Raw genomic sequence first — 541,702 nt, 5'->3', positions numbered from 1 at the left:
GCGGCAGCTGATGATGGGCGGGGGAGCCAGCGAGCCCTGAAATAAAGCGGGGGTTTTTGAGAAGCGGGCAGGACGCGGGAAAAACGATGAAAAATCAGGCCTGTCCCGCCAAATCCGGGACGTCTGGTCACCTTACCCTTGGGCCTGGTGCCCATTTGCTTAGTCTGCTTCATGGTTAATACACCACTGGATACATCGCATGGTTGTTTATAGCGATTCACTGAAAATGCTGATTTAGCTAGAATCTGAGAAAACAGCAAACAAACAAACAGCCAATCCCAATGTAGACAATATTGAGATAAGAAATATTTAAAATAAATGTACAGTTAAGGATATTAATTAAAATATATAAAATCCAAATAATGGATTCTTCGTGGTCATATTAGTTTTCTAGTGTTATTGTTCTAAGCTAAGACCTCAACATGTGCAATATACAAGATGAAAACATTATTCAGAATTTCACTGACATGTGATGCAAGGCTTTTTAAATGGTTATATTGTAAATAAAAGTACTTCGTTGAAGTGATCTGTTTCACTAGTAAACTTCAGCTTTTTCAAAATAATAACATCTCTATATTTTCACACTCTCTTTTACATCAAGCTATTAAAGTGATGTAATGTATTTGTTGTCCAATTTCAAATGAGTTGAAAAACCTAGACCTGCACTGCAGCACAAGCCCGGTTCTCAAATGGCTGGCTCTTGTGTCCAAGAGGCATCCCAGGTTCTGCTTCCTGTCCCACTGGATTCCTTGGGCCTGCTTCCCATACTGCTAGGTCCCACACTGTCCTCCCTTCTCACCAACCCCCATCATGGCTCAGTCCACTTATATTTTCTGTGGATCTCCTGGAAGTAGCCACTCTGCTGTGTGGCCTTCTTATATGAAGGCTGCATAGCCTCGTTTGGGATGAATTGGGGTTATTCCAAAATTCATCTGCTTCTGAGACAAAGGAGGTTGAAAGATGGATTGGCTAGTTCTTATTCCCAAAAGTGACTTCCAGAGAGATGAGGGAATCTCTGAATACCTACATCTGGCTGAACTATAGTTGTCAATTGCCTCAACCAATGGTCACAGATGCTGAGAACTATGATTCAGGATCATAAAAGATGCAAACTTCCTACTCTCAAATATTTAAATTATATGACTAGATTAGTAAGATTTTCTTTTACAGTCCATCTACAATTTATATTATGTACTTTCCAAATTCTATTTTACCATAATTAATAGTTAACAAAAAGGCATTTAACCTCTCAAATCCCGTTCCACTATACTTTTCAAAGCAAAAGTAATATGTTCTAAAGGATTGGATATTCTTTGGTCCCTCTCTCTCTCTCCCTATTTCCAGCTCCAATATGATTGGGCTTCAACTGTTAAGTGATATTGGCAATTATTCAGGAAAATTAGAGTTACAGTTTCTGAACATTCTAAAATTATTACTGAAAAAGAAAGGGGGGAAACCCCACTTGAAGCAATAATTGGCTCCAAATTACATTTCAGTAGGAACCAATAGGATAAAACCAACAAGGGTGGGAGAGGCAGAATGCAGTAGTTTGTTGTGTGGTATACATAGTCATTTACAAAAAAAGTGCATTGGCCCTGAGAAATTAGAAGCTTTCTAAGTATATTTTAAAATAACAAATGTTTAGCATTTATATATAGGTTTATATTAGAGTTGCCACTTAACATTAATAAATACAAGAAGTGGGACTATATAGAACATGGACCATAGCTAGTCAGTCAGTATGCTCCTTTCTTCCCATAATAAACTTTGAAATTTGTTTTTACTGTGGGCTCTAAGTCACAGTTCTGCTATTAAGTGGTAAAGCTTTTAGGGAGAAATTATGGTACAACAGCAGTCAAAATGTGGAAAAGATTCAGCCATAAATGTTACTGGGTGGTCTCAGGAAAGAAACAATCTATCAGCCTAGCTGGGTGGATAATTATGAGGCTAATACATCAACTAATACAGAGCCAAGGTGGCACAGTGGTTAAATGCAGCACTGCAGGCTACTGCTAGATCAGCAGGTCAGCGGTTCAAATCTCACCGGCTCAGGGTTGACTCAGCCTTCCATCCTTCCGAGGTGGGTAAAATGAGGACCCAGATTGTTGGGGGCAATATGCTGACTCTCTGTAAACCGCTTAGAGAGGACTGAAAGGCCTATGAAGCGGTATATAAGTCTACTGCTATTGCTATAAAAAACTCTACATTCCTTTATAGAAAAAGAATACAAATTTAATGAATGAATATCTTGTTTATACAATCATTTTTAAATTTTTTGCTCTAGCAATGAATTAATCTAAATAAGAACCCAAGTAGGATTTGCAGCACAATGGTAAAAGAGTGTTATTTAAAAGGATGTGATCCACCTGTTCATATTGTTCTACATATTGTTAGCTATATTACAAATAAATAACTTCATCTAGAGGCTGGAGGATGGATACATATCACTATGTCTTCCAATATGTATCACTCTCATCTCATTTTTCCCCTGAACAATTTTAAGACATAGGCCGAGATGAGAGAAAATGACTAGTCCAAAATCATCCAATAAGTTTCCATAGCTAAGAGTGGTTTCTTCTGTCCTAATCAAACATATATAAAGCAGAATACAAAAATGACTCTGCCCCTAGTATAAAGGGTTCCTGAATTTGAATAATAAAACCATTCTTAGGAATCACAATAAATATATTGAATTAGCAGACTGAGATTCCAAACTGAAGAAGATTTTTACATGTTTACTGCCATGACTCTTCTCACCCCACTCCTGGTACCATGTGATGACTTAACACAATATAAAAGCAGACAGCAAGGAGCTTGAACCAGAGACTTGTCTTTACTCAGCAGCATCCATCTTACAACAACTTCCTGTCCCCAGATCACATGACTAGAAATGTTAACTGTTTCCTAACATACATAAAGAACTGGGCATAACAATTGAACTTGAGATATAACATAAAGCATACATATCATTACATCTTCCCTCTTAAGTATAAAACATCTAATATGATACAAAGTGTTTCCATATTTTTGGTTTAATAGCTTGACCATAGCGAGAGAAAGTAACCGCTATCTCATCAGTAGGATTGCTGTCAAGTTGAGAGTCACTCCCAGCATTGTCACATGCTGATATGCTTACGTTATCCTTGGCGTCCTCGGTATATTGCGGAAAATAACGGGACTTGGACTTTCCAGGATCTGGGAGAAGTAGTGTCAGCCTCTGCTTTGCTGCTGCTTCGGCTGCCATTGAAATGGGGAGGTGGGGCATGGTATTTGGGAGGGGACTAACTGTTGTGCTGGAGGGAGATTCTGGAGTTTGAACTGTCTACCTTACTGCGCATGCAGAGGAAGGTTCCCGCCAAGGCCAACGGCACCAGCATTCCATCCTGGTGATGCCTTTCGAAGTTATCTCACACCTGACACTTGGGAGAATTATGATTGGACTGTACATGGGATGCCAAGGGGAGGGGAATGAATTATACAATATATTATTCGCTTTCACACCTAAATAATCAGACTTCGCTTTGCTTCGCTTCTGTTCATTTATAATTAGTAAAAGTACACTTGATTTCTATCAATGGAGTCTTGGTGGTTTTCTTTCCTGATTATCCAATGAAGAAGTGCTGACAATTAAGCAAAGTCTCACACACCCCACCAGGAGCTACAACCTACCGAGGGGGGTGTACTCACAAGAAGAAAAAGAATGTCTTTGCATGAGAGCAATGAAGAGGAGACTGAAGGGGCAACTGCAGAACCATTTTAAACTTAAAGGCTGGCTGGCCTAAGAGTGGAAGAGCTTACGGTTCGCCCCTGATGGATTTTGGGTGTCGGGCAAAAAGAGGAATCTGAAGAGTTGGATGCAGGAGTCACCAGAAGGAGACCAAAAAAGAAACCAGCTGAATGGGAGGAGGCTGGGGTCGAAGATTACAGATTGTCCCAGGCTAAACGGCTCCTTGAGGAAGCTATGTCCGAGCACAAGACCCATGGGAGAGCGATGGAAAGGGAGCAAGCGGAAGAATTTGAACAAAGGTACTCCATGCATAGATTAAGGGAGGGTGAAGAGGCCGAGGGAGGTTGGGAGCAAGGAAACCCAGAACCAGCCTCCCCCCCCAAGCCAGGGCTGCTGCCAGAGTAGGGCCCCCCCACAGGTGACACTGAATGGCAAAAGTCCCTCCCTTAACAGTGAAATATAATGGTGATCCCAAAAGGTTGGGGCTGTTTGTCATTCAGATTTGGAATTATATGGAAATTTATGGCCCAGATTTAGAAACGGATGAGATGAAAGTGCGGATGGTGTTACTTTCTTTGGAAAACAAAGTGGTCGACTGGATGGTCAGCTTACACCAAGGCAATTCCCCTCTCCTGAGGAATTTTAATGACTTTATGGCTGCACTAAAGAGGAGGTTTGATGACCCGCTCATTGAGAAACGCGGGAAGGTGAAATTTATGGCCCTAAAGCAGGAAAATAGACCAGTGGCTGAATATGTTCAGGATTTTCAACAGTTGTCAGCTTATATGAGAGGTTGGTCAGAAGAGGCTTTGTTGGATCAGTTTGCCTTGGGATTGAATGAGGACATTTACCAACAGTGCGTTAACAGACACCTTCCCCGACGAGTTGCTGCTTGGTACGAAAATGCAGCAGATGTTGAGTTAGATTTGGCCAGACTTCAACGCATGAAAGAGGGAGAAGCAGAGAGGTCACCCCCCCCTCCGCCCAAAAAGCCCCGGTTTGCATTAGAAATGAAGGGAAGGGAAGCTTTGCCGGCAAGACCAAGCCTTTCACATGCTTCCGTTGCGGGAAGGAAGGCCATCACGCCGTGAATTGCCACGTTAAACTGTCTCAGACCACTCCACTCCCTACCAGGAGGGAGGGGAGAGCAGGCAAGGCCCCAGGGAAGAAGAGAGAGGCTGTGTGCACTGCTGAGAATGTTCCCCAGCATTTCCAGCCGGAGGAGGAGGAGGGAGACGTTACCACCAGTTCCTCTGACGAATCTGATGATGACACCTCACATCGTTGGGTTAATTCAAATAAGGGCCCCATGTTAATCCCTATTGAGTTAAGGGTGCCACCTGCTGGTGAGACGGAGAAGCTTTCAGCTCTGCTGGACTCCGGCTGTTCCAGATGTATGATTAGTCCAGCGATGGTGGAAAAACTGGGATTAAAGTTGAGAACTTTGAAAACCCCTATTGTTTTTTGCCAAATTGATGGTTCCATTGCGGGTGGGGGCCCTGCCCATTTTTATACTGAGCCACTGGAAATGAAGATGGGAACCCATCTTGGGATGGACCGATCCCTTATTTTAGGACTCTCCTGGCTTCGTAAATGGAACCCTCGCATTAATTGGAGGGAGGGGTGGCTACGCATTCGCACTAGTGCAGCCCCAGATGGGGAGGTTGGCTGCTGGCTCCAACCCCACTTTTCTCTCGGAGCAGTGGATTTGTGATCTTGGTCTGAGGGGGAGCGACATCATACCCCTGTCGTGGTCAGACCACTGCCTACTGAGGCTCGACTTCCGGAGGCCAAACCCCCACTGTAGGGAGGAGGAACCGACCAGGTGGTTCCGCCCCAGGCGTCTTATGGAACCGTCAAGGTTCCAGACAGAGCTTGGGGTTATTCCTGACACTTTCGCCCACAGTCCGGTGGAGACTCTGGCTGCTGCGTGGCACTCGGCAGCGTCGGAGGCCCTCGACCGGATTGCGCCACTGCGGCTCCTCCGAGGCGGCGGATCCCGGAGACCCCCTTGGTTCACCGAGGAGCTCCGGGAGATGAAGCGCCGGAGGAGATGCCTAGAGCACCGTTGGAGGTCCGATAAGTCCGAATCGAACCGAGCAATGGTAACCACCTGCACCAGGGAATACACCAGGGCACTTAGGGCAGCAAAAAGATCTCACATAGCCACCCTGGTTGCATCCGCTGAGTCCCGTCCAGCCGCCCTGTTTAGGATAACCCGCTCCCTATTGAACAAAAGGGAGGCGGGGGAACCCTTGCAGGGCAGAGCTGAAGAGTATGCCCAATTCTTAGCGGACAAAATTGCTCGGTTTCGGTCGGACTTGGACTCCACACCCGCAGTTCCAGCCGAGGCACAGGGGGACCAAGTAGAACAGCTCTGGGTTGAGTTTCAGGATGTTACCCCCGGGGATGTGGACAAGGCCATGAGAGCTGTAAGTACCTCCACCTGTGTTCTGGATCCGTGTCCCTCATGGCTGGTTACTAACTGCAGTGAGGTGACACGAGGCTGGATCCAGGCAGTTGTAACCGCCTCCCTTCGGGAGGGGAACTTCCCCGCCGCACTGAAAGCGGCGGTGGTAAGACCCCTCCTGAAGAAACCATCCTTGGATCCAGCTGTCCTTAATAGCTATCGTCCAGTCTCCAACCTTCCCTTCTTGGGGAAGGTTGTTGAGAAGGTGGTGGCCTTCCAGCTCCAACGGTCCTTGGAGGAAGCAAACTATCTAGACCCCTTCCAGTCAGGCTTCAGACCCGGTTACAGCACAGAAACCGCTTTGGTCGCATTGATTGATGATCTCTGGAGAGCCAGAGATGAAGGACATTCCTCCATCCTGGTCCTCCTTGACCTCTCAGCGGCTTTCGATACCATCGACCATGGTATCCTTCTGCGACGACTGCGGGAGGTGGGAGTGGGAGGCACCGTGCTACGGTGGTTCTCCTCCTACCTCTCGGACAGGTCGCAGTCGGTGTTGGTGGGGGGGCAGAGATCGTCCCCTAGGCCCCTAAATTTTGGGGTGCCTCAGGGCTCGGTCTTATCCCCCCTACTATTCAACATCTACATGAAACCGCTGGGAGAGATCATCCGCAGGCACGGGATTAGATACCATCAATACGCGGACGATACTCAATTGTATCTGTCCGCCCCGTGCCAACTCAATGAAGCGGTAGACGTGATGAGCCGGGGCCTTGAGGCCGTTATAGCAATAGCAATAGCAGTAGACTTATATACCGCTTCATAGGCCTTCCAGGCCTCTCTAAGCGGTTTACAGAGAGTCAGCATATTGCCCCCAACAATCTGGGTCCTCATTTTACCCACCTCGGAAGGATGGAAGGCTGAGTCAACCCTGAGCCGGTGAGATTTGAACCGCTGACCTGCTGATCTAGCAGTAGCCTGCAGTGCTGCATTTAACCACTGCGCCACCTTGGTTATGGACTGGATGAGGGTTAACAAGCTTGTGCTCAACCCGGAAAAGACCGAGTGGCTGTTGTGTTTTCCTCCCAAAGATTTGACTAATATTCCACCACTCAGGCTGGGGGGTCAAATTTTATACCCCTCAGAGAGGGTTCGCAACTTGGGAGTCCTCCTGGATCCACAGCTGTCATTTGACCACCACTTAACGGCTGTGACCAGGGGGGCATTCGCCCAGGTTCACCTGGTGCGCCAGTTGCGACCCTACCTGAATCGGGAGGCTCTCACAACAGTCACTCGGGCCCTTGTGACCTCTAGGCTGGAATACTGCAATGTGCTCTACATGGGGCTGCCCTTGAGGAGCATCCGGCGACTTCAGCTAGTGCAGAACGCAGCTGCGCGAGTGATTGCGGGTGCACCTCGATTCACCCGCATAACACCTATCCTCCGCGAGCTGCGCTGGCTACCTGTCGATCTCCGGATGCGCTTCAAGGTGCTATTAGTCACCCATAAAGCCCTACATGGCAGTGGATCTGGATACTTGAGAGACCGCCTTCTGCCAATTACATCCCTGCGACCAATAAGATCCCATAGATTAGGCCTCCTCCGCATCCCATCGGCCAGCCAGTGTCGGCTGGCAACTACAAGGAGGAGGGCCTTCTCAGCAGTAGCCCCGACCCTTTGGAACGAGCTCCCCGTGGAGATTCGTACCCTCTCCACCGTCCAAGCCTTCCGCATAGCCTTGAAGAACTGGCTCGCCCGTCAGGCCTGGGGATAAGGATAGCTACCCCTCCCGAATGATGAATGTATGTTGCCTACTATTTTATTATATGTTTTTATCTTAATGTCTGTATTCCCCCTTCCCGGTTTTGTGTGAGCCGCCCTGAGTCCCCTCAGGGAAAAGGGCGGCCTACAAATACTAATAAAACTAAACTAAAACTAAAGGGGAAGAGAAAATTCCGAAGGAATATTGGGACCTTAGAGGAGTTTTTAGCGAGAAATCTTCCGATAAGTTTCCTCCCCACAGACCCACTGATTGCACCATCGAGATTTTGCCTGGAGTGGCGCTTCCGAAACCTCAGATATATTCTATGTCACCCAGGGAGATGGAGGAGATGAGGAAATTTATTGACAAGAACTTGGAGAGGGGTTTCATTGAACCAGCTAGACCCAAAGTGGCTGCTCCTGTGCTATTCAGAGAGAAGAAAGATGGCTTTCTCAGATTATGCGTGAACTTCAAAAATTTGAATTCTGTCTCTGCCCAGAACCTCTACCCATTGCCACTGATGAAGGACATGCTGGCCCAACTGGGGAAGGGGCACATTTTTACTAAACTGGACTTATGGGAGGCATACTATAGAGTCCGTATTAAGGAGGGAGACGAGTGGAAGACAGCTTTTAACTGTCCCCTGGGTTGTTTCCAGTTCCAGGTGATGCCTTTTGGCCTGCAGGGGGCGCCTGCGGTCTTCATGCAATTAATTAATGAGGTTTTGCATGACCACCTTTACAAAGGCGTTATCGTATATTTGGATGATATCCTTATTTACATGCAAACACGTGACGAACACGTCAAGTTAGTTCGAACAGTGCTGAAGAAGCTCCAAGCCGCGGAGCTGTATGCCAAATTGTCCAAATGTGAATTTCATCAGGAGAAGGTAGACTACCTTGGCTATCGTATATAGCAGTAGACTTATATACCGCTTCATAGGGCTTTCAGCCCTCTCTAAGCGGTTTACAGAGAGTCAGCATATTGCCCCCAACAATCTGGGTCCTCACGCGGGTATATCCCACGCGGGTGTGGAGATGGACCCCGCTAAGGTCAAAGCGGTCACTGAGTGGGAGGCGCCTTGTACATGCAGGCAGTTGCAGAAATTTTTAGGCTTTGCCAATTTCTATTGCCAATTCATCCCTTCGTTTGCTAAGATAGCTCTTCCCATCACTAACTTGTTGAAGTCCAAAGGTGGCCCGAAACCCAGACCTAGCAAGCCGCTGGATTGGACCATGGAGTGTCAAGCTGCTTTCGAGAAGTTGAAATGACTTTTTGCTGAGGAACCTGTTCTGAAGCACCCAGAAATGGACAAACCGTTTGTGGTTCAAGCTGGTGCCAGCGACGTGGCGGTCGGGGCCGTATTGCTTCAGACAAACAATCAAGGTAAATTGCAACCTTGTGCATACAACTCTCGCAAACTCACTGACACAGAAAGGCGTTAGGCAATCTGGGAGAAGAAGCAGTTTGCTGTTTGTTGGGCTTTAGCCACATGGCGCCATTTCCTAGAGGGCGCTAAGCACCCGTTCGAGGTGTGGACCAATGTTCCCTCTAATTTTTTTTCAGTGTGAGCGGAAAAGTATAGTGTTTGAGCGGCACATTTTCATGCCTGAGCACCTGAATTTTTTTCACAGATGTCACCTAAGACAACAACGAAATCAGTATTATTTGAAACTCAAAGTTATGTTTATTCAAGGTACCCGCTTAATTAAAAGTGTTATATAATATCAGTATCACTTAACAACGGTCCTGCTTAGCAACCAAAATGTTGGCTCAGAAACTCTGGCATTGAAGCGTTCAAGTCTTAAAGCTGTCAAGTTACAAGACCCTCGCACCCCTAACCCTTTAGGAAAAAAACCCCAGGGGTCTTCAAACCTGACAGCTTTAAGCCTTGTGGACTTCAACTCCCAGAATTCCTCCTCCAGTCATGTTGCAGCAACGTCATCTGCGTGGATCTGCTCCATCTTCGGTTTTTTCACAGGAGGCAGGGCTGCTGCTGAAGATGCCAACGAGCTCCCGCCGCCACTAGAATATGCATTTGTTTAGCATGACATAGAATAGTCTTTCAACCAGAAGTATGGAATAAAAGAGAGACTGATAAATATTAAAAAAAATAAAACCAAAAAGCAGCTATTTATTTGAGTTCTAGATAAACATTTAGTTCAGAAGAGATTAGAATAGAATAGAGAAAGAATAGAATATAGAGAATACAATAGAAATAGAATTGGAAGGGACCTTGGAGGTCTTCTAGTCCAACTCCCTGCTTAGGCAGGAAACCCTACACCACTTAAGATAAATGGCTATCCCACATCTTCTTAAAGACCTCCAGTGTTGGGGCATTCACAACTTCTGGAGGCAAGCTGTTCCGTTAATTGTTTTAACTGTTAGGAATTTTCTCCTTAGTGCTAAGTTTCTTCTCTCCTTGATTAGTTTCCACCCATTGCTTCTTGTCCTGCCCTCAGGTGCTTTGGAGAATAGCTTGACTCCCTCTTTTTTTGTGGCAACCCCTGAGATATTGGAAGACTGCTATCATGTCTCCCCAATTCCTTCTTTTCATTATACCCAGTTCTTGCAACCATTATTCATATGTTTTAGCCTCCAGTCCCCTAATCGTAGAATAGAATGAAAGAAGGGACCTTGGAGGTCTTCTAGTCCAACCCCCTGCCTAGGCAGGAAACCCTACACTACTTAAGACAAACGGTTATCCAAAATCTTCTTTAAAACTTCCAGTGTTGGAGCATTCCCAACTTCTGGAGGCAAGTTGGTCCATTGGTTAATTGTTCTCACTGTCAGGAAATTTATCCTTAGTTCTAGGTTGCTTCTCTCCTTGATTAGTTTCCATCCATTGCTTCTTGTCCAGCCTTCAGGTGCCTTGGAGAATAGCTTGACTCCCTCTTCTTTGGAGCAACCCCTGAGATATTGGAAGACTGCTATCATGTCTCCCCTAGTCCTTCTTTTCATCAAACTGGACATACCCAGTTCCTACAACCGTTCTTTATATGTCAATATCATTTAGACAAAGTTGATCCCCTTATTCTCCACTCCAGAACCTTGGAGTTTGAAGTTCTTTGGTTCTCTTCTCCCACCCTCTGTGTTCCCACGAGGGGATTAGCATCATAGCTCAACTGCCCCCCTCCCACCCATAAAGACCAGGAGAGCATCGCTGCGCATAGCCAAATGCTACCATAGCAACTATGGCGTTGTCTGATGTCTTTCTTGCACGCTAAGATGGACTGACGGGGTGAAGCATAGCTTGCATTGTCCCTACTAGTGTGGATTCTTTTCCCAGCCTTGGTCACTTTACGAGGGGTGGACTTCAGTTCCCAGAATTCTTCAGCCAGGGAAATTCTGGGAGCTGAAGTCCTCCGTCCCTCCCTTATTCCTGTTTCCTTTTCCTTCATTATATTCAATTGTTTCAATATTAAGTGTAATTCTTCCTTCCTAACATTTTTCCATTTTTTTCCTTATATTCTTTTCCATTTCAACATTGTCTTTGTTCCTTCCATTCTTTCTTCCTTCTTTCAATCCTTCCAATATTTTTTCCTTCATTCCCTTGTCTGTTTCAATATTAAGTACATTTCTTCCTTTCTTCCTATACTTTTTTCCATTTTCTTCCTTATATTCTTTTCCATTTCAACATTGTCTTCCTTTTTTCTTCCTTCCTTCCTATACGTCTTTCCATTTTCTTCCTTATATTATCTTTTCTGTTTCAACAGTCTTTGTTTCTTTCTTCCTTCCTTCCTTCCTTCCTTCCCTTCCTATACTTCTTCTTTCATTCATTATATTTTCTTTTCCATTTCAATATTAAGTGTAATTCTTTGTTCCTCCTTCCTTCTTTCAATCCTTCCAATAATTTTTCCTTCATTCTCTTTTCCTTCAATATTAAGTGCAATTCCTTCCTTCCTTCCTTCCTTCCTTCCTTCCTTCCTTCCTAAGTTATTTCCATTTTCTTCCTTATATAATATTTTCTGTTTCAACATAAAGTGCCTTCCTTCCTTCCCTCCCTCCCATCCCTTTCTTTATGTTTTCTTCATGCTTTCTTTTCTTTTTCCTCTGCTCTTTTTAAATCCCCCCCTTCTTCTCCTCCTCTACATTTAGGTTGGATTAGTTTGTACAACGGTCATCAAACTTCTGAAGTAAAAATAAATAAATAAATCATATTTAAGAAGAAGAAGAAAAAGGAAGACGTTTTTAGTTAAGTCAAACGTTTTAATAAAAGTTTCATCTTTTAAGATTTGTCCAACACATCCAATTGTAACCTTAACAGTAAAGAATATCACCCCAGCTGCTAAAGGTTCAACCAGTCTGAGAACCATTGAAAAGACAACAGTGCAAAATCCAAAAGACACAACTTCCTCACCGCCATTGCTTTGGTACCAAATCTTTGAGGAAGGGGCTCCAGAAAGAAGGAGGAGGAGGAGGAGGAGGAGGAGGAGGAGGAGGAGGAGAAGGGAACCAAAGAGAGGCTTTTACCGGGTCTGCGCCCCACAGCCAGGACCGTCCTTGCGCCTCAAGCCGCGTTTCTTCCTGCAAAGCCCTTCGGGCAACCCGAGAGTTCCGTTTGACGCCAGAAGGGCTTTGCAGGAAGAAACGCGGCTTGAGGCGCAAGGACGGTCCTGGCTGTGGGGCGCAGACTCGGCAAAAGCCTCTCTTTGGTTCCCTCCTCCTCCCCCTCCTTCCACAGCCTGTGTGACGCTGCCGCCCAGGCTGAAAGCTGCCGCTGAAACAAGTTTGGGGAGGTCCTTTGTGGGCGGGCAGTTCTAGCCGCCTGCAAAGGACTTCCCCACGTTTGCTTTGAAAGAAACCTCTGCGCGGCAGTTAGAAACCTCTGTGCGGGGGTTTCTTGCCATTTGCGCGGCCGCGCGGCCGCGCACCTTAGAGGGAACAGTGGTGTGGACTGACCATAAAAATTTGGAAGCTTTGAGAACTCCCAGGAGACTTTCCCCTAAGCAGATGCGCTGGGCTCAGCATTTCAATCATTTTAATTTCACCCTGAAATATATCCTGGGGGGGAAGAACTTCATGGCTGATGCTTTGTCCAGGCTCCCTCAGTACAACTGCTCTAAGCTCAGCGTGGTCCAGCCGGTTGTTCCCACATCAAGCCTCGCAGCTCCCGTGGTTACTAGACAACAGGCACGTTCTAAAGTGGACGTGTCTCAGGATTTTCTCTCCAATCTCAAGAACGCCCTTGCTCATGATGATTGGTTCCAGCAGCATACAAGTGAATGCACCATGAGAGATGACTTACCATGGATTGGGGCGAAACTTTACGTCCCTGCCTCTCTTCGTCTGGTGGTTCTCCAACGGGCTCATGATTCCAGGATGGCGGGGCATTTTGGGTTCATGAAGACGCTGCATCTCGTGAAACGGCAGTTTTGGTGGCCTTCTTTGAAAAAGGACATTGAGCTTTATGTCGCCAGTTGTCTCGTTTGTGCTGCCGCTAAACGCCCACCTGGAAAACCACAGGGTTTGCTCCAGACTGTAGCTCGCCCTGTCACCCCATGGAAGGAGATCTCTATGGACTTCATTGTCGACCTTTCTGAGAGCCAGGGGCACACTGTTATATGGGTGGTTACTGACTTGTTCTCCAAGCAAGTTCATTTTATACCTTGCCCCAAGATTCCTTCTGCTAAAGCCCTCGCAAAAATGTTCATTTCTCACATTTACCATTTACATGGGGTGCCTGATCGCATCATTTCGGATAGGGGTGTACAATTCACCTCAGTATTCTGGAGGGAGTTTCTTAAACGGATTGGCTCCGCCCAGGGCTTAAGCTCACCCACCACCCTCAGACTAATGGGGCTTGTGAGAGGACTAATTCTGTTCTGGAGCAATATTTACGTTGTTTCATCAACTACCAGCAAGATGATTGGGTGGACTTGTTACCGCATGCGGAGGTGGCTTATAATAATTCTGTTCATAGCAGCACTGGCTTCACCCCTTTCCGGGTGGTTTCTGGACAGGATTTTGTTCCTATTCCCGAAGTTTCTCAGGAGCAGCCGCAAGTTTCATCGATCTCTGAGTGGAGTGATCGTCTTCAACATGTTTGGCCTTTGGCACTTCGGACTTTAAACGCTGCGCATCGCGCACATAAGAAACAGGCAGATAAGAAACGTGCTCAGCCTTCTGATTACAAAGTGGGTGATCAAGTTTATCTGTCCACAAAGTTCCTTCAGACTATGCAGAAATCCAAGAAGTTAGGGCCTAAGTTTGTTGGCCTGTTTCCTATCGTCAAAGTCATTAATCCTGTTTCAGTTCGCTTGCAGCTGCCTAAGCCCCTCAGCCGCGTGTATCCTGTTTTCCACGTTAATCTCATTAAACCTCTACGATTTTCGTCTTTACATCTGCCAGTGGATCCGCCACCTGCCCCCCTGTTGATTGATGGTGAACAGCATTTTGAGATTCAGGAAATTTTGGACTCTCGCAGATGGTGGAATCGTGTTCAGTACCTGGTGGCTTGGAAGCATTTTCCCCCGTCTCATGCCGAGTGAGTGAACAAATCACGTGTCCGGGCCCCTGAGCTGCTCCGCCAATTCTATTCTGCTTATCCCGACAAGCCTTAGTTTTTCCACGTATCCTGACTTTTTCTCTCCCCCCCTATTTTTTACCTTCCCGTTTCTTGTTGTTTGTCTGTTTGTTTGTGCTTTGTCATTTTTCCAGGTCTAACCGCCTTTTACCGGAGGAGGGCCAGATGTCAGCCTCTGCTTTGCTGCAGCTTCCGCTGCCATTGAAATGAGGAGGTGGGGCATGGTATTTGGGAGGGGACTAACTGTTGTGCTGGAGGAAGATTCTGGAGTTTGAACTGTCCACCTTACTGCGCATGCGGAGGAGGGTTCCCGCCAAGGCCATCGGCACCGGCATTCCACCCTGGTGATGCCTTTCAAAGTTATCTCACACCTGACACTTGGGAGAATTATGATTGGACTGTACATGGGATGCCAAGGGGAGGGGAATGAATTATACAATATATTATTCGCTTTCACGCCTAAATAATCAGACTTCGCTTTGCTACGCTTCTGTTCATTTATAATTAATAAAAGTACACTTGATTTCTATCAATGGAGTCTTGTGGTTTTCTTTCCTGATTATCCAATGAAGAAGTGCTGACAAGTAGTTTTTATTTGGCAGCCAAAGAAAGGTTCAGAAATAGCTTATCAAAGGTAGCCATATGAATATCTGAATGGTGTTCTGAAAGAAAACACATGTCTTTATACCTTGTAGAAAGCTGAAATATCTAACTTATTTCTAATTGGTTGTACAATTATTACCTTAAGGAAAAACACCTTATGACTTTGCAGAGAAGCAAATAACTCTCTTGCTTCTCTTATCTGGGCTGCAGGCTTCATGCAAAGAGCTCTAGTTTCATTATGACTATGTGGTTACTTGAGAACTTTAGTTGAACTTTGCGGCTAGGCCTACTAACTTCCCCTTTTCTGCAGGCTCACTTCTCCTTTGCTACAGGCTTCAAACTTTACTTTTTACTTATGCAAACAGAAGACAAAAGGGTCTCTGCGAGGCTTTCCAGCCTGACTCTCTATGTTCACACTTAATGTCCAAATCTCACTTTACGTCCTGCTTTATCCTCCCCTTCTAGACTCTATTTACAGCTACAATTGAGTCTAGCCTATTACAGAGTTCTAAATCAATAGTGCAAGCATATAATCTTTTGTCATAACATCATTAACTGCAGAAGAATGATTTTTAGCAGCAAGAAAGAAAAAAAGGCAAATAATATTTATGAACCATCTGCTCAGAGCTTATTCTATGAAGGCACTCACTCCAATCCCCGGGGCGCAAGCTGGACATATGTACCTGTGTCTGAAATGTTGTCCTCATTATGGCCAATCCTATGGTGGATAAGGCTTTCCATCAAGACTAATTCCTCTCAACCCATATTTTCTTTACTGACCTCATAACTAGTTGTCTGATGAGGGGTATTACACAAGGAAGAAAGGCTAGGCCTGCAACCCCACATAACAGCAGAAATAGCATTTGCTTAATCCCGCCTGTCCCAGGTAACCAAGAAAACCACGTCTGTTCCTTGCAATCTTTGCCTAATCTTGGAAGCTCGCTCCCGCAAATTGTTAGCAACTTCCTGGACTACACCTGACTTTTCCCCAGGTTTTAGAATTGTTTGTCAAAGCAACTACCAGCAATTCAGCCTTTTAGTGCATCCTGTCTTCTTTTTTCTCCACTTTGTCCCTATTCACATAGACCTTTCGGGCACTTTCCATTAGTTGGCTCATACTCATCCCCAGGGCGCCCTCCTGTTTCTGAAGTTTTTGTTTTATGTCTGGGATATGAAAGCCCTGGCCAACATGCGGGCATTCTCTAGGTCCAGGGGATTGATTTGCGTATACGTCTTATATGTTTCAACCAGTCTTTGGAAGAAAGCCTCAGGACTTTCATCATATTCTTGTATCATAAGAGAAGGTTTGGACATATTTACTGGAGGTTTTGTAGCCTGTTCTAAATCCTGCAGAATTAGCGCCTGATATTCCCGGAGGGCGGCCATGTCTCCATAAGGATTCCATTGCAGATCTTGTCTTGGAAACTTTTGATTTAACACAGCCTGGAGGCTACCTCCATCCGTGGGTTTAAGGATATTACTGATGTCACTATTTAATCTCTCTCTCTCTTCACCATTGTGGAGAGCATTCATCAACTATTCCAGGTCCTGCCAAGTGGGATTATGGGTTTTGATAATGACCTTAAACAGGTCAATAACCTCATGAGGCTTAGCTGACAATGGCCCGTGATGTTGCTTCCAGTTTAAGAGGTCTGTGGTGGTGAATGGGACATACTGAAATAGAGGCTGAATTTCTATCTGATCCTGGTCATCTATAACTCTTGGGTCCACTTGACAGAGTGGGGCCAAGAATTGACTTCTGGTTCGGGCAGCAATGGGAGAAGTCCACTGGGTTGGAGGAGAAGAGGGTCTATTAGAGCCATCTTTCACTTTAGGCATCTCCCTCTGGTCATTCTGTTCTATTGCCCCTTGGCCATTGTCATCGTCAACATTTGGTTGTTGCCTTGGCCGATATGGGGGGGCATATGGAGGGAGGCCTTCATTCTCATAGGTTGTAGTCTTTAAGATAGGTTTCTTTTCAGGATGACTCTTTCTGACCTGACATTTGGGATTTCTTCTCATGCGAGCCACACAGACCCGCATGACTTCTATTCTGCATTTGCCAAGCCAGTCAGGATTCTGCTGTACTGCTATTTGCCACTGCTCAATGTATTGATATTGATCTGGATGACTGGTCTCTGCATCTGTTACAATCTGATGTACTTTTGAAATGATGTCTAGATTAAAAGTGCCCTCTGGTTTCCATCCTACATTAAATGTCGGCCACACGTTTTCACAAAACGTCTTTAGATCCCCGGGATTGGATTGGGAGTCCCCATAATCTCCACTGAAAGCTTTCTTAATATTCCCTAACATGCATTGCAGAAGTGTCCAGGGGACACTCGGCTCCCCCCCCATGTTCTAAGACACTGGCCACTGATCTGCGGCCCTGGAGACTCACAGTCACCAACAGGAACTACAGCGGCTTAACCTCCCACACAGTTCTAGGATCTCTTTAGGACTTGCCGGTCCCGGATCCCAGGGGCGGGATCAAGCCCCCTCTTCCACTCTAAACCGAGTGGGTCCCTCAATACTTGCCTGCAGGCGTTTTCCCTTCTTAGCCGGCATGATTTATTGACTTGTCCTGATCCCGGTGAGGTTCTTGGATTGGCGGTGTCCACCGGACGCCCGAGGGAGGCGTTGCCCCCCCCCAGAGAAAACTCTCCATTGTGCCTGATGGTCAGGCGAGATGGCCCCAATGGGGCACCAGTCGGTCCATTCCATCCTCAGCGAAATATCGCTCCAAGTCCCGGAGTCGCCAGAAATGTTGCGTAAAATAATGGTACTTGGACTTTCCAGGATCTGGGAGAAGTAATTTTTTTTATTTTTATAAATTTTTATTTTAAACACATAGGCACATCAACAAAAACAAACACATAACTTAAAAACAACATAGGAACAATAAGTTCCATCGTATATCATACCGCAGTTCCAAATCGGTTTCTTTGCAGTTAGTGTTTTCCCTACTATACATTTCTATCTTTCATTCATAATCTGCTTATTCGTTATCCATTTTTATGTACATTTCTTTATTTATTTAAACTTAGCTACTTATGACCAAATATTATTTACCTATATTATGCTTTATATTTTTACTGTCATCTCTTACATACAGTTATAGATATACATTCACATAATTATTCTTTTTCTTTGCCACTCTTATATTATTATTATTCCATTTGAAAGGTTATAAGGTATAGTTTAAAATGCTTTATTTACCATCCTTCACACCTGCTAAGACACCACCTTGTTTTCTCTTTCTTTTCTTTTCTCCCTCCCTTCCTTCTCTACTTCCTTCCTTCCTCCTCTCCATCCCCTTCTTCTTTCCCTTACCTCTTCCCTAGTCCTACCCTTTTTCTTCTCCTTCCTACCTTCTCTCCTCCTCTTTCTTTCTCTTCCTCCCTCCTCCTCTTCTTTTTCTCTCCCTTCCACCCACTTTCCCTTATCTCTTTCTTCTTCCCTTACCTCTCCTCCATCTTCATCCTCTCCTACTATCTCTCCTTCTCTTCCTCTCTCTTCTACCCTCCACTCCTTTCCTTTCCTTCGTCCCTCCATTCTCTACTTCCTTCCTCCCCTCCTTTCCTTCCTTCTTCCCTTCCTTTCTTCTTCTATTGTTATAGGTGTCTCTTTCAGATCCTAGTTCATGTTTTCTTGGGGATGGTATTGCCACACACCCATTTTTGTTTCATATCCTTTCCTTTTTTCCTTTAGGATTCTACAGTCTATCTTCCAGCTATTGTTCTGATTTGAATTCACCAATCTTGCCCCCCTTGTTTTACTCATAATTATTATTTTTGAGTGTTATTCTATTTTTTCATTGCTTTTTTTTATTCCTTTGCTCCATCCAACTATACCAATTATCCCATATCCAATAGAATTCTGATTCTTCCTTTCCCTGTATTTCTTTCGTTAATTTATCAATTTCGGCACAGTCCATAATTTTTCTTATTATTTCATCTTCATTTGGGGTTAGTTTGTTTTTCCACTTCTGGGCAAAAGCGATCCTTGCTGCTGTAAGTATATGTAGTATTAGATATTGTATTTCTTTTTTGTATTTCATTGGTATAATTCCTAATAGAAAGAATTCAGGTTTCCAATCTAACTTAACCTTTGTTATTTCTTCCAACCAATTTTTGATCCTTTTCCAGAATTTTTTTGCCTCTTCACAAGTCCACCATTAATGATAATATGTGCCATGTACCAAATCACATTTACAGCAATTTGGAGAGGTATTTGTTGAAATTTTGGGCAATTTTGATGGTGCCAGATGCCATCTATAAAACATTTTCTACTGGTTTTCCTTGTATGGGATTGATAATGTCATTCTTAAATTTATTCCCCAAAATTTTTCCCATTTGTCTAGTTCAATGTTATAGCCAAAGTTCTGTGCCCATTTTATCATTGGTTCTTTCACAATTTCCTCTTCTATTTGATACTTCAAGAGGCATTTGTATATTTTCCCTATCATCTTTCTGTCCGGACTTTGAATAACTTTATCCAATTCGTGTGGTTCTGTTTCAATACTATATATTTTAGCGTCTTTATTGTATTTAGTTTTAATTTGAAGGTAAGTTAGCCAATCAACTTTCATATTCTGATCTGCCAATTCTTCAATTGTTTTTAAATTTCCCTGTCTGTCAATTAGATCTCCGTATCTTAGAATTTTGTTCCGATCTGTAAAATTTGGGCGTGTCATTCTTTCTATTGGTGATAGCCAATTTGGGGTTTTCACATAGTGGATTTTTTTTTTATTTTGAGCCATTGTTGCAATAAAGTTCTTCTAATTAAATGATTTTTAAAGTATTTGTGCGTTTTATGTTTGTCATCCCATAAGAAATTATGCCAGCCTGCCTGCAGGTCATGGCCTTCTAAGATCAGAATTTTTTTATTCTTTAACTCTATCCAATCCTTCATCATTGTCATTGTTACTGCAGTTGCATATAGATCCCAATTTGGTAGTGCTAAGCCTCTCCTCTCCTTGCTGTCTTGCATTGACTTTTTTTTTTAATAAATGTTTTTTAATTTTAGTTTAAAACAGGTACACATCTTTCTTTAAATCTGTAAAAAATATATCAATCAATTACAGATAAGTTTTGGTACATCTCCTCCACAGTCAACCAACATAACTCATATTAACTAAGGCATTATTATATATCCATTTTCATTTAACTGTAATTATTATTTAGCAATATTGATGAAAGTAATAATCTTGAACAATCCCTGCCCACACCGGTGGGAGAGGAAAAAATAAAAAAAAAGAAGAAAAAAAAGGACAGATAAAAAATAAAAATTAAAATAAAAAAAATAAAAAATAAAAATAATACAAAAAAAGACAAAAACGACAAGAGACAAGGCAGGAAAACGAAACAAAACACAGGTGTCTATCATGAGAAAAAAAAGAAGTATATCAACTGGTTACAACATGCTTTGGTGCTTCTCTTCCATTAACTCATATTAATTCAAATATCTTAACTCGAATATTTACCATATCAACATCATTATACCTCCAGTTTTAATTACCTATGGTTATTTAAACATCCTTCATCCTTAGCTATGCATTACATAATTAATCCATAACACATGCTGACAATTCATTTACTTATTTATAAAATCCTCTATTATCATCAAATCCTCATATCCTATTTTAGCTGGACATTCATAATATTTAATTATATCATATATCATAACATTTTCCCAGTATTGATTAACATTTGATTGTATGTATTTTATTTAGTTTTTAATAGTGATAATTATTGTATTTAATACTCTTTATGTATAATCTTCCAATTGTTAGTTATCATATCAACTCCACATTATATACATTACTATCAATATCAATTATTATTCAACTATATCTGTTACAAGAAAAAGCAATTAGGTTTAACTAGTTTTCAATTGTGTTCTTCAATCTATCAGCCAGTTCCAAATTATATATATTACTATCCATATCAGTCATTTTTCAGCTATATCTATTACACATTAAGGTGATCAGATTTAGCTAAATTTTAAATTACGTTGTTCCATCTATCAGCCAGTGTCTCTCCAATAGCAAGATCCTCTCCAGCCAATTGCCACACAGACAAAGATATTTTGGCACCTTTGGACTCTGAATGTCAGTGATGAAATAATAATAATGTTGTCCTGGGCTTGTAAAATTTTCCAAATTAACTTTAATTCTCAAGGGTGGATTTTCCATTCCTCCTGCACTCTGTCTTTTTAAATGAGTCTTCTTTATAGCTTCCCCCCTCCTTTCTTCCTCTGAGATAGACCAGACACCATTTCTCACATTTTCCGTTTGTATTTCAGGAGCATTTAAACATTCAACAATCTCAGTTTTTGCTTCATATTTTAAAATCAGATGATCCAATTTTCTTTCCAGTCTTTGATAAGAATCAAAAAGTCCTCTACATGCGGAAAAAAGTCTCTGAAATAAAATCTTAGAGGTATTTTGGGACGCCATGATGTGTGTCGCAGTTAAAAATTGCAAACTCTTTTTTTCCCCCACAGACTTCTTAGTCTCTCACAGGCTGTGATTGTAAACAAAGCCGAGTAGTAAAGTAATAAAAGTGTCGAATCGTGACAGGCTAATTAGTAGAAAATAAATTTTACAATCCACTTAAGGAGATTCAGAGGGGGGAGGGTGTCGAGGAGTTTCTTGAAGCATTTAAGAAGTAAAGTAACCACCAGCCATAAATCCATTAGAAAAAGCCAATTCGCCGCTAAATTTCCCTGTTCTTTGGTTTCAGTTATCTTAAGTTTTTAACGCGAACAGTCTCTCTTGGATAATAAAATCAGCTTACCAGATGACATCACTTCTAGCATTCTTAGGGGCAACCTGCAGTTTCAGTTAGCACGCAGCTAATCCAGAAAGGAATTGGCATGAGGAGTTAATACCCCCCCCCAGAGATTTGCGGGTATCTCTGAGGTCCTGGGTCTCTCCCCACCTTCACTGTCGTCTCCGGGACAGCTAGAGTTCAAAGAACCCATCCAAAAATCCTTCGGTATAGAGGAATTTCAGGAGTAGCCTGAAACTCCATCTTCTCACTGCTAAGCCCCGCCTTCTTCTCCTGTCTTGCATTGACTTTAATTTGATCCTTGATTTGCGTCCCTGCCAAATGAATCTAGTAGTTAATTTCTTTAAATCTTGAAAGAATTTTTTACCTGGATTAATAGGAGCGGTTTGCAACAGGAAAAGTATTCTTGGTAAGATATTCATTTTAATTGTTGCTATACGTCCCATAAGTGATAATTGAATATTCTTCCAATTTTCTAAATCTTTCTTTATTTGTATCACTAATTTATTGTAATTATCCTCTTTGATTATGGAACATTTTGCTGACAACCAGATCCCCAAATATTTTACTTTCTTAGTTAACTGCAATCCGGTTGCTGCTTCCAGTTCCTCTTCTTGCTTTTTGTCATATTCTTAATTATCATTTTTGTCTTTATTAATCTTTAGTCCTGCCACTTCACCATATTCTACTAATTTTTGAATTAATTTCAAACTAGATTCTAATGGGTCCTCTAAAGCAAATACTAAGTCATCGGCATAGGCTTGGACCTTATATTCTTCATTTTTAAGTCTTAAGCCTTTTATTCTCTGGTCATTCCGAATTTCATTTAATAAAATTTCCAAAGTCAGTATAAATAGCAGAGGAGAAAGGGGGCATCCCTGTCTGACTCCTTTTTTTATTTCAATCTTTTCTGTTAGATCTCTGTTCATCAGAACTTTGGCTGTCTGGGTACTATAGAATCTTTCTATCATTTTTGTAAATTTTTCTCCAAATTTCATCTCATCCAATAGTATTGTTATAAATTTCCAAATTACGTTATCGAATGCTTTTTGTGCATTAAGGAAAACCAGTACCATTTGCTTTTCTGGATGGGCCTCATAGTACTCTATTATGTCTAGAATAACTCTCATATTATTTTTCATGTGTCTATGGGGTAAAAAACCATTTTGGTCTGGATGTATTCGTTCATTTAAGACCTGTTTAATTCTTTCTGCCATAATTGCTGCAAATATTTTGTAATCGGAGTTTAATAATGAGATTGGTCTGTAATTTTGAATTTCTTGTAGATCAGTTTCCTCTTTTGGGATTAGAGATATTATTGCTTCAGTCCATGAATCGGGTATCTTGGCTTTTCCTAAAACCTCATTAAACATTTCCACTCCTAGCTCTTCCAAAATTATTTTGTTATATTTGTATAGTTCCACCGGTATTCCATCTGGTCCTGGTGTTTTATTATTTTTTTGATTTTTCAGGACTGATTCCACTTCCGTTAACATTATGGGTCTATTTATCGCCTCCCTTTGTTCTTTTGAGATTGAGGTTATCTTTTCTAGATTTAAATATTGTTTTACTTTAGTTTCCTCCATATATTCTTGTGCGAATAGTTTTGTGAAATATTTGTGAATGATATTCTTCTTTTCTTCCAGTTTGAAGCGAGTTCTTCCCTCCTCATCCTTTAATTAATATATCATCCTTTTTTCTCTTTCATTCTTCAGTCTATATGCCAGCCATTGTCCTGGTTTGTTGGCATGTTCAAAGTAGTTCTGTCTGACTGTTTTGATTTTCTGTGCTAATTCCTTTTGAGTTTTTAAGTTGATCTTATGTTTTATCACCTCTATTTTTTCCTTTTTAGTTTTATTCTTTGGATCTTTCTGTAGTTCTTCTTCCACTTCTCTAAGTTCTTTTTGCATGCCTTCTAGTTGCTCTTTTTGCTTTCTCCTTTTTCTTGCCATATAGGCAATAAGGCCTCTTGTGTATGCTTTCATGGTATCCCATAGATTTTGAATTGAGGTGTCTTCTTTTTTATTTATTTTAAAGAACATTTTTAATTCTTTCTCTAGCATTTCAGTATATTCTGTTTCTTTTACAATACTTGAATTCATCATCCATCTTTTTCTTCTTTTTTGACCTTTCCATCTTATTTTTATTGGGTTATGATCTGCCCACTCATTTGGTTCTATTTCGATTTCGTCTACTTGATTACACAGCCTGGATGAGATCCAAATCATGTCGATTCTTGATAGAGATTGATGGGGGCTCGAATAAAAAGTATATTGCTTTCTTGTTTTGTGTCTTTCTCTCCAAATATCCTGTAATTTATATTCCTTTGCCATCTCAAAAAAGGATTTGGGTAATGTATATTTTTTGTTTTGTTTTTCTTTTTGCTTTCATAGTCCAGTTTTTTATCTACTATTGCATTATAGTCGCCAATTAAGCAAATGTTTTCATGTTCTAATTCATTTATTTTGTTATGTAATTTCCTATAAAATTCCTCTTGTTTCTGGTTCGGTGCATATATGACTATTAATAATATTGGTTTTTCTGTTGTCTCTAATTCAATCATTAGCATTCTGCCTTCTTCATCTGAGTTCTTTGGACTTTATTTCTTCCTTTATATAGGTTGCCATCCCACTTTTTTTTTATCTGCCAATGCTGTATATAATTTCCCTAGTTTTTTTTTATTTTCCAGTAGATTCCTATGTTCTCTTTTAATATGCACTTCCTGTATACAGGCTATATCTACTTTCAATTTCTTTTTTTTTTTTTTTTTTTTTTTTTCTTTAAATGTTTTATTCATTTTCATTTTCAATTTTGTACATTCACTTATATACTGGATATTGGTATTATAATCGTAAGAAAAACAAAAAACAAACAAACAAACAAACAAACAAAAAAAAAAAAACACCCCCAACCGAAAACCCCACCTATCACTTTCACACATCCCTTCTTCTCCCTCTCCAACTTTCCTTTCTCCCTCCAGCAATCACCCCTCCTACTTCCCTTTCCCCTCCTATCTTCCTTTCTCGCCTTTCTCACCCTCCTTCCCCTCTCATCCTCCTTACATTCCCCTCTTCCTCCCTCCCTACTTCTCCCTCTTCTTTTCCTCTGCTTCTCACTGTGGTGCATTTCTCTATTCCTTACACCCAGAAAAAAAAAGGGAAAAGAAAAAAGCAATAAGAAGAAAAAAAAAAAAAGAGAAAAATGAAAAGAAAAGATAAGGAATAGCAGTATACAAGTGTATTCTTCTATATATTGAAGCTATATCTCCACCCACCCACCCACCCCCAATAAACCCCCCTCCCTAACCCCCTCCGACTTCCCAGGTCACACGCCCGGCACAGTTCAGTACCATTCACCTTCAAAGTATCTTATTAACAATAATAATGAAAATAAAATAAAAAGAACACTCCGAAAAAGAAAACAAAAACAAAAAAGTAAATAAAGTAAAATTAAAAACTCTTTTGCATTATGCTCAGCCTCCCATTATTCTTCAAATTTTAAACAGTATAAATCATTCCATTTATATTTTGTCCTCGTCCCTTAGTTCTTTGATATTTACCCCGATCTTCCTATAGAGTCTCCAGATAGTCTTTCTTAAGCTTATATTCACATATTAGTTTATACAAAAATCAATTTATCTTCATATTTTCGCTGCTCATCTTCCTATCCTTCGTTTCACGTCTCTATTCCTCCCTAGCCCAGATTGCATAAGATTAGGATCTCGCTCTTCACTTTAAAATCCTGAGCTTTTTATATTATACTTCAGACTTGTAGATTCATAAAACATATGCCCAAAATTCATACCAGTTCGTTCAATCCCAAGATTCCTTCATCAATATCCCAATCCACCTTCCTTTCTGTTCCACACTCCATTCACCCCAAACCGCGATTCAAATAAATCTTAGTCCCCGCTATCCTCACAGAAAACACTTCGTGCGCAGTTCGGATTTAAACTCAAATAAATCTTGTAAAAGTCCCGTATCAGTACACAGCTTTACCATTTCATACCAAACAGAAATCCTAAAGTTTTAATCAGTCCAAAAGCTTAGAAAGTATTTTAAAAACATCACTGGGTCTGTATTCTTTACTCTTCTGTCCTTCCGGGAAGAAAAGGCAACCCTCTGCCTTATAACCACGTGTCCCGCTGCTTTGAAGATATAACTGAATGCTCAGTTTCCGCTCTTCTGCCTCTCCAGTAGGGGGAGAGTAACTCCCTCCTTCTTGTAGTCAAATGAGTTGCTGCTTGTCTTTCCTTCACCTTGTTCTTCCGCATTTCCGGGTGAGTCAGGAAGCCCCGCCTTCAGAGTTTTATAATAAAAGTCCCAAGCTTCCGAAACAGAATTAATACGAAATCTTTGCTTTTCAAATGTAACTGTAATTCCAACTGGAGCCTCCCATTTATACTTTATTTGACGTTTTCTGAGTTCTTGGGTTAAAAAAGTATAACTTCTCCTTGCGTGGAGCATCTGAAGCGGAATATCTTTAAAGACGAGCAAATCGTGGTTCTCAATTCGGAGCCTGGTTTTATAAAACTTTTGTAAAATCGCATTTCTGGATTCTCTTGTGAAAAAATATATAATTATGTCTCTTGGAAGCTGTCGTTGCTCCGCCACATGCGAATTCTGGCGATAGATTTTTCGAATATTCCAATCAAAATTAAGTCCTGGGCCTCCCACCAGTTGGCTGAAAGCTTCTACAAAAGTCTGTTTCAAACTCTCTCCTTTCCTTTCAGGCAATCCTCTTACACGTATTGCAAACGCCTTTGTATTATAATTTATCATTGTAAGTTGTGTTTGATTATTAATAATCTCTTGTTGTAAAGCTTGAATATTAGAAGACAAATCAAGATTAGCCCTCTCCAGAGATTCCAATTTCGTCTCCATTACTTCAACATAATCTGTTAAAGTAGACGCGACTTCATACACATTCGCATTCATCTGGGCAATTTTGGCATGTATTTTATCGCATAAATCCAACACAAATTCTTGAATTTCTTTTCTAAAGCCATTAATTATTTGGGAGAGAAGCTCCTGTGTCAAGAAATCTCCAGTAGATGGCGTAGGAGACAAAGGCAGCGATTTAGGCACAAGGGGGGAGGGTTTTTTTGCCTGTTTAGACTTGGGAGGCATTATAGATAAAATCTGAGAATAGACAGATAAACAGTGTCTTCAGCTGGCCAGTTCTCAATAAATTATTTGTGGACTTTGCTCATTAATGAGTAGCGGTCTCCGGGGAAATAAAGCCAGTTAATTACGTCATCAATCACCAACACAGTAAAAACGCCATTTTGTATCCCAATTGCGCAGAGAAGTTCAAAGGAAAAACAAGGCTGGTATTTAGATAGTTAAAAAAAAACACACACACACATCACAGAGGTGTGACCCGCTCGTATTATCTTAAAAGCAATTTGTCATAGTCCTGAGTGCGGGGGAGGCTGTCTAGTGCTGCAAAAAGGCAGCTGTAAAGAAATGGTTGGAGGAAAGCTCAGCTACGCTGGATCCATTCTCTGTTCGCAGCCCAAAAAAAAAAAAAAAAAAAGAAGAGGGCTATGAACTACGAATAAATCCTAACACCTGAGCTTCTGCCTGTCCCTTTCTGCCAGAAAGGGATGATATCTATTGATCTTAATTAGATATACAAACCAGATCTTTAAGAGGGGCTTCGTTGAGCTCCTCGTCGACAGGCTCCTCCCACAGGAAGCCCTACTTTCAATTTCTTAAGTTTATTAAACATCTGGGCTCTTTTTTTGGTGCATTCAGTCCATTCAGTTTTATCGACACAATTGTTATTTCTTGATCCATCTTTAGCTGAAATTGTTTCTTTTACTTCTAGTTTGTATCTGACTTTTCTCTCTCACGCCTTCCTTCTCTGCTATCTCTCTTTCTTGCCTCTGTTCTTCTCTCCTGCTTCTTTCGCTGTCTTCTGATGTTTCTTCCACTTGACATCTGCATTCTAGTTCCTCATTGCTTCCTTGTTCTCCTTCCCTATTACAGTGTTCTTCATAGAATTTGTGTGCTTCTTCTAAATTCTCTATCTTATATCTTTTTCCTTGCCAAGATACCAGAACCCCTTCTGGTACCAGCCATCAGTACATTATTCTGTTTTTATTCAACTAGTTTGTTAAAAATTGGTATTGCCTGTGTTGTTCCCGGATTCTCCATGGGATCTGTTTAAGCGTGGTCAGCTCTATTCCCTGTAGTATAATTGTCTCTTCTCTGGTTTTTTTGTATACTTCATCTCTGGCAGTTTTCTTAGCGAATCTTACATGCACTTCTCTCGGGAGCCTGTGTCTCCTTGCATAATTAGTATTCACCCGGTAAGCCTCATCAATATTCCCTCTCACTTCCTGTTCTGTTTTTTTGCAGAAATTCAGTAAGAATATTAATCATTTTTTCTTTCAGGTCTTCCTCCTTCTCTTATGTTTTGAAATCTTAGGTAGAATGCCACTTTTTCGTTTTCAAGTTGGATTATTGATAATTCCAATTCTTTATTAAGTTGTCTATATTCGATTTCCATTTTTCCCATCTTCTGATCTGAGTGTTGTATTTTTTCTTCCATACATTGGATTTTCTGTTCGTTGATTGCTAAGGCATTCTGTAACTTTTCAACTTTATCGTCCATATTTTTGATAGTTCCTTTCAATTCTCCCATTTCATTTTTTAATTCTTCATGATTTTTCCTTGTCTTCTTCTTGGCTTATAGCCAAGGTCTCCTGTATCATCTGGAGCATCGATTGCATGTTTTGCATCGTAGGTGCTGGTCCCGCTGATTCTGCCATCTTTTCCCCTTTCTCCAACCCCCACGCACTCTCCATTATTTTTTTATTTGAGGAGGGGGGCATTGCTGAGCTCACATTGGGTATGGTCTTTTTCCCTAATTTTGATGAGGTTGCCATTTTTAACCCCCTTTTTTGACCTTGCCCACGATTGGTTATAACTTTTACCTTATTTATACCTTGTCAGTAATATCAATAATATATTATAATTATTATAATTATATAAAGCAATATTCAACAACAATTCAACAATTATCCTTCCTTGGTACACCTTTCAATACTTAAACAGTCCTATGTAATAATACTAGTAATATTCTATTTAATTAATTTGATTAGTAAATATCATAAATTTATATATCACACCCTTTTCTTATATCAATAAATGTCTTTCAGTTTTGTCGATTGTTCAATATTCAGTTCTAATAATTAGTCTCTCTAAGTCACTCTCTCCTTGGTGTCAGTGTTAATGTCCACGAAGCAAAAGACAGACCTCCATTTCTTGTCTCTGGCACTGTTCCAAGCTCCTGGTCAGATCAATATCAAATACTTAAAAATTCAACCCAGCGGCAGAAGAACTGGTAAGCAGAAAAAAAGGGAATCCCATTTACCAACCCGACTATTAAGCAGTCACTTCTTTGAACCTTCCAAATCTTTCCGGCAAATTTTATCCCCTGAAGTCCATGTCGGGATTTCGTTCTTACTGTGGCTGATCTTAAGGTTCTTGCGGCTGTCCCTTCCTATCCGTTCTAACTCAGCCTCTTTGCACTGCTTCTTTTCGGCAAAATTAAACTGTAAAAAATAGCCTCTCTCCCGGCTCCTTCTTCTCTCAGCTCACCCACTTTGCCAGTTTCACATTGCTCTCCTCTCTGGATTGCCGGCAATAATAACAAGCACCCGATTTCAACTGCTTCTATTTCTGTTTCTTCCTTCTATGCGGCCGCCATTGCTCAGTCCTAACCAGATGGTAGGATATTTCTTCATCCATTTAGGGGGGTTTCTCCTATCTGCCGGGGGATTTACCTTACCACCCCGGCGTCTGCAGAATATCCCCTTTGATCTGCTGGTCTCTTCCGGATCAGCAGTGCTCCCAAAATGAGCCCAAACGAAGAAATTAGAGTTAGGGGTTAGAGGAGCTCCCTTACCCTGCTCTAAACACAGTGACGTCACCACCCGGAAGCCCTGGGAGAAGTAATTTTTATTTGGCAGCCAAAGAAAGGTTCAGAAATGGCTTAGCAAAGGTAGCCATATGAATATCTGAACAGTGTTATGAAGGAAAACACTTATCTTTATACCTTGTAGAAAGCAGAAATATCTAACTTATTTCTAATTGGTTATACAATTATTACCTTAAAGAAAAACACCTTATGACTTTGCAGAGAAGCAAATAACTCTCTTGCTTCCCTTATCTGGGCTTCAGGCTTCATGCAAAGAGCTCTAGTTTCATTATGACTACATGGTTACTTGAGAACTTTAGTTGAACTTTGCTGCTAGGCCTACTAACTTCCCCTTTTCTGCAGGCACACTTCCCCTTTGTTACAGGCTTCAAACTTTATCTTTCACTTATGCAAACAGAAGACAAAGGGGACTCTGCGAGGCTTTCCAGCCTGACTCTCTATGTTCACACTTAATTTCCAAATCTCCCTTTATGTCTTGCTTTAGGTAGACTATATATCTGTATTCAGGAATTCTGTGCCATCATGCGTTTGCACTTCATTTTCCTTGATATTTGCTTCTTATGATGAAGTATCAGCGGCAATGTGTGGACGAAGACGACGCATGTTTCGTCTCAGTTGCTGTCCACATCTGATATTGGCATGTTCACTAGTACTGCTCTTCCAACAGGTTCATCCCTGGCTTCATGTCCTTCTGGAAACACCTTTGACAGGCTATCTGCCATTGGAATTTCCTTTCCAGGCTTATACTTCACTGCTGTAATTTCATATTCATTCGCTGTAAGCGTGGAGGTGTAGAATCTAGTAGTTTTTGTAGTATGTACTCCAATGGCTTGTGGTCAGTTTCCACAACTACTGGGTGACTATTTATGTACTGGTGAAATTTCTCACACCCATTCACAAAGGGCCAGCATCTCTTTCTCAATTTGAGCATAATTGGCTTGTGTCGTGGTCAGTGCACGTGAAGCATATGCCACAGGATGTCCTTGTTGAGGCAGTACAGCACCTAACCCAAACTGGGATGATCCACTTGAAGCACAGTGTCAGCATTTACGTCAAAATATTTCAGTATTGGACCTGGATGTTTAGTGATCAGTTTCTTCACTTTGTCAAAAGTCTTTTCCATGTTTGCATCCCAACACCAAATAGCATCCTTCTGAAGCAATGCACATAGTGGTGCTGTCCATTGAGCGAGGCCCTGAGAGAATTTGGATAGATAGTTGAAAATGCCCAATGATGGCTCCAGCTGTTTTCTGGAGGTTGGGGCCTTCATGTTAAGAATGGCTGTAATCTTCTTTGGATCAGGCTTCAAGCCCTCTTTGGTTAGTAGGTGTCCAAAATATGTAACTTCTTCTATCCCAGATTGAGTTCAAGATTTTTCTCACGACATTGATTGAGCAAAGCAGTAAGGTTTCTGTCATGCTCTATTTGATCCTTTCCATAGACCAACAAATCATCAACTATTACTTCAACACCCTGTAGATCAGCAATCAGTTCATGTGATTTCTTTTGAAATATTTCCTGTGCAGATGCTATGCCGAAAGGTACTCTTGTGAAGCGCCATCGACTCACAGAGGAGTTGAAAATGGTGAGGTAACTGCTGGCTTCATCAAGACACAATTGCCAGTAACCAGACTGGGCATCTAGTACACTGAACACTGTTGCTCCTACTAGCTTGTGTGCTATGTCCTCCATGGTGGGGAGTTTGTAGTGTTCTCTCATTATTACTTTGTTCAAATCACGTGGTCAATGTATATGCGAATTGCATCTGTGTTCTTCCCCACCACAATCATAGAACTGATCCATTCCAATGGTTCAGTCACCTTCTTTACTACTCCCAGCTTCTCCATCCTAGCAAGTTCCTGTCTAACTTTATCCACAAGAGTTAGAGGTATTTTCCTTGGGGCATGAATTACAGGCTGTGCACCCTCTTGTATATGTTATGTGGCTTATAGCTGGGATGCACCCAGGCCCTTGAATAGATCACAGTACTCACTTTTAATGTCAGCCTCCATCAGATCTCTATGCCCACCATCCAGTCATTATGAACTTTACAAGTCCAATCTCTTTACTTGTTTTGAGACCTAGTATGGCTGGGGCTTGGTTTCCATCACAAACAATTGTAAAACCTTTTCAGATCCCTTGTAAGAGCATTTTGCATGACAGTGACCTGTTCTGTCCCCCCCTTCACGGCTCTTAACAAACGCAGGCAGACAAACTTAAAAGGACTTTTCTTTATCAGTTCAAACTGGCTTCGAGCCCAAAAATAACATAAATACAAGTCTCCGACAAGAATACAAAACAAAACTCTTACAAACAATTCACTTCTCCAGTGTAGCCTTGAATCAGGGTTACAAGAAACAGAAAGCACTTATCCAAGTGTAACAAGCAATGCTGTACGAACCAAGAAACCCCCAAAGGAATGTATGTTGACTCCTGCGGCTAGAGGGTGGCAGCATCCGTCCTTTTATCTCCAAACCTGCCTCTAAAAGCCCCAGCTGCATAATGAATCTTGTATCCTGAAAAGAGTCACAGCAGACATCTGCTGAGTCACAATACTATCCCCCACCGCAGGGCCCTTTCCCCGGGGTCCAATGGTCGGGATGACGTGTCCCCAAGATGACCCGCACCCATTTCCCTTGGTTCCTTTTGCATGAATCCCAAACCTCTGGAGGCATAGCCCACTTGAATCGAAACTCTTTAGGTATCTGGTGGCCACCATGTTTCCTTCCACTCTTCCCGGCGTCGACACCCCGTCCAGGGTCATCCACCCTCCACAAGGCCAACCCACCAGCTCCCCTACTGTCGGAGGTTGATGGCAGCTCTATCGACTTCGGTCGAGCCTTAATTCCCTGCCCAGGGTCCTCCACCCTCTGCAAGGCTGACCCACCAACCCCCTTTCCGTCGGAGGTTGACGGCAGCTCTACCGACTCCTGCCGAACCACCACGCAATCCCCTCCCGCAGAGCCCTTCCCCTGGTTTCGATGCCCAGAAGGGTTGGTGACGGCCTTCCTGGAGCATGGTCCAAGACCCTGGGACCCCACTGGGACCCTAGAGTCAAAGTCTAGTGTTGTGGGGACCGGAGTTGACAAAGTCTGGAATCTCGGCGGAGTTCTTGTAGACCTGACACTGAGCACATGACTTCACGCACCTCCGTACGTCATTTTTCAGATGGGGCCACCAAAATTGACGGGAGGCCAGGCGCAATGTCCGAACAACCCCCCAATGTCTTGCTGCAGATGCGCAATGAATCTGCGCGAACACCCGTTGACGGATGTGCCCTGCGGGAACATAGAGCCAGCCCCAACACTTCAAAAGATCCCCTTCCAAAGTCCATGGGGACACCAGCCTCATTTCCGCCTTTTGTCACTCCACTCAGTCGTCACCCCGCTGCACATCCCGTACCAGAGACTGCATGCTCCCGGGATGACAAACGGCAGCGCAGGTTGCAACGGGTAGAACACTCCGAGGTGGAAGCGAGTTCACAGGGTTGGAGTTCTTTACTTTACTCGGCAGGGCATCTGCCCTGGGACTCCACACACCCTGAACGCATGCTATCTTGTGCGAACGGGGTAACACAGCCGCACAAATGTGCTGGTTGTCTGACTTGATCGTGCGTTGCTGAGAGACGGCTGCAGTCCGCACAACCCTTCTGTTCTTCTTGGGGCAGCTCCTTGCCAAGTGTCCAAGATCCCCACAGTAAAAACACAATCCCTCCGCACGTCTTCTGTCCATCTCTGTCCGTGACACTCGAGGTCGAACAGCACCCAACTCCATGGGCTCCTCCCAGTCCACTGCAGTCTCTTGCTGAACCGGCATGCTAGTGGTCTCCTGGAATACACGGCGAGGCTTTCGCTGCTGCAGCCGGGCGTCTATCCGGAGGCACAGGTGGACCAACGCGTCGAACGTCGGTGGCCTGTCCACCCTCGCCAGTTCATCCTGCAACTCATCGGACAGGCCATCCTGGAATGTGTCCATAAGGACTGATTCATTCCATGCTGAGTCCTGACTCAGCAGCCGGAATTTGCTTAAGTACTCCTGCAAAGATCCACGACCCTGCCTTAATGCCTTCAGTCGCCTAGTTGCTGTTTCTCCCTTGATGGGATCCTCAAACATCATCCGAAAATGTTGACAGAAACCTTGGAAGTCATCCAACAAGGGGCTAGACTGACTGAGCAAGGGTTTGGCCCACCGGGCAGCTGTTACTTTCCCATTACCCATTACTTTCAGCTTTTCAGCATATCCCATTAGTTTCGGTAGGTCCAGAGTCTCCAAGGGGGATTCATTCCTGAGGTGTTCCAAGGATATGTGGTTTGGCACACAATTTACTTGTACTCCAGTATCTATTTTGAATGTAACTGGAGTTTTGTTGGCCCCTATCTGTAATATTACATTGGCTTCATCTGCATATTGATGTGCTTTCCGTACTGCTGCAAGATATATCGGGGAGCAGTTTGAGTCTGACCCTACATTGTCATCATTGTCCTCTATGGGGTGTACAGCCCATGTTTGTAGCCTTCCAGTTTGCAAAGACAGTTTACACACCCTGGCAAAGTGTCCTTTTTTCTTGCATTTATTGCATATCTGCCCCCTTGCAGGACAGACACTATTTTTATGGTGCATGTTTCCACAATATCCACAAGCTGCTTCTCTGTTACTTGTTCCAGTGCCATAGATGCCTTTTTTCCTTTGTGTGTCCTTTCTTGACCATATTTACTGCTTTTAGTTTTTTTTTTAATTGAGAATTTTGAAAAAAAAAAAACTTTTACAAATATTTACTTCCCTCCGCAACCTTCCCCCCCCCCCCCGACTTCACAGAACCAATACAGGGTATAAATCTTTAACAAAAACATTCTAAAATAAACTTTAAAAAAAGTTAATATCATCTTTCATTTGAGCTTTAACTCCTCCTTGCTAGGCTAGCTCTAAACAGATTATATCATTCCTTGTTTCCTCAGTCATAAGCTATCTGAAATTTCTTAGTCCCATATTATTTTGAGTATAGTCAATCCATCTTCTCCACTCCAGTTTATATCTCTCGTTTGAATGGTCTTTGAGATATGCTGATATTTTAGCCATCTCAGCTAGGTTTGTTACTTTCAATGTCCATTCTTGAATAGTAGGCAAGTCTTCCTTATTCCATTATTGCACCACCAGCAGTCCAACTGCGGTTATTAAATGCAAAATCAGGTTAATCTCTACAACTGTACAATCAGTAATTATACCTAACAAAAATAACTGAGGGATAAACTTTATCCTTTTTTTAAAGAACATTTTGCATAATCCACCATATTTTTATCTAAAATGCTTTAACCTTTTTACAAGTCCACCATATATGAAAGTAAATAGCATCAGCACAATCACATCTCCAGCATTTAGATTGTAAATTAAGATACATAGAGGCCAGTTTTTTTGGATCTAAATGCCATCTATAAAACATCTTATAAAAGTTTTCTCTCAAATTTTGGGCTTGTGTAAACTTTACATTTCTTACCAGGATCTTTTCCCATGTATCCAACATTATTGGTTCTTCAAAATTTTGGGCCCACTTTATCATACAGTCTTTAACTAATTCTGTTTCCGAATCCATTTCTATTAATGCATTATATAGTCTCTTTATATGCATTGAACTTTGATTTCTGATTTGTTTTAGTAAGTTATCCTCGTCTTGCATAAAACCGATTTTTTGATCTCTTTTCCATCTGGTCTGTAACTGCCCATACTGAAACCATGTTTGAATAACCTTTTCTTCTTTTAGTAGATTCAAGGGTTTTAACTGTAGTACACCTCTTTCTAAGGTAAGAAGCTGTCTGTATGTAATTACATCCTGTTTTTGTACTATATTTATGTTTTCTATTGCGTGTCTAGGAATTGCCCACATGGGTATCTTGTCAGTTAGTTTGTATTGATACTTTTTCCAGACCCGCAGTAGAGCATTCCTTAAAATATGACTTTTAAAGTTCTTATCTACCTTTTTGTCATATAGCAAGTAAGCATGCCAACCATATACAAAATCATGCCCTTCGATATTAAGTATTCTATCATCTGTTAAATTAATCCAGTCACTAATTACCAATAAAACTACTGCTTCATAATATAGTTTTAAATTGAGTAATTTCAAACCTCCTCTCTCATGCACATCTTGCATTATTTTTAGTTTTATTCTCGGCTTCTTCCCTGCCCATACAAATTTATTAATGTCCTTCTTCCATTCTAGCAAATTCGCATCTTTTTAAAGTATTGGTATCATTTGAAAAAGAAATAAAAATGTAGGTAGAACATTCATTTTCATTGCTGCTATTCTTCCCAGGAGAGATAATTGTAATTTCTCCCAATTCTTCATCTCTGTCTGTATGCTGTGCCATAGTGGTTCATAATTATACTTATATAGCTTCCCACTTGAGGCTGAAATATAGACTCCTAAATATTTAGCCTTTTTAACTATTTCACATCCTGTCATTCCTTCTCATTCTTCCCTTTGTTTAGCATTCATATTTGTAACTAGCATCTTTGTTTTCCCTAAATTTATTTTAAATCCGGACACTTGACCATATTGATTAATCATATTCATTAAAACCTTACTAGATTCCTGTGGTTGAGTTAATGTTATAACCAAATCATCTGAGAAAGCACGTACTCTATATTCTTGATGCCTAATCTTGATTCCCTGTAAATCACCTGAACCCCGTATTTTGTTCAACAATAGTTCCCATTATGATAAACAGTAATGGGGATAAGGGACAACCCTGCCTTGTACCTTTCTCGATTTTAAATGAATCTGTTAAGCTTCAATTGACTATGATTTGAGCTGTTTGTTCCTGATATATTGCTTTAATTGATTGTAAAAAATGCTCTCTTATTTGCATTTTTTGCATTATTTTCAATAAAAATTGCCAATTCACTCGATCAAAAGCTTTCTCTGCATCTAGAAATATAAGCGCAGCAGGGATTTGGTTATTCTTTCCCAGATATTCCAGTATATTAACAATTTGTCTTACATTACTTCTTACTTGTCTCCCTTGTATAAAACCTGTTTGATCATTATGAATCAATTGCTGAATAACCAACATTAACCTATTCGCTAGTATTTTAGTAAAAATGTTATAATCTATATTACGTAATGATATAGGTCTGTAATTTTTGGGTTGACTAAGATCTTGATCCTCTTTTGGTATAAGGGATATAAAGGCTGTCTTCCAAGATGGGGGTACCCTCCCTTCCATTTGGATCTTATTGAATAGTTCCTTAAGAGGTTCTACCATTTCTAATTGTAATTTTTTGTAATAAGCCGATGTCAGGCCGTCTATACCCAGTGCTTTCCCTACCTTTAGCTGTTTAATTACCTGGAGAATTTCCCCCAAAGTTATTGGTTGATTCAATCTCTCCCTCTGCTTGTCTTTAACTATACAGGGCGGGGCATAACCTTTTCCTAGGGGGTCACAGCAACACTTGTAATAACAACACAAATAATTCATACACCATTCGAAAGCCCATCAAAAACTGAGTTTATTGACACGATTTAATAGTCAGTATGACCACCATTAGCCCTTCGAACAGCATTCAAACGAGGTGGATAAGAACACAACAAATCTTCAAACAGTTCCGTTCGATTTTCCAGATTTTTCAACACAGTTTCCAAATTCATTCTCAAAGTTTCAACCGAATATCGATTTTGACCTTGCTCCTGAATCATCAGAGCTTCCACTTCATCCTTAATCCTTAATTATGGCCCCAATGTTCTCTGCCGGATTGAGATCTGGCGAATTTCCCGGCCAGACGTCATTACCCCAAAATTCGACATTGTTTTCCTTTAACAATTGCTGAGTCGCATTTGCATTTCCGAATCGAATTTTCCAGCCATTCTTAAAGCAAATTTAACATTTAATAGCTCATTCAATTCAGTTTTTTATGGGCTTTAAAATGAGGTGTCGCGGAAGTTGTAAACTGCTGTCGATCTTGCTGTGACCCCCTAGGAAAAGGTTATGCCCCACCCTGTAGGTATTTTTTATTTATCCAGGTATCTATCTATATCTAAACCTTGTATTTTGTCATTCATGTACAATCCTGTGAAAAATTCACGAAAAACCTTTTGAATCTCATCCTGTTGATACACTTCCTTCCCTTTATAATGTAATTTCGATATATTGTGAGATTTCTGTTTTTCCTAATCAGATATGCTAACCATCTACCAGATTTATTTGAGTTACAAAAAGTGTTATGTTTTGCGTGTAGCAAGTTAGTAGCCACCTGGTCTGATATCAGCATATTAAATTGCTCTCTTAATAAAGTAATTTCTTCTTTAATCTTCTTGTCTCCTGGTTTTAGTATTAGCTCCTGTTCTCTCTTCCTGATTTCTTCTTCTAGTTCAATTCTCTTTTCCTCTATTTACGTCTATGTAACCTATTTAAATTTATTAGAACTCCTTGCATATACGCTTTACTTGCGTCCCAAACCATTTCCATAGATGTACCCTTATTCATATTAAAAACAAAATATTCTCTTAACAATTTTTTACATTCATTAATATTTTTCACATATCTAAATAAGTTTTCATTCAATCTCCAAGTCCTTCTTGCTTGCATCCCAAATTCCAAGTCCATCCAAACTGGATTATGATCTGATAAGGCTCTGGAATGTATCTTCGTCTTCTTTACCCTAGAAAGCAAATCATTGGTTGTTAGTATAAAGTCAATCCTAGAAAAGGATTGGTGTCTATCGGAAAAAAAATGTAAAGCCATTGTCAGCATCGACTTCATTTAGTAATCAGGAAAGAAACCACTCAATTCCATTTGAATTGAAATCAAGTGTACTTTTACTAATTATAAAGGAACAGTTGCAAAGCAAAGCTGAGTCTGGTTAGTTAGGCATGAAAGGGAATAATATCATGTATAATTCAATCCCCTCCCCTTGGCACCCCCGTTCATAGTCCAATTATAATGCACCCATCTGTCAGGTGGGTGATAACTTCAAAAGTCATCATCAGGATGGAATGCTGGACAGTTGGCCTTGGCGGGAAATTCCCTTCTTCCACATGCGCAGTAAGGTGATCAGATCAGCATCTAGAAACTTCCTCCAGCACATCACGATTCCCCTCCCAGATACCATGCCCCCCCTCCCCGTTTCAATGACAGCCGAAGCAGCAGCAAAGCAGAGGCTGACATCCGGCCCTCCTCCAGAAAAGGGTGGTCAGACCTGTAGAAACGAAAATAACACAAACAAACAGACAAACAACAAGACATGAAAGAGGGAAAGGGGGAGGGAATAAAAAAAGAAAAAGGAAAAGGAAAATTAGGAGAACGTCCAAAGTCAGGGTTTGTCAGGATAAGCAGAGTAGAACTTGCGGAGCAGACGAGGCGGTCGAACATGGCACCCGTCAACCCATTCAGTGTGAGAAGGGGGGAAATGCTTCCAAGCCACCAGTTACTGGACGCGGTTCCGGCATCTACGAGAGTCCAAAATCTCACAGACTTTGAAATGTTGCTCATCCTCAATCAAAAGCGGAGCGGGCGAGGAGGGAGAAGCAGCTTCAACGACGAAGTGCAGAGAGGCTTCAGGAGGTTAACATGAAAAACAGGGTAAACCTGGTTGAGGTGCTTAGGCAGCTGGAGCCGGACAGAAACAGGGTTGATGATCTTGACAATGGGAAACGGGCCAACATATTTGGGCCCCAATTTTTTAGACTTTGGGGGTGTTTGAAGAAATCTAGTGGACAAATAAACTTGATCACCAACTTTGTATTCATAGGGCTTAGTCCATTTTTTTCTTTTCTTTTTTTTATTATTAGATATATAAAAAAATATTTTTATTTTCTTTCTATTTTTTTTTATCAGCCTGTTTCTTATGAGCGCGGTGCACAGCATCCAGAGTCTGGAGAGCCAAAGGCCAAATGCGCCGAAGGCGGTCACTCCACTCGGACAGCGACGACACTTGGGGCTGTTCACAAGGAATTTCAGGAATGGGCACAAAATCCTGGCCAAACACCACACGGAAAGGGGTGAACCCAGTGCTGCTATGCACGGAATTATTGTAAGCTACCTCCGCATGAGGCAACAAATCCACCCAATCATCCAGTTGGTAGTTGATGAAACAACGTAAATATTGTTCTAGTACAGAATTAGTCCACTCACAAGCCCCATTAGTCTGAGGTTGATGGGCAGAGCTTAACCCCTGGGCGGAGCCAATCCGCTTCAGAAACTCCTTCCAGAAAAGGGAGGTGAACTGAACACCTCTGTTCGAAATGATGCGGTCGGGCACCCCATGTAAGCGGTAAATATGGGCGATGAACATCTTAGCAAGAGACTTAGCAGACAGAATCTTGGAGCAAGGGATGAAATGGACCTGTTTGGAGAACAAGTCGGTAACAACCCAGATAACAGTGTGTCCCTGACTCTCAGGAAATTCAAAAATGAAATCCATGGAGTTCTCTTTCCATGGGGCCACTGGGCGAGCCACTGCCTGGAGTAACCCCTGGGGCTTACCCAAAGGCCGTTTAGCAGCAGCACAAACGGGACAACTGGCAACATATTTCTCAATGTCCTTTTTCAAAGAGGGCCACCAAAATTTCCGCTTGACAAGGTGGAGCCAAAGTGCCCTGCCATCAGTTTGAATTTCCAGTGCTTTTAGACGCATTAGGGGGGGATTTTTGCTGCTTAGAAGCCATTCCAGATTTAATCTTCTCCAGCCAATTAGTAAATCAAGGCAAGCCGCTTATCCAGCAATTACTATTTAGTTTGGTAATAAATCACTTCTGTTTTAGTGATCTTTAAATGTTCTGAGCTCCGTCGAAATTGTCGTCAGAGCCTGACCCCTCCTACAGAACTGTTTGGCACCATTTTCTGTGTATTTCTAGCAAGTAAATTTACTTACTGCTTTGAGTTTCTAAAGCATTGATCTGGTGCTATGTTCCTTCCAGTACCTGCATGTTCTTTCTTGACATTTCATATGCTCTGGCAATCCTTACGGCTTTCTCAAGATTTAAATCTTCTTCCTGCAGCAGTTTTTCCTGAACTTTCTTAAACTTACTGCCCATCAGAATACGGTCTTTAATCATATCTCCAGCATCATGAAAAGCACAGTCTTTGGCAAGCAAGCATAGCTGTGTCACTCATTCATCCACAGATTCACCTCCACACTGGTTCCTCTTATAAAACAGTTTTCTTTGTACTGTGGAGTTTTCCCTTGGGTTGCAGTATGCTTCAAACTTTGCAAAAAGTACCTCTGTTTTCTTTTTGTCCTCTGCAGTGATCTCTCCACTTGCTTGCCAGGCTCTGCACACATCACGTCCTCCCTGTCCCACAAATATCAGAAAGTGTGCTGCTTTCTGCTGATCAGTCCATTTGTCTGCATCAGGGCCTGCAAACACAAACTTTATCAGTTCCCTCCACTTTGACCAGTTTTCAGATATGTTCTCTGACTCCAAATCCAGGGAAGGAATGTTCTTTGTGTTGCTGTTTACTGCCATGACTCTTCTCACCCCATTCCGGGTACCATGTGATGATTTAACACAATATAAAAGCAGATAGCATGGAGCTTGAACCAGAGGCTTGTCTTTACTCAGCAGCATCCATCTTACAACAACTTCCTGCCCCCAGATCACATGACTAGAAATGTTGATTGTTTCCTAACATGCATAAAGAACTAGGCAAAACAATTGAACTTAAGATATAACATAAAGCATACACATCATTACAGATAGAAGCAACTCTGGCTAGTAATTCAACTATTTTAGCAATCTAACATTAATGCCAATTATTAAAAGGAAGATTTTTTTTTTAAAAAAAGAATAGGGCATATGATTTATCCAAATCTGCACAGATAACAAACTTTACTATATGAACAATTTGAAAAAAAGGAAATTAATTAATTATAATAATTAGATACTTTTTCAATCTATTTCAATCTATTATGGAAAGGTATTATAAGAAAGAATGTAAATAGTGTTCAGTATTAACAAAATGTTAACAGGAAAACAATATATTTTTATTGAAACAATGAAATATACATATTTAATTTCAAAGTCTTTTTTTAAAGTAAGTAATACATCCAAAGTTTATATGTTTTCTACAGAAACACACATTATATCAATTTTTTTAAAAAAATAAAGAGCTAAATAGGGATATTATACTTTTAATCTGCAGGGACTACCACATTAGTTTGAGGAACAAATTAAAATTTAATCCAATAAAGATAAGTCAGGGAAAACAGTTGGAAATATCTCAGACCAGAATGCACCAGATCAAAAACATGACCTATAGAAAATGAAATATCTTGTAAAAAATGAGGAGGTATTACTAGTATTTCAAACTTCCAATCATAATTCCATATGGAAGGAAATAAAGCCTACATATATGGATAAAGGAAGAGAAATATGGCATTATATTTTGCAATAGAATTTTGCAAAGGATGAATATGGACACAATTAAAGAATTTGCACATTATACATATATTAGAATTTTTCTATTAGAGCTCTTCTTTATCATATAGATTTCATATATCTACAATTCAAATCATACTAATTAATTATTAATACAATTACTCAATAATTATTCAAAAATATTTTATTTAGGAGTAGATTGTTTATTTAATAAGATGTTATTATATTTTAAAATTGTATTTGGTTATTTATTAGCTTTTAATATTGATTTTATTTGATATTGAGAAATGTCAGAAAATTATTTTGTAGATTGATCTTGCACAGAGTTTGTCCTAAAAATAATTGTAGAAAAGTCAGCTTTGAAATAAATCCATATGGTATCAATTTCAACAGGGTAGAGGAATGCCCAAATAGCCCAATATCAGCTAATGTAAGTGAGCACAGGAGCCTGCCATGTTGAGATAGATCCTTTTTGTGCAGTTCTAAGACCTTCAATCTGTCCATTTAAGTAGCAGGTTCTATGGCATTTGATAAGTAAGGGGAGAAACATTATCTTTATTGTCCTTAGCAAATTCCAGAGTATACAATTTAGGCTACCCACATAGTTTCCCCTGGAGTTTCAATTGGATACAGATGGTTCTTTTCTTTATCTTCTAAATTTGTTGTGTAGGGTTGCTATGTGCTGCTGAATAGTTACAACATTCTCCCCTAAGACTGGCTACATTTTAATGCTAGTTGAAGTGATCATATTACTTAACTCATGGGAGTGCTACTAAATGTAATTAAATTAATTTTTTTAAAGTGATTTTGGCTTTCAGATGAAAGGCACTATAAAAACTAGAGTACATGTTCAGCCTGGTGAAGCATATTTGGATAAACATCTATGTTGGTCTTTGCCCACCACCTAACCTTTCAATGCTTCAATTATCTTGTTCTGTGTTTTAAAATTTTTGCAGATTCCTCATGTCCTGGTTTCACTTTTAAGAGGAAAAATGTAAATATAAATGACTAAAATATTACTATTTAAAGCTCTTATTAAATATATAAAATGTTAGCTTTCTTTCACTCTTTTCTCCAAGATAGATAGATATAAACAAAATGCATAAAGAGAACAAACAATTTTATGTTATGCAACTGGCTTAAGTGGAAGCCAGAATGGAATTTTTCAAGAAACGTAGAAGGTGGCATAGGCATAACTAATCAAAGGAAACAATTTTTCACACAACCCTTTAATAGGAATAGGATATTCAGCATCATAGGATATTGCAGAATTCAATAGTCTGACCAAATTTGAGCCGAGGTGGCGCAGTGGTTAAATGCAGCACTGCAGGCTACTTCAGCTGATTGCAGTTCAGCAGTTCGGCTGTTCAAATCTCACCGGCTCAGGGTTGACTCAGCCTTCCATCCTTCCGAGGTGGGTAAAATGACGACCCGGATTGTTGTTGGGGGCAAAATGCTGACTCTGTAAACCGCTTAGAGAGGGCTGAAAGCCCTATGAAGCGGTATATAAGTCTAACTGCTATTGCTATTCCTTGACCTATAGCAGCAGTGCTCAGAAATTTAAAAGTGTGGGGAGTGCATTGTCTTTTCAAGGTTGTGCATGGTAAAGAACAGCTCAGAAGTATTTTAGCAAACCATTTTTCATTAAGAAATTTGATTTATGTTTTCAAAGTATTATATTAATAATACTTAGTACAGTATACTAAGTTTCATATTGGGAAGAGAATCTGCCTCAAGCTACGATATATGTTTTGAATATAGATTTTAAAAGTTCTCAACTCCAAACAAAAAGCCACATCCAGCTGAATAGGAGAAAATATAAATTTAGAAAAGGGGAAAACACAGCTTACTTAATGACATATTTTTATTGGAAATTTAAAAAGCTTTTACAAATATTTACCTCCCCTTCCCCACCCTCCCCACCCGAACCCATTTCCCCCCCCCAACTTCCTCTCCCCCGACTTCCCAGAGCAAATACAGGGTATAAATCTTTAACAATCATATTCTAAAGTAAACTAAAAAGACTTTAGCATCATCCTCATTTGTACTTTAACTCCTCTTTTGTTAAGCTAACTCTAAACAAATTATGTCATTCCTTGCTTCTTCAATCATAGGCTATCTGGAGTTTCTTAGTCCCATATTTATTTTGAATATAATCAATCCATCTTCTCCATTCCAGTTTATATTTCTCGTCTGAGTGATCCTTGAGATATGCTGATATTTTAGCCATCTCTGCTAAGTTTGTTACTTTTAATGTCCATTCTTGAATAGTAGGCAAATCTTCCTTCTTCCACTATTGTGCCACCAACAGTCTTGCTGCCGTTGTTAGGTTCAAAATCAAATTAGTCTCTATAACAGTACAATCAGTAGTTATAGCTAACAAGAATAGTTGAGGGGTAAACTTTATCCTCTTTTTAAAAATATTTTGCATAATCCACCATATTTTTATCCAAAACCAGAATTTACAACTGTATGTATAAATAAACTTTAACTCCATCCCTTCTACTAAAACTAAAGAGACAGAAGATAAAATGGTGCCGGAGTCCTGAAGACTTTAACCTTTTTGCAAGTCCACCATGGACTTGCCACTATGGTAATCAACACAATCACATCTCCAGCATTTAGGTTATAAATTCAGATACATGCAAGCCACTTTTTTAGGATCTAAGTGCCATCTATAAAACATCTTGTTCTTTCTCAGGTTTTGGGCTTGCATCAATTTTACATTTCTTACCCATATCTTTTCCCATGTATCTAGCAGTATTGGTTCTTCAAAATTTTGTGCCCACTTTATCATACAGTCTTTAACTAATTCTGTTTCAGAATCCATTTCTATTAATACATTATATAACCTTTTTATATGCATTTGACTTTGATCCCTAATTTGTTTTAGTAAATTGTCCTCCTCTTGTGTAATACCAATTTTCTGATCTTTTTTCCATCTGGCCTGTAACTGTCCATACTGAAACCATGTTTGGATTACCTTTTCCTCTTTTAGTACATTCAAGAGTTTTAGCTGTAATACACCTCTTTCTATAGTAAGAAGCTGTCTATATGTGGTTACATCCTGTTTTTGTGCTATAGTTATGTTCTCTATTGCATGTCTGGGAATTGCCCACATAGGTATCTTATCATTTAATTTATGTTGACATTTTTTCCAGACATGCAATAAAGCATTCCTTAATATATGACTTTGGAAAGGCTTATCCACCTTCTTGTCGTATATTAAATAAGCATGCCAACTGTATAACAAATCATGCCCCTTGTCAGCTTCTGCTTTGCTGCTGCTTCGGCTGCCATTGAAACAGGGAGGGGGGCATGGTATTTGGGAAGGGAATCATTATGTGCTGGAGGAAGATTCTAGATGCTGGTCTGACCATCTCCTTGCGCATGTGGAGGAAGGGAGTTTCCCGCCAAGGTTAACTGTCCAGCATTCCATCCTGGTGATGTTTTTTGAAGATATCTCCCACCTGACAGTTGGGTGACTTATAATTGGACTATGGACTGGGGTGCCAAGGGGAGGGGATTGAACTATACATGATATTCTTTGCTTTCACGCCTAATTAACCAGATTTAGCTTTGCTTCGCTACTGTTCATTTGTAATTAGTAAAAGTACATTTAATTTCAAACAAATGGAGTTGAGTGGTTTTTTTCCTGATTATTAGATGAAGTAGCGCCTGACAATAAACTGAATCTCACCTTGCACCCAACCTGGAGCGAACAACTTCCGAGGGGGGTGCCCTCATAGAAGGAAAAGAAAAATGTCTTTACATGAAAGCGACCAGGAAGAAGACATGGGTGCAACGGGAGCACCATCTTTAACAAAAATGCTAGCTGACCTGAGAGTGGAAGAACCTGCTGTTCGACCCAGATGGACTTGGGGTGTGGGACAGAAAGAGGAACCTGAGGAATTACAAACTGGGATCACGAGAAGGAGACCAAGAAAAACCCCATCTGCTGACTGGAGTGGCTCTGGAGATGAAGACTACAAAATGTCCCAAGACATGAGACTCCTTGAGGAGGCATGGAGTGAACGCCGGATTCGAGAGAGAGCTGTGGAAAGGGAACCAGCAGAGGAACTGGAAAAAAGGTACCCGCTGCATGGCTTAAGGGAGGCTGGAGGGGCTGAAGGGGGATATGCGCAAGAAAACCCAGCACCGACCTCCCCCCCTGCAGAGACATTCCGAGAGCAGGGAAGGCAGGAGACGCCGGATGGCTAAGGTCCCACCCTTAAGCGTAAAATATGATGGAGAACCCAGCGGCCTCGGGTTGTTTATTATTCAGGTCTGGAATTATATGGAAATATATGGGCCTGATTTGGTTACTGATGAATCTAAAGTGAGAATAGTGTTAATGGCTTTGGAGAAGAAAGCAGCCGACTGGATGGTCGGATTACATAATAGTAATCCCCTCTCTTGAGGATTTTTGATGACTTTATGGCAGCAATGAGGAGAAGGTTTGACGACCCCCTGACCGAGTGTCGAGCCAGATTAAAATTTACGACCCTCAGACAGGGAAAGAAAACTGTCCCTGAATATGTGCAGGAATTCCGGGAGTTGTCAGCCTATATGAGGGGATGGTCGGAAGAGGCCTTGCTGGATCGATTCACTGATGGCTTGAATAAAGATGTTTACCAACAATGCATAAACAGGCGCATTCCCTGCCGTTTGGAGCCTTGGTATGAGAGTGCTGTAGATATTGAGCTGGACTTAACCAGGCTTCGTTGCATGGATGAGGGAGAAGTTGAGAAATCCCCTCCACTCCCTTAAAACCCCCCTCCCAAGGAGTGAAAAAGGGGGTAGGGAAGGTTTTGCAAGCAAGCTCAAGCCCTCCGCTTGTTTCCGCTGTGGAAAGGAGGGGCATCGTGCTGTGAATTGCTGAGTGAACCTGACCCACTCCGTTCCACCACCACCCCGGAGGGAGAGGAAACATGAGAAGCTTTCAGGCAAGAGAAAGGAGGCCGCCTTTGCTGGGGAAGATGTTTCTCAATGCTTCGAGACAGAGGAGGGGGGAAACGGAAGTCCCAGCTCTTCTGACGACAGTGATGATGAGGATTCTCATCGCTGGGTAAGTTCGTGCGCTGGCCCCATGCTTATTCCTGTCGAGCTTAGGGTGCCCTCTTCTGGAGAAAAAGAAAAACTTATGGCTCTATTAGATTCTGGGTGTTCCCGTTGCATGATAAGCCCTGAAATGGTTGAGAAGCTGGGCTTGAAACTAACAACTTTAAAAATCCCCATTGCTTTTTGCCAGATTGATGGCTCTATTGTGGGGGGCGGTCCTGCTCATTTTTCCACTGAACCCATCGAGATGTGGATGGGTATCCACCAAGAAATAATAACTTTTATTGTAGCATCTGAGATGGACCGGCCCTTTATTCTAGGACTCCCCTGGCTCCGTAGATGGAACCCACACATTAACTGGAGAGAGGGGTGGTTGCGGATTTGAACAGCCACACCCCCTGAGGGGAAAGTTGAAGCTCCAGACTCTGGTACTACTACCCCCCACACTGGCAGCCAGGGGGCAGGAGAAGATTGAGGGGGAAGAAAGAATACCAAGGGAATATTGGGACCTCAAGGATGTTTTTAGTGAAAAATCTTCTGATAAATTACCCCCTCACAGACCCACAGACTGCACCATTGATATTTTACCTGGAGTAAAGCTTCCAAAGCCCCAAATATATTCAATGACCCCTAGAAAGATGGAGGAAATCAGGAAATTCATTGATAAAAACTTGGAAAGGGAATTCATTGAACCAGCAAGGCCCAAGGTAGCAGCTCCAGTATTGTTCAGAAAAAAGAAAGATGGCTCCTTCAGATTATGTGTTAATTTCAAAAATCTGAACTGCATCTCTGCTCAGAACCTCTACCCCTTACCACTGATGAAGGACATGCTGGCCCAACTGGGGAAGGGCCGGATTTTCACTAAATTGGACCTAAAGGAAGCGTACTATAGGGTTAGAATTAAAGAGGGGGACGAATGGAAAACTGCTTTCAACTGCCCCCTTGGTTGCTTCCAATTTCGAATAATGCCATTTGGCCTCCAGGGGGCGCCAGGAGTCTTAATGCAATTGATTAATGAGGTTTTACATGACCATCTTTACAAAGGCATAATGGTCTATTTAGACGATATCCTTATTTACATGGAAACACGTGAAGAACACATGAAGCTTGTTTGCACAGTTCTGAAGAAACTCCGAGTGGTGTTCATCTCCATGGTGAACTGTATTTTGGGGTGTAGGCTGTTGAGGTGTGTAAGGAAGTTGTCCAGTTGTTCTTTCCCATGTGGCCAGATTATGAAAGTGTCGTCTACATATCTGAGCCAGAGTTTGGGTTTGTGATCAGATTTTTCTAGAGCTTGGATTTCAAAGTTTTCCATGTAGAGGTTGGCAATGACAGGTGAGAGGGGTGATCCCATGGGTGCTCCTTCTATCTGTTTGTATTTTTGTCCATTATAAATGAAGTATGTGTTGGATAGGCAGTGGTTGGTCAGATCAAGGATGTGTTTGGGGGGGGTTATATTTGTTTTGGATAGCAAATTTGAACATTTTAACAACAGAATAATCAGAGAAGCCATCGAAATAGAAAAACGCCCACACAGCATGAACAGGCAGGACGATACCTCCCGCCTGCCAGCCATTTGGAAGCCTGCCCTTATTGATAAACGAGTCCCTAACATGAGGAATGACTATCCTTACATGAAACACAAACCCCCAACCAATCAGAACACAGCCAAGCTCCCACCCAATCAACTCAAACCCCCACTGGCAGTTAAAAGGAAGAAACAGCCGAGATCTCACATTGCTCCTGGAAGCACGAAGCCTGAAGATGACGAATGAGACTTCGTCAAAACGTCGCCAAGCCACCCCCAATTTTACGTGGGAGAAAACCCGAATAACCAAAGACCTACATACATACATATACATATACGTATACGTACACGTACACGTACACGTATACACACACACACACACACACACACACACACACACACACACACACACATATATATATATATATATATATATATATATATATATATAGAGAGAGAGAGAGAGAGAGAGAGAGAGAGAGATGAGAGAGAGAGAGAGAAATACAGTAGGTAGGTAGGGAAAGAGAGAGAGTGTGTAGGTAGGTAAAGGGATAGAGAAATAGAAAGAGAGAGAGAAATACAGTAGATAGGTAGAGGGAAAGAGAGTAGTTAGGTAGGTAGGTAGGTAGGTAGATAAAGGGAGAGATAGAGAGAGAGAAATAGAGATAAATACAGTAGGTAGGTAGGTAGGTAGTTAGGGAGAGAGTGTGTGTAGATAGGTAGGTAAAGGGAGAGAGAGAGAGAGAGAGAAATACAGTAGGTAGGTAGGAAGAGAGAGAGTATAGATAGGTAGGTAGAAGGATAGAGAGGGAGCAATAGAAAGAGAGAGAAATACAGTAGATAGGTAGGGAGAGAGAGAGTAGGTAGGTTGATAGGTAGAGGGATAGAGAGAGAGAAAGAGAGAGAGAGAAATACAGTAGATCGGTAGAGAAAGAGAGAGTAGTTTGTTAGGTAGGTAGATAAAGGTAGGGAGAGAGAGAGAGAGAAATATAGTAGATAGGTAGAGAAAGAGAGAGTAGTTAGGTAGAGGGATAGAGAGAGAAATAGAGTAGATAGGTAGGGGGAGAGTGAGAATAGGTAGGTAGATAGATAAAGGGATATAGAGAGAGAAATAGAGAGAGGGAGAAAATACAGTAGATAGGTAGGGAGAGAGTAGGTAGGTAGGTAGATAAAAGGATAGAAGAAAGAGAGAGAAATAGAGAGAGAGAAATACAGTAGGTAGGTAGGGAGAGAGAGAGAGAGAAATAGAGAGAGAATGGGCATTGGTTCTTACCTGATATGCCCTTTCTCAGGACGGTGGAGACATCATCCAGGCATGGCATGGATATGACTCCGTCAGGATCCAATATGACTGGGTCTACAAGTATTAAAGACGAGGCTCCTCCTCTCCAGAATAGACAAAGGAGTGACTTGTAGACCTGTGTAAACATTCTGAGACGATAGATATTATCTCTTCTCAAGGTAAGAAACAGAGAAAAATCCAGGATTAAGCCAAATCAAAAGGGTGGGGCTGGATGATGTCTCCACCGTGCTGAGAAAGGGCATATCAGGTAAGAACCAACGCCCATTATCCTAGTAGGTGGAGATATCATCTAGGCATGGGACATACCAAAGCCCATTGTCCCATTGGGAGGGAATTGAAAAAGGTATAAGAAGCTTTAAGAAGAAACCACTCGCTGCAACATGCGCCGTCCGAATGAAGCGTCTGCTGAGGCATATCTATCGAGCTTGTAATGGTGGATGAACGGAGAAATAGAAATCCAAGTGGCGGCTTGGCAGACTTCCTCCAAAGAAGCTTGAGATGACCAGGCAGCAGAGGTGGCCGCGCTGCATGTAGAGTGCGCTGTGATGCCAGGTGAAACCGGCAGAGAGAGTGCAGAATATGCCCTGGAAATAGCAGCTCGTCTCCAATGACCAACATCAGAAGAAAAGGCTTTGGAGCCTTTCTTACCTCCTGGCTGGAATTTCACAAAAAGGACTTCAGAGTGCCTCAAAACAGCGGTTTGTTTAATGTAAACACGTAGAGCACGACGTACGTCAAGGTAATGCTTAAGGTGACCAGATTTTCAGATTGATAAAGAGGGACACCATTGACCGGGGGGGGGGGGGTGTCAAAAGGTCACAAAAGGCAATTACATGACATCAAAATTTTGATCACATGACCATGAGGATGCTGCAACGGTCGCTAAGTGTGAAAAATGGTCATAAGTCACTTTTTTCAATGCCATTGTAACTTTGGTCACTAAACCCATTATACCACTTTTCTTGCCACAGTTCTTAAGTGAATAACTGCAGCTGATAAGTTAGTAACATAAGTGAATCTGGTTTCCCCATTTGACGTTGTCAAAAGGTCACAAAAGGTCACTTTTTTCAATGCCATTGTAACTTTGGTCAATAAACGTTTTCCCCCTCCTCGAGACACCTCACTCAAAGGAACGAGGCGACAGGATTGAACCTTCTGGCCAGCAAGAAAGAACCTTTTGGTTTACCTGTAGAGATGCGACGCGGACAGGTAGAGGAAGCACGCCGCGTCCCGGGACAGCAATAGTTTTTCTGGGGTCTGGGATGAGGGGGACGTCGTTCAGCGCCGATCCACTCTTCCTCGCCAGCGGTGCTGCAGGAGAGTTGCCAGCTGTGCTGACACGAGTGTTACAAGGGAAATGAATATAACAAAAAGGCCAAGGAGTTCGCTTGCATTGGCAGAAAAAGCGAAAGTTGTTCATAGTGGGAGGAGTCGCAGCCTTGGGGCTGCTGATATCTTGCGCAGAAGGGGTGGGGGAGATGGGGGAACCCGATCTAGGAATGAGCTGTCAGCCTGACAAAATGCAACTCCTTCCTTCGTCCTCCTCCTCCTCCGTCACTAACAGCTAGGGGCTCAGGAATCGGAGCGAAAAGCCAGTCCTCCATCTCTTCCCTCTTCCTGGATTCACTCCGAAGTTTTTAAAATCCCCCTTCTGTGCATAAACACTCCTTCAGCCTCTTTCTCTCTCTCTCCCTCCCTCTCTCTGTCTCCCCTCCTCTGGATTCACTGGGACGTTTTTAAAATTCCCCCTCCTGTGCATACACACTCCTTCAGCCTCTCCCTCTCCCTCCCGCCCTCTCACACACACACACACACACACTCTCCTCCTCTGGATTCACAGGGATGTTTTTAAAATTCCCTCTCCTGTGCATAAACACTCCTTCCGCCACTCTCTCTCTCTCTCTCTCTCTCCTCCTCCTCTGGATTCACTGGGATGTTTATAAAATACCCCCTCCTATGCATACACACTCCTTCAGCCTCTCTCTCTCTCTCTCTCTCTCTCTCTCTCCTCCTATGGATTCACTGGGACGTTTTTAAAATTCCCCCTCCTATACATACACACTCCTTTAGACTCTCTCTCTCTCTCTCTCTCGCACACACACACACATACACACTCACACTCACACTCCTCCTCTGGATTCACTGGGACATTTTTAAAATTCCCTCTCCTGTGCATAAACACTCCTTCCGCCTCTCTCTCTCTCTCTCTCTCTCTCTCCTCCTCCTCCGGATTCACTGGGACGTTTATAAAATTCCCCCTCCTGTGCATACACACTCCTTCAGCCTCTCTCTCTCTCTCTCTCTCCTCCTCCTCCTCCTATGGATTAATTGGGATGTTTATAAAATTCCCCCTCCTGTGCATACACACTCCTTCAGCCTCTCTCTCTCTCCTCCTCCTCCTCCTCCTCTGGATTCACTGGGACGTTTATAAAATTCCCCCTCTTGTGCATACACACTCCTTCAGCCTGCCCCCCCCTCTCTCTCCTCCTCCTCCTCCTCTGGATTCACTGGGATGTTTATCAGCTACATGAGACATACGCTGTGTTTCTATGATGCACCTATTTATGGTGAACGGTCCTCTCTCTCTCTCTATGCAATTACCACTTTTTCAGTCTCATAGTTCTCTTTGGACTTTTCCTTCTAGTAATCCCCTCCCCAAACAACATGCAATGCCAATTTAGAAGCCCTGAGCAGCCGAGGTGAAGCAGCAGTCTGGGGGGAGGGGGAAGGGCTGAGCTTGGACAGCCTCGGAGGCAGCTCGAGAGAGAGAAAAAGAGAGGGGGGAGGGAGGGGCTGCTCAAAGCAACTGAAGAAGAAAAAATCCGTGAGGGAAGCCCGCAGTCTCCACATGGAGTAAAGTTTTCTCCTCCCTCAGCCATTGGCAACAGCTCCCAAGGACGCGCGGGCGGGAATGCACTCGGCTTGAAGAATATACTCTCCCAGTTGCTAGGAGAGCCTCAAGGCGGCTGGAGGCCTTTTCGTTAAAAAAAAATTGGGACTTTTTAAAAACGCCGCGTGACGTGGGACAAATTATTCAAAAGAGGGACTGTCCTGCCAAAAGTGGGACATCGGGTCACCTTAGTAATGCTACTTATGTTCCAGCCGGTGGGATGGGTGAGGACAGAAATCATGTCCTTGTAGACCTGTAGATTTTTAAAAAATTACTCAATATAATTATATTTTGTGTTAAAAAGTAAAATTCAGATGCTTTTTCATAAGGACCATGTTACTGATAGCATCAGTGATGTTGCCTGAATGGCATGAGACAGACTCAAGTCTTGTTTAAATAATTTAAACTTAATTTCCTTTACTTGGAAAGTACCCCCTTTAAGGAAAGGTCTCAAAACATGTCAAACATGTCAAAACTGTAGAATGAGTGGGATATGCAGATATCATTAAGGAGATTATCCACAGATAATAACCAGTGCATTTGCAAAGTAGTGTTATGTGGGCATACTGAGGTGTGCCCATAACTATCTGCACCATTGCATTCTGGACCACAGTAGCTTAAATTTTCAAGGATAAACCCATCTCTCTCAACACCTCTTGCCAGGGGTGTGAGAAATGATCAGCCATTTCTAGGAATACACTGAAATTGAGATCAACATGAAGAAGCTGTTAGACAGAGCCCCAGGATGTGACAAAGTACTTGGACAGAGACTCTGGAGATAAGAGGCAATTTAGAAATTTTATAAACAGACTCTGAGGAGCAATCCCGCTCCAGTCGGCCCCGGACTGTCAGAGATAGGCTGTAATATAATGGATGTCCCAGTATCTGAGTAAATTTTATTGAGTCTATGGAATCAAATTGAAAGCTGTTAAGGCATTAAAAGCCAAACCTGGTCCAGTTTAAATTCAGGTAGGCAAGCGCAGTAGGACAAGCGCAGTAGGTAGGTAGGTAGGTAGGTAGGTAGGTAGGTAGGTAGGTAGGTAGGTAGGTAGGTGAGAGAGAGAGAGAGAGAGAGAGAGAGAGAGAGAGAGAGAGAGAGAGAGAGAGAGAGAGAGAGAGAGAGAGTGAGTAGGTAGTTTGGTAGGTAGAGGGATAGAGACAAATAGAGAGAGAAATACAGTACATAGGTAGGGGGAGAGAGAGTAGGTAGGTAGATAAAGGGATAGAGGGAGAGTGAGAAAGAAATAGAGAGAAATACAGTAGATAGGTAAGTGTTTCTGCTGGCCCAGCATTTGATCAATGTAATTCTTATCAATCAGTTAAAGAGCTTTCCAAAAGGAAACAAAAGGTTTTTGCATTCTGCAAACCTTCCAAAAAATGGGCCCGTTTTTTGTCAAAAAAATTGCATGCATAGCCTTATGGAGGCTTATAGAGTGCTGCTGGGGGCAGGGGCAGCAAAAAATGGCCCACTTTCTGCTCATTTCTGCCCTCCCCAGCCCCTAGCAGCTCTCAGTGAAGGGGCGGGGTTTGAGAGGCAAAAAATGCTGTATTCAGTGTATAAGACACACCCCGATTTTCAGCCTCTTTTTTGAGGAAAAAAAGTGCATCTTTTTACTCCGAAAAATATGGTATTTAAAGTAAATACTTAAAATATATAGATATTATTTTAATCCTATCTCAATTTTATTATTTTCTCTTTCTTTTTCACTTATTCCAGGTAAATTTCACATTAAATTGTGAAATTCTTGAAGCAGAGATCTATCTTTATTAATTCTAAACATGCAGCACTTTGATAGTTCTACATATTCTACACTAACTGAATAAAACCAAATCTCTGATTTTTAAATGATTTTTGCCTCATTAAAAATGTTTAGGATTGGATAAAATATATAAAGCTGAGAATTATGCTAATGGTAATCCACTATAAATACCGTATTTTTCTGAGTATAAGACACACTTCCCCCCCCCCAAAAGGGTGAAACTTAGGGTGCGCCTTATACACTGAATGTAGCCCTGCCCACCTGTCAGCCCCCACCTTTTGGCCTCTGCTTCCCAGCAATTTGCCTCCTTGCAGCAAACAGCCTGTTTAAGTTCCAGCAGAGCCTGATTACTACAAGGAGTTGGGCCTCCCAATAATAAGCTGTTTCAGGCTGCAGGCAGGTGGCAATAGGCTATGGCAATCCCTGCAGCCTGAAATAGCTGATTATTGCGAGGCCTGACTATCAAGCTGCTTGTAGTAATCTGGCTGTTCACTGAAAGTGAAACTGGGCTTTTTGCTGTTTGCTGCAAGGAGCAAATTGCTGGGAGGCAGATTTTTATTTTCTTGTGCAAATTAGGCTGTGCTGAAACTGAAACTTGCTGCAAGGAGGTAAGTCAATAACTATGAATGCCTATAGAATGTTTAAATTATTAGACTTATTTTTTAAAGACTGCTTTATCATTATTCTAGACAACTTAACAAAATGAAGACACTTTTTAAAATAAATGCTTGATCTGAAGAGGCCCAGTGCTATTGTATCTTCTTTTAAATAGCAGAGAATAATGTATAATTCCAGAAAGCCACATCAATTTTAACACCATCTGTATAAGAATAGTCTGAAATGTAACAGTGTCCTGTTGTAGTATTAAGATTAGAACCTGACTTAGTCATGTTTGGAGTAGATCTATTTAAATAATTGGGAGGAGTTAGTGTGGCTACCTTTAAGAAAACTTTCTGGCATTAATACACTGCCATAATGTATATTTTTCCAACTCTTTGCTATTTCTATGAGTCAGGCACACATGCACAGAAATGCACTGCAAATAGTGTACTGTACTGTTTGCTGCAAGGAGGCAGAGGCAGAGGCAGAGGCAGATTTTTTCTTATTTTTTAATATTTTTTCCCAGTATAAACATGCATATTTTATGGACAGTACATTGACTGGGTCAAGTCTTTTTTTAGCCACTTAAACAATAGCAATACATATAAATATATCTACTTCAAATCTTCCAACTTCAACAATATTGGTCTCTTTTCATAATCCTTTATCTTTTTTCTAATAGTTCATTTAAACATTAGTAGCATTTGTTTTTGCCCTATATTTATTATGCCCTACTAAGTAATATCATTTAATAATGTTAAACATTACTCATTATATGACCATAACTGTCCTGAATGTGTAGGGTTGCTAATAGCGCCCATTATTAATATTTAATCAATCCCAGGAATATATTTCAAATGCCCCATAATTTCTATTTTTTACTATTTTAAATTCACAATATACTTTAATACATTATTAATGTCATTAATACAATTACATTATCTAATCCTAAATTCCCACCTACTAATCTTTACTTATTGGGGTTTTAACATATTTATAGATAGATATATATAAATTATATATATTGTCTGTTAATGTATAGACTATATTTTATCTATATATATCTTCCCCTTATTGTTTTCCTCCCCAAAAGCTAGGTGCGTCTTATACTTTGGAGCATCTTATACTGCAAAAATATGGTAATTCTGCTGACATTAACATTTAGGCTGTATATATTGTTTTAATTTGAAATACTTAAATAAGTTTATGATTTGTTTCTTTCATTGAATTGTCTGACTTAGAGACTGCTTAGAGTCCCTGTAGGGTCACATTGTAGCTCTGTATCCTAATGGGCTCCAGGACAGCACCCCTGTCTCCCCCATTGTGAAACAAGCTAAATTTGACTGTACTGCGCAGTGCACTGCAAGAGCAGGGGGCAGGCCATGGAGGCAGTAACAGCAAATGTACCGTGATGTAGGCAGAATGCTGTTTTGCGCAAAGGCAAGAGAAACAAGATGGAGCTGGGCTGGGGCGACGGTGCACGTGCCCATAGAGAGGGCTCTGAGTGCTACCTCTGGTATGTGTGCATAGGTTCACCACCACTGCCCTACACCATTTCTGACAAATGGCAGTCCAATCTCTTCTTGAAGTGATGAAACTCCCACAACTTCTGAAGGCAAACTGTTCCATTGTTGTCACTATCAGAAAAATTCTCTTTATTTCTAGATTGAAACTCTCCTTGATCAGTTTCCATCCATTATTCCTTGTCTGGCCTTCAAGTGCCTTAGAAAATTACTTGACCCCTTCCTCTCTGTGGCAATCCCTGAAATATTGGAACACTGCTATCATGTCTCCCCAGGTCCTTCTCTTCACTAGGCTAACTATGCTTAGACTAGACTAGCCATGCCTGTAACAATTCATATGTTTTAGTCTCCAGTCCCCTAATCATCTTGGTTGTTCCTCTCTTTTTCTAGTGTCTCAGCATCTTTTTTATAGTGTGGTGATCAAAACTGGATGCAGTATTCTAGTTGTGGTCTTACCAAGGCTTTATAGAGTGGTATTAGTACCTCACTTGATCTTGATTATATCCCTCTGTTAATGCAATTTAGGATTGCAGTGCATTTTTTGGCTGCCACTGCACACTGTTGTCCAATAAGACTCCAAGATCCATTTTACAGTTACTGCTATTAAACCTGGTTTCACCCAGTGTATATGTGTACTTTTGGTTTTTCTTGCCTAAGTGTAAGACTTTACTTTTCTCTACATCGAATTTCATTTTGTTAGATAGGGCCCAGTGTTCAAGTTTGTCAAGATCCATCTGGATTTTGAGACTATCTTCCAGGGTGTTAGCTATTCCTACCAGCTTAGTATCATTTGCAAATTTGGTAAGTTACCCTTCTGTTACCCTCATCTAAGTTGTTTATAAAGATATTGAAGAGTACTGGGCCTAAGACAGAAACTTGTGGTACCCCACTGCTTACTTCCCTCCATGTAGAGATATTTGAGAAGTATTTTGCAAAATTTGGGAAGTACATATTAGTCAGAAAAGTGTAGCTCAGCTTATAACAGGTATTGTTGCTACACAGATGCTAAAAATACTTAATGAGTCTAAAATTTTATTCTTCAATTATATGCACAAAATTTGTAAAAGTTCATTTTTATAATGACATTACATATACTCCAGGCTCCAGTACTGTTTCTTTACTTAGTCTCTGAAATAAAGAAAAAAAGAGGGAAGAATGAAAGAATCTCTTAATTGTTCAACTCAACTCAATGTCTTGCCATTAATTTCTATATTATTATATTTTGAAAATACTGCATTATACAAGGCAATTTTTTCACCATCCTATTAACAACTAAGCATGACAAATGTTACCTCCACATTTCTGTTTGTCCTTATGCATTAGAAACCATTGGTTAAGTATATGAATTCCCATTCTGAATGGGACATACTTCCTTTTAGTTTCCTTGAATTTCTTAAATAACTTTGTTCATAAAGTTCAGTTCAAGTCTTAATGTAAGAATTGAAGTTATTTCACTTGAATTCTAGTTCAACCTTACTTAGATACCAAGATCAGATGTATCCTTTGTCAAGTATAATTCATCTCTTCCATACTTCAAGAATACCATAATTATCTAAAGATCAGCTTAATAATTTTTCAGAAATGTGCATCTATAAATGTCCCTTATGAATTTTGTCTTCCCCTTTACTAAGGCATTATTCCTCAAATATATAATATTTGCTAATTATAGCTTTATATAGAAAAAAAGTAAATAAAGCAGATTCAACTAGTTATTTCAAACAACTATAACTGTTATTGATGCAAAAAATAAAATGGTGTGGGACCAAGTCAAGTAAACTATTATTTTCAATGAGACTGAATGAAGTACCATTTTAAATTTGTACTTTTAACATGATGCTGAAGGTTAAATCAATAAGTTTGGTGGGTTGTCCATAAGTTCAGTAATAAAGTTAGGAAAAGACACAAACTCAGGTTCAGATTAAATATAAATGTTATGTTTTTCTGTTTGTTTATATCTTGCTTTATTATTTTTACAAATAACAAGGCAAACATATCCAACACACCATCCTGCACAACAACCACCTGTGAGGTGAGTTGACTGAGAGAGAATGATTAGCTGAAGGACACCCAGCTAGCTTTCATGCTAAGGCAGTATTTAAACCAGTGGTGGGCTGTAAATTTTTTAACAACTGGTTCTCTGCCCTAATGATTGGCTGGGTGGGCGTGGCCGGGAGGTGAGACAGCACTGAGTCTCCTGCAACATTCTGCCAATCAAAATGGGGCACGGGAGTTAATTACAAAATGTGGGCTTTGCTTTGTGACATCCAGATTCAGCAAGCAAGGGGTGTGAACTACATAGAAAATATATTTTTGTTTGGTTATGAAGAAATATCCCCAAAGTCAAATGTACTTTTAGCTACACATCTTCCCAGCAAAAGCAAATTTTGAGGCTCCAGGTAAAGATGATTCATTTTAGCCTGAATAACCAGTTTGCAATGTTGGAGGTTCCTAAAGGAATGCTGGGAAGCTGTATTTTAAAGAACATTTGAGGGAGGGGTGCAGAGAATAGCCCTTCTCTGCCTGAGGCTGCAAAGACTTGGCACCAATCAAAACACTGTCTGTGAAGCAACTGATCAACATTGACAGGGTAATCCACTAGTATATGAAAATAAGAGCAAACTCCACACCCTTCTAGTACTGATGGTGTCACCTAGTTTGGTAATGAAACATCTGCAAGAAAACCATCAGCTCAGAGAGCACCAAGGACCCACAGTTCAACCCTGAGCCACAAATATTTTTTTCTATCAATAAACTTTTTTTCATTCTAAATCTTGATATGATTTCTATAAATAAGGAATGTAGAATTATAATTGTTGAGTATGTGATCCTTCATATATCAAAAAACAAAAACAAAGCTAAGGGCAAAACAAATAAAAAACAGATTTGAAAAAAGAAAAGGCTCAGGAAAGAAAAAGAGTGAAAGTGTAGGAAAGAAAGAGGACTAGAAGGAAAACCAAAAAGAATGACTTCCAACTTTCTTTGGTACAGATATAAGTACAAATATATCAAACTCTTACTCTAAGATTAACATTTGTCTACATTATTTCCATAATCCCATATCTAATCATCAAAGTCCAAATCAACTTTTAATTTCAGTGTTTCACAAAAAGTCCATTAATAAATCATATTGCTTTAATCACTATTGTTAGGGAAAACACAACTGGTTTATTTAATTGCACCAAACTCTAAATAAAAGAGGAATGGAAAATCGTAAAATGTAGTTGGTGGAAGAAATGTCCATCTGGGTTCAGTGCCAAGTGGGGAAAAAGACACTGAAAACATGGAGGCCACTTGGAATTATGGTTTTAATGGTGGACAGGACCACATGGCTTGAGGTCCTAGGCCAGCGATGGCGAACCTTTTTTGGCTTGCGTGCCATAAGGGGAAGGAGCACAAGGGGGTTGTGCGCGGGTGTGCCGCACCATAATGCAACGCACGACACTCCCCCCAGTGCGCATGCCTGCATGAGAGGCGCTCCCTCCATTTTTTGCATGCTTTTTTCGCCCTCCCCAGGCTCCAGAGACTTTATCGGAGCCTGGAGTGAGCGAAAACAGCCTCCCCCACCCCCCTGAAGCCCTCCGGAGGCTTCACAGACCTTCAGGAGGCTTCCCTGAAGTCTCCGGAGGGCAAAAAATGACCCTATGAGCAAACTGGAAGTCACTTTCGGTTTGCTCGTAGGGTCCATTTAAGCCCTCTGGAGGCTTCAGGGACCTCCGGAGGCTTCAGGACTTCAGGGAAGCCTCCTTAAGGTCCCTGAAGCCTCCGGAGGGCTTAAACCGACCCTATGAGCAAACCGGAAATCCATTCCTGAACTTCCGGTTTGCCCAAAGGGCCATTTTTTTTGTGCTCCGGAGGCTTCAGGGAAGCTCGTGAAGTCTATGGAGGGCCTCCGGGGGGGGGGCAGGGAGGCTCTTTTCTCTCTCCCCAGACTTCTATAAAGCCTTTGGAGCCTGGAGAGGGTGAAAAATGGCTTTAAAAAAGGCTGAACAGGGCAATGCCTCACATGCCCTGACAAATGGCTCTGTATGCCACCTGTGGCACATGTGCCATAGGTTCGCCATTCCGGTCCTAGGCAAAAAGAGGATCACATGCTTCAAAGATGTTGAGTGAAGAAAAAGAAGGGGGGAAGGCGTTGCTGAGTTTTTTATACCCTCTATTCGGCCCCACCTCTGTTTCCTGTTCCTGTGTAAGAAATGTATTCTGATTGGTTGTCAGACTCCCATGGGGCCATGCAGGGGCAACTCTGTAGGCTGTGCTTTGAGTCCAAACTTATTTGCCTTGTTGGCTGATGTAATTTTCCCAAATGCCTTGTGGTGAGTTTCTGTTTGCTAGATGAAGGGGGTAGGTCTTTGTTATGTAGAATAGATGGCTCAGGCCTTAATGACCCATAGACATAGATGGGAGTAGCTGAGTTTCTGCCTCCCTTTTAGAGGAAATATTCTGTCCTTTAATATTTCCTAGGAGACGCGAGTTTTAACTTCCAACAGGTTCTAACTTATGAGCAATCATAATGCAAAATCTTCATTTCCACCCCATCCCACACCAATGATAATGCAAAATCCTCACTTCCACCCCATCCCAGACATTCAATGTGATTTTCTATTATATTTGCAAATGATGGGAATTAATTTGCTTATCTGTGAATAACATGCTATTTAATTTTATTTTCCATATCAATTTTGTTCTCATGTTAATAATTTTGTATCAGAAACTGGGCTGTGGAAGTGGTGGGAAAGCACACATTTAAGTGAAACTGCATTTGGGAAAGTGGTTCCTCCTTTAAGTGTAAAATACGGGGGAGAACCAAAAGAGCTTGGCCTATTTCTTATTCAAGTGTGGAATTATATGCAGATGTATGGCCATGATCTGGTTTCTGATGAAGCTAAAGTGAGAATTGTATTGATGGCTTTGGAGAAAAAAGCAGCAGATTGGATGGTGGGGTTGCACAATGCCAACTCCCCACTTTTGAGAGAATTTAATGGATTTATGGCAGCTTTGAGGAAATGTTTTGATGATCCGCTCACCGAGCGTAGAGCCAGAATTAAATTTACAACTCTCAGGCAGGGGAAACAGTCAGTAGCTGAGTATGTACAAGAATTTCAGAAGCTGTCAGCTTACATGAGGGGGTGGTCTGAAGAAGCATTGCTAGATCACTTTGCTGATGGATTAAACAAAGAGATTTACCAGCAGTGTGTGAACAGAAGACCCCCCCCCCCCATAGATGGCAATCCTGGTATGAAGCAACCGCTGATATGGAAATTGACCTAGCCAAGCTGAATTACAAAGGAGAAGGTGAGGGTGAAGAATCCCCCCCCTGCCAACCCCCCCAAGAATGCCGAAAGGGGGAAAGGGTGGATTTGCAAGCAAACCCAAGCCTTCCGTGTGCTTCCGCTATGGGAAGGAGGGGCATCGTGCCGTGAATTGCCAGGTCAAAATGAGCCAAAATACCCCATCCCCCTGGAAAGAGAAGAAGCTGGAGAAACCTCCCAGCAGGAGAAAAGAACCGGGCCTGAAAGGGGAGGATCCTTCTCAGCGTTTCAACCCTGTGGAAGGAGGAGATGAGACCCCCGGCTCTTCGGAAGAAAGTGACTCTGATGATGCGGAACGCTGGGTAAGTTCCCGCTCGGGGCCCATGACTATCCCAGTTGAGCTTAGAGTGCCCTTTTCTGGTGCGCGGGGAAAAATTGAAGCTCTCCTAGATTCCGTCTTCAGTGAAAAATCTTCAGATAAATTGCCCTCCCACAGACCCACTGATTGCAGCATTGACATTCTACCTGGAGTAAAGTTTCCCAAGCCCCAAATTTACTCAATGACCCCTAAGGAAATGGATGAATTGATAAAAATCATTGACAAAAATTTGGAAAGGGGGTTCATTGAACCAGCTAGACCCCGAGTGGCTCCTCCGCTCTTGTTCAGAGAAAAGAAAGATGGTTCCTTCAGGCTCTTTGTGAACTTTAAAAACCTGAACCGGGTTTGTGTCCAAAATGTCTACCCTTTACCACTAATGAAGGACATACTAGCCCAACTGGGTAAAGGGAAGATTTTCACAAAATTAGATCTACGAGACGCATACTACCGGGTCAGAATTAAGGAAGGGGGTGAATGGAAAACTGTGTTTAATTGCCCTCTTGGTTGTTTCCAATTTCGAGTTATGCCGTTTGGACTGCAGGGGGTGCCAGCTGTTTTCATGCAATTAATTAATGAGGTTTTACATGATCACCTTTACAAAGGCGTGATGGTCTATCTGGATGATATCCTTATTTACACAGAAACACATGAAGAACACGTGAAGCTTGTTCACAAAGTACTCAAAAAGCTCCGTGCAGCAGAACTGTATGCTAAATTATCCAAATTCGAATTTCATCAGGAGAAGGTGGACTATCTGGGGTATCGCATCTCCAACAAGAGGATAGAAATGAACTCAGCAAAGGTCAAAGCAATCACCGAATGGGCGGCTCCCCGCACACGTAAGTAATTGCAAAGCTTCTTAGGTTTTGCTAATTCCTATCGTCAATTTATTCCTTCTTTTGCCAAGATTGCTTTGCCAATTACAAACCTCCTGAAATCTAAAGGGGGGGGGGCGAAACCCAAACCGAGTAAGCCCTTGAACTGGACTATGGAATGTCAGGCTGCATTCGAGAAATTAAAATGCCTGTTTGCACCTGAACCAGGCCTGAAACACCCGGACATGGATTCACCTTTTGTAATCCAGGCAAATGCTAGTGATGTTGCAGTGGGGGCAGTGCTACTTCAGGGGAATGCACAGGGAAAGTTGCAACCCTGCACTTACACCTCTCGAAAGCTAACAGAGACTGAGAGACGATGGGCTATTTGGGAAAAGGAAGCTTTTGCTGTCCGGTGGGCCTTGATGACCTGGCGTCATTTTCTGGAGGGGGGCGAAACACCCTTTTGAGGTATGGACTGATCACAAAAATTTGGAGGCATAAAAAAAACCCCCAGAAACTATTCCCTAAACAAATGAGATGGGCACAACATTTCAATAGATTTAATTTCACTTTGAAATATATCCCAGGAAGGAAGAATTTTATGGCTGATGCTTTGTCCAGACTTCCTCATTATAACAGTTCAAAGCTGAGTGTTGTCCAACCTGTCATGCCAATGAGGAGCCTGGCCGTTCCTGTTGTCACCAGAAGCCAGAAAACTTCCAATTTGGGAGTCACTCAAGACCTCGTTACAAAGTTCAAGGAAGCTATTGAAATTGATGAATGGTTCCGCCAACATACGGATGAATGCACCATGAAGGATGGCCTGGCTTGGATTGGGGCTAAATTATATGTTCCCGCAACTATTAGAGCCATGGTCCTTCAACGTGATCATGACTCTTGCATGGCCGGACATTTTGGTTTTGTGGAAACCCTGCATCTCATCAAGAGGCAATTTTGGTGGCCCTCATTGAAAAAAGACATTGAGTCTTATGTGGCTAGTTGCCACACTTGTGCTGTGGCAAAGCATCCACCAGGAAAACCTCAAGGATTGCTCCAGGCGGTAGCTCATCCCGAGGCACCGTGGAAGGAGATCTCTATTGATTTCATTGTTGAATTGCCAGAAAGTCAAGGAAATACAGTGATTTGGGTTGTTACTGACTTGTTCTCCAAGCAAGTTCATTTTGTTCCTTGTTCCAAGATCCCGTCTGCTAAATCCTTGGCTAAGTTGTTCATTACATATATCTATCGTCAACATGGGGTACCGGACCGCATCATCTCGGATAGGGGGGGGTCCAATTTACCTCCTTGTTTTGGAAGGAGTTTTTGAAGTTAATAGGCTCCGCCCAGGGCTTAAGCTCCACCCACCGCCCTCAAACTAATGGTGCGTGCAAGAGAACTAATTCTGTACTGGAACAATATCTCCGATGTTTCATCAATTACCAACAGGATAATTGGGTAGAATTGTTGCCTCAAGCTGAGGTGGCGTATAACAACTCGGTTCACAGCAGCATCGGGTTTACGCCCTTCAGGGTGGTGTACGGATATGATTTTGTGCCTATCCCTGAAATATCTCGGGAAAAACCCCAAGTGCTGTCCCTTTCCGAGTGGAGTGACCAGCTCCGAGAGATGTGGCCTTTGGCTTACCGGGTGCTGGATGCTGCACATCAAGCACACAAGAAACGAGGATAAAAAGAGGGCAAAGCCAAAGGAGTATAAATTTGGTGATCGTGTATATTTATCCACCAAATTTCTTCAGACCTCTCAAGTATGTTGGCCCGTTCCCGATTATCAAGGTTATCAACCCTCTGTCCGTACGTCTGGAACTGCCTAAATAGCTCAACCGTGTCTACCCAGTGTTTCATGTTAATCTCCTGAAGCCGGAACGCACTTCTCCATTGCGGGCTCCTTTGGCGGCTCCACCTGCCCCACTCCTGATTGAGGATGAGCAGCATTTTGAGATTAAAGAAATTTTGGATTCAAGGAAACATAGGAACCGTATTCAATATCTTGTGGCATGGAAGCATTTCCCTCCCTCTCATGCTGAATGGGTCGATAAGTCCCATGTACGGGCTCCTCAACCTCTTCGTAAATTCTACTCTGCCAACCAGACAAGCCTTGACCTCGAATGATTTCTCTTTTATTTCCCCTTCCCTTTTTCTTCTATGTTATGTTGTTCGTCTGTTTGTCTGTGTTCTTTCGTTTCTGCAGGGGTGATCGTCCTTTTTCTGGAGGAGGGCCGGCTGTCAGCCTCTGTTTTGCTGCTTGTTTTCGACTGCCATTGAAACAGGGAGGGAGGGCATGGTAATTGGGTGAGGGAAATAATTTGTACAGGAGGACTATTACTTGGGAGTTGTTCTCACCACTCATTTGCGCATGTGGAAGGAGGGGAGTTTCCCACCAAGGCCAACTGTCCAGCATTCCAACCTGATGATGATTTTTGAAGATGTCTCCCACCTGGCAGCTGTGGTGATATACGATTGGACTATGGATTGGGGTACCAAGGGGAGGGGAATGAATCATGTATTGATATCTATTGCTTTCATGCTCTTTTGCTCCAGATCCAGCTTTGCTTAGCTTCTCATCATTTATAATCAGTAAAAGTACACTTAATTCTACAAAATGGAGTCGAGTGGTTTCTTTCTTGGTTATTAAGTGAAGGAGCCGTGACAGATACATTATGACCCATTTCTAGCTATATACACAATTTTTTAGAAATCAGTGAATAAAAAATAAAATAGCTCCCTAAACTTAGGGAGACAAATGCATTTTAATACATACTTGATCTTTTCAATGCCCACACAACAATACCTTTCAGACCTCAATGGTGTGGTTTACAAGTATTTGGGATTTGATCCATTCTGTAATCTCAAAGCAAATAAAGTAAACGAAGCCCAAAACATTAAAAGAAAAAAGTAGTGTTAGATTAGGAATATGGTTCTAATTCTGCAGACATAAAACTAAGTGAATTCAAGCCAGTTTCATGTCATATCTCTGCCTTCCCCACATCATTGTTATGCTAGTTAAAGGGCGGGACCCTCTAATAGAAATATTTCAATCTCCATGAAGGAAGCGATTAAAATGTAATAAATTAATAAGGACCCTAATGATATGGAAATAGTTGACTGAACCCAAAGGAAATACTATAATAATTGATACAATTTAGATAGCTGATAATTAAAGAGAAATTTATTGCTAAGATTTCAGTAGCTTACTTGTAATGCCTGTTGCTACTGATGAAATCTGTAATCTCTAGCGTTCCTCCTACACACAAGTTGTAAAGGGCTTTCAAATTAAACGTTTACCTTGCATATCTATAGTAATGATGATATGCATTTGTTATTAAAACATGGACATATTTCCTTGATATAGCACAAGATTTCTGTTTTTTACAAAACAATGACTTCTGATTAATCGTTATCCTTAGATTATAGTCATGTATGATAGCAATACACAGAGTTGTATACATACATCAGTTCTGCGCATCATTTATATACATCTTAGACTACTGCTAATGTTTTCACTGCATCAGGCATTTTTGCAGTAGAATTGTATTTATTTGCTTTACATACTGTACAGTCCCTGATCTTACAGATTTTTCCCTGGTTTCATAAAACAGAAATTTGCTCCACAAATGAGATCTTAGTACACATTATAAAACTATGGTTGAACACAATTGTTCTTCTGTAGAATTCCACCCACAAGACAAATATGTTTGGTATATTTAAATCAAATTAAAAACAGAATAAAATACACTTACATGGAACAATCCCACATCAATGAAAAACATGTAGCAACAATCAACACTTCAGCTATTCAAATGTGTTACATACTACAATTATACATGTTTCATTTATTGAGATGGCTTATGAGTTTTCTAGTACTTACATATATATATCATTTTATATATATCATTAACTATTAAAATAGATTTTTCCTATTTCATTTATTATTAATTTTCACTGCACATCAGTGGTGGGTTTCAAAAAAAATTAGAACCTATTTTGTAGGTGTGGCCTGTTTTGTGGGAGTGACTCAGCGGTCATGTGACTGGGTGGGAGTGGCTTGGCAGTCATATGACAGAGTTGGAAGGGACCTTGGAGGTTTTCTAATCCAACCCCTGCGGAAGGATGAGATGAAACCCTATACTATTATGGACAAATTTCTTCTTAAAAACCTCCAGTTTATAAATACGCACAATTTTGGAAGGCATCCCATTTCTCTAATTCTCTAATTGTTCTGTCAAGAAATTTCTCATTTCTAGGTTGGATCTGTTTGATAAGTTTCCATCTCACAGATCCGTCTCACAGTTACTTCCAGTTGAGCCAGGCACCACCTATTCTATACATTTTTTTTCTCTGTGTAAAATCTTACTTTACTCTCCATTAAATTGCATTTTTGGTGAGAAATGATGTTCTACAGGGATATTCAGTTTACTACAATGATTTTTGAAAACTGCATTAAAGCTTGAAGAATACACCTCTGCTTGTACTGATAAAGATTATTCTTTTTTAAAGAAATTTTTTATTTACAAACATACAAAATACACACACAGAGAGAGAGAACTTAGACGTATACTACATTTATACAATACAGTACAAACAAAAACTTCCTGTTCCTTCTAATAGCAATTTCAAATCGATACAATTTTCTTTATGTTATTTTCCCTTCTAATATATTTCATTTGCATTTCACCATTTTTAACCCTCTTATTTTACTCATCTATCTGCTATATTGGGTGATTACCTCTAATAAATTTAAATTCGCTTGAGTACATACATACGTACATACATACATACATACATGCATGCATGCATGCATGCATGCATGCATATATATGTTAATTCTTCTTAACTTCCATTTTTGGGCTTTATTGGCTTCTTTCATTGATCCTTGTTTCTTTCCTTCATCTACCTATACTATTTTTCCCATATCTGATAATATTTTGTTTCTTCTTTTCCCTGGATTTCTTTTGTTAATTTGTACATTTTGGCACAGTCCATAACTTTTCTTAATATTTCATCTTCACTTGGTATCAATTTATTTTTCCATTTCTGAGCGAAGGCAATCCTCGCCACCATAATTGTGTGTAAAATTAAATCCTGGATTTCTTTTTTATATTTTGTTGTCATTATTCCTAGTAAAAAATCTTCTGGTTCCCAATTAATTTTGACTCCTGTTATTGATTCTAGCCAATTTTTAATCCTTTTCCAATACTTTTTAGCTTTCTCACACGTCCACCATATGTGATATGTTCCGTGTGTTAATTCACATTTCCAACATTTTGGTGAAATATTTACTGAGATTTTTGCTAACCATGCTGGTGCTAAGTGCCACCTGTAAAACATTTTGTACTGGTTTTCTTTGTATACAACCGATAGTATCATTTTTAAATTTGGCCCCCCAAATTTTTCTCATTTATCTAATTCAATATTGTACCTAAAGTTCTGTGCCCATTTTACCATTTGTTCTTTCACAATTTCTTCTTCCATTTCATACTTCAGAAGAAATTTATATATTCTCCCTATCATCTTTCCTTTTGTGCTTTGGATTATTTTGTCTAATTTGTGTGGTTCCATTTGGATGGCGTATAATTTAGTATCGTTATTGTGTTTAGCTTTGATTTGCAAGGAGGTTAGCCAGTCAACTTTCATGTTTTGTTCTGCCAATTCTTCGATTGTTTTTAAATTTCCCTGTCCATTAATTAAGTCTTTGTATCTTAACTCTTTATTCAAATCTGTAAAATTTGGGTGCGTCATCCTTTCTGTCGGGGATAGCCTATTTGGGATTTTCACATAGTGGATTTTTTAAATTTTGAGCCAGCTTTGCAATAACGTGTTTCTAATTAGATGTTTTTGAAAGTATCTGTGCATTTTATTTTTATCATACCATAGGAATGTATGCCAACCTGCTTGCAGATCATGGCCTTCTAAGGTCAAGATTCTTTTATTTTTTAACTCTATCTAGTCCTTCACCCATGTTATTGTTACTGCTAGTGCGTATAACTCCCAGTTTAGTAATGCTAAGCCTCCTTTCTCCTTGCTATCTTGATTGACTTTAGTTTAATCCTCGTTTTTCCTCCTTGCCAGATGAACCTAGTTTGTTTAATTCCTGAAAGAAAGTTTTACCAGGATTTATAGGTGCGGCTTCCAACAAAAATAAAATTTTCGGTAAAATATTCATTTTAACTGTGGCTATACATCCCATTAGCTGAATATTTTTCCAACTTTCTAAATCTTTATTTGTGTCACTAGTTTATTATAATTATTGTCTTTAATTGTAGAACACTTAAAGATTATTCTTTTTCAACATTAAAGCATACAGTCAATCAAATATTTCCAATCCTACAATTACAAACACATTAGAAAGGCCTTTAGTGCTTTTAATGGATGTTTTACCATTCTTTATCTTCTCCTTTAATTATATCTTTTGGCTTTATTTTTTTTTCTTGGGCCTTATTGCAATATTTCAAAATTCTCACAGATCCTTCACAAAGAACCAGTTCTTATTTAACTGGAATACAAAACAATTTTTCCAGTCTGGAATTCCTTGACTCACACATACACCACTCAGCTCCTCAACACTTCTCACTGTTTTCCTTTCTGTTTTGTACAGAAATGTGCTTCTCTTTTATTGCTCATTTTCAAATTAACAGGTCAGCCGATTTGGGGGAGAGAAGCAGCTTCTCCTTTCTCATGCACAAGCCTGACAGAGGACAACTGCCCCTTCCCCTTTCTCGCTCCCTCTTTCTTGTTCCACTGCAGCATCTGGAAAAATGCACAGGTGGGGATAGGCACCCCACGGCCTTTTAGGGAAAACATGAACGTACACACTACACACACAGCCATCTCGAAAGTCCGCTGGTGGATGCCTTAAAGAAAACAGACCCGGGAGTTGCTCCCGGATGGTTCTTCCTTTCTTAAGCAATTTAAGAGCGTTCCCACCATCTTGCAGGCTTCCTTCCCTGCTTTTTCTTTTCTTTTTCCTAGCAATCTATTGTGGACAGACAAGCAGAGCTCCAAGAGGGATGGGGACCCAACTTCAACCATTTTTTTAAAAAAAGAGGGTGCAGTCCAGAGACCATGCAGCCTGCTCCTCCCACCCCAAAAAGAGCCTCCTGTTGATCTTCCCTCCAGAAAAAGGAGCAAAGGAAGACAATCGAGGGAATTCCCTCAGATTCTCCTCCGCTTTGCCCATCACCCCCTCCTCGCATACCTCTTTGGGATGCTGGGCTTCTTGGACCCCTTTTCTCCTTGCCTCGCAACATCTGCTCTGATGGCAATTATGGCTAAAAGCAAATGGTCATTGGATGCTGCGGCTCTCCCTCCCTTTTGCAGAAACTCCTCTTGCTGCAGAATTGGGACTGCTCCCTCTTTCCTGGCTTTCAGCTTCCCTTTTCCAATTATCTTCTCCTTCCCCCCTCCTCCCCCATGCACAGTCTCAGTTGCTGTTTGGAGGGGGGGGGAGATTTCTGGTTTTGCAGGGCTGAAAGGAAAAGGGGAAGGAGGAAGAGGCCCTCCAAGGCTGCCCACCCCTTGGTGTTTTTGCAACCAAATTCCCCCCTCCACAAACAGAGGACCCCTCCACCCGAATACTGTGGGACAGAGCAGGTTGGCCCCATAACTGGGCAATGTGTGGGCTGCAGCAACTCCGCTCTGAATGGAGAGGGAGGAAAAAGTTGGGATTCTCCATGCTGCTGCAGCCCTTATCCTTGAATACTTCAATGGCAGAGAGAAGCCGAACTTTCCCCCTTCCATTCACAGAGGAGCTGCTGCTCCCTTTATGCCTCCCCCTGGGCCCCTCCCTCCTGGGGGTCAAAGTACCTGGAAGGGACAGGCAGGCTGCCACAACTCCTCTGAGAAGACTTTTCTGAGAATAGAAAGTGCTCCGGTCCGGCTGCACCCGAGCTGGTGGAGCGCTCGCCTGCTCAGAGCACCCGTGCGGCTCACCTGCACTGGCTGTCTCCATGGTGATGGCCGGGTGGTTGTGGGTGCCCTTTGCAGGCGGGTGGTTGCAGGCGCTCCCCCTGAATGGAGGGAGAAGAACTTTTTTCTTCTCCTTCCATTCAGAGTGGAGCTGCTGCAGTCTCTCCCCCCACACATTGTCCAGTTATGGGGCCAGTCTACTCTGCCCCGCAGTATTCGGGTGGAGAGGGTCCTGTTTGAGGGGGGGGGTGAGATTTGGTTGTAAAAATACCATGGCTTGCATAATTCAGATCTTTGTAGGATATCATCATTGCATGTGAATATCTTTCCAAAGTCTTCATGACTACTCTATATTTTTTATAAATTTTTATTTTAAACACATAAGCACATCAACAAAAACAAACACATGAATTAAAAACAACATAAGAACATTAAGTTCCATCGCATATCATACAGCAGTTCCGAATCCGTTTCTTTGCAGTTAGTGTTTTCCTTCTATAAATTTTTATCTTGCGTTCATAATCTCCTTATTCGTTATCCTTTTTTATGTACAATTCTTTATTTATTTATACTTAGTTACTTATGACCAAATATTATTTACCTATATTGTGCTTTATATTCTTACTGTCATTTATTCTCTTACATACAGTTATAGGTATACATTCACACAATTATTCTTTTTCTTTGCCATTCTTATATTATTATTATTCCATTTAAAAGGTTATAAGGTATAGTTTGGAATGCTTTGTTTACCATCCTTCGCACCTGCTATGACACCACCTTATTTTCTCTTTCTTTTCTTTTCTCCCTCCCTTCCTTCTCTACTTTCTTCCTTCCTCCTCTCCTTCCTCTTCTTCCTTCCCTTCCCTTACCAACAATTTAGCTAACGTTCTACCACTCAGGCTGGGGGGTCAAAATTTATACCCCTCAGACAGGGTCCGCAACTTGGGAGTCCTCCTGGACCCACAGCTGACTTTTGACCATCATTTGTCAGCTGTGACCAGGGGGGCATTTGCCCAGGTTCGCCTGGTACGCCAGTTGCGGCCCTACCTGAATCGGGAGGCCCTCACAACAGTCACTCGAGCCCTTGTGATCTCTAAGCTGGAATACTGCAATGTGCTCTACATGGGGCTGCCCTTGAAGAGCATCCGGTGACTTCAGCTAGTCCAGAATGCGGCCGCGCGAGTGATCGTGGGCGCACCACGGTTCGCCCACATAACACCGATCCTCCGTGAGCTGCGCTGGCTACCTGTTGATCTCCGGGTGCGCTTCAAGGTGCTACTCACCATTCATAAAGCTCTCCATGGTAGTGGATCTGACTATTTGAGAGACCGCCTTCTGCCAATTACCTCCCTTCGTCCCATCAGATCGCATAGAGTAGGCCTCCTCCGAATTCCATCCGCCAGTCAGTGCCGACTGGCGACTACGCGGAGGAGAGCCTTCTCGGTTGCAGCTCTGACGCTTTGGAATGATCTCCCCATGGAGATTCGTACCCTCACCACCGTCCAGGCCTTCCGCACAGCCCTCAAGATCTGGCTATCCCGTCAGGCCTGGGGATAAGACCTGTACTTTGCCCCACCCGAATGCTGAATGAATGTTGTGTTTTATCGGTTTATTTTTTTTATTCACATCTTTTTTCTTCTTGTGTTTTGTCCTACACTCCCTTCCCATTAATTGTAAGCTGCCCTGAGTCCCCTCAGGGAAAAGGGCGGCCTATAAATTTAAATAAAATGACTAAAAAAAAAAAAATGACCTCTCCCCTACTCCTACCCTTTCTTCTCCTTCCTACCCTCTCTCCTTCTCTTTCTCTCTCTTCCTCCCTCCACTCCTTTCCATTCCTTTGTTCCTCCATTCTCTACTTCCTTCTTCCCCTCCTTTCTTTCCTTCTTCCCTTCCTTTCTTTTTCTATTGTTATAGGTGTCTTTTTCAAATCTCAGTTTATGTTTTCTTGGGGATGGTATTTCCACAAGCCCGTTTTTGTTTCATATCATTTCCTTTTTTCTCTATCATTCTACAGTCTATATGCCAGCTATTGTTCTGATTTGATTTCACCAATCATGACCCCCTTGTTTACTCATAACTATTTTTTTGAGTGTTGTTCTATTCTTTCATTGCTTTTTATTTCTTTGCTCCATCCATCTATACCAATTATCCCATATCTGGTAGAATTCTGATTCTTCCTTTCCCTGTATTTCTTTCGTTAATTTATCCATTTCGGCACAGTCCATAATTTTTCTTATTATTTTATCTTCATTTGGGGTTAGTTTGTTTTTCCATTTCTGGGCAAAAGCGATCCGTGCTGCTGTAAGTATATGTAGTATTAGATATTGTATTTCTTTTTTGTATTTCATCGACATAATTCATAATAGAAAAACTTCAGGTTTCCAATCTAATTTAACCCTAGTTATTGCTTCCAGCCAATTTTTGACCCTTTTCCAGAATTTTTTTTGCCTCTTCACAGGTCCACCATAAATGATAACATGTTCCATTTTCTGAATCACATTTCCAGCATTTTGGGGAGCTATTTGTTGAAAATTTAGCCAACCTTGATGGTGCCAGATGCCATCTATAAAGCATTTTGTACTGGTTTTCCTTGTATAGAACTGATAGTGTCATTCTTAAATTTATTCCCCAAAATTTTTCCCATTTGTCTAGTTCAATGTTATAGCCAAAGTTCTGCGCCCATTTTATCATTTGTTCTTTCACAATTTCCTCTTCCATTTGATACTTCAGGAGGACTTCTGGGTGGTGACGTTGTTGTGCTTAGAGCGGGGTAAAGGAGCTTTCCTAACCCCTAACTCTAACTTCTTCATTTGGGCTCACTTTTGGAGCACTGTTGATCCCAAAGAGACCAGCAGATCAAAGGGGATACTCTGTAGACGCTGGGGTCATAAGGCAAATCCCCCCTGCGGATAGGAGAAACCCTCTAAACGGACGAAGAAATATCCTACCATTTGGTTAGGACCTGAGCAATGGCAGCCGCATAGAAGGAAGAAACAGAGATAGAAGCAGTTGAAATCGGATACTTGTTATTATTGCTGACAACCCAAAGAGGAAAGCAACGTGAAACTGGCAGAGAGGGTGAGTTGGAAGGAGAAGAAGCCGGGAGAGAGGCTATTTTTGCAGTTCAATTTTGCCAAAAAGAAGCGGAGCAGAGACGCTGAGTTGGAAGGGACAGCCAGAAGAACCTAAAGATTAGCCACAGTAAGAACGAAAACCCGACATGGACTTCAGGAGATAATATTTGCTGAAAAGATTTGGAAGGTTCAAAGAAGAGACTGTTTAATAGTCGGGTTGGTAAACGGAGTTCCTTTTTTTCTCTCACTATTCCTTCTGCTGCTGTGTTGAACTTTTAAGTATTTGATATTTATCTGACTAGGAGCTTGGAACAGTGCCAGAGACAATAAATAGAGGTCTGTCTGGAAGGAGACTTTTGCTTCGTGGATATTAATAGTGACACTGAGGAGAGAGTGACACCTAGTGGACTGTAAATCTGAATTGTGAAGCCTGATGTAAGAGAATTATTATTGACATAAACTGATACATACATACATACATACATACATACATACATACATACAAATATATGCACACATATACATAGACTAATTACTAGAATTGAATACTTGTATAACTGACATTTATTGGTATAAGATAAGAGTATGATATATAAATCTATGATATATATTAATCAAATTAATTAAAGAATAAAAATCAAATAACCAAATAGGGTAGAATACTATTATCACCTTTGGCTGCCCTAGGGACGCCTCCTCTGCCACTCCAGACTTTTGCTCCTTTTCTACATCTTCAGCAGACCAGACTTTTACGAATCCACCACAAACTGTGTGCAAAGCTTGCACTTTCTAACAGCTGCGCGATTTTTTTTCTTTTTGTATGGGATATGTATGTGATATGTATGTAAGGGATGGTTGATGTTTGTACCCACTTTTATTAATTTTATTGTTATTGTATCCTGTAATTTTTTTAATTGACTCATATGTGGACTGTATGAGTGAGTGACTGTGTATGTGAGAGAGGACTGGGAGTACAGCCGGGTGCCTCCTCCACTGAGTGCTATTGCAGAAGTGGTAGGGGGCCCAGGCCTACCTCCCGTCCTAGAATGATTATGATAAATGGCCTGCCGGTGAGAGCGGAAGCTATGCGGGGGGGAATGGGGACCATGGGTGCGGGAGTGGGCCGGAATATTACGGTCATGATGGGGAGGGGCAGGTATGATGGGAACTTCAGGGCTAGCCATTATTGGGGAAGGAGGGTCCACTACGTCATAGCGATACCTCCTTCCGGCCCTGTTAGTTCCACTCCGGGACCAGATGGCGAGAGTGGTCAGGGCCCTGGTCTCAGGCTGCTGTTGCTAAATGCCAGGTCTGTGGTTCACAAGGTTCCCCTCGTCCGGGACCTAATATTAGATGAGGGGGCAGACCTGGCATGTATTACTGAAACCTGGCTGGGCCCGGAGGGAGGAGTCCCCCTCACTGAAATGTGCCCAGAAGGATTTCAGGTGCTCCATCAGACACGACCCCAGAGAAAGGGGTGGGGGAGTGGCTGTCATCATCCGAGGGTCATTAGTTCCTCGTAGGATCCCTGCTCCAGAGCTTGTCGGGTGTGAGTCCTTGTTGGTAAAGTTGGACCTTGAGGGTCAAGTGGGCTTGTTGTTAACGTACCTTCCTCCCAACAGTGTTGCAACAGCCCTCCCCTCACTCCTCGAGTTAGTAGCCGAGCTGGCGGTGGAGTTCCCCAGGCTTATGGTGCTGGGGGATTTCAATCTGCCTTCACTCGGTGAACGCTCTGATGGGGCGCAGGAGTTCATGGCCTCCATGACAGCCATGGACTTGACCCAAGTAATCCAGGGTCCGACTCACTCAGCGGGTCACACACTTGATCTCATATTCCTCTCGGAGCAGTGGAGACGTGATCTAGATTTGAGGGGCATTAAGATCTTGCCCTTGTCATGGTCTGATCACTTCCTACTCAGGCTTGACTTTCGGAAACCAATCCCCCACTGTAGGGAGGAGGAACCGATTAGGTGGTTCTGCCCCAGGAGCCTGATGGATCCTATGGGATTTCAGATGGCGCTTGGAGAAATACCTGACACTCTCGTCCACAGTCCAGTAGAGTCCTTAGCCGCTGCTTGGAATACAGTGGCGGCGGGGGCTCTAAACCAGATTCTGCCTTTGCGGCTTCTCCGAGGTAGCGGATCCAGGAGGGCTCCTTGGTTCATTGAGGAACTCCGGGAGATCAAGCGCCAAAAGAGACGCCTAGAGCGCCGCTGGAGGGCCAGTAACTCTGAATCAGACCGAGCACTGATGAGAGCCTATATCAGGACCTATCTCATGGCAATACGGGCGGCGAAATATGCGCATTTTGCCGCTCTTATTGCATCCGCTGAATTGCGCCCAGCCGCCTTGTTTAAAATAACCCACTCCCTCTTGAAAGGGAGGGATGCGGACGACCCTTTACAGGGTAGAGCTGAGGAATTTGTTCAGTTTCTAATGGATAAAGTCACTCGGATTCGGACAGATCTGGACTCCAATTGCACGGTACCAGCCTAGGTACACCCACATTACACCTATCCTCCGCGAGCTGCAATGGCTTCCCATTGGTCTCCGGACACACTTCAAGGTGCTAGTCGTCACTTTTAAAGCCCTACATGGCATCGGACCTGGCTACCTGAGAGACTGCCTCCTGCCAATTACCTCCCAAAGACCGATTAGATCGCACAGACTAGGCCTCCTCCGGATTCCATCTGCTGGCCAATGTCGGCTGGTGACTCCCTGGGAGAGGGCCTTCTCTGTTGCAGCTCCGGTCCTCTGGAACGATCTTCCCATTGAGATCCGGACCCTTACTACCCTTCCGGCCTTCCGCAAAACAACTAAGACCTGGCTGTTCCGGCAGGCCTGGGGCTGCTGAATTATCCAGCCCCACTTTAAGTTATGAATGTTGCTGTAATTTTAAATTGTTGTATTATTTTTTATATTCCCCCTCCCTTTTTATTGTAAGCCGCCCTGAGTCTTCCGAGAGTGGGCGGCATACAAAACTAATAAATAATAATAAAATAATAATACATAATAATAATAATACTACATAGGAATGTTTAAGTATTGAATGTGATATCAAGGAAGGTTAATTGTTGAATTGTTGTTGAATATTGGATTATACAATTATTTATATCATTGATATTACTGATAAAGTAGAAATAAGGTAAAAGTTATAGCCAATTGTGAGCAAGGACAAATAGGGGGTTAAAAATGGCAACTTCAGTAAAATTAGGGGAAAAAATTACATCCAATGTGAGTTCAGCAACACCCCCCTTCTTCAAATCAAAGATCAATTGAGAGTGTGTTGGGGTTGGAGAAAGGTGAAAAGATGGCAGAATCAGCGGGACCAGCACCAACGATGCAGAGTATGCAATCGATGCTCCAGATGATACAGGAGACATTGGCAAAAAGCCAAGAAGTGACATATACTAATCATGAAGAGACAAGGAGGAATCATGAAGAATTAAAAAATGAAATGGGAGAATTGAAAGGAACTATCAAAAATGTAGATGATAAAGTTGAAAAGATACAGAATGCCTTAGCAATCAATGAACAGAAAATTCAATGTATGGAAGAAAAAATACAACATTCAGATCAGAAGATGGGAAAAATCGAAATGGAATATAGACAACTTAATAAAGAATTAGAATTATCAATAATCCAACTTGAAAATGAAAAAGTGGCATTCTATCTAAGATTTCAAAATATACCGGAAGAGAAGTAGGGAGACCTGAAAGAAAAAATGATTAATATCCTCACTGAATTTCTGCAAAAAAAAAAGAACAGGAAGTGAGAGAGAACATTGATGAGGCTTACCGGGTGAATACTAACTATGCAAGAAGACATAGACTCCCAAGAGAAGTGCATGTAAGATTCGCTAAGAAAACTGCCAGAGATGAAGTGTACAAAAAAACTAGAGAAGAGACGATTATACTACAGGGAAAAGAGCTGACCATGCTTAAACAGATCCCACAGAGAATTCGGGAACAACGTAGGCAATACCAATTTTTAACAAACGAGTTAAATAAAAATAGAATACTGTACAGATGGTTGGAGCTGAGGAATTTGTTCATTTTCTAATGGAAAAAGTCGCTCGGATTCGAACAAATCTGGACTCCAATTACACAGTACCAGCCGAGGTACCGAGGGAAGGTCTTGAGCAGATTTTATGGAGCGAGTTTCAGCTTGTCGCTCATGAGGAAGTGAACAAGGCCATGAGAGTGGTGAGTGCCTCCACCTGTATCCTGGACCCATGCCCCTCCTGGCTGGTCTCGACCAGCTGGGGGGTGAAACGGGGCTGGATCCAGACGATAGTTAACACCTCTCTCCGGGAGGGATCCTTCCCGCACCTTCTAAAGGATGCGGTGGTGAGACCCCTCCTGAAGAAACCTTCTCTGGATCCAGCCATTTTGAGTAACTATCGTCCAGTCTCCAACCTCCCCTTTGTAGGGAAGGTTGTTGAGAAAGTGGTGGCCTTTCAACTCTAACGGTCCTTGGATGAAACCGATTATCTGGATTCCTTTCAGTCCGGTTTCAGGCCTGGTTACAGCATGGAAACTGCTTTGGTCGCGCTGATCGATGATCTCTGGCGAGCCAGGGATAGGGGTCACTCCTCTATCCTAGTGCTCCTTGACCTCTCAGTGGCCTTCGATACCTGTTCGAAGACTTCAGCTAGTCCAGAATGCAGCCACCCGAGCGATTGTGAGTGCACCTCGGTACACCCACATTACACCTATCTTCCGCGAGCTACACTGGCTACCTGTTGGGCTCCGGATGCGCTTCAAGGTGCTAGTCATTATTTTTAAAGCCCTACATGGTATTGGACCTGGGTACTTGAGAGACCGCCTCCTGCCAATTACCTCCCTATGATCAATTAGATCCCACAGATTAGGCCTCCTCCGAATACCATCTGCTAGCCAATGTCGACTGTTGACTCCTCGGGGGAGGGCCTCCTCTGTGGCTGCTCCGGCCCTTTGGAACAATCTCCCCGTGGAGACCCGGACCCTCACCACCCTTCAGGCTTTCCGCAAAGCCACTAAGACCTGGCTGTTCCAGCAGGCCTGGGGCTGATGAGTTCCCAGCCCCACTTGAATTGTTGCGACTGTTGCTGTGTTTTTAACTCGCTTGTCTTTTTGTTTTCATGTTTATATTCCCCTTCACCTCTGCTTGTTATCCGCCCTGAGTCTCTTGGGAATAGGGAAGCATACAAATTGAATTAATAATAATAATAATAATAATAATAATAATAATAACAACAACAACAACAACAACAAGCCCGGATGAGAAAGGAGGAGTGTTGGGGTCAGGTTGGCATCTGGTCCCGTAAAAAAAACCCCGCCAACCCATACAATATGGTGAAAAAAACAAATAAGAATCGTGCGGGTTAACAAGGGCCGCGGCGGATGTTGGGGTCCCTGGACATCCGTCGACAAGTGGGCTACAAGTGGACCAGCCAACAAAACGACAAAAATATAGTGCAGATGAAAACCGTGCCATAATGGCCTGTTACTACAACTCAGAGCCAGAAAAAAGAGGCTATTTAAAGCGAATGTATGAATTATGGAAACAACAATATCCAGATTCAAATGTTAGTGAACAACGACTAGTAGATCAAAGGCGATTTATTATACGGAATAAAGTGTTTAGTGAAGTTGAACATGAGGAAATTCAGGCAAATTGCAAAACCCAAAAAACAATATCACAAGCGGAAATAACTGATATTCAAGACACAACTAAAGACATTATAGTAGAACTCCCAGAAGAAGTTCTCGGGGAGGAAATAACATCACCACCACTAGAACCAGTTATCACTGAACCAACTGATGAACTAACTCAAAAACAAAAAGAATTGAAGGATAAGATCATGGAGCATTTTCTGCTTAATGAGGAAAGGCACCGTTTACCATCACTAAAAACTGTGCCTAAGAAAATTTTGGCCCCTATCATGAAAATGGTTAATGCAGTGATTTCAACAATTGAACCGGGATCCATCTTGGAAACAAACCAGTTAATGTACAGCGCAGCTGTAATAGTCACTAATGAACTAGGCATTAAAATTAAAGTACCTAGTCACACAACAGAAAAAGCATCAAAGCCAAAGTGGAAAATCCGTTTAGAACAAAAAATCAAAAAATTAAGGGCAGATGCTAGTAACTTAAAGAACATGCATGAGCAATGGCTTAAAAACTACAAAATCATAGATCGGCTAATCAGAAGATATACATTGGATACAAGAAACATCAATGAAGCTGTAGAGATTGTAAAACAGCGGATAACAGCAACAGCTAGAAAAATTGAAAGATATGAGGCACGAATCATCCAATATAAACAAAATCAGCAATTTCGATCAGACCAACGGCTTTTTTATCAAAGTCTTAATGTGAATGGTGACACCAAAAGTGAAAAACCAGAAAAGCAGGCCACAGTTGAATTCTGGAAAGAATTGTGGGAAAATGCAAAGGACTACAACAAGGAAGCAAAGTGGATACATGACTTTGAGAAAAGCATTGGCAACAAACAAATGCAAGTATTAGAAATAACAACTGAGATGGTCAAAAATCGAGTTAAAAAGGTAAAGAATTGGACATCACCTGGAAAGGACCAATTACATGGTTTCTGGCTCAAATATCTGACCAGTTTACATGCAATATTGGCCAGGCAACTGAATGAAATTTTACAAAAGGGCCAAATTGATGAATGGTTGACAACTGGAAAAACATACTTGATTCAGAAAGATGCAACTAAAGGAACAACACCTGAAAACTACAGACCAATAACATGCTTGCCAACAACCTTCAAATTACTCACAGGCATTATTGCAGATAACATGATGGATTATTTGGAAACAAACAACATCTTGCCAGTAGAGCAAAAAGGCAACAAAAGAAGGAGCAGGGGCACAAAAGATCAGCTTCTAATTGATAAAATGATATTAGAAAATTGTAAGAACAGAAAAACGAACTTGAATATGGTCTGGATTGATTACAAAAAGGCATTTGACTCACTGCCACATAGTTGGATCATAAAATGCTTAGAAACAACTGGCATTAGCAAAAATATTACATCCTTTACTGAAAAGGCGATGAAACAATGGAGAACTGAGTTGGCAGTAGGGAATGAGATCTACGGAATGGTTAATATCAAGCGAGGAATTTTCCAGGGTGATTCACTTTCACCTCTTCTCTTCATCATCGCAATGATCCCACTATCAGTAATCTTAAAAAAAATGAAATTAGGCTACCAAACAGCCAAAGAAGCTGAAAAAATTTCGCATTTACTGTATATGGATGATTTGAAACTCTATGGAAAGTCAGAAATAGAAATCCAATCATTGACAAACACAGTCCGAGTATTCAGCACCGATATTTCAATGCAGTTTGGCATGGAAAATGCGCCACTGTATCCATAAAAAGGGGCAAAATCGTTGCATGTGAGAGAATTGAAATGCCCAATGGCCAATTAATTAAATGCAAAGAAAATGAAGCCTACAAATACTTAGGCATTCTGCAGTTGGATAACATCAAGCATGGAGAAGTAAAAACTATTGTCAGGCAAGAGTACACCAACAGAGTTAGGAAAATTTTGAAATCCAAATTGAATGGTGGAAATACAATCAAGGCCATAAATACCTGGGCAATACCAGTTATAAGATACACAGCTGGTATAGTTAACTGGACACAAGCTGATTTGGACCTTTTGGACTGAAAAACCAGGAAACTAATGACAATGCACTATAGTTTACATCCACGTGGTAATACTGATAGACTATATCTGCCCCGAAAATCAGGTGGCAGAGGATTATTACAAGTGAAGCAAACAGTTGAAGAAGAAAAACATGCACTGCCTGATTATTTAAAAGAAAGTCAAGAACATCTATTAATCGAAGTAAAGAACAAAAATCTACTGAAGGCCCAACAGACGAAACAAGAATACAGAAAAGATGTGATAAAATCAAGAATGGAGAGTTGGCAGAACAAAGCACTGCATGGCCAATTTCTGGAAAAAATAAAAGATAAAGTGGACAGTGAACAAACTTGGTTATGGTTAACAACAGGTACATTAAAGAAAGAAACAGAGTCACTAATCCTGGCTGCGCAAGAACAAGCTATCCGCACAAATGCCATTAAGGCCAAAATCGAAAAATCCTCTGATGATGCCAAATGCAGACTTTGCAAAGAAGCTGATGAAACTGTTGATCACATACTCAGCTGCTGTAAAAAAATCACGCAGACTGATTATAAATTGCGGCACAATTCAGTAGCGCAAATGATCCATTGGAATTTGTGCAAAAATTTTAATATTAAAACAGCAACCAACTGGTGGGAACATCAGCCTGAAAAAGTCACCGAAAATCAGATGGTCAAGATCTTGTGGGATTTCCGTATACAAACTGACAAAATACTGGCGCATAATACACCAGACATCACACTGGTTGAGAAAAATAAGGTTACAATCATAGATATTGCAATACCAGGTGATAGCAGGGTCGCCGAGAAGGAACATGAAAAAATTGCAAAATACCAGGACTTAAAAATCGAAATTCAACGACTATGGCACAAACCAGCAGTGGTAATTCCAGTGGTAATTGGCACACTGGGTGCTATTCCAAAAGCACTGGAATTACATTTAAAACAGTTAAAAATTGACAAAATCACCATCAGTCAAATGCAAAAAGCCGCACTGCTTGGATCTGCACGCATATTTCGAAAATACGTTACGACGTCCTAGGCCCCTGGGTGGGGCCCGACTAGTAACCAATGCCAAATCCGGCGAAACAACTGGCCGCTGTGATACAATTGTATAATAATAAAAATAATAAAATGGAGCTTGGGAAGTACCATGCACAGCTCTCCAGAGCTCCATTTTCACTGGCAGAGGTACCACAAGCCGGTCTTTCATGTTTCCAGGGCAGCCCTGAGAGCCAGATCTAAGTACCCCACAGGTCGGATCCAGGCTCCAGGTCTTGAGTTTGACGGGCTCCTGTTTTAGAGCTACATTATTTTTATTTTACATGTCCTGTTTTGCCTTTATCAGGAGTGATCTGTTAAGGTTCTATCTTTATTGTAATTGTTCCAATGCTGTTTGATCTTAGAAATTAAATCAGCAGGACTATGAACTGTCTAAAACTAGAATGAACACTGTCACTTTGATACACACATTGTTCCTTATTCCACTTTATACTGCAGAATTATAAGTTTGAAAATCTTTTTCGCTTCTTGTTGTGGAAATGTTAAGTTTGCCTTTCCTTGGTGATCTCACTAATAAAAAACCAATTGTTCCTATGTGATTAGTCAAACTTGCAGATGTTCTACAGAGATCCTATACAACTTAGATATTTCAGACTGCAGAGGAAAATATTTTCAGAAACAGTATGTTATGTCAGGTGAATTATGCCCTTTATTCAACATGATGTAACAATAGGTAAGAGCATCTAGTAAATGGCAATGGACTCTTCTTCCTAGCTTTGATATTATTGTGATTTGGCAAAAGCTTACTTGCACACTCAAGTGAACTATTATTTATCAGTCAAATTCTCATAATCTATAATTAGCAAGTAGTAGGGAAGTGACATTGACTAAATCCAAGTTCAAAATATGATCAGATAATAGCAATTCCCCTTAGGAAGCAAAGCCTGTGGGCTCTAATTTCTTATTAACTTACAAAGTACTAGGTAATTCCTTTCTTTCTTCTATCAAAAGGACAAAGAATATCATTGAACTCGAGTCAAAGATGGCCAGTCCCTCAACATTTAAAGCCCCGAATTAACTATTAGGAGAAGCTAAGCTCTTAACAGAAAAGATGAGTGAAAAGGTAACATTTGGAAAATGAAATGGTATTATTATAGCCACAGACAGTAAAAAATTTAGAAATGTTCTCCAGAAAGGATTTATGTAGATTTTGATGGACTGTGATGGACTGCGGGTGTGGGGACAAGATCATGAACTTTTAACTGGGTGGGATTCTGATGTAACTTCCAGAGTTGGGATCCCCACAGCATGTGCTAACATGCCTGCTTTATTAAATTGGAACTTTAAGCATAGTTTTGCCTTCGATTCTGATTTGATTCTACATGGTATTTGGAACGCTGACATCATCCCAACTCTCCCTTCAAAATAAATCACTAGCACCCCTTCCTCGCTGGTGAGGTTTGCTGTTTCTCCAACGCTGAACCACACCGGTTAGCGTAAAACATCAGTGAACAATTAGAAGAAAGCCTTTTGAAATAAGAAGCTGAGATGAGATGTTCCTCCTCAAATCTGCAAAGGTAAAGCAGTTTCGTTTTTAAAAATTTATTGCCGTTGGCAAGAAGCCCAGCCTGTGGAGGATGCAAAGAAGTGGAATGGAGGTACTTATTCTCAACGCAGATCTGATGAATGGAGATTCCAGCCACCCTCATGCAGTCAGCTCCGATGGAGATCCTGGACCATTCCGGACAACTAAATGTGAGTGCATTCTACCCCTCCTCCCCCCCCAGCCAAGGCTTGGGAAAAACCCGGGAGTTGAGATTTTGACTCCTTCCAAATGAGCCAATGCCCTGCAACTGAGTTGAAGACAGAATCCCTAGCAAAATGGGATTTTCAACCCAGCCAGCAAGAAGGGATTTGGCAAACATCCTCCACTTACTAGCCGCCACTAAATTGGATTTTCTTCCCAGAGTGTGGATGGTTAAGATGCCAGTGGGCACCTCCAGGACCATCAACATGGGAAAGTCCCCCAAGCCAGCAGAGGGGCCCTTGGGCCAGAAATCCTCAAAGCCAGCAGAGGGGCCCTTTGTTGTGCCAGAAATCCTCCAAGTCAGCAGAGAGGCCCTTGGCAAATAAAACCCCCTAACCAACCATCATTGGGTGAACTGCAACTTGTGAATCAGGCACACTCGTGATGGGTCTTAATCCCAGGTCATGGATGAAAGGGATTCCAATTGGTACCTGCCCTTCCTCAGCAGATGGCACCATGGCAGACAACTGGGCAGTGGCCAACTGAGGGATTGACCTCCCCACCGATTCCAGTCTCCCCTGCAATGCCCCAAAAGGTTCTTGCCCAACTTTCTTACAGAGAAAGATTCTCAATAATGGAAGAAGGGATTACCAAGGGGCTAGCTACCGAATGGATGGTGGAAAAATGTGATGAGGCGGTTCCTAAGTTTAGAGATGTAACTAGGTCCCTTTCCTTGTGGGGCCCAACAAAATGCTACCTTTGCTGTCAACTTGGCCACAAAGCGTCAGAGTGCTTGGCTCCAGCCCCATTGCCACAAATGTACGCACCAACTGCCATGGCGGAAAAGAGAAGGCCCCAGATGCCACCACAAAAGAGTCATCTGGCCCAACAACCTCTAGAAGAGGATCCCCAACTTAAGGTGACGAAGAGTCCTACCAAGGGGGAGGCCTCGGAGGAGGAAAAGGGTCAACAATCTCTAGAAGTGGATCCCCAACTTAAGGTGATGAAGAGTCCTACCAAGGGGGAGGCCTCAGAGGAGGAAAAGGGTCAACAACCTCTGGAAGAGGATCCCCAACTTAAGGTAACGAAAAGTCCTACTAAAGGGGAGGCCTCGGAGGAGGGAAAAAGCAAACACGCTCTGGAAGAGGATCCCCAACTTAAAGTGACAAAGAGTCCTACCAAGGGGGAGGCCTCGGAGGAGGAAATTGCTGAAGATGACCCAATGATGAATGTACCCATCCGCCCCTTCGCCTTCCAAGTCAACCTCCAAGTGCCTAAGACGGGGTTGGAGGGGGAAGTTGAAGCAGTTGTGAGCACCAGCTGCGCTCGATGTTTAATCAGCACATCAATTGTCAAGCAACTAGATATAAGCACAAGATCTCTAGCCTGTCCCATTCAGGGTGAACAGGTAGATGGAATGCTAATGGGAGGGGCCCAACCCACGCTAGTAACTGAATGGATGAAGTTGCAAGTGGGCCGCCACTGCGAGCTTCCCAGATTCATTGTTGCTCCAGAGATATCGGAGAAAATAATCTTGGGGCTTGCATGGCTTGACAAGTGGAAACCTATGATAAAGTGGGAAGAGGGTGGTAGGAAATTGATGATTGTGGATGAGCCAATACCACCGATGGAGGAAAAGGGCCAGCCAGGGATGATTGAATCCAAGAGCCCAGAACCTGCAGCAGAGACAAAAAACCCAGCTGTCCAACAAGAACCCAAAAACTTGTTAGGGGATGTTTTGTCGAGAAAACCGCAGCATGATAGTAATGGAAGCCAGGATAAGCTGATGACAGCTATGAGATTGGTGCTTCCAACAGACCAGTCTGGACTGCTACAATGAGTGGCCAGCCCTAAAAGACCATGGGAAGAGGTTGCAATGGACTTCATCGTGCAACTCCCAGACAGCAGTGGGAACAGAGTAATCTGGACAGTTATGGATTTGGTTTCTAAGCAGGGGCACTTCATCTCTTGCTCAGAGTTGCCGTCCGCAAAGAAATGAGCAAAAATGTTTGTGAAACACATTTATTGCCTGCATGGATTGCACAAGAGGATCATTTCAGATCACAGAGTCCAGTTCACAGCCAAGTTCTGGAGCCAGGTCCTGAGATCCATCGGGTCCACACAAGAACTGAGCAGCAGAGAGAGCCAATGCGGTAGTGGAACAATACATCCAGTGTTTTGTGGACTATCAGCAAGACAACTGGTCAGACTTGCTACCCTTCACCAAAGTGGCGTACAACAATGCAAGTCAAAGCAGCACTGGATTTACTCCTTTCCGGATTACCAGTGGCATGGAATTTGCTCCCATGCCTGAGCTGCCTAAAAACTTCCCTCCTCCATGTCTTTGAATGAATGGATGGACATACTAAAGAAAGGTTGGGAAATACAAAGAAGGTTCTAGCAGATGCAGCAGAAGCCTACCAGAAGCAAGCTGAGAAACACCGCTCGCTCCAAATCCCTTTCCTTGTGGGGGACAAAGTTTTTGTGTCTACCAAATACTTAAGATTAGGAATGCCTAGCAAGGAATTTGGTCCAAAATTTCTAGGTCCATTCCCAATAGTGAAGATAGTTAGCCCGTTTACAGTTCAGCTGAGTCTACCCAGAGGTCTAGGGAAATTTGGCTGGGAATTTCATGGTAGCTTGTTGAAATCAGTAAATGGGTCTAGCATAAGAGCATCCACCCAAACATTCTCTCCTCCTTTAGAGATAGAAGGGGAAACACCATCTATAGTGATAGGAGGGGAACCACAATCTGAGGTGGAAAAGATTGTAGACTCTAGGTTGAATAGGGTTTGCTTGCAGTATATAGTGCAATGGAAGGGCTACCCTTTGTCTGAAGCCACTTGGGTGAAAAGTTGGAACTTAAAAGTGGAAAAGTTAGTAGAACAATTCCACGAGAAGTTTCCCGATAAGCCAAAGGGTCCTCTAGGGGTGGAAGTAGGTGATTAACTTTTTTATATGTTAACTTTTATGTTGTTCGCTTTTCAGGAAACGTTTTTCTTCTGAGGAGAGGCCGCCTGTCAGGCCTGCATTTATATTCCTTTTAGAATTTTGGCCTGCCACACTTTCTCTTATTTAATTATGCTGTTTCTTTAAGTATAGTCAATGGGAGGGGGAATTAGAAGGAGTAGAATTTTGGAATGTATTGTTTTCATTCTTTGCTAGAAGTCAAGGTCATCCTTTGTCTCCAGACTTTCACACCTGACCGGAAGAAGCTGGGCATGAATGCCAGTGTGGAAGGAGAAGATTGGACCATGTGAAGGACTGTGGGTGTGGGGAAAAGATCATGAACTTTTAACTGGATGGGATTCTGATGTAACTTCCAGAGTTGGGATCCCCACAACATGTGCCAACATACCTGCTTTATTAAATTGGAACTTTAAGCATAGTTTTGCCTTCGATTCTGATTTGATTCTACATGGTATTTGGAATGCTGACACTTATATATTCAAGCAAAAGTTATGATGGAAAGAAAGTGGTGATAATAGATCATTTTAATCAAATGAAATTAATTTAAATTAATTGCTATTGAAGATGAAATTTTAATATCATCTACCAGATATAAAGCAATATAAACCAACTGTGATATTTACAATTATAACATTTATTAACAACACTGTTTGGACCTGCAACATTTCAGCTTTTGGGATATCTGAAATACTTAAATAATTCCTTAGATCATTGTTAACTTTAAGAGTAAAAAGAATCCTATTCCTTTTAATAGGCTTTTGTTATAAAAAAAAAACATTGTGATCTGCAGATTTTAAAAAGTGAGTGAAATGAAGAATTAAAGGTTCTAGATAGGTAATGGAAGAGTGTATTAACTTCTATTGAAAGAATGTTAATGAACTTCAAATTACTGTTCATACAAGTTATTTATAATTTATTGGAGTCCATTATTTTTTTATAGAAAAATATATCAAATAGCATTTTGTTGCAGATGTAATAAGCATTATGCTTTTTAAAAAAATCAGATATATCTACAATGTCCCACGCTTACTAAGCCTGGGAAAAAAGTAGTGGATTACATGAATATGATTGTGCAACAAAAGGTAAATTTTCAAAGGATAATATTCTTTTGAATTATATTTAATACTTAGATTCTCCATGCTTTCTGTATGGCTAAAGGGCTGGTATTGCAGCATTTAAAAAATAAATGAATTACTCCATTTATTCAATGGGTTGAAAACATGATTACATTTATGACTTATGAGGTTATTGCCTATAGATGTAGACTTTGTATAATAGACAAGTATAATGAAATATGGGACTGATTTATATGGAATACAGTAGGATAAAAAGATAGCTGTATACATGTAATAGAAATATGTACTTATTAAATAATATTTAGACAAGTACATATAGAATTGTTAATTATTGTTATAATGACATTTTTCTTTGTCATATTTCTTTCACTTTTTTGTGAATGCACTTATGTGTTCTGTTTTTTATTCTCTTTGATAATGTACGTATCATCACTATTATTTTTTGTTTTGTTCTTGTTTTCTTATTAAATAAAAAACAATTAAAAATAAAACAAAAAACTGTCCACCTTTCACCGAAGCCAAGACAAAATTCCAAAATATGGTATGTATTATGCTCCCTCTTAAAACTTACAGTTTCACAAAAAAAGTAGCAAACCAGGGAAAATACTTGATGTAATAACTATTTTAAAAGAGATGTTTTTAACATAATATTTTTATGTTAAACAGATTTATTCTATATGTTGCTTACTTGGAGAATGGCTGCTTGTTTTATACTTAAGATGCAAAGTTTCAACTATGAACTAAATCTTTTTTTTTAAACATATTTTTATTTCCATTTTCATAACATACAATCACATGTATACTATACATAGCCAGTATCATATAGTATTAAGTAATGATTACATCAGTTCCTCGTCCTCAATGCCCCAAAAAGATTAACACCCATTATTAGCTCTTCTACTCTCCATACCTTTCTTCTACCTCTCTCTTATTTCCTATCTTCCCTCCATCTTCCTTTCCTACTCTACTTCCCCTTCCTTTCTCCTTCTCCTCTCTCAACATTCCACTCCTCCTTATTCTCATCCTCCTCATCTTCCCCCCTTACCCTCTCTCCTATCCCTCTCTTCCCATCTTTCTTCTCCCTTCTGCTTCCCACTCTTCCTCTCATTGGTGTATTTCTGCTTCTGTACTACTCTACTTCCCCTTCCTTTCTCCTTCTACTCTCTCCCATTACCACTCCTCCTTATACACCTCATCTTCCCCCTTCACCCTCTCTCCTATCCCTCTCTTCTTCTCTCCTCTACTTCCAACTCTTCTACATCCTGTCTTCCCTCCATCATTTTCTATTCTACTTCCCCTTCCTTTCTCCTTCTCCTCTCTCCCCTTACCACTCCTCCTTATACACCTCATCTTCCCCCTTCCCACTTTCTCCTAACCCTCTCTTCCTATCTTTCTTCTCTCCTCTACTTCCCACTCTTCCTCTAATTCAATTGGTGTGTTTCAGCATCTGAGCAAAATCCCTTTTGTGTTGATGGTATTTATAATTCCATTTCAATATACATAAAAAAGAAAAAATAGCAGTATACATGTACAATCATCCAACATCCCTCCTACAACTTAGTAAACTCCACTCCCTCCCACCCTCCCCCCAACCCCCCCAACCTTCCCCCACCCTGACTTCCCAGAACCAATACAAGGTATAAATCTTTAACAAAAACAGTTTAAGATATACTTAAGAGAAAACGTAGAAAGTGAATAACATCTTTGAATTGATCTTAGCTCCTTCTTGCTAGGCTAACTATAAACAATTTGTATCGTTTCTGATCGTAGTCATAAACTATCTGAAATTTCCTAGACCCGTATTTATTTTGAATATAGTCAATCCATTATTCCCAGTCTCATTTAAATCTCTCATTTGAATTATCCTTGAGATATGCAACTATTTTAGCCATCTCTGCTAAGTTTGTGATATTCAATATCCATTCCTAGATAGTAAACAAATCTTCCTTCTTCTAGTATTGCGCCACCAACAATCTAGCTGCAGTTATCAAATGCAAAGTCAGGTTAATCTCTACTGCTGTACAGTCAGTGATTATACATAACAGAGAATAGGTGGGGTTTTTTTTTGAGAGAGCATTTTACATAATCCATCATATTTTTGTCCAGAATACCTTAACCTTTTTATAAATCTACCATGTAATTAATATTAATGTTTTTTTTCCAACCCGTAGCAAGGCATTCCCCAGAGCATGACCTTTAAAGTTCTCATCCACCTCTTTATTATACAGCAAACAAGCAGCCATATACCAAATCAAACCCTTCAATACTGAGCACTCCATTTCCTGCTAAATTAATCCAATCGCTTAACATTCCCTATTAGAGATTTAGTTACCATCATTAGCCCCCTGAAACTTTTTAATAGCCATCTGAATCTCTTGAAATTTAACCTTTGGCCTAGTTCCTCCCACTGTTTCTGAGGTAACATATGTATGCTCCTGAACGGTGGCTTGTGTACGTTGCTTTCTTAATTCCTGTTCCATTCGTCTGGTAACCACGCGGTCTTGTCTTTGTTCTTTAGCTTCTTGTACCTCTGAAAGAACAAGTTGATCCCCCCTTGTTAAAACTTGAGTGGCTTGCTTTCCATCATATCCTTCTTGTTCTCTTTGTCTAGATCTAGAGGAAGTGGGTTGTCCATCCTTCAGTACGTTGGTGTAGAAATCTTGAGCTTTCCATACTGTATTGAGGCGATGTCTTTTTCCAAGATAGCTAAATGCGATGCCAGTTGGAACGTCCCATCTAAACTGTATCTGGCGATTTTTGAGCTCTTCCACTAGAAAGGCATAGTCTTTCCTAGATCTCAGCATTTTAGGTGGTATCTCCTTCAAGACAGTCACCTCCCGACCCCGGATTTGAAGCTTATTTTGTAGGATTCCTGTAATATCGTATTTCTCACATCTCTAGTGGCGAAGTAGACCACTATATCTGTTGGTAATTGTTTTTGTTTTGCCAGCGAGGAATTAACGCGATAAACCTTTTCGATTTGCCAGTCAAGATTCCCTCCTGACCTTCCTGCCATCAGGTCGAAGGCTTCAGAGAGAGTCTGTTTCAGGTTCTCTTGTGTATTTTCAGGGAGGCCCCTTATCCTTAAAGCCAATTCCATTTGCCTATACTGTAGCATTATGATTTCATTGTCTGCATCGCTAACCTTTTGCTGGACCGCCTCCATTTTCGTTGCCAAGTTCGTATTAGCGTCACTAAGTTCTTCTAACTTTTCTTCAAGGGCCTGTGCATAACCAACTATTGAATTCAGAGCCATCACCAAGTCCCCTCTAATCATTTTGTTACATGTCATAAGTTTTTCAGACATCTGTTTGTTAGAAGCAGCTATCTCTTCCTTAAGTTTTGTTTCCATTGTAACAGCATGATTTTTTAACGCATCAATTAATTCCTTCTGCAGAATTTCCCTTGTCAGGGGGTCCCCTGCAGATGTAGAAGGGAGTGATGATTGTATTTTAGCAGAAGGCGCTGGTGAATTTCTGGCACTTTTCGATGCGGGGGAGGAGGGCGGGAATTTTTGCTTAGAAGTCTTCTTTAGTCAGTTAAAAAGTCCAGGCAGTCCAGTTATACAGCAATTGCTATTTGTTTTGATAATAAATCTTTTCTTGATAGTAAATCACTTTTAGGCTTCGCAAAAGCTCTACCCGAGGCACGCCCCTCCTACACAGCTCGGCGCCATTTTTATAGAACTTTCAGCAAGTAATCAGCAGAAGGAATTCTTTACAATGGAGCTAAGGATTTATACATACAATTAAGAAGTTCACAAGTATTGGTTCAGCTCGGCTTGAGGTCCATAATAAATCATTGTGCTGAGGATGAGCAAAAACCTTCGTTCTGCAACAAAAGGCAGAATAAATCCTGGCACAGAGCTGCCATGCAACCGCCAGTGCTTTCCCACTTTCCTCCCAGCATTTATGCCGAAAGAGCTAGTTGGAAAACTTCCGATGCATAGCTGCTCATTTCTCTCTTCTAAGCCCGAAGGGAGGATAAATAAACTGCTAAACAGCTTGATAGATTGCTGTTTAGACAGATTAACGACGCCAAGATTCCAGAGCTGTTAGAGATAACAACCCTCTGTCAGGCCCCGCCCACCGGAAGTCTTAATTTGTCCAAATTTTGGAGCAAAATTGGCAATTAGAAAATGTTAGTACACACTCATTATCAATTATTTACACATCTACCATCTTTTTACTGAATCCAATCTGCTGATGAGCTTTGCCTGGCAGGCTAGTAAAATAAAATCAGTATTTAATGGTACAAGGATGCATGTGCTTTTTGTCCTATCTGCTATAATTTGTCTGAATATTTGGTATAAAAACTGGTTGAAAAATCCAGTAACGACACAGAATCTTTCAGTACAACACACACAGAGAGATTTTTTTTTAAAAAATATTCCACATTAAGGAAATGTGCTTTTGCTTTTAGTTATTGAAAATAGCTATAGATGTATTGTTTATTATAGTGTATCTATAGCAGTGATGGCGAACCTTTTTGGCATTGTGTGCCAAAAGCACGGGGAGGGCAGGGGGGTTGTGGGCATGTGTGCCACATCCATAATCCTATGCATGCAGACCTCCATGCACATGTGCATGCAACTACTACCCTTGCGCATGTGCATGTGACCCCCGCCCTCCCCCTACTTTTGGTGCGTGATGGTCCCGTTTTTTCACCCTTCCCAGACCCCAGAGGATTTCTAATTCCAAACCTTTAATTTGTCCCTTTTATAAACACATCTCCAATTCTTTTCTCGGTTTCCTTTTCCAACTCTTCTCGTCCTGCCTCTATCCGTGTCCATATACATACATATACACATATATATGTATATACACACACATATACATACACATACATATATTTTATTTTCATCCGTACTCCTCTCATATATGCTCCGCCTTCCTACAGACTCCCTGGGTGTATCCTTCCAGGCATTATAATCAAATAACAGTTTATACAAAAAATCAATTTACTTTCTATCTCAAAATAAGCTCTAATTCAACCTCCACTACACTCCCGTCTACACCACACCTCTCAACTCCCTCCAACCTGAACCACGATCCAGAAACACCAAGCTCTCCACCCTCCTCACCCTGGAAAATAATTCATTAGTAATTTATATAAAAGTTCAGGATTATCCATCAAGTCTTTTTTTTTTTAAGTCCCATACAATATATTTTCCAAGGAGATCAGCATCAGTTCTTTCAGCATTAATGTCTCTTCATCTGTATACAACTATACCATTTTATGCAAAACAAAAGTCTCAGAGTATTATTCAAGTTGAGAATTAAGCCAATATTTTAAATCAGTTAATTTAATATAATTTCCTTGCAAAGAAGTTATATCATTTTAAGGCTATTTAATATAGAAAGATGTTTATAAAGGTTTCATGAATATCTCCTAAATCAATGGCTGATGTTCATAGATGTTGCTACGATCCACTTTATTTTCGATTCGTCTGGGAGCACGGCTAGATCCTTGTTCTTTGGTCTTCTGCTTTTCCGGAAGGGGAAAGCGATACTTCCTGTCTTGTGATTGTGTATTTTGTTGTTTCTCTTCCCCTTCTCTTTGTCTTTCTCCAAGTCCAGGTGATTCAAGGTGTCCCACGTTTAGGATCTCATAATAAAAATCTCGGGCTTCCCAAACAGAGTTAAGACGATATTTTTGGTCATCGAATGTAACTATGATACCAAATGGCACATCCCATCTATACTGTATTTGACGGTTTCTGAGTTCTTTAGTTAGAAAAGCATAGTCTCTCCTAGCTCTTAACATTTGGGATGGTATTTCTTTGAAAACAATCAAGTCCTGTCCATCAATTCGCAGCCTGGTATTATAAAACTCTTGTAGTATCGCATTTCTGGATTCTCTTGTAGCAAAATATATAATTATGTCTCTTGGAAGCTGTCTCTGTTTTGCCGCCCACGAATTCTGGCGATAAATTTTTTGGATCTGCCAATCAAAGTTGAGTCCTGGACTTCCCACCAAACGACTGAAAGCCTCTGAAAAAGTCTGTTTCAAATTCTCCTGTTCATTTTCACGTAATCCCCTAACTCTTAAAGCAAGCTCCATCTTTTTATAATTTGTCATAACGAGTTGTTTTTCTGCGTTTTCAACTTCCTGTTGTAGCACTTCAATTTTAGATGTCAGGTTGGAGTTGGCTTCCTCCAGGAGCTCCAGCTTATCTTCCATTCCAGCAACATAATCTGTCAATACAGTTATAACTCTTGTCATATCCTCCCTTGTTTGAGCAATCTTGGTATCAAGCTTGTCACATAAATCTGTAACAAGTTGCTTCATCTCCTCTCTAAATTCTTTGAGAGTTTCAAAAAGAAATTCTTTCGTTAACAAATCTCCAGTAGGGGGCGTGGAAGGTAAGAGCTGCGGCTTTGTAACAAATGCCTGAGATGTAAGAGAACGTCTAGGCTGCTTCGATTTCGGTGCCATTATAAAAAGAAAGCAAACAGAGTCTCTGCTCACGTTGATTTAAGATAAGGTAGTTTCAGTAAACTTTTGGCAATTGATAAAAAGAAATCTTCGAGGGAACTGGGCTAATTGGTTTGTAAAAAGTTATTTCCTTAATTCTGTGCCAGGAAGTTGAAGATACATCGTTATAACAAATGCGGAAGCTATAAAATCGCCATTTTTAAAAAAAAGTTAAACAAAGGAGTCTTTTATAAAATTGAAGCTGGTATTTTAAATAGAGAGAAAAAAAAGTTCACGGGTATGGTCGCTGCTCGGATTGATCTTAAATGAGTTAATTACAAAGGCTTGTCCTGAGGGGGGGGGGGTGTAACTCACCTTGAGCTGAAAAAAAACAGCTGAGAAGATCTGGCCGGAGTAAGTGACTCAGCTTTCGTTGATCCTTCTCTTTCGTTCGCAGCCAAAAAAAAAAAAGAGCTGCGAACTACAAAGAGGATTCTAACTAGCTGGGTCCCTCCCTACTTTTTTCTTGCCTGAAAAAAGAGATATCTAAGATCTTAAATAGATATACGAACCAGAACTCTGAGGGCAGCTTCGTTAAGCTGCCGACGGCGGCAAGCCCCTCCCCCGGAAGTCCACCCCAGAGGATTTCTAGGAGCCTGGGGAGGGTAAAAACGCCTCCGCCTGCTCCCCCGGATGCCCTCTGGAGGCTTCCAGCACCTTCCACTCGCACCCACAGGACCTGCCACTCCCTACCATCTTCAGAGGCAACCGCTACTCTTGGTGGGGAAGCCGTGCTCATGCGGTCCTGGCCAGAAGCCTCATGACCCTCCCTCCCAGCCAATTGTGGCTCACCTGCACTGGGAGGCCCCTGGTAGCACCGGCAGTCTCCCTGGTAGCCGGCGGGCAGTTGTGGGTGCAATGCTCCTGATGGCTTCCACCGGTGCAGAAAGGGTGTGCAGTGGGGAAATAAGTTCCCCAGGGTGGGGGAAATGAGAGAGAGAGATCAGTCCGGCGGGGTCTGTGTGTTTCCCATTTGACATGGGAGCAGCGCTGGGATGAGGCGCTCCACCGGCCATTTTCAATGTGAAGGAGGAAATCTCCCTTTGTGGACATGAAGGGAAAGAAAGTCTCCTTTTCCCCCTTTCCTAGAGCGCCGCTGGAGGTCCAGTAAATCCGAGTCAGACCGAGCACTATTAAAAGCCTGCATCGGAACATACCTTCTGGCAATCCGGATAGCTAAGAACACCTATATTGCCACTCTGATTGCATCCGTTGAGTCGCGCCCAGCTGCCTTGTTTAGGGTAACTGGCTCCCTCCTGAATGGGAGGGTTGCGGATAATCCCTTACGAGATAGAGCGGAGGAGTTTGTCCAGTTCCTCGCGGACAAAGTTGCTCGGCTTCGGACAGACCTGGACTCCAATTGCACAGAGCCAGCCGAGGTACCGGGGGAGGGTCTTGAGCGACATCTCTGGATTGATTTTCAATGTTACTCCTGATCAAGTGGACAAGGCCATGGGAGCGGTGAGTGCCGCCACGTGTGCACTGGACCCGTGCCCCTCCTGGCTGGTCGCGAACAGCAAGGAAGTGACGCGGGGCTGGATCCAGGCGATAATGAATGCCTCCCTTCGGGAGGGCTTCTTTCCCCCGCCATTGAAGGCAGCGGTGGTGAGACCCGTCCTGAAGAAGCTATCTCTAGATCTAGCCATTTTGAATAACTACCGTCCAGTCTCCAACCTTCCCTTCGTTGGGAAGGTTGTTGAGAAAGTGGTGGCCTTTCAGCTCCGACGGTCCTTGGATGAAGCCGATTATCTGGATCCCTTTCAGTCTGGATTCAGGCCTGGCTACAGCACGGAAACTGCTTTGGTCGCACTGACCAATGATCTCTGGAGAGCCAGGGACGGAGGTCATGCCTCCGTCCTACTGCTTCTTGCCCTCTCAGCAGCCTTCGATACCATCGACCATGGTATCCTTCTGCGGCGGTTACAGGAGGTGGGGGTGGGAGGCACCGTCCTTCGGTGGTTCTCCTCCTACCTTTCGGACAGGTCGCAGTCGGTGTTGGTTGGGGGGCAGAGGTCGACCCCTAGGCCCCTGAAATATGGGGTTCCGCAGGGTTCAGTCCTCTCCAGCCTCCTGTTTAACATCTACATGAAGCCGTTGGGCGAGATCATTTGGCGGCACGGGAAAAAATACCACCAGTATGCGGACGATACCCAGTTGTATCTGTCCGCCCCGTGCCAACTCAGTGAAGCGGTTGACGTGATGTGCCAGTGCCTGGAGGCTGTCAGGGTCTGGATGGGGGTAAACAAGTCCTCCTGGACCCACAGCTGACCTTAGAACATCATTTGTCGGCTGGGGGGCATTTGCCCAGGTTCGCCTGGTGCACCAATTGCATCCCTACCTGAACCGGGAGGCACTCGCAACAGTCACTCATGCCCTTGTGACCTCAAGACTGGACTACTGCAATGCGCTCTACATGGGGCAGACTTCAGCTCGTCCTGAATGCAGCCGCGCGAGCGATTGTGGGTGCCCCTCGGTACACCCACGTTACACCTATCCTCCGCGAGCTGCACTGGTTACCGATTGGTCTCCGGATGTGCTTCAAGGTGCTAGTCGTCACTTATAAAGCCCTTCATGGGATTGGACCTGGGTACTTGAGAGACCGCCTGCTGCCAATCACCTCCCAAAGGCCCATTAGATCCCACAGATTAGGCCTCCTCTGGGTTCCATCTACTGGCCAATGTCATCTGGCTACTATCCAGGGGAGGGCCTTCTCTGTGGCTGCTCCGGCCCTTTGGAACGAGCTCCCCGCAGAGATTCGGACCCTCACCTCTCTCCAGGCTTTCCGAAAAGCCGTTAAAACCTGTCTGTGTCGGCAGGCCTGGGGTTGATTAGGTCCCTTCCCCTCTCGAATCGTGTGACTGTTGGTTGTCTTTTAAATTCCCATGTACCTTTTCTGTTGTAGTTTCTTTGTGTTTACCTTCCCCCCCCTTGGGTTTGTGAGCCACCCTGAGTCCCTCAGGGAATAGGGTGGCATATAAATAAAATAAACCTTCAAACCTTCAAACCTTCTCAAATCACAGCGTGTGTGGAGAGAGAGAGGGGGGGGAGAGTGATGCCTCTCAACAAGTCACCGAGCATGTCAGCTATCCGGAGAGACCAATCCGCCCCTGAACCCTAATTGTAGCCATGGCCTGGCAGGCGGGCAGGCGAGCAGGCATACTCTCTCTCTGGCTCCCTTGGACTTGGCTCCCTTGGACTGTACTCTCTCAAACGCCGCGGTTGCCCACGTATCAGTCAGACATGAAGTGCTGGCTGCGGCAGCAAGAAACTGAGCTTGGAGAACTAATTGGAGGTGGCATGCGCTCTTCCTCCCTCCCTCCCCCTCTCTCTCCAGGCATGCTGCAATTTGAGAAGGGGGCAAAGGGTGCTTTCTTTCCCCTCAAGTCCATGGAGGGAGCACCGCTGGATTGAGGCGTCCCACCAGCCATTTTGATTCTGAAGGAAATCTCCCTCCGTGGACTTGAGAAAGAGAAAGAGGCAGGGAGTGTGTGTGCTCACTCTCGTCTCCCGGATGGCTTTTCTGGCAGAGCTCCCAATGGGGTTCCCTCCTCCTCCAGGAGCCCATTATGAAGGAGAAGACCTGGCAGCCATGATGGGCGAGGAAGAATATGTGCCAGGGCTATTGCTGCTTCCCTCCCCCCCCCAGCTCGCCTGTCTCCTTAAATCACACCTCTTTGCCTAAAGGGCTGGACGGGGACAAAGCAATTGGGAAAGGGTTTTGTGTGTGTGTGTGTGAGAGAGAGAGAGAGAGAAAGAGAGAGAGAGAAAGAGAGAGAGAGAGAGAGAGAGAGATGGGGGAGAATAAGATAAGGAGGAAGAATGGGGGCATTTTGGCTCACTATCACTCACTCACTTCTAGACTCTGTGTCCCTCCGCCCAGCTGTGCTTCATGGTTGCACTGCTCCTAGATTCATCAGCCTCCAGACAGACATCAGAGTCCCACTCTCCAACACCAGTTCAGGGAGGAAAAGGCAGGGCATCCCAACACAGGAACCTCTGCTATCCGGGAGGTGAGAGCAAGCCGAGAAGCCTCTGTTCTTCCTCCTTACCTTATTTTCCCCACCTCGAAACACACACACACCTTTCCCAATTGCTTTCTACTGAGGATGAGGTCATTTCAGGGGGAAACAAAGAGGCGTGAATTAAAGAGACAGGTGAGCCAAGGTGGGAGAGACTGTTTCATGCAGCTTTTTAGCCCTGCAAATGATGGTGAGAAACAGCACCCTCACAGGGCAGCTGCTCTTGGCCCAGCAGAGGGGGGGGGGTGTTCACAAACCACCCCACCAAAAAAAGCGGTTGCCTCCGTTGCCTTCAAAGGCGGCAGGGTGCAGCTGCTGTGGATGGAAGGTGCTGGGCATGGGGCCACCGTGGTTTGCAACGGCACTAAGAAAGCTGCACACCTAAAGGCGCCCTCGCTCCTGTGTGCAAGTTGGGATCTCCTCGCCCCCTTGGCTGCCGCTTTACCCCTTCTGTGGCTCCTGCCCAGCTCACTCTCTCTTCTATCTCCCCACACTTGCTAACCCGTTCCAGAGAGCTTGGACTATGCCTCTCTCCAACCCCGCGGCTGTTGCAAAGAACAACCCAACATGCAAACTGGAAGTCTGTTCCTGAACTTTGGGTTTGTGTGTGTTGGTTTTTTTTGGCCAAAAATGAAGGCCAAAGTCAGCTGGCTAGTGCGCATGCGCACTGGAGCTGACAGGGCAACGCCTCATGTATCCTAAGAAATGGGTCCACATGCCACCTGTGGTACACGTGCCATTGGTTTGCCATTATAGATCTATAGTGTATCTATTGAAATAGCTTCGAATCTCAAACTAGTGAGTCTAGGCAGCTTATAATGATTACAACAAAGAAAAATCAACATATATAATTCCTACCCACCAGGCACCAAGATAAACACCCCCCCCCCAAAGAACAACCTCACATAAAAAAATAACTTGGTATTATTTGGTACTGACTGAAGGAAAATGACTGTCATATCGATTCCATCTTCTAGATTAATTTTAAGGAGCAGTTTTGCAATCCTGTGCACTGCTAGGTATACTTAAAAGTTTGTTTTTTGTGAATTATACATACATACATACATACATACATACATACAGTCCACAACTTATGACCATAATTGAGTCTGGAATTTTGATTATTAATGGTCATAAGATGTGGTGTCATATGACTGCAATGACAGCAACACCAGCGCTACCAATTGCAGATGTTAACTGACTGTGTGAATTGTTAAGCAAAATGAGTCCCAGGATGAGTTGCTTTGAGGAAGGAAATCTCGGGGAGGTCCAGAAGAAGCTGCACATGAGTTGGACAGGATGCTGCAGTTTGGTATGAACTCAAAGAGGACAGGAAATAAGTCACAGACTTCCTTCCTCAGCAGCCCCAACAATGCACCAAAATGTTGACACATATCAGAAAGTGACAAATGCTAGAAAAGTTCCAAAGGGTACAAGGTAAAACAACCAGTCCTCCAATGAAGGACCAAATCCTGATAGCTGCCCGACGTCACTCTGGAATGAGAAGGCAAGATGTAGGCAGGCCACAGGGATAAGATGACAATTAAGGCCACTCCAATCTGAGCCTTATTTCATATACAGCAACAGCAAATAAATTGTCCCTACCAGTGACTTCCACCAATGGCTTTCCCTACCATGTGCTCATCCCAGCCACTGCCCATATCCCCATCTCCGAGGTTAGGTTTAGCTCCCCTTGCCTGCATCACTTAGGACTACAGGTACTACCTGTCAGCAGAACTTCAGCTGATGGGGGAGCTTATGTTCCCCTGGACAGTCCTACTGTCCAACAGGCTATCAGTTCAAAAGGAACAAAAAACCCACTGGAGTCCACATGAGGGTGAAGCAGTAGGCTCTCGCTTTTGGATTTTTGGAAAGCGAAGGGAGACATCCTGCAGAATGGCACAAAGCCTATCTACGAGGATGCGACTTTCAGGGTACACCTGTCAGCATCTGCAGAAAACCACAAAGGTAACTGAAGCGAGACCTATCCTGAAAATAAGCCCTAGCATACTTTATGTCTGCACCTAATAAAAGCACTACCCCCAAAATAAGCCCTACTTAAGTGCCTGCACAACCAGGCACCCGCCCATTCTGTCTGGTTGCTTGTGGTGCTCCTGACACAAGATGAGGCAGAATGGTGATAAAGCTGTCCAATGCGCCCCTCAGCAGCTTACCCCAGGGCCCACGCAGCCAGGCTATCCATGCTATCCTTGCCATGGCAGCACCAGTAACCATGTACAGCAGGAGCCCACATGGCCACTGGTCCACTTCTGCTTGCTCGCAGCGACAATAGAGCAGGAGGCCAAGCAGTATGCTGGTGCCATGGCTGTTAGTGAGGCAGGTCTGGGGCATGGATGGTCTGGCTGCAGAGACGCTGAGGTAAGCCAGTGTGGGGCATGTGGGGAAGCTTCACTCTTCCCCCCCCCAAAAAAACTCATGGCAGTTGCGCTTCCACACATAGAAAAGAAGTTGTCCTCCCATACATGGGGGGGGGGAAGACACCCCCTGAAAATAAGACCTATTGCTTATTTTGTGCCCAAAGAAAATAAGACACGGTCTTATTTTCATGGAAACATGGGTGTATATGCGCTGCTGGGTTTGTAACCCACCAAGGATTCCTTGGCATAATGAAGTAAGGAGCAGATTTGGACCTAAAAAGTCACTGTTGTCAGGCCTGCAGCCATATTTTGGGTGGATCTCAAGCCTGCATTTTCTATTGTGGGAAAATGGAGGGGGGATTTTATGGAGTTACAGATATGTAGCCATAACAAAATTATTTCTAGAAAGCCAAAGTCATCCTTTGTCTTTGCACCTCTGCACCTGACTAGAATTGGATGAGTGGAAGTTGCCAGCATGGCAATGGAAGATTTGACCATGTGATGGACTTGTGGTGTGGGGGCAAGATGTTGAACTTTCAACTGGTTGGGAAAACTGAGAAGCCTTCAAATTCAGGTTTTACCAGATGTGCCAACATGGCTCTCTTAATAAATTGGAACTTTGAGCAATACTTTGCCTTGGACTCTGATTTACTTTTAAATGCTATTTGGAACCCTGACATTAACCTGAATCTCCATTAAAATATTTCACCAGCTACCGCAAATTTTGGGTCACAGTCTGGGGTCGTGAGCCACAGTCAATGTTCCCTCTAATTTTTTTTCAGTGTGTGCAGAAAAGTATAGTATTTGAGCAGCACATTTTCATGCCTGAGCACCTGAATTTTTTTCACAGACGTTTCACAGAGCAATTGATTTATAGGATCCGAATTGGAATGGAGAAAAATGGTTTTGTGTGTGAGTGTGTGTGTGTGTGTGTTTGAGTGAGCGAGGGATCCAGTAAGGGAACTGCGCCTATTTAGGAAAGAAGGTAAATTATTGCAAACATGATCAATTGAAGATAAGTATGGGGACAATTTGGGCAGTAGAGAGAAAGTGATAAAAGAGTGGGAGAGAGGAAGAAAAAAAGAGGAAAGAGAGACAGAAAGAGACAGAGAAGGACAGAGAAAGTGACAGAAGAGTGGGAAAGAAGGGGAGAGAAAGAGAGACAGAGAAAGAGGGTGAAAGAGACAGAAAGAGACAAAGAGGAGAGAGAAGGGAGGAGAAAGTGACAGAAGAATGGAAAAGAGGGAGAGAGAGAAGAGAGACAAAGAGAAAGAGGATGAGAGACAGAGAGAGAAGAGAGGAAGAGGAAAGAGTAAGAGAGAGCATCTCATTTCAACCCTGAGGTGCAAATATTCTCTTTGATTGGTAATTTTATTTGTCCATTTACTACCCAATACTCTCATTTCTCCTTAAATTCATCAAGAATTCCCTTCTTTTTATTGAATTTATCACAATACCATGAGAACAACTTTTTCAGCATAGCTTTACAGCTATTTAAAATATATAGTACTTTAGGTCAGGTTTTCAGAACATTAGTCTATTTATAAGTCACTAAGTGCAAAGAAACAGATTCAGAAAGTTGGCTTCCCTTTTTGTAATTGCCTATTGCCTGCTTAATTTTCTACCTACATTTCTGATAACTGATATTCACGTTGACCCAAAAAGCCCATCATAGAATGAAACGCTCCCTATGAACTTTGTTGGATTTACATGGAATGAAGTTTGATCTTTTTCTCAACCATACAGTAGCATATTCTTTCTAAGGAAGATATAATCAAGATAGTCCATAATTGCCTATCAATCTAACAGTATGGCGAATGACAATCTCTTTATATTTCAACTCTAACTCTTTCAGTCTTAAAGGTTTGGTGAGGAGAAATCCAAAAATTATTTTAAAGAGGAAAAAAATGCTTGCACAATTGCACCCATTGAGACATGTATATACAACACACAGAGAAACAAACTTAACAAAGTGCTAAGTCTGCCCACCAACTAAGTAACTCTCTCTCTCTGAGAGAGAGAGAGAGAGAGAGAGAGAGAGAGAGAGAGAGAGAGAGAGAGAGAGAGAGAGAGAGAGAGAGAGAGAGAGAGAGAGAGAGAGAGAGAGAGAGAATCCCTCCTTCCTTCAGCCCAACACTCTTGCTGGCATCCCGGACGGATGAGAGGGACTGCAGATCGAAAGCGGAAGCTCACGCTCTCCCTCCCTCCCCTCCTCCTCCTCCCTCCCTTCCTCTCTCTCTCTCAAATGGCAAATCCGAGCAGCTGGGAGCCGGTCCCATGCCTTCTCCCAACCCCCACACCCCTTCTCTCAGCTACTTCCTGCCGTGATTGCTGTCTCCAGGCTGGCTCTCCCCTCCTATTATCTCCTATTATCGTGGAAAGCGTCTCACAAAAACCACTGGGCGGCAGTTGGAAACTGCTGCGCGGTGTTTTGTTGCCACGGGCACGGCCGCTCACCCACGCACCTTAGAGGGAACAGTGGCCACAGTGCCAACCCAAACTCAGGTGGCATAAAGACTCAGGGAAGATAGAGGAAGAGAAGAAGCCCACTTCTAGTAGATGATGGAAGGCCAGTTTTTTTGAAACCATCTACTCACCTTCCCAAGCTGTGTTGGAAGCTGAGGAGGCTGCCAAAAGGGAACGTCAGCTGAGAGCCAGGTGCAAAGAGGGCAAACTTCACAACCGGACCTGACCCTGAAGGACAAAGCCATGGGGTTCACCCCCCCCCCAAGGATATGCTGTTGGAACCACGGATGGGTGCCAGATCAGCCTCAACCTATGAGTGGAGACGACCAGTGCAGATGCCAATTGAGTGTACTGAAGATTGGGGACTCCTGCCACCTTCGCACAGTCAATCACTGGCCAGCCTTCTTGATCAATTCGGACAGCTAATCATAAGTGCAGCGACCCCTTGTTTTGGCGCCGAGTTTCCCAGGTGAACACTTACACTGCCAACATTCACTTTCCCAGGTCAAGACTCCATAGCGCCTTGGAGTGAAGATTCTGGCTCCTTCCATACAGTGAAAAGCGGGTCAGCCCATAACCTTGCTGCTGGAACAAGACCAACAGCAAGTCCCAGATATCCAATGGGACAGAGAGTCCAACAACAGGGCTGGGAGCACTCACGTAGCCAGCCAATGACCAGCCCACAGCAAAAGTTTTGGGGAGTTTCGAACCTAGCCAGCCACCATTGAGTGGATTGCCATTAGCTAGCCAGATCTGTCGGGGTGGGCTTTCTATCCAGATCAAGGATGGGTACAGTGTTCAGTGGATGCCAGTCCCTTTTCCCTAGGAGGCACTGATGTAGACGTCTGGGCTACTTCATCCCCAAGCTGTGATTCCCCAACAGGCCTCTGCCTTTGGGATTAGCAACCCCAACTGCTGGTCCAACCACCTGTGCAAGTTCAGGCGCCAGTCCCACCAGTTCCTGTGCCTCCCTGGCCAGTGTCGCAATGGTACGCAGGTGAAACTTCGGGTCTCTGGAGGAGTGGTGATATCCTACCATTTTGGGGACCTCTTTGGAGATCAGAACTGTCTGGTAGGGACAGTGAGGAACAAGGGCGGGGCAGACATGAACAGGGGCACCACAATCCCTCTGGAACATCTGCAATGGCTCCCGAGATGGATCTGTACCTGGTTCCTTTTTTAAATCAATTCCTTTTTTGTTTTTTCCTTGATACTCTCTACTTATTGTTTTTTTCCTTTTTCTTTTATTTCTCTCTCTCTCTTTTCTCCTGTCACAGCTAGAGGGTATAAGGGGGATTAAAGACATATTTTTATTTTATAATTGTGGTCATTTTTTACTATTTTTTTCTTTGCTCTTTTTATTGGAATTTGATTTTTTTCTTTCCTACTCTTTACTACAATTGGATTAGCGTAACAAGAACCTGAAGCTTGGTCCACCAGACTTGGAGGGTTGACCTTCAAAATTTGGATTTCCTCCCTTTTCTCTTCTTCTTTTTTGACATTTGGATTACAAAAATAACTCAACAAGATGAAAATGATTAACAGCATATTCTTCAGCGACAGCGACACCTTCCAGCACAAAAATAATCAAATATGACAAAGCAAAAAAATAAAGCCAGTATGGAGTTAAAGAGTATGTTACAGGCTATATATGAAGACCTCAAAGAAAGAGTAAACAAAGTGGATGAAGATCTGAAAGAGGTCAAAGAAATAATGGGAAAAAATGAGCAGAGATTGCAGAAAGTGGACAAAAAGGTGGAAACAACAGAGAAGAAAATGGAAATGGATTATAGAGTGACAACGACAGGTAACAATCAAGAAAAGCTAAATATCTCTTGGGAGATGGGCAAGGCTGATTATTATTTAAGATTCCAAAATATTGAAGAGGAAAAGGAAGAGAACCTAGTGGAAAAAAATTGCAGACATTTTAGCGGAAGACTGGAAGAATCCATGGAAAAGGTGTTAGGTGGGATTGACAAAATGTATACGGTCCATACAAGATCGCTGTAAGAAATAAATTACCCAGAGAAGTACATGTAAGATTTACTAAGAAAATACTGAAAACAGAGATTTTGCAGGATGCAAGGAATACTACAATAAAAGATAAATCTAAAGAAATAATAGTTCTTAAACAAGTGTCGAAAAGGGTGGTTTTTTTATGTTGTACGCCGCCCTGAGTCCTTTGGGGGGAGGGGCGACATATAAATCTAAAAACAAACAAACAAACTAAATAATGGCTGTATGGGAGAAAAATAATCCAGCTGAAGCAGATTCTTAAGTAATCTTTGCTTTCTATTTTTCCTGATGTTGTTTAATGTTAAATTCCACAGAGATTTAAGAACTCCTATTCCACTCTTATATGTTCTAAGTCAAATAAATATAAAGGTCTATGGAGATAAAGTTGAGGAAAGAATGCAAGATCAATTAAGAGAACATCAGTTCAGCTTTAAAAACAAGAGAAGAGTAGAGGAGAATCAAAGTTACACTTCCTGGGTTCTCTTTGGTATAAGAGGAGGCAGAAGCAAACTTTGTCCGATCCAGGTTTTTTTTATTATACTATATAACATTAAAGTAGAATTAAAATAGTCTTTCTAGTACTTGTTTTTTGATCTGGTCCACTTTGAGGTGCTGACATTGTATGAACAATTATGCAGATAAACTTTTCATTAAAAAACAATAGGAAGAACTTAAAACAATTCTAAGAGAAGCTCATAAAGAATATAAAATAAACAAAAACAGTCAATCTGATAAAGATAAAATGTAAGGAAACACTCAATCCCATGTAGAAAACATTGAATTAATCATAAATACGAGCTATTGTATTTACAATTCCTTATGATTTTGAATTGATGACACTTTAAAATATAGCTAATTTTCTTTATGTAAAATGAAGTATGTTTTGATCATTGAAAATATGGTTTACTTTAATTTTATCTGTGACTTTGAATTAAATTCTTTATACTTCAATCCTATTATCACTACAGTATTATCTATCATCTTTTAAAGTCTTCTAAACTTTGGATAAAAGTACAATAATTTTTGCTATTTATTATACTAGTTATATGTTACAGGATTTTCCTAATGGTCTCTGTTTCTGTCATTAAATCCATAGAGAAAAATTACCCCAACAATTTCTCTCTACAATTTAAAAGTAATGAAAATAGCCTGTGCCTCCTTAATCACCTATCCTGCAAAAGTAAAATTTCTAGTTGCGTATGTTTTTTTTAATTTTTATTTATACTTTTATCTTTAACATAGATAGCTGCTTAGTGAACAATGTATTGTCTGGTGAATTTCCTTTATACATAATAATAATGCTAATAATATTTTTTCTGTGTACATAATAATAATCTTTTAACTTCTAATATGTATAAATAGTAATAATAGTATATTATATAGCAGTATGCCTAATAATATTTTCCCCATTTCTAACTTCTACCTCTGTTCTCTAGCCACTAATAGAACAAGTCACATATCAAAAGATTCTGTATTTAACCATCGTCTCTTGCCTTTTAAAATATTTCAACTTTTGTTATTATTATTTTTTTGACAAATCTCGCATGCTCCTCCCTTGGGACCTTATATCTCCTTATATCACTCATACTCAGTCTAAGTATTTCATCTGCCTATTTTTCTCTCTTTCACTTTCCCGTCTCTAAAGTACCCACCAATAACTGTTTCATTACTTCTGAAGATTTGCCTCTTTATCCTCTTCTATATTTTGACCTCTTAAATAGTAAATTATCTTCTCCATTTCAAAAGTTATTACTATCTCTCCCAGATCTTTATCTGTTTGTGTCGATTTACCTCTTCTATTCTTTACTCCGCTCCTCTATTTTCTAGATTTTTGTTCATTTTCCATCAATTGCTGATGATTTCCTAATCTCATATCTATCCCATGCATCTGTTTCTTCATCTACCTATGTTTCTTTATCATAGTTTCCTGAATATATTGAAACATTAACTTTATTTCTTTTTGAAATGTAGTTGTATTTCCCTATTATAACATCTTGCTTTGATATAATGGGCTGAAAGTTGCTCAATAATCCACCAAAATCCCAATGTTCCAAATATCCAAAAAGCCAACAAGAAAAGAGTTTACTCAATTCTGGAACTGTTTTTCGCAGTCAACTATATTTATATTTCTCAGAGTCAATCAATTTACTTCCTCTAAGCTATCCAAATTTTAATTTTTAAATTTTTCTTCTTTTGCTTTGTAGGATGTTTATCGAACAGTATTTATAATCCAGAGCGGCCCATCAAATTTCCCCATGATTCATTAGTCCACCAGCGTCAATCATTCAGACTCAAGAGCAGTTCAAAGTAATTCCCCAAAAGAGCATGTTGTTTACCATCTGCACTACTTTGAAAGTCTTCAAAAGTAGTGCAGATAGTAAACAACATGCTCTTTTGAAAGTCTTCAAAAGACTCACCATTTACTCCCAAACTGCCAGAAAGCACATCTTATAGCTACTATCTTATAAGAGCCGAGGTGGTGCAGTGGTTAGAGTGCAGTACTGCAGGCCACTTCAGCTGACTGCTATCTGCAGTTCGGTGGTTCAAATCTCACTGGCTCAAGGTTGGCTCAGCCTTCCATCCTCCCGAGGTGAGTGAAATGAGGACCCAGACTGTGGGGGCTGACTCTGTAAACCGCTTAGAGAAGGCTGAAAGCCATATGAAGCGGTATATAAGTCTAACTGCTATTGCTATTGCTATCTTTATCTTGTCCACCAGTAGATATCCTCCCTGCTCTTTCTCTTTCCACTTGTACTAAGTTCTATTTAAAACAATCCATTGTTCCATGTGTTTATTTGCCTTTCTTTTTATCAATCCTGGGTTCTTTTCAAGCTCTTTTCCAACTATGTAGCAGTGTAGTATCTGTCACCCCAGCTCTAGCTTCCAGTATTGAAATGAAGAGAAATATATACTAGCTGATTGTCAAATAGTCAAAAAGGTCATTTTTCTTTATAAAATTTCTTCCAGTGGTCAAAAAAATATTATCTACAAGTTTAAATCACTTTTCACAATACTATAAATTTCAATCCAGTCTTTCTTATAGTTTAAAACTTAACAGTCTCTCATTACAGTTCCATTTCTCTTTTGGATCTGTGATCTATCTTTGCATATTAACTTGCCACTTTCTCTACACTTTGGAGAATCTTTCTTTCAGTAATTCTTTTATTTAGGGATAGGGCTCTAAAATGGGAATTGAAAGTCATCTCACCCAGTTCCAATACTCTGTTCACGAACAGCTCATTAGTGCTTCTTTCTTCAGTTGCCCAGCTTCAATGTGGCCATAATGGTCATCTCTCTTCTTTGTTGGTGAGGAGGATGCCTTTCTTTGTGACCCCTCTGGGGTGACTTTAGTCACTTGGGGCCTTCCAAACAAAGAGGAACTGGCTGGGATTCGCAGAGCCTCACTATATTTGACCATCTCACCGTGACACCAAACCGGAAAATTAAGTTGCATATGTTTTGTGTGTGTATATAAAATATTATATATTTATATATCTTCCTTAGTGTTTCTTGCTTTAAATTATATCATCTGTTAAACTACTGCTGGAGATATATAGCTAGTAACTTTAAAAAAATATATAAACTAAAATTTTGTTTTGGATAGCACTTATGGAGAATAACCAAGACATCCTTCTTTCATTTACAGCAGTATTTACTAATTTATTTAAGAACTGAAAAAATAAGATACCTAAAGATGAGTTGATTGAAGATATATTATTAATATATGACTATTCTATGTGTATGTAGAAAATTCAAAGATATGTTAGGAATTATTTTTAATTAATACTATAGAAAGTGATTAAGAATATTTTTCTGTGAAGCCATGACATTTTATCAACTACTATGTCTATGGCCATTAAGCCTAATTTAAAGAGTATAAATTACTAAAAGAGGAGGAGGGTTAAGGAAAGGAATATTTTAAAGCGTTTGTTAGCATACAGATGTGTTTTTTTCTGAAAATTTTACATTCCCATTATAGTTTTAAGTTGGGTATGATAGTTATATTTCAAACCTTGCCAAATATTAACTAATACAGAGGAACAGTGTGCAATTCCAATCCATTTCAATTGCTGATGCCTAAGAGATCAAAGTACAGTTTAGTTATTTCATGTTTGATTGAGTTTTTCTATGTCTCATGTTCCTACTGTAATTCTACCTTTGGAACTTTTTTTTCCTGGATAGCAAAATCAGCAACTAGACATCCCAAAATATTAATCTAGTGTGCTATAACATTATTAATACTCCAGCTCTTTTTCAATAGCATATTGAGTGCAATGGGACCTTCAAATACTATCAATCACTATACACTATTAATATGGTTTCTTGGTTAAAATATATGAGTGATTTATCACTGCTTTCTATTTCATGATTATTGAAGACTCTGGACTAATACACCTCCTTCATTTAAGGATTGAATAAATAATCTCTGGACTGTTGCATAAAAGTTGAATCTCCTAAAACAAAATAAGGTATTTTATAAGGAGAAATGAGTGGAATTCTGCAGGAGATGAATGTACTTTTTCAAAATACAAAAGACATCATGAAAGGATTTAAGGAGATTATGGACAAAATGGAAAATACCATATGAAGGATGAAGGAGTAAAGACCAAGCTGCCCAGGAAAGGGAGTACTCAACAGAAAAAAATGAAGGAAGAAGTAGACAAAGAGGAGGCAACAATGGAAAACCAGGGGGGAAATGTATCAAGAGAGTTGGAAGATATGTTTGAAAGGGAGAGAGGGATCTATGTAGAAAACCCTGGAAACTGGGCAATGGAAGAGGGTAGAGGTGGGAGAAGTGCTTAGATTAAATAGTCAAGAAGCAGATGAAGTTAGAGACAAAGATTTAAGAGAGGAATTGGGGAGGCAAGTCAATAGAAAAAGCATAGCAATTAAAGCATTAAAGTGGGCAAGGGTTAATGAATAAATTATTTTTCTCTTTTTAGTGTTCTGATTTGCTTTTCCTTTTCTCTCTCTCTTTTTTAAAGTGTAGCAATTAAAATATTGAAGTGGGCTATAGACAGTGGATGATTCTTCTATTTGTTGTTATCCTGATTTGCTTTTTCTTCTCTCTCTCTCTCTCTTTGCTATTTTTCTTTTAGGTGGGTGACATGATTAGAAGTTAGGATAGACAGAAATAGTTTTTTAATAAAATGTGATGAATAAAAGCTAGAATAAGTGATAGAAACAAGAGAAGGGGAATATTAGTGTATACACTTTATAATAATAAAAGTAATAATAAGATACAACATTGAATAATTGAATGATGATGGACTATAATTTAATATAAATGTATATTATTGCTACAAATACATGAGTTGATTGAATGTAAGAATTATGATTAATTTCATTAGTCTTATTTGTATTAGAATGTATGACACCCAGGTGCCACACTAGTCACGTATTGATTTGTATTTATTAGTTTGTCAAATATGTACAAGATAACAGGTATAAATATAAACATGGATATGAATGAAAGAAATGAACACGAATAAAAGGGGATAGTAGGACAGGGATGATAGGCATGCTGGTGTGCTTGTGCATGTCTCCTTTACGGACCTCTTTGGAATGGGGTGAGGTCCACGGTGGACAGTTTAAGATTGAAGCTGTGAGGGTTAGAGGATGTAACAATGGAGTCAGGTAGAGCATTCCAGGCATTGACCACTCTGTTGCTGAAGTCATATTTTCTGCAATTGAGTTTGGAGCAGTTTACCTTGAATTTGTATCGATTGTTTGTCTATGTATTATTGAGGTTGAAGCTGAAAAAGTTGTTGACAGGTAAGACATCGTAGCAAACAATTTTGTGTACTGTGCTTAGAGGCAATTCAGTTCCAGATTGTCCAAACCCAAAATTTCAAGTCTGGTGTATAGGGAATACTATTGTGAGTAGAAGAATGCATTCAGCTCTTCTTCCGGAATGCAATTTCTGTAACTTTCGGCAGGGTTCATAAGACTCTTCATTTAGTACCATTGTAATTTTGAATAATTGCTGAATGAACTGATGTTGAGGACTATTGGTAAGCTATTCTACTCAGTAACAACTCCTTATTCCAGCAATAAGACTAAAATCATTTCTGAAAGTTCACAATTAAAAAAAAAAAAAACCCCACTCCAATATCAAAATCCTTAATCAACTATTCCCAAACTTCTCACTATTCATTTGTCCCAAAGACCTTCAGAACCAATCTTTCTCAAGGGTGTTCTAGAGAAGAGGAAGGAGTGTTCCAGAGGCTGTTTTAAGTATGGGTAGTACAGTGTTGAAAGTACTTGACAGCATCATTCATTAAGGACCAGAATCTGCAGTGTATATTTCTCCCTAGATCTTGCTGTTGGGAAAAAGCAACTTGGAGAAAGTGACTTGGTAATACCCAGGTCCTGGGCCATAAAGAATATTAAAACCCATTGCACCTACAATCCAGTCAGCATTTAGTGTAAATCAAACAATGTTACAGAAATAAGCTCTGATATGCCATTACCACTTAAGAGTATTGCATTCTCAATCAGCTACAGCTTCTGAATGGGCTTAAAGACAGCCTCTCATAAAGCAAGTTTATTTCAGTTAGGAAGTAAGAAGGCATGAATGATCATAAACAAAACCTCCTAGTTCATGAATGGCTGCAACTGACTATGATCTCCATCTGCTCTACAGAGAAGCCATGAGACCAAGAAGTCCTTGGATTGAGAACTTGCTTTTCAAGACGGAGCACCTTGGATGATCCCTCTGCAGAGTGCAAACTTTGCCCAAGATGAGAAGAATTAAAATTGGAAGATATTAGAGAGACTAGGAAGAAGGGGCCAACTCCAGATGTGCGGCTAATTCTAAGCATCTTATACAAAAGGCCTTGAGAACCTAGACTCATCATTGCTTGCTTGGAACAATTAACAATTAATTAAAAAACAATTAACATTCCTATATGCAGACAAGGTCTGAAAATTTTTATCAGGCAGCCCATTGAAATAGATAGATAGATAGATAGATAGATAGATAGATAGATGGATGGATGGATGGATGGATGGATGGATGGATGGATGGATGATAGATAGATAGATAGATAGATAGATAGAGAAAGAATACAGTACTTTCTTGAGACAATAAGCTCTATTAGTCCATGCAAACATAATGAAACATTTTTATGATAATTTGCCATATGGAAAATTCATTCATCTTACCAGGTTTGTTATCTCGCTTATCCAGATTCTTGTAATTGACAAACATTTGTTGAGTTTTGTATGGCTGGTCTTTCTTCAAAATCAGACTCTGGGATAGTATCATAGCCACCTAAATTACAAATAAAATATAATTGGTAAATTAAGGCATAAGAGCATTAAAAAAAGAAAAAAAGTAATCTAACTTTTAGAAAATATTAGCTATTTTTTAACTATAGAAAATGTAAAGCAAGTTAAGCTAATTTGTTGCTGCAGATGACTGAACAGGATGATTGAGCACCAGGCTCCCTTCTCTTTTCATAAATTTGATTGCCTACTGCAGAATGCATTAAGTCTAAATCAATGTTTCTCAATGTTGGCCACTTTAAGACATGTGGACTTCAACTCTCAGAATTCCCCAAGTTGATGTCTTAAAGTGGCCAAATGTGAGAAAAACTGGACATTGGAGCCAATTAAACAGAGTTCTTTGCAAGCAGCTATATGCAACATTTGTATCTCAGCATCATTGTTAATGTTGTAGGATATTAAAATACACTTAATCATTGTGCACTCACCCTCTACTTTTCAAACAATTACTTGTATAAACAATCCTGTTGTTTATTTAGGCCAAGAATTTATAAGTCTAGACTATAATAGAAGTTCTCCAATAAACTAGGAATTTAGTCCAATACTTTAACTATGATATGATACATTCCTTTGTGGAATGGTCATTTCCATCCCACAAAGGCTACACTTTTTAAGTATGCCATATAAATCCGTAGGATCTATTTTCTCTCTCTGATTTCTTGTTTTCTATGTATAGAAACTATTTTTATATAGGTATGCAATCAATTATGTGTATTCCTCCTTTGAACAAAAAGAAAAATATTCCAGTTACTAGTTTATCACTTACTTGCAGACCAGGTAGGAGAAAGCAGTGAATTTAATACCTGCTAGTTGTTATCACAGAATGGAAAAATTCTTGAAGAGAGCCTTTCCTGCTTACCTGAACATGCCATAAAAATAATATAATGAGATGAAATCCCTAAGATATAATATATAGGTCTAGTATAAGCTAAATTAGCTTATATAAATGAACTGACAATTATAAAGGATGCATACATTTTAAGAGAAAATATTCTGTATATATAGAAAGCACATCTTTTTAGAACAGAGAACAGTGAGAAATTATTGCTATATGTTTGCACATGGGAATTTTTATCTCAAAAGGATTAATAAGTGACACAGTATTCACCTTATTCCAAAAATAAAAAATACCTTTGACAGATGAGTTTGAATAAAAACCTATTTACATAAAAACCTAAAAAGATTGATTGAAATAATATTTTAGATATTGTTTCATAATACAAAAATTATAAGAGAATACCTAACCATTAGTACTGTACGTATAAAGTTCCTACATGTAAATAAAAATTCTGAAAACTTATTTTTAAACTGAAACCTAAAAAGATTATATACTTTCTAAATTAATATCTTTGATACTAAGTTATTTCATCAGGCATCAGTTTCCTTGGCAAAGGTATGGAAATGATTTACCATTACCCTTTCTTCGAGGGGTGTTTCTGACTTCCCAGTCTAACCTAAACTGTAGTATTCTCACATAGTCATTCATTAAAGAACAAGTAGCCCTTACTTAGCAACAGGAGTGGGTTCTGGCAGGCACTACTGCCAGTTTGCTCATGGCCGCAACGTACATGAGCGCTTTATGCACAGTCCAATAAAAAATGTTCTGCCCATGTACAGAAACTGAAAACAAGACGGCAGCACCTATGGCACCGCTGGGGAAACCAGTTCAGGGGTATGGCAGGCCTGGGTCGCTGCCGGTTCCAATGACCCAGGCAACTAAACCACTACCGATTTGGCCAAACCAATCCAAACCATTAGGAACGCACCACTGCTTAGCAACCACAGTTGGAACTGGTCACTCCATCACTAATGTTGCAAATGCTAAGAAGACTCCAATGGGCCTATAGTGTCAATTCCCTTCCCCAAATTTAAGTTCAGACATCCGGATAAAGTAGCCAGTTGCTACCACAATTTTTAAAAGTCCTGTTGTGTGAATGCCAATTTACTCTTTATCAAGGCCATCCAGTTATTAGACTGGAAAGTAGATTATAAATATTTTATCTAATATAATATAAATAATTGAATATATTTTATAATAATAATAATAATAGCACGCATATTACGAAAATACGTTACGACGTCCTAGGCCCCTGGGTGGGGCCCGACTAGTAACCAATGCCAAATCCGGCAAAACAACTGGCCGCTGTGATACAATTGTATAATAATAATAGTAACAACAACAACAACAACAAAACAACAACAACAATCCAATCATGACAAACATAGTCCAAGTATTCAGCACCGATATTTCAATGCAGTTTGGCATGGAAAAATGCACCACTGCATCCATAAAAAGGGGCAAAATCACTACATGTGAGGGAATTGAAATGCCCAATGACCAACTAATTAAATGCAATTAAAATGAAGCCTACAATACTTAGGCATTCTGCAGTTGGATAACATCAAGCATGGAGAAGTAAAAACTATTGTCAGGAGAGAGTACACCAACAGAGTTAGGAAAATTTTGAAATCTAAATTGAATGGTGGAAATACAATCAAGGCCATAAATACCTGGGCAATACCAGTTATAAGATACACAGCTGGTATAGTTAACTGGACACATGCTGATTTGGACATTCTGGACTGAAAAACCAGGAAACTAATGACAATGCACTACAGTTTACATCCACGTGGTGACACTGATAGACTATATCCTCCCCGAAAACCAGGTGGCAGAGGATTATTACAAGTGAAGCAAATAGTTGAAGAAGAAAAACATGCACTGGCTGATTATTTAAAAGAAAGTCAAGAACATCTATTAATCGAAGTAAAGAACAAAAATCAGAAACATTATAAGCAAGAGTCTTATAATACTAAGCTCCAAATTGGGGGTCAAGATCTGACTGTTTTGAAAGAGATACCACCTCAAATGCTAAGAGCCAGGAGAGATTACGCTTTTTTGGTCGAAGAACTTAGAAACTGTCAGATACAGTACAGATGGGACGCACCATTTGGTATTATATTTACATTTGATAGGCAAAGATATCGTCTCAACTCAGTATGGAAAGCTCGAGATTTTTACCATAATATTTTTTTTTCCAAATATACTTTCTTATTTTCCATTTTTATAACATGCAATCACATGTATACTATTACATAGCCAGTATCCTTTTAAAAAAAAAAAAGAAAAAGAAAGAATTTTTTTTTATTTTGTTACTTAAACAACACATGCCCACACCAGTGGGAAAAGAAAAAATCAAAAAGTCAAAACACAGAGAAGTCAAAAAGAACAAAAAACAAGGCAGGGGAAAAAAAGAAAAAAAAAAGAACACAGGTATATATTATAAAAAAAAGTATATCAGCTGGTTACAACATGTTTTGGTGCATCTCTTCCATTAATTCATATTAATTCAAATATCTTAACTCAAATGTTTACCATATTGACATCATTATACCTCCACTTTTAGTTGACTACACTTATTTAAACATCCTTCATCCTTAACTATGCCAAAGATTTAATCCATAACCACGCTAGCATTTCATTTACTTGTTTGTAAAATCCTCTATTAACATCAAATCCTCATATCCTGTTTTAGCTGAACATCCATAATATTTAATACCAAAAATTCCATCTTCCATGCATATAGTTTATTATCATTCTCCCTTCTTTATGTAATTATATCGTATATCGTAACATTTTCCCCATATTAGTTAACATCTAACTGTATATAGTTTTATTTTATTTTTTAATAGTGATAATTAGTGTGATTAATAACCTTTGTATATGTATCCAAAAATATTTCCAACCTTCCCTTCTCATATCCAATTGTTATTTATCTTATCAACTCCACATTATATACATTACTATCAATATCAATTATTATTCAGCTATGTCTATTAAAAATAAGAATAATTAGGTTTAGCTAATTTTGAATTGTATTCTTCCATCTATCAGCCTGTGTCTCTCCAATAACAAAGCCTCCTTAATCCAATTACCATTCGTGGATCAAATTCTACAAACGTCTTTATAAGCAAGTCCAAACAGGAATATCTTCGCACCTTTTTGCTTATGATGCCTCTCATATAATGTCCTAGGCGTTGTCCTACGCTTGTTGCACTTTTCAGCTTGTCTTTAATTCTCAGTGGTGGTATCGGAAATTTTGCAAATGATGTTTCATAAAGTATAAATTCTTTAATGCTTCTCATTCCTCCTGCGCTCTGTCTTTTGAAATAAATCTTCTGTATGGCTGCCCCCCTTTCAAACGTTGCATCTCTTTCTCCCTCCGAAGTAAACCAGACACCCGAAGTGTCAGCAAGTTGAGAATCTTTAAATCAGATGCCCGGAATGTCAGCAAATTGAGAAACTTCATTTCTAACATTCTTCATTTGTATTTCAGGAACACTCAAACATTCAACATTCTCACTTTTTTCTTCATATTTTGATGTTAAAACCAACAAATAGTCCATCTTTTTTTCAAATCTATCATATGTATCCAACAACTTTTGTAACGCGGAGAAAATCATTTTAAATGAATCATTTGAAGCTTGTATAGACGCCATGTTTGTGACGCAGCTATTTTTCCCTTTAGAAGCTTTAAGATATTTGCAAGTAAGAACACGCTGGGAGCTGTGCAATCTTATCTGATCTTAGACCAACACAGCCAAGCAATAAAAGTGTCAAATTGTAAGGAGCCAAATTATAGTAAATTGGTTTACAGCCCACTTAAGGAGAGTCAGAGGAGATGTTGAAGTAATCTTTCCTTTATCCATGTAAATCCATGTAAATAGCATTTAAAACATTTAAGTAATAGGGTAACCACCGGCCATAAACCCATTAAAAAAAAACCAATTCGCCGCTAGATTCTTCTGTTCTTTAGTTTCAATTAGCTTAAATTTTTATGCGGACCGTATCTCTTTGAGTAATAAAATCAGCTTACCAGATGAAAACACTCACACCATTCTTAGGGGCAACCTGCAGTTTCGGTTAGTTTACAGCTAATCCAGAAGGAACTGGCAAAGGAGGTTAAATTCCAAGCCCCACAGAGACTTTGCGAACATCTCTGAGGTCACTGGATCTCCTCCAACCTTTCACTGTCTCTCCGGGACAGCTTGGGTCTGAAAACGAACCGTCCAATTTCCTTCGGAATAGGGGAATTTCAGGAATAGCCTGAAACTCCGTCTTCTCACTGCTAAGCCCCGCCTTCTTCCTTTACCATAATATTTTGATGGCTGGACATCCTGCATCATCTGGACCTGGAGAAAGACCACAAGAAGGACAGGACAGACAGCAAATTACACAACTACCAGATAAGATGGAGCATCTTTCTCCCCTAGAAGCGCAAGGTGTTATGGAACAAAGACCTAGCCGTATGATTACTAGACGAATGGAGAAACAAGCTAAAAGGCAACAACTTCAACAATCACCGGCCATCGATCAAGGAGCTACAGCAACAAGTACAGAAGCAGTGGGAGGAGCTAGGCCAAAGGTTAAACAGGCCATGCAGGAGGCTCTAAAAAAGCTTCAGGTAACCAGAGACGACAACTAAAATTTTAACATGGAATGTCAATGGATTGAATTCTCCACAGAAGAGAAAGAAAATATTTCACTATCTTAAACAGTTCAAGAATGACATAATTTGTTTGCAAGAAACTCATATCAAATCAACTGATCAAAAATATCTGATTAACTCAAAACTTGGTCAACATTTTGTAACTTCTGCTATGGAAAAGAAAAATGGTATAGTTGTATACCTAAGAAAAGATAAGAAAGCTGAATTAATTGAAGCAGATCCTTTGGAAGATACATCACGTTAGATCTAATCCTAGAAGGGAAAAAGACATTACTTTTGGGAATTTATGCCCCTAATCAACAGCAAGACAGATTCTATAGAAATCTTCATGCCAAATTAGTACAGTGGGACTATAGGTCTTGTATACTACTGGGTGACTGGAATGGGGTTATAGACACTAAGAGAGATAAGAAGATTTCTCGCCAAAACACCAAGATGCGAGCAAAGCTACCTAAATCCTTTTTTGATATGATGGATGACTTTGAACTGAGAGATATTTGGTGAGAAAGAAATGCAGAGGAATATGATTTCACTTTTTTTTTCTGATAGACATCAATCCCTTTCTAGGATTGATTTCATACTAATCACTAATGATTTACTTTCTAGGGTGAAGAAGACAAAGATTGCGGCTAGGGTCCTTTCGGATCATAACCCAGTTTGGATGGAATTGGGAAGGGTGGTACAGGCAAGAAGGTCCTGGAGATTGAATGAAAACTTATTTAGATATGAAAAGTATATCAATGATTGTAAAAAGTTGTTAACCGAATACTTTGTTTTTAATATGAATAAGGGTACACCTATGGAATTCGTATGGGATGCAAGCAAAGCATATATGAGAGGAGTACTGATAAATATAAATAAATCACATAGACATAAACAAGGGCTAAAACAAACAGAATTGGAAGAGGAAATTAAGAGGAAAGAGCTGGAGTTAACAATGAATCCAGGTGATACAAAGGTTAAGAAAGCAATCACCATATTAAAATCTCAATTTCACATGTTGATCTCTGACCAGGTAGCCACTAGTTTGTTATACGCAAAACACAATACTTTTTGTAACGCAAATAAACCTGGCAGATGGTTAGCTTATCAGATTAGGAAAAAAAGGAAAACTCGAAATATATCTAAACTGACTTACAGAGGGAAGGAGGTGTTTCAACAGGATGAGATTCAAAAGGTATTTCGGGAATTTTTTACAGAGTTGTATAAGGGGGATAAAATTAATGGTTTAGATATAGACAAATACTTAGACAAAGAGAAAATACCCTTAGTTAAAGAAGAGCACAGGCAAAAATTGAACCAACCAAGAACAAAAATCTACTCTTCAACTAAAAAGGCACAGTCTTTCCTAGATCTCAGCATTTTAGGTGGTATCTCCTTCAGGACAGTCACCTCCCGTCCCCCGATTTGAAGCTTATTTTTGTAGGACTCCTGTAATATCGTGTTCCTCATATCTCTAGTGGCAAAATAAACCACTATATCTCTTGGTAATTGCTTTTGTCTTGCCATCCAGGAATTGACACGGTAAACCTTTTCAATTTGCCAATCAAGATTCCCTCCTGACCTTCCCACCATCAGGTCGAAGGCTTCAGAGAGAATCTGTTTCAGGTTCTCTTGTGTATTTTCAGGGAGGCCCCTTATCCTTAAAGTAAATTCCATTTGTCTATCCTGTAACATGATTTCATTTTCTGCATCGCTGACCTTTTGCTGCACTGCATCCATCTTCATTAAGAGGGTTCGTATTAGAGTCACTAAGATCTTCTAACTTTTCTTCAAGTCCATATACATAGCCAGAGAGAGAATTCAGAACCATCAGAAAATCCACTCTAATAATTTGGTTACATGTCATAAGTTCTTCAGACATCTATTTGTTAGAAGCAACTATCTCTTCCTTAAGTTTTGCTTCCATCGTATCAGCATGATTTTTTAACGCATCAATCAATTCTTTCTGCAGAATTTCCCTTGTCAAGGGGTCCCTTGTCAAATAAACTGCTTAACAGCTTGATGGATTGTTGTTTAGACAGTTTAACGACGCCAACATTCCAGAGCTGTTAAGAATAACAACCCCCTGTCAGGCTCCGCCCACTGGAAGTCCAAGAACAAAAATCTACTGAAGGCCCAGCAGATGAAACAAGAATACAGAAAAGATGTGATAAAATCAAGAATGAGAGTTAGTAGAACAAAGCATTGCATGGCCAATTTCTGGAAAAAATAAAAGATAAAGTGGACAGTGAAAAAACTTGGTTATGGTACATTAAAGAAAGAAACAGAGTCATTAATCCTGGCTGCGAAAGAACAAGCTATCCGCACAAATGCCATTAAGGCCAAAATCAAAAAATCCTCTGATGATGCCAAATGCAGACTTACAAAGAAGTTGATGAAACTGTTGATCACATACTCAGCTGCTGTAAAAAATTCGCCCAGACTGATTATAAATTGTGGCACAATTGAGTAGCACAAATGATCCACTGGAATTTGTGCAAAAATTATAATATTAAAACAGCAACAAACTGGTGGGAACATAACTCTGAAAAAGTCACCGAAAAATCAGATGGTCAAGATCCTATGGGATTTTCATATACAAACGGACAAAATACTGGCGTATAATACACCAGACATCACACTAGTTGAGAAAAGTAAGGTTACAATCATAGACATCACAATACCAGGTGATAGCAGGGTCAACGAGAACGAATGTGAAAAAATCACAAAATACCAGGACTTAAAAATCAAAATTCAACGATTATGGCACAAACCAGCAGTGGTAATTCCAGTGGTAATCGGCACATTGGGTGCTATTCCAAAAGCACTAGAATTACATTTAAAACAGTTAAAATTGATAAAATCACCATCAGTCAAATGCAAAAAGCTACATTGCTTGGATCCACACGCATATTACAAAAATACGTTATGACGTCCTAGGTCCCTGGGTGGGACCCGACTAGTAATCAATGCCAAATCCGGCGAAACAACTGGCCGCTGTGATACAATTGTGTTAATAATAATATTCAAAGAAAAGACGAAACAACCTGTTCATGGCTTGGATAGACTATAAGAAAGCATTTGATTGGGGCTTCCGGGTGGTGACATCACTGTGCCTAGAGTGGGGTAAGGGAGCTCCTCTAACCCCTAACTCTAATTTCTTCATGTGGGCTCATTTGGGGAGCACTGCTGATCCCGAAGAGACCAGCAGATGAAAGGGGATATTCTGCAGACGCGGGGTGGTAACACAAATCCCCCGGCAGATAGGAGAAACCACCCTAAAGGGACGAAGAAATATTCTACCATCTGGTTAGGACTGAGCAATGGCGGCCGCATAGAAGGAAGAAACAGAAATAGAAACAGACGAATTTGGGTGCTTGTTATTATTGCCGACAATCCAGAGAGGAAAGCAACGCGAAACTGGCAAAGTGGGTGAGCTGAGAGAAGAAGGAGCCGGGAGAGAGGCTATTTTTTACACTTTAATTTTGCCGAAAAGAAGCAGTGCAAAGAGGCTGAGTTAGAACGGACAGGAAGGGACAGCCTCAAGAACCTTAAGATCAGCCACAGTAAGAACAAAATCCTGACATGGACTTCAGGGGATAAAATTTGCCGGAAGGGTTTGGAAGGTTTAAAGAAGTGACTGCATAATAGTCGGGTTGGCAAACAGATTTCCCTTTTTTTCTGCTTACCAGTTCTTCTGCTGCTGGGTTGAATTTTTTAAATATTTGATATTGAGCTGACTAGGAGCTTGGAGCAGCGCCAGAGACAAGAAATGGATGTCTGTCTTTTGCTTCATGGACATTAACACTGAGACCAAGGAGAGAGTGACTTAGAGAGACTAATTATTAAAACTGAATATTGAACAACCAACAAAACTGAGAGACATTTATTGATATAAGAATAGGGTGTGATATATAAATTTATGATATTTACTAATCAAATTAATGAAATAGAATATTACTAGTATTATTACATAGGATTGTTTAAGTATTGAAAGGTGATACCAAGGAAGGATAATTGTGGAATTGTTGTTGAATATTGATTTATACAATTATAATAATTATAATATATTATTGATATTACTGACAAGGTATAAATAAGGTAAAAGTTATAACCAATCGTGGGCAAAGTCAAAAAAGGGGGTTAAAAATGGCAACCTCATCAAAATTAGGAAAAAAGACCATACCCAATGTGAGTTCAGCAACGCCCCCCTCCTCAAATAAAAAAACAATGGAGAGTGCGTGGGGGTTGGAGAAAGGGGAAAAGATGGCAGAATCAGCAGGAGCAGCACCTACGATGCAAAATATGCAATCGATGCTCCAGATGATACAGGAGACCTTGGCTATAAGCCAAGAAGAAGACAAGGAAAAATCATGAAGAATTAAAAAATGAAATGGGAGAATTGAAAGGAACAATCAAAATTGCAGACGATAAAGTTGAAAAGATACAGAATGCCTTAACAATCAACGAACGGAAAATCCAATGTATGGAAGAAAAAATACAACACTCAGATCAGAAGATGGGAAAAATGGAAATAGAATATAGGCAACTTAATAAAGAATTGGAATTGTCAATAATCCGACTCGAAAACGAAAAAGTGGCATTCTACCTAAGATTTCAAAACATACCGGAAGAGAAGGAGGAAGATCTGAAAGGAAAAATGATTAATATCCTTACTGAATTTCTGCAAAAAACAGAACAAGAAATGAGAGCAAACATTGATGAGGCTTACAGGGTGAATACTAATTATGGAAGGAGACATAGGCTCCCGAGAGAAGTATATGTAAGATTTGCTAAGAAAACTGCCAGAGATGAAGTGTACAAAAAAACCAGAGAAGAGACAATTATACTACAGGGAAAAGAGCTGACCACGCTTAAACAGATCCCACGGAGAATCTGGGAACAACGCAGGCAATACCAATTTTTAACAAGCGAGTTGAATAAAAACAGAATAATGTACAGATGGCTGGTACCAGAAGGGGTTCTGATATCTTGGCAAGGAAAAAGATATAAGATAGAGAATTTAGAAGAAGCACACAAATTCTATGAAGAACACTGTAATAGGGAAGGAAAACAAGGAAGCAAAGAGGAACTAGAATACAGAGGTCAAGTGGAAGAAACATCAGAAGACAGCGAAAGAAGCAGGAGAGAAGAACAGAGGCAAGAAAGAGAGAGAGCAGAGAAGGAAGACAGTGGAAGAAGCAGGAGAGAAGAACAGAGGCAAGAAAGAGAGAGAGCAGAGAAGGAAGGCGCGAGAGGGAAAAGTCAGATACAAACTAGAAGTAAAAGAAACAATCTCAACTAAAGATGGATCAAGAAATAACAATTATGTCAATAAACTTGAATGGACTGAACGCACTAAAAAAAAAAAAAGAGCCAAGATGTTTAATATTCCTAAGAAACTGAAAGTAGACCAGATATGGGTTAATTGGTATAGATGGATAGAGCAAAGAAATAAAAAGCAATCGAAGAATAGAACAACTCTCAAAAATAATAATTATGAGTAAAACAAGGGGGTCATGATTGGTGAAATCAAATCAGGATGATAGCTGGCATATAGACTATAGAATGATAGAGAGAAAAGGAAATGATATGAAAAAAATGGACTTGTGGAAATAACACCCTCAAGAAAACATAAACTGGATTTGAAAGAGACACCTATAACGATAGAAAAAGAAAGGAAAGGAAGAAGGAAGGAAAGGAGGGGAGGAAAGAAGTAGGGAATGGAGGGAAGAAGGAAAGGAAAGAAGTGGAGGGTGGAAGAGAGAGAGAGAGAAGGTGAGAAGTAGGAGAGGAAGAAGAAATGTGGAGGAGAGGTAGGGGGAGAAGAAAGAAGTAAGGAGAGGTGGGTGGAAGAGAGAAAAAGAGAAGGAGAGAGGGTAGGAAAGAGAAGAAAGAGGGTAGAAGTAGAGGAGAAGTAAAGGAAGGAAGAAGGGGAAGGAGAGGAGGAAGGAAGGAAGTAGAAAAGGAAGGGAGGGAGAAAAGAAAGAGAAAATAAGGTGAGATGTGGAGGAGAGGTAGGGGAAGAAGAAAGAGGTAAGGAGAGGTGGGTGGGAGGGAGAGAAAGAGAAGGAGAGGAGGGAGGAAGAGAGAAAAAGAGAAGAAGAGAGGGTAGGAAGGAGAAGACCGAGGGTAGGAGTAGGGGAGAAGTAAGGGAAGGAAGAAGGGGAAGGAGAGGAGGAAGGAAGTAAGTAGAGAAGGAAGGGGGGAGAAAAGAAAAGAAAGAGAAAATAAGGTGGTGTCATAGCAGGTGTGAAGGATGGTAAATAATACATTCCAAATTATACCTTATATCCTTTTAAATGGAATAATAATAATATAAGAATGGCAAAGAAAAAGAATAACTATGTGAATGTATACCTATAAGTGCATGTAAGAGAATAGATGACAGTAAAAATATAAAGCATAATATAGGTAAATAATACTTGATCATAAGTAGCTAAGTATAAATAAAGAAATGTATATAAAAATGGATAATGAGTAATGAGATTATGAACGCAAGATAGAAATGTATAGAAAGGAAAACACTAACTGCAAAGAAACCGATTCGGAACTGTTGTATGATATACGATGGAACTTATTGTTCCTATGTTGTTTTTAAGTTATGTGGTTATTTTTGTTAATGTGTTTATGTGTTCTGTTGATGTGCTTATGTGTATAAAATAATATTTTTTTTAAAAAAAGCATTTGATTCAGTTCCCCATAGCTGAATCAAGAAATGCCTGAAAATCTTTGGCATCAGCAGCAACATACAAAAATTCATGGAAACTTCAATGAACCTCTGGAAAATGAAGCTAATAGCTAATGAAGAAGTCCTGGGTGAAGTTGAAATTAAACGAGGCATTTTCCAGGGCGATTCCCTTTCACCCCTACTTTTTATACTCTTAATGCTACCACTGACAATCATTTTAAAGAAGATGAACTATGGATACAAACTTGCAAAGAAAGGACTGAAAATTTCGTACTTGGTGTACATGGATGATTTGAAGCTGTTTGGTAAAACAAAAACTGAATTGAATTTATTAATTGAAAGCACAAACTTATTTAGCCAAGACATTGGTATACAGTTTGGAATTGACAAATGTGCAACAATGGCAACCAAAGCATGCAAGTTCATAGAAGATGATGGAATACAACTTGAGAATGAAGAAATGATAAACACAGTAAAACCAGAAGAAGGCTACAAGTACTTGGGGATTTTAGAGGCCTCTGACTTAATGCATAATAAAGTCAAGGAATTAACTTCAGCCAAGTACATTCGACGAATTTGCAAGATATTAAAGTCCAAACTGAGTGGAGGAAGCATCATAATAACCATAAATACCTGGGCTATACCTGTAATTCGATACTCTGCAGGAATAATTGACTGGACCTAGATGGAGTTGGACAATTTGGACAGAAAAACAAGGAAGCTTATGACAATGAATCATGCTTTCCACCCTAAAAGTGATGTTGTCCAATTATACCTACCAAGAGGAGAGGATGGTTGAGGACTCCTACAAGTAGAACAGACTGTGGAAGAAGAAAAACACAGCCTGAATGATTACATCCATAAAAGTGAAGAACCAATGATTAAGGAAGTAAATAAAAGAGGCCTTTTAAAGACAATTAAGTCAAAAGCTGAATATAAGAAAGAAGTAATTGAGAAGCGAGCTGAAAATTGGAAAAACAAAGCTATGCATGACCAATACTTGAAAAGTATTGAAGGCAAAGCTGACCAAAACCTAACTTGGAACTGGTTAAGATCAGAAGCACTGAAAAAAGAAACAGAAGGCTTTATTTTGGTAGCTCAAGAACAAGCCTTAGCCATAAACTGCATGAAGGCAAAAATTCAACATGTTACCCACCAACAGCAAATGTCGCTTCTGTAATGAGAAAGACGAGACAGTCGACCACTTGATAAGCGGGTGCAGCAAAATTTCACAAACTGACTACCTACAATGCCATGACTGCATTGCTAAGATCATTCACTGGAAATTGTGCCAAAAGTTTGGATTTGAGTACAGCAAAAACTATTGGGAACATCAGGTTCAGAAGGTTTTAGAGAATGAGAAAGTCAAGATCTTGTGGGACTTCAGAATTCAGACTGACAGGCACTTGGCCCACAACACACCTGACCTAACAGTAGTTGAAAAGAAAAAAAGTATGGTTCATTGACATTGCAATACCTGGAGATGCACGAATTGAAGATAAACAGCAAGAAAAAATCACAAAGTACTGCAACCTGCAAATTGAAGTTGAGTGACTGTGGAAAAAGAAATCGTTTGTTGTCCCGATTGTAACTGGAGCCCTTGGAGCAAGGGCTACCTTGCTATTTGGAAATTTTAAATTTATCAGATTTGAACATTCTGATTCTACAAAAAACCACCCTACTTGGAACAGCTTATATCCTCTGCCGTTACCTTAACAGTTCCTAGGTCCTTGGTTAGGACTCGAGCTGCTGAGCTACCAACCAGCCCCAAAGGCTGTGAATCTCACCAAAGATTATCATCATCATCATCATCATCATCATCATCATCATCATCATCATCATCATCATCATCATCATCATCAAAACAACCAATGGAACAATATCAGTGTTGCAGTATAACTTTGCAACATACATGCAAAGAATATTTAAGGGATGGGAACAATTGTAGAGCATTTGAAAATAATTATTAAGCAATTATTTTCCTGTGGGCATATTCATAGAAATTTGTTTCTATTTGTGTAAAAATATATAAGCTTCAGTCTGAAAGTCAGTTTGCAGGTACTAACAACAAAACTTTTGACCATGCAGTGAAGAATGTTCTTGCTTAGCTTAGGCTGGGGCATTCTTTAGAAAATGCATACCTGAGCTATTATACATTCAAATGAATAGCAAGCAATATTCAAGCTGAAACCATGTTTAACAGGTTTGATGTCTTTTAATTCTTTTATTAAAATTGACAGGTTTTATCCTCCCAACTCTGCAAGATCCTGCAGCAATTAAACACAATTGCAAGGTATTTTAAGTTTGTTTCCCAGACCACGTTCTATATTTGTGGTATGTAATGCAGAGGGCTGGAATTTAAAATCAAATGACTGAATATTAAAAACATATCTATTTTTTAAAAATAATTAATATTATTAAAACAAGTAGTATCTTTTTAAAAAGCCTAATGATAAATTTGTTTGATATTTAGAAGTTATTATATTCCCCCAAACCCTAAATAATAAAATATATTTTTGCCTATTTTTATTTTATTATTGATTAAAAACATACAAAACATACATGCTTTTGCACGCTCCTTACAAAGAAAAATTTACCCAATTATTCCAGATTACTTAAAATTGGTCATACATTCTCAGGTCTTTTAGCCTTCTCCAGTACAGATAGGCTTCAATTTACAACCACAGTTGAGCCCAAAATTTCTTATGCTAAGTGAAACAATTTTTATCTCATTTTACAACTTTTCTTGCCACAGATATTAAGTAAATTTCTGCATCTGTTAAGTTATTAACATGGTTGTTAAGTGAATCTGACTTCTCCATTGACTTTGCCTTTCAGAAGATCTCAAAAAATTATCACATGACCGTGGACACTGTAACCATCAAAAATATCAGTCAGTTTCCAAGTGTCTGAATTTTGATTGCATGACCATGGGGATGCGGCAATTTTTATAAATGTGAAAAACAGTCATAAATTACTTTTTTCAGTACCATTGTAACTATGAACAATTACTATACAAACTGTTGTAAGTCAAGGTCTACCTGTATCATCTCCTTAAAAAGTCACCTCAAAAAGTCGAGAACACCTTTCAAATTAGTTTTGAATAAATTTTGACAGACTATAATCAAAAAGTAAAAATATATTCATAGAGAGGATTACATGCAATAACGTATTAATATAAATTTTGTCTCTTTCCCACAGGATACTCCATGTACATGGAATCTCCTGAAGATAATCCCTTATGAAAAATTCATTTCCAACATAACAAATGCTATATACCCTACTGACCTCTATTTTCAATAATTTAAAAATAATACTCACAGAATGATACTTTCCACTCTCCACTGACAATGTCAGAGTTCCGAGCAACACACCCATTAAAGCCAGAACTCTGAGGCAGGTACATTCCTCAAAGAACATGTTTATTGGATACATCATATTGGCACAGCCGATGAAAACCAACTCTAAAGATTCCCGTCCTTTTCATCTAATTAAAAGAATAACAATCCTTCTTCAACAGCCACCTGTTAATGATGACCTTGGTTCCCACAGGAAACCTTTTTGTTTTGACTGTTAGTTGGACTATCTATTCCCCCCTCCCTTCCCACTCTCAGGCTTCATGGCAACTATGAGGCAGCACAAGATGGCTTCAGGTCATGAGAGTTGACAGTTGGACCTCCCCTCTTAACTGGAGAGAAATTTGAGAAAAATTCAAATGGAGAGAAATTAGTTTTCAATCAACAATCTCTCCTTCCCCCTGGAGGCGCCTTTGGTTTTTGAAGGTATTTATCGTGGGATTGCTTAGTCAGTCTAATTGCTTTTAGGTCCCAGCTTTTTACCCAAGTGGCTTTGGACAATTCCATTGCACTAGGTATTGCAATCTCCTTTTGTATAGTCTGGAGTGTAGGATTCATTTTCTCTCATAATGCGTTTCTCCCTGCATTACAATCATCTTTGGGGCTGCTTCGTCCATTGGCCTCAGCTGAGACCCTATTGCCGGCTTTAACAAGCTACTGTGGAAGACTGGATGCACTTTCCCTAGCAGGCAAGGAAGCTTTAGTTGCACCGTGACAGGATTAAGAATCTTCACAATAGAGAAAGGAGCTATAAATTTTGGTGGCTCTGTTAGTGCTCAGACAGAGCTAAGGCGCTGGGAGGATCCAATGGCCCTCACAAACTCCCTCCAGAATTTGACTGTAAATTGGACACCACCCCAGTCAGAGATAATTCTTCTAGGAACTCCATGTAGCCTATAAATGTGCTTTATGAATAGTTTGGCTAGTTTGTGGCCTGATGTGAGACTGGACCAGGCTACAAAGTGGGCTTGCTTGGAGAAGAGGTCAATCACCATCCAAATGACCATATTTTCCCCACTCTCAGGAAGCTCTATTATAAAATCCATGACGATGTCTTCCCACAGCCGGGAAGCACCAGTCACTTGTTGGAGCAGTCCTGGGGGCTTCCCTGGTAGTTTTTTCATCGTGACACATGTAGTGCACCTTTTAACATAGTCCTCAATGTTCCCATTCATCTTTGGCCACCAAAATTGTCCCCTTACCAAGCACAGGGTTTTCAGGAAGCCGAAATGCCCTGTCTGATTGGTGTTGTGACTTCTTTGCAGTATTTGGAGGCACAGACTGTTAGGGATATACAGTTTAGAGCCTGTCCAGACCAGTCCATCTCTGAGGATCAGTAGCTCCTTGTTGTCCTGGTAGCATGGATTGGTGGGTAGCTCGGTTTTTAACTTCTGAGTTAAATACTCTCCCTTTTCAGCTTTTCACCTTTGAGTTTGCTGTCTGATGGCTTGTTTGACTTGCTGGGAAAAGAGGTATCATAGCATGGACCACATCCATACACTTGCTGTTATATTGTGGCATTTGCGACAAAGCATCTGTTAAAAGGTTTCTCTCTCCAGAATGTATTTTAAAGTGAAATTGAATTGGTTAAAGTACTACACCTACAATATCTGCTTTGGTGAGAGCTTCCATGGGGTCCTAAGTCCCTCCAGGCTTTTATGGTTTATCCATACTTCAAAGGGCACTTGGCTCTTTTCAGGGAAGTGGCGCCAGATCAGCAGAGCCAAGCAGACTGCATACGCTTCTTTTGTTTTAATAAAAAGTTTTTTTTATTAAACACAAATTGAAACAATGGACACAGTGTAACCATCCTGGAGAAATCTATGCCATACGTGCTTAGATATAAAGTTATACATTGTAACCACCCTGTTTTTTAACATTTGATCTATTCCGTATTTACAAATATAGAAATAACATATTTCCAACCAGGTTGCTTTGTGTTTATCTTATACATTTTCACTGTTATAGTTTCATGTGTAATTCTAGTCTCCATTCTATGAATCTTAGCCATTGCCCATTTTGGGTGTTTCCTTTTTTGTTCCAACCATCGATAAAATTTATCCCTGATCTTATAATATTCTGATTCGTCTTTATTCTTCAATTCCCACATCAATTTATCCATTTCAGTACAGATCAGAATTTTCCTAATTATTTCCCCTTCTTGTGGAGTTTCCCTGTTTTTCCAATTTTGGGCAAAGACAATTCTTGTTGCCGTAATAATATGTATTGTTAAGTAAATCACTTCTTGTTACATTTATTATTTATAATTCCCAAAAGAAATAGTTCCAGTGCGAATTCTATTTCCTCTTCGGTTATCTCTATCAGCCACTTTTGGATTTTCTGCCAATATTTTTTTTGTTTTTTGGCACGAGCACCACATGTGGTAGTAAGTGCCTGATTCATGGTCACATTTCAGCTATTTGGCGCTGAGTTTCTAAACATTTTGGCAATTCTCGTGGGTGAAAGGTGCCACCTATAAAACATTTTATATAAGTTTTCCTTATACGGTATTGACAATGTTATTTTCCTATTCCTTTTGCATTGTTCTTGCCAGCTATCCAACTGTATATTATAGCCTATGCAACTATTGTCTCCTTAACCTGCTCTTCTTGCATCTTGCATTCCAATAAAAAATTGTATATCTTCTTTATCAATTTATCATTTGTCCCCAAAAGGATGGTGTCTATTGCCATCAACTTTCCATTAATGCTCCACTCTTTCATATTTTTTGAGTAACATGATTGGATTTGGAGGTAAGACCACCATTCCAGATCTATCCCTTGTTCTTTTAGCTCTTGCCTTGATCTTAATCTCCCTTCTTTATCTAATATATCTTTTATAGGTGACCTGTTTTCCCTTATTAATAAAGTTTGTATGCACTATGCTTCCAATGTTGATAGCCAAATCGGTACCTTGTTATAAATTTTTCTCATGAATTTATTCCATGTTTCTAATGGCGCCTGTCTTATGAAGTGTCTTTGGAAGAATTGATGTGCTACCTATTTCCTGTACCACAGGAAGGCGTGCCAACCTAAATGTAAATCGTGGCCCTCTAGTGTTAGCAATCTATTATTTTTAAAATCTATCCATTCTTTTACCCAGGTAAGTGTTGCTGCTTCATGATGTAATTCCCATTTTGGTATATTAAATCATCCTCTTTCTTTTACATCTTGCAGAAGTTTAAATTTAAACCTTGGTTTCTTCCCTTGCCAAATGTATTCTGATGTCATTTTATTCAATTTTCCAAAGTACTTTTTATCTAATTTTATAGGGATATTTTGAAACAAGAATAATAATTTTGGTAGGATATTCATAGTTTATAGTTTATAGTTTATTGGAATTTGTAGGCCGCCCTTTTCCCTGAGGGGACTCAGGGCGGCTCACATAAACTAGGAAGGGGGGGGATACAGACAACGAAATAGAGACAAATACTAAAATGGTAAGCAACATACATCCATCATTCGGGAGGGGTCACTATCCTTATCCCCAGGCCTGGCGGGCGAGCCAGTTCTTCATTTTAATCACTTCTATCCTTCCCATGAAGGAAAGTCTCAAATTTTTCCATTCTCCAATTCTCTTTTATATGGTTTGTTAACTTAACATAGTTGTCCTCTTTGATTGATGTACACCTGCCATTATATAAATTCCTAAATATTTCATTTTTTTTCAATCTGAATATTTATTCCCTTGGCCAATTTCTCCTTCTGCTTCTCCATCATATTTTTTACTATTATTTTAGTTTTATCTTTATTAATTTTCAATCTGGCTACCTTTCCATAGTCCACTAATACCTCCATCAGCCTCAGACCTGATTCTAGTGGTTCTTCAAGGATAAAAACTAAGTCATCTCCAAATGCTTGAAATTTATAGACTTCTTTCTTAATTTCCAGACCTTTAATTTGAATTTCTTTTCGTATTATCCTTGTTAACACTTCTAAAGACAATATGAATAATAAAGGGGATAGAGGACACCCTTGCCTCGTGCCTTTCTGGATTTTAAACTTTTTGGTCACCTCTCCATTCACTATTACTTTAGCTTCTCGGTTGGAGCATGAGGCCCGAAACACGTTTAAAAATTTATAGCCAAATTCCATATATTACAATTGTTGTAACATAAATTCCCAATTAATGTTCTCAAAATCTTTTTGTGCATCGAGAAATAACAATGCCACCTGTGTTCCACTATGTCTCTCATAATATTCTAAGACATCTAATATTATTTTTATATTATTTTTCATTTGTCATTTTGGTAGAAAACCATTTTGAGCCATGTGTATAAACTTTATCTAGAAATCTTTTTAAACGTTTGGCGATTATTGAATATTTTGTAGACTGTATTTAACAAGAATATGGGCCTGTAGTTCTTAATTAGCATCTTGTAAAATTTTTCTTTTGGTATCAGAGCAATGTTTGCCTCCGCCCATGATTGTGGTATCTACGCTTCTTCCAACCTTGCATTATATATTTCAAGTATAATTTCTCCTAGACTATCTTGCAATTCTTTATATATTTCTATTTGTAGTCCCTCAGGACCTGTTGTCTAATTATTATTTTTTTGTTTTTGGATCACGTCTGTTAGTTCCTTCACTTTTATTTCTTCATTTAACATATTTCTAATTTCTTCCAGGATTTTTTTAGTTTCACTTTCTCAACATTATTTCTCCTTCTGCCTGGCAAGAAATTTCTTTATATAATTTCTCATAAAACTTCTGGGTTATCTTTTTCTTCTCCTCATTTTGGTAACATATATTCTTCTCCTCATCTTGTTATTTGTTAATCCATCTTTCCTCAGTTTGTCTTTTCAAGTTATATACTAGCCATCTCCCTTGCCTGTTAGCATTCTCAAAAGTATTTTGGTTTGTCTTTTTTATCTGTAGTGCCAAGTCCTTCTTTTCTAGTGTATTCAATTTATGTCTAATTAAGTCTATTTGTTGTTTTATATTTCTTTCCTGCAGCTTATATTGTAGTCCCTCCTCCATTATTTTGTATTCTTTTTCCAAAGTGTTCTTTCTTTGCTTTTTTAATTTATTTATTTTTGCCATGTAAGATATAGCAACTCCCCTCATATATGGCTTTGCCGTATCCCATAGATTTTGTACAGATATGTCTTCTTTTTTATTTTCTTTTAAAAAGAGATGCAATTGATTAGTCATCGTCAGTTTAAATTCCTCATCTTTTACAATCAATCTTTTCAGCGTCCATCTTGTCATCTTTTTCCCTATCAAACTTACTTTTCATGGGATTATGATCTGCCCAGAGATTCGTGCCAATTTCAAATTCCTTCACCTCTGATTGCAACTCTATTGAGGTCCAGACCATATAAATTCTGGACAATGATTGGTGTCTGTTCGAGTAATATGTATTTTGGTTTATAGCCTGATTTATCTCTCTCCAAACATCTTTTATTTTCAATTCCTCTGCCATTTTGAAGAAGGATTTTGGTAGTGTTCTCTTCCTTTTTTCTTTTTTGTCACTTTTATAACTTAATTTTTAATCAATTATTGCATTGTAATCTCAGGAACCTTCAGAGTCAATTTTAACCAGATCTGTGACAATATATTTCCAATAAATCTATTCTTTCAGGAAATCACCTGCTTCAGAGTTTTGCTTGCAATGGGATTACTTGGAACCCTGGCATTAAATTGACTCTCCTAAATCCTAAACTCCAACTGGAGTTGCTATCCAGGGTTCTGAGCCCTGGCTGCTTACCCGGTCTATTTGGGCAGCAGAAAGACTCAGGGAAGATGGAGGAAAAAGTCAGAGAGGCCGTGGGCAACTATCGAGCTTGTGGAGGAGCCCTGGAAGGTCTGCTGGAAGTTCAAAGGGTGGCAAACTGGTGGCAAAGATAGCATGCCAAGTGGGCGCCCAGCTCAAAGTCCATACCAAATGGCCAGCCACCAGGAACTCTAACAGGTAGCAGGGCATTGGCTACCAGGCTACATTCCAGGAGCCAAGGGGAAAATGCCTGATCACCTTGACAAGGTGAGGATGACTGTCCTTGAGTGAACCTCAGCAAGTTTGCAGATTGGAGGTACCAGACCATAGCCTGTCAATAAACTCTGGGATTGCTGACAACTTTGCCAGCTGAGTCTCGGCAGATTCGAGCACTCACATCAACAGGAGCAAGGGGGAGCAGATTTGAGCCCACCAACTTTGACATTTCTCCCCTCGGGGGACTGATCTACTCGGACTGTGACTCCTCTACAGTTCCCCTAAGTGCCACTCAGCACTTAGTCTTACCCATAGCAATCAATGTGGGCACTCAGGTAGAAGACCAGCTTGTCTAAGTTCCCAACTGAGTCTCTCCAGTCAGCACCAGTCTACTAACGGCACGATCCATGTGGTCAGCCTCTTACTGCTCCTTTTGACTTGGCTGAGCCTCGGACTACAGGAGAAACTGCCAAGGCATTGGAGACTAGCTAGTCCATAGAAGTAACTCTAACAACTGCCAATATGGTAGATGCCACCTGGTTGGAATTACTACCAGGGAAAGGATGGGTCCAGGCTCAGTGGATACTCGTCTTGGCTCCACCGTTGCCTCCTCTTCCTCTAGATTGGCCTGCCAACCCACCATGTTTCAGAGCTGCTTGCAATGGGAACTTGGACAATCTGGTCTTCTACCTGAGTGCCCACATCGATTGCTATGGGTAAGACTATGCTAATGATGAAGAAATGATCATCAGCATCATCAAGAATCTGAAGGGAGAAGCTTTGAAATGGGTGATACAACTGCACGATGACGGATCTCCTGAAATAGAGAACGTTGATGAGTGTCCGCAGGAGTTGAGGAAAAGGTTTGAGGACATGACCCAGGGCAAAGAAGCAGAGGCAGAGATCAAAGTGCTCAGATAGAGGGGCCGCCTGACTAAAGAGCACTTCAGGGAGTTTCAAAGGCTTGCTGGAAAACTGCAATATTGGCCTGAACACTTCCTACTCTACTTCTTTAAGGAGGGCTTGGACCAGGAGATGCGCACCGCCTGCATCTGCCTCAGCATCCTGGACTGCATCCATGACTGGTACTGGATGGCAGTGGCCATGGACATCAAGCTTTACCCACACCCAATATAGGGTGAGGAATGGGAGCATTGGCAGACATGAACGGGTGCATCGCAAACCCCCTGGAGTGTCTGCAATAGCTCCCAACCCAGCAACAAGGAAGACAGTCATTGCAAGCTGCCAAAGTTGGAAACAGCCACACAAAGAAAGGGAAGAAAGCATGCTGGAGTATCTGGGTGAGATCATGATCTTGGGGTACACTTGGGGTACACTGTGTTAAAAAAAATTGCTCCCTGATTAATTGACAATATAAAAAGAGAAGGCAAAAGGGTGGGGGCGGGAGAGTGGATTTTTGACTATCTCTCCGCCCCCAAAAGCAGTGGCAGAGAAGCGACTGTCAATACAGATAAATGATATATTAAATACTTTTGAGAGGATGGTTTGCATAAATAGAAAGCAGATTGGACAGAGTTGATTGCTATTGAAGCTTTCTTTCTTTTTTAAAAAAAACTTTTTTTATTGTTAAACAAAAGAAAAAGAAAAAAATCATCTTTTGTTACATCTTGTTGAAAGCATATTGATTGGTTACAAATATATTCTGTGCGTTTCTTCCACAGTCCTTACATATACTTCATTCAAATCATGTTGTACATTTTAAGTCAAGAAAGAAAAGTTATGTATTTTACTATCCCTGTACCATAATTCTCATTTGGTTACCATTGTTTAAACATGTTTTTATCTAGAATCATTTATATTAGAAGACACAACCACCTACTGGCGTTCATTTGCAATTTCAATAGATCTCCAATACCATTGCACCTTTATGACATGTTCTAAAATTAATTTGGTTAATTAAGATATCTAAGCATCCCCCCCCCCTGTAACACACCTGTATGCATCATTAAATATTGTCCATTAACATTTCATTATTATTATTGTAATTAACTAAAGGTTATTTACTGATTATCTCACCTCTCCTCTCCAGGCCCACACAATATTATAACTTTATAACCATCTTTAAACAATGATTTATTAATAAGATTTGTAGGAATTTTCCCTCAATCCCAAATTAGTTAATTACGTGCTAAGAAAATAAACATTAGACATCGAAGACAATCTAAGAGATATTAACATTTCTACTTGACAATCACCCAGAATGTATATTAGCATTTCTATGGCCTGGTTATTTATCCTAACTAGGGTTATTATTTCTCTATTAGTATCATAGTAAATTTATTTTAAGGGATAAACATTCAATGGTAATCTAAAACAGTCTATAAGGTACTAAAATCTCTACTTAATAATTATCAAAAATTAACTAGCTGTCAGCCTCTGCTTTGCTGCTGCTTCGGCTGCCATTGAAACGGGGAGGGGGGCATGGTATTTGGGAAGGGAATCATTATGTGCTGGAGGAATATTCTAGACGCTGTCCTGACCATCTCATTGCGCATGCGGAGGACGGGAGTTTCCTGCCAAGGTTAACTGTCCAGCATTCCATCCTGGTGATGTTTTTTGAAGATATCTCCCACCTGACAGTTGGGTGAATTATAATTGGACTATGGACTGGGGTGCCAAGGGGAGGGGATTGAACTATACATGATATACTTTGCTTTTGCACCTAATTAACTAGATTCAGCTTTGCTTCGCTACTATTCATTTGTAATTAGTAAAAGTACACTTAATTTCAAGCAAACGGAGTTGAGTGGTTTCTTTCCTGATTATTAAATGAAGTAGCATCTGACACTAGCTTTTTTCCATCAATTGGCATTATTAACCAGTATCTTTCCAGTAACAAAATGGTCTTTCATCTCTCGCCAGTTGTGTCAATTCTGTATCCAGAACCTTTCCAGGGTTTAAGAATTCTCTCTGCACTTTGAAGCTTAAATAATCTCTCATGTGGTTTTGTTGCCCTTGAGTTGTTATTAATACAAATGTCAATAAAACTAAACTAAACTAAACTAAATTAATGTAAGCTTAACTTTGGTTGTCAGGTTTGTTTCTGAATAGATTTGTCTTATTAACTCCATTTTTTCCGCTCTTTCTTTTTCTCCTACATCTTGGAGTTTGGGGTGGAACACCAAATTATCAAAGTCACTTTTCCAGCTTCCCTTCTTTCCATTTTCACTCACGTTTACTCCATTTATAAGTTCATCTAAGTTCTTATCTTTGTTTCTGTATTTTCATTCACTTCTTTAATTTCTGGGGCTGTAATCATCTTTTTTTGTGATATCCCATAGCCTGTCCCATTTCTTGTCAAATCTCTCAAGTCCTTCTGAGATGTTTTGAAGTCCAGCCAAAATGTTTTGAATTAACAAGTTTTCTTCATCTGAGCATTGCTCCATTTTTTAGATTAAGGAAAAATATAAAGAAAAAACAAGAAGAAGAATTTGGTACTATCTGCCACTCTAGCCTGTCACAGATTTTGAAGAATATATCTATTTTTATTTTAGACAAATGTTCTTTTATGGTTTTCAAAGAAGAAGGGTTCTAAAGTTTTTCTTTCCTTTTCTTGTCAAAATATTTTCCACAAACCACTATTTGTGACCTTGGGTCTTTATCAGATTTTAAAGAGATGTTCCAAACCCTTCTGTTGCACAGTCAGTATAGTCATATAAGAGTGAACAAAGGAAACATTGTTACAACAGCAGAGGAAAAAAAGCTTCAGACTTGGGCTTCCAAGTGGCAGATTTGACTCTTTTGAAACCTCTTTCCTTAAGTATCTTTAATATAATATTGTAACAAGTAGTAGAAGAAATTTATTAAAGTAAAAAGTTTTAATTTAAGCCAAAAAAGTTAAAGTAGTAAAGGGAAATAGGTAAAAAAAGATCCCTTCACCTCAAGCGGAAAAAACGGAAGCGTGGCAATCAATCAATCCACAAAAGATTACAGGCAAGAGCAAAAAACTTTCTAAGGCAGTCCAATAGGGATTAAATACACCGGTTTCTTAGGGCAATCTTCTAAAAGAAAAGAAAAAAAACCTCACCAGGTAGAAACACTTTCATTTCTCTCTTCCTGGAGCCATCTCCAACTATGTCAGCCGGGGGGGGGGGGGGCTGCCTGTTTGCCGCTGGTTGGAAGCGCTTCCCTTGGGTCGATCAGGGACTTTGCGATGTCCCTGCAACCAACAAGGTCTTGTCTTCCCGGTCACCGTCTCTTCGGGATGGTTTAGGTCCTGCCGGACCGTCCAGGGTCAAAAGTGTTATCGGCGGATTCGGACAGTCGAATCCGCACAATGTAATGTTGCAATGTTGGCTCCTCCTCCTCCCTACTGAAGCTTTCAAATTCCGATATTGAAAGAATCTGGAACTCTGAGGCTGCTTTTGGATTTGTTTTCTCTTACTCATCTTTTCCATTAACAACAGTGCCATCTAATGGCAACAGAGAGAGTAAGAATGACCTTGAACAATATTTAGTGACTTGATAAACAGAATGGCGATAAAAATTATCTCCTAAGAAGACTTAACATCAGCTGTGGACTTATCTTTTATGGCATTTTTTCCCTTGCTTTTCTGGCTACAACTTTGAAGTTTTGGAACCGTGGAGCTTTTGCTTGTATTGGGACTGGAAGTTATTTCCTTTAGGTGGATTTGTGCTTGGATTTATAGAATTTTTTTTAAAATCAAACTTTTTTTCTTTTTCTTTTGACACTCTTTAATTATTGGGTTTTTCCTTTTTTTTTCTCCTGCCAGAGCTGGAGGGAATGAGGGGGATTAAAGACTTATTTTTTTTTGTAATCATGGTCCATTTTTTTGCTACTTTATTTATTATTATTTTTTGCTCTTTTCATTGGAGTTTGCTCCCCCCCCCTCATTTTTATTATAATTGGATTAGGGTAACAAGAACCTGAAGTTTGGTCCATCAGATTTGAAATAGGCGGATTTTAGATACTTGGAAGGTAGACCTTCAAAATCTGGACTACATTTTTTTTCTCTTTCTTTGTTTTTTGATATTTGGATTACAAAAATAAATTATCTAGATGAAGAAAATAACAGCATATTCTTCAGCAACAGCAACAAACTCCAGCCCTACAGCACAAAAAACAATCAAACAGGACAACATAACACAATAAAACCAGTATGAAGTTAAAGAGTATGTTACAGGCTATGCATGAAGACCTCAAAGAAAGAATAAATAAAGTGGATGAAGAGCTGAAAGAGGTTAAATAGATAATGGGAAAAATGAGCAAAGATTGCAGAAAGTGGAGGAAAGGTGGAAACAACAGAGAAGAAAGTAGAGGAGATGGACTATAGATTTGCAATAAAAGATAAAAATTAAGAAAAGATAAACATTTCTTGGAAGATGGACAAGGCTAATTATTATCTAAGATTTCAAAACACTGAAGAGGAAAAAGGAGAGAAGATTTACTAAGAAAACGTTGAGAACAGAGATCTTGCAGGCTGCAAGAAATACTACGATAAAATATAAATTGGGAGAAATAGTAGTCCTAAAACAAATGCCAAGAAGGATGAGAAATCTAAGAAGAGAATATAAATTCCTGACCAAATGCCTAATAAAAAGGAGACAATTTCAGATGGTTAATACCAGAAGGAATACTAGTAACTTGGCAGCAACAAAGACACAGACTGGATACAATAGAGAAAGCAGAGTTGTTTTATGAACAATATTTTGGACTACAAGAAGAAGAGAGACTGAGAGAGGAAAGAGGAACAAAAATACAAGAAGAGAAGGAGAAAGAACTGAGAGAATTAGGTAAAGAGCAAGAAGAAAGGGCACTAAGAGGTGCAAGAGAAAAAAAGATGAAAGAACAAAAGGAAATGAGAATGACTAGATCAACTAAATTAAGACATGGAAGAAGAAATAAAAATAACTTCTTTAAACATAAATGGACTAAATTCGAGCATAAAAATAAAAAAGACATTTAATAAATTAGAGAAATTGAAACTAGGTATAATATGCCTGCAAAAAGTACTGTACATATCAAAAAACAACACAAAAAATATTTAGACTATCCGAAATTGGGGAAGCTGTACATGACACTTGTGGATCAAAGCAAAAAAGGTGTGGTACTATATATTAAAAAGTCAATACAATCAAAGCAAACATATGGAGATGAAAAGGGAAGAATATTGAAAATGGAAATAATGATGAATTCTAAAAAAATATTGATGGTTGCCATATATGTGCCAAATGAGAATCAAGAAGAATTTTATGGAAAACTACACAAAAAAAATAATAGAATATGAATATGAATATGAAGAAATATGCATATTAGGGGACCTGAATGTGATTGCAAATAATGAGTTGGACTATAAAATTACAAAGTTGAACAAGAAGCTAAGGAGAACGCTTCCTAAAATATTCTTTACAATGATGGATGAATTAAGTTTACAAGATGTGTGGAGAAGAGAGACTGGAAGTACTCCAGTGATACAGACAGAAAACCATGAGCTCTGAAGAGCCTCACATAAATTCTGCCTGACAAACCGATGCCGGGGTTCCTTTTTGGATCGTAACGTTTCTCGAGGAAAAGTGAAGAAGGAGCTGTGTCTCATTAGACTCAGTGGAATGCAACAGGTTCCTTGTAGGTCAGAGATTAGCAGATGAAAAGATAAAACAGTATTTAGAGAAGGTGGAAACACCGAAGATTCCAGAAAAATTTAAAAAGGCATTGGAAGAGAGAATAACAATGATGGAAGTAATGGAAGGAATAAAAAGACAAAAATAAAAGGATTTTGTAAAATTCCAGTGGAATTTTACAAAACATTGCAAGATGTGTTAAGCAATATCATACTGGAAGTATTTAATGAGTTGTTATTGAAAGCTAAAATACCAGACTTTGGTCGGAGGCCTATATAACTCTTATCCCAAAAGAAGAATCAGATTTGCAGCAAATAAAAAACTATAGACCAATTTCTTTATTAAATGTGGATTATAAAATATTTGCATTGATTATGGCGGAAAGACTCAAAAAACTGTTGAGTGAATTTATACACTCAGACCAAAATGGTTTTCTACCCAAGAGACAGATTAGAGACAATATGCGGATTATACAGAATGCATTAGAATATTATGAAGCACCCCTGGAGAAAAAAAATGGCATTGTTATTTTGGATGCACAGAAAGTTTTTGACAATGTAAATTGGAAATTTATGATAATGCAATTGCAAATGATGGATTTGAGGGAGAGGTTCATAAATATGGTTAAAACTATTTATAAAGAACAACAGGTAAAGTGATGGTAAATGGGGCTATGACAGAAAAATTGCCCATTAGAAAAGGGACCAGGAAAGGATGCCCGCTGTCTCCACTATTATTTATACTGACTCTAGAAGTTTTGAATAGAAAGATAAGGCAAGACAAAGATATAAAAGGAATGAAAGTTAAGAAAGAAGAATACAAATTGCAAGCATTCACAAATGATTTAGTATTTATTATGGATGATCCAATAGAAACAGGAAATACGGATATGGAATATGGTATATGGTATATGGAATATGGTATATGGTATATGGAATATGGTATTCCATATGGTATATGGAAATACCAATGTGGCTTTCAACGGTGGAAGCTTTGACACACCCCAATATTAGTGGCATGAGAAATATAATTAGATATAAAATATATTAATATAATATATTAATATTAAATATATTAACAGCAAGGGGAGAACTAAAACAGAAGAAAGAATTAAAAGAACAAAGGATTGATATAGGATGGTTTAAACAAATGCAAATATAAAAAGATGTGAGAAGGACATTAAAGATTATGGTTTTAATATGGAAAATTCAGAACTAGATAACATACTTATGGGAACGGATGAAAAAATGATAAAAAAACCTGAATAGTTAATTACACAGAATAAACTTAGAAGAAGAAGAGGTTAAAGAACAATGATAAAATGGGCAAAAAATAGAACTAGAAAAATGGCAACATTTTTCATGGGAAAGGAACTATAAATTAACAATGGCAACAGCATATGTATAAAATGTTTTATAGATGGCACATGCCACTTGAAAAATTAGCAAAAATGTTAAAGGATAAAAGAGCCAAATGTTGGAAATGTCATCAATTGCCAGAATCATATTATCACATGTGGTGGACATGCAGAGACGCAAAAAGCTATTGGGTTAAAATACAAATATGGTTAGAGAAAATGATACATGAGCCCATGGAGTTTAGGCCAGAGGTATTCTTATTGGGTATTCTACCAGAGAAATATAATAAAGAAGATTTATATTTGATTGTACAGATAACAGCAGCTAGAATTGTATTTGCGCAAAATTGGAAAACAGATAATATCCCATCAGAAGGAGAAATAACATACATGCATAAATGAACAGGTTGACATTGCAAATAAAGGACAAAGACGAATCAGTGTACTACAGGACATGGGGGTGATTTTATGATTGGTTAGAAAAGAGATACAAATAAAAAAGAATGCAACAAAGTATAAAACAAATAATTCAGATGACACATTATTAAATGGTGGGAATAGAAACTATTAAAATGCAAGTATACAAATTAAAAATGATACAAGTGAAATTATTATTAGAAATAAAATGTAACAGATAATTATTTTGTTTGAAAATATAAAGTTGGGATTGCTGAAATGCCACCACGAGAACCCATCAGAGAAAGTAAATAAGCAAAGGCAACAACGGAAAGAAGGAAGGATGGGGAGGGAAAAGAAGAAAGGGTAAAAGCAGAGAAAGTAACTGAGGGAAATATTTTATTTATTTATTATTTATTTTATTATTAAAATTTATATGCCGCCCAATCCCTAAGGACTAAGAGAGAGGGTAAGAAGGAGGAGAAGAGAGGGGAAGTAGAAAGGTGGAAGGAGAGGAAGAAAGAAGAAGGCAGAGAAGGGAGGTTGAGAAGAGAGAAGGAGCAAGGTTGTTGCAAAATGAGGAGGTATGGGGTGGCAAGAAAGTGACCAAACTGTATTCTATATATTTGTAAGAAAATAATGATAAAGATTAATGATGAATAGAAAAATGTTAAAAGTATTTATAATAATTATAATTATACATTTGTGAATGAAATTGAAAGAGAGAAAAAAACTTTCTAAAAAAGAAAGATGCCAGAGAAGAAACCCAAGAGGCAGCTCGGCAGATGACCTGCTTCCCACCAAGTGGAAGAGCAGCCCAGGGGAACCTCAATGACATCAATCAAATGCTGCCAGGCCAGCAAATTCTCCCTTCCGCCCAAAAGGAAGGGGGAACTCGAGCTCAAGAGGCACCACCTCTGACAGCAGGCAACAGTGACGATGAAAGCAAGGATGACCCAATGGTAAGTAAAACCATCAATCCATTCACTATTAAGTCGAGATTAGTGGTGCCCAAGACAGGAGCCCAGGGGGAGAGTAGAGGCTGTCATAGACACAGGATGCACCTGGTGCCTGATCATCCTCCCTCTCTATCAGAAGCTAGGCATTCGGACTAAACCTTTAGCCAGCCCCATAAGCTTCAAATAAGTCAATGGGTCACTAATTGGGCGAGCCCCTGCCACCCTAGTCAGCAAACGTGGACAGCTGGAGATGGGTCGTCACTAGGAGTTCATCTGGTTCACTGTGACACCAAAAATGACTGAAATGGTCATTCTGGGATTGGCATGGCTGGACAAATGAGATCTGACCATCTTGTGGGAAGATGGCTATTGGAAAATGAAGCTGGGACTACGCTCTCTCCCTCCTCCGGATGCTGGGGGGAGGAGTACCAGTTAGGCTGATACCACAGAACCCACTCCATTGTTTCCCCCTCCAGGTTTGCGGTCACTATGTGGACTATTGCTTGGCTGCTCCAGTGGTCAGTTGCATGGTCATCTGTTGTGGCCCGGCAGGAGCCGTTGGAGCTGCCGCCAGACTCCGACAGAGAGGGGGCTTATGAGTCGGCTTTGGAGGAGGTGGAGGACCCTGGAGAGGGTGTCGACGCCGAGCAGGACAAGGAGAGACTGGTTGGCCACCAGGTGGCAGCAGAGCATTGGATCAAAGGGAATGTTCCTGAAAGTATTTGGGAGTTGTATCAAGAGACAAGCAGGCTTAGGTCTACTCAGCATAAAGGACAAAGGAGATGATTGCGAGCAGCTGTTGCTCATTGGCATCCTCGCCTGAGTATAAAGAGACTGCTGGTGCCACAACCTGGTTGCAGAAGTCAATGTTCTTGTTCACGTTCATGAATTAACAGAAACCAACTTGGAGAAGTGGGAAGCCTATTTGCATTGCCTATGTTTGTGAGACTAAACCAACTTGGAGAGCTGGGAAGCCTGTTTGCATTGCTTAGGTTTGTGATACTTAAACCAACTTGGAGAAGTGGGAAGCCTGTTTGCATTGTCTAGGTTTGTGAGACTTACTGCCAGCATGCTTATCTTTGTTTATTTGGGCTTGCAGCCAGCAAGAGCCGGGATTGATTAAAAGAAACCTTTTGAGTTACGTGGCTTTTTGCTTTCATTCCTGGATGGAGAAGGGGGGGTCTGAACAGTCATCTATATGATTCATCAGACCTGATTCAGACAGAAAGCCAGAAATAAAGCAAATCCCCATCTAAGGTGGCTTTCATGGGAGGAGGTACAGCTTAGGCAAGGAGGAGGAGGGGGACAGGATTGTTGCAGTGCCCAAGCTGGGAGCCAATGGTCAGGGACCCAGCTGGCCCAGAGTAGTATGCCCACGGTGGGGGACCTTACCATCCCAGGGGGTAATGCACCTGGCTGGGCAGGCTCGCCAGTTGATAGTGGTGTGGTGGACTTCATTGTGGAGCTGGGCTCAACTGACTGCAGCAGAGGATGACTAATTGGCTGTTTTGCTGCTGCTGGAGCCAGTCCGCAGTGGGTAGGAGTATCAGGGTAGGTTGTCTCTGGATTCCAGGGCATTTAAACTTACATGCCTGCCCCATAGCCTCGATTCTCATCCAATCAAACCTCTCCTGCAGGGTCTCCATTGCCTGTCCTGGGTAAACTGTCAGGTATCTCCATTCTCCAGACTCGTCTAGCTCAGAAGGTCTTCTCTCTCTCCAGTGCAGCATGAAGGCAGCTGACTCCCACATGGATGTCCAGGAGAACTTCATCCCAAGCCTCTGAATAGAGGTCCTCTTCAGCCCGTACAGGTCCCCGGGGGCCGTTAACATTGCCACTTTCTGCAGGTCCTCTATGGGGGTCTGCAGGCTCTCCGCAGGGGTTGCACTGGCGCTGGTGGCTCTCTCCCCCAGCTTCTCCATATCCTTGGTCTTCCCTGCTCTCTTGAGAAATCAGGTGAGCAGCAGGCCTTCGATACCATTGACCATGGTATCCTTCTGCAGCGGTTGCGGGAGGTGGGAGTGGGAGGCACCATTCTTCAGTGGTTCTCCTCCTACCTCTCGGACAGGTCACAGTCGGTGTTGGTTGGAGGGCAGAGATCGACCCCTAGGCCCCTTAATTATGGGGTGCCGCAGGGCTCGGTCCTGTCCCCCCTCCTATTCAATATCTACATGAAGCCGCTGGGAGATCATTCGTCGGCACGGGATAAAATACCACCAATACGCGGACGACACACAGTTGTATCTGTCCGCCCGATGCCAACTCAGTGAAGCGGTTGAAGTGATGTGTCAGTGCCTGGAGGCTGTTAGGATCTGGATGGGGATGAACAAGCTTGCTCTCAATCCCGACAAGACCGAGTGGCTACTGCTGTTCCCTCCCCAAAATTAGCCTTGTACTCAATCTCTCAGGCTGGGGGGTGAAATTATACGCTCCTCAGACAGGGTTCGCAATTTGAGAGTCCTCCTGGACCCACAGCTGACTTTAGAACATCATTTGTCGGCTGTGACCAGGGGGGCATTTGCCCAGGTTCGCCTGGTGCACCAATTGTGACCCTACCTAAACCAGGAGGCCCTTAGAACAGTCACTCACGCCCTTGTGACCTCAAGACTGGACTACTGTAACGCGCTCTACATGGGACAGCCCTCAAAGAGCATTCGGAGACTTCAGCTTGTCCAGAATGCAGCCGCACGGGCGATTATGGGTGCACCCCGGTACACCCATGTCACACCTATCCTCCGTGAGCTGCACTGGCTACCTGTTGGTCTCCGGATACGTTTCAAGGTGCTAGTTGTTACTTTTAAAGCCCTACATGGTATTGGATCTGGGTACTTGAGAGACCGCCTCCTGCCAATCACCTCCCTACGACCAATTAGATCCCACAGATTAGGCGTCCTCCGAATACCATCCGCTAGCCAATGTCGACTGTCGACCCCTCGGGGGAGGGCCTTCTCTGTGGCTGCTCCGGCCCTCTGGAATGATCTCCTCATGGAGATCCGGACCCTCACCACCCTTCCTGCTTTCCGCAAAGCCACTAAGACCTGGCTGTTCCAGCAGGCCTGGGGCTGACAAGTTCCCGCCCCCACTTAAACCGCTGTGGCTGTTGTTTCGTTTTAACTTGTTTGTCTTGTGTTCTGTTTGTATTCCCCTTCCCTTTGGTTTGTTAGCCGCCCTGAGTCCCTCAGGAATAGGGTGGCATACAAGTTGAATAAACAAACAAACAAACAAACAAGTTAGTTAGTTAGTAAGTTTATTCATAGGCCGCCCTTTTCCCTGAGGGGACTCAGGGCGGCTTACAACTTGTGGGGAAGGGAATACAGACAGTGACATATAAAAAACAGTACATAATTAAAAATAGAAACAACATTCATCATTCGGGTGGGACGAATTACAATCTTTAACCCCAGGCCTGACGGGATAGCCAGATCTTGAGGGCTGTGCGGAAGGTCTGGAGGGTGGTGAGGGTACGAATCTCCACGGGGAGATCGTTCCAAAGGGTCGGAGCTACTATTGAAAAGGCTCTCCTCCGCGTGGTTGCCAGTCGACACTGACTGGCGGATGGAACTCGGAGGAGGCCTAATCTGTGTGATCTGATAGGTCGCGAGGAGGTAATTGGCAGGAGGCGGTCTCTCAAGTACCCAGATCCACTACCATGAAGGGCTTTATGGATGGTAAGTAGCACCTTGAAGCGCACCCGGAGATCAACAGGTAGCCAGCGCAGCTCGCGGAGGATAGGTGTTATGTGGGCGAACCGAGGTGCACCCACAAACAAACAACCATTCTAGAACCAATCATCCTATTATTTAAATATACCTCCAATCTTTCCATCTAACTATTGCTTTATATAAAGATGTGTATTCTTATTTATACCTCTATTCTAGTTTTTAATCAGGCCATCATTATATTAGAAAAAAAGAAAACATCCTTCTATCCCTCATCTCTTGCCCGATTTAATACTTCAATTCTTATTCATTTTTTAGCTTGCCTCCCATACTCCTCTCTTGGATCTTTGTCTCTATCAGCATCTGTGTCTTCACAAGTCAGTCTGAATATTTTTCCAATCTCTATCCTCCTAAACTGCCAGGTCTCCAGATTGTCCATCCAAGCCCCTATCTCCCTTTCAAAAATATCTTCCAGATTATTCAATTCCATTTTTAAATCTCTTAAGGTACTTTTCCCTTGGTTTATTTTATCAGTCATTGTTATCTTTATCGTCTTCTCCTTCTCATATCCTTGCTTTATTTGCTGGTTATTTGTCTGTTCTATCTTTTCCTCCATCCTTTCTGCTCTCTTTCATGGACTCTTTGATCTTCATTCAGCTTCAGTTGCAGTTATATTTTCCTATTTATGCCTTGCAATAAGTGCTTTATCTCTCTGTGATTCTTTGTCATAATATCCCTAATGCTTTGAAACATCATGCCATTTCTTTTGAAATCTCACTCATTTCCCCCTGGTGGAGCATCTTGTCTTATTTTAGTAAGTCCTGCTCTTAACGCAATAGTCCAAAACAATATATTCAAGTCCAATGTTGCTCCTCAGAAAGTTCAATAATCATGGTTCTTTACCTCTCAGGATTATCTTTCCATTTAAGTAGTCCAGACAGCTTCCACAAATCAAGAGTCACTTTACTTTACTTAAGTGCTTTCCTTATTCTCACAATAGTCTCCAGTAATGATAAAGTAGATAGCTATAGAACAGTATCACCGTAGTCCTCCAGATGAATATTGTTTATTTCTCTTATCAGGAATTTTCTTAGGCTTGTAAGGTGTATGGTATATTTTCCATTCAACAGTAGATGGTGCCCTCAGCTTAGGTTTCAGCGTTGTTTCAAATCTAAAATTAATACAATTTTAGTTTAATTTATGGAAGCAAAGTTGGCTATTCAAGTAGGTAATTCCAGCATTTTATAATGACTTTCCAAAACAATGCCTACCCAGTTTAAAACAATTTTCTATATTTTAAAAGATCCTTAGCTTTTCTCCCCCTAGTTTCTTTCTTTTGGGTGTAGAGTTTTTCTCTCTATAGTTGTTTTCCAGTTTAAGAAATAGTTCTAAGAGTCTCTTTTCCTCAATTTTCTTCTTTTTTTCTTTTAAAGTTAGGGTCTAAATAAAAAAGGAATCTTCTCACCCAGCTCCAGGCACTGTTCATCTACACCGCTCCTGCACATTTCTTTATTGCCTTGGCTGTCCCAGCTTCATGGCAGTCATGATGGCTGCCTCTTCTCCTCATTGTGGATGAGAGGGAAGAAGTCCTGAATTGAGTGAGAGTTGATGCTCTCCGTGATCTGCAGGGTGCCCCTCTTTTCTTCACCAACCATACAGAGTGGCTTTAGCTCCATTTGGAGCCCTCCAAAAGGGAGAACTCAGCACAGGAGTGCAGAGACCTGCTCCTCATGTTCAATCTTGCCACACATCAGCCAGAAATCTTTGGACAATAAATCTTTTTGATATGTTCAGGTGCTGAAGCAGGGACTGGCAAGCAAATAGTTGCTTTAACTGATGATGTTAAATGATAATTGCTTTGAATGACGATTGGTGTGCTTGAGCCCAAATAAATATAATTCCTTTCTTAGTTGGTTGGGTCAATGGTTTGCCTTTATGAGCAAAGCCTGGTATAAATTTCCTATAGAAGTTAGCAACGCCCAGAAAGCATTGGACATCTTTGGCTGGGCAAGGGGCTTACCACTCAAGTACAGCTTAGACCTTTTAGGGGTCTATCTGGATGCCTCTTGGGGAAATACAGTAGCTCAAGAAGTCTACTTGTAAACCAAAGGCACATTTTCCTGGCTCGGCTAAGAGGTGGTTATCTCTTAGTCTACTGAGGACTGTGCACACATAGTCTGTGTGCTGAGCCTCATTCTCAGAGTAGATTAAAATAACAAATATAAGACCACATATTTAAATCTTGGAAAAATTGGTTGATGAATCTAGAAATATGGCTGGGGTGTTACATAGACCAAAAGGCAGCATTGTGTCTTCAAATCTCCCACAGTTGGTGTTAAAGGTGGTTAAATATTCATGGCCTTCTTATATTCAAATAAGATTGTAACAATTATGAAGGTCTAGTCTTGTAAAAATGCTTGCTTTCTGTAGTCTATCTGGAATTAATGGCAGTGGATAATGGTCTCTAACTATAACTATGTATAAACTCTTGTAATCATAGACCATTCTCAGTGGGAATTTCTCACCATCATCAGTTCTCACTTGGGTCTTGCTTCTTGAGTACAAAGAAAGTGGGAAGTGAAGCAGGAATGGGAGGGTCTTATGGATCCCTTTTTCAAATTATAGTCCAAATATTGTTTTAAAGTTTCTAATTCTATAGTAGACATTTGACATTACCTCTTCGTGGGAATTTTGGCACCAGGGACCAGTTTTATAGTGCAATCACAGTCTCTGTGTGAAGGGAGGGCCCTCCTCCCTGAACACATCAGCAGAGTCCTCATATTTACTTGGCAGATTGGAAATCTCTCTGTGAACAATTACGGGAGGGATGATGGGGGGGTTTTGTAGGACCAATCTAAGCGAGAAAGGCATTCAGGATTTTTAAACTCAATAGACCAGTTTTTCCACTCCATAGTGGGGTTGTAGTATTGTAATCAAGTGATTCCCAGCACTATTGGAAGATCTATGTGATCTACTATGAAGAAGGTAAACTCTTCAGAATGCTGATCTATTACTAACTTCAAATGCACAGTGGCATGAGTAATGGAACCTGCTTTTAAAATTTGGCCAACAATAGTTATCCTTGGCAACGGAGATTTCATAGGAACTGTAGGTACCTTAAGTTTCTGAACTGTGGCTAGGCTTATGAAGTCAGAAGTTGACTCAGAATTTATCAAAACAGGGAAGATGTTTTCCTGACCACTGGGAAGTGTCAGAATAGAATCAAATTATATTAATGTACTTTGAGAGTAAAGGTAATTAAGCTACATTCAATGCTTGGATCCCCCGGCCTCATAAGCTTGTGGAGGCAGGGCATTTCTCGTTTCTCTTGCTTGTTATCCAAGCAGTGAGCAATGAAGGCATTGCTAGGTTGTCTAGTATCTCTCCTGGGAGGTTTAGTAGGGCAATTATTGGCCATGTGGCCAGGCTCTTCACAATAGAAACACAGCGACAGTTGTCTGCGCCTTTGCCATTCTGCTCTCAGGGATTGTCTGGTGGCTCCAATTTGCATCAGCTCTTCAGTGTCCAAATCCAAGGTGACAGGGGGCTGGGGAAGGTGATAGTGGAGTTAGCTTTAGAAGCAGTTGGCTGGGGCTGCCAAAAAATCCTTAAGTTCTGTGAGTCAAGACTCAGCTTTCTCCTATCATCTGTTTATAGTACAATCCTCTCAGCAGTTAGAATAAGGTCCTGAGGGCATAAATTAACCTTCAAGTGGCCTTAATGACTCTCAGAAAGATTGCAAATGAGCAGATGACCTCAAGGAATATAAATTCCACCATCCTCCACCATCCAGTCAGACCTCATCCAAGCTTCTTGGATGAGAAGCGAAACGTCCTCAAGGAAAAACAAAGTTCCATAGCCTTTTGAAAAAGCACTTTTGGGACATATATGACACAGTTATCTAGCTAGCAGGCAGAGTCAATTCAGCATACCACTCAACATAATATTAGGAAAAATCATTTCATATAATCTATGACAAAATTATAAATTAGTTTCTGACTTCCGGTGGCACCATAGGCGTTGAAGGACGCTCCTTTGGGAACACCAGCCCCGTGATTGCGTTAAGCTACTAGAACAGCATAAATCAGCTGTCTAGCGGTTTGAAAACTCTCCCCTCGGGAAAAGAGGGAGAGGTGAACAATCAGGCAAGGGTTGAGCTCCCCTAGATCCCCAGGAGTAATTCTGGAGCTCAAAGGGTGAGAGCCCCCCAGTAGCTGCTTTCCGGGACGCTTCTGCTCTCACAGAACAAAATGCCACGACCATCCCTGCAACCAACATTTTAATCTACATTTGAATAAGAAGCAGGCAGAGCAAAGACAGGAGTGATTGCAATTGCAAGTACAAACTTTAACTCTGATGTAGTATCACTTCCTTCTGGGAAGATCAAGGGGGACAAAAGGGAAGATGGCACCTGAACATCAAAGGGCGTGGTGAAAATGAAACTTGAAAAGGAAAGTATTTGTTAAATGCTTGTTAAAGTTGTTAAAAGAATCAAGAGCACAAACAAAATAGCATCGGTTCACTAACAAGCTATAAAATTGACAAATCTGGAGGCTTAGGTGGACTTTTTGGACTCAATAATTTGGCTGTTGAAAAGTATGATTTGAATATTTGGAAATGGCTTCAACGCAAGTAAAATGGCAGTTGGACTTACCTGAACTGCATGTTTCGTAGAGATGCGTGGGAGGAGTAACACGTGGGTATTACCCAAGCCTTCTTGCCTATTGGAGACTGAGGTATTAATCTTTTGGAGCCACACCTCCGTACCTCCTCCGACTCTCCCAGATTACTGATGGATCGTAGCAGAAACTGAAAGGAAGGACAAACAAAAAACAGCCAACACATATCCTTCCTAATAGCTAACGCTGAATCTGGACTCGCTCAGGCCCCCCCCTAGGCACAGGGGCGCCCAGACGGGAGGGAAGTGACTCCTTCCACGCATCTCTACGAAACATGCAGTTCAGGTAAGTTCAACTGCCAGTTTCTGAAGAGAAGGCGTGGGAGGAGTAACACGTGGGACATACCAAAGCTAGATGTCCTGGGAGGGATTCGCTGTGCCTGAGCCCCCCGGGGAGTCCAGAATTCCCTGCAGAACCCTCCTGCCGAAGGCAGCCTCTGCGGAGGCGGAGGCGTCCAGTCTGTAGTGTTTAATGAAGGGAGAAGGAGAAGCCCAGGCGGCCGCCCGGCAGATCTCCTCTATGGGGGCCTGGGTGGACCAGGCTGCAGAGGTGGCTGCACTTCTAGTGGAATGAGCCGTGATGCCCTCAGGGACCGGAAGACCTTGGGCCCTGTAGGCCTGTGAGATGGCCGCCCTAATCCATCTACTGATGGTGGCCAGAGAGACCTTGGCTCCCCGGGAGGAAGGCTGATAAGACACGAACAGAGCCTCTGAGGGTCTAAAAGGAGCCGTGCGTTTCAGATATATGTGCAAGGCTCTCCTGACATCCAGCTTGTGCCAGGATTTCTCCATGTTACCTGAGGGGTGAGGACAGAAGTCCGGGAGAATAATCTCGAGAGCCCTGTGAAAGGGGGAATTAACCTTGGGCATGAAAGCAGGGTCGAGTCTGAGGATGACCCGGTTATCTAAGAAGGTGCAGAGATCCGCCCTACTGGAGAGGGCGTTGATTTCGGAAACTCTCCTGGCCGAGGTGATGGTGACCAGGAAGGCAACCTTGAGAGTTAGGAGCTGAAGAGAGACCTCTCTCAGGGGCTCAAACGGGGCTTCGGTGAGGGCCTGAAGGATGGTAGGAAGGTCCCAGGTGGGGAATCGATGGACCACTGAGGGTTTCAGATTCGCCGCCCCCTTGAGAAAGAGCTTTAGGACCGGATGTTGGGACAAGGGAGGGGCATTCACACACACCCCAGGACTGTGGATAGGGCGGAGACTTGTCTCCTGAGCGTACTAGTGGCTAGACCCTTTTCGTGCCCTTCCTGGAGGAAGTCCAGGACCTGTGGAACTGAGGCTGCAGCTGGCACCAGTCCGCAAAGGCCACCCAAGAGGCGTTGTAGATGCGAGTGGTGGAGTGTCTCCTGGATGACCCTTTCGGAATATTGAGCCTCCCTTAATTGTTCCCGCTCAATCGCCAGACGGTCAGATGAAGCCACTCCGGGTTCGGATGCTCCGGAGACCCCTGGCGCAGGGCCAGCACCCCCGCTGGGATCCTCCAGTGGGGAGCTGTGGACAGATCCATGAGGTCTGCCAACCAGGGACGACGAGGCCAGAAGGGAGCCACCATTATCATCTCCGCTCCCTCCGCCACCACGCTCCTCAGGACCCCGGGAATGCGGGGAAGGGGGGGAAAGGCATAAAGAAGACCTGCAACGAAGTGCGTCCGTGTCCGTGGCTCCCCTGGTCGGAACCTCGAAATGAACTCTGGCAGCTGGGCATTCTGCGGGGTCACGAAGAGGTCCACTGTCGGATGGCCGAACCTCTCGCAGATCTGATGGAAGATCGAGGGATGGAGCTGCCACTCTCTGTTGTCCACCGTCTCCCTGCTGAGCCAGTCTGCTTGATGGTTGTCTGTTCCGGAGATGTGTTCGGCTTTTATAGACTGAAGGTGCCTCTCTACCCAGTTCCCCAACCGCAGGGCCTCGTCGCAAAGGGCCCTGGAGTGGGTGCCGCCCTGTCGGTTCACGTGAGCCTTGGCCGCTACGTTGTCGGTCAGAACCAGGATGTGTTGACCGGCTACCGAGTCCTTGAAGTGTCGAAGGGCCAGATGGATGGCTCTGAGCTCCAGCCAGTTGATGTTGTTTCGCAGATCTGATGGGGTCCAGTGGCCCTGGGTGATCTGATTCTCCAGGTGGGCCCCCCAGCTGAAGAGACTTGCATCTGTGGTGAGGATCCTCCTCGTCGGTTCTCTGAAGAGGCATCCTCTGTTCAGTGCTGGGGAGAGCCACCAACGGAGGGATAGCCGTACCTGGGGGGGTCACTCTGATCCTGAAGGTAGCATCGCTCGTCCCGGCTCTCTGGTGAGGTAGCAGGAACCACTGGAGCTCCCTGGCGTGCAGTCGGGCCCACGGTACGATTCCTATGCACGAGATGAACTTCCCCAGGAGCCTGGAAAGAAGAACTACAGGGACAGAGCGTAACTTGCGAACCTCAAGAATCATTTTAATGATGCTGTCCTTGCAATCCTGGGACAGGAAGACCTCCCCAGCTACCGAGTCGATAATGGACCCTAAGTGAAGAAGCCTGGTGGAAGGGACCAGATGGCTCTTTTCCAAATTGATGGAAAACCCCAGGGCCCTAAGGATGTCTATGGTGGTTCTCAGGTCTCGCTCAGCCAGGGCGGGAGACCTGGCTAAGACGAGGATGTCATCCAAATAACAGAACAAACGGACTGGGAGGGAGCGTAGGTGACCGGCTGCTGCTGCTAGGATCTTGGTGAAAGTCCTGGGGGCTGATGCCAGCCCAAAGGGAAGGGCCCTGTATTGGAAATGTTGCCCTTCATGTGAAAACCTGAGGAATTTACGGTGTTCCGAGGCGATCCTGATGTGTAAGTATGCCTCTGTGAGGTCGATAGAGGCTAGGAAGTCGCCCGGTCGAATGCCCTCCAGAATGGATTTTAGGGAGGCCATTTTAAATTTGCGGTATACCACCCTGGAATTTAGGAGCTTAAGGTCCAGGATGGCCCTCCATCCCCCTGAGCTCTTAGGGACTAAGAAGAGGTTCGAGTAGAACCCGGATCCCTCCTCCCCCTCTGGGACTCTTTCAATGGCCCTGATGTCAAGTAGATGTTTAATGGCTTTGGCCTTAAGGGCCCGCTTGGCCGGGTCCGTAGAGGGGGCGAAGGTGCGGAATCTGCTGGGGGGAAGAGAACGAAACTCCAGGTGTAGCCCGAGCCTTACAGTCTGGAGAACCCACTCGTCCGAGGTGACCTGTTCCCAGGCATCCGCAAACAGGGAGAGGCGACCTCCGATGGGGAAATCCGGGCCCGGATTACCTGAATCTGTGGTAGGGACGACCGCCTCCCCCTCAAAAGGGCCGCTTGCCTTGCTGCTGGCCCCTGAATCTGTCCCTCTGGAACTGTCTATCCCCTTGCCTGTGGAATCTAGGGTTCTGGTACCTCTGATTCTGGTTGTCCCCGTCGGGTGGTCAGTATGGGCCCTCCTGGGGTATGGCGTGTGGCGGAAGTCCGATCGCTTAGTTGTTGTTGGGAGCACCTTCCGCTTGTTCTTATCCTCTACGAGGAGAGGATCCAGCGCCATCCCGAATAGCTTCTCCCCGGTGTAGTCTGCGCCCGTTAGGTGCCACTTCATCTGGGATTCCACCTGCCAGTGACGTAGCCAGAGCATGCGCCTAGAAGCAACTGAGGAAGACATAACTCGGGCCGCATATTTTACCGCATCCAGCGTGGCGTCTGCTGAGAACTGCGTTGCCGCCAGCATCTTGGATATGTCTTGTAGCAGGCGCACATCTGAGGCCGGAGTCCTGTCCCTCAGCTGCTCCAACCATAGGACTGTGGACCTGTTAAAGAAAGAGGCGGAGGCAGCCGCCCTGATAGCCCAGGTGATAGCCTGAAACGTTTTGTGCAGGACAATGTCTGCCTTCTTGTCCTCAGGTTTGAGGCAATTGGCAGTCTCCTGCGACCACTGTTGAGGATGAAGCCAGAGTGGCCACTGGGTTGTCCACCTCCGGTACCTGGAGAGCCTGGGCAAAAGTTTGATTAAGGTTGTAAAACTTTCTTTCATTCCCACCTGGGGTGGGGAAGGACCCTGGTTTTACCCACTGCGATTTAAGGACTTCCATGAACATCTCCGGAGTGGGAATCTCCTCCTTGGCCACGGGGGGTCTATGGAAGGGCCCCTTTTTCTTTTTGCTCTTACTCTTGTCCAATGATTCTGCTGCCGGTTTGGGATCCGGGGGAGGATCCAGATCGGCTGTGGCCGCTGCCTTGCGAAGTAAGGAGCTAAATAAGGAAGGGGGGAAAAGCCCTGCCACGGTGGAATCATCCTCTGTCTGGGGATCCTCATCTTCTGAGAACCCCACCTCTTTTAATTCTCCTTCTTCTAGGTCAGAAGCCTCGCTAGCCGTGGAAGGGGAGGGAGACCTGGCTTCCCTGGCAGCTGAGGTGCTGGGACGTTCCTGCTGGATTCTAGGGGGATCCTGTGGGGCCCTGCTCCTGGAACCTTGAGGTTGCTGAATTAAGCTAGAAGCCATTACCTGGGCCAGAGCCCTGGCTAGCATGTCCTGGAAACTGTTGGTTAAGTCAGGTAGAGCAGGCTGTAGTTCTGGAGGCTGGGGATATTCCCTGGGCTCCGGAGAAAGTGGAGCCAGGCGAGGCCTGGTTGGGCTGGTGGTTCTGCGCCCAAAGGGCTCCGCTCTGGAGTCCGCAGGGGGAGCAGGCGAAGGGGGGGGCGATAAAGAGCTATGCCTTCTAAAGGAGCCCCCTGGAGAGGCTGGAGATGCTGCCCGCTCTTTAAGCCCTTGTGCTGATCCTCTGAAGCAGTTACTGGCAGGCCCAGCTCTGGATCACCCCACGGATCACCAGCGGGGTGGAGCCTAGAAGAAGCCTCTTCCGGCTTGCTGGAGCCTTCTGAGCACTTTGGGCCTCCGTAGGGAAGCTCCGATTACGTGCTCGACCACGTGCTCTTTTCAAAATGGCGACCGGACCGATCCTCCTGCTGCTGGAGATCGTAGGGGGAAGCTCCTGGAAGTCCCCGAGCCTCGCAGGTCCTCTTCTGCCTCCCACAGGCCTGGGCTTTGCCTGGATCGATCGTGCCAGGCAGAGGCTTCTTTGCCCTCTCTTACGCGACCTGCCGGTCGCACGGGGTGCGCGCGCACACGCTGGTTTGCAACGAGGCTTTTCCAGCGGCGCGGAGCACAGCGGAGGAGAGGTGAGGAGAAAGGCAAGGTCCTTATCGGAAACCTTTGTAGCTGGAGATCGCTGATCCAATCTTGAGGAAAAAAACTCTAAGTCTTCGAAGAGAAGGGAGAGAAGGAAAAAACACTCCTTTTCAGGCCGCAGACTGAGGTAATCTGGGGGAGTCGGAGGAGGTACGGAGGTGTGGCTCCAAAAGATTAATACCTCAGTCTCCAATAGGCAAGAAGGCTTGGGTAATACCCACGTGTTACTCCTCCCACGCCTTCTCTTCGGAAACTTAAGTGCTTCTAAGAGCGCTCCGAGTTCCCCAGCCCAGACACACAAATTGAAGTCTTTATTACCCCCTGCAGATACTCAAACATTAACTCTTGAAGCTCTCCAAGGTGTTTTAAAGGAATAAGCCTCTGTTTTGGAAGGAAAAATTACAACTGCTTTTAAAGATGTGTCTGATGAAATGTCTGAAATTAAGAACCTAATCCAAACTAGCAATCAGCAAATGAGGATATAGTGGAGGCATTTAAGGCTTTGCTTGGTTATGTAACATCACTGGAGGATAGGGTGGAAGAAATTAATCAGTCTAATGTGAATTTGGAGAACAAAGTTGATGAGGCTCAAAGCAAGATCGAAAAGTAAGAGGCAGAAGTTACAATGATACAATATAGAGAGATGGAATTTGCCTTGAGAATAAGAGGACTGAAAGAAAATAACCAAGAAAATTTGAAAGAGATTTTTGCAGAAGCCTTTGCTCAACTAATTGGCGAACCCAAGACGGAATATGATTGGCAGATTGACAAAATTTACCGTGTTAATTCATGGATTGCCAGACAGAGACAACTACCAAGAGATATTGTAATCTATTTTGTCACCAGGAAAACAAGGAATGGAATATTACAAGTGACTTATAAAGATAAAGTACAAGTGGCAGGTCTGGAGGTGTTACTATTGAAGGAAATCCTCCTGAAAATGTTGAGATCTAGAAAGGACTATGCATTCTTAGTGGATGAACTCAGAAATTGCCAGATACAGTACAGATGGGAGGTTCCAGCTGGATTGGTGGTGAATTATTTAGGAGAAAGATATCGTCTTAATTCAGTTTGGAAGGCAAGAGATTTTTACAGTAATGTACTAAGGGCAGGATACCCAGGATCTCCAGGATCCAGAAGAAGAAAAGAAGCAGGGGAGGCTAGACAGGAAGATATCCAGCTACAAGCGGGTGCTGCTCAAGCCCTGGAATTACTTGAGGAGACAGAAGGAGTTATGGAACAAAGACAAACTCGAGTGGCAACCAAACATAAAGAACAAGAATTAAAGATGCAACAAGCTCAGACAACAATCCAAGAAGCTACAAATATAAACACAGAAGCTGTTGGGGGGAGCCAGACTGAAGAAGAAATTCCAGCAGAATTTCCAGGTGGCTCTTAAAAAGCTTCAGGGGGCTAAAGATGACAATTAAATTTCTAACCTGGAATGTTAATGGATTAAATTCACCACAAAAAAAGGAAAAAAATATTTCACCATTTGAAACAATTCAAAAACGATGTAATTTGTTTGCAAGAAACACATATTAGAATAAGCTGACCAGATTCCTCACTTCTTCCTTCATTCCTCTTGCTTATCTACCTTCACCTTATCCGTCTTCTGCTCTTTCCCTCTCTTCCTTCCTTTCTCCTTCCATCCTCTCTTCTTTCCTCACTCACTCCCTTCCTCCTTTTCTCTTCCTTCCTCCTTCCATTCTTTCAGCTTCATTTCTTTTGCCTATCTACCTTCTCTGTCTTTCTGCTCTTTCCATTTCTCTCTTCCTCTTTGCTTCTGTTCCTTCCTCCTTCCCTCCTTTCCTATTTCTTCCTTCTTCCTTCCTTCTGCCTATCTACCTTCACCTTCTCTGTCTTTCTGCTCTTTCCCTGTCTTCCCCTTTCCTCCCTCCCTTCTTTCCTTTCTAGTTCCATCTTTTCTTCTTTCCTCTCTCCCTCCCTTTTTCTTTTTTCCTTCCTTCCTCTTTCCTCTTGCCTATCAACTTCATCCTCTTTGTCTTTCTGCTCTTTCCCTCTCTTCCCCTTTTCTTCCTACCTCCTTCCCTCTTTTCTCCCTCCCTTCTTCTTTTTCTTCTTTTTTTCTTCCATCTTCCTCCTTCTCCTCCCATTCTTTCTCCTTCCATCCATCTTTTCTCCTTCCATCTTCTCCCCCCTCCCTTCTTCTTTTTCCTTCCCCCCTCCCTCCTTCCTTCCTCTCCTTCCCTTTCTCGCACACAGGAAGGGGAGGGGAGGCTTTCTAGTCGCTTTCACAGCATAATTTCTTTATCTAACTTTTAAAAAACAGTGTGCAAATTTCGTAACCTGCGAAGCACCAAGTTATTATCTTCTGTTGTTACAAATTCGCAGCTACTCCATTCTTTCCTATAGGGAACTGCATTTCCCAAGATGCCTCAGGTCCTCAAAGCACTGAACGCGGTTTTGCAATTGACTCCAGTGAGGCCCGGTAGCCGCCGGCTGGGGTGGCTGTCAGGGCGCTGACAGCGGAGCAGACGCGCCGTTTGTTACTGCTTCCAGCAATCGAGACGGACGAGGGAAGCGGCGGTGGTGGGAAGCAACCAAGCCTTGCAGACTCGCTTCCCACCGCAGCACAGGGGCCGCACAGGCGTGATTGCTTCCCATCCGGAGGTGGCGGCAAGAGCAGCGCGTTGTTGTTGTTGGGGCCAGCCAGCCTGCTCGTCCATGGCTGGAGCCGGGCAGCGACTGTAACGACTGCTCGGGCGAGGTGCGGAGGAAGAACGGAGGGTCCCTCCCGCTCGCGACAACGGCTCCAGCCATGGACGAGCAGGCTGGCCCCAACAACGCGCTGCTCTTGCCGCCACCTCCGGATGGGAAGCAACCAAGCCTTGCAGACTCGCTTCCCACCGCAGCACAGGGGCCGCACAGGCGTGGTTGCTTCCCATCCGGAAGCAACTGGCCGCGTCCGCTCCACCCTCAGCGCCCTGACAGCCACCCCGGGCTCTGGAAGAGGCAGAGGTAAAGAAGGCAGCGGCGGCAGGGGGGGACCCGCAGTTCGCTTCCCACCACAGCACAGGCGCCGCCAGCGGGCTTGCTTTGCTGAACACGGGGGCGAGCGTTTCTCCCTTCGGCTGCAGCTTCCTTTCCTCTCTCCGCCCTGCTTCTCCACCTCTTTCTGGGGATTGTGGAGGAATCTTGGTCTGGCATCATTGAGGAGAACCTGCCAAGCAGTGGCGGCGGCAGCAGTGGCAAAGGCAGCCAGGAAGGTCCGATCCTGGCCCGAGAAGACCCAGGCTACCCTCCCCATCTTCTAGCGGTGGGTATTTGCTAGTGATGAGCCTCGAAACAGGCGCGCGGCAGGTTCTCCTCAATGATGCCAGACCAAGATTCCTCCACGATCCCCAGGAAAAGGCGGAGAAGCGAAAAGCAGCTATAACATCCCCCGGTTCCTCCGGCACTCCCACGGGTCGCTGTGTCCTGGAGCCGTCGCCCTTTCCTTTTTTCTCCTTTTGCGTGCTCACTCCCCACTCCATGCGGGCGGCGGAGGGGAAGGAGTCTCTGGTGGCTGCTGCAGCAGCAGCAGATGCGGTGGCGATGGCTGGAGCACAAATCCGGGCAGGTGGTTCTGGCTGTCCCTTCCCCAAGCATATCCCATTGCTGCTGGCGCCGCGGCGGGAGAAGCGAGTGAGAGAGCCACCGACCGACCCCGCGCGTCCCATCGCCGACTCCAACTCAGCGGGCGAAGGGGCGAACTCTCATTAGCAGCGGGGATGGTTAAATGTTACATCGGAAGATTGATGGGGTATTTTAGAATTCAATCAGCGCAGTAACAACTAAACAGGCAGGCATGCCAAGTGGCACAGGACAGGCAAGAATTTACCAGGGGCTTTTTAATTAGGGGTGGAGGGAGATGGACCTCAATTCAGGACCGCGTGAGGGAGTCCTGTTTTTTCAAGCAAGAATTCTCAAAGAGCAGTTGCTGCCGCGAACGAAAAGCAGTTTTTAACCCCAAGCGCGATGCCACGAATGTCACTATTTCCATCCAAGCCGCCACCACAATCCTTGCAAGCCGGCAAGAAAGCGGAAGCAAGAAGAAAAAAATAAATAAATAACCACCCTCCCAAGCAGCCGGAGCTTGCAAATGGCGACGTTGCAATGAGGGTCGTACTCCTGACCCTCTAAAACTCTCGGGAAACTCCTTCGCAGCCACGGGGGGGGGGAATCACAGGAGCAGCCCCACTGGCGGGAGAACGATGGGACGGCTGCGAAAAGGCACAAGGGGGGGGGAGATTGACAGCAAGGGTCCGTCCCGCCGCTCGCCTTAAAGTTCTCGCCTAGCTGAACTCTGGGGTTACAGCCGCTGCTCGCCATTCCCTCAACTCAGAGTACGGAGCGCGCGCAAAACCCTGCCATGCGGGACTCCCCGCAAACCTCTCGCATATTCCCCCCCCCGCTTGCTCCGTCTTACCAGATTTTTGGGGGTATCTGTAGAGGGAATTGGACGGGACATCCACCTCTTCCACTCCGGCGTTCTGCCGGCTGGTGAGCGCTCCCATGCTTCAGGCACGGCGGCAGAGGGTATCCGGGGTTGCAGAGGGGGGGCAGAGAGGAGGGGGGTGCGTCAGCTTCCCAGTTCGCGGCAGACCTTTTCTAGCCGGCTCAAAGGACTTCCCCGGACTTGCTTTGCTGAGCAGGGGCTTTAGTAGAAAGGAAAGCAACTTCAGAGCTGGTATCGGGCCAGCAAAGGCTTCCCACTGCCAGCATGACTTTGAAGTGCGGCTTTCCTTCCACGCGGGCCGACGTGGAAGGCAAGCCAGCCCTTCAAACTCATGCTGGCACTTTAGCGTGCCCCTCGGCTGCCATTCAGCGAAAGATGTTTCGCTGAATGGCGGGCGAGTTCTAAACTGCCGGCATGACTTTGAAAGGGCTGGATTGCCTTCCGCGCGGGCCGACGTGGAAGGCAAGCCAGCCCTTCAAACTCATGCTGGCACTTTAGCGTGCCCCTCGGCTGCCATTCAGCGAAAGATGTTTCGCTGAATGGCGGGCGAGTTCTAAACTGCCGGCATGACTTTGAAAGGGCTGGATTGCCTTCCGCGCGGGCCGACATGGAAGGCAAGCCAGCCCTTCAAACTCATGCTGGCACTTTAGCGTGCCCCTTGGCTGCCATTCAGCGAAAGATGTTTCGCTGAATGGCGGGCGAGTTCTAAACTGCTGGCATGACTTTGAAAGGGCTGGATTGCCTTCCGCGCGGGCCGACGTGGAAGGCAAGCGGCAAGCCAGCCCTTCAAACTCATGCTGGCACTTTAGCGTGCCCCTCCGCTGCCATTCAGCGAAACATCTTTCGCTGAATGGCGGGCGAGTTCTAAACTGCCGGCATGACTTTGAAAGGGCTGGATTGCCTTCCGCGCGGGCCGACGTGGAAGGCAAGCGGCAAGCCAGCCCTTCAAACTCATGCTGGCACTTTAGCGTGTCCCTCGGCCGCCATTCAGCGAAACATCTTTCGCTGAATGGCGGGCGAGTTCTAAACTGCCGGCATGACTTTGAAAGGGCTGGATTGCCTTCCGCGCGGGCCGACGTGGAAGGCAAGCGGCAAGCCAACACTTCAAAGTCGTGCTGGCAGGCAGGGCTGGAGCGAGCGTGCTCTGTCCCGGTGGGTGCATGAGCGGAGCACTTTTCCAGCGCTCCTGTGCCTGGAGAGCTCCCTCTGCATATGAGCCCGGGATCCGCCGTTTGCGCTCCCTTGCTCTGCCTCACCACCCGCCTTCCCTATCTAGGGACTCCTCCAGCAGAAATAGCAGAGTCGCGTCGAGCGCTGCTCTGCCTTTCTCTGTGCTCTTCCCGCCCGGACGCCCAGAGCCTCCCAGCCCGCCCGGCCCGGGGTAAGTCAGCTGCAGTGCAGCGGGTGGCGATCCCGCCACCCCCCCTCACTGCCCCGCCCGTCACTTACTCTGAGTTCGGAGAAGAAGCGGCGGCCCCAGGTGGCACTTTTCGCAGAGGTTTTTCCACAGCTTGTCCGGAAGTGGAGCTGGAAAGGCGAGCTCACTCCCCGCTCACTTGCTACGCTACCCCGCCCATGCGAGCGGCAACGGATGGGCGGGGGACTCATGCGGCATGCTAAGCGGACTCCAGCCAATCAGTGAGCTGGCTGGGATGGAAAACTTTAAGCACGCCACGTTTTCCATCCCAGCCAGCTCACTGATTGGCTGGAGTCCAGGCCAATCCAATCTGTGAGCGGCAGGCTGGGCTGGCTTAAATTTGTAGGTAGGAGGTAGGATAGAGAACAGAACGATGAGCCAGCCCAGCAAGCTAGCAGCTGATGGGCGGGAGCTGCGAGCGCCAAAAAAAGCGTGCTTTTTTAAAAAGCGGGTGGGACGCGGGAAAATGCATTGGAAAGCGGGTGTGTCCCGCCAAAAGCGGGACGTCTGGTCACCTTATATTAGAACAAATGACCAGAAATATTTGATGAATGCAAGATTGGGAATACATTTTCTGGCATCTGCTCCAGAGAAGAAAAATGGTATAGTCATATATTTAAGGAAAGACTTAAAGGCTGAATTAATTGAAGCAGATCCTCAAGGAAGATATATTGCAATTGAATTATTAATAGAAAGAAAGAAAATACTCTTAACGGGAGTATATGCTCCCAACCAACAAGAAGAAAAATTTTACAAGTTGCTCCATACTAAATTAATACAATGGGATTATAAATCATGTATATTATTGGGTGGTTGGAACGGAGTATTGGATACTATGAAAGACAAGAAGGGACTTTTGCAAAATACTCAAACACAAGCAAGATTGCCTAAATCTTTTTTCGACATGATGGATGATATGGAACTGAGAGATATTTGGTGAGAACGGAATGTTAAAGAACAATACTTCACATTTTTTTCCGATAGGCACCAATCCTTCTCTAGAATTGACTTTATACTAATTACGAATGATTTTCTTTCCAGGATGAAGAAGACGAAGATATGCCCAAGAATTCTAAGAGATCATAACCCGGTTTGGATGGAACTGGAATATGGAGAGGGATCTAGGACGTCTTGGAGGTTAAATGAAAACTTATTTAGATATGAGGGAAATGTTATAGAATGCAAAAAATTACTGAAAGAATATTTTGCTCTTAACATGCATAAGGGAACATCCATGGAAATGGTTTGGGATGCAAGTAAAGCATATATGAGAAGTGTTTTAATAAATTTGAATAACCTAAATAGAGGTAGACGGAGAAAAATGAAGGGAATTAGAAGAGGAAATAAAAAAGAAAGAGCAAGTGCTAATATCTAACCCAGATGATAAGAAGACAAAAGAAGCAATTACTTTACTGCGAGGGCAATTTAACATGTTGATTTCAGATCAAGTAGCAACTAACTTGCTATATGCTAAACATAACACTTTTTGCGATGCAAATAAACTAGGCAGATGGTTAGCATATATGTTAAGGAAAAAACAAAAGTCTCGCACGATAGAGAAAATAGAGTATAAAGGTAAAGAAGTTTATCAACAGGATATGATTAAAAAGGCTTTTTTAGAATTTTATACCAGAATGTATGCTGCTGATAAAATACAAGGTTTAGATATAGATAGATATTTGGAGAAAGGGAATGTCCCCAGAGTTACAGATGAGCAAAGGGAAAGATTGAATCAACCGATAACCATGGACGAAATTCTCCTGGTTCTTAAGCAATTAATAGTTGGTAAGGCCCCTGGCACAGATGGATTGACAGCGGTTTATTATAAAAATTTACAACTAGAAATGGTAGAACTTCTTAAGGAACTATTTAAAAAAATACAATTGGAAGGAAGGGTACCACCACCTTGGAGAACAGCCTTTATTTCCCTGATTCCAAAAGAAGATCAAGATCACACTCAGCCAAAAAACTATAGGCCTATATCACTACTTAATACAGATTATAATTTTTTTGCTAAAATACTAGCAAATAGGTTGATGTCAGTTATACAACAAATGATTCACAATGATCAATCTGGTTTTATATATGGGAGACAAATGAAAAGTAATGTAAGACAAATTGTTAATATATTGGAGTATTTGGGGAAAAACAACCAAGTCCCTGCAGTGCTTATATTCTTGGATGCGAAGAAAGCATTTGATTGAGTGAATTGGCAGTTTCTAATGAAAATAACACAAAAGATGCAATTTGGAGAGTATTTTACACAATCTATCAAGGCAATCTACCAGAAACAAACAGCACAAATTATAGTCAATGGTAGTCTAACAGAATCTTTTAAAATCGAAAAAGGAACAAGACAGGGGTGTCTGTCTCCATTATTGTTTATTTTAACTTTGGAATTATTGCTGAATAGAATACATGATTCAGATGATGTATAGGGAATTAAGATTAGGCATTATGAATATAGAGTACGAGCATTTGCGGATGACTTGGTTGTAACTTTAACCCAACTGGGGAAATCAGCTATAGGTCTAATGAACATAATTAATCAATATGGTCAAGTATCTGGGTTTAAAATAAATCTATGGAAAACAAGGATGATAGTTAAAAATATGGCCACAAATCAAAAAGAAGAATTAGAAAGAATAACAGGATGTGAGATAGTTAAAAAGGTTAAATATTTGGGAGTTTATATTACAACCTCAAATGGGAAATTATATAAGTATAACTATGAACCATTATGGCACAAAATACAGACAAAGATGAATAAATGAAAAAAATTACAATTGTCTTTGCTGGGAAGGATAGCAGCAGTAAAAATGAATGTTTTGCCTAAGTTTTTATTTCTTTTTCAAATGATACCAATACTCAATAAAGATGCAAATTTGGAAAAATGGCAGAAAGGTATTAATAACTTTGTTTGGACAGGGAAGAAACCGAGAATAAAACTTAAAATATTGCAAGATATACGTGAAAGAGGAGGTTTGAAAATGCCCAACTTAAAATTATACTATGAAGTAGTAGTTTTATCAACAATTAGTGATTGGATTAACTTAACAGAGGATAGAATATTGAATATTGAGGGATATGATTTGGTATATGGTTGGCATGCTTATTTAATATATGATAAGAAGGTGGACAAGATTTTTAAAAGCCACATTTTAAGGAATGCTCTACTGCGTGTCTGGAAAAAATATCAATGTAAGTTAAATGACAAGATACCTATGTGGGTAGTACCCAGACACGCGATAGAGAATATAAGTCTAGAACAAAAACAGGATGTAATTACATATAGAGAGCTTCTTAACATAGAAAGAGGTGTACCACAGTTAAAGCCTTTGAATGTACTAAGAGAGGAAAGGGTAACTCAAACTTGGTTTCAGTATGGACAGTTACAGGCTAGATGGAAAAAAGACCAGAAAATTGGTATCATGCAAAAGGAGGATAATTTGGTAAAACAAATTAGGGACCAGAGTCCAATGCATATAAAAAGTTTGTATAATATACTGATAGAAACAGATTCTGAAACAGAGTTAGTCAAAGACTGCATGATAAAATGGGCACAAAACTTTGAAGAACCAATAATGATGGAAACATGAGAAAAGATTTGGGTAAGAAATGTAAAATTTACATAAGCTCAAAACTTGAGAGAGAATTTTTATAAGATGTTTTATAGATGGCATTTATATCCCAAAAAGTTAGCTTGTATGTATCCAAATTTACAATCTAAATGCTGGAGATGTGATTGTGTTGACGCTACGTATTATCATATATGGTGGCCCTGTAAAAAAGTTAAAGCATTTTGGATAAAAATATGGTTGATTATTCAAAATAATCTTAAAAAGAGGATAAAGTTCACTCCCCAGCTGTTTTTGCTTGTTATAATTACAGACTGTACAGTTATAGAGTCTAATTTGATTCTGAATTTAACAACGGCAGCAAGGTTGTTGGTGGCGCAGTACTGGAAGAAGGAAGAATTGCCTACTATTCAAGAATGGACGTTAAAAGTAGTAAACTTAGCAGAGATGGCCAAAATCTCACCATATTTGAAGGACTATTCCGATGAGAAATAGAAGCTGGAATGGAGAAGATGGATTGATTACATTCAAAATAAATATCGGACTAAGAAATTTCAATTAGCCTATGAATGAATGAACAAGGAATGTCACAATTTATCTAAAGTTAGCTTAATAAAAGGGGAGTTAAAGTACAAGAGGAGCTAGGATGTTATAGTTAGTTAGCTTATGTTAGTGTATGATTGTTAAATGTTTATACCCTGTATTTTTCTCTGGGAGGTTGGGGGGAGAGAGGGTTGGAGGGGGGTAGGGTTGGGGTGGAGGGAGGGAAGGGGAAATATTTGTAAAATTTATTAAAACTTTTCATTTTAAAAAATTATAAATTTGTTTCTGTATAATATGCTCATAAAACAGCTTTTAATATGGAGTGCCATATTGCAAAAGTCATGACACAAGAAACCATAACAAAAATAAATAGAGCAGGATAGAAAAACTGGGCTTGCAAATCAAAAATATTAGCACCTGTTTTGTGGCATGCTGAGCCTTCTGGGTAGGAAAGATAATTTACTATTAACTCAAAAAACTTTCCCCCAAAATTGGCTCTTGTCAATCCCTTTCTAGAATATGGACTTCAACGTATTTTCCAAAGCTTATGTGGGAACCAAAACAAATGAACCAAATTCTGCACCTTTGCTTCAGATATACCTGAATATATTTAAATACAATAACATATTGTATAAAGCTACTGCTTAATAGTCATACTAACTATAATAAAACATAAATTCAATAACCATTTTATTGAAAAGAAAATCACTATAAAATTCAGAAATATCAAAGTACACAAGTTTCTACATAAATGTATATGTCCGAAGAATTAGGTGAACTATTTGTTTGTTCAACAAGACACCACCAATACATTTCAGCTAAAACATACATCACAAATTTATGCACTTTTCTTCTCCATCTTTCCTACACTACTAGGAAAATAAACTAATAAATTGCAATGCTTAAAGATTCAAATTCAGATTATCACTAGACCAAGAAATCACTGTGTGAATTAGGACTAGTGTAAACTAGATTGCACCACAATCCAAGTTTTATTTTCATTATCTGTTAAAATGGGATACTTGAGGCAGTACAATGATTCAGCGATTAAGACACTGGATTTGTTAGCCAGAAAGCCAGCAGCCTAAGTTCGAGACTTGAGCACCATGCAACTGGATGAGCTCCCATCATTGCCTAGCTCCTGCCAATCTAGCAGTTGAAAGCATACAAACGTGAGACGATAAATAGAAAGCACTTTGGTGCTTCTGGTAACAATGCTCCATGATGTCATGGTGACCACTTTACCACAGGAATGTCTCCAGACAGTGCTGGCTCAATGGCACTATCCCCTATATTCAGCAATGACTAATGGAGTAAAATCTACTCTTTCCCTTTTTTATCCCTTTTTTTATCCCTTTTAATCCCTTTTTTAGCCAAAGGTAAATATGTTGTGACTAAATGTATACACAATGCTTGTACATGTTTCAGTCTATATACCAATTTATTTTTATATCTTTGTAAAAAATAATATTCCTTCCTAAACTATGTAGTGATACAATATGAATATGATTTTTACACTACCATTTTTTTCATTTTCCAAATCCTTCAATAGAGTGTAAAGTTAATCTGTGTTTGTTCTCTTCAATCTATCTTGAAATGCAGAGAACCTCACACAAGCCAATAGTGCTCCTTTCCAGTTGATCAACTCCAAACTAATTTAATAACAAAGGTGATGGCAAGTGAATATTGAGCAAACTTCAAAATAGCACAATGCTATAGAGTACCTTTATGTTTACATTTAAAATGCACATATTTAATATTTATCTCCCAATTTACCAGTCAAAATTCTCAGAAGACGCACTATTTTCAATAACAAATAATATATTTTTATAATAGCATACATTTGGATCATAGCATGAGCACTTAATGAGAAAAGAGATGTAATGTGGAAGACACTTGGTGACTTACAATGAAATAAAAATTACAATATAAACATAAAAAATATAAATAGTAAGATTAAAACTAACAAAAAATAGCTGAGAAAAAAACAATATATAATGGGTATAGAAGTGGCATCTTCTTTAATCCATAGTAAATATTTTTCTTATCTCCATCCTATTCATTATGGGAGGTGCCAAAAAAGCAACTCATGAATAAAGGCAAATATATACTTGTCTCTGAATAATGTTGCAGGATCCAATCTGGGTAGGTCCCCAGGATCAGAGGTTTATTCTTTCAAGCTTTCGGATTCAAGTTCCCATCCCAGAGAACTTCTCTCTACCATAATGTAGAAGCTGAGGTGTATTTGTGTACTGTATGCATGTGTGAATGTAGAGAGAAGTTGTCTGAGGGTGGGCTCCAGCATGAGTTTGAAAGCTCGGAAGACTAAACTATCTGACCGACCCAGATTGGATCCTGCGAAAAAGCAACTGTTAACTTCAGTTATAAAGAGTAAGTACTGTGAATTCTTTATCTCTTAATATGGCTTGGTTCAATGTCCACCTAAAGTTCTTCTTTACTCCTCTCCAAACCAAATTTACTAGATTGTGCCAAACACTACGTTCCATTTCCACCTCCAAATTCTTAGTTCCGGGGACATCCATATCATATCAATTCTAGACCATGATTTGTGTCTATTTGAATAAAATGTGTATTGGGTCATTTTCAAATTTATTTCTCTCCAGATATCTTGTATACAAATGTCCTCTATCATTTTTTTAAAAAGGCTTAGGTAGTCTCTTTCTTCCTTTCTTCCCTAATTTAGTGCTTTTATAGTCTAGTGTTTTGTCCACAACTGCATTAAAATTCCAGTTCCAAAGTTTTCTTGCGTAATGTTTGGTAAAAATTTTCTTGCTTATTATTTGGTTCATATATTGCTATTATCAAAATCTTTTTTCAATTAATTATTTCCACCATCAAAATTCTTGCTTCCTCATCTGAGTATATCTGTTTAGAATCCAATGATTCTTTAATATATAAGGCTACTCCTCTTTTTTTTTTTTTTTTTTTTGCTGTGATGTAAAATATAATTTCCCAATTTTTGGGCATTCTAAAAATTTATAGTGTTGTTTCTTTATGTGTGTTTCTTGCAAATAAATTATTTCTGTATCCACTTTTTGTAATTGTGTAAATATTTTTCTTCATTTAGCAGGGAAATTTAATCCATTTATATTCATTGAAAGAATCCCATTTCTTTTCTCCATCTTCCTTAATTATATTTGGGTTTGGTTTCCTAGTGATTCCTCTCTGTCTTTGTTTTTTTACTGGTCCCTCTTCTTACAGTTTCTTATAGGAACTGGGCATGACTAGTCTAGTGAAGAGGAGCTGCCCCAGAGAGGAAGGGATCAAGCTATTCTCCAAAGCACCTGAAGGCCAGATAAGGAATAATGGATGGAAACTGTTCAAAGGAGAGATTCAATCTAGAAACAAGGAGAAAAATTATGATAGTGAATACAATCAACCAATGGAACAGCTTGCTTTCGGAAGTTGTGGGAGCTTCATCACTGGAAGTTTTCAAGAAGAGATTGGACTGCCATCTGTCAAAAATGGTGTAGGGTCTGCTTGGGTGGGGGTTGGACTAGATGACCTACAAAATCCCTTCCAATTCTGTTAATCTAATCTAATCCATTCTAATCTTGCTCAGTGTTTTTTTCTCTTTGTCTTCTTCATTTTGTATCACTGTATCTTCTGTTGGTTTTTCTTCCTGTTTTCTTTTGGGTCCCTTATCTTCTTGTGCATCTTGTGTTTTCCCTTCAAAAATGCTTGCATGTCTCTCAAAGAAATCTGCTGCCTTAAAGGTAGAATCCAGTCTATATATCTTCTAGAGTTCCAGTTAATTATGATCCCCTCTGGAACCAGCCATCTAAAATTTATTCCTTTTTCATTAAGCTTTGTTGTCAAAAATTGATATTGTCTTCTTAGATCTCTTATCTTTTAGGGATCTGTTTCACACTGTGATTTCCTTTTTTCTATATTGTAGTGATTCTTTCCTCACTCTCTTCAATATTTCATCCCTTATTGTTCTCTTGACAAATCTAACTTGGACCTCTCTGGTCATTTTGTGTCTTCTTGTATAACTTGAGTTTAGCCTGTAAAATTGGTTAATCTCCTCCATTATTACAACTGTCAATTTGCAAAGCATCCGCCAGCAGGTTCATAATCACTTTCATTAAATCTTCCTCCTTATCTTCAGGTATATTCTGAAACCTTATTATGTATGAAGCTTTCTCCATTTCTAATGTTGCTACTGCATATTCCAGATTTTTGTTTGCCTTTGTCAATCTTTGGTTTTCTTCCTTTATTTCTTCCATCTTTTTTTCTCCATTTCTTCTGTTTTATCTCCCGTTTTTTGAATTTCCGGGGAGGGGCCTGTTGCCGTCGGCAGCTTAACAGAGCTGCCCCCAGAGTTCTGGTTCGTTATCTACTCAATATCAAGAAGATAACTCTTTTTTCAGACAAGAAAAAAGCAGTGAGGAATCTCAGCTGGTAAGAATCTTCTTTGAAGTTCACAGTTTGTTTCTTTTTGGGCTGTGGACGGAGGGGGAGGATCAACCCAAAGCTGAGTCATTCAACTCCGACCTGAATTTCTCAGCTGTTATTTACAGCACAAGACAGGAACCCCTCCCCCTTAGGACAATCTTTAGAAAACAGACTATTGAAAATCAATACGAGCAAAGACCAAACTTGTGAACTTTAAAATTTTTCCCTATCTGAAATACCAGCTTCAATGTTATAAAAATCTCTTTTGTTTAATTGTCTTCAAAATGGCGTTTACAGCTTCTGCATTTGTTATCTCCGGCTTCCTGGTACAGAATCAAAGGAATAACTTCTTATAATCTAATTAGACCTACTCCCTTAAAGCCTTCAAAGACTCTTTGTTGTTGATACAGAGACATTCCAAACATTCCAAACGGACTTTCTCTTTTGAAACCCTCCGTAAAACCCCTTGTAAAAAAAAAGGGGGGGGGAGGAATTTCTTTTTCTCCAAACAGCACAGTGGATTAGCAACTTAGAATAAATAATTAAAACCAAAATATAATGGCATCCAAATCAACCTCTGTGAAATTACCTCCAAAAACGTCTCCCATACCTGGCACAAAGTTGCAGCCCCCACCATCTATGCCCCCTAGTGGAGACGTACTAACAAAAGAATTTTTCTTGGAAATGTTCAAAGAATCCAGAGAACAGAACTTAGAAATGTTTAGAGAATCCAGAGAACAGAATCTAGAAATGCTTAGAGTTCAAAGATGAAATAAGGAATGAGATGGAAGTTCTATATGACAAATTCGATACTAGGGTCACTAAAATGAATGATAATATGATGGGAATTGTGAATGTGATAACAGAATATATTTCTGGAATGGAAGATAATTTAGAAATTCTCAATGAAGCTAAAACTAACCTGATATCCAAATCTGAAGTGGTGGAACAAAAAATTGATAATGCTGAAAAACAAATTATTATGATACAGTATAAGCAGATGGAACTTGCATTAAGAGTGAGGGGGCTGCGTGAAGAAAAGCAGGAGAACTTAAAGCAAATGTTTTCTGAAGCTTTTGACCGTCTGGTGGGAAAACCGGGATCCAATTTTGATTGGCAGATTGACAAGACTTTTCGTGTTAACTCGTGGGCGGCAAAACAAAGGCAACTTCCCCGAGATGTGGTAATATACTTTGTTACAAGACAATCTAGAAATATGATATTACAAGAGTCTTATAATACTAAGCTTCAAATTGGTGGACAGGATCTGATTGTTTTGAAAGAAATACCACCTCAAATGCTAAGAGCCAGAAGAGATTACGCTTTTCTGGTGGAAGAGCTCAGAAAGCGTCAGATACAGTACAGATGGGATGCCCCATTCGGTATTATAGTTACAATGGACAAACAAAGATATCGTCTCAGTTCTGTATGGAAAGCTCGTGATTTCTATCATAAGATTCTGAAGATGGGATACCCTGAATCTTCGGGATATGGTGAAAAACCACGAGACGAACAAGATAAACAGCAAACCACACAACCATCAGATAAAATGTATCATCTCCCTCTCCCGGAAGGGCAAGGAGTCAAGGAAAAAAGATCCAACCGTATGACCACCAGACAAACGGATAAACAAACTACCATGCAACAATCTCAACAATCGTTGGCCACTGATCAAGGAGCTACTGCAACAAGCTCAGAAGCTGTGGGAGGAGCCAAACCAAAGGTGAGACAGGCCTTGCGGGAGGCTCTAAAAAAGCTTCAGGCAACCAAAAATGACAACTAAGATTTTGACATGGAATGTTAACGGACTGAACTCTCCACAGAAAAGAAAGAAAATATTTCATTATCTCAAACAGTTTAAGAATGACATAATTTGTTTGCAAGAAACTCATATCAAATCAACCGATCAAAAATATTTGTTTAACCCCAAACTGGGCCAACATTTTGCGACCTCAACCATGGAAAAGAAAAACGGCATAGTAGTATACTTAAGAAAAGACATTAAAGCTGAGCTAATTGAAGCAGATCCCTTCGGAAGATATATTGCATTAGATTTAATCTTAGAAGGGAAAAAGACGTTACTTTTGGGAATTTATGCTCCTAACCAACAACAAGATGGATTTTATAGAAATCTCCATGCTAAATTAGTACAGTGGGACTTTGAGTCTTGTATATTATTGGGTGACTGGAATGGCGTGATCGACACCAAAAGAGATAAGAAGACATCTCGCCCGAACACCAAATTCCGAGCTAAGTTACCCAAACCCTTTTTTGACATGCTGGATGACTTTGAATTGCGAGACGCTTGGCGCGAGAGGCATGCAGAAGAATATGACTTTACCTTTTTTTCCAACAGACACCAATCTCTTTCAAGGATTGATTTTATACTAATTACAAATGATTTACTTTGCAGGGTGAAGAAGACAAAGATTATGGCGAGAGTTCTTTCAGATCATAATCCAGTCTGGATGGAATTGGGAAGGGTAGCCCAGGCAAGAAGGTCCTGGAGGTTGAATGAAAACTTATTTAGATATGAAAAGTATGTTAATGATTGTAAAAAATTGCTATCGGAATATTTTGTTCTCAATATGAATAAGGGTACATCTATGGAATATGTATGGGATGCAAGCAAAGCGTATATGAGAGGAGTATTAATGAATATAAACAAAATACATAGACACAAACAAGGGCAAAAACGAAAAGAATTGGAAGAGGAAATTAAAGGGAAAGAGTCAGAATTAACATTGAATCCAGGAGATACAAAGATTAGGGAAACAATTGCTATATTAAAATCTCAGTTTGATATGCTGATCTCTGACCAGGTAGCCACCAGTTTATTATATGCTAAACATAATACTTTCTGCAATGCAAATAAACCCGGTAGGTGGTTGGCTTATCAGATTAGAAAAAAAAGGAAAGCTCGAAATGTATCCAAATTGTGTTACAGAGGGAAGGAAGTGTTTCAACAGGAAGAGATTCAAAAGGTATTTCGGGAATTTTTTACAGAGTTGTATAAAGGGGATAAAATTAAGGACGTAGATATAGACAAATACCTAGATAAAGAGAAAATTCCCCTAGTTAGAGAAGAACATAGGCATAAGCTGAATCAACCTATAACCTCTGGGGAAATTTTGCAGGCAATTAAACAATTAAAGTTAGGGAAAGCACCAGGCACAGATGGTTTAACAGCTGTTTATTATAAAAATTTACAGTTAGAAATGGTAGAACCCCTCAGAGAACTATTCAATAAAATTCAATCGGGAGGGGAAGTGCCCCCTTCGTGGAAGACTGCGTTCATATCGTTGATACCCAAAGAAGACCAAGACCTTACCCAACCAAAAAATTATAGACCTATTTCATTACTCAATGTAGATTATAAAATTTTTACTAAAATATTAGCAAATAGGCTAATGGTGGTAATTCAACAATTGATACATACCAATCAAACTGGTTTTATACAGGGCAGACAGATGAAGAACAACGTTAGATTAATTATTAACGCTTTAGAATACCTGGGAAAGAACAATCAAATCCCGGCCGCATTCATATTTTTGGATGCGGAGAAAGCCTTTGATCGAGTTAATTGGCAATTCCTGCTGAAGACATTGCAAAAAATGCAGATAGGAGATGGCTTTTTACGGTCAATTGGTGCAATATATCAGCAGCAAACAGCCCAGATCATTGTCAATGGAAGTCTGACAGACTCCTTTCAAATTGAAAAAGGTACAAGACAGGGCTGTCCTCTGTCCCCATTATTGTTTATTATAACTTTGGAAATACTGTTGAATAAGATACGGGGCTTGGGCGGTCTAAAAGGGATTAAAATTAGACAGCAAGAATATAGAGTCCGTGCATTTGCGGATGATCTGGTTATAATATTGGAACAACCGCAGGAATCTAGTAGGGTATTATTGAACACGATCAATCAATATGGTCAAGTCTCGGGATTTAAAATAAATCTAGGAAAAACCAAAATATTAGCTATAAATATGACTATCAAACAGAAGGTAGAACTGGGGGCGATGCTAAGATGTGAGGTAGTTAAAAAAGTTAAATATCTTGGAGTTAATATTTTAATCTCAAATGGGAAATTATATAAGCATAATTATGAACCACTTTGGCATAGTATACAGTTGGAGTTGAAAAGGTGGGAAAAACTGCATTTGTCCTTGCTGGGTAGAATAGCGGCAGTAAAAATGAACATTTTACCAAAAATTTTATTTCTTTTTCAAATGTTACCAATACTTAAAAGAGATGCGAATCTTTCAGAATGGCAGAAGGGTATTAACAAATTTGTGTGGGCAGGAAAGAAGCCGAGGGTAAAGATGAAAATAATGCAAGATGCACGTGAAAGAGGAGGATTGAAATTACCTAACTTAAAATTATACTATGACGCAGTGGCATTATCTGCAATTAGTGACTGGATTCATCTAACTAATGACAGAATTTTGAATATCGAGGGATATGACTTGTTATATGGTTGGCATGCTTACCTGTTATTTAACAAAAAAATGGATAAGAAATTTAAAAATCATATCTTAAGAAATGCTTTATTGCAGGTTTGGAAAAAATATCAACATAAATTAAATGATAAAGTGCCCATGTGGGCAATTCCTAGACATGCAATTGAAAATATGAATGTAGAACAAAAACACGATAGAACCACCTATAGACAACTTCTTATCTCAGAAAGAGGGGTGATGGAACTAAAATCTTTAGAGGTACTTAAAGAAGAGAAGGTAGTTCAAACGTGGTTTCAGTATGGTCAACTACAGGCTAGGTGGAAAACAGATCAAAAATTGGTTTTGTAAAAGTTGAGGATAATTTGTTTAAACAAATAAGAGATCAAAGCTCAATGCATATAAAGAGGATATATAATGTACTAATACAGATGGATTCTGAAACGGAACTGATTAAGGATTGTATGATAAAATGGGCTCAGAATATCGAGGAACCAATAATGCTTGAAACATGGGAAAGAATCTGGGTAAGAAATGTGAAATTTACACAAGCACAAAACTTGAGAGAAAATTTTTATAAGATGTTTTATAGATGGCACCTAGATCCTAAAAAGCTTGCCTCTATGTATCCAAATGTTCAACCTAAATGTTGGAGATGTGGTTCTTGTGATGCTACATATTTTCATATATGGTGGACATGTCATAATGTCAAGGCATTTTGGATAAAAATATGGTGGATCCTGCAAAACATCTTCAAAAGAAGGATAAAATTCACCCCCCAGTTGTTCTTACTGGGTATATGTATTGACTTTACAGCAGCAGAGACTAATTTGGTTCTGTACTTAATAACGGCAGCAAGACTCTTGGTGGCGCAGTATTGGAAGAAGAAAGATTTACCTACAATTCAAAAATGGACTTTGAAAGTTATGAACTTAGCCGAAATGGCCAAAATTTCAGCATATCTCAAAGAACATTCAAACGAGAGATATAAACGAGACTGGAAAAAATGGATTGATTACATAAAAAGTAAATATGGGACTAAGAAACTCCAGATAGCTTATGCTTAGCATCAGTAACAATTTAAATTGTTTAAAATTTGGGTAACAGTAAGAAGTTGAGTTCAATGTAGAGATATTTTAGACTGTGATTGTCCAAAAGTTATACCACGTATGGTCTTTGGGAAGTCGGGGGAAGGGAAGGGAGGTGGGGATTTAGGGGGAGGGGGGAGGGGGGAAATACAATATGTGTTAAATTCCATGATTGCATTTGTATACTGTGGCTTTTCAATGTTAGTGTGAAAATAGAACAAACCAAATATACTGGAAGGTAATAGAAATATACCGAAGGAAAGAGTCGAGTGAAAGAAGAAGGAGGGTGGAGAGGGTGAGAGAGAGGAGGAGGAGAAGGGAGGGAGGGAATGGATTAGAGGGAGTGATAGGGTTAGGGTTAGAAAGAAGGGGAGGGGAAGTAGGCGTAGAGGGGTGAGAAGGAAGAATGAAAGTTGGAGGGGGTTGAAAGTGGGTGTATGGTGGGCCAAGGTGGTATATTGGGTTTGTATTGTAGAGGGCATTTTCTATATAAGTGAGGGCTGTGTTTATTACTCAATGTTATATGCCCTGATTAAGCACAGTAAATATGTGATTGTATAGAATGAAAACATAATAAAATATATATATATGAAAGAAACCTTATTATGTATGAAGCTTTCTCCATTTCTAATGTTGCTACTGCATATTCCAGATTTTTGTTTGCCTTTGTCAATCTTTGGTTTTCTTCCTTTATTTCTTCCATCTTTTTTTCCCCATTTCTTCTGTTTTATCTCCCGTTTTTTGAATTCTTTGTTCATTCTTTGTAACCCTTGGTTGAAAATTTTCTACTCGGGAATATATGTTAAGGATCTGTTTGTTTACTTTGTATATTTTCTTTCATCTTGTGTTGATTGTTTTTTATCTCACTTTTATCTCATCATTATTCTTTCGTACATCTTTTTTTAAAAAACCAATTTGCTTCCTGAATCATCTGCAGCATTGTCTGCATTTCTTTTTGAAAATTATTAGATTTTTCTTGATGGAGCATTAAATCTATCAAACTTTGGTGCATAGGACTAGGAGCCTCAGAGGAAGGTACTGAGGAGAAAGTCTTTTTACCAATTTTAGTGAAATTTAAGCCACTTGTTTTTATTGCCCCCAGCAAATGTTCAGTTCTTCAGCTAACACTAATAATATAGTAACATTGTCTAATACAGACAACTTATCAAAAAGCAATTTAAATTACATCTTAAATCTTACAACTTTTAACTATACAATTTATACTCTCTTTTATCTATAGGCTTTATAATCTAACAGTTTCCAATAAGCCAATATTTGAGTCCATCAAACCAAAATAAGGTTCAGTCAAAGTTCCAGTTCAACCAATATTTCTAATCCAAACTCTCAGTTGTATATAACCAGTTTGTCTAGTCCAAAATAAATTCAAGTCAATCAATGTTTGTAATCCATAATAGCCTATCATCTTTAACTAATCCAAACAATAAATCCCATCAAATTATAAACAGTGCACTGCCTTGTTCTCTTTATTTGCCAGCTGTGTCTTATTCAGCTGATAAACTCTTGCGTCAAGATCATCAGCAGTTATTTATGCCTAGGCATTAGAGCAGTGATGGCAAACCTTTTAGAGACTGAATACCCAAACCGCAACTCAAAATCCACTTTTTAATCTCGGAGTGCCAACACGGCAATTTAACCTGAATAATGAGCTTTTAGTTTAGAAAAAACAACTCATAAATGATTAGCATCTTATCTCTGGAAAAACAACAACAGCGCTTTCAATGATACAAACACCTTTTTATTGAAAGGTAAACATTTGCATTTGGCATGCTTTTTAAGGTGACTTTTGCTATTGTGTGCACGCTGATAATCTTTGAGAGCAACACATGCAGCACTCAGCTCATCTGTTAGTCCAGGGGTGTCAAACTCAATTTCAATGAGGGCACCATTGTCATTGACTTCAGGGGGGCAGGGGGGCGTAACCATGGTTGGCATGTCCAGCTCTCACTGCTGCTGTGCTTGCTCTCCTTGGTTGCCCATGGTGTGTGCAAGAGGACAAAGTATGTCAGAGGGAGGCCAACTCCCTCTCTTTATGAGACCTGGTTTTGTTTAGGGTTTAGGGTTTTATTAACATTTATAGGCCGCCCTTTTCCCTGAGGGGACTCAGGGCGGCTTACATAAAATCAAGGGAGAGATATACAAACAATAGCACAGACAAAACATAGAATAAGATAATGAGCAACATTCATTCATCATTCGGGTGGGGGCAATTATCTTTGTCCCCAGGCCTGACGGGCTAGCCAGGTCTTAAGGACTATGCAGAAGGCCTGGACGGTGGTGAGGGTACGAATCTCCACCAACATCCTCAGTGATAGGATGGGAGACCACCAGGAGAGGTCAGGAAGAGGGGCAAGGGGATGGTAAAAGGCAGCAGGGCTGCTGGTGATCATGTGCTAAGGCAGAATTTACCTCACACCCTCACTCTCTCTCTCATTGTAATCTCCTTCCTTCTCTTCTTTTTCTTTCCTCTTCATTCTTTCTTCCCCTCTTTCCTTCTTTTTGCTTCCTTGCTCTCTTCCCCTCTTTCCTTCTTTTTCTTTGTCTTTCCTATCCCTTCTTGGATGCACAAATGCAAAAGGGGAAACATTTCTTGCCTTGTGATCAAATGCCACTTTTGTTAGTAGCCACTTAAAAGACTGAGAACAAACAGGCTCAGTTTATTCCATGCTTGTATTTAATGGGGACTACAGTACAGCAAAACTGTCAAAATAATGGCTCTGATTGTTGATTAGAGCTCCTCTGTTTTTTATGTGCAACAACTTTAGTATTTAAGAACAGAGCTAAATTAGTTGCTTTTCTATTAATACATAATGATCCTTAAAAGAACTCTTCTGCAGGAACCCTGCCATGGACTAATTCAGACTGGAAATATAGAAAAAGAAACTATTTTCCCCACTTGCTTTGTGCTGTTTTCCCCACTGGAAGTAGCTGTTTGCAATACACAAGGAGGGTATACTTTCCTAAGAGCTCACAATTCAAGAATACCAATATGCCCATGAGGTATCTCAGGGTGGAAAGGCCATGGGGGGTGGGGGTACTGATAGAACAGACCTCAAGGCCTCCCCAACACACAAAGATACTTCCTGCTTCTCCCTCCCTTTCTGCAACAAGGACTCACTTATCTTGCAAACAATTGTCTCCTGCCTTGTTTCTCTGTTTCTTTGCCTTTAAAGAAGGGAGAGGAGAATTGGCTGGAAAATGCTCTTCGTGCTGAGAATGGATACTCCTGGATGCTATAATATTGTGCAGATTCAGATACCCATTCTCTTTTGCAGTCAGGGACCCAAAAACTTTCATTCTTGGTGTGAAAAGTGTTTGCCTGCCAGTCTCCTGCTCCTCCCCTCCCCTCCCCTCAACTACTTTCCACTTAACTACTTAATGAGGCTCCTTTGTCTTATGGAGCATGCTTGCATGCAAATGGGGCAAGACAGAGACAGTGAGGGTAAGTGGTGTGTGTGTGTGTGTGTGTGTGTGTGTGTGTGTGTGTGTCAGAGAGGGCGATCTGTACTTCAGCCAGTGCACCCAAACAGCTGGCAATGGTATGGGCAACACCTGAGCAGTGAGGTGGGGGAGGGCTGAGTATGAAGCAAGGGAGGGGGTGCAGAGCTGCCTCCCAACACCCCACATTGGCTTACCTGAGTGCCCTTCAAGCCAGGCACTGAAGCTCCACCTGCAGTGAGACAGACAGAGAGAGAGGAGGAGGGCTCTCCACTGTGTGTGTGTGTGAGAGAGAGAGCAAACAAGGGCATGACCCCTGCTTTAGTCAGAGCACACATAGCAACAGTTTTTCTCCTTGTCCTCCCCATTCAATCAGGGCCTCTCATTTTTCCCTCAATACAGTGAATTCCAGCTTCAGTCGGGGTATGGAAGCTGCTGGCAGAGGCAGCCGCCTAAGTACCATGATTGCCCCTTCCCCAACCAGTCAACACTGCCTGACTTGCTCCCTGTTGGCTGGCACAAAGCCTAGCCATTCTTCTCCTTGCCTTCATTATTGCCCTTCTTACCCAAGTAGCAGTGGGCTCCAAAATGAGGCGCAGAAAGCACAGGTTTTCCTCCCTGTTTTGTGCCTAGAAAGCCTTCTGCATCAACCTGGAAGCAAAAAAAACTGTTTGAAGGCTGAAGGAAGCCTCCAACTGAGCGAGAAAGAACTGCGGGGCCAGTCCATTCATACTAACATCCAGCCCACCTGAGTTCACTGCGCAATGCAAGCACCCACCCCTCCCCGCACATGTTCATGCATCCCTTGCCCTGGCCCTTAGCAGAGGCCCAGCTAGCTCCGGAGGCACGCATGCATGTGCATGTGTGGTGGAGCTGGGCTGGGGCAAATGGTGTGCCTGCAGAGAGGGTTCCGCGTGCCACCTGTGGCACACATGCCATAGGTTCACCATCAGGGCATTAGAGCCACATCCTTTCTTTACATATAAGACGTTTCAACAATTTTCTCCTCTTTACACAAGGAGTCACTATCCCTCAATTAATTCTTCAAGAGTTAGTAACACAAATAGAGTTTAGTATTCTTTGATTAATTATTTTGAATAGTCTTTGCTCTCCAAAGCTTTAATAAAACTTTAATAAAGGTTTTCAATGTTTGCCATATAAGTTTTTTTCCATTATAAGTTTGCTCTGGTTTTCTATTTTAATTTCCCTTTGCGGTCCCTCGTTTGTTTGACTGCAGCTTCTTTTCCTCTGGTGAAGGGGGAAGCATGTATTTTCTCCTTCCTCCAATCACATCTTGAGGGGCTTGGAGATGTTAAACTCTATCTTGAGGGGATAGAGTTTAAGTAGTCTTACCCAGCTTCAGAGCATGATGTTAATAATCTTTCTTTCACAGCTTTTATCTCAATAAAAGATTGTCAATAGCTTCAAGCAAGTTCCACAAGTGCAGCTAGGCCTTTGTCCTGACAGTTTAACCGTTTTCCTAGATCGAATGTGATCTACAGGATTTCCATCTCTATCGTTGCCTCTACAGGGCAACTCTGACCCGCTTGGAGACCTCTGGCAGGATGAAATCAATCATGGAAAGCCGAGCCCAGCTTCCTCTTGACTGTACTGCTATGACACCAAACCGGAAGTCTCTTTTAATTTAGACAAATGTGAATATTCTGTTTCAATACTATCATATATATATATATTTAATTAGTAATTAGTAATTTAATAAATTTATATGCCGCCCAATCCCATAGGACTCTGGGCGGCTTACAAAAACAAGATAAAAGATAAGAGTTAAAAATAGACAGAGAAACAAATTTAAAAACAACACACCACACATTCCGTCTAGGTGGGGCTGGACCTCGTTCATGAAGTCAATAGCCCCAGGCCTGCCGGAATAACCAGGTTTTAGTGGCTATTCGGAAGGCCGAGAGAGTGGGAAGGGTCCGGATCTCTACGGGTAGATCGTTCCACAGGGCCGGAGCAGCTACAGAGAAGGCCCTCCCCCGAGGGGCCGCCAGCTGGCATTATCTGGTCGACGGCACCCGGAGAAGGCCCAACCTGTGAGATCTTATCGGCCGTTGGGAGGTATGTGGCAGGAGGCGGTCTCTCAGATATCCTGGTCCTAAGCCATGTAATATATATATTGAACAGTACTAAACGTAATACTGATTCAATATTTTAATTGGTTTGGCACAGTTGTTTTCACAGGGGTATTTTTAATGTGTTTGATAAAGAAAAATGAGATAAATTAAGACAAAACCTGTAACATACAATTAATATTTGCGACAGAATAGTTCAGAACCATAATATCAAAAAATTGTTATGGGATCAAAAAAACAGAACTTGACAATTTATTTTCAGAAGCATTGATCTGGACATCTTGCTTTTGTGAAACTCTACCAAAGGTATACATAAAGATCTGAAACACTTCTTTCCCTTTGACTTATTAAATATATCCACTCATTAAATATAAAAATTAACGTTGCAGCAAAGGAAAGAAGAATCTCATGGATATCCCCATATTTGCACCATTCAGGCAAAAGCAATTTAAATGAATTTCACAAGTAGTTAAAGTAGAATTATATACTTGTGTGACTTTCAGCTGAACTTACTGGTTATCTTAAAGGCAGCTTGAAATGATCATCTGGGATACATTAATCTCTGTATTTATCTATTTTTATTTCGTAAATACGGCAGTTATTTATCACATTTAGACAAATGGAGGTTCAAAATGATTTTATTCTCAAATCCACTTTTTATTGGTTAGAAAGAAAACATAATGGATCTTGTTAAATGTTACAGAAATACATGCCATTCTAAAAATATTTGCCATAAAAATTCCACTAGCATATTTATTCATATTTATTTGGAATTTTTAAAGGAGAAACAAGTCTTTTCTTTTCTTTTCCTATAACCATTTTAGCAGGAAATTTAAACAATCTCACTAAAGCTACATTCCTTTTTTCTAAACTGGGTGCACATAAATGTATATCAAACAACTTACCTGACAAAAGCACAGGTTGGTGACAGTCTAGGTCTGTGTTTAGAGACATACGACCACCTTTTGCCAGTCTATCGAAGAGTAAAGTTATGTGCTTCTTCAATCTATTAGTATCCTTGGGGATGCATAATTGATTAAAAAGTATAAGAGCATGGTCTTTAGAACTTTTGGACAGACATGTTTTTAACAAATGAGAGATAGAAGCATCCACACTTTCTTCCCAACCCTGCAAAAGAATCAGAAAAATATTTATAAATTAGATATGATTTATACAATGAATTTTGTTTGTTGCGTTGGATAAAAGAACAAAATTAAAATTGGAAAAATAAAAAATAAATAAATACATACACAGAACCCTTAAATATTCAAATTCAATTAACTTTAACACATTTAAAATTCCTTCTGTATCTAATTAAGGGTAAAGGTTCCCCTCACACATATTGTGCTAGTCGTTCCCGACTCTAGGGGCGGTGCTCATCTCTATTTCAGAGCCAAAGAGCTAGAGCTGTCCAAAGATGTCTCCATGGTCATGTGGCTGGCATGACTAAATGCCGAAGGCGCACAGAACGCTGTAACCTTCTGACCAAAGGTAGTCCCTATTTTTTTACTTGCATTTTTAAATGCTGTGTCTAATTACACTTTGTCAAATAAAGTATTCAATTCAAATTAATTTGGTTTAATAATACTGGTTTTACAGTTTTTCATGGTAAATTGGTTTTTTCATTCTTTTTGTGGGAATTATTTGACATAAATAAGAGTACATTTAATATATAACTCTATTATATTAACAAGTGGTAAAATATATTTTACCTATCTAATTTTTTCTCCTGTCTTCAAAATTAAATTCTGTAACTGTCAAACTATTTTAGAGCACAAGTTCTTTAGTTCCTCGAATATGAGGCATAACTCTTCCTACAATATATGGATCCAAGAATCCTAAAAGCAATATAATCTAAAAATATATGAATTCAGATTCATGTTTCTTTACATTACATTGTTTGAAGTTTGTCTTTATCTCTGTGATAGAATTTACCATGTCAAGTATTGGCAAAAACTAATTTTCATAAATAGTTTAGTAGATTTATTTTCTTTGTGCAAAAAAAGTCCAACCTAATATGGTCTTTCATTTCAATCCTTGTTAATTCCTTGTCCCCCAAAACTCCTTATAGAGCTTCAATCTTTAAAACAGAAATGTATTCTGTAGACTATTCTCTAAACCATATATTTTAAAAATTATTTTATGTAATTGTACAAAAACCTATCTTTGCTAATCCAGAAAAGTTGAACATTTTACTTTCAAAAACATTGGAAGGATATTAGGGTAATAGTCCTTTTCAGAATATTTATGTTCATGATGCTACAATCATTTGTGTGTTCGAAAGAAGGCAGGGCTTAGCAGTGAGAAGACGGAGTTTCAGGCTACTCCTGAAATTCCCCTATTCCGAAGGAATTTTTGGACGGGTCGTCGGACCCTAGCTGTCCCGTAGAGACAGTGAAAGGTGAGGGGAGATCCAGTGACCTCAGAGACGTTCGCAAAGTCTCTGGGGGGGCTTGGAATTAACCCCTCCTGCCAACTCCTTTCTGGATTAGCTGCATGCTAACTGAAACTGCAGGTTGCCCCTAAGAATGGTGAAAGTGGATTCAACTGGTAAGCTGATTTTATTACTCGAAGAGAGACGGTCCGCACTAAAATTTAAGCTAATTGAAACCAAAGAACAGAAGAATCTAGCGGCGAATTGGTTTTTTTTTTTAATGGATTTATGGCCGGTGGTTACCCTATTTCTTAAACGCTTTAAGGAATTCTTCAACATTCCCCCCTGACTCTTTCTAAGTGGGTTGTAAATCTAACCTACTACAAATTGGCCCTTCACGATCTGACACTTTTATTGCTTGGCTGTGTTGGTCTAAGATCAGATAAGATCGCACAGCTCCCAGTGTGTTTTTACTTTCAAATATCTTAAAGTCTCCAACTGCGACACAACATGGCGTCGAATTATATTCCCAAGGGCTCATTTCAAATACTTTTTTTTGCATTTCGGAAGCTGTTTGATTCATATCAAAGATTTGAAAAAAAATTGGATTATTTGACATTAAAATATGAAGGAAAAGGTGAGAACGTGGAATGTTTGAATGTTCCTGAAATACAAATGAAAATTGTGAGAAATGACGTCTGGTCTATCTCGGAGGAAGAAAGAAATGCAATGCTGGAAAGGGGGGGAGCTATACAGAAGATTCATTTTAAGAGACAGATTGCAGGAGAAATGAGAAGTATTAAAGAATCTACACTTTATGAAACATCATTGGCAGATTTCTTAATTCCACCCTTGAGAATTAAAGTCGATTTGAAAAGTTTAACAAGCCTGGGACAACATTATTATCTCATCAGAGACATCCTGAGCAAAAATCCCTGTTTGGATATCCCTGTTTGGACTTGCTTATAAAAACATTTGGTAAATCTATTCAACGAATGGCAATAGGACTGAGAAGGTTTTGTTATTGGAGAGACATAGGCTGACAGATGGAAGAATACAACTTAAAATGAGCTAAATCTAATTACTCTTATTTGTAATAAATATAGCTGAATAATAATTGATATTGATAGTAATGTATATAATGTGGAGTTGATATGATAAATAATAATTGGATATGAGAGAGGAAGGTTGGAAATACTTTTGGACTATATATAAAGATTATTAATCACAATAATTATCACTATTATCACTATTAAAAAATAAAATAAAATATATACAGTTAAATGTTAATTAATATGGGGAAAATGCTATGATATACGATATAACTACATAAAGAAGGGAGAATGATAATAAACTATACTGCATGGAAGATGGAATTTTTGGTATTAAATATTATGGATGTTCAGCTAAAATAGGATATGAGGTTTTGATGTTAATAGAGGATTTTACAAACAAGTAAATGAAATGTCAGCATGTGGTTATGGATTAACTCTTTGGCATAGTTAAGGTTGAAGGATGTTTAAATCACTGTAGTTAACTAAAAGTGGAGGTATAATGATGTCAATATGGTAAACATTTGAGTTAAGATATTTGAATTAATATGAATTAATGGAAGAGATGCACCAAAACATGTTGTAACCAGCTGATATACTATTTTTTTATATAATATATACCTGTATTCTTTGTGTGTGTGTGTGTGTGTGTGTGTTTTCCCTGCCTTGTCTTTTGTTCTTTTTGTCTTTTTGTCTTTTTCTTTTCCCACTGGTGTGGGCATGTATTGTTTAAGATTATTATTATTATCAATATTTTTAAATAATAATTACAGTCAAATGAAAATGGATATATGATGATGGTGATATGTATGAATATTTGAGTTAAAATGCTTGAGTTAACATGAGTTATGTTTGTTGACTGTGGAGGAGATGTACGAAAGTTTATTTGTGACCGACTGATACACTTTCTATAGCATGTAAAGAAAGATGTTGTACTTGTTTTAAATTAAAAATTAAAAAAAATTTAAATAAAAAAAAATCATTTGTGTGTTGTACTTTTTATGTTAGCAGGCTAACCAATCTAACATTTCCACTCCTCCTTAACAAGTGGTGGGCCCGCAAAGGACGTTATGTATCTTTTTATTAGGAAAATCAGTCAATTGATAGATATAGATAACTAAATTCTATTCCATTGCAATTGTTGTTAAGAAGCGTTTGATTTAGAGGCCTTTTTATGAGTGTCTTATATTGTTTTCCTTCCTATGTTATTTGACTATGATATTGTACTGTAGTTGAATTTCCTTTTGGGAGGGAAATTTTAAAAGAAAATCTCTCAAATATTAAGAGAAAAAATAGTTAACATAGTTAACATCTCACACAAAGTTCATATTTTGGATTTTAACCCAAACTATTTATAGGTTCAAATTATTACTAAGATTTGTACTAAAACTGTATTTTGACAGCCAAACTCAAATCATAGTCAACAATGGCTAATATAGAGAGATTATTACAAAAATTAATCACTTAAATAAGCAGATATCATTGTTATAAGATAGCTTTACAGGCTAAAAAGTAATGTAAATGAGGACAATTGAAACAGTTTTTTAAAACTGCTAATTTTGTCTTGAAAATGTGTTGTCTAGTTTAGAAGCTTTATGCCTAATCAGTTTGTCTATATAGCTTATAAAAGTATTTGTCACAAATATTTTAAAAGAAAAGTAATCACACCCATACATATACACAGACAGACAGAACAGATACCCCCGAACACACACACCCCAACACCCCCCAACACACACACACACACACACACACACACACACACACACGATGGTGGCGCACATAGACACTGCGGCTTTGAGCTCCTGGTGTCACAGTGCAGTATGAAGGCAAAAAGTAGTCTATATCCGCGGAAGTTACTAAAGATTGGATCTTCTAGTCAACTAGATATTATCAGTGACATCCAGCAGTCTTATAATATACAGAGGAACATAGTAGGACTGCCAGGCTCTCCATGAATTGTTATTGGGCCTACGATGCAGTAAAGAGAGCAGAAGCAGAAACAGGGATGCAGAGCTGGTTTGCTAGTTCGATTACAGAAGCAGCCCCACAGACCAGCATTACCAAGCATTTTTCTAACCAACTCTAGATCCTTTGCCCACAAAACTGATGAACTAGAGTTATGGATGGCAGCGAATAAGCTCATTCACAACTGCTATGTGATAATCATCACAGAGACCTGGCTTCATCCACTTGTACCAGATACATCAGTGAAGCTAACTAACTGCATCATACACCATTTTGATGGAAACAGCAACTCCGGTAAAAGCAAAGGTGGAGGACTTTGTATTTACACACATAATGACTGGTGTACTAACAATAGAGTTTACTTATACACACTGTTCTCCAGATGTGGAATTTGCAATTTGTCAGCTATTTTATTTACCTAGAGAGATTTCTGTTATAGTTATCACCACTCTCTATATGCCACCTGATGCAAATGTTAGCACAGCACTCTCTAAGTTATAAGACACCAGTGGTGGGATATGACTGGTACACTTCGGTATGGGCGTACCGGTGCCTGCTGGGAGCACCAGGTACCGTTCCAGTACAGTGCTCTGGAGGGCCCATCCGTCTGCTTGCCTTACTTATCTGTATTTGAGCCAATTGGGGCTTATGCGTTTGGAGTGTATGGCATCTGCGCAATGCTCCACCGAGCAGCTGAAGCATAGCGCAGTAAGTACGCATGCACATGCTGTGCATGTGCATGTGGTGGACGCCCGGTCCCATTGCACCATACCAGTTGCAATGGGATCCGTAAACCACCACTGTAAGACGCCATCAAGAGGCAGCAGTAAACTTACCCTGAGGGCACTTTTTTCATGGCTAGGGATTTTAATCAAGCCTGTCTAAAGTCTGTTCTCCCTAAGTTTGTGCAGTATGTGCAGTGTACCACCAGAGGTAAGAACACATATGTACTCAAATTTAAAATAGGCATATAGAGCAATCCCCCTCGCCCATCTGGATATGTCTGACCACATCTCTCTGCTATATGCCCAAAGTATATCCCCCCTTAGGAAAAGGATACGGCCAGTTGAGGGATCACTCTGCCAGCTGCAGAACTGCTTTGAGGCTACCGACTAGAGTATATTTGAACATTTGGAGCTGCAAGAATTCACTTATGCTTTACCCTCATACATTAAATAGTGAACAAGTGCATCAGAGTTGACAGTAATCGTAAACCCTGGATGTCAGCAGAGGTACAAACACTTCTGAGAGCCCGAAACTCCACCTTCAAGGCAGGAAATGAAGACAAATATAATGAGGCCAAGGCAGACTTGAGAAGAGGTATTAAGGTGGTTAAACAGAAATACAAACAAAAGGTAGAGAAGCATCTGGAAGATAATAACTCAAGACAGATGTGGCAGGAGCTAGAACAGTGGTGGGTTTCAAAAAAATTTGGAACCTACTCTGTGGGTGTGGCCTCCTTTGTGGGAGTGGCTTGCCAGCCATGTGACCAGGTGGGTGTGGCTTGCCGGTCATGTGACCGGGTGGGAGTGGCCAAGACGATGTCACTGAATTCTTTGCCCCAATGGATGATCTATAAAAAGAAGATATAAAAAAGGAAATTTATTATTTTGTGCACTTACTGCTTAAATAAGATTAAAATAAGTACACAAAACAATAAAAGAGCTACTTAGAGAAGGTAAGTAGCTTACTACTTACTACTTGTATTTCAAAGGGAATAAATACATATTTAATTTTACACATGTTAACAGCTGTTGTAACTGTGTTTGCACAACAGTGGAAAAAACAAAGATATGAAAATGAATAAATATTAGAATGTGCAGGAATGAATAAATTGACAAAATCAAGAAGGCTTCGAATACTTTTTCATGTGGGATTTGTTTTACCAATTGCTAACTAACAGAAGCAGCAATTAGAAATCTAAAAGTATGAAAGAAAACACCAATTATGTAAGGAAAGGTCACTAAAATGTATAAGGAAGTATTATTAGTACTTGATCATTATTAATGTGTATATAACTGTGGGACATTACACACCCACACACAAACTATGACAGTGCCAGGAAAACACCAAAAAATAACAATTCCCCCCCCCCCAAAAGACTGCAGATGAAACCAGTTTTTTTCCCTAACCCTAAGAACAGGAAAGACAAAGCCACTGGAATAAAAACCAAGGCATTGTGGGAAATTATAAAGGACAGTGCCAGGAAGCTCACAGAACCAGCAACCACTTCACAATTACCTAAACAATCAGGTATCACACAGAAAGAGACAAAATCTGGCAAAGCTGCCTTGCACCAATCTGGCCTGCCCATAGAAAAGCAGCCACCTTGAGACACATAAACCATGCACACTTGTACACTTAAAAGCAAGATATTGCATCACAAATAAAACATTTGCACACTTGTACACTTAAAAGCAAGATATTGCATCACAAATAAAACATTTGCAAAAAGGAATAACATCTCTTGTAATAAACATTCTATAAACAATAAATAAATAAAAATTCTCTAAAAATAATTAAAAACTACCAAGTTCAGAGAACACCAAAAAAACCCACAGTCCTCTCCCTCATCTTTTTCCTTTTTGTCCTATCTTTCTCCTCCTTCCCCCCCAACCCCACTCTGTTGTAGAAAAAACAGGACATGCAAGCCAGCTCTTCGGGGGAGGAATAGTTTATTTGCGCAGGTTCGTAGCAAAGAATAATTGGCCTGAACATTGAATGAAATTCAGGAACTTCCTTATATAGTTTATCACTTTCAGCTAAAGCCATCTGTTAGTTTTGGAAACACCCCTCAAGATTTGCCCTTGAGTTACAGGAAGTTACAGGAAGTATACATGGGTCAGCTAATGGAGCAATATATGTCTACCACACAGATTTACAGTCAAGCCAGCAGATTGATTAAAATAGATACTTTGCTTCAGCAGATTTCATGTGCAGACTTCCTTCTAACCCGTGTCAACTGCACCATGTTTTAAAAGCAGACTTTGCAATTTCTATATATGAACAGTTAAAAGCTTAATATCATGAAACCCTAGTTTGGTTCAGGCTTGAGGCCTACCTTGGTTCAGCCTGCCACCTCAACTCCCTTCTAGCACTGATGATGTTGCCTAGAGTCGGAGTTGGCAGGCAGTAATAGAGAGCCAAGCAGGAAAAAAGGTAAGTGGGTTTAGATAGGGTTCTTAGAGGCGGATGGGGCGATTGGTGAGCCAGCCAATCAGTGAGCGGTGGGTGGGGCTAGGATAGTGCAGACGGGAAGGGGGAGTGAGCAATGGAGCAGCTTCCAGATGGGCGGGGCCGAATGAGTGAGCGAGCAACAGGGCCGGGGCAGGCGTATCGGAACTTACTTTCGGGTCCAGTGACCAACCAGTTTGTGAGAACTGGTGCGGAAAGGCAGCAACCCACCACTGGGCTACAACACCTAACCAACTATGCTGCTGGAGAAGCTAAATAGTTTCTTCATCCACTTTTAGGTCAAAAGACCAATCTATGAGGCTCTAGCTCAAGGGCCTTGTAACCTCCAGCCACTCACCCTGGATGAATATCAAGTAAGAGCTGTGCTGAAGGCTGTAAATCCCAACATTATGATTTTGCGATAAAGAAGAAGAAGAAGAAGAAGAAGAAGAAGAAGAAGAAGAAGAAGAAGAGGAGGAGGAGGAGGAGGAGGAGGAGGAGGAGGAGGAGGAGGAGGAGGAGGAGGAGGAGGAGGAGGAGGAGGAGGAGGAAGAAGAGTGTAGCCTCAGTATCTGACATCTCCTTTGAAATAGACTTCTGCTTCTCAAGGCTTGTCACTCTGTTCTTTGTCACAGTAGAAGCAAACTCATTTGAGTGAGAGGATGCTGGGGAAAGTGGTAAAAAAACTGCGCTGACCAATTAACAGGGGTCCTGACAAGGTTTTTTAACATCTCCCTGCAACAGGTTAGAGTCCCATCATGCTTGAAAACAGCCACAATCATCCCAGTTCCAAAGAAAGCAGTCATAAAGAGAATGACTATAAACCCAATGCCCTGATGTCTATAGTGATGAAGTGCTTTGATAGACTGGTCCTTTAACACCTCAGGTCCTGTCTTCCAAATTTCAATCAACACCAGTTTGCTTATTGAAGCAATAGGTCGACAGGGGATACCATCACCACTGGTCTACATATTGCACTGAGCAACCTTGAAAAATCTGGAAATTATGTCAGAATGCTTTTTATAGACTATAGTTCAGCCTTTAGCACCATCTTATCAGGCATTCTCATTGAAAAGCTGACTGACCTAAATTTCCTCCCCTCACTTGTGAATACATCAAAGACTTCCTGATGGATAATCCACAAACAGTAAGGGTTGGGTCCTTTACATCTTCCACAATGAAACTCAGAACAGGCTCCCCTCAGGGCTGTGTGCCCAGCCCCTACCTGTACTCACTGTATACACATGACCGCATATCCTCTGATCCATCCAACATCATAATAAAGTTTGTAGACAACACAACGGTGCTGAGTCTCATAACTGGAGGAGATGAATCAGCATACAGGGAAGAATTCCAGAAGGTATCCACATGGTGCTCAAAAAACAACTTACATCTAGAGAGAAGAGCCAACGTCGCAATGATATAGTTGTGCAGTCTCGATGCTCTGAGACCGCAGCCAATACTTTTGCAGCTGGGTGGTCCAAACGGACCTAAACCATCCCGAAGAGACAGTGAACAGGAAGAATACGTCTTGCTGATCTCGGGGATATCGCAAAATCCCTGGAAGAAGCAAGAGAAGTTCTTCAAGCCAGCGACAAAAAATCCAGCCAAGGCTGACGAAGTCGGGGCGGCTCCAAAACGGAAGGATACGGAAAGTGAAAGTGTTTCTAGTTAGTGATGAACTTTTACTGTTTTAAAAAAAGAGACTACCTATAAAAACTTAAAAATTAATTTAAATTGAAGAATAGAAGAGTCAAGCGGCAGAATTAAATTTGGAATGGTTTTGGGTAGTGGTTATCTTACTTTTTAAATGCTATCTTTGTGGATGGAATTTATGCAAGCCTTTTGAAACAGATGGATTAAGTTTTCTTCTTCTACCTTTTCTTTATGATTCTCTGTACTCTATAGACTAAAGTTTTCCTCTTTCGTTGCTGTGGGTATTTTTCTAATTCATTTAAAGATTGGACTCCTTTTTCTAACTTGAAATACAAAAAAGATACAAAAGGAAACTTTTTAACAGCGTTACTGCTGCTCGGAGGCTGGGAGGTTTCTGTTCCTTCACGGATTGTTTTGACTTGGCGCCACAAGGTTTCACTGCTTGACTACAGAGAATGATAAGAAGGGAAGCACACAGATGTCCCTTTGAAGTGGAAACAACATTTTTTGTAAAGCTATGCTTTAATCTTATTAACCTTCCAAGCTAGAGCAGCTGTGTTTGTTAGAATGGCACAACTTCAAAAGAAAATAGAAGTCTCAAATTTGCAAAAGATACTTTCAGAAATTATCAAATATATATGAAAGAATAGAGGAAAAACTGGAATATTTAGAGCACATAACAATAAAATATGATGAAAAAATTGAGGATGTTTATCAAATGCAAGACAGGGTGATTGAAAACCGAAGTGGAAAATGAATATAAAGAAATCTGCTGATATTGATGATAATTGGTTGTTCCTGAAAGTGGAAAGAATGGAATACTGAAAGAGAAAGTAAATGGAGAGGAAATCTATTCCAGAGGGCAAGATATAGAAGAAGAAAAAAATTAAAGTATTTATGGACTTAAAGAAAAAAATTCTATTAGCAAAAGTATTGATAACACTGCTGACAATCAAAGACAAGCTGAATAAGGAAACAGAAAGTGGGCATCATGATTATATGAGAGAGGAGAAATCTTATTAGCAATATCGTTGATAACACTACCGACAATCAAAGATAAGCTGATTAAGGAAACAGAAGAAGGGCATTGAAATTACATGAGAGATTTTATAAGCAAGGAGTTGCTAAGAGGAGTCCATACTTGAGAGACCGCCTCCTGCCAATTACCTCCTCACGACCCATTAGATCACATAGATTGGGCCTCCTCTGAGTTCCATCTGCCAGTCAGTGTCGACTGGCAACTACGCGGAGGAGAGCCTTTTCAGTAGCAGCTCCGACCCTTTGGAACCATCTCCCCGTGGAGATTCGTACCCTCACCACCCTCCAGACCTTCCGCACAGCCCTCAAGACCTGGCTATCCCGTCAGGCCTGGGGTTAAAGATTATAATCTATCCCCGCCCGAATGTTGAATGAATGTTGCTTTACTCTTTTAATTATGTATTGTCCTATATGTCATTGTATGTCTCCCCTTCCTATATAAGTTGTAAGCCGCCCTGAGTCCCCTCAGGGAAAAGGGCGGCCTATAAATAAACTTAACCTAACCTAACCATACAAAGTTGATTTAGGAGATGATTAGAGGATTGACACCACAAATAGCAGAAGATATGAGACTGTTTTGCTACTGGAATGATACAGGTTGATAGATGGAAGAATATAATTTAAAACTAGTTAAACGTAGTGAAATTTATTGATATTAGATATAGCTTAAATAAATAACCGATAATGTTACTAATGTATACAATGTGTAGTGTTATGATGAGTATAATTGGATGAGAATATTGAATGGTACCCATGTAAGGAAGATTAGCAATCCCTTTGGATTATAACTAAAGGATGATGATGATAAATAATAATAATAATAAAAACAACAACAACAACTCCGCCGTTGCCGGTCCCAAGCCCGGATGAGAAAGGAGGAGGGTTGGGGTCAGGTTGGCATCTGGTCCCATAAAAAAAACCCGCCAACCCATACAATATGGTGAAAAAAACGAATAAGAATTCCATACCACATCGGTCATCGTGGGGGTTAACAAGGGCCGCGGCGGATGTTGGGGTCCCTGGACATCCGTCGACAAGTGGGCTACAAGTGGACCAGCCAACAAAACGACAAAAATATAGTGCAGATGAAAACCGTGCCATAATGGCCTGTTACTACAACTCAGAGGCAGAAAAAAGAGGCTATTTAAAGCGAATGTATGAATTATGGAAACAACAATATCCAGATTCAAATGTTAGTGCACAACGACTAGCAGATCAAAGGCGATTTATTATACAGAATAAAGTGTTTAGTGAAGTTAAACTTGAGGAAATTCAGGCAATTTGCAAAACCAAAAAAACAATATCACAAGCAGAAATAACTGATATTCAAGACACAACTAAAGACATTATAGTAGAACTCCCAGAAGAAGCTCTCGGGGAGGAAATACCACCACCACCACTAGAACCAGTTATCACTGAACCAACTGGTGAACTAACTCAAAAACAAAAAGAATTGAAGGATAAGATCATGGAGCATATTCTGCTTAATGAGGAAAGGCAATGTTTACCATCACTAACAACTGTGCCTAAGAAAATTTTGACCCCTATCATGAAAATGGTTAATGCAGTGTTTTCAACAATTGAATCGGGATCCATCTTGGAAACGAACCAGTTAATGTACAGCGCAGCTGTAATAGTCACTAATGAACTAGGCATTAAAATCAAAGTACCTAGTCACACAACAGAAAAAGCACCAAAGCCAAAGTGGAAAATCCGTTTAGAACAAAAAATCAAAAAATTAAGGGCAGATGCTAGTAACTTAAAGAACATGGATGAGCAACGACTTAAAAACAACAAAATCATAGATCGGCTAATCAGAAGATATAGATTGGATACAAGAAACATCAATGAAGCTGTAGAGATTGTAAAACAGCAGATAACAGCAACAGCTAGAAAAATTGAAAGATATGAGGCACGAATCATCCAATATAAACAAAATCAGCAATTTCGATCAGACCAACGGCGTTTTTATCAAAGTCTTAATGTGAATGGTGACACCAAAAGTGAAAAACCAGAAAAGCAGGCCACAGTTGAATTCTGGAAAGAATTGTGGGAAAATGCAAAGGACTACAACAAGGAAGCAAAGTGGATACATGACTTTGAGAAAAGCATTGGCAACAAACAAATGCAAGTATTAGAAATAACAACTGAGATGATCAAAAATCGAGTTAAAAAGGTAAAGAATTGGACATCACCTGGAAAGGACCAATTACATGGTTGGCTCAAATATCTGACCAGTTTACATGCAATATTGGCCAGGCAACTGAATGAAATTTTACAAAAAGGCCAAATTGATGAATAGTTGACAACTGGAAAAGCATACTTGATTCAGAAAGATGCAACTAAAGGAACAACACCTGAAAACTACAGACCAATAACATGCTTGCCAACAACCTTCAAATTACTCACAGGCATTATTGCAGATAACATGATGGATTATTTAGAAACAAACAACATCTTGCCAGTAGAGCAAAAAGGATACAAAAGAAGGAGCAGGGGCACAAAAGATCAGCTTCTAATTGATAAAATGATATTAGAAAATTGTAAGAACAGAAAAACGAACTTGAATATGGTCTGGATTGATATCAAGCAAGGAATTTTCCAGGGTGATTCACTTTCACCTCTTCTCTTCATCATCACGATGATCCCACTATCAGTAATCTTAAAAAAAATGAAATTAGGCTACCAAAAAGCCAAAGAAGCTGAAAAAAATTCTCATTTATTATATATGGATGATTTGAAACTCTATGGAAAGTCAGAAATAGAAATCCAATCACTGACAAAGACAGTCCGAGTATTCAGCACCGATATTTCAATGCAGTTTGCCATGGAAAAATGTGCCATTGTATCCATAAAAAGGGGCAAAATCACTACATGTGAAGGAATTGAAATGCCCAATGGCCAACTAATTAAATGCAATGAAAATGAAGCCTACAAATATTTAGGCATTCTGCAGCTGGATAACATCAAGCATGGAGAAGTAAAAACTATTGTCAGGGGAGAGTACACCAACAGAGTTAGGAAAATTTTGAAATCTAAATTGAATGGTGGAAATACAATCAAGACCATAAATACCTGGGCAATACCAGTTATAAGATACACAGCTGGTATAGTTAACTGGACACAAGCTGATTTGGACATTTTGGACCGAAAAACCAGGAAACTAATGATAATGCACTACAGTTTACATCCACGTGGTGACACTGACTATAGACTATATCTGCCCCAAAAATCAGGTGGCAGAGGATTATTACAAGTAAAGCAAATAGTTAAAAAAGAAAAACATGCACTGGCTGATTATTTAAAAGAAAGTCAAGAACATCTATTAATCGAAGGAAAGAACAAAAATCTATTGAAGGTCCAACAGACGAAACAAGAATACAGAAAAGATGTGATAAAATCAAGAATGGAGAGTTGGCAGAACAAAGCATTGCATGGCCAATTTCTGGAAAAAATAAAAGATAAAGTGGACAGTGAAAAAACGTGGTTATGGTTAACGGCAGGTATACTAAAGAAAGAAACAGAGTCACTAATCCTGGCTGCACAAGAACAAGCTATCCGCACAAATGCCATTAAGGCCAAAATCGAAAAATCCTCTGATGATGCCAAATGCAGACTTTGCAAAGAAGCTGATGAAACTGTTGATCACATACCCAGCTGCTGTAAAAAAAATCACGCAGATTGATTATAAATTGCGGCACAATTCAGTAGCGCAAATAATCCATTGGAATTTGTGCAAAAATTATAATATTAAAACAGCAACAAACTGGTGGGGACATAAGCCTGAAAAAGTCACCGAAAATCAGATGGTCAAGATCTTGTGGGATTTCCGTATACAAACAGACAAAATACTGGTGCATAATACACCAGACATCACACTGGTTGAGAAAAACAAGGTTACAATCATAGATATTGCAATACCAGGTGATAGCAGGGTCGCCGAGAAGGAACATGAAAAAATCGCAAAATACCAGGACTTAAAAATCGAAATTCAATGACTATGGCACAAACCAGCAGTGGTAATTCCAGTGGTAATTGGCACACTGGGTGCTATTCCACTGGAATTACATTTGAAACAGTTAAAAATTGACAAAATCACCATCAGTCAAATGCAAAAATCCGCACTGCTTGGATCTGCACGCATATTACGAAAATACGTTACGACGTCCTAACCCCCTGTGATACAATTGTGTTAATAATAATATTCAAAGAAAAGACGAACCAACCTGTTCATGACTTGCATAGACTATAAGAAAGCATTTGATTCAGTTCCCCATAGCTGAATCAAGAAATGCCTGAAAATCTTTGGCATCAGCAGCAACATACAAAAATTCATGGAAACTTCAACAAACCTCTGGAAAATGAAGCTAATAGCTAATGAAGAAGTCCTGCGTGAAGTTGAAATTAAATGAGGCATTTTCCAGGGCGATTCCCTTTCACCCCTACTTTTTATACTCTTAATGCTACCACTGACAATCATTTTAAAGAAGATGATCTATGGATACAAACTTGCAAAGAAAGGACTGAAAATTTCATACTTGGTGTACATGGATGATTTGAAGCTGTTTGGTAAAACAAAAGCTGAATTGAATTTATTAATTGAATGCACAAAATTATTTAGCCAAGACATTGGTATGCAGTTTGGAATTGACAATATGCAACAATGGCAACCAAGGCAGGCAAGGTCATAAAAGATGATGGAATACAACTTGAAAATGAAGAAATGATAAACACAGTAAAACCAGAAGAAGGCTACAAGTACTTGAAGATTTTAGAGGCCTCTGACTTAATGCATAGTAAAGTCAAGGAATTAACTTCAGCCAAGTACATTCGACAAATTCGCAAGATATTAAAGTCCAAACTGAGTAGAGGAAACATCAGAATAGCCATAAATACCTGGGCTATATCTGTAATTCGATACTCTGCAGGAATAATTGACTGGACCCAGATGGAGTTGGACAATTTGGACAGAAAAACAAGGAAGCTTATGACAATGAATCATGCTTTCTATCCTAAAAGTGATGTTGACCGATTATACCTTCCAAGAGCAGAGGGTGGTCGCGGACTCCTACAAGTAAAACAGACTGTGGAAGAAGAAAAACAAAGCCTGAATGATTACATCCAGAAAAGTGAAGAACCAATGATTAAGGAAGTAAATAAAGGAGACCTTTTAAAGACAACTAAGTCAAAAGCTGAATATAAGAAAGAAATAATTGAGAAGCGAGCTGAAAATTGGAAAAACAAAGCTATGCATAGCCAATACTTGAAAAGTATTGAAGGCAAAGCTGACCAAAAGCTAACTTGGAACTGGTTAAGATCAGGAGCACTGAAAAAAGAAACAGAAGGCTTTATTTTGGCAGCTCAAGAACAAGCCTTAGCCACAAACTACATGAAGGCAAAAATTCAACATGTTACCACCAACAGCAAATGTCGCCTCTGTAATGAGAAAGATGAGACAGTCGACCACTTGATCAGTGGGTGCAGCAAAATTTCACAAACTGACTACCTACAATGCCATGACTGCGTTGCTAAGATCGTTCACTGGAAATTGTGCCAAAAGTTTGGATTTGAGTACAGCAAAAACTATTGGGAACATCAGATTCAGAAGGTTTTAGACAATGAGAAAGTCAAGATCACGATCTTGTGGGACTTCAGAATTCAGACTGACAAGCACTTGGCCCACACACACCTGACATAACAATAGTTGAAAAGGAAAAAAGTATGGTTCATTGACATTACAATACCTGGAGATGCACAAATTCATTACATCTTTATGACATATTCTGAAACACATTCAATAAAGTAAGATATCTAAGCATCCCCCCCAATAACACACCTGTATGTATTAAATATTATCTATTAACATTTCTTTGTTATTATTGTAGTTGACTGAGAATTATTTACTGTTTATCTCACCTCTCCTCTCCACAGGCCCACACAGGATTGCACCTTTATAACCATCTTTAAACAAAAATATATTAATAAGATTTATAGATCTTTTCCCTCAATCCCAAATTGGTTAGTTATGTGTTAATAAGATACACATTAAAAATCTAAGACAATCCAAGAGATGTTAACATTTCTACTTTATAATCACCAGAGTATACATTAGCCTTTCCTTGTTTATATCACATCTCCTCTCTTCTGACTCAAATTATTTATATCTTCATAACAAAATCTAAATAAAAATTTGTAAGATTTGTACATTTTTTTCACCAGATCCCAAATTACAATTTATCGCCCGGTTATTTATCCTGATTAAGGTTATCATTTCACCTTAAATGATAAAGGTAGAGAAGGGAATAAGGGGGTCGGCCATATTACACTTAATTCTCACTCACAGAGAGGAAATGATAGGTGTTGAAGCCATAGGAACTCTGGGGATAAGTAACCATGCAATATTGGAATTCAACATTATTGAAACACAAGTAAGCAGAACAAAGTTAAACTAGAGTCTTGGATTTTAAGAGAGCTAATTTCAATAAATTTAGAGAGAGCTTGGGAAGAATTCCATGGATGAGAATCCTCAAGGTGAAAACAACTCAAGAAGCTTGGGAAATTTTGAAAAATGAGATTACAAAGCTCAGTCCAGCATAATACCAATGAAGAAGAAAAATAACAGCTCCCAAAAGAAACCAGCATGGCTGTATAAAGAGCTTTCTGACAAATTGAAAGACAAAAAAAGTTAAGTATAAAAAGTGGAAATAGGGGGACATAACCTAAGGCAGAATATCAGCAAATAGCCCGAGCCTGTAAAGATGAAGTGAGGAAAGCTAAAGCTCACAATGAAGAAAGGCTTGCCACAAAAGTAAACAATAACAAAAATGCTTCTTCCAACATGTTAAAAACAAGAAAAAGGTTAAGGAAACAATTGGTCCATTGCTGGGAAAAAGTGGCAAGAAGGTGACAAGCAACAAGAAAGCAGAATTATTTAACTCATTTTTTTGCATCTGTCTTTACACAATGGGAAAAAACAGTCCAACCACAAAAACAACACCACAAAAATCAGATTAGGAACACAAATTGAAATAGGGAAGAAAATGGTAAGTGAGCACCAGTCTACCTTAGAGAAGTTCAAATCACTAGGATAGGACGAATTACACCCCAGGGTTCTGAAGGAACTGGCAGATAAGAGCTCAGAAACACTGAACTATATCTTTCAGAGATCCTGAAGCACCGGGGAACTGCCAGAGGACCGGAAGAGCTGATGTGGTTCCCATCTTCAAAAAAGGAAAAAAAAAACAGATCCAGGAAACTATAGATCTATCAGCCTGACCTCAATACCAGGAAAGATTCCGGAAAAGATAATCAAGCAACAAATTAGCGAACATCTAGAAGTAAACAAAGTAATAGCTAAAAGCCAACATGGGTTTGTCAAAAACAGATCATGCCAGACTAATCTTATTGCATTCTTTGACAAAGTGACAAAAGTAGTGGACCAGAGGAACTCCGTCGATACTTTACTTGGACTTCAGTAAGGCATTTGATAATGTAGACCATAACGTACAACTAGATAAAGTAGAAGAATGTGGGTTGGATATCATCACCACCAGATGGATTCGTAACTGGCTGACCAACTGCACTTAACGTGTAGTCCTCAATGGAACTGCATCTACATGGAGGAAATTATGCAGTGGAGTACCCCAAGGCTCTGTTTTTTTTTTGCCCAGTACTCTTCAACATCTTCATCAATGATTTGGATGAGGGAATAAATGGGGAACTCATCAAATTTGCAGATGACACCAAGCTGACAGGAATAACCAACACTTCAGAAGACAGGCTTAAGATACAGAAGGATCTTGAGAGGAGGATCCAATGTCGCGACGAGACGACATGTGATCTCAATACTCTGAAATCGCTGTCGATACTTTTGCCACTGGATGGTCCAAAGGGACCTAAATCATCCCGCAGAGACGGTGAACAGGAAGAATACGTCTTGCTGATCTCAGGGACATCGCAAAGTCCCTGATCAACCCAAGAGAAGTTCTTCAAGCCGGTGACAAAAAATCCAGCCATTAGGCTGATGAAGTCGGGGTGGCTCCAAAACAGAAGGATACAGAAAGAGAAAGTGTTTTTATCATTTTAAAAAGAGAATGCTTATAAAAAACTTAAAATTAATTTAAATTGGAGAACAGAAGAAATAAGTGGCGGAATTAAATTTGGAATGGTTTTGGATAGTGGGTTATCTTATCTTTTAAATGTTATTTAAAGGTGGCGCAGTGGTTAAATGCAGCACTGCAGGCTACTGCTAGATCAGCAGTTCAGCGGTTCAAATCTCACCGGCTCAGGGTTGACTCAGCCTTCCATCCTTCCGAGGTGGGTAAAATGAGGACCCAGATTGTTGGGGGCAATATGCTGACTCTCTGTAAACCGCTTAGAGAGGGCTGAAAGCCCTATGAAGCGGTATATAAGTCTACTGCTATTGCTATTGCTATTATCTTCATGGATGGAATTTATGCAAGCCTTTTAAAACGAATGGATTAAGTTTTCTTCTTCTATTTTTTATTATTCTTTGTAACCTATGGACTAAAATTCTCCTCTTTCATTACTGTGGGTGTTCTTCTAACTCATTCAAGAATCGGACTTTTTTTAAAACTTGAAATACAAAAAAGATACAAAAAGAAACCAAGAAAATTGCAACAATAACACTGCTACTCAGAGGCTGGAAGGTTTGTGTATTGGAAATGAAACACTCTTACTTTTCTCACTGATTATCCTGGCTTGGCACTCCAAGATCTCACTGCTTGTTTATAGAGAGTTATAAGAAGAAAAGCATACAGATGTTCCTTTGAAGTATATCTTTAACCAGAGAAAAGTGAAAATAAAACGTTATTGTGAATCTATGCTTAATCTTGTTAACCTTCTAAGCTAGAACAGCAGTGTTTGTTATCTGGAAATAATGGCACAATTTCAACAGCAGAAAGAAACTTTAAGTCTGTAAAAGATATTCTCAGAAATACAGAAATTATCAAATACATATGAGAGGATAGAGAAGAAGTTGGAAGACTTAGAGCATCTAACTGCAAAATATGATGAAGAAGTTGGGGATGCTTATCGTGGAAAAAGAGATGGTTAAAATCCTAAAAATCAAAGAGGAAAATGGATATAAGGAAATTAAATTTGCTGATATTTATGGTGATTTGTTTGTCTCTGAAAATGGAGTGGAATACTGAAAGAGGAACTAAATGGAGGGGAAATCTACCCCAGATGGCAAGATACAGAAGAAGAAAAAAACAAAAGAATTTATGGATTTAAAGAGAGAAATCTTATTAGCAATATCATTGATAACAGTACTGACAATCAAAGATAAGCTGATTAAGGAAACAGAAGAAGGGCATTGAAATTACATGAGAGATTTTATAATCAAGGAGTTGCTAAGAGGAGTCCATACAAAGTTGATTAAGGAGATGATTACAGGACTGACACCACAAATGGCAGAAGATATGAGACAGTTTTGCTACTGGAATGATACAGGTTGATAGATGGAAGAGTATAATTTAAAACTAGTTAAACTTAGTGAAATTTAGTGACAATAGATATAGTTAAATAAATAAATAATAATGATAATAATGTATACAGTGTGTAGTGTTATGATAAGTAATAATTGGATATGAATATTGAATGGTACCCATGAAAGGAAGATTAGAAATCCTTTTGGATTATATATAAAGGTTAATAAAAAAGAACTAAGTTAGATTCAGTTAAAGTCTTGATTATTAGGGGGGAAATGTTATGATACAGGAAATAAAGGAGGGATAATGATAATAACGTATATATAGGTATGGGTACAACATAAGGAAACTGGATGTAAATTGTAAAAAGTGATTTGGAAAGGAGGATTAAAACATTTTGTTATTAAATATTATGGATGTTTAGCTAGAATGAGCCGAGGTGGCGAGGTGGCGCAGTGGTTAGGGTGCAGTACTGCCGGCCACTTTAGCTGACTGTAATCTGCAGTTCAGCGGTTCAAATCTCACCGGCTCAAGGTCGACTCAGCCTTCCATCCTTCTGAGGTGGGTGAAATGAGGACCCGGACTGTGGGGGCAAGTTGCTGACTCAATTTGCTAAAAAAAAATTGTAAACCGCTTAGAGAGGGCTGAAAGCCCTATGAAGCGGTATATAAGTCTAATTATTAATAATAATAATAATAATAATAATAATAATAATAGAATAGGACATAAAGATGAAATGAAATGCCAATATGTGGTTGTATTAAATCTTGATATATTTTATGATGAAGGACGTTTAAACAATTATAGTCAAATGAAAAAGGAGGTACGATGATGGTAACATGTATAAATATCTGAGTTAAAATACTTGAGTTAATATGAAATGTTTGTTGACTGTGAAAGAGATGCACGAAAGTCTTTTTGTAACCAACTGATACACTTTCTACAGTATGTAAAGAAGGATGTGTTGTGTTTGTTTTGAAAAAGAAAAATATTTTTTTTAAAAAAAGGATACAGAAGGATCTTGACAAATTTGAACATTGAACATCTAATAAAATGAAATTCAATGATGAAAAGAGTAAGGTTCTACATTTAGGCAACACAAACGAAATGCACAGGTACAGTATAGGTGGTATCTTCCTCAATAGTAGTAACTGTGAGAGGGATCTTGGAGTCCTAGTGGACAACCATTTAAATAAGAGCCAGCAGTGTGCAGCAGCTGCCAAAAAAGCCAACACAATTCTAGGCTACATAAACAGAGGGATAGAATCAAGATCACGTGAAGTGTTAATACCACTTTATAATGCCTTTGTAAGGCTACACTTGGAATACTGCATTCAGTTTTGGGTGCCACGATGTAGAAAAGATGTGGAGACTCTAGAAAGAGTGCAGAGAAGAGCAACGAAGATGATTAGGGGACTGGAGACTAAAACATATGAAGAACAGTTGCAGGAACTGGATATGTCTAGTTTAATGAAAAGAAGGACTAGGGGAGACATGATAGCAGTGTTCCAATGTCTCAGGGGTTGCCACAAAGAAGAGGGAGTCAAACTATTCTCCAAGCCACCTGAGGGTAGAACAAGAAGCAATGGGTGGAAACTAATCAAGGAGAGAAGCAACTTAGAACTGAGGAGAAATTTCCTGACAGTTAGAACAATTAATCAGTGGAACAGCTTGCCTCCAGAAATTGTGAATGTCCCAACACTGGAAGTCTTTAAGAAGATGTTGGATAGCCATTTGTCTGGAACGGTATAGGGTTTCCTGACTAGGCAGCGGGTTGAACTAGAAGACCTCCAAGGTCTCTTCCAACTCTGCTATTGTATTGTATTATATTGTATTGTATTGTATTGTATCACCACTCCTTCCAAACATCTGCATAAGAGAGAATGCTGAGATGTATTTTTATTATTTATTATTTTAAAAGGTGGGAAAGCATTATATAACTGGTTTACTCATTTCACTACTTGATTAGAAGTATATATTTTACTATTTGATTAGAAGTATAACATTTAGAATAAATACTTCCAAGTGGGGAAAAACTACACAAATTCTTTATTTATCAAAAATATAAATGCTTTTTTTCAGAGATTAGCGGGAAGATATGCCCAAATCCATAGACACAGTATGTACTTTCCATTTCTGATACTCTTTTATAAACTTGTTCCTCATTACAGAAATGGGAATCAAAGAGCACAATAATATCTCAGATATTGGCTGACTGGCTTATTTTGGCATGAGCTTTCATAATCAGAAATTATTTAACTATATATAAAGTTGATTGAAAATGCGGTTTGAATGCATCTTAAAATATGTGCATTGAAAGATAACACATATTATAGAAAAAAATTAACAGTATATTATCCCATTCATTCTATTCAATAAAATTGTATTTTTATACTCACTTCTTGAGTAGTGAGTATAAAAGTTTCCATGAAACTCACTAAAAACGTTCTGGGTGGGTTAAACAGTTAAAAGTACAATACAAACCAATATATAAATTTTAAACACCATCCCCAAAGACCACCTCCAAGATAGATGCCTCTAGCAAACAATTGGGGTTAAAAGCTTTAGAATAGCTCGAACAGGTCTGTTTTATACATATAAAAAAGCATATACAATAATTATATAAGATAAAAATTAAATAGACATCATAGAATTATAGTTGAAAATAATTTTCTTTGAGATCTGCATGATGCTTGAAAGAAAGATCACTACAAAACTGATGAAACAGATTTTCAATCATAACTGATTAAATCTAAACAATATTTTTGGATAATAAAATACTTTATTACATTATAATTTTTATTATATTACAAATTATCCTTTAGATAATGCTAATTTCTCAGACAGAACATTATCACTAGATAATATTTTCTTTCTTATATTTTTCTGTTCTGGACAAGGATGGACCAAGATCAAATGCCAATGTGTCATGTCTCAAAAAACACATCAAAATTGTAACAAGTCAGTGCAATGCAACAATTAAAAAAGTGAATTGCAGGATAAAAAATTGCTCTTAAATTTCATTATTAGGAAATGACTTTTAGACAATAAAATACAAAAATAAAATTATAGATCTAGCTTAATGGGTTAAAATTTTTAAATATCATTGTAGTTGAATACTAAAAAAATGATAAAAATACAGATTGGCCAAGTAATAACTAGAAGTCAGCAATGGGTTTGTTAAAAAAGATCATGCCAAACCAATCTTATTTCATTCCCCAACATAGTGACTAAATGAGTAGACCAGCGAAATACTGTGGGCATAATATACTTGGACTTCAGCAAGGCATTCAACAAAGTAGACCACAACCTACATCTTGGTAAGCTAGAAAAAACTGGGATAAATAACATCACCATAAGATGGATTTGTAACTGGCTGACAAACCGCCTGTCAGGCCTGCAATTATATTCCTTTTAGAATTTTGGCCCGCCACACTTTCTCTTATTTCATTATGCTGTTTCTTTAGTATAGTTGATGGGAGGGGGAAATAGACAGGAGTGAGATGTGGAATGTATTGTTTTCATTCTTTACTAGAAGCCAAGGTCATCCTTTGTCTCCGCACCAGTACACCTGACCGGTGTGGATGCCAGCATGGAAGAAGAAGATTGGACCATGTGATGGATTGTGGGTGTGGGGACAAGATCATGAACTTTTAACTGGGTGGAATTCTGATGTTATTTCCAGTATTGGGATTCCATAGCATGATGCCAGTCTTATTAAATTGGAACTTTAAGGATAGTTTTGCCTTGGTCTCTGATTTAATTCTGCATGATATTTGGAATGCTGACACCATATTAAAGAGTAGTCCTTAATGGTACTACATCTACATGGAGGAAGTAAGCAGTGAGGTACCACAAAGTTCTGTCTTAGGCTCGGTATTCTTCAATATCTTCATAAATGACTTAGATGAGGGAGTAGAAGGGGAAACTTACCAAATTTGCAGATGTTACTACACTGGCAGGAATAGCCAAAATCTAGACAATAGGCTCAAGATCCAGAGGTATCTTGACATTGAACACTGGGCCCTATCTAACAATATGAAATTCAATGTAGAGAAAAATAAAGTCTTACACTTAGGCAAGAAAAACCAAAAGTATATATAGACTGGGTGAAATCAGGCCTAACAGCAATAACTGTGAGAGGAATCATGGAGTTTTACTGGACAACCAATTAATATGAGCCAACAGTGTGAGGTGGCAGCCAAAAAAAAACCCAATGCAATCCTAAGTTGCATTAACAAAGGGATACAGTCAAGATCAGGGGAGGTAATAATACTATTCTATAAAGCCTTAGTAAGACCACACCTAGAGCACTGCAACCAGTTTTGGTCATCTCACTATAGAAAGATATTGAGACTCTAGAAAGTGCAGAGAAAAGCAACCAAGATGTTTAGGGGATTGGAGGCTAAAACATACGATGAATGGTTGCAGGAACTGGGCATGGCTAGTCTAGAGAAGGGAAGGACCAGGGGAGATATGATAGCAGTGTTCCAATATTTGAAGTGTTGCCACAGAGAGAAGGGGATCAAGCTATGTTCCAAAGCAGCTGAAGACCAGACAAGGAATAATTGATGGAAATTGAACAAAGAGAGATTCAACCTGAAAACAAGGAGAAATTTTCTGACAGTGAGAACAATCAACCAATGGAACAGCTTGCCTTCAGGAGTTGTGGGAGCTTCATCAATGGAACTTTCAAGAAGAGACTGGACTGCCATCTGTCAAAAATGGTGTAGAGTCTGCTAGGTCCTACACCATTTTTGCGTTGGACTAAGTGACCTAAAAGGTTCCTTCCAAATCTGTTATTTTGCATCTATATCTATTCTGTCAAACATATCTGCTTTAATGATTAACCATAAAAATCTTTGCTTATTTTTAAATTTTAAAAAGAAGTTTTATTATTAAATGAACTTCCTTAAAGAACAAATAAGGTATCTGATGAAGTCAAACTGTTCATTGTAACAGACAAGAGTATCTATTACTGAAAAAATTCCACACTAACTTGCTATAATGAACAGATGCTTGAGTTTGTTTCTGTTTAGCAAGCAATATACCTTCCCAATACTTCGTACTCTTTTGTCTGAGTAAATAAATAGGTTGAAAATGAAATTCATTTAAAGACATTTTCTCTGTTGAACTTCAATATACCTTCAAAAGATAAAATAAATGTATAATCATCCATTAATTAATTGTTTGTTTAAATCTTAGCTTCATTTTTACAAGACCTTCTTCTGATAACTTAACTATTAAAGAGACAGTTAAAATGGCGCCGAGCTCGCTGAGCTGCTTCGTAACACTGTTTATGTTTTGAATTTCTACGTAGTTTTAAAACTTCAAGGGAAAGGAGTGATTTATCACTTCACTTCACAGCTGTGGCCAGCAGAGTTTTATTAATTGGTTGAAGAAGAAACTTGGAATGGCCTCTAAGCCAAATCTTACTTTAAAGATGCCCCCCTGGCTCCTAGAGGTTCGGGCACATCGCCCACACCTGGCACAAAACTGCAGTTTCTTCCTTCCACGCCCCCTATAGGCGACCCACTAACGAAAGAATTCTTCCTGAAGGAGCTGGCCGAGGCTTTTAATACTCAGGCAATTAAGGTGGAATCAAAATTCAAAGAACTCAAAGAAGGGCTCAAAGAAGAGATATTCGTGGCGCATAAGGAGCTGTCTGATAAACTTGAGACCCGGGTTTCCAAAATCAGAGACAATATGTTGGGGATTGTAAGTTTATTGACAGAACATGTTTCCGGAATTGAAGACAGACTAGATGATCTTAATGACACCAATATTAATTTGGTATCGAAAACAGAGGTGGTGCAACAAAGAGTTGAAACTGCTGAAAAAGAAATTATTATGATACAGTACAGACAAATGGAACTGGCATTAAGAGTAAGGGGCTTGCATGAAGACAAGCAGGAAAACTTGAAACAGATTCTTTCAGAAGCGTTTGATAGCCTGATGGGAAGACTAGGGAGTAACTTTGATTGGCAAATAGATAAAGCTTATCGCGCTAATTCTTGGCTGGTGAAGCAGAAGCAGCTTCCACAGGACATTGTGATATATTTTACTACAAGAGACATTAGGAATATGATATTACAAGAGTCCTATAAAACTAAGCTTCAAATTGGGGGTCAGGAATTGACCGTTTTGAAAGAGATACCATCTCAAATGCTAAGATCCAGGAAAGACTATGCTTTTTTAGTTGAAGAGCTTAGAAATCGCCAGATACAGTTTAGATGGGATGCACCATTTGGCCTAGCACTCACATTCGAGAGGCAAAGATACTGTCTTAATTCAGTATGAAAAGCTCGAGATTTTTACCATAATATTTTGAAGGCTGGACATCCCGCACCATCTGGACCTAGAGAAAGAGCACAAGGACAACATAGACAGCAAACTACACAATTACCAGATAAGATGGATCACCCTTCTCTCTTAGAAGCAAAAGGAGCCATGGAACAAAGACCAAACCGTATGACTACCAGACGAATGGAGTAACAATCCAAAATGCAACAATCACCTGCCATCGGTCAAGAAGCTATAGTAACCAGTCTAGAAGCAGTGGGAGGAGCCAGGCCAAAGGTTAAACTTCAGGTTATCCAGGAGGCTCTAAAAAAAGCTTCAGGAACCAAAGATAACAACTAAGTTTCTAACATGGAACGTCAACGAATTGAACTCTCCTCAGAAGAGAAAGAAGATATTCCATTATCTTAAACAGTTCAAGAATGATATAATTTGCTTGCAAGAAACTCATATTAGATCAACTGATCACAAATATTTGATTAATACAAGACTTGGTCAACATTTTATAGCTTCTGCTACGGAAAAGAAAAATAGTGTAGTTATATACTTAAGAAAAGACATGAAAGCTGAACTAATCGAAGCAGATCCCCATGGAAGATACATCGCATTAGATCTGGTATTGGAAGGGAAAAGGACATTAATATTGGGAATATATGCTCCTAACCAATAACAAGATGGATTTTATAGAAAACCTCATGCTAAATTAGTACAGTGGGATTATAGGTCTTGCATACTACTGGGCGACTGGAACGGTGTTATGGATACTAAGAAAGATAAGAAGGTTTCCCACCCAAATACTCAAATGCGAGCAAAACTACCTAAATCCTTTTTCGATATGATGGATGACTTCGAATTGAGAGATATTTGGCGAGAAAGAAATGCCGAAGAATATGACTTTACCTTCTTCTCTGATAGACATCAATCCTTTTCTAGGATCGATTTTATATTAATTACTAATGATTTGCTTTCCAGGGTGAAGAAGACAAAGATCTCAGCTAGAGTTTTATCAGATCATAACCCAGTTTGGATGGAGTTGGGAGGGGTGGTACAAGCAAGAAGGTCTTGGAGATTGAATGAAAATTTATTCAGATATGAAAAGTATATTAATGATTGTAAAAATTGCTAACAGAATACTTTGTTTTTAATATGAATAAGGGTACACCTATGGAAATTGTATGGGATGCAAGTAAAGCGTATATGAGAGACATTTGACATTTATTAAGATTTATAGGCCGCCCTTCTCCCTGAGGGGACTCAGGGCGGCTTACAATCACGGGAAGGGGGTGCAATAATAAAAGACAAACAATGAGTAAACAAGATAAATAATAAAACACCAACTTGCATTCAACAGTCAACACTCGGGTGGGTAATTTAAGAACTTATCCCCAGGCCTGCTGGGAGAGCCAGGTCTTAAGGGCCGTGCGGAAGGTCTGGATGGTGGTGAGGGTACGAATCTCAACGGGGAGATCGTTCCACAGGGTCGGAGCTGCAACAGAAAAGGCTCTCCTCCATGTAGTCGCCAGTCGACATTGACTGGCAGATGGGATCCGGAGGAGGCCCAATCTGTGCGATCTAATCGGTCGAAGGGAGGTAATCGGCAGAAGGCGGTCTCTCAAGTACCCAGATCCACTACCATGGAGTGCTTTAAAGGTGGTCATCAATACCCTGAAGCGCACCCGGAGATCGACAGGTAGCCAATGCAGCTCGCGGAGGATGGGTGTAATGTGGGCGAACCGCGGTGCGCCCACTATCACTCGCGCGGCTGCATTCTGGACTAACTGCAGTCGCCGGATGCACTTCAAGGGCAACCCCATGTAGAGCCCATTGCAGTATTCCAGCCTAGAGATCACAAGGGCTCGAGTGACTGTTGTGAGAGCCTCCCGGTTCAGGTAGGGCCGTAACTGGCGGACCAGGCAAACCTGGGCAAACGCCCCCCTGGTCACAGCCGACAACTGATGGTCAAAAGTCAGCTGTGGATCCAGGAGGACTCCCAGATTACGGACCCTATCTGAGGGGTATAAAATTTGACCCCCCAGGCTGAGTGTTGGAATGTCGGCCAAATTGTTGGGAGGGAAACACAACAGCCACTCGGTGTTGTCCGGGTTGAGTACCAGTTTGTTAGTGCTCATCCAGTTCTTAACGGCCTCAAGGCCCTGGTTCATCACGTCCACCGCTTCATTGAGTTGGCACGGGGCGGACAGATACAGTTGTGTATCGTCCGCATATTGATGGTATTTTATCCCGTGCCTCCGGATGATCTCACCCAGCGGTTTCATGTAAATGTTAAACAGTAGGGGGGATAAGACCGAACCCTGTGGCACCCCATATGTTAGGGGCCTCAGGGACGATCTCTGCCCCCCGACCAACACCGACTGCGACCTGTCCGAGAGGTAGGAGGAGAACCACTGCAAAACAGTGCCTCCCACCCCCACCTCCCACAGTCGTCGCAGAAGGATACCATGGTCGATGGTATCGAAAGCTGCTGAGAGGTCAAGGAGAACCAGGATGGACGCATGGCCTCCATCTCTGGCCCTCCAGAGATCATCGGTCAATGCGACCAAAGCGGTTTCAGTGCTGTAACCGGGTCTGAAGCCGGACTGGAAGGGGTCAAGGTAGCTAGCTTCCTCCAAGGCCCGTTGAAGCTGGAAGGCCACCACCTTCTCGACAACCTTCCCAATAAAGGGGAGGTTGGAGACAGGACGATAGTTGTTTAAAATGGCTGGATCCAAGGATGGTTTCTTCAGGAGGGGTCTCACCACTGCCGCCTGAAGTGCGGCGGGGAAGTGCCCCTCCCGAAGGGAGGCGGTCATGACCGCCTGGATCCAGCCATGTGTCACCTCCCTGCTGTTGGCAACCAGCCAGGAGGGACACGGGTCCAAAATGCAGGTGGAGGCGCTTACAGCTCGAATGGCCTTGTCCACATCCCCAGAGGCAACATCCTGGAACTCAACCCAGAGATGGTTTACCAAGTAATCCCCCTGTGTCTCGGCTGGATCTACGGCGGTGGAGTCCAAGTCCGAACGAAACCGAGCAACTTTGTCCGCCAAGAACTGGGCATAGTCCTCAGCCCTACCCTGCAAGGGGTCTCCCGCATCCCTCCTATTGATAAACATAAATAGATTATATAGACATAAACAAGGGGTAAAACGAACAGAACTGGAAGATGAAATCAGGAAGAAAGAGCTAGAGTTAATTTTAAATCCAGGAGATACAAAGATTAAAGAAGCAATTACTATATTAAAGGCCCAATTTAACATGTTGATCTCAGATCAGGTAGCTACTAGTTTGTTATACGCAAAACATAATACCTTTTGTAATGCAAATAAATTTGGCAGATGGTTAGCATATAAGATTAGGAAAAAACAAAACTCTCGAAACATAACTAAATTGGTCTATAGAGGGAAGGAAGTGTTCCAACAGGATGAGATTCAAAAGGCCTTCCGGGAATTTTTTACAGAGCTGTATAAGGGTGATAAAATTAACGGCCTAGATATAGAGAGATACCTAGACAAAGAGAAAATACCCATAGTTAAAGAAGAGCAGAGGCAAAAAATGAATCAACCAATAACTTTGGGGAAAATTCTACAGGTAATTAAGCAGTTAAAGGCAGGGAAGGCACCAGGCACAGATGGCTTGACAGCGGCTTACTATAAAAATCTACAGTTAGAAATGGTAGAACCTCTTAAGGAATTATTTAATAAAATTCAAATGGAAGGTAAGGTGCCCCCATCTTGGAAGACAGCTTTTATATCCCTGATACCCAAAGAAGACCAAGATATTACTCAACCCAAAAACTATAGACCTATCTCATTACTAATGTAGATTATAAAATCTTTACCAAAATACTAGCAAATAGGTTAATGTTGGTTATTCAACAATTGATACACAGTGATCAAACAGGCTTTATTCAAGGGAGACAAATGAAAAGTAACGTAAGACTAATTATTAATGCATTAGAACACTTGGGAAAGAACAATCAAATTCCTGCCGCGTTCATATTTTTGGATGCTGAGAAAGCCTTTGATCGAGTTAATTGGCAATTCCTGTTGAAAACACTGCAAAAAATGCAAATAGGAGAAAGTTTTTTACAATCAATCAAAGCAATATATCAACAGTAAACGGCTCAAATTATAGTCAATGGAAGTTTAACAGACTCTTTTCAAATTGGAAAAGGTACAAGACAGGGTTGTCCCTTGTCTCCACTATTGTTTATTTTAACTTTGGAAATACTGCTGAATAAAATACGGGTCCTGGAGGGTCTAAAGGGAGTTAAGATTAGGCAGCAAGAATACAGAGTGCGTGCTTTTGCGGATGATGTTGTTATAATATTGGATTATTATTACAGGAATCTAATATGATCTTAATGAATACGATTAACCAATATGGTCAAGTGTCTGGCTTTAAAATAAATCTAGGGAAAACAAAAATACTAGCTATAAATATGAATACTAAACAAAAGGAAGAACTAGGAGGAATGATAGGATGTGAAACAGTTAAAAAGGTCAAATATCTGGGAGTTAATATTTCAACCTCAAATGGGAAATTATATAAGTATAATTATGAACCACTTTGGCATAGTATACAGACAGAGATGAAAAAATGGGACAAGTTGCAGTTATCTTTGTTGGGAAGAATAGCAGCAGTGAAAATGAATATCTTACCTAAATTTTTATTTCTTTTCCAAATGTTACCTATACTTAAAAAAGATGCGAATCTGTTAGAATGGCAGAAGGGTATTAATAAATTTGTATGGGAAGGAAAGAAGCCGAGAGTAAAGTTAAAAATAATGCAAGATGTGCGTGAGAGGGGAGGTTTGAAATTACCCAACCTAAAATTATATTATGATGCAGTAGCATTATCTGTAATCAGTGATTGGATTGATTTAACTAATGATAGGATACTTAATATCGAGGGACATGATTTGGTATATGGCTGGCATGCTTACCTGTTATACAACAAAAAAGTCTACAAAAATTTTAAGTCATATTTTAAGGAATGCTTTATTGCGGATTTGGAAAAAATATCAATACAAATTAAATGACAAGATACCCATGTGGGCAATTCCTAGACACGCAATAGAAAATATGAACATAGCACAAAAACAGATAGAATTACTTACAGACAGCTTCTTATCCTAGAAAGGGTGTATTACAACTAAAACCCTTAGATGTATTAAAAGAGGAAAAGGTAATTCAAACATGGTTCCAGTATGGGCAGTTACAGGCCAGGTGGAAAATAGATCAAAAAATTGGTTTCATGCAAGTCGAGGATAATCTATTTAAACAAATAAGAGATCAAAGTTTAATGCATATAAAGAGGATATACAATGTATTAGTACAGATGGATTCCGAAACAAAATTAGTTAAAGATTGTATGATAAAGTGGGCTCAAAATATTGAAGAACCAATAATGCTGGATACATGGGAAAGAATTTGGGTAAGAAATGTGAAATTTGCACAAGCCCAAAACCTGAGAGAAAATTTTTACAAGACGTTCTATAGATGGCATTTAGATCCTAAAAAGTTGGCTTCTATGTACTCGAATTTACAACCCAAATGTTGGAGATGTGGTTCTCTCGATGCTACATATTTCCATATATGGTGGACTTGCCAAAAGGTTAAGGCATTTTGGATAAAAATATGGTGGATTATGCAAAATATTCTTTAAAAAAGGATAAAGTTTACTCCTCAGTTTTTTTTTTTGGTTAGGTATAATTACTGACTGTAAAGCGCTAGAGATTGACTTGATTTTACACTTAATAATGGCAGCAAGACTGTTGGTGGCGCAATACTGGAAAGAAGGAAGATTTGCCTACAATTCAAGAATGGACATTGAAAGTCACAAATTTAGCCGAGATGGCTAAAATATCGGCATATCTTAAAGACCACCCAAATGAGAGATATAAACAAGACTGGAAAAAATGGATTGATTATATACAAAATAAATACGGGACTAAGAAATTCCAGATAGCCTATGCTTAAGATCAGGAATGATTTAAATTGTTTAAAGTTAGTTTAGCAAGGAGGAGCTAAGTTCAATGTAAAGATGTTATTAATTTCTTATTCTTTTTTCCCCCAATATATCTTAGACTGTGTTTGTTTAAAATCTATATCGTGTACGGGTTCTGGGAAGTCGGGGGGGATAGGTTGTGGGGCGTTGGGGGGGAGGGTGGGGGGGAACGGATATATATCAGGTTAGATGAGATGTGTTAGATTTCAATGTAATTTGACTCCACATGTATACTGCTTTTTTTCTTTATTTTATATTCTCATTATTATTATTATTATTATTATTATTATTATTATTATTATTATTATTATTATTATTATTATTATTATTATTATGCAATTGTATCACAGCGGCCAGTTGTTTCACCGGATTTGGCATTGGTTACTAGTCGGGCCCCACCCAGGGGCCTAGGACGTCGTAACATATTTTCGTAATATGCGTGCAGATCCAAGCAGTGCGGCTTTTTGCATTTGACTGATGGTGATTTTGTCAATTTTTAACTGTTTTAAATGTAATTCCAGTGCTTTTGGAATAGCACCCAGTGTGCCAATTACCACTGGAATTATCACTGCTGGTTTGTGCCATAGTCGTTGAATTTCGATTTTTAAGTCCTGGTATCTTGCGATTTTTTCATGTTCCTTCTCGGCGACCCTGCTATCACCTGGTATTGCGATGTCTATGATTGTGACCTTATTTTTCTCAACCAGTGTGATGTCTGGTGTATTATGCGCCAGTCTTTTGTCGGTTTGTATACGGAAATCCCACAAGATCTTGACCATCTGATTTTCGGTGACTTTTTCAGGCTGATGTTCCCACCAGTTTGTTGCTGTTTTAATATTATAATTTTTGCACAAATTCCAATGGATCATTTGTGCTACTGAATTGTGCCGCAATTTATAATCAGTCTGCGCGATTTTTTTACAGCAGCTGAGTATGTGATCAACAGTTTCATCAGCTTCTTTGCAAAGTCTGCATTTGGCATCATCAGAGGATTTTTCGATTTTGGCCTTAATGGCATTTGTGCGGATAGCTTGTTCTTGCGCAGCCAGGATTAGTGACTCTGTTTCTTTCTTTAATGTACCTGTTTTTAACCATAACCAAGTTTGTTCACTGTCCACTTTATCTTTTATTTTTTCCAGAAATTGACCATGCAGTGCTTTGTTCTGCCAACTCTCCATTCTTGATTTTATCACATCTTTTCTGTATTCTTGTTTTGTCTGTTGGGCCTTCAGTAGATTTTTGTCCTTTACTTCGATTAATAGATGTTCTTGAGTGTCTTTTAAATAATCAGCCAGTGCATGTTTTTCTTCTTCAACTGTTTGCTTCACTTGTAATAATCCTCTGCCACCTGATTTTCGGGGCAGATATAGTCTATCAGTATCACCACGTGGATGTAAACTGTAGTGCATTGTCATTAGTTTCCTGGTTTTTCGGTCCAAAAGGTCCAAATCAGCTTGTGTCCAGTTAACTATGCCAGCTGTGTATCTTATAACTGGTATTGCCCAGGTATTTTTGGCCTTGATTGTATTTCCACCATTCAATTTAGATTTCAAAATTTTCCTAACTCTGTTGGTGTACTCTCGCCTGACAATAGTTTTTACTTCTCCATGCTTGATGTTATCCAACTGCAGAATGCCTAAGTATTTGTAGGCTTCATTTTCTTTGCATTTAATTAGTTGGCCATTATTATTATACAATTGTATCACAGCGGCCAGTTGTTTCGCCGGATTTGGCATTGGTTACTAGTCGGGCCCCACCCAGGGGCCTAGGACGTCGTAACGTATTTTCGTAATATGCGTGCAGATCCAAGCAGTGCGGCTTTTTGCATTTGACTGATGGTGATTTTGTCAATTTTTAACTGTTTTAAATGTAATTCCAGTGCTTTTGGAATAGCACCCAGTGTGCCAATTACCACTGGAATTACCACTGCTGGTTTGTGCCATAGTAGTTGAATTTCGATTTTTAAGTCCTGGTATCTTGCGATTTTTTCATGTTCCTTCTCGGCGACCCTGCTATCACCTGGTATTGCGATGTCTATGATTGTGACCTTATTTTTCTCAACCAGTGTGATGTCTGGTGTATTATGCGCCAGTATTTTGTCGGTTTGTATACGGAAATCCCACAAGATCTTGACCATCTGATTTTCGGTGACTTTTTCACGCTGATGTTCCCACCAGTTTGTTGCTGTTTTAATATTATAATTTTTGCACAAATTCCAATGGATCATTTGTGCTACTGAATTGTGCCGCAATTTATAATCAGTCTGCGCGATTTTTTTACAGCAGCTGAGTATGTGATCAACAGTTTCATCAGCTTCTTTGCAAAGTCTGCATTTGGCATCATCAGAGGATTTTTCGATTTTGGCCTTAATGGCATTTGTGCGGATAGCTTGTTCTTGCGCAGCCAGGATTAGTGACTCTGTTTCTTTCTTTAATGTACCTGTTTTTAACCATAACCAAGTTTGTTCACTGTCCACTTTATCTTTTATTTTTTCCAGAAATTGACCATGCAGTGCTTTGTTCTGCCAACTCTCCATTCTTGATTTTATCACATCTTTTCTGTATTCTTGTTTTGTCTGTTGGGCCTTCAGTAGATTTTTGTTCTTTACTTCGATTAATAGATGTTCTTGACTTTCTTTTAAATAATCAGCCAGTGCATGTTTTTCCTCTTCAACTGTTTGCTTCACTTGTAATAATCCTCTGCCACCTGATTTTCGGGGCAGATATAGTCTATCAGTATCACCACGTGGATGTAAACTGTAGTGCATTGTCATTAGTTTCCTGGTTTTTCGGTCCAAAAGGTCCAAATCAGCTTGTGTCCAGTTAACTATGCCAGCTGTGTATCTTATAACTGGTATTGCCCAGGTATTTATGGCCTTGATTGTATTTCCACCATTCAGTTTAGATTTCAAAATTTTCCTAACTCTGTTGGTGTACTCTCGCCTGACAATAGTTTTTACTTCTCCATGCTTGATGTTATCCAACTGCAGAATGCCTAAGTATTTGTAGGCTTCATTTTCTTTGCATTTAATTAGTTGGCCATTGGGCATTTCAATTCCCTCAGATGCAGTGATTTTGCCCCTTTTTATGGATACAGTGGCGCATTTTTCCATGCCAAACTGCATTGAAATATCGGTGCTGAATACTCGGACTGTGTTTGTCAATGATTGGATTTCTATTTCTGACTTTCCATAGAGTTTCAAATCATCCATATATAGTAAATGCGAAATTTTTTCAGCTTTTTTGGCTGTTTGGTAGCCTAATTTCATTTTTTTTAAGATTACTGATAGTGGGATCATTGCGATGATGAAGAGAAGAGGTGAAAGTGAATCACCCTGGAAAATTCCTCGCTTGATATTAACCATTCCATAGATCTCATTCCCTACCGCCAACTCAGTTCTCCATTGTTTCATCGCCTTTTCAGTAAAGGATGTAATATTTTTGCTAATGCCAGTTGTTTCTAAGCATTTTATGATCCAACTATGTGGCAGTGAGTCAAATGCCTTTTTGTAATCAATCCAGACCATATTCAAGTTCGTTTTTCTGTTCTTACAATTTTCTAATATCATTTTATCAATTAGAAGCTGATCTTTTGTGCCCCTGCTCCTTCTTTTGTTGCCTTTTTGCTCTACTGGCAAGATGTTGTTTGTTTCCAAATAATCCATCATGTTATCTGCAATAATGCCTGTGAGTAATTTGAAGGTTGTTGGCAAGCATGTTATTGGTCTGTAGTTTTCAGGTGTTGTTCCTTTAGTTGCATCTTTCTGAATCAAGTATGTTTTTCCAGTTGTCAACCATTCATCAATTTGGCCCTTTTGTAAAATTTCATTCAGTTGCCTGGCCAATATTGCATGTAAACTGGTCAGATATTTGAGCCAGAAACCATGTAATTGGTCCTTTCCAGGTGATGTCCAATTCTTTACCTTTTTAACTCGATTTTTGATCATCTCAGTTGTTATTTCTAATACTTGCATTTGTTTGTTGCCAATGCTTTTTTCAAAGTCATGTATCCACTTTGCTTCCTTGTTGTAGTCCTTTGCATTTTCCCACAATTCTTTCCAGAATTCAACTGTGGCCTGTTTTTCTGGTTTTTCACTTTTGGTGTCACCATTCACATTAAGACTTTGATAAAAACGCCGTTGGTCTGATCGAAATTGCTGATTTTGTTTATATTGGATGATTCGTGCCTCATATCTTTCAATTTTTCTAGCTGTTGCTGTTATCTGCTGTTTTACAATCTCTACAGCTTCATTGATGTTTCTTGTATCCAATCTATATCTTCTGATTAGCCGATCTATGATTTTGTTGTTTTTAAGCCGTTGCTCATGCATGTTCTTTAAGTTACTAGCATCTGCTCTTAATTTTTTGATTTTTTGTTCTAAACGGATTTTCCACTTTGGCTTTGGTGCTGTTTTTTTTGTGTGACTAGGTAGTTTAATTTTAATGCCTAGTTCATTAGTGACTATTACAGCTGCGCTGTACATTAACTGGTTTGTTTCCAAGATGGATTCCGGTTCAATTGTTGAAAACACTGCATTAACCATTTTCATGATAGGGGCCAAAATTTTCTTAGGCACAGTTTTTAGTGATGGTAAACGTTGCCTTTCCTCATTAAGCAGAAAATGTTCCATGATCTTATCCTTCAATTCTTTTTGTTTTTGAGTTAGTTCATCAGTTGGTTCAATGATAACTGGTTCTAGTGGTGGTGATGTTATTTCCTCCCCGAGAGTTTCTTCTGGGAGTTCTACTATAATGTCTTTTCTATTATTATTATTATTATTATTATTATTATTATTATTATTATTATTACTACTACTACTACTACTACTACTACTACTACTACTACTACTTTTTCTTTAAAAATAGGATAGGCTAAGCATATTGACATGTAGCGGAAATACACCAAGGAGAGGAGGAGTGGGAAAGAAGAAAGATGGGGAGAGAAGGATAGGAGAGAGGGTAAGGGGGAAGATGAGAAGGATAAGGAGGAGTGGATTGTAGAGAGAGGAGCAGTAGAAAGGGAGGGGAATTAGAGTAGAAAAGGATGATGGAGGGAAAATAGAAAGTTGGAGGGTGGTAGAAGAAAGAGGTGTATGGAGAGCAGAAGAGCTATAATGGGTTTCTATTTTTGGGGGGGCAGTGTTGACAAGAGGAACTGATGTAATTATTATTTAATACTATATGATATGGGCTATATATAGTATACATGTGAGTGTGTGTTATGAAAATGAAAATGGAAATAAAATTTAAACAGAAAAAAATCATCCATTAATTTAATAACATTGAACAATAATTAATAATTTAAGAAAAATATATTTGCTATTTTATTATGTTCAAGATTTTCCTGTTTATCCACTTAAAAGGAACAAGAAACAGGAAATGCATTCATGGGTGTGGTGCATGCTTTTTTGGTATAAATAAATGAAGCCTGTGTAAATAGACTTTTGTTCTACAACCAAAGCATAACTTCTGACAGATACCGCTTCAGGTGTCCGGGTTCCAAGTAACATCCAAAATTAAAACAGAATCCAAGGCAAAGTATTTCTCAAAGTTCCAATTTATTAAGAGAGTCATGTTGGCATATCTAGGAAAACCTGAATCTGAAAGCTTCTTGGTTTTCCACACCCAGTTGAAAGTTCAAGATCTTGCCCCCACACCACAAGTCCATCACATGATCCAATCTTCCACTGCCATGCTGGCAGTTCCACCCATCCATTTTCGGTCAGGTGCAGAGGTACCAAGACAAGGATAACCTTGGCAATCTAAAAGGAATTTTATTTTGGTTACATCACATCCTACTCCTTACTATCCCACTCCCATTTCCCCACTATAGAAATAGCATAGTAGATAGAAATGTGGCAGGCCAAAGATCCAAAAGGAAACTGGCTGCAGGCCTGATAGGCGGCCTCTCCTCAGAAGAAAAGCATTTCCTGAAAAGAGAATAATGTAGGGGTTAACATAACAGAATTAACCACCTCTCCCCCCTCCAGTGGGCCCTTTGGCTTATCAGGAAAATTATCATATTGTTTTACTAACTTATCTGCTTTTAGGTTCCAGCTTTTCACCTAAGTAGCTTCAGACAAAGGGTACCTCTTCCAATGCACTAAATATTGTAAGCGACCCCTATACAGCGTGGAGTCTAAGATTTGTTTTCACCTCATAATGTGTTTCCCCTTCTATCACTACAGGAAGAGAAGGAGGCTGAGTGGATGGTCTTACACTGGACCCAATTACTGGCTTCAACAAGCTACAATGAAATACTAGGTAAAATTTCCCTAGAATTCTGAATAGACTGAGTTGAATTGTAACTTGGTTAACTGCTATTATCTGCTATTATCTTCACTATTGGGAATGGACCTAGAAATTTTGGGCCAAATTTCTTGCTAGGCATTCTTAATCTTACATATTTGATACATATGAAAACTCTGTCCCCCACACGAAAGGGGATTGGAGTGAGCAGTGTTTATCAGCTTGCTTTTTATAGGCTTCTACTGCTTCTGCTAGAGTTTTTTCATATTTTCCCATCCTTTCTTTAGTGTGTCATTCAGTCAGAGACATGGAGGAGGGAGGTTCTCCAGGCAGCTCAGGCATGGGAACAAATTCCATGCCACTGGTAATTTGGAAAAGAGTTAATTCAGTGCTGCTGTAGACCGCATTGTTGTATGCCACTTCGGCGAAAGGTAGCAAGTCCGACCAGTTGTCTTGCTGATAGTCCACATAACACCGGATATATTGTTCCACCATCACATTGGCCCTCTCCGCTGCTCCGTTCGTGCTTGGATGAAACACTGAGCTCAGTCCTTAGGTGGACCCAATAGATCTCAGGAACTCTCTCCAGAACTTATAGTGAACTGGACTCCACAGTCTGAAATGATCCTCCTGGGCACTGTGCAGGCAATAAATTTGTTTCACAAACATTTTCCCTAATTTCTTTGCAGACAGCAATCCTGAGGAACCAATGAAATGCGCTTGCTTGGAAAACAAATCAATAACTGCCCAGATTACTCTATTCCCGCTGCTGTCTGGGAGCTCGATGATGAAGTCCATTGCGATCTCTTTCCATGGTCATCTGGGGCTGGCCACCCATTGTAGTAGTCCAGGGGGCTTCCCTAGCCGTGTTTTCATTATTACGCAAGTAGCACAGCTTTTTAAGTAATCTTCCACTTCCAATTTCATCTTTGGACACCAAAATTGGCAAGGTGGAGAGTTTTTAGATATCCAAAGTGGCCTCCTAGTTTTGCATCATGGCTTCGCTGTAGAACTTCCAGCCTCAACCTCACGGGGATGTAAAGTTTGGACCCCTTCCAGGCTAAGTGATCTTTCATCGTTAGGATGTCCTTGTTATTATTGAGCTATGGGTCTGCTGGGAGTGCCAGTTTCATTGCTGCAGTCAGCTTATCCTGGCTTTGAGTGGTGACTTTGGCCACCTTTTGGAGGGAGGGAGGAAGGATGGGGTGAATCACTTCTCCCTTCTTACTGTCGTACTGTGATTTTCTTGACAAGGCATCTGCCAATAAGTTCTTTCTTGCAGGGATGTGTTTCAGTTCAAATCTGAACCTTTGGAAGTATTGTGCCCAGCAAACTGGCTTTGGGGACAGTCTTCGATGGGCTTTGAGAGCTTTGAGATTTTTACAGTCAGTCCAGATCTTGAAGGGCACATTCCCCCCTTCCAGAAAATGTCTCCAAGTGAGCAGGGACCACCTGATAGCATACGCTTCTTTCTCCCAAATGGCCCACCTCCTTTCAGTAGTGGTGAGTTTTTTGGGCACATAAGCGCATGGCAAGAGGTTCCCTTCTTTATTCTTTTGCAGTAGCACTGCCGGTACTGCTACATCACTGGCATCTATCTGGATTATGAATTATCATTCTGGGTCGGGATGTTGCAGTATGGGCTCTTGGGCAAAGAGCCATTTTAATTTCTGAAAGGCTTTTTGACAGTCCATTGTTCATTTTAGGGGTTGGTTTACTTTTGGCTTTGTCGGGGAAGGCCCCATTTTTAATAGTTCAGTCAATGAGAGGGCAATCTCCGTAAAAGCCAGAATGAACTGCCTATAGAAATTGGCAAATCCAAAAAAGCTCTGTAGTTGTCTGCGAGTACTTGGAGGTTTCCAGTCTAACACAGCTTTCACTTTTCCTGGATCCATTTCTATCCCCTCATTATAGATGCGATAACCAAGGTAATCAAGTGAGGTTTTGTGGAACTCACACTTTGATAACTTTGTGTATAGCTTGGCAGCTAGAAATTTTTCCAGGACTTGCCATACCAGCTTCAGGTGTTCTTCCAGGGTTTCAGAGAAGATCAAGATGTAATCGAGATAAACAGGCACTCCATGGTACAGGTGCTCATGTAACACCTCATTTATGTACTGCATGAAGACTGCGGGTGCTCCTTGTAGCCCAAATGGCATGACTTTGAATTGAAAGCAGCTAAGGGGGCAGTTAAAGTTGTCTTCCATTCATCTCCCTCTCTGATTCATATGCGGTAATACGCCTCTCTCAAGTCCAGCTTGGTGAACACCTTGCCTTTAGCCAAGTGGTTCAACATATCTTTCATGAGGGAGAGGGGATAGGTGTTCTTCATGCATAGTGTTTAACCCCTACATATCAATACAGAGACAAACACTGCCATCTTTCTTTTCTCTGAAGAGCACTACTTTCGACTTTGCTGGTTCAATAAAACACCGCTTCAAATTGATGTCGATGTACAATTCAACCATCTCCTTGGGAGTCATGTAATTCATTTTCAGTTTTGGTAGGGTAGTCCCAGGTATGAATTCTATTGCACAAACTGTGAGCCACTAAAGGGGACATTTTCCTCACCAAAAACCTCCACCAAATCCCTGTAGTCTTTTGGTACTTGTTGGATCCCTGAGGGTTTAGTGTCTGTCTGCTGCAGGTCCTGCAGGTTCTGGGCGGTCTGGGCTATTGGGTTCAATCGTCCCTGGATGGCCCTTTGGCTCCACCAGAGATAGCAGCCCAAAACCAATAATAAATTTCCTAACACCATCTTCCCACTTTATCATAGGTGTCCACTTGGGCTAGGGGTCTTGTGCATATGTCGAGCTGCTCCACAATTGACATGCTGATTAAGCATCGGGTGCAGCCGGTGTCCACTATTGCCCCAACTTCCCCTTCCACCCTCGTTTCAGGCACTTGGAGTTTGGATTTGACCAACTCACCACTGGGTCTTCAGTATTCTCCTTCTCCTTCGAGGTGGATGGGGCTTTCCCAATGATCAGACTCTCTGTCTCCTTAGGTCAGAGATTATGTTTCTCAGGTTGTTGTATCAGCCGACTCTTTTCTGGTGGCTTTTGGGGGTCTTTCCTTGTCGTGCTGGCGGGTGGTGGATGTGCATGTGGGACTGGGGCTGGTGCCAGGTATTTTGATGCTCTGTGGCCCAGCTGACTGCATCAGCAGCATTTTATTGCCCCCCCCCCTGGGTGAAGGGTAGGTGGAGGCTTCTCAGCTTGCTGCATCTGCGTTCGGTGGCTCAAAGGCCTTCTAGCAGGTTTCCCTGCCGCAGGCTTTCAATGAGGGTGAAGATCATGGCCCAGTATGATTGCAGTGGTATACTAATTCTGGATTTGTTCTGCCCCCTCCCCCCCTATAATGCAAACTTTGCCTCAGTTCAGGACCTAAGGCGTTTTTGAACATGTGGACTACGAGTCTTTCTGGCCAGTCTCTTAGTCTTCCATCCATTCTTCTGAGCTCCCAAACTAACTCCTTCACGGGACGACCAGCCTGACACAATCTCTGGATCTGCTCTTCTGCTTCCATGTGTTCCACATCTCTAAATCTGGGTGCATCAGTTGGATGAACCCGGTTACATCTTCTAGCTCGGGAGCCACGTCCTTGTGGAGCTCCGCTATCCATTGTGCAGCCTTGCCCTCATTGATCCCTTCTGCTATTTCGTGAATCAATTCTCTGTCAGAAGGATATTGTGCTCCAACTTGATTAATGTATGCCCAGACTTGATTCATGAAGTAAGCTAGCTTCTCTGGGGTCCAATCAAATGTTGCCCGGAACTGTGGTGGCGTGGGAGCCAGCGGAGCAGGAGGCTGGGCAAAAGCTTGCTGAGGCATTGCTGGTGGGGCTGGAACTGGTGGGGCCCTCAGTCCCGGGGGCTATCCTGGGCCAGTTATCTGAAATGGTGTCATCTTCTGAGGAGGGTCAGGCGCCCACTGGCTTTGGGCCCATCTATGACCCGGGAAGAAAGCCTACCCTGGTGGTGCTTGATTCACAGGTTGCAGCCCAAACATCAGTGGCTGGCTAATGGGAAGTGTGCCCCAGGACCCTTTCTGGGGCTGGGTTGAAATCCCCATTTCGATGGAGGGCCCATGAGGCAGGAACACTGATGTTGGCTTTGCTCCAGTAGCAAGGAGTTGGGTCGACTCACTGGTCGCTGGGTGGAAGGAGCCAAAATCTCCACTCAAGTGCATTGTAGAGTCTCTGCTAGGGAAGGAGAATGTGGGCTGGATCAGGGTCCACTTAGGTGATCCTGAGCAAAAGAGGGGTTTGACTCCACTCACGTTTAGTTGTCTGAAAGGGTCTGGGAGGCCAGTCAGAGAATGACTGCATGAGGGTGGCTGGGATCTCCATTCATCAGATCTAAGAGCCAAAGTGGCGCAGTGGTTAAATGCAGCACTGCAGGCTACTGCTAGATCAGCAGGTCAGCGGTTCAAATCTCACCGGCTCAGGGTTGACTCAGCCTTCCATCCTTCCGAGGTGGGTAAAATGAGGACCCAGATTCTTGGGGGCAATATGCTGACTCTCTGTAAACCGCTTAGAGAGGCCTGAAAGGCCTATGAAGCGGTATATAAGTCTACTGCTATTGCTATTGCTATCTGCTAGCCGGTGTCTGCTCTGACTTTCTCCAGTCATGTGTCAGAGTTTCCCTGGCACCCCCTTCCTCTCCAGCAGAAATTCCTTAGAGGTGATAAATCCAGAGGCTTCACCTTTCAGATTTAAGTCTGCTGCCTCGACTGCAGCTTTAGAAGGCACATAAATGGCCTCGATATAGGTAGGCGATTCATCAACTGTGGCCTTTGCAGCTTTCTTTTCTTCCTCCATCTTCATTGAAATTTTGCAATGCCCAGGATTGGATCAATACTGGGTTTCAGTGCCCCTAACAGCTTCCCAATCCTAGGATAGCTGTTGAAGTATTTTAAGGGACATTCGGGTTAGTGTCAGGTTTCTAAATAACATCCAAAATTAAATCAGAGTCCAAGGCAAAGTATAGCTCAAAGTTCCAATTTATTAAGAGAGTCATGTTGGCATGTCTGGGAAAACCCGAATCGGAAAGCTTCTTAGTTTTCCACACCCAGTTGAAAGTTCAAGATCTTGCCCTCACACCCACAAGTCCATCACATGGTCCAATCTTCCACTGCCATGCTGGCAGTTCCACCCATCCATTTCCAGTCAGGTCCAAAGGTACACAAGACAAAGGATGACCTTGGCAGTCTAAAAGGAATTTTATTTTGGTTACATCACATCCTATTCCTTACTATCCCCCTGCCATTTCCCCACTATAGAAATAGCATAGTAGATAGAAATGTGGCAGGCCAAAGATCCAAAAGGAAACTGGCTGCAGGCCTGACATCAGGATTAATATAAAGTCAACTATTTTGAACCTTATTCATAATAAAAATGAGATCTTAAATGACTGTCTAAAAAAGATATTAGCAATATTTCCCATTTCAGAACCACAAGGTTTTCATGAGAATATAAGCACAATTTACAAACCTTTATTTAAAAATACTAATGGAATGTGAATAACTCCCTATTCACCCACAATATGCTATAGTCTCTTTCAATTACATTCATATTTGTGTGGTACAGTATAAAATACAATATGAAATTATTGTAATATCCTGGAGAGAATTCTTTTTTCTTCCAAAATGGTAAGATATTGCATATTATGTATGTCTGGTGGTTTGGAATTTGATATTCTATAATTCAAATATGTATGGATACATATATGTATAATGTATATGACATTGAACAGTCTGCTCCAAACTAAATGAACGTAAACATTTTTAAAGTATGGCTTCAACTTTTCTGAATCATTCCATGCATTTGAGAAATCTTGGTGTCACATTTGTGAATCTGCCATTCTTCGGGGGAAGAGGGGGGCATACTCCCTTTAGACCTTTCTACCCTTCTTTCCTATAAATCCTATACCATGTAATTAATCACTTTATAACTGCTAGTCTGTCGCCTAGAGGTTGGGCATTTTCTCACCTTTTGGGGAAGGGATAGGGAGGGCGAGCCATGTGGACGGCATTGCTCAGGAAACAAGCCTGAGAAAATCATCTTATCACTTTCCCAGTGTGTCCCTTACAAAAAACATCTTCACACCTGCGGATTGGCCAAATCCACATTGGATGGTTGGGAGGGGATTCTAAATTATTTTATTACTAATGTATTGCCTTAAGGACCCAGACTCTGCTTTGTTTTCGCCCAGTTATCACCTCTTTTTCAATAAAAAGATCCTTTTGAAATGCAAAGTTTCAAGAGTCCTTACTTCCTTGATTAAGGGGGAGCGTTAGACCCTAGTGTTAGAATGAGCAGCTGCTGATGCTTTTGAACTGAAAAATATTGATTGTTTCTTGATGGCCCTACAAGGCAGATTTGAAGACCCTTTGGCCGATCGCAAACCCGGGGATCATATCAGGGTAGTGAAGCAAGGTCACAGACCAGTAGCTGAGTACGCTGAGGAATTCCAAGACCTCGCATGCCAGGTGGATTGGCTAGAGGACATCTTGGTGAGCTGGTTCAAAGATGGGTGAATGATGACCTGTACACTGCCTGCCTGGCCTGAGGGACTGAAATAGATATGGCCAGAAACCAATAAGAATGTGGAGAAGATCAACCCCCACCCCCCAGGGAAAGATAGGCGTTTAAACCACAAAACCTACTAGCGCAAAGGCCATCAGCTTGCTTCAAGTGTGGGAAGAAGGGGCATCGCACCACTAATTTTTTTTTTTTTTTTTTTTTAGTAGTTTTATTAGAATTTGTAGGCCGCCCTTTTCCCTGAGGGGACTCAGGGCGGCTCACATAAAACTGGGAAGGGGGGGATACAAACAACAAGATAGAGACATATAATAAAATGGTAGGCAACATACATTCATCATTCGGGAGGGGTAACTATCCTTATCCCCAGGCCTGACGGGCGAGCCAGTTCTTCAAGGCTGTGCGGAAGGCTTGGACGGTGGAGAGGGTACGAATCTCCACAGGGAGCTCGTTCCAAAGGGCCGGGGCTACTGCTGAGAAGGCCCTCATCCTTGTGGTTGCCAGCCGACACTGGCTGGCCGATGGAATACGGAGGAGGCCTAGTCTATGGGATCTTATTGGTCGCAGGGATGTAATTGGCAGAAGGCGGTCTCTCAAATATCCAGATCCACTGCCATGTAGGGCTTTATGGGTGATTAGTAGCACCTTGAAGCGCATCCGGAGATCGACAGGCAGCCAGCGCAGCTCGCGGAGGATAGGTGTTATGCGGGTGAATCGAGGTGCACCCGCGATCACTCGCGCGGCTGCGTTCTGCACTAGCTGAAGTCGCCGGATGCTCTTCAAGGGCAGCCCCATGTAGAGCACATTGCAGTATTCCAGCCTGGAGATCACAAGGGCCCGAGTGACTGTTGTGAGAGCCTCCCGATTCAGGTAGGGTCGCAACTGGCGCACCAGGCGAACCTGGGCGAATGCCCCCCTGGTCACAGCCGTTAGGTGGTGGTCAAATGACAGCTGCGGATCCAGGAGGACTCCCAAGTTGCGAACCCTCTCTGAGGGGTATAAAATTTGACCCCCCAGCCTGAGTGATGGAATATTAGTCAGATCTTTGGGAGGAAAACACAACAGCCACTCGGTCTTTTCTGGGTTGAGCACAAGCTTGTTAACCCTCATCCAGTCCATAACGGCCTCAAGACCCCGGCTCATCACATCTACCGCTTCATTGAGTTGGCACGGGGCGGACAGATACAATTGAGTATCGTCCGCATATTGATGGTATCTAATCCCGTGCCTGCGGATGATCTCTCCCAGCGGTTTCATGTAGATGTTGAATAGTAGGGGGGATAAGACCGAACCCTGAGGCACCCCATAATTTAGGGGCCTAGGGGATGATCTCTGCCCCCCCACTAACACCGACTGCGACCTGTACGAGAGGTAGGAGGAGAACCACCGTAACACGGTGCCTCCCACTCCCACCTCCCGCAGTCGTCACAGAAGGATACCATGGTCGATGGTATCGAAAGCCGCTGAGAGGTCAAGGAGGACCAGGATGGAGGGATGTCCTTCATCTCTGGCTCTCCAGAGATCATCAATCAATGCGACCAAAGCGGTTTCTGTGCTGTAACCGGGTCTGAAGCCTGACTGGAAGGGGTCTAGGTAGTTTGCTTCCTCCAAGGACCGTTGGAGCTGGAAGGCCACCACCTTCTCAACAACCTTCCCCAAGAAGGGAAGGTTGGAGACAGGGCGATAGCTATTAAGGGCAGCTGGATCCAAGGATGGTTTCTTCAGGAGGGGTCTCACCACCGCCGCTTTCAGTGCGGCGGGGAAGTTCCCCTCCTGAAGGGAGGCGGTCACAACCGCCTGGATCCAGCCTCGTGTCACCTCCCTGCAGTTCGTGACCAGCCATGAGGGACACGGATCCAGAGCACAGGTGGAGGTACTTACAGCTCTCATGGCCTTGTCCACATCCCTGGGGGTAACATCCTGAAACTCAACCCAGAGCTGTTCTACTTGGTCCCCCTGTGTCTCGGCTGGAACTGCGGGGGTGGAGTCCAAGTCCGACCGAAACCGAGCAATTTTGTCCGCTAAGAATTGGGCATACTCTTCAGCTCTGCCCTGCAAGGGTTCCCCCGCCTCCCTTTTGTTCAATAGGGAGCGGGTTATCCTAAACAGGGCGGCTGGACGTGACTCAGCGGATGCAACCAGGGTGGCTATGTGAGATCTTTTTGCTGCCCTAAGTGCCCTGGTGTATTCCCTGGTGCAGGTGGTTACCATTGCTCGGTTCGATTCGGACTTATCGGACCTCCAACGGTGCTCTAGGCATCTCCTCCGGCGCTTCATCTCCCAGAGTTCCTCGGTGAACCAAGGGGGTCTCCGGGATCCGCTGCCTCGGAGGAGCCGCAGTGGCGCAATCCGGTCGAGGGCCTCCGACGCTGCCGAGTGCCACGCAGCAGCCAGAGTCTCCACCGGACTGTGGGCGAGAGTGTCAGGAATAACCCCAAGCTCTGTCTGGAACCTTAACGGCTCCATAAGGCGCCTGGGGCGGAACCACCTGGTCGGTTCCTCCTCCCTACAGTGGGGGTTTGGCCTCCGGAAGTCGAGCCTCAGTAGGCAGTGGTCTGACCACGACAGGGGTATGATGTCGCTCCCCCTCAGACCAAGATCACAAATCCACTGCTCCGAGAGAAATACAAGGTCAAGCATGTGTCCCGCTGAATGGGTTGGGCCTCGAATTACTTGGGTCAAGCCCATGGCTGTCATGGAGGCCATGAACTCCTGCGCCCCATCAGAGTTTTCACCGAGCGACGGCAAATTGAAGTCCCCCAGGACCATCAACCTAGGGAACTCAATTGCCAGCTCGGCTACCGACTCGAGGAGCGAGGGGAGGGCTGCTGCAACGCTGTTGGGAGGCAGGTACGTTAGCAGCAGACCCACTTGACCCTTGAGGTCCAACTTTAACAGCAAAGACTCACACCCGACAATCTCCGGAGCAGGGACCCTACGAGGAACTAACGACTCCCGGATAACGGCGGCCACACCCCCACCCCTTCCCTGGGCTCTTGGCTGATGCAGCACCTGAAATCCTTCTGGGCACAGCTCTACAAGGGGGACTCCTCCCTCTGGGCCCAGCCAGGTTTCAGTAATACATGCCAGGTCTGCCCTCTCGTCTAAAATTAAGTCCCGGACGAGAGGAGCTTTATGGACAACAGACCTGGCATTTAGCGACAACAGCCTGAGACCAGGGTCCTGACTACTCACGCCATCTGGTCTTGGAGTGGGACTCCTAGGGCCGGAAGGAGGGATCTCTGCAATGTAGCGAACCCTCCTTCCCCGGTAATGGCCTGCCCTAAAGTCCCCGCCGTATCTGCCCCTCCCTGTTACGACCGCAATACCCCGACCCTCTCCTGTGTCTCTGGTCCCCTCAACCACCCCCATAGCCCCCGCCACTCCCGGCAGGCCCTCCAAATCATACATACTCAAACACTCCCCCAAACAGTCCCCACGTAATAGTTAAAAACACAGAAAATACAACAATAATGGCGATAAAAGTGGGATCATTCATTCAGTTACATACATACCCCTAACATATCCCATACAAAGTAAGAAGAGAAGAGGTAGAGAAAAGGAAGAAAGAAGATAGATTGCGCAGTTGATTAGGGTGCGAGTCCAGGCAGAGCCAGGTGGCTCTCAGTAATCGAGATGGTTAGAATAGTTACAATAATTAGCATCCAGTTATGGTCCAGAGAAGGTATACAGGGGCCATAAATGTTACTCAAAAGATCCTACCAGGAAGCCTGAATGCCCATCTGGCGGGATGCCTACAAAATCGACCCCTCAAGGGAAGGAAACGGCACTGAGAAGCTGAGAAGCCGGAAATTTCCCCCTTCCTGAACTCCAGGAGAGGAAACTCCATCAAACACACACAGCCCTGAAACAACCCGAACCCATCTGAAAGTGATCCCGATGAAGACTTGCTGGTAAGTGAACTAATTCAACCACTCACCCTACCTTTAAGATTATTTATCCCTAGCAGAGGAGGAGGAGAAAGTATCGGCTTTGTTGGACTCAGGGTGTACCCAATGCTTAATTAGTCTAACCTTGGTAGGAAGGCTGGGGATCCACCTGAGGAAACTAAAAATCCCCATCGCACTCTGTCAATTTGATGGGTCCTTAGCGGGAGGGGGGACAACAACTTTTGCCACCAAAACCTTGCAAATAAACTTAGGATGCCATAATGACACTTTAACTTTCATAGTAGCCCCGAGAATGGAATGGCCACTGGTCCTGGGTCTCACGTGGCTGAAGTAATTGAACCCGAAATAAATTGGAAATAGGGATCCATAAACTTCCAAAAATAATGACTTTCTCAGTAACTTCAAAGGCAGGAAAAGAAAAAGAGGAGGATAATGAAACAGCAATGCTTGGCCGAGGGAGTGGAGACTCCAGATATCGCAAAAGAATATTGAGAATTAGCTGAGGTTTTCAGCAAAGAACGCACAGACAAGCTACCCACTACCACCACGCCACAGATTGTGATATTGAGATCTTGCCAGGGGCTAAGCTACCAAAGCCAAAAATGTACTGTATGTCTCCTAGAGAACTCAAAGAACTAAGGAAATTCATCAATAAAAACCTACAAAGGCTCCATGAGACATCTCTTTGCATCTCTGCATCTATTTTAGGAACCTAAACATTATCAGTATAGAAAACATGTACCGCCTCTCTTTAATGAAGGACGTGCTAGCTCACCTGTCCATAGGAAATATCTTCCCTAAACTGAACTTACATGAGGTGTACTACTGCATCAAAATAAGGGAAGGGAATTAGTGGAAACCACTTTCAACACCCTATTAGGATGTTTTCAATTTAAAGTACTGCCATTTGAACTACAAGGGGGGCTAGCAGTTTTCATGGAATTGATAAATAAAGTATTACATGAACATTTGTACAAAGGGGTACTTGTTTACCTGGATGACTTTCTAACGTACACAGAAACAAAAGTTGAGCATGTAAAACTGGATCGAATGGTGCTAAACAAATTCCACTCCGCGAAACTGTATGCAAAATTCTCCAAATGTGAATATCACCATGAAGAAATTGACTATCTAGGTTACTGCATTTTTCATGAGGGCATAGAAATGGACCCACAAAAAAAGCAGCTGTCAGTGACTGGGAAATGCCCCGCACCCACAAACAGCTGCAAAGTTTTTTAGGCTTTGCAATTTCTATCGACAATTCATCCCAACTTTGCCTTCCCCATCACTAGCTTGATGAAAACAAAAGGAGAAACAAAATAAAAACCACATCAGCCATTAAATTGGACTATGGAATGCCAAGTGGCATTCGAAAAACTCAAAAACTGTTTTCAGCAGAGCCAGTACTAAAAGACCTGACCCAGACCAACCGTTTGTCATACAAGCGGATTTCAATTACGTGGCCATGGGGGCAGCACTACTCCAGAAAAATGAACAAAATCAATTTAAAACCTTGTGTCTATACTGCCAAAAAACTAACAGAAATTGAAGAAAGATGGGCAATTTGGGAAAAAGAAGCCTATGCAGTTTGTTGCACTCTCCTCACCTGGTGCCACTTCCTTGAAGGAAATAAAATCCCCTTTGAAGTCTGGACTGACCATAAAAACCTGGAAGCCTTAAAAACCCCTTGGAAACTCTCCCCCAAACAAGTACAATGTGCGCAGTACTTCAAGTGTTTCGACTTCAAACCGAAATATCTCCCAAGGGGAAACTTTTCTTTTGGCAGATGTGCTCTCTAGAAAGCCACAATACAATAGGGTGAAATCAGAAATAATAACTTTCTTCTAAGATATAAAATGGAAGAAGAGACTGTAAAAAAGACCATTATAATCTGGACCAGAAATTTTGGACATAATATAAAATTAGAAGATTGGGACAAATTGTGGGAAAGAAACTATAAGCCCCATAGGCGGTAGCCTACAAGGAGAATTTATATAAAATGTTCTACCAATGGCACTTACCATCAGCAAGATTGGCCAAGATGTATCCAAACTTATCTGCGGAATGTTGGAGATATGGACATAATTCTGGAACGTTTTATCATATATGGTGGACATGTTCCCATGCCAGAAAATATTGGCTTAAAATTAAGGATTGGCTGAAGGAATCATGGAACAGAGGATAGTATTGAAACCAGATGTTTATTAGGTATATTAGACCCAGAGATGGATAAGAAATATCAATATATAACATTGCACATGCTAATCACTGCAAGGATTGCAGCGATTAGCATGTGCTACTGGGCATATTAAGGGGAAACGTGCTACTGGGCATATTAAGGGGAAACGTGTAAAAAATTTCAATACATAATACAGCATATATTAATCGCAGCTAGAATCGTCTTAGAATCGGAAACAGAACAACACCCTCTCAGATCAAATGATAATAAGAAAGAAACTTGAATGTGCAGAGATGGATAGGTTAACCATGGAGTTAAAGGATAGAGAAGAATCAGAATATTATAAAATCTGGAATATATGGTACATTTGGTTGGAAGATAGACATAAAGTTATTGTATAAGGAATATGTAAGATGTATATCAAAAAGAGAAAAATGTATAGATTTGTAAATATTGTTATAATTTAAATAAATATATAATACATAGTATATTAATCTATATAAATAGTAAATATGTTAATATAAGTGACATCGATACGGAAGCATTGTAATGAGTGGAACTATGTGTTGTTTTTTAATTTAGTATAGTTTTTATTGTCATTGTACAAAATAAACACAACAAAATTGGTTATTGGTAAGGATGTTAAAATATGTTTAATAAAATTATTTTAAAAAGAAAATAAAATTTTTGACTATAGTTTGTATGTTTGTGGGTGTAGATGTATATAGGTTATCTGCATGTGCATGCCCGTACACACGCATACACACACGCAGCCATAAATAGCTTTCGTTATTTATTCACTAAAAAGTCCTCTCATTTCCACAGCTTCAAGTCTAGTCATGATAGCAATATAAGTCCATCAACCAATAAGTGTCTTACATGTCTCTTCCATGTTTGTCTTATGTAACTCTCAAAGTTGAACTATTATCAATGTATTACTTCCATTATATACTGCTATGATTGTATTCAGCAACTACTCTTCACTCCATATTCACAGAAAATATTCCTTAATTGGATGTTAACAATATAAAGTGTTTTCTCTAAATTAAAAATGTACAAAAAACTTTCTTATATTTGTGCATTTTTCACTCTGCTCTTCCTAAATTTTGTTCGTTCTTATATTTTACACACACACACACACACACACACACACACACACACACACACACACGTGTTCCATTTTCTTTTTATTGGGTTCAAAGATTTATGTACTATAGAGCATTTGTTTCAAGTCTACTGTTCCACATCTCTCTCTCATTTGTATTCCCAATGACCAACCCAGCCATCCCATATCACTGACTTTCTTGGTGGTAACCCCAGCTCTTTGGAACAGTCTTCCACCTGAGATCTGAGGGAGCTTTCCAAAAGGCCATGAAGAACTGGTTCTTGTCCCAAGCATTAGGCTAGGAAGGGAGCTGAGTTTTGAGAATGTTGGTCTGGGGGAAGGTACTTTCATTTTTAACTACATATCAATGATATTTTGAGCAATCCAGAATCATTATATAATATAGATGCCTACATAAGTCTTGTAAATAAATAAACTCCCATACAAATTTCTAAAATATTCCTTCAATTACTTCCCAAATAATTATACCTTTTGAATTCTGAAGGAATGAAAATAATCTCCTACAGCAAATTTTACTTAACAAGCTGTTGGTAGTCCTCGTACTAAATGACACTAAACCACAACTGAGAATGGCAACTTGTTTGTATGTGATGTGCTTGCTAAGTGGAAAATCACATGACTGCAACTGAACTTACGATTTAACTTCAGCTTTCCTTTTCTCCACTCCCAGCCCATGGACCAGATGTGCCATGTGCTAGCCATGCCAATTCCTAGTTCAGTATCCTGATAAGTCACATGATGCTGCCCTAATGATGTGAGTTTGACACCGCTGCCCTAGTTTGGCATACTCATTCTAATACTGGGATAATTAGCAAGAAGATAATTAATGTTTGTATTTACATTCATTGGAGGGGAAAAAAGACTACACAATCGGAAATACTTATTGAATACTTATTGCTGTTTGCCTACTGCATTCACAGTTCCAGGCCCCAAGTAACTCAGGAAGCAAACAAAAGTCGAAGTGTGAAAATGATTAAAGTTTTGTCAGCTCCAGGCAGCAGTTGCAAACTACTAATTAAGGCCAAAGAGCTTAGCTTAACTTGTGGTCACTGCCTTTTGGGGAAGTGCTGAACTGTGAAGAAAAGCGGTGAGGAAAAGTTTCATGTTTTAAGCAATCTCTTTAGGGGGGGTAGGAACAGTGAGACACAAGACAACAAATGCTCTGAATATAATGGCAAAGATGTCACAGACACAGATGCTGTAAAAGTTGTAAATTCATACCTTAATCACAGTGTTATTTTTTCATCATGGCTGTGACTTTAACTAAAGTTTATCTATATAGCAACAGTCAATGACCATGAAGGAAATGGCAGCTGAGGTGGTAGGTGATAGAAAGCGGCTGACATGAGTTAAAAAAAAAAAGCTTGGATAGGGAATTGGTTAGAAGACCCCAATTAATGTACAGAATTATTATCTGTAGAGTGTTTCTGTCTTTCCTAATCTGGATGCTGCACCTAGACAGTTTTGTAGTGATGTGAGAAAAGTGGATAAACCAATTAATAATATTTTTATAGGCTAAGAGAAACTCTCTATAATCCTGAAAGTACTATGAAGATAATATAATTGAAAGATCTTGTCTACATGTTTCCCTAGTTCTTTAAGCTTCTTCATCTCTGTAACTTTGGCTTTTCAAAATAGACTTGTTCCCTGAAAAACAAGAGCTTATCCCACTAAGCATTGGCCCACAATTTATGTCCACAAGGCAGACATAAAACTTGGACATTGCAAATAAATTAAAGCTTTACATATAAATGAAAGTTAATACAATGGAGGGAACAGTGTGTTCTGGATTTGTTTTTGTTGCTCTTTAATAATGCACTCCAAATGTGTTAGCTGAAGCAGCTCACTGCCCTTCAGTAAAAAGAAAAGGCACTCTGATTTAAGTAGAACATTAATTCAAAATTCCATGCAGGAAGAAAATTAAATTAAAAACCATCCCTTATGAATGTAATATTTTTGTGGTTTAAAAATTAAATTAGCACAATCTTACCAATTCTTGAGTATTCTGTGTTAATGGCAGAAATGTAGCTTCCAGAATAGCAACTTGGTCAACACTCAGTTTTTGCCATAGACTAATCAGCAGGATTAGCAGCTGGGTGGCACTTTTTAATTTTCTGAATGCCTGGAACATAATGGCTTGGTTTTCTTCAGCTGCATCTGCTAGAGCTATTACCTACAAAAATTATAAACTTCTGTTAGGTAGCATTTGGCTAACACTTAGTTTTTTTCAGAACCCTATGAACTTTTATTTTTAAAAACATAAACCTTCTCTTTGTCATCTTAAAATCCATATTGGAATTAATTAACATGTCATTACACAAATAGAATAGAATCTGTACTGTTTCTCTATATTCTATATTATTCAAGCTGGTTATCAGTACAAAATATAATAGAATAGCCCTTGATAAAGTATAAGCATCAATTTAAATGCCATTTATTATTTCTATATAAAGCCTGTTACCATTTTTTAAAAAAACTTCACAAACATATATTAATTTATGCAAATCAACACATTACATGATTGATAAGCATATGTTTATGGTACAAAAATAACTACTTGTGCACCATATTCTGAAAGGAAATTGAAGCTGTACTGAGTGGCAATGCTACATTTTTAAAACATAAATTCACATAATACTTTTAATATTCAAATATCAGTGGAAAACATAATTAGAAATATTCTAAATAAATGAGTGAAAAAATCAGTGATCCTTTTTTTTATAAACACATTATTTATATTAAATCTAGAAATGGGATTCCCCAAGCAGTTCAAAAACTAACTAGCTCAATTTTACAGATCAGGAGTATAAAATAATTCTTACATGGGTTCTGTCAGCAGTGAATTTAGGGATTCTTCATGAATCAGATGTTACAGAAAATAGCATGAAAGTCTTTGCTTATATTTTATAAAACTATTGACAAAATAATTGCATGTGAAAGCTAATGAAAATTTGCGCAGTAAAGTTAATATTATATTGATTCAATTTTTCTTTTTAAAAATTGCAACAGGGAAAATACAAAAGTAGATTGATTTGCATTAAAAGCAGAATTCATAGAATCATAGGGCTGGAAATGATTTTGGAGGTCATTTAGTACTGGAAGCCTCTTCTTATCCTGGACAAATAGATATCCAACTTTTTATTGAAACCCTCCAGAAATGGAGCTTGCATGACTTCAACTTAATAGTGTGTGCAGGCAGATGCTGCAAATAGATGCAAATGCAGGTAGACATGTGATTTGGCTTATATATGGGCAAAAATGCAAAGCCAGGCACTGCAGAATATAAGATCCACTTGCCACCCAGAAATTCACTGGGAGAGAAAGTGGAGGGAACAGGAGCAACTTACAACCTGTTCAGCTAATTCACACTGGTTTGGGCAAACCGGTACGGGAAATTTGACCTGGTTCACCGAACCAGTAATGGCCCCCCTGCCCCTCACCTAGTGCAAGAAGCCTCACAGCTGCCACCTCTTTACCAGCCAGAACCGAGCTACCTTCTTGCACTGAAAACTACTGACCTCCGCTTCTCAAATGTGCCAAAAAAGAGCTTCAGTCCTGCTGTCGCCACCCTGTTCTTTGCGCCGGCCACACATGCCCACCCCATGTCTGCTGCACTGGAAGAACAGGATGGTGACAATGATGGAAACTGAAGCTCTTTTTTGGTGTGTTTGAAAAGCAGAGGTCGGTACTTTTCGGTACAAGAAATCTGCAGCTGATGCTGCCAGCTTGGTTTGATCTGGCAAAGAGGTGGGGGCTGGGAGGCTTCTTGCATTGAAAACTACAGGCCGAAAAAGAGGCCTGAAGTCCTGTCGCTCCCATCGCCTCCTGTTCCTCACGCCAGCCACACATGCACACCCCATTGCCTGCTGGTGCGTGTGAGCAGCTGCACCCCATTGGCAGACCCGGCCAGGAGAACACCCTGCTGCGCCAGAGGGATGGCATTGTGGCAGAGTTCCTTGGAAGGCAGCCAGACTGCAGTATCCCTTTAAAGTACTTCTACATGAGGGGAGAGGGGAGACCATAAAAGGACAGGCTGCAGGAGCTGCCTTTTCTGCGAGCATGGCTTGGTGGGAGTCATGTGACTGAGTGGGCATGGCCATCTCGACATCACTCATGTTGAGTTGGCCATGCCCACTAAATCACATGACCCCAAAGCTACGCCCACAGAATCCCACTCCTGTTCTCCATTGATTTTGCTTATCACAAATGATAATCATGTCACTGCAGAATGCTTGATAGTTAAAAGTTCAAGGACTGATCATAAATCCCCCTTGTCAAGTGCTTTCATAACTTATAACAAATGAAAAATAAATGACTATAATTGAGGACGACCTTTATTCTGCTACTGGTTCAATCCAAAACTGCATTAGTTCTTTTGGCAATTATAGCGCATTGCTGGACAACATTTTATTGGAGAAATCCAGTTCAAACCTATCAAGATTTTGGGGAATCTTAAGTTGTCTTCTTAAATATTAACAACCTGCTTTTCCTCTGCTTTGGGCCTGCCAAATTTTCTGAACATCATTTTTACCTCCCCCCCCCCCAAAAAAAAAATCCTTATGAAGATGGTAAACTTCATAAGGAATTTAGGGCGAGATAGAGTTCTGAAAACCCTATTTTATATTTTCCTCCGTGTGGACATAGACCCATTAAATATCATGTATTGGATATGGTTCATCTGATAGTGGCACCACCATCAAATATTGTTACAATTTATTAAGAAAAAGGTTATGGTCTAATATTAATGGATATAAATATAACTGTCAGGCTCTGTCCAAGGACAACATAGATCAAAAGTTAAGTATTTTATCTGCTTATATCGAATAGACAAAATCTTGCCAGGCGAAAACTTATACTACACTCATCTTTACAGATATTTCTTGGGTGATTATAAGTAGTGACTATCTTAAATCTTAAGCCACTTCATTGTAATGCAATACACTATCACATTACCACCCCCTTCATTGATACAATCCATCATAATAAGCTTGAGAAGCAGGAGAAAGAGCCACAATCTAGACAATGATCTAATAAACAAAATGTCAACGTCCCAACTGACAAACCCAGGCAAGCAAGCACTGTCGCGATGATCCAATCTCATTATGCAAAACTTTATTGAGTACATCTTCGGCACATATTGAAAACAAATTCTACTTAATTCCCACGATTTTCACATAGTTAAATAATAGCTCCTTCCCTTCTTTCTATTAGTGCAGGTCATGTTGTCCAGTTAGGTGTCTGGGTGTTGTTACAGAAACCTGTCCAAGTCTTCGTCAACCATCTGGTTAGATGACCTTGCTTCCCATGGGACAATTTTCTTGTTGTCTCCTGAAATCTAATCTTCCTTCCCCCCCTGGTTCTGTGGCAAGCTAAGAAGTGAAAATGGCTGAAACAGCATTATCTCGCTTTGACTTTCAGTTGGACACCTCCCTCCCTCCTAGCATGTGAAAGGTACCTGAAAAATAGTAAACACATATTAATTACATCAGGGCTTCCCAACCCCACTAGGAAGGGGCCCTGGGCTTTTGGGAATACTTTTCATGGAATTTCCTTACGACCTGGTCCACCTTCATATTCTGGGCTTTAACCCACTGTGCTTCTGACATTGGGTAACCCTTCCATTGTACTAAGTACTGGAGTTTTCCCATTTAGTCTGGAATCCAATATTCGTTTAATTTCATAATGCTTTTCAACCCACCCATCCCATTATTATGGGACCTGTAACCTTTTTTGCCACTGGTCTTAGCCTGGATCCCACCAGCAGCTTAAGCAAACTATAATGGAACACTGGGTGCACTTTTCCCAATGTAGGGGGTAACCTGAGTTCCACTGTGACTGGGTTTATGACCAGGGTTTATGAAATAAGGAAAGGCCCTGTGTATTTCAGCCCTTGCTTTTTACAAGGTAGCCTTAATTTTAGGTACTTTATAGACAGATACATTTTGTCCCTTCTATGAAATTTCTCCTGGGGTGATCACTTGTCTGCCTGGATTTTCTGACTCTCAGTTGCTTTAGCTAATGCTTTCTTCACGTTTTCTTGGGCACTTTGGAGGGAACCTACCCATTCAGTCAAACTTACTGACTACAGGGGTTCCCTAAGGTATTCTGGCATGGGTACAAATTCTACCCCCATTGCTACCTTAAAAGGAATAAACACCATACTACTATGTATGAAGTGGTGGGATTCAAAAAAAATTTTTACTACTGGTTCTGTGGGCATGGATAGGTGGCCATGTGACTGGTGGGCATGGCCAACTCAACATCATTTATTTGCCCTTATTACTGTTTTAAGTATAAAACAGTTTGGACTCGATTGTGGTTGTAAGTTGAGGACTAACTGTTCATGTGAGACAGCAACTTTCCAAAAAACGGTGGGCATGATCCTAGTTCCCCCTATAAGGATTTCAAGGAAACCAGATTCCATACAACGCTGAACCCTTAAGGCAAACCAAATACAAGTGGTCCTCGCTTAATGGCTGGTTGCTTAGCAAATGTTCTTTTTTTATATAAATACTTTATGGATAACAATTACAAAGCAAAGGCAAAGAAAAATCAATAGCAAATCTTAACATACTTAACAAGCTAAGAACTATAACAATAATATATTTACAGTAATTATAATAATACAACCAAAGGAGAAAAAGAAAAGGATCTTTAACTAAATTTCTACTTACATTAGCCTATTTACAATTTTTCCATACTATATCCATAATTCTATAGCATCTTTATTTTCCATGCTAACAGTTATTGACATTTGTCAACTTCCCTCTTATATCTCTTGTTTCTATCTATAAAATTTATTCCATGTCCTATAATATTTAAATCTTCTTTATCTTTAATTTTTAAGGTTAATCTATCCATTTCAGCACAATCCCAAATTTTCCTAATTATGTTCGGTGTTTGCATTTTCCCATTATTTAGCATATATGATTCTTGCTGCCATCAATATATGTAACACTAACTATATGATTGCTTTGTTATAACTTTCCAACAGTATACCTAAAAGGCATGTTTCTGGTTTGAACTCAATATGTTGCAGTTATAATTTCTAACCAATTATGAATTTTCTCCCAGTAATTCATTGCTTTCTTACACGTCCACCACATGTGTGTTCCTGAAATCTGATTACATTTCCAGCATTTGGCGAAGTTCTTATACATTTTAAGCTGGTCTTGAAGGTGGCAAATGCCACCTATAAAAACATTTGTAGAGAGGTTTTTTTTTTGTTTAAATTTTTTATTTCCATTTTCATAACACACACTCACATGTATACTATGGATAGCCCATATCATATAGTATTAAATAATAATTACATCAGTTCCTCTTGTCAACAATGCCCCCCGCAAAATACAAATCCATTATAGCTCTTCTGCTCTCCATACACCTCTTTCTTCTACCACCCTCCAACTTTCTATCTTCCCTCCATCCTCCTTTTCTACCATATTTCTCCTCCCTTTCTACTGCTCCTCTCTCTACAATCCACTCCTCCTTATCCTTCTCATCTTCCCCCCTTACCCTCTCTCCTATCCTTCTCTACCCATCTTTCTTCTTTCCCACTCCTCTTCTCCTTGGTGTATTTCCGCTACATGTCAATATGCTTAGCCTATCCTATTTTTAAAGAAAAAGTAGTAATAATAATAGTAATGAGAATATAAAATAAAGAAAAAAAGCAGTATACATGTGGAGTCAAATTACATTGAGATCTAACACATCTCATCTAACCTGATATATATCCCTCCCCCCACCCTACCCCCCAACCCCCCCACCCTACCCCCCCGACTTCCCAGAACCCGTACACGGTATAGATTTTTAACAAACACAGTCTAAGATATATTGGGGGGAAAAAGAATAAGAAATTAATAACATCTTTACATTGAACTTAGCTCCTCCTTGCTAAACTAACTTTAAACAATTTAAATCATTCCTGATCTTAAGCATAGGCTATCTGGAATTTCTTAATCCCGTATTTATTTTGTATATAATCAATCCATTTTTTCCAGTCTCGTTTATATCTCTCATTTGAGTGGTCTTTAAGATATGCCGATATTTTAGCCATCTCGGCTAAATTTGTGACTTTCAATGAAAATTCTTGAATTGTAGGCAAGTCTTCCTTCTTCCAGTATTGCACCACCAACAGTCTTGCTGCCGTTATTAAGTGCAGAATCAAGTTAATCTCTACCACTGTACAGTCAGTAATTATACCTAACAAAAAAAACTGAGGAGTAAACTTTATCCTTTTTTAAAGAATATTTTGCATAATCCACCATATTTTTATCCAAAATGCCTTAACCTTTTGGCAAGTCCACCATATATGGAAATATGTAGCATCGAGAGAACCACATCTCCAACATTTGGGTTGTAAATTCGAGTACATAGAAGTCAACTTTTTAGGATCTAAATGCCATCTATAGAACGTCTTGTAAAAATTTTCTCTCAGGTTTTGGGCTTGTGCAAATTTCACATTTCTTACCCAAATTCTTTCCCATGTATCCAGCATTATTGGTTCTTCAATATTTTGAGCCCACTTTATCATACAATCTTTAACTAATTCTGTTTCGGAATCCATCTGTACTAATACATTGTATATCCTCTTTATATGCATTAAACTTTGATCTCTTATTTGTTTAAATAGATTATCCTCGACTTGCATGAAACCAATTTTTTGATCTATTTCCCACCTGGCCTGTAACTGCCCATCCTGGAACCATGTTTGAATTACCTTTTCCTCTTTTAATACATCTAAGGGTTTTAGTTGTAATACACCCCTTTCTAGGATAAGAAGCTGTCTGTAAGTAATTCTATCCTGTTTTTGTGCTATGTAACTTCACTCTCGGCTTCTTTCCTGCCCATACAAATTTATTAATACCCTTCTGCCATTCTAACAGATTCACATCTTTTTTAAGTATAGGTAACATTTGGAAAAGAAATAAAAATTTGGGTAAGATATTCATTTTCACTGCTGCTATTCTTCCCAACAAAGATAACTGCAACTTGTCCCATTTTTTCATCTCTGTCTGTATACTATGCCAAAGTGGTTCATAATTATACTTATATAATTTCCCATTTGAGGTTGAAATATTAACTCCCAGATATTTGACCTTTTTAACTCTTTCACATCCTATCATTCCTCCTAGTTCTTCCTTTTGTTTAGTATTCATATTTATAGCTAGTATTTTTGTTTTCCCTAGATTTATTTTAAAGCCAGACACTTGACCATATTGGTTAATCGTATTCATTAAGATCATATTAGATTCTTGCGGTTGATCCAATATTATTACCACGTCATCCGCAAAAGCACGCACTCTGTATTCTTGCTGCCTAATCCTAATTCCCTTTAGACCCTCCAGGCCCCATATTTTGTTCAGCAGTACTTCCAAAGTTAAAATAAACAATAGTGGAGACAAGGGACAACCCTGTCTTGTACCTTTTCCAATTTGAAAAGAGTCTGTTAAACTTCCATTGACTATAATTTGAGCCGTTTATTGTTGATATATTGCTTTGATTGATTGTAAAAAACTTTCTCCTATTTGCATTTTTTGCAGTGTTTTCAACAGGAATTGCCAATTAACTCTATCAAAGGCTTTCTCAGCATCCAAAAATATGAACGCGGCAGGAATTTGATTGTTCTTTCCCAAGTATTCTAGTGCATTAATAATTAATCTTACATTACTTTTCATTTGTCTCTCTTGAATAAAGCCTGTTTGATCACTGTGTATCAATTGTTGAATAACCAACATTAACCTATTTGCTAGTATTTTAGTAAAGATTTTATAATCTACATTAAGCAATATAAGATAGGTCTATAGTTTTTGGGTTGAGTAATATCTTGGTCTTCTTTGGGTATCGGGGATATAAAAGCTGTCTTCCAAATGGGGGTACCTTACCTTCCGTTTGAATCTTATTAAATAATTCCTTAAGAGGTTCTACCATTTCTAACTGTAGATTTTTATAGTAAGCCGCTGTCAAGCCATCTGTGCCTGGTGCCTTCCCTGCCTTTAACTGCTTAATTACCTGTAGAATTTCCCCCAAAGTTATTAGTTGATTCAATTTTTGCCTCTGCTCTTCTTTAACTATGGGTATTTTCTCTTTGTCTAGGTATCTCTCTATATCTAGGCCGTTAATTTTATCACCCTTATACAGCTCTGTAAAAAATTCCCGGAAGGCCTTTTGAATCTCATCCTGTTGGAACACTTCCTTCCCTCTATAGACTAATTTAGTTATGTTTCGAGAGTTTTGTTTTTTCCTAATCTGATATGCTAACCATCTGCCAAATTTATTTGCATTACAAAAGGTATTATGTTTTGCGTATAACAAACTAGTAGCTACCTGATCTGAGATCAACATGTTAAATTGGGCCTTTAATATAGTAATTGCTTCTTTAATCTTTGTATCTCCTGGATTTAAAGTTAACTCTAGCTCTTTCTTCCTGATTTCATCTTCCAGTTCTGTTCGTTTTACCCCTGTCTATATAATCTATTTATGTTTATCAAAACTCCTCTCATATACGCTTTACTTGCATCCCATACAATTTCCATAGGTGTACCCTTATTCATATTAAAAACAAAGTATTCTGTTAGCAATTTTTACAATCATTAATATACTTTTCATATCTGAATAAATTTTCATTCAATCTCCAAGACCTTCTTGCATGTGCCACCCCTCCCAACTCCATCTAAACTGGGTTATGATCTGATAAAACTCTAGCTGAGATCTTTGTCTTCTTCACCCTGGAAAGCAAATCATTAGTAATTAATATAAAATCGATCCTAAAAAAGGATTGATGTCTATCAGAGAAGAAGGTAAAGTCATATTCTTCTGCATTTCTTTCTCGCCAAATATCTCTCAATTCGAAGTCATCCATCATATTGAAAAAGGACTTAGGTAGTTTTGCTTGCATTTGAGTATTTGGGCGGGAAACCTTCTTATCTTTCTTAGTATCCATAACACCGTTCCAGTCGCCCAGTAGTATGCAAGACCTATAATCCCACTGTACTAATTTAGCATGAAGCTTTCTATAGAATCCATCTTGTTGTTGATTAGGAGCATATATTCCCAATATCAATGTCATTTTCCCTTCCAATACCAGATCTAATGTGATGTATCTTCCGTGGGGATCTGCTTCGATTAGTTCAGCTTTCATGTCTTTTCTTAAGTATATAACTATACCATTTTTCTTTTCCATAGCAGAAGCTATAAAATGTTGACCAAGTCTTGTATTAATCAAATATTTGTGATCAGTTGATCTAATATGAGTTTCTTGCAAGCAAATTATATCATTCTTGAACTGTTTAAGATAATGGAATATCTTCTTTCTCTTCTGTGGAGAGTTCAATCCGTTGACGTTCCATGTTAGAAGCTTAGTTGTCATCTTTGGTTCCTGAAGCTTTTTTTAGAACCTCCTGGATAACTTGAAGTTTAACCTTTGGCCTGGCTCCTCCCATTGCTTCTAGACTGGTTACTGTAGCTTCTTGACCGATGGCAAGTGATTGTTGGGATTGTTGCATTTTGGATTGTTGCTCCATTCGTCTGGTAGTCATACAGTTTGGTCTTTGTTCCATGGCTCCTTGTGCTTCTAAGAGAGAGTGATGATCCATCTTATCTGGTAATTGTGTAGTTTGCTGTCTATCTTCTCCTTCTCGTGCTCTTTCTCTAGGTCCAGATGGTGCGGGATGTCCAGCCTTCAAAATATTATGGTAAAAATCTCGAGCTTTCCATACTGAATTAAGACGGTATCTTTGCCTCTCGAATGTGAGTGCTAGGCCAGATGGTGCATCCCATCTAAACTGTATCTGGCGATTTCTAAGCTCTTCAATTAAAAAAGCATAGTCTTTCCTGGATCTTAGCATTTGAGATGGTATCTCTTTCAAAACGGTCAATTCCTGACCCCCAATTTGAAGCTTAGTTTTATAGGACTCTATCATATTCCTAATGTCTCTTGTAGTAAAATATATCACAATGTCCCATGGAAGCTGCTTCTGCTTCGCCAGCCAGGAATTAGCGCGATAAGCTTTATCAATTTGCCAATCAAACTTACCCCAAAGTTAACTTACAATCCCCAACATATTGTCTCTGATTTTGGAAACCCGGGTCTCAAGTTTATCAGACAGCTCCTTATGCGCCACGGATATCTCTTCTTTGAGCCCTTCTTTGAGTTCTTTGAATTTTGATTCCACCTTAATTGCCTGAGTATTAAAAGCCTCGGCCAGCTCCTTCAGGAAGAATTCTTTCGTTAGTGGGTCGCCTATAGGGGGCGTGGAAGGAAGAAACTGCAGTTTTGTGCCAGGTGTGGGCGATGTGCCCGAACCTCTAGGAGCCGGGGGGGCATCTTTAAAGTAAGATTTGGCTTAGAGGCCATTCCAAGTTTCTTCTTCAACCAATTAATAAAACTCTGCTGGCCACAGCTGTGAAGTGAAGTGATAAATCACTCCTTTCCCTTGAAGTTTTAAAACTCCATAGAAATTCAAAACATAAACAGTGTTACAAAGCAGCTCAGCGAGCTCGGCGCCATTTTAACTATCTCTTTACTAGTTAAGTTATCGGAAGAAGGTCTTGTAAAAATGAAGCTAAGATTTAAACAAACAATTAGGGGCTCACGTGTACCAGTCCTGCTCGCCTTGGACTCAGATAAATCAAGTTTTGTTCTGAGGAAGAGAGAGCTTGCTTCGCACTGCAAATCGCAGCTGGAATTCCCTGCACGGACACAATTCTGCCCTCAGCTGGCCTTCCCCCCCTCGCAGACACAAACTGTGAGAATCGGATGGCACTTTGCTCAGCAAAACGTCTCATCTTATCTTCTTTGCCTGAAGAATAAGGTAAACAAACTGCCAGACGTCTGATGGATGATCATCTGACAGATAATGCGACCAGGAATTCGGGGGCAGCTATAATGAGCTGCTCCCATCAGTAACCCCTCCCCGGAAGTCCGGTAGAGGTTTTCTTTATAAGCCACCATCAGCTTTTAGTTTCTCTCCCAAATTTTTAACCATTTTTCTAATTCTATATTGTATCTGAAATTCTTTGCCCAGGCAATCATCGTTTCTTTACCTATCTCTTTCTCGATTTTATAGTTCTGTGTGTGTGTGTGTGTGTGTGTGTGTGTGTGTGTGTGTGTGTGTGCACACAGATACAGTTACAGTGGGGCAAAAAAGTATTTAGTCAGCCACCAATTGTGCAAGTTCTCCCACTTAAAAAGATGAGAGAGGCCTGTAATTGACATCATAGGTAGACCTCAACTATGAGAGACAAAATGAGAAAACAAATCCAGACAATCACATTTTTTGCAAATTATGGTGGAAAATAAGTATTTGGTCACCTACAAACAAGCAAGATTTCTGGCTCTCACAGACCTGTAACTTCTTTAAGAGGCTCCTGTCCTCCACTCATTACCTGTATTAATGGCACCTGTTTGAACTTGTTAGCAGTATAAAAGACACCTGTCCACAACCTCAAACAGCCACACTCCAAACTCCACTATGATGAAGACCAAAGAGCTGTCAAAGGACACCAGAAACAAAATTGTAGACCTGCACCAGGCTGGGAAGACTGAATCTGCAATAGGCAAGCAGCTTGGTGTGAAGAAATCAACTGTGGGAGCAATAATTAGAAAATGGAAGACATATAAGACCACTGATAATTTCCCTCGATCTGGGGCTCCACACAAGATCTCACCCCATGGGATCAAAATGATCACAAGAACGGTGAGCAAAAATCCCAGAACCACATGGTGGGACCTAGTGAATGACCTGCAGAGAGCTGGGACCAACGTAACATAGGCTACCATCAGTAACACACTACGCTGCCAGGGACTCAGATCCTGCAGTGCCAGACGTGTCCCCCTGCTTAAGCCAGTACATGTCCGGGCCCGTCTGAAGTTTGCTAGAGAGCATTTGGATGATCCAGAAGAGGATTGGGAGAATGTCATATGGTCAGATGAAACCAAAGTAGAACTGTTTGGTAGAAACACAACTCGTCATGTTTGGAGGAGAGAGAATGCTGAGTTGCATCCAAAGAACACCATACCTACTGTGAAGCACGGTGGTGGCAACATCATGCTTTGGGGCTGATGCTCAGCAAAGGGACCAGGACGACTGATCCATGTACAGGAAAGAATGAATGTATTGTGAGATTTTGAGTGCAAACCTCCTTCCATCAGCAAGGGCATTGAAGATGAAATGTCGCTTGGTCTTTCAGCAGGACAATGATCCCAAACACACCACCCAGGCAATGAAGGAGTGGCTTCGTAAGAAGCATTTCAAGGTCCTGGAGTGGCCTAGCCAGTCTCCAGATCTCAACCCCATAGAAAACCTTTGGAGGGAGTTGAAAGTCCGTGTTGCCCAGCGACAACCCCAAAACATCACTGCTCTAGAGGAGATCTGCATGGAGGAATGGGCCAACATGCCAGCAACAGTGTGTGCCAACCTTGTGAAGACTTACAGACAACATTTGACCTCTGTCATTGCCCACAAAGGATATATAACACAGTATTGAGATGAACTTTTGATATTGACCAAATACTTATTTTCCACCATAATTTGCAAAAACATTCTTTCCAAATCAGACAATGTGATTGTCTGGATTTGTTTTCTCATTTTGTCTCTCATAGTTGAGGTCTACCTATGATGTCAATTACAGGCCTCTCTCATCTTTTTAAGTGGCAGAACTTGCACAATTGGTGGCTGACTAAATACTTTTTTCCCCCACTGTACATACACACACAAACACAAACACACATACACAGACATTAATCGATTTTTCATCCATTCCCATTAAAATTTTATTCAATGCTGTTTGTTCTTTATTTACACCCCATAATTTAACATCTTTTTCATGCCTTGATTGGATCTGAAAATACAGTTACCAGGATAAGTCCATCCCCTTACTCTGCAATTTCTGGATTTAAGATCACCACTTTCATCTAAAAGATCCTTGTAACATACAATTTTCCCCAATTTATAAGATTCAGATATATTATTGTCTACAATGGAGAGAGCCAGACTGGTACTTCTCTATGATGTTGTAGTGTTTCTCCCCCACCCCCAAATGTTAAGCAACGTGCTCTCACATAATGCCTTTGGAAATATTTGGGCGCCATATTTCTGCCATACCAGAGGAAGGCATGCCAGCCTAATTGCAAGTCATGTCCTTCTAATAAGAATAGTCTTCTGTTATGTAAATTTACCCAATCTTTCAGCCAGGTGAGGGCAGCGGCCTGATATTATAATTCCCAGTCTGGGAGCCCAAAATCACCGTTATTACTGGAGTCTGTAGTAATTTCAATTTTATTCTTGATTTTTTTCCTTGCCAAATATACTTCAAAGTCATTTCATTTATTTCATCCAAAAATTTATTTTCTAATTTTACTGGTATGGTTTGGAATGAAAAAAAAGTAGTTTTGGTAATATATTAATTTTTCACAACTGCAATTCTCCCTATCATTGATAACTGTAAATTCTTCTATCTTTCCAAATCTATTTAATTTGTTGTATTAACTTTGTATTATTGTCCTCTTTGATTCCACACCTTGCTGTTAAGAAAATTCCAAGGTATTTAACATGGTTTTCTATGTGTAAACCATATTTTTTCTGTCAATTCCTTTTCCTATTTGTTGGCGAGATTTTTGACTAAAACCTTGGTTTTATGTTTGTTTATTTTCATCCCGGCCACTTCTCCATATTCCTCAATTTTCTTTATCAATTTAGGACCACTTTCTATGGGTTCTTCAAATATAAATACTAAATCATCAGCAAAAGCCTGTAGCTTATATTTTTTGTTTCTAATTTCCATTCCTTTTATCTCTGCGACTTGTCTTATATTTCTGGTTAATACTTCTAATGTTAAAATAAATAGTAATGGGGAGAGGGGACAACTTTGCCTTGTACATTTTTGTATACTAAAACTTTCTGTCACATCTCCATTAATCAATACTTTTGCATTCTGTTGAGTGTAAATTGCTTTTATCATATTCATAAATTTTCCACCAAATTCCATAAGACTTAATTATTACAACATAAATAGCCAATTTATATTATTAAATGCTTTCTACGCATCCAGGAATATTAACACTAGTTGTTTATCATTATGTATTTCATAATATTCTAATACATCCATAATTATTCTAACACTATTTCTAATTTGTCTCTTAGGTAAAAACCCGTTTTGATCTGTGTGGATGACTTCATTTAAAAAGCTTTTTAATCTTTCAAAAATTATTGATGAAAAATTTTATAATCTGTGTTTAATAATGAAATCAGTCTATATTTTTTTATTTGGGTTATGTCCGAATCCTCTTTTGGGATCAGAGTAATATAAGCCTCTTTCCATGTGTTCAGAATTTTAGCTTCCATTAGCACTTGTGTACTTCTAGCATTGACAAACTCAAGATGTCTTCTAATTCTTTATATATTTCTACTGATAGACCATCTGGTTCAGGAGTTTTATTGTTTAGGGTTTCTTTTTTTGCTTTTTAATTGCAATTGTTAGCTCTGACATTGATATCCTTCCCTCCAGCCTATTCTTTACCATTTCTGAGATTTTAGATAAATTGGCTTTCTCCAAATACTGTATTATTCTTTCCTCTTTAATTTTGTGAGATTTGTATAATCTCTCATAAAAATCATGAACTATATCTCTTTTCTTTTCAGGTTGACTATGTAATGTGCCTCCCTCATCCTGTAGTTTTATTATCCAATTCTTTTGTTCTTTCTTCAATCTATAAGTCAGCCATCTTCCCATTTTATTAACATTTCAAAGAAATTTTGCTTTGTTCTTTTTATTTGTTGTGCCAATTCATCCTTTCCTATAGGATTTAATTTATGTCTAATCAGCTCCATTCTATTTCTTAAGTCTATTCTTTGTTATTCTTTTTGTGATTTTAATTTAAATTCTTTATATTCTTCTTCTAAGGTCTTTTGATTTTGTTTCTTTTTTATTTTTCTGTGCTATATAGGTTATAGCCAATCCCTTATGACTGCTTTGGCAGTATCCCACATGTTCTATAACGTGGTCTCTTCCTTTCTATTTTCCTTTTTAAAATATCCCATGTCTCTTTCCATCATCTGTATGAATTCCTTATCTTTTATTATCAATTGATTTAAAGTTCACCTTGCTTTCTTCTTTTGTTTCTTCCAACTGATTTTTATTGGATTGTGGTCTACCCAAAAATTTGGTTCAATTTCAATTTCTTGTACATTTCCACTTAATTCTGGATTCATCCAAATCATATCTATTCTGGACCAGGATTTATGCATATTAGTGTAGAATGCATATTGTTTTTTTCCAGGATTCATTTCTCTCCCTGTATCCAGAATAGATAATTCTTCTATCATTTTGATAAGAGTTCCTGGTCAACATAAAGTGCCACCTCTCTTTTGTTTGCTGTGGTAATGAATAGCTTTCCCAATTTAGAAAACTCCAATAATATGTATTGTTGTCTCTTAATGTTCACTTCTTGGAGTACTATTATCTCCAAATTTATTTTCAATAGTTTAGAAAAAAATCTTTTTTTATTGGTGAATTCAGCCCATTAATATTGACTGATAACACCTTTATTTCTTCTTACAATAATTTATTTATATCTAGACTTATTGTCCTAGTTGCCCTTATTTCTCTTGTTTCTTTTGCTATTGCTCCTTCTCTTTCTAGACTTTCTTCTTTCTCCTTTTTCCCCTGTGCCTGTTTTGGGTATCTTCCTCTTGTTATTGGTAACTCTTGGCTCTCGTTTCTTGTTCCTCTTCTAAAGTAATTTTCATAAAAATCCATCGTCTTATCCAGTTAGTCTAATCAGAACCTTTTTTCTTGCCAGGTGACTAAAATCCTTTTAGGAATCTGCCACCTGAAGTTTACATTATGTGGTGAGAAAGTGACATTGTTTTCTTAGATCCCTTACTCTCCTAGGGATTTGTTTCACAACCACCATTTTCCTTTATATTCTACTGGCTCATCTCTTGCCTTATAGAGTATCTCATCCCTTAATGATATTTTAACTAGTTTTACATGTACTTCCCTAGGAAGGTTGTATCTTGTCAGGTAATTGGTATAGATCCTGAATGTTTCGTCCACCTCCATATCCATTTCCTGTTTGTCTATGCCTAATGCCTTAGCTAACAGTTCTTTCATTATCTCTGGTAAGTCTTCTCCTTTTCTATGTTTTGAAATCTTAAATAATAATCAGCTTTTCTGTCTCTAACATTATCACAGTATTTATTAATTCTTTATTGGCTTGTGTCAGTTGCTGATTTAAATAATCTACTTTCTTTTCCATATATTCTGTTTTCTCCTCCATTTTTTATAATATCCATTATAATATCCTTTGTTAGAAGTTCTCAAATTTTTCATCCATATACTGAATTTTTTCTTTCAATTCTCCTGTATCGTTTCTCACTTCTATATCTTCTATATCTTTCCTTATCTCATTATGACTTTGGGTCATAGATTCTTGTAATGCCTGTAATAATGGTAATACCTCCTTTTGTGTTGAATTGGTTTTCTCTGGCTGTAAAACACTTTCAACCAACCTCTGATTTGAGGGGTTGGAAGATGTTGAGGCTGGTGTGGAAGATGCCTTTTTACCTATTTTTGCTATATTTAAAGTCGACATTTTAGCAATTAATTATTTTAGCCAATATTATCACCACCCCTACTATTCCTTATAAATGTAGACCCCTCCAGAATTGATCACTTAGAATATCCGAGTATGATGAATATGTCCCCACCTCAGTACACAATAATGATAATATCAAATATTCCATGTATCAAAATATCACAATAAGCTAGTAGTATATCATCTCCACTTTTTTGCAATCTAAGCTCAAACAATTATTCATTTCAGAGTTTTCTCAATTTAAAAGAGCTAGCTCAAATCAGAATCAGTTAGCTGTAATAGTCCAAAAATACCCACTATATCTCCAGTATAGTCTTTCCCTTCTGTTCAGTAAGTATATACTTTTATATTTTATAATTTCATTAGCTTTTATAATCCATAAGGCCTGCTGTTTTACCAGCTGTCAATAATAAAGGTGTTCTTTTTCCTTCTGTTCCAAGTTATCCAAGATATTTATAATCCACCAGCATCTATTGCTGTTGCAGTTCCAATCTTGCTTCCTCAAAATTTTCCAAAACAGGCTACAATCCTCAATTTATTCTTTGCCTTCAGCTGTTTTATTTTTGAAGATAGTATTTCCCCTCCCTTCTTTATTAAATCTATTTCCTTTCTTGCATGTTCCACCTTTGGTCATTAGATGGTACTCTTCCATCAGTTGTTTTATTTTTCAAAGTAATATACTCTTCCCATCACTCCCTGCAGTCTTTGTGTCTTCTGGTATATTCCACTTTTGATCACTAGATGGCAGTCTTACTTCTTTTTCCTATCCACTCTCAAGATGGCATCCGGAAAAAGAATAATTATGAAAGGCAGAAAGTGTCTTCAGACACTACAATTAAGAGAAGTTTTAGCAACAATAGAAGATCCACTGGCAATGAATATCCTAAGTCTGTCTTTAAGAGTATAGTTAATCCAGTCTTTCTCTCAGATAAGCAATATTTAGCTATTGTTTTACTTTCACTTCATCGGCAAATTGAATTGCTCCAAAACTGTCCCTTGCCGTTTCCGGAGGGAGATAAAATGGTGATCGGAGCCTCTCTCTTTCAGCAAAGGTAATTTAGTACATTTTACTTACATCTGGGTAGAAATTGCATAATCCTCACCCCGATCTAGTGTATAATTCAACGCTTATTTTTCCAATTGTTGGAGCTTCGGTTCGGCCATTAATGGCAGGCTTCTTCCCTGCCTGTCCAGAAGTATCCCTGGATTCAGCTAAGTGGACCGCCATCCCCTTGCGATCAACAGGCGCCTTTCCACCTTAGTCACATTTGGCTCTAACGAGCCTCCAGGATGGGCAGAAAACAGCTGATTTCCACAGATCTCTTCAGCTCCCCACGGATTTCAGCTATCATTCACTCCGGTGGTAAACTGAAAGACAACTTAGCAAGTGTTCTCATTTACGACTGACCTCCCCAGAGCTACTTGACCTGTTTTTGGAATTTTGACAGGCATGCATGCACGCACACATGCACAAACAATTTATGACCAGTTAAACATCCCACACAGTCATGTGATTGAGGTTTTCTATGTTTTTTTGCCAGTTTCCAACAATTCCTTCTGGTTTCTGGTTAAAAATGCTCATTGGGGAAAATGGACTTGTTTAACAACCACAGTGTTTGCTGGACTTCAATCAAGAGGCCAACAGCCCCAGGCCTGCCGGAAAAGCCAGGTTTTGATGGCTTTACGGAAGGCCATGAGAGTGGGTAGGGTCCGGATCTCTGGGGGTAGCTCATTCCATAGGGCTGGACATAAACTTTTACTGCTGCATTTTACTGCTGATTTTTTAAGTTATTTAGTGACATAATAAACTTTTACTACTGCATTTTACTGCTGACTTTTTAACTTATTTAGTGACATAATAAACTGATTGATTGATTCTGTAATCGATATCTTTATGCCATTTGATGCAACAAAATAAACTTTTACTACTACATTTTACTGTTTGTAATCGATATCTTTATTCCATTTGATGCAACAAAATAAACTTTTACTAGCATTCAAAAGCTAACCCTAACCCTAATTTATTTAGCGACATAATAAACTTTTACTGCTGACTTTTTAACTTACTTATTGACATAATGAAATATCTAGTTAATTTTTTATATTTTTTATTACTAGCATTCAAAAGCTTCAATATATCTTTTTGCCAAAATGAAATATCTGATTAGTTTTTTAGATTTTTTATTACTAGCATTCAAAAGCTTCAATATACCGCTTCAATTACTAGCATTCAAAAGCTTCAATATATCTTTATGCCAAAATGAAATATCTGGTAATTTTTTTAGATTTTTTATTACTAGCATTCAAAGCCTTCAATATACCGCTTCAATATACTACTATAAACTTTTACTTTTTATCTTTATGCCAAAAATACTACTACATTTTACTGCTTACGTTTCTTCCTTTGTGGTTTCGTCGGCAAAAGCCTCAATATATCTTTATGCCAAAAATACTACTACATTTTACTACTTAAGTTTCTTCCTTTGTGATTTCGTCAGGGCACTTATATCGATGCAAAGTTGTGGGCGCGCTAATGACGTCGCGTTATTGTCACCACTTATTTGTCGTCACTATTTTGACGAGTGGGCTTTTGTCGGGTCATCGTGTTTTCCCATCATGGCAGGGCAGTGGGCCGCAATGCTTTCATGCCGCACTTGGCATTTGGAAGAGCAGGCTGAGGGGCTCTGTTGGGGCAGTCGGTACCCAGCAGATCCCAGCTGAGGGGGCAAGGAGATCCCGGCTTACATGCAGGAGCGATGGTGCCTTTAGGCTTGCAGCTTTCTTGGCACCACTGCAAATCAGGCTGGGACAGTGCCCCCAATGCCCAGCACCTTCAACCCACAGCAGAAGTGCAGTTTTCACCCTCCTCAGGCTCCCAGAAAGCCTCTGGAGCCTGGGGAGGGCGAAAAATGGGTCCATTAGGTGCCAAAAAAGGGGGGAGGATGGGGGTCACACACATAGAATTATGGGTGTGGGCACAACCGCACTTTTGGCACTCAATTGCAAAAAGGTTAGCAATCACTCGTGTAGGGTCCGCTTGGATTCTCCATGGGGCAGGGTGGAGGGGTGTAGGGCTCCTTTTCGCTGAACAGCTCTGCCAAATCTATGTAATGTTTGAGGATGGGTGGCATATCTGGTGACTGCTCAGGTATGCCATTTTGATGTGCTGCGGTTCCTCCTTGCTGTGATGATACTTTTCCTCTCCATTGCCACTGGTCTCTCCCCTTTCTGCCAGCATACAATGGGGCTCCATTTGGTTAACCAGGATAACCTCAATATCATAGCTTGTCATTTTTGGTGTCTCTACAAATTGGTTAGTGTCTTGGTGTTCTATTTCCAGGTGCATTGGTTCTGTTAGATACATGATCAGAGATGACCCCTACCAAAGACCCATCCACCTGCTTGAACTTCATAGGATGGTGTAGTCTCCTCAGTTGCAACCCCAGCTTCTGCACTGTTTGCAAGCTGATTAAGCACTGGGTGAGCCCTGAGTTTATGAGCGTTTTCACCTCTCCCCAGGCTCCCAATATGGGCACTACAATTTTCATAGGGACTGACAAGAGACTGATGCTTTCACTTACAGTCTTGTTGTCATCCTCTTCATTTTCACTCTGATAGAGATTCAGCTGCTGCTCTTCCTTGGTCACAATTTCTTCCCCATCTCTGCTAAGGGAAGAGACCTCCACGATCTGGCACACAACATACAACTTCTCTCATCCCTTCTTTTGGAGAGTTTTCTGCTTGGGTAGAGTTGGGTCTTTTAAACCCACCTTGGGACCTGGTGCTGGACATACAGCCACTTGGTGGCCTTCCTGTCCATATCGGAAGCACAAACTGGATTCACACTTCGGGACCTCTGGAGGGCTGCTGTCAATGCACATGGTTGTCTCCTTCCCAATGGGTGCCGCTTCTGGCTCTTTTTTGATGGACTGTCGCTCCCCAAATGCCTCTTGTATTCCATTATATCAAGCTCCACCACCATTGTCAGTCAATACAGTCACAGATCCAGTTAGGTATTTCCCAAGATAAGCAGGTGTGGTACAGCTCCAGATTCAAGTAATCTTTAAAACAGAATATATTAGAAGAGACCTTGGAGGTCTTCTAGTCCAGCCCCCTGATCAAGCAGGAGAACCTATACAATTTCAGATAAGTGACTGTCTAGTCCTTTTTAAAAAAATCTCCAATGATAGAGCACCCATGATTTCTGAAGGCAAGCTATTTCACTGTTAATTGATCTCACTGTTTAAAAAGTTTCTCCTTAATTCCAGGTTGCTTCTCTCTTTGATTAGTTTCTAATCATTGTTTCTTGTCCTACCCTCTGGTGCTTTGTAGAATAATTTGACTCCCTCTTCTTTGTGGCAGCCCCTCAAATACTGGAATACTCAGTTACTGTTTTTGAGCCAGATCTCACCTAATCTGTACTTGGGTGAAAATTTACGCCCCTCAGACAGGGCTCGCAACTTGGGAGTCCTCCTGGACCCACAGCTGACCTTAGAACATCATCTGTCGGCTGTGACCAGGGGGGCATTTGCCCAGGTTCGCCTGGTGCACCAGTTGCGTCCCTACCTGAACCGGGAGGCACTCGCAACAGTCACTCATGCCCTCGTGACCTCAAGACTCGACTACTGCAATGCGCTCTACATGGGGCAGCCCTTGAAGAGTATTCAGAGACTTCAACTCGTCCAGAATGCAGCCGCGTGAGCAATTGTGGGTGCACCTCGGTACACCCACGTTACACCTATCCTCCGCGAGCTGCACTGGCTACCGATCGGTCTCCGGATACGCTTCAAAGTGCTAGTTGTAACTTATAAAGCCCTTCATGGTATTGAACCTGGGTACTTGAGAGATCGCCTGCTGCCAATTACCTCCCAAAGACCCATTAGATCACACAGGGTCGGCCTCCTCCGGGTTCCGTCCACCAGCCAATGCCATCTGGCTACTACCCGGGGGAGGGCCTTCTCTGTGGCAGCTCCGGCCCTTTGGAATGAACTCCCCACAGAGATTCGGACCCTCACCTCTTTCCAGGCCTTCCGGAAAGCCGTCAAAACCTGGCTGTGCCAGCAGGTCTGGGGTTGACGAGTTCCCCTCCCCTCTCGACCTGTATGGCTGTGTGATTCTTGGCTATTTTAACTGCTTGTATTGTGTTCTATGTTCCCTTTTCCCCCTTTGAGTTGTTCGCCGCCCTGAGTCCCTCCCGGAGAAGGGCAGCATATAAATAAAACAAATCTAATCTAATCTAATCTAATCTAATCTAATCTATTTTTGATTTTTCCTGCCTAAATGTAAAACTTTGCTTTTCTCCACATTAAAATTCATTTCGTTGGATAGAGCCCATTTTTCAAGTTTGTCAAGATCTTTTTGGATCCTAAGCTTGTCTTCAGGTGTGTTGGCTATTCCTGCCAGTTTAGTATTATCTGCAAATTTCATGAGCGCCCCTTCTATTTCCTCATCTAAGTCATTTAGAGTACTGGGCCTAAGACAAGCCTTGTGGAACCCCACTGCTTACTTCTCTCCACATGGATATAGTACCATTAAGGACTACTTGTTGAGTACGATTTGTCAATAAGCTACAAATCCATCGGTTGGTGATGTTGGTAGACCAGCAGATGCTCCAGCCAGTACCTCAAGTTTCCCTGCAATCCTCTAGAACTCCTGAATGTACTATGTTACAGTCAATTCCCTTGTCTTTTGGTGTGCATCTCCGATTGCCTGCTGGACTTGAGTGTCATCCTCAATTCTGGCTCTGAGCTCTTGCAGGAAAGCATCAGCGTTCCCTAATTCCTGCTACTCTTCGTTGTGGAGCTCCGTCACCAAATCTACTGCTTCCCTCTCAATGTTAATGACAATGGCATTTACCATCATCACCTTCTTGGGGCAAGCCAGGGCATATCAGTCCAGAAAGTTAGTTTCTCAGGGCTGTCTGATGATTATGCATGTGCAGGAATGGAAGATGGCTGCTCGAGCTGAATGCTCGGGCTTTGCAAAGAGTGAAAAACGCGAATTTCGAGTGACAGAGCTCCCAGGCTTTGGAAGGGAGGAGTCCCCCGTGAGAGACCATCTGTCGAGCAGGCCGGGGGGAGCGTTTGGTGGGAGGGGGTCGCTCTAAGCGGCCCCTGGATGATGTTTTGAGCGCTCTTGAATTTCCCTCACCCCCATGCTGGCTTGCGACGATAGCAGCGGCGACGATAGCAGCGGCGTTTTGAGAACGACGGCAGCTTTGCAAAGAGTGAAAAACAGGAATTTCGAGTGACAGAGCTCCCAGGCTTTGGAAGGGAGGAGTCCCCCGGGAGAGACTAGGTTAGGTTTGGTTAGGTTTATTGGTTTTGTATGCCGCCCACTCGGGAAGGACTCCGGGCGGCTCACAATAAACAGGGGAGGGATTAAATAAGACAATACAAACAATTTTGAAATCCACAACAGTCATAATTAAGATGGGGCTGGGTGCTTTAACAGCCCCCAGCCTGCCAGAACAGCCAGGACTTAGTAGCTTTACGGAAGGCCGGGAGGGTAGTAAGGGTCTGGATCTCCATGGGGAGCTCGTTCCACAGGGCCGGAGCAGCAACAGAGAAAGCTCTCCGCCGGGGGGTTGCCAGCCGGCATTGGCTGGCAGATGGAACCCGGAGAAGGCCAAGCCTGTGCGATCGAATCGGTCTTTGGGAGGTAATTGGCAAGAAACGGTCTCTCAGGTACCCAGGTCCGATGCCATGTAGGGCTTTATAAGTAACAACTAGCACCTTGAAGCGAGTCTGGAGACCAATGGGGAGCCAGTGCAGCTCGCGGAGGATAGGTGTAACGTGGGTGTACCTAGGTGTACCCACAATCGCTCGAGCGGCTGCATTCTGGACTAGCTGAAGTCTTCGAACACTTTTCAAGGGCAGCCCCATGTAAAGCGCATTACAGTAATCCAGTCTTGAGGTCACGAGTGACTATCTGAAGTGCCTCCCGGTCCAGATAGGGTCGCAATTGGTGCACCAGGCGAACCTGGGCAAAGACCCCCCTGGTCACAGCCGATAACTGGTGATCTAAAGTCAGCTGTGGATCCAGGAGGACTCCCAAATTGCGAACCCTCTCTGAGGGGCGTATAATTTCACACACACCCCCAGACTGAGAGATGGAATAATTAGCCAATCTTTGGGAGGGAACATCAATAGCCATTCGGTCTTGTCGGGATTGAGTGCAAGCTTGTTCATTCCCATCCAGACCCTGACAGCCTCCAGGAACTGGCCCATCACTTCTACTGCTTCACTGAGTTGGCACGGGGCGGACAGATACAATTGTGTATCGTCCACGTATTGGTGGTATTTAATCCCATGCCGCCGTATGATCTCACCCAGCGGCTTCATGTAGATGTTAAATAGGAGGGGGGACAGGACCGAGCCCTGCGGCACCCCATAATTGAGGGGCCTCGGGGTCGACCTCTGTCCTCCGACCAACACCGACTGCGACCTGTCCGAGAGGTAGGAGGAGAACCACCGAAGAACTGTGCCTCCCACTCCCACCTCTCGTAACCGTCGCAGAAGGATACCATGGTCGATGGTATCGAAGGCCGCAGAGAGGTTAAGGAGCACTAGGATAGAGGACTGACCCCTATCCCTGGCTCGCCAGAGATCATCGATCAGCGCGACCAAAGCAGTTTCCGTGCTGTAGCCAGGCATGAAACCAGACTGAAAGGGATCCAGATAATCGGTTTCATCCAAGGACCGTCGGAGTTGAGAGGCCACCACTTTCTCAACAACCTTCCCTACAAAGGGGAAGTTGGAGACCGGACGATAGTTGCTCAAAATGTCTGGATCCAGAGATGGTTTCTTCAGGAGGGGTCTCACCACCGCATCCTTTAAGAGGAGCGGGAAGGATCCTCCTGGAGAGAGGTGTTAATTATCGTCTGGATCCAGCCGCGTGTTACCTCCCTACTGGTTGAAACCAGCCAGGAAGGGCACGGGTCCAGTATACAAGTGGAGGCGCTCACCGCTCCCATGGCCTTGTCCACTTCCTCAGGCGTGACAAGTTGAAACTCAATCCATAAACTCCGCTCAAGACCTTTCCCCGGTACCTCGGCTGGTACTGTGCAATTGGAGTCCAGGTCTGTCCGAATCCGAGCGACTTTATTTGTTAAATACTGAACAAATTCCTCAGCTCTACCTTGCAAAGGTTCATCCGTGTCCCTCCCTTTCAGGAGGGAGCGGGTTATCCTAAACAAGGCGGCTGGGCGTGATTCAGCGGATGCAATAAGAGCGGCAAAATGCGAACATTTCCCCGCCCGTATTGCCATGAGATATAGGCTCTCATCAGTGCTTGGTCTGACTCAGACTTACTGGCCCTCCAGCGGCGCTCTAGATGTCTCTTTTGGCACTTCATCTCCCGGAGTTCCTTGGTAAACCAAGGAGCTCTCCTGGATCCGCTACCTCAGAGAGGCCGCAAAGGCGCAATCTGGTTTAGAGCCCCCGTCACCACTGCATTCCAGGCAGCGACTAAGGACTCGACCGGACTGTGGACGAGAGTGTCAGGTATCACTCCAAGGGCCATCTGAAATCCCATAGGGTCCATCAGGCGTCTGGGGCAGAACCACCTAATCGGTTCCTCCTCCCTACAGTGGGGGATTGGTTTTCGAAAGTCAAGCCTCAGTAGGAAGTGATCAGACCATGACAAGGGCAGGATCTTAATACCCCTCAATTCTAGATCACGCCTCCACTGCTCTGAGAGGAATACGAGGTCAAGTGTGTGACCCGCTGAATGAGTCGAACCCCGGATTACTTGGGTCAAGTCCATGGCTGTCATGGAAGCCATGAACTACTGCGCCCCATCAGAGCGTTCACCAAGCATAGGCAGGTTGAAGTCCCCCAGCACCATAAGCCTGGGGAATTCTACCGCCAGCTCGGCTACTGACTCGAGGAACGAGGGGAGGGCTGTTGCAACACTGTTGGGAGGTAGGTACGTTAACAGCAAGCCCACTTGACCCCCAAGGTCCAACTTCAACAACAAGGATTCACACCTCACAAGCTCTGGAACAGGGATCCTACGAGGAACTAATGACCTTCGGACGATGACGACCACTTCCCCACCCCTTCTCTGGGGTCGCGGCTGGTGGAGCACCTGAAATCCCTCTGGGCACATTTCAGTGAGGGGGACCCCTCCCTCCGGGCCCAGCCAGGTTTCAGTAATACATGCCAGGTCTGCCCCCTCGTCTACTATTAGGTCCCGGACGAGGGGAGCTTTATGAACTACAGACCTGGCATTTATAGCAACAACAGCCTGAGACCAGGGCCCTGATAATTCTCGCCATCTGGCCCTGGAGTGGAACTAACAGGGACGGAATGGGGGATCGCTGTGACGTAGCGGACCCTCCTTCCCCGGTAATGGCTAGCCCTGAAGTTCCCATCGTACCTGCCCCTCCCCATAATAACCATAATGCTCCGGCCCACTCCCGCAACCGTAGACCCCATTTCCCCTCTCACGGCCTCTGCTCCTTACGGCAGGTGATTTGAATCAGTCATACTAGGATGGGAGGTAGGCCTGGGCCCTATCGCACTCAGTGGAGGAGGTACCAGGTTATAATCCCAATTCTAACATATATACACAGCCACTCACCCAGACAGTCCCCACATAAGTCAATTAAAACACAAAAACTACAACAATAATGAGATTTAAAAAAAGTGGGCACAGACATCAAACAGACACACCACACACACCACATTCATTAAAATTCGCGGAACATTGTGCTAGTGTGATATAAAAGCGATGGTATAAAGGAGGAGGGAGAGCTGCTCCGCTCCTCTCCCTTCCTCTAGGTCCCAGAAAGACACCCAAGGCCAAAGGTCCAAAAGTCGGTATTGTGCAGGGTGATTGTAGATGGAGAAGGGCAAGGTGTAGACGCCAAATGTTAGCAAGCAGCAATTTTCCAGTCTCACACCCTCCAGATCAAGATGAAGATTAACACAATCACCTATAATGGGCCACGTGCAGGGGAATGCCTTGTCTTCCTCCTCTCCTGAGGATCTAAAAGGTCCAAAGTTTGGGGGTCCAAAGTCTGGGGGTAGCTTGAACAGATCGAGAAGGAGGAAGGGAGAGCGCCGATCTTTAAGACGCCAAGTCCTCACCCCTAAGGCTGCCATCCTCTATCGCTCCTGACCCTAATCCAACCCTAACCCTAATCCTCACTCTGACCCTAATCCAACCCTAACCCTCATCCTAACCCTGACCCTAACCCTAATCCTGACCCTAACCCTAGCCCTAACCCCGACCCTAACCCTAGCCCTAACCCTAACCCCAACCCTAACCCTACCCCCAACCATAACCCTAACCTCTATCAGTCCTTCCCACAGGCCGAGTGCACCATCAGATGGATGCTGCCCAAGTACCTATACCTATCTATAAACCTATCTATACCTATCTATACCTATCTATACTTATCTATACCTAACTATCTAGGGGCAGTGGTGGGTAGCAAGCGGTTGGAGGAGGACAGTTGTTACAGGCCAAAGCAGATGGTCGCAGGCCAAGGCGGTGGAGAGTCAATGCTGGGTAGGGAGATGGTAAAGGCTCCACAGCAACAAGGGGGGGCAGAAGGGGCAATGTCCAGCACACAGACAGAATGAGGAGACAAGGCTGCAGTTGCAAGGAGGCAAGCAAGATGAAGAGGGGGGCGTCCAGGCCTCTCCCCTCTCCTATTCCCTGGGCTCCGAAACGCCAAACATTGTAACCGCTGCTACCAGCAGCGCGGCGCCGCCATCTTCCTCTCCGCACCGAAGTATAGTCTGGGCCGCCGAGATGGTCACGGCCAGAAACCATCTGTCGAGCAGGCCGGGGGGAGCGTTTGGTGGGAGGGGGTCGTTCTAAGCAGCCCCTGGATGACATTTTGAGTGCCCCTGAATTTCCTTCACCCCCATGCTGGCTTGCGACGATAGCAGCGGCGTTTTGAAAAGGAGAAGGCAGGGGCAGAAGGAAGTGAGCTTATTGATTTGGGCCTATTGGACATCCAGACTCAGATTGTTAGACCTTTGGAGCTGGTGTTACTGGAGTGACGCCCCGAGGAGGAGTGGTGAGTGGACTAACCATGTTTGCCAGGACTGGGCGGTTGGCCTTTGCTGTTGCATCAGCCCTTCTAGGCCTCCCACCTCCCACCTCCCCCTCTTTCTATTTCTATTTACTATCTGCCATCTGCTGCTCTTCAAGAAGACCTTTTGCGACTGCACCCCGGGCTGGGCCGGCTGGGTCATCATCATGAGGTGGGGGGGACGAGACTGCGAACTTATCATCGATTTCAACAGGCGTCTATCCCCCCACCCCTATAACCACTCCAGCAACTTCGGACTCTGGCCTTTCCCCCGCTTTTCTTCCTTGCATCTTTGGACCTACAAGAGGGAGAGAGGGACTGTGGAACTCTCCCTCCTTGTTTACTATCATTGGTTCCCGACCATGATTTCAACCCCATAGTCTGTTGTGTTGCGCGCATACGATGAGAGGAAGCGGCGAGAAGCGGGGAGGACGCAGCCGTGATTTTAACCACCTTCTTAAACTGGTGTTTACATTCCCCCCCCCCACTGGATCAGCTTTGGCCACTCTCAGACTCTGGACCTCCTGCCCCACCCCTCCTCCCCTTTTGCATTTTACACTTTCCAAACCTACAAGGGAGGAGGGGGACTGGAAATCCCCCCCCCTCTCATATTAACACTAGCTTTGGCTCCAACCTACACAAATCCGCTGGGCGGAAACTAAGAACTGCACAATTTTACCGGGATGAAGTATGTGTGTATGGTATGAATGATGATGAATGTGCCCACTTTTAATTTAAATTAATTAATTTTATATTATTATGTTGTAACTCTGTATTTTTAAACTGACTATTGTGGGGATTGCATGAGTGAGTGATCGCTGTATGTATGAGAAGACTGGGAGTGCAACCTGGTGCCTCTTCCACTGAGTGCTGAAGCAGAAGTGGTAGGGGGCCCAGGCCTACCTCTCGTCCTAAAATGAATGATATGAATGGCCTGCCGGGGAGAACGGAGGCTACGGGAGGGGAAGTGGGGTCTACGGGTGCGGGGATGGGCCGGCACATTCCGGTCATTGTTGGAAGAGGCAGGCTTGACGGGAGCTATAGGGCTAGCCATTACCGGGGAAGGAGGGTTCGCTACGTCACAGCGATCCCTCCTTCCGGCCCTATTAGCTTCACTCCAGGACCAGATGGCGAGAGTTGTCAGGGCCCTGGTCTCAAGCTGCTGTTGCTAAATGCCAGGTCTGTGGTTCACAAAGCTCCCCTCATCTGGGACCTAATATTAGATGAGGGGGCAGACCTGGCATGTATTACTGAGACCTGGCTGGGCCATGAGGGAGGAGTCCCCCTCACTGAAATGTGCCCAGAAGGGTTTCAGGTGCTACATCAGGGAAAGGGGTGGGGGAGTGGCAGTCATCACCCGAGAGTCCCTAGTTCCTCATAGGATCCCTGCTCCGGAGATTGTCGGGTGTGAGTCCCTTCTGGTGAAGTTGGACCTTGGGGGTCAAATGGGTTTGTTGCTAACATACCTACCTCCCAACAGCGTTGCAACAGCCCTGCCTGTGCTCCTCGAGTCAGTAGCCGAGCTGGCGGTTGAGTTCCCCAGGCTTGTAGTGCTGGGGGATTTCAACCTGCCATCACTCAGTGAATGCTCTGATGGAGCACAGGAGTTCATGGCTTCCATGACAGCCATGGACTTGGCCCAGGTAATTCAGGTTCCGACTCATTCAGTAGGGCACACGCTTGACCTTGTATTTCTCTCGGAGCAGTGGAGACGTGATCTAGATTTGAAGGGCATTAAGATCTTGCCCTTGTCATGGTCAGATCACTTCCTACTGAGGCTCGACTTTCGGAAACCAATCCCCCACTGTAGGGAGGGGGAACCGATTAGGTGGTTCCGCCCCAGGCGCCTGATGACCCATGGGATTTCAGACGGCACTTGGGGAGATAGCTGGCTCTCTGGCCCACAGTTCGGCAGAGTCCTTAGTCGCTGCTTGGAATATAGCGGCGGCGGGGGCTCTAAACCAGCTCTGCCTCTCCGTGGCAGTGGATCCAGGAGGGCTCCTTGGTTCACTGAGGAACTCCGGGAGATGAAGTGCCAAAAGAGACGCCTGGAGCGATGTTGGAGGGCTAGTAACTCCGAATCCGACCGAACACAATTAAGAGCCTTTATTAGGACTCATCTAGTGGCGATACGGGTGGCAAAATGTGCACATTTTTCCGCTCTTATCGCATCCGCAGAATCTCACCCAGCCGCCCTGTTTAGGATAGACTGCTCCCTCTTGAAAGGGAGGGATGCGGACAAACTCTTACAGGGTAGAGCTGAGGAATTTGTTCAGTTTCTGTCGGATAAAATCGCTCGGATCCGGATGGACCTGGACTCCACTTGGACGGTACCAGCCGAGGAGCCGGGGGAAGGTCCTGATCAGATTTTATGGAGCGAGTTTCAACTTGTCGTTCCTGAGGAAGTGGACAAGGCCATGGGAGCGGTGAGTGCCTCCACCTGTTTACTGGACCCGTATCCTTCCTGGCTGGTCTCGAACAGCAGGGAGGTGACACGTGGCTGGCTCCAGAGGATTGTTAACACCTCTCTTCTGGAGGGATCCTTCCCACATTCTCTAAAGGATGTGGTGGTGAGACCCCTCCTCAAGAAACCATCCCTGGATCCAGCCATTTTAAACAATTATTGCCCAGTCTCCAACCTCCCATTCGTAGGGAAGGTTGTCGAGAAGATGGTGGCCTTTCAACTCCGGCGGACCTTGGATGAAGCAGGTTATCTGGATCCCTTTCAGTCAGGTTTCAGGCCTGGTTACGGCACAGAAACTGCTTTGGTCGCGCTGATCGATGATCTCCGGTGGGCCAGGGATAGAGGACATTCCTCTATCCTAGTGCTCCTTGAACTCTCAGCGGCCTTTGATACCATCGACCAAGGTATCCTTCTGCGACAGTTATGGGAGGTGGAAGTGGGAGGCACCGTCTTAAGGTGGTTCTTCTCCTACCTCTCGGACAGGTCGCAGTCGGTGTTGGTTGGAGGACAGAGGTCGACCCTTAGACCCAACTATGGGGTGCCACAGGGTTTGATCCTGTCCCCCCTCCTATTTAACATCTGCATGAAGCCGCTGGGTGAGATCATACACCGGCACGGGATTAAATATGATCAATATGCAGACGATACTCAATTTTATCTGTCCGCCCCGTGCCAACTCAGCGAAGCAGTGGAAGTGATGTTCCAGTGCCTGGAGGCTGTCAGGGTCTGGATGGGAGCGAACAAGCTTGCACTCAATCCAGACAAGACTGAGTGGCTATTGATGCTGCCTCCCAAGGTTAGTCCAGACATTCCATCTCTTAGCCTGGGGGGGTGAAATTATACACCCATCAGAGAGGGCCCGCAATTTGGGTATCCTCCTGGACCTACAGCTGACGTTAGAGCACCATCTGTCGGCTATGACCAGGGGGGCTTTCGCCCAGGTTCACCTGGTGCACCAGTTGCGGCCCTACCTGGACCAGGAGGCACTTCGAATAGTCACTCATGCCCTCATCACCTCAAGACTGGATTACTGTAATGCACTCTACATGGGGCTGCCCCTGAAGAGTGCTCAAAGACTACAGTTGGTCCAGAACGCAGCCACGCGAGTGATATGGGGTGTATCTAGATACACCCATATTACACCTATCCTCCGCGAGCTGCACTGGCTTCCTATTGGTCTCCGGATGTGCTTCAAGGTGCTAGTCGTTACTTTTAAAGCCCTTCATGGTTTAGGATCTGGCTATCTGAGAGACCGCCTCCTGCCATTTACCTCCCAACAACCAATAAGATCGCACAGGTTGGGCCTCCTCCGGGTGCCGTCAGCCGGACAATGCCGGCTGGCGACTCCCCAGGGAGGGCCTTCTCTGTTGCTGCGCAGGCCCTGTGGAACGATCTACCTGCAGAGATCCGGACCCTTACCACTCTCCCAGCCTTCCATAAAGACCTGGCTGTTCCGGCAGGCCTGGGGCTGTTGACTGATATCCAGCTCCGCTTAGATGGAATGGGTGACATGAATTTTAATACTGTATTTTTATTTATTTTTTCTCTATTTTTTAAAATTAATGTTTCTTGTCTTTTGTGATCCACCCAGAGTCCCTATGGAAGTGGGCGACATACAAATTCTAATAAACTTGAAACTTGCTGTCAAATATATCTTTCATCAGCGGAGGATTCACGGGTGGGGAGAACCCCAGTGCTGTGATAGCTGACCGGTGGCACATGCAGGCAGATTGTTGGCTCAGTGCAGTCTTGCAGCTCCTCGTCCTGGGCAAGAATTGGGCGAAGACAGGGCACCTTGCTGAGTATCAGCAGCCCCAACGGTGGCCACTGGACTTGGCCCCAGATGCAACAAGGGTGACAGGGCTGGCAGGGCCACTTCAGCCAATGACTCTATATTTCACCCCTGTTCCTCTCCACATACTTTCAGGCTGAAGAACTTCTCCCTCAGCTCCTTCATTGAGTGGCTACAGCAGGCTATCAGGTATCTCCAATTCCTCCCATTCTGCCGCCCCCTTCACTCTCCACCTCGGTACTTGAGCAAATGACGTTCTAGAGAAATCAATGGGAACTTATTCAGTGCCCTCCAGTAGATTTCTTCCTCTGTCTGATAGAGGTCCCCAGTTGCCATGGCCAAATCACTCAACTTTCTCCACTTGGGCGTTGCCATCTTCTACATTCCGAAATCTGCCTGAGCCATCCCCAGAACTTCCTTTATCGAGCCCATTCTGAGCTTCACCACCAGTTTCCCTTTGCGCTTCATCTTAGCAATCTCCCCTGAGTCTTCACAGCTCATCCAGAGGTGACCAAACAGGCTATCATGGCTCAGGGCCCCCACAATTTTGGTTTGTTAGTTAGATTTTGGTAGAGCTAGCTTAATGTCAACTGATGAACCAAACCAAGTAAGCAGTATCAAAACGATCCAATTTCTTTATGCAAAACTTTATTGATTACATCATTTTGGCACAGATTGAAAGCAAAACCATTTCTATTTAATTACCATGGTTTTCGCAAAGAATAATTCCTTCCCATTAGTGCAGGACACGTTGTCCAATTGGGTATTGTTACAGAAACCTGTCCAAGTCTTCCTCAACCATCCTATGGGACGATTACTTGTCACCTAGAATTGGTATTCCAAATCTAATCTTCCCTTCCCCACTGGTTCTGTGACAAGCTAAAATGGCTGCATCAGCTTAATCACATTTTGGAGTGCAAAGTAGGAATGTAATTTGAGTAAATGTCTCAAAATTGACCCTCCCTAATTATTTGTAACATAAAGGCAGGGCAGAGAGAAGTACATTTAGACTTGAATGATTTGGTATTTGTCAATGCACTGTTTCCTATGTCAACCATATTTCTTGTGGCCAGTTTGGTTTCTCCAGTAGTCAGTAAGCCTTCCTGGCATACTAACCTCAGTGCATCATCTTCAATGTCCTTCAGATATTCTTCCAAAGCTCACACTCAATGGAGGAAATACCATTCAGACAATCAACACCTGGTCAATTCCAGTGATTAAATATACAGTTGGAATAGCGGACTGGAGTCAAGCACAACTAAAAGCAATGGATAAAAAGACCAGAAAAATAATGACAATGAATCATGTCCTTTGCAACAGCAAAGTCGAATGTTTCATATTTAATATGTGAAAGCAGCAAAATTGCACAAACTGAGTACAAAGCTAGACACGACCAAGTTGCTAAATTAATCCACTGGTCATTATGTAAAAAATATGACTTACTTGTACCCAAAAAGTCATGGGAGCACAAAGTAGAAAAAGTTACTGAAAATGAGAAGGTGAAGATCTTGTGGGACTTTCAAATACCGACGGATTGTCATTTGGAACACAACACATCAGATATCATGGTTGTAGACAGCCGAAACGTACAATTTATTGGCATCACGGTACCAGGAGATGCCAGAGTCAAAGAAAAAGAACTGGAAAAAATCATGAAATACCACAACATGGCCATCTAAACTACCCAATTATAGATGAAACATGTAACAGTGATACCTATTGTAATCGGGGCACTTGGTACCATGTCCAAGAATTTTATAAGATATATTAACAAACTGCAGCTTCCTGCAATAACTCCACTGGAACTGCAAAAAACTGCACTATTGGAACATTGTATATTTTAAAAAGGTACTTGGTTAATACCTAGGATGCTGACAGCAACCATTATCAACCATTATCAACCATTAGCACCAGTCAATAGTTATGATGCATTTTTGAATGTTCAGTTGACTGAGTTTCATGTTTAATGAATAAAGTATATAATATCAGTAGTGGCTTAGCACTGAGAACCAACCCAGGCACTTACTAATGATGAGAAGAAATCAGCAAAATTCCACATTGGGTTGGTTGTTGCCGGGGTCAACAAGGACCACATCAGATGCTATAGCTCCTGGACATCTGTGGATAAAGGGGCTACAGGGCTCAGTTGTTACTGCCAGGGAACCAGGGCATGCAACTGCAAAGCGATTGGAACCAAAGCGCAAAACTTGGACAACCAAATAAAATAGAGAAATCCTCAAATACTATTATCAGCTAGAACCAACAACCAGGAGATTTCAAAAAAGAATGATGCAACTGTGGAAGGAGCAACACTCGGAAAGTGACATAACAAAACAAAGATTAATGGATCAAAGACACTTCATCATCCATAATAAAGTTTTCACAGATGTGGAAATGCAACATCTAGAAACAGGAAGGTAGGCCTCTTTCCTCCCCGCCCCCATTCCTGATACTTCCTTCCTACCACCAAACAGGAAGGTAGATTTGGTAGATTTTGGTAGATTTATTATAATTTATAGGCCGCCCTTTTCCCTGAGGGGACTCAGGGCGGCTTACAAAAACACGGGGAAGGGGGTACAAAGACAAAAAGCATAAGACAATACATAATATTAAAAAATAGAGCACAACATTCATTCATCATTCGGGAGGGGACGAACTAAAATTTTTATCCCCAGGCCTGACGGGATAGCCAGATCTTAAGGGCCGTGCGGAAGGCCTGGGCGGTGGTGAGGGTGCGGATCTCCACGGGGAGATTGTTCCATAGCGTCGGAGCTGCAACTGAGAAGGCTCTCCTCCGCGTAGTCGCCAGTCGGCACTGACTGGCGGATGGGATTCGGAGGAGGCCTACCCTGTGCGATCTGATGGGACGCAGGGAGGTAATTGGCAGAAGGCGGTCTCTCAAATAGCCAGATCCACTACCATGGAGCGCTTTGTGAGTGGTAAGTAGGACCTTGAAGTGCACCCGGAGACCAACAGGAAGCCAGCGCAGCTCACGGAGGATCGGTGTTATGTGGGCGAACCGTGGTGCGCCCACGATCACTCGCGCGGCCGCATTCTGGACTAGCTGAAGTCACCGGATGCTCTTCAAGGGCAGCCCCATGTAGAGCACGTTGCAGTATTCCAGCCTAGAGATCACAAGGGCTCGAGTGACTGTTGTGAGGGCCTCCCGGTTCAGGTAGGGCCGCAACTGGCGCATCAGGCGAACCTGAGCAAATGCCCCCCTGGTCACAGCTGACAAATGATGGTCGAAACTCAGCTGTGGATCCAGGAGGACTCCCAAGTTGCGGACCCTGTCTGAGGGGTATAAATTTTGTCCCCCCAGCCTGATTGATGGAACATTAGCCAAATTATTGGGAGGAAAACACAACAGCCACTCGGTCTTTTCCGGGTTGAGCACCAGTTTGTTAGCTCTCATCCAGTCTTTAACAGCCTCAAGGCCTCGGTTCATCACTTCCACCGCTTCATTGAGTTGGCACGGGGCGGACAGATACAACTGCGTATCGTCCGCATATTGGTGGTATTTTATCCCGTGCCTCCGAATGATCTCGCCCAGCGGTTTCATGTATATGTTAAATAGTAGGGGAGATAAGACCGAACCCTGCGGCACCCCACAAGTAAGGGGCCTCGGGGACGATCTCTGCCCCCCCACCAACACCGACTGCGACCTGTCCGAGAGGTAGGAGGAGAACCACTGCAAAACAGTGCCGCCCACCCCCACCTCCCGCAGTCGTCGCAGAAGGATACCATGGTCGATGGTATCGAAAGCCGCTGAGAGGTCAAGGAGAACCAGGATGGACGCATGGCCTCCATCTCTGGCTCTCCAGAGATCATCGGTCAATTCGACCAAAGCGGTTTCTGTGCTGTAACTGGGCCTGAAGCCAGACTGGAAGGGGTCAAGATAGTTAGCTTCCTCCAAGGTACGCTGAAGCTGGAAGGTAGTTTCAGTTTCAGTTTCAGTTTTATTAGTATTTGTAGGCCGCCCTTTTCCCTGAGGGGACTCAGGGCGGCTCACACAAAACCGGGAAGGGGGAATACAGACATTAAGATAGAAACATATAATAAAATAGTAGGCAACATACATTCATCATTCGGGAGGGGTAACTATCCTTATCCCCAGGCCTGACGGGCGAGCCAGTTCTTCAAGGCTATGCGGAAGGCTTGGACGGTGGAGAGGGTACGAATCTCCATGGGGAGCTCGTTCCAAAGGGTCGGGGCTACTGCTGAGAAGGCCCTCCTCCTTGTAGTTGCCAGCCGACACTGGCTGGCCGATGGGATACGGAGGAGGCCTAATCTATGGGATCTTATTGGTCGCAGGGATGTAATTGGCAGAAGGCGGTCTCTCAAGTATCCAGATCCACTGCCATGTAGGGCTTTATGGGTGACTAATAGCACCTTGAAGCGCATCCGGAGATCGACAGGTAGCCAGCGCAGCTCGCGGAGGATAGGTGTTATGCGGGTGAATCGGGGTGCACCCGCAATCACTCGCGCGGCTGCGTTCTGCACTAGCTGAAGTCGGCGGATGCTCCTCAAGGGCAGCCCCATGTAGAGCACATTGCAGTATTCCAGCCTAGAGGTCACAAGGGCCCGAGTGACTGTTGTGAGAGCCTCCCGATTCAGGTAGGGTCGCAACTGGCGCACCAGGCGAACCTGGGCGAATGCCCCCCTGGTCACAGCCGTTAAGTGGTGGTCAAATGACAGCTGTGGATCCAGGAGGACTCCCAAGTTGCGAACCCTCTCTGAAGGGTATAAAATTTGACCCCCCAGCCTGAGTGGTGGAATATTAGCCAAATCTTTGGGAGGAAAACACAACAGCCACTCGGTCTTTTCTGGGTTGAGCACAAGCTTGTTAACCCTCATCCAGTCCATAACGGCCTCAAGGCCCCGGCTCATCACGTCTACCGCTTCATTGAGTTGGCACGGGGCGGACAGATACAATTGAGTATCATCCGCATATTGATGGTATCTAATCCCGTGCCTGCGGATGATCTCTCCCAGCAGTTTCATGTAGATGTTGAATAGTAGGGGGGATAAGACCGAGCCCTGAGGCACCCCATAATTTAGGGGCCTAGGGGACGATCTCTGCCCCCCCACTAACACCGACTGCGACCTGTCCGAGAGGTAGGAGGAGAACCACCGTAGCACGGTGCCTCCCACTCCCACCTCCCGCAGTCGTCGCAGAAGGATACCATGGTCGATGGTATCGAAAGCCGCTGAGAGGTCAAGGAGGACCAGGATGGAGGTAGGCCTCTTTCCTGCCGTTTCTGGCCTGGATGGTGGGTATGGTTCCTACAGTTATGGGATTATTGTCTTTGGGAAATGTGATGACAACTTGACATAGAGATGGCTTAAGATGGGAATAATCAATAAAAAAGGTTTAATACTCGCTGCTCAAGAATAAGCACTATAAACTAATGCCATCAAAAGGAAGATACAAAAATCTACTGACAATCCAAACTGCTGACTTTGCAACAAAGTTGAAACTGTTTCACATTTAATATGTGAATGCAGCAAAATTGCACAAACTGATTACAAAGCTAGACATGACCAAGTTGCTAAATTAATCCACTAGTCATTATGTAAAAAATACAACTTATCTGTATCCAAAAAGTCATGGGAGCACAGTGGAAAAAGTTACCGAAAATGATAAGGTGAAGACCTTGTGATCTTTTGAAAATACGGGCCAAGAAAAGCTCTGCAAATAGGCTGAAAAACCCAAAAAAAAGCCTACAAAATGGGCAGAAAAAAGCCTCAAAATGGGCCAAGAAAAGCCTCAAAAATGGGCCAAAGAAGCCTCAAAAATGACTATGGACTGGGGTGCCAAGGGGAGGGGAATGAATCATGGCTGAGAAAAGCCTCGAAAACAGGCCAAAAAAAGCCTCAAACAGGCCGAAAAGCCTCAAAAATGGGCCAAAACAAAAAAAAAAACCATTTGAACTCCCATTACTATTGGTACAACCATTGATTTCTTTCTCCACAATTGCTCAACTTCAATTTGTAAATCACATTTTGTTTTTTTTTCTAGCAGTTTCTCTTCAATTTGTGTATCACCTGGAATTGAAAATCACTTGACTTATGGTTGTTGTTGTTGTTGTTGTTGTTGTTATAAAACTGATATTGCAATTCAGGTTATGCACGAATTGAAGAGAAACCGCTAGAAAAAAAAATAACAAAATGCGATTTCACACAAGGCACCTATTACTATTGGTACTGTTTTTTCTTTCTTTTTCTCTTTTCTCATTCTTGTTCCATTTCTATTTGCACTTCTATGTATTTTGTGATATTCTTCAGTTATGTTATTTTGTATTCTCTTCAATTATTGCCACATCTACTATCCAGATTTTTCAATCAGTGTGCGCTATCTGCTTTAACGTATGCCAGTGAAACATAGATACTAACTTCACAATCAATACAAAAGCTATGAATGGTCCAGAGCCATGGAAAGATACATGCTCAGCATTATAAGACAAGATAGAAAGACCTTCACATGAATTAGAGAACAAAAAAAAGTGTTTGGACTGGTCACATAGTAAGGAGAAATGATGGCAGGTTGAACAAGGCAGTCATATCCCACGTGATAAAATCATCCATGAAAGAGACCTAAAACAAAATGGATCAATGACATCAGCAAGTATTGCAAGTCCAATTGGCAAAAGAAAGCTCAGAACTGCATTGTTTGGAAACCTGTGGAAAATGCATTCATCCTGCAGTGGATAGACAATGGCTAAAAATGATGGACAATTGTTAAGTCTGGGTATTATATGGTAGGTACTTGTCTGTTAGAATTCAAATCCAGAGCAATTTACATATTTTATTTTATTTTAAAGTTCTTGCTTGCAGGCAAATGATATTTCTTGCAGAACTTTCAATGCACCATTTACCATGTCATTATTTGTAATCAATCTGTGCAATCTTGTTACAAAAGTTAATCAAGTGGTCCACTGTTTCTTCAACTTCTTTGGAAAGGTGGCACACCCTCTGTTGCTGTTCTCTCAATTTTAACTTTATATGTGTTTGTTCTTAAGGCTTAGTCTTGTGGTGTTACAATTATCTCCTTAGTCTCTTTCTTTATCTTTCCTTTCTTAGCTGTTACATAACTTGTTACTAATTACTTGGTCTGCTAATTTTTTAATATAGTGAGCATGTAATATTTTGCCTTGTCATACATCTTTCTTTCATGTATTTTCTCTTGACATTTAGTCTTCCTTGTAGGCCACTTTGGTCTTTCCACAACTCAATAAGCCTTCATGGTATACTAGTTTCAATGGGTCTTCTTTACTGTCCTTCAGATATTTTTTCAATGCCCTTTTTTCCTCTTTAACTGTCCAATATACCTGCTACATTTCATGCCCATTTACTTTTCTTGATAAGTAGAGTCTGCTCACGCTGCTGTGAGAATGAAGGACATACTTCACTGTCATTATTTTTTTGGTTTTCCTTTCTAGAGCTCTTAGTTCTGCTTGACTCCAGTCCAGTCTTCCAGCTAGGTATCTAAAGATTGGAATTTGCCAAGTATTAATTGCCTGGATAGTATTTCTCCAGAGTTTGGACTTTAAGATCTTTTTCATTCTATTGATGTATCACTTCTAAACTTTTTCAGTGTGCTTGTTGTTGTCAGCTTGAAGAATGCCCAAGTATTTGCAGTTACTGTTTTCACCCAGTCTTTTGATGTCATTTCCATAGGTACCTTGATTCCTTAAGTTTTCATCAGTTTTCCCTGTTTGATATGGAGCACAGCACATTTATCCAGTCCATGTCCACTCCAATTTCTTGGCTACATATATGGACAGAGATAAGCAGGGATTTGATTTCAGATAGTACTTTTCCATACAGCTTCAGTTCGTTCATGTACAGGAGATAGGATTGCTTGGAAAATGTTTTTTACTTTTGATAACCATGCCCAGACACTGTTCAATACTTGTTGACCAAGGAATCAATGCAATGACAAATGCAATGATGATAGTGAGTCTTCTTGAAAGATTCTTCTTGATATTAACCTCTCCAATGTATCACCACTGACCAGTACCTGTGTCTTCCACTGTGCCATTGATCTTTCCACAAAGCATCTGATGTTTCTATTGTCTACTGTTCTTTTTAGGTATTTGATTTGCAGTCAGGGTAGGGAGTCTACCATTCTTGGCAGTAACTGTTTTAATAATGATACACTAGAATATGTTTAAAATATTTGAGTATTTGAGTATTTATTAATACTTATAGGCCGCCCTTTTCCCTGAGGGGACTCAGGGCGGCTTACATAAAATATAATTAGTATTCAGCTCTCCTTAGATAGCCACAAAAGTGGATTGCTTATTAGATTTATTTGAATTGTGAATATGACAATGAATGTATAGAAGCATCCACACTGGCTTAAAATTGGGATCTCTGAAAAAAACTATAGTGAATAGCCAACCAGCATACATTTCATAAAAATGTAGTATACCCTTGATCACAAAAAGGTTCCTTGTGTCTGTTTTAGATATATGCATGGACTAGATATATGCATGACAAACTCATCAATCACTCTTACACCAATGACTTATAGAGCCTCCTTTATAAAAGGGTTATGCTGTTGAATCATGGTTGCTACCTTTATGACCTTACTGTGGATTTCTTAGACAGCTCTAAGAATGTTCTGTGAAACATCAGATGGCTCTACAGTCTGCCGATGGGACTCTTTTTTAAAGTAATTCATGGTTGAGATACAAAATTGAAATATACCTATTGCAAAAGAATACCAGCCAGTTTTCTTTCAATTACTTTAGCTGTATCCTTTGAAACACCCTGGGTGCAAACACATTTGTAAAAGGAGACTGGTTCTCTCAGATTATTTTGTTGTAAATGTTACAGCAGTTAAACTATTCCATCAGTTTACAGTATACGTAAATTTACACAAGTCCTGAACAATAAAATATTTTCTCATCAGTATTCCACCTTGAAAAGAATGATGCATTGTCAAAGTTTATGAGACTTCTGAGTAGCAATCCTATATACAAGATCAAACAAAATAATTGCAGATCGTCTGGAAAGTAATTTAAACAAATTACTGTTTCATGATAAACAACAAGGAAGAGTGTGTGTGTGTGTGTGTGTGTGTGTGTGTGTGTGTGTGTGTCACACATATACTGAGTTTCCCCAAAAATAAGAATGTTGAATGTTGATTTTATTTATATGCCGCCCTTTTCCCCCGAAGGGGACTCAGGGCGGCTCACAACTCAAACCAGGGAAGGGGGGATACAGACAAAATTAAAAACGACACAAAACAATACATGGTTTAAAACACACAGCAGTCATACCATTCGAGACGGGGGCAACGGTTCTTTAGCCCCAGGCCTGTCGGAACAGCCAGGTTTTAAGGGCTTTGCGGAAGGCCTAGAGGGTGGTGAGGGTTCGAATCTCCACGGGGAGTTCGTTCCAGAGGGTCAGAGCAGCCACAGAGAAGGCTCTCCTCCGGGTAGTCGCCAGTCGACACTGGCCGGCGGATGGAATTCGGAGGAGGCCTAATCTGTGGAATCTAATCGGTCTAGTGGAGGTAATTGGCAGCAGGCAGTCTCTCAAGTACCCAGGTCCAATACCATGAAGGGCTTTATAAGTGACGACTAGCGCCTTGAAGCATATCCGGAGACCAATAGGCAGCCAGTGCAGCTCGCGGAGGATAGGTGTTATGTGGGTGAACCGAGGTGCACCCACAATCGCTCGTGCGGCTGCATTCTGGACAAGCTGGAGTCGCCGAATGCTCTTCAAGGGCTGCCCCATGTAGAGCACGTTGCAGTGGTCCAGTCTAGAGGTCACAAGGGCGCGAGTGACTGTTGTGAGGGCCTCCCGGTTCAGGTAGGGACGCAACTGGTGCACCAGACGAACCTGGGCAAATGCCCCCCTGGTCACAGCTGACAAGTGATATTCAAAAGTCTGCTGTGGGTCCAGGAGGACTCCCAAATTGCGAACCCTGTCTGAGGGGCGTACTGTTTGACCCCCCAGCCTGAGAGATGGAACACTTGGCCAATTAGTAGGAGGGAAACACACCAGCCACTCGGTCTTATCTGGATTGAGAACAAGCTTGTTAACCCCCATCCAGTCCCTAACAGCCTCGAGGCCCTGGCACATCATGTCAACCGCTTCACTGAGTTGGCACGGGGCAGACAGATACAGCTGCGTATCGTCCGCGTACTGATGGTATTTTATCCCGTGCCGAAGAATGATCTCACCCAGCGGCTTCATGTAGATATTAAACAGGAGGGGGGACAGGACCAAACCCTGCGGCACCCCATAAGTCAGGGGCCTAGGGGTCTATCTCTGCCCTCCGACCAACACCGACTGCGACCTGTCCGAGAGGTAAGAGGAGAACCACTGTAGGACAGTGCCTCCCACCCCCACCTCCCGCAGTCGTCGCAGAAGGATACCATGGTCGATGGTATCGAAAGCCGCTGAGAGGTCAAGGAGCACTAGGACGGAGGCATAACCTCCATCCCTGGCTCTCCAGAGATCATCGATCAATGCGACCAAAGCGGTTTCCGTGCTGTAGCCAGGCCTAAATCCCGACTGGAAGGGATCTAGATAATCGGTTTCCTCCAAGGACCGCCGGAGCTGAAAGGCTACCACCTTCTCAACAACCTTCCCCACAAAGGGGAGGTTGGAGACTGGACGATAGTTGTTTAAGACGGCTGGATCCAAAGATGGCTTCTTCAGAAGGGGTCTCACCACCACCGCCTTTAGAGCGGGGGGAAAGAACCCCTCCCGAAGGGAAGCGGTAACAACCGCCTGGATCCAGCCCCGTGTCACCTCCCTGCTGTTAGCGACCAGCCAGGAGGGGCACGGGTCCAGTACACATGTGGAGGCACTTACAGTTCCCAAGACCTCCCCCCAAAATAAGACCTAGTGAACGAGTGGGCGTGGCCAGTACACGAGGCAGCCCGTCCCTTTCTTGGTCATCTCATGGAAGCTCGGCAATTACAGCCCGAGGATCAGCTGAGCCAGCGAGGGCCAGGCAACTCAGCTCAGATCTCTGGAGCATCTCCCCAGCCACCGGCTTGGCAGGGCCCCATTTGTCAGCAGTTGCGCTGCCCTGCACGGGCTTCATGGCAGCTCTGTAACAGAATGGAGGAGGGAGATCACCCTTTCCTCCTTTGCACCCCAAAACCCCATCTTCCATGGCCCCAGAGCCCCCTGCATCCCTCTCACTGGAGCAAGACGTGACATTCAATATATCGGTATACCCATGGAGGCCCCACATCCCAGGATTGCAAGGCTGAGGCCTTCAAATGGAGCATTTGGGGGATGTGTGTCTGTCCTGCGATCCCAAATAAAGAACAATCAGTAGGAAAGGGGGAGAAATTTTCCCACGGAGGGAAGGAGGAAGTTTGTTCTGAAGCTATGGCAGAGAGTAGCACTGGGAGGTGGAATGTCGCAATGCAACAACAAACCTTGTATGGTCTTGCTCCAAGAGGCTATGCTGATTTGTCAAACCTTAGGCGATGTAGCCGCACTTCAACGCGCCCCATGTGTTTGCTCAGTAGAGATTTGGGGATTACCCGGCCGGCTGAGTGTGCATAAAATGCCAAGCTGGAGACCAGGATTGGGGATCGCCCACGGAGAAGCCGGGCCTTGAGACATCACCCTAAGCAGGCACCGAGCTGGAGGATGGGGGAGTCTCAGTCCCCTGACCCGGTTGCCCTCCACCATTTTTCATTAAATGTCTGTGTTTGTGTGTGAGACAGAAAGAGAAATGGCAGCGAGGAAACCAGTGGTGGGTTACGACCGGTATGCCCCAATACGGGTGTACCAGTGCCTGCCGGGACTGGTGCCTACCAGTTGCCATTTTGGTACAGTGCTCCGGAGGGCCCACCCACCTGCCCATGCTCCATATCAATATTTAAGGTTTTGGGGGCTTACACGCATGCAGTGTACGGCGCCTGCACAATACTCCACCGAGCAGCTGGAGCGTCACGGAGGCATCACAGAGCATCGCCGACAGTAAGTACGCATGCGCACGCTGCAATAGGATCCGGAACCCACTACTGGAGGAAACCCTTTCAAACAGCATTGCCTGAAATTCTTGATACTCCCCTCTGCTGTTTCTCTTTCTCACACACAAATTTAAAGGGAGAGGCTGCTCTTTGCTTCTACGGTATCGTAAGCACACACTTCCCACAATCTTCCAGAATTGCCTGCAATTCTCTACTGTGAGAAGCTGCACGTTGTGAAGAACGAACAAACGAAGCAAGGCAGAGGGGGGAGAGATAAGGTACTGTACTACTGCACAGCTGCCCCACACACCCCCGAACTGACTTGAGGGCCCTTCAGCCAAGCCACCCATGCCAAACACTCATCCCTCCCCAGGACAGCAACAGCCTTGTTTGTTTGTTTTTTACCATAGTTCCAGAGACTACTTTTGCTGTTTCTTTACCTATCGGTACTTGATTTACCGCTCCATTGTGTTTCTCGCCATTGTGTGCAGGGAAACAAGTTTGTGGGACTACCATAAAAAAAAACTTCTTGCAAGAAGTTGAAATAGATTGAACTTTTTTTCCAATAAGTTTTTTCATTTTTCATTTCATATGTGTGTGTATTTGTGTCTGTGTGTTTGATGTAAAACATTAAAAATGAATAAGTTTATAAGCTAACTATACTGACCTGTCTGTACGTTCCTTCTAACAAGGTGTCCAGATGTTGAAGTGGAGCTGGACTTTTATCTTTAAACCTTGTCAGTAAACGCCGTTCAATAGCTCTAAATTGTATAGCTCTTTCAGCTAATAGTTGCTCATATTTCACAGCATTCAAACGCAGCTATAATTAAAGAAGTTTTTCATAGAGTGAATTAATGGTATTCTAGAACACAAAATATATGGTGCTACATTTACTGCAAAAATCCAATTATTGCTTTTACATGGTGATTATGAAAGCTTAAAATTATGCACACATCATGAAGTCTATTAACGGATTAAATGAATTCCAGTTATCACTGAAACTAAAAATAATTGTTGATGTAATACAAAATAATGTTATGGTTTTCATAGCAGTAGCAGATTACAAGATACCATTCTAGTCTTCCTTGAATAACCATTACATTTTAAAATATTTAAAGTATTGTACAATATCTTTACAAAGAGAAAGCTAAATATTAAAACTCACCACATAAAAGTTCTTATTTTTTCAGAAGTAAGCAAACGTATTTGGGACTTACTCCCAAAAACGTATTTAATATTAAAAAGTTTTCTATAATTAATTTGCCATTTAGCAATTCAAAAGTTATTTTATCAAGTATTTTGGTATGCATTCTTGCTCCCAAAGATCATTTCAACAGGAAAACAAAAACAAGCAGCAAATTCTTAGAAAACCACAGCATTATTTGTAATAAGTCTGAAATAATTCTAATAAAAATTAGAAGTAATTATAACAACTGAATAAAACATAATCATTGATAGCCATAAGTCACCTGAATTTATTAGCATACCTCAAAATTAGCATACCAAAAACGTATTTAATATTAAAAAGTTTTCTATAATTAATTTGCCATTTAGCAATTCAAAAGTTATTTTATCAAGTATTTTGGTATGCATTCTTGCTCCCAAAGATCATTTCAACAGGAAAACAAAAACAAGCAGCAAATTCTTAGAAAACCACAGCATTATTTGTAATAAGTCTGAAATAATTCTAATAAAAATTAGAAGTAATTATAACAACTGAATAAAACATAATCATTGATAGCCATAAGTCACCTGAATTTATTAGCATACCTCAAAATGGTGGTCAATTATGTCAAAATAGTCTTGTAAAGGGATTGGACCAGAAAAAGTACATACAAAATCTTTGCAATTTTGCCTCCTGAAGTGTTGCTCAAGACGAAGAGTGAGTTCTTTTGTAATTAGCCAAATGTCTTCTAATTGATCACTTTGAATTCTGTAACGCTCTTCAAAATAAAATAAAAAACAAAAATTATTTGCACTTCAGCTGTAAGTAGTATAAATTACCAAAGCAGTGTTTTATCGGTCCAACAAATATTGTATATTGAATATCATAATTGTTATCCTTACCTGCATAACCCTTTTCTCACAACTGCTTCATATTTCACTGAAATTCTAATTTATAATAATTTTGGGACATGAATGTATTAATAAAAATCTATTCAATTCATAGCTATAATTAAAAACATGAAAACTTGAAATAATGGGCTATTGATTCAATTGGGTGCTGAACTATAAGCATTAAAATATACTGTTGTTTATAATCAATTTGTACTGATCTTCCTAGGTTTGAGAGGGCCAACTAAATGGTGCAAATGGCTTGATTGGAAATGGCAGTACTATACCATCAATCTGGAATAGCTCAGAAAAGTGGCAAAACAAAGTCTATTCCAGTGATGGGTAACCTTTTTGTTGAGGCATACCAAAAGTGGGAGGAGCTGTGGGGGTTACATAAGTGCGTGTCAACATCCATAATGAGATGGGAAAAGAGCTAGAAAAGAAAAATAAAGAGAAAGAAGAAATGAGAATGAAGAGAAAAGAAAAAAGAGAAGGAAGGAAGGAAGGAAGGAAGGAAGGAAGGAAGGAAGGAAGGAAGGAAGGAAGGAAGGAAGGAAGGAAGTAGATTATAATGAGAGGGAGGGAGGGTCTGAGAGAAGTCCTGCCTTAGCACTTGGCCACCACAGGTGCCCCTGACATGAGTGATGCCTATCTGGCCATGCCCATCCTGGCCACACACCTCCAAGTCCCCCAAAGATAAGGTGAACAGATGTCCCGATGTTGGCGGGACAGTCACGATTTATAACAATTTGTCCCTTGTCCTGGGGCGTTTTTAAAAAGTCCCGATTTTCTGGCTTCATGTTGAAAGCCCAGTGGATTTACTTAAGAAATCCTAACCGGGGCAAGACAAAAGACACTCTGTCTAAACCCTCTCTATGTCTCAGTACTTTCATTGAAGATAAAACGTTAAAGCAAGAAAACGGACCCCCCCCACCCATTTTACTTACTTTTATAAGATGACCCAGTACCATAGAGCTCCAGGAAATACTTGGCTAGAGAAGTTGCGAGTGTTCCTTCCTGGATTTTCCAGAGGGGAGGGGCACAGAGGTTGGAGGTTGGCTCGTGTGGAAAAAATGGTGGCAAAGTTTCTTTGAAAAATATTTCCCTGACTAATTTCAGCATTTTAATTTGCTCAGTTCTTTGTATTAACATCTACATCATTCTGGATTGATTTGGAATGCCTGACTGCTGGTAAGTGTGCTGGTTTTTTTTTCTTTTATTTTTTTAATGTATTTTAAAATAATATTTTATTTATTGTGCATAGGATTTTTTAAAATAGTTTTATTCTGTGTGGATTCTTTTTTTAAATTGTCTTAAACTATTTTTAAAAAGATTCTATCCAAAATAAATTGAAGTGAAACCATTTTTAAAAATTCTATGCACAATACTTTGAAATATATCGTGCATAGAATTTTTAAAAAGTTTTACTTCAATTTATTCTGTGTGGAATAGTTTGAAATGTTTTACTTCAATTTATTCTGTGTGGATTCTTTTTTTTAATTTTCTTAGACTATTTAAAAAAAGATTCTATCCAAAATACAAAATACCAGCTGCAGTTATTCACTTAAGAACTGTGGCAAGAAAGGTGGTATAGTGACCAAAGTTACAATGGCATTGAAAAAAGTGACTGATGACCATTTTTCACACTTAGCAACCATTTTCACACTTAGCGAACGTTGCAGCATCCTCATGGTCACGTGATCAAAATTTTGATGTTTGGCAACAGATTCGTATTTATGATGGTTTCAGTGTCCTGGGGTCATTTTAATTGCCTTTTGTGACCTTTTGACAAAGTTAAATGGGGAAACCAGATTCACTTATGTTACTAACTTATCAGCTGCAGTTATTCACTTAAGAACTGTGGCAAGAAAGGTGGTATAGTGACCAAAGTTACAATGGCATTGAAAAAAGTGACTGATGACCATTTTTCACACTTAGCAACCATTTTCACACTTAGCGAACGTTGCAGCATCCTCATGGTCACGTGATCAAAATTTTGATGTTTGGCAACAGTTTATATTTGTAAATTGTAGTTATGTTTATTTATATTTGTAAATTGTAGTTATGTTGAAATAAAAAAAATATTACAATACTATTTTTGTGTTGTATGAAAATTTTTGTTGCTCCATATAAAATTTTTAATCAAGCCCCCCCCCTCCCCCGGTCAAAGGTGTCCCTCTTTACCAATCTGAAAATCTGGTCATCTTACCCAAAGACAAACGCAGCCCTAATACCGAAACCATTTTTGTATTGAATTTTTATTTATTTATTTATTTGAATTTATTTTATTGATCAGCAAAAAAAAAAAAATGGTTTTGGCCTGGAAGGCTCCTAGGGTGGAGCTGAAAGGCAAAAGGGAAGCAGTATGCTCCCTCCCATATTTGGAGCATACCAGGTGCTTTGACAAAACATCTAATACGTATGTATGTATGTATGTGTATATACACACACGCATACATACATATACATACATATTTACACACTATCCTTCCCCTCTTATTTTTATCTCTATTTTAACGTTTCCCTCCCATGTCGATATAATATTCAAAGACGTTTCTTTTCTATTTCTCATCTTTAGCTGTTTTATTATTCATATTTCCCTTATTTGACTCTTCACATGTATTTATTTTAAAGTTTTGGCTTTCCATTATTCAATGTCTCAATGTACACTTCTAATACCAATCACAATCATTTGAGCATTTAAAGTATATCTATTCATATTCTTTCTAATCCTCCAATTTGCATAATTCTACTATTAATGCACACATTTACATTAAAATGTATAAAATATGAAATATTTCATTTCCTAATCATTCATTGTTTAATTTTATCATTTCACTGCTAATCATATTTTATAAGGTAAAGGTTTCCCTTGCATACATGTGCTAGTTGTTCCCGACTCGAGGGCGGTGCTCATCTCCGTTTCAAAGTCGAAGAGCCAGCACTGTCTGAAGATGTCTCCATGGTCATGTGGCTGGCACGACTAAATGCTGAAAGGGCATGGAAATCATCTACTTGCATTTCGTACGTGCTTTCAAGTGGGACAAGTAACGGGAGCTCACTCCGTTACACAGTGCTAGGGATTCGAACCACCAACCTTTCTGATCGACAAGGTCATTGTCTTAGCCACTGAGCCACCATGTCATATTTTATACATATTTAATAATAACATCATTCAAGCTCTCATTTTCCAATTAATGTCTATATTCTGATTCTGCGATCTAATTTTTTCTCCCCTCTCTCCCCTTTTCCACTGTCTAATTTTAAGGCCATCTGTTCAAACTGCTATCTTTTCTCCCCAAACATCTTTCTGCTCCTCCCATTTCTTTTTTAGATCTATTAAATTGTTTTTCCCCTCCTTTATTCCTTAATCATTATTAATTTTGGTAATAACTCCTCCTTATTGTCATCTTTTTCCTGGTTTCTCAGTTCTGCTTTCCCTTCTGTCCTGGTCTTTGCTCATTGTCCCTTGTATAATATTTTCCTGTCTTTGGTCTAAGTGATCAAATTTTTGCACCATCTCGTCATATTCCTGTATAAGGTCCTTAATACTTTGAAACATTACCTCCATTCCATTTAAATCTCCACTCATTTTTGCCTTGCATTGTGTCTTTATTTAATACATCTCCTTTTTTTCAATTGTCCAAAACTCATTGATTCAAAAAGAGAGCTATCAAGTCACAATTTTAATTGTTCAATCAAATCAATTTAAATACATCAGGGGATTATCCACACTTCCTCAAATCACTTTTATATATCTGATAATATTCAGAGATCTCTAAACAAAAAATCTGATTTGATGTTCCAATCTCCAATAGTTGTAAGATAGATACATATAATTCAATAAATGTTTTCAGTCCTTTAAATGTTTATTCCCAGGATGCATAGTTCCCCTTTCATCAGCAGATGGCGCTCTCTGCTTCAATCCTCTTCAGCCTCTCCCCTTTGTTTTGACAAGTCTAATTTAATTATCTTGCTTATTTTAAATTATAAATCCAGTAAATGAACCATATTAATAAAAAGAGTTTGGGATCATAATTCCAGCATTTTAATATGCCTTCTTAGTATCATGTTTTCTTGCTTTGAGAGTTCAATTTTCTATTTATTTTTTTAAACAAATTTTCTCTTTTCAAATTCTAGGGTATTTTTTTTCAAAATACTTGCACACTGCTATGACAAATCGTTCTAAAATATATTTGGATTTTTTGGGGTCAAATTTCAGCAAAAAAAAAATTCTCACCCAGTTCACACACCATTCACTGTCTCTCTGCTTCTCACAATTATGACAAATCATGGCTTGAAGTATCTTGCTTTGTATGTAATGAGTCTATCTCATATATTAGTTTAACCTTTTAAGTTGCATTACTGAAATAAATGAACTTTTGCATGATATTCTAATTTTTTGAGTTTCACCTGTATATTGAAATACATGTATTTATAGTTCAAACAAAGTATAGCCTCTTATACTTAGTAATGGCTAGCAAAGAAAAATCTGCAGGGACTCTTTTACCTTATTTACCTTTACCCATCTTCAATCAAATTCTGGGCAGTTTTCAATCAATAGTCAAAACAACATCATTGTATCATTAATACGTGCATATATCTATTAAAAGCACAAACATTTAATCATGGCTTTCTTCTCCTCTTCCATCTTCACTGAGTTTTTGCACTACCCAAGCTCGGGTCAATGCTGGGACATTAACCCAAATCTCCATTAAAAGACTTCACCAGCTACCCCGGTAATTGGGGTGCTGTTCAGGGTTCTGAGTCCCAGCACTGACCCGAGCTTGGGCAGTGCAAAAACTCAGTGAAGATGGAAGAGGAGAAGAAAGCCACGGGGAAAGCAGCAGATGACGGATCACCTATGTATGTCGAGACCATCTACGTGCCTTCCAACGCTGTAGAGAGGGAATGCCACTTGGGAGCCAGGCGCAAAGAGCAGGCCCCTAGGCCTCCCTTGCAATCGGAACTAGCTCTGCAAGATGAAGCCTCCGGATTTATTACATCTAGGGAGTTGCTGCTGGAGCCACAGGGGGTGCGAGAGCAGCTTGGAGCCACAGGGGGTGCGAGAGCAGCTTTGACCCACGACTAGAGGAGACCAAAGCAAACACCAACCAGCCGATCTGATGATTGGGGATCCCAGGCAGCCTCTGACTGGCTTCCCAGACCAATTTGAACAGCTGAACATGAGTGAAATCAACCCTTGCCTTAGCTCCAGACCACCCAGGTGGACCACGGCCCAGCCCACATTTGCCTTCCCTGGTAGAGACTCTGCAAAGCACTGGATTGGAGATTTATGCTCCTTCCATACAATGCCAAGCGGGTCAGGCTCACCCCTGGCTGTTGGAGCAAGACCAATGGCTGCACCCCTCCTCCCTGGGGCGTGGATGGGCCCTCAACCAGGATGGAAAAATCCAGCCAGCCAGCAGCAAGGGGGCTGGGAAATTTCTCCACCTAGCCAGCCACTGATATTTGGGCTGCAGCCTGCGAATCAAGCACCACCTGGGTGGGCTTTCTTCCCAGGCCATGGATGGGGGCAATACCAATGGAATCCTGTCCCTCCTCAGCAGATGGCACCATTTCAGATAACTGGCCCGGGACAACCCCAGGACCGAACTCTCAACCAGTTCCAACCCCAGCTGCAATGCCCTAACAGGGAGAACCATAAGATCTGAGAACAGCAGCTGAGCTGCCATTCTCCTCACCCCCACCCATGCTGGCACAAAACCAGCATCAGGCGTGGGGCTCTGTCCCCCTTCACAAAGCAGCAGGGGAAAAAAGCTTGGAAAGCTCAGAGGGGGAAGAGCTCCGTCTTCCAAAGATGATTCATGTCTATCATGGAGCAGCTAGGCATAGACTCAAAACCCCTAGCCAATCCTATTTGGTTTGAGCAGGTGGATTGAATGCTAATTGGAGGGGCCCAGCCAAACTAATCACTGACAGTAAAGTTGCAGATAGGGCGCCACTATGAACTCCTCAGATTAACTGTAGCTCCAAAGATGCACAAATCAATTATCTTGGGGCTTGAATGGCTGGACAAGTGGACACCTACCAAAAAGTGGGAAGACTGACTTCAGAAATTGATTATAAGTTTTGGGCCGCTACCACCCATGAAACCAGAGGGCCACCCGGGGACTATCAAACCCAATAAAGCAGACTGCCCAGGGCCTGCAATCCCTGCAACAGACACAAAATTCACAGGCACATAGCAAGTGCCAAAAGAGTACTGGGACTTGGCAGGGGTTTTCAGTGAGAAAGATTGTAACTATCTCCCCTCTCATCGGCCCACTGATTGTGCGATAGAGTTCATACCTGGGGCTACCCTACCAAAGCTGAAAATGTACTTCATGACTCCTAAAGAGATGGTAGAATTAAGGAAGTACATTGACAGCAATTTGAAGTGGGGCTTTATTGAACCAGCTAAGTCAGAAGTAGCGGACTCGTGCTCTTCAAAGAGAAGAAAGAAGGTGGGGTTCATCTCTGCATTGATTTCCGTGGGATAAATGCCTTATTAGTAAAGAATACCTATCCCCCATCCCTCATGAACGATATGTTGAACCACTTAGCTAAAGGCAAAGTGTTCACCAAACTGAATTTGAGAGAGGCGTATTACTACATACGTATCAGGAGGGAGATGAATGGAAGACCACCTTTAACTGCCATTTGGGCTAAAAGGGCCCCCTGTAGTCTTCATGCAGTACAATAAATGAGGTGCTACATGGGCACCTTTACTAGGGGGTGCTCATTTACCTTGATGACATCCTCGTGTTCTCTGAGACTCTAGAAGAGCATGTGAAGCTGGTGCAACAGGTCCTAGAAAAACTTATAGCCGCCAAGCTATACGCAAAATTGTCTAAGTGTGAATTGCACAAAACCTCACTAGATTATCTTGGCTATCACATCTCCAGCGAGGGGATAGAAATGGATCCAGGGAAAGTGAAAGCTATGTTAGACTGGAAACCTCCAAGTACTCGCAAACAGCTACAAAGCTTTCTTGGATTTGCCAACTTCTATAGGTTATTCATCACCAAAGTACCAAATGTACTTCCTGACAAAGCCAAAGGCAAACCAACCCCTTGGGTGGACAATGGACTATCAAAAAGCATTTGAGAAATTAAAACGGCTCTTTGCCCAAGAGCCCATACTGCAACACCCCAACCCCAAACAGCAATTCAAAATCCAGACAGATGTCAGTGACATGGCTGTAGCGGTAGTGCTGTTGCAAAAGACCAAAAAAGAAGGACACCTCTTGCCATGCGCTTATGTCTCCAAAAAACTCACCACTACTGAAAGGAGGTGGACCATTTGGGAGAAAGAAGCATATGCAGTCAAGTGGGCCCTATTCATTTGGAGACATTTCTTGAAAGGAGGGAATGTGCCATTTGAGGTCTGGACTGATCATAAAAAACCCCAAAGACTGTCCCCAAAGCAGGTTCGTTAGGCACAATACTTCCGAAGGTTTAAATTTGAACTGAAGCACATCCCTGCAGGGAAGAACTTGCTGGCAGAGGCTTTATCAAGAAAACCGCAATACAACAGTAAAAGGGAAGAAGTAGTTCATCCCATCCTTCCCCCTTCTGACCAAAAGGCAGCCCAAGTCACCATCAAAGACCAGACTAACCAACCACCTACCCTAAGCCAAGACAAACTGACTGCAGCAATGAAATTGGTGCTGCCGGCAGACCCCTGGCTCAACAACAAGGACATCCTGACAATGAGAGATGGCTTTGCCTGAAAAGGATCCAAACTGTACGTTCCCGTAACCTTGAGACTGGAAGTACTACAGTGAACCCACAATGCAAAATTAGGAGGTCACTTTGGATTCCAAAAAACGCTCCACCTCACCAGATGTCAATTTTGGTGGCCAAAAATGAAAGCTGAAGTGAAAGACTATGTAAAAAGCTGTGCCACTTGCACCACCATGAAAATACGGCCAGGCAAGCCCCCTGGATTGCTGCAGCGAGCGGCCAACCCTAGCCGACCATGGGAAGAGATCGCTATGGACTTCATCGTCGAGCTCCCAGACAGCGGCTGTAATAAAGTAATTTGGACAGTCATTGACTTATTTTCCAAGCAAGCTCATTTCATTGCTTGCTCAGGATTACCATCTCCAAAGAAGCTAGCGAAACTGTTTGTTAAATACATTTACCGACTGCACGGAATACTCAGGAGGATCATCTCAGACCACAGAGTTCAGTTCACCACCAAGTTCTGGAGAGAGTTCCTGAGGTCCATTGGGTCCACACAAGGACTTAGCTCGGCTTTTCATCCAAGCACAAACAGGGCAGTGGAAAAAGCCAATGCGATTGTGGAACACTACATCTGTTGTTAGGTGGATTACCAACAAGACAACTGGTCGGATTTGCTACCTTTTGCCGAAGTCGCGTACAACAACGCTGTCCATAGCAGTACTGGATTAACTCCTTTTCAAGTTACCAGTGGCATGGAATTTGTTCCCATGCCTGAACTGCCCAGAGAACTCCCCTCTTCCATGTCTCTGATTAAATGGATGGACGCTTTTAAAAAAGGGTGGGAAAATACGAAAAAAGCTCTGGCGGAAGCAGCAGAAGAGTACAAGAAACAAGCTGATAAACACCACTTGCTTCAACCACCTTCTGTGTGGGGAATAAAGTTTTCTTGTCTACCAAATACATAAAGTTACAAATACCTAGCAAGAAATTAGGCTCAAGATTTCTGGATCCATTCCCAATAGTGAAAATAATTAACTCAGTTATGGTTCAGCTCAGTCTGCCCAGAATTCTAGGGAAAATTTACCCAATCTTTCATTGCAGCTTACTGAAGCCAGTGATTGGGTCCATCATAAGACCTTCCACCCAGCCTCCCCCTCCTCCAGTATTGATAGAAGGAGAAACCCACTATGAAGTGAAGAAAAGTTTAGACTCTAGGTTGTATCGAGGTCGTTTGCAATGTTTAGTACATTGGAAGGGGTACCCTTTGTCCGAAGCTACTTGGGTAAAAAGTTGGAATGTAAAAGCTGATAAATTAGTAAAACAATTCCATGATAAGTTTTCCAATAAGCCTGTGGTTGGGGAGAGGTTGTTAGTTCTGCTTTTGTTACCCTCTACATTATTCTCTTTTCAGGAAATGCTTTTTTTCTGAGGAGAGGCCACCTGTCAGTCCTACAGCTATATTCCTTTTGGATCTTTGGCCTGCCACTCTTTCTATTATTCTACTATGCTGTTTCTATTGTGGGAAAATGGGAGTGGGGGATGGTACGGAGTTAAATGCTATATAGCCAAAATAAAATCCCTTTCTAGAATCAAAGGTCTTCCTGTGTCTCTACACCTTTGCACCTGACCGGAGCTAGATGGCAGTGGAAGATTGGACCATGTGATGGACTTGTGGGTGTGGAGGCAAGATCATGAACTTTTAACTATGTGGGGAAAACCAGGAAGCTTTCAGAGTCAGGTTTTCCCAGATGTGCCAAAATGGCTCTCTTAATAAATTGGAACTTTGAGTAATACTTTGCCTTGGACTCTGATTTAATTTTGAATGCTATTTGGAACCCTGATACATCATTGTTAAAACTTTCACTAACAAGTTTACTAACAAACCATTTTATCAATCTCATTCAATCACAATGCCTGGGTCTTAAATGCTTTTCAGAAGGCTAGGAGGATGGGGCCCTGCCAAACCTCAGAGTGAGGGATGTTCCATTGGGTTGGGCTGCCATGGAAAAGGCACTCTTCTAGATTCTATAAGATGGCAATGTTTAAGGGAAGTGACTAGTAATATACTGTATTTTTTGAAGCATAAGACGCACCTCCCCCCCCAAAAAAAGCAGGTGAAAATCTGGGTGCGTCTTATACACTGAATACAGCATTTTTGGCCTTCCAAAACCCCACCCTGCACATCCCATTTTTTGCAAAAATGGATTCACAGAGGGTTTGGGAGGCCTGTAGACTGCTCCTGGGGGCTGGGGAGGGCAAAAATAAATGAAAAAGGGCACACACAAAAAGAAGGTTTTTTTTGCTTTCCCAAGCCTCCAGGAGCACTCTGCAGGCCTTCTAAACTCCCTCCACGCCCCATTTTTTTAAAAAGACAGGCCACTTTCAACTTGTTTTTGCCCTCCCCAGCCCCCAGGAACACTCTACAGGCCTCCCACACCCTCTGCATCCTCCATTTTTTATGAAAAATTGGCTCATTTTTTGCTCATTTTTGCTCTCCCCAGCCCCCAGGAACATTCTAGAGGCCTCCCAAACCCTTTGCACACTATTTTTGCGAAAAACCGGCCCGTTTTTTGCTTCCTAAATCCACACGTTGTGTTTTTGCCCCCCCCCCCATTGCCCCCAGGAGCACTTTGAAGGCCTTCCAAACTTTCTGCATGTCCCATTTTTCACAAACAAATGGGGCATGCAAAGGGTTTGGGAGGCCTTCAGTGTGCTCCTGGGGGCTAGGGAGGGCAAAACCCCTTTTTAAAAATTTACCTCTTCAAAATCTTGGTGCGTCTTATACTCTGGTGCATTTTATAGTCCAAAAAATACAGTACCCATTCTATTTGATCTGGCAAAATGGCTATAAATCCTTAGGGAAATACAAATAATCTGGTTCCGTGTCATACAGGCTTAAAAGGTAATAATCAGTACCTTGAATTGCATCTGGAAAGAAACTAGAAGCCAGTGAAACTCATACAACAGAGGTGTTATATGGATAAACCTAAGGATAACCATCACTATGTGCATGCCACTGCATTTGGATAAGTTGTAAATTCCAGGTAGTCTTCAAGAGCAACCCCAGGTAGAACATGTTGCAATAATTCAAAAGGGAAGTTACAAGGCATGAGTCGCTGTGAGCAAGGCCTCCCAATTTAGGAACAGATGGCAACTGGCAGGCAGGTCTGTGCAAAGGCCCCTTTACTCATGGCTATCACCTACTCCTTGAGCAGAAGCCATGAATCTAGGAGGACCTGCAAAATTTTACCCAACCTGGAGGAGTGCTACAAATACTTTATCCAGCTTCAAAGATGAAATATCATCTGGAGCAGGAGATATAGTCACAAACCCAAAGCCACTCTGTCTTGCCGGGTTGAATCAAAGCCATCACCTCCCCATCTGAACCCTTAGAACTTCCATATAATCAGTACCACCCCAAGTTCACCTGTCTGGCTAGGTGTAGAAATATTTAATTGAATATCAAGAGCATACTGATAATACTAATTGTATACTGATAGTAAATGCTAAAAAGAGAGGCAAAAAGCTTGGTCCCTGAGGCATTCCATATTGCAGGCACTAGGTTTGACTCTCCTCTTCCAGCAACACCGACTGATCACAGCCACAGAGCCTGAAGGAGAACCACAGTGCCTCCCACTTCCAACTCTCAAAGCCAGTCCAGAGAAATATCATGATTGATGGTATTGAAAGCCATTAAAAGGTCCAGGAAAGCCAGAAGGTTGCACCATCCCCTTCCTGAGCCCAACAAAAGTCATAGACAAGTATGACTGAAGAGAGATTAGTGATTGCTTGGCCCTAACAACAAACTACCTCCTGGGATGCCTTAACCAACCAGCAGAGGCATGGATCCAGAAGCCTCCTTGCGGCTGAAACGCAGCTTGAAAAACATAGCTGATCATCGCAGGGAACTCCAGTGAGTAAAGCAGGTGAAGCACAGAAATGGTCACACAAGATTCCGGATTGTCATTTTGGCCTCCAGGCCTCGCATTTTCAGCCTCCAAATGCTCCATTTGAGACCCACCCAAGGCTGCAGGGATCACCAAAGCATATAGCCACCGATCGCCACCCGAAAACGCGACATGCAGAGGCCAAAGAGGGGTGTGCAGAAGCCAAAAACATGATGTGCGAAGGCAGTGATCGGTGGTGATGTGCCCTGGCGATCCCTGCAGCCTTCAACAGGTCTCAAACGGAGCATTCAGAGGCTTAAAACATGAGGTGCAGTGGCCAAAAACGCAAGCCACGGAGAGGGCAATGGTCTGTGGCAATCCCTGAAGCCTGGAACAGGCCTAAAACACGACACATGGAGGCCAAAGGGAGGTGGCCAGAAGGTGGAGGGGAAAAAGTGTGTCTTATAGTCCAAAAAATACAGTAAGTAGGACAAAAGGATGCAACAACTAGAATAACTGTAGAATATAATAGTAAATATGTAAATAGGATAGAAAGGAAATAGGTTTTGACAGGAAAATGTTCAAGCAATTTTGGTGTTGTTTTCAAAATAAAAAATTCCTTTCTAGAAGCTCAAGGTCATCTTTTGTCTCCGCACCTTTGCACCTGACCGGAAGCAGTTGGCTGTAGGTGCTAGCGTGGAAGAAGGAGATTGGACCATGTGATGGATTGTGGGGACAAGATCATGAACTTTTAACTGGGTGGAATTCTGATGTCATTTCCAGAATTGGGATTAACACAGATGTGCTAAAATGTCTGCTTTATTAAATTGGAACTTTAAGGATTGTTTTGTCTTGGACTCTAATTTAATTCTACATGATACTTGGAACGCTGATAGTATGTATGTACCAGTGTGTGTGTATGTTTATTTATTTATTTATATATATATATGTCTCTAGTTGTTCGGGTTTTCTCCCGCGTAGAATTGGAGATGTCTTGGCGACGTTTCGACGAAGTCTCATTCGTCATCTTCAGGCTGCTTCAGACTACTTCAGCTTTAGTGTTTCCATGAGTAACTACTACGCGGGAGAAAACCCGAACAACTAGAGACCTACATACTAACACCCGCGAAAACCTCAGAAATATATATATATATATATATATATATATATATATATATATATATGTATGTATGTATGTATGTATGTATGTATGTATGTATGTATGTATGATGTATGTATGTATATGTATATATATGTTTATATGTTTTTGTGTGTTTGTGTGTGTGTATAAATAAATTAGGCATAGAAACAGTGATTGTTAAAGTGAATATTTCTACACATACATAGGAAAATTGTTAATATTTTTCATGCAAAAGCATGCTTTACATAATAATGATTTTATGGTGTTCTAGTCTTATGTGGGTTTTTATACCATATATTAATCAAACAAAATTCTAATATTAACCAAATCTTGGTCTTAGGAATAGTTCCTCTATAATCCAATAAAAATCCCAATTCTGAATTATTTCAGCTAATGAGATACTCACGAGACGTTTTTGAAGCAAGTAAAGTGATTCTGGAGCCAGCTAATAATTGAAATCCTAAAACATTAAGTTGATCTTCATCAATTTGATCAGCAAAGTCTACATGAAAAAGAAGAAACACAGTTGCATCATTTCTTCCAAACTTCCTTCTTTATTACAGGCATTTTCTTATTAAAAAGACATTGTTTGAATTTTTACCTGAAAAAAGAGTAATAAGACTGACTGTAGGTTTGTTGGTATCAATAGTTAACTTCTGGCTTGCTGTTTTTGAAGGCTGAGCAGGAAAACAAAGCAGCCGCAAAGGTAATCGGAATTTGCATTGGGCAATCCTTTGTGCACCTGAGATAAACATATATTAAATCAAAATGCCTCAATTCTAGGGATAGGCAATAATACGTCTGTAAGCCTGCATGTTGGTTTTATAATGTTTAATTTAAAAGGGAAAGAGATAATTATGCTGCAACATTGCATTTTCAATAATGCTTCTAACACCTACATAAAATACAAAGCCATTTTTAGGTCATAAAAAGATCACACGGCTTCAGTCCCCTATGTGGATTATTACCCATCCACAAAGAAAGAAAGATCAAGGTAAAATTGAGATGGTACGTTATCCTTCAATGTTTTATTTTATAGTTAACAGTTGTTTCTACAAAGACATTAAGATATAAAATGTTAAATATGGAATTATTTTCAAATAAACTATTATAATTACTTTTATCATTTATTTATATTCTCTAATAATTTACCTGTGGCTGTATTGTATGATGCTATAACACTACCTTCCAAATCTGCTGGTAGGTAGTTCCCTTTTTGAAAAGCAGAAAGCACAACAGTTTTAGATACAGAAGATTCTGTGAACAAAAGCAGAAGAAGAAAAAGGTTGATTGGAAAGAGAGACCTATAAATTTGTCTATGAAATTATAATAAAGAAACACAAGTTCAGTCACAACTCACTACTCATTCATTCTTTATCCATTTTTTTAATGAAAAAGGCATGTGATGCTACAGGTGAAACTCAAAAAATTAGAATATCATGCAAAAGTTCATTTATTTCAGTAATGCAACTTAAAAGGTTAAACTAATATATGAGAGAGACTCATTAAATGCAAAGCAAGATAGTTCAAGGCGTGATTTATCATAATTGTGATGATTATGGCTTACAGATCATGAAAACTTCAAATCCACAATCTCAGAAAATTAGAATATTACATGCAATCAATAAAACAAGGATTTGGACCTCTGACCTCTAGATTCTCTCTATGGGGTTCAGGTCAGGCGAGTTTGCTGGCCAATCAACCACAGTAATCCCACGGTCATTGAACCAGGTTTTGGTGTTTTTGGCAGTGTGGGCAGGTGCCAAGTCCTGATGGAAAATGAAGTCAGCATCCCCATAAAGCTCGTCTGCGGAAGGAAGCATGAAGTGCACCAAAATCTCCTGGTAGATGGCTGCGTTGACCCTGGATTTAATGAAGCACAGTGGACCAACACCAGCAGATGACATGGCTCCCCAAATCAACACAGATTGTGGAAACTTCACACTGGATTTCAAGCATCTTGCAGTGTGTGTGTCTCCATTCTTCCTTCATACTCTGGGTCCTTGGTTTCCAAATGAGATGCAAAAGTTGCTCGCATCAGAAAAGAGGACTTTGGACCAGGTCTGTTTTTCTGTAGTTCAGGTAAGATGCTTCTGACATTGTTTGTTATTCTTGACAAGAGGAATATGACATTTGAAGCTCATGTCCACGATCCGTCTGTGTGTGGTGGTTCTTGATGCACTGACTCCAGCCTCAGTCCACTCCTTGTGAAAGTCCCCAATACTTTTGAATGGCCTTTTCCTGACAATCCTCTCCAGGCTGCAGTCTTCCCTGCTGCTTGTGCACCTTTTTCTTCCACACTTTCCCCTTCCACATAACTTTCTATTAATGTGCTTTGATACAGCACTTTGGGAACATCCAACTTCTTTTGCAATTACCTTTTGAGGCTTTCCCTCCTTGTGGAGGGTGTCAATGATGGTTTTCTGCACACGTGTCAGGTCAGCCGTCTTTCCCATGATTGTGATTCCTACTGAACCAGACTGAAAGGCCATTTAAAGGCTCAGGAACCCTTTGCAGATGTTATGGCTTAATTAGCTGAGTAGAGTAGGACACTTTGAGCCTAGAATATTGCACCTTTTCACAATATTCTAATTTTCTGAGATTGTGGATTTGGGGTTTCATGAGCTGTAAGCCATAATCATCACAATTATGACAAATTATGGCTTGAACTATCTTGCTTTGCATGTAATGAGTCTATCTCATATATTAGTTTCACCTTTTAAGTTGCATTACTGAAATAAATGAAGTTTTGCACGATATTCTAATTTTTTGAGTTTCATATGTCTTTTTCATGTAAAAAAGCAGTAAATAAAAAAACTGAAATTACTGAAATTTGTCAAATATTTCATTCTAAATCATAATTAGCCCAATATCTATTCAACAGCAAAATGTTCCAGTATTAATTCGATTTACTACTATGTTTTTTACTTTACATGCAATAGAATCTGTTTACTAATTATGAGACACCAAAATAACAACAACTTTAAGGAATACAGAGCTCTGAAGCTATGTCACTGCTTTGAATTAATTGTAATAGTGAGGGTTCCTTGGTGCAGCTGTGATACACAGCGAAGATCTTTTTCCTGGGACAGCAGGAGCCAGACCCATCGTAGCTCTATACTTTGGATCAGATTAAGCTAGAAACATGCCAGACAGGATCCCAGAAGCTCCAAACTAAAAAGAATGTCTCTCTCCAAATAGGGTTGAATTAGCCTCCCTCATCCATCCAAAAAATAGTTGAAATAATTGAAATTTGGCAAATTTTGTAAAATATTTTTGACATAATCATCAGAAAAAGGATATATATAAAATGACATAAAACATTTTCTGTGATGTTTGGTCTACAGTGGGCTATTTTCAAGGCAGCTACAGCTCTAAATATATCCCATCATTTCCAATGAAAGCATTATATTAGAATCTTTGTCATTTGTTGGATGCACTGAGAAATCTGATAAGGAAGTATTTCTTCATATATATATTTATTGTTTTTACATTTAAAACAGTGCAGCACTGCGAAGTCAAAGTGCCCATACAATCACATTATATACAAATAATCTCATCCAGTAACTGTTAGCCTACTTAATACATTATCTATTCTTCTATCCAATCACATTATTTACAATGTGTTCCAGTCTTATCACCTTGTCTTATACCAATAATAGAATCTGTTCCAGACTTCAAAATATTCCGATTCCCCTTTATTTTTTAATTCAAGGGTGAGCCTATCTGCTTCGCACAGGCCAAAAGTATATCTAACTCTGGTGGTGTATTTTCTTTTTTCCAATACTGTGCATAAGTTATATATGCCACAGTTAGTACATGTATAATTAGATAAAGTGCATACCAGTATTCCAGTATTATGCCTAGGAGAAAAATTTCTGGTTTGAACAAAATTTGATCTCCCACCATTTGTTCCAACCAGATTATATCATTTTCCAGTATGTTTTTGCCTCATTGCATGTCCACCACATATGATAAAAAGTGCCTGGTGTTTTTTTGCACTTCCAACAATTTGGGGCCAAATTTTTAAATATTTTGGAGAATCGTGCTGGGGGAAGATGCCCTCTGTAGAACATCTTATACAGATTTTCTTTATAAGACATGGCCAATGTTAGTTTCCAGTTAAGTATCCAAAGTTTTTCCCATTTAGCCAAATCCACATTATAACCAAAAACTTTTGCCTGGCAACCATGTTCTTTGATAAGGCAGTATTTCTTAAAGCATGACCCAGATCATGCTTTCGGAAATAGATTGTCAGTAAATAATTAAAGTTTAGTAAAGTCAGAATACATCTAGAGAAGAATGGGAAAAATGAAAGAGCAGTCTATCTATGATGTTTTTTATATATAATACTTTTATTGTTATTTTAATTATTATTTCATTAAAATATCAAAAAAATATAAAGACTGTGAGCTCTAGTCCTTCCTTAGGCAGAAAACTAGCTGGTGACTTTGGAACAGATACTCCCTTTTAATCCTACAAAGAAATAACTGGCAAGACACTTCTAAAAACCCTACTAAGAATATTGCAGAGGGCAGCTGCCAGGAGTAAAATTAATTGAAATCAAATTTTTAACTGTGCCTGACATACTATTTTACATTATAGTTTCTATACTTTAACCAATAAATATGTAGACATTTTAATATATTGCTACTACATATCTTGTACAGTCATGGCTGCACCAACAAATTTGGTTCCACTACAAAACCGCAAAGCCCTTATCCGCACCGACATAAGTGTGGAGGCAAATCCACGACGTCCGAAGCACTAAGAAAAAAACGACCCTACCACGATGACATAACCGTGGAGGGCAAATCCGCGCCCTAAACCTAACCCTAAACCTAGGGGCTCGCAAGCGGGGCGGCGACGCGCGGCGGAGGCAGGCTGCCCTCTTCTTCCTCAACATCTCCTTGGACGGGCGGCCGCCGTTGCCGGGCAAGCCTGCTTCGCCGGCCCCGGGAGAGCCTTAGCCGCCGCCGCTGCTGCATCCTCTGCCACCGCCGGCGCCTCCCTCGGAGGAAGAGGCAAGGCGGGCGGCGTTGGTGGAGCCCGCGCCCCGCCTGCTGCTGCCGGCCCCACTCGGGCCCCCCGCGGGCTTCCTGCTGCCCCCCGCGGCTGAGCTGGACCCTTCCCGCGGGCTGCTGCTGCTGGGCAGCCTGCTTTGCCCCGTGCCCACTGCTGCTATCAGCCCAGCTGCCCTTACCTTAACACGTACTGAAAAACACGACCCACGCCAACATAAGCACCCTTCTGTCGCCGCGCTGTTGTCGCGGCGGTGATGACGTGCGGTGATGACGTCGCGGCTTTAGCAATGCGGTTTAATCACCGCTATTTTGACGAGCACGTTTTGTCGTGCCACGACAAATTTATTCCACATATCACATGTTGGAAATTAGAGGGAACATTTATTGTAGTCTTATATTAATGACAGATCAGGTAAACAGAGCAGATAAAATTCTTAAATAAAAACTGACCAGTAATCAGAGGGATTTATATAATAGAATGCTGCAATTTGGCACTACAGGGACAGGAAGTCAACTGATGGCTAGCTTTCTTTCCTTTCAGTTTTCAGTTTAATTATGGAAGACAAGGACACAAAAATGGTGGCCTTCCAGCATGTTCTGCTCTTCACTATCAGGCCAGTTGCTTTTAAAATGTATATTGCCCAGGCTTTATTCAGAACTAGTTGGCCATTGCAGATTCCTGGTTAACAGAAAAATGAAAAATTCACCTCTCCCAGCTCCATCTGACAAGTTACTACAAATCTGTTTGGTTGTTAAGGTCTCACTATAAGAGTTCTCACTTTCTATCGTGTAGAAAAAGAAATATTGTGTTGTTATGAAGTAATGCAATACACACAATGAGAAACTGAATTTGGTTCCACTTCCTCAGTGTATCACTTTCACCAAGCTTTTAACTGTTAGCTCATTTTAGAATTAATTTTAGTCATGTTTCTACCTATTTATATTTTAGTTTTATTTTAATTTATTATATTTTATATGTAATATTACATAGTTTGTAGGTAATATATTATATGTAATGTATTATATTATTTCAATACAGTGTACTTATGCAGTGTTGACTAAAGATTAACAGTATAGATACTCTATTATAAATTTTAAAAATACAGGTAGTCCTTGACTTACATAATTGGAACCTAAAACTTAGTTGCTTTTATTTTTATATACATTTATTAATTAAATTTGTTTGCAGCCATTTTCCTTCAAGGCAACTCACTGAGCAAAATGACTGTCAAGCCATATGACTGAATCACTCAACAATCGAAATCCTAGCATTCCTGGTTGCAATCATTAAGTGATCTTCCTGGATGGAAGGAAAGAACTATTTGCCACATAGTTTTTACTCTGCAGAACTGAAATCTTGCTAGGGTGCAGTCCTTTTGTTATCAAATGTTCTTGGAGCCCACCAAAGGATTTGAGCTCCCCTTTGCCTTCAACATTTCCTGTCAGCTTCTGACTTTCAGGGGAAGACTGGCAGAGAAGGTTGCATATTGCAATTGAAAGCCATGGAGATTTGGCAAAACTAGTTGTAAATGCAAGCTAGTTGCCAAACACCAAAATGAAGTAACCTGACTGGGGGTGACAGGGCAGACTACAAAATACCTTTTCTAAGGCTGTTTAGCAACTTTGAACCATTATTAAATAACTAGTAATACAATCAAGGACTATCTGGAGAAAAAATAAAAAGTACTATATCAATATTAACTATAATTTAAAGTGTTATTTTTAATACATGTTTAACTTTTTATATCCAAAACCAAATACCACATTAAGAAGCATCTGCAAAGTATAACAAAATACTTTATGTTTTATTAATTTAGTAGATATTTTTATCCCACCTTTATTACTTTTATAAGTAACTAAAAGCAACAGACTCACATAAAACTGTTTCTCCTCCTATTTTCTCCACATCAACCCACTGAGTTAGATTGGGCTGAGAGTAGTGTTACTCAGCCAGCTTTCCTGTACAAAATGAGACTAAATTCATAGTCTCCTGGTTAGCACTTTATCTACTACACCAAACTTCCTTAAAATGAACTTAATTCCGAAGTCTTCACCGTATTGTTACATACTATTGTTTGTGCATCTTGAAAAAAGAAACTAGAAAAGCAAAGTAAAACAGGCAACAATAAAAAAGTAAAAGAAAAAGAAACTATTTGGCTTCTAACTTTCTCCTTTTTGTGCTTCAGCTAATTTACAATATTTATAGACCCCCTTGGATCCCAAATTGTAAATGTTTAATTTGCCCTGCTATATATTTCATGTATTTGAACCATTCTTGTTTAAATGTGGTGAAACATCTGTTGTGAATATATATACTGTCAGTTTTACCATTCCTACATATTCTCCAAGTTCCCAATCCAATAAAACAATGTCAGAATTGTATCTTTCTTCCAATGCTGGGCTAAATTTATTCCCACTGTCGCAAACATGTGTCTCAGTAAATTATGATATTTCTAGTTGATTTTTTATTAGACTGTACCTAGTAAGAAAATTTGTGGTTTGATTTCAATTTTAATTTCTAAAACTTTTCAACGTTGTACTATGTACATCTTTCCAGTAGTTTGAAGTTTTTTTACATGTCCCACATATGGTAAAATGTTTCCTGGCATTTCTAATATTTATTACTGGATATGTATTTATCTATAAAATTATAGATCATGTGTAAAACATTTTGTACCAATTTTCTTTCAAGTTGTACCCTGGAGTATATTTTTAAATTTTTGTTTCTTGTTTAAAATATTCATTGGAGAAAAAGATTAATATTGATCATATCAACCAAATTCAGTAGAAAGATGTGGCAAAGTGTAGACCAACCTCCTTGTGGTGCACCCTGGGAAATAATACTGTCACAGCTAAATAGTCTACACATTCTGGCTGCTGAATTTCACAAAGATCTCCCAGCAAGAAGAAGCAACACAAATATAAAAACAATAGGTCTTTTCAGATGAAATAATGCTGCATTCTGTCATGCCATATGAAACAAGTAAAAAGTAAAAAGATAGCAAAATGGAGATATAATTCAAGAGTCTTTATATACTTAAATCAATTTAATCTTTCTTTGATCTTTAAAAAATAGTAAATAAATTCACAAAAAATAGAAAAAAATACACAAATCCTATGTGAAGAGTCTAAACTATGTTTAATTCATCAAACAATCAAAGAAAAATAAGCAATTTACCTAATTCTAAAATGAAGGAGTTTTGGGTCAATGATAAAGGACATGGGACACATACTGTTAATTTCGTAAGTGTTGGTAATCTGCTTTCAATTTCAATCTGTTGGATCAAAATATTAGAAAGATATTTACAGACAATAGTAAAATATTACTTAAATAAATTGTAATTATAAATATAAAACTAATATTTAGAACTTCAAAAATATTATTTCATCACTTCAATAAATCAGTAGCTAGAACTTCCACAGGGAATAATATACAAGCAATATTCATACAGAATATTGCAGAGAGAGAGTGTGTGTGAGAGATTGTGAGATGAACATACACATATAAAAATTCCCTTATCACCCTTATAATCTGCATCTTCCCAATCTCTGCTTGTCTACCGGAAGCTTGGAATTTGAGGATTTTGTGCAACACACTCTTCTGGACAGAGCACACTGATATCATTCCTGGAGTTTTTTGGAGCCACTCTCCCAGCTTAGGTATCATGGTCCTGAGTGCCCCTATCACCACTGTAAACAGGGTGGTTTTTTTTTTACATCTTCTCTAGTTTCTCTTTCAGGTTGTAGTACTTCTCCAGTTTCTCATAATCCTTCTTACTGATGTTGCTATTAATTGGCACCATTACATCTATCATTTAATTTTCTTTCCCATTCCGTGTGAATGACGTGTGTGTGTGTGTGTGTGTGTGTGTGTGTGTGTGTGTGTGTACACGTATATATGTACAAACATACAGTGCATTCAGAAAGCATTCAGAGTCCCTTCACTTTTCACAATTTTGCTATGCTGCAGCCTGATTCTAGTTGTTTTTCTACAAGATTCTACAAATTCTTTTTTCTCATTAATCTATACTTAGTATCCCATAATAACAAAGTAAAAACAGAATTTTAGAAATGTCTGAAAATTTATTAAAAAGAAAAACTGAAATACATTGACATGTATTCACACCCTTTGCAACACTTGAAAGTGTTCAGGTGCTTTCCATTTCTCTTGATAATTTCTGACATGTTTCTATACTTTGACAGGAGTTGACCTGTGGCAAATTAAATTGATTGGACATAATTTGGAAAGGCAACTCTTTCCAACTGACAAGTCGAAACTGACAATGAGTATTGTAGCAGAGCAAAAGTCATGAGGTCAAAGGAACTGCCTGCAGAGCTCAGAGGCAGGATTATTACAAGGCACAGATCTGGGAAAGGTAAAGCTTATGCTGCACTAAGAATAAAGTGGTCTCCATAATTCTCAAATGGAAGAAGTTTGGCACAACCAGATCTCTTCCAAGAGCTGGCCGCTCAGTCAAACTGAGCATTCGGGGAAGAAGGGCCATAGTAAGAGAGGTGACCAAGAACCTAATTGCCACCTTGACTGAACTCCAAAGATCCTGCGTGGACATGGGACAGAGTTCCAGAAGAAAAACCATCACTGTAGCTCTGTACTGATCTAGCATATATGGCAGAATGGTTTGACGGAAACCTGTCCTCAGTCTCTGATCTGATGAAACCAACATTGAACTATTTGGCTCAATTCTAAATGTTATTTCTGGAGGAAACCAAGCACTGGTCATCACCTGCCCAATATCATTACAACAGTGAAGTATGGTGGTGGCATCATCATGCTGTAGGGACGTTTTTCAGCAGTAGGAAATGAGATACTGATCAGTGTTGAGAGAAAGCTGAATGGACTACAGAGATTTCAATGAAATGACCTCAGACTGGGCCAAAGGTTTACTTTTCAACATGACAATGATCCTAAGCACACAGCGAAGACCACACAGGAGTTGCTTAGGAACAACTCTATGAATGTCCTAGAGTGGCCCAGCCACAGCCCTTGAACATCTCTGAAGGGATCTAAAAATGGCTGTTCACAGATGGTCACCATACAACCTGACTGAGTTTAAGATGATTTGCAAGGAAGAATGGCAGAAAATCCTGCAATCCAGTTGTGCAAAGTTTATTAAGTCATACCCCAAAAGACTCAAGGCAGTAATTGCTACCAAAGATGCTTCAACAAACTACCGAGTGAAAGGCCTCAATACTTATGCAAATGTGATATTCATTTTTTTTCTTTTTAATAAATATATAGACATTTCTAAAATTCTGTTTTCACTTTATCATTATGGAGTACTGAGTGTAGATTAATGAGAAAAAAACATACACACACATAGATAGACACAGAGATGTATATATTTTAGCATAGGTTTACGTTCTACCTAATAAGTTATTTATTCAAATCCAGCATTTTGAAATCAGAATTCTCTAATCACTTTGCCAAGCACCCAAATTACAATCACATGGCTATGGGACTGGTCATACAATGTTTTGCATTGGGAGGTGGGATCTTTGGGAAAGATCCCAGCTCCATGCCTCGGTACACTTCTTCTTAATCAAGTCAGTCAGTAAATGAAAGCAGGATAAGTTTCAAAGCTTAGGACACTATTGGACAAAATACCAAGCTTACTTCTTAAAAACTCTCATCATTATACATTTCCTTTCTTACTACTTTGGGGCCAAATCCACATCACTGTGTAGTAAATACAGGTAGTCACCATACAGGTATCACCATTCATTTAATGACAGAACAGATTTATAACAATCTTGGGAAGTTGCTTTACAGCCCTTAAATTGTTTTGGTCTCGCAAAACATTGTATGACCAGTCCCACAGTCATGTGATTGTAATCTGGGTGCTTGGCAATCTGATCATACTAATGACTAGTTGCCAAGCATCCCACAATTACATGATCATCTTTTCCAATCTTCTATGCTGGCTTTTCCTGAAAGTCAATAGGGAAGACTGCAAACTTGTTAGTGCATAAGAATTTGGAATAGCTATGGCAACAAGTCAGCCAATGGGAACTGTTTGGTGTCTGAGGCACAGGATTTGTTGTATGAACCATGTGAGACGGCTTGGAGCCTGGGCGTGACTTAGCTTAACTGTTCTGTGCTGTGAGAGTTCATTTGGTCTTTGCTTGAGTAATTTTGCTGCTTCTCCTCAACTTTATCATGTTGTAAGAACTGCATGAGTATTGTATAAATGAATCATGTTTTATATTATTGTATATAAAGAAGTTTTTTCTGTATAAAGATATTCAGCTGAACAAAACTGAAGGTCTGTTACATAACCCTAATGCACCCTAAGCATTATACTGGGGACCTGGTCTGCTTAACAACCTGAAAAAATCACTTAACAACCATAACCAGGAGAAGATGGTTCTGCATGACCAGCGGACAAGCTCACATGCATGCATGCAACTCCATTTACAAGAACGGCAGGCACGCATGCCACTCGCACAAATGGAGCGTGCATGCACAACTGAGGATGCGTGCACACACTCACTCAACACTTCCGTGGCCAGATTCTGAACAGCTCAAGCCCCAGTAGTGGTCACAGTTCGGGGATTGGGGACTCCTGTTCTAAACAACAGTGTTTAAATCTAATGTTTATTTTCCAGAATATAATATAAGCAATTTAAATCACTCAAATCATTCCTGTATATCAATATGCAACAGTATATTTATATTGCATAATTTATGCAATGGTTTAGAAAATTTTATTAAACATGCTAATACCTTTATCACCACAGAAGGAATCACCTCTGCTTTAATTTCACTGTCAACAGCTTGCTGTAAACAAAACATGATGAATTAGTCAGAAATGTTTATGATACAGAAAATATTATTCTATTAGATGACTTACATTTAAAATAATGAAACAAAACAAGATAAAGTTAAATAAAACTGTTCAAAACTTAAAAAGCAAAAATATACAAGCAGTGTATTCCTAGATTTATCTCTTAGCCAAACCAAAAAATATAATTTATGGGCAATTAAATATTCCAAAATAGTACTTTGTAAATTAACTTTTGAAAAATCATATAAAAAGATAAAAAATAATTAAAATGTATAATTTGATAATACATCTAAAATCTAACTTATTCATTTTGGCATGAGAATTAGGATGAAAGAGACCATGATTCATTTCAAACACTATTGTATACCCTTCATTAGGAAAATGTATTTATGTTTTGAAGAGTTATCTAAATTGATTAATTATAATTCCACACATTATTTACTATTAGAGTGTTGTTTTTGTGATCAAGGATTCAACATATAAATCCAAGTGCTGACTGAATAGAAAGCAAAAATAAAGCATCTCTAGTCCTGAGTTTGTCTTTTGCAAATTCTACACTGTGGTCAGCATAAACCACGGGTGTCAAACTCAAGGCGCGTAGGCCAGATCTGGCCCATGGGATGCTTAAATCTGACCCATGGGCCAGGCCTGGACATAGCAAAGGACTGACCCATGGTGCCTCTGGGAGCCAAAATGGGGTGTGTGGGACTTTATGTCGCCCCACTGCACCCCATATTTAGCCTAGACAGCCTCCAGCAGCATACTACCAGCCAAAATGAGGCACCAGGGGGCTAGGCAGGGCTTTACTGCATCCCATTTTTGGCCTGGACAGCCTCCAGCAGCACTCTGCCGGCCAAAATGGGGTGGAGGAGGGCAGCGTACGCACACACACACACACATGCCCTGTTTTGGCCAGCAATGTATAGCTTTTAGTGAAAACTAGCATTTAGATAGGGCTTCTAAAACAGGGGAGCAGCTTCCACTGAATTAAATTATATTGTATGAATCTTAATTAACAGTTTAATATTGGAAGTCACTTTCTTCTGGTTGGATTGTAGTTGTATTTGAAAAGTTTATATCAAAATAGTACTGGAATAAGCAAACTAGGTCCTAATTATTCTCCCACTGTCAGGCCTGCAGTTATATTCCTTTTAGGATCTTTGGCCTGCCACTCTCTCTCTCTCTCATTTTACTATGATGTTTCTTTAGTGGGATAAGTAGGAGGGGGAATAGTAAGGAGTAGAATTGTAGAATGTGTTGTTGTCAAAATATAACATTCCTTTCTAGAAGCCCAAAGTCATCCTTTGTCTGTGCACCACTGACCTGACCAGAACTAGATGAGTGGAAATGCCAGCATAGCAGAGGAAGATTGGACCATGTGATGAACTTGTGGGTTTGAGGCAAGGTCTTGAACTTTCAACTGGGTGGAAAACCCAGGAAGCTTAAAGATCCAGGTTTTTCCACAGTTGGTACCAACATGTCTCTCTTATTAAATTGGAACTCTGATTTAATTCTGGATGATATTTGGAATGCTGACACCCACATTAGAACATTTATGAACTTTATATCAGAATATTTTAGTTTGGTGTATCTACTGTGGTGCTTAAAATTTTTGGAATTCTACGTTGTTGTTAGTTGTGAAAACATGTCCGATTCATCGCGACCGTAGTTTTAATTGTTATATCTAAATTCAGCATTCAAATGTACATACAGAAACTGAATCCAGATCAGGCAAGACTGTCACACCAAGTGCAAAATCTTCACTCTTTTCAGACTTAGGAAGGATATCTGAAAGATTTAAGGAATTAGCAAATTTAGCTACCGTATTTTTTGGAGTATAAGATGCACCTTTCTCCCTCAAAAAAGTGGCTGAAAATCTGGGTGCGTCTTATACACTGAATACAGCATTTTTTGCCTCCCGAAATCCCGCCCCTTCACCAAAATGGCTGTGCATAGCCTTTCGGAGTCTTGCAGAGTGCTCCTGGGGACTGGGAGGGCAGAAATGAGCAAAAAATGGGCCCATTTCCCCTCGGAGCACTCTATAAGCTTCCTAAAGGCTATGCATGTCCTTTTTTGACAAAAACCGGACACGATTTTCCAAAATTTGGCAATTTTTTCCTCCTTTTTGCCTCCACCCCTGGAGCAATCTACAAACCTTCTAAAGGCGGAATAGACGGAATACCAGTGGAGCTATAGAAATATAATAAAATAATATTGGAAGAACTAGGAGTGGAGATGTTTAACAAAGTTTTAGGAAAAGCCAAGATACCTGAATCATGGACGGAAGCAATAATATCGCTAATCCCGAAAGAAGAAGCCAATCTACAAGAAATTCAAAACTACAGACCAATTTCATTACTAAATTCCGATTATAAAATATTTGCAGCAATTATGGCAGGAAGAATTAAACAGGTTTTAAATGAATTAATACACCTGGACCAAAACAGATTTTTACCTCACAGACACATTAAAAATAATACGAGAGTCATCCTATACATAATAGAATATTATGAGGTGCATCCAGAAAAACAAATAGTACTGATTCTCCTTGATGCACAAAAAGCATTCAACAACGTAATTTGGAAATTTATAATAACACTATTAGAAAGGATGAAATTCGGAGGAAAATTTACAAAAATGATAGAAAAACTTTATAACAGTCAGACAGCCAAAGTTCTAATGAACTAACAGAGAAGATCGAAATAAAAAAGGGAGTCAGACAGGGGTGCCCCCTCTCTCCTTTGCTGTTTATATTAACCCTGGAAATTTTATCAAATGAAATTAGGAAGGACCAGGGAATAAAAGGTTTGAGACTCAAAAATGAAGAATATAAAGCCCAAGCTTATGCCGATGACTTAGTATTTGTTCTAGAAGATCCATTAGAATCCAGTCTGAAATTAATTAAAAAATTAGAAGAATATGGCGAAGTGGCAGGATTAAAAATCAATAAAGGCAAAACAAAAATGATAAGCAAGAATATGACAAAAAAGCAAGAAGAGGAACTGGAATTATTTATTTATTATTTATTTATTTATTTATTTGTTTGTTTGTTTGTTTGTTTGTCTTGTATGCCGCCCACTCCCGGAGGACTCCGGGCGGCTCACAAAAGACAAGGGAAAGGGGGGAACAAGACAAAGACAACATATTAAAAACAAAACCAACATTCACAATTTCTATGGAGGTAGATGCTTCTCAGCTCCTCCCAGCCTGCTGGAACAGCCAGGACTTGGTGGCTTTGCGGAAGGCCGGGAGGGTAGTAAGGATCCGGATCTCAACAGGGAGCTCATTCCAGAGGGCCGGAGCTGCAACAGAGAAGGCTCTCCCCCGGGGAGTCGCCAGCTGACATTGGCTGGCAGATGGAATCCGGAGGAGACCCAACCTGTGCGATCTAATTGGTCTGAGAGAGGTAATCGGCAGGAGGCGGTCTCTCAGTTACCCAGGTCCGATGCCATGTAGGGCTTTATAGGTAGCGACCAGCACCTTGAAGCGGATTCGGAGACTAATAGGTAGCCAGTGCAGCTCGCGGAGAATAGGTGTAACGTGGGTGTACCTTGGTGCACCCACAATCGCTCGCGCGGCTGCATTCTGGACTAATTGGAGTCTTCGAACACCCTTCAAGGGCAGCCCCATGTAGAGCGCATTACAATAATCCAGTCTTGAGGTCACAAGGGCGTGAGTGACTGTCTGAAGGGCCTCCCGATCCAGGTAGGGTTGCAATTGGTGCACCAGGCGAACCTAGGCAAAGATCTCCCTGGTCACAGCCGACAGATGGTGTTCTAGAATCAGCTGTGGGTCCAGGAGGACTCCCAAATTGCGAACCCTCTCTGAGGGGCGTATAATTTTGCCTCCCAGCCTGAGAGATGGAACAGTTGGACAATCTTTGGGAGGGAACATCAGAAGCCACTCGGTCTTGTCTGGATTGAGTGCCAACTTGTTTGCTCCCATCCAGACTCTAAGAGCCTCCAGGCACTGGCACATCACTTCTACTGCTTCGCTGAGTTGGCACGGGACAGACAGATACAGCTGCGTATCGTCTGCATATTGGTGATACTTAATCCCGTGCCGGCGTATGATCTCACCCAGCGGCTTCATGTAGATGTTAAATAGGAGGGGGGACAGGACCGAACCCTGCGGCACCCCATACTTGAGGGGCCTTGGGGTCGATTTCTGCCCTCCAACCAACACTGACTGCGACCTGTCTGAGAGGTAGAAGGAGAACCACCGCAAAACGGTGCCTCCCACCCCCACCTCTCGCAGCCGTCGCAGAAGGATATCATGGTCGATGGTATCGAAGGCCGCTGAGAGGTCAAGAAGCACAAGGATAGAGGGGTGACCCCTATCCCTGGCCCGCCAGAGATCATCGATCAGCGCGACCAAAGCAGTTTCCGTGCTGTAACCAGGCCTGAAACAAGACTGAAAAGAGTCTAGATAATCGGCTTCATCCAAGGACCGTCGGAGTTGTGAGGCCACCACTTTCTCAACAACCTTCCCTACAAAGGGAAGGTTGGAGACTGGACGATAGTTGCTCAAGATGGCTGGGTCCAAAGACGATTTCTTCAGGAGGGGTCTCACCACCGCATCCTTTAGGAGGGGTGGGAAGATTCCCTCCTGGAGAGAGGTGTTCACAATCGTCTGGATCCAGCCGCGTGTCACCTCCCTGCTGGTCGAGACCAGCCAGGAGGGACACGGGTCCAGTATACAAGTGGAGGCACTCACCGCTCCCATGGCCTTGTCCACTTCATCAGGAGAAGCCCGTTGAAACTCAATCCATAAAGCATGCTCAAGACCCTCCCCCGGTACCTCGGCTGGTATCGTGCAATTGGAGTCCAGTTCTGTCCGAATCCGAGCAACTTTATCCGTCAAATACTGAACAAATTCCTCAGCTCTACCCTGTAGAGGGTCACCCGCATCCCTCCCTTTCAAGAGGGAGCGGGTTATTCTAAACAAGGCGGCTGGGCGCGATTCGGCGGATGCAATAAGGGCAGCAAAATGCGAACATTTCGCCGCCCGTATTGCCACGAGATAGGCTCTAATAAAGGCTCTCATCAGTGCTCGGTCTGACTCAGATTTACTGGCCCTCCAGTGGCGCTCTAGGCGTCCCTTTTGGCGTTTCATCTCCCGGAGTTCCTCGGTGAACCAAGGAGCCCACCTGGATCCGCCGCCTTGGAGAGGTTGCAAAGGCGCAATCCGGTTTAGAGCCCCCGTCGCCGCTATATTCCAAGCAGCGACTAAGGACTCCACCGGATTGTGGACAATAGTGTCAGGTATTTCTCCAAGCGCCGTCTAAAACCCCATTGGGTCCATCAGGCGCCTGGGGCGGAACCACCTAATCGGTTCCTCCTCCCTACAGTGGGGAATTGGCCTCCGAAAGTCAAGCCTCAGCAGGAAGTGATCAGACCATGACAAGGGCAAGGTTTTAATGCCCTTTAACTCTAGATCACATCTCCACTGCTCCGACAGAAACACAAGGTCAAGTGTGTGACCCGCTGAATGAGTCGAACCTCGAATTACTTGGGTCAAGTCCATGGCTGTCATGGAAGCCATGAACTCCTGCGCCCCATCAGAGCGTTCACCAAGTGTAGGCAGGTTGAAATCCCCCAGAACCATAAGCCTGGGGAACTCCACCGCCAACTCGGTTACTGTCTCGAGGAGCGAGGGGAGGGCTGTTGCAACGCTGTTGGGAAGTAGGTACGTTAGCAACAGACCCACTTGACCACCAAGGTCCAGCTTCATCAACAGGGACTCACACCCGACAAACTCCGGAGCAGGGATCCTACAAGGAACTAAAGACCCTTGGACGATGACAGCCACTCCTCCACCCCTTCTCTGGGATCGCGGCTGATGAAGCACCTGAAAATCTTCTGGGCACATTTCAGTGAGGGGGACTCCTCCCTCTGGGCCCAGCCAGGTCTCAATAATACATGCCAGGTCTGCCCCCTCGTCTAAAATTAGGTCCCGGACAAGGGAGCTTTGTGAACCACAGACCTGGCATTTAGCAACAACAGCCTGAGACCAGGGCCCTGACAATTCTCGCCACCTGGCCCTGGAGTGGAACTAACAGGGCCGGAAGGAGGGATCTCTGTGATGTAGCGAACCCTCCTTCCCCGGTAATGGCCAGCCTTGAAGTTCCCGTCATACCTGCCCCTCCCCATAGTGACCATAATGCTCCGGCCCTCCCCCACTACCGTAGACCCCACAACCCCTAACCCCTCCCACAGCTCCCGCACCATCCAGCAGGCAATCCTTAACACTCATTCTAGGACGGGAAGTAAGTCTGGGCCCCTACCACTTCTGCAGTGGCACTCAGTGGAGGAGACACCAGGCAATACTCTCAACCCTCTCATACACACGCAATAGCAGTAGACTTATATACCGCTTCATAGGGCTTTCAGCCCTCTCTAAGCGGTTTACAGAGAGTCAGCATATTGCCCCAACAATCTGGGTCCTCATTTTACCCACCTCGGAAGGATGGAAGGCTGAGTCAATCCTGAGCCGGTGGGATTTGAACCGCTGAACTGCTGATCTAGCAGTAGCTTGCAGTGCTGCATTTAACCACTGCGCCACCTTGGCAGCCACTCACTCATGCAGTCCCCACGAAATAAGTTAAACATAAAAAATACAACAGTATGAATTCTAGCCAAGAGCCAAGGTGGCGCAGTGGTTAAAAGCAGCACTGCAGGCTACTGCTAGATCAGCAGGTCAGTGGTTCAAATCTCACCGGCTCAGGGTTGACTCAGCCTTCCATCCTTCCGAGGTGGGTAAAATGAGGACCCAGATTGTTGGGGGCAATATGCTGACTCTCTGTAAACCGCTTAGAGAGGCCTGAAAGGCCTATGAAGCGGTATATAAGTCTACTGCTATTAAAAAAAGTGGGTGCAAACATCAACCAGGCATACCATTCACACTACATTCCTAAAAAATTTGCGGAGCACTGCACTAGTGCGATGTAAGATAATGGTGTGCAGATGGAGGGCGAGCTGCTCCGCTCTTCTCCCCTCCTCTGAGTCCTAGAAGAGCTTCCCAGGCCACATGTCCAAAGTCAGTAGCATATAAAGTGGAGAGAGCACGGGATAAGGGTCCGGTATTGGTACACAGCAGCTTTCCAGTCCTACGTCCTCCGGATCCAACAAACAATTTATGCCCCCCGTGTCGGGGGGTAGTTCTTCTCCTTCCCCTGAGATTGAGCAGGGTCCAGAATCCGGGGGGGGGGGGGAGAGTCTGTGGGGCCAACGTCTGGGACTGGCCCGAGCTGCTCCAGAAGATGGAATAAAGGGTGCCAATTCCTACAGAGCCAAGTCCTGACCCCTATGGCTGCCATCATCTACCACTCCTAGCCCTATTCCAACCTTATCCTACTACTAAACCTAATCCTAACCTAAAGCTAATCCTAATTCTAAGACTAAACCAAAAACTAACACCAACATTCTAGCAACTAGAATGCAAATAACTAAGAAAGTGAAATGCTTGGGGATCGGGTGTCTGCAAAATATTCCACAATTAAGTACGATAATTATAATAAACTAGTGACACAAATAAAGAAAGATTTAGAAAGCTGGAAAAATATTCAGCTTTCACTAATAGGACATATAGTCACAGTCAAAATGAATATTTTACCAAGAATCTTATTCTTGTTGCAAGCCACACCTATTAACTCAGGTAAAACTTTCTTTCAAGAATTAAACAAAATAATTGCTAGGTTCATTTGGCAAGGACGAAAAGCAAGGATTAAACTAAAGTCAATGCAAGATAGCAAGGAGAGGGAAGGTTTGCATTACCAAATTGGGAATTAAACTCATTAACAGTAACAATAGCATGGGTGAAAGATTGGATAGAACTAAAGAATAAAATAATTTTGACCTTTAGAAGGCCATGATTTGCAAGCAGGTTGGCATACATTCCTACGGGATGATAAAAATAAAATGTACTTTCAAAAACATTTAATTAGAAGAGCGTTATTGCAAAACTGGCTCAAAATAAAATAAAAAATCCACTATGTGAAAATCCCGAATTGGCTATCACCAACAGAAAGGACGATCCATCCAAATTTTATAGATATGAATAAAATGCTAAGATACAGAGACATAATTGACAGACAGGGAAATTTAAAAACAGTTGAAGAATTGACAGAACAAAACATGAAAATTGACTGGCTAACCTACTTGCAAATCAAAACTAAACACAATAATGATACTAAAATATATGACATCGAAACAGAACCACACAAATTGGATAAAATAATTCACAGCTCAGATAGAAAGAATATATAAATTTCTCCTGAAGCATAAAATGGAAGAGGAAATCATGAAAGAACAAATGGTAAAATGGGCACAGAACTTTGGTTATAATATTGAATTAGATAAATGGGAAAAATTTGTGGGAACAAACTTAAAAATGACACTATCAGTTGCATACAAGGAAAATCAGTACAAAATGTTTTACAGATGGCACCTGGCCAACAAGGTTAGTTAAAATCTCAACAAATACCTCTCCAAAATGCTGGAAATGTGAATCAATACATGGAACATACTACCACTTATGGTGGACCTGTGAGAAGGCTACATTTTTTTGGAAAAGGATCAAAAAGTGGCTAGAGGTAATAACAGGTGTTAAAATAAATGGAAACCTGAAGTTTTTTTAATTAGGAATAATGATTGTGAAATATAAAAAAGAAATTCATATTTAATATTACATATAATTATGGCGCAAAGATTGCCTTTGCCCAGAAATGGAAAAACAAATTAATTCCAAGCAAAAATGAAATAATAAGAAAGGTTATGGACTGTGCTGAAATGGACAAATAAAAAGAAATCCAGGGAAAAGAAGAAACAGAATACTACCAGATATGGGATAAATGGTATAGGTGGATGGAGGAAAGAAACAAGGATCAGTGAAGGAAGACAACAAAGCCTAAAAATAGTAGTTAAGGAGAATTAACACATATATATGTATCCAAGTGGTTTAAACTTGCTAGAGGTAATTAGACAATATAGCAGACAGAGGAGTAAGATAAGAGGGTTAAGAATGGTGAAATACAAATAAAATATAATAGAAGGGAAAACAATATAAGGTGAGCGATATCGATTGGCAATTGCTATAAGAAAGAACAGGAAGCTCCTGCTCGTATTGCATTGTGTAAATGTGGTGTATGTCTAAGTTTTGTGTATGTGTATTTTACATGTTTGTAAATAAAATTTAAAACTATTTTTTAAAAAACTGAATGCAGTCTTCCAAGTGTGGCCTTACCAAGGCATTATAAAGTGGTATTAAATTCAAAATTCAAATTCACATCTAATGAATTTATATGTCGCCCAATCCCGAAGGACTCCGGGTGGCTTACAGAATACAAACTCTAAAAAGGATAAAAATTAAAAATAGGGAAAAAGCAGATTAAAAAAGAAACACATCATGCACGCAATCTAGGCGGGGCTGGACCTCATTCATGAGGTCAACAGCCCCAGGCCTGCCAGAAAAGGCTGAGAGAGTGGGAAGGGTCCGGATCTCTGGGGGTAGGTCACTCCATAGGGTTGGAGCAGCTACAGAGAAGGCCCTCCCCCGAGGAGCCGCCAGCCGACATTGTCTGGTCGACGGCACCCAGAGAAGGCCGATCCTGTGAGATCTTATCGGCCGTTGGGAGGTATGTGGCACGTGATACCATGCAGCCTAGAACTGTGTTGGCTTTTTTGACAAATGCTGCACACTGCTGGTTCATATTTAAATGGTTGTCCACTAGGATTCCAAGATCCCTCTCACAGTTACTACTATTGAGCAAGGTACCACCTATACTGTATCTGTGCATTTTGTTTTTCTTCCCTAAATGTTGAATCTTACTTTTTTCACCATTGAATTTCATTTTGTTAGATAGTGCCCAATGTTCAAGTTTGTCAAGATCCTTCTGTATCTTAAACCTATCTTCTGGAGTGTTGGCTATTCCTGCTATCTTGGTGTCATCTGCAAATTTGATGAGTTCCCCATTTATCCTCTCATCCAAATCATTGATGACCATGTTGAAGAGTACCGGGCCTAAAACAGAGCCTTGGGGGACTCCACTACATACTTCCCTCCATGTCCATGGAGTTCCATTGAGGACTACACGTTGAGTGCAGTTGGTCAGCCAGTTACTAATCCATCTGGTGGTGATGCTGTCTAACCCACATTTTTCTACTTTATCCAGTAGTAGGTTATGATCTACATCAGCTCTTTTCCAGTCCTCTGGCAGTTCCCCAGTGCTCCAGGATCTCTGAAAGATATAGTTCAATTGTTCTGAGATCTCGTCTGCCAGTTCCTTCATAACCCTGGGGTGTAATCCATCTGGTCCTGGTGATTTGAACTCATCTAGGGTAGACAGGTGCTCACTTACCATTTTCTTCCCTATTTCAACTTGTGTTCCTAATCTGATTTTTGTGGTGCTGTTTTTGGTAGGTTGGACTGTTTCTTCCCTTTGTGTAAAGACAGATGGAAAACATGAGTTAAATAGTTCTGCTTTCTCCCTGTTGCTTGTCACCTTCTTGCCATTTTCTCCCAGCAATGAACCAATTGTTTCCTTGACTTTTTTCTTGTTTTTAACATGTTGGAAAAAGGTTTTTTTTGTTATTTTTTACTTTTGTGGCAAGCCTTTTTTCATTGTGAGCCTTAGCTTTCCTCACTTCATCTTTACAGGCTCAGGCTGTTTGCTGATATTCTGCCTTAGCTATGTCCCCCCCTTTCCACTTTTTATATTTATCCTTTTTTTCTTTCAATTTGTCAAACAGTTCTTTATGCAGCCATGCTGGTTTCTTTTGGGAGCTGTTATTTTTCTTCTTCATTGGTATTGTGATAGACTGGGCTTTTATAATCTCATTTTTCAAAATTTCCCAAGCTTCTTGAGGATTCTCATCTATGGAATCCTTCCCAAGCTCTCTCTAAGTTTATTGAAATTATCTCTCTTAAAGTCCAATACTCTAGTTTGACTTTGTTCTACTACTTGTTTTTGCATAATGTTGAATTCCAGTATTGCATGATTGCTTACCCCCAAGTTTCCAGTAGCTTCAACACCTTCTATCATTTCCTCTCTGTTAGTGAGAATTAAGTCCAATATGGCTGATCCCCTTGTTCACTTCTCTACTTTTTGGGAAACAAAGTTGTCTGCTAGGTTTGTTAGGAACCTGTTGGATCTTCCACTTAGTGCAGAGTTTGTTTTCCAGTTGATGTCAGGGTAGTTAAAATCCCCCATTACTATTGTGGTGTGCTTCCTATCTACTTTAGTTAGCTGACTAGCAAAAGTTCATCTACTTCCTCTGCTTGGTTGGGTGGCCTGTAGTATGACAATGTCATTCTCCCCCCCATTCTTTAATATTGACCCAAATGCATTCAAGATAGTTCTCATCATTGTTGTGCTCTATTTCTGTAGAGATGTAATTATTTCTTATATATAGTGCAACTCCACTTCCTCTTTTATTTGGTCTATTTCTTTTAAATAATTTAAATCCTTCTAGCTATATGTTCCAATTGTGGGTTTCATCCCACCAAGTTTCTGTAATGGCAACAATATCATATCTGCTCTCATTTATTTGGGTTTCTAATTCACCCTGTTTATTCCTCATACTCTGTACATTGGTATATAGACATTTGAGTCCATTTTGATTGACCTTGTGTTTACTGTCTACATAACCTGTGTTATGCCTGACCGCCCCAATTTTCTTGCCACTTGTATGATTCGTGCACATGGTATGGCACTCAGTATTAAATGCTTGGTTTTGCTTGATAGCAGGACTGAAAATCTTACCCGCACAAACATCTATGTTACATGCACTGATAACTATGAATTTTAGATTGCTGGGGACAGAAATGTTCTGTATCAATTAATTCCCTGTCCCCGCTGTTCAGTTTAAATGTTTATCCAGAAAATCTGTGAATTTAATGCTAAGTAACTCAGTCCCTTTCTTGGATGGGTGAAAACCATCTCTTTTGTATTGTTTTTCATTAATATTGGGAGTCCGATCCCCCTTGGTCCCCCTGTCCCTGGGCCATCTGTGACTGCAGGTGGGGCACCCAGCCAACCGACTGGAATCCATAGTCACTGTCAGTCTGATTGCCTCTTTGAAATAGCAGCCCCTGATGATGGCCGGAGATCTCCACCAGTGGAGAGATTGAATTACTCCAAGGAAACAGTGACCCTGGCTAGGGAGCTGTTCTTGCTCTTTCTCTGAAATGGCAAAAGAAACAATTGGCGGTCTCTGGTGTACAGGCGTACCCAAGGCACAATGGCGATAGCTGACACCATTTTGCCTAATAACTGGGAAAGCTCGGCTAAGGACATCCTGCGCTCTCTCTCTACTTACCCTGCCAGTTCCCTAAGACTGGCCTGTCTCTCCTGTAACAGGTGTACAAGTCACCGTATGAATAAGCACTCCCAAATGAAGCAGGCTATTGGTGGGTTCAAGGTGGCTCTTGGCCATATTAGTAGAGAGCCCATGGGATTCCAATGCCTGTACTGTGATCTTCAGCTCCTCCCTGGCCTGGTCTGGCCTGGGCTGCTGCTAGATAACATTGGACCCGCACGGGTATGGCACGAAGGTGTGCTGCCAATGCTGCCAGAACCTTAGTAAACTCCCTAGGCACTGAGAAAAAACCAAATGGTAAGGCTGTATAATGAAAATGGCATCCACCATAGCAGAACCTGAGATATTGCCGATGGAGAGGCAGAATGGGGATATGCAGGTATGCCTCAGTGAAGTCAACAGATGTGAGGAAATTGCCTTCCCATATACCCCCTAGAATAGACTCTAAGGAATGCGTTTTAAGCAATCTATAACGTAAATAGCGGTTAAGGCGTTTTAGGTCAAGAATCGCTCTCCACTCCCCTGAAGCTTTGGGGATTACAAATAAGATGGAATAAAACCCCTGGCCTAATTGGTCCTCTGGTACCTGCTGTGTGGCTTGAATTTCCAACAGGTGCTGGATGGCAGCTTGCATGAGGACCCGAGTTGCGAGATACTGAGCAACTCCTGAAAAACCTTGGGGTTGTGGAGATGAATTCCAGGGGGAGCCCTGACCTTATCATGTTCCTGACCCAACCATCAGAGGTAGTCCCACTCCACTGGTCAGTGAACAATGCCTAATGGACACCGATGGAGGAAGGTCTGCCAAGGGCTTGGAGTCAGTGGTAGAAATGGCTTCCTCCGCTATGATAGGAGCACTTAAACTGTCTAACACTCTGATTGGGGTCTGTCTATTGTTGCTGTCTAGGGGCGTAACCACCCTGGTGCCTGAAACCTGATGTTCCATAGTCTATCCCATGAAAGGATATTCCGTAATCTTGACCCCAAAAGGAAGGACGTCTAAAGTATGGCACTGGATGGGAGAAACCTTTCCTGGAAGCCAATGGCAAAATCTTCCTTTTATCCTTGGTTTCTACCAGGATGGGGTCCAGAGACTCCCTGAACAAGGCATCTCCCTTGAAAGGGGCTGAGGCCAAACACCAAGTGTGCTGCACATCCACCTGCCACTGCTGTAGCCACAGCAATTGCTGCATCACCACCGATGAGGCCATAGCTCTGGAGGCGTATCTGGTGGCATTAAGGGTTGCGTCCGACAAAAACTGAATCGTTGCAACCAGCTTGTTGATGTCCCAGTGCACCCTTGAATCTGAAGTCGGGATTCTCTCCTGAAGCTGTCGGAGCCAAAGCAAACTGGAGTGATTGAAGAAGGAGGCCATCATGGATGTGTGGACTGCCCAAGCCGCTGCCTGATGACCTCACTGCAAGCTTTTTTGTCCTCTGGTTTTAAAGCGTTTTCAAGCGCCCCCCGACATGTTGGCTGAAGTGTAGAATGCTGTAACTGGAGCATTCACTGTAGGCTGTCGTAACAGTTGGCCGAGCTCATTCACTACATTGTAGAAATACTTATCTGGAGAAGATGGCATAGGTTCTGAAGTTGGAGAGGCCCAGTGCCTCTGCAACACATCTACAAAGAACTTTGGCGTTGGAACGGTCTCCACCTCAATGGTTTGCTGGGAAAAAAGAGTCTCGGCTGAAGTGAGATGCTTTGGCCCTTAACTTTGCTGAAGTCTTAGCTTTGAAGAGAAGGGATTTGAAAAGGGCCGGTTGAAAGATCCTGGAGAATGTAAGTACAGGGCGGGGCATAACCTTTTCCTAGGGGGTCACAGCAACACTTGTAATAACAACACAAATAATTCATACACCATTCAAAAGCCCATCAAAAACTGAGTTTATTGACACGATTTAATAGTCAGTATGACCACCATTAGCCCTTCGAACAGCATTCAAATGAGGTGGATAAGAACACAACAAATCTTCAAACAGTTCCGTTCGATTTTCCAGATTTTTCAACACAGTTTCCAAATTCATTCTCAAAGTTTCAACCGAATATCGATTTTGACCTTGCTCCTGAATCATCAGAGCTTCCACTTCATCCTTAATCCTTAATTATGGCCCCAATGTTCTCTGCCGGATTGAGATCTGGCGAATTTCCCGGCCAGACGTCATTGCCCCAAAATTCGACATTGTTTTCCTTTAACAATTGCTGAGTCGCATTTGCATTTCCGAATCGAATTTTCCAGCCATTCTTAAAGCAAATTTAACATTTAATAGCTCATTCAATTCAGTTTTTTATGGGCTTTAAAATGAGGTGTCGCGGAAGTTGTAAACTGCTGTCGATCTTGCTGTGACCCCCTAGGAAAAGGTTATGCCCCACCCTGTAGTTCCAGGGCCATGCCCTCATCAGAAGACAAATCCACATCCCTGATCTCTCCCTCCTTGGACAGGGGTGAATGGCTGCTTTGGGAACAAGCAGGGAAATGAGCCCCACATGCAGGTAAGTCACCCGCTGCTTCAAGGGGTATCTTGGGGGCCATAAAGAGAACATGTTCCACCCGGTGTTGTAGGCCTGCCTCAATGCCCTGTACAATAGCATTGGCAATAATGTCCTGGAAATTTTGCAAGGGCATGGGATTAATCTGTTGATCCGAGTGGAGGCCTGCAGCAGTCGGTGTGAAAGTTGCTTCTGCAAGTCTGCTGCCTGTTGATCCAGGCTGCTCTAAGGAAGCAACTGAACTGTGCAGATCAGGAATCGAACTCCAGAGACCAAAGGTGTTAATAGGAAACACTGGGCTTAAAGATGTCACCCCTTCTTCAACTCCCCCTGGGGACAAATGTAAGGCATGTCTTGCCAGAGAATGACCCAGGTCCTCTCTTGTCTGGGAAGACTGAGGCCTCATTACTGGCCTTTGTGCACAAGCACTCTAATGATTTGTCCTTTCATTTTTCAAATTTGGAAGCCAACTTCAGGCCCTTCTTGGATTTGGCTGACGCTGGCAGCCTTGGAGCTCCATTTATGTCCCCTAAATTCCTCTCCTCTATTGGAAGTATATGGCAAGGAGGGAGGTTCAGGCCCATGGACCCCTGTGTCCAAATTAGTCTAATTCCCTGTCTCTGTTGGCATCTCTTGCTCTGACCGCAGCTGTGCCCTCCATTTTAAACAGTGACAAGCATCTGCTACTTGCCAAACAAAATGGCTGTTCACGCTCTTTCCCCCCCAGCAACGCTTGTCCTGTAGCGTGAAAAACTGTTGCAGGCCACAAACGGCCGTTCTCTATCTGGGTGGCTAGCAGTTCAAATATCTGATTTAACAGCTGGTAATATGAGGCAGAAACAATCTCATCGCCGGATGAAAAAGAATGAAAGATCAAACGCGCCACCTCTTGCAGCGGCAGCTCACTCGGCAGCCATCAAAGAGGAGCCTTTTACCCAGGCACGAAGCTATTTATGCAACAGGTTCTCCTAGAGTGCAAATGAAGAGTGTGAAGTCTCAATCAATTAGCCGCTGTCAAAGGCAAGCAATCGGCATGAAGCTCGTGCAATGGAAGCACCCAAGTGCCTGAGGCAACAGATAAAGCGCAAAGCTCTACAAGTCATGATCTATTCCCCTTGACTTCCAATACCCCTGAACCATGTCTTAGGAGTCCAGGCCACCAGACTGAGTTTGTTTCAGGCTTTAAGAAATCCAGCGACTGGAGTCACAGTGCCGAGCCAAAGGGCCAGCCGAAACTGCAATTGGTCAAGGGAATACTCACAATTCCAACAATTATTGAGCTGAATAAATCACAATTTGAATTTTAGGAGATAGAGCTATTCAATGATACATCCATCCTTACTAAGGGACTGAATCAAAAGCTGGATATGCCTAGCAACAAAGGTGTGGCTTAATAGCTTCAACAGACTCAGTCCAATCAATGAGCTGACGAAGGCAACCCATGCCTGGATGCCATCTCCATCTCAATGGAGAAGAGAGGTGAATATAGATGGGCTGAAAGTTGCAAACCTATTCTCATCCCATCTTTTCAGTTTCAGTTCTCTTTATCTGAAAATAGCACATTTAAAGAATATGATTAAGTCTGCAAAACACATCCACTTAGACTACCTTCACTATTTAAAATATTAAGAAAAAATGAAAGTTACCTTTAATTTTCCTGGCTTCTTTAATGATTTTCTGGAGTTTATTCATTTCTGCATCATATTCTGCATAATTAATATTCCTAGCTTCAACTTTAGGAGCTTGAAATAAAGAAGGATCAGTACCAAGGTAAGAACATTGTAGATAGCCACTATCATTCAGTGTAACAATCACACCTTTCAAATTTCTGCAAAGGAAAAAAAAGATTATTATATTGTAACAATATAAAGAAACCTCTTATTACTATTCAGTTAAGAAATACTTATTTTCTTAAAATAGTATAAACATACAAAAAGACATATTGAAATAAATTTAAAATGCTTCTCTATAATTATTATCCAGTTATTTGGATGCTTCGGGAAAGAAATCTGTATCATGTTTAAATATTTTTCTGCTTTTGGCAACTCATTTTGATATATTAATACGGCTTTCTCAAACTAAAAATATGTTGTGGTAATAACTACAATATATAAAATTTAATAATGTTACAACTCTTAATAAGAATGCTGGAGACCCTCATCTTTGGTTTGCCACTACTGTTTGATTAATCTCTCTCTATAAAAGAGAATACCACACAAAATCTCCAGAACCATAAAGCTTACAAACTTCAACTTTTCCACGTATGTTCCTCTTGCCTTCTAGGTGCTCACTAAGAAAGGATTTTTCAAAATGATCATCAGAGCATTAGTACTTCCTATGCTATTATTATTAACACGCTCTGATGCTAAGTTCTACTCCCCTTCCCAACCTGAAAAGAAATCTGTTCCAAATACAAAACACAAGCAGAGGAGAGGCATTTCAGTTTCAGTTTTACTTTCACAGCAGAAAGCAGCTTTATTATACAGGTGAAACACAAAAAATTAGAATATCGTCCAAAAGTTCATTTATTTCAGTAATGCAACTTAAAAGGTGAAACTAATATATGAGATAAGACTCATTACATGCAAAGCAAGATAGTTCAAGCTGTGATTTGTCATAATTGTGATGATTATGGCTTACAGCTCATGAAAACCCCAAACCCACCATCTCTGAAAATTAGAATATTACATGCAATCAATAAAACAAGGATTGTACATAGAACAATATCGGATCTCTGAAAAGTATAAACATGCATATGTACTCAGTACTTGGTTTGGGGCCCTTTTGCAGCAATCACTGCCTCAATGCGATGTGGCATGGAAGCTATCAGCCTGTGGCACTGCTGAGGTGTTATGGAAGACCAAGATGCTTCAATAACGGCCTTCAGCTATTCTGCATTGTTCAGTCTCATGTGTCTCATCTTTCTCTTGGCAATGCCTCATAGATTCTCTATGGGGTTCAGATCAGATGAGTTTGCTGGCCAATCAAGCACAGTAATCCCACAGTCATTGAACCAGGTTTTGGTGCTTTTGGCAGTGTGGGCAGCTGGAAAATGAAGTCAGCATCTCCATTAAGCTTGTCTGCGGAAGGAAGCATGAAGTGCTCCAAAATCTCCTGGTAGACGGCTGCATTGACCCTGGTCTTAATGAAGCACAGTGGTCCAAAGTCCTGTTGCTCAGTGGTCCAAAGTCCTTTTTTCTAATGAGAGCAACTTTTGCATCTCATTTGGAAACCAAGGACCCAGAGTATGGAGGAAGAATGGAGAGGCCAATGAAGCACAGTAATCCCACGGTCATTGAACCAGTTTTGGATGCTTTTGGCAAAAGTTGCTCTCATCAGAAAACAGGACTTTGGACCAAGGAGCAATAGAACTGATGTTCTGCCATGGAGAAGATTATTACATCAATATACCTCAGTGTGAACCAAACACCAAGGTTCCTTTTAAGAAGTCCATGTCTGCTGCTGCCTTTTACTGCTACAGGATAATGGAGTATGATGGCAAAGAATGCTATCTACTGTCAGCCTCTATCTTGCTTTCTTGCTATCGGTTGCCATAATAACAGGGGGAGGGGACTTAAGTAGTTGGGAGGGGAAACATGCTGGTGGAGATGTCTTGGAATGAAAAGGGAGGATTATTCCCATCATTTATTGCGCAGCTGAATGGACTTATTTATGCCCAGTCAAGGTCAACCGTCCCTGCATACCAGATGGATGAAGCCACCTGAAGATGCACCCCACATGATACCCTTGGGGGCTGGGGATTGAGTATTCAACCTGGGTCCATGGGAAAAGGGATATAGGAAATCTTTCAATATGTAATTTTTTACACCTTTAGCCTCAGACCTTGCTTTACTTTCACTGCTATCATTTCATATCGAGGAAAAATACTTCTTCTCTAGAACAATGGAGTTGGAGGCTTTCTTTCTTGGATTTTGAAGGAGGCACATCTGACACCTACTGCTGTTCCAGTTCCATAGCGAAGCATAGGTATGCAACTGACTAGTTCTAAATATATTTCTAGGAGGATAATGGCTATTATAGTTTTCTCCAAGAAAATTCATTTGCAAAAAGGGGTCAAACTCATTTCACTTCAACTACTAATTATGATTTTAAATAGTTAATGTCCACATTTTTTATTTCCTATTTCCAGTTTGAAGTATTGAATTAAAAAGATTTTGGCACCAAATATTATCAACAACTAAACATTTCTAAACGCTCTGTCAGGTCCTATCTTGTTTCGAGACCATTTAACTATCACTCTATTCAATTAACATCTTTGCATAAGCTTCTGAAAAAATAGTGAAGGGATAAACTTTACATCACATAAAAGATTTAAGATCTTTTTTAAAAAAAACATTGCTCCTAATTTATCTGTGTGAAAGCTACAAAAGAAAAATATTTGTTCCCTCAAAAGGTTTTTTTTAATGAAAATTCACCTGAAGCTGTATTTGTTTCTGTGAGTGAAATAAATATACTTGTAGTCTCTATTCAGTTATGAGACAGATAGCAATCAAAAGGTGTACAAAAAGAGGACCTATCTATTCCAAATAATTCCAATAAAGCTGGAAAAAAAATATTTTGAAGAATTAAATAAAATAATAATAAGATTTGTTTGGTTCCGGAAAGAAAACAAGAATAGGATGGAAAATGTTGCAAGAAGCCAAAACAAGAGGGGGTTTTGGACTAGAAAATTGGGAAGTATACTACAAAGTCTGGTATTTACCTGGGTCAAGGAATGGATCACTTTGAGGCATACAAGATTATTAATACTAGAAGGGCATGATCTTCAACTAGGCTGGCACCCCTTTTTGTGGTATGGGAATAATAAGATACATAGTTATTTCCAGAGACACTATGTTAGAAATGCACTGTTATCAGTTTGGCTTAAAATAAAAGAACAACATTATTTGAAAATACCAATCTGGCTTTCCACTATGGAGGCATTGGTACATCCTAATGTTATTAATATGGAAAAATTGTAAGATATAAAGACATTTTGAATAACCAAGTGGAATTAAAAACTAAGTAGTCAAGGGATAGTTACTGCATGCCGGCCACAAATACAGATACAATCTCGATATGAGAAAGATGCTAAAATGTTTGATTTTAATAAAGAGTTAAAAGAATTAGACCAGATACTAACCAGAACAGATAATAAACTGATAAAGAAATTGAATTGTTATATACTAAGTATTAAACTTGAAAGTGAGCAGGAGACAATGATTGCCTGAGCCAAAAAATTTGGATATGCAATAGAAATAGACAAGTGACAGAAATTATGGGATAGAAATGTTAAACTGACTATGTCAACTTCATATAACGAAAATTTATATAAAATGTTTTATAGATGACATTTTGCACAGGCAAGACTGGCTAAAATGTACAAAAACAGATCTGCTAAATGTTAGAAATGTAATCAATCACTAGGCTCATACTATCATGTGTGGTGAACTTGTCCAAAAGCTAAAAAATTGTGGACAAAAATACATACTTGGTTAGAAAAGATGATAACACAGCATATTGATCTGAAACCTGAGATATTTTTGTTGGGCATTCTACCGGAAAAATATGACAAAAAGACTATGTATCTTACACATATTGACTGTAGCTAGAATTGTATTTGCGCAACAATGGAAAAATGATGAAACACCGTCAGATGAGAGTGTAATTAAGAAAATATTAGAATGCGCAGAAATGGACAGATTAATGTTCATAAATAAGGATAAAGAAGAAACTGAATATTTATTGGTGTGGGAGGTATTTTATCAATGGTTAGATAATAGAAACAGAAGTCAGAAAGGAGGATATATTAAAAAAAAGAGGAAATGTTAATGTGGAAAGAATGTTGGTCCTTACCTGAACATTTCTTTTCTGCAGCAAAGGCGGGAGGGGCTACAACAGGGTTAAGTCACAGCCTGATTGGTCCAGAGACTGAGGGAATTTTCTTAAAGTCACCATCCTTCCCTATTGGCTCCCAGTTTCCTCTAGGTCGAACGGAAAAGCTGTAATCTTATGTAAGGCAACTGGAAAACACATACAGAACATACATACACATCCTCCCCAACCGCGATGCCCCCCCAGGCCTATCTGCACTACCTAGGGCAGGATGTAGCCCCTCCCCCCTTTGCTGCAGAAAAGAAACGTTCAGGTAAGGACCAACGTTCTTTTTCCTGCAGCTCGGTGGGAGGAGCTACAACAGTGACATACCCAAGCTAAGTCCCTGGGTGGGATGAAGACCCCGGGGGAAGGGAGGTCGCTACCTGCTGAAGGACACCGAGGCGAAACTGTCAAAATGGTAGTGTCAAATAAAGGGCGTCGGGGAGGCCCAGGTGGCCGCCCTACAGATGTCCTCCAGAGGAGCTCTAGTGGCCCACGCAGCCATGGTAGCGGCACTGCATGTGGAAGGGGCAGTCATCCCTTGGGGAGGGGTCTTGCCCAAAGCTAAGTAGGCCTCACTGACGGCTTGTCTCAACCATCTACCAATGGTGGCAGATGAAACCCTAGCACCCAGTGTGCTGGACTGAAAGGATAGAAGGAGAGCCTCTGATCGGCGGAAGGGGGATGTCCGCCTAAGGTAGATACGCAAGGCACGACAGACATCCAGCCGGTGCCATAGGTGTTCCCTCTCGTGAGAAGAAGACGGGCAGAAATTGGGAAGTATGATTTCCTGTGATCTGTGAAACAGAGTATTGACCTTTGGGATAAAGATGGGATCTAATCTAAGGACGACCCTGCCCTGATGGAATTGGCAAAGGTCACCCCTGGATGACAAAGCACCCAACTCTGATATGCATTGAGCCAAGGTGACTGCGACGAGAAAAACTACCTTCAAAGTGAGGATTCTGAGGTGGACTGTCCTCAGAGACTCAAAAGAGGTACCCATGAGGGCCCTGAGTACGGTAGAAAGGTCCCATGTCGGAAAGCGATGCACGGGAGGTGGACGCAAGTTTGCCACCCCTTTGAGGAACCGCTTAACCAAGGGGGCTTGGGACAAGGAGAAACGACCATCCCCTGCCAGGATGGAGGAGGGGGCTGCCACCTGTTTCCATAAGGTGTTATGGGAGAGGCCAATGTCCAAGCCGTATTGGAGAAACTCAAGGACCTGGGCAATGGATGCATGGGCAGGGGAGAGATGAAGTCTCTCCCACCAGGAGACAAACGCCGATCACGTAGAATTATAAATCCGTGTGGTCGACGGACGTCTGGCTACCTCGATTGTGGAAATGACCTTAGCTGAGAGGTGAGCCCCCTTAGGAGGTGCCGCTCAAGCGCCAGGTGGTCAGTTAGAGCCACTGGGGCTACAGATGCATTAGAACCCCCTGGCACAGGGCGAGCTCCTCCTGGGGGATCCTCCATGGGGGAGAAATGGACAGCAGCCAAAGGTCCGCAAACCAAGGCCACCTTGGCCAACACGGGGCTACAAGGATGATGTATGCCCTCTCTAATATTACCTTCCTCAGGGTCCCCTGGATCAGGGGAAGGGGGGGGAAGGCATAAAGGAGCCCTTCTGAGTGCTTCCGTCCTCTCCGCATTGCGTGCAGGGAAGCAGGAGAAGAACCGGGGCAATTGTGCATTGCTTGGACTCGTGAACAGATCCACCAGTGGGAGGCTGAAGCATTGGCAAATCTTGTGGAAAAGTTCCAGAAGCAGTTGCCACTCCCCATGATCAACTGTTGACTCAGCCAGTAGGCCTGATGATTGGCAATACCCAAGATGTGGTTTGAAGAAATTGTGGCCAGGTTCCTTTCTGCCCACAGGCCGAGCAGTTAAGCCTCCAGCCAGAGACATCTGGAGTGAGTCCCCCCTTGTCGATTTATGTGTGCCTTCATGGCCACATTGTCTGTTAAGAGTAGCACATGTTGGTTTGCTATCTTTGACCGGAAATACGAGAGCCAGGCCTTCAGTTCCAGCCAATTGATATTTTGGCGGAGATCCGATTTTGTCCAACGGCCCTGTGCAATTCTGGAGTCCATCCAGGCCCCCCATGTAACTCTGGGGCTCGAAGGGTAAGAGCCCCTCAGCAACCCGACAGAACTACGCACCCGGGGCACTTCTGCTATAGCAGAACAAAACAACGCGACCATCCCTGCAATCAACACTTTAATCTACATTTGAATAAGAAGCAGGCAGAGCAAAGACAGGAGTAATTATAATTGCAAGTACAAACTTTAACTCTGATGTAGTATTAGGAGAACAAAGGGAACTGAAGATGGCGCCTGATAGTTAAAGGGCGTGGTGAAAGTGAAACTTAAAAGGGAACTATTTGTTAAGTGCTCCTTAACGTCGTTAAAAGAACCAAGAACTCAAGATTAAAGAAAGCAGCATTCGTTTACTAACAAACTATAAGATTTAACAAATTTGGGCATTAAGTGGACTTTTTGGACTCAATAATTTGGCTGCTGAAAAGTGTGATTTGAATATTTGGAAATGGCTTCAAGACATACAAAAATAAGTATTTCTAAGAGTGCTGGAAGTTCCCCAGCCCAGCTACCCAAACTGCAGTCTTTATTATCCCCAGAGGATACACAAACATTGACACTTGAAGCTCTCCAAGGCTGAAAAGTGTGATTTGAATATTTGGAAATGGCTTCAAGACATACAAAAACAAGTACTTCTGAGAGTGCTGGAAGTTCCCCAGCCCAGCTACCCAAACTGCAGTCTTTATTATCCCCGGAGGATACACAAACATTGACACTTGAAGCTCTCCAAGGCGCCGAAAAGGAACAAGCCTCTGTTTTGGAAAAAAAAAATTACAACTGCTTTTAAAGATATGTCTGACAAAATGTCTGAAATTAAGGATTTAATCCAAACCCGCAATCAACAAATAAGAGAGGATATAGTGGATGCATTTAAAGCTTTGCTTGGTTATGTAACATCATTGGAGGATAAGGTGGAAGAAATTAATCAGTTGAATGTGAATTTGGAGAACAAAGTTGATGAGGCTCAAATCAAGATTGAAGTCAGAGGTAGAAGTTACAATGATACAATACAGAGCGATGGAATTTGCTTTGAGAATAAGAGGATTGAAAGAAAATAACCAAGAAAACTTGAAAGAGATTTTTGCAGAAGCTTTCGCTCAGTTAATTGGTGAACCAAAGGCAGAATATGATTGGCAGGTTGACAAAATTTATCGTGTTAATTCATGGATTGCTAGACAGAGACAACTACCAAGAGATATTGTAATCTATTTTGTCACCAGGAAAACAAGGAATGGAATATTACAAGCAACTTATAAAAACAAACTACAGGTAGCAGGACAGGAGGTGGCAGTTCTGAAGGAAATTCCCCCTAAAATGTTGAGATCCAGAAAGGACTATGCATTCTTAGTTGATGAAGTTAGAAATCACCAGATATAATATAGATGGGAGGTTCCAGCCATACTGGTGGTGAACTATCTAGGAGAAAGATATCATCTTAACTCAGTTTGGAAGGCAAGAGATTTTAACAGTAATGTACTAAAGGCTGGATACCCACCATCTCCAAGAGCCAGAGGAAGGAAAGAAGCAGGGGAGGCTAGAAAGGATGCTCAAGGAGATGCCTTGAGTATACAAGAAGATTTAACTCAACTTTTGGGTGCTGCTCAAGCCTTGGAATTATTTGAGGAGACAGAAGGAGTTATGGAACAAAGACAAACACGAGCCGCAACTAAACGTAAAGAACAAGAATTAAAGATGCAACAAGCTCAGACATCAACCCAAGAAACTATAAATACAAACACAGAAGCTGTGAGGGGAGCCAGACCGAAGAAGAAATTCCAGCAGGATTTCTAGGCGGCTCTTAAAAAGCTTCAGGGGGCTAAAGATGACAATTAAATTCTTATCTTGGAATGTTAACGGCTTAAACTCACCACAAAAAAGGAGAAAAAAATTTCACTATTTGAAACAATTTAAAAATGATGCAATTTGTTTGCAAGAAACACATATTAGAACAAATGACCAGAAACATTTGATAAATGAAAGACTGGGAATACACTTCGTGGCATCAGCTCCAGAGAAGAAAAATGGTATAGTTATATATTTAAGGAAAGACTTAAAGGCCAAATTAATTGAAGCAGATCCTCAAGGACAACATATTGCAATTGAATTATTAATAGAAAGGAAAAAATACTCTTAACGAGAGTATATGCTCCCAATCAACAACAAGAAAATTTTTTACAAGTTGCTGCGCACTAAATTAATACAATGGGACTATAGATCGTGTATATTATTGTGTGACTGGAATGGAGTATTGGATACTATGAAAGACAAGAAAGGACTTTTGCAAAACACTCAAACACGAGCAAGATTGCTAAATCATTTTTTGACATGATGGATGATATGGAATTGAGAGATATTTGGCGTGAACGGAATGTTAAAGGACAAGACTTTACATTTTTTTCCGATAGGTACCAATCCTTTTCTAGTATTGACATTATATTAAGAGGGCCTAATATGGTGAGATAGCTTCTCAGCCCTGGCCACTCTCTTCTCCAATGCCTTCTGTTTGCGGAGCTCATCTCTCACTGTGGCCCTGATCCGCAGATGGCTTAGAAATCGTCGCCCTAGGCCTCAATCTGGCCTGGCCTTCCTCTCTCTCCTCCCCATTGCTCCCTTCAGGGGCCTGCGCTGCCCCGGTGCTTGTAGAGGCCATGCCTCACTCACGTGGCTGGTCTGCTTGGAGTCAAACCAGAGCCTTTTCAGCCTCGACACTCGGTTGTACTGCTGGTCAGAAGGGCTCTTGCCGCTGATCAGGCTTTGCGTGAGGAGGCTGGAACCACGAGGTCGCTCCAAAATGGCCACCGTGCCTCATGGCTAAGCAGATAGAGGCCGCCCAGTAAGTTGACTCTGAGGTGGAAGCCTCTCAGCGAGTCAGTTATTAGCGCTGTTCCCACTTGCTTTGGCCGTGTGGTCGCGCTGCGGCATAGGCTTCCGAAGAGCTCTTAGGAGACGCTTCGGCAAGGCTGTAATAATGCGCCCAATTTCCTCCTCCGCGGCAAGCTGTTAAGGAGCGGTGGCTTCAGAGTGTGCCTGGGATAATCCCGGCGACTTGGCTCGTTCCGTCGATTTAAGGACGAACCTGTCTTCCTGTAGCCTTAAGCCTCTAGCAGAACTCGGCTGCGATGGGAGCTCGTCACCCCTGCATGCCCAGGAGTCAAACAAGCCCCTTCGTCCTAGAGGCAAGGACCGGGAGCCCTGCCTCCTTATGAGAACTGACTAGCAGCCTTGATGGCCGGCAGTCCAATAATTTAGCAAATTTAGAGTATCCAATTTATCAAATTAAATAATTAAATAACAATTATTAGTATCTCAAGGAGCCAAAAACCAGTGCTTGGACCAGGAGACTGAGAGGAAACTGGAAGCCAATAGGGAAGGATGGTGACTTTAAGAAAGTTCCCTCAGTCTCTGGACCAATCAGGCTGTGACTTAACCCTGTTGTAGCCCTTCCCGCTGAGATGCAAGAAAATTTGACGATGAAGATATTACATATTATTGTAATTGTATTGATATATAATTGTATTACAAATAGTATTATGATGAATATTACAACAAATATATGGATTTTGATCGTTTAAAACCCAGATCTCAAACTGTTTGGTGGAAATGGAATATAAATAAAAGAAATAAAACTGGGGGTGGGGGGGAAGGACCATTATAAAAAATACACAATTCACAATGAATTCACAGTAGGGAAAAAAAGAAATCAAGTGATCAATATATCTATACATTGTTCCTTAATTAGATATTTTAAGTTAATATTTTTCAACCAAGGAATATATTTTTTCAAAGTTCTTCCATCCATGCTATACTTTAAATAAAACCATAAATATATAAAACCAAATGTAGACTATATTCAGTACATCAAAAACTAGGTAACAATTAATTTTCCACGACGATAATAAAATGAATATATTCTAAAAGAGTGTTATATGAGTGTGGCATTTATGTTCAGCTAGATAATTAATAAAAAATATATTTTCCAAAATATGCAGAAACATTTGGTCAACATTGTAGGTTAACATTAAGGTGTTGGAATGACTGGAGATATTCATGTTCAACTCCATCCTCAGCTATGGAACCACTATGGGCTCATTATTTTAAATACTACCAGCCTCCAAAATTATTGCTATATGGAAATTATCAGAAAAAGGAATGTAACGTGTAGTACTTTTAACTCCTTGAAAATAGAATAGAATAAAATAAAATATAACAAAATAGAATAGAATATAACAAAAAGATGTTATGGTTATAGTATTATTCACAACACTAAAACATACATTGTAATAAAATTGATTCAATAAATCAATTAAACTGAAAGAAATTCAGTTATACATTAATTATACATGAGATGTATAATTCAAATCATAACAAATTTATTATGGTATAAGCTTTCTCTGATTATAATTCATTTGAACAAGGCGAACAGCTGACAACAACAAACCAATCAAGGGCAATTAAATTAAAATCAAATTTTATTCTAAGAAATACACATACTGACAAACACAATTCTAAACTAAAATTAAACTAAGACTACTTACAGTAATTTCCCCAGTCGTGCTGATACAGGAATATGAGGAAGCTGAGTTGCCCATTTTAGAGTCATGTCTTGATAAATATGTAGGATGCTGTGGTGATTTCCAATCAGTGTATTTATGGCAGTTCCAGACACTATAACATATATAAGGAGTTTGGGAAAGATATGTTCATATTCCTCTTCACTGTTTTTCTTTTTTTAAGAAACGTTCTTATAGGTTACATGAAATAAATGTACAAATAAGGATACTTCCTAGAAATGTCAAGACTATATTTTTGTAACTAAGAATCAAATTTTGTGAGGCTATTATACTCTCAGATAATAAACTAAAAAGTAAAGTAAAATATGTCTGTAACAAAAAGTTTGGAGCAAAGAGATATGATATAATTTTTGTAATAAACAAGTATAATTTCTCAGCTTTAACAATTTAACCCCCCCCACCTCAGAATGGATAAAATATATTATTTAAAAAAATGTAGACCATCATAAACAAATACAGCCCCACCTTATTTATAATAACCCTTTAAAGATGGTCCGCTTGGATTCATTGGTTGGCTTCGCAGTAGTACGGATATGGGATAGTGAAATTCCATGGAGCTTCACAAAATCCAGCTGATACCTATCTGCCAGGAGACCCTACTGAGCCAAAGCCACCCTTAGGGAGTGATGAAGAAAGGAGGGAAACTTTGTAGATCACAAGGAAACAGCAATTTCCAAATGTGATCCAAAAAAACCCTCTAGATTGGCAGCAGAGACGATGGTCATTTTGGCAAGAGTGAAGCTCAGAAACCAGGACAAGAAGATTATGAACTGGAGCAGTTTGTGGAAAGAAGATTGAAACTGGGTGAGACTACTTTCAACTTCTATACCAGAGACTTAAACCCAAATGAAAGCATTTTAAAAAAAAGATTCTCGAAAACTAAGAAGTATCTATTAAATACATGGATAAAGATTATGCCCAAAAGTGAAATAAACATTTGATTATGAAGCTTTAAAATATAGAAAGCATGGACTGGTAGTACTATTTAAAATGACTTAAATTGTGAATAACACTGTTTGATTATTGGAAGAAATTGTAAAAAGAAATCTGCCCCCCCCCTGCCCCATTTCTTTTTTGATAGTCAGCTGTTTAATGTTGGAACCTTGAGTGGGGTTGCCACCTACTGGTGAAAGAATATATTATACCTGAACACACTGGGAAATGATCTTGACAATGAGTGATAATATAAGAAAAATAAAGAGAAAAAGGAAAAGAATGAAAGGCAAACAACACCTGGAAGGCCTTTTTATTTTGGTTCCATGTTTACTGGTGTTCTAGCAGCTTGGAAGTGCTGAGTGAATCTTTTGAAGATGTCTAAGGCAAGGTGGATTACAAACTAACAAGAAGCATCTTTGAAATTCAATATTTGACTCTGTGCGTTAAAGATATTTGGGGAAATTTGGTGGGCCAATTTGGATTATTTAAGACTATTTGATAGAACACACTATGAAGCGAAAAGGAAAGAAGAAAAATTAATCAAGACTAAAAATTTGGGAAATTTAGAGGGTATAAAGTGGAAACCTCCAACCCTATAAATTTAGGGGATTTTGAGGAACAATTTCAGGACTGTGTAAATTGAATTAACATTGGTCTTTTTGGGCAATTGGGATATTGGAATTACTATTAACTCATTAAATGAATATAAGATGTTTCAAACAGATAAAATAAACATAGTTTATAAAGAAATATTATTTTGTTATGAAGTTTTTATTTTTAGACATAGACAAATGAAACATAAAACCACTTTCAATTACATACAGCGTGTCGATGGGTTACAAGATTTTTGTGCATCCTTTCCATAGGCCTAACAATATATCCCCAAATACCTGACCTTATTCATGACTTGGATCTTCAAAGCTTCCGCCAATTCTTCCGTTTGTCTTAATAACATGTTCTTTGTCAAAATCTTCGTTTTGTCTTTATTTATTTTCAAACCTGCTACTTTTCCATATTCCTCAATTTTTTCTGTCAATTTAGGTACAGTTTCTAGTGGATCCTCTATGATGAAGACCAGGTCATCTGCAAATGCTTGAATTTATATTCTTCCTTTTAAATTTTCATTTCTTTTATGTCTTTTTCACAAACAACAGAGGCGATAGTGGACAACCTTGTCTTGTCCCTTTCCTTAAGTCAATAGAGTCTGTCAATTCTCCATTTATCATTATCTTCGCTGTTTGTTTGTGATATATAGTTTGTATGGCTTGAGTGAATTTCTTACCAAAGCCTATCTGCTCCAACTGTAACACCATAAATCACCAATTAACATTGTCAAAGACTTTCTTGCATCTAAGAACATCAAAGCCATTTGTTTTTCAGGATGTGCCTCATAATATTCCAAAGTGTCCAGAATTATTCTCATATTGTCTTTAATTAGTCTCTTTGGCAGGAACCCATTTTGATCAGGATGAATAAAGTTATTTAAATATTTTTGAGTCTTTCTACCAATATTGAAACAAATATTTTATAGTCTGAATTTAGCAGGGAAATAGGTCTATAGTTTTTAATTTGATGTGGGATAGCCTCTTCTTTTGCACAAGTCTAATACATGCTTCTGACCACGATTTGGGTATCCTCATCTTTAACATAACGTCATTCATAATTTCTAGTAGTGGGAGATTCAACGATTCCTGCAATGTCTTATAAAATTCCACTGGCAATCCATTCGGGGCTGGGGCCTTTCCATTATTTTGTTTTTTTAAGTGCTTCAATTAGCTCCATCATCGTTATATTGCCTTCCAACATCATTTCAGTTTCTTTAGGTATCTGGGGTAGATTCGCTTTTTGCAGGTATTGTTTAACTCTTCCCTCTTCTATATTTTCTTGTTCATACAATTTTCCGTAGTAATCTTGTATAATTTTTTTCCTTCTATTGGTTGCATTATTTTTCTTGATTCTCTCTTTTTTTCCAATTTATACGCTAACAATCTGCCTGATTTATTTGCATCTTAAAAATAATTCTGTTTAGCACCTCTAATTCTTTGTGCTAATTCCTCCTTTTCTATTAGCCCCATTTTATCAATTCCATTGATATCCATATCATATCTATTCTGGACCATAATAAATGTCTATTTGAGTAAAAGGTATATTGCCTATTTGTGGGATTTTTTCCCCTCCATACAACCTTTAGTCTATTTCATCAATCATTTTGAAAAAGGATTTTGGAAGAGTCTTTCTATTTAGTTTTTTTTTTGTGTGTGTGTTTTATAGTCCAAATTCTGATCTACAATTTCATTAAAATCTCCCATCATGCAAATATTAACATAGTCCAATTCAATTATTTTCATGTGTAATTTTCTATGCAATTCATTTTCATTCATTTCATTCATTCATTCAATGAATTTATAGGCCGTCCAATCCCGAAGGACTCCGGGCGGCTTACAACAATACATTTAAAAAATAGAAAAGTTAAAAACACAGAAACATAGATTTAAAAAGCCACAACATACAGCCAGTCTAATCGGGGTTGGACCTCAGTTGTGAGGTCAACATCCCGGGGCCTGCCGGAACAGCCAGGTCTTAATAGATTTTTGGAAGGCCATGAGAGTGGGTAGGGTCCGGATCTCTGGGGGCAGTTTATTCCAGAGGGTCGGAGCGGCTACAGAGAAGGCCCTCCCCCGGGTGGTTGCCAGCCAACATTGTCTGGCTGACGGCACCTGGAGAAAGCCTACCCTGTGTGATCTTATCGGTCATTGGGAGGTATGTGGCAGAAGACAGTCTCGCAGATATCCGGGTCCTAGCCATGTAGGGCTTTAAAGGTGATGACCAGCACCTTGAATTTTGTTCGGAGACCAATAGGAAGCCAGTGCAGCTCGCGGAGGATAGGTGTGATGTGGGTCTACCTTGGTACACCCAATATCGCTCACGCGGCTGCATTCTGAACTAATTGTAGTCTCCGAACACTTTTCAGGGGCATCCCCATGTAGAGCGTGTTACAGTAGTCAAGACTTGAGGTGACAAGGGCATGAGTGACCGTGTGAAGTGCCTCCCGATACAGATAGGGCCGCAACTGGTGCACCAGGCGAACCTGGGCAAAGGTCCCCCTGGTCACAGCCGACAGGTGATGTTCTAGCATCAGCTGTGGGTCCAGGAGGACTCCCAAGTGGCGGACCCTCTCTGAGGGGAGCAGATTTTCACCTCCCTGGCATATGGATGGACTAACCGAACTGTCCTTGGGAGGCAACATCCATAGCCACTCGGTCTTGTCAGGATTGAGTGCGAGTTTGTTCTTGATTGTCATTAGGAGTATGAATTGCTATTAAAAGCATTTCTTATTATTGTCCATAATTTCCACCATCAAGATTCTTCCATCATCATCTGTATAAATTTGTTCTGCTGGAATTGTATCTTTAATATACAAAACTACTCCTCTTTTCTTAGATGGTGGCAACGCAGTAAATATTTTCCCTAATTTTGGCTGTATCAATATTTCTTCCTGTTGCTATTTAATATGTACTTCATGTAGGCAGATTATGTCCAATTTTAATTTCTCTAATTTATGGAATGTTTTCTTTTAGCAGCTGAATTAAGTCCATTTATATTAATTGTAATCAATTTTTTTTCTCTTCCATGTTTATACTTATAGGAAGGATTTACTGCTCTAGTAGATCTTGGTTCTCGTTGTTCTCTAAGGTCCACAATGCCGCCTACTGCACCTTCTTTTTTTTAGTCACTTCCAGGCTTTCATCTTGAAATACAATTAATGATTCTTCTTTTCCTGTTTCCTCCTCTTTCCCTCTAAGATATTCTGTGTAGAATAGTTCTGCTTTCTCAATTGAATCTATTCTATGTCTTTATCCTTGCCATACAAACAGAAGGCCTTCTGGAATCAGCCATCTATAATTAACACCTTTTTTCAGTAGAATTTTAGTCAGAAATTGATATTCTCTTCTTATCTCTCTCACACTTCTTGGTACTTCTTTCAGAACCACAATCTCCTTGACTTTATATTTCAATGTTTTGCCATCTGTAGTATTTGTGTCTTAATTGATTTCTTAGTAAATCGTATATGGACTTCTCTTGGGACTTTGTTTTTCATTGCATATCTTGTAAAGACTCGAAACACCTCATCTATACCATCCATCATCTTCTCTTTGGTTATCTCCAAGGCGTTTGCAAGAATTTCTATAATTATTTCTGCCAAGTTTTCTCCCTTTTCTTCTTCCATATTTTGAAATCTGAGATAGAATTCTGATCTGTCAATCTCCCATTCTAATATTCCACTCTTCTCATTTTCAGCCACACTCAATCTGCTATCAATATCTCCAATTTTCTTATCTCTTTGCTCATCTTTTTCTTCATTTTTTTGGAATCTATCCTCATATTTCAAAATCATTTGGTGGATGTTCTCAATTTTTCCATCAGGTTTTTCTGTTCGTTGTTCAATATTCTCTGTTCTCTTTTCAATATTCTCTGTTCTTAATTCTATCTTTTGAATTCCTTGCATAATCATCTGCAATGTCACTTCCCTTTCTTTTCCCTGCTGCAACATCGTCTGTATTGATCTTTGTCCTCCAGAAGGTGAAGAAGAGGAAGTTGGTATTGAAGAGCCAGCGGCCGTTATCTTTTTACTCATTTCCAAACCATTAATATACTGTATGATAGTTGAGAAATACAAGGTCTTCCTGTTCTTCTATACCTTAATCTTCTTATATGAAGGGCAGTTATAATCCCAAATGACCATAAAATAAGAAAGAAAAAAGGAATGGAAAAAAGAAAGAAAAGAAAAAAAATCCAGGCTCCTGTATGCCCTAATCCAATTGGTTCCAGTTGTTTAAAAAGAAAAAAAAGAAAAGAAATTTTTTTTACAAGTCAATCACAACAACAACAACAAAAATAAATAAATAAAAAGGAACAAAAATAAAAGTCTTCAGGTTCTTCTTTACTTTAGCCCAATTCAATGGAGTAAAATGACAAAATCCAGAAGGAAAAAAAGAGAAAATATATGCCTATATTTGCATCAAAAAAAAGAATGAGAAAAACAGAAAAGAGGCACACCTTCTTTAAGAAAAGGAAAGGAGAAATGCAGACTTCTTCTCCAAAAGGTCTCAGATCAGCTGGGAATAGCTAATGAGAAGGAAAGTAAGGGAGTAGAGAAAAAATGGAAAAGAAAAACACTGCCACTGTATAAAATCCAAGGCTCTTATGTTAAGTTCTAAACAAAATTAGCAATTCTCTTTTCAAGATCACTGCAATCTTCTTTCTTTGTACTCCAAGTTTTCTTTCAAACCCAAATGCCATGCACTGATAGTGACCCAGAAGAGCACCTGTATAAACAATCCTTCATGCTTATTCCACTATCATTCAATAAACAGGTTCAGAGTCTTTGAAATGTAACATTTGCATTAAAGACATTTGGGGAAATTTGGTGGGCCAATTTGGATTATTTAAGACTATTTGATAGAACACTCTATGGGGCGAAAAGGAAAGAAGAAAAATTAAACAAGACTTAAAAATTTGGGAAATTTAGAGGGTATAAAGTGGGAACCTCCAAGCCTATAAATTTAGGGGATTTTGAGGAACAATTTCAGGACTGTGTGAATTCTATTAACATTCTATTAACAAAGCTCAAAAATAAAGTTAAAATTGAAGACAGAAGAGGTCAAGCGGCTAGATTAAGCCTGAGTCAAACTTAGGGTGTTATAGAATTTTTTAGAAACGCCTCTTATTTTTTGAACTGGATTGATTTTTTTTTCTTCTATTTTTCTTTTTTAATACTTATTGTTTAAGACTTTCTTTTTCTATTTTCAATGCTCTATTGAATTTTCTTTTTAAAAATTTTTCTTTTTTTCCTTAAGTTTGGAATATAAAGAGGGAAGTAAAAGTAGAGGAAAAGAAGTAACACTGCCACTTAGAGGCTTGGAAACATTGTTTTTCTTTTCTTTCTTTGAGCATTTGATAACCTTGTGCAAAATTAAGAGCTGATGCTGCATTTCAAAGACTCTGAGCTTGTTTATTGAAAATGATAGCGGGATGAGCACGGACTGTTTATACAGGTGTCCTCCGGGGTACTATTAGTAGCTGGACTGGAGTGAAAAGAAAGCTTGGAGTTGAAAGAAAGAAGATTGCAGTGAACTTGTTTGGAAAATAAAAGCGCCTTGGATTCTATATAGTGGCAGTGTTTACTATCTGGAGGAAAAGTTCAATACAGATGATGTTGCAGCATGAAAAAGAAAAGGAAGTGACATTGCAGGTGATTTCTGCAAGAAATTCAAAAAATACAAGTAAGAACAAAGAACATTGAAAAGAGAACAGAGAATATTGAACAAAAAACAGGAAAAACATGAAAAAATTGAGAATATCCACCAAATGATGATGAAATATAAGGACGGATTTCAAAATTGAAGAAAAAGATGAACAAAGAGATACGAAAATTGGAGATATTGACAGCAGATTGAGCGTGGTTGAAAAAGATGAGAGTGGAATATTGGAATGGGAGATCAACAGATCAGAATTTTACCTCAGATTCCAGAATATAGAAGAAAAGGGAGAAAATTTGGCAAAAGTAATGATAGAAATTCTGGCAGAAGCATCGGTGATAACCAAAGAGAAGTTGATGGAAGGAACAGACGAGGGGTTTCGAGTCTTTACAAGATATGCAGTGAAAAACAAGTTGCCAAGAGAAGTCCATATAAGATCTACCAAGAAAGCAATTAGAACACAAATACTACAAATGGCAAGAGATAAAAGATTGCACTACTATTGGATGGATACAGGATGATGTAATGAAATGCTATAATAAAAATTAATTTAAATTTATTTAAATTTAGAATATTGCGCATAAAATGAAGTAATAATAGTTATAGTCAAATAAATGATTAACAATGATAATAATGTATACATATATACTAGATTGATAATAAGAGATTTTATATAAATTGTAAGTGAGGACTACGGGCAGGGTGCACAAAAGTTTTGTAACCAAAGATAAACAATTTTATACAGAATATAATATAAAGATGTATTATTACTGGATGGTTTTAGGATGATGTAATGAAATTCTATAATATAAATTTATTCCAAATTTAGAATATTCCACATAAAAAGAAGTAATAATAGTTATAGACAAAAAAATGTTTAATAATGATCATAATTGTATACATATATATCAGATTGATAATATGAGATTCTATATAAATTGTAAGTGAGAAAGCACAAAAGTTTTGTAACCAATCGACACACTGTATGTAACTGGAAAATGGTTTTATGTTTTATGTTTGTTTGTTTAAAAATAAAAAAATTCAAAAAAAAGAAAGCACTGAAGGTTAAAGGTATTGTTACAGACAAATAATATTTACAATTGTATAATCTTGGTTGACATGCTAGAATTAGAACTTGTAAAACTGCTTTACAACAATGCTAATCATTGCTTTTATTCACAAACCTGAGTATGGAAGAAAGCAACTTGGGCTTTGGTCAAGCTTTTTAATGAATCGAATTTGTCCATTATCCTTAAAGCAAAAAAAATTTCTCTCCCCAAGAACAAATATGCTGGAAACGAGCTGAGTAAATGAAACAACACATATGTCCAGGGCTTGCTCCCCAATGTTTGAAATCCAGTCCACCTTAAACAGATGAAGAGACAAGATACAGCACTGTGGAGCATATGTTAACAGCAGCTTTAAATTCACTTGAATTAATATTATTTTTCAACCAGAGACAAATACCTCATAGCAAAGCCATAAATGGCATACACTAATTTCATTATATTTCATTATTTAAGAAAAGGAATAAGCTTCATAAACCAAAAAATTGGTTTCACATCATTAGGTAAATGAAAGAGTAATTTGTTCCTGGTCTATAAAATTGCCTATTGTAAGAAATATTTTTAAATATTGCGTTTTAGTTTTGTTTGATTTCTCCTTTTAATTACTTTCAATTAGATAAGCCCTCTCTCAAAATAAAAAAGAATGTCAGTTGGTCTTACCTGAACTGCATGTCTTGAAGGATGGCCTGGGAGCAGTCACAGCTGGGTATTGTCACGGCCCATCTGCCCAGAGACTGAAGTAAATCTTGAGGCTACACCTCTGACTCTCCCAGATTAACCGATGATCCAGTCAATGCGTCTCTTGAACAGGGTAACCCCCTCCCTTCCTGGTCCCTGACTGGTAACACTCTACTCAGGCCCACCCTGTGCGGGGCGCACTATGGGCGGGAAGTGACTGCTCCCACGCCATCGTTCGAGACATGCAGTTCAGGTAAGACCAACTGACAGTCTCTGAAGTGGGGCGTGGGAGGAGTCACAGCTGGGACCTACCAAAGCTAAATGCCCTTGGGAGGGTCCATAGGGCCTGAATCCCCCCGAGTATCCAGTAATCTCTGGAGGACTCTCCTCCCAAAGGATGCCTCCACCGAGGCGAAGGCTTCCAGTCTATAGTGTCTGATGAACGGAGAGAGCGAAGCCCATGCTGCTACCCTGCAAATGTCTTCTATGGGGGCCTGGGTGGCCCAGGCTGCCGAAGTAGCTGCACTCCTGGTGGAGTGCACGGTGATGCCCTTGGGCACCTGAAGTCCCTGTGCCTCGTAGGCCTTGGATATGGCTAGCTTGATCCATCTACTGATGGTGGCTGGGGAGACCTTCACTCCACTTGTTCCTGGGTGGTAGGAGACGAAAAGGCCCTCCGACCACCTGATGGGCATGGTGCGCTTCAGATAGATGTGCAGCGCCCTCCTGACATCCAGGTGATGCCAAGACCTCTCCCTCCCATTTGAGGGAGCTGGACAAAAATTTGGGAGAATGAACTCCTGAGCCTTATGAAAGGGAGAATTAATTTTTGGCATGAAGGCCAGGTCGAGCCTTAGGACCACCCTGTTACTATGGAATACGCAGAGATCTGCCCTGGCTGACAGTGCATTGATCTCTGACACCCTCATGGCTGAGGTAATAACCACGAGGAACGCTATCTTGAGCGTGAGCAGCTGAAGACTCACCTCCCTTAGAGGCTTTGAAGGGTGCTTCCAGGAGAGCCTGGAGCACTGTAGATAGGTTCCACGAGGTGAAACGGTGAATCACCGGGGGTCTGAGGTTGGTTGCACCCGAGGAACCGTTTAATGATGGGGAGTTGGGACAAGGACTGTGTGCCCACTCCCCCCAGGACAGTGGCCAAGGCCAAGACCTGCCTTCTGAGGGTGCTAGGGGCTAGGTCCTTCTCCAGGCCTCCCTGGAGGAAGTCCAGGACTTGTGGAACTGTGGCCACTGTTGGTTCTACCTGAGCTGAGCGGCACCAGGCCGCGAAGGAGACTCAAGTCGCATCATAGATGCGAATGGTGGATCTCCTCCTGGTCGCCTCTATGGTTCCTATGATATTGGTGGAAATTTGGGCCTCTCTTAGCTCAATCCGCTCAATCTCCAGACGGTCAATTGGAGCCAGTCTGGGTCTGGGTGAAGCAGACTCCCATGGGTCAGGGTTACCTCCCCCTGAGGGATCCTCCAATGGGGTCTGATGGACAGCTCTTATTAGATCTGCAAACCAGGGGCGCCGTGGCCAGTATGGCGCCACCAGAATGACCTTTACCCTCTCTAGTACTATTTTCCTGAGCACCCCGGGAAGGAGAGGTAGAGTGGGAAAGGTGTAAAGAAGACCTGATGGCCACTGGCATCGCAGAGAGTCGTTGTCCATCGCTTCCCATGTCTGGAACCGTGATATGAATCTCAGGAGCTGGGCGTTCGTCGGGGAGGCAAAGAGATCCACCAACGGACTCCCGAACCTCTGGCAGATTTGGTTGAAGATGCTGGGATGAAGTTGCCACTCTCAGTGGTCTACAGTCTCCCTACTGAGCCAGTCCACTTGGTGGTTCTCCATCCCGGAGATGTGCTCTGCCCGGATCGATGGAGGTTCCATTCCGCCCAGTTTCCCAATCTCACTGCCTCATCATGCAGTGACCTGGAGTGGGTGCCTCCCTGTTTGTTCATGTGTGCCTTGGCCACCACATTGTCCATGAGGACCAGGATGTGTTTCCCCACTACCATTGTGTTGAAACGTCGTAGGGCCAGGTGAATCGCCCTTAGCTCCAACCAGTTGATGCTCTTGCAGAGGTCGGTCTGTGTCCACCTTCCCTGGGTCAGCTGGGAATCCAGGTGTGCCCACCAACCGAACAGGCTTGCGTCTGTAGTTAACACAAGTCTGTCTGGCTCCCTGAACATGGAGCCCTTGGACAGAGCTGGGGATGCCCACCATCGGAGGGAGAGGCGTACCTGGGGTGGCATCCTGACCTTGAACTCTGCATTGCTTGTTCCGTCTCTCTGGTGGGGAAGCAGGAACCACTGCAGCTCCCGGGCGTGGAGTCGGGCCCAAGGCACTATCCCGATGCAGGAGATGAATTTGCCGAGAAGCCTGGAAAGAAGGGCTACAGAGACAGATTGAACCCTCCAAATTTCTAGAATCATTTGCACAATGTTATCCCTGCGCTCCTCTGAGAGGAAAGCCTCCCCCCCCCCATCGAGTCAATAATGGTCCCTAAATGTTGGAGTCCGGTGGTGGGTGTCAGGTGACTCTTTTCGAGGTTAACCGAGAATCCCAGAGATCTCAGTGTGGTGATGGTGAGCCCTAAGTCCCCTTCTGCTCGAGCTAGCGAAGGTGCTAATACCAGGAAATCATCAAGGTAGCAGTGTAGTCGGACCAGGTTGGAGCAGATTTGGGCTGCCACCATGGCCAGTACCTTGGTAAACATCCTAGGAGCAGAGGCTAGACCGAAGGGGAGAGCCCTGTACTGGTAATGTTTGTCCCCATAGGAGAACCTGGGGAACTTGGGGTGTTCGGGTGTAAGTAGGCCTTGGTGAGGTCAATGGATGCTAGGTAGTCCTCCTATCTAATTCCTTCTAGGATGGACCTGAGTGAGGCTATCTTGAACCTACGGTAGACCAGCCTGGAATTGAGTAACTTAAGGTCCAGGATGGCCCTCCACCCTCCAGAGCTCTTGGGGACCACGGAGAGGTTCTAATAGAAACCAGATTTCTTCTCTCCCTCTGGTACCAGCTCTACCGCTCTGATCTCCAGGAGATGCTGGATAGCCTTGCACATAAGAGAGCGCTTGGCCGGGTTCCTGGAGGAAGAGAAAACTCAGAATCTATTCAGGGTTGTGAGCGGAACTCCAGGTGGAAACCGAACCTGACAGTTTGCAACACCCAAGCATCTGTGGTGCTGTCCGCCCAGCGATCCGCGAGTAGGGAAAGCCAGCCACCGATAGGGTGATTCGATCTCAAATCACTTATTTCTACGGAAGGGGTGGCCGCCTCCCCCACGAAAGGGGCGCTTGTTAGATTGCTGGAACCTGAACCTGTCCCTAGAGAACTGTCTATCTCCCTGTCTGGGAAACCTGGAGAGTACCATGGTTGTTGGAATTCCTGTTCAGGTGCTTGAAAACTGGAACCTCTGGGGTACGGTGCTGAACGATGATCCAGTTGTCTGGACGTGGACAGAAAGACCTTCTGCTTGTTTTTGTCCTCGATGACGATGGTGTCCAGGGATGGACCGAACAGCTGCCCTCCTGTGTACTCTGTGCCTGCTAAATGCCACTTTGCCCGGAACTCCGCCTGCCAGTTACGCAGCCACAATAAATGCCTGGATGCCACTGAACAGGCTAGAGCTCTGGAAGAGTATCTTACCACATCCAGTGTGGCATCCGCTGAGAATTGGGTGGCCATCATCACCTTTGTGATGTCCTGTAGGAGTCTGACGTCCGAAGCCGGGGTTCTGTCATGGAGCTCTTCCAGCCACAGTAAGGTAGACCTGTTAAAAAAGGAGGCTGCGTGGCAGCCCTAATTGCCCACGATACCGCCTGGAACGTCCTGCGCATGATTATTTCCACTTTCCTGTCCTCTGGTTTTAGGCAGTTGGAAATGTCTCCTGTGACCACCGGTGAGGAGGATGCCACGCTTACCACTGGAGAGTCCACTGATGGAACCTGCAAGCCTTGATCAAAATTCATGTTAATGTTGTAAAACCTGCAATCATTGCTCTCAGGTGTAGGAAAGGTTCCTGGTTGGGCCCATTGTGATTTGAGCACCTCTAGGAACGGGTCTGGGGTAGGAATTTCCTCCTTCTCCACCTGCAGTCTGTGGAAAGGACCTTTCTTGGCTCCCACACTCTTCCCAGCTTTGGCAGTGTCCTGATTGGTTACTGGAGCATCCAGGTCTGCTGTGGCCTTAGCTTTACGCAGTAGGGAGCTAAAGAGAGTGGGTGGGAATAAGCCCAAGATAGATGAGGCCTCTGGGGTTTGGGCCTCCTCTTCATCAGAGAAACCCATCTCCGTAATCTCCCCCTCCTCTGACTCCGACTCCTCACTAGCTGTGGAAGGGATTCCTCTCTAAGGTCTCTGGAGGTAGAAAGACCGAGTTGGTCTAGATGGCCTCAAGGTGTCCTATGGACTGCCTTGTTCCTAGGCCCTTGAAACTGGTGTTGCATGCCCGAGGAGATGCCCTGGGCAATGGCTCTAACTAAGATCTCCTGGAACGCCTGAGAGAGCTCTGGGTAGGCCGGAGATGGCCCTTCCTGTGCCACCGCTGGGCTGCTGCTCCTAGGCCTCTCAGTAGCGCAACCGCTACTGTGTCAGGCAGATTGCTGAGCACACGAGAGGAGGATCATCCGACGACTTGCTTGAAGGTAAATTCCTCACAGAGGTACAATTTCAAAAGGTAAAAAGATTTTTAAGGTAAAGGAAAAAAAGGGAAAAGTTCACGCCGAGGAGAGCCAGGTATTTAGCTCCTTCTGGGCTGAAGACTGAGGTTAATCTGAGAGAGTCAGAGGAGGGGTAGAGATGTGGCCTCAAGATTTACCTCAGTCTCCGGGCAGATGGGCCATGACAATACCCAGCTGAGACTCCTCCCATGCCCCACTTCAGAGATTGTGGTAAAACACATGCCAGGATGAGATTAAATTGTACAAAAGACACCCACCTTGTACATATAACATGAAATAAAACTTTTCCTTACTTTTTCCATAGTATTCAACATTTCAACAGGTCCTTTTAAAATGATGTCAACTATAAAAATGTAGCCCCTTGTTTTCCCCTATTGATATGGAGGATTTCTTTTTAGGAAACCAGCATAAACCCCATGATGGAATTGAAGATTGTGACTATATAAATTAATTTATAGTACAATCCTATATAGATCTGTGTACAAAAAAACTTTATTAAACTCAGTGAGATTTATTCCAAGGAAAGGGTTAGAGTTAAAATTAGGCTATATGTACTGTAGTTAGGTGTACTTGTAAGCAATAGCACTGTTATTTATACATGAAGAGGCAATAAGCTACTTGCAACTCTCCAGTTTGTTATATTACACAACACTACAAATCCTTCCTGCACTCCAATTCTGCATTACAAAAAATTGGCAGTAAAACAATTATTATTGGTGCTATATTTGCATTTTTATTGAAATTAAAAGCAGGTAAAATATGTGTGTGTTTGTGTGTGTATGTATATATGTACATGTATGTGTATATATCTCTGTGTGTTATATTTTATATTTTTAAATGTATTTTATATATTTATAAATTACATACACGTATAAAATTATATACACATATATAAAAAATTTCATTTTATATAAACACACACACACCTTGCAGCCATAAGCAAATCATCATGTAACTGATTCTATTTTATGATCTTTTCTATGGCACTTGTTCAGTGAATGCAGAAGTCATTAAATGAATTCACTGTTTGCTATGGGCCAGGTTTGCTGTAAACTGGAAATAAACTCCTGTTTTCAACAAGACCATCATAAATTGTGATAATTTGACTTTGGGATACTGCAAAAGGTTTTGAAATAGGAGCCAGTTGCAGAACTAGATGGGAGAGAAGCCAACAGAATTTTGGAACTGGGTTGTAAATAACTTTGATGGTCTGTCATAACTTTGAACGATTGATAAGCAACCAGTAGTGAGTTGAAGACTACCTGTATATACTGTATATTGAATCTTTGTTATCTTAAGATAGTTGTTTTGCATTAACTCCTGTAAAAGAAAAATCAGTTCAAAATCAGAAAAAATGGTTCTACTCTTCATAAAACATTCATTCCCCTCCTATTCCCATGTGTTTTTTTTTTTTTAAAAATTAAGTAATATACTGATCTGTGCAGCTAAATTTACCACAAGTTTTTTTCCGGATCCAATTTTTTGTTGCTCAGTTTCTTGTGTTTCAGCATCTTTTGCTAATGCAAGTACTTGATACCTATAGTTTAAACAAAAAAACAAACAAATAAATAAATAAATAAATAAATAAATAAATAAATAAAGCACCAGCCTGAAGATGGCGAGTGGGACCTTGTCAAAATCTTGATACTCTCAATCTTACATGGGAAAAGACCCAAATATACCAAGACCTGCATAGTCATATGTGTCTGTCTCTCTGTGTGTGTGTGTGTGTGTGTGTGTGTGTGTGTGTGTGTATACATACATACATACATACATACATACATATATATATATATATATACACACATACATACATACATACATATGCATGCATGCATGCATACATACATACAAGCTATATATATATATATATATATATATATATATATATATATATATATATATATATATATATATATATAGCTTGAAATAGATCTATACTAGTCTCCCTTTATTTATTTATCAGCACAAATATAACATACACACACACACAAACACACACACACACACACACACATACATATATGATTTTCACAAGAAAAATGTTACACTAGAATATATACAAAAAGAACACTACATAATATTGTTTCCTATGTTTGTATCTGCAAATTCCAAACTTAATTGTAGCAAAAGAATATATGTCTAAAGACAAATGCCTCTAGGAATTTGTGTGTTATCTTCAAATGACTAATTAATAGATCTTTTTATGAATAAAAACTGCAAGTGAACACAGCTCAACTAAAAGATATTTGGTCATTCTATGTCAAGTTGTCTGATTTCAGAAAAGTGCCCAGCTTGACCATCACGGATTTCGATGAAATTTGGTGTGAACATGGACATACATCCCCAATGAACATTGGTAAATTGTTATATGTGCTGATGCAATACCTGCGGAGATATAGTCATTTGTATGACACACATGCACACACACCATACGGCAGCCTTTTACAGTATGACTCTGAGGGTTCAGCAAGACATAGTATTTCCAGCAATGTTTGGTTGAGACGTGGCCATCTTGTATAACTTGATGTGCTCTATTAAACAAAATAATAAAAACATTCTCATGAGTGATCTCCGTCTATATAAGTTGGAGCAAAGTTGGCCAAAAAGTATTGCGGCTCGAAAAAGGTTAAAGTTTGGCTTTTTATATCTCTCAACAAAATATTGCCAGAGATATTACGTCTGAAGGTTGCTGAACCCTCAGGGTCATACTGTAGAAAGCTGTGGTATTGGGGGGGCGGGGGCCACATAAATGACTATATCTCAGCAAGTATTGCATCGGCACATGTAACGCTTTACCAATGTTTATTGGGGATGTGTGTGCATGTTCACACCAAATTTCATTGAAATCTGTGATTGTCGAGCATCTCATTGAGGGCCACATAGGAGGCAGTGAGCGCCCAGGGAGCAAGGCTAATGGGGCAGCACTAATGGGGCAGAGCGATTCCTCACCAGCTCAGGGAGGGGGGGAGTTAGCAATAGCAGTTAGACTTATATACCGCTTTATAGGGCTTTCAGCCCTCTCTAAGCGGTTTACAGAGTCAGCATATCGCCCCCACAGTCTGGGTCCTCATTTCACCCACCTCAGAAGGATGGAAGGCTGAGTCAACCTTGAGCCGGTGAGATTAGAACCGCTGAACTGCAGATAACAATCAGCTGAAGCGGCCTGCAGTACTGCACCCTAACCATTGCGCCACCTCGGCTCTAGGTTGTGGATCTAAGGCTGACTACATTCTATCATCCAGTTATACAAGAGCACCAAGCCCATCACTAGCACCTCCATGGCCTCATCGGCTCGGCCATCAAGTTATAGATCAGCACCTGCTGGCCAGGGCTGGGGCTGATGCACCAGGGGCTGGTTCTTCTCTGTCTCCAGGGCAGCCTCAGGCCAGATCTGGATCATTTTGAATTGTATTTTTGACTTCTAGAATTTCCAAAGGTGCTTTTTCAAGAAACAACTGGACTTTCTGAGGAAGCTTCTTGAATGAGAAGCAAAACATCTTCAAAGAAAAAATCAGAATGTCAGTTGCCTCTTGAAAAAGCATCTTTGGGACAACCATGACCTGGATGACTGAGAATCTCCATACACATCTTCTAGGATTATAGTTATTTTGTCTAATTTTAAATTTGAATAAGCTTTCCTTCATCTTTTTAGTCTTTAGTGAAAATAGTGAAAAATTCTGGACTCAGGACTAAACTTTGTAAAATTTCACTCAATGCCTGGGCCAGTTTGATGAACAAACATTGGTGGCTTCTCACCTCTTAGCATGATCTTTTTGAAGTACAATTTTCACACCCTCTATGTATTTGTTATGCTCTCTAGATAACCTTACTATCAAGCTATTACAAGGCGCCTTATCAAATGCTTGGCTAATATGATGTTTAATAAGTGTCATTTATGCTTTAGTTACTTTTTTAAAGATTATTGCAATATCCACTATATAGTGCTATGCTTGAAAAGTACTAAGATGACAAAGTTAGTCCAGAATGCAGCAACCTGAATAGCTATGGATTATCAGAACGCATTAATATAATGCCTCTTAATGTAACTCATAGAATACTAAGGATCCTACATTAAAAAAAAACTTTTATTTTGAGAGCTGTGTTGGTTGCTCATAGCTTTCAGGATGCATTTCAAAATGCTGACTATCATCTGTAACACCCTTCATAGTTAAGGGTTTGGACATCTTAGGATGACTTTCTTTCAATAACATGCATAATATACATACTGAATCTAGGTAAAATTTTGTAGAGGGGGCTCTTTATATGCCTCTCAATCTGAGACTGCCATCTACAGAGCCAAGGAGGTATGTGTTTTGTTATAAATTCACACCTTAGAAATAGAAACAGACGACCCCTCCCTCCTGATCTTTATATCTTAAGAGACTTGGCTACTTCAATATGCCTCAGTGGGATGGTTTTATGACTACTACTCTACATAAGTAATTATTTTTACTTTGGAATGTTTGATTCCTGATGTATATATGGTGGTATTATGATGTATGATCTTGGTTTTAGTATGTATTTATTTCAATAATTGATTATGAATATGAGTTATATACCACTTAGAATCAGTTGATTGGATGATCCCTTAGAATTACACCCACATAATTCCTACAAACTAATACATAAATTACCTGATCCAAAACTGTGATAGAGTAAATTTGATAAGACAGTAAAACTTAGTGATTTCTGATAACTAACACATTGCTTTCAAGAGCTACATCTTTTTAATTGCTCTAATATTTAATTGTTCTAATACTGAATAGTTCTCTTTTTCCTTTTCCTAACTATAGGGACCTTTGCCCTCCTCCAGATATCTTGTACTTTACCAATTTCTTCATGATTTCTCAAAAATATATAAACTAAACATTGGCAAATTCCTTTAGTACCCAAAGATGCAATTAATCTGCTTTTGCAGAATTACATTGAAAATAAATACATGCTCCTTGCTATCTACCTATCTCAATTTCAATCCCTAGACTTAACCCTTCACTTTGTAAATATTTTTTATTCTCTAAAGGAAGGATTGGCAGGAAGCTAAGTATAGCTGGCAATAAAAAAGGAGAGTATTGTGTTGAAATAATATTTCAAGAGTGTTTTGCTTATAGCCCACTTTATTCACTAGAATAAGATGACCTCTGGATCTCTGGAACCTCTATAGTGGGGAAAGGAAAATGTAGGAGCTGTGTCTTCTACATATTCAGTAAACAAATTATTTCCATTAAAAATCTTTTTATCTTCAGAAGATTTCTAAAAGACATTATGTGAAAATGCAAAGTGATATCTGTAATGCAAAGAAACTACAAAGAACCCATAAAATTTAATGTGCCTTTCAGGCATTAAGTAATACTGAGAGTAGCAGGATAATTCATAGTACTCAGTTAGAATATTTAGATAAAACCTCTGGCATAAAATATATAATAACTAGATGGAACATTAATTAACTCAAGGCTTGGATTTTCATAGACATAAATCATTCTTAAATTTTTATATAAATATATGTTAAAGAGCCGCAGGTATTATGTCTAAACGCACCTGTAGCTCTCAACTTGCCGACAGGAAGAGACGGTAATGAATGAATCTGTTCTAGAACTATATGTCAGTGGACCAGGAAGAAGAAAGCCAGGAAGGAAACGTCCAAACGAATAGCTTTCTTGTTCAAACAACATAAGCATTCCATCCACAGACTGTACACAGATCAAATCTTGACCTACATAAAAAGCAAAACAAAGAAGTGATCATGTTTTAATATCTTCATCTCTAAAAAGTTGCTGAAACTCTCTATGATCCTATGAGCACATGCTTCTGTGCTGAAAGCATGTTGTGAGATTATTTATACATCCCTCAATGAAGAGTGATATAACCAACAAATAAAATTATTTGTCAGGTTCTTCAGAACTGGAAAATAAGGTAAAGGGTAAAGAAATTTAAATGATTATAGTTCTTCACCTTAGATTATGGTCTCTCTCCAGATTTTTTTTAAAAAACAAAACAAAAAATCTACCAAAATGTCAAGGAATGTTTTTAAAAGCTTGTAATAACAAATGATTATATTTCATCCTACAAAGATACATCATTTTATACAAACCATAGGTAGTCCTCAACTTAAAATTGCAATTGAGCTTAGGGTCATAAATCACAACATTTGTAAAGCAGGTCATCATGCAACCAACCCAATTTTATAACTTTTTGTAACAGTTGTTAAGCAAATATCATGATTGTTGAGTGATCATTAAGCAGATGCCATGGATATTAAATGAACGCCATGGTTGCTAAACAAAACCATTCTTCAAGTGGGGCACTTTTTCTGACAACCAGAAATAAATGCCACTTTTTGACAAAAATGTCATAAACTGTTGTCATATGAGTACAGGATAATGAAAATAGTCATAAATGCAGACCAGTTGCCAAGTGCATGAAATGTGATTACTCCCACAGTCTCCTTGTAGGAGACTCAGCCATCAGAACTTCTGAACTGGGTCATAAAGAGCCAAGGTGGCGCAGTGGTTAAATGCAGCACTGCAGGCTACTGCTAGATCAGCAGGTCAGCGGTTCAAATCTCACTGGCTCAGGGTTGACTCAGCCTTCCATCCTTCCGAGGTGGGTAAAATGAGGACCCAGATTGTTGGGGGCAATATGCTGACTCTCTGTAAACCGCTTAGAGAGGCCTGAAAGGCCTATGAAGCGGTATATAAGTCTACTGCTATTGCTATTGCTATTGCTATTGTCATAAATATCTTTTGGCGGGTCCATCATAATTTTGGTCTGGCCAGCACAAGGACCGCTGGAATACCACATGGATGCGCATGCAGGCCAGCAAGGTCAGCTGATACACCACTGGATTGATGATTGCTTACACTGGGAATGGGCCCAGGAATCGGTGGTAAAATTTGCAGGATGGTCTCATCATGGGTAGGTTCCACATGTAGAGCCGGACATGGTCAGCAACCACCAAAGGAGGTATATCTGGACGTTGTTGATCTGTGAACTTTTTATACTCCTCCTTGGCCCACTCCAATTGCTCTTTCAAGACACAATGCATAGCAGTGAGTTCTTGCAGGAAATTTGTGACTGCAGGCACAGGTGAATCAGCCATGGTCAACAAAAACATGCACAGATAAAACCCATAGGTCACCAAGAATGGAGACATGTGAATCGAAGCATGCTGGCCATCGTCCTGCTGGTAGTTCACGTAGCAACATAAATACTAGTCCAGCACAGCATTCATCTGTTCCATGCCCACGTCTGTCTTCGTATGCTGAGAGGATGAGAGACATGGCTGCACCTGAAGCAGTTCCAATAGCACCCACAAAAACTGAGTGTGAACTGGGTACTTTGATCGGACACTATCCGCTCAGGTACGCCATGCAGCAAGAAGATGTGATGCACAAAGAACCGGGTCATTTCTCCGCAGTAGGCAATCCCACACATGGCACAAAATGGGCCATCTTGGTTAGCATGTTCACAACCACCAACACTGTTGTGGCTCCCTGCGATTTCAGGAGTTGGGTAATGAAGTCTATGGATACACTTCCCCAAGGCCTCTCTGTTGTAGGCAAGGGCTGCAACAGACCCAGTGGCGGTCTTGGCACATTTTTGGCTTGCCAGCATGCCGGGCATGATATTACACAGGTTTCTACATCGTGGCGCATCTGCGACCACCGAAACACTCATCTCACCAGGTGCAACATTTTGAGCAAGCCAAAATACCCCAATTTAGGGTTGTTGTGACACTGGCACAATATCAAGCTTTGGGAAGACCCCTCTGGCACATAAATCCTTCCCTGAAACCTTAACAGGTCCTCCGAGCATGACCAAGGGGTCGATGAACTTTCAAACGAGTCTAATTCTGCATCTCTTGCCTGGGCAAACAAGTCTTGACACTGTGACCACCTGATTTGCTCCTTCACATCGACAGGTTCTTGGGTCGCCATGAATCTTTCTACAGGGATCACCGACTGGAGCAGCACCTTATTATCCCCAGACCACGTGCACTCTAGTTTTTGTGATAAAGCATTGGCTCTCAGGTTCCTATACTATACTATAGCTTACTCAAAAAATTGAAGTGGATGAAGAAGAGAGACCATCAGATTTGCCATTGGTTGAGCTTTCTAGCCGTGTTCAGGTGCTCCAGGTTCCGATAGTCCATCTGCATTTCGATCTGATACTGAGCTGCCACATCTCAAAAGCCACTTTGTCTGCCAGCAACTCCTTATCCCAGATGGTATAGTTCTACTTGGCAGGGTTTAGCTTGTGCGAGTAAAAAGCACAAGGAAAGAGATGCTTTGAGTTCAGGGGAGCTTGCAACAATACCACTCTCACTGCGATGTCTGACGCATCTGTCTCCACCACGAAGGTTGCAATGGGTCAGGATGGAAAAGGATGTGATCCATAGAAAATGCTTCCTTTAGCCACTCAAAGGCATGTTGCTCCTTTGAATCCATATGAATTGTACCCCTTTCTGTAGCAATTGAGTCAAGGGAGCAGTTCTCGTGGCAAACTGGGGTATGAATGTCCGATAATAGATTGGAAACCGCAATACTTTCTGGATGTCCTTTACTCATCACAGAGTTTGCCAAGACTGCAGGGATTGGATCTTTTCTGTGTACATGATTATGCCCTCGGGTGAAATCTGATGATCGAAAAAGTTGATAGTGGTTTGGGCGAACTGACATTTCTCGTGCTTTGTAAAGAGGTGATTCTCTTGCAAGTGCTGGAGTACCGTTCTGATATGGGACCAGTGTTTCTTGGTGGATGACGATTACACCAGGATGTCATACAAATAGATCACCACAAAGGTGTCCAAGAAATCCTGAAACACATCATGCATGAAATGCATGAACACGGCAGGGGCATTCGTGAGTCCAAATGGCATCACTGCATATTCAAAATGCCCATACCAGGTACGGAACGCTGTCTTCCACTCGTACCCTTTGCAGATTCTCACTAAGTTGTAAGCCCCCATAAGTTCAACTTTGTGAAGATCTGAGTTTGCATTAAATGCTCTATAAGTTCTGGAATGAGTGGGAGCGGGTACAGATTCTGCACAGTAATCCATTGAGCTTCCAATAATTGCAACAAAGCCACAGTTCCCCCTACCTTTCTTTCACAAACCGGACTGGGGCCACCAAGGGGGATATTCATGAATGAATAAAGCCCTTCTTCAAGTTATTCTCAATAATGTCCTTGAGGGCCTCAAGCTCTGGTATGGACAAGGAATAGATTTGTCCCACAGGAAACTTGGTGTTTGGAACCAAGTTGAGGGGACATCTGCTCTGCCTCTTTCTCCCCAAACACATCAACAAAGTCAGCAATTTTGACCAGGAAGTCCAAGGAAAAAGTGGAGGGAAGTTCCGCAGCACAGACATGAATCCAATGTGACCGACACTTTGGACTGTTGAGCTGAATGACCCCCCTTTGACCAGGCGACCTGCAGGTGTGCTCGGAGCCATTCCAAACCCAACACTATTGGAAAATGCAGTGCGGACACCACGTAGAAATCCGACCACTCCATGTGGTTTCCCACATGCATTTGCAAAAGTTTAGAAGCCACAGCTACTGGACTTCACCAAAGCAGCCGGCATCAATGGTTTCCACCAAAAGAGATGGGGCAACCTTATGCTGTAGCACCTTCCATTTGGAGGCAAAAGCAGTGTCCATAAAGTTTGTAGTAGTCCCCAAATCCACCATGGCTTACATGAGAATATTCTCACCTCTGGGTATAGTCAACATCACTGCCACCACCAAATGCCGGGTTGGCGTAGCATGGGACATTAACACCTGGCACACTCCTGAAAGTACACAACTTGGAGAACCATCTAGGTTGTGTGCGAGACATTTCCTGCCTTTGCTGGTGTTTTCTTTGCAGGACACTTGGCTGTGAGATAACCGGGCCTTCTGCAATACAAGCACAAGCTCCAATCCTTATCTGCCCCCATGAGGCGCATTCTGAACCTTCCCACTTGCATGGGTTCCACAAGAGATGGAGGATCCTCACAAACGCTTCTGGGAATTGGAGCAGTTGCCACTCACTGCCATGCCCTTCACTGCTGGTCGACCATCCCTATGCAGGCAAAGATGCATTAAGGCTTGCAAGGTACTTGGGCAGTCTGTCCATACCAACTTGTCCAGGATCTCACAGAACAACCTTTCTGGAATTGACCCATTAGGGTCTCTTCATTTCATCTCAAATCCTGCCTGGTAAGTCGGACGTCTGAGATGTATTTGCTTACAGGGCGATGGGCTCCTTCAACTGCCAGTTAGTTCTGTGCGCCTTGACCGGATCTTCGAACATGACCCTCATTTGGAAGCAAAACCCTGCACAGTCTTCCAACAATGGACTGGGCTGCGTGAGGAGCGGGGTGGCCCACAATTCAGCTGCTCCTGTTAACAGACTGATGAGGAACCTACTTTCTCCGGGTCAGTTTGGAAATCATCTGGTCTCAGACTCATAAATAGTTGACATAGTCCAAAAAAGGCGAGGAACTGAGCAGGGTTCCCATCAAATTTCTCTTGGCTGGCCACTGGGCACTTGCAAAGGGCTGGGAAGGGCTTGCAGCTGCACCAACTGGTTGGATAGGAAGGTGACTTCCAGGACAAGTTTTCATGCTTGAGCTTTCTTCCCATCCATCCAGAGCAATTCAGACTAGTGGCAAGATGTGTAAAGTGGTGTGCTGCCACCACTCACCCACATGTCAGGGTTGGTGTAGAGAGCTTTATTCAGTCTTTTCCCTCAACAGTTCCATTTCAGGTTTTCAGCTAACCCCCATTTGAAAGCTTAGCATAGTAATTGGCTTGTGTCATGACCAAATAGATAACCAAAAGCAAAACAGACTGATAGCCAAATCCTGGATAGGTTCCAAAAACAAAAACAGCTCAGAATCCCATCTGATATTAGGGGCCTCCACTGAGGTTTGTCAACAAGTCTGGTGGTCCAAGTTTTAGGACTTGCAAGGAGAAGTCACAGGAAAAGTCAAAGCCAGAAGTTCAGGGGGTCATTTTCATCAAATCCAGCCACGAACAAGCTCCAGACTAACCTTTCAGGCAATGACCAATTAGTCCACCGAACAGATAACTGGCTGCTCCAAACATGAACATAAATGCTCTCCGCAACTGAATTAAATCTATGAGCTGCAGAGCTCCAGAAACACAAACAACCATCTGGCTATGACCCACATAAATTGCTTCCAGCAATGCTTCCCTGTGCCTGCCATGCTAAATAGCCCCTCCCGGTGCAGCCCATTAAAATGGGTGGGGCCTTTTCCCCATCAACCTGGCAGATCTCCATTTCTCTGCCCTGCGTTCTCTAGCATTTACCAAGGCCGGCAGCTCCTCCCCTTCTTCCTCAATGACCTGCAAGGCATGCTTAGCTGACAATTCAGGGTCAGCAATACCAGACATGCCAGGAATGCTCTCATCTCACACACACACACACCCCAAGGCCTCTGAGGAAGGCATGGATGAGCCATCATCCAAAGGAGACATCACAAGTGGCTTCAGCTTGTAATCCTTTTGTCAGCAAGTGCTTGCAGTTCAACTTTCCTGCAGTGGCAGCTTTATGGCAACGTCATGCTATTCTGTAAGCACAATTCTATAGAAGGCTCTCTTTTTAAGAAATGAACAGATTGACGATGCGAATTAATGACAAAGAAGATACAGACTTTTATACAGTCTGGGAGAAGCTGTACAAATGGCTTGATGAGTCAGTGAAGACTTAGACATAAAAAGAGATAGCTGACTAACCTAATACGATTAAACCAATAACTCAAATGAACAATATACAACAACTGAGAGATAAGCGAAAGGAGAAATGTATCAGGGGCGAGAACCCACCGTCGAGCAATTTTGTTACACTACAATGTTGGGAAAACTTAAAAAAGCTGATAGGAAATCCGCTATAATTACCTGCATGAAATTAGCGATTAAACTTCATTTTAGATGAGGCGAGAGGACTTATAATCCTTGCCTCTTCAAGCAAGGAAAGGAAAAGAGAACCAGGTTGTCCTCAGCAGAGGAAAATATGCAAATGTAACAAAGGTTAGAAGGGAGGGAAGGAGGACAGTAGGGAAGTCAGGATGGAGAGGAGAAAGGAGAGGAATAGGAAAGGCAGAAGAAGGGGGAAGGATAAAGAGGAGGAAGAGAAAGAAGAGAAGGGAAAGAAGGTGGGAAGAAAGAAGGAGAGAAGAAAGAGAAGAAACTGGGGGAGGAAGGAGGGAGGGAAGAAGAGAGGGTAGTAAAGAGGGAAAGAGGGAGGGAAAGAAAGAGAGAAGGAGTGTTGAAAGGAAGGAAGGAAGGAGGGAGGAAAGGAGGGAGGTTAAGAGAAAAGAAAGGAGGAGGGAAAGAGGAAGGGAAGGAGGGAAGGTATGTGTGAAGGAGGGGGGATCGAGGGAGGGAAAGGAGGGGGAAGGAAAGGAGGAAAGGAGAAAAGAAAGGAGGGAAGGCAGGGGAAAAGGAAGTAAGGGGGGAGGGAAGAAAAGGGTATGGAAAAGAAGAAAGGGGGGAAGAGAAGAGGGAGGGAAGGAATAAGATACCTAACCTTTGATGTTTATAATGATTTGATAGTATGGGAATATCTCGAAATGTAGTTGTATTGTTTTTTACAAGTTATGGATGTTGTATTTTCTTTTTACCAATAAAATCTTTTTTAAAAATTTTTTAAAAAAATCCTTTTGTCAGCAAGTGCTTGCAGTTCAACTTTCCTGCAGTGGCAGCTTTATGGCAACGTCATGCTATTCTGTAAGCACAATTCTATAGAAGGCTCTCTTTTTAAGAAGGCTTTTGTTTTGTTTTAATTATTTATTTATTTAAAACAGAGCATCCTTAAAAAAAGAAACTCCTACAAGATCACAAGAGTAACACCTGCTTTCAAAATAGCACAGTGCTGCCATGAGACTGTCTCTGTAGGAAATTGAGGCTTGCATCACATCATCTGGGTGCCTCTCTCAGAAGCTGGGACGGGGGAATGAATTTTGAATGCTGCAGGGCCCAAGAGTTGGCTGAGAAACAGGCTGTTTTTTGCGAGTCTCTGGTTTCTGAGTTGCTAGGTATGAAGAAACTTGAGGCCATCAAGCTACAGTTGTCAGCATTCTGATTAATGCACCCTTTGAAATTAGAACTCCAAGGCATGTAGATTCCTCAAAGGACATGTTCATTGGATACATCATATTGGTACAGCCGATAAAAATGAACAGACCATTGGCTTACCTGAATGGTCATTCTCTCGGTGCTGCGGAGTGTCCAAGCACAGGTTAACTTCAGCTTGCTGCCCAAGGAACTGAGTTTAATTTTGATTGTAGCTCCGCCTCTTGGTTGCCTCAGAGGCTTAGTTTCAAAAAATGAAGGAGATCAATAGTCCATGACCGAACTAGTCCAAGTCCAAGACATGTAGGTGCTAATAACACACCTCGCGCCCCCACCTTAAGGGTGGGTTTGGACACTCCGCAGCGCCGAGAGAACGACCATTCAGATAAGCCAATGGTCTTTCTCCTAGGCGCTGCTTGGAGTGTCCAAGCACGGGACATGCCAAAGCTATGTCGAAGTTGGGAGGGAAGAAGAAATGTCCGGGGCCGCGGTTCTTGCCATGACTCTCTGTAGAATTCTCCTCCCAAATGACGCCTCAGCGAAGGCGAAAGTGTCAAGTCTGTAATTACGGATGAATAGAGACGGACCAGACCATGTCGCAGCACAGCAGATTTCTTCAATCGGCGCTTGAGTAGCCCAGGCGGCCGAAGTCGCAGCGCTTCTCGTAGAGTGTGCTGTGATACGCGGGGGAACCGGTCTGGCCTGAGTCTCGTAAGCCATCTTGATGCTCACTCTGAGCCAGCGTCCGATAGTCTTTCTTCCCCATGGAAACCAGATGGAAAGACACAAATGGAGCGGTCCGCTTGATGTAGATGCGCACCGCCCACCACATGTCCAACTTGTGCCAAGTTACTTCCTCTGGTGCCTGGGGCGAAGACAAAAGTCTGGGAGTATCACTTCCTGCGCTCTGTGGAAGACTGTGTTAATCTTTGGGACAAATGCAGGATCCAGTCTTAAGATGACCCTATCAGAGTGGAAGATGCAGAGGTCGCCTCTAACAGATAAGGCAGCCAACTCCGATATCTGTGGGCGGAGGTGATAACAACCAGAAAGGCAGTCTTAAGTGTAAGGTGGCACAATCCCACCGTCCGCAATGGTTCAAATGGTGGTGCGGCAAGTGCCTGCAGAACAACAGTCAAGTCCCAGGTAGTTTACCTATGGATGAGGGGCGGCAGAGGTTGGACGCCCCTTTTAGGAAACCCTTTACCTGAGGATGCCGGGAAATCGGTAGTTGAGTGTCAGAAGACAGAATGGTGCTCAGGGCAGCCACCTGTCTGCGGAGAGTGTTTGGCGCCAGCCCTTTGTCCAAACCATCCTGTAAAAATTCAAGGATTTACGGAATGGTCGCAGAGGATGCCACAATGTGGTGGTTGAGGCACCAACGGGAGAAGGCCGACGAAGTTGCCTTGTAGATTCTGACGGTGGAAGGTCGTCTAGAGGCCTGAATCATCTGGATGACTCTGTCGGAAAAGCGATGAAGCCTCAGGAGGTCCCCCTCAAGTGCCAGACGACTAGCTGCAGCCACTGGGGCTCCGGATGTTGGACGACCCCCTGGCTGAGGGAGATTTGCTCCTGAGGTATGAGCCATGGCCAGGAAACTTACAGGCTGAGCAGGTCAGTGAACCAAGTCCTCCTCAGCCAGTGAGGAGCCACCATAAGCACCTCCGCCCCCTCCTCCAGAATCTTCCGGATGACATGTGGAATCAGAGGAAGAGTGGGGAAGGCGTACAGTCGACCCGGGGGCCAGCAGGATCTTAAAGCATTCGTGCCCTCCACCCCGGGGCAATGGAACCGGGTGAAGTACCTGGGAAGGTGGGCGTTGGCTGACGAGGTGAACAGGTCAACCACCGGGTGGCCGAACCTCTGGGACAGCTGGTAAAACAGTCTTGGGTGCAGCCACCATTCCAAGTTCTGGATGGTGGTTCTGCTGAGCCAGTCCGCCATCATGTTGTCCACGCCGGAGATGTGGTCTGCTCGAATTGATGCCAGATGTCTCTCTGCCCAGCGACCCAGAGCCTCCACTTCCGACATCAGGGCCAGGGACCGTGTGCCGCCCTGGTGGTTGATGTAGGTCTTGGCGGCGATGTTGTCCATCAGAATCAGTACATCGCGGCCCCTGACCTGGTCAAGGAAGTGGCGCAGGGTGAGTTTTGCGGCCCGGAGCTCCAGCCAGTTGATGTTGTGGGCGAGCTCCACCTGCGACCACCTGCCCTGGACCACTGATGTCCTCAGATGAGTGCCCCAGCCGAAGAGGCTGGCGTCTGTGGTGATGATCAGTCGCTCTGGCTCCCTGAAGTGACTGCCCTTGAGGAGGGCATCCGACTGCCACCACCGGAGGGAGCGGAGGACCTTCGGGGGGGACCCGTATCACCCGTCTGGAGTTGCTGGCCTTCTTCCTCTGGAGAGGGAGCAGGAACCATTGCAGTTCTCATGTGTGCAACCGCGCCCACGGGACCACCGAGATGCAAGACGCCAGCTTCCCCATCAGCTGCGAGAGGGAGAGGATCGATGCCAACCCGGTCGAGCGGATGCTCCTGACCAGGGTCCAGATGCTGTCGACTCTTTCCTGGGTGAGGATGACTTGACAGGCCTCGGAGTCGATGATCGTCCCGAGGTGCTGAATTCTGCAGGTCGGGTTCAGGTGACTCTTGGTCAGGTTGATGGAGAGCCTGTGAAGCTGCAGAGTCTTGATGGTGGTGGTCAGGTCTGCGTTGGCTTGCTGCCTGGACGACGAGTGGATACGGATGTCGTCCAGGTAGCATTCCAATCTCACGGGAAGAGACCGGAGCTGTGCAGCTACTGTGGCCAGCAGTTTGGTGAAAGTCTGCGGGGCCGACGAGAGTCTGAAGGAAGGGCCTTGTACTGGTAATAGCAATCGGCAAACTGGAACCTCAAGAACTGGCGATGCGCCAAGTCGATCGGAACATGCAGGTATGCTTCTTTCAGGTCGATCAAAGTCAGCAGATCACCCGGTCTGACACAGCCCAGGATGGTCTGGAGGGACTGCATCTTGAAGCGCTTTTACGCCAGATGTTTGTTCAGCTTCTTGAGGTCCAGGATCGCCCTCACACCCCCCCCCCGATGACTTGGGGACCAAGAAGAGGATGGAATAGAACCCCCTACCTTCTTGACCCCGGGGGACCTCCTCTATGGCCGCTATCTCCAGGAGGTGGCCTATCTCCGCCCTCATCAGTTGGAGCTTGTGGGCGGACCTGGGGACGGGGCAACAGAGGAAGGTTCTCGGGGGGAAAGGACAGGAACTCCAGGGTCAGCCCGTGGCGAACCGTGTTCCTGACCCAACTGTCCGTCGTGGTTTCTTCCCACTGGGCGGCATAGACCTGGAGGCGGCCGCCTTTCGGGGGAGCCCAGTGATGGTCACTTGGATTTCCTGAAGGGCTTGTTGGAATAGCCCCCTCGGAAAGGCTTGCGGAACCCCTGCTGCTTCCCTCTGTCCCTAAATGAGGACCTATCCTGGGAGCGATCCTGGGGGGCGCTGTAGGCGCGACTGGGGCCACCTGAGGAAGTGGAGGGCTCATTATTCCGAAAGGAATTCTTGTGGAAGAGCTGGCCCTTCCGTTCCTGCTTCTTAGTGACTGGGGGGAGCACCTTGCACTTGTCCTTGGTCTCAGTTAGGAATGGATCCAAGACCTCCCCAAAAAGCTTACCCCCCTTGAAGGGAGCAGAAGCGACCTTCCATTTTGCCTTCACGTCAGCCTGCCAGTGGCAGAGCCACAGCAGGCGCCTCGAGGTGACATTCGAGGCCAGGGCCCTGGAGGAAAATTTTGTGGCCGCCAGGGACACGTCGGCTGAGTACTCCACGGCAGCAATAATCTTAGTGATGTCCTGCCTATTTCTGGAGTTCCCTGCCGGGAGCCCGGCCCACAATTTGTGAAGCCAGAAGAGGGCTGCCCTGCCAAAATAAGAGGAGCTGGCGGAAGCACGCATGGCCCAGGCGGTGGCCTGGTGAGTCTTAAGAGCCGTGGATTCCGCCCTTTTGTCCTCTGCCTTGAGCCCTTCCAGCAATTCTGCTGGAAGGGAAGAGGGTGATGTAAAGGACATAATAGGATCGTCCACTTGGGGGAGCTTGAGGAGCTCCTCCAGAGGGGCCTCCATGGTGAACAGCTTTCTGTCCATCCCACTCGGATTGGCCATTGTCCCCGGCTGAGCCCATTACCGTTGGATAATGTCTATAAATAATTGAGGGGCTGGAACAAGGTCCAAGGGCGGAGGCACCTCCTTAAAAAGGCCTGCACCAGGATCCTGGGGACCTATGGTGACGCCCATGACTGGGTCAGATGTAGGTTTGGCCTCGTGGGCCGGAAGACCCATTTGGGGCCCCGCTGCCCGGGCCTTGGTGAGAAGGGCCCAAAACATGGTGGGATTAAATAGCCCTGAGCCGGTGGCCTGCTCAGGGGTGGGGTTCTCATCGTCAGATAGAACCGGAACTTCTGTTTCAGCCTCCTCCAGGTCAGACACCTCACTACGCCCCGTTGGGGTGGGTGATGGTGCCCTAGCTTCTGAAGCCTTAGGGGCCTTGGCCTGGCTGGCAGCTGGCTTGGGCGCCACAGAGGGCAACTTAGCCGCTAACTGAATCATGCCATCGGAAATGCCTTTTGATATGGCACGAGCCACAACCTCCTCCATGGCCCTAGACAAAATAGAATCCTGACCCTGAGGGGGAGGGGGGTCTAATTCTGAGGAAGCTAAGGATTCCTCCTCAGCTGCCGAATCCAAATCTGCCAGGGAATCTAAAGCCAAGGAATGGGTAGGTGATCCCAAGGATGCCCTATGAGGGTTGGGGGAAAACCCAAAGTCCTCACTGCCTGGGCCTAAGGGAGATTCCCCTCGCTGGGATTCACTTCTGGGAGATCCAACCCCAATCTCAGTTGGGGAGGGCTCCACAGGATTCTTGCGCTGTGTGGCCTGGGCCTTCTGGAACTGCTGTTCCAGGGCCTTCTGGTGGCGCAGGGCCATCTCTTGCTCAGGATTGGAGGCCATCCCTGCCTTTGGCTGATTCTCCCCTGGGGAAATACCCCCCCCCAACTCCCTTGCCCAATGGATTGGGCCTGCTACGTTTACTGGGAGCGGGCCCGGCCTTTTCCCCTTGCCTCTCTTCCACGCTGTGACAGTTGAGCTGCTTCTCCATTCTGGTGGTGGCAGTAGACCAGGCCTGAGGAAAGCCAGAGCCTGATCCACGCGTTGGGCCTTCAAAGGGCTCTGAGGCCTAGCCGGCGGGAGAGAAGAGAGGGAGGCTGGAGCTGGCTGAAAAGGACAGCCTCGTGCCAGTGGATCCACGCTGATGGAAGGTAGGCAGGCTGATCAAACCCAGGTTCCCCGCAGCCGCTTCGTCAGAAAGGAGGGCAAGAGCCTGCTTGGCCACCCAAGTGAGGCTCCGGGCTTACGGCGGCCCTCCGCGGTGATCCGCTGGGTTTAGGAGGTTGCGCTGCAAAGGCTGGAGCCTGGAGGCAAAAGCGCATCAAAATGAGGTTTTTAAAATGCCGGCCGTTCGCGCTGCGTACCCTGGAGCGTTGTCGGGCTGGAGCGGAGCCTAACGCTCCTGTCAGGGGCTCAGGGGGGCTCTAGCTACCTGGCTGCCTCCTCAGTACTCACTGGAATCGCTGCTCCTGGTGAGATCCCGACGTTAAAAGCAGCCCTAGGGAATGTCTGGGTTGCCAGCGCTCCAGGGAGCCTGTCTGCGCAATGTGAGGCAGATGGAGATAACAGAAAGGCAAACTGCAAAAAAACTACACTATCTGCAACCTATTCTAACTGCTCTAAACTAAGGGAGTTACAATATCACTAATAAAGCTATAATTTGGGGTCCAGCTTGCTGCACAAGGATTGGAGCCCCAGAAAAGACGTCCTGTAGGGCAACTGAGTTTTTTGAAACTGAGCCTCTGAGGCAACCAAGAGGCGGAGCTACAATCAAAATTAAACTCAGTTCCTTGGGCAGCAAGCTGAAGTTAACCTGTGCTTGGACACTCCAAGCAGCGCCTAGGAGAATCTGAAGGTTCCTGCAGTTTTCACCTTATTAAATTGTCATCAGCTTTCCTCTAGGATTCATTTTTCCTTGTAATACTTTTCTCCCTGCACTACGATTGGCTGTGAGGCTGCCCAGTCTACTGGGCTTTAACAAGCTTCTGTGGAAGACTGGATGCACTTTCCTTAGCAGGCGGGGAAGCTTCAACTCCATCGTGACAGGATTAATAATCTTCACAATGGGGAAGGGACCTATGAATTTGGGTCCTAACTTTTTGCATGTTAGTTTTAGTCTTAAATACTTGGTGAAGAGGTAAACCTTGCTTCCTATTCAAAAAGGTGGTTAGGGGGACCTCTGTATGTCAGCTTCCACCTTTTGGGTTTTTGCAGTCTCCTGAAGGGTTTGTTTTACATTTTTCCCATGCTGTCCTCAGTGACTCCATCCACTCATTTAAGGTCATGGAGGAGGGTTGCTCTCTAGAGAGTTCCGGCATGGAGATGAACTCCATACCAGTGATGATTTGGAAAGGGGGTAGTCCAGTGCTGCTGTGCACTGTATTATTGCATGTTACCTCAGCAAATGATAGGAGGTCTGCTCAATTAGTTTGTTAATAATTAACATAGTATCTTCAGTATTGTTCTACCTTTGGTTTGGGCATTCTGCAGCACTGTTAGTGCTAGGATGGAATCCAGAATTAAGCCCCTGGGAGGACCCAATGGCCCTCACAAATTCCCTATAGAATTTGACTGTAAATTGGACTCTCAGTTGGAGATAATTCTTCTGGGAACTCCATGCAGCCTATAAATGTGCTTTACAAATAGTTTGGTTAGGTTGTGGGCTGATGGGGGACTGGAACAGGCTACAAGTGAGCTTGCTTAAAGAAGAGATCAATCACTGTCAAGATGACCATATTTTCCCCACTCTCAGGAAACTCTACTATAAAATCCATTGCTATTTCTTCCCATGATCGGGAAGTTACTTGTTGGAGCACTCCTGGGGGCTTCTCTGGTCATTTTTTCATTGTGATACAAGTAGTGTATTGTCTCCATGTTTGGAATACTGTTTGTCTTGCCCCCCCCACCCTTCTGAATTGTGAGCCGCCCTGAGTCCCCCCAGGGAAAAGGGCGGCATACAAATAAAGGGGAAAAAAATAGTACCATTTTTAACATAGTTCTCAATGTCCACTTTCATCTTGGGCGACCAAAATTTCCTCCTGACCAAGTGCAAGGTGTTAAGGAAGCTGAAGTGGCCTGCCTGCTTGGTATCATGGCTTCTTTGCAGTACTTGGAGACATAGGTTGTTGGGGACATACACTTTAGAGCCCCAGCGGGCCAGCTCATCTCTGATGGTTAGTAGCTCCTTGTTGTCTGAGCGCCATGTATCGGTGGGTAGCTCAGTTTTTAACAGTTGAGTCAAACTCCCTCCCTCATCAGTTTTCTGCCTTTGCACTTGCTGTTTGGTGATGGCTTGCTTGGCCGGCTTGGGGGAGGTATCATAGCTCCTCACGCTTGCTGTTGTATTGTGGCATTTGCATAGGCTAAAAGGTTTCTCCCCCACCCCTGGGATTTTTTAAAAGTGAAATTGAATCAGTTGAAGTACTATGCCCACCATAATCTCTTTGGTGAGAGATTCTAAAGGGTTATTGTGGTCCAATGGCACTTGGCCCCCTTCAAGGAAAAGTGGTGCCAGGTTTACAGAGTCCAAAGGACTGCAATACACTTCTTTTTCCTTCACTGCTCCTTTCAGTCTCTGTTAGTTTTCTGGAGGTGTACATGCATGGCTGCAAGTTCTACTCCACACTTTTTTGGAAGAGGACTGCGGCAAATGCTATGTCATTCGCATCTACTTGGACAAAAAACACTTGGTCCTGGTCAGGATGCTTAAGGATTGGCTGTTTGGCAAACAACATTTTGAGCATCTTGAATGCCGTTTTTTTTTTTTTGCTTCCCAAGATGGCAGCGCACTTAGACGCTGCGGCTTTGAGCTCCTGGTTCCACAATAGAGTTAGGCAAAAAGTAGTCTACACTCACAGGGAGTTATTAAAGATTGGATCTTCTAGTCGACTAGATATTACCACCGACTTCCAGCAGTCTCATAATATACTGAGTGACATAGTAAGACTGCCAGGCTCTCCATGGATCGTTGTTGGGCCTAGGAGGCGGCGAAGAGAGCAAAAGCAGAAGCGGAGATGCAGAGCTGGTTTGCTAGTTTGGTTACAGAAGCAGCCTCACAGACCAGCATTACCAATCATTTTTCTAACCAACTTTAGATCTTTTGTCCAAAAAACTGATGAACTAGAGCTATGGATGGCAGCGAATAAGCTCATTCCTGACTGCTGTGTGATGATCATAACAGAGACCCAGGCCTCTGCTTTGCTGCTGCTTCGGCTGCCATTGAAACGGAGAGGGGGGGGCATGGTATTTGGGAGGGGAATCATTGCTGTGCTGGAGGAAGTTTCTAGACACTGAATTGACCACCTTACTGCGCATGTGGAGGGAGTTTCCCGCCAAGGCCAACGGTCCAGCAACGGTCCAACATTCCATCCTGGTGATGCCTTTTGAAGTTATATCACACCTGACATTTGGGGGCAATATGATTGGACTATGCACAGGGATGCCAAGGGGAGGGGAATGAATTATACATTATATTATTAGCTTTCACGCCTAATTAACCAGACTCAGCTTAGCTTTGCAACTGTTCATTTATAATTAGTAAAAGTACACTTGATTTCAATTCAAATGGAGTCCAGTGGTTTTCTTTCCTGATTACTGAATGAAGTAATGCTGACAATAAGTTGAGTCTCATTTCGCACCCATCCCAGAGCTAAAACCTACCGAGAGGGGTGCCCTCACAAGAAGAAAAGAAATATCTTTGCATGTAAGTGACGAGGAGGAAGAGGAGGGGGCAACGGCGGGTCCATCTTTAACCGAAAGGTTAACCGAACTAAGAGTGGAAGAACCTGCCGTTCGTCCCAGATGGACTTGGGGTGTGGGACAAAAAGAGGAGCCTGAGGAATTGGATGCTGGAGTCACGAGAAGGAGACCAAAGAAAAAAAATCAGCTGATTGGGGTGACTCTGGGGAAGATTACAAGCTTTCCCACGCCATGAGACTTCTCGAAGAAGCATGGACTGAACGCAGAAACTGTGAGAGAGCAGTGGAAAGGGAGCCGACAGAAGAATTTGAGCGCGGGGAGAAGGCGGGGCTTAGCAGTGTGAAGACGGACTTTCAGGCTGCTCCTGAATGTCCATCTAAACCGGAGCATCTGGACGGTTCTTTTTGGACCCAAGCTGTCCCGAAGAGACAGTGAAAGGTAGGAGGAGACCCAGTGGTCCCAGAGACGTTCACAAAGTCTCTGGGGACCCAGGAAAAACCCTCTTTGCCAGTGACTTCCAGATTAGCCACAAGGCTATTGAAACTGATAGCCCTAAAGAAAGAGAAACTGTTACCAGCTGGTAAGAACATTTCATTGTTTAAAGAAAAACGGAATGCCTAAAAATTCAAACTAATTTAAATTAAAGAATAGAAGAATCTAGCGGCGATTTTGATCTTTTTAATGGTTTTGGACAGTGGTTATTTTACTCTTTAAATGTTATTCACATGGATTGAGTAAGTAAAACCTTTTCAAATGGATAAATTACTCCAACATCTCTTCTGATTTTCTGCAAGCGGGCTGTAAACTAATTCACTACAATTTGACTGTTTACATCTTGACACTTTTATTGCTTGGTTGTTTTGGCTTAAGATCTGATAAGATTGTACAGCTTTCAGTCTGCTTTTACTTGCAAATACTTCAGAGCTCTTAAGAAAAAATACAACTGCATATAAACATGGCGTATATTCAAGCGTCTCTTCAAGTGATATTCTCAGCTCTGAAGACACTGTCTGATATAGAGGACAGAATGCAGAGAAAATTGGATTATTTGGTGTTTTTGGCAACAAAGTATGAGGAAAAAACTGAGGATGTTTTCCAAATACAAAATAAGAGTGAAAACGGAGATAAAGAATTTGAGCTTGTTGATATTCATGACAATTGATTTACTTCTGAGGGAGGAAAGAATGGAATATTTGAAGAGGAATTAAATGGAGAGAAAATTTACTTCAAAAGACAGGGTGCAGGAGGAGAAGAAAATATCAAAGAATTTACGGTTTATGAAATACTATTTGCAAAACATTTGATACCACTGCTGAGAATTAAAGACAAGCTGATAAAGGAAACAAAAAGAGGGCATCAACATCATATAAGAGACACCACAGACAAGAAGGTGCACAGATTTCTTCATATGGACTTGTTCATAAAGATGTTTGGAGAATTGGACCAACAAATGGCAGCAGATATAAGATTGTTCTGTTATTGAAGAGATACAGGTTGATAGATGGAAGAGTACAATTCAAAATTAGCTAAGCTTAGTTAAATCCATTTGTAATAGGTATAGTTAAATAAAAATTGATAATGATAGTAATGTATACAATGTTGAGTTGATATAAGTAATAATTGGATATGAGAAGGGAAGGTTAGAAATATATTTGGACTATATATAAATATTATTAATAACAATAATAATTATCATAAAAAACTATATAAGTTAAATTTTAACTAATAGGGAGAAAATGCTATGATATAGGATATAATTAAATAAAGAAAAGATAATAATAATAAATTATATACATGGAGGATTAGAAATCTTTGGCATTAAATATTACGGATGTTTAGCTAAAACAGGATATGAGGACTTAATGTTAATGGAGGATTTTATAAATAAGTAAATGAAATGCCAGCATGTGGGTATGGATTGAATCTTGGTATATTTAAGGATGAAGGATGTTTAAATAACTGTAGTCAAATAAAAGTGGAGGTATGATGATGTTAATATAGTAAATATTTGAGTTAAGACATCTGAATTAATATGAACTATATTTGATGATGGTGCAAGAAATGCACAAAAGCTTTTTGTAACCAGCTGATATACTTTTTTACAACATATGTTTGTTGTGGGTTTTTTGTGGGTTTTTTTATTGTTGTGTGTATCAAATATATAAGTATATATACAACAGAGAGATACAAAGTGTGTCTGTGGGGGGAAATATAGCTAGAATAGATTAGCAAAGGTAAGGGAATAAGAAATGATACTAAACTATGTCTGGGTTGGCGGAAATACCATCCCAAGGAAACATAAACTGAGATTTAAAATAGACACACCAACAATAATAGAAAAAGAAAGGGAGAGAGGAGGAGAGAATGAAAGGAAGACATGAAAGAAAGAAGAAAGAGGTAAGGAAAGGAAGATGGAAGGGACAGAAAAGGAAGGAGAAAGGGTAGGAAGGGAAAGAGGAAGAGTAGGAGCAAAGGAGAGGTAAGGGAAGAAGGAAGGGGAAGGAGAGGAGGAAGGAAGAAAGTAGAAAAGGGAGAGAGGGTGAAAAGAAAGAGGTAAGGAGAGGAGGATGGAAAGGAGAGAAAGAGGAGGAGAGAGGGTAGGATGGGAAAGAGGAAGAGAAGGAGTAGGAAAGGAGAGGAGGAAGGAAGAAAGTAGAGATGGGAGGGAGGGAGAAAAGAAAGGGAAAATAAGGTGGTGTTACAACAGGAGGAAGGGATGGTAAACAAAGCAACCCAAACTGTATATTATAACCTATTAAATGAAATAATAAATGTATAAGAATGATAAATGTTAAAACACTTGTAACCAAACAACATGCTGTATGTGTTTTTTTTGTTTTTTTAAATTGTTGTGGGTATGTGTTTCTATGTAACAAAAATAAAAAAATATATATAAAAAAAGAATTTGAGCAAAGGTACTCAATGTATAGTTTAAGATGAGGGGGGTTGTGCGCAAGAAAACCCAAAACCAGCCTCCCCCCCCTCCAGCTAGAGTTGCTCAAAGAGCAGGGGGGGCCCCCAGACGACGCCAAATGGCAAAAGTCCCTCCCTTAACCATTAAATATGATGGAGATCCTTAATGTCTTGGGCTGTTTATAATTCAGGTCTGGAATTATATGGAAATCTATGGACCTGATTTAGAGACAGATGAAATGAGGATGGTGTTGATGTCCTTAGAGAAGAAGGCAGCCGAATGGATGGTCGGCCTACACAAATGCAACTCCCCTCTCCTGAGGAATTTTAATGACTTTATGGCAGCCATGAGAAGGAGGTTTGATGACCCTTTGACCGAGAGACGCGGGTGCCTGAAATTTATGGCTCTGAAGCAGGGAAACAAATCTGTGCCAGATTATGTCCAGGAATTTCAGGAGTTGTCAGCTTATATGAGGGGGTGGTCGGAAGAGGCTTTGCTGGATCAGTTTGCTGAGGGATTGAATGAAAAAATATACCAACAGTGCATAAACAGACACCTTCCCCGTCGTGTAACCGTTTGGTATGAGTTGGATTTAGCCAGGCTTCAATGCATGAAAGAGGGAGATGTGGAGAAATCCCCCCCCAGCAGTCCCAAAAAAAACCCCTCCACCCCAGGAGTGAGGGAACAGGAGGTTTCACAGATAAAGCAAAGCCTTTCACTTGTTTCGCTGTGGGAAGGAAGGCCATCGCGCTGTAAATTGCCGCGTAAAATTGGCTCAGACCGCCCCACCCCACCCCCCCGGAGAGAGGGAAAAGCAATGAAGAACCCAAGCAAGAGAAGGGAGGCGGCATTCGCTGCTGAGAATGTTCCCCAGCACTTCCAGCCGGAGGAGGAGGGAGGCGTGAGCCCCAGCTCGTCTGACGAATCAGATGAGGAAGAGTCTCATCGCTGGGTAAGTTCCAGAATGGGCCCCATGCTTATCCCAATTGATATGAGAGTGCCATCTTCTGGCACAACTGAGAAACTTTTAGCTCTCCTTGATTCCGGCTGTTCTCGCTGCATGATAAGTCCTGAAATGGTGGAGAAACTAGGCTTAAAATTGAGGACTTTGAAAACCCCTATTGTTTTTTGCCAGATTGATGGTTCTATTGCAGGAGGCGGCCCTGCTCATTTTTCTACTGAGCCCATAGAGATGAAAATGGGGACCCATCGGGAGTTGATAACTTTTGTTGTGGCACCTGGCATGGACCGGCCCCTTATTTTGGGACTCCCCTGGCTTTGTAAATGGAACCCTCGCATTAACTGGAGAAAGGGTTGGTTATGAATTCGCACAGACATACCCCCTGAACGGAAGGTTGAGACTCCAGATTCTGCCGCTACTAGCCCCACATTGGCAGCAAGGGGGCAGGAGAGAATCGAAGGGGAGGAAAAAATACCAAAGGAGTATTGGGATCTCAGGGGAGGGGGGGTTAGTGAAAAATCTTCTGATAAATTACCCCCCCCCACAGGCCCACTGATTGCACCATTGATATTTTACCTGGGGTGAAGCTTCCAAAGCCCCAAATATATTCAATGTCCCCTAGGGAAATGGAGGAAATGAGAAAATTCATCGATAAGAATTTGGAGAGGGGGTTCATTGAACCGGCGAGACCCAAGGTAGCGGCTCCTGTACTATTCAGAGATAAGTAAGATGGCTCCCTGAGATTATGTGTTAATTTTAAAAACCTGAACGCGATATCATCTCAGAACCTCTAGCCGTTGCCGCTGATGAAGGACATGCTGGCAGAATTGGGGAAGGGCCGCATCATCACTAAGTTGGACTTAAGGGAGGCATATTATAGAGTCAGAATTAAAGAGGGGGACGAATGGAAAACTGCTTTCAACTGCCCCCTTGGCTGTTTCCAGTTTTGTGTGATGCCGTTTGGCCTACAGGGGGCGCCAGCAGTCTTCATGCAGCTACTTAATGAGGTTTTACATGACCATCTTTAAAAGGGCGTTATCGTATATTTACATGATATCCTTATTTACACAGAAACACGTGAAGAGCAGTTGAAACTGATTCGGACTGTGCTGAAGAAACTTCGGGCAGCTGAACTTTACGCCAAATTGTCCAAGTGTGAATTCCATCAGGAGAAGGTTGACTACCTGGGCTATCGCATCTCCCACGAGGGTGTTGGAATGGACCCCGCTAAGGTAAAAGCGGTCACCGAGTGGGAAGCCCCTCGTACACGCTGGCAATTGCAAAAATTTTGGGGTTTTGCTAATTTCTATCGCCAGTTCATCCCCTCTTTTGCTCAGATAGCTCTTCCCATAACTAACCTTCTGAAGTCCAAAGGTGGGGCGAAACCCAAGCCTAGCAAGCCGCTGGATTGGACCATGGAATGTCAAGCTGCCTTCGAGAAGTTAAAGCGGCTTTTTGCGGAGGAGCCAGTCCTCAAGCACCCGGACATGGATGCGCTTTTTGTGGTTCAAGCTGATGCCAGTGACATGCCTGTGGGGGCTGTGTTGCTTCAAGCCAATAGTCAAGGTAATTTACAACCCTGCGCATACACCTCTCGCAAACTAACTGACACGGAGAGATGTTGGGCCATTTGGGAGAAAGAGGCATTTGCTGTTCGCTGGGCTTTGGCCACATGGCACCATTTTCTAGAGGGCACCAAACACCCTTTCGAAGTGTGGACTGACCATAAGACTTTGGAAGCTTTGAGAACGCCCAGAAAACTTTCTCCTAAACAGATGCGCTGGGCTCAGCATTTCAATCGATTTAATTTTACCCTGAAACATATTCCAGGGGGAAAATTTTTTATGGCTGATGCTTTATCCAGACTTCCTCAATACAACTGCTCTAAGCTCAGTGTGGTCCAGTCTGTCGTTCCCGCGACAAGTCTCGCTGCTCCTGTTGTTACTAGGAGTCAAGCGCGTTCTAAGGTTGAGATGTCTCAGGACTTTCTTTCCAACCTGAAAAAAGCCCTCGCTGATGATGATTGGTTCCGGCAGCACGTGAATGAATGCACTATGAGAGATGAACTGCCTTGGATTGGGACAAAACTATACCTTCCTGCGTCTCTTAGACTCATTGTTCTTCAACGAGCTCATGATTCCCAAATGGCGGGGTACTTTGGTTTCGTCAAAACGCTCCACCTCGTCAAGCGACAGTTTTAGTGGCCTTCTTTGAAAAAGGACATTGAAAAATATGTTGCAAGTTGTCCTGTTTGTGCTGCTGCTAAACGCCCGCCGGGGAAGCCGCAGCAATTGCTCCAGGCAGTAGCTCGCCCAGTCGCCCCTTGGAAGGAGATCTCTATGGATTTCATCGTCGAACTTCCTGAAGGTCAGGGACACACTGTTATCTGGGTTGTTATCGACTTGTTCTCCAAACAGGTCCATTTCATCCCTTGCTCCAAGATTCCTTCTACTAAGACTCTTGCTAAGATGTTCGTCTCCCATATTAACCGCTTACATGGGGTGCCCGACCGCATCATATCGGACAGAGGTGTGCAATTCACCTCCATTTTCTGGAAGGAGTTCCTGAAGCGCATTGGTTCTGCCCAGGGATTAAGCTCCGCCCACCACCCTCAGACTAATGGGGCTTGTGGGAGGACTAATTCTGTACTAGAACAATATTTACGTTGTTACATCAACTACCAGCAGGATGTTTGGGTGGATTTGTTGCCGCATGCGGAGGTGGCTTACAATAATTCTGTGCATAGCAGCACTGGATTCACCCCATTCCGTGTAGTGTTTGGCCAGGATTTTGTACCCATTCCTGAAGTTCCTCGTGAGCAACCCAAGTGTCGTCACTGTCCGAGTGGAGTGACCGCCTTCGGTGCATTTGGCCTTTGGCTCTCCAAACTCTGGATGCTGCACACCGCGCTCATAAGAAACAGGCTGATTAGAAGCGGACTAAGCCGTATGGCTACAAAGTTGGTGATCAGGTTTATTTGTCCACTAGATTTCTTCAAACTCCCCAGAAGTCGAAGAAATTGGGGCCTAAGTATGTTGGCCCATTTCCCATTGTCAAGGTCATCAACCCTGTTTCTGTCCGGCTTCAGCTGCCCAAACACCTCAACCGGGTTTACCCTGTTTTTCATGTTAACCTCCTGAAACCTGTCTGCGCTTCGTCATTGCGTCCACCTCTCCATCCTCCACCCACTCCGCTTTTGGTTGAGGGTGAGCAACACTTCGAAGTTCATGAGATTTTGGACTCTCGTAAACGCTGGAACCATGTCCAGTACCTGGTCGCTTGGAAGCATTTTCCCCCTTCTCACACTGAATGGGTTGACGGATCCCATGTTCAGGCGCCTCGCCTGCTCCGCAAGTTCTCTACTTATCCTGACAAGCCCTGATTTGGCCATTCTCCTACTTTTTCTTCTTCTTCTCTCTCTCTTCCTCTCCCCTTTCCCTCTTTTGTGTCTTGTTGTTTGTCTGTCTGTTTGTGCTTTTTTCGTTTCTGCAGGTCTGACCACCCTTTTCTGGAAGATAATAACTCAAGATAGATGTGGCAGGGGCTACAACACTTAACCAACTATAAGGGCAATATGAAAAAAATAGCCAATGTTAATGTCCTACTAGTAGAGGAGCTAAATAGCTTCTTCACCTACTTTGAGGTCAAAAGATCAGTCTCTGTGGCTCTAGCCCAAAGGCCCTCTGACCTTCAGCCACACACCCTGGATGAACATCAAGTGAGAGCTGAGCTGAAGGCTGTAAATCCCAAGAAAACTGCAGGTCCGGTGTTGGGGAAAGCGGTAAAAACCCGTGCTGACTAATTAACAGGGATTCTGACAAGGATTTTTAACCTCTCCCTGCAACAGGCTAGAGTCCCATCATGCTTGAAAGCAGCCACAATTATCCCAGTTCTGAAGAAAGCAGCCATAAAAAGTTTGAATGACTAAAGATCCATTGCACTGAAGTTTTTAGTGATGAAGTGCTTTGAGAGACTGGTCCTACAAATACCTGAGGTCCTGTCTTCCACCAAATTTTGATCAACACCAGTTTGCTTATAGAAGCAACAGGTCGACAGGGGACACCATCACCACTGCTCTACATATTGCACTGATTTTTTCTGCCTTCTGCGTTCTCACCCTGCACTGAAGTGAACCAAACAGGGTGGGGTCTCCCTCCCCGCTAAGTGGCCCTGCTAAGCCTGCTTGCAAACTCTAAGCGTGGCTCCAAATGTTTGGCTTACATGTCCCTCCTAGCTATGTCCCACCTGCCTGGATGACCGAGGCAGACAGTGCATCTGCCTTCCCTCACCGAGGGCCTCTGCCCACTTCCCTCATCTGAGGGCCTCTGCCCACTTTTGCCACTGCCATCTGCCCCCCCTCCACCCAGGTGGCACTGCACCACTTCCTCCCAGCCTGAGCTCCTGCCATTGGGGTGGGGAAAGTAAGATGTCTCCCCGACAGGATCCGGGTTGGAGTTGCCTTATTATGTGGGGATCTCAAAGGTTGGCTTTGCCTGTCAGTCTCCACAGTCCAAGTGGTTGGATTCACATGACACATGAAGCTGGGCAAGAGAGCACAGATGGATGGATGAGACAGAGAAAGAGAGACAGAGAGAGTGACAGAGAGACAGACCGGGACAGAGAGATGAGAGACAGAGAAAAAGAGCGGGGGGAGAGAGGGGGGGAACCGGTTTCTCATAGAAACCACCAGGAGCCACAAAACAGGGTAGGTATGGCTGGGCAGGAGGGGGTCATGTTAACTGGGTGAGAGTGAATGACATCGAGCTGGCCACATCACTCAGGGTTTGTGACTGCCGGTGTTTTCTGTGGTAAAGGATCCAAATGACTCTTGGAATATTAAAGGTTGCAGACCCCTGCCCTAAGTAGTCTAGGCTGGATTTATGAAACTCACAGTTACACAATTTGATATACAGTTTCACCACTAGGAGTTTTTTGAGCACCTGGCATACCAGCTTGATGTGCTCTTCTAGTGTCTCAGTGAAGATGAGAATGTCATCTAAGCATACAAAGACCTCCCTGTATGGGTGTTCATGCAGCACCTTATTAATTAGCTATATAAATACTGGGGGGGGGGGGGGGGCTGCAGCCTGAAGGGCATTACTTCAAATTGGAAACTCACAAGGGGGCAATTAAATGCAGTTTTCCAGTCATTCCCTTCCTTAATCCTCACTCAGTAATATGCTTCTCAGATCCAGTTTGGTGGAGATGTTTCCTTTTGATAGATGAGCTAGCATGTCTTTCGTTAGAGGGATGGATACGTATTTTCCACGCAGATCCCATTAATTCCTCTAAAATCAACATATAGCCTCATCAACCCATCCTTTTCCTCTTTGAAAAGCACCGATGCAGCCACCCTAGACTTTGCTGGCTATATGAACCCTCTCACCACGTTTTTATCAATGTATTCCTTTAACTCCTTCATTTCCTTCTGTGTCATTGAGTACAGCTTCAGTTTGTGTAGCTTCACCCCTGGCACAATCTTTTGCACAGTCAGTGGGCCGGTGAGGGGGCAGCACATTGCACTCTGCCTCAATAAAAACTTCTGTGATGTCTTGGCATTCCTTGGGAATCAGGGGGATTCCTGGGGGCTGATAAGACATGGCTTTTTCTTTATCACTCTGCTTAATGTCCTCCAGCCATTGGAAAGCTCCCTTCTCAGGACTGTTCAGAATAGGGAGAGGACCTAACCCTAGCCTTAGCTTCTTTTGGCCTCTTTGCTTTAGTTCATGGATCTCAGCTAGTGAGCTGTCATGTATTCTCCGGACTCGTCTAAGTTGGGAGGACTTCCCTCTCTCCAGTGTGGGGCAAAAGCGGCCAAATCCCATGTAGATGTCAGTTGGAATTCCATCCCAAGCCTCTGAACAGAGGCCTGGAGTCTGAGGTCCTCCTCAGCCCAGTACAAGTCCCCAGTAGCCGTCACTTTCGCTCAGACCTTGGGACAGGTCCCTGGTGGGAAGGTGACCTATCAGTATCACCATGATCTGCAGGCTCTCCTTGAGGATCTGCAGGCTCTCTCTATGGGGGTTGCACTGGCACCGGTGGCTCCTCCCCCCTGCTTTTCCATATCTTCAGTATTCCCTGAGTCTTCTCTGCTCCCCTCAAAAGATTGGGTGAGCATCCGGGGCTTGACCCCCCCCCCCCAGAGAACAGGTCCAATTGGAACGGAAAGTTAGGAGAGTTGGTTTAATGTCAGCATTCTGAATAATGCACCCATTGAAATCAAAACTCTGAGGCAGGCAGATTCCTCAAAGTTTATTGGATACATCATATCAGCACAGCCAATGAAAACCAACTCTGAAGGTTCCTGTGGTTTTCACCTAATTAAAAGAGTAAAACATCCCTCCCTCCCCAGTGCCATCAGTCACATTGTCCAATGAATATAGCTGGCAGATTCCTCTCCTCCTTCATCAGCCACCTGTTACAATGACCTTGATTCCCACAGGAAAACTTTTTATTTTGACTGTAAGCTGGCTATCTACTCCCCCTCCTCTACCTCTCTCAGGCTTCGGGGCAATTGAAAGGAAGCACAAGATGGTTTCAGCCAGGTTCACTTCAGAGTTGACAACAGTCACTTCCCACGCACTACAGCTAGCCTGAGCAGACTGTGTGGATAAGTAGCTAGATGGGAAAGAAACTCAAGGCCTGCAAGACCCAGTGGAGAGGAAGTGGAGGATAAGGTGCCTCAAGGTATGGAGGAAAACTTTATGAGACTCAGGGCAAGCAACTTAGAGTCTTTGCTAGATCTCCAAGGATCTCCCCTACCCTATGCTTTGCTTAATGATTACATCAGGGAAAGCAGGTGTGGAGAGGCATTAAGCAAGGCAATCATGAACCTGTGACTGTAATGGGCAGGTTCCAAAGTTGAAGGCTTCCAGTATCCACAATATTTCCCTAGACATCAAATCAAAAGCAGCTTCCAAATTTATAAAAGCAATACAAAGGACATTCTGATACCAAAAGGGATATTTTTCTGCCAGTTAGATTAAATCATCGAATAGATTATCTTGTCCTAAAAAGGGTTTATTTATCAACCACGACTTGTTTTTGTTCTCATCAGCAATTGAATATTTCATCTGGATGTTTAGTGTAAATCAAATTTCCATCACCTATTTTTCCATTATCAAAATGAGCTGTAAGCTTGAAATAAATATTTGAATTTATATTTCACAAAAAGTTATAAAAGTAATTTTGGAACTGTCTTATTATAGAATTATGTCTTAAAATCAAACAAAAAAGTCATTTTTATATAACTATAAACTGATAAAAACTTAATATATCATATTGTAAGATTTTATCCCTTTAAATCTTTGGGACATTATTTCCCTAAAAACTTACATGAAATCATTTATTATATCAAACCACATTACTTCACCAATGTTTTGAATATTTCACACAGTGGTAATTTTAAGGCTTTCCTGTTTCTTCAATAGTAAAAGCCTTCTATCATCCTTGGAAATATAAATGTGTCACAGTTTAAATCAGTGAACAAAAATGTCCCATTACCAAATTCAATAATTTTAACAGAATTATATATTTAACATATAGAAATCTTTTTTTTGAATTGGTCAATTGTTTTAGTTATGACTTCCTTCAATTCTAACACTGAAACATGTTTTTCAAATTGTAAAGCAGGATATATGACTTCTGTTCAGCTTAGATATTGCTTATAATATCTATGTACATACCCAGAAATGTTCCATTTAAATAGTTAGACCCAGCTGCAAACATTTCAAAATCTTTACAGCTATGCAAATACCTATTGAATCCAAAATATTAAATAATAAATAGCTTGATTCATAATTATTTTCTAATATTATGTGACTTGGTAAATATAATTGGATTAATGATTAAAGTGAGCATGTTTAAATTGCTTAAAGTTCCAGATACTCTGAAACAAGAGCCAAGGCAATACAAAAACAAACACACACACAAAAACCCTGATGATGTATCAATATTCAAAATTAAAACCCATGAGGAGAAAATACAGAGAAAGAAAGAGAGTTTGGATTGATGGATGGATGTATATGACATCCAGTGTAGTGTAGCAGTTAAAGTATATAGCCTGAAAGTGGGGAGACCCAATCCTTTTCCTTTATTGGGCCAACATATCTATTTTGGGCCATTCACTCTCCCTCACTTCTTGATTGGGAAATCAAAAAAACATCTATGTACCAACCCACACTGAACTAACATAATAGAATACAATCCGTAATATTCAATGGAGAAGCCTTCAATTATTGTGGTTATTTGGTGTGATGATTAATAAGCACACATTCCTTTTTGAACAGAAAAATTGATTATCATAATACCATTCTCTGAAAAATTACAACAAATTACTCTCTAAACTAAATTTAATTCAGTAATTAAGATAATAGCCAAACTCAGATGTTTCATTGAAAGAACGGGCACAAGTTTAGAGTTTATCCATTTTTAATATCAATTTTTATATTCAGATTATTTCAAAATATTTTCCACTGATTTAATAATCACCATAAAGAATTTTTAAACAGTTGCACTTTCTAATACCAGATTTTGATATTAGCACAATGTGTGAATTCTATTTATCAATAATTAAATTCTCACATTATGCTATATCAACTAAAATATGAATAATGACTAAAAATCTTGTATTATTTTTCTGATCTGCAACCATTATTAACAATAAAGTATTATTTTCTTGGGATAAAATTTCATGGCTTAAATTCAACCAAAACTCCAGAATTCATTAAACTCTAGAGATCAGATTCATAATATAAATCAAGCTATCAAAAATATTTAGAAGCTTTGAAAAGGTTAATTAGAATTTTTTTAAAAAAAACTACATTCTATAAAATCTACTCCTTCCAAAGAAGGAGTAGAGTGGGGTGGGATATTATGAAAGCTTTCCCCCAATTATAGTCGAGAAAGTAATGACTATAGGAGCAAATTTCCTGGATGGGCTTGACATTCTGTGCCAATTTCATATGTCCCAATAAAATGTTTTTTTGAGGAATATACCTGCCTCAGAGTTCTCATTGTTGGGGATGTGTTACTTGGAACCTTGACATTAAACTGGCTCTCCAAACTGGAATTGCTATCCAGGGTCCTAAGCCCCAGCTACTTACCTGGTCTACCTGGGCAATGGAAAAGACTCAAGGAAGATGGAGAAGGAAACAGGAGAGATGACAAATGCTAGCAGAGCCAGCGGGGCAGTTGAGAACAGCCTGTCATTTTCCTCAATGCCCCAGCGAGCGACAGCAGCCACGAATGAAGTTGAGTGCCAGCTGGAGGCTGGGCCCAAGGTGCACGTCAAATGGCAGGCTTCCAAGGAGCTTTACTAGGTGCAGGAGGACCTGAAGTCCAAACCAGCTTCCCAGAGACAAATAAGGGAGAGACCGATCACATCCATGAGGGAAGGACAATAATCCTGGAATGGAGGTCAATGAGACCTCTGGATTTAACGAGTTGGGAAAATGGAAATACCAGGCTCGCAGCCAAACCCTGGAGGGACTACCTGAAAGATTCGAGCAGATGAATCTTAGTGGTGGCAGCCAATCATAGAGAACCCATCATGCAACGGCAGTCCTTGGCCAGCTGACTTTTACATTGCCCACGCAGAGGGACCCATCCACACAAGACATAATGCTTCAAGCTCTGCATTCAGTGCAACCTGGGACACAGCCAACTACAGCTATTGGCTTGGTTGAGTCCCAATCTTATCGGAGCCCACCCAGGCACAGAATATCAGCCAGCCCACCAGTCCAACCCCAGCTGCTGCTGGCTGGGGATATGCTCCCTGGATGGGCTACTTCCCTGAACAAAGCAGAAATCAAGAAAATCAAACAGAGAGGCTTCCCAGCCAAAGAATATATCCAGGAATTTTGGAGAATTGCCAGAAGGCTGAGGCGGTGGGCTTAACTGCTACTAGTCCATTACTTTAAAGAGGGCCTGAACAAAGAACTGCTCCAAATCTGCCTTTTCCAGGGAGTTCCAGATCGCATCCACAACTGGTACCAGATGGCTGTAGCAAATGGACCTCAAACTACAGCGAAACCAAAAGGAGAGTTCGGAGAAGAAATTTGAGGCAACTGGGACAGCGATCCAAGCAGAGGAGCCACTAAGATTAACCTCCACAATGCCCATTAAATGTTTCTGGTGTAGACAACAGGGTCACTGAGCATCTAAGTACTTGGCCCCAGCCCCCATGCCACAAGCGAGAGGTCAAACCCCCATAAAGCCAAAGAGATTTGTAGCGAAAGGCCACAGAGAAGGGGAAATTTGCCGACAAGCCATTGACGTCTCCCCTCCCCAAAAAGGGAAGGGGGAACTCCAGCTCCTAAGGTCCCATCACTGACGAGTGGTGACAGCAGTGATGACAGTGAGGATGACCCCAGTGAAGTCATCCGTCCTTTCACTATTAAGTCAAAAATAGTGATGTCAAAGAGAGGACCCAAGGGGAAGTAGAGGCATCAGAGACATGAGCTGCACCTGTTGCCTTATCAGCCCTCCACAGTCACTAAGCTGGGCATCAAGACAAGACCTCTAGCAATCCCCACATGATTCGAGCAGGTCAATGGGTCACTAATAGGGGAAAGCCCAGCCACGGTTGTCACCAAACCCATCGAACTAGAGATGGGACACTAATGGGAGCTGATTCGGTTTCTAGTGGTGCCAAAAATGACTGAATCCCTCATACTGGGACTGGCTTGGCTAGAAAAATGGAGCCCAACGATCACCTGGGAAGGGGGTTACCTAAAATTAAACTAGCACTGGGTCCAGACCATCCCCCAGTCTCAACAGAAAGAAAAGCCCTTCAGCAGCTAAGTGACACTGACCTAGGAGAGAAAGCTGCTGCAATGTCAGAACCACTCCCAAGGACTCCCCAAATCCCAAGAGAATACTGAGATTTAGCAGAGGTATTTAGCAAGGAGGAATGCAATGCTCTACACCCCCCACGGCCCACAGATTGTGCAATTGAGTTTGTGCCGGAGGCTAAACTACCAAAACCAAAACTGTATTCCATGACTCCTAAATAGATGAAAGGGTTAAAAGAATATATCAATGCCAACCTAGCCCAGGGGTTCATATAATCAGAAAAATCAGCCGACCCCATCTTGTTTAAAGAGAAAAAAGATGGGTCGATGAGGCACTGCATTATTTTAGAGAAATAAATGTGGTGTGCATGGTAAACATCTACCTATATGCTGTCCCACCTGGCCAAAGGGAAGATATTCATCAAGCTAGACCTGTGGGAGGCACACTATCAGGTGCAGATCAGAGAAGGAGACAAATGGAAAACCGCTTTTAATTGCCCACAAGGCAGCTTCCAATTCAAAGTAATGCCATTTGGATTACAATGGGGCCCTGCTGTCTTCATGCAATTAATCAACTAGGTGCTACATGAGCACAATATAAAGGTGTCCTTATCTATTTGGACAATATTCTCATCTTTAGTGAACCATAGAAGAACATGTGAAGTTGGTGCATCAAATGCTGAAAAAACTACTTGCGGCAAAGCTATATATCAATCTGTGAAAATGCCAGTTTCAAAGAACCCTCTAGACTACCTGGCTACCTACCTAGTGTCAAATGAGTGGGTGGAAATGGCCATCTGACCTGATTCTTATGGTCTTAGGCCCCTATAAATCCATATTAAAATTTTTATCATTAAATTTGTTTAAATAAAGGCAAAAATCACTCTTTATCTCACAAAAAAATATGAACTGTGTTGTGGCCCAGCAGGAGCCGTTGGAGCTGCCACCAGACTCCGACAGCGAGGGGCCCTATGAGTCGGCTCTGGAGGATATTGAGGACCCTGGACAGGGTTCCGACTCCGAGCAGGGCGCAGAGAGGCTGGTTGGCCACCAGGAGGCGCCTGAGCCTTGGACCTGTGGGGAGGAGACAAGCGAGTGTGTTCCTGATGTCAGCAGTGAGTTGTTCCTGGATGCCCGGCACCGAAGAGTTAATAGGCCTCAGAAACAGTTGCGCAAGTACAGGAGGTAATTGCACTCAGCTGGTGGTAATTAGGCTCCTCTCCAAACTATAAAAAGACTGCTTGTGCACACGCCCTTTTGCAGAAGTCAACACAGGAACTAATGTCGGAGAACATTATTGTGACCTTGGTAGGTGGATTGCTGCCACATCTTATCTGTGTTGGATTGCTGCCAAGGCTTATCTGTGCCGGTTTCCTGCCAAGGACCTGTCTGTCTGTTAATTAAATGCCGTAACTTATCTAGCTCAGAGTGTGTTGGTGTGGGACGAGGGGGGTCAGAACAAACTGATAATGATTTTCCTCATTTACTATTAAAAATCACCTCACAAAATTGAGGAAACCTAAGCTTATATCTATCTTGTTCATGAGTTTCCTATTACAAAGTTACATGGTTTTAATATAGATAATACCATGTTTCCTTGAAAATCAGATCCTGTCTTATTTTCTTTAGGCCCCAAAATAAGCACCAGGTCTTATTTTCAGGGGATATCTTACCCACTTATCTTAGAACCACCGTATCCAGGCCTCCCACGCTCCAAGACCTGTCACACTGTTCTGCAACTTCTGCGGCTGTTTGTGGCCAAACGCCACATGGCGCATCTCATCAGTGCCACAGCTCATAAGCCATGTGGTTCATCTACCATTGTGCATGTGATCAGTGGCACTAGCGTTTTGCATATGCAGCCCTCTGTCACGGGTGGTGACACCAACAATGTGCCATGCTACGTCCTGCTATGATGCTCCACATGGCATCTGGCCGCGAGTGGCCACAGAAGTCAAGCAGCAGCATGACATGTGTCATGATGTGGGAGGAGTGGTTTGGCAATCCTAAAATAAGTGGGTATGGGGTGCATGGGACAGCACCACCCACCACCCTCCACCCCCATCATACCTTGCTTTTTATGTATATATCTTGCTTCACCTCATACAACCAAATGGTGGGAAACAGTGGATAAGTCTTAACTAAGGCTTATTTTTGGGATAGGGCTTATATTAGCACACGTAAAAATAAAGCTAGGACTTATTTTGGGATAGGTCTTGTTTTTGGGGAAACACAGCACTTTTTAAAAGACTTTTTAATTTTATTAAATCAATGGATTAATATTGGGACACATGATCAATTCTGGAAACTGTTATATATATTTCAAATATTCTGTGAATGCCTTTCTTATTATAACAATGCTATTTGTAGCAGACTTTCTTTTAGAAAAGTCAAAAAAGATCAGTTACTTAGTAAACTAACAAAAAGTCAACTTGTTTCTTTCCTTGACAGTGGGTTTGAAAAGCAGATGGATTCTGCAACTACATGCCTTTGTATAAATAAGAAATAATAAGAATGGACTCTCTTCCCCAACCTCCACTATGTTTGATATGCTATGACTAATCTGTATATTAACTGATAATAAAAGGCTGCCAATCCTACTTTAGAGATTTTTATTTTATTTTGTTATTATAACATAATTGTAAATGTATTCTCACATGCACATAGTTTTTACAAATAGTTCAGCTGGTTTTATTAATTCAGCTTATAAAGTTTGTAAATTTATGACCTGTAAATTATCACTACAAACCATTCATCAAGCTGGAATCATTGTTCCAAATGTTTTAATTATATTATTCCCTACATTGGGAATATAGGGGCAATGTACATAGGGGCAATGAAGTTAATTAAGTTTATTGAATTAATGTCTGGGAAACAGCTAGCCATAAGAACTGACATCTACACATCTATGGATGTTATTTTATTATTTCATTATATTGAGATATACAGCTCCCCACCTTATGTACCATAATTCTGGGCAGCTTATAGAGACAATGATAAGAATATTAAAAATGACTTCCAGCTGTACTTCCAGTGCTATAAGAAGCGAGGACCGCAGCCCCGTCTCAAGCTCTCCCTGTCAGAGGGCTTCAATAGGAGCCATGGCCACCCTGTAGGGGGGTGCCGCATCTCTCCTCCCTGACTCGGAAAATCCCCCTCATCCAAAGACAAGGAGCAGCAGCAGCAAAAATGGCTGCCATGAAGCTAGCAACAGTCTGAACACCTATGACAGCGCAGGAATGAAGAAACAGTGAATGGTGTGCAAACTGGCTGAGAGAATACTTTTTGTTGAAATCTGACCCCAAGGAATCTAAGTGGAATATATATTTAGAAGTATTCATCAAAGCAAAGAACAAGCACTTTGGAAAAATACCGGAGAATTTAAGGAGAATATGTGGGTGTGGGTGTGTGCACGTACACACACACACACAAACACACACATATAAAATTGAACTCTCAAAGCAAAAGAACATGGTATTGAGTAGGCATTTTAAAATGCTGGAATTATGGACCTAAAATCCTATATATTGATACTGCTTACTTATTGGAATTATAATTTAAAACATTTAAAATCAGACTTGACAGCAACATTGCAGAGAGATTGAAGCAGGTTGAAGCAGAAAGTGCCATCTGCTGATGAGAGGGAAACTATGCAGGCCTGGGAATAACTATCTGAAAGACTGAAAATACCTACTGGATTACATGCATCTATTCTAAGACAACTAGAAATTTGAAAATTAAATAAGAATTTTAGTTAAAACATCCCTGAATGTTACTGAATGTATAAAAGTGACTTGCAGAGGTGTGGAAAACACCCTGATGTATTTAAAATTGACCGATTATTGATGAGATATTAAAAATTGTGATCTGTCAAGCTCTGTTTTGAATCAATGATTCCTGGACAACTGGCTAAAAAGGAGACCTATTAAACAAAATAAAACACAATTTTGCAAGGCAGAAGTGAGTGGAGTTCTAAATGGAATGGGTTGATGTTTCGAAGTATGGAGGAACAACATAAGGAGATGGTGAAAATATTTGATAATATAAACCAAAAACTGGAAAATATTATACAAGGGACAATGAACAAAAGCCAGGACAATGAGGAAAGAAAGGAGCCATCAAAAGGAATGGAGGAGAAACCAGAACTTAGAAACCAGCAAAAAGAAGACAACAAGTAGAAGATATTACCAAAATTAACAATGACTAAGGAATTAAAACTGGAGGAAAATATTTTAAAAGACTCAAAAGGGAATGGAAGAAACAGGAAGACATCTGGGGAAAAGAGATACAGGCTAGAACAGATAGCTTTAAAACTAGAAATGGTAAAGGGTAGAGAGGGAAGAAAAAGTTAGATTGCATAGACAGAATATAGATTTAGAAGTAGATGGAGTAAAAGACTTAAGAGAAGAATACAGGAGGCAAGCCACACACACAAAAAAGACCAAAAATGCTGATCTGTGCAAGAGATGATGGATTAAAAAAAAGAGATTAAAAGACTTCCATAAATATATATATATCAATACAAACGTGTATTAATATTAGAATTATGTAGGCTAGATAATTTTGTATGTAGTGTGACAGACATTAGAATAATATTTTAAGATAAATAGATATGAACAGTGAAATTTGGGAACTATGAATAAGAATCAAGCATCAATTGGAAAATTAGAGATTGAATGATGGCATTATTAAATATGCATAAAAATATGATTAGAAGTGAAATGAAAATTAAACAATCGATGATTAGATAATGAAAGAATATGTTTTAATGTAAACATGTGTATTAATAGTAGAATTACACAGATTGGATGATTGGGAAGAACATGAATAGATGTACTTTAAATGTTTAAATGATTGTGATTGGTACTAGAAGTGTACATTGAGACACTGGATAATGAAAGAATGAAGGATGAAAATTTAATATAAATAGATGTGAAGAGCTAAATAAGGGAAATATGAATAATAAAAAGGTGAAAGATAGAAAATAGAAAAGAAACATCTTTGAATATTACAGTGATATGGGGAGAAAATTAAAATAGAGATAGAAATAAGAGGGTAACAACAACAACAACAGCAATAATAATTTCGATCAGACCAACGGCGTTTTTATCAAAGTCTTAATGTGAATGGTGACACCAAAAGTGAAAAACCAGAAAAGTAGGCCACAGTTGAATTCTGGAAAGAACTGTGGGAAAATGCAAAGGACTACAATAAGGAAGCAAAGTGGATACATGATTTTGAGAAAAGCATTGGCAACAAGCAAATGCAAGTATTAGAAATAACAAGTGAGATGGTCAAAAATCGAGTAAAAAAAGTAAAGAATTGGACATCACCTGGAAATGACCAATTGCATGGTTTCTGGCTCAAATATCTTACCGGTTTACATGCAATATTGGCCAGACAACTGAATGAAATTTTACAAAATGGTCAAATTGATGAATGGTTGACAACTGGAAAAAGATACTTGATTCAGAAGGATGCAACTAAAGGAACAATACCTGAAAACTACAGACCAATAACTTGCTTGCCAACAACCTTCAAATTACTCACAGGCATTATTGCAGATAACATTATGAATTATTTGGAAACAAACAACATCTTGCCAGTAGAGCAAAAAGGCAACAAAAGAAGGAGCAGGGGCACAAAAGATCAGTTCCTAATTGATAATAGCAGTTAGTAGTTAGCAATAGCAGTTAGACTTATATACCGCTTCATAGGGCTTTCAGCCCTCTCTAAGCAGTTTACAGAGTCAGCATATTGCCCCCAACAACAATCCGGGTTCTCATTTTACCCATCTCGGAAGGATGGAAGACTGAGTCAACCCTGAGCCGGTGAGATTTGAACAGCCAAACTGCAGAACTACAGTCAGCTGAAGTAGCCTGCAGCGCTGCATTTAACCACTGCGCCACCTTGGCTCTCTGATAAAATGATATTAGAAAATTGTAAGAACAGAAAAGCAAACTTGAATATGGTCTGGATTGATTACAAAAAGGCATTTGACTCATTGCCACATAGTTGGATCATAAAATGCTTAAAAACAACTGGCATTAGCAAAAATATTAGATCCTTTACTGAAAAGGCAATGAAACAGTGGAGAACTGAGTTGGCAGTAGGAAATGAGAACTACGGAATGGTTAATATCAAGCGAGGAATTTTTCAGGGTGATTCACTTTCACCTCTTCTCTTCATCATCGCGATGATCCCATTATCAGTAATCTTAAAAAAAATGAAATTAGGCTACCAAACAGCCAAAGCTGAAAAAAATTCTCATTTATTATATATGGATGATTTGAAACTCTATGGAAAGTCAGGAATAGAAATCCAATCACTGACAAACACAGTCCGAGTATTCAGCACTGATATTTCAACGCAGTTTGGCATGGAAAAATGCACCACTGTATCCATAAAAAGGGGCAAAATCACTACATGTGAGGGAATTGAAATGCCCAATGGCCAACTAATTAAATGCAATGAAAATGAAGCCTACAAATATTTAGGCATTCTGCAGCTGGATAACATCAAGCATGGAGAAGTAAAAACTATTGTCAGGGGAGAGTACACCAACAGAGTTAGGAAAATTCTGAAATCTAAATTGAATGGTGGAAATACAATCAAGGCCATAAATACCTGGGCAATACCAGTTATAAGATACACAGCTGGTATAGTTAACTGGACACAAGCTGATTTGGACATTTTGGACCGAAAAACCAGTGCACTACAGTTTACATCCACGTGGTGATACTGATAGACTGTACCTGCCCCGAAAATCAGGTGGCAGAGGATTATTACAAGTGAAGCAAATAGTTGAAGAAGAAAAACATGCACTGGCTGGTTATTTAAAAGAAAGTCAAGAACATCTATTAATCGAAATAAAGAACAAAAATCTATTGAAGGTCCAACAGACGAAACAAGAATACAAAAAAGATGTGATAAAATCAAGAATGGAGAGTTGGCAGAACAAAGCATTGCATGGCCAATTTCTGGAAAAAATAAAAGATAAAGTGGACAGTGAACAAACTTGGTTATGGTTAACAGCAGGTACATTAAAGAAAGAAACAGAGTCACTAATCCTAGCTGCGCAAGAACAAGCTATCCACACAAATGCCATTAAGGCCAAAATCAAAAAATCTTCTGATGATGCCAAATGCAGACTTTGCAAAAGAAGTTGATGAAACTATTGATCACATACTCAGCTGCTGTAAAAAAATCACGCAGACTGATTATAAATTGCAGCACAATTCAGTAGCACAAATGATCCACTGGAATTTGTGCAAAAATTATAATATTAAAACAACAACAAACTGGTGGAAATATAAGCCTGAAAAAGTCACCGAAAATCAGATGGTCAAGATCTTGTGGGATTTTCGCATACAAACAGACAAAATACTGGCGCATAATACACCAGACATCACACTGGTTGAGAAAAATAAGGTTACAATCATAGACATCGCAATACCAGGTGATAGCAGGGTTGACGAGAAGGAATATGAAAAAATTGCAAAATACCAGGATTTAAAATTCGAAATTCAACGATTATGGCACAAACCAGCAGTGGTAATTCCAGTGGTAATTGGCACACTGGGTGCTATTCCAAAAGCACTGGAATTACATTTAAAACAGTTAAAAATTGACAAAATCACCATCAGTCAAATGCAAAAAGCTGCACTGCTTGTATTACGAAAATACGTTATGACGTCCTAGGCCCCTGGGTGGGGCCCGACTAATAATCAATGCCAAATCCGGCGAAACAACTGGCCGCTGTGATACAATTGTAATAATAATAACACACACACACAAACATATTAATAAGATATATGAAAGAACAAGGGAACAAAAGATCTTAGAAACTGAAGGGCGATAATATAAGGTATGTTTAAAAAATCTGAAACAATGAAAATGAAATGTAATAACTATGAGTAATATTATTATCTCTTTGTATCAAAATGTATGATACCCAGGTATCACAGCATTCACGCACTGATATGTATAAATAATATAAAATTAAAAAACGTGATGGGAAAAAAAGAATATTAAAAATAAAATAAAATCCAGCATTCTAAATCAACTCCTGGCACCCTAGCCAGTAACATCAGCAAATCGAGGAATCACTATATTAACCATTGTAGTTATTTATATGAGATACTTTACAGCCAAAACAGGACAATGAATAAATATTTATTGTAATTTTAGAAATGCTTCAATTCAACATTAAGAAACACTAGTAAGAAGGAGAAACAAAGAAATTCTGGTACTTTTATTACATATATTAGCACTCCTCAGAATCATTTGTGATTTAAATCTCTTACAAATTTTTAAATATCTTAGTTGAATCTCAATTATGATTCATAAAACATGAGTGTCCTCTGGTGGTTATATATTTCTGAATTCATAAAGAAATTGATTACATCTCATGCTCATAAACTGAATTATAATTAAAACACAGAAGCATATTAAACCTCACAACAAACAAGATATAATCTAAAATAAAATTTGTTCCCATTCCCTAGAAACTGAAAACGAAAGATAATGAATATTAGCAACCCATCAAGATAACCTCAATTATCTTGCTCTATTTTATTATATACGAAGTTTCATTTCTTTTGGCTTATAACGTTTACAACAAATAGCACATAGCAAAACATATAATTTTGTTACTATTAGTTTTGTCTCAGAACACAAACTAATGTTTGCCTATCATTTCAGCACCATCTAAAAAAATCAGTATGAATGGATATATCAAAAAATTTAAAACGTCTATGAACAAAAAAAACCTAAAGCTTTTTTTTTGTTTATTTGCTGCCTTCAAAATAATTCTTGACTCTTGAAAATTGTCTGAAGTAATTATTAGAGTTTCATGAAATCAAAATTTCATGAAATTTTTTTGGAAGTGGCTTAACACTACTTATTTCCTAAGAGGAGAGTGTGATGCTGGTCCAAAATATCCCAGATGCTTCATGTCCAAGGAAGGAATAGAACACATAGTCTCCCAGTGTCTAATCTAGTGCTTTTAACCTCTACGCTAGCCTTTTTGTCGAGGTGTGCCAATAGTGGAGGGACCATGGGGGGGGGTCGCGCGTTCCATTCCCAAACCCATAATGCAAAGCCCTTCCCCTGCGCAACCCCCCCATATACATGTACAATTCCCCCCCCCCCCAAAAAAATGTGCACTAGCCTCACTGAAGTCTCCTGACTTCTGGGAAGCGAATTCTTGCCCTCCACAGGCTTCAGGAAAGCCTCCTAAACCCTCAGGAAGGAGTAAAACAGCCCAATGAGCAACCCAGAAGTTCATTCCCAAACTTCCAATGGCCCCTGTTGGGCTGTTTTTCGCCCTACCCTGCCTTCAGGGAAGCCTCCTGAAACCTGGGGAGGGCCAAAAAATGGCCCAACGAACAAATGGTCCAATGGGTTTGCACGTTGGGTGATTTTTCGCCCTCTGGAGTCTTCAGGGAAGCCTCTTGAAGGAGAAAAACAGTCCAACAGGGAACCTAGAAGTCCATTCCTGAACTTCCGGTACGCATGTTGGGACGTTTTTTGCCCTGAAGCTTTTTGAGGGAGAAAATTGGCTGAAGATCAAGGCCGAAAATCAGCTTGCCAGTATGTGCATGCACGCTGGAACTGAGAGGGCAATGCCTAGCATGTCCTCAGAAATGGCTTCACATGCCACCTGTGGCACGCTTGCCATACGTTTGCCATTACGGTTCTACATGAAACATGCTCTTACTAGAGCAATGCATACTATAAAATATAAAACTTTTATCTCAATTTTATCCTAATAAAGCAGATATGCATTTATGGTTAAATGTGCTGTATAAAAAAAGCAGAAGGCAAATTATTGTAGAAAAAGGGCATTTTACTGAAACATTGTCAATACCATTGTATTAATAATTTCCAAAATTTGCCATATAAGATTCTTGACATCTCAGGTCTCCATCTTTCTGTAATTTTTTAAAGCTTTTACTTTTACATGTTTTTACAAGTATTTCAAAATAGTACTTGCCAAGTATGTTACAGGTAGTCCTCAACTTAAAACTTGCCCATTACAGTCATAAGTGGTTATGCCATTACCCTAGATTATCTTGCTTAAAGGCCCCTATCTCCTGCTCTCCCTGATGCAGCCCTTAAACAAACACATGGGTTCTTAAGCACAGCACAGAGTTCCTCAAGGGTGAGGAAGGCCCTGGGAGGCACACCTGACCAGGGCTTCCCGAAGCTTCCCTATTCCCTAAGGCACCCCATTCTCCACCCCGTCCTTCAGTTTCCACAGATCTTTGCCTGCTCCCAACCTGCCATTCAGTCATCCAAAGAACCTAAAACCAGACATCAGAAGCTACTAGCATGCAAAGGGCTCTATATAGTTTTTAGTTTTCAGCTTCCATCCCACACAGCCACCAAAGGGAGGCTAAGGAGGGGTAAAACCTGTAGAAAGTTTTAGAGATTGTGTGTGTGTGCGCGTGCGCGTGCGTACATACATACATACATACATAAAAATCTAATAGATACCTTTCACCCTGGCTTCGCTGATAACGGATAAGAGCCTGTGGCCTAATGGCTAAGAAGTCTGCCTAGTATGTAAAAATGCCCAGGTTCAAATCCCAGTAAGGGTATGGCTTGCTGATGAGAGCTAAACAGCTTGAAATAGATCTATACTAGTCTCCCTTTATTTATTTATCAGCACAAATAAAAAAACACAAATATAACAAAGGCAACAGTAAAAAACATTGGGTTTCTGTCATGATGGACTCTTGTGACGAGCCGATTGACAGATGATGGAAGCAGTTAGCTTCCTCCCATAATTGGGGCTTACCAGGGGTTGTAAAAATCTAATAGATACCTTTCACCCTGGCTTCGCTGATAACAGATAAGAGCCTGTGGCCTAATGGCTAAGAAGTCTGCCTAGTATGTAAAAATGCCCAGGTTCAAATCCCAGTAAGGGTATGGCTAGCTGATGAGAGCTAAATAGCTTGAAATAGATCTATACTAGTCTCCCTTTATTTATTCATCAGCACAAATAAAAAAACATACATACATACATACATACATACATACATACATACATACATACATACATATACACACACACACACACACACACACACACACACACACACACACAAACACACATATATAATATTACTTAAATATTTTGATTCTTCAAATTTAACAGATTTAAAGCACATCTTCCCCAGGTTTAAAATACACCATTTACTCATACATATGCTTTTTCACACAAAATTAAATCATATATAAAAGCAACAAGAGATTGAGGCAGGGAAAAAATGTTGTTGCTGGACAAGAAAATTAGTAGTCGAGTACAAATGTAGCATCTAAAGACATATGACCAACTGCATAGGTTCCCTAAGTCACAGGTTTAACACCAAAGTTCCTCTGTTTATTCTATATCAGTGAAAATAGTCTGGGACCAATAACGTACCTTTTATACCTCCAAATGGTCCATATGTCATGTTATATGCAGTTCGATAAAGACTGTGTTCATACATACATTTTAGCTGGTATTGGTTGCCATATTCTGTATTTCCTAAGCTACCTATTAAATAAAAGAAAGAGTTGCCTTAAGCTTGCAATATTTTCTCTGGAAAATGTTGTTATGAAAGATGCTGTAATATACTTATGTTACACTTGAATACAGTTGTCAGAATTCAGGTTTCATGTATTATTATACCATAAGCCCCACCCCATTCTTTTGCCTATATAACAGAACTGAGGGAAAAATTAACCACTTATTAAAAGTGAATACATTTTTCTCACAAACTTGACGTTTTCAGTTTATTCTGTTTGATTCTGATATCAAATAGAGAATACAAAAATCTCCATCATACTGATGGAGGAATGACATATAAAATCTCCCTAAATTTTGGTGAACTGTTAATTCCTCAACATCCATAACTTGCTATCTAGGCTCAATAGAGCTTTGTATCTAACAAGTAAAGAACTGCAAACTATCTATTTCTTTAGAGGACGAAGATAAAGGCTTGTAAATCCATTTTTTGTACTGGGGAGTTTTTAAAAATGAAGGTTCAAAACATGTTATTCCTCTACAGATCATCACATAGAAAATTCTATTTACCGTATTTTTCGGTGTATAAGGCGCACTGGAGTATAAGATGCACCAAGATTTTGAAGAGGTAAATTTTTTTTAAAAAGGTTTTGCCCTCCCCGGTTCCCAGGAACACTCTGCATGCCCCATTTTTTGTGAAAAATGGGGCATGCAGAGAGCTTGGGAAGCCTGCAACTTGCTTCTGGGGGCCGGGAGGGCAAAAATGTGATGTGTGGGGGCTCGATCTTCCTAAAGGGTAAAGCTTTTATCGATCTCAAATCAGCTTTTCTCTACCCCTCCCATGGGCCAAGGAGCAGCAGTCGGCTCGCTTCTTCTCTTCAGCGAGGAGAGAAAGATACGCAGGGGCTGAATGGCCACAGCTACACTCGACCAGGAACTGCCCATTGGGCGAGGAGGGGTGGGGATTCCTTCCATTTGGATTAATGGTTCCTCATGGTGGCACCTGAGCAGCAAAAGAAGGCCAAAGATGACAACCCGACAAGGCTGCATCCTTGAACAACCGGGCTTACTCACAGCCCTCTTCACAAACCCTCTTCCTTAGTTTTGGGGCAAAAGCAAGTGCCAAGCTCAGGGAGACTCCCGATCCAGCACTCCCGCATTCCTAAGTTTCCTTTCCATCACATGCTTCTTCCACTAGCCTAGATTCCGACAAGGCCAATAGCTTTTTCCGGAGAGAAAGTGGAGATCTAGCTTCCTGAAAAAAGCCTTCGTGTTGGTGAGATCATTCCTCTTCCCTTCCTCCACCACCCCCCAATCCCCCCGGAACTGACATGCAGTTCTTATTGCTATTGCTGCTATTGCTATTGCTGCTATTACGCCCAGCTACCATATCTTTTTGCTGCATGATAAATCTGGGCAGGTTGGGGGTGATGATGGAGGAAGAGAAGAGGAACAGTCTCCTCTCCATAAAGGCTTTTCTCAGGACGCTGGATTGCAAAATTAAACCTGGAATGGGACACAATCAAGCTTCTGAGATCGCTTCACTGCCACCTGAAAATGCTGTTACCGCGGTCTCTGCTGCCTAGAACTGCCCGAGAAGGGGCAGGTGAAGTGGGCTCTGCAGAGATCGTGGTAACAGTATTTTTGGGTGGCAGCACAGCGATCTCATGAGCCAAAGCCTTGTACCCCATTCTAGGTTTTTAACTTCCCAATCTAGCGTCCTGAGAAATCTAGTGTCTCTGAGGCACCTCTCATTTGCAGGAGGAGGAGGAGGGCAGCATATACAAAAGCATCTGAGTAAATGGGAAAGAAAGCTACGCTTTTCGGGCAGCAGTTTTCAATAGGTTCCAAGCACGGCTTTCTTTCCCAGTTACAGAGGCTTTCATATATGCCGCCCTTGCCTTCTCCTGCAAGTGAGAGGTGCCTCAGAAACTCAGTGGGCAGCTCAACGGAGACAATGGCCACAATGACTTCACTCCTCAGCAATGTGAGGACCCGCTACTGCCACCACCGTCTAAGCCCTCCCAGGAGCTGAGCTGAGTGGCAACCCCGAAAGTAAAATGTCTCCTTTCCATCCACCGTGATCTCTGAAGTGCCTGCTTCACCTGCTCCTTCTCAGGCAGTTACAGGTGGCAGAGATGGCTGTAATAGCGTTTTAGAGTTGCAGCACGGCAATTTTGGCCACCTGGAACCACCTGAGAAGGGACAGGTGAAGTGAGTGCTGCGTAAGAGGTGTAAGGCAAGCTGCTGCTTTCCAAAAGAGTATATTTTTAATAATGTGAAATAGATTTAGTATCATTAAATCTGTAGGAAAAATGCTAGATTTTATAAATGGAAAATAGGGAAAATAAGTTGATTTGATTTATTTTTTACCTGAGACAGCGTAAACACATAATTTTTTGCAATGCAATACAGCCAGATGAAGCAATTCTGTGCCACTAGCAGAAAGGAAAAAGATGAAATGTGTTTAAAAAACACCAATATCAATAATCTAAAAGACCAATAAATCATACTAAATACTAACAGCATGTAACATGCAAACTTTTTTGTACTTAATACTTCAACAGTTTTTTTAAATAGCTGTATACTGATGTATACGTATCAAACCTATCTTAAATCCAAACAAACACTATGTTCCCTAATTCACAGACATCTCCTTAATTCATATGGTTATAAGAAAGGCAAGAGATACAGCATAATTGGACTTGCAAGACTCTATCAATATAAGGACCATCAAAACAAATTAGTTTTATTCTTTCTGTGGAGTTGATTCCTGATTTGATCTACCTGTTGTGCTAATTTCAATCTTCCAAGTCTGACTGATTTTGTATGTAGTTTGAACTTGTGTAAAGTGCAAAATACATCTGTCTAATAGATTCCAGTTTCTAGAGATAGTCAAATGTCATAGATGGGATGGATGGATGGATGGATGGATGGATGGATGGATGGATGGATGGATGGACAGAGAGAGGGATAATCCACAAACCGGGAATCTCTACAGCATTCTAATAACCATTAGAATACAACGATGAACCTTTATTTAGCTGAATTTATTAGCTGCCCAACTCCAATGGATTCTTTCCCCCCCCCCCTTTATCTTAATGACCATAACAAACATATTATGCAGCAAGTGAGGCAGAGATAGCATAATTAAATGAGATAGGTATAGAAAACCAATTTAATTAAAATTGTGGGAGGTTGTCCCTCAAACTAACAGTTTTCAACAATTACTGACCAGTCTCCAACCTTCCTTTTGGGGAAAAGCTGAAAACACTAGCCTGAAGATGGCGAGTGAGACCTCGCCGAAATGTTGCCAAGACAATCTCAATCTTACATGGGAAAAGACCCGAATACAACAAGACCAGCATATCTACACCCGTAAAAATCTATGAAAATATATGTGTGTGTGTGTGTGTGTGTGTGCGTCTGTGTATGTGTGTGTGTATATATGTGTGTGTGTGTGTGTGTACATACATATACATACATACACACACACACACACACACACACATATATACATAAATACATGGAGGAGGGCCTGTGGGGTGGGCGAGGGAGACCATTTTCGGTCTCCCCAGGCTCTTAGAAAGCCTCTGGAGCCTGGGGAGGGCGAAATACGGGTCCACCATACCATTGTGCAGCAAAAGCGGGAGGGGTGGGGTGGGGGTTGCACAGGGCGCCTGCGCCTGCATGGGAAGACAGCATGTGCGAGCACAACCCCTTCCTGTGCTCTCCCAGCTTTAGGCACACGGCGGCAAAAAAGGTTAGCCATCACTGCTCTATGTGTATATATACCTCCACACACATACACACACACACAGCTCTTCTAAAACTATACACACACACACATTTGAGGGGAGGGGGCAAAGTCACGACGAGACAATGTGCAATCTCAATGCTCTGAGATCGCACTTTTATCACTGGGGGTCCCAATGGACCTAAACCATCCCGAAGAGATGGTGAATAGGAAGATTACGTCTTGCTGATCTCGGGGATATCGCAAAATCTCCAAAAGCAGCAAGAAAAAGTCTTCAAGCTGGTAATAAAAATTCCAGTCTTTTGTCAAGACTGACAAAGTCAGGGCAGCCTCAGAATGGAATGATGTGGAAAAAGAAAGTGTTTCCAGCTGATGAGAAATCTTTATTGATTTTTTAAAAAAACGGACTGCCTATAAAACTTAAAAACCAATTTAAATCAAAGGATAGAAGAATTTAGCGGCGAATTTGAACTTTGGAATGGTTTTGGACAATGGTTATCTTACTTTTTAAATGTTATTTACATGGATTGAATCTAACCAAACCTTTTTCAAGTGGATGGATTAACCTTTCTTCTTCTAACTTTTCTTTGTAACTTTCTGTAAGCTACAGATTATTATTTTTCCTCTTTTATTGCTGTGGGTATTTTTTTAAAAACTCATTTAAAGAGTGGATTCTTTGCCTAATTTGATATAGAAAAGAGATACAAAAAAAAATCTGGGTGGAAAAACACACCCAAAGTCCAGTTTCTGCCACACATTTAACTATAACTTCTGTACATTAGAATATTACACATGCCTTCAGATGTTCTTCCCTAGCCTGCACATGACTGTTACAACCAGGAGATGACATGGATTGAGTAAAATGTGGCAATTCTCACTTAACAATGCTCTTGCTTAGCAACCAAAATGTTGGGCTCAATTGTGGTCATAAGTCAAGGACTACCTCTGCCTTCCTCTGTATGGCAGCCTTGTCCTAGTAAACTCCTTCTCCTTTCCGGCAATTTTCTTCTGTCAGAGGCACCAAAATAATCCAGACAATACAAAGTTTCTAGATGGCCTCCAAGGTTCCTTCTAACCCTGCTATTCTATGATTCTGTAAGGATCTTCTGCTGGAGGAGAGGGTTGGTGGCAATCTTTTTGGCACCGAGTGCCCAAATTGCAACCCAAAAACCACTTATTTATTGCAAAGTGCCAACACGGCAATTTAACCTGAATGAACGTTGGTACTTACCTGAATGTCGCTTCTCATGACATCTGTGGGAGGAGCCCATTAGTGGACTATCATCAGTGTTGATTGATCCATAGACTGAGTGGAAAAGTGTTGCAACTATGCCTCCACTCCTCCTACCTCAGCTTCCTCAAGGTCGAGTCGAGTAGCATGAGTATGATCTGAAAAAGAGATCACAAGGCCACCCCTCCCACGCTAGAATTAACTAGGGCAGAAAATGGCCCTACAGATGTCATAAGAAGCGACATTCAGGGAAGTACCAACGTTCGTTCTCAATGGCATATTGCAGGAGGGGCCACTGGTGGGATGTACCCAAGCTACTGTCCATGGGGGGGGGGGGAACCTATGACTCTCTAGTGGCTAAGGTGGCCACTACCTGCTGCAACACTCTGCGCCCAAAGGACGCTTCTGCTGATGCATAAGCCTCTAGGCAGTAATGCCTAATAAACAGTGTAGGGGAGGCCCACGTGGCCACCCTACATATGTCCTTAAATGGTACTCTTGTCGCCGAAGCCACCGTGGCAGCCGCACTCCTTGTAGAGTGGGCCATAATACCCTGAGATGGATAGCGACCCTTTGTCTCATATGCTATGGAGATGGTTCTCCTTAACCATCACCCTATAGTGATCGGTATGACTCTAGCTCCAGCGTAGCTGGTTGAAAGGACACCAGCAATGCCTCTGATCTGCAAACGTGGACTGTTCATCTCAGATAAATTCACAACGCTCTACAAATGTCTAGCCTGTGCCAGAGACATTGTCTTTTGCGAGATGCAACCGGACAGAAGTTGAGTAAGACCAGTTCCTGAGTCCTGTGGAAGGGAGTATTTACCTTCGGAAAGAAGGATGGATCTAACCTCAGGATTACCCTGTCCTGGTGGAAAACGCACAAGTCTCGAGAAGAAAGAGTCCCTAGCTCTGAGTTGCACCTGGCTGATGTTATGGCAATCAGGTACACAACCTTCATTGTTTTTTTTATTATTATTAATTTTTTTTATTTTGTTACATAAACAACACATGCCCATACCAGTGGAAAAGAAAAAATCAAAACACAAAAAAGACAAAAAACAGAAAACAAGGCAGGGGGGGAAAAAAGAAAAAAAAAAGAACAGAAGTATGTATTATAAAAAAGTATATCAGCTGGTTACAACATGTTTTTGTGCATCTCTTCCATTAATTCATATTAATTCAAATATCTTAACTCAAATGTTTACCATATTGACATCATCATACCTCCACTTTTAGTTGACTACAGTTGTTTAAACATCTTTCATCCTTAACTATGCCAAAGATTTAATCCATAACCACATGCTAGCATTTCATTTACTTGTTTATAAAATCCTCCATTAACATCAAATCCTCATATCCTGTTTTAGCTAAACATCCATATTTAATACCAAAAATTCCATCCTCCATGTATATAGTTTATTATCATTCTCCTTTCTTTATGTAATTATATCGTATATCATAACATTTTCCCCATATTAGTTAACATTTAACTGTATATAGTTTTATTTTATTTTTTAATAGTGATAATTATTGTGATTAATAACCTTTGTATATGGTCCAAAAATATTTCTAACCTTCCCTTCTCATATCCAATTATTATTTATCATATCAACTCCACATTATATACATTACTATCATTATCAATTATTATTCAACTATGTCTATTACAAATAAAATTTATTAGGTTTAGCTAATTTTGAATTGTATTCTTCCATCTATCAGCCTGTGTCTCTCCAATAACAAAACCTCCTTAATCCTGTTGCCATTCGTGGATCAAGTTCTCCAAACGTCTTTATGAGCAAGTCCAAACAAGAAGATCTTTGCACCTTTTTGCTTAAGGTGCCTCTCATATAATGTTGTTGTCCTACGTTTATTCCACTTTTCAGCTTGTCTTTAATTCTCAGTGGTGGTAACAAAAGTTTTGCAAATGATGTTTCATAAAGTATAAATTCTTTAATGCTTCTCATTCCTCCTACGCTCTGGCTTTCGAAGTAAATCTTCTGTGCGGCTGCCCCCCCCTTCTTTTTCTCCCTCAGAGGTAAACCAGATGCCCGGAATGTCAGCAAATTGAAAACCTTCATCTCTGACATCCTTCGTTTGTATTTCAGGAACATTCAAACATTCAACATTCTCACTTTTTTCTTCATATTTTGATGTTAAAAACAGGAAATAATCCAGCTTCCTTTCAAATCTGTTGTACGTATCAGATAGCTTTTGTAGTGCAGAAAAAAATCATTTGAAATGAATCATTTGAAACTTGAACAGACACCATCTTTGTACGCAGTTAGTATTTTCCCTTTAGAGGCTTTAAGGTATTTGTAAGTAAAAACAAGCTGGGAGCTGCACAATCTTATCTGATCTTAGACCAACCCAGCCAAGCAATAAAAGTGTCAAGTTGTAGGGAGCCAAATTATAGTAAATTGGTTTACAGCCCACTTACAGAGAGTCAGAGAGTCCATGTAAGTAGCATTTAAAACATTTAAAAAATAGGGTAACCACCGTCCATAAACCAATAAAGAGATCCAATTCGCCGCTAGATTCTTCTGTTCTTTGGTTTCAATTAGCTTAAATTTTTATGCGGACCGTGTCTCTCTGAGTAATAAAATCACCTTACCAGCTGGAAACACTCACGCCATTCTTAGGGGCAACCTGCAGTTTCGGTTAGCTTACGGCTAATCCAGAAGTCACTGGCAAAGGAGGTTAAATTCCAAGCCTCCAGGGACTTTGCGAACGTCTCTGGGGTCACTGGATCTCCTCCAACCTTTCACTGTCTCTCCGGGACAGCTTGGGTTCAAAAATGAACCGTCCAATTCCTTCAGAATAGAGGAATTTCAGGAATAGCCTGAAAATCCGTCTTCTCACTGCTAAGCCCTGCCTTCTTCCCCAATCTTCATTGTTAAGGAGTTGGAGAAGGACTGTGCATATTGGTTCAAATAGAGGGCCTGTAAGCGCCTGAAGGACCACTGGCAAGTCCCATAAGAAATCTTTTAATGAGCGTTAGGTGCGATATGGGAACATGACACCCCCCCCCAGAAAGTACAGTTGAAAGAGCTGCTGTCTGACGGTGTAATGCATTGTGAGCAAGGCCCCTGTTTAACCCATCCTGTAAAAATTCCAGGACTTGTGGTGTCAAGGCTTCAGACAGTATTATGGATGCCGATCGACACCACTTGACGAATGCCGACCACGTGGAATTATAGTTCCTCATGGTCGATGGCCATCTAGATGTCTCTAAGGCTAAGATAACTCTAGCAGAGACTTTCGTGTTTCTCAGAAGGCTCCATTCAAGTGGCAGGCGGTCAGATGGAGCCACTGAGGCTCCAGACTTATCAAGACCCCCTGGCACAGACAGACCTCCTCCCGATGAATTCTCCAAGGTGGGGATGCTGACATCTGCACTAAGTCCGCATACCACAGTCTCCTGGGCCAGTTTGGCGCTATCAGAATTACCTCCACCCCCTCTGACTGTATTTTCCTGATGGTAGATAGGGGAAAGGGGGGAAAGGCATAAAGGAGTCCATTTGGTCATCTGCAGCACAGTGCGTCCATGTCTTCTGCCCCTTTGGTCAGGTATCTGGAGAGGAATTGAGGGAGCTGTGCATTTGCTGGGGTCGCAAACAGATCCATCTCTGGGTTTCCGAATCGGTGACAAATGCGATGAAACAGGTCTGGATGGAGCTGCCATTCCCTGTGGTCCACGGTAGACACTGGAATGGCCAAGAGTGAATTGTTCATCGTATGTCATTGATATGGGATTAGGGTCCACTGCAATGTTCTGGGGTGAAGACGTACCCAGGGCACTATCCCAATGCACTAGATCATCGGGCTTAATAGACGTGAAAGATCTACTATTGGTACAACCTGCTTAGAGTACAATTAACGAATTAATTTCTGGAGATTGACCAGCTAGGAGATAGGAAAACCAACCCCGCGCCCGAGTCTATAATTGCTCCCAGGTGCAAAATCCTCATAGTGGGCATGAGAAGACTCTTTGGAAAATTGACTGAAAACCCCACTCTGTAATGTCCGAATGGTAAGATGAAGGTTATGAATTGCTTGGTTGTGGGACTGGGCCTGCACCAGGATGTCGTCCAGGTACATTGGAGTCTTACCGAGATGGAACATAGGTAAGCTGTCAGTGCTTCTAGGACTTTTGTGAATGACCTCAGGGCTGATGCCAGCCCCAAGGGCAGTGCCGGGTATTGATAATGGGACCTTTCCTGAGCAAACCTGAGGTACTTACAGTGGGGTGATAATACCGGGATGTGCAAGTACGCTTCTGTGAGGTCTACTGACACAAGATAGTCCCCCTTCCTGACTCCTTGTAAGATGGATCTCAGGGAGGCCATCTTGAATTGTCTGTAGATGACGTATCAATTGAGATGCATCGGATCAAGGACCACTCTCACCTCCCCAGACTTTTCGGAACAACAAAGAAATTGGAATAAAACCACAACCCCTGCTCCTCAGCAGCACTGGCTCTATTGCTTGAATCTCCATCAAGTGTTGAATTGCGAGCTTCATGAGTTTTCACTTTGCCAGGTTCCGAGAGAGAGGGAATGACCTGAAGAGATTTGTAGGGGAGGAGAGAAATTCTAATCTGAGTTCCTGTCATAGTGTGGCGAGGACCCAAATGTCCATCATAATGCATTCCAATTGTGATGCAAAGTGAGACAGACGGCTGCCTATGGGAAGAGTCGGATTTGATTCACTTCCCTTTACAGAAGGGGCGACCACCTTTCCCACAAAATGGCCCTTTACACTGGCCCTGAAATCTGTTCCTATCTGGAAAGGATGGCCTATTGTGAGTACAGTCAGTTCTAGGAAAAAAAATATCTCTTCTGATGGTACTCAGGTTCACTGGAATGAAAGGAGGGTCGCCTGTGATATGGAGTTGACCGGTTATTCTAAGGCTTAGTTTTGGTGGGAAGCACTTTCTTTTTGTTTTCAACAAGGATTGGGTCTAAGAACTCACCAAAGAGACCCTCCTGAATATGGGGCAGATGCCAGATGCCATTTGAACTTATTGTCTGCCTGCCAGTTTCTGACACACAAGAGACGTCTGGAGGCTACTGAGGCTGACAAGGCCTGGGAGGCATTCTTGGCAGAATCAAGGATGGCATCCGCCAAGAACTGAGTGGTCGCTATGACCTTGCTAATGTCTTTTAACATACAAGCATCCTCAGGGGGAATGTGATCTTGTAATTGCTGCAACCATAACAGAGTGGTCTGATTAAAAAAGGAAGCAGCCGCTGCTGATTTTATGGCCCATGCAGATGTCTGAAAGACTTTATGTAATGTGAGTTCTGCCTTTTTATCTTCAGCCTTGAATTTGTCTGCAACATCCCCTGAGACTACAGCTGAGGAAGTGGTCAAGGCCATGACTGGAGCATCGACCGTTGGAACCTGAAGGGCCTGGGAGAACCCCTGCTCTAAATTATAAAATCGTTGATTGTTGTCTCCCGGGTTTGGGAAAGCCCCTGGATGAGACCATTGATTTTTAACAACTTCCAGGAATAAAGGAGTGGCAGGAACCTCCTCTTTATCCAAGGTAGCCTTAGAAAACATGTCTTGAGTCAGGTCCTTGCAACTGTCTGTAGAAGTTGCCATAAAACTTCCGCCCAGCTTGGTGCTGGCCTTGGCCTTAATTAAAAGTGGTTTGAAGAGCGAGGGAGGAAAGAGGCCAGTGAAGGCTGGTGTGTCTGGCTTCTCAGACTTCTTGTCCTCTGACAATTCTAAGCCACAATGTGGCTCTTCACCTGTTACTGAACCCTCTCTGGCCAGCGAGGGAGACCCTGGCCTGCAATCCCCACCTGCCTGACCCTCTGTGGGAGGCCCTATGTCAGAATGTGTCTGTTTCCCTTGCTGTTTCAGGCCAGAAGCTATTCCCTGGGAAATTGTTGAGGCAATTATTTTTCGTAGACTTGGTGGAAGGTGCTCTAGTGCCTCAAAATCATCATAAGGGTCATCTACCACAGGTGGCTCCGAAGCCTGAGGAGCTAGGGTAGTCCTGGGGATAAGGAAATCCTGGGGTGTGCCCTCAAGGGGATCTCCCATGACATCCCTAATGGCCCTGGGTGACACCGAGGGAGAGGGAGATATGTCAAATCTAGGCCTTCTAATGTCCCTAGGACATTAATGTCCCAAGGCTGGGGAGGAATCAGGACTAGATGCCCTTCATAGAGACCTGGATCCATTATCTTTATGGACCTCCCTCAGACGTTCTGCCTGAGCCACTCATTTTTTGAGGCCCCGCAGCCTGCGTTGTTCATCACGGAGCGCAGCCCTGGATTGGCGCTGGGCAGCAGTAACCCTGCTGGTCTTGGCCCTGGTGGTCGGTCTAACTGACCCTTACTCCACCCCTTGAACTCCTGTAGTGTCCAACTCACCCTCTAGAGCAGCGGTTCTCAACCTGTGGGTCGTGACCCCTTTGGGGGTTGAACGACCTTTTCACAGGGGTTGCCTAAGACCATTGGAACTCTTAAATCTTTAGACTCTAAAGTGTGCTGTGTCGCGTGCACATGTGTACATGTACACACCCACAAATACACACGCAAGCGCACAAATACACAAATACACACGCAAGCGCACATGCAGGGAAGTAGGAGGAGAAACACAAATGTAAAAAAAATAGGGGGTCTATATATGTGTGGGGGGAGGGAGGGTAGAAATCTCAGTTGCACTTCTGGCCCTTTTAAAAAGTTTTTATAAATTGGAATAAGGTCAGATTTGGAGCTTGTCATTACACACGGTTATTGGGTTCCAAGCTAATCAGAGCCGAGGAGCGGGGTTTTGGCATGACGGAGCATTGGATACAACCTATGATTGGCTTAGAAAAGAGCTGAGGAAGGATTCCACACGAGGTGGAATTGAGCGCCACTCTAAGCTGCAGCAAGAGAAAGTGTGTGTAGTGGGGTGGGGGAAGAAGCCAAGTCTGTAGTCCTGGTTTGCACATGTCTCTTTCCTTTTTGGGGGGCTGTGCATCTACAGGCGAGCAAGATGGGACTCCATACATTTACTGCACCAGTTGCTGTTTTTCCTATTGGGAAGACACCTGGTTATTAATGCTACTCAGTTGCACGAGTGGGGCTTTTTACCCCCAGCTATCTCCCTGGCAGCCGCTGAACAATCATTCATTCTATGAAAAAACTCTTGATCCCTCTAATTACGAGTTCTTTGGATGAATATATTTTTTAAATTATTATTACCGGTTTTGCTTGGCGATAAGGGCATTTTCATTTTTTAGTGGGCTATAATTACATGTTTTTGTGATTAATCACTATGCTTTAATTATGTTCAGTTTATAACAATAAAAATATATCCTGCATATCAGATATTTACATTACAATTCATAACAGTAGCATAATTACATTATGGAGTAGCAACTAAAATAATTTTATGATTGGGGGTCAACACAACATGAGGAACTGTATTAAAGGGTCGCAGCATTAGGAAGGTTGAGAACCGCTATTCTGGAGCATTCGTCCTGGTGGCTGCCATCTTGTAGACCACGCTCTCTATTCACTGTTCCCTGTAAACTGATGGCGATGAGTCACTCGGTAGTTCAGAGTCTTCCTTAGAAGCAGCCATGCACCGCGATTTGCAGCACTAGAAGTGCCGTCACGGAGTTTGGGAAGTTCATCGCTGTTGTAGCTTCATGGCGCGTCAACAAAATGGTCACCTGTCATCTTCACTCGCTTCAGCTACAAAATGTAGCTGAAGTGAGTGAAGACGACAGGGGGGCATTTTGTGGCCAGCTTTCCCAACGCCTGACGAGCTCACTCAAAAGAAAAGCAGTGTTTCCCGATGGACAGGCCTCTGCAATTGGTTCTTTCTTCTCTCCGATCTCCGAAGCCAACCGCACTCAAATTTAAAAGCTGGGCTCCACATGGCTGGGAGCCAGATCTAATCACCAGACTGGTGCTCCAGCGCCTCGTGAAGCAGCTACGCTAGACGGCCTCTCTCTCGCCTGCATCCTCAAGCCAAATTTAAATATTTTAAAAAGCCAATTAATCGAATTAAATATAGAACTAACTTTCCTAAAATAGACAATTGAAAATATCAGCCTAATTGGACTATAGACTGAGAGGAAACTGGGGAAAGAGGAGTAGAGGCGTGGCTGCAACACTTTTCCACTCAGTCTATGGACCAATCAGCACTGATGATAGCCACCCGTGGCCCTTCCCACAGTATGCCATACAGAATAATTAAGTTTTACTATTTAAAATAATGATAAATAAGGCAGAGTTCAGCTAATTGTTCTAAGAAAAATGTGATAAATGCACTTTTATGCCCCCTGCTTTTGAAATATTACATTTAGCAATAATAAAAAATCTTTTGTAATATCATTTCTCTTTCCCTCCCTCTCCTCCCCCTCCCCGTTTCTCTTTCCCTCACTTTCCCACCTCACTCCCTTTCTCTTTTCGTGCCCTCTCTTCCCCTTTCTCTTTTCCTTCCTCCCCTCTCTCTTTCTCTTCCCTCTCTTTCTCTTTCCTCCCTTTCTCTTTCCCTTTCTTCTTCTCTTCCCCCTTCTTCTCTTTATCTCTTTCCCTCCCTCCTCCCTCTTCCCCTCCCTCCCTCTTTCTCTCTCTTTATTTCTCTGGTTCTCTCACTCTTTCTCTTTCCCTCCCCCCCCTCTTTTTCTCTTTCTCCCCTGTGGAGTCTTGCCTCGCTCTTGCCTCTCGGATGGCTTTTCTGGAAGAGCTTCCCAATGGGGGAAACGGGGTCCCCTCCTCCTCCTGTAACTCATGACAAAGGAGAAGCCCTAGCAGCCATGGTGGGCAAGGAGGGGTATGTGCCAGGGTTGTTGCCGTCACCTCTTCTTCACCGCTTCCCTCCCTCAAAATGGCTCGCCTGTCTCTTTAAATTGCACCTCTTTGTCTCAAGGGTCTGAGAGGGACAAAGCAATTGGGAAAGGATTGGGGTGGGGGGGGGGAATAAGGTAAAGAGGAGAAACGGAGGCATCTCGGATCGTTCTCGCCTCCCAAATAGCTTTTCCAGCAGATTACTATGTTGGGATGCTCCGTGTCCCTCTGCCCAGCTGGGCTTCGCGGGCGCACTGCTCCTGTGCTCATCAGCCCCGGACAGACATCAGAATCCCATCTGAGAATCAAAAGCCATCCAGGAGGCGAGAGCGAGCCGAGAAGCCTCCATTCTTCCTCCTTACCTTATTTCCCCCTTCCACGTGTACACACAAACACACACACACACACAAATCCTTTCCCAATTGCTTTGTCCTTCCCTTGAAAGGATCCTGCCACACGCATTTTCTACCAAGGACAGGGAGTACAAGTGGTGACAAAGAGGCGTGATTTAAAGAGACAAACGAGCCAGTTTGTGGGAGGGAAGTGGCGAAGAAGAGGTGGAGGTAACAGCAGTGACAACAGCCCCAGCACACACCCCTCTTTGCCTGCTACCAGGGCTTTTCCTTTGTCATGGGCTCCAGGAGAAGGGGAAATCTCCCTTGTTGGGAAGATCCCACTCTCTCTTTCTCTCGCCCATCTCTCTCTTTCTCTATCTCTCTTTCTCCCTCTCTTTTTACATCTCTCTGTCTCTCATCTCTTTCTCTCTCTCATCTCTCTCCCTGTCTCTCTCTCATTCTTTCTCCATCTCTGTTTCTCATCTCTCTCTTTGCCCCCCCCCGTGTATATGTGAGTACGCACATGAGCAAGCCTGATAAGAGGACAGAGCCAACATCATAACTGCCCGTTCCTCTTTTCCTCCCCTCTTGTTGCAGTCATGCTCTCTTCTTCTTTCCCCCTCCTCCCACAAGCTTGCCATTTCCCTCACGGAGCATGAAGGGCTTGAGACTTTCCCCTCTTCTCTTTCACAAGGCGTGGGATGTAATGGAAGCAAAAGCCACCAAATGGTGCACATCCTCCCAGAGCAGCAGTTGCTCGGCTTGCCCTGATAGATCACCTTTTTTTTCTCCCCATGCCTCATTTTTTTAACTTTAGAGGCATAAAGGCAAAGCCCGAGAGGCACACGTGCATGGGGCACTCTGCCCCCTCCCCTCCGCTTTGTTTTTCTGCCATCCTTTTCACTTTGAAAAGGTCTTTGAACACATGCTGAGGAGGAGCAGGGAGAAACAACCGCTGCCGCTGCCCTCCCCTCACTCAACCTGTTACTCAACCTCCTTCCCGCCTTCACCCAAAGCCTCACACTGCACCAAGAGGCTGAAATTGGAATTCTTTCCTTCTCCTGTTGGCAACAAGACTGTTTCTCTCTGCCCCTTTTTTCCAGCCAAAAAACATGATGGCAATGGCAGTGACAACTGAGGGACCCGGTTTGGAGCGTGGTCAGCCTGGATCATTGCTGGTTCCAGCGACCCAGGCTGAACCAATAGGAACCCATCTCTGGTGCCATAGGACTATTCTCTCTCTCCTTTTCAATATCTACATGAAACCACTGGATCAGGTCATCTGCCAGTTTGGAATTAGGTCTCATTAGTATACTGATGATAGCAAATTATATATTTTGATTCCAAGTCAGCCAAGTGAGTTTGGCAAGGTTCTGTCCTAAGTGCTTGGAAGCTATTTGGGTTTGGATAAGGAAGAACCATGTCCACCTCAATCCATCAAAAGTGAATGGCTGTGGGTGGTTTGGCCACCCAGATCTAGGGATATTTCTTATTTGATGCCCTTCCCCCTTCAAGGGAATCTAACAGTTTTGGATTTGCAGCTCCTACCTGAAGAGCAAATGGGAGTTCTGGCCGTGAAGGCCTTTAAACTCCATCTGATAAAACAGTTGCACCCTCTCTTACATCAGAGGAACCTTCAGATAGGCACTTATGCCTTAGTCACCTTGTACTCTACATAGGCTGTGCTTGAAAATACCCAGAAGCTTCATTTGTTCCAGAATGTGGAGGAATGAACAGTAATGGGCACATCTTCATATGCCATGTAAAACCTCTGCTTCACAAGTTGCATTACTTCCAGGGACAATTTAAAGCACTGATTTTTCTCTACAAAGCTCTATGTGTACCGAGTTTGATTACTTAAGGAATTACCTGTATCTCATAACAGCCACAGAGCCAATTAAATCCTGCAGAATTGGTACACTCGGAATTCCTTCAATTAAATAAAGACAGCTGTTGGAACCCTGGAAATATGCTTGTCTACAGCAATGATTGCCCTCTGCAACAAAGCTTTGCTATTGTTTAAATGATCTATGAAGATCTGGATTTTTACCCGACTTTCTTGAAGGAAAGTCCTCTTTCTTCCTTCCATCACATCTGTTGTACCTACTATCTTTTAGACAGACTTTTTTCTATTCTCCTAGAGCAGGTTTTTCAAACTCGATTCTGTTGCAGGCCGTATCAGGAGTTTGTTTGCCCTCGGGGTGATGGAGGGGCATGGCCTGGTTGTTGGGGTCGACTGGGTGGGAATGGTCGGGCCAGCAGGGGCCAGTCACTCGCCATCTCTGGGACGTCGCGAAGGGCCAATTCTGCGGCCTATCACGGGCTATATTTAGCCCCCGGACCATGTGTTTGACATATCTGTCCTAGAGCTATATTAAGAAACCTAATACATGAGTTTTAGGATTTCTCCAAAAACTGTAAGCATCCAAAGCCTGTATCTTGATCCCTACTTTACAATCCCAAACATTTCAGAAAATGTACTTTAGGGGCAGTGAAGGTTAACCTATTTGGTGACGAATGCCCAAAGTGTGTGTGTGCATGTGCGCGTACTCCAATTCCCAAAATGCAATGCGAGCACCTACGTGCATGCATCCCTGATGCCCCATTTTGGCTTAAATGTTGGTGCAGGAGGTTTCCAGGCCCAAAACGGGACACAGGGGGGTGGGGGGGTGGAAGGCTCACACAGCGCTCATGCATTGTTTTGGCTCCCAGATTGGTACAGGCGGCAGAAATGGAGTTGATAGGGCACACTGAGGGCGGGGAGGTCAGAACCTATGGAGATCGGGGAAGAGACGACTGGCAGAAATGGAGGAAAAAGGTAGGGCACACTGGGGAGGAACATGCAGAGATTTGGAAGGCCCGGCCCCCCATGCATGCGCAGTACAGACCCGAAGACCAGCTGGCCAGTGGGAGGTGCACGCACATAGACGGTGGATCTGGGCTGGATTGACGGCTGGTGTTCCTGCAGAGAGGGTTCTATGTGCCACCTGTGGCACATATGCCAGATTCGCCATCACGGATTTAGGGAAACAAATTGGTCATAGCAGTAAGATAGATTAGTTTATATCTATCCAATTAGCTTCCTCAGAAGCAACAACAGTTTACTTACGAAACAAATTTTCCTACTTCCACTTGTAATATTGGCTCACATAACTGTACTTCCAAGAGCATATCTTCAGCTTGCATAACATGTCCAGGTTTTATAGGATGGGGATGATAGATTCTAAGAAATCCCATATAACTGCCCACAATAATTTTATCTGAAATAAAAACATATTTATGGAAGAACAATGAAACAAACAAATATTTAACAATATTCGAAACAAAAAACATATTCAATGCATTCTTCAAAGTTTTAAGTAAACAAGTCAGAGTGTGAAACTGTGCTTGTTTTATTTAAAATAAGTATCATTTACATTTTTTTCTATAATGTAAGGTATCCACATATCAAAGTCCCCTAATATTTTATCCTTACCGAAGCCAACCTATTAGTTGGGCTAAGAAATTATAACTGGTCTACAGTGTTTCTCCAAAAATAAGACAGGGTCTTCTTTTCTTTTGACTCCCAAAAGCAGCGCTTGGCCTTATTTTCAGGGAGGTCTTATTATTTTTGAGGTGCAGGAGGTAGCAAGAGTGGTCACCTCATGGCTGCTATTGTGTTGCAATATTTTCAGGAAAGGCTTATTTTCGAGGGAGGACTTATTTTAGCACATGCGCTTAAAAGCCTAGTTGGGCTTATTATCCGGGGATGTCTTATTTTTGGGAAAACAAGATAAATCTTCCAAGTAAGCTCCATGATTCAGATATTTTATCCAGTCCCAGCACTTTACCATAGAACACTAGCTATTTTCTTAGAATTTAATTCTTCTAAGTTTAATAAGATGCATCTTACAATAAATAAATAAATTACATGTTGATTGGAAGAATAGAATTTCAGAATTTTAATTACTTTAAATGTAAAAGTATCCACTTACCTTGTGCACTACTGCTATTGTCAATATTTGCAACACATAAACATCCTTGATCAAATTCTTCTTTATTGCCAACTATTGTAGACCACCACTCCCGAGCTTTAAATAAAGACATTCTCTATCAGGCCTACTGGAAAAAAATGACTAGCATAAAAGCCTTATTTTGACCCATTAAAAAAAATAATTTATATTTCATCTAACATCTCAGTTTAACAGAGAAAATATGAAGATATATTTTCCTTCAAAACATCACAATAATTACTTCAGATGAGAATCAAGTTCATCCTTCACCTGCTTATGAAATCCAAGTATGTATTGACATTTTAGATGGCATCCCACAAATAAAAAAAAAGTAAACTATACAGATAGGAGTGCAGAGTTAGGAATAAAGATTGCAGTCCAGCGGAGTTTTCCTTTCTATGTTCTATCTCAACTATTAAACCCATTCAGGAATTTTTTTAAAATAGTTTATGAGTTAGAAGTTATAAATATTTATCCTAGCATACAAATAAATCCTCATGCACCCTGGAGTTTTTTCTGGATCAGAATTACAGAAATTATGTAATGCTCAAAGGAAGGAGTTGTGTATATTGTAAATGTAAAATACTTTAACATAGACCATTAAAAAACATAAATTAGAAATTCTATTTTGTATTTTCTTTTATTAAATAAATACCCTCACAATAATATGGTACAAGAGATTAATGTTTATTATGCTGGTAGCTTAGTAACATAGTTACATAAATTAAAGCATGAGGCATCCTTTCACTCACAAAGGTTTGAAATAACAAGCATACTGTATCTAATTACTGCATTCTCAAAAAAGAGGCTGTTTGTTTTTTAAGTTATTTTGCAATATTAGATTCCCAAATGGAAATCTATTTATCCAATGAACTACCTTATTCCTTCTTATTTTGCATTTCTCTAAAAAAATTGTATGCCAGGTATTGGTTGGAGCAACAATTTAACTTGATATGAGAACTTACAGATTATTTTCTAACTACTTCAAATGGGCTGTTTGGACTCAACGAGCCTTGCAACATCCTGCCATAAGCAATGGCACTGATGCAGTGGTCACATGGTGCCCTGCCACAAGTGGCCTCAGAAGAAACCGGGCAGTGGTGCGAAAGGTGTCGGGGCTTGGGTGGGCTAGCTGCAGCGATCCTAAGGTAAGCTGGTTTGGGGCGCATGGGGCAGATCCATCCCCCAAGCTCCATCCCCCGACCCCTATCTTAGCTTGATTTTTACATATGCACCTCATCCTACCTCGTACAACCAAATGGTGGGTGGGGTCTAACTAAGGCTTATTTTGGAGTAGGGATTATTATTAGGGGTAGGTGTGAAAATCAGGCTAGGGCTTGTTTTTGGGATAGGTTGTATTTTTGGGGAAACATGGTACAATGTTTTACATGTTCACTTTCCAAATTCTATTTCAATAACATTTTATAAATCTTAGCAATAATATGCTATCACTACCACACAGTAAGATTTCAATTCATTTTAGCAAAATCAAACCTACAATTATTTTTATCTTTTAAATCATTCAGTTGTTGATATGTAAACCAATGAAAAACATAACATTCTAATTCAAGTTATTCCCTTGACTTTAATATAGGTACACCAGAGTTAAAAGATAATAATTTGCCATACATCCATGAGTCTGGCTTCGCCACCATCTTTTTTTTTCTAAAAAAAGCTTATTGGGGACATCCAAAGAGGCAACTTCATAGACAATCTTGTTTTATATTTATTCCAAACTCTTAGTATGACGTGTCTAGCAAAGTGATTAAAATCAACATTATTTTTAACTTTATCATACCATAAATAACTGTACTGTGCAAACCTTAATTCATGGCCCTCTAATTCAAGTAGCCTGTTATTCTGAAGGTTCATCCACTCTTTTAACCAGGCCAGATAGCCTGCCTGAAAATACAATTTCAGGTCTGGTAAACCCAAACCCTTTTTCCTTAGCAATTGGAGGGAAACAATCCTAATGATCTCAGAATACAAGGTGCTTTGTGAACATGAGAAAAGGAAAACTGAGTGGCAAGACAGAACAGAGAATGGCTGATAGACCAGAACAAAAATGTTTCATCAACAATTCCATTTATAATATGAAAATAATTATTCAAAACAATAATTATTCCTATCCTATTCCTATCAATGGCAATAAAAGTTTCCCTTTGATTTTTGTATTTTTTATATAGATGTTCATCTTGTTGTTTGCAACTTTAAGTGGCAAACAAAAGATTAAAAAGCAGCAGAACAAATACGGATTTTAATAGGAATGCAGGCATAACCAGATCATTTAATTCTCTACCATAATTGACTTAAAGTTGTCCTTGTGACCATAGCTAAGGAACTCAATCTGGCAGAATATAAATAGCTTGTACTAATGCCTACTTAAAGTTATTTGATACAATATGGTATGTGGTGAAGAAGAAAATCAATAGTCCTTAGCTTTATAATATCAAGTGAGTATATTAATGCAGTTTTTTAAGTGTACATAATCAAATAACATTACCTGCTATCTCAACATTTTTCTACCAATTACAAAATTTATGGAAAAAATGTGCAAATGTTGCCACTTTCCACAAATACTGCAAAAGTTCTTTTAAGAGTATGCCAGTACTGCTACTGTTAACTTGTAATTTTAAAAACAAAAGAACTTCTTTACAATGCTCAGAACTATAGAGCTAGAAAAACTATCCCAAGCATATTGTATTGATCCAGAAAACATGTACAAATGCATAAATGAACCCATGGAAGAAGGATGCTTACATCACATTACATCCATGCAATCCAAACTTAGATATATTTCAAAGCAAGCATGCATAAAATAACATGATTATAATGGCAATTTTACACTTACATGATCTCACAAGTTTGTTGTTGCTAGGTAAAAAGTATTATGCAATTGCAAACAATAACACTTTCCATTGAGCTAGATTATGCCTATTTTATTCACTTACCCGACTTGTTCTGTAAATGACGAATTTTCCTTTCCCCCACCACCTGTGCTTCCTTATACAAATTTAGTTACAGAGGAGCATTCCAAGAATTGAAGCAATATATATACGTGTTACAGAGAAGTGAGCACTAGAGGGTCGCTTCTGATAGACTTGAAAGCTTCTTACTCTGTCAGAATGATAATCTTTTAAGTTCAACCCTTTTATGCCAGCCTTACACGATAAATCTATGAGAAATTAAGTCGACAGAAACTGCCAAGGACAACATAAAATCATATCTACTAAATAGAAACGTGGATAAACGTAATTACTCGACAATGAGATGAAACTGACCCAGCCATCCCACCCGCCGCCATTTTTGTTGCTGTTGTCATAGTACCTCGACAAACCAACGTCTGCTCTGACCCTCCCATTCTCAAAGAAATCTCTTTGGTCGGGAAGGCTGTAACGGCGTTGAAGTTTGCAGCCGGTGGGAGGAGGAGGAGGAGGAAGAATCTAGGCGGAAGAGTGCACGTTGGGAAATGTAGTCTTACCCCTCAAAAGGGTAAGTAACTGATGGACTAGCGGTAGATTGGGTTGTACTATTCAGCGTACAAAAAGAGAAATAGCTATGAAATGTGGAAGTATTCCTTCCACAGCATCTTGTTAGGTTCAATTTTAAAATGTAAGGAGAGAAACGGGAGAGTTGTTCTGAATTAAGATAATTAGAAAGACAAAAGAGAAACTATTCTATTCCGTTTTGGAGTAACATGGTTTCTTCCACAGGGTCAGTCAAGTCGTTACTAATAGCTTTATTAGTCGTTCGCTGGGTCAAACGACGTTTCTCTTGTAGACTAGGCGCACTTCCTGGTAAGAAAAGAAGTGGAGCCTCTTAGGTAGCAGGAGACGGGATTCACTTACTTTTCCCATTTAACGACGTTTTGACTCAAGAATAGGGATACCACGAGGATCCAGGGCAGGCGGCGTGCAGGGCCTCAGAAGGTTCAGATTCTGAGACGTAGACGAAATATCTATTTGGTGCCGTTCCAAACCCGGTGTGTAAGTGTACCACCATGGACAAGAGCGCCGTAGCCAAAATGGGAGCAGTGGCCAGCGCTAGTGTGTGCGCCCTGGTTGGGGGAGTAGTCCTGGCCCAATACATCTTGACCGTAAAGAAGAAAACGGGGAGGAAAACGAAGATTATAGAGATGGTAAGCACGTTTTAGGATTCTAAATGCCCAGTTTTGTGCCTTCCCTCGGAATGTCATCAAGACTTGCAAACCGAGCAAGCTTTCAACTAGTGCTTACCTATTTTGGCACTATTGATTGAAAATGAATGTTAACGAATAGAATGGGGGTAGAAATATAGGCCTCTAAAAATGAATAAGTAATAATACTTTATCAATTGGAAAGGATGCGGAAGGAATTTGGTAAACCAGACAGAAATTGTTGACTCAATTGATATAATTATATGTGTATATAGAATATATAGTTTGCAAACTAAGCCAAGGCTAATACTTAAGGCATTTAAACACTTTGTTTGCTTTTTTAATATCCATTCCCAGGTTATCCAATAAGCAAGTTTGTTGGCAGTCTGGAATTGACTATATATTCATAAATGTGAAATCTGCACTATTTAGGTAATATGACCATCATCCCTTTTAATCAATGAAGGAATAGGTTAGTTCATGAGATTTTTTTTCTAAGAATATTTTGAGTAAGAAAATATCAAATTGCTTTAGTCAGTTCTGGTAAACATCTATTAGCCAATTGCCAAAAGAAACATACTTTTATCACTATTACCTTAATTTACATGTTTACTTTGCAGGGAGGAAAATTAAAACACTGCTGAATTACACTAAATATTGTTATGCATTATCTATGGAATACTCACAAGCAGTCATACTTGCAAAATAATTATTTTGTATTCTTTAATATAATCATGTAAAGCAGAGATACATTTGTCATATGAAAGTAATTACAGGTGTTTTAACCTTTATCATTCTTATACATTCATTGTTTCATTTAATAGATTATAATTTAATATCGTTTCTTATTCCCCTGCCTGTAGCAATCCATCCCTACTACATTTCCCCCCCCACACACACCCCGTATCTCTCTGTTATATATTTAATAGACACAACAATAAAATAGGATTTTTTTAAAAAAGGAAAAAGCACAAAAAGAAAAAGAAAAAAAAACCATCATCACATGCAGCATGTCGTTTGGTTACAAGTGTTTTAACATCTACATCTTCGAATAATATTTACCGTCTCAAATGTTTCATCTAGTATAACTAAAAGCCTCATTTTCATTCTACAATATATATTCAGTTAACATTAGCATTATTTTTCCCCAGAAAGTATACTTATATTCATTATTGTCCTTGCATTTCATACCTTCAAACAGAGATCTTATTCCTTCATTTTTCAACAAAAACGTCGCTGCATATATATATACCAGTTTTCATTTGTTCCCTTATTAAAATTGCTTATCAGCAGCGAAATATCATTATAATAAGTTCTTAACATTATACATTATATCACCAGACCTTATATTAATTCTTCATTGTATCATTGTTAGAGTATTTCACAGCATAATTATATCATCATTCACTTTCTTCAATTAAAGCATAAGTATATCATTTTTCATTTCCAAGGTTTTTTCCCCCCCTAGCCACTGATAAAACAAATCCCATATCTTAAAAAATTGCTCATCCTCTTGCTCTCTAATTTCAAATGTCAATTTACTCATTTCAGCACAGTCCATTATTTTTCGGATAACTTCTTCCTGTTTTGGTATTGTTTCGTTTTTCCAGTTTTTTGCAAATACAATTCTGGCTGCTGTTAACACATTTACAATCAAATATTTTAAGTCTTTGTTGTAGATTTCTGGTATGATCCCCAATAAAAAGACCTCTGGTTTAAAGTCTATTTGTTTGTGTGTCATTTTCTCCAACCACATGTGGATTTTAGTCCAGTATCTTTTAGCTTCAGTGCAAGTCCACCACATGTGGTAGTATGAACCAGGTATCTGGTGACATTTCCAACACTTTTCTGATTTATTCTTGAACATTCTTGCGATTCTGGTTGGGGGTAGGTGCCACCTGTAAAACATCTTATACAAGTTTTCTCTATATGCAGTAGACATTGTCATTTTGTAATTTTGCCACAATTTCTGCCAATTCTCTAAGTCAATCCCATACCTAAAGTTTTTTCCCCAAGCTATCATAGTTTCTTTAACTTGTTGTTCTTGCAATTTAAACTCCAATAAATATCCATATAGTTTTTTAATTACTTTTTCATCAGTGTCTGTTAAAATTTTGTCTAACTCAGTCATTTTATTATAAAGACCTTTGGTTTTTCTATCTTCATTATATCTAGATTGTATCTGTACATATGAATACCAGTTCATTTCCATCCCTTCTTGTTTCAACTCTTGAATAGATTTGAGCTCACCCTCTGCATTCAATAATTCTATATATCTAACTGTTTGTTCCTTTTTATATATTATTGGATATGAAAATGCTTCAATTGTTGATATCCAAACTGGAATTTTCAAATAGTGTAATCTTTTTACCTTTTCCCAGTTTAATAGCAACGCCTCCCTCCACCATTCAATTTAGATTTCAAAATTTTCCTAACTCTGTTGGTGTACTCTCGCCTGACAATAGTTTTTACTTCTCCATGCTTGATGTTATCCAGCTGCAGAATGCCTAAGTATTTGTAGGCTTCATTTTCTTTGCATTTAATTAATTGGCCATTGGGCATTTCAATTCCCTCACATGCAGTGATTTTGCCCCTTTTTATGGATACAGTGGTGCATTTTTCCATGCCAAACTGCATTGAAATATCAGTGCTGAATACTCGGACTGTATTTGTCAATGATTGGATTTCTATTTCTGACTTTCCATAGAGTTTCAAATCATCCATATATAGTAAATGCAAAAAAATTTCAGCTTCTTTGGCTGTTTGGTAGCCTAATTTCATTTTTTTTAAGATTACTGATAGTGGGATCATTGCGATGATGAAGAGAAGAGGTGAAAGTGAATCACCCTGGAAAATTCCTCGCTTGATATTAACCATTCCGTAGATCTCATTCCCTACCGCCAACTCAGTTCTCCATTGTTTCATCGCCTTTTCAGTAAAGGATGTAATATTTTTGCTAATGCCAGTTGTTTCTAAGCATTTTATGATCCAACTATGTGGCAGTGAGTCAAATGCCTTTTTGTAATCAATCCAGACCATATTCAAGTTCGTTTTTCTGTTCTTACAATTTTCTAATATCATTTTATCAATTAGAAGCTGATCTTTTGTGCCCCTGCTCCTTCTTTTGTTGCCTTTTTGCTCTACTGGCAAGATGTTGTTTGTTTCCAAATAATCCATCATGTTATCTGCAATAATGCCTGTGAGTAATTTGAAGGTTGTTGGCAAGCATGTTATTGGTCTGTAGTTTTCAGGTGGTGTTCCTTTAGTTGCATCTTTCTGAATCAAGTATGTTTTTCCAGTTGTCAACCATTCATCAATTTGGCCCTTTTGTAAAATTTCATTCAGTTGCCTGGCCAATATTGCATGTAAACTGGTCAGATATTTGAGCCAGAAACCATGTAATTGGTCCTTTCCAGATGATGTCCAATTCTTTACCTTTTTAACTCGATTTTTGACCATCTCAGTTGTTATTTCTAATACTTGCATTTGTTTGTTGCCAATGCTTTTCTCAAAGTCATGTATCCACTTTGCTTCCTTGTTGTAGTCCTTTGCATTTTCCCACAATTCTTTCCACAATTCAACTGTGGCCTGTTTTTCTGGTTTTTCACTTTTGGTGTCACCATTCACATTAAGACTTTGATAAAAACGCCGTTGGTCTGATCGAAATTGCTGATTTTGTTTATATTGGATGATTCGTGCCTCATCTTTCAATTTTTCTAGCTGTTGCTGTTATCTGCTGTTTTACAATTTCTACAGCTTCATTGATGTTTCTTGTATCCAATCTATATCTTCTGATTAGCCGATCTATGATTTTGTTGTTTTTAAGCCGTTGCTCATGCATGTTCTTTAAGTTACTAGCATCTGCCCTTAATTTTTTGATTTTTTGTTCTAAACGGATTTTCCACTTTGGCTTTGATTCTTTTTCTGTTGTGTGACTAGGTACTTTAATTTTAATGCCTAGTTCATTAGTGACTATTACAGCTGCGCTGTACATTAACTGGTTTGTTTCCAAGATGGATTCCGGTTCAATTGTTGAAAACACTGCATTAACCATTTTCATGATAGGGGCCAAAATTTTCTTAGGCACAGTTTTTAGTGATGGTAAACGTTTCCTTTCCTCATTAAGCAGAAAATGCTCCATGATCTTATCCTTCAATTCTTTTTGTTTTTGAGTTAGTTCATCAGTTGGTTCAGTGATAATTGGTTCTAGTGATGGTGATGTTATTTCCTCCCCGAGAGCTTCTTCTGGGAGTTCTACTATAATGTCTTTAGTTGTGTCTTGAGTATCAGTTATTTCCGCTTGTGATATTGTTTTTTGGGTTTTGTAATTTGCCTGAATTTCCTCATGTTCAACTTCACTAAACACTTTATTCCGTATAATAAATCGCCTTTGATCTGCTAGTCGTTGTTCACTAACATTTGAATCTGGATATTGTTGTTTCCATAATTCATACATTCGCTTTAAATAGCCTCTTTTTTCTGGCTCTGAGTTGTAGTAACAGGCCATTATGGCACGGTTTTCATCTGCACTATATTTTTGTCGTTTTGTTGGCTGGTCCACTTGTAGCCTACTTGTCGACGGATGTCCAGGGACCCCAACATCCGCCGCGGCCCTTGTTAACCCGCGCGACGACCGATGCGGTATGGAATTCTTATTTGTTTTTTTCACCATATTGTATGGGTTGGCGGGTTTTTTTTACGGGACCAGATGCCAACCTGACCCCAACCTTCCTCCTTTCTCATCCGGGCTTGGGACCGGCAACAGCGGAGTTGTTGTTGTTGTTATTATTATTATTATTATTAGGACTCCTACAAGTAAAACACGCTGTGGAAGAAGAAAAGCACAGTTTAAATGATTACATCCATAAAAGTGAAGAACCAATGATTAAGGAAGTAAATAAAGGAGGCCTTTTAAAGACAAATAAGTCAAAAGCTGAATATAAGAAAGAAGTAATTGAGAAGCAAGCTGAAAATTGGAAAAACAAAGCTATGCATGACCAATACTTGAAAAGTATTGAAGGCAAAGCTGACCAAAAGCTAACTTGGAACTGGTTAAGATCAGGAGCACTGAAAAAAGAAACAGAAGGCTTTATTTTGGCAGCTCAAGAACAAGCCTTAGCCATAAACTGCATGAAGGCAAAAATTCAACATGTTACCACCAACAGCAAATGTCACCTCTGTACTGAGAAAGACGAGACCGTCGATCACTTGATCAGTGGGTGCAGCAAAATTTCACAAACTGACTACCTACAATGCCATGACCGCGTTGCTAAGATCATTCACTGGAAATTGTGCCAAAAGTTAGGATTTGAGAACAGCAAAAAGCACTGGAAACATCAGGTTCAGAAGGTTTTAGAGAATGAGAAAGTCAAGATCTTGTGGGACTTCAGAATTCAGACTGACAGGCACTTGGCCCACAACACACCTGACATAACAATAGTTGAAAAGAAAAAAGTATGGTTCATTGACATTGCAATACCTGGAGATGCACAAATTGAAGATAAACAGCAAGAAAAAAATCACAAAGTACCGGGACCTGCAAATTGAAGTTGAGCGACTGTGGAAAAAGAAATCGTTTGTTGTCCCAATTATAAATGGAGCCCTTGGAGCAATACCTAAAGGGCTACCTCGCTATTTGGAAATTTTAAATTTATCAGATTTGAACATTCTGACATTCTGATTCTACAAAAAACCATCCTACTTGGAACAGCTTATATCCTCCAATGTTACCTTAACAGTTCCTAGGTCCTTGGATAGGACTCGAGCTGTTGAGCTACCAACCAGCCCCAAGGCTGTGAATCTCACCAAAGATTAACAGAAGAGGAGGAGGAGGAGGAGGAGGACAACAACAACAACAACAATAACAACTTTTATTATTGTATTAAACCAATATCTATTTGTGCCCATCTTGCAGGTGTGATTCTGGGCTCTAAGCATGCATTAAAAGCAGTACAAAAATAGCATCACAATATGCTGGTCAAAGACTGTAATGTTACCTACTTAATATTAATAAAGCATAACAAAATCTAAAATAGTAACCAGGAACAAACCCAATAAATATTCAATGATAGACAACATCTCATCTTGGAGCCTATCTAACCTCCTAATTATGAACTGCACTGAGATTAAACAATAGGAGTTTCTTTTATTAAATATGAATGCCCTCTGCTCTGTGGAACATCTTGTCCCTCGATGTGAGGTTAGCCACAATCCTCCTATATTTTAGTAAGGGCTTAAAGATATAGCTTTGCCTGTCAGCTTGGGACCCCAGCAGAGAAACAACACAATGGAAGTGGTTGATTGAGTAATAACAGATCCCAGATCCGTCTCCCACTCTGCCCCCACCCTCCCAATGTGTCTTTGGTTTTAATGCTTGATTTTAAATTTTATGTTTTAGCTTAGATATAACTGTAAGCTGCCCAAAGCTACCCTGTGGCAGACATATCAAACTGAAGGCCAGGGGCCAGATCCAGCCTGTGATGTGCTTAGATCTGGCCTGTGGGGCTGCCCTGGAAATGGCAAGGGGCCAGACTCCATGATCTTGGTCTCAGTCCATCGCGACCCCAGTCCAGCGTGCATGGCACAGGAAGCAACAAGCACATGGGGGCTGGCAGTGTCTGGCAGCAGTTGCAGCTCCTTAGCCTCACCTCATCCTGCCTCACCCTATCCCCCACCCAGCCTCGCAAAAGCAATAGTAGGGTGCATGGTGCACCAAAAACTTACTGCAGCAGCGGTGGTGTGCAAAAGCAATTGCAGGGGAGTTGTAAGGTGGTGCCAGGCAAGCAGCAGAAGCTTTTGAGCAATAACTTCAGGTTGGAAGCTTTAGATTAAGCTCTGCCCTTGTCTTTTGGAGATAAAGTTGTGTTAGGAGATCTGTCCTATCAGTAAAATGGGACAAGCCATTGCTGCCGCATTGGGGATCCATGTTGCGCCTGTGCTGCTGAGGAAGAGCAAAGCTGTAGGCAGAACAGGCTTCAGCCTAATTTGCTACCGAGAAACAATTCAGAGGCTTCATTTAGATTCCCACCCCCAGCCCTGTGATATTTGTGAGAGCTGATTCTAGTAGTTCTATGTGAGTAATGATGGCAGGGGTTCTGAATGAAGCTCCACCAGAAGCCCTGGGCTGGGATGAGCCAGGACCACAGGAAGCAGCCCCTCACTGTTTCTAGGGTGGCGCTGCAGGCTCAATCTAGCTACATTGTAGCCAGATGTAGAGTGCAGGCCTTGAGTTTGAGTTAGCCAATGCAACTAGTTCCATCCCGACCTAGCTGCCCCGAATCAACTGTGCCCAGTGAGCAGCATCAAGCTGATCACACTCACCAGCCACCCCTGCCCTATGGTAAGATTGGTGGCCAATGAATGAATGAATGAATGAATGAATGAATGAATGAATGAATGAATGAATGAATGAATGAATGAATGAATGAATGTGACAACCATAAACTGGATGACTGAAAATCTCCAAAAACATAATTGAACTGGTTTTAATTATTATTTTTTCACATAAATAATTTAGGAACCATCTTTCTCTTGAAAGAGCATGTGGCTCTTTGGGCCCTCTGCTGCGGCTCCCCTTCCCGTCACTGGCTTGCCCTGCCCCTCACCCTCACCTGGCCTGAGAAGGTAAGGGCGACGGTGGGGGATGGAGAAGTGGCCGGGGCTGATTTTCTGGCACCTCACTCCTCTTGGAGCTTCTTCTGGCCTTTGTTGGTGTTGGGCGTGCCTCATGCGTTTGGGGAAATGTGCAACCTGTTCTCTGCCCTGAGACACTGACCCGACCCAGCCATGACTTATGCCAGCCTCACTAACATGAGGGCTGGCGGGGTGGAAATGAGATTCAGGAGGATGGGATGTCGGAAAGTGGGATGGACCTGCAGTGTCCAGTCACGGCTTTAAAAAGCTCAGGGCAGTGGGGGAAAGGGGCTGGCACCACCGAACCTCACAAGCTCACCAGGGTCAGACTCAGAGAAAGCCAGAGTACTCCCACCAGTCAGCCGGTTTCCCCTCCTCTCGATATGTCTCTCTCTGTGTATTTATCTCTCTTTCCCTTCCTCCTCCTCCATCCTTTTTCTGCTCTCGCGATCCCCTGGCTGGCTGTGGTGGGACCAGGAGGGTGTGCAAGTACGGGAAAATCCTCCTCAAGCACTTTGGCCGAGCCCGGCTGCTCGCTTAAAGAAGGTCTCCCCCTGTGTACACACCCTCCCGCCCCCTCCACAGCACTGCCAAGCCTGCTAGCAAACTCTGCTGAGCGCAGCTCCAAGCATTTCACTCCTACATCCCTCCCAGCCAGTGCTATCACAGGGTGTGCTGCCTGCTCCGCTTTTGCCAGCTGGAGGCGGGGCTCTGCCCCTCCGCCACAGCTAGAGAGCTACATTTGTTTGCTTGCTGACTGCCTCCGAGATAGGAGCTGTGCTCAGGCTGCCCGAGTCCCAGAGAGAGAGGAAAGTGGGGGTGTCTCTCCAACAGGATCCAGGTTGCAGTTGCTTTATTTTGCATGGATCTCCAACTTGGCTTTGCCTTGCAGCCTCTACTCCGCCTCCACAGCCCAAGTGATTTGATTCATACAACACATGAAGCTGGGCAGGAAAGCACAGATACAGAGGAAGGGAGGATAGATGGGTAGATGGATCTAGGAAGGAGGAATGGATGGAGAGAGAGAAAGATAGATGGAGAGGTGGATGGATAGATGGGTTAGATGGAGGGATATATAGGTGGAGAGATAGATATAAGGAGGAATGGATAGGTGGAGGGATGGATAGAGATAGACGGATAGATAGGTAGATGGATGCAGGGATGGATGGTGGGATAGATGGATACCATTCCATCATGTCCCTCTGATACTTGTTACTATTACTGTCAACCCAAAGAGGAGGGCAACGCAAAATTGGCAGAGAGGATGAGCTGGAAAGAAGAAGACGCCGGGAAGGAGGCTGTTTTCGCAGTTCAATTTTGCCAAAAAGAAGTGGAGCTGAGATGCTGAGTTGTAAGGGACAGACGGAATAAGTTAAAGGAATTAGCCACAGTGAGAACGAAAACCCGACATGGACAACAGGAGTGGAAAATAATATTTGCCGAAAAGATTTGGAAAGTTCAAAAAAGAGATTGTTTAACAGTCAGGTTGGTATACTGAGTTCCTTTTTTTCTGCTCACTCTTCCTTCTGCTTTGTTGATCTTATAAGTACTTGATATTTATTTGCCTCGGAGCTTGGAACAGTGTCAGAGACAATAGATAAAGGACTGTCTTGGAAGGAGACCTTTGCTTCATGGATACTAACAGTGACACTGGGGAGAGGGTGACACCTACTGGACTGTAAATCTGAACCGTGAAGTCTGATGCAAGAAAACTAATGGTGACATAAGCTGATAAATATATATACATAGAGAGACTAATTACTAGAATTGAATACTTGTATAATTGATAAAATTGAGAGACATTTATTGGTATAAGATAATAGGGTGATATATAAATCTATGATATACATTAATTAAAGACCAAAAATCATATAATCAAATAGGATAGAATACTACATAGGAATGTTTAGGTATTAAGACGTGGTATTAAGGAAGGTTAATTATTGTTGAATATTGAAATATACAATTATTTATATCATTGATATTACTGATAAAGTAGAAGCAAAAGTAAAACTTATATGCAATTGTGGGCAAGGATAAATAGGGGGATAAAGATGGCAACTTCAGTAAAATTAGTGAAAAAAACTACACCCAATGTGATCTCAGCAACACACACCCCCTCCACAAATCAAATCAAAGATCAATTGAGAGTGTGTTGGGGTTGGAGAAAGGTGAAAAAATGGCAGAAACAGCGGGACCAGCTCCAACAATGCAGAGTATGCAATAGATAGTCCAGATGATACAAGAGACATTGGCGAAAAGCCAAGAGGTGACAACTACTAATCATGAAGAGACAAGGAGGAATCATGAAGAAATGAAAAATGAAATAGGAGAATTCAAAGGAATTATCAAGAATGTAGATGGTAAAATTGAAAAGATACAGAATGCCTTAGCAATTAATGAACAGAAAATCCAGTGTATGGAAGAAAAAATAGAACAATCAGATCAGAAGATGGGGAAAATAGAATTGGAATATAAAGAACTTAATAAAGAATTAGAACTATCAATAATCCGACTTGAAAATGAAAGAGCTGCATTCTACCAAAGATTCCAAAACATACCGGAAGAGAAGGAGGAAGACCTGAAAGGAAAAATGATTAAAATCCTCACTGAATCTCTTCAAAAAAAAGAAGAAGAGTTGAGAGGAAACATCGATGAAGCTTATCGGGTGCATACTAATTATGCCAGAAGGCATAGACTCCCGAGAGAAGTGCATGTAAGATTTGCTTTAAAAAAACGAGAAATGAAGTGTACAAAAAAACCAGAGGAGTGACGATTACACTACAGGGAAAAGAGCTTAAACAGATCCCACGGAGAATTCGGGAACAACATAGGCAGTACCGATTTTTAACAAACTAATTAAATAAAAACAGAATAATGTACAGATGGTTGGTACCAGAAGGGGTTCTGGTATCTTGGCAAGGAAAAAGATATAAGATAGAGAATATAGAAGCACAGAAATTCTATGAAGAATATTGCAAGAGGGAAGTAGAACAAGGAAGCAAAGAGGAATTAGAAAGTAGAGGTCAAGAGGAAGAAACATCAGAAGACAACGAAAGAAACAGGAGAGAAGAACAGAGGCAAGAAAGAGAGAGCAGAGAAGGAACGCGCGAGAGGGAAAAGTCAGATACAAACTAGAAGTAAAAAAACAACCCCAGCTAAAGATGGATCAAGAAATAACAATTATCTCGATAAACTTGAATGGACTGAATGCACCAAAAAAAGAGCCCAGATGTTTAATAAAATAAGAGGGTTAAGAATGGTGAAATCAATTCAAGACGATAGCTGTATAGACTGTAGAATGGAAGAGAAAAAAGGAAATGATATGCAACTATATGAGTTTGTGGAAATACCATCCCCAAGAAAACATAAATTGAGATTTGAAAGAGACACCTATAACAATAGAAAAAGAAAGGGAGGGAAGAAGGAAGGAGAGGAGGAAGGAAGTAGAGAAGGGAGGGAAGAAGGAAGGGAAAGGAGAGGAGGGTGGAAGGGAGAGAAAGAGAAGGAGAGATAGTAGGAAAGGAAGAGGAAGAGTGGAGGAGAGGTAAGGGAAGAAGAAAGAGGTAAGGAGAGGTGGGTGGAAGGGAGAGAAAGAGAAGGAGAGGAGGGAGGAAGGAAGGAAGAGAAAGAGAAGGAGAGGGTAGGAAGGAGAAGAGAGAGGGTAAGAGTAGGGGAGAGGTAAGGGAAGAAAGAAGGGGAAGGAGAGGAGGAAGGAAAGAAGTAGAGAAGGAAGGGAGGGAGAAAAGAAAAGAAAGAGAAAATAAAGTGGTGTTACAACAGGCGCTAGGGATGGTAAACAAAGCAATCCAAACTGTACCTTATAACCTTTTAAATGTAATAACAATAGTATAAGAAAGGCAAAGAAAAAGAATAACTATGTGAATATATACCTATAATTGTATGTAAGAGAATAAATGACAGTAAGAATATAAAGCAAAATATAGGTAAACAATATTTGGTTATAAATAGGTAAGTATAAATAAATATACAATTGTACATAAAAATGGATAACGAATAAGAAGACCATGAATGCAAAATAGAAATATAGAAGGGAAAACACTAACTGCAAAGAAACCGATACGGAACTGCTGTATGATATACGGTGAAACTTCTTGTTCCTATGTTGTTTTAAGTCATGTGTTTGTTTTTGTTTATGTGTTTAAAATAAAAATTTATTTAAAAATATATTTTTAAAACACTGTTTAAAACATACATGTTTTTTGATATTTTTTTCATAGACTAAGTTAGTACAGGTAGTCCTCAAATTGCTAATGTAATGGAGCCTGCCAATTATATTCTTAATCTGAGCATTCGTAGAAATGAATTGTGTAACTTGACTGTGATCACTCCCTGCTTTCACGCATTCGCCAATCGAATGTGCAGGTTATTGATGGAACAATAACTAGTGATGGAACAGACCACCCAAGGCCTCACCAACCCACTGAAAAACCTCATGCACCCCACAATTGCTTCCCCCCTCCATCCTGCTGTGCTGGGTCACTTACCTTGCAAAGATCTAGTGAGTTGTCTGCTCTCCAGACTATCTGCCGTGTGAGATCACAACTCTCAGAAACTTCCAGACTTGGCCCACAGAGAGCATGGAAGTGATGGGACGCTTTTAGGCAATGAAATCCACTACCTAAAAGAGTCGCATCAGCTTGCAACTACTTCGGCAAGCTGTTGTAAAAAACTTTTTCTGCCATGAACGGAGGTTGTGAGGGACACAGAAGCTACTCCCAAGCTCCATTGTGGCCAGCAAAGGCTTTTTGCAAAGGTTGCCAAAGCCTACAGGGATACAATTTCACTGCAGCCTTCGGCAACCCTTTGAAAAAAGCCTTTGCCGGTACGGAGAGAGCTTTGGGAGAATGCATGCACCCCTCTGGGACTCCGTTTTCGATGGCCAAGTGCTTGAGGAGGCCTTTGCTGATGAGAAAGAAGGCCCAGAAGGACACATGCCTCTCCAGAGCTCATTTCGTATCAGCAAAGTGCTTGGGCAACAAAAAAAGGAGGCCTGGAGTGACATGCATGCCCCTCCTGTGCTTTGTTTTCTACGGCAAAGTGCTTAAGGAGGCATTGCCAATGAGAAAAAAGGCCCAAAGGGATGCATGATCTTGTGGTACTTTAGGCCTCTGTTCTTTGCAAATGTACCAAAGGCCTCAACCAATGAAGCAGACAAACCACAGCAGATCTTTGCAAGAAAAGTTAGTCTCCACTGGCAGTGTGCCTGTGAAGACCCAGTGGCAGGTGGGGAATTGGCATTCGTAAACATGAATGACGGCTGTGGTGCTGCAACATTCATAGTTTAGGGACTGGTTCATAAGTACTTGGGACGCTAGGTCATACCTTTTAATGGTCACTAAGTGAACTGTCATGACTCGGATTACCTGTATTTTCTTAAATAAGGAAGTATTTACATTGATTTATTGCATCTCTCATTAGACATAATTGCAGATTGGTCAGGTTTAGACTTGCATAGAGTTTTTTATCCAGTTTCTAATGAATTTAGGACAAGACCTTGACATAAAGTCTGGAGTACAAGTACTCCTCAACCAATGACCAAAATTGAGCCCAAATTTCTGTTGATAAGTGACACATTTGTTAAGTGATTTTTGCCCCATTTCACAACCTTTCTTGCAAATGTATTAAGTCAATCACTGCAGTTGGTAACACAGTTGTTGGTAACACAGTTGTTAAATGAATCTGACTTCACCATTGATTTTGCTTGTCAGAAAGTTAAAAAAGATGATTATACGACCCCAGGCACTGCAATCATCATAAATATGAACCAGTTTCCTAGCATCTAAATTTTGGTCATGTGACCATGGTGATACCACAATGGTCGTAAGTGTGAAAAACTGTCCCAAGTCACTTTTTTCAGGTCTGTTATAACTTTGATCACTAAATGAACCATTAGGAATTACCAGTATAGGTGCAAAAAGGTGATCCTGAATCTGTTAAAAACCTAAACTACTAGATCCGGGATGGTGAACTTTTGGCACACATGCCACAGGTGGCACATGGAGCCATTTGTCAGGGCACGCTGGCCAGCTGAAATCAGCCTTTTTAAAGCAATTTTTCGCCCTCCCCAGGCTTCAGAGGCATTATAGGAGCCTGGGGAGGGGGGGAAACAGCCTCCCCTGGAGGCCATCTGGAGGCTTCAGGTTCTTCCCTGAAGCCTCCAGAGTGCAAAAAACCAGCCTATGGGCAAACCGGAAGTTTGGGAACAGACTTCCGGTTTGCTCGTAGGGTCATTTTTCGTCCTCCAGAGCCTTCAGGGAAGGCCCCCGAAGGCTCCGGAGGGCTTAAACCGGCCCTACGAGCAAATCGGAAGACCGTTCCCGAACTTACAGTTTGCTCATAGGGCCGGGTTGTGCACTTTGGAGGCTTCAGGGAAGCTCCTGAAGCCTCCGGAGGGCCTCTGGGGGTGGGGGGAAGAGCCTGTTTTCACCCTCCCTAGGCTCCTATAAAGCCTCTGGAGCATGAGGAGGATGAAAAAAGGATGCAAAAAATGAGGGTGAGCACCTGTCATTCATGCATGAGCACTGGGGGGTCACGCATTGCATTATGGGTGCGGCACGCCAGCGCACAACCTCTCTGCACTCCCCCCGCTTATGGCACATGAGCCAAAAAAGGTTTGCCATTGCTGTCATAGATCATAACTCAATGGTTATCCCAATTTATTTACTATATATACATATATGTATGTGTATATAAATATAAATATAAATATAAATATATAAATATATAAATATATAAATATATAAATATATATAAATATATATAAATATATATAAATATATATATAAGCCAAATACCACTCACTCATCATGAAATCTCCAGCCTACACGCTTGAAATTTAGCACATATGTTCCTCTTGGCTTCTAGGTGCTAAGAAAGGATTTTTTGAAATGACCATTAAATCATTAGTACTTCTTATACAGTAATTAACACGCTCTGATGCTAAGAAGTTCTACGCCCCCTCCCCACCGGAAAATAACTCTGTTCCAACTGCCAGTTGCCTCACCTTCCGTTACTTTAGTTCAAACTGGCAGATGTTCCACTCCTTCACTCAAGGAATGGTCTTGGGCTCCTCACTGTACTAAACATCGGTACCTCACCAAAATGTCTTATGTCTTCCACCTATGGAACTGTGTCCGAACTCAAGGTGGCATGAGCGATATTCCCTTATGTGTTTCAATCACTGACCACCACTGAGGCAACGGATTGAACCAGAGTGAATCGGATTTCTCCTGCATTGTTTGATTACATAGTTTCATCACGAAGCAGGGCTATGCAACTAGTAAATAATATTAGAATACAGTTAATTCTACTATATTTTAGAGCAAATAATAAAACATTGACAAGGATGAAAAGCCTTTATTTGAGGTAAAACATTGAATTTACTGGCAGTCTCATTTAAGCCACATTTTTACCAAAAATAGCTGCAAAACAAAACTAAGTTTCATTTTGCCCTCTTTCTTTCCCAGATATCATTTTATTATTTCTTGCAATGGAAAACTATCTAATTGAAATCCATTTTGGATTTACTAATTTTGTAGTGTGTTACCACTTGTTAAACATCTTTGTTTTCAGTTAGAATTCATCACAATCTTTAAAAAACTATTCCTCTTTGTTCAACCTGTAGCTTTGAAGGGACTTTTTCCATTATGAAATGCTCATGAGATATATCTCTTTCCACTATTTACAGTTCTAAATTCCAGCTCACTGGGAAATCTTGTGGTGCAAATTCATGCTATCATGTCAACTAGTGGACAATGATTCACTTTTCAAAGCACTTAACAAATGTTGTTAAGCTTTTTCAAGATCAGCTGAGGTGCTTCTTTTGCTATATGTTTAGTTTTTCTTCAACATTCATAAGCATTAGATACAAATATGTCAAATAGTTTTAAATTTTCATTCTGCTTTCTGACATGGTAGTTCTGCTATTTACATTTCATTAGTTCTCTCCACTAGTGTTTTATGCACTTTTATAAACTCAACTCAAATTAAATCAAGTTTATTAAAGACCAGAGAGCAGAACAAATAAAAACATTCAATGAATATCCAGTTAAAAATTCTAGAATAAAATATTAAATAACATAAAATCTATATTAAAATCACAATTTGGCATCCAGTCTGTCAGTTACACATGGCTTAACTGTACTATATCATCAATCTTAAACTTTGAGACCCGTAATCATTAAATACTAAAGTGAAAAGAAAAAAAAAAGTAATGCAAGAGGGTTTGCTACATTTATTGTGCAAAATAGCTATGGTCGATTAGTCGTGGGCTTCTGATGGATCTCCTTTGCTGCACCGCAGAATCTAGCCACCTGCACTGTAATCACAGTCTGTTCATCCTTAAGCAGCCACTGGAGATAAACAGTGTCAGAATCGCCAGGTTACCTATTGATTATTGGGAGGATTTTTTTTTTTTTAAAAAAAATATCTCTATTGAAAGAGCATTGAAGGAGTATGTGTCCAATGGTCTCCACCTCTCCTAAACTACAGGAACAGATGATTTTTCAATGATATCTTTTTATACTTGCTGTACAAGACAGGCAATGGAAGAACATGGCACCGTGTAAGCGAAAATGCTTTCCGGCGGTTTGCCGACTCCAACTGGCTAAGATAACTGGCAGAAGTAACTATGTATTTAATAGAGTCTGGAGCCAGAAACAACAAAGCTTTCCCTAAGTCTGCTTGCCTCTTGATGTCTACCCTTTGTCACAAGGTTTGTTTTGCTTGTAGTCCAACTTGAGTATTGAGGCTAGGGAGAAGCCTAGTTTGGCAAGGTTGGACTCAATGGCCTTCATCCATGATGAAGAGAATTTGTCTTGGAGGATTAATGGAACAAGGCCTTGCGGAAAGAAATTAAGCTTTAGCCATAGATTTAAAGAAGCTATATAGATTCTTGCTTTGACTTCTTTCAGTCCTTCTCTAGGCACAGAAGTACATTTGAGACAACACATATCTGGAGAATTGCTCTAATAAATTTGTATTGAACTCTTTCTAATGGGGTCAGTGAGAAGGTCAGCTGAGGTCAGAGCTAAGTCCCATAAAGGAGCTGTGCTAGTGATTTAGCCAGAAAGAGCCTAATCGTGGCAGGAACATAGTATCCTCCCTTTGTGCAGAAAGATTTGAGGATGGTGTTTGCTGATCTTTGGCTAGAGGCAGCCACATATATGCCATGTGCTTTTCTTGAGCCAGTGGCATGTTTGACCATCCATCCATACCTAAAGGAGGTTACCTGCTCTATATTATGACCATTAAGATACCATTAGGGTTTTGGCCTTTTTGCAAAGGCCATAATTTTTTTCCAAGGTTTTTTTTATTTTTTAACACAAATTATACATATTATAGAAACAAAGCGTTATCTGGGTCTTTTCTTTTACATCCTCTCAATTACATAGCCCTTTTTACATCATAGTTTTGTCTTCACTTTCAGCCAAATTATTCTCTTCCATTATTTTTCATTTTTATAGTTATTTTTACTTAATAAACAATATCTTCAATTGCCCCTTCAAAGTTACACCAAATTTTCATTTCTTATTTTCTCCATTAGTATATTTTGGTACAAACAGCATACCTCCCCTAATTTAATTTAAGCATAGAGAGCATTTGTTTCAAATTTTTTCTACCATTAACAATATACTATAATTTCTTTATTTCTTAATTAGTTACATAACCATAACAATGTCTCTTTAGTCTACTAATGTAACTCTTTTTCCCTTTCTTTCTCTTTTAACCATTTTCTCTTGGGCTCTCAAAAATCTGTTTTAATTCTTTTCCTTCTTCTCCCCCTTTCCTCTAACTTCTTCTTTTTCTTTTCCCTATTTTTGTGGTTATTGTATCTTTTCTTCAGAGTATTTACTTTTATTATTCTAATAACTTTCCCCAGGGTTTTCCCTGTTCTCCTTACCTTACTATTTTGTGGTTTCTTTTTGGGGAAATCTCCACATTTGTCTACTTTTCCTTTGTGACTGTAAATACTAGTGAAATCTTCTATCTGCATTTTATTTTCAATTCTTCTTTCTTCCATCTTATCTTTATGTACCTCATTTGTGTCCTCTGTTACCCCTCTTCTCCTATTTCTTGTCCTGTATGTTCCCTTTGATTTCCCTAGCTTTTCTTTACCAATTAATGTTTCACACACGCTTTTCAGCATCAAGAATAATTCATCGTACATCCAAATCTCCATTATGCAAGATTAACTGTTTTAACAGATTTTTAAATTTTTGGGTTATACCACATTTAATTACAAATTTAGGATCTTCCAGATTCTGTTGCTCAGTTTTAAAATTAGTCCAGTTCAGGTTAAAGTTTCCTTTCTCTTCCACAGCTGTAGATAGTTGCAGTCAAAACAATGTTGCAAAGACAGCTATTCCTTAATGATTCTCATGGTTTCAAAGTCTTTTCCTGAATCCAAGGTCACACTGTGGCTGCAACTCTCAGTTTTTTTTCCTTTTTTTCAAAGCTTTAAATCCTCAAAAATAAAAATAAAATAAGGAGAAAAAGGACTTTCCTCTGTTATTATTTTTTTTTTCAATAGCCGGTGTAGTATTTCCTGCTCGCCAGTAAATGACTCTCTCCAAACCGCAATATAATCCCACAGCTAGCTGTCAATAGCCATCAAAAACGCTTTTAATCCACAAACAATACAATAAGATAAGGAGAAAAGAGACTTTCCCCTTGGGCTTTCCTTTTAGTTGTTAATTTTTCTTCACTTCCAAATTGCAGAAGACAAAATCTTCTGAGGCTTTGGTACTTAACCTCCTCTGCTTCCTTTTTTCAATAACATTCCCTGAAAGCCAGCTAGCCGCTAATTCCGCTCCAGGATCCATTTTAAGATTAAGAACAGCTTTTTTCTGTGAGTTGGTCAATCACTCACCCGGTTTCAACACTCCATTTCCAACACCGCTCCAGCACAATAACTTAGCCCCAACTTTGTAGTGGTCATTCAGTTATGGCCGGCCGCCCCCCTGCCGGTTTGAAGGGTTTTTCTCTGACCTCCCAAGAAACTGCTGGTTCTTCTAGGTGATCAGAGCCATGCCTTCTTCTCCCCTGTCCCTCCAGGACAGATTTCACTCTGAAGACCTCCTGACAGTGGTTTGTCTGGTTGGATTTCTGCGAGGCTCAGCAAAGCCTGCTTTTTTTCCAGCCAGTTTTGGTGCAATGTTTCTGGCTTCTCTCAAACGCCATAATCTTTGTTTTCTCGTAATTTATGTCCAGTTTATTGTAATTACAATACTGCACGAGGGCTCACAAGGCTCTTTTAAGGCTTACTGGTGTCCTGGAGAGGATAACAGCATTATCTGCATAGAGCAGCAAAGCAATGCTTCGATCGCCTATTTGGTGGTGGTGGTGGGGGTAATTTGGCTTATTTAACCATTTTACTATATCATTTATATAAAAGTTGAAAAGCAAGTGAGCCAAAATGCACCTCTGTTTAACCTCCTTTTGAGTTTTAACCAACTTCAAGAGGGATCCTTGCATATTACACCTCACCTTAAGGCAGTGTTTTTCAACCTTTTTTGTGCAAAGGCACACTTTTTTCATGAAAAAAATCACGAGGCACACCACCATTAGAAAATGTTAAAAAAATTTAACTCTGTGCCTATATTGACTATATATAAAGTAATTTTCCCACGGCACACCTTACACTATGTCACGGCACACTAGTGTGCCGCGGCACAGTGGTTGAAAAACACTGCCCTAGAACCACTTATGGCTCATTTTCAAAATTCTGGCTGCAACACCACCACCAGCTCACTTTTATATCCATTTGCAGTGACCGGGGATCGTGTGACTGTGATTTTTGCCATTGTTTTTGGTCAGTTCCTGCCATTTACTTCCAATGTCCAATAAAAAGCATCCATTGGAGAAAACAAATTCACTTAATGACTGCAGCAATTGCTGCAAAAAATGTCATAAAATAAGGTGGGATCACACGGTGATCCATTTACCCACAACTTACAACCATAATTCCTGGCTCAATTACAGTGATAAGTAAAGGACTACCTCTAAGAGGCACACATAGTCAAGCATCCTAGTTTATTAGGCATACAAAAATCATCAGTTTGTTTTCTTTGTTGTGTAACTGATAATAACCATCTTATGTTACCTGTAGTCCATGCTTTGCATCAACAACAGATATTATACCTAAAGAAGAAAGGAAGAGTCTTGATTTGAAGAATACCAATAGAATTCACAGCGTCTTACCTATTTACATGGAATTAAGAAAATAAATAACCTAAGATGCAATAACCCTTCAAAACATTTCCTTAGATGCTGAGGTTAATTAAAAAAAAATATTGCAGGCACTTTCAGGAATAGTAAAAATGATTTGAATTCGAAGCTTTTGGAAAACAGACAAGTCTTGCCTTTTCCTCTTCCTACGGTATATGTCTCATGGCTCCAAAGAAATCCAGAATGTTTTCCAGAAAGAAACAACAGGAGATGGCAATAAGCTGGGACTTTCCAATCAATCAATTTTCTTCCTTTTCAATCAAGGATCTCTCTCTCTCTCTCTCACACACACACACACACACATTCTCCCACGCACAGAGCGGGAAAGGCGGGAACAAAGCCCGGCCGCGAGCGAGGGAGCGCGCGGCGAGCAGCGACGCCGGGCTGCTTCCTCCTCCGCCGCCGCCGCCTTCACTACCCAGCAGACAAAAGCGAGGGCCGGCCGGCGGGGGCTGCTTTCGCCGCAGCTGTCAGTCCCGGCGAAGGCCGCGCGTTGCTTAGTGGCTAACAGGGTCAGCCCAGAGCCTGCAATGACAAGCCCCACCCTTGCGCGGCTCCCTCTTCCTCGGGCTCGTCGTCCCCTGGAGAAAATAGCTTTTCCTCGACTTTCAGTTTCGCCACGGCGGCGGGAGATTAAGCGAATTCGCCCCGAAGGCTCCCAAGACAACAGAGGCCGAGTTCAGAAAGCGTATTTTAAAAACGATTTTTTGGGGGAGGGGGGGCGAGTGTTTTTCCCATGGCACACCTCACACTATGTCACGGCACACTAGTGTGCCGCGGCACAGTGGTTGAAAAACACTGCCTTAAGGGATGTTTTAATATGCAAGGCATGTAACAGATGGAGAAGCCTGTGATCAATTTGAAGCAGCTCTTAGCTTCTCCCATAGCTTAGTCTTGGTAACCGTATCAAAAACTGCCTGGAGATCTATAAAGGCTGCATATATTGATACAGATCTATTTGATACATATTTTTTCAATCAAATGTTGGAGAACTAAGGACTAATCTATGGTGTCTCTCCTCTCGGTAAACCCAGCTTGCTCTTAAAAAATCAGGTTCTCAAAATTCAGCAACTCCTTTAATTTATCTTAGAGATGTTTGGCATAGAGTTTGCTGATTATATTCAACAGACTTATTGGATTATAATTGACAGGGTCGTCTGTCTTTCCCTTTTTAAAAATTGGGACAACTGCCAAGGCCCAATTTTCTGAAACATTGCCTTTGGAGTCAATGTAAGTTAAATGCGCTGCTAGGATCGGTATCCATCACTCCATATAGTTTTTTAATAGTTCAGCAAAAATGAAATCAGCTCTTGCAGCCTTCCCACTCCTGAGTTGGCTAGTGAGATTTAATTTCAGACTCTGAAACTGGGGTCACTCAGGTAAATCCTTCATTGTATAACTTATTCTCTCATTGGAACTTCACCTTCATACATTCTCTGAAGGTGAACTTCCCAGGTTGTAGGAGATATATGGGAATCTAATGAGGTATAAATTCGGTCAGAGTGGCAGGCTATTAGATGTCAGGATAGAGTTATTTTGCTTTGCTGCCTCAATAAGCTGTTCCCAGGAAGATCTTGTGTCATGTTTCTTCTTAAGTGTAATCAATTGCTTAAATTGTTTTTTGAGTGTGAGGAGATGTTTAAGAGTTGTTTTATTATCATTTCCAGTCTCACTTATATCTTATATGCCAAGGTTAGAACTTCCCTGGCTTCTCCACAATCATTGTCATGGTTTGGAAGCGATGCTGGACCTCTTAGCCAAGAAGTTTTGGTAATATGCTAGGAATAGTTGTAGCTTGTGTATTATGTTTTTATCTAGAATATCTTGAATAGGGTTGGTTGATATAAAGGCTGAACATATTTTTTGAAAGTTATCCTCTGAGTGGGCTCTCCTCACCTTTTGATCAAGTTGTTGGGTCCATTTGACCTGAAATCTTGTTAGGCCTACTTGAAAAATTTCAGCAATAAATCAGTCCCTGGATAGCATCTGCCAGATAAAGGGCTTCATGTGTATACAGAGGTAGATGATCATTTTCTAAATAAGGTACGACTTCAAATTTTTCTATGTAATGCAAATCCATAGAATTTAGGATATAATCAATAGTGCTAGTGTTGGTCCCTGCCATAAATGTAAACTCACCAGGATAGTCACCAGCCATTGGAGATGGGCCATAGCCATGTGTTTTAAAGTGGCAATAAATGTGGGCTGGGCTCTCAAGTTGGTAGAAATAAATATACCCAGCCCTCCTTTCAGTCTCCCTGGGCCTCTGCCAGCCTTGGTCATAGCTTATACGAATGATAGTCATTTAGCAGGAGGTCATCAATAGTCCACGTCTGTTCGACCAAAATGATATCTATCAAAATATTGGAGTAATTAAGCCTCTAAATCGATACCACCCAGCTACATTCCATGACATAATGTGTCAGCATTGACTTCATTTAGTAATCAGGAAAGAAACCACTGGACTCCATTTGAATTGAAATCAAGTGTACTTTTACTAATTATAATATATTTTTTAATTTTGTACTTTTACTAATTATAAATGAACAGTTGCAAAGCAAAGCTGAGTCTGGTTAATTAGGCACGAAAGTGGATAATATTGAATTGAATTGAATTGAATTTATTGCACTTATATGCCGCCCTTTTCCCCGAAGGGGACTCAGGGCGGCTCACAATCCAAGTCAGGGAAGGGGATACAGATAAGGGATAAAAAAGACGAACAAAACAATAGACAATTTAAAAGCACACAACAACCATACCATTCGAGGGGGGGGGAAAGGTCTTTAGCCCCAGGCCTGTCGGAACAGCCAGGTTTTAAGGGCTTTGCGGAAGGCCTGGAGGGTGGTGAGGGTTCGAATCTCCACGGGGAGCTCGTTCCAGAGGGTCGGAGCAGCCACAGAGAAGGCTCTCCTCCGGGTAGTCACCAGCCGGCATTGGCCGGCGGATGGAATTCGGAGGAGGCCTAATCTGTGGGATCTAATCGGTCTATTGGAGGTAATTGGCAGCAGGCGGTCTCTCAAGTACCCAGGTCCAATACCATGAAGGGCTTTATAAGTGACGACTAGCGCCTTGAAGCGTATCCGAAGACCAATAGGCAGCCAGTGCAACTCGCGGAGGATAGGTGTTACGTGGGTGAACCGAGGTGCACCCACGATCACTCGCGCGGCTGCATTCTGGACAAGCTGAAGTCTCCGAATGCTCTTCAAGGGCTGCCCCATGTAGAGCACGTTGCAGTAGTCCAGTCTAGAGGTCACAAGGGCACGAGTGACTGTTGTGAGGGCCTCCCGGTTCAGGTAGGGACGCAATTGGTGCACCAGGCGAACCTGGGCAAATGCGCCCCTGGTCTCAGCCGACAAGTGGTGTTTGAAAGTCAGCTGTGGGTCCAGGAGGACTCCCAAATTGCGGACCCTGTCTCAGGGGCATACTGTTTGACCCCCCAGCCTGAGAGATGGAAAACTTGGCCAATTAGTAGGAGGGAAACACACCAGCCACTCGGTCTTATCCGGGTTGAGTACAAGCTTGTTAACCCCCATCCAGACCCTAACAGCCTCGAGGCACTGGCACATCACGTCAACCGCTTCACTGAGTTGGCACGGGGCAGACAGATACAACTGTGTATCATCCGCATACTGATGGTATTTTATCCCGTGCCGTCGAATGATCTCACCCAGCGGCTTCATGTAGATATTAAACAGGAGGGGGGACAGGACCAAACCCTGCGGCACCCCTTGATTCAGGGGCCTAGGGGTCGATCTCTGCCCTCCGACCAACACCGACTGCAACCTGTCCGAGAGGTAAGAGGAGAACCACCGTAAAACAGTGCCTCCCACCCCCACCTCTCGCAGCCGTCGCAGAAGGATACCATGGTCGATGGTATCGAAGGCTGCTGAGAGGTCAAGGAGCACTAGGACGGAGGTATGACCTCCATCCCTAGCTCTCCAGAGATCATCGGTCAGCGCAACCAAAGCGGTTTCCGTGCTGTAGCCAGGCCTAAATCCTGACTGGAAGGGATCTAGATAATTGGTTTCCTCCAAGGACCGCTGGAGCTGAAAGGCCACCACTTTCTCAACAACCTTCCCCACGAAGGGGAGGTTGGAGACTGGACGATAGTTGTTTAAAACGGCTGGATCCAAAGATGGCTTCTTCAGAAGGGGTCTCACCACCGCCGCCTTTAAAGCGGGGGGAAAGAACCCCTCCCAAAGGGAGGCAGTAATAACCGCCTGGATCCAGCCCCGTGTCACCTCCCTGCTGTTAACAACCAGCCAGGAGGGGCACGGGTCCAGCACACATGTGGAGGCACTTACGGCTCCCATGGCCTTGTCCACGTCCTCAGGGGTAACAGCTTGAAAATCAATCCGGTGATGTCCATCCAGATTCTCCCCTGGTGCCTCGGCTGGCTCTGCGCAATTGGAGTCCAGGTCCGTCCGAAGCCAAGCAACTTTATCCACAAGGAATTGGACGTAGTCCTCAGCTCTGCCTTGCAAAGGATCACTCGTATCCCTCCTGTTTAGGAGGGAACGGGTTATCCTGAACAAGGTGGCTGGGCACGACTCAGCGGAAGCTATCAGAGAGGCAATGTGTGTTCTTTTTGTCGTCCTGATTGCCTGAAGGTAGACTCTGATGCTGGATGTTAAAAGCGCTCGGTCTGACTCAGACTTACTGGATCTCCATCGTTGCTCTAGGCATCTCTTTCGGCGCTTCATCTCCCGGAGTTCCTCAGTAAACCAAGGAGCCCTCCTGGATCCACTGCCTCGGATCGGCCGTAAAGGCGCAATCCGGTTAAGAGCCTCTGCCGCTGCTGAATTCCAGGCAGCAACCAGAGTCTCCGCCGGACTGCGGGCGAGGGTATCAGGAACAACACCAAGCTCCGTCTGAAAGCCCAAAGGGTCCATAAGGTGCCTGGGCTGGAACCACCTAATCGGTTCCTCCTCCCTACAGTGGGGGTTTGGTCTCCGAAAGTCAAGCCTCAGTATGTAGTGGTCCGACCATGACAGGGGTAAGATCTCGCTACCCCTCAAACCAAGATCACAACTCCACTGCTCCGAGAAGAATACGAGGTCGAGCGTGTGACCCGCCGAGTGAGTCGGGCCCCGAATTACTTGGGTCAAGCCCATGGCTGTCATGGAAGCCATGAACTCCTGCGCTCCATCAGAGTGTTCACCGAGCGAAGGCAAATTGAAATTCCCCAGAACCATAAGCCTGGGGAACTCAATTGCCAGCTCAGCTACTGACTCGAGGAGCGAGGGGAGGACTGCTGCAACGCTGTTGGGAGGCAGGTACGTTAACAGCAAGCCCACTTGACCCTTGAGGTCCATCTTCACCAGCAAGGACTCACACCCGACAAGCTCCAGAGCAGGGATCCTACGAGGTACTAGAGACTCTTGGATAACAATAACCACTCCCCCACCCCTTATCTGAGGTCGCGCCTGATGAAGCACCTGAAAACCCTCTGTACAATTCAATCCCCTCCCCTTGGCACCCCTGTACATAGTCCAATTATAATGCACCCAACTGTCAGGTGGGAGATAACTTCAAAAGGTGTCATCAGGATGGAATGCCGGACAGTTAGCCTTGGCGGGAAACTCCCTTCTTCCACATGCGCAGTAAGGTGGTCAAATCAGCGACTAGAAACTTCCTCCAGCACATAATGATTCCCCTCCCAGATACCATGCCCCCCTCCCCGTTTCAATGACAGCCGAAGCAGTAGCAAAGCAGAGGCTGACATCCGGCCCTCCTCCAGAAAAGGGTGGTCAGACCTGCAGAAACAAAAAGAACACAAACAAACAGACAGACAACAAGACACGAAAAAGGGAAAGGGAGAGGGAAGAAAAACAAGAAAAAGGAAAATTAGGAGAATGTCCAAATTCAAGGCTTGTCAGGATAAGCAGAGTAGAACTTGCGGAGCAGACGAGGCGCCAGAACATGGGACCCATCAACCCATTCAGTGTGAGAAGGTGGGAAATGTTTCCAAGCCACCAGGTACTGGACACGGTTTCGGGGCTTACGAGAGTCCAAAATCTCACGGACTTTGAAATGTTGCTCACCCTCAACCAAAAGCGGAGTGGGCGGAGGAGGGAGAGGCGGCCTCAACGACGAAATGCAGACAGGCTTCAGGAGGTTAACATGGAAAACAGGGTAAACCCGGTTGAGGTGCTTGGGCAGCTGGAGCTGGACAGAAACAGGGTTGATGATTTTGACAACGGGAAATGGGCCAACATACTTGGGCCCTAATTTCTTCGACTGCTGGGGTGTTTGAAGGAATTTAGTGGACAAATACACCTGATCACCAACCTTGTAGTCATAAGGCTTAGTCTGTTTCTTGTCAGCCTGTTTCTTATGTGCGCGGTGCACAGCATTTAGAGCCCGCAGAGCCAAAGGCCAAATGTGCCGAAGGCGGTCACTCCACTCGGATAGCGACAATACCTGGGGCTGTTCACGGGGAACCTCGGGAATGGGCAAAAAGTCCTGGCCAAACACCACACAGAAAGGGGTGAAACCAGTGCTGCTATGCATGGAATTGTTGTAAGCCACCTCCGCATGCAGCAACAAATCCACCCAATCATCTTGCTGGTAGTTGATGAAACAATGCAAATATTGTTCTAGAACAGAATTAGTCCTCTCACAAGCCCAATTAGTCTGAGGGTGGTGGGCGGAGCTTAATCCCTGGGCTGAGCCAATCCGCTTCAGAAACTCCTTCCAGAAAACGGAGGTGAACTGCACACTGATATAATGCGGTCAGGCACCCCATGTAAGTGGTAAATGTGGGAGATGAACATCTTAGCAAGAGACTTAGCAGAAGGAATTTTGGAGCAAGGGATGAAATGGACCTGTTTGGAGAACAAGTCAGTAACAACCCAGATAACTGTGTCCCTGACGCTCAGGAAGTTCGACAATGAAATCCATAGAGATCTCCTTCCAAGGGGCCACTGGGCGAGCTACTGCCTGGAGCAACCTTTGCGGCTTTTCCGGCAGGCGTTTAGCAGCAGCACAAACGGTACAACTAGCAACATATTTTTCAATGTCCTGTTTCAAAGAGGGCCACCAAAACTGTCTCTTAACAAGGTGGAGCGTCTTGACGAAACCAAAGTGCCCCGCCATTCGGGAATCATGAGCCCGTTGAAGAACAATGAGTCTAAGAGACGCAGGAACGTATAATTTTGTCCCAATCCAAGGCAATTCATCTCTCATAGTGCATTCATTCACGTGCTGCCGGAACCAATCATCATCAGCGAGGGCTTTTTTCAGGTTGGAAAGAAAGTCCTGAGACACCTCTACCTTAGAACGCGCTTGACTCCTAGTAACAACAGGAGCAGCGAGGCTTGTCGCGGGAATGACAGGCTGGACCACACTGAGTTTAGAGCAGTTGTATTGAGGAAGTCTGGATAAAGCATCAGCCATAAAAAATTTTCCCCCTGGAATGTATTTCAGGGTAAAATTAAATCTATTGAAATGTTGAGCCCAGCGCATCTGTTTAGGAGAAAGTTTTCTGGGCGTTCTCAAAGCTTCCAAATTCTTATGGTCAGTCCACACCTCGAAAGGGTGCTTGGCACCTTCTAGAAAATGGTGCCATGTGGCCAAAGCCCAGCGAACAGCAAATGCTTCTTTCTCCCAAATGGCCCAACGTCTTTCCGTGTCAGTTAGTTTGTGAGAGGTGTATGCCCAGAGTTGTAAATTATTTTGACTATTAGCTTGAAGCAACATAGCCCCACAGGCATGTCACTGGCATCAGCTTGAACCACAAAAGGTGCATCCATGTCCGGGTGTTTGAGGACTGGTTCTTCCGCAAAAAGCCACTTTAACTTCTCGAAAGCAGCTTGGCATTCCATGGTCCAATCCAGCAGCTTGCAAGGCTTGGGTTTCGTCCCACCTTTAGACTTCAGAAGGTTAGTTATGGGAAGAGCTATTTTAGCAAAAGGGGGGATGAATTAGCGATAGAAATTAGCAAAACCTAAAAAAAATTGCAATTGCCTGCGTGTACGAGGGGCCTCCCACTCGGTAACCGCTTTTACCTTAGCGGGGTCCATTTCAACACCCTCGTGGGAGATGCGATAGCCCAGGTAGTAAACTTTCTCCTGATGAAATTCACACTTGGACAATTTGGCGTAAAGTTCAGCTGCCCGAAGTTTCTTCAGCACAGTACGAACCAGTTTCACGTGTTCTTCACATGTTTCTGTGTAAATAAGGATATCATCTAAATATACGATAACGCCCTTGTAAAGATGGTCATGTAAAACCTCATTAATTAGCTGCATGAAGACCGCTGGGGCCCCCTGTAGGCCAAATGGCATTACACAAAACTGGAAACAGCCAAGGGGACAGTTGAAAGCAGTTTTCCATTCGTCCCCCTCTTTAATTCTGACTCTATAACATGCCTCCCTTAAGTCCAATTTAGTGAAGATGCGGCCCTTCCCCAATTGGGCCAGCATGTCCTTCATCAGTGGCAACAGGTAGAGGTTCTGAGATGATATCGCGTTCTGGTTTTTAAAATCCACAAATAATCTCAGGGAGCCATCTTTGTTCTCTCTGAATAGTACAGGAACCGCTACCTTGGGTCTCGCCGGTTCAATGAACCCCCTTTCCAAGTTCTTATCGATGAATTCCCTCATTTCCTCCATTTTCCTAGGGGACATTGAATATATTCGGGGCTTTGGAAGCTTCACCCCAGGCAAAATATCAATGGTGCAATCAGTGGGTCTGTGGGGGGAGGGGGTAATTTATCAGAAGATTTTTCACTAAAAAAAAACCTGAAATCCCAACACTCCTTTGGAATTTTTTCTTCCCCTTCGATTCTCTCCTGCCCCCTGGCAGCCAATGTGGGGCTAGTAGCAGCAGAATCTGGAGTCTCAATCCGTTCAGGGGGTATGTTTTTGCGAATTCGTAACCAACCCTTTCTCCAGTTAATGCGAGGGTTCCATCTACAAAGCCAGGGGAGTCCCAAAATAAGGGGCCCGTCCATCCCAGGTGCCACAACAAAAGTTATCAACTCCCGATGGGTCCCCATTTTCATCTCTATGGGCTCAGTAGAAAAATGATCAGGGCCGCCTCCCGCAATAGAACCATCAATTTGGCAAAAAACAATAGGGGTTTTCAAAGTCCTCAATTTTAAGCCTAGTTTCTCCACCATTTCAGGGCTTATCATGCAGCGGGAACAGCCTGAATCAAGGAGAGCTAAAAGTTTCTCAGTTGCGCCAGAAGATGGCACTCTCATCTCAATTGGGATAAGCATAGGGCCCGTTTTGGAACTTACCCAGCGATGAGAGTCCTCCTCATCCGATTCGTCAGACGAGCTGGGGCTCACACCTCCCTCTTCCTCCGGCTGGAAGTGCTGGGGAACATTCTCAGCAGCGAATGCAGCCTCCTTTCTCTTGCCTGGAGTTTTCACTGCCTTTCCCTCTCTCCGGGCAGGTGGGGCGGTCTGAACCAATTTTACGCGGCAATTCACAGCACGATGGCCTTCCTTCCCACAGCGGAAACAAGTGAAAGGCTTGGCTTTACCTGCGAGACCAGCAGTTTTGGGACTGCTGGAGGGGATTTCTCCACATCTCCTTCTTTCATGCATTGAAGCCTGGCTAAATCCAACTCCACGTCTGCGGCGTGCTCATACCAAACGGCTACACGACGGGGAAGGCGTCTGTTTATGCACTGTTGGTATATTTTTTTATTCAATCCCTCAGCAAACTGATCCAGCAAATCCTCTTCTGACCACCCCCTCATATAAGCCGACAACTCCTGAAATTCCTGGACATAATCTGGCAGTTTTGTTTCCCTGCTTCAGAGCCATAAATTTCAGGCGCCCGCATCTTTCGGTCAAAGGGTCATCAAACCTCCTTCTCACGGCTGCCATAAAGTCATTAAAATTCCTCAGGAGAGGGGAATTGTATTTGTATAGGCCGACCATCCATTCGGCTGCCTTTTTCTCTAAAGCCATCAACACCATCCTCACTTTCATTTCATCTGTCTCCAAATCAGGTCCATAGATTTCCATATAATTCCAGACCTGAATTATAAACAACCCAAGAATTTTGGGATCTCCATCATATTTTACGGTTAAGGGAGGAACTTTTGCCATTTGGCGTCGCCTGCCCTCCCCCTGCTCTTTGAGCAACTCTAGCTGGAGGGGGGGAGACTGGTTCTGGGTTTTCTTGCGCACAACCCCCCTCGGCCCCTTCACTCTCCCTTAAACTATGCATTGAGTACCTTTGTTCAAATTCCTCTGTCGGCTCCCTTTCCACTGCTCTCTCACGGTTTTTGCGTTCAGTCCATGCTTCTTCGAGAAGTCTCATGGCGTGGGAAAGCTTGTAATCTTCTTCTCCAGTGTCACCCCAATCAGCTGATTTTTTCTTTGGCCTCCTTCTCGTAACTCCAGCATCCAATTCCTCAGGCTCCTCTTTTTGTCCCACACCCCAAGTCCATCTGAGACGAATGGCAGGTTCTTCCACTCTTAGTTCAGCCAGCCTTTCGGTTAAAGATGGTCCCACTGCTTTTCCCTCCTCTTCCTCCTGGTCACTTACATGCAAAGACATTTCTTTTCTTCTTGTGAGGGCACCCCCTCGGTAGGTTTTAGCTCCGGGATGGGTGTGAAAGGAGACTCAGCTTATTGTCAGCATTGATTTCATTTAGTAATCAGGAAAGAAACCACTGGACTCCATTTGAATTGAAATCAAGTGTACTTTTACTAATTATAAATGAACAGTTGCAAAGCAAAGCTGAATCTGGTTAATTAGGCGCGAAAGCGGATAATATCAAGTACAATTCAATCCCCTCCCCTTGGCATCCCTGTACATAGTCCAATTATAATGCACCCAACTGTCAGGTGGGAGATAACTTCAAAAGGTGTCATCAGGATGGAACTCCCTTCTTCCATATGCGCAGTAAGGTGGTCAAATCAGCAACTAGAAACTTCCTCCAGCACATAATGATTCCCCTCCCAGATACCATGCCCCTCCTCCCCATTTCAATGACAGCTGAAGCAGCAGCAAAGCAGAGGCTGACATAATGTTTAAAGTATTTTTCTTGCACTGGTCTTCATATTGTCAGTTTGTGTTCTCAGTAGGGGTGCTTCTTGGAAGATAATTATGATGGGTGATTTTGTCACCAAAAGCTAGATACTGTTTGTTACTATATGCATTTAACCAAGAATTAGGCATGTTTTGCGAGGCTATGAGGTCATCAGCAGCAACAGCAAAAGTAGCTCCAGAATGTATCTGGGGCATTGAAGCATGCGTCTTTCTTTGGATGCCAGGTAATAGCTGGATCAGAGAGTCTTCATCTTTAGTGATTATCTCAGCAGAATCCCCATCTAGAACCCATGTAGATTTAAGATCATTTGGGGGGGGGGTGCAGTAGGAGGTCTTTTGCATCTTCGATTTAAAGCAATAGCTCCCTCTTGGAAAGATTGAGCCAGGAGTGGACACACTTTCTCTGAGCAGAAGACATGTACTGGGAATATTGAAAAGATGCTGAAGAAGGGCTTCATTCTAAAAAGCATAGAAGGAATTGTGGACTGCTTGAAAGATAACAAAATATGTGTACATTGCGTTCTTGCTGGCAATCATTCTGCATGTAGTAAATCTATCAGAGTGTATTTGCAGTGGAACAGCTGGCTCAGAGAGAGCCTAACAGCTTTTCTATCACTCCAACGCCCTCTATTCATTTTGTTGTAAATTTGAAAGGTAACCTTGTTGGTCTGCAAACAGAAGTTATATTGGTCATCTCTCAGACATTCATCCGATTATAACATCTTTTTAGTTTTGGCCAAAGCTAAAAGAGCTGGGTGACAAACTATTTCCAAAACATAGGCAAAAGCATATAAGGAATAGCCACACCTCTAGAAGAGTGGCTTGGAGTATTATATACGTTTTACCCCGTTAGAGACAAAGTTTCTAAAGATGTGGGTCGTTAGCTTCAAAGGTTTCTTTGTTCAGGTCCCTGTTTCTGCCTACTTTATTTATGATGCATCCCTATAGCATTGAAGGGGGTGTGGGTTCCCCTCCCTGGCCAAGTTGTTTATTTAGCAGAATGCTTTCAAGTAATTCCCGGCTGTAGTAGTATCTATGAGGCAGGAAACTCCCTACTCTGGTTTCTTTATCTATGGAGCCTGATATTCCTGGGTAGCGATTTCTTTTATATTTTCAAGGATGTGCCTAGCTTTGAAGCAAAGAACAGAAGTGAGACACAGAAGTGAGATAACAAGCTTTGCACTAATGCCAACCAGTATCAAGGTTACAATTTACTAAGCTAGAATAGTTCCTAACAACTACTTTCTGACAGTATACAATAATATGAACAGAAGCAAATAACAAAGCTTAATTCCTAATAAATGATTTCTAGCAGTATATCATTTCAGAAGCAAACAGCAAATAATGGTTTGATCACTATGCTCCTTCATTCTCCCCTTTTATTTTTGGACAGGATCCTTCCTGTCAATGATGAAGTAGGGGAGCATATTCTTTGGGGGTGGTGTTAAGAACCATGATATTAACTGGCCTACCAGGGATGGTAGAGGTCATTGAGGAAGCAATGACAGTTACCCCAGTGATGGGAGATGTAACCATAAGCTGGAGCAGAGGGATGAAACAGGGAAGGAGACCTCCAAAGGCTAAGAACACTAGAAACCCAATCCTTCTCCAGTCTGAGAAGATACTGCCAAACCAGTTGAACTCAACTGTCCCAGTCCAAGGCTCCACTGGGACTTGAACAGTTTTCCCCATCCTGGCAGCAATCTCCTCTATAGGTTTTCCTGGACATCTATCTGCAAACAACAATTTGTGAGATAACATTTTCAACACACACCTCCTTCTATTGGTAATAAAAAGCAACTCTATTCTGATAAAGTGCTGTTTTAAACTGGGTCTGCTATTTAGACATTTGAGTTAAAGCAATAGCTGTTTTATGAATTATGTCAACCATAGCCTATAACCTTATAAGACTATTCAACATATAAATGGGAGTTCTATAACCACACATTCCATCTTCTGCCCAGGTGGATGGTCTGCGTACCTGAATTCTGGAGGCCACTCATTTAGATCTGTGGCCTTCTTCCACATAAACAGGTACACCCAGTGTGTCATCTTTTGCATGGGCAGAGGAAGCGGAAAAACATATGTTCCATACCAACGTCTAAGGCAATTGCACATAGGCAAACTTTCCACATATCCAATATAAGCCATCTTGTAGCATGCCAGTTAAGAATTTCATTACCCACATCTGTCTAAAACCCATTCAGTCTAGATGCATTTTCAAATGGGTTACTAGGTTATGTCAGGTTAAATCCAGACTAAAAGGTTACATTAAACGAAGAAAAGACCCTTGCTTGTAATATATGATTTTTTATATTAATCATTGCATTATACCCTCCTATTAGTTCTATTCATAAGAAAATTATAACCATTGCAATAAATCGAATAGCAATAGCAATTAGACTTATATACCACTTCATAGGGCTTTCAACCCTCTCTAAGCGGTTTACAGAGTCAGCATATCACCCCCACAGTCTGGGTCCTCATTTCACCCACCTCGGAAGGATGGAAGGCTGAGTCAACCTTGAGCCAGTAAGATTAGAACTGCTGAACTGCAGATAACAGTCAGCTGAAGTGGCCTGCAGTACTGCACCCTAACCACTGCGCCACCTCAGCTCTTGACAACATCCTCTATCTTCAGATATTATGATATCACTATCTCCTAGGACTACTGTGTTCAAGGCAGGTTGACCAGGTCAAATGCCCCAATTCTTACACATTTAATCTATCCAGCCTTCCACTATTACTATATCACAAGGTTCTTCACAAGCACATACTGGTCCATAATCACAACAATGGTAACAATAATAGCATTCAGTGATACAGTTACAATCACAGATCCAACACATCTTATAGAGTGCAAAAGTTCACAGCTTCTTTTAGGATCTTCAGATGGAATAACAGGCCACCGCTCAGGCAAGAAAAATCAAAAAGTTGGTACTTCTGCAACGAGAAAAATCACAAACAAACCCATTCATACCACAATGACCACATCAGTTTTTGGTAATGTTTATTCTCAGCAGATCTTCTCCAGGAACCACTTTCCACTGTTTAAATTCATCAACTGGTCCTTTTACACATGTGTAGTGAGTCCACCCTTTGTTGTTTGTTCAGGCTGCTGTTTCAGTTGTCAACAGGAGTTGATAGGACATATTCTGGATTTTCCAAGTGTGGTCATCCAAAACATTTCATAAGGTAAATATCCCTTTTTGGATATTCGGTCCATGGCATAGATGAATTCGCATTCCATGGAATATGACATTCCCACTGAATTCCCACACTCCATGAATGATTGAAACACTTTTGTAGTAAAATAGCTCCTACTATCCCATATCTATGTATTAACTGTTCTAATACAATTTTGGTGATTACTGCTGCAGTGGCTCTCATGGCTGGATCCTATCAAGTGACCCACTATCACCAATAAATATTTAAGTCTCCTCACTTGAGCTATTTTAATAAAATCAATTTGAATGCATATAAATGGTCTCATGCTAAATATTGCCCTCCCTTTTCTTTATGTATAGGACTTATTTATTAACTCTTTTTCATAATGTACAATGGTCACATGTTTGTTTGGTTACTGTATACAATCCACAGCATCCAGAAACTTTAAAAAACAAATCACATCGTATCTTAATCTCCCAATGAGTACCCTGATATAGTACTCCCAAAATCAACATTTGCCTTCCATCCAGCAATACCTATTTCCACTCTCCAATTTCTATTGCTTCAATTCCTTCAACCACTGGCATCTTAGCTGCCAACTCAGCTAAATTATTACCTTGAGCTTCAAAAGAATTCAAAGCATGATTTAAGGAATACAATTCACAAGTCAGTGCAGACCAACTTAAAGGTAGTTTCTACCAAAAGTCCTTCTCTTCTTTCTACTACTTTCTATTCCCATCTATAAACAAATTAATCCTTCTCCAAAGGGAACATCCATTAAATCAAGTCTAACCCTAGGCAATAATACAATTACCCCAACAAAATAATGTTCAAGATCCGAATCTCCCTATAAATCTCCTGTTTATCCTTGTCAAACAGGGTCTAGCATTTTAGACAATAATGCCACTGACTATCCTTTTCCTTCTCACTTCTGGGTTAAAACCCTCAAAGCCATTCCCTTATCCATGTAACACTGGGCTCTTCTGTAGTTTTGCATACAAGTCTTTATTCAAAATAGCATAATTATCTATTCACAGCCTAAAATATCCAGTCAATCCTAAAAATTTCCTCAACTCCTTCAGGTGTTATTTTCTTACTTCTTTCAGTAATCAAATGTCCTAATATTGTATCTCTCTTTTTACCTATTGTAATTTCTAACTCCTCTCTCTAACAATTCCCAAAAGAGCAACAACTTGTGCTGCTAACAAACAAACAAATGCTACAGGATGACTTCTGAGCATTGAAAATGCACACAGACATAAAAGAGGGAGGTAAGAAGAATAGCTTCAAAAATAAAACAGTCAATCTAAATGAGATATTTTGAGTCAATGGTGTGAAATGTATTTGGGTCAAACTTTAGTGTTAATTATCTGCTTTTAGTAAAATGTGAGTCAGATTCAGATTCCATTCAGATGGAAGCAAATTCTCATTAAGTGGATTAAAACATTTACAAATGTAAGCAAACTATTTCAAAATCCATTCTTTTATATAGGTTTAATTAAGCATTTTAAGCCTCAAAAATTTCCAGAACAAGAAAAAAAAATCAGAGCAGAGTATTCAGAGCAGAAAAGAAAATATATCTGCATAGCTTTTATATGTAGATGAAAGAAAGCAAAACAGTGAAAGGCAAGCCTGCATGAGCAGGTCACCCATTTGCCCCGCCTTTCTCAAGACAGGCTCGACACGGAGGGGGAGAATGGTTAAAATGAGCAAAAAAGTAACATTCTCCCCATTTCCCACTTCTCTCACTTTTCCAAGGCAAAAAGTCATTGAGTAAGAGAAAGAAAAGTGAACAACAGCGATGATAGAAAAAAATGTTTCAAATTCAAATTTAATAAATTTATATGCCGCCCAATCCCGAAGGACTCCGGGCGGCTTACAGAAATACATCACTAAAAGGATAAAAATTAAAAAAATAGAGAAAAGAAAAACAAATTAAAAAATCACTTCATGCACTCAATGTAGGCGTGGCTGGACCTCATTCATGAAGTCAACAGCCCCAGGCCTGCCGGGGGACTACACAGAAATCCCACCCCTTTTCTCAGCATCTTCTCAACAAAATAATTTTCTCTATTTCTCTCCCACATTCTCCATGGGATCTTTCTCATTTCTTTTCCTTGCAAACACTTATTATTGCCTTTCCACTTCACAATAACAACAAAACATAGCAACTTACTGTTTCTTTATACAAAAGGGAATCAAAGTACGTTCACACCAACTTTTACCATCAATGTACTCACATTCACACTGCAATCAGCCTGCTTGTGTAAACCAATTCCATATGCAAAAATCCCATTTCATGCTTTCTCCATGCAAACCAAACATTACAATTATTTCAGTGAGCTTTTTCGCAAACCAATGAGTTCCATTTTCTGTTATTAGATGATCTCATCCTTCCTCCAGGTTGGAAATGATTACACATAGACACATGTATATCATTAAACAACATTTCCAAATCTGAGAAGGTTTTGTCCTTTTAAATCTTCAGTTTTTTAGGATTTTAGGATTTTATTTATGATTTATAGGCCGCCCTTTTCCCTGAGGGGACTCAGGGCAGCTTACAGTACATGGGAAGGGGGGTGCAAAACAAAAACATAAGACAGTGCATAAATAAAAATAAAACAATAAAACGCAACTTTCATTCAACATTCGGGTGGGGCGAATTAGAATCTTATCCCCAGGCCTGACGGGATAGCCAGATCCTAAGGGCTGTGCGGAAGGTCTGGACGGTGGTGAGGGTGCGAATCTCCATGGGGAGGTCGTTCCAAAGGGTCGGAGCTGCTACTGAGAAGGCTCTCCTCCGCGTAGTTGCCAGTCGGCACTGACTGGCGGATGGAACTCGGAGGAGGCCTAATCTGTGCGATCTAATCGGTCGAAGGGAGGTAATCGGCAGGAGGCGGTCTCTCAAGTACTCAGATCCACTACCATGGAGAGATTTATGGATGGTAAGTAGCACCTTGAAGCGCACCCGGAGATCAACAGGTAGCCAGCGCAGCTCGCGGAGGATAGGTGTTATGTGGGCAAACCGTGGTGAGCCCACAATCACTCGCGCGGCCGCATTCTGGACTAGCTGAAGTCGCCGGATGCTCTTCAAGGGCAGCCCCATGTAGAGCACATTGCAGTATTCCAGCCTAGAGATCACAAGGGCTCGAGTGACTGTTGTGAGGGCCTCCCGGTTCAGGTAGGGTCGCAACTGGCGCACCAGGCGAACCTGGGCAAATGCCCCCCTGGTCACAGCCGACAAATGATGGTCGAAAGTCAGCTGTGGGTCCAGGAGGACTCCCAAGTTGCGAACCCTATCTGAGGGGTGTAAAATTTGACCCCCCAGCCTGAGCGATGGAACACTGGCCAAATTATTGGGAGGAAAATACAACAGCCACTCGGTCTTGTCTGGGTTGAGTACCAGTTTGTTAGCTCTCATCCAGTTCTTAACGGCCTCAAGACCCTGGTTCATCACGTTTTCTTTCCTTGGGCAACTTGTAGCTCATTCTTCAAGCAGTGAGAAAATTCAAGAGAGTAGTTTCAACCATAAATGTGATTGTGGGCTAATCACTTCCCATGTCCCACAGCTTCAAGCCCAAATTGAGAAGCTTACTTAATTTGCCAGCTGGTCAAATATATCACAATTAATTCAATACCATTCAATTCTACATGCTATTATTACAGATGCACATCTAAGATTTTTTAACAGAAATCACATCAAATTGATCAAATCAAATTATCTGAGTCTTCCAGTGGTGGGTTTCAAAAATTGTTCGAACATACTCTGTGGGTGTGGCCTCCTTTGTGGGAGTGGATTGCCACCCATGTGACCGGATGGGAGTGGCTTCCACCCATGTGACCAGATGGGAGTGGCTTGCTGCCCATGTGACTGGATGGGAGTGGCTTGTCACCCATGTGACCAGTGATTCAATATCACTGAATTCTTTGCCCCAATGGATGAACTACAATAAGATTAAAATAAGTAAAAAAACAATAAAAGAGCTACTTACAGATGGAAGATGACTGTTCTTGCCAGTCTTCAGTATCACTGACTCCAATGAATGGGCTGCACAAAGAAGAGACACAGAAAGCAAGACTTTAATTGCATGCACTGCATTTGGATGAAACCAGCACACAAAATAATAGAAAAGGAAAATTACTGTCCTTTTTTGCATCTTCTGCACCACCAGCTCACCACCTTGCTCCAACAATCTGCACAAAGGAGCGACACAGAAAGCAACACTTTAATTGCTGGCATTTCACTATCTCAAGGAAGAACACAACACAAAGCATATCACACCCAGCAATAAAGACAGCTACTTACAGAGGAATCATCTCTGGCTTGCCGGTCTTCTGCACACCACCTTATTTCTTTACATTAGTAGTTTAGTTCTCAGTTCCAAAAAACAGGAATATATGAATTCATATAAAATTATGAATTAGTACTTAGGTTGGTCCAAGTAGCTATTCAGAAGTTAGTGGTTAGAAGCAATCGTAAAGCAAGATATGGAATTAAAACCAGAAATATTTTGTTGGCTATTTGAAAAGGAGTATAATATATATTTAATTTTACACATGTTAGCAGCTGCTGGAATTGTGTTTGCACAACAGTGGAAAAACAGAGATATGTAAATGAATAAATATTACAATGTGCAGAAATAAATAAATTGACAATTAAAATCAAGAAGGCTTTGAATACTTTTTCACGTGGGATTGGTTTTAGCAATTGCCAACGAACAGAAACAGAAATTAGAAATCCAAAAGTATGAAAGAAAACACCAATTATGTAAGGAAAGATCCCTAAAATGTATAAGGAAATATTACTAGATCATTATTAATGCATAGATAACTGCGGGACATTACACACTCACACACCCACACAAACTATGACAGTGCCAGGAAAACACCAAAAAATAAGAATCCCCCCCCCCCCAAACTGGCCAATGAAACCAGTTTTTTTTTTTTCCTAAGCCTAAGGACAGGAAAGACAAAGTCACTGGTATAAAAACCATCAAGGCAATGTGAAAAATTATAAAGGACAGATGCTCACAGAACCATCAACCACCTCAGAATTACCTAAACAACGAGGGTGAAACACACTAAATCTGGCAAAGCTGCCTTGCACCAACCTGGCCTGCCCATAGAAAAGCAGCCACTTTGAGACACATAAACCTAGTCTGAACACTTAAAAGCAACATATTGCTGCGGCTTTCGCGAGGGAAGGCAGGCCTTCCCTTGCGAAAGCAGGCCGCTACCGCCCCCCACCCCTGTTCGTCTGCGTGGCGTGCGCCAGCCCACGGCTTTTGCGAGGAAAGGCCTTCCCTCGTGGAAGCTGGGCCGCCACTGCTGCCCACCCGAAGTCCAGCCGCTAGCCTCCAGAGTCCCACCGCCAGGGCTTAGTTGCTTACCTGTGGGGGAAGCAGCAGCTCCTGGAAGGCGAAGGGAATTTTCAAATGGAGGCGAAGCGCGAAACGAGGCGTCTCGGCAGCAAGACCCTTTTGAAAAGACTCTTTGAGAAGAGAAAGACTCTTTTCAAAAGAGGAATGTTAGCCGTTGGCGCCACGCTTTTAAACGCTTCGCCTCCAGCCCGCTCACTGATTGGCTGGAGTCCAGCCAATCAGTGAGTGGCAGGCTGGGCTTAGTGTGGACAGGCAGGGGAGCGAACGAGCGAGCTGCAATGCACCAGCAAGGGCGCTTTGCAGCGACGGGCCAGGACCGGTACCGGCATTCCCAGAAGTTAATTACTTCCGGGTTCACCGACCAACCGGTCTGCGCGAACCGGCGCGGACTGGGAGGAACCCACTCCTGGAGTCTTCCCATGTAGACAAGCTTTACTCTTTTATTACCTGCTAAACCCTGGGTTGGAAGAACATTAAACCTTTTCTTCTTTACTCTTAGTTTTTTCAGTTTTCTGGCTGTTTTGAGAATAGTAAATTCTAGAGATCTTTCTTTTTTCCCTTTTTTTAAAGTTTTTATTTTATTTTATTTTATTCAATCATATAGTCTTTGCAGCACATTTTACATCTTTTACATATCTGTTGTGTTTCCTTTATCAATACATATATATCTTATATAACTATATACATATTTTACACATCTTATTTCATACATGCTATATATATTTGATCCTCTCATATTTCTTATTTCATCTACAATCTATCTTGTATTTCCCTCTCTTATTGATTCTACAGTTTTGTATTTGTTTTGTAGTTTCTTGATCTTTCTCCTCTTTGTTACTATCCTGTTTTTTTTCCTCTTTCCTCTAGCCAATTATACTATAAGTCCCATACTAAATAGTACTCTGTTTCCTCTTTATCTTTTAGCTCTTTTGTGAGCCTTTCCATTTTAGTGCGTTCCAATTTTTTTATCACATTGTCTTCTGTTGGTGTGTTTGTTTTCCCAATTCTGTGCATATGAGATTCTTGCTACCATGGTTATATGTAGAATTAGATATTTGATTTTTTTCTCATACTTCCCCTTAATTATTCCTAATAAAAATAGTTCCGGTTTTAGTTCTATTTGATATGCAGTAATCTCTTCAAGCCTATCTTTTATTTTTGCACAATTTTTTTGCGGCTTCACACGTCCACCACAAATGATAATACGTTTTGTGTAGTTGATTATACAGCAGACTGGCGAACATTCCGGAAACATTCTTGCAATTCTCCCAGGTGGTAGGTGTCATCTGTAAAACATCTTATATATGTTCTCCCTGTAGGCTGTTGCCATTGTTAGTTTATAGTTTGTGTCTCAAAGGTTTTCCCATTCTGCCAATTCTATTGTGTATACGAAATGTGTCGCTCGCGTTATAATGGTCTCTTTCACTACTTCTTCTTTCATCTTGACTCTTAATAGATACTGATAAATTCTTTTTATCAATTTCTCTTTGGTTCCCTGTACAATTTTGTCTAATTCTTGTGGCTCTTTATAGAATCCATCCACTTCTTGATCTTTTTTGTACCTCGCCTGTATTTGTAGATATGGCCACCAATCTATATTCTATCCCCTCATTATTTAATTCTTGTCTTCTTTTTAGTCTCTCCTGATTGTCTAATAATCTCCATATCTTATTATTTTATTTATATCCAAAATGTTCAGGTAAATTAGTGCTTCCATAGTGGATAACCAAATTGGAATTTTATTTTAGTGGGTTTTTTTAAAAAAAATTAACCATGTTTGAAATAGGGCATTTCTAATCTATTGTCTTTGAAAGTAGCCATGAGTTTTGTCTTTCCTGTCCCAGATAAAGGCATGCCAACCTAATTCTAAATCGTGCCCTTCTATTGTTAGTGTTCTCTTATTTTTTAGGTTTATCTAGTCCCTTATACAGGTGAGAGCTGCTTCCTGATAATAGAGCTCCCAATCAGGAAATCTAAAACCTCCTTTTTCTCTGCTGTCTTGTAGTAATTTTTACTTAATTGGAGGTTTTTTTCCCTAGCCAAATGAATTGTGTTATTAGTTTATTTAAATCTGCAGGGAAAAAATTCCCTCAATTTATTGGTATTACCTGGAATAAAAACAGGATTTTTGGTAGGACATTCATTTTGACTACAGCAATTCTTCCCATTAGCAAGATTTGCAGTTTTCTCCAATTTTCCAAGTCCTTTTTAATTTTCTATACTATTTTATCATAATTATCTGCTTTAATTGTTGAGCACTTCCCCGTCAGCCAAATTCCTAAATATTTTACCCTTTTTACTATCTGCATTCCTGTCATTTTTTCTAATTCTCTCTCTTGTCTTTTAGTAAGATTTTTTTGTAATGATCTTTGTTTTGCTCTTGTTAATTTTAAGTCCCGCTACTTTACCGAATTCCTCTATTTTTTAAATTAATTTGATTCCTGTTTCTAATGGCTCTTCTAAAATATATACGATATCATCTGCAAATGCCTGGGTTTCATATTCCTCTTTTTTAATTTTTTTGATTTCCATTAGTAGCAACTCTAGTGTTAGGATAAATAATAAGGGGGACATCCTTCCCTTACTCCCTTCCAAATATTACATTCTTCTGTGACATCCCCATTAATTATTACTTTTGCTGTTTGTGTCGAATATATTGTTTCAATCATTTTTATAAATTATCTCCAAATCTCATAGCTTTTAACTGTAATAATAAACTGCCAATTTAGATTGTTGAAGGCCTTTTGGGCATCTAGAAAAACCAATGCTGCTCTTTCCCTTGCTGTTCTTCATAATATTATAATGTGTTCATAATTACTCTCATATTATTGTTTAATTGTCATTTCGGCAAAAAGCCATTTGGTCTCTGTGGATAATTTCATTTAATATATATTTTTAGACATTCTGCCATTATTGATATAAATTTTTATAGTCTGTGTTCAACAATGAAATTGGTCTGTAATTTTTTAATTTGTTGCTGATCCGAATCTTTTTTGGGTATGAGTGTTATGTATGCTTCTCTCCATGTTTTTGGTAATCTGGCTTCTGTAATTGCTTCATTATACAGGTCTAACATTACTGTGTTTATTGGGTCTTGTATATTTTTGTAGAATTCTACAGGTATTCCATCCGGGCCCAGGGTTTTGTTGTTTTTCTCTTTCCTCACTGCTTCCATTAATTCCATCATTGTAATTTTCCTATTTAGCATTTCTCTTTTCATCTCCTCAATTTCTTGTAGATTCTTTTTGTTTAGGTATTGTTCAAAATTATCTTGCATTATGTTTTCTTTGTTATATAATTTTTCAAAGAAATTCTGTATTATATATTTCTCCTGGGTGCTGCTTGGGGAATCCAAGCATGGGTTAACTTTGTCCATTAGCCTAGAGACTGAGTTATGTAAATTGGTGACCACGCCTCCTCTGACTGGATGGGTCAGTTTTTTTACTCAGTCCAGCCAGAAGAGACGTATTCCAATTTTCTCCAGACTAATGAGACAAATTTAGGATTTTTCTGCTTGGATTCTTTGAGGTTTGTTCTGCCCTTTGACTTATTTCCATTCTAAGGGAGAGGAGGCAGCTCGCTGCCTGCCCAGTCCTTCGTACCTTTTTCCTCCGAAAAAGACCTTTTCGGTCGCTACATAATTGCATTGGAGGCTTATTGCCTGGCTCTGGGAGCCGTTGGAATGGGTCTTTGTGACTAGCGCCTGAGGCGTTTGCGCTTGGTGTTTACAGCCGCGCGGGGCTTATTGCCGCCAGCTGATGACCGTTCCTTATGATTCTCCGCCGTGCGGAGCCCGGGAAACGCCCGCCATTCACGGCATGGCTTAGCTGGAGATCTCTGGAGAGGCTCTTTCCCGCCGTTCACGGCGCGGTCCGCCTTGTCCCTTTATTGTCGCTCACGCTGGGAGAGCACCGCCGCCGAAGCGCTCCATGTTGCAGGAGCCTCAGAGCGGCTTGCCGGCTGAATCAGCATTTTGAATTTGGCGCCCGAGGTTGCGGTCGCCATTTTGGGACCGTTTTCGGCGTATGTGCATTGGGCAACCTAATTACAAGCGTTGCTGCTTTTGGCGCTTGCAAGTCTGCTGACTCATTGGTCGCCCATTTCCCTCACTTCGGCTCTGATTGTTCGAGTGGGAGGACCGTTCTTTACAGCTCCTGCTGACCACGCGGCCTGTGCTCAATTGTATTGTAACGCCTGTGCTTGTGTGCCCTTTGAGTCTTTTCACTCTGTTCTTGCAATGGCTGACCAATCCACCTCAGGAGGTACAGTAGAGCCCTTGGCAGATAGCCAGCATTCTACCCAAGCGGGGGTTAGTTCGAGGCCTGGCAGAGCCGCCTCTAGGACAACCAGCTAGAGGCCCAGGGAGGCATCCGGGGCTCCGTATAAGGCCCATAAAAAGGACAAGTCAAAGGCAACAACTAAGTCCTCTGGGGAGGGTAGAACTCCCCCCCCCAGCACTTCTACCCCAACGTGTTTCCCCAGCCTCAGTTCCTCAGCCAGCAGGGAGTCAGGCCTGGTCCCCTGATCACCCTTTGTCTGTTATTCCGGAGGCAGGAGTGGGGGGGTTGGGGATCCAACTCCCTCCAGTCATTTCTGATGCACACGCATCTCGGCCTATGCTCTACCATGTGCTGGGCCTTCTGCTACCTTTACCCCCACTGCTGCAGGCCTGAGGCCTATTGAAGGCCATGATCAGGGTCTTTCTCCAGATCTGCGAGGATGTGCGAGATTAGAGATGGCTGCCAGGCGTTTCGCTCCGAACTAATCAGGCAAAAAAACCGCTGAAAAGCTTTTAAAAATCAACCTCGTACCTCCGGAAAAGGGTCCCTGGGGATGTCCGGAATTCAGGGGATCCGAGGAGCCCAGGCCTTTGCAGGAGTCGGCGCTCTTGGGCAGCCCCGGACTGTACAATCTCCGAAGGTTTGTGTGCTGCCTGCGTCGCTCAGCGGTGGGGGGGGGCGGCGCCATGCTGGCTGCAGCGGTGGCGTTTTTCGGCAGTTTCAGCGATTCCATCCTACTTGCTGAGCTTCCTGGGGGCTTCGTTTGGCTACCATCGCCCCAGAGAGAGAGTGATCAAATTGGAATATTGCTGGGACTGGGCAAATTGGGCGGCTGGCTTTGCCTGATGTCGCAGCAGCCCCTCCGGATGGCTCTCCTCCCTGTTTGGCCCCACTTCCTTCCCAACATTGCCTCCTTCCTCCTCCGTTCTTGCTTGGTCGGGTGGCTCTTCAGGCGTGATTTCTTCTCTGCCCGTCCCCGCTGCTGTGAGGTCTCCTCCTGTGTCTTCTGTCTGGCATTTGGCTCTCTCCTATTTTGGCACCTTAACATCTGGCCTCTTTTGACCATGACCTCAGGATTCCTGGACTCGCTGGTACGGCCCCATCTGGCTTTGACTATTACCATCATTACCACCTGCCATTGCCCCTGGGGTATTATTTTGAAGAGCGCCTGTGCAAGAAGGCCCTTTGCTCCCCTCAATTGCTCCGGACTTTTTGGACCTTTTCAAACCTACAGAAGAGGGGGATACGAGACACTCCCCTGTACGCCTTGTTTGGACCATAGCTGGACTCAGTTATTTCAACCATCTCGAACGCTGAGAGCCATTGCAACTACCTGAACTTGCACTTTTAACAGCTGCGTAATCTATTTCTTTCTTTCTTTTTCTTTCTCTCTCCTTTTTTCTTTCTTTTTGTATGGGATATGCATGGGATATGTATGTGATTGAGTGAATGATCCCACTTTTTATTACCCATTATTGTTGTATTTTTTGTGTTTTTAATTACTACATGGGGATTGCCTGGGTGAGTGAATGAGTATGTTTGATTCGGAGGACCTGTCGAGGAACGCGGGGGTCATTGGGGTGGTCGGGGGGACTGTGGACACGGGAGTGGGCCGGAACATCACGGTCGTAACAGGGAGGGGCAGATATGGCGGGGACTTTAGGGCTGGCCATTACCGGGGAAGGAGGGCTCGCTACATTACAGAGATCCCTCCTTCCGGCCCTATGAGTCCCACTCCAAGGCCAGATGGCGTGAGTAATCAGGACCCTGGTCTCAGGCTGTTGTCGCTAAATGCCAGATCTGTAGTTCATAAGGCTCCTCTCGTCCGGGACTTAATTTTATACGAGAGGGCAGACCTGGCATGTATTACTGAAACCTGGCTGGGCCTGGAGGGAGGAGTCCCCCTCGTAGAGATGTGCCCAGAGGGTTTTCAGGTGCTCCATCAGCCGAGAGCTCAGGAAAGGGGTGGGGGTGTGGCCATTGTTATCCGAGAGTCTCTAGTACATCGTAGGATCCCTGCTCCGGAGCTTGTCGGGTGTGAGTCCCTGCTGGTGAAGTTGGACCTCAAGGGTCAAGTGGGTCTGCTGTTAATGTACCTGCCTCCCAACAGCGTTGCAGCAGCCCTCCCCTCGCTCCTCGAGTCGGTAGCCGAGCTGGCAATTGAGTTCCCCAGGCTTATGGTTCTGGGGGATTTCAATTTGCCTTCGCTCGGGGAACACTCTGATGGAGCGCAGGAGTTCATGGCTTCCATGACAGCCATGGGCTTGACCCAAGTAATTCGGGGCCCAACCCACTCGGCGGGTCACATGCTCGACCTCGTATTTCTCTCGGAGCAGTGGACTTGTGATCTTGGTCTGAGGGGTAATGAGATCGTACCCCTGTCGTGGTCAGACCACTACCTACTGAGGCTTGACTTTCGGTAGGGAGGAGGAACCGACCAGGTGGTTCTGCCCCAGGCGACTTATGGACCCTCTGAGGTTCCAGACGGAGCTTGGGGTTATTCCTGATACCCTCACCCGCAGTCCGGCGGAGACTCTGGTTGCTGCTTGGAACTCGGCAGCGATGGAGTCTCTTAACCGGATTGCGCCTCTACGGCCGCTCCGAGGCAGTGGATCCAGGAGGGCTCCTTGGTTTACTGAGGAACTCCGGGAGAGGAAGCACCAGAAGAGACGCCTAGAGCACCAATGGAGATCCAATAGATCCGAATCGAACCGAATCGAACATCTTGCATCAGAGAATACATCCGGGCAATCAGGACGTCGAAAAGAACTTACATTGCCACTCTGATTGCTTCCGCCGAGTCGCGCCCAGCCGCCCTGTTCAGGATAACCCATTCCCTCCTAAATAGGAGGGATACGGGTGATCCTTTGCAGGGCAGGGCTGAGAAGTACGTCCAGTTTCTTGCGGACAAAGTTGCTCGGTTTCGGATGGACTTGGACTCCATTTCTGCAGAACCAGCCGAGGCACTAAGGGAAAATCTGATAGACCATTGCTGGGTTGAGTTTCAAGCTGTTGCCCCTGAGGACGTGGACAAGGCCATGAGAGCTGTAAGTGCCTCCACATGTGTACTGGACCCGTGCCCCTCCTGGCTGGTTGTTAACAGCAGGGAGGTGACGCGGGGCTGGATCCAGGCGGTTGTTACTGCCTCCCTTCGGGAGGGGGTCTTTCCCCCCGCTCTTAAGGCGGCGGTGGTGAGACCCCTCCTGAAGAAACCATCTCTGGATCCAGCCGTTTTAAACAACTATCGTCCAGTCTCCAACCTCCCCTTTGTGGGGAAGGTTGTTGAGAAGGTGGGGGCCTTTCAGCTCCAGCGGTCCTTGGAGGAAGCTAGTTATCTTGATCCATTCCAGTCTGGCTTCAGGCCTGGCTACAGCACGGAAACCGCTTTGGTCGCATTGACCGATGATCTCTGGAGAGCCAGGGATGGAGGCCACGCCTCCATCCTGGTACTCCTTGACCTCTCAGCGGCTTTCGATACCATCGACCATGGTATCCTTCTGCGACGACTGCGGGAGGTGGGGGTGGGAGGCACCGTTTTACAGTGGTTCTCCTCTTACCTCTTGGACAGGTCGCAGTCGGTGTTAGTCGGAGGGCAGAGATCGACCCCTAGGCCCCTTACATATGGGGTGCCGCAGGGTTCGGTCCTGTCCCCCCTACTTTTTAATATCTACATGAAACCGCTGGGCGAGATCATTCGACGGCACGGGATAAAATACCACCAGTATGCGGACGATACTCAGTTGTATCTGTCCGCCCCGTGCCAACTCAATGAAGCGATGGACGTGATGAGCCAGGGCCTTGAGGCTGTCAGAGACTGAATGGGGGTTAATAAGCTTGTGCTCAACCCGGATAAGACCGAGTGGCTGCTGTGCTTCCCTCCCACTAATTGGCCAAGTGTTCCATCTCTCAGGCTGGGGGGTCAACTACTACGCCCCTCAGACAGGGTCCGCAACTTGGGAGTCCTCCTGGACCCACAGCTGACTTTTGAACACCATTTGTCAGCTGTGACCAGGGGGGCATTTGCCCAGGTTTGCCTGGTGCACCAGTTGCGTCCCTACCTGAACCAGGAGGCTCTCACAACAGTCACTCGTGCCCTTGTGACCTCTAGGCTGGAGTACTGCAACGTGCTCTACATGGGGCTGCCCTTGAAGAGTATTCGGCGACTTCAGCTAGTCCAGAACGCGGCCGCGCGAGCGATTGTGGGTGCACCCCGTTTCACCCACGTAACACCTATCCTCTGCGAGCTGCACTGGCTGCCTGTTGATCTCCAGGTACGCTTCAAGGTGCTAGTTGTCACCTACAAAGCCCTTCATGGTATTGGATCTGGGTACTTGAGAGACCGCCTACTGCCAATTACCTCCACTCGACCAATTAGATCCCACAGATTAGGCCTCCTCCGAGTTCCATCAGCCAGTCAATGTCGACTGGCAACCACGCGGAGGAGAGCCTTCTCTGTGGCAGCTCCGACCCTATGGAACGAACTCCCCGTGGAGATTCGTACCCTCACCACCCTCCAGACCTTCCGCATAGCCCTTAAAACCTGGCTGTCCCGACAGGCCTGGGGCTAAAGACCTCACCGTACCCGAATAGTATGAATGTTGTGTTTTTTTAATGAAGTACTGTCCTATATGTAACTTGGTTTGTCCCCCCCCTCCTTCTGAATTGTGAGCCGCCCTGAGTCCCCCCAGGGAAAAGGGCGGCATACAAATATTAATAAATACCTAAATACCTAAATCTCTACCAATGATCTCTGCAGCTATTTCAAGGGGGGTGGATGAGGAATTACTCCATAGGACTCAAGCCCCAATAGTGGCCAGCACTCTAGGTGGGCCTTCTCTTCAGGTTCCTCAGGTGGATCTTCCAGATTTGCCAGCTGGACCTTCTTCTTCCCCTCTCCCCTCACATTATAGTGAGGATTCAGCCTTGGTCGAGGAAGGGGAGTTGATAGATAGAGATTTCTCTGATGATGAGGGTCTGATTTTTGATCAGCCTAATTCCTCTGGCCTGTTTAAACCTACTCTATTTAAGTCCTTATTATATAAAGCTAAGGCTACTACTCATATGGGAGAGATGGCTCCCAAAGACAGCTCTGCAGTAGGCCTGGATACTACTGAGCGCCTATTTGCTGAACCGGTTTCACTACAGGAGGTGATCCCTTCCCCAAAGTTATTCATGGTCCTCATTCAGAAACAATGGGATCAACCGACTGCGGTTGCCCCACCCAGCAATGGAGACAGGAAATTATACACTTCCACTCCTGACTTAGAGATCATTCTGCAGTTTCCGACTGTGGATCAGCCAGTAGCTTCCCCTGCACTGATTCCGTCAGAAATCTCTGAGGGCCTGAAGGCTGAGGATCGAAAGGCCGAGACAGTCATTCGTAAGACCCATCAGGCTGCGGCCTGGGCCTTGCGTGCTGCTACTGCGGCATCGTTCTTTAATAGAACCTCTGTGCTTTGGCTCAAACAATTACATGAAAGGCTGACCCCTGATGAGGTGCGTCTTCATCAGGATGTCACCAAGATTATGGCCGCGCTAGAGTTTTCGGCGGATGCCACTCTCAATGCCGCCAAGTTCGCTTCTCAAGCTGTGGTGTCCAATGTGGCATCACGTCGCCTGCTGTGGCTCCGCCATTGGCAGGCTGATGTTAAGTCTAAATGGCACCTGGCGCCCACCCCTTTCAAGGGTGGCGCCTTATTTGGTTCCGTGCTTGACCCCAAGAGTCATCTGCAGCCAACTACATCATTGCTTCACTTAGGGACCGTCATCAATTCTGCCACCTGCGAAGTCTTCCTGTCCCTGGAAAGGCGGCAGAGCATCCAGCGGCTGGCAACTCAGGTATCCACGCTGCAGCTGGTGCCCTTGGCCCTTCTCTCTCAACTGTTAGGGAAGATGATATCTTGCATCAATATCATCCCCTGGGCCAGGTTTCACGCACGACCACTCCAATGGTTCCTGCTTCCCTATCAAAGGTCCCATACCAGTCATTCTCAACTCAAGGTCCGTCTTCCGTCCAAGCCCCTCAGATCACTTTGGTGGTGCGCGTCCTCCAAGATCCTCAAGGGGTGCCCATTCAAGGAGCCAGAACGCGTCCAGGTTACGACGGATGCCAGCCTATTCGGATGGGGTGGCCATACCCTGGATCGGGTGGCGCAGGGTCGTTGGTCGGACCGGGAGTTGTCCAACAGCATCAATTGGCTAGAGTTACGGGCCATCCGACTAGCTCTGTGAGAATTCCAGGACATTGTGACTCACAAACACGTTCTGATCTTAACCGACAATGTGGCCTCCAAGGCGCATGTCAATCGCCAAGGGGGCACGCATTCCAGGGCCCTCATGCTGGAGGCAGAGAAATTGCATCATTGGGCGGAATCCAGACTGTTGTCCCTCCGGGCGAAACACATTTCGGGCTACTCCAACGTCCAGGCGGATTGGCTGAGCAGAGCCACAGTGGATCATGCGGAGTGGCAGCTCCACCCCGACCTTTTCCAGCAGCTCTCCCGATGGTTCGTCCATCCAGCGGTGGACTTGTTCGCGCAGCCCCACAATGCGCAACTGCCCCGGTTTTACTCCAGATACGTGACTCCCAGGGCGGAGGGAGTGGATGCCTTGTGCAGCCCGTGGCCGGCCGGCCTTCTCTACGCCTTTCCACCTCTACCAGTGATTCTGGCGGTCATCCAGAAGATCCTGTCGGAACAAGCAGAGGTTCTCTTGGTGGCTCCGATGTGGTCCCGACGAACCTGGTATGCCGACCTGGTGCACCTGTCGATCTCGTGCCCGTGGAGGATTCCAGACGATCAGATCTGGCTCAACCAGGGGGCCCTCATACATCCGAACCCCCAGTTGCTACAATTAGCCATGTGGCATGTGAGCGGACTATTCTGACTGACCTTCATTATTCCAGTGAGGTCATGGACACAATTCAAGCAGCCCGTCGTCCCTCCACCACTCAAATTTACGAGGCTACCTGGCAGGCCTTCTGCAGGTGGTGCCGACGGAATGGGGCAGACCCTCTCCAGGATTCGGTGCCCCGAGTATTGAACTTTCTGCAATCGGGACTCAACAAAGGTTTGGCGCCCAACACGCTTCGCAGGCAGGTCACGGCCCTTGCCACGGTGATTGGGGGAGATCAGGGATGCTCCTTGTCCCAGCATTCGCAAGTCAAGGCTTCCCTGAAAGGGACGGCCAACATCCGGCCTCCGACCGTGCACCGCTACCCTACATGGGATTTGACTTTAGTACTCAGGGCGCTTATGAGCTCTCCATTTGAACCTATTACTTCTATCAGTCTTCGACTACTAACTCTTAAGACCGTGTTCTTGGTGGCTATTACATCAGCCAGGTGGGTTTCCGAATTGGCGGCACTGTCGGTTTGGGCGGACCTCTGTATATTCCATCCCAACAGAGTCGTTCTCCATTTGGTCCCAGCCTTTCTACCAAAAATTAACACGTCGTTCCACGGGGCTCAGGAACTCGTCCTTCCAGACTTTTGCCCCAATCCTTCTCATCCACAGGAGCGTCAGTGGCATCACCTGGATGTACGCAGGGTTCTTCATCGCTACGTGAAACGCACAGCGTCCTTCAGGCGATCGGAAGCGCTTTTTGTGTCCTTTCAGCCATCATCCATGGGACAGAAGGTTTCTCCCCATACGATAGGTCGATGGTTGAAGGCGTGCATTGCTCTTGCTTATGACAGCCAATCTCGGCAAGTACCCAGGCGCATCACTCCTCACTCTACCGGGAGTGCGGCCACCACGGCGGCCTGGGCCATGCAAGCCCCAGTGGAAGAAATCTGTAGGGCCGCTACCTGGTCTACACCATCGCCATTCATCAGATATTACAAGGTTGACGTGTATGCCTTGGCTGAGGCCTCCTTTGGGCGGCATGTGTTGCAACAGGTGCTCCCTCCTGCAGGGGACCCTGGCCAACCTAGCTCCCGCCCTGGATCTTAATTGCTTTGGCATGTCCCGTGCTTGGATTCTCCAAGCAGCACACAGGAGAACGACCGTTGACTTACCTGAACGGTCCTTCTATGTGTGCTGCGAGGGGAATCCAAACCCTGCCCGCAGCTTCGGCTGGCCAGGGCTGTCATGACTTTGGACTAGACTAACTATTCACTGACTTGTGACTTTGACTATGACTGACTTTACCTAGTTGTGACTTGTGTTTCTGACATGTTTGTATACTGTTGGGCTACGGCCATCACTTGTTATTGTTATTGTTATACATCATTAAACGGCTGACTTCGTACAAAACTGACCCATCCAGTCAGAGGAGGCGTGGTCACCAATTTACATAACTCAGTCTCTAGGCTAATGGACAAAGTTAACCCATGCTTGGATTCCCCTCGCAGCACACATAGAAGGACCGTTCAGGTAAGTCAACGGTCATTTTTCTCTCCTTCTGGTATTGTATATTTCCTTTTTCATCCTGTAATCGATGTATTTTTCTCTCCTTTTCTATTTTCAATTTGTGCGCTAATCATCTCCCCAGTTTATTTGCATTTTCAAAGAAATTTTGCTTAGAAAATTTGATTTTCTGGATCATTCTCTTGTGCTATCAGATTCAATTTGTGTTTTATCAGTTCTCTTTTCTTTTAATTTTGTATCTTGTAGATCTTTTTGCAAGTCTACTTCCAATTTTTTGAGTTCTTTCTCTAGTGCAGTGGTAGTCAACCTTTTTCTACCTACCGCCCACTAATGGATCTTTCTTGATGGAAAAATTTCCTTACTACCTACCAGTTTTTGCGCAAGTGCGGAATATTTTTTAGAAAGGAGGGTGTTTTTTTAAAAAAAAGAAATGTACATACATTTATCTTTGTATTTCTACTTTATGCATGTTTATAAAGTTTTTAACTTTATAAAGTTTAATTAGAAAACAATAAAGTAAATTGAAATTAGCTTTACTAGTGATTAATGAGATCTTTGAGGTTGATGCTACAAGACTAAATATTTGATATCTGGTTCGATTTTCATAAGGAACAAACGAAGGTCTCCTCTTTCAGTGATATTCAGACGGTTTCTCTGTTTTCTCGTAATATGATTAACAGCACTAAAACCTGATTCTACAAGATATGTGGTAGGGAAAGGTATCAATAAATTGAACATCATTTTCCACATATTTGGATATAATGCAGGCATTTTTTATTTTGCCAGAGTTTTTTCCCTTTTTTTATTTTCTCCTTCTCCTTCCTTTACTTATTTCTTTCTTTTATTTTATAAGATAACAAAACTTAATTTATGAGCCAGACTAAACACTGCTTACTCTCCTCCTTTATTTTATCCCCTTTTCTCTATTTTGCTTCCCTTTTTTTGCTAATTTTTTTTAATCTTTTCCTTTTTATCTCCTTTTTTTTACCTTCCTTAGGGCAATGTACAAAATAAGGCTGAGCTAGTTAGCCCACTTATTATTATTAGCCAACAACAATTCTCTCCTGCCTATAACTTTTCTTTCTCCTATTTTGCAACTGCTCTGCTCGGCTTCTGCCTGTCCCTGCTATCCACTCCTCCTCTTCCTCTTTCCACGTGTTTGCTTCTCCTATTTTGCAACTGTTCTGCTTGGCTTCTGCCTGTCCCTGCTATCTGTTTCCACTCCTCCCCTTCTTCTTCCCACGTGTTTTCTCCTATTTTGCAACTGCGCACGTTGGTTTATTGATGTGTGCACTCGCGCTTGGCCACTCGCTTAAACGGAGGTTTTAACCTACAAAGTCCCTACTGTCCACCTGGAATCCCGAAACACTCACTAGTGGGCAGTAGGGACCAGGTTGACAACCCATGCTCTAGTGTTTCTTTCTTTTTTGGAAGGGGTCTCTTTTGTTTGTTCTTTCTTGCCAAATATGCTATTATCAGTCCCCTAATAAATGCTTTTGTGGTGTCCCTTAAATTTTGTAGTGGTGTTTCTTTTTTTATTTACTTTGTAAACCGACTTCATTTCTTTTTCTATCATTGTTATATATTCTTTATCCTTCAGTATTCTTTGATTCATTATCCATTTCTTTTTTTTTTTTGTCCTATCCATATTACTTTTATTGGATTATGGTCTGCCCAAGTGTTTGTCATTATTTCAATCTCCTCTGTATGTATTTTCATTCCCGGTGTCATCCAGACCATATCTAACCTTGACCATAATTTGTGTGGAATGTGTATTGTTTTCTATATTTCTTTCTTGCCATACGTCTGGTAGTCTCAGTTACTGCGCCATTTCAAAAAGGTAGTTGGTAATGTTCTTTTTTTTTCTTATTTCTTTTACTTCTTTTATAATCATTTTTTGGTGTCTGTTATTGCATCGAAATCACCGATTAAACATATATTCTCGTGTTCTATTTCTATTATCTTTTTGTGGACTTTCTTGTAAAATTCTTTTTGGTTTTTATTTGGTTCATAAATTGCCGTGAGAAGAACTTTTTTTGTTCTGTTTCTATTTCTATCATCAAGATTCTCCGGTCTTTATCTGCATAAATTTCTTTAGCATTTATCCAATCTTTAATGTACATTGCTATGTCCCTCTTTTTTGTTGTGTTAGTGCTGTGTATAATTTCTCTAATTTTGGATATTCTAATACTTTATTATACTGATTTTTAATGTGTACCTTCTGGAGGCACACAATGTCCATATTCATTTTTTGTAGTTTTATCAAAGTTTGTCTTCTTTTTTCAGGTAAATTTAATCCATTTATGTTTATTGAGACAATCTTGATTTCTTGTTCCATTGTTCTATTTATATACTACACTTAGTTTCCTTGTCTCTATTCCTGTTCTGATGACCTCCCATTTTATTTGCTGTCTTCCTTGTTTCCTTTCTTGTTCTCTTTCTCCTTCCTTATCTTCTACTAACTGTTCTTGACTTCTACTCTCTGGTTCCTCCCTATTCTCCTGTTCTTCCTCAGCTGTAAAATGGTGCTCCAAAAACTCATGTTCCTTATCTATAGTGTCTAGTTTGAATCTTTTTTCCTGCCAGGTGATCATAAACTTCATTTTTACAAGAATTCCTTCTGATAACTTACTTGCTAAAGAGGCATTCAAAATGGCGCCAAGCAGCTTCGTAACACTGTTCATGCTTTGAATTTCTATGGAGTTTAAAACTTCAAAGGAAAGGAGTGATTTAATACTAAATTAAATAGTAACAGCTGCACAATCGGCCAGCAGAGACTTATTAATTGGCTCAAGAAGATTAAAACTTGGAATGGTTTCTAAGCAAAACCCTACTCAAAAGGCACAAAACTGCAGTCATTGCTTCCTCCCCCCACAGGGGAGCCATTAACTAAAGAATTTTTTCAGAAGGAATTGGCTGAAGCATTTAAAAATCATGCAGTTATGATGGGAACAAAATTTAAGGAAGAGATAACCGTTGCTCATAAAGAACTGTCTGATAAACTTGAGACCCGGGTTCAGAAGATCAGGGATGATATGTTGGGGGTTGTTAATTCATTAACAGAATATGTTTCAGGAATTGAAGACAGATTAGAAGATCTTAATGATGCCAATATTAATTTGGTATCGAAAATGGATGTGGCGCAACAAAAAGTCAAAAATGCTGAAAAAGAAATTATTATGTTACAGTATAGACAAATGGAACTTGCACTAAGAGTAAGAGGTTTGCATGAAAACAATCAGAAAAACTTGAAACAGATTCTTTCAGAAGCTTTCGCTAGCCTGATGGGAAGGCCAGGGGGAAATTTTGATTGACAAATTAATAAGGTTTATCGCGCTAACTCCTGGCTGGCGAGGCAGAAGCAGCTTCCATGGGACATAGTGATTTATTTTACTACAAGAGACATGAGGAATATGATGTTGCAAGAGTCCTATAAAACCAAGCTTCAAATTGGGGGTCAGAAAGTGACTGTTCTGAAAGAGATACCACCTCAAATGCTAAGATCCAGGAAAGACTATGCCTTTTTAGTCGAAGAGCTTAAAAATCGTCAGCTGCAGTTCAGATGGGATGCACCAGTTGGCCTAGCACTCATTTTCGAGGGGCAAAAATACCATCTTAATTCAGTATGGAAAGCTCAAGATTTTTACCATAATATTTTGAAGGGCGGACATTCCGCTCCACCTGGACCTAGAGAAAGAGAACAAGAAGGACAAGATAGACAGCAAACTACACAATTATCAACAAGGATGGATCATCTCTCTCTTTCAGAAGTATAAGGAGCCATGGAACAAAGACAAAACCGTGTGATTACCAGACGAATGGATCAACAACTAAAAAAACAACAATTACAACAAACATCTGTCACCGGCCAAGTTGCTACAGTTACCAGCTTAGAAGCAGTGGGAGGAGCCAGACCCAAGCTTAAACTCCAGGAGGTTCAGATGGCTCTAAAAAAGCTTCAGGGAGCCAAAGATGACAACTAAGTTTCTAACATGGAACATCAACGGATTAAACTCTCCACAGAAAAGAAAGAAAATATATCATTATCTTAAACAGTTCAAGAATGATATAATTTGTTTGCAAAAAAGCCATATTAGATCAACTGATCAAAAATATCTGATCAATACAAGATTTGGACAACACTTTATAGCTTCTGCTATGGAGAAGAAAAATGGTATAGTTATATACTTAAGAAAGGACATGAAAGCTGAATTAATTGAAGCAGATCCCCACGGAAGATATATTGCAATAGACTTGGTATTAGAAGGGAAAAGGACATTGCTACTGGGAATATATGCTCCCAATCAACAACAAGATGGATTTTATAGAAAACTTCATGCCAAATTAGTACAGTGGGATTATAGGTCTTGCATACTACTGGGTGACTGGAACGGTGTTATGGACACTAAGAAAGATAAGAAGGTTTCTCGTCCAAATACTCAAATGCGAGCGAAGCTACCTAAGTCCTTTTTCGATATGATGGATGATTTCGAACTGAGAGATATCTGGCGAGAAAGAAATGCAGAAGAATGATTTTACTTTCTTTTCTGATAGACATCAATCCCTTTCCAGAATTGATTTCATACTAATTACCACTGACTTGCTTTCTAGGGTGAAGAAGACAAAGATTTGTGCCAGAATCTTATCAGATCATAATCCAGTTTGGATGGAGTTGGGAGGGGTGACACAAGCAAGAAGGTCCTGGAGACTGAATGAAAATTTATTCAGATATGAGAAATATATTAATGAATGTAAAAAATTGTTAACAGAATAATTTGTTTTTAATATGAATAAGGGTACATCTATGGAAATTGTATGGGATGCAAGTAAAGCATATATGAGAGGAGCTTTGATAAACCTAAATAGATTACATAGACGTAAACAAGAGGGTAAGCGAACAGAACTAGAAGATGAAATTAGGAAGAAAGAGCAAGGGTTAACTTTAAAACCAGGAGATATAAAGATTAAAGAAGCAATTACCTTATTAAAAGACCAATTTAATATGTTGATCTCAGACCAGGTAGCCACTAGTCTGTTATATGCAAAACATAATACTTTTTGTAATGCAAATAAATCTAGAAGATGGTTAGCATATCAGATTAGGAAAAAACAAAAATCTCGTAACATAGCTAAATTGCACTATAGAGGGAAAGAAGTGTTTCAACAGGGGAAGATTCAAAATGTCTTCTGTGAATTTTTTGCAGAGCTGTACAAGGGTGACAAAATTAATGGTCTGGATATAGAGAGATACTTGGACAAAGAAAAAATACCCATAGTTAAAGAAGAGCAGAGGCAAAGATTGAATCAAGCAATAACTTCGGGGGAAATTTTACAGGTAATTAAGCAGTTAAAGGCAGGGAAGGCACCTGGTACAGATGGCTTGACAGTGGCTTACTATAAAAATCTACAATTAGAAATGGAAGAACCTCTTAAGGAATTATTTAATAAGATTCAAACGGAAGGTAACGTATCCCCATCTTGGAAGACAGCTTTTATATCCCTGATACCCAAAGAAGACCAAGATATTACCCAACCAAAAAACTATAGACCTATCTCACTACTTAATGTAGATTATAAAATTTTTACTAAAATACTAGCAAATAGGTTAATGTTGGTTATCCAACAATTGATTCATAATGATCAAAAAGGTTTTATTCAAGGGAGACAAATGAGAAGTAAGGTAAGATTAATTGTTAATGCACTAGAATATTTGGGAAAGAATAACCAAATTCCTGCCGTGTTCATATTTCTGGATGCTGTGAAAGCCTTTCATCGAGTTAATTGGCAATTCCTGTTGAAAACACTGCAAAAAATGCAAATAGGAGAACGTTTCTTACAATCAATTAAAGCAATATATCAACAGCAAACGGCTCAAATTATAGTTAATGGAAGTTTAACAGACTCTTTTCAAATTGAAAAAGGTACAAGACAGGGTTGTCCCTTGTCTCCATTACTGTTTATTATAACATTGGAAATATTGATGAACAAAATACGGGCCTTGGAGGGCCTAAAGGGAATTAAGATTAGGCAGCAAGAATATAGACTGCGTACTTTTGCGGATGATTTGGTTATAATATTAACCCAACTGCAGGAATCTAGTATGATCTTAATGAATATGATTAACCAATATGGTCAAGTGTCAGGATTTAAAATAAATCTAGGGAAAACAAAAATACTAGCTATAAATATGAATACTAAACAAAAGGAAGAACTAGAAGGAATGCTAGGATGCGAAATAGTTAAGAAGGTCAAATATTTAGGGGTTCATATTTCAACCTATATAAGAAATTATATAAGTATAATTATGAACCACTTTGGCATAGTATACAGACAGAGATGAAAAAATGGGACAAGTTACAGTTATCTTTGCTGGGAAGAATAGCAGCAGTGAAAATGAATATTTTACCTAAATTTTTATTTATTTTCCAAATGCTACCTATACTTAAAAAACATTGAACCTGTTAGAATAGCAGAAGGGTATTAATAAATTTGTATGGGCAGGAAAGAAGCCGAGAGTAAAACTAAAAATAATAATGCAAGATGTGCGTGAGAGGGGAGGTTTGAAATTACCCAACCTAAAATTATATTATGATGCAGTAGCATTATCTGTAATTAGTGATTGGATTGATTTAACAAATGATAGGATACTTAATATCGAGGGGTATGATCTGGTATATGGCTGGCATGCTGACCTGTTATATAACAAAAAAGTGGACAAGAATTTTAAAAGTCATATCTTAAGGAATGCTTTACTGTGGGTTTGGAAAAAATATCAATATAAATTAAATGATAAGATACCCATGTGGGCAATTCCTAGACATGCAATAGAAAATATGAACATAGCACAAAAACAGGATATAATTACTTACAGACAGCTTCTTACCCTAGAAAGGGGTGTATTACGACTAAAATCCTTAGATGTATTAAAAGAGTAAAAGGTAATTCAAACATGGTTCCAGTATGGGCAGCTACAGGCCAGGTGGAAAACATCAAAAAATTGGTTTCATGCAAGTCGAGGATAACTTATTTAAACAAATAAGAGATCAAAGTTTAATGCATATAAAGGGAATATACAATGTATTAGTACAGATGGATTCCGAAACAGAATTAGTTAAAGACCGTATGATAAAGTGGACTTGGACTTAATCTTCGTAAATGTCAACGTCCATAAGGCAGTGACCGTTGCATTGTGAAGGCCAGGGGCAGGACGTCACGGATTACAGCACGCCATTGATCCCGATTTAGGGCGGCTTGTTGGGCATCGGTTATCGAAAAATGGAGTGGTTGAAGATCGTGTGCCACTTGGGATATCCACGTTTTCTTTGGGGCATTTCGTGCGATTTTCCACCCATCCGGTCGCTAAATAAAGTGGGCTCAAAATATTGAAGAACCAATAATGTTGGATACATGGGAAAGAATTTGGGTAAGAAATGTAAAATTTACAGAAGCCCAAAACTTGAGAGAAAACTTTTATAAGATGTTTTATATATGGCATTTGGATCCTAAAAGTTGGCTTCTATGTATCCGAATTTACAACCCAAATGTTGGAGATGTGATTCTCTCGACGCTACATATTTTCATATATAGTGGACTTGCAAAAAGGTTAAGGCATTTTGGATAAAAATATGGTGGATTATGCAAAACATTCTTAAAAAAAGGATAAAGTTTACTCCTCAGTTATTTATGTTAGGTATAATTACTGATTGTACAGCTGTAGAGGTTAATTTGATTTTGCACTTAATAACTGCAGCTAGATTGTTGGTGGCACAATACTGGAAGAAGGAAGACTTGCCTACAATTCAAGAATGGACATTGAAAGTCACAAATTTAGCCGAGATGGTTAAAATATCTGCATATCTTAAGCATCACTCAAACGAGAGATATAAACGAGAATGGAAAAAATGGATTGATTATATACAAAATAAATATGGGACTAAGAAATTCTAGATAGCTTATGATTAAGATCAGGAAGGATATAAATTGTTTAAAGATAGCTTAGCAAGGAGGAGCTAAGTTCAATGTAAAGATGTTATCAATTTTCTGTTCTTTTTTCCAATATATTTTAGACTGTTTTTGTTAAAGATTTATACCGTGTATGGATTCTGGGAAGTCAGGGAAGGGAAGGGTGGGGGGGTTGGGGGGGAGGGTGGGAGGGAGGGATATATATTAGGTTTGACGAGAGGTGTTAGATTTTAATGTAATTTGATTCCACATGTATACTGTCTTCTCTTATTTTTTCTTTAAAACTAGGATATGTTAAGTATATTGATATGGAAGCAGAAATATACCAATGAGAGGAAGAGTGGGAAACAGAAGGGAGAAGAAAGATGGGAAGAGAGGGATAGGAGAGAGGGTAAGGGGGGAAGATGAGGAGGATAAGGAGGAGTGGAATGTAGAGAGAGGAGAAGGAGAAAGGAAGGGGAAGTAGAGTAGGAAAGGATGATGGAGAGAAGATAGGAGGTAGGAGAGAGAGAGAAGAAAGAGGTGTATGGAGAGCAGAAGAGCTAATAATAGGTTTTTATCTTTTTGGGCGTTGATGACAAGAGGAACTGATGTAAATACTATTTAATACTATAGGATACTGGCTATGTATAGTATACATGTGATTGTATGTTATGAAGACGGAAAATAAAAAAGTATACAAAAAAAAAGAAAAGAATGATAATGTCTTATCTGGTCTTCTATCTGACTCAGGATTTGTATTTCTCTTCCTTTGTATGTTATCTATTCTTCTCTTACTTTCTTATATATTTCATCCCTTACTGATTTTCTTGTAAAACGTATGTGTATTTCTTTTGGAAGTCTATGTCTCCTAGCATAATTGGTGTGAATTTGATACACCTCATCTATGTCCCTTCTTATTTTGAAGGAATAAGCTTGCATTGAAGATGCAAGGATTCCCCCAATCCGATGGACCATTCCACGAATTCTAATTCCTAGGTTGCTTTGGTAATGAGACACACACACACTGCAATCTGGGTGAAAATGGTGGATTTCTGGCTTTACCAGAACACTTTTTATTAGGAAAATTTCAAAGAAGCTAGTTCATCAGCAGTTAGTACAAACAAAGGATTTCACAGTATGTTACAAATCACTTCTTGATTACACATCCTGGCAGGGAGGAGGAACAAAAGGCCTTACTGTTGCTTTGATAAGGGGAAATGAGGAGGTATAGAATTGTAAATCACATAGAGAGCTACATTAGGCATACGGGAGTGACTGATCTGTTACATGAGGCGGCAAAAGGATGCAAGGCTAATTCTGCGTGTTTATATCTCAGATAACAGAGGCCTCTCATTTCTGTGTGCATTTGTGTTTTGCTATTCACATAAACACTTGAAATGAATACGACTCTCTTTTATCTAAAGCTTTCCCAGGACTGTTTTTTCCATATGGCTTTTGGCAAATGTTCACTGGGATCAATTCAAATAGTTTATTATTCTTTTGATCTCAGCTAATCTACCTGGCCAATTATGGGGCAGATCCCCACATTTCCTCCTTTTTTATTTCTTAAATGGAGGGGGCAATTGCCATGGGTTGTTTCTTTCTCGCAAATCCCCCTTCCATTGGATATCCAGGAATTATTAATTCTGATGTGTTGACACTTATTAATAATGCGTGATGCTTCTGGATAGCAGCGTCCGCAATACTTTGCATAGTGGATCTCAATAATGGTATTATGCATAGCAACATAGTTAATCCCAAAAATATCATTCCGATAAAAAATAACCCTTACTTCCAATTGTTAAAAATACCTCCAAGCCATCCATCAGTGTCCAATATGCCTTTCCAAGTTTGTACAGGAACATGTGCAGTTTGTATCATAGTTCGAGTTATTTTTTCTATTACAATTCCAGAATCATCAATTTGTATACAACAATTACTAAGATTAAATTTACCACACACTCCGCCCTCAGCAGCGAGCAAATAGTCTAAGGCTAAACGATTTTGCATAATATAAGTTCTTGACAATACACTTTCTTTTGCAAGCTTAGTTAACGCCAATGCAGTTTCATTTGTAATTATTTCTAATACAGCTTGTAATCTAATAATTCGATTAATCATATATATCGGCGTTCTATATCCCCATGATCCGTCTTGTGACCATGTCGCAGGATCATAATATGCAATGATTCTCTCAGGGGGCCACTCATCATCCTTCCAGTTACCTATTTTTATCCCTTTAGAGAGATCTATTGATCGTTTTCGTCTTTCAAGAGTATCATATACAGGGACTCCCAATTTCTGTTTTTTCTCTATGGGCATTAGGAAGAATGAAGGTTGAATTGCCCCCAAAATGCATGAGCCATACCAACCTGCGGGTAACATATTATAGGCAAAATTACCACATATCCAATATAATCCATCAGGTGAATTCCACACAATAGTATCATTCTCAGGGTCTGAAAGCCCTTTTAACTTAGTTACTTTCAGCAATGAGTTTTCAGGTTGGGTCATATTAGTTTGTGAAACCCAAGTGTTATTTTCCCACTCATTAGAACATTTTAGAAATCCCATAGGTTTATTTCTTTTAGTCTGATTATTTTTATTTCTGGTATAACATATATGACCTATTATATGGGAGGTAACTTGCCAGGTTTCATTGAAGTTATTATTGAAGGTAAAATTCCCTTTCCATTGAGCTATTTCAGTATAATTTGCTTCTTGTACATGCCATGGCCAGCGATCTCCCATAGTGGTTCCTCCACATACAAAACAATTTTTTAACATAAGTTCTGTAGCAACTTCTTGAGCCAAATTAATAAACATATTTTTTGCTTTTGGAGGTGTAGGTAGATCGTTAAGTTTAGCAATCTCCTGCTCATAACTCCAAAAAAACTTTACTGGTTGATTTGTTAATTTTGTTGCTTCAGTCTTTACAATAATATATCCATAAGGATCCTTCCCTGTTTTATCTATACCAATACCATAATGATAGTATTGGGTACCTAAAGTACCTGCTACCTGCGCGGAAAGGCAGAGTGGCGTGCAGTGATGGGATTGACAATCAGTAGTGACTGGAGTAATAGAAAGATCGAAATTATTAGGTCCATAGCCACTTGTATACCAATATACACTCGGTTGGGTATAGCCTCCATGTGCTGAAAGTGTCGAGCGAGTGAATAAATATCTACGGTTTTGGATATATGATTGTTCCCATGACTGTCCTCCACAGGTTACCCCCGCGGATCCTGTTCCTTGCCCTATATCAATTGCTAAACATGTATCAAAACAAACAGTAATAGGTGCTATTCCCTTTGAAACATTATGGGCTATGTACCCTGATAATCTTTGTGCTGTATGAAATTCATGTTTTAAACTAGATCCTCCTTTATAGCCATAAACATAGATGCTACTTGTGATAGGTCCTACCGCTTTTGGTTCATAACATTGTATCCCATTTGGTGTATAACACTGATTGTATTGTGTATTATTATGTGTGCATGGTGGTATTAAGGTTCCATTGCATTCAGGTTTCATAGTATAATATATTAAGGTCATAGAAATCTTTGTGCCTTGTTTGGTTTTTTGTAAACAGGCTGTGCAAATGTCCTCTTTTATCTCTCTTTTTGTAAGGTGGCGAAAGCTGCCTCCTCTCATCTCTTGTTGATAACTCAATAATGTTAAGAACCACTCACTAACTGGGGGAAATTTTATGCTTGCTCTTGAAGTTACTTCTGTTTTTATCATTTTATTAGGTAACCCTTTTTGGTATTGTATGCATTGATACCAACCTATAGAATTCTTACTTTAATTTTTACTTTAATGTGTGATAAACAGCTATTCTCTTTTGGGTGTGAAATACCTCTCACATACTGGAATGCCTTTTTGAATTTTGCAGGCAAAAATTGCCATGTAATTGAACACGCTGCAGCTGGATTTTTCAAATAACAAGTTAAGGTAACTTGTGTATTGGCTTCTCCGTATGTATTGTGAGGGTAGATGCATATCCCTTGAGAATTGCAGTATTCCCCTTTGGAGTATGGAATGATCGCTCTTTTTGAGCGGTTGTGTGTGAAAGGAATTTCTTGAATATCCCCCACTATTCCCTTCTTACTTTTGCATTCATATTTACATGCCCCCCATGTAATTAAAAGCACAATTCCCACCCCCAACATCATTAGCAAAAGGTGCAACAGAAAATGCTTACAAGACATCGGAAGAGCCCAAAAATCCCAAAACCCCATTTCCTGTCCAGGCGAAGGTCCTCTGAAAAATGGGCATCTTGGTTGTCGTGCTCTTGGGACATAAGGACGGCCAATGACTTGTTCCGGACGGATTTTCATTTTTAGCACTAGACGTCAAAAGAGGGATCAATAGATCTTACGTGATAATCGTTAGAAAAAGGATTATCGATAGCTTGTTGTACTGTGGGTGTAATACGAAGTTCAGTAGTGATACGGGATGGATCGGTGTAGTCAAAATATTCCTCAAGATATTGTTCAATTATCACAATGTCACACGGGATTTTGCAGTCAACGCACAGCTCACAGGAATAACAGTGGGAGCAGCAACAGGCTTCGCAGGGGCAGGGGCAGAACCAGCACATTGGTCGCAATAGAGATTTTAGTCGTCTGTTGCTTGAAACAAGAGGGATAGGCTTGCTTCGGGATCCTTTGTATTACCCGTCTTCACTGATTTCTCATGAAACGGTCGTATGCATCTTCCAGGAACCCACAACACTCTGTCCGGGAGTTGCACGGCAGCGTAACCACGTCCCCAGGTAACGAGCTCCACGGGGCCCTTCCACTAAGGGTCTGGTAATTGTCTGTAATAAACAAGAGGGCGGGGAGAGACTACACTATTCTGAAAATGTCTTTCCCCAGCTGTGGAGGCTATAGGTGAGCCTGTAAGATTTAAAAATTTCTGTGTGTACAAGGCTTTACTCAAACGGTTTTGGATTTCAGGCAGCCCTATCTTAAAGGGGCCTTGCTGCTTATCAAGCATCATTTTTAGTGTTAAATTTGCTCTTTCTACAATTCCTTGTCCTTGGGAATTATATGGGATGCCAAATTTGTGGACAATTTTCCATTGATCACAAAAGGTAGCGAATGCAGCGCTACTGTATGCGGGTCCATTGTCTGTTTTAATCTCCAGGGGACTTCCTAAAACTGAAAAAGAGCGCATACAATGGTTGATCACTTATTTGGTTGTTTCCCCCCGCTGTGGGCTTGCAAAAATAAAACCTGAAAAGGTATCCACCATTACGTGAATATACTTCCAGGGTGCAAAAGGAGGATATTGAGTGACATCCATTTGCCAAATCTCACAACGCTTAATTCCTCGGGGGTTAACTCCCATAGGAATTGCGTTACCTTGCCTGCTACAGGTTGAGCACTGCTGGATAATTGCGGCAGCCTCTGTTTTTGAAATTCCAAACATCTTCATCAAGGCTTTTGCATTCTGATGAAAATACTCATGGCTTTCCCATGGAGTTGCAAATCCAATAAAACTTTCTCTAGTGGCTTTGTCTGCATAATCATTTCCTTCTGTTAATATTCCAGGAAGTGACTGGTGACTCCTAATATGAGCCACAAAATATTGAAATTTTCTATCCATAATTAATTGTTGTAACTGTAAAAACATATCTAACAATTGCTTATCTAAGGCTGGTGAAAGATAGGCATCAAACAAATTATTAATCACTTGGTAAACATACAATGAATCCACAATTAAATTAAATGTTTGGTCTTTTAATTTCTCAAAAGCTAGTATAGAGGCAGCCAATTCAGAACGCTGGGCTGAACTCTGAAGGGGGGTGTGATAAGTCACCCATTGTCCTGAAATTTGATACACACAAGCTCCCCTATTTTTAGTTCCGTCAGCGAAAACTGTAACTGCATTTTTAATTGGTAATTTACTTTGTAAGGAAGCCAATTGTAAATGTTGTAGATTCAGTAACAAAAACCTATAGTCTGTGGGATAGTGGTATTTAATTGTCCCTAAATAGTCACTTAAGGCCAATTGAAGTGCGTCTGATATTTGAAAATATTTCTCCCACCAAGGTAGTGGATATGGAACGTAAATAGTTTCTGGATCCATTCCCATTACAGCTCGAGCTCTCTCTCTTAACTTTATAATTATCTGGGATAACAATAGAGGTTTTGTTGAAACTGTTCTCCCCGGGGTGTTTGGCAAGTGTATCCATTCAATCACGAACACTTTTTTCTGTTGTGTTTGCAACAAACACCCTGTGGGCAAGTTTTTAGTATTGAAAATAGCTGCTGAAATAGGAACGTGTGAAATCATCCTATCTACCCATTCCTTTGCTAGGGCCGCTTCAATGACCTGAATACACTGTTTCTCTTGGTTCCCTATCGTGAGAACTGCAGCAGGCTCTTTTCCCCCTGCCAAAAGTGCAAATAAGGGTTGTAACTGACTTGTAGTTAATCCCATGTAAGGGCGTGCCCAGTTAATTGAACCCAAATATTGTTGTAACTGCACCAAACTACATTTATCCATTTCAGGTAGTTTTGGAATTACTGGTGAGGCATGAGATGTCATTATTTTATGCCCTAAGTACAAATACGGTGGCATTGTTTGAATTTTTTCTGAAGCAATTTTAAATCCTTTATCATTAAATCCTTGTATGATCTCTTTTATTACTTGTGAATGTGCATCCTGTGCATTCTTTTCTATTGCTAGCAAGATATCATCCATGTAGTGGTAAAATAGGATACCTCTATACTTGGCTCTAAAATGTTTTAAAATATTATTAATGTAATATTGACAAAGCGTTGGGCTATTTAGCATTCCCTGGGGTAAAACTTTCCACTGATACCTTACTGTTGGCTCACTATAATTTAGTACAGGAATTGTAAATGCAAATAATATTCTGTCCTTTTTATGTAGGGGTATTGAGAAGAAGGCATCTTTTAAATCAATAACTGTTAATTCATAATTCTGAGGAATGATGTTAGGATTTGGCAGACCGCATTGCAAGGGTCCCATGGGCTGAATTACTTCATTTATCTTTCTTAAATCTTGAAGCATTCTCCACTTCCCTGATTTTTTCTTTATTAAAAATACAGGAGTATTATAAGGGCTATTTGACAATTCTATTTTTTTTTCTAATAACAACTGTTGTACAATTTCTTTTAAGGCTTCTAATTTAACAATAGGAAGTGGCCACTGATCAATCCATATGGGAGTGTCATTTTTTAGTGTAAGCTTCATTAAGGGATCCATTTCATTTATTCTTAATACAAAACATTCATTACCATCAGTTCAAAGAGCTATACATAAGCCAATGAGCTCTATTTTCTCAATATCCCTCTAGGTCTGAAAGCAATTACACACACACGCACGCTCTCTCCCCCCTTTCTCCTGTTTCCTTCCAAAGAATGACTCAGGGGGAAAGAGGGGGGTGGAACTCACGCACGCAATCACTTAAGTTAACAATCAACTTTAGCTCAGGGTTTAACGATTCTACAAACAGCTATCCTGCTCTTTAAGACATGTTTTCTCTCAACAAATTTGGAAATGATAACACACAAGCATACAATATACCATTAAACAACTTTGCAACTTACTGTTTCTTACTGCCTGTGTAAATTAATTTCACATACAAAAATCCCATTTCAATCATTCTTCAAGCAGCGGGGAAATTCAAGGAGCAGTTTAAATCCTAACTACTCTTTTTCCTCGCGGCTTCAAGCCTAAGCTCTTTTATAAACTTAGCTAGCTGATCAAACATCAATTAAATTCAATTCTCCTCCTTCTCTTTTACCTCTGTTCACTTTCTTTTTCTCTCTACCTCTCTCTCACTCTTTCTTTACTCTTTCTTTACCCTATTTCTCATTCCAAAGTTAAGGTTGCCCCAAATTGAGACAACAAATCTCTCCCCCACAAGTTAACATGCAATTTTAAAACAACCGGTCGAATACGTGCCTTAATTATAGAACCCGGGATGGACACTTCTAACCATTCAGCGCTAGACTGGGCCAATTGGACTCCGCCGACTCCTTTAACGGCAGTAGCAGTTTGCAAAGGCCAAGAAGAGGGCCACTGTGCGGAGCTTATCACTGAGACATCAGCGCCCGTATCTAAAATTCCAGTAAAAGGGACGCCATTAAGAACTATAGTCAAAAATGGTTTTTGAGCTTTTACTCCTGTAGTAAGGTAATTTTCATGGGTAGTAATTAATTCTCCCAAAGGTACTTTTTCACAATGCCTAAGAGGATTATGTTGATAAGGATCGAGTTCTAAAGAAACAGGTATTACAATAGCAGCGTCCTCCCCCGCCCTGACTGTGAGCGGGCTGCTGCAAATGCATGCCAAAGCTAGGGAGGAGATATTTGTGTCCTCTAGCAAAAAAGGTGACGCCAAAACCTTACGGGATATAAGATCCCTATGAGGGTACAAAATTAAGGGAGTTGCTGGTGGAAAATGAGTTGCTGACATATTTAATGGCAAAAAATACACCAATCCTGGAGTAAACATTTCAATTGTTTCTGAGGCTTGAATTACCACTGATTGTACAACTGCTTCCTTTTCTGCAAAATCAACCGGTTTTCTAGGAGAGGCTACTATAGCTATGGGTTCTGGTTGATCAGATGGCAATGAAAATATGGATTTATGATTTTTGGAAATGAAATCTGGACAATTTACGTTAAAAGTGGCTCCTTTAATTAGCGGGCTGGAACCTCGCCCGCTGCCTAGTTTCCCGAGAACTGTTGTCTATTCTCGTTTTCCCTCTGATCACCTCTTCCTCTGCACTCTCTTGCCCAGTGGCCGTTTTTCCCACATTTGGGACAGGGGTTTTTTGGCCGGGCTCCTTTGTTCTTAGCGGGTGGACCTGCTCCCCCCCCTGGGCTCTGCATTGATTTTTAAAATGACCTGGTTTCCCACAATTAAAGCAATTTCCCACCCTTGGTCCTCTGGGTTTTTGATTGTTCTGGTTTACTATGAATGCATCAGCCATCAATTGTGCCTGATACATAGCAGACCCTACCACTGAAGCCTTGCGTAGATAATCTACCAAGGTCTTTGTGGGATCCCCCCTCAGAGGTTCCAAGACTTTTTTACAATCCTCATTAGCATTTTCAAAGGCTAGCTTTATCATCAATTCTGTTTGAGCTACCTCATTATTAATTTCTCTATTTATTACAGTCTGCAATCTTTCCACAAAACTGCTATATGATTCCCCATTTTCTTGTCTAATATTAGTGAAGCTAGAAGTAGCGGCAGATTTCATATCATCCAAATGTGCAAAGGCAAATACTGCAGCTTCCCCGGTCACCTTCAAACAGTTCTCGGGGATGGCCATTTGTTGGGCAAAAGTGGCAAAATTCCCCCTTCCTTGTAACTGGGGAACAGTGAAATTGGCATGATTTCTCTGCAACACTTCACATTGTTCTCGAAATATGGCTTTCCATATCATTGCTTGTGTCATACTAAGGACTGTTTTTGCTAGTGAATACCATTCAACCGGTAACAAAGCATAATTATCAGCTAAATTTGCAATTAAACCCTGAACATATGGAGACAATAATCCATAAGTTGTTATGGCTGATTTTAAATCTTTTAAAACATTAGATGACAAGGGGGTGAACACAGGATTTTGTCCTGCAAAATCAACAGGAAAGGTGGCTAACATTTTTAAGTCTTCCAACTTTACATCATCCCCACTCCTCTTTTTTTGCATTCCTGCAGTGAGGGGACCGAATGAGCACTCAGTATTTCTTAAAACTGGATAAATATTAGATTTTTCTGCCTGAGGAGCTTGTTGTTTGATCTCTTTTTCCTTAATTTCCTCTACAATTTCTGTTGTTACTTTTTCATATTTTGGAGGGATATCAGATTTTTCTAGGGTATTGGATTTTTCTTCTTGAGGAGTTTGCTTTAAAATTTCCTCTTTGCTTTCCCTTTTCTCTCCCCCTACAGCCTTTGTTGTTATTTCCTCATACTTGGGAGGGGCGGTGGGGTTTAAAGGTGCTAATTCATCTTCCTGCTTTTTGGAAAGCGTGAATGTGTCTCCATGATGAAGACAGAGAGCGGTTAAAACTGCCTTCCAGCTGATTAATATGATTGTGGGTGCTCTAGGCTCCTCGTGTAAATAGGAGCCTATTTTCGTCCATGTGTCTATATTAAGAGATCCAAATGCTGGATAACACGGACAGTTCTGCCAAATGTATCTCATTAATTCTTTAGTCTCTTTCTTTGTAGGAAGTTCACTTTTATCCTTTAATATAATTTTATGAGCTCCAATTATCTGTCCAATTTCCTTAAGGTGAGCCTTCTGCTCTCTGGACAGGGGTCCTGTATCCTTAAGGTGGGTCTCCCGCCTCTTAGACAAACCTGTCCCCATACTTACGAAATGCGCTGAGTAAGAGATGGGGATATTGGGCACGCTGTGGGTCCGTCCGACCTGTCCGGGCCTCCCTGCGTCGCACCTCGACTGACTCCTGGCGTTGTAAAATGAATCACGTCGGGGTCACCACTTGAAGGAATAAGCTTGCATTGAAGATGCAAGGATTCCCCCAATCCAATGGACCATTCCACGAATTCTAATTCCTAGGTTGCTTTGGTAATGAGACACACACACACTGCAATCTGGGTGAAAATGGTGGATTTCTGGCTTTACCAGAACACTTTTTATTAGGAAAATTTCAAAGAAGCTAGTTCATCAGCAGTTAGTACAAACAAAGGATTTCACAGTATGTTACAAATCACTTCTTGATTACACATCCTGGCAGGGAGGAGGAACAAAAGGCCTTACTGTTGCTTTGATAAGGGGAAATGAGGAGGTATAGAATTGTAAATCACATAGAGAGCTACATTAGGCATACGGGAGTGACTGATCTGTTACATGAGGCGGCAAAAGGATGCAAGGCTAATTCTGCGTGTTTATATCTCAGATAACAGAGACCTCTCATTTCTGTGTGCATTTGTGTTTTGCTATTCACATAAACACTTGAAATGAATACGACTCTCTTTTATCTAAAGCTTTCCAAGGACTGTTTTTTCCATATGGCTTTTGGCAAATGTTCACTGGGATCAATTCAAATAGTTTATTATTCTTTTGATCTCAGCTAATCTACCTGGCCAATTATGGGGCAGATCCCCACATTATTTCTCTTTTTTTTTTTTTTGTAATATGTTTGCCACAATTTCTATAATTGTTTCCCCTAAAATCTTCCGGCTTCTCCTCTGCTATTTTGAAAACGTAGAAAGAAAGCAGCCTTTTCCATTTTTACGATGATTATTTTTTTCTTTTAAATCCCTATTTGCTGTATCTATTGTTTCTATTTTTTTCTCCTTGTTCTATCTTTGTTTCTACTTTTTGAATTTTTTGTTCATTTTTTGTGATCTGACTTTGTATTTTCCCTGTTCTGCCATCTATTCTAATCTCGCCTTTCATTTCGCCCATCTCCATCTTAATTTCTTCATGATTTTTCCTGGTCTCCTCATGATTTTTTGTAATTGTTTCTTACATCTTCATCATTGTTTCCTGAATCATGATTAATGTTGCTTGCATGCACTGAAGATTTGTTGTCAAACTCACTTATTCAACCCAATATTTTTTTACTGTTGCCTTTTTGTTACATTTGTTATATTTGTGCTGATAAATAAATAAAGGGAGACTAATATTGATCTATTTCAAGCTATTTAGCTCTCATCAGCTAGCCATACCCTTACTGGGAATCGAGCCTGTGCTGTATTGCCTCTAAGGCAGATGTGTTAACCATTGAGCCACAGAGCTCAACTCCTTATCAGCCAGCCAGGGTGAAAGGTATCTATTTAGATTTTACACCCTCCGGTATGCCCAAATATGGGAGGAAGATCACTACTTCCATTCTCTGTCCTTCGGCTCGTCACAAGAGACCATCCAGACAGAACCCAATATTTTTTTACTGTTGCCTTTTTGTTACATTTGTTATATTTGTGCTGATAAATAAATAAAGGGAGACTAGTATAGATCTATTTCAAGCTATTTAGCTCTCATCAGCTAGCCATACCCTTATTGGAATTGAGCCTGTGCTGTATTGCCTCTAAGGCAGATGTGTTAACCATTGAGCCACAGAGCTCGACTCCTTATCAGCCAGCCAGGGTGAAAGGTATCTAAATAGATACCACCCTCAAACTAATGGGGGCCTGTGAGAGGACTAATTCTGTACTGGAACAGTATCTTCAGTGTTTCATCAATTACCAACAGGATAATTGGGTGGAATTGTTACCTCATGCTGAGGTGGCATATAACAACTCGGTACACAGCAGCACGGGATTTACGCCCTTCAGAGTGGTGTATGGACATGATTTTGTGCCTATCCCCGAAATACCTCAGGAGAAACCGCAAGTGCTGTCCCTTTCCGAGTGGAGTGACCAGCTCCGAGAGATGTGCCCTTTGGCTTACCGGGCGCTGGATGCAGCATATCAAGCATATAAGAAGCAAGCGGATAAAAGGAGGGCAAAGGTGAGGGAGTATAAAGTCGGTGATCATGTATATTTATCCACCAAATTTCTCTGGACCTCTCAAAAGTCTAAGAAATTGGGCCCAAAATATGTTGGCCTGTTCCCAGTTATCATCAACCCTGTGTCCGTACGTCTGGAACTGCCTAAATATCTCAACTGTGTCTACCCAGTAGATCTATTTCAAGCTATTTAGTTCTCATCAGCTAGCCATACCCTTACTGGGATTTGAACCTGTGGTGTATTACATATTAGAAAGTTGTGTTAGCCACTAGGCCACAGACTCTCCTCCTTTATCAGCTACATACATACATACATACATACATACATACATACATACATACATACATGTACAGTGGGGCAAAAAAGTATTTAGTCAGCCACCATTTGTGCAAGTTCTCCCACTTAAAAAGATGAGAGAGGCCTGTAATTGACATCATAGGTAAACCTCAACTATGAGAGACAAAATGAGAAAACAAATCTAGACAATCACATTGTCTGATTTGGAAAGAATTATCTTTTCCCGTGTAAGATTGAGATTGTCTTGGCAACATTTCGATGAGGTCCTACTCGCCATCTTCAGGCTGGTGTTTTTGGCTTCATGTTTGTGCGAGTAAAGTGTGGTCGGAGCTGCCGTCTCTCTATAAATCTTGGTGGTGGGGAGTACTGGCTTTGTTGCTGTAAGTGGGTTGATTGGCTATGTAGTTGTATCCTGATTGGTAGTTGGAGTTGATGTTTGTAGATTGGTCGGTTGTTTCGTACCATCCTGTGTGGTTGAGGTGTTAGTTGTGTGTCCGTTGTTCTTTTGTGTTGTAATGACCTGGGTGGTGGATGGAGCTCGTTTGTTGACTCTTGTTTCCAGATGTCTGGTAGGCAGGACGTATCATCATGTTTATTCATGTTGTGGGGGTGTTTTTCTATTTCGATGGCTTGCATAATTCTCTTGTTGAAGTGTTCAGTTTTGGAGATTAATTTGGTCCTTCAAAATCAATTTCATCTCCTTTTGCTTTAAGATGCTGGAAAAGGGAGGAAGTTTTTTCTTTTTTTCTGACTGCGTTCTCGTGTTCTGGACGGAACACCATTCAGACCCATAGTCAGCTCCATAGGCTCACCTCTACAGAATCTTGCCAAATTCCTCGCCAAACAACTCCAACCCTGTGCAGAATTCATCACCTCAGATGTATAAAACTCACTCCACTTCATAGAAACAATAAAGAAACAAAACCTACAACCCAGCAACTTACTTGTGAGCTTTGATGTCATATCCCTCCTCACCCAAGTGCCTATAAAAGAAGCCTTGACAGCTATCCAGAGCAAACACAACCTCCCTAAACACATCCTGGACCTGACCAACCACTGCCTAACCAACACATACTTCATCCATAATGGACAAAGATACAAACAGATAGAAGGAGCACCCATGGAATCACCCCTCTCACCCGTCATCACAAATTTATACATGGAACATTTTGAAATGAACACCTTAGATAAATCTGAACACAAATCCAAACTCTGGCTTAGATATGTTGATGACACTTTCATGATTTGGCCACACCAGAAAGAAAAACTAGACAACTTTCTCACACATCTCAATAGCCTACACCCCAAAATACAATTCACTATGGAAATAGAAACAAGCAACCAACTTCCCTTTCTGGACATCCTAATCTACAAAAAACTTAATGGCTCTGTAGGACACACCATCTACCAGAAAAAACACACACCAACTGCTACATAAATGCACAATCCCATCACTACCCTGCACAAATCAACTCTGTAGCCAACACCCTCATCTCCAGAACCAAACGCCTAGCCGACAAAGACCACCTGAAACTGAATTACACTCACAAATGTATTAATCTCCAACGGATTCCAAAGAAAAACAATTACCAACCTAATACAAAGGGAGGCTCCCCTCAAAAAACTGAGACACAGAACAGGACAACGGCATCGCCCTCCTCCCTTACATCAAAGACACAACAGATAAAATCAGCAAAAGTCTCCACAAACACAATATCAAGACAGCCTTCAACACTGACCAAAAAATAGCCAACATCTTAAGAAGCCCCAAAGACAAAATCCAGCTAGAAAACCAAGGAGAGTAAGAAATATGCAAAATCTGCCCTGCAACATGCATAGGACAAACGACAGGATATTCTCCTGCATTATTCAATGCATGCATCACAGAACACAAAAACGCAGTAAGAAAAAAAAGAAAAAACTTCTTCCCTTTTCCAGTACCTTAAAGCTACAGGACATGAAATTAATTTTGAAGGAACCAGGTTAATCTCCAAAACTGAACACTTCAACAAGAGAATAATTATGGAAACTATTGGAATAGAGAAACACTGCCACAACATGAATAAACATGACAATACCTCCTGCCTACCACACATCTGCAAACCAGTCCTAGTTAACAAACGAGCCCCACCCACCACCCAGGCCGTTACAACACGAAGCAACAACGGACACACAGCCAGCACCAATCTACCAATCGTGATACAACCACACAGCCAATCATTCCACTTACTGAAACAAAGCCAGCACTTCACACAACCCCACCAAGATTTATAGAAAGACAGCAGCTCCAACCACGCTTTAAGCCCAAAACCGATCCTGAAGATGGCGCGGGAGACCTCGCCGAAACGTTGCCAAGAAAATCTCAATTTTACATGGGAAAAATCCCAACTACAACAAGACCATACCTATACCCATGAAAGACCATACCTATACCCATGAAAATCTACGAACATGTATGTATGTATGTATGTATGTATGTATGTATGTATGTATGTTTTCGTAGATTTTATATATATATATATATATATATATATATATATATATATATATATATATATATATATATATATATATATATATATATATAAAACCATAATTCAATTTTCTCTATTCTTCTTCCTTCCTTCTGTATTCTCTTTTAACGTTTTTTTCCCTTTTACTTCCAGTTAGGTTTCAGAGATCTCAAAATTCAAAGTTCCACACTTTCCACAAGTTCCTTTTTTCCTCTTGTAATTTTTCAGCAATTTGCATCAGTTATTTATCCCATCTCTTTTTAATAAGTTCCTATTTTCTCTCTTCGCTAGATGGCGCTTTTGTTTCTTTCTTCTTTTCATCTGTCTTTTTTTTCTCCAACAAAAGTCAAATTTTTTCTCCAACAAAAGTCAAAATCTCTGCTCTATCTTACACCAAATTTCTTCCCTAAGTCTTTATCTCACTTTCTTTAGTCACTGTTTGCCTGGCTCCAATTCCTCTTTATGATTCAAATTTCTCTAATGATCCCTCCTCCTCTCTTTTCTCCTGCTTCCAAGCCACTCCATTGCCAAAGGAAATCGCATGCTCTTTTACTCCTTATCGTTGATCTTTAGCTGCTTCCCAGCCTGACTTAGAGTCTCAAATTTCTAGCTCAGTCAAATATAAGCAAAAATTTTACTGTTTTTAAGTTGTTTTTAGATGTTATCTGGCACCGATGCTATCGTGCTGCTATATTCTTTGCCTCATTATGGTTCACAGCTCTGAATCGGCCATGGACGCCGATTTCTTCTCCATTGGTTTCAAGGGGTTTATCTCATCCAATTGGGAGTTTGCCTCCCTCCACTCTGCCATTGGGAGCTGCCATTCCTTCCCTCACTCCGCTATGACGCCACTGGCAGGAAGTCCAAATTCTAGAGATCTTTCTAACACTGCAGTATTTCTTTTCTTCTCCTGGATCTTCCTACCACACATAGCACAAATTAACCATATCTTCTTTAGTCATCCCCAACTTCTGAATCATTTTAGGGTAAGGAGGGGCTTCCTAACCTTTAAGTATTTTCCCCATTGTTCTATCTCCTTAAGTCAGTGTTTTTCAACCACTGTGCCGCGGCACACTAGTGTGCCGTGACATAGTGTAAGGTGTGCCGTGGGAGAATTACTTTATATATAGTCAATATAGGCACAGAGTTAAATTTTTTTAACATTTTCTAATGGTGGTGTGCCTCGTGATTTTTTTCATGAAAAAAGTGTGCCTTTGCACAAAAAAGGTTGAAAAACACTGCCTTAAGCATTGGATTGTTACTACCTGTCTGTTCTCTTTCTAGTTTAAATCTCCGAGCAGGCATTGGCTTATTTTTAAGGATCCAAATTCTTCTCTATCTACTTTAAATCTCCCAGCAGACACTGGCTATTTTAAAAATCAAGATCTATAGAGACCTTTGTTCATAGATACTGATTTTAATATGTCCCAGTGTGCTAATGCGCAGCCCAATAGAAAATATAGCCCTAATATTTTTGCTAGATCATCTCTTCCCCATTCTTAAAAATCCTGGCTGGTAATATTGTTAAAATGTAGCTAAAACAAATTAGTAACCTCTCCAATATATGTGCTTTTATAAAAAGTCAGATATGGATTAAAAATATAAGGTCACAAAAAACCTTTTTAATTTTGGAAGAATTCTTTAAAACTGTTGCTGCCTGTTCACCATCTTGGCTCCCCATCTGGTTCACTTTTATAGACTTGTGATCTGTAGAATATAATGAAAAGGGTACAATCCAAAATCTTCCCATCTATTGCCTGTTGTTTTTCTTCAAAAATTAACTTTTTTGTTTGTTTTGTAATTACCATTCAGATTTTTGCCTTTAATATTTCAGATCACTTGTGTTACAACAATCTCCTCCCCACATACACTTTCCTGCTCTGTCTATGAGACTGTCTTGTTTGAGCTTCTGTTGTCAGTATCCCAGTAGATCATCTATCAATCTAACAAGCTAGATTCTTGAGCATGCCTTCCTGATATACTTCACAAGGCTTTTTTTTGGGGGGGGGGGTGTTGCCTAGGGATTAATCAAGCTACTTTTGAAAACGCCCTCAACTGCACCTTGTGCTGCTATATTTGTAGTTACTGAACTGAAAAATTCTTTTCACTGCTGCAGCTGTGCTTTTCACAAGCCTCTCTTGGTGAATTATAAACAGAGGTTTTTTTTCAAGTTAATACTGTATATCTGATAGCTTGTCTTAAATTCTAAATGCTATATAGAAGAGTTCTGTTCTCCTTAGAGAAAAACAATTTATATTGTGCTAAGTAGGGTTTATATCCCAGAAAAAATAAGTACTGTAGGATTGTAAGCTAAGTTTGTGCTCCAATATAAATTTCGTGGAAATAAACTCTCTTAAGTTAAGTATATATTTGTTTCTGAGTAAACATACCTAAGTCTGTTCTGGTAGTGTTTTAAAAAGCATAGACTATTGAAATATATATAAAACTCATATAATTGGAGCTATTCAGATAAACATATGTTTACCATGTTTATGCAAACTAATTCTGAAGATTGGATAATATAGCAGACAATTTCCTAAGCAATTCACTTGATTTTTGTTGGCAGCCTGTATGCAAGCCCTGCATTTCTGGAGTCTGCTTGTCACCTGTGCAGTTGCAGTAGGAAAAGATCAAGTACTGAAGAAGCAAGGGTGTCTTAAGATCAGCGCACAGGTACCTTCTTTTTAAAACAATGAAGAAAAATTAGGGCAAGCCTCTTATGCTAAAATTACTAGATTTCAGCATATTCTTATGTACATGGCAGATACACAGTTCCAAATCTAGAGAATTTAGTTACATTAATTAATATGCTAAAAATTATTTTAAATGTGAGAGTTTTCTTCAGAAAAATCCAAAACACTTAGCAAACATCTTTCTTTTGGGTATAAATGCATCCATTCATTCAATAATAAGGTCTATGTAATAAAAATAATTTAAAAAATAATAATAATAATAAGGTCCATAATATAAAATCAATCCAGAAGGATAGGATAGGAGCTGAAAGAGACCTTGGAGGTCTTCTAATCCAGCCCCATACTCAAGCAGGAGAACATATACCATTTCAGATTAGATCAGTTTAGATTACTTTGCACTCACAGACTTTACAACTGAATCTGAATTATATATCTATTCATTACATCATAACAGCATCTTAAAAATTATATATATATATATATATATATATATATATATATATATACATACATACATACACACACACACACACACACACACATAATGTGTGTGATTGGAAAATTAATATTTATGTTTATTTTAAGGTAATGGAACTGCATATTTCTCCCCAAAATAATTTGATTTGTTAACAAACATAAAAAAATAAAGAATAATTCTGAATGTAAACTACTAGAACATAAAGTTTCCAAGTTTATGATCAAGGCTTATGAAAGCTAACTGGGTGGTTATATTACTTTATTTTCTTTTTGTTTTGGTGTAAAAATGGAACTATGTTAAAATTATAAATATTTCATAGTGTTTTGTAGCTAGAAAGAGATTCTTAAATGAAATATTTATTATATTTTTATATTTAAATGTTATAATTGAAGGAAATTTAACCTTTTAATAGTTTTTGTTATTAGTATAAATAAACATGAAACTGGTATTTCCTGTACATTATGGAGTTTTTGATCAATTTGGAAGTTGAATAGATCTGAGATTTCAGTTCTGATCATATTTTCTTAAAGATGGAAATATAATCTGAAAGTTAAATAAGCTTTATTAAAAGTAAATACCTTTTTGCTTATTACCTGGTTTCCAATATTTCTGATAGCTCTGGAATAATTGAAATTTAAACAGGATACTATGGCAAGCAGTTGATTAAAAGCCGTTTACCTTTGTAACGTTTTCTTTTTAAGCCAGTGCAAAATATCTATATGGCAGATACTAAAAATTGTGTCTATTTGAATGAGAGTTCATAGTGAGAAAGGTGTGGTAGAAATAAATAAGGTGGTCCAGCAGTTCTTAGAAGTATGCAAAAAAAGTCTTCATTTATTCCTTATTCTTATTTCTTACTCTGCTCCTAACAATGATAATAAAATTGCTAGTAAAAGAATCAGGGTCACAATTTTATTCAAGCTTTTTCTCTGCTACCTAGCAGCATTCCAGAATTCTGAAATGCAGTTGTAAATATAAATAATTTTACTTCATATTTATATTAATAAGATGTGGTCTCATTTTTCTGACATTTCTTCTGTTTTATTGTAAATTGTACATATTTTATTCACATTTTTCATAAATAAGAGGAAAAGTCTTAGTGTATTTCTTTATTATGTTTACTAGAAATAAAATACATTTCAATTTTCATATAAAATATAACTTTTCTTTCATTAACTTTTAAAGCAATTCTTCATTTGAATAAGCATTAATAAACAGATTGCAAACTTGACAAGTTTAATCTGAATTTTTTTGTGATTAGTATAAGCTTGTATAAAGATGGGTATCAGTTAATAAATATTCAACTAACAGTCATATTCAGAGTATCTTCAAAACAGTATCTGGAAGAGCTGATGTTTTGTCAATTTTGTATTGTGAGATCATAACAATGATTTGTTAGTAATCCCTTCTGAGTTTCTCAAGCAAGTTAACAATTTCAGCAAAAAAAAAAAGCACTATCCTACCTTTTCACGCGAACATGTGGTTTTACTACCTAAAGAATATAGTTTTCTTATATAAATGCATGGTATTACTTTCTAAGTTACTTAGGAGACCTATTATTTTAAAAAATTACTATCTAATTCTACCCTTGTAGCCATTAATAAAGTAATTCAAGAAGTTGTAATGATATAATAAGTTATTTCTGTTTTAGTTAGCAAACTCTAGGAATTAAGACTCTAGGAATTGGGGAGAGTAAAGTAAAACATTGTCCCTTCAACAAATGATACTCTCTGCTCTATTTTAGTGTTTGTCAATTAAGGGAACTCATTATTGCTACATTAACAATTTGATTATATATGAGCTAGTGGTGCTGGGATCACACACCTGTTTCAAATTTACCATTTCCTATGTACTTTCCTCTCAATTTGGATTATGGATAGAAAAATGGGGTGAAATTAGAGTTATGCAGTGATTTAATGGGCCATGCATGGATTAGATCTCCAAATCAAATAGAAGTATTATTGACCATTGAAGTTAATGGTTCACTAAGCAGTGAAGTAGGAAAAGCGGCATCCCCAAGCTTCTGGAAGTTGTTAACAAGCAAATAAAGAGGAGATTAGTAACAGTGTTACTTATCCAGAGCTAGAATGTTGCAAAAATCCTGAAAATTTGGGGAGAAGAGAGGGGAATACATTAGCATTTGTATCTCCATTCTAACTATACAGACTGATGTGAGCAAAATATTACAATCAAAGTACCGTATTTTCACGACCAAAAGCCGCACCGGATTAAAAGCCGCAGTATCAATTAACGTTAATTTTTTAAACTTTTTCCACATATAAAGCGCACCGGGTTATAAGCCGCGCTCAGAGACCTGGCTCCCCTTGGTTCCTCATCGAATCACGTGCGCAGGTTGCAACTTGGAACTCCGTCTGCCCGAGTTGGGGCATTTTCTGGCTTGGAACGCTCCGGCGGCTTCTTCGGGAGGCAGCCCGCCGGCTTCGGCGAAGGCTGGGACGGAGAGCGCGGCGACCGTGGAGCATGTGTAAAGTACTTTCGCCCCCACGCCGGCCCCCCTCACCGCGCGCCGGCCTTCGGGGATGAAGGGGCAGGACTTCCCGGGCGGAAGGCATGCCTGGCTCTGCGGCTCCAGCCCCAGCATCTTTCGGCCGAGCCTCTCCCGCCAGGCGGCCGCCTTCCTCCGCTGAGCGGCCCCGCGCAGCCTCGCCACCCCGGGAGATCGCCAGCGCGGGGGCCTGGGGCGCCGCGGCCAGGGAAGCCAAACCGGGCGGCGGCGGGCAGGGCGCCCGGGTTGCGGTCCCCGAGGCGGGCGGGTGGGCGCACGTGGCAGGCGTCGGCTAGCGGGACGTTTCTGGCGCGGGAGGCTTCGGGCTCCGCTGCTCTCCCGGCTCTTGCCCGGCTGGCGTGGTGTGCTGGGAAGACCGGCGCCGCACCGGCCACCCGCGCGCCCTTGACCGGCAGCGCAGAGCCGGCTGGGGCGCGGAGCGGAGTTAGGCAGGGCGACTGCCGGGGCGGATGGGGTGCTCGGCGCCGGCAAATCCTGAAGGGCTGCGTCCCTTCTTGCGGCGGCGGGGGTGACGGAACAGCTCAGTCTATAGGGGCTGGGAACTGGGTGGCTCTCTGCTCGCCCCCCGGTCTCCGACTGAGAAAGTAGCGAGGTTGAAGGGAGAGACCCGAGGGACGTGTGCATGCTTGCGAGCTTCAAGTTTGAGCGTCGGGAGGGAGAGATTTTCTATCTTTTTTCACACATAAAGCGCACCGGGTTATAAGCCGCACTGCTGGTTTTTGATAAAATTTTAGGATTTTCAGTGCGGCTTATGGTCGTGAAAATACGGTACATTTCAGATTGGGATCCTTGATTTATCCTACTAAGTCCTGCTGTATTATACCTGTCTACCTGAGATAAAAAACTCTGATGTGAGTATAATTTTGATGTAAAGGATGCATATTAATTTTCTTCCCATGCTTTATGTAAGCTCAGACAATAAGAAATCTAAACCTAAAAACAAGATTTTGGTACAGTTTCAGCTTAGTGTGCTTCCTCCAAAGGTATATTTTATGAAAATGTAGTCTACTGATAAAATTGTAATTCTATTAAATCAATATAGGGAGACAAAGTTTTATATATTACTTTTATGAGAATAAGTTAAAATAAGTTCTTTTCCCTCTATTTATGCCAGAGGGGAAATATTTAAGAACAGATAATTTCGAAAATAGTTAAGTATATGCATCTATTATGAGAATTTAAAAAAATAGTATATCTTTTTTTAAACTATATGCTGTTATTTTTAGAATAATACCACTGAAAGGTTATGCCTTTTCTGTGCTAAAGCTTTCATTGAGTTCTCTTTACTCCCATCTCCTAATTTGTAAAAACAAATGCTACATAAATGCTACTTAGATTATTCCATAATTGTGGCCCTAAACAACAAATATGTGCTTTCCTATCCATTATTTTGAATTGTTATTGATGTAAGCTTAACTTTGGTTGTCAGGCTTATTTCTGGATAGATTTGTCTTATTAACTCCATCTTTTTCGCTCTTTCTTTTTCTCCTGCATCTTGGAATTTGGAATGAAGCACCAATATATCAAAGTCACTTTTCCAGCTTCCCTTCTTTCCGCCTTCACTCACATTTACTCCATTAATAAGTTCATCTAATGTCTTATCTTGGTTTTCTGTATTTTCATTCACTTCTTTAATTTCTGGGGCTCCAACCCCATCATCTTTTTCTGTGATACTCCACAGTCTGTCCATTTTCTTAGCAAATCTCTCAAGTCCTTCTGAGATGTTTTGAAGTCCAGCCAAAATATTTTGGATTATTATGTTTTCTTCATCTGAGTATTGCTCCATTTTTCAGAGTAAAAAAGAAATATAAAGAAAAAGAAAAGGAGGAATTTGATAGTTACTGCCACCCTAGCCTGTCAAAAATTTTTGAAGAATATATCTATTTTTATTTTAAATCTTAAACACAAGTTCTTTTATGGTTTTCAAAGTAGAAGGATTCTTATCTTTTTCTTTTCTTTTCCTAGTCTTGCCAAAATATTTTCCACAAGTACCAGCAGTACACTGATCGTTACCTTGAGTCTTTATCAGGTTTTAAAAGCAAGTTCCAAACCCTTCTGTTGCAAAGTCAGTGTAGTCAAATAGGAGTCAACAAAGGATACATTTGTTACAACAGCAAAAGAAAAAAAACTTTAGTCTTAGGCTTCCAAGTGGCAGATTCAACTATTTTAAACACTTTTTCCTTAAGTATCTTTAATATGATATTATAACAAGTAAAAAGAGAAGTTTATTAAAGTAAAAAAAGTTTTAATTTAAGCCAAAAAAGTTAAAGTAGTAAAAAGAAATAGAGGAAAAAAAGTCAGTCCCTTCACCTCAAGCGGAGAAACAGGAAACGTTGCAATCACTTCAATCCACAAAACATCGTTACAGGTAAGAGAAAAAAGCTTTCTAAGGCAGTCCAATAGGGATTAAATACGCCGCTTTGTTCTTACTTAAGGGACTAATTTAGCTTAAGAAAAAAGTTTCGGGGCAATCTTCTAAAAGAAAAGAAAAAAAAACCTCACCAGACGGAACACTTTCACTTCTCTTTCTTTCTGGAGCTGTCTCCAACTATGTCAGCCTGGGGGCTGCCTTTGCCACCAGTTGGAAGCGCTTCCCTTGGGTCAATCAGGGACTTTGCAATGTCCCTGCGACCAGCAAGGCCTTGTATTCCCAGTCACCGTCTCTTCGGGACGGTTTAGGACCATCCGGGGCAAAAGTGTCATTGGCAGATTCGGACTGTCGAGTCCGCACGATGTAACATTGCGACGTTGGTTCCTCCTCCTTATCCATTATTTTTGAGAAACAGTAATAAAAAGAAAATGCCAGAGTAAGCCTGCATTCAGGAACAACACTAATATTGTATTTTTGTGAATATTTTTATAGGATATTAAATCACAAGAGATGCAAATATAAACTATCAAATAAATTTCATTAGATTTTTTTATTTTATATTTCTACGACTTTTACATAATTTTGGTAAAGTTCTTAAGTCTTCTAAAGAGATTTTTCAAACAATACAGAACCAATCCTATGGAGCTACATACCTATTTTTCCTACATGCAACAAAGCAGGAATGACTACAGCAGCTAGTTACCTATGTCAATAGAGATTTCTAAAATTTAGTCATAGCTATGCACATGTCTAGGATTATAAATTTAATAAACCAATTAATTAATTTTTGGGTAAGCAAGAAGCATGTCATCCTTCCTCAAAGGATATAATATGCTATTATAACATTATGTTCTTATCTGTGTTCTTATAGTAGTAATAGACTGCTGATGATTTTATTGTTTGTCACTCCTATTTGAAGTAAATAATAGAGATGTGCACTGCAAAAGACTTGGTATATTTATAATATATGGTACATGGTATATTTATAATATATAGAAAATTATGAATTAAGTCTAGAGAGATGTAAATATTCAGACTTGTAACATTCATAATAAATCAGCATTAAATCAAATATTAATAGTAACCTTCTATACATATTTTTATACTTAAAATTTTCATGTGAAATTGTACTATTAATATATCTGCATACACCATTGTGTAACAGCAGTACCAACATTATGGTTAATGTCTTCAGAAATTTTAATGTATTTATAACTACCCCATCTGTTCTGTAAAAAATAGGCTGCTTGAATAATTTATGCCCGTATTGAATTAATATGTCTGCTACTTTTCCCAATGCACATTTGAAAGTATACCAGTTTTTATATTCTTTACTATGATAGCATTTTTCTTTATTAGAGTCACTTATTTATCTTGATAAATGTTTATGTGTAAAAATTAATACCCAGCTTTTTACTTTTTTTAGATGCCAGAATTTCAGAAGAAAACTGTCCATATCAAAGACCCAGAAAAGGTAGAAGAAATTATATGTGGTCTCATCAAAGGAGGAGCTGCCAAACTTCAAGTAAAGAGCAAACATTGTTATAAAAAATAAGAATATGAAATGCTTATTGGTTTCATCATAGACTAAGGTGACCAGACGTCCCGCTTTCAGTGTGACAGGCACGCTTTTCTACAATTTGTCCGCACCCAGCGCAGTTTTCAAAAAGTCCCGCTTTTATAACTCGCTCGCTCCCCCGCCCATCTGCTGTCGCTCGCTCCTCCGCCCATCCACACTAAGTCTAAGGCAGCGCTTTCAGTGGGGTGCGTTCTGGGAGGAATCTCTCCTGTTCTCCCAGCTCCCTTTCACCCGCAGCAGAGATTGGGCGGGTGAGAGGAAGCGCTTTAGGCAGGGAGGTACGTGCCAGGAGGAGAGGAGAGATTCCTCCCAGCACGCACCCCACTGATTAAAGCGCTTTCAGTGGGGTGCGTGCTGGGAGGAATCTCTCCTGTCCTCCCAGATCCCTTTCACCCGCAGCAGAGATCGGGCGGGCGAGAGGAAGCGCTTTAGGTAGGGAGGTGCGTGCCAGGAGGAGAGGAGAGATTCCTCCCAGCACACACCCCACTGAAAGCGCTTTAATCAGTTTTCCTAAACCCCATTGAATCTAGAGGAGGGAAGAGAGAGAGAGAGAGAGAAAGGGGGAGTGTGTGAAGAGGGGGGATTTCCTAAACCCCATTGAATCTAGAGGAGGGAAGAGAGAGAGAAAGAGGGAGTGTGTGAGGAGGGGAGATTTCCTAAACCCCATTGAATCCAGAGGAGGGAAGAGAGAGAGAGAGAGAGAGAGAGAGAGAGAGGTAGTGTGTGAGGAGGGCGGATTTCCTAAACTCCATTGAATCCAGAGGAGGGAAGAGAGAGAGAGAGAGAGAGAAAGAGGGAGTGTGTGAGGAGGGGGGGATTTCCTAAACCCCATTGAATCCAGAGGAGGGGGGAGAGAGAGAGAGAGAGAGAAAGAGGGAGTGTGTGAGGAGGGGGGATTTTCTAAGCCCCATTGAATCCAGAGAAGAAGAGAGAGAGAGGGGGAGGGAGGGAGGGAGGGAGTGTGTGCACAGGAGGGGGGATTTTCTAAAAGTCCCATTGAATCCAGAGGAGGAGTGTGTGTGTGTGTGTTTGTGAGAGAGAGAGAGAGACTATCACTAAGTGTTGTAGCTTATGATTCTTGATGAATGTATTCTATTTTATTTTTTTTATGTACACCGAAGACAAATTCCTTGTGTGTCCAATCACACTTGACTAATAAACTATTCTACTCTACTCTACTCTACTCTACTCTACTCTACTCTACTCTACTCTACTCATTTCTATTTCAATTCTAATAAGGAGTTTAGCTTCTCTCTCTTGAAAATGTAAGCTAGCATAATGCAAGCTAGCTTTAGCTTTCAAACAGTTCATTTAGTGACCAAAGTTACAATGGCATTGAAAAAAGTGACTGATGACCATTTTTCACACTTAGGGACCGTTTTTCACACTTAGCGACCGTTGAAGCATCCTCATGGTCACGTGATCAAAATTTTGATGTTTGGCAACAGATTCATATTTATGATGCTTTCAGTGTCCTGGGGTCATGTAATCGCCTTGTGTAACCTTTTGACAAAATATAAAAATTTTAATCAAGCCCCCCCCCGCCCCCGGTCAACGGTGTCCCTCTTTACCAATCTGAAAATCTGGTCACCTTATCATAGACCAAATCAGTTGCTTCCTGTTTTATTTGAAGCAGGATTATATTTACTAAGTAAACTACCATGCATGAACCAAAAACATCAATGAGTGCATTTTATATAATGACAACCCCCTATTTCCCTCAATCATCAGTACTTGATCTTGTGTGTGTGTGTGTGTGTGTGTGTGTGTGTGTGTGTATACATACATACATATATACACACACACACATAAATGTGTGTGTATGTGCAGAGAGAGAGTAAAACTATAATGTACTGTAATCGACTTTTCAAAGAGATGGTTCCATTTATATTTGAACTTACATCACATGAATCAGTTTGTCTTTGGTGTAATTATAGAATTGCAGTAAAGGACACATTTTTAGTAGCTTGATAAATCCCCAAATGAACAGATAGGTCATTAATTGTGAAGGAAACTGAAATGAAAAATATAGGCTGCATCTAGAGTTCTTTTAAGTTAAAAAATTGGATACTAACAGATACATACTTCCCTAAATTCAATTAGATATTTACATTTTTATCTTTTAACCATATTTTGAAAAGTCTTCCTTGGTTTATTTGTAGGCATCATTGTTATACAGGATATTGTACTTAGAAATTCCTTTACTTCAATAATCTATAGAGATTACTTCTGTATGCCTCTGCAAGACTTTCTGTCTAATTTATGCTACTTTTTAAATTAATTTGGAAAATAAAAACATCATTCCTTATCTCTGTTTCCAAGGATGAATCTGGGATCCGCATAAGATAAAAAGGCATTTTTGGAAAATGAAATAGTAAGTAGCTAGAGTCAAATGCTTAAGTGGAAAGTGTGCTTACTTCCAAGAAATAAGATAAAGTGAGAGCCTAATAGGGATTTTAGGTAGCAACTTCACAAACTTGTCTTCTGGAAAATGGTTCTTTTTTACTTGCCATGGCTTTCTGGTAAAAAAGATCAAGGATTTCTAAATTCAGCTTTACACCAAGATTTACAATCATACTGATAGTGGCTGGTTTACATGCACACTAAATAAATCCAGTCAAATATGTACTGGCTTAATATACTGCTTCTGCTTTTAAAATAACTCTTAAAGAATTAACATACTCAAAGACCTTCCCAGTTCAAGTGCAATGGTGAGTGTATAATAAACATATATATTTTAGTAGTCTGTATGTTGTTCACAGAGCCAATCTAGTGGTTAAGGCACTGTTGTAGAAACTAAAAGACTGTATGTTCTGGTTCCACCTTGGCATAAAGCCAACTGAGTGACCTTGTGCCAGTCATTCCCTCTCAGTCCTAGGAAGAAGGCAGTGTGGAAACCACTTCCAAAATCCTTGTCAAGATAACTGCAGTGTCTTGTCCATCTAGTTGCAAGAAATCAATCACAAAGATGCACAGAGATGTTATCATCTGATCTTAAATCTTCAAAACATTAATATTAAAAATTGAATAAAACAGTATAAACATGACAGTGGAACAATATAATCAATAATATCCCAAACACAAGGAGCAACCATAATCCACTCACAATTCAGGGGACTAAGATGATATCTTCCCCCAATCACTGAAGGCATCCTGCTTAATGAATGAATGACAGAGTTGGGTCTTGTCTAGAAACAGGAATATTATAGTATTAAAAGTAACTTTAAAAGGGTTATGATTTCTTACAGACCTTTCAGTTTTGCAATTAAAAGTCCCAACATAGGATGTTAATCACAGACTGGTAGAATCATCTCCAGCTGGCCATGATGATGCCAAAATAATATAAATTGGGCTATGATCTAACAGTACAAAGTCTACCTTTTTAAACATGTATTGCAAAGTTTCATGCCAATATTAAGAAGCACAATTTCCATTGTGACATTGTAATAGAGTCATTTGTTTTCCTGAGTGCTTCTGAGAGATTGCAATAATGGGTTGTCTCATCCATTCTGCTTAGAGACCACACTCTAAGCCTGTGGCCACACCCCGTCATTACCCTCTATGGCCCAGTTTCAGCTTGGTCTATACTTAGACAAAACATGTCAATTATATCAGGACTTCTTGCAGTCTCAGGAATAGGTTTTCATAACGATTTTAACGAATTTAGAGAGCTTCATAGTACCCTAGCCTGGTTAGAAAAATCAATTTAAAGAGTGATTTAGAGTTGCCTGGTTGCGCGGTCTTTTTTTAAAAAGCCACCATTTCCTCAAAAGCAATTGCGAGAGCCTCTGAAAATGCGCAAAGTCCCTGCCTAGTCTAGGCTAGGCATACCAGTTATTTTATTTGAGGCACCGATTCCCTGCCTAGGTTCGGCTAGGCAAACCCGTTTATTTAGGCACTTCAAATCTCAGCAGTTTCCTCCTGCCTGATGTTTTAGCCTCATCTCTGCTTACCTGGAAAGGCTTGGAGTCCCTGCCTAATTTTGACTAGGTATACTCACACGGCAGGCAGACAGCACCAGCAGCAGCAGCCTTGCTTGCTTAGAAACAAAATGGAGTACAGGGCTGCAGAACAAGGAGACAGGGCACTGCTTCCTAAAAGATCTTGTTCTGTGGAAACTTCAGATTCCAGGCAGTCAAAGTCAAGGTATAAGGCTTCCAGCAAGAAAGGGCATTCCAAGGCTTCTGAAAAAGATGCCAGCAGAAGGCAAAAGGCCTTGGAGAAACAATTTCTTAGGGCTGAGAGACAGCTGTCAGAAATTCAAACAGCTTCCACTCTGACAGAAGCAGCAGATTCCCGCCATTTTCAGGCTGAGCAATTGCCTCACTCGGGATGTAATACCAGAGGCTTGGTCAACATAGGGAGCAAGCGAGCACTCTTTTCACTTGCTTGTCAAACCTGCAATGCAGCTGAAGTAAACCCCTTTTTCTGTCCATGAGGGAGAGCAAATCTCCAGTGTTAGAAGGCCAGTCCCAGAGGTTACCTCTACACCCACTGCAGCTGGGCTTTGCCAAGAGGACTCTTTAATGTCTTTCTTGCCTGGAGATATAAAATTATTGATTTCCCAGGCTATTTCTCAGGGAGTTACTGCAGCACTGCAGCAATCTATTACCCAGATAGCCATGCTCCCTCAGCCATCTACCAGCCTCCAACAAGGTCCCCAGTTAACAGGAGCCCTGTTCCACTGGCGTGGGACACAATCTCACAATCCCGCTTCTGACAGTAAGGATTCACTTCTTCTTGATGAGGGCCAAAGGGATGCAGATATTTCAGAGGATGAGGGTTTAACCCCAGATATCCAGGCCTTCACCTGGCTGTTTCCCTGATATCTTTAAGTCACTTTCACATAAAGCAAAGATAACATCTGGCATGGGAGCTGATCCCATTCCAAGAATCTTGGGCCTCAGTTTGAACACTTTTTCTCTGAGCCAGCCATAGAACAGGAGGATATTCCTGCACCACAATCCTTTGTAGATGGAGTGCACAAACAATAGGTACAGTCAGGTTCATTTTTGACCCCAAGCCGAAATGACAGACATTTTTACAATTTGGCTCCCAACCTGGCTGATACTCTGGAGATACCCAAAGTAGATGATCCTGTGGCGTCCATTGTCTCTTCCTCCCTTTTGTCAGAAGACATAGCAGAAGGGCTCAAGGCTGAGGATAAAAAGGTGGGATTAACATTGCACAATACACACCAATGTTCAGCCTGGGCGATCAAAGCAGCCTCTGCAGTTTCCTTTTTTAATCAGACCTCGCTGCTTCGTCTTCACCAGATGCAACAAAGAATTCCACCGCATGAGGCCAGGCTCCAATAGAACCTCAACAAATTAATTGCAGCTACTCAATTCTCGGTGTATGCCACCCTAAATACGGCAAAGTATGCCTCCAGAGCTCTTTTATCATCCATTACATCTAGGAGGATGTGTTGGCTTCGCCATTGGCAGGCTGATTCCAAATCCAAATGGAGGCTAGCCTCTGCCCCCTATATAGGTGGCACGCTATTTGGGGAGGCCCTAGACCTGATCCTTATTGAAAATAAGGACAAAAGGAAGGTTCTTCCATCATCGTTTAGGCGGAAAGATTGACGTCCCTCACCATACTACCGCAAGCCTTCCTTTTGGCCAACTGAATCGGCATTCCCCTAGCCCCAGAGGTTCTTGCCTCAGAGTTCTGAATGCCAGCCAGACAGAGCGGGGTTTCACAACCATCCCAGGCAACAGTTCCAAGCCAAACGGCCCTTTCGTGGAGCACGAGGTTGCTCCTTTCATAGACCAAGATGACTTCCAAACCAAGCCTCCCATATGCGGCCGATTACGTCTATTTGCAGCCCAATGGGATACGACAACAACAGATAATTGGTTACTCAACTCAGTGAGGTTAGGCCTCAGTCTGGAATTCCTTTCCACACCCTGAATTTCTTTATTCATTGCTCTGTCTTGAAGAACAACGAAAAGCAAGGTCTCATGGAGACTGCCATCCAATCCCTGTTGCATATTCAGGCCATCGAGGCGGTCCTGAAAAGCCAAAGATAACAGGGATTTTTCTCCATTCTCTTTGTTGTTCCAAAGAATTCGGAGGAGGAGAGAGGCTATTTTATATCTAAAAAGACTGAATGCAATCTGATCTATAGAAGGTTCAACATGCATTCCCTCCAATCCATCCTAGAGGGGATTCGGGACGGTGACTACCTTGCTTCTATTGATTTGGTGGAGGACTACTTCCATGTGCCAATTATTCCGGCCCATCGCCAGTTCCTACGCTTTTGTTACAGAGGAACTCATTTCCAATATTCGGCATTGGCTTTTGGCCTTGTGTCGGTGCCCAGAACCTGGCAGCACTGGCAGCCTACTTCAGGTCAATACCTGTACATCTCCAATGCTATTTGGACTACATACTTATCCAGGCATCCTCACTCAGGAGAGCGACAGAGGACTTACAAACCACCATCAAGGTCTTGCAAGATCACAGCTTCTCCGTCAACTTCCAAAAGAGTCATCTGCTTCTTACCACATGACTATTGCATCTGGGAGCAGTGATCGACATCACGTTAGGTGAAGTGTTTCTGTCACAGGGTCACAAGGACAGCCTAATATCCCTTGTTCAAAGGATACAAAAGGAGTACACGGTTCCCATCACCCTCCTGGCTTGGCTATTGGGAAAATGATGTTGTGCATTTCTATAGTTCCCTAGGCAAGACTACACGCCAGGCCCCTTCACTGGTTTCTGCTCCCATTCCAGCAGGCCTGCAGCAGCAACTCCCAGACCAGGGTTTGGGTCCATCCAACAGTCCCTCCGATGGTGGACATCCCCAGCCCTACACAAGGGATGTGCCTTCAAAGAACCCAGCTGCATCACGATAACATCGGATGCCAGTCTATTCTGCTGGGGCGCCCATCTCCAGTCTCACATGGTCCAGGGTCATTGGTCTCAGGAAGACCTGCACAATCTCAATTGGCTGAAGCTTCAGGTGGCACATTTGGTCCTTCGACAATTCAAGGACATAATCCAAGGACAACATGTTCTCCTTCTTATTGACAATGTGACTACCAAAGCTCATATCAACCATCAGGAAAGCACCCATTTCAGGGTCCTCTTGAAAGAAGCAAAACAGTTGGGTATGTGGGCAGAGGAACACTTCTCAAAGTGGAGGACATCATGGGAGCAGCAAATGTGCAGGCGGACTGCCTCAGCAGATCCACAATAGACCACTTACATCAGGACCTCTTCAGGGACCTGTCCAAGAGATTTGGTCAGCCTGTTGTGGATCTGTTCGCCTCCCTAACAAATGCTCAACTACCACAATATTTCACCAGGTTTGTAACACCGGGAACAGAGGGGACCAATGTTCTCTGCAAACCGTGGCCCAGGGAATTGCTGTATGCCTTCCCCCCTCTTCCCCTCATCCCAGGAGTCATTCGGAAGGTACTGAAAGACCTTCCACAGGGCCCAGGAGATCAGGAGTTCCACAGGGCCCAGGAGATCATTCTGCCAGACTTCTGCCCAGGGCCATCTCATGCTCTGGAGAAGAAATGGCACACCTTGGATGTGAGGAGGGCCTTGCAAATTTACATCAGGAGGACTTCCTCTACTAGAAAGACTGAGTTACTGTTTGTGTCTTTCCACCCTGCATCGATGGGCTCCAAGGTAACTCCATCGACAATTTGCCGTTGGCTGAAAACTTGCATTGCTAAGGCCTATGACGTTCAGGCTTTACCAGTTCCCAGAGGGGTGATTGCGCACTCTACCAGAAGTGCAGTAACAACAACATGCGCTACGCAAGCATCCATCGAAGAAATCAGCAGAGCAGCGACATGGGCTTCTCCTTTGCCCTTTATTTACCATTACAAATTTGCTTCGGCAGAAGCATCCTTTGGACGGAGGGTCCTGAAAGAGTGCATGAACAGAACAAACGAGACAACCCATTCTTGTACTCTCCCAGACTTACTCAGAGAAAGGGTGTCTCAGGTAGGACCAACACCCCTTCCCCATTGACCGCAGCACTGGGTGCTCTTGTAGACTTGTCATTGCTTTTTATTTTATCACACTATCTTTGAAAATAACAAAGATACAGGTATTGTTAAAAGTCAGATTTTTAAGGGAGTATATTTTTAAAATAGTTTCTACAATGGTGCCTTAACCACTAGTTTGGCTCTTGGAACAACATATAACATATAAACTAATATATATATATATTAATATATATAAATATATAATATTTATATATTATATATATAAATATATATATAATATAAACTAATATATATATATGCTTATAAAATTCAATTTATTTCAAATTCTCTTACATCATAATTTACCTACAAAATTCATCTCAATTTTTTTGATAGAAACAAAAAAATTCTATATTTCTTTTCTTTTTTTATTGAAAATGTTACTTTTTTTAAAAAAAGGCAATGTTCCAATTGGTAACACAATTATTAGATTTAAACACTTATTTATTAATCTAGGTGTGATTAGACCATAATCTTAATTTAAAAAAAAAAACATTTACAGATCTTTATATAGTGGAAGGAAAAGTTGGTTAGGCACTTTTAGAGTTTTAGAAAAGCCTAAAAAGTCATTCCCTCTCCTCAAGAATTGCTAAAAAACAATATTCCAAAATATGACACAACAAGAGTATTAAACATTTCCATATAGTGTTGCTTTCCATTAAATCAATCCTCCAAAGTAAATCATAAGAAAACAGCTTCATACCAAGTGAATCAGACTGAACAATCTTCAAGTCATACAAAGCTCTTCCTTTGATATTCTGCGCAGATCCTTAATTTGCTAAAATGCTATTGTAATATTTGCCAAAATTTATTATAATACATAATCGCTAAATTTCTATGGATATTCTCAATCATCCAGGCCATGGTTGTCCCAAAGGTGCTTTTTCAAGAGACAACTGGGTTTTCTTGTTTTTCTTTGAAGATGTTTCACTTCTCATCCAAGAATCTTCTTCAGCTCTGAAGAAGCTGAAGAAGCTTCTTGGATTCTTCAGAGCCGAAGAAGATTCTTGGATAAGAAGCAAAATGTCTTGAAAGAAAAACCAAAAACTCCAGTTGCCTCTTGAAAAAGCATCTTTGGGTATAATACATAATGCAACTTTTTTTCAACTAACCATAGCCCAGCATCTGAATTCTAAACTATTACTCTTAATTAAGATTTTCTGAAACATCAGCTTCCTTAAAACAGTTTGCTGTTTTAGAAAACTATAGTTAATGCTGATCCCAGTTCATGATTTTAGGAAACTATAGTTAATGATGATCCCAGTTCATCATGGCTCAAATACGACTCCAAATGTGATAAGTTAAAAACTGAAACAAAAGCTTCAATACACTTAAAATTAAATGAGAGCACAGCCTATTAATATTTAGAACACTGATTTTTCTTTTTAATTTTACATTTTAAATATTTAGTTTTTTTTATATTCATGATATATTTCTTTATATATTCTTTACAGATAATTACAGACTTTGATATGACGTTAAGTAGGTTTACCCATAATGGCAAAAGATGCCCCACATGTCATAGTGAGTATTCTATATTGCTTGTAAAAAATTTCATATCTCCAGGAACTCAAGAAAACCTATGACTGAAAACATATAGTAAAAGGAAAAAAAATTGAATTTTCCTTCTAGTGCATTATTTGGTCTAGTTGTGATATGTTACATTTTTAACTATTGTTTATCACCATTATAGTCTTCTAGATTCCGTGCAGTCGATTATAGTATAAATGATGCCATTTGAATAAGGACATTGGGGGAAAAAATGTAGTCAAAGCTAATTTCCTTTCATGAATTTGGGTATGTCATGTAGGCTAAGACTTGAATGCCATTATTTTAAAAATAACTTTAACCAATAGTAATGTTAAAGTTGGAGATTTTGCCTTATTTTAAATGGGTTACAAATATTATACTGGTAGATGGGTAAATTAAAAGTTTGCATTGTTTGATTTGTACATACTCATTGTTTCTCAAACCCTTTTGAACATGTTCCAGATATCATTGACAACTGTAATCTCATTACAGAGGAATGTCGCACAAAGGTAATTTAAAACTGATAAGTTTGTTTCCTGTATTCATTATCAATTCCTACTGTTATGTATATTCATTTTGTACTTTGCATAGAATTGTCATGAAGTATAGTTAAATTGTAGCATTTAGGGTCCTGAGGCTGAAGATGAAAGAAAGTAATCCACCCACGGATAGCTAAACCAACCAAAGTTTATTGAACTATATAGCAATAGCAGTAGACTTATATACCGCTTCATAGGCCTTTCAGGCCTCTCTAAGCGGTTTACAGAGAGTCAGCATATTGCCCCCAACAATCTGGGTCCTCATTTTACCCACCTCGGAAGGATGGAAGGCTGAGTCAACCCTGAGCCGGTGAGATTTGAACCGCTGACCTGCTGATCTAGCAGTAGCCTGCAGTGCTGCATTTTAACCACTGCGCCACCTTGGCTCAGTGGTTAAAATGCTTCTATCTATGGAACTAAGCATTCCATAGACAGAAGAATCAACAGCAAAATTATTAATCATGAAACATCATTCTTATAGTGTTTGCAGCTTCTTAGCTCTACCTACTTTACGTGTTATATCATTATTGGCTAACAAGTCTCCAAGGCACAATAATTGGTTAGTCCTTACATCATAGTGTTCGTGAGAATGTGCATGTTTTCACACACTGAATAAATCAAGTGTTATCAAATAAGTGAATAAAATGTTGCAGGTTATACTTTGTTTCATCATCCTGTGTCCTTGATCATGCCTGGGAACACTGCAAGCAAAGAATAGCTGACAGGCAAATATTTTCTGCAGATTGCTGCAGTTTGTACTTACACGTGTAACCTCAGTTCTAAGGAACATCCAAATGATTCACTGTAAAAACCCTACATTTCCTCGCTTTTTGTTTTTAATGATGAAAAAAGAGATTTTTCAAGAGCATGCATTTGAATCACATTCAAAGTAGGTGCAGGAGACTTGCGAAACATGGCAAAAAAATAAAGGATCACATTGCATACAGCAACAGCAAAGTATAAGTAATGCGATTATGTTCACACTATAGAAAAACAATTGTTTTAACCAAGAAATATCAGGTAACCAATTAGTTAACCAAGCATAAGGAGAAAATTCATCATGTACGTTATTTTTTATAGAAGCTTGTAAATTAGCTAATTCATCTTCAATAGTTTTATTAAGTGAATGAAAATACACAGCACAAGCATGTTGACCAACTAAGCTGCAAAATCCCCCTTGACGAGCTAGCAAATAGTCTATAGCAAAGCGTTGTTGAATTAAATCTTGATTAAGTTTTTCAATTTCGTTTTGCAAATCTCTAATAATTGCAGCAGTAGCATTAATAGATTTCTCTAATCGACATGTGAGACCTAGAATAGAATATCTATTTTCTTGAGCTATTATTCCTGGGTATGATCCCAAAGTAATAGTTCCAGTTATGGCTCCAACTAATGCACGTCCAAAAGTAGGCAATGAAGAAAATTGAGTATCAATAATAACTTCATCAGAACATTTTGATCCTAAGGCTGCACGTCTTTTTCGAGTTGATAAACTTCCGGAAACACCCACTTGTACAGGTAAAGACAAATATCCAATGGCAGCACATTGATAGTTCTGAGGGTGAACGTTAGTTGCATATTTTTCAAAGAAAAACCACATTGCAGGATCTTTCAATTGCCATCCAGCACAGACTGATCTACCTGTTCCAATATTAGAAGAGTCAGTTTGAAAAATAGGAAAATTTTCAGGATACATATCAAGTGTTATAACCTTGTGATGTTTTAATGGTACCTCATAACCAATATTTCTGAGTACAATAACTATAATTCCCTACTTTATCTAAAATACATTTAGCTTTTAGGTAATCAGACCATTGATTAAGCCAATTATGATGAGCATGACAACAAAAACATAAGCCTCTAATAAATTGATTAATCTGAATATAATTCCATCTAACTAAATTTAATTCATGTGGAGGAATAGAAAATAACCAAGAAGAAGAAATAAGTTGGAATTGTGAAACAATGAAAGCAGAAGAATTAATTAGATTAGGAATAAAAGCAACTTGACCAAGAGCCATAGGAGGTTCATAATATAAAGTTATATTACGACCATGAATCAAAAACATATATTGAACATGACAAATCCAAAGATTGGGATTAAGAGGAAAAGCAGGAGTTGTCTCTGAGTTAGTAGAAACTGGAAAGAAAAAGAAAAAGAGAAAACAATACATGAGAAAAAAGGATTTTTTCAATTGAGGTTGATCTTCAATGTGATTCCAAGGCAACATTGGAAGATGTTGCATCCTTGGATTTTTCATTTGTTTTTCCATGATAAGGACGAACACACCGGCCTGGAATCCACACAGCTTGCTTTGTTTGCAAATCTTCAACTGCAGCGTAACCACGTCCAACTTATAACCATGATCAACTTATAACCTGGGGACGTCTGAAAATGAAACTTGACTGGAATAGCTGAAAAATAATCTAGAAAAGTTAAGTAATTTCATGCATAAAGAGCGATAGAGATCAAATTTTGAATCTTTCTCAAATTTAAGGGACCAGATTCAGTTTTTACTAATTTAGTTAATGTAGCTTTGAATGTATGATGAGCTCGCTCAATTATAGCTTGCCCTTGAGAATTGTAAGGAATTCCATGTATCAATTGAATGTTCCATTGTTGATAAAAAGAATTAAAGTCCTTGCTAGTATACGCAGGACCATTGTCAGTTTTTAATTGAATTGGTCGGCCCATTATGGAAAAAGCAGAAAGACAATGAGACATTGCATCAAGTGTGCTCATGTCTAGCAGCAGTGACCCATAAAAAATGAGAATATGTATCAATGGATGCATGTAAATAAGTGTATGGTTTAAAGGTAGCAAATTGTGTGACATCCATTTGCCAAATTTGATTAGCTTTTGTTCCTTGAGGATTTACTCCCATAGGAAAAGGAACAGCAAATTGTTGAGAAGAAGTACATCCTCGAACAATGTCATGAGCCTGAGACATAGGAACAGAAAATTGTTTAGCCAAAGATTTAGCATTTTGATGAAAATATGAATGACTAGCAACAGGATCTGAAAGAAGAGTTGTAACTTCTTTGAGAGTCTCATCAGCTCGTCTATTTCCTTCCGTCAAAGGATTTTGAAAAGGAGAATGGCTCCTAATGTGCTCAACATATAAAGGAAAGACACGTTCTTCCAAAACATGTTTTAAAGATAAAATAAAGACAAAAGATTAATGTCAGGAGAAATAGCACAATAAGCATAAGGAAGAGATTGCATTGCAAGAAAAACATATTTGGTATCAACAATAAGTTAATAGGCTGCTCAGAAAATAATCTCAGAGCCAAAATAACAGCTGCCAAGTCAGAACGTTGGGCAGATGTCTGAACAGAAGTGAATTTAGAAAACCATTGTTGACCATCCGTCCAAACCACAACTCCATGAGTGGGTGATCCATCTGTGAATAGTGTTAAAGCTTCAGGAAGAGGAGAACGAGTAAAAATAGAAGAAAATGAAAGATTGTGTATTTGTAATAACTATTCTAGCATCTTTAGGTAAAGAATATTGAATATCACCAAAGTAGTGTGCACAGGCAATTTGATATGAATTAGAAACGGTCATCAAATGTTCATGTTCAGGTTTAGTACGAGTGAAAGCTATTCCATCCAGGTCATGACCTATTAATTGCAAAGATCTTGGTCGTGCTTTCATAATCAATTCTTCTAAAGCCTGTTGATACGGAAAAATATTTCTAGGGGGAGAGGCAGACAAATTCAACCATTCATGAATATGAATCACTTTTTCATCCAAAATAGAATAAAGACATCCAGTAGGTAGAGGTGAAGTAGGAAAAATTGCTAACCATAGTTTCTTAACTATAGAAACAATTCTAGCAACATATCTCAATTTAAGTTTATTTAGAATATCCTGGAGACATTTCTTTTGCAAAACAATAAGCGAAACTAAATCTCCAGGATGTTTGGAACCTTTTAATAGAGAGAAAGACAGTAAGCAAAACCATGTTACCTCTTTTTTCTTTATCCTGTAACTGTAAAGGAAAATTAAAACAAACACATCCTGTTTAATAAGAAAGAACAGGCTAAAAGTTACTTTTGCACTTAGGAAATTCTGTACAATGGTAGTCAACCACCACTAGATGGCGTTGAACGACAATCTTTCTGAAAATTACCTGATTTTCCACACTTGAAACAATTCCCTAAAAACAATTCCCTAAAGGCTTTCTTTTCTTTTCTGAATTGCTTCCAATCTTGAGGTATCACAGAATAACCATTCTTAATTCCTTCCAAAGGACCTCTAGTAAAATTTCCAGTAATTCCATAATCAGAAATAGCCTTTTTTAACTCCCTTAAAATCTGAAATGGCAAACCTTCCCATTCAGCAATCTGTTGTCCAGGCTGTGGTCCTGGTTGATACTGTATCGGACACACACACAACAATTCAGCTAACTCTTCTCCAGAAATAGTAACATCCGATTTAAAACTTTCTACCATTTTCTGAAAAGCAGACTTTTGGAGAATATTAGCAGAAGGAGGGGGGAAAGGAGAAAGAGAAAGAGGAGGAGAGATAGGAGGAGGGGAAGGAGGAGGCTTTAACACAATGTCAGAAGAAGCAGAAGGTGTTACTTCAGCCTTAGACTTAAGATCAAAAGACGAAATTTCTTGTTCATACACTGGAGGAAAGATCACAGTAGAAGAATGTTGAGAGGGGTGAAATGATAAGAAAGAAACAGAATCCTCTTTCTGACCAAACATTTCTATAGCATAATGACACAAATGCCAAGCATGTAAAATATCTACATCTTTCCTCGGCTCAGAATGCAAAACCCTGCCAACCTTTTCACAATCTGACAACTTCAGAGAGCCTTTTGCAGGATAGAAAGGACAACTCCCGGACCAGCCGAAAAAGAGCCTTTTGTGAAATAGATAACTCAGACTTCTTAAGAAGATAACCCAACTCATTAACATGCTTCCTTTGTTCCTGAGAAAGCGAAGATCCCATATTTACAGAAATCTTATAAAGTAAGATTGTAGAGCCCTTGGGCTGACAATGTCTATCCTTCCCTGGACAAAATATGGGTCCCTGTTCGGGAGGCCAAAATGTAGCATTTAGGGTCCCGAGGCTGAAGATGAAAGAAAGTAATCCACCCACGGGTAGCTAAACCAACCAAAGTTTATTGAACAAAGCATTCCATAGATAGAAGAATCAACAGCAAAATTATTAATCATGAAACATCATTCTTATAGTGTCTGCAGCTTCTTAGCTCTACCTACTTTACGTGTTATATCATTATTGGCTAACAAGTCTCCAAGGCACAATAATTGATTAGTCCTTACATCATAGTGAGAACGTGCATGTTTTCACACACTGAATAAATCAAGTGTTATCAAATAAGTGAATAAAATGTTGCAGGTTATACTTTGTTTCATCATCCCGTGTCCTTGATCATGCCTGGGAACACTGCAAGCAAAGAATAGCTGACAGACAAATATTTTCTGCAGATTGCTGCAGTTTGTACTTACACGTGTAACCTCAGTTCTAAGGATCATCCAGATGATTCACTGTAAAAACCCTACAGTAAATCCTCAATTTAGTCCACTTTTTCAGTAGCCATTACTTAATAATAGAAATTCCAATCCCAATAGCCACTATAAACAAAGGATTCCCTGCGTTAAGTATACTTCTGTATTAAGACCACTTGCTGATTTTTGTGTGTATATTCCTTTGTATGTTTATACATGTCTTAAGTTAATATTGTATATAATGTACTTATTTAAGATACTAGGGATATATCAAAACTAAGGAAGCAGAATAGAGTACAACAGAACAGAACAGAATAACAGAATTAGAAGGTCCTTGGAGGTCTTCTATTCAAACCCCTTGCTCAGGTAGGAAACCCTATAATATTTCAGACAAATGGTTGTCCAATCTCTTCTTTAAAACTTCCAATGTTGCAGCATTCACAACTTCTAGATGCAAATTGTTCCACTGATTAGTAATTGTTCTAACTGTCAGGAAATGTCTTCTTAGTTCTATGTTGTTTCGCTTTGATTAGTTTCCATTCATTGCTTTTTGTCCTGCCCTCAGGTGCTTTGGAGAAGAGCTTGACTCCCTCTTCTTTGTGTTTAGTTTATGCAGTTAGAACAAAAATGGGATATTACAGAAATAAATAGCAACTAACTGTTTTTCTTTCTAGTTATTCCATCTAAAAGAAATATATTATGCTATTGAAATTGATCCTAATCTTACCGTGGAAGAGAAGTATCCATATATGGTTGAGTGGTGAGTTTGTGAAAAGTGATTTGTTTACTGTTAAAAGTTTACAACTGAATAATTAAGCAGTTGTTGATAAGAGCACCCACTTATTGTGTCTTGATAAAATATCATGACCTATTTTATCGTGATAAAACATGACCTATCTTAAGTCCAGCATTTAAAACAAGTTTGTCAAGAAAGTTCACAAATTATTGCTTTAAGTTATTGTCTCTTAGCTCTTTCTTGCATCCTTTAAGTAACAATGTTGAAAATATATAATGCCATCCAACATAATTTTTATACATACAATATTTGGGAAAAATAAATACATTCGATACAGTTATTGAGAAGTAAAATCACCTTCCAAATGTAATGGGTGGAATAAATTTCCCCTCATATATTTCAACCTTAGATTTCATCAGTCCCAGACAGAATGCCCGATAACAAGGACTAGTAGAATATCTGCTAGAGATCAGACTTTCTTCACTTATTGTCCTTTCTTTTTGGATTAATTATTAATCCTAATCATTTTGTCTCTATTTTATGATTGTCCATTTGATTGCTTTATTTTAAATTGTTATTGTTGTACTAGATATAAAGATTGTCAAACACATATTGAAGATTGGCTGATTCAGAAGTCTATTTATATTATTTTTCTAATGGACAGAAAGCCCTAAAGAAGACCCAATTTGATACAGTAGTTAAGGAACTAGATTAGAAATTGGAAGACCATGAGTTATAGCTTCATTTTAAGGCACAACCAACTAAGTGACCTTCAGCCAGTCACTTTCTTGAGCCTTTGAAAGAAAACAATTGTCAGTCCCTGCTTTGCTGCTGCTTCGGCTGCCATTGAAACGGGGAGGGGGGGCATGGTATTTGGGAGGGGATTCATTGTTGTGCTGGAGGAAGATTCTGGATTTTGAACTGTCCACCTTACTGCGCATGTGGAGGAGAAGGTTTCCCGCCAAGGCCAACGGAGCAGCATTCTATCCTGGTGATGCCTTTCAAAGTTATCTCACACCTGACATTTGGGAGTTTTATGATTGGACTGTGTACGGGATGCCAAGAGGAGGGGAATGAAATATACAATATATTATTTGCTTTCGCGCCTAAATAACCAGACTTCGCTTAGCTTCGCTTCTAATCATTTATAATTAGTAAAAGTACACTTGATCTCTACCAATGGAGTCCTGTGGTTTTCTTTCCTGATTTTTAAATGAAGAAGGATCTGACAATTAAGCGAAGTCTCACTTCCACCCCACCTGGAGCTACTGAGGGGGGGTGTCCTCAAAAGAAGAAAAAGAATGTCTTTGCATGTGAGTGATCAAGAGGAAACTGAGGGGGCAGCGGCGGAACCATCTTTCACTGAAAGGCTGGCTAGTCTAAGGGTGGAAGAGCCTACTGTTCGGCCCCGATGGACTTTGGGTGTGGGACAAAAAGAGGAGGCAGAGGAGTTGGATGCGGGAGTCACGAGAAGGAGACAAAAAAAACCCAGTGGAATGGGGTGACGCTGGGAAAGAGGATTACAAAATGTCCCATGCTATGAGACTCCTCGAGGAAGCTTGGTCTGAACGCAAGAGCCGTGAGAGAGCGGTGGAAGGGGAGCAAGCTGAAGAGTTTGAGCAAAGGTACTCCATGCACAGGTTAAGGGAGGGTGAAGAAGCCGAGGGGTGTTGGGAGCGAGAAAACCCAGAACCAGCCTCCCCCCCCCCCCAGCTAGGGCCGCTCCAAGAGTAGGGGGGGCAGGCGACGCCGAATGGCAAAAGTCCCTCCCTTAACAGTAAAATATGATGGTGATCCCAAAAGTTTAGGGCTGTTTATCATATAGGTCTGGAACTATATGGAGATGTATGGTCCAGATTTAGAAACTGATGATATGAAAGTGAGAATGGTCTTACTGGCATTGGAGAAAAAAGCGGCTGAATGGATGGTGGGCTTACACCAATGCAATTCCCCACTCCTGAGGAATTTTAATGACTTTATGGCGGCAATGAAGAGGAGGTTTGATGACCCACTGATTGAGAAACAGAGGAGGGTGAAATTTATGGCCCTGAAGCAGGGAAATAGACCGGTGGCTGATTATATTCAGGAGTTTCAACAGTTGTCAGCCTATATGAGGGGATGGTCAGAAGACACTCTGTTGGATCAGTTCGCTGGGGGATTGAAGGAAAAAAATTACCAACAGTGTGTTAACAGACACCTTCCCTGCCGAGTGACTGCTTGGTTTGAACACGCAGCAGATGTTGAGTTAGATTTGGCCAGGCTTCAATGCATGAAAGAGGAAGAAGCGGAGAAGTCCCCCCCCCATCGGCCCAAAAAGCCCCCCTCCGCGCCAGAGGGGAAGGGAAGGGAAGCTTCGCCGGCAAGGCCAAGCCTTTCACGTGCTTCCGCTGCAGAAAGGAAGGCCATCGCGCAGTGAATTGCCGCGTTAAAATGGCTCAGACCGCTCCGCCCCCTCCCAGAAGAGAGGGGAAAGCAAGTAAGCCTCTGAGCAAGAAGAGAGAGGCTGCGTGCGCCACTGAAAATGTCCCCCAGCATTTCCAGCCGGAGAAGGAGGGAGACGTTAGCTCCAGCTCGTCTGATGAATCAGATGACGATCGCTCGCACCGATGGGTGAGTTCAAACAAAGCCCCCATGCTTATCCCTATTGAACTAAGGGTGCCACCTGCTGGGGAGACTGAAAAGCTTTTAGCTCTGCTGGATTCAGGCTGCTCTTGCTGTATGATAAGTCCAGCAATGGTAGAAAAACTGGGATTGAAATTGAGGACTTTAAAAACCCCTATTGTTTTTTGCCAAATTGATGGTTCTATTGCGGGAGGGGGCCCTGCTCATTTTTCTTCTGAGCCCTTAGAGATGAAGATGGGGACCCATCAGGAATTGATCACTTTTATTGTAGCACCTGGAATGGACCGGCCCCTTATCTTAGGGCTCCCCTGGCTTTGTAAATGGAACCCTCGCATTAACTGGAGGAAGGGGTGGTTACGCATCCGCACTGGCGAGCCCCCTGAAAGGGAGGTTGAGACCCCAGACCCTGCTGATTCTAACCCCACTTTGGCAGCCAGGGGGCAGGAGAGGATCGAAGGGGAGGAAAAAATTCTGAAAGAATATTGGGATCTAAGAGGAGTATTTAGTGAAAAATCTTCTGATAAGCTCCCCCCGCACAGGCCCACTGATTGCACCATTGATATTTTACCTGGAGTGAAGCTTCCCAAGCCCCAAATATATTCAATGTCCCCTAGGGAGATGGAGGAAATGAGAAGATTCATTGATAAAAATTTGGAGAGGGGTTTTATTGAACCCGCTAGACCCAAGGTGGCGGCCCCTGTACTGTTCAGGGAGAAGAAGGATGGCTCTCTTCGTCTTTGTGTTAATTTTAAGAACCTTAACGGAATCTCGGCCCAGAACCTCTATCCACTACCCCTAATGAAGGACATGCTGGCCCAATTGGGGAAGGGCCGCATTTTCACTAAACTGGATTTGCAGGCGGCATACTATAGAGTCCGTATTAAAGAGGGAGATGAGTGGAAGACGGCTTTCAACTGTCCCCTTGGCTGTTTCCAGTTTCGTGTGATGTCTTTTGGCCTGCAGGGGGCGCCTGTGGTTTTCATGCAATTAATTAATGAGGTGTTGCATGACCATCTTTACAAAGGCGTTATCATATATTTAGCTGATATCCTTATTTACACACAAACACATGAGGAACACGTAAAGCTGTGCTGAAGAAACTTCGAGCCGCAGAGCTTTACGCCAAGTTGTCCAAGTGTGAATTCCATCAAGAGAAAGTTGACCTCGCTAAGGTCAAAGCGGTCACTGAGTGGGAGGCCCCTCGTACACGCAGGCAGTTGCAGAAATTTTTGGGATTTGCCAATTTCTATCGCCAGTTCATCCCTTCTTTTGCTAAAATTGCTCTTCCCATAACTTAACCTGTTAAAGTCCAAAGGCGGGCCGAAACCCAAATCTAGCAAGCCGTTGGATTGGACCATGGAATGTCAAGCTGCCTTTGAGAAGTTAAAACGGCTTTTTGCCGAGGAACCAGTCCTCAAGCACCCGGACATGGACGCGCCGTTTGTGGTTCAGGCTGATGCCAGCGACGTGGCGGTGGGGGGCGTGTTACTTCAAGCCAATAATCAAGGTAACTTGCAGCCCTGCGCATACACCTCTCGCAAACTGACTGACACAGAGAGAGGTTGGGCTATTTGGGAGAAAAAGGCATTTGCTGTTCGTTGGGCTTTAGCCACATGGCGCCATTTTCTGGAAGGCGCTAAGCACCCATTCGAGGTGTGGACTGACCATAAAAATTTGGAAGCCTTGAGAACTCCTAGGAAACTTTCTCCTAAGCAAATGCGCTGGGCTCAACATTTCAATTGTTTTAATTTCACCCTGAAATACATTCCGGGGGGGGGGGGATTTCATGGCTGATGCTTTATCCAGGCTTCCTCAGTACAACTGTTCTAAGCTCAGCGTGGTCCAGCTGGTCATTCCCACGTCGAGCCTCGCTGCTCCAGTTGTTATTAGACATCAGGCAGGTTCTAAGGTGGAGATGTCCCAGGATTTTCTTTCCAATCTCAAGAACGCCCTCACTCATGATGAATGGTTCCAGCAGCATGTGAATGAATGTACCATGAGGGACGACTTGCCCTGGATTGGGGCGAAACTTTATGTTCCTGCATCTCTTCGTCTAGTGGTTCTTCAACGGGCTCATGATTCCCGGATGGCGGGGCATTTTGGCTTCGTGAAGATGCTGCATCTCATGAAAAGGCAGTTTTGGTGGCCTTCTTTGAAAAAGGACATTGAACTTTATGTGGCCAGTTGTCCCATTTGTGCTACTGCTAAACGGCCACCAGGGAAACCTCAGGGCTTACTCCAGACTGTAGCTCGCCCTGTCGCCCCGTGGAAGGAGATCTCTATGGACTTCATTGTCGAGCTCCCTGAGAGCCAGGGGCACACTGTTATCTGGGTGGTTACCAACTTGTTCTCAAAACAGGTCCACTTCATCCCTTGTTCCAAGATTCCGTCTGCTAAGACTCTCGCTAAGATGTTCATCTCCCACGTTTACCACTTGCATGGGGTGCCTGACCGCATCGTTTCGGATAGGGGTGTGCAGTTCACCTCCGTGTTCTGGAAGGAGTTTCTTAAGCGGGTTGGCTCCACCCAGGGCCTAAGCTCCAACCAACCACCCTCAGACTAATGGGGCTTGTGAGAGGACTAATTCTGTTCTGGAGCAATATTTACGTTGTTTCATCAACTACCAGCAAGATGATTGGGTAGACTTGTTGCCGCACGCGGAGGTGGCTTATAATAATTCTGTGCATAGCAGCACTGGCTTCACCCCTTTCTGGGTGGTGTCTGGTCAGGATTCTGTACCTATCCCAGAGGTTCCTCCTGAGCAGCCACAGGTCTCGTCTCTGGCTGAATGGAGTGATTGCCTTCGGCACGTTTGGCCTTTAGCACTCCAAACTTTGGACGCTGCGCATCACGCACATAAGAAACAGGCGGATAAGAAACGGTCTAAACCGGCTGATTACAAGGTGGGTGATCAAGTTTATCTGTCCACCAAGTTTCTTCAAACTCCCCAAAAATCAAAGAAGTTGGGGCCTAAGTATGTTGGCCCGTTTCCTATTGTCAAGGTCATCAATCCTGTTTCCGTTCAGCTGCAGCTGCCTAAGCACCTCAACCGGGTCTACCCTGTTTTTCATGTTAACCTCATAAAGCCTGTTCGCTTTTCGTCTTTGCGTCTGCCTATTCCACCACCGCCCACCCCACTATTGATTGATGGTGAACAACATTTCGAGGTTCACAAAATTTTGGACTCCCGTAGATGACGGAATCGTATTCAGTACCTGGTGGCTTGGAAGCATTTTCCCCCTTCTCATGCAGAGTGGGTGGACAAGTCCCATGTCCAGGCCCCTAAGTTGCTCCGCCAATTCTATTCTGATTATCCTGACAAGCCCTAGTTTGGCCGATTCCCTGACGTTTTTCTCTCTCCCTCTCCCCCTTTCCCCTTTACGTTTCTTGTGGTTCATCTGTTTGTTTGTGCTTTGTCGTTTTGCAGGTCTGACCGCCTTTTTCTGGAGGAGGGCCAAATGTCAGCCTCTGTTTTGCTGCTGCTTCGGCTGCCATTGAAACGGGGAGGGGGGCATGGTATTTGGGAGGGGATTCATTGTTGTGCTGGAGGAAGATTCTGGATTTTGAACTGTCCACCTTACTGCGCATGTGGAGGAGGAGGTTTCCCGCCAAGGCCAATGGATCAGCATTCCATCCTGGTGATGCCTTTCAAAGTTATCTCACACCTGATATTTGGGAGTTTTATGATTGGACTGTGTACAGGATGCCAAGGGGAGGGGAATGAAATATACAATATATTATTTGCTTTTGCGCCTAAATAACCAGACTTCGCTTCGCTTCGCTTCTAATCATTTATAATTAGTAAAAGTACATTTGATCTCTACCAATGGAGTCCTGTGGTTTTCTTTCCTGATTTTTGAATGAAGAAGGATCTGACAACAATGGCAAGCTGCTTCTGAAAATGATAGGGAGTAACCCAAATGGTCACCAGGAGTCAAGACTGATTCAAAGGTGCACCTGCACCTGCACATGCACCCACAGAAAGAGAAATATTATGCCTATAAGAAAAGAAACTTTTTAATATTTTATTTTTATCTGTAGGTACAACAAATCCCATGCTTTGCTTATTGAACAAGGATTACAGAAGAACAAACTTGCTGAAATTGTGAGAGAGTCTGATGTTATGCTTAAGTAAGCATCTATTTCTGTAATCATAAAACACATCAGAAATAAAAAATTGTGTGAAATGTTATATATTTATTTATGCTCCATTGTGGACTTGCTTTTGCACTTAGTGGTGATGAGAAAAGTGCTTCAATTTGATTGCCTCTTTCCAGAGGTGGTATTCACTTACTGGTTCCCTACTGGTTCGCGTGTGCATGGGCTCAGCCTTCCATGCATGCACTTTGGCTTGAAAACATGCCTAAATGGAACCACATAGAACCGGGACAAATGGGTTGACCGTGATTTCCACTACTGGTTCAAGCAAACCGGTCAGAACCGGCAGAATACCACCTCTGCCTCTCCTGTTGTAACTCTTGTATAGTACATATTGAGCTTCTTACTATATCAGAACACTAAAAATGTTTCATATCACAGTGGTTGCATTGTTACGTTATGTTGTTACGATAAATGAAGATTTGGCTATATTTGAAAATATGTATTTGTATATATGAGAATCATTTTGTATATATAAGAGTCAATCACTTTCTGCTTGCTATTCACTTTTTATAGTAATGTAATATAGAAGATTCTATTTCTTCTTTTAGCTTATATGGCAGTCATGATCTGAAAGTCTAATCATTACTGATCTAATAGAAGTACTGCATCTTACAAAAGTCTTTAAAATATTTCTTTTTCCTTCATTGGGATATATAAGAATTTGATTATCTGCTTTTTAGCCTACTTCAACAAGACTGGAAAAAAAACAAAAAAACAAAAAAAAACCCAAGGCTGTAGCCATGTTCTTTCTAGGTGCTGCACTATTATTGCATGTACTCAGACCCAAGAAAAAGGAAAGCAGATATTGCACAAGAAAGGTTTTTTTTTCTGTTCTGCCTTATCTCTATAAGCAAGGTACAGAAGATCCATTCTGGATTTCTGGGATTTCTGTTTCACCCTTTTCATAGGCAGTGATTTATTTTTCCTGGAATCACTTATATATCGAAATAAATATGAGTATGTGTACAAACCAAAGTTTTTCAACTAATTTCCAGAATAATCCATAAAACATTTATTTTAAAAATAAAATATTCATAAAATATTGAAGTCTTGGCTTCATAAATAATAAGTCAGTTACTACAATCTTGTTTAATCTGAAACAGAATAGGAGTTATTCAATTATTATTTCAGCTAAAAGAAATACTGTCAGATTTTAATTCAAGTTTTTATAAATAATTATTCTGTTTTACAGAGAGGGGTATGAATTTTTTTTTGACAAACTTCAAGAACACAATATTCCAGTATTTATATTTTCTGCTGGGATTGGAGACATCCTGGAACAGATTATTCATCAAGCAGGTGTCTACCATTCCAATATCAAAGTAGTTTCCAATTTTATGGAGTTTGATGATAACGTGAGTATAAAAATGTCAAATATAAAGTGCAATTATAATTACATTATCATTTACTAAGGTATATAAGAATCAATCCATGTGAAAATGTTACATACATATTTCTGATTTAGAGTTATAATTATATGTTTCACTTGATAGGGCCAATATTCTTAGAATATATTAATTAGTTTGCAAATTAGTTAAAATCAGGATGAGGGGAATGGAAACTCTCTTATTTCTATTTAATCTCTCAAAAACTCTTTTTTTTTTTACATTTTATTGAATTTTTAGTTTTAAATATACATCAATATCAATATATAAACAGTGTGGCCTCTGGGTATAATTTATCTTGATACAAATAGCATAATAATAATAATAACAACAACAACAACAACAACAACAACACTGGTTGAGAAAAATAAGGTCACAATCATAGACATCGCAATACCAGGTGATAGCAGGGTCGCCGAGAAGGAATATGAAAAAATCGCAAAATACCAGGACTTAAAAATCGAAATTCAACAACTATGGCACAAACCAGCAGTGGTAATTCCAGTGGTAATTGGCACACTGGGTGCTATTCCAAAAGCACTGGAATTACATTTGAAACAGTTAAAAATTGACAAAATCACCATCAGTCAAATGCAAAAAGCCGCACTGCTTGGATCTGCACGCATATTACGAAAATACGTTACGACGTCCTAGGCCCCTGGGTGGGGCCCGACTAGTAACCAATGCCAAATCCGGCGAAACAACTGGCTGCTGTGATACAATAATAATAATAATTTCGCATTTACTATATATGGATGATTTGAAACTCTATGGAAAGTCAGAAACAGAAATCCAATCATTAAGAAACACAGTCCGAGTATTCAGCACCGATATTTCAATGCAGTTTGGCATGGAAAAATGCGCCACTGTATCCATAAAAAGGGGCAAAATCACTGCATGTGAGGGAATTGAAATGCCCAATGGCCAACTAATTAAATGCAACAAAAATGAAGCCTACAAATACTTAGGCATTCTGCAGTTGGATAACATGGAGAAGTAAAAACTATTGTTAGGAAAATTTTGAAATCTAAATTGAATGGTGGAAATACAATCAAGGCCATAAATACCTGGGCAATACCAGTTATAAGATACACAGCTGGTATAGTTAACTGGACACAAGCTGATTTGGACATTTTGGACCAAAAAACCAGGAAACTAATGACAATGCACTACAGTTTACATCCAGTATCAGTGGTGATACTGATAGATTATACCTGCCCCGAAAATCAGGTGGCAGAGGATTATTACAAGTGAAGCAAACAGTTGAAGAAGAAAAACATGCACTGGCTGATTATTTAAAAGAAAGTCAAGAACATCTATTAATCGAAGTAAAGAACAAAAATCTACTGAAGGCCCAACAGACGAAACAAGAATACAGAAAAGATGTGATAAAATCAAGAATGGAGAGTTGGCAGAACAAAGCACTGCATGGCCAATTTCTGGAAAAAATAAAAGATAAAGTGGACAGTGAACAAACTTGGTTATGGTTAACAACAGGTACATTAAAGAAAGAAACAGAGTCACTAATCCTGGCTGCGCAAGAACAAGCTACACTTGACCAGGCAGAATAGAAACTTCACCCTTCTCTCTTCCAGAAGATCACACACCATTTTGGGGTTCTGGTCATGGACTTGTTTGTCTCCCCAGCCGATTCCCAACTACCCAGGTACCTTACGAGGTTCCACATGGCAGGTGCAGAGGAAACAGATGCCCTTCGTTGTCTGTGGCCTTGAGTGCTCCTGGGGGAGAGTGGTATCTTCCATGGGGACAGAGTGTTACTCAGGTTGGATCCCTCCTTTCGGCCCAAAGTTACACGTGGTTCCACTGGGCTCAAGAGGTTGTATTGCCAGATTTCTGTCTGTCCCCGGCCAGGCCGCTAGAAAAACAGTGGCATAAACTCGATGTCCGCATGCCCTTAAAATCTATATTCACAGGACATCGGAATTCCAGAAATCCGAGAGCCTTTTTGTTTCTTTCCAGCCCACCTCCTTGGGACAGAAGGTATCAGTCGCTACCATAGGTAGTTCTCCCTTTATAAACAATTATAAACTAGACAAATTTGCCTCAGCAAACACGGCTTTTGGTCATAGAGGTCTACAGTCAGTACATTCTGACTGGTAATATGAACCAGTCTCCTCCCTCCCGATGGGATGGTCACGCTTGGGTATGTGCCATGCATGGATGCTATCTCCACCTCTATTGAGAAAGGGCACTGGTACTTACTTAATACACCTCTTCTAATAGGGTGGAAATAGAATCCAGCCCCACCCTGTAGAGAGACTGGTCCCCATTGCCAAGCAGGGAGGTTCCCCTGTCATTAGGTGTATATTTGATATTCTGGATTGACATTATAATAGGTGTGGACGTCTTCAAGTTGCTAATTACTAAAGTTGAGTTCTTGGATAACATGCTGAGTCTGTATGTCTTTTATTCGCTGAAAGCTGGGTGGAGTCATTCACCAGGGCAGGTTACAAAGATTATTAATTAATTATTAATCAGACTCAGTCTAATCAGAGAATGGACAGTGTGAACCCATACATGGATGCTATCTTCACCCTATTAAAGAGGTTTATCAGGTAAGTACCAACGATCTTTCTCAGTATTATATTCATGTGAAATAAATAGAAATAAATAAAATAGCCATTATTTAGGCTTAAATAGAAATATTTTATTCTCAGTATTATATGTTGAAAAACTGTTTTATTTCATTTTCATTTTCATTTTATACAATCACTTATATACTGTGCATTTTTAAAAAAAAGCAATAACACAACTCATCTTCCACCATGGAAAACCAACATAGCACTTCAATCCTCCATACACCCTTTCTTCTCCCCCTCCAACTTTCATTTCTCCCCTCCAGCATTCCCCTCTTCTACTTCCCTTCCCCCTCATACATTCCTTTCTCCCCTTCCCTCCATCTCACCCTCCTTACATTCCCCTCTCACTCCCTCTTTACTTCTCCCTCTTCTTTCCCTCTACTCCTCACTTTGGTGTATTTCTACTATTTATTAATCTATTCAATTTATATTTTACACTAAAATTTAAAAAAATGGAAAAAAAAGGAAAATAAAAGGAAAAGAGAAAAAAAGAAAAAAGAGCAGCAGTATACAAGTGCATTCTTATTGTTCTGAAAATTGAAACTATATTTCCACCCTCCCCCCCCCGTAAACCCCCCTCCCTAACCCCCTTCCGACTTCCCAGGTCCCATACCCGGCATAACTCTTTATCAAGCACAGTCTGGAGTATATTAAAACCAAATAGATTAGAAATTAAAAGATAAAAGATAAAGAAAAAAAAAGGGAATAAAAAAAACAAAAAAAGAGAAACGGGAAAAATCAATAAGCTCTCTACATTGAGCTCAGCTTCCCATCATTATTAAAACTTAAACAATGTACATCATTCCTAATTTGAGTTAATTTATTACTTGCAGGATTTCAAACTATGTTGAAACCAAGTAAGTTAATCAAATGGAATTCTCTAGCTAGGGGCCTTGTCTCTTTATCTAAATATCCAAACCTTTAATTTGTCCCTTATACCTCCTTCTCTATAAAGCAATTTAAACACTCAAATGCTTCTCTCGGTTTCCTTTTCCAACTCCTCTCATCCTGCCTCTACCCGTGTCCATATATATATATTATTTTCATCCGTACTCCTCTCATATTTGCTCCACCTTCCTGCGGACTCTCTGGGTATATCCTTCCAGACATTATATTCAAATAACAGTTTATACAAAAGTCAGCTTACTTTCTGGCTCAAAATAAGCTCTAATTGAACCTTCACTACCCTCCCATCTACCCCACACTTCCCAACTCCATTCATCCTAAACCACAATCCAAGAACATCACGATCTCCGCCCTCCTCACCCTAGAGAATAAATCATAAACAATTTAAATAAAAATTCAAAGTTATCCATCAAGTCTTTTTTAAGTCCCATACAATATATTTTCCAAGGAATCAGCATCACTTCATTCAGCCTTAATGTCTCTTCATCGGTATGCAACTATACCGTTTTATACAAGACAGAAATCACAAAGTATTATTCAAGTTAAAAATTAAGCAAATGTTTTGGAAGCATAACTAAATCCTTGTTCTCTGCTCTTCTGCCCTTCCGGAGGGGGAAAGCGATACCTCCCGCCTTGTAGTTGTGTGTTTCGTTGTTTCTCTTCTACTTCTCCTTGTCTTTTTCCAAGTCCGGGTGATTCAGGAAGTCCCGCCTTCAGGATCTTATAATAAAAATCTCGGGCTTCCCAAACAGAGTTGAGGCGATGTTTTTGGTCATCAAATGTAACTGTAATACCAAATGGCACTTCCCATCTATACTGTATCTGAGAGTTTCTGAGTTCTTTAGTTAGAAAAGCATAGTCTCTCCTGGCTCTTAACTTTGGGGTGGTATTTCTTTGAAAACAATCAGGTCCTGTCCATCAATTCGCAGCCTGTTATTATAAAACTCTTGTATTATCGCATTTCTGGATTCTCTTGTAGCAAAATATATAATTATATCAGTATTATTCTCAGTATTATATGCATGTAATAAACGTATGTTTAAGAGTTGGTGGAAAGAGAAAATTGTCTTGGAAGCATTCTAAAATTATATATGATTAATGTCTTTGCATGATTACTTAGGAGTAACTTCTCTCATCTTCAATAGGGCATATTGAAAGGATTTAAAGGAGAATTAATTCATGTTTACAACAAACATGATGGAGCCTTGAAAAATACAGAATACTTTAAACAATTAAAAGACAACAGTAATATCATATTACTTGGAGATTCTCAAGGAGATTTAACAATGGCAGATGGAGTGGCAAATGTTGAACATATTCTTAAGGTTGGGTATCTCAATGATAAAGTAAGTAGGTGATTGATAAGCATAAAAACTATTGTAATATTCATATTCTCAGTTTTGTATATTATTTATAGGAATTGTTTTTCAAAGTTACCTACTTCTAAGTCTAGTTCAGCATAACCTTTTCAATACATTTGCAATTAAGAGTTGGCAGATAGAAGATGTATGTGACAATGGCTTGTTTCAATTCATTGCAGAATGGTAATGTTGAGTTACTTGCTGATATTATTCATGTGCTCTCTGCTAAAATAGAATCATTTTTAAAAATAGTTAACTATTCCAAGTTCTATATCAATAAAACCAAAGTAAAAAGTTGTCATGTCGAGTGTCATGAATGTTTTGTGAAAAAAAATCTACAAAGATATAGCCAAAATACACTAAATCCAATTGCAGCTTAGTAGGATGGGTCCATTTTCAAATTAGATAAATTATTAAAATAATGTCATCTTCAAAGAGTATTCAGACAACTTCCAAATACTTATTTTGCCAGCAGCAGGTAATATTTATGTAGGAGGCCTTTAACAGTTTAGCTGGATTTTAAATAAAGGTAATCCTCGACATATGATCATTTAGCAACTGCTTGTAATTGTGCTGGAAAAAAATGGACATGATTGGTTCCTAGTTAGTTGTTGCAATGTCCCCATAATCACATGGTCAAAATTTGAATGCTTGGAAATCCACCCACATTTATATCTATAGGAGTACTTTAATTGTTCCATACTTCTATCTTCCTCTTACCTATGTCCTTTTGGCTGCCCTGCACTACAGCACTCCTCAGCAACAATGCCAGGTCTAGGGCTGAAATAGAGGCCTGGGTGTTCTGCAATCTCAGTCAGTTGCCACTAGCTGCAGGCCTCTACTTTAGTCACAGCACTATCACTGCTGCTAAGATATGCCCCACCGTCACTAACCATCCCAGTACCATAGGATAAAGCCCTCTGTTGCCCCACCTTCCTATGCTCCACAGAGCCTGCCATACTCAGTTGGCCACTATCTTCCAATGTTGATGAGGTGCATCCAACTTGACCCTATAGGCAGCTGCAGGCTATGTCATGCCTTCTTCCTAAGGCTGGCTCTTTGAATCTGGAAATATCTGATATTCTGGAATATCATTAACAAATGCTCCAGACAGCTGTTCTTCCTGAGGAGCTTGCCATAAAATGGCCCTCCAGTGGGTCTAGAGCTTGGGAAAATGAGGGAATAGCCATTTTGCCCAAACTGCAGTTTGCATCTTTGAAAGGTTCACATATTCACTAAATTCACATATTATTCTAATCACTTTTGGAAATTACCTAAGTCCTTTTTAATGATTAGGAATCTTTGAATCAACAAGTTTGGCAATACTGGGTGAATTTCCCTGTAATCCTTAATGGAAAAAAAATCACCATAAGTTTTAACAACTTTTAAAAATGGAATAAACAACAAAAGGATGAATAAAACTTTGATTTTAAAAAATTACAGAGTAAGATATAGATACATTTGAAATAAGATTTTGGAATTAATTATAAAGAATATTTCATGTGGGAAAATACTTTTGATTTTTTTAAAGTAAGATTTTAAAAATTGAACACTAGACAAAACTAAAGTTTATAGTTAAAGGAGAAGACAGAAGCTCAATTTATCATTATAAACTGTTACATTATTATTACAATTATAGTATGACAAGCTACAGGAATATGAAAAAAGATGTAAGAGTATTAAAGAAACCACCCAATATTTTAATAGTTAAAGGGCATATGTAAACAATAAAACAAGAGAGTGACAAAAGCTTATTTAGAAATCTTGTGAGAAGGAAAAGAAAAAAGAAATCAAGCTCTATTTTTTGTCTAATTTAAGGAAAGGGAGTTGAATTATATATATGAAAATAAAAGATATTTCCACAACTTTTAAAATGTGAAGAAAAAACCTGACATTTTAAAAAGCTTTAGTTTTAAAAAATCTGTATTTCCTCCCTAAACCACAGCTATTTTGTTCAAATGTAATGCACAAGTGAAAATACGGAAATATCTTTTAATTCAACTCCCTTCCTTTAAATTAGACAAAATAAAATTATTTCTAAATTTGGACTGAAACTCTACATTTCATTTAAAAAGAAAGAAAAAGATAAAGTACAAATAATTTCAGTCCTCTTTAATTTGTGGTTTTAGATTTTAATCATGATCTAAACTAATAAAAGTTTAATTATATTGTTAGTTGACAAACGAAATGATGTGATTGCCCAACTCAATCTAATTTATATATGACTAGTTCTAAAATTTTCTTCATCAAATGTTATGCATTGTGCTTGCTCCTTTCTATTTCATTTTATAGTAATTTTATTGAAATACATATAATAATTTTATTGAAATACAAACTAAAAGAAAGAATAAAAAGTAGGAGCAGAAAGTACAGAAAAGATAAAAGGAAAAGAGAAAGAGAAAAAAAATATACTGAAGAAAAGAAATATATAAAGAATATCAGTTTGGTTTTTCATACTATTTTTTCCTTCACATTTTAAAATCTAGGTTGAAGAACTTCTGGAAAAATATATGGAATCCTATGATATTGTTTTGGTAAAAGATGACTCTCTGGATGTGGCCAACTCAATCCTGCAAAAGATTTTGTAATATATCATTGTTTTCCATTAAAAGAACCCCTTTGGACAAATTGGCATGATCCACTATAAAAACAATAATCCAATGCTGCTTTCCACACTATTACCATTTCATTTAGAAAGTACTGTATTTCTCATTATATTGCTCCATGCTGTTGAATTATATTTCACTGTTTATTATCTCCCTATTTATTAATTCCAATGGAAAATGATTATTTGAAAAAATATCTTTATTTCTGCACAATAAAATTCATATTTTCAGGATTTGTGGAATTGTTATAGAAAATAAGAGAAAAATGGGTGTGATAAAACAAATGATTTGATTAATCAATAAATATCAAATCTTTTGAGATTCAGCAATACAAATTTGTGTAAATGACTACATTTTGATAAATCTCACTGCTTCTTTGTAGTAGAAAGTGCAGTTGAAGCTAAACATTTTAAAGTCATATTGGCTTAAACAAGGTTAAGATAAAGTAGTTAGTTTAATTTGTACAGTATTTTAACAAAAAAAGTCATATTTATTAGTATTGAAATTTGAAAGGCAATTCTACCGAAAGATATTTCACTGCATTGTGCTATAAGTTAAACGTGAGTGCTAGAATTCTCATCACTTTTTCCCATACACAAAACTTTCATGAAAACAAGTTTTAAAAGTTCTTTTAACGGGGGGGGGGGGGGAGTTCATCTCTAAATTTTTGGCAAATTTCCCTCCCTCCTTTAAAATTATACAAACATTATTGCTTTAATTTTTCTTCAGGAGGATGTTAATTTTCCATTTACAAGCCACTACTCAACAAAAAGTAAGAATTTTCTCCTGTACTAGTCAGACCCTCAAGTGTTTCTCTGATGAATACATTCTTGATTATCACCTAGCTTCTAGACAAGTATCAGATGTGAATTGGGATGTGAAAAGAATTGTTACAAAAGGTTGCTGGTTTAGATTAAGAGGATAAATTTACCAATCCAAAACTCACAAGCATAGTTTGCAGTTGAAATACATAGAAATATAATTTGTTGAATAAAACCCAACCTAATTTCTTTTGGAATTCCATAACTTTGTTAGATGCCATCTGGAAGTGGAGAGGAAAAAGTGGAGCAGATAGATAGGATATACTGAATGGGATATAGGAATGTAGTTCTGTACATTAGATTTGCCCTGCATATCCCACTGAGAATCAGTTTGGTGTAATGGTTAAAGCACCAGGTTGGAACTAGGAGACTGTGAGTTCTAGTGCTGCCTTAAAACAAAAATCCAGATGGATAACCTTGGGTCAGTCACTTTCTCTGAGCCCTAGAAAGGAAGCAAACCACTTCTGAAAAACCTTGCCAAGAAAATTGCAAGGTCCTGAAGAAATCCAAGAATCAGACATGATTGCACTGGAAAAAAAAATACAAAGCAACCTTAAAAACCCAAAAAGTCTTATGAACTTATCCCCACAAGATCTAAAAGATGCTCCAGGTTTCCTTTAAAAAAAAAAAAAGACCCAAACACTTCATGAAAATTTTGAGAATGCAAGGATTTGATTTCCATTCAAGGCAAAGTGCTTTTCATTTTATGCATAATCCAAGTAACTTTCTAAAAAGTTCAATAATGAAGGGAGAATTCATGTCATAATAGTACAATTTTCAATTATTCAAATTCAGGCAGAAACAGACTCTGATTGCTACTAATTTATAACTGTAATTTCATACAATCCTTAGGTCTATTTATCACTGATACACTGATACAATGGGGTTGTGCAGCACTTCAGATTCCATCTAGAAATAGTGCTTTAGTGCGCTCAGGATCATGATTATAATAGCAGGTCTCAATATCTTAAACCAGTGTTTATTTTAGCAACTTTAAAATATGTGGATTTCAACTTCCCCAGACAGCATCTGGGAGTTAAAGTCAACATATGTTAAGGAAGCTTAGTTGAGAAGCATTGTGTTGAAGCAGTGACACTAATTCCTGTGAGTCTGGCTATCTATAAATGGCTGTCTATAACTACTTAATGATAAAAAAGAAACAAAAAATGTTTTAAATATGCCCCTTATAATATGCTTTTCAAATTGAACTTGACATAATGGAACAATCCTAATAATTAGAAACTATTTATTCAATAACTTGGAGATTTTTCTTCACGTGATGATCCGGGGCATGGCAAAAAAGCAACACAGCCAGACAACAGTTCTAACTGCCCTTTATTGCTCCAACTTTGCTCTCAAGCGTCCCCATGTTTACTACAAGTCCTGGAACAAAGCTCTCACATGCACTTTCAACAGCCTCTGGCAGCAAGTAGTCCAGTAAGGTTAGCAAAACAGTAACCAGGGCCAGCAGTCCAGTAAGCAAGGTTTGCAAAGCAATAGCCAAGGCAAGAAGTTCAGCGAAGCAGGCAAACCCAAGACAGCACTTCTCTCCAAGCGTCGACAAGTGCACACAAGGCTCTACATATTCAATGCTTGTTCCCGACAAATGCCCCTCCCATCAGCATCTCCTTACAACTCAGTCCCCCAGGTATGCTTTGTGAGAGGGGGTGGGGCAGTCTCCTCCCTTGTAGCCAGCTCAATCTGCCTTGTTCTTGCCTTCTCTCTTCTCTTTGTGGTCTAGGATCAAGAGAGGGTAGTCCTTGCTCATCATCTAAGCTCTGCCTCTCCTGTCCATCTTGACCCTCCCTGTCTACAAGCTGTTCTAATCCTAAAATGCCTTGGCCTGACTGGCCCTTCCCCATTTTCCACTGCAGCCAAGGAAGCCGCCCCCTTAATTTGTCAGCTCAGGTTCCAGTTGGTCTTCCCCTGCAGATTCAGTCTCCAACAGGAGCATAAGACTTCAGTTTTGTTTCTCTCAGTCTGTGGATATGATCTGATATCATACAATATGTCCCAATAGCATCCATCTATTTATAGATATACAGGAAATCAAAGTGCAACATTTAACATCAATTATTTGCCTCTTCCTAGTCATACATAAGAAGGGACACAGTGGCTCAGTGGCTAAGCTGTGCTTGTTGATCAAAAAGTTCGGCAGTTCGAATCCCTAGCACCGCGTAACGGAGTGAGCTTCTGTTACTTGTCCCAGCTTCTGCCAATCTAGCAGTTCAAAAACATGTAAAAATGCAAGTAGAAAAATAGGAGCCACCTTTGGTGGGAAGGTAACAGCATCCTGTGCACCTTTGGTGTTTAGTCATGACCAGGGAGATGTCTTTGGACAGTGCTGGCTCTTCAGTTTTGAACGGACTCAATGGGAAGACTAGGTTAACATTTAGCTAGTCAGGCTAGCCCATCTCTGCTCCGGCTAGGTGGACGGAAAAACACAGGAAACATCACCGAGCCTAGTCGGAACAGGTGCGAGAGGGAATCCCAAAGGTAGAGGGGGATTCGGGGGTTATGAATAAGTGGCTGTCGGAGGGTTGCGGCTCTCCGAACGGCCCCCAGGCTGTACGACCGCCCCTGGTAGCCCTCCGACTCTCCAACGACAGAGGAAATGGCGGCACGCTGACGGCGCTTCTCCCTGGCGGTTTCCAACGCACCCAGCGTCTTTTGACTCTGCTACAAAGCTCTCGACCGGGAGAAGCCCCGAAATTGGATTTTTGGCGGACAGTGGTGCTAGAGAGGGGGTGGCTGAAATCGGATGGCACTGAGGAGCCTGTGTGGCTGGCTGCGTTCGTTCTGCCCGCCGCCACTGCCGCGGCGTTCCTCCCAGAGGCCCCCCCCCCTATCGCCTTACCAGCTGGCGACGATTAGGATACATCTCAGCCTTTTCCTCGCCTTTTCCAAGTTTTCGGTTTTGCTATCCATGACTGAGAGGAGCCTGAAGGAGCCCCTGGACTTTCTACAAGCTTACCTTTTAAGGTCTGAATTGAACTGGGAGTTAAAGTGGGAACTGTCGTGTCAGAGAGAGGGTAGCAGCCTTGGATACCAACAGAGGGGACTGTTTAGTAGGCTTTGGTGCCGCTATTACGCCCCCCCCCCCAGGTACCTACCCCTCTTTTATACCATCCTAACGAGTATGGAGATTACTCCCTTTATTCGGTCATCCTTACCATCTGACTCTCCCCTGGTGCTCTTTTGCTGGACACCTGGTATTTCCCTATTGAGGCACTCTGTCATCTGCCGCCTCTAACTGTGGACTTTGGACCTTTCGGCCTGTTGGTACAGCTGTTTCTGATTATTACTCTCCATCATTGTCTTGGGGGCTCTATCTGGAATACAACTTATAGAAAAAGTCACCTATCTGCTCCCAATTACCTTGGATCTTTTTGGCCATTAAGAGGAGGACCCAACTTACCCCCCCGAACACCCCGCCTGGGTTATAGCTGGACCTCAGCCATCGTGAACATTAAGACCTATCAAGCCTTGGCAGGCTTCGCACCTGAATTTTAATCTTAGCGCAATTTTTCTTCTACTCTTTTTCTTCTCTTGTCTTCCTTCCTCCTTTGTTTGGGATATGTTTGGTAGATACGTATGATTGTGTGAATGCGCCCACTTTTATTGCCTTATATTTGCTGTATTCTGTGTTTTAACTATCACGTGGGGATTGATTGAGCGAACGAATGAGTGTGTCTGATTCGGAGGGCCTGGCATGGAATGCGGGAACTACAGGTGTGGTTGAGGGGACCACAGACACGGGAGTGGGTCGGAGCATTACGGTCGTAACGGGGAGGGGCAGATATGGCGGGGACTTTAGGGCTGGCCATTACCGGGGAAGGAGGGATCGCTACGTAATAGAGATCCCTCCTTCCGGCCCTATGAGTCCCACTCCGAGACCAGATGGCGCGAGTAATAAGGACCCTGGTCTCCG

At 41.3% G+C, this 541,702-nt stretch overlaps 2 protein-coding genes and 2 pseudogenes across 5 annotated transcripts; 3 read left to right on the top strand and 1 right to left on the bottom strand.

Moving 5' to 3' along the window:
* Positions 1–55,777: 55,777 nt before the first annotated feature.
* On the bottom strand, positions 55,778–419,223 carry BBS9 (Bardet-Biedl syndrome 9). The gene is made up of 22 exons (XM_087713067.1): positions 418,849–419,223; positions 415,880–416,006; positions 415,015–415,165; positions 400,147–400,211; positions 397,690–397,803; positions 355,193–355,367; positions 351,110–351,191; positions 344,401–344,581; positions 335,985–336,114; positions 325,117–325,298; positions 310,374–310,450; positions 308,602–308,655; positions 305,035–305,131; positions 297,985–298,089; positions 297,434–297,574; positions 297,239–297,334; positions 283,829–284,001; positions 282,726–282,878; positions 238,188–238,370; positions 184,073–184,295; positions 113,238–113,346; positions 55,778–57,935 (listed from the first exon to the last, which is right to left on the bottom strand). The coding sequence occupies exons 2-21, from the start codon at positions 415,989–415,991 to the stop codon at positions 113,255–113,257; spliced, it is 2,586 nt and encodes an 861-aa protein (XP_087569193.1). The 5' UTR covers positions 415,992–416,006; positions 418,849–419,223; the 3' UTR covers positions 55,778–57,935; positions 113,238–113,254.
* LOC148045892 (uncharacterized) lies at positions 156,990–159,122 on the top strand (annotated as a pseudogene).
* On the top strand, positions 331,298–333,240 carry LOC148045891 (uncharacterized; annotated as a pseudogene).
* A 141-nt stretch (positions 419,224–419,364) lies between the features above and the next one.
* NT5C3A (5'-nucleotidase, cytosolic IIIA) lies at positions 419,365–537,181 on the top strand. Of its 4 annotated transcripts, none has more exons than XM_087713065.1 (10): positions 419,365–419,389; positions 497,924–498,030; positions 504,853–504,951; positions 514,472–514,541; positions 515,010–515,056; positions 521,248–521,333; positions 527,973–528,062; positions 529,285–529,447; positions 534,129–534,329; positions 536,831–537,181. In XM_087713065.1, exons 2-10 carry the CDS (start codon positions 497,929–497,931, stop codon positions 536,930–536,932), a joined length of 960 nt encoding a protein of 319 aa, XP_087569191.1. In that variant the 5' UTR covers positions 419,365–419,389; positions 497,924–497,928; the 3' UTR covers positions 536,933–537,181. The 4 variants fall into 4 exon arrangements, with proteins under 4 accessions (XP_087569191.1, XP_087569189.1, XP_087569190.1 ...); XM_087713064.1 differs by lacking the exon at positions 419,365–419,389 and adding an exon at positions 419,911–420,035; XM_087713066.1 differs by lacking the exon at positions 419,365–419,389 and adding an exon at positions 477,449–477,467.
* Positions 537,182–541,702: the final 4,521 nt, after the last annotated feature.

This window comes from Thamnophis sirtalis, unplaced genomic scaffold (genome assembly GCF_051295495.1).
Source record: "Thamnophis sirtalis isolate CommonGarterSnake01/CBP01778 unplaced genomic scaffold, rThaSir2_p1.2 scaffold_4, whole genome shotgun sequence".
In the NCBI taxonomy this organism is placed as follows: Eukaryota; Metazoa; Chordata; class Lepidosauria; order Squamata; family Natricidae; genus Thamnophis; species Thamnophis sirtalis.
The sequence above is the reverse complement of the archived record's forward strand: the minus strand, read 5'-3'. Positions and strand labels throughout refer to the sequence as shown.

Coding starts and splice junctions, on each gene's coding strand:
- NT5C3A (XM_087713063.1), top strand. CDS start 419,898: ATGGACAAGAGCGCCGTAGCCAAAATGGGAGCAGTGGCCAGCGCTAGT. Junction 521,334..527,972: donor TATCCATATATGGTTGAGTG/GTGAGTTTGTGA, acceptor TTTTATCTGTAG/GTACAACAAATCCCATGCTT. Junction 534,330..536,830: donor TTGGGTATCTCAATGATAAA/GTAAGTAGGTGA, acceptor TTTAAAATCTAG/GTTGAAGAACTTCTGGAAAA.
- BBS9 (XM_087713067.1), bottom strand. CDS start 415,991: ATGTCTTTATTTAAAGCTCGGGAGTGGTGGTCTACAATAGTTGGCAAT. Junction 298,090..305,034: donor CTCCTTCATTTTAGAATTAG/GTAAATTGCTTA, acceptor TTTTGTTCACAG/AATCTTCTGTATCTAAAACT. Junction 238,371..282,725: donor TAGAAGGAACGTACAGACAG/GTCAGTATAGTT, acceptor TAATTTTTGTAG/GTAATAGCTCTAGCAGATGC.